The sequence below is a fragment of the Papio anubis genome, chromosome 14, assembly GCF_008728515.1.
Source record: "Papio anubis isolate 15944 chromosome 14, Panubis1.0, whole genome shotgun sequence".
NCBI classification, from domain to species: Eukaryota; Metazoa; Chordata; class Mammalia; order Primates; family Cercopithecidae; genus Papio; species Papio anubis.
In genome coordinates, this window is record NC_044989.1 from 93,375,805 (window position 1) to 93,952,520 (window position 576,716).

Consider the following 576,716-nt stretch of genomic DNA (forward strand, 5'->3'; position numbering starts at 1 on the left):
CTTATGGACTTGAAAATACATAGTGAATTAAAATATGAGAAAATAGTGGCAAGAAAGTTAGGAATGGGGTAAATCGAGGGATCTCAGGTTCTTGCATTAACTGGGAAGTGGTTAAGAGTCCCAGTCACACAGGTAAATCAGAATTGCTTCTCGCCATCTCTAAGGTAACCATGAAACATGGTGATGTGTGTAACTTCCAGGCTAATAGGAGGAAAACTGGTTTTAAAATGCTAATACAGGAAAAAAAAAAAACTACAGGAAATAGCACAGGTGTGACAACCAGAACACATGTAGTAATATGGTAGATTTAGACCCAAATGTATCAGTAAGTACTTGGATTACATGCTCAATTTTTTAAAATAAGTTTCCTAAAAAAGCAGCTATATGTAGTTTACAAGAGAACAGTCTAGAACTTTGTCTTTATAGACAACAGGAAGGTTAAAAGAAGATGGGAAAAGGTACATCATGCAAATTTTAACCAAAAGCTAATGTGTAGCTTTTTTTTTTTTTCTTGACAGGGTCTTGCTCTGTTGCTCCACCTGTTGTGCAGTGGCACAGTCATAGCTCACTGCAGCCTCAAACTCCTGGTCTCCAACAGTCCTCCTGCCTTAGGCACATCACCATGCTTGACTAATTTTTTTTTTTTTTCCTTTTTTGGTAGAGACAGAGTCTCACCCAGGCTGGTCTCAAACTCCTGGCCTCAAGTGATCCTCCCACCTCAGCCTCCCAAAGTGTTAGAAATACAGGCATGAGCCATTGTGCCTGGCCATATTTTCAATATATTAAGATAACTTTAAGGCCAAAAGCATTGCCAGAGATGAGAGAAAACTTGTAAAATAAATAGCAGTTCTCAGCTATACATCCCTATGTACAAAATAATAGCTTCAGCATATTTAGAGCAAAGATTGATGGGAATATAGGAAAATACAGATCCCCACTTAGTGAGCGATTTAAACATACCGCTTGTGAATGATAGGACAAGCAGACTGAAAATTAGTGCAGATATGGGAGACTTGAAGAAACTATGCAACAGCCTTGGCCTTGTGAGCGCAGATAAAACAGTGCACCCGGGGAATGCTTCAGGCACACGTGGAACATAGAGTTGACTATGTTTTACTGTAAAGCAAGCCTCAATACCTTTATATTCTTGATCATAATACAGTTAAGGTAGAAATCAATAATAAAAAGTGAAAAAATGTCTCTAAGGGAACTTGTTTTGCTCAGCACCATACAACCCAGCAATCCCAGTCCTAGATGTGTACTCAAGAGGAATGAAGATACCTGTCCCGCCAGGACCTGTCTAAAAGTTTGTGGCAGCCTTCATAATCTCCCAAAACCCAAAACAGCCCAAGTGTCCATCAACTGGTGAACACACAAACAAGTTGTGGTTCATCCATACAATGAAAAGGAACAAGCTACTGGTGCGTGGAAAACCACAGATGAATCCCAATCATATTACGCTCTCAAGCCAGATGCAGAAGGCTACATACAGCATGACTTCATTTATGTGACATTTTTTCCAAAGCACAACTACAGGGACAAAACTGGTTGTGCTGGGCGCGGTGGCTCACGCCTGTAATCCCAGCACTTTGGGAGGCAAGGTGGGCAATCACCTGAGGTCGGGTATTCAAGACCAGCCTGGCCAGCGTGATGAAACCCCGTCTCTAGTAAAAATACAAAAATTAGCCCGGCATGGTGGCATGTGCTTGTAGTCTTAGCTACCTGGGAGGCTGAGGCGGAAGAATTGCTTGAACCTGGGAGACCAAGGTTGCAGTTAGCCAAGATTGTGCCACTGCACCCCAGCATGGGTGACAGTGAGAATCCGCCTCAAAAAACAAAAAGCTGTGGTTGCCAGTCTTCACAGGTTGATTTCAAAGTGCACATGAAACCTTTTGGGGTGGTAGAACGTTCCATCCCATGTGTTTATTGTGGTGGTCACATGGCTACATATATTTGTAAAGACTGAGAACTGTGCACTCATCTTTTTTTTTTTTTTTTTTTGGACAGAGACCTGCTCTGTCGCCCAGGCTGGAGTGCAGTAGCATCATCTCGGTTCACTGCAACCTCCACCTCCTGGATTCAAGCGATTCTCCTGCCTCAGCCTCCTGAATAGTTGGGGCTACAGGTGCATGCCACCACACCCAGCTGATTTTTGTGTTTTTAGTAGAGACGGGGTTTCACCATATTGGACAGGCTGGTCTTGAACTCCTGACCTCGTGATCCGCCTGCCTCGGCCTCCCAAAGTTTTGGGACTACAGGCGTGAGCCACCGCACCCAGCCAAAATATTGTTTATGCTATGTAAATACCTCAGCAAACCTGTTTTTTTCTTCAAAAGTAAAAAAATGGAGTAAAAAAGAGGATATCACTACAAATGTGGTAGACATTAAAACCTTGTCAATACATTTGAAAATATAGAGGAAATGACAAATTTGTGTAGAAAATTAATGTGTTAATGTAAGAATTAATAGAAAATCTCACAACAAAGATAATGCAGGCCAGCTGTGGTGGCTCATGCCTGTAATCCCAGCACTTTGGGAGGCTGAGAGGGGTGGTTCACTTCACGCCAGGAATTCGAGACCAGCCTGGCCAACATGTCGAAACCCCATCTCTACTAAAAATATAAAAAATTAACCAGGTGTAATGGTGCATGCCTGTAATCTCAGCTACTCAGAGGCTGAGGTACGAGAATTGCTTGAACCTGGGAGGCAGAGGCCACTGTGGTGAGCCGAGATCGTGCCACTGCACTCCAGCCTGGATAACAGAGTGAGACTCTGTCTGAAAAATAAAAGACAAGGTATAATTAAAGTTTCCATGAAGGTCAGGCTGAGATAACTTTAATTACAAATCATTTGAGACATTTAAAGACAGCCCGTCTTTCACAAACTCTCCCTGTGGTCGGCAAATAACGACCCCGAGAGACATCCACAGCCTTATTCTTGGACCTGTGAATATGTTCCCCTTCCTGGCAAACGGAACTTCACAGATGTGGTTAAGGCTGCAGACCTTGAGATAGAAAAATGATCCTGGACTGTCTAGGTGTGGTTGGGTCCTTGAAAGCTCAGAACCTTTTCTGGTTGTGAGCTGGAGGGAGATGTGACAGCTGAAGCCAGGTCAGAGAGTTACAATGCTGCTGGCTTTGAGGGTGGAGGAAGGGCTCCTTCCACAAGCCAAGTAGTGGAGGTTGCCTCTGGAGCTGGGAGGACCAAAGAAAAGGATGCCCCCAGAGCCTCCAGAAAGAGCACAGCCCTGCTGACAACTGGAGCCCAGTGAGGCGTGAGTCAGATTTCTAAATTCCAAAACCGTAAGATAAATATGTGTGTGTGTGTTTTGAGACAGGATCTTGCTCTGTTGCCTGAGCTAGAGTGCAATGGCACAATCATGGCTCACTGCAACCTCTGCCTCCTGGGCTCAAGCAGTCCTCTCACCTCAGCTTCACAAGTAGCTGGAGTCCCAGATGGAAACCCACACCTAACTGGCTAATTTTTATATATTTTGTAAAGACAGGGTTTTGCCATGTTGCCCAGGCTTGTCTTGAACTCCTGAGTTCAAGCGATCCGCCCGCCCTGGCCTCCCAAAGTGCTGAGATTACAGACGTGAGCCACCACGCCTGACTGTTCCTAAACATTTGTATTACTTTAAGCCACCAAGTTTATGGTAATTTGTTATGGCAGCAATAGAAAACTAATGCATCCCCAAGAACACGTTAAAAAAAATTCCCAAACTCATAAGGCCAGTATGACTTTTCATTTCAAAGCCTGGTAAGGACATTTGAGAAAGGATATTTATAGTCTGGTCTCACTCATCAGAAATGCAAAAATCCTAAACAAAATGCTAACGAACGGAACCCAAGAATATATAAAAAGGACAGTACCTCATGTCCATGTTGGTTTATTCCAGAAATGCTAGGTGGTTTTAATTAACATTAGGAAATTAATGTAATTCATAGTACGAACTAATGGGGAAAATCATCGTCATCCCCATAGATACAGAAAATATTAATAAAAACTAGCATATTTTTAAGACTTAAAAAATTGGCAAGAAAAATCTCTTAGAACACTGGCTAGAAGGAGACTTTCTGATTTTGATAAAGGATGTCTACCCCCAAACACAGTAGCAAGCACCATACTTAATGCTGAAATATTGAAAACCTTCTTTGGGAACAAGGTAAGAATGGCCAGAGTTATGCCCTTACATTCAGCATTTTACTAGAAGTTGTAGCCAGTGCAGGTGTATTAGTCCATTTTCACACTGCTGATAAAGACATACCCGAGACTGGGCAATTTACAAAAGAAAGAGCTTTATTTGGGCTTATAGTTCCATGTGGCTGGGGAAACCTCACACTCATGGTGGAAGGCAAGGAAGAGCAAGTCATGTCTTACATGGATGGCAGCAGGCAGAGAGAGCTTGTGCAGGGGAACTCCTCTTTTTAAAACCATCAGATCTCATGAAACTTATTTACTATCATGAGAACAGCACAGGAAAGACTTGGCCTCGTGATTCAATTACCTCCCACTGGTTCCTCCAACAATATATAGGAATTCACGATGAGCTTCCAATGGGGACACAGCCAAACCATATCATTCCACCCCTGGCCCCAAATCTCACATCCTCACATTTCAAAACCAATCATGCCTTCCCAACAGCCCCGAAGTCTTAACTCATTTCAGCGTCAACTCAGAAGTCCACAGTCCAAAGTCTCATCTGAGACAAGGCAAGTCTCTTCCACCTATGAGCCTATCAAATCAAAAGCAGGTTACTTACTTCCTAGATATAGTGAGGGTACAGGCATTGGGTAAATAAGCCATTCCAAATGGGAGAAATTGGCCAAAACAAAGGGGCTACAGACCCCCATGCAAGTCTAAAATCCAGTAGGGCAGTCAAATCTTAAAGCTCCAAAATGATGTCCTTTGACTTCACGTCTCACATCCAGGTCATGCGATGCAAGAGGTGGGTTCCCATGGTCTTGGGTAGCTCCACCTCTGTGGTTTTGCAGGGTACATCCTCCCTCCTGGATGCTTTCATGGGCTGGCATTGAGTGTCTGCAGCTTTTCCAGGCACATGGTGCAAGTTGTCAGTGGATCTACCATTCTGGGGTCTGAAGGATGGTGGCCGTCTTCTCACAGCTCCACTAGGCAGTGCCCCAGTAGGGATTCTGTGTGGGGCTCTGACCCCAAATTTCTCTTCCACATTGCCCTAGTAGAGCTTCTCTATGAGAGATACCCCCTACTGCCCCACCTGCAGCAAACTTCCACCTGGACATCCAGGCACTTCCATACATTTTCTGAAATCTAGGCAGACGTTCCCAAACCTCAATTCTTGAGACTTCTGTGCACTTGCAGGTTCAACACCACGTGGAAGCTGCCAGGTTTAAAAGCCCCAAATTCTGTTCTACGCCCAGTGCAAAGACTCTCGTCTCTCTAAATTGTGTCCTTGACTCTTGGCTCCGTCGCACCCACTGCCTTCTGCCTTGATGGCTGCACTGACATTTACTTGTGTGTACTCAGGCTCCTGCTGCCACATGCCTATGCTAATTGTGGTTCAAGGTCAAGGTCTACTTTCAAGGTCCACTCTCTCTTGGGCTCACGCAAATGCCCTTGTGCCTTTGCTGAGGCCCAAGCAGCATCACATAAGGCCCAAACTTTTCTTACATTCCTGGCTGTGCAGAAACCCACCTGTGGACACAGCCCCTACAAGTAGCATCACCCACAAAGTTAAAGCAGCTCGTGCCCTGAACCCTAAGTTTACTAGCCCAAGTCTAGAAGTTGGAAGCCAACTACACAACTCAAAACAGCCCACTTGAACTAGTACATTCACAGGACACCAAGCTACAGCCCTATCCATGTCAAATGTGTGAAGCCAGAAGTCTGAGGAATGTGCATTCCATGGGAGGCATAGTGACTGGGAGGGAGTTGGGAGGGCTCTGGGGACTGGTGCATTTTTAGGTCTTGGTGTTGGTGACGGTTCTGTGAAGATTCATCAAGCTGGCCATGTACATGTGCACTTTTCTGCCATGTTATACTTCAACAAAATGTTTAGAAATAAGGGAGGGATAAAGGGAGAAGAAAATGCCTGCATACTGAGGTCCACACACGGGGTAGTTCCCTTGGGTCTGCATCGTCCATTCTCTGCGTTCTCTCTCCATGCTTCTGACCAGTGCTCTAAGTGGTAGAATTTTCCAGGGGCCTAATAGCCTCCATCTTCCTCGTCTGGGTTCTGAAAGCAATTAAACAGTGCACCTGGAGGTGAAGTGTCAGCTCAATCACTGATAGAGGCTGAGCAAGCTGAGAGCCAGATGGGCTTGCTGAGTGAGTCCACAGTCCTGTAGACACCCGGCACTCACAAGCAGTGCCGGAGGGGAGGGGGCCTTCTCAGGGTTATATCCACCACCACTCTCCCAAATTACCCAGCTCGAGTCAGGTGAGAAACAAACCATGATGTGATAGCAATACTTAAAACAAAACTTTCATTCCCAGACTTTTTTTTTTTTTTTGAGATGATGTCTCATTCTTGCCTAGGCTAGAGTGCAGTGGCACAATCTTGGCTCACTATAACCTCCACCTCCCAGGTTCAAGCGATTCTCCTGCCTCAGCCTCCTGAATAGCTGGGATTAAAGGCCCGTGCCACCACGCCCAGTTCATTTTTGTGTTTTCAGTAGAGACGGGGTTTCTGTATGTTGGCCAGGCTGGTCTCGAACTCTTAACCTCAAGGGATCCACTCACCTCGGCTTCCCAAAATGCTGGGATTACAGGCATGAGCCACTGTGTCCAGCTGTTCCTAAACATTTCAATAGCATTGGCTGAAATATAAACATTGCTTATTCTGGTATCTTCCCAGCTCTTAGTTGCTTATAAAGAGTTTTGTCATTTTCAGATTGCTCTAATGCCTGTGATCCTACTAGAACCTCAGGATGCAGGTGGATGGGTTAGGGAACTGAGGCCGAGCACCCTAAGGACTTGAGATGGCAGTGGCAGAGCTGGATGGGAATTGCACCTCACCTGTCTCCACACCAGGCTGACAAAACCAGGCATTTCTAGGTCTTTCTGAGGAAACAGGGAAGGTGTTTATCCACATAGCTTGACTCTGACAGTCTTATACACTAGCAGAGGCTCGTCCACAGAAATGAGGTCTCCAAGCAGAAGTGAGCTGAGGGGAATGCCTTTTGGACATCTGGAAGCAGCTAGTACTGTCCCTGAGGCTGGGCGACAGAAGGAGAGGGCATGGGGCCGCTCACCTGCTTCTGGCACTGTGCAGCGCTGCCCTGGGCTCCTCCTGACCCGGCCTCACTGACTCTGCCCATTCCCAGTTTCTCCTCTAGGCAGTGTGAGTTTCAGTGCTAGGGGCCACTCCGCATGGCAGGAGACAGTAGCTTTACAAAGACAGGCTTAAAGAGTGAAAAATCCTTCAAGACAAATAAATTTGAACTGTGGGAGTTCAGGAATATCAGGAGCTGGAGAAATCTTGAAAGCACCCCACGGGGACCTTTTCAATTATCCCACTCGATCATAGTAAAGGCTGCTTTTCTAACTGTTAGAAATTACACTTGACATGGGTAAGTGGGTTCACAGGCTGTCACTCTCATCCTTAGCTGTTTGTATTCGCTAAGAGCTAATTTTTTCTTTTAAAGCTTTTAAGTTTATTCTGTTAAAAGTTGGCATGACATTGAGTGGATAATATTGTTAGAATATTATGGGAATAGCACCCATGATACTGAACCTTTCCCCATCTGCAGCCTCCTCCTCGGGCCCGTGGGTCTGTCAATATGGCCCGGGGCATTCCGCACCAACGTTTCTGCCAGAAGATAGATGTTCTTTTGTTCTTGACTAGCAGAGAGAAATGAAACGTAGCCATGTTTTCTAACAGAAAATGTGTCTGGTACTTCTTTTAAAGATACATAGAAGAGCACGCTAACAAAAAAGATAAGCAGATGTCCTGCTGTTCCTCATGGGGTCCCCAGGTCAGCAGTGAGGGCAGCCTGCCCCTCTGTCCGGCAGCAGGGCAAGTGCCCTCCAAGGTCTGTGTTGGCAGTAGCTCATGTGTGGGCATACATTGGTATAAGGATTTTTCAAATGCTTGCTACCCTCCCTCCCTACTTCCTCTTTCCCTTCCTCTCTTCCTCCCTTCCTCCCTTCCTTTCTTTCTGTTTCAGAGCTCCTTTGTGCTATCCTGGCCTCCCTCTCAGGTCAGCTCTCTGTCCTGAGGCCTTTGCTCATGACCTGACGTGTCTATTTGTGTCTGTGAGGGTGGTCTCTAGAGTGTGAGCCCCAGGACGGCAGGACCTCCTCTGCCTTGTTCGCTGCTGTATCGCAGGGCCAAGCACGCACCTGGTCAGTGAGTGTTTATTGAATGAATTAACAGAACGAAACAGAAGGAAGCAGGAGATTTTAGGCAGTTGGGGCCAAAGGTGTTGAGAGCGCCTGTGTGAGGTGTCCACTGCCCACAGGGTAGAGGGGGCGTCACGGGGCGGAATGACAGCAATTCTGCATCATATATTTAAGTCTAAACTTCCTTACAAGATCCGTCAGGAGCTTATTAGAGCATCGTGGGCTCTCCCCAGGGCTTGGTAAGAGCTCCTTTGTGCTATCCTGGTCTCCTCCCAGGTCGGCTCTCTCTCCCAAGGCCTTTGGGTGTCATCTGATGTGTCCCATCATGCACAGCAGCTTTAGATTATAGACACATTGAGTTCACCTGAGAGAAATAAGGAGCAAGCCCACACCGGGATCAGGGCCCTTCTGTCACAGTGGCTTTCAGGCTGTGCTCCCCATGAGGCCTTAGGGAAGTCACAGGTGGGGGCACCCACGCACTGGGCTTCTAGGCCCCCACTGCTGTTTCAAGAAGAATAACTCCACTCTTATCTGGCTTATAAACCTTACCTGGCTTCTAGATATGATTTAATTTGAACAAAAAGTTCTAGGGTTTTGGAAATATAAAGCCTAAAACGCAGCTCTTTTGCAATTTATTTGGTTGATGCAATGTGAATGTTTTTACTGATGGGTAATTCCCAAGTCTGGTAGTGACCAAGTCTGTAATTGAAGAGAGCCCTTCCTCCCTTGCAGGGGATGCTTCTGCCCACATCTCCTGGGAGGGCCCAGAAGCAATTCTAGCCCCTGAGTCCCAAGAGCGTGCTACGTCCTCCCAAGCCTTCTCCAGGATTCATGGCTCTGTGTCCTTTGGTGGCTCCCACATGCTCCCAAGATGTGCCAGCCACCTCATCTGGACTCTGTCTGGGCTGGTGCTGTGGGGTCCCGTGTGTCCATCCATGTAGGCAACTGTGTATTCATTTTTGTCACAGCCACGCCATACTTCTGGAAGAACCTGTCACCTTGAAAATGATCTTTGGCCAAGTGCAATCGATTTCTGGTTTCTATACATGAGGTTTTACAGTTACTTGGCTTGAGCCAGAGCTCACTGATGTTGGTGCACTAATCCCTCCCCTTGAGGTGACCATGACCTCAATTCTGCCACCTGTTGTATCTACCTGTTCTGCTCAGCTTTGGGTAATCAGTAGATGCGATATTTATGCATTGATGTCTTTATCTAAATTATAGAAATATTTGACATGACAGAGCCCTATGGTATGCCACTGGAGACTTCCCTCCAGGCTGGCAATGATTTAACTTGGCCCCATAGAAGATTCTGAAGCCTTTGATTAAAACCTAAGGTCTTTTGATGAGTTATTGAAAAAATATAATCAATCATGATTCCAATGAGCAGCCAAAAAGTCATGCCCAGACTGATTTACATTGATTAGGGCCATGATGCATATCCAAGAGACAGATGAAAGGGCTGAGTTCAGGGTAGAGGATGGATTCACCATGATTTCAGCAACTCAGGAGCCTTGTGGGTCAGCCCCGTCCTTCCCTTTGTAAGTGCGCAGTGCCAGATGGCTGTCATCAGAGAAGAGAGAAGTGGCCAAGGGTGAGACTTTACAGCTGGCACCTCTGCAGTCGCACAGACCACGTCGTGACCCCTGCAAGGGCTGACATCAAATGCAGAGCCGGTCTGTAGAGTGGGATATTTTCACATCAGAAACCAAGTGTCAGAATTGTGCCTTTGAACTTCAAGAAAGAGATGCTCTGATATTCAGGGGCAGGCTCTGAGACCAAAGAGAGGGGCCCTCGTGCTAAATTCTCAAAGATCCTGGGTGAAGGGCTAGCCTGGCTCTGTGCTCTTCTCTCCTGCTCTGTCCACACCTCCCTGCTGGATGGGAGACAGGGACCCACAAGGCCTGGGTATGGGCTAGAGAGATGCGGGAAGGACATCAAGCCCAACCTCCTCAGGAGCCTCTGATGCTCTTTCCCTCTTTCCCTCTTCCAGAGTCTCTATTTCATTTCCCAAGAAGCTCCTTGTCTTGAGGGTCAGCTCTCCCTTCCCTGTCCCCCTCTCCGTAGATGTGCAGTGGCCACTCCAGGAGCTGCCCAGGAACTGCCCTGGCCTGACCTTTCCTCTTGAATGTCTGGGGTGGGGCAAGACAAATACTCGGTTTAGTGATCCTCAGTAAATACCAAAGAGAGAGAGAGAGCGGGCTATCAGTGGTCAGCTTTGACTTCCAAAATAATTCCATTGTGAGTGTGTAAGATATTAGATGGTTAGAAAGTGAACTGACTAGGACATGGAGACACTGGAACCCTTGTACATTCCTGGTTGCAATGTAAAATGGTGCAGCTGCTTTGGAGAAAGTTTGGCATTTCCTCAAAAGTTAAACATAGAGTTCTATATGACCCAGAAATTCCACTCCTAGGTGTATATACTCAAGAGTATTGAAAACATATACCCAGGTGAAAACTTGCACACAAATGTTCATAACAGTATCATTCATAACTGCCAAAAAGTAGACACCACTCAGATGTCCATCAACTGATAAATGAATAAGCAAATACGGCATATCCATACCATGGGTTCAGGTGTAAAAAGGAATGAAGTGATGCAACATGGATGAACCTTGAAAACAGTATGCTAAATGAAAGTGGTGATACACAAAAGGCCACATATTATATGATTCTATTTATATGAAATGTCCAGAATAGGCAAATCCATACAGACAAAAAATAAATTAGTGGTTGTCAAGAGTTTATGGGGAGGAGTAATGGGGAGTAACTTCTACTGGGTATGGGGCTCCTTTTTTTTTTTTTTTGAGACGGAGTCTCGCTCTGTCGCCCAGGCTGGAGTGCAGTGGCCGGATCTCAGCTCACTGCAAGCTCCGCCTCCCAGGTTCACGCCATTCTCCTGCCTCAGCCTCCGGAGTAGCTGGGACTACAGGCATCCGCCACATCGCCCGGCTAGTTTTTTGTTATTTTTTAGTAGAGACGGGGTTTCACCATGTTAGCCAGGATGGTCTCGATCTCCTGACCTCGTGATCCACCCGTCTCGGCCTCCCAAAGTGCTGGGATTACAGGCTTGAGCCACCGCGCCCGGCCTGGTATGGGGCTTCTTTTGGGATGCTGAAAATGATCTAAAATTAAATAGTGGTGATGGTTGCACAACTCTGTGAACACACTAAAAACCAGTGAATTGTACACTTTAAGAGGATGAATTCTATGTTGTGTGAATTTAGTCTCAATAAAGTAGTTATTTTTAAAAAGTCAAAAAAAAAAAAAAAAAAAGAAAGTGAACAGCACTTGGAAAGGTACACCCAGAGACAGCACATGTCCCCTTGGCTCTCTCAGCTGGTTTCTTCCTATCCCTTAGCCATTTTTATTAGAACCTTGCATATCATTCCGGTATTTCTTATGCAAAGCCAATGCCAAGATAGATATAGACACATGTTTTCTTATTGCACCACTTTCTTACAAAAGAGCGTACACCATTTTATTGTTCTGTACCTTGCTTTCTTCATTTAGTAATCTACACAGTGAACTTGGCAAATCCGTCCTCACTTCTGTATTTGTTTGCAGCTGCTTGGACTCCATGGAGTGGAAGCGCCACCGCCTGCTCACGTGGCCCCGATCAGTGGACACGTGGCTGTCAGTTGCTTGATGTCACAGCAGTGTTGCCGTGACAGCCTAGCCACATGAACACTCCTTTGTGCACAGGCAATCTGTGACTCAGCTCCCCTCCTGGGGCCATGCTTTCTGGGTTCCCACCACGTTGCCACACCCACGGGTTCTGGCCACTCTGAGGACGAACGCAGTGTCTGGTGTTGTGTGAACTGCATCTGCTGATGAGTGAGGCTGAGCATCTGTCTTCTATGCGGGAGAGGGACATTCGTATTTCCTTTTTAAGAACTGTCTGTTCATTAGACTTGTCAGACCCAAAGCAGAAACATCCATCTTAAAAGTCAGGCAACAGCTGTTTATTTTTCTTTTTTTTTTTTTTTAAAGAAAACAGTTGTTATGATTGCTAAGCGGCTTTTGGCCCAAGGGACCTAGCACATGAGACTCATTCTAGAAACAGCAGTGTGGGGAGAACGTGGGATGATTTCAGACAAGTTTCCATGCCTCAAAGGGCAAGAAGGCTCAGCCCAGTGGGGAAGTGAGGGCTAGAGGCAGGGCCCTGGGAAGGGGCTCCACACCCATCATCCCCCTCAGGTTGAGCCCCAGGGTTATGACAGGTGAGGTGACTTCTTATGACCTTCAGGGTCTGTCCCTCCTTCTGAGATTCCCTTCCTGCCCAGCCACCCCTCAACGCCTTCCACAGCTCCCCCTTCCTGGTGACCTGTAGACACGCACAGCTTTCCTTTGCCCTAAGCAAAGCAAAGCAAATGAAACCTAAACACCACTGCTCTCTGCAGCTCTCACCACATGTCCTTGGCACCTCGGGACCTCCTCAGCACCCTATTGCTCTGTTCTCCTGAAACACCTCCCTCTGTGGCCCGGGCTCTGCTACCTGCTTCCCCATGCAGGGGCTGGGCTCCCAGCTTCTCCCCTGCCCCCACCCTCCGGCCTCTCAGGCTCTCCCTCGAGGTCCCATCTGTTCCCGCAGCTTCCATCACCTTTTCAGGACACCACCCGTCACTCCACACTGTAGCCCTTCCTCCTCCTCCGCACTCCTGGCTGGCTGTCCACATTGGCCTGGCTACCCCCACCTTGTCTACGTTCAAACAAACCCACCCCATCCCTTCAGAGGCCCAGGACCAGACTGGGTACCCCATGTGCCAGGCCCTGCAGGCATCTCCAATCCCTGAGCCCATCCAGGACCCACCACCATCAAGGAAGTGGCGGGATTCACCTGCAGGGTCCCGGCAGCCTATAGCCACCGGGGCCCTGGATGGAGCCGCAGCCGTGGCCTCTGGGCTTGTTTCCTGTGGCTGCTGTGAAAAATCTCCACCAACTCAGTGCCCGTGACACAGGCTTATCCTCTAGTGGAGGAAGTCGGAGGCCCAGAATGGGTCTGAGCGCTGAGGTCAAGGCATGGGCAGGCCACAGCGGTCATCAGCTCAGCCCCTCCTTGGTGGAGTCCTCCTCAGGTCGCATCAGCCTACACTGACCCTTCTGCACCCATGGTCACTTCCAAGGACCCTGTGACCACATCACCCACCCCCATAATCCAGGATGGTGTCTCCATCTCAAGATGGGCTGGTTGGCAACCTTAAACCCCTTCATCATGTGGTGTGACCACAGGGTCTGGGGAGGGAGTAGGACGCTTCGGGGACTGTGGTTCTGTCTGCAAGACGCCTTTGTGCCTATCCCTCCTGTCCCACAGCCCCGCTGCTTTCCCTCCTGTTCTCTGGGCTCTGCCTGTAGCTGCAGCACCACAGCCTCCTGGGCCTGATTCCTTCCCTTTCTTCTCCCACCTCCTCAGAGTTGTCAGAATTACTCTTCTAAGCCACAGACCCCTCCCATCCCTTCCGGCCGGGTCCTGGGACTGGCCATGGTGGGCATCCTGGTCTTGCGCCATTTGGCTTCAGCTTTCCCAGGAGGGCAGGGCACGGAAGGACTGGGCTCTGATACTTTCCCAGGGGCCATGTTGGCATAGCTTTAAAATGGCAAACCTGTAGACTTGGCGCTCATGTTTATTGTGGGCAACTGGAAGAGCAGACCCCCTTGCTCTGCTGGGCCTTGCCCTGGGCTGGGGTCTGTGGGGTGGTCAGGATGGAGCATGTGCTCAGGGCAGGGCATGGGGGTGGGAGGCACAGGGTATCCCTCCTGTATGCCACTTAGCTGAAACTTTACCTGGTGACATGGGGCATCAAATCTGTCCTGGCTGAAGCCCTGCTGGGCCCAGTCCTCCTCCCAGGATGCTGTGATTCATCTGGGCCTCCAGCTGACCCTGATGACCTCCCTTCAGCTGCTGGGATGCCTCAGCTGCATTCCTGGAAGAGCCCACGCTCAGTCACTCTGGAAACTGCTCATGGGCACAGCCCACAGACCGCCCACCAGTCCTGCCGCCTGGCTGCAGGGGTCTCCACTTGCACATCCTCCTCACCCTCCAGCCCTTGCCTGGCTTCTCCTGCTCTGCCCTGCCTGGCTCCTCAGTCATTATTTCCTTCTTTCCCTGGTGATTCTGACGACGGCTCGAGGGCCTTCAAACGGAATCAGCTGCAAAGCAAACTTGCTAAGACTGGCGACCTGTCGGCCACATCTATTTATTTTTAACAATCTTTTATTTTGAAATAATTTTAGACCTACAAAACAGTTGCAAAGTTAGTACAGAAATCTCATATGCCTTCCCCACCACTCCCGGTGACATTAACACCTGACTGACGAAACGATCTACCCTAGAAAATTCACATGATTCCATACTATCGACTCACCTATGGGATTCATCCTAATGTTGCTGTGGGTCCAGTGACATCCGTTCTCATGCCCTGGGTCCCACAGGGCCTGTGTTGTGCCTCCTGGGGCTCCTCCAGTACATGGTGGCTCCCCAGTCTCTGGAGTGTAGGACCTGTGGGACACATCGCAGGTGTGGAGAAGTGCCTCCAGCGCGTCTGTTTCTTTATCTTACTCAAACTCCTTTCCCACTGCAGGGGAAGGACGCAAACGCCATCCTTGTCCGAACATACCATGTTCTGCCTGTGTCAGCTTCCTAGGCGAGCAACTGGTTTTCTAGAGATGGGCTGCCTGGGGCCCAGGCCTCTCTGCTTAGTCTCTAGGACTAGCACAGCAAAGGCGTGCGGCAGCTGATGGATGAACTTCGGCTGAGCTGGGTTCAAGCACACACGTCGGCTTCGTGTGGGTTTGTGCGAGGTGTTGCACATGTAAACATTTGTAGGTATGTGTGTTTGTGCACGTGTGTGTAGGGTCATCTGGTAGCTGTTATAAAAATCCGTTATTTCTATAAGCGAAATTAAGACATTTAATTGTCCAAGCACAATTTGCCAAGCGTCAGCTTTGTGGCAAGTACTATCCTGATTAGACACTACACCAAGTCCGGGTGCAGACACAGCCCCCACCCCGGGAAGGCTCGGGCCTCATGCTGGAGCTGAACACGTGCTGGCTGAGGCAGACACCACGTCTCTGAGAGCACATGTGTAGGCCATCAGAGAGGGCCTTCTAGAGGAAGCAGCCCACCAGAGGGTTGAATAGGAATTCACCAGGCTGAGGTGGTCCCAGGCAAGGGTGGAGAGAGGGTGCATCTGGGGACCTGAGAGCCAGGGAGAATACCAATTGCAGTTGTCATTGGTGAGACCCCGTGCCAGGGTGCGTGGCAGATGCATCCACGCACTTCCTCCCACCCTGTGCCTCTAGAAAGTCGGCTTTCTGATGTCATTTAAAGAGGAGGTGAGCCAGGCATGGTGGCTCACACCTGTAATCCCAGCACTTTGGGAGACCAAGGCAGGTGGATCACCTGAGGTCAGGAGTTCGACACCAGCCTGGCCAACATGGCAAAACCCTGCCTCTACTAAAATCACAAAAATTAGCAAGGCATAGTGGTGCACGCCTGTAGTCCCAGCTAACTACTCGGGAGGCTGAGACACGAGAATCACTTGAACCCCAGAGGTGGAGGTTGCAGTGACCTGATTCCTGGTCACCTGTGGGTATGTGTCAGGGGCCCTGATGGTGACTGGTTGTGGTGGCTCTGGCACTCGGGATCGTGAGCAGCTCCAGAACCTGGGTGACACCACCTATCTTCCCACTCACCAGGCCACAGTGGGCTGCAGAGACTGTTAATACTGAGGCTTCTGAGCTGAGGAAATTACCAATAGCAGCACAAAGAAAATTACGCTCCGTCTGCTTCCAATGACAATGGTAGGACCAGCGAGGTCCCAAAGCCCGAACAGAGGAGGGAACTTGGAGCCACATCCAGGACGAGCCTCCAGCAGGTGGGAAGTGCAAGTAGGACACGCATAGATGATTTAGAGAGGAGGCTGCTTTTCCTAGTAAGGACAGTGGCCAGACGGCCACCGAGAGCCTCCTCTCTGGCATCTTATGACAGATGGGCACCGAGCAGGTTGTCCTGAGCTACCTGATGGTGACCAAGGTGTTGTCCAGGAACGTTTCCATCCTGTCCTGATTGCCGGGTGCTGGACCTCCTTATGGCTGCAGCACCCTGGGGTTCACGTCACCAACCCATCACTTTGTGGCTGGCATCAGCTCGGGGAGTGCAGGCCTGTGGGGCTGTGGCTGGTAAGGGTGCAAGTAACTAGCACTTTCAGCCCTCAGACATGGTGGCTCATGCCTGTAATCCCAGCACTTTGGGAGGCCAAGGTGGGCAGATCATTTAAGGTCAGGAGTTCGAGACCAGCCTGGCCAAGATGGTGAAACCCTGTCTCTATTTCTCGTAAAAATTCAAAAAAATTAGCTGGGCGTGGTGGTGCATGCCTGTAGTCCCAGCTACTTAGGAGGCTGAGGCAGGCGAATCTCTTGAACCCGGGAGGCAGAGGTTGCAGGGAGCCGAGACCGCGTCACTGCACTCCATCCTGGGCAACAGAGTGAGACTCTGTCTCAAAAACCAAACAAACAAAAAAACAAAAACAAAAATGATGTCAAGGGATATTTGCTGAAGCCTCATCCATAACCACAAAAAATGGTAAGGAGCCTGAATGTCCACCATGGGGAAGTGTCGAACTAGTCTGTGATGTGGGAACACCAGGCAGCTGCAGAAGCACTGGGTGAAGATGCAGAGGGCAGGGTGAATCCTGACCCGGCAGAGAGGAACATAACCGAAGATCTGTGCCGAGGAGGAACCCGGCGCTTGGGGATTCCATGTGCCAGTCGTTTCCTTCTTGATTCTTTTCCCTTCTTTTCTATATATTCTACAATTAGGACCTTCTCATTTAGAAACCCTTAAAAAATTTAAAAGTAGAAGGCCTTTTAAAATTGTTTTGTTTTTATTTTTATTAATTAATTAATTTTTTTGAGACAGAATCTTGCTTTGTCACCCAGGCTGGAGTGCAGTGGTGCGATCTCAGCTCACTGCAACCTCCACCTCCCAGGTTCAAGAGATTCTCCTTGCCTCAGCTGGGATTACAGGCGTGCACCACCACGCCTGGATAATTTCTGTATTTTTAGTAGAGACAGGGTTTCACCATGTTGGCCAGGCTGGTCTCGAACTCCTAGCCTCAAGTAATCTGCCTCCCTCAGCCTCCCAAAGTGCTGGGATTACAGGCGTGACCCATTGCGCCCAGGCTTTTTTTTTTTTTTTTTTTTTTTGAGACAGAGTCCCACTCTGTCCAAAACAAGATCCCTAGCAAGAGCTGATATTCATAGAGCGTGTCATGGCTGCTGTGCTCCGGCTTTCACACACATGATCTCATTCAAATCCCCATGTCATGAGAAGGTGACAGTGGGCAGCGTGTGACCACTGAGCCGTCCTTATGGTAGATGGAGAACTGCCCTCTGAGCCCCAGGTCCTCCCTACCAGCTAGAGCCTTTGGACAAGCTGTGTGGCTTCTCTGAGCCTCAGTTTTTGTTTGTGCAATGGAGGGAGTGTCCTACTCTTGGGTCACCAGGCCCTGACCTGATGCATGATGTGCGAAACGGAGGCCCACAGAGTCCTAGTGAGTCTGTGGAGGCGAGACCAGGCAGGTGTGCATGGAACAGCCCCTGCCCCTGTCCCTCGGGGAAAGCAGGAGCTGGCTCAGGACTCTGAAGGATGCAGGTGGGCGGCTGTGATGCAGACAGCTACATGGAGCAAGGCTGTGTACCACAGCCCCTTACAGGCGCTGGCTCAATAGGAACCATGCATCAGAGCAGGCACGCATGGCCCTGAGATGCAAATAGGAAAATCTGAGAGGGGTACCATCCCAGGCTGCATGGTGGTCCATGTCCCAGTCTCTGAGGCATTAGCCGCAATGGATGTCAGGGATGCTCCCCAGCTTTGCTGGGACTGTACCCAGGCAGTTCAGGGAGATGGGGGACAGGGATGGGCTGGGGCTGGGGGTGGGCAGATAGGGCTTGGGTATGAGGGCTGGGCGAGGTGCCAGCAGCTACTTCTCAGCGGCTCATGTGTCCAGTGGGAATTCCACCTCTCAGGTCCTTCTAAAGAGCTAATGAGTCATGGTTGAAAGGGGTGTGGCTGGAGCAGGGGCACCTACCCATTCTACACATGAGATCAATCAGTGAAAGAGCGTGTGTATCACAGCACATCTTGGGTGACCACCTGTGCACAGCCCAAGTCCCTGTGGGACCGGGGAAAGCAGGTGCAGCATCACCTAGTTACCTGGGCGACCTGACATTTCCATGCAGACCCTGAGCATCCTCGCCAAGTGAGGATGGCACAGCATGGCCACTGGGGTCTTCTAGCCTGGACAGCTCTCCAAGGCCTTCCAGCAACCCATGAGAGGGTCGCTTTCCCTAGGTGTGGCCTCAGCCACTGGCGGCATCTGCAGCCTCTCCGCCACATGATATGCAAAAACTGTGACATGGTGGTCCTGGAGGAAGAGCAGCCCCCAGAGATTCAAGGGCACTGTGAGTCTTGGGGCCCTGCAGGAAGAGCCTGTCATCAGCCACATCTGCTCTGACTAACCCCAGGCGACCTCTCCAGGACCACAGAGCGCTGCCTGTCAATGGAGCAAGCGAAGACTCCGAGGGGTAGACCAATCACAGCAGGAAATGGAGTGACAGTGCCTGACACGGACTCACAGATTTGTGCCTTTTAGCACTTACTCTTAATGGGGCCATCTGCAATTCATAAGTGGAACTTGAATCTGCACAGCTGTGTCTAAACACACGAGTATTTTGAAGCACTGCTTCTCTCTCCCGGTCATCCTCACTAGTTAAGTCTGGCCGCCACGTGCTTCCACCCTGGATAGGCACTGCTGACTGCGTGCTGCGTTTTCTTGAAATGAAGATAGTGATGGTTCCTAATCCCAGGAGCATATTAGTGTCACTGGGAAGCTTGTGGGAGATGCTGATGCCAGGGCCTGATCCTGGGCCCGATGCACTGATCCTTCGCGGTGGGACTGAACACTTTGGGAGGCCAAGGCGGGAGGATTGCTTGAGCTCAGGAGTTTGAGACCATCTTAGAAAAAAAAAAAAAGGCCAGGCACAGTGGCTCATGCCTGTTATCCCAGCACTTAGCGCTTTGGGAGGCCGAGGTGGGTGGATCACCTGAGGTCAGGAGGAGTTCTAGACCAGCCTGGCCAACATGGTGAAACCCCGTCTCTACTAAAAGTACAAAAATTAGCCGGGCGTGGTGGCAGGCACCTATAATCCCAGATACTCGGGAGCGGGGAGGTGCAGAGGCAGGAGAATCGCTTGAAACTGGGAGGCAGAGGTTGCAGTGAGCCAAGATTGCACTATTGCACTCCAGGCTGGGGAACAAGAGCGAGACTTGGTCTCCAAAAAAAAAAAAAGAAAAGAAAAGAGAACCTTTGGGGTGGGGCAGGACACTGGTATTTTCTTCTCAGATGCTAACGTGCAGCTGGGATTGACACAGATCACCGGAAAAACAAAATACCCCACTCAAAGTCCGAAGTTTGAAACTTTGGACTGATCTCAACTGGTAGGAGGCTCAATGGGCATATGTTCATTCAGCAGGTTTTTTTTTTTTTTTAATTAAAATTTGAAAAACAGTTTTATCAAAACTTTAAACATTGCAAAGTAAAACGCTGCCGTTGTGGAGTGACAGCTGTCCCATGTAAGCCGTGGCTGTCCTGGACCCTCAGTGGGTCTGGGAGCCCGGCTGATCAGCGGGCAGGGCTGCAGCTGCGACCCCTCCCTCCTCATCCCTGCAGAAAACTCATCTTCAAAAGACTCAGCTTCAATTAACACCGACTATAACAGGTCCTAATGAGAGGTACTTAGGTAATGAGCTTATTAAATCTGTAATTAAAGTGTCAAAAGCACAACTCCCAAGGAAATCAGCTGCTGCCAGGGTCTGCTCAGGGGACTCCACCCCGCTTTCTTGGATACACGCCATCTTTCTGTTGGAAAGCAGGCTTCCAGGTGACACGTCCAGCCAGCAATTTCTTTTGATCATCAAAAACATCAAGTGTCAAATAAAAGGGGTGGAAATAAATAGAACAGTGTAGAACAGAATAGACTTCAGTGAAAAGAGTGAAATCTCAGGACAGCGAGCACGCACTGAGTGCCAGCTCCGTGTGATCATCCGTTCCGGCACGTGGCTGTCCTAGCTCCACTCGGACACTTCCAGGGGTATGGGTTAACCTGCCCTACAAGGCAGCCCACGCCCCGGCTCGGCGGTTCTACTGAAGTGGTGAGGGAATCCTGGATTCCAGACCATGTCTCAGCACCCTGGGGAGCCTGATCATCACTCGTGGTGACTTGGCCACCATGCCCTGCACAGCCTGGGACACTGCTGCCAGCCCTGCTGTCCCTGCCCCTCTTGGCTTCATCCGAAGGTCACCTGTCTTCTCTTCAGCATTTTCACCATCATAGTTCTTTTTTTTTTTTTTTTTAAGATGGAGTCTCACTCTGTCACCTAGACTAGAATGCAGTGGCGTGATCTCGGCTCACTGTGACGTCTGCCTTCCGGGTTCAAGTGATTCTCCTGCCTCAGCCTCCTTGAGTAGCTGGGATTACAGGCACCCACCACCACGCCTATTAATTTTTTGTATTTTTAGCAGAAACAGGGTTTCACTCATATTGGCTGGTGGGCTGGAAGTTCCTGAACTTGATCTCAGGTGATCCACCACCACCTCCCAAGTGCTGATTATAGGTGTGAGCCACCGTTCCTGGCCTCAACATCATAATTCTTTTTTTTTTTTTGAGATGGAGTCTTGCTCTGTCCACAGGCTGGAGTACAGTGGCGCCATCTTGGCTCACTGCAAGATCCGTCTCCCGAGTTCCAGCGATTCTTCTGCCTCAACCTCCCGAGTAGCTGGGACTACAGGCATATGCAACCACGCCCGGCTAATTTTTGTATTTTTAGTAGAGATGAGGCTTCACCATGTTGGCCAGGATGGTATCGATCTCCTGACCTCATGATCTGCCCACCTCGGCTTCCCAAAGTGCTGGGATTACAGGCATGAGCCACTGTGCCCGGCCAACATCATAATTCTTAAGCAGAGCTCTTATTCCCACCCACCTTTATTATCTTTCTGCTCTGAATTCAGCTCTAACTCCTCCTTCCTTTTAGAAACTTTTAAATTTTGAGATAATTGTGGATTCACATGCATTTTTTTTTTTTTTTTTTTTTTTTTTTTTTGAGACAGAGTCTCGCTCTATCGCCCAGGCTGGAGTGCAGTGGCACAATCTCGACTCACTGCAAGCTCCGCCTCCTGGGTTCACACCATTCTCCTGCCTCAGCCTCCTGAGTAGCTGGGACTACAGGCGCCCGCCACCACGCCCAGCTAATTTTTTGTATTTCTAGTAGAGACGGGGTTTCACTGTGTTAGCCAGGAAGATCTCGATCTCCTGACCTCGTGATTCACCTGCCTCAGCCTCCCAAAGTGCTGGGATTATAAGCATGAGCCATAGCCCCTGGCCCACATGCAGTTTTAAGAAATAAATTCAGAGATCCCACATACCCTTCACTAAGTTTTCCCCAATGGCAACATCTAGCAAAACTACACGTAGTACCGTATCATAGGAAATTAGCCTTGTACGATCCATTGACCTTGCTCAGATATGTTAACAAGCATGTGTGTGCATGCACACCAGTATTTAATTCCATGTAATTTCATCTCATGTATAGATGCATGCAGCCACCTCCTCAATCAGGACAAAGAATAGCCCGTCCTCACACAGACGCCTCGGTCCACCCTTTTGCAGCCACAGCTATCATTTTCACTTCCATTCTTACTCCACCCCCAGCTCCTGGCAATCACTCATCTGTTCCCCATCTCTATCATTTTGTAATTTCAGGGATGCTACATAAATGGAACAGCAACAAGAGTAGGCAATAGAAAGCAATGCCCTCACATGCCCTTGACAAAAGTGTGCTGGATGTCCTGTGTCTTTATTTTTACCCAGGGTCTGGGCATCTCAGTGAAATGCTAACTAGCTGAGTGACATATGTGGTTATCTTTATTTTTAATGCCTGTCTGCTCTTCTTTTAAAAGGGTGTAAACAGAATTTTCAAGTCGCAACTGACCCTGGAGACCAGTGTGATCTCCCCAGCAACTGTAGGGACACAGTTGGTGCCCGGCCAGGGCTGAGCTTGTGAGACCTCTCTCTCGAGGTGCAGTTCTTTTAACAGTAGGATGACATACAGGTCAATGTTCCTAGAAATACAAGTTTGGGCAAATCACACAGTAGTAAATATGCATTAAACCTGATAGGGTTTGGATCTGTGTCCCCACCCAAATCTCATGTTGAAATGTAATCCCCAATGCTGGAGGCGGGGCCTGGTGGGAGGTGATTGGATCATGGGGGCAGTTTCTAACAGTTTAGCACCATCTCCCTAGTGCTGTTCTTGTGATAAAGTTCTCAGGAGAGATCTGGTTGTTTAAAAGTGGGTAGCACCAGGCTGGTTTGGTGGCTAGCCTGTAATCCCAGCACTTCGGAGGCTGAGGCAGGCAGATCACCTGAGGTCAGGAGTTCAAGACCAGCCTGACCATCATGGTGAAACCCCATCTCTACTAAAAATACAAAAATTAGCCAGGCATGGTTGCAGGCACCTGTAATCCCAGCTACTTGGGAGGCTGAGGCAGGAGATCACTTGAACCCAGGAGGCTGAGGATGCAGTGAGCCAAGATTGCACCACTGCACTCCAGACTGGGTGACAGAGCAAGACTCCCTCAAAAAAATAAAAATAAAAATAAGGTATGTAGCACCTTCCCCATCTCTCTCTTCCTCCTGCTGGGGCCATGTAAAATATGCCTGCTTCTGCCATGGTTGTAAGTTTCTTGAGGCCTCCCCAGAAGTTCAGCAGATGCTTCCTGTACAGCCTGTGGAACTGTGAGCCAAATAAACCTCTTTTCTTTATAAATTACCCAGCCTTGGGTATTTCTTTACAGCAGTGCAAGAATGGACTCATGCATTAAAAAAATTACACCAAAGTTCAGTTGGAAATTTTGATTCAGTACGCACATATTTGCTTTACATACAATCTACTGCTGCTAATGGCGGGGATGTCCATCAGAAGCAACAAGGCGATGGTTCTTAGAGCAGACGCCCCCTGTTGGAGTTAGAGACTTGAAGCCGCGGGTATTTGTGGAACTGGGCCATAGGCTCTGGGGTCTGCAGGCGCTGAGTTAAGCTGTAGCTGGCTGTAAGCCCTGGGGGAAGCTACCTAACCTCCCTGAGCCCCGGCTATCCCATTTGTAAAATGACCATGATGAGAGTCCTCATAGGGTGCTTGTAAAGTGAGATGATGGAGTAAAGGGCCCAGCACCCTGCTCAGTTAACACAGCTAATGCCGTCTCTCTGGAGTGCCGGCCTGTGTAGGAGGAGAAACAAGAGGTATGTAGGTACAGCCCTTTTGGAAGGCTTAGAAACAGATTCATGCTGAATAGAAGGAAACCGGAAAAGAAACAATTGCCCACACTTATTTATATTTTACCCTGTGAGTTATTGTTGCAAGATGTGCGCAAGGATTCAAATGCCGCCAATTAGAGAAGCGGACAGTGTAGCTTGTGGCTTCATGGCTGCACACCAGGTAAGCGAGTTGCGGCTTGTGCCTGCAGGACCTCAGTCCCTTGGCTCAGCCCACTTATTTTCATCCCAGTCTGCTCCTCTGAAGTTCTCAAATGGGACTCGAGCTCCCCTTGGGGATTATATCCTCTGCAGCTGCACTTTCTGGGACCCTGCGGGCCACACGAAGCTGTAAAGACGTTGGGCGTCGTTATGTAGGCTTCCCAGTCACCTGGGGATGGCATTGTCCTTGTGGAACGCCGGGTCCCATGTTTGTGGGTGTGCTCCAGGCTCTCGACAGCATTGGGTGTCAGCCTGCACTGCACAATGGGCACTTGGGAGACCCAACCAGCCCCGTGGGATCAGAATCTCCAGCCAGAACCCAGCCCAGGACGGAGTAGTGAAGAACCCAGGCAGAGTCGGACAGGCGTGGTGTCCGCAGGCGTGGAGCTCACACCTCTGCTGAGCTGCGGAGGGGCCATGGGAGGAGGGCCTGGGCAGGATCCCGGATGTCAGAGCGCAGCCATTGCTCTAGTGCCGTTCCCTGCACGGGGCTGAAGCAAGCACACGGCCAGGTGGGTTCGCAGGTCCGAACCTGTGGTGTTTGGACTCTGTCCACTCACCCGACCTTCCTTGCTGCCGTGGTTCTGCAGCTTCCAGAAGATTCCAGCAGAGACTCCTGCAAGCCTTAGGCTGACACACAAATGATCAATGAACCTGCCAGGCTTTATTGAGCATGGACCAAGTCCCAGGCGCCGCACAGTCCGGGGATAAAGAGGGTGGCTGGTGTGGAGATAAAGGGGCACTGAAGGCATGGGCAGTGGCGTGGGAGGGGGTGGGCAATGCTGGCAACAGGGGAGGACAGCAGCTTCCAGAGGTGGGGCAGGGCCTCTGTGTCCCTTTGTACATTCCGGGTGACCCTTTCTAAGGCTCGCACAGGGACACCAGTTCCCCAGAACTCAGTGTTTCTGGCCGGTTCTAGGCCTGTGGGGGTGAGGGGTGGCCTGTGTTCCTGGAAGGCAGTTTGCAGGGGAGAAAAGCTCAGTCGCATGTTCCCAGTGGGTACTGCGATCACCCTTACCCGAACTGTACACTTGAGGGCTGGGCTCCGGCTCATTTTGCTAAGGAATTCTGGGGGCCATGCTGCCCACCCTACCTCTGGCATCGAGATCCATTGAGACTGATGAGGAGCAGTGTTTAACCATTTTTTGCATTAAAAACATTGTGGGACAGTAACTGATCTATCAGTTTTGGAAAATGCAGCCATTGTTTAGCAGATTTCATCTGAAGGCAAGAGATAGGAAGTTGCCTTTAATTTGAATTGTCCTGTTGAGGGGATCCCGCGTGCACTGCAGTTACCTGTGCCTACCTCCTTCCCACTTCTTCAGTAAGGAAAGCCTGCCTTGAAGAGCTATCTGCGGCCAGGCCTTGGGGTGGCTGGAGTGGGACCAGCACGCCCTCCAGTGGCGGCCCTCACAGCTGCCTTGCCTGTGCCCTGCCTGTGAGCCGGTGGCCACAGCCTGGGAGACTGAGTGTCCACATATCAGGCCAGGCCTAAGTGCTCAGCCCCAGCTGTGGGCCCGTGCTGTCTGTGCCGGTGGAACCTCTCCTGCACCAGGCATTTACAAACCCTTAAGCCTCAGAACATGTCCGGTCATGGCCACATTTTCCAGGTGAGGAGACTCTGGCCTAAGACGGCACCGTCAGTGACGCTGGTGTTGGAACTTAGGTCCTTCAGGCCCAGCACGGTCCACACATTACCTGCTCGGGCCCATGTGTTGTAGAGCGCCAGGAGGCCTGGTGGGCTCAGCAGCCCACTCCAGGGTGACTGGGGGCTCCAGGACTCATAGGCTGCTCCCATGCCCCTTGGCCCAGGGAAGAGCCCCGAATCATAACCATTCCACTCAGCTGGAGAGCTTGGAGCTGAGTGCTAAGCATTAAGCAGGTGGTTAGCACAGAGAATCCCCGCTGATATTGTCTGGATATTTGCTTGTTTGACCCTTCCAAATCCCCGGTGGAAATGTGATCCCTGGTGCTGGAGGTGGGCCCTGGCAGGCAGTGTTTGGGTCACGGGGTGGATCCCTCAGGAGTGGCTTGGTGCGCTCCTGGCGGTAATGAGTGAGCTCTTGCTCTGTTAGTTCACACGAGATCTGATTGCTTGAAAGAGTCTGCCACGGTCCCTACCCCTCCTGCTCCCCCTTCGCCTCCCGAGACCTCACCAGATGCAAATGCTGGTGTCATGCTTCCTGTACAGCCTGCAGAACCGTGAGCCAAATAAACCTTTTTTCTTGATAAATTATCCAGCCTCAGGTATTCCTTGATAGCAACGCAAAACAGACTAATCCTACCCTGGGAAGAAGCGTCTCTACAGCCATGGCCGAGTTTGGGGTACTGGAGATCTGGCTGATGGGATGAGGCGCTCTCCTGAGGTCCTCAGTGGGGAGGTAGGTTTGAGATCTGGGGCCTGGGAAGGGCAGGAAGGGCCTGCACTGCCAATGGCTCTTGTCCTCCGCTCCATCAGGGCTTTGTCCTAGAGCCTGGCCACCCCCAAGATTAAGCGAGTTAGCAACAGGCAGGACATTCCACATCCCCAATGTGGCCGCTCTGCCCCAGCCCGCAGGCCCCCGTCTCTCAGCCACTGCCTGTAAGCCCTCCCTCCTCAACTTACATTGAATCATCTGGGGCACACTGTTTGGAGTCACGGGGCGCGCCAAGCTTACCATCATGGGGTTCTGGGTGCTGCTGAGTTTCCATTTAGTCTGTTCCCGATGCCCGGAGAACCCTCCTGGCCCTGGCCGCCATTGGTCATCCAGGCTGAGTGCGGACCTGGACCCACATCCAGCATGTGCGGTGAACCCTGTGCCCAGCGGGCAGAGGCCACGAGTGATTTCCAAGGCAAAGGCCGTCCCTGGACTTGCATTCAGGCCCCAGGGCAGGGCTCTGGGCATGAGCGTTGGCAGGGGTGGTTGGCTCCCCATCCCGGGCATCTCTGGCTAATGGAAGTCAGGGGCTTGAGGAGAGGGGAGTGTGTGAGGGGCACGGGGAAAGATGAGAGGCAGGGAGGGTGGGATGTACCACCAGACCAGGGGAAGGAGGAGGCAGTAAGCAAGTGACCACCATGCCCAGGGCCTGGGGGGCAACCCTCTCCCCTGGCACCCAAACCCCCAAGGGAGTCAAGCTGTGGACCTCAAACCATGGAATAAAGCTGCAAGAAGAGTCCACAGACCAGTTGGTCCCACAGCGACTGAAAGTGAAACATGAAGAGAAGGAATACTCCAGTCCAGGCTGTGGCCACACCCGAGGCCACCCTGGCAGAGCGCTGCAGGCTTGAGGCCCCTGCGTGAGGGTCTGTACACAGGGGAAATAGCCCAACTCTAGGGACAGCCCTGGTCCCACAGCAGGGCTCCCCTGCAGCATCCCGCCTGGCCTGCACACAGGCTGGTTCCAACACGCAGCCGAGTGCCCCACACTGAACTCATCCAGGGCCTGCGAGTCTGCCTTTCATCCATGGAGGTCTGAGCTGTGCACAGTCGTAATTCACTAGCCCTGGGGGAGGCGGGCGGATGGGCCACAGCTGTGGGCACTCGCACACCCGGGGCTGAGTTTTCCTAACAGCCCTGGTCTGTGTTTTATAACGCGGTTTTCTGAGTCCACAGCAGAAACTCCGTATTTACCAGCTCGGAGCCATAACCAAGTTATGAATCATAAGATTCCAGAAACAGCCAGTCCAGCACATGGGAGTTTCCAGGGCGTTACATAAGCTCGGAATCTGGCCCGGCTAGCTGGATGCTGAGTTTAAGTTTCAACCAAATCTCAGTGCTGCAAAAGCACTTGATGGAGCGACACAAACCAGGCTTACCGCCTTTCTAAGGGCCGTGGGAACATGCTCACATTAAGGCCCTTCTCCGTTCTAGCTTTGAGTGGTAAGGAGAACTCTGACATGGGGCCGCAGACTCTCTGGGAACCAGAAGGCCCCAGGCCCCGGAGGCTGCCCAGGCTCCACAGCGGCTGCTTCCTCTTCTAGGATGTGCTCATGGGCCACCATCACGGTGGGCCCCCTGGGGTGGCTGAGGTGCTTTGTTGGACGCTGAGGTTAGAACATGGCTGTGGGTGAGGGCTTGGTTTGCTGGTGATACCCAATCCCCTGCATCCCTGGCCACATCCTCCGTGGCCACAGGCTGGCTCTGGAGAGGTGAGGCGGCACAGACTACAGTCTCCATGGGCGCCCTCTTCCCTCCCTCCCTTGTGGCGCTCCTCCTGCAAAGCCTCATCTATGCAGGTGTCCTAGAACTGGGAGAAGGGTGTGTGTACAAATGTGCAAGTGGTGTGTGTGCATGTGTGGTGTGTGCTGGTGGTGTGTGTGCATGTGCATATAGTGTGTGCATGTGTGTTTGCGCATGCATATGGCTTGTGTGGTATGTGCATGCAGTGTGTATGTGCATATAGTGTGTGCATGTGTGTATGGTGTGTGTACACGTGGTGTGTGTGTGTGGAGCGTCTATATGTGCACATGTGTGTGATGTGTGTGGTGTGCATATAGTGTGTATGCATGTGGAGTATGTGCATGCATGTGTACATGTGTGGGGTGTGTGCATGTGGGATGTGTGGGATGTGTGCATGTGGGATGTGTGTGCATGCATGTGTACATGTGTGGGGTGTGTGCATGGGGGATGTGTGTGCATGCACATGAGGTGTGTGTGGTGCGTCAGGTGTGAATCCATGGGGCCTGGGTGCTGAGACAGGTCTACTGTGCAGATGCTTTCTTTTGGGAAGAAATCCCAGGGCATGGGAGTGGAAGGTCAGGGCATTGTGCCAGGGAAGGAGCTGGGGCAGCACGGCAGGGGGTGCCTCAGAACTGCCCCAGGAAGGACAGCACATCTGTCCGCTGGCTCCTTTGGGCCTTGCACCTTCAGCGCTGTGCAGGGGAAAGGGCTGTGTGGGCTCCTGCAGGCTTCCCTCCCTCAGGTGACTGAGAAGCCACCCCAGGACAGGAAGAGGCTGCCAGGCCCCTCATGTGGAAGATGGTTACCATGGCAATGGCCAAGGTCATGGTGGACCTGAAGAACTGGAGGTGAACAGCAGGCAGCTGCTCCCCTGGTGGCCCAGGAGGGGGTGGGGAAGGGTCAGGGTCAGAGTCACGTGAGGGGTCTTGGGTCTTGGGGCACCCATGGTGAGGCCCTGGGAGACACAGGAGCACCTGGGAGGGGAAAGTCAAAGATGCTACCCGAGGACTCTCCAGGGTGCCCAGCCTCCCGGCTTCTCTTTCTTGCTCAGCCTCTGCGGCTGACTTGCCTCCCACGAGGCCCAGCAAGCCGGCTCTAGTCAAGAATGTCCCAGAAAAACCTGGCGTGTAGATAGAGAGACACAGTGAAGACCAGGAGACCAGGGGGCAGCTGCAGTAGCTCAGGGAGGGTAGTGGGGAGGACTTGTGATGTTAAAATCCCTGGGTGCCCAGTGCGGTATTCAGACCCCAGGCAGCCGGGGACCATCCCTGGGCATACTTGGAGCCTGACTCAGGACGGGGCAGGAGGGTGCGGAGGCCACAGTGAGAGGTGAAATCAGCTGCAGCACATCAGGCAGTTTGCTGGGCATCAGAAGGAGGAAGGACATGCTGAGGGCACCCTGGGAGCAGCAGGGATGCAGGGCCGGGGGGCGGGCTGCGCACAGGGGCTGGCGGAGGAGCCGGGGCACATGGGCCCACACGTCAGTCACTGAGGCACGCACACAGCAAAGGACAGTGGGGCCAGGGCCCAGCAGGAGGAAGGCCAGGGTCCCAGGCCAGAGCCAGGAGGAAAGTTTCCAGCAGGTTGAGGAGGGCGGAGAAGTCCCCTAAAAGTGTTTAGATGTTGAGACAGATATCACAGCCTCCACTAGAGTTGTAGTGAAAGTTTATAATCACACATGATGGGACTCCTAAGTGCCCTGGAGATGCGTCTGGCACCCAGCTCAACTCCCATCTGGGAGGCCCAGTGACTTCTGGGTAGCAACGCCACCTAGGGCAACTCTGCAGCACTGTGCATCGGCACCTGCTGTGTGCAGCACCACACTGGGGGCCACCCCCATCTCCTGGCTGTGCCCTCCCAGGACGCAGGAACTCACCTCTCTCTTTGGCCACCCCAATTCCTTATTTGGGGGTGTGAGGCAGCAGCCATGAAAATGGAGGGAGGATGAGGATGAAGACCTTGTGGGGCAATTCCAATTCCATAGAAAAGACTTACAGTAGATGAGACAGCCCTGGCCCTGATCTCACCTTGGGTCACAGAAGCAGGGCTAGAACCTGCCCCTGACCCCAGGGCTTGTGCCCCTCCCTATCCCTCCCTGCAGGCTCCCACCCTCTGCAGGTGATCTGAGCCTTGCCCAGCAGTGGTTGGCCTTAGCTGATTGCCATGTGGTCCAGGCACCTTCAGGTGGGCAGGTTCTCCCAGTCTGACTGCAAGGACACCACCCCTCAGGCCACCAATCACCAGCCTGCAGGCCCAAGCAGAGGCACACTGGATCGGGGGAGGGGGGAACGTTTTGTTCTTTTTGATCAAAGAGTATGTTGTCACCAGGTGGGGGCATGTGGTATACTGGGCCTCCTGGTGCCATCATCAGAGGCCGCAGACTACAACTGAGAACTTGTGGCTGTGGGACCTCATTCTCCAGTCCTGAGTCAGGCTTCAGGGAGCACTGTCACAGCAAGTCAGACAGGGACAAGTGTCAATGGCCCTGACATCCACCAGGCCTCCCGAGGCCAAGAACAGGCTGAGGGGTTAGGAGGGTGGCCTTTGGCGCCGGACTGCCTGTGTTGGAATCCCAGCTGCCACACCTCTTTGCCCCTTCCTGAGGCGAGTTGGTTAACTGCTCTCTGCCTCACTTTCCCCATCTGTGAAATTGCATGGTTGTAATTCCTACTTCATAAGCCTGATGTGAGGGCAAAAACGAGGCAATGGATGTAGAGTGCTAAACACGGGGCAGACACAGAGCATGGGCTTAGTACATGCTTAACATGCACTTGCCATCCTCAGTGCCCACGAGGAGGCCAGGAGCTCCTGGGGGTCCCACTCCCCATGGCTCCGGTCACCCGTCCCACCTTTGCTCTCTGCCGCTTCCCCTGTGGGAGAGCCTCTCTTGCTTTGGCTGCAGCCACCGCCACCCAGCATGGCCCCCACTCTGCTCACCCTGGCTTTAGCTGGAGGAGGCCGGTTCCTTGTCAGACGGGGCCCTTCCCCAGCCCAGGCTGGGCGTGGAGGAGGAGTCACCCCATGGCACACACAAGTGGCTGTTTTGTTGAGAAGGGACTGTGGCTGCTCGGAGCCCCTGGTCCCAGCTAGTAACAGAAATGAAGCCCTGGACCCCGCCAGCCCTCTGGGCTGCAGAGGGTGAGGATGGAACTGGGGATCCTTAATTCTTGTAGTCACTGCCCAAATGTGAGAAGACCTACTTCGGGGTTTCCCTCTAGGACATGTGGAAGGCTTCCCCTTGGCCTCCACATTGGCCCAGCTCGTCGGAGGACCCTCAGGGCTGTCTGCTCCCCCACATGCCTTCGCCGCCCCCTTGGCAGAGACGCCTTGCCCTCTGCCTGGCATCTGCCATGCCAGCTTCCCACATTCATGTGAGCCATTCCCTGTGCCACCAACAGAGGGAGCTCCCAACACAGTTTGCGTCTAAACACCCGCTGAGAGCCCAGGAAACGCTGCCTCCTGCTTCTGGCCTGGAAGGCTCGGAGACCACTCCTGGCCATTCTCACCTCAGACCTCTCCTCCACACCTGCTCCTGGCTCCCTCAGTTTCTTGATCCTGCCAAGCTCTCCCCAGCCTCAGGTATGTGCACGCACACTGTTCCCTCCAACCGAATATTCTTTCCCCTCTCCCTTCCTTGTGAATTTCTACACAAGACTGCAGTGTGAAGGTCCAGATAAGACCGGGACACCCTCTAAGTGGCCCTCCATGCCCCCCACCTCTCCAACTAGATGAGAGTTTCCTGTGATTCCTTAGTACTTTGCCCTAGAGTATTTGCCTAGTAGCCATTGCCTAGTTATTTTGATTAATTTAACTTCTGACTTCATTATGACCTGGTCTCCATGAGCATAGGCACTGTTATGGGCTGAATTATGTTCCCTGAAAATTCATAGGTTGAAGTCCTAGTCCCCAGTGCCTCAGCGTGTGTCTCTGCTTGGAGATTAAGTTAAAAGTTAAAATGAGGCCATTGGGTGGGCCTAATCCAGCCTGATTGGTGTCCTTGTGAGAAGGGTGAGGGTGGAGGGGGTGGACGATGAGAAATTGCTTAAAGGGGACAATGTATGTTATTCGGGTGATGAATACACTACAGGTCTTGACTTGACCACTATGGCATGTAACAAAATTGCACCCCATAAATTTACACAAATTCATTTTAAAAAGAAGAGGAACATTGGATACAGACACACAGAGATGAATCCAGGTAAGACGACTCGCCACAGCTGCTTGACAGAGTGAGGAGACTGCGGTGTGTGAGTCGAGGAGAGAGGCCTCAGAGGAAACCAACCCTGCTGCAACTTCAACCTTGGACTTCCAGCCTCCAGCACTGCGAGAGAATATATTTCTGTTGTTTCAGCCACCCAGTGCATGGTATTTTGATATGGCAGCCCAAGTGACTGATACAGGCACTGTGGGTTTGCACACTTCTTTCCATAGCACCAAACACAGCATAATCTGACAGGCGGCTGGGCCCCACCAGGCAGACCTCCAGGAAGGCCTGAATACCTGGAGTGGATCCTCTTGCCTGGATTCATCTCCGTGACGCTGGTGCTGGGCCCAGAGTGGAAGTAGCTGTTGAATGAATGAGTAGAGGCAAGTCCTGTATGACCCTGGTGGATGGGCACTTCCTTCCATTTCTCCTGGCAGGAATGGGTGAGCTGGTAGTGAGCTCCTTGCCTCATGTGCTGGTGTTGTGCATTCTTGCCGAGAACATCCAGGCAGGAAGCACTCTGGAATCTGTCATGGATTGGACTGCATTCCCCTGTCTCAGGCTTGTAGAACCTTTGCTCCTCAGGCACAGACCACCGAGTCCATGACTACCCATGCAGCTTGCCTTCCTCTCCAGATGTGAACTCTGGCTGAGATGGGCAGCTGTGTCTGTCCTTTCATGCCTTGTCTGGGGTGCCCTGTCTGAGCACTTACATTCATCTGTGACTGCTCACTGATCTGATGAGTGACTGGGTGAAGCCAGGCCATCGAGGGGTGTGGTAAGTGGGTGTCCCATGTGACACTTCCTGGCTGTCTCCAGGCTTTCATCTGGTTCCATTTTTTTTAGAACATTACAGAACGTGAGTTCTTCCAAATAAAGAGTTCTTTCTTCACATTTGTAATGATGTCCACGTCTGCTGATGTTTCCTCTGGGACTTCTTTTAGATCCAGTTTTTATATCTCATTTTCCTAAATATGGTATGGTGGCCCTCGGATGCTCTTGCACACTGCCGTGGGGTTCTGGGGCAGTGTCCTAGGGGAGCGGCCCTGGGGAGTGTGCATCTGTAGTTTTTGTCTGCCCAGTCACAAGCTCCTTTTATTTTTGCCAATAGCTCTACATGCATCTTCTCACCCCCACTCCCAATCCATGAAGTCTGGGCAGGGCTGACACCTCACGTGCTGTCAATCAGCATATACCTGTCCCCTGTCCAAAATGACTGAGTCAGGGAGGGCTGCACGGGCCCCAATGTAGCCAGTGAGAGTCAATGCCAGGGTTTTGGCTGGGCCCATGGAGAAGGAGCAGGCCTATTTCTGCGGGGATGGGGAAGGTGTCAGATGGCATCCTGAACCTGCTGGTCCTCATTGTGCTGTAAGGTGGGGAAATCCTGCTGAGGAAGGAGCCACAGGGTGGGCAGCAGAGCCCAGCAATACCCTCAAACGTCTTGTGAGCACCTGGACCCAGCTATGCCTGAAGCAAATTCACCTAAACCAGTGTTTCTTAGTGAACCCACTCTTGGCATTTGGGACAGGACAGGCTTTGCCACGTGGGACTATTGGACACATTGCAAGATGTCCCACATCCCCAGGTCCAGCAGAATGCCAAGTGTCCTTATGGAACACCAGCCCCATCATTTGCACATGTCTGATTGACTGCCCTTGGCTTTCAGTTGAGTCAAGAAGTCCTCTTTTGATTTATTCCAGTTGGTTTTTGGGGCATGTTCAAATGATGGGCCCCGGACAAACACACTGCTGCCACTTTCTTGGGTGTCTGAGATTTAACCCTTACCATGTGAAACACCAGCTGGCCCTGGTGAGGGATTGGGCCAAGCCCAGGATTTTCACTGAGGGAGGGGTCAAGGTATGGAGCCACAAGGTGGGCAGCACAGGCTCCTATCACTGTGGGAAGATGGAGACCACTGCTTCTGGTGCTGGAGGAGAGCACAGACAGGACAGTCAGCAGAACACAGCCAGCCTCAGATTCTGGGGCCACAGGTAGACCAGAAGCAGGGTTTCAACAGCTCACAGGCCCCGGATGTGTCCCATGTGGTCAGTTGAATGTGATCTTCTTTGAGAAGTGAAGGGAACCCCCTGGAAGGGTGACATGAAACAGAAGGGAGAAAAGAACTCTGACAGGTTGCTCAACCCTAGAAGGGTCCTGACCGATTCCAAGACGGTCCCTGGTCTGTGAGGCCCGGCCAGGGGTGGGGCCGGCTCGGGAGGGGGGTGCATCTCGAGCCTCAGCTGGAGTCTTGGGGCAGCACAGGCTTCATGGCGGTGGGCGGGCGCTGTGCTCTGCCTTGGCATTTAGGGCTCAACACTGGCAAAGGCATTTAGACCTTCCTCCCTGCTCACGTTTTGCACAGGTCATTCTCCCCTAGGTAGAGCTCAGAGCCGACTACTCCTGGCCAGTCTCCACCTGCAGCCTCCAGCCCCCGAGACTGTGGGACTGGCATGGACTCCGCCCAGCCATCAAGGCCTGCCCGAGCCTGTTCCTCTTCTCCCACTGTTCTGTGTGGGGCGACTGAGCACTGGGGCTGAACCACAGCTTGACCTGGCACGTGGCCTCACACCAAGCATTGGACTGTGGTGCCTCAGTTTCCCCATCTTTGGAACAATACGATAGCAGCCCCACCTTATTAGGTGGTTAGTGCTACCAGCAGAGCCCCTTGTCAGAACCATCATTTTAGTATTTCTGCTGCATTCAAGAAAAGCCAGAGATTGGAAGTCAGAAGTCCTGGCTCTGCCTCTGATTTAATTCAGAGCTAACAACAGAACTTGGAATCAAGTTTCTTTACCTGTAAAACAGGGATGATACGAACCACAATTTGGGGGCTGTTGTAAGGACCCAGTGACATAACATATGTGACAACTCTATGCAGATAAAAGGCTGTGAATAGTCTCCCTTCCCTGCATCTGAGAAGCCCCCACCCAGTCCTGTCACACCCTCTGCAAGGCCCCAGGGGAGGTCTCCAGGAGCATGGCTCCCTCTCTCCAGGGTCCTCACAAGGTTGTTTAGGTGCCTCTTCAAGATTAAATGTCTCGTGCCATGGCCACCTGTGTGTTGTCTTCGCAGCTCTGCCGAGAGCTAGTGGTGCTCACTCTCCTGGCTCACCCTGCAGCTCCTGGCATAGGCCTGGCCATGGAGCCTTTCTCCCAGGAAAGGAGACCCAACACCCCTCTGCAGTTCAGGCACACCACTTGTCAGTGTCAGTTACAGGCATGGATACCAACTCCCATAACAAAACCCACAGAGACTGAGGCCTCAACTGAAGGCCCAGTTCACTGGCAACTAATGAGAAACATCTCAGCTACACAGGCCAAGTGGTAGACTACTGTTCAGATAGCACCCTGACTCCCACTGTTCTCCCTGTGGTTGCTAAATCAGTAAAGACAAATTACTTGTTTGCTTAGGAGCATGGATTTGGAACACGAGCAGTGGGGTATGTGATTTGAATGTAAAATGGCATCAGGCCCTGATGGGTTGCTGTGTAATTTCTATAGGCAGGATACCTCCACCCGGCAGGCTGGCTGGGATGGTCTGCCAGACACCCTCTCCAGACAGACTGTGATGGGCACTGCCTACATTTCCTCTGGCTCTCCTCTTCCTACACTCTTGTGCTTGAGATATCAATTCTACTAAGGAGTACAGGTTTGGCACCCAGCTTTTGAGTTGTGAGGGTAGACTTGACATTGGATAAGTAGACTTGAGTTTGAGTCATGGCTGTCCACTGAGCTATGTGACCTGGGGCAATTCATTTAACCTTTTACAAACTTGATTGCTCATGTAGCAAATGGAGGCAAGAGTGGTGTCCGCACAGCCTTGTCTGGAGAGTGAGTGAGCACACAGCAGATCTCCTTCCCACAGTGCCAGGCCTGCACCAACCTCCCAATGACTGTCCATGCTGTGTTCATTTAAAGTGAACTTGTACAAACAAGTTCAAAAAATTATTTTATTTGCTCATACAAGGATCTCTCTCTATTGCCCAGGCTGGACTTGAACTCCTGGGCTCAAGCAATCCTCCTGCCTTAGCCTCCGGAGTAGCTAGGACTACAGGCATGCACCACTGTGCCTGGCAAGCTCACTTACTTTTTTTTTTTGAGACGGAGTCTCGCTCTGTCGCCCAGGCTGGAGTGCAGTGGCGTGATCTCGGCTCACTGCAAGCTCTGCCTCCTGGGTTCTCGCCATTCTCCTGCCTCAGCCTCCTGAGTAGCTGGGACTACAGGTACCTGCCACAATGCCTGGCTAATATTTTTTGTATTTTTAGTAGACAGGGTTTCACCGTGTTAGCCAGGATGGTCTTGATCTCCTGACCTCGTGATCCACCCGCCTTGGCCTCCCAAAGTGCTGGGATTATAGGTGTGAGCCGCCATGCCCGGCCCACTTAATTTTTACAGTAGAGTAAAATGGCTGTTTGCTAAGTGTTCTTCCAGCTCAAATGTATACGTGGATGTGTGTCTCAGCTAAGAGAACAGTGAAAGCCTGTTTCAAGAAACATGTGGTTCCAGGCATGGATCAGGCTGGGGGGCCAGCTCTCTGCCAGGTGTCAGGCTGGCTGACTGGAGACACAGACGCACCTTTCTAGAGATCAGTGGCCTTCTGGGCCCTTCTGTTGGTGGGATTCCCTGCACCCCCATCCTGTGCTCCAGAGAATGGCTGCCATGGCTCAGGCACCCCAAGGACCACAGAGACAAGGGTAGGACCAGGAGAGTGCTGGTCTCAGAGGTCAATACCAGGCACTTCTGGTTGAGTGGGACTTGAATAATGCCAAGAAAAGGAGGCGAGTCATCTACAGCAAGCCACATTGCCTTTCCAGGCACACGAGCCAGTAAAGGGGAACTGGAGACCCTTCCTGCCCAGCCCACTGATGGCTTCTGTGGCTTGGCTCTTACTGCCCAGCTCCTGGGTCTCTGGCGTGTGCTGGGTACAGACATCTGATGTCACGACTTTCTCATCTCCTTGACCAACACCATCCTGATACAGACTCGCTGCCCGCCCCCGCCCCACCAAGAGCACTGAGGGGCAGGTGCGTGAGCCAGCTGGGCTGGTCAGCAGGCACGTGGGCCATGCCTTCGGGTTCTGCTCCTACCCAGGTCCCTCTCGGCCTCTGCTGGACGCTGCTGCTCCCGACATGCAGACACAAGGCTTCTCCATGTTCATTTTTATTTAAAGACTCAGAAACACAGGCATCATGGTTCGTCATCACTGACAAGTCTTCCAAGATCACACGCTGACATTTGTGTCTAACAAAAACACTTGGGGTGGGGTGTGTGTGTGAACTGTGCAAAGTACAAAGGATCTCCCAGTCGGCTGAGCTTGTTTTGAGGTGCCTGGCCTGGCATCACCCCATGAGAATGCCAGGAGAGCGCCTGCGGCCACCATCCTCTCTGCCTTGCTCTGGGCAGAGGCCCCTGGTGGCCTGCAGTCCTGTCCCCTCGGTGTCCACTGACTTCAGTCATGGCTGTGGACTCTACCAAGCTCCTCAAAGCCAATCTCTGTGGCCACCCAAGGCCACTGCATGGCTAAGATGTGTACATCATGGGACTAGGATGAAACATAAGGGTTAGTTTCATCTTAACCGCCAAAACATGTGTGCCCTTTGAGGCAAGATGGCCTGAAGAAAGGGCTAATTCTGCTCCTGCTCTTGTCTGCAAGCTACATCATCACGAAGGCTGCAGGGGCTGGACGAGTTTAAAATACTCAGAAATGCACATGGGCCATGCACTTCCTCTGCCCTCAGGCAGCCTGGCACTGGCTCCAGAGCCCTGGCCAGACCCACGCATCGCTCTCCTTCCTAAGGTGGCACCAATGCCCACCCGACTCTGCCCTGGAAGGGGCCAGCTGACATCTTCCAAGGACATGGCGACACTCGCCCCAGCTCTCTACCGTGCTGCATGTAGTGGGCTGTGGCCTCGCCCCCCATCAGGAGGGCGAAACACATTTCAACCGGAAGCACCATGTGGGCCATGCCTGGGAGAGGAAGAACGTTCAGGTTACTCTATTATGTTGCTTGGTAGCTGCATGCCTTAAAAAAAAGACTTAAAAAAATTAACCTGGAGACTTGACTTCATCTGGTTTCCCTGGAGAACACCTGCGTCATCCAGGTTGTTGGATCTGTGCACCTCTTTGGTGACGTGAATTTAAACACGCACAGGATTTTGGTGCTGGATGGGCAACTGATAGTTTGGCAATAATGGTAAATAGACAGCTTTTGGTTGTCATCAAACTGGCACACAGAAGTTCCTATGTTTAAGCCAGACTTTTTCTTCTTTGATTCTGAACAACTTTCCCAAGTCTATTAAATCCATTATCATCTGGAGGGAGGGAAAGGCATGACCCCTGTCGTGTGGCAGCCACCTGGAAGTAACAAGTAGCCAAGACACGTCCCAAAACAGGAACTCTGAAAATAAGCAGCCCGTGTTTCAAAGGCTTCATGCCAGGCAAGAGAATGTATTTCCGGAATGGGTTACATCCCTGAAAACCAGTGTCACCCTATGTTACCAAAGGCTAGTTTATTCAGCTTAATTTAAGTCTGAATGGTTTTTGTAAAAATATAGGTGGAGAGAGGGGTGATGGATCAAAATTCTGAGGTGATAAAAATGTGTTCCTAAGGTGTGAATCTTGAGAACAAAACTGTCTCCCAAAGGACTCCTCATCAGTCTTCCTAGGAGGTGAGCCGTGGTGCTAATGAATGTACATTCATCAGCCCCACTCAGGGAGTTCCCAGCCTCAAAGCTGCACCTCCTCCTCTCTCGCCCTCCCAGCTCCCCGATCTTGCAAGCATGCAACGGTGCCGCAACCCCCTGATCTCCTCGTCCCTCTGGTCTCCAGCAGATGAAGGTTTGCACTGCCTGAAATGGGAGCAGTTATTTATTTTTAAAAAAGAAGAAAAATGGTGGTGGTGATCTGAACCGTTGTAGAAACTGCACATTTTGATACCAAGAAATCATCTTCTGAGAATGCTAATGGCAGTTCTCTCTGAGGCAGTAAAGGGAAGATGTTGCCTTCCCGGCTGGGGTTGACCTGCGTGCTCCTTCTACCGCCACACAAAAGGACAATTATAGTGGTCCTTCCTCGAAATGTTTCCAGGTCTTGAATAATAATCATCACCGTCTAGACAGAGCACGGGGTTTTGGTAAGAGTTTAAAGAAACCGGCTGCTTCCAAGCTCCCTCCAACCCCCTCAATGGATCCACCCCGCCAGCCCCCGGAGTACTGGCCGGCACTGAGGTGCGGGATGGGGGCTTCTCGGCGCTCTCCCAAACCCATATGGGAAATATAAAAATTCTGCCCCTTTGATGTCGCCTCAGACATCCTTTCTTTCAAGCTCAACCAAGTCATTACTAGTTTTACAAAAAGGCAGCACCAGATGTATGAAAAATAGGCAATGTCTGACCTATTAGAAATATATAAAGTCTAACAGCTTTACGTTAAAAATATGCCGTAAGAAAGAAGTAACGCAAGGGACAGTGGTGGTGAACAGAAAGTGTTGCTTATACTACTGGCAGGAGACAAGCCCACAGATTCTGCTCCGGTTCCCACAGGGGCGGTGGGGTGGCCTTTCCGGGGGATCCCCAGGGCCTCACGTGAGGCCCCCCAGGACCACGAACACCCCTGCTGAGCAGCCGGGCGGCAGGTGACTGAGGTATATAGAATGGTGACAGAGCAACCTAAGCCCCGCGGGAAGCCCAGGGCAGCGCAGAAAGATGATCTCCAGCGCTCTTGGCCCCCATGCCACCCACCTCGCCTGCAGACCTCCTGCAACCTCCAACCCTGCTTAGGTGGTAAATATGAACGCTGCCGTGGCTGCAAACCACAGCCACAGGCCTGCCTGCGCCGGCACCTGCCTCTCTTCCTCAAGGTGCTTTCTTTGCAGTTTCCACAGAGGGGGTGGACATTTCCTTGAAGAACATCCCAGGTGTGCTCTCCGTTGGGGGTTTTGGGAGAAGGCACGACCTCCACAGTCCCTGGCCCCCACCCTGGGCCAGGGCGGCCCCCGCCAGGTGCCTTGGAGACGACCTGGAACCCTTGGAGCGCCGTGGCTCCCTCTCTGTGTGCCGTGGGACTTCCCAGGCAGCCTCCCGCTCTGTGAGCCGGGTGCAGGGAGCACCAGTCCTCAGAAGCTCTCGACGAAGCTGCCCGGGAAGAGGCCCGTGCGGCCGTTCCGCTGCAGGGTTCCCTTGTACCAGCCGTCCTCACGCTTCTTGTGCACGAAGACGATGTCGCCTTCCTTCAGCTCGATCTCCGCCTCGCTCTGGGGTGGGTACGAGACCACCACGCGGTACCTGGGGAAACAGCACAGAGGGTGAGCCCTGCCCAGAGAGTCTGCGTCTGCTGGGTCGTGCTTTCTCTTTCTCTTCCCTCAGTGTGAATTATTGTCGTTTGCTGCTATTTTCCCACTTTATACAATTTATCTTTATTTTTAATTTTTTCAAAACTCTTTTGAAATTTTTCATTTTTTTTGTAAAAAAATTGTAAAAGACATTTCCCCCTGCTGTCCTTTTAGACACTGATCTATGCAGAAGCTGGACTGTTCCACCCCGCTGAAGATTCTCCACCCAAGCATAGCCCCCCATCTCACATCTGTGCTCCTGCCCTGGCCCACCCACCCAAACTGCAGCCTGCCAGGGGCAGGGGCCGGGGAGGGTCAGGACAAACTGTGTTCCGATTTGCCCCATCCCAACGTCAAGACTCTGGGCTCCTGTCCTCATCTCTCCCTCTGTCGGTTCCTCTGAGAAGCGGAGCCCCTCAACTGTAGCACCACCCCACAGGCTGGTGCACCATGTGATGTGTGAAAGGTACTTGGAACATTGTTTTGGTAAGTGGTCCTTATTTTTTCCAGACAGGGTCTTGTTCTTCCACCCAGGCTGGAGTGCCATGGTATGATCCTAGCTCACTGCAGCCTTGAGCTCCCAGGTTCAAGTGACCCTCCCACCTCGGCCTCCTGAGTAGCTGGGACCAAGGCACACACCACCATGCCCAGCCAATTTTTAAATTTTTTTGTAGAGATGGGGTCTTGCTATGTTGCCCAGGCTGGTCTTGAACTCCTAAGTGCAAGTGATCCGCTGGCCTCAGGCTCTCCAAGGGCTGGGATTACACGCATGGGCCACCGTGCCCAACCTGTCCTTATTTTTAGATGTGCTCCAAAAATCGTAAGATTTTTTCCCAGTGCCTTAGCATTGGAACTGGCTGAGGCCACATTATCATCAATAAGGCCCAACTTTCCCCACGTCTCATTTCTACAAGACTTGGGCCCCCTGCAGCCTCTGAGGCCTCTCTGGAGTCCCTGTTTTCAGACCAATATGCCATAGCGTAGAAGCAGAGACAGGAGCCTTCCCTGGGGCCTTCCCTGCATGGCCTCCGCCTGCAGGGGCCCAGGGGCATGAGGTGTGCTGCATGGCAGGTGCTGGAGCTCTGAGTGCACTCCAGGGGCTCTCTGGGCTGTGGCAGGTGCTCCTGACAACACTTAGCTATGACACTGACCAAGAGTTCTCTCCTCGACCACACTCCAGCCTGGCTCCTCTGAACCCTCTTCTTGGCTGGGCCTCACCTCTGCCTATAACAACTTGAACAACCACTAACATAGCTTCCAACAGCTCAAGGTGGCATCCCTAGGCTGACCCCAGCCCCCCTTAAAATGCCTGCCTGAAAAACCTCACGGCAGCCAAAAGAATCGACTGTGAGTTCCAGCCACACCTGAGGACAGGGCCTGTCTCCTGACTTCAGTGAGCACGTCAGCGTGTCCAGATGTGTTTGCACAGACCACCCGCTTCCACCATCTGTAACTTTTCACTTCCCTCACTCTCCTGAGCCCCCACTCACTGCCTCCCTGCTCCTCATTCTCTCTTGGAAACCCCCAGTCATTTGTGAGCCAATTGAACCTGAGCTCAGCTCACCCTGGACCCTATTCCCCATTGCAAATGTCCATTATGTTGCTGATTAAAACCTGTCTGACCACTTTCACTAGTGTCCGGCTGTGTTTGTGTTTGACAGGACACACACACACACACACACACACACAGCCCTGCTCTGTCCCACACTCATCCTGCAAGCTGCAGAGGAGGAGGAACAAGGCTGAGAAGCAGCTGTGGTGGCCCCAGGAGAGCCTTCCTCTGAAACACTGCCAAGGACAAACCCGCTGGGCCTTGTGCCCTCAGCCCTCATGCTTGCGGCCCGACAGGCAGGGCCCCGTACTCACTCCCACCAGCTGGGTCTCCCTCTGCCCTGGGGAAACTCCACAGCGGCATGCTTGCCTGATGCCTGGCTGGGCCTCTGCATGCCCCCAGCCCTTGTGTGGGTGAGGAATGTGCAGTAAGGCCTGAGAGGAGACGCCCCTGGGGCACCAGGGTATTGGGCCTCCGGTCTAAAGCCCAGATCCCACATGTGGTGGATTTTGCGGCAGGCAGGGTGCAGCTGTTCTGTCTGTCTAAAACCCCCCCGGCTGACGGTTCCTCCAACACCCACTTTGCTGAGTAGCACTGAGACGGGCCTGGCAGGGCAAAGACACTCAATAACCAGCACTGGACTGCTCGGGTACCCATCTCCACAGACGCTGAGGCTGTCTAGGAGATAGGAGACATGGCCCCTGTGGCTCCGGATGCCTTCCCTGGTGGCCTCTGTGCGGCGCTTCTGTGGGTGGCTCCTGGTCCTGGCAGCTGCCCGCTCTGGGCCTCCTGCTTTCACCCTGCTCGGACTCAGTTGCCTCATAGCTGAGGCTCCTTTTGGGCAGAGGCTCAGAAGGCTCCAGCAGTCCCCATCCCTCTTAGAGGAGGGGCCACAGTCTAAACATCCCAGCATTTCCAGGCCTTCCATGCTGTGCCCCTCCCACTCCTCCAGCTCTGCTCCGCCGTGCCCTGGAGGCCCCAGGTGCACCCACCTCAGGGCTCCTGCGTATGCTGCTCTCTCTGCCCAGAACGCCCTTCCCTGTGTGGCCATGCGGGGCCTGCCCTTTCCCAGCTCTCACCACCTTCTACCGCCTGACCACTAACCTGTTTACCCAACTCATCCTGCCTCCTGCACCAGCCTGCAAGCCCCATTGCCACAGGGATTACTGCACACGTGCTCCAAGTGTGGCTCACATACTTCAGGACCCCCTACAGTTCCCTGGGCCCATCCTGGACCTACTTGATACGACTTACGGGGAATGGACTAGGGAATGCGGATTTTTAGCAACTCTGGGAGGGAATGCGTGCACACTGGTGTCTGAAAATCGAGCTGAGTGCATGCTCAGGGAGGAAGCCTTTGCCCTCCCCCACCCCACATACTCATAGAGACTGGGGCACAGAAGCCATGGCTTTGGGGCAGTTTGGCTTGGTGCCAGGCTCAGGAAAGATGTGCAGACAGGAGACAAAGGTCCAGCCCTATGGAGCGCACAGCCCATGGGCACATGGGTCCAGCTTGCGTCAGGCTGGTGAGAGGAGGTGGCATGGAGGAGGGGTTCCTGAGGCTGACTTAGGGGTGCAGTGTTCCTAATCCTGGGGAAGAAGAACAGGCCAGGTTCTGGGTCCCAGCCCCGAGTACCAGCCAACTCTAAGTGTCTCGGAGTGTCTGCAGGTGCACGAGGGTTGGACTGGTTCCCATGGGCTGTCTGCTGGTGAACCAGACGCTGCTCTCAGGGACGTGCAGTCTGGGAGGAAGGAGGGCAGGCGGAGGCACCTCCTTCCTCCCAGCCCAGCGTCTCTGTGAGGGCTTCCTGCTGGCCCTCCTTGAAGGAGGACAGATGGCTGCCGAGATGCAGCCAGCGGTCTGTGAGATCAGACCGCATGCACACAAACCGAGGCTGCGGGGGCCCACAGGACCAGCGCCATCCTACCTGTGGCCTTCTGCTATCCTCTACCTCTTCCGAACACCTGTTCCTCCTCTCTCTTCCCCAAGGAAAGGAAGGAAGGCAAAGGGCGAGATGATTTCTCAGACTCTGAATGCAAGTTTTGGCTTTTGCCTCAACTTCCAGATGTGAAATAAACAAGCAGCTTTAAAAATATAATTTGTTAGAAAGATGTAATTTGGTGCTTCTGAGCAATTCAATGATTTAATGAGCCCAGATGGATGTGGGCTGAATTTATACGAGACAAGCGTTTAACGTTTCTGTCCAGATCATTCCAAGACTCTGAGCTGTTCTTCCTGCTGCAGGAAAGTAATTGATACTCCCCGTTATAGACACAGAGGGCCGTTGTCGTGTCCGTGTGAGCAGCTGAGGATGACAGCTACTCCCAGGTCACAACTGTGCGTCATAAATCAGCAAGCAACTCTGCCCTGCTGAGTATAATTATGGTTATGGCAACCACAGCTAATTTTCAGACACGGGGCTCATGGAATCCAAATGGGCAAAATCAGAACGAATTCTCATTCCATTATTATTACCATTAGCTCTGTGTGCGAGGTTTGGATGTTCTACTTTCCTTGGGGGTCGTCTGTTTCCCTCCCTGACAAGGGGGACTGCAAAGCAGCCCTCCACGTGGTAGCCTTTTCAGAGCACTTGCTTCAACACACAAAGACGAATGAGCCCCTGAGTCCATGGAATGTGCTGGTAACAGAGTGGTGTCTCCTAGGAACTTGGGGATAAGAATACTTCTATACCCTGGACACTAAACTATCAACACACATATTAGTTGTTTATGGCTGTAACGAATGACCATAAATGTAGTGGCATCACACTATACAAATTTATTACAGTTCTGTCTGTCAGAACTCCAACACGGTCTCACTGGGCCAAAATCAAGGTGTCTGCAAGGCTGGTTCCTCCTGTAGGCTCTAGGGTGGAAGCTGTTTCCTTGCTTTTTCCAGTGGCTAGAAGCTGCCTTCATCCCTTCTCTGGAGGCTTCTTCCTCCATCTTCAAAGGGGAGTGCTCACATTATGCCACTCCGACCTTCTCCTCTGCCTCTCTCTTCTACTCATAAGGACCCTTTGTGATTACACAGCGCCCACCTGGATAATCCCAGGTAAGTTCTTTATTTTAAAGTTAGCTCGTTACCAACTTTATTTCCATCTGCAACCTGACTTCCTCTTTCCCATGTATGGTAACATAGTCATGAGTTTTTAGGGTTCAGGGCACAGACGTCTTTGGGGGTCATTATTCCACTCACCACACACATAATGGATCAGAGCAAGGAACGTTGAAATCCTAACAAATCCTAACAGGCCATCAAGAGCTGAGGATGAGCTGATCCGACGTGAACATCTGGGGAGAAGCCTGTGCAGGTCAAAGGGATGGCAGTGGGCCAGGCAGTGCTGCAGGTGCCCTCACCATCACCATCTTACTATTATCATAGATGTCACAGCATATATTATTATTAGAGAGGTCATAGTGAAAGGTGAAGCCAGCTGGACTTCCTGGGTCGAGTGGGGACTTGGAGAACTTTTCTTTCTTACAAGAGGATTGTAAAACGCACCAATCAGCACTCAGTAGCTAGGAGAGTAAAATGCACCAATCAGCACTCTGTAGCTAGCAAGGGGATTGTAAAATGCACCAATCAGTACTCTGTAAAATGCACCAATCAGCACTCTGTAGCTAGCAAGAGGACTATAAAATGCACCAATCAGTGCTCTGTAAAATGCACCAGTCAGCAGGATCCTAAAAGTAGCCAATCACAAGGATGACAGAAAAAAGGGCATTCTGATAGGACAAAAACGGAACACGGGAGGGGACAAATAAGGGAATAAAAGCTGGCCACCCCAGGGCAACCTGCTGGGTCCCCTTCCATGCTGTGGAAGCTTTGTCCTTTCGTTCTTCACCACGAAGGTCCATAGCTCCCTTCTTGAAGTCAGCGAGACCACAAACCCACCAGGAACCAACTCTGGACACAATAGCATATATTATTATTGTTGTGTTGTTTAGTGTGCACTCATACTTGTTCTGGTGTTAATCTAGGTGATTTACAAGTATTATACCCAGACATGTATTATTATCCCCATTTTATGTATGTGGAAACTAGGACTATAAAAATGAAGAAAGGGGGCCAGGTGCAGTGGCTCATGCTTGTAATCCTAGCACTCTGGGAGGCCGAGGTGGGTGGATCACTTGTGGCCATGAGTTTGAGACCAGCCTGGCTAACATGGCAAAACCCTGTCTCTACTAAAAACACAAAAATCAGCCAGGCATGTTGGTGGATGCCTGTAATCCCAGCTACCTGGGAAGCTGAGGCACAAGAATTGCTTGAATCTGGGAGGTGGAGGTTGCAGTGGGCCGAGATTGCACCACTGCACTCCAGCCTCGGTGACAGAGTGAGACTTTGTCTCAAAAAAAAAAAAAAAAAAGAAAGAAAGAAATGAAAGAACGAAAGATGGATGAAATGGCTGGTAGGTGGCCAGTGTGTTTGTCTACTCAAAGCCTCTCTACGATACTTGATACTGCCAAGGTTCAGAAGAGCCAGCAGGCAGGCATCCAGTGGGCAGGAGGGGCTGGTCCCAGAACTCAGCTTGCCTGGCCCTGCACCAGAACAGCCTAGGGCTGGTGTAGCCCTGCTGGGAACCGGGGCATTAGACAGTTCTAACCTGATGCTATGTGCATTTGCTGCCTACATTTCCCATGACCACACCCGTATTATGAGTTCCACAAGCAACTTCCGGAAATTCAGCTCCCTCTGCACATAGTCCGCAGGACAAGAATATACCAGACACGTAAAGATGAGGTCCCCTTGGAAGCAATGGGGCATGGCCCTCTGATTTACTTATACCCCAGGCTTGTGGGTTTGGCTCATAAGTCTACTTGTGAGACTGGCCTGCTGCCTGCCAGCTGCTGGGGCTGGGCTGCTGAGCCTGCAGGCCTGGCTGACTCGGCCCCAGGGAACTGCCCACAGTACACTCCCCTACTCCTTTCTCAGAGGAGCTCCCTTTGCAGCACCTTCTACCTGAATGTCCTTCCTCTGAGATTGGAGAGGGGAGCAGTGCCCGCTCTCTTTCCAGAGTCTCAAGAGAGAAATGGTTGAGATCTGAAGGAGTCTGGGCATCGGAGAGGCCCAAGAAATGCAGGCAGCAACACTGCCCGTTCCTCCTTGGCATTTCAGGGTGGAAACCTTGACTCTGACAGCCCATACTTCCCTGCTGCCTACATTCCCACTTTCATGACCATAGGTGGGCCTTGCACACCTCAGGCCCTCCAGGAGTGCTTGGCAGCCAAGTGTTCTGGCCCCATTGCAGAGACTCTCACTTCTGCACAGGGCGCAGCCCAGCTGCTCCTCCTCCCAAGTAAGCCTGGAAGTAAGTTTTACTCACAAGTCTGCAGGGCCCAAGTCCAAGTGCTCTCTGCTGCTGTCCCAGCCTGAGGAGTCAGCATTTTCCCAGTCATGCCCTCAGCTCCGCCCTGCCAGGGCTCCCCAGGAAACCAGGCAGTCTGTGGCTACCATGTTGAGGGGAGGGGGCATTTCTGGGGCTCATGAGCAGTTTGGTTTCAGGCTCTACGTTGGAAACACTTCTCTTTAACGAGTGCTACAGAGCGCTTTGGTGCAAGGAGGCCACCAAGAGTCTCCGGGTACAATGACCCCTGATTAGATGGAACACTCGGAGAACTGGAGTGAGTCTGAATTTTCTAATTCATCAGAGATGCCCATGGCTTTGTAGAACAGAGACTTTCAAGACCTTTTATGGAGGAGTCGGGAAGTCATGTCTTTGAAGATAAAGTTGAGGGTCTGGGGAAGAAGAATCCTAGGGCAGACATGAGAACAGCTTTGACATATCCCAAAGTCTGTCATTCTCACGGGCTGGCAGACCAACTCCGTGACTCCAGACAAGGGCCGGGACCCATTCGGAAAACACAGGCAGCAGGTGTTGGTCCCATGAAGGGAGGTTCTGATGCGGAGGAGACTCCTTAGGAGGGGATGGGAGGTGGACGAAGTGGAGGAGGAGGAGGTGAGAAGGAAAGAGAAGATGGGTGTGTGTTGTGTGTCTCTGAATGTGTGTTTGTGTGAGTGTTTGCTTGATGTACAATTTGTGTATAGTATGTGTATCTGTGTGTTATGTGTGTTTGCCTGGTGTGGTGTGTGCAGTGCATGTTTGTGTGGTGTGCAGTGTGTGTGTGTGCACAATTTACATGGTGTGTGTGGTGTGTATGTATGGTGTGTGATGTGTTTGCACAGTGTGTATGTGTATGGTGTATGTTTGCAGCATGTGTGGTGTGTGTGTGTTTGCAGTGTGTGCGGGGTGAGTGCAGTGTGTGGTGTGTGTATGAGGTGTATGTAAGAATTATTATTGATTTTACAATTAATATTATTGGGTAGTATTGTTTGTATGGTGTATCTGTGGTGTGTGTGTGTTTGGTGTATGTGTGGTGTGTGTGTGATGTATGTAGGGTATGTGTATGGTGTATGTGTGGTGTATGTTTGTATGATGTATGTGGTGTGTGTGTATCTGTATGGTGTATGTGTGGGGATTGTGTGTGTATGTGATGTATGTGTGGTGTGTGTGTGTATGATGTATGTGTGGTGTGTGTGTTTGTATGATGTATCTGTGGTGTGTGTGTGTGTTTGTATGGTGTATGTGTGGTGTGTGTATGATGTATGTAGGGTATGTGTGTTTGGTGTATGTGTGGTGTGTGTGTATGATGTATGTAGGGTATGTGTGTGTGTGGTGTATTGTGGTGTGTGTGTTTGTATGATGTACCTGTGGTGTGTGTGTCTGTATGGTGTATGTGTGGTGTGTGTTTATATGATGTATCTGTGGTGTGTTTGTATGATGTTTATGTGGTGTGTGTTTGTACAGTGTGTGTGGTGTGTGTGTTTATATGATGTATCTGTGGTGTGTGTGTGTATGGTGTATGTGTGGTGTGTGTTTGATGTATGTGGTGTGTGTGTGTCTGAATGATGTGTGGTGTGTGTGTGTTTATATGATTAATATCTGGTATTGTTAGTATGGTGTATGTGTGGTGTGTGTTTGTATGATGATGTATGTGAGGTGTGTGTGTCTGTATGGTCTATGTGTGGTGTGTGTTTGATGTATGTAAGGTATGTGTGTGTTTGTATGGTGTATGTGTGGTGTGTGTTTGTATAGTGTGGTGTGTGTGTGTGTTTGTATGGTGTATGTGTGGTGTATGATTAGCATGAGGTGTGTGTGTTTGTATGGTGTATGTGTGGTGTGTGTTTGTATGATGTGTAGGGTGTGTGTGTATGATGTATGTAGAATTGTGTGTGTTTGTATGATGTATGTAGAGATTATTATTATTGTTTGATGTATGTGGGGTGTGTTTGTATGATGTATGTGGGGTGTGTGTGTGTGTAATGGTGTATGTGGGGTGTGTGTGTTTGTATGATGTATGTGGGGTGTGTGTGTTTGTATGGTGTATGTGTGGTGTGTGTTTGTATGATGTATGTGAGGTGTGTGTGTCTGTATAGTGTATGTCTGGTGTGTGTATGATGTATGTGTGGTGTGTGTGTCTGTGTGGTGTATGTGTGGGGTGTGTTTGTATGATGTATGTGGGGTGTGTGTGTTTGTATGGTGTATGTGTGGTGTGTGTATGTTTGTATAGTGTGGTGTGTGTGCATGGTGTATGTCTGGTGTGTGTACGATGTATGTGGTGTGTGTGTTTGTATGGTGTATGTCTGGTGTGTGTATGATGTATGTGTGGTGTGTGTGTTTGTTATGGTGTATGTGTGGGGTGTGTGTTTGTATGATGTATGTGGAGGGTGTGTGTGTTTGTATGATGTATGTGGGGTGTGTGTGTTTGTATGGTGTATGTCTGGTGTGTGTATGATGTATGTGTGGTGTGTGTGTTTGTATGGTGTATGTCTGGTGTGTGTATGTTTGTATAGTGTGGTGTGTGTGTTTGTATGGTGTATGTCTGGTGTGTGTATGTTTGTATAGTGTGGTGTGTGTGTTTGTATGGTGTATGTGTGGGGTGTGTTTGTATGATGTATGTGTGGTGTGTGTGTTTGTATGATGTATGTGTGGTGTGTGTTTGTATGGTGTATGTGTGGGGTGTGTGTGTTTATGGGTGTATGTCTGGTGTGTGTATGTTTGTATGAGTGTAGTTGTGTGTGTTTGTATGGTGTATGTCTAGATTGTGTGTATGTTTAGTATAGTGGGTGTGTGTGTTTTGTATGATGTATGTCACAGTGTGTGTATGTTTGGCATGAGTGTGGTGTGTGTTTGTATGGTGTATGTCTGGGTGTGTATGTTTGTATAGGTGGTGGTGTGTGTGTTTGTATGGTGTATGTCTGGTGTGCGTTTGATGTATGTAGGGTATGTGTGTGTGTGGTGTATGTCTGGTTGTGTGTATGTTTGTATAGTGTGGTATGTGTGTTTGTGGTGTATGTCTGGTGTGTGTATGTTTGTATAGTGTGGTGTGTGTGTTTGTATGGTGTATGTATGGTGCGTGTATGTTTGTATAGTGTGTGTGTGTTTGTATGGTGTATGTGTGGTGTGTGTATGTTTGTATAGTGTGGTGTGTGTGTTTGTATGATGTATGTGATTGTGTGTGTTTGTGGCGGTGCCCATGTCCAGATTGTATGTTTTGTATAGTGTGGTGTGCAGTGTGAACCCAGTACCCCAAGGGCCTGGGGCTCCATGGAGGGGAAGGCAGTTCTCCCTGTGAGTGTGGCTGTTGGGTTGGGACTGGCATGGCAGTGCTGATGGATCTGCAGGACCCAACACTGGTGCTGACCCCTGGCAGGGCTGTGACATGTCCCACACTGTCCAGAAGCTGATGATAGGCCCTGTGACTGCACAGGACTGGGGGTGCTGCTGACTGCACACCCTACAGTCAGCTAGCTCAGGGCCTGGGCTCTGAGGTCAGAAAGCTCCCCTCAGCTGAATCTCTGGCTTGGCTACTAACTAGCTATGTGATCTTGGGCCAGTTACCTAGCCTGTCACAAAATCTTGGTCTCCTCATCAGTAAAACGAGGATAACTGATTTCGTAGGGTTCTTGGGAGTGTTCACTGAGACCACACACATGTAGCGCTTGGGGAACACTGCAGGCAGCGCCTGGCTGTCCTGGGCACGCATAGCCAGAATCCATACCCACTGCTGAGTGTTCTGAACGTTGCCCGTGTGCAGAACACCCAGCTCTTGTGAAACGAACAGCAGGTGTACATGTGACTTCCGTTGTAACTGGTTAGCAGAAGTCAGTAGCTGTGGGTCCTGTAGACAGCCCTGTCCATTCTGGAGCCCTAGCCCCATAGGCTTGGCGCTGGGCATCATCTCTGTCAGGGCTGGCAAACTGTGCCTGCGGCTAATATGTGTAGTCTTAGAGCTATGAATGTTGTCACATTTTGAAATGGTTGAAAAAGAAATCAGAAGACTAGTTCATGCCCTACGGAAATTACATGAAACTTAAATTTCAGTGTTCACAAGTAGGGGTTTACTGGGACACCGGCCCATTCATCTACATAAGGTGCGTGGCCATTCTCCCACCGTGAAGGCAGAGTGAGTGGTCACCACAGACCCAGCAGGACTGCAACATCTGCAGTATTTACCATCTGGCTCTTGACGAAGAACTGGAGAAGCTAGAAAACGATACAGAAGAACTTGTGAGGCTAGAAAACTAGACCCTGATCTAGACAGGCCCCGTCTCATTCCCCACGTGGCACTGGGAATGGTGTCTGGGAGGGCAGCAGGTGCTCAGGGCAGAGGCTGCCTTCTCAGGTTGCAGGCACCCGAATAGCCAAGGGAGGAAAGGTTCTGGTGGAAACACCAGGACTGTCTTTTTGGGAGGTTGTTTGTGTTTTATTATTTCAGCAATGTGACAATGTGTAGGCACTCAGTAAGGATCACATCTTCCTGCCATCCTAACCTGACAGCCATTGTATCTCTCCGTGATGCCTTCAGCTTTTATCTGAGAGCCCTTTTAGGATGGATAACTCACACAGGGGGATCCAAGCCAGGTACGCCTCTAGCCCCAGGTGAAACCCAAGAACCTGCAGCCCCACGGCCCACAGCCTTAGTGGGCCACGTCGCCTCAACCAGACTCGGTTTCCAGATCGGTAGAAGCATAGGCAGAACCATGTGAAGTTGCTATTAAGCATAGAAATGAATGAATATGGGCAATTTCAAAGGGTTCAAACTGACGGACTCTATACCCCCAAAGCCATCATAATTCAAGGGTATCTATAGACTTGAAGCCGTCTTGAGTAACATCATAATTCTAAGATGCCGAGTGGGTTGAGGCTCACAAGGGAAGAGCTGCTCCCTGAGCGGGACACATAGGCCCACAGGGGACTCAGTCCAGGGGCCCGCTCCAGGGTCCCCCAGGGTTGAGGGGGCACAGACTACTCACTGCCTAGTCTCCCACTATTTACACTCAGAACCACTCGGTCCTGACACATTTCCTGGTGGCGCCTTTGCAATCCCAAACTCAGGAACCAGATGGATGCAGAACATGAAATAACAATCCAGTTCCCAGAATCGTTTCATCTGGTGCTCACCACCGAAGCTCAGGACCATGTGGATCTAATCCCAGCAAGGCCACAGTGTCCCTGCTCCCCGAAGGTGGCTCCAGACCTCAGAGGTCAAACCACAGCATGCCACAGAGCAGGCAAGCCCCTCCACTTACCTCTCTCTGGGCAACGGCTTGGGCTCGGGGCGGATGGCAGCCATGGACAGAGGTGCTTGCCGGGAAGGAGATGCGAAGTTCAGATCCAAGGAGCCCGCCTTCCTGTGCAGAGGCTCCATCCCCATGGCACCCTGCATCTCGCTCTCTATGGGGCAGGACCCTGCCCTGCCGTGGGTAGACAGTGAGGACACTTCGGGGCCCACTGCACCTTGGAGCAGGGCGTCCATGGCCACCTGGGGGTCGTGGGTTGGAGACACAGATGGCGGGGAGCGTGACTTCTTCTTGGTGGATGCTCCGGCTAGAAGCTTCAGGAGCCCACTCTTCTTCTCTTTCTGGGGAGACACACAAGATGGAAACCAAAGAGGTAAATGTTTTCCAATGCCCTTGCTGTCAGAGAGAGGCAAATGCATCTTCCTATGAGGAACTTTATTTTTTCATTTCTTATTTTTTCAGAGACAAAAGACTTTACCATTCACAGCAACAGCAGTAGCCAGAGTACCAGCATTTTCTTCCACCAGTTCCCTGAACTCCAGTTCCCACATGGGGAACCAGTGAGGGCCAGGTGACGCTTGCAGGCACACCGGGCTGTGTTAAAGCAGAGGGCCCGGAGCTTCGGGAGACCAAATCCTCTCTACTGGACTGTGAGGACGCTGGCCCTCTGCTCTGGAGTCAGGCAGTAAGCATGCCTGCTCTTTGCTTTGAAGACTGACATTATTTCTATTTTCCAAGGCTGGTGCCTACACAGACATCTTGAAAAGACAGGCCAGCAGATGGCATCTCAGTTGTAAGATGGGTAGAAGGGTGAGAGACCCGTGGAGAATGGTTCCATTGGGAAACTTTAAAAATAACCTTGTAAAGTGGCTCAGAGGAGGAAAACAAAGCTAAACCCAAAAGCTCATCCAGGCTGGGCACGGGGGCTCACGCCTGTAATCTCAGCACTTTGGGAGGCCAAGGCGGGCAGATCACTTGAGGTCAGGAGTTCGAGACCAGCCTGGCCAACATGGTGAAACCCTGTCTCTACTAAAAATACAAAAATTAGCTGAGCGTGGTGGCACTTGCCTGTAATCCTAGCTCCTCAGGAGCCTGAGGTGGGAGAATCACTTGAACCCAGGAGGTGGAGGTTGCAGTGAGCTGAGATGGCGCCACTGCACTCCAGGCTGGGTGACAGAGCGAGACTCTGTGCCCCCCACCCTGCCCCCCCAAAAAACTTGTCCAACGCTTGTTTTCCTTTCTCTTCCAAAATCTAGCAGAAATGTCCAAAATAGGTCCCAAGGCCCCTGGGGCAGGCTGGCGATGCCATTCTCAGAGGAGGAAGCTGCTGACGGGCCATCCCCGACAACACAGCCCTGTCACGGGACCCTGGCCAAGCCTGGCAACATCATTGTCTGTGTAGAGGAACCAGCAGTCAACGTCACCTGCTTTTTCCTCCCCCAACCCTTCTAAGTGGACTTTGCAGGACAGGTGACACGGTTCCTGATGGGACCTCCGGTGAGGCCCAAGTCACGCTGGGGTCTGGGTGTCTAAGAGCACAACTGCTCCCGCCCCAGCCAAGTCCCCCCAAGCCACACGCCTGGACTATTGTTGCAGTGGCGCCAGAGTCTAGGGGCAGTGGCGCCAGAGTCTAGGGACTGTGGCTGTGGGATACTGCTTAGTGCCTGGTGAAGGGTCTCCACCGGGTAAGGTGTCTGAAGGGACCGTCCCTATCATCCTTGGTGACCAGCATCTGTTCCACCATATTCATTAATCCCGTTGCATTTAGAGCCTGTGCCCCAGGCCACTGCTGCTTATGCAATAGGGAGGGAAGGAGATATAACGAGGGTGTGCACTGGGCAAGTGTGGATGGATCTCCTCTCCCAGGTTTCAGAGTGAAAACCCAGCCCCGGACTCCACTGCCTGAGTCTCGGCCTTCGCTCCCCGCTTTTCTCAATGTGTTTCCTCCAAGGCTGGATTCATTTTGGAGGTCAGCTGTTTCTGCTTTCAGGTTCTGTCCTGACAGTCCATGGGGGGTTCTGGGCGATTTCAGGAGGAAGAGGCAGCCCAGCTCCGAGCCATGCGGCATGGGGATCCAGATACCTGACTCTGCTACTGGGCTTGCAGCCCCCTGGCCTATCTCCCCCTGCCTCACTCTCCCTCCAATAACTTCCTGAAGGTCTTGTGCATCGTGCCAGGCCCTGGAGGTTGTGGGCAACAGGAAACGGCCTGGAGCAATCAGTTAGACACAGATTTCGTTGCAGCCCTTCACGTGCTGGCATCTCAAAGGGCGGTGTTTCCCTAGTCTAGTTCTCAGAGAACCCTTGTTGGCGGCACAGCTTGAGAGAGAGTGTTCCCAGGAACACACATTGGGAACTGCTTGGGTAGAACTAGAAAGGAAAAGAAGAAACAGTGAGGCGTTGGGGGCAGAACCCTGGGATCTGACTGGGGTGCCTGGGGGCAGGGAGTGAGGAGGCTTGTTCAGGCCACGATGCAGGCAGGGCATACGGCCTGGGGATGGCAGACCCAGCAGCTGGGCCCGTCAGCCCCTCCGCAGGCCAGGATGGAAAGAACTGCAGTGCCTGGGGTGGGAACTGGCTTCCCAGGGGGCCCTGCACCCACAGCAAGAGTTCTTGATGGGAGGGTGACCTTGCCCCCAGGGGACAGGTGGCAATGTCTGAAGACATCTGGGCTGTCACAACTCAGGGGTGCCACTGGCATCTGGTGGGCAGAGCCCAGGGATGTTGGTAAACATTCTCCAATGTGAGGGAAACCCCCATGGCAGGGTTATCCGACCTCAAATGTCATCAGTGCTAAGGCTGGGATCCCTAGGTCACAAGGACAGCAGTCCAGGATGCAGGGACAGAAGCCAGACCTGCCCCATGTGTCCCGTTGGAGCCCACTCTGCAGGCTCTGGGGCTGCTGGCCGCTCCTCCCCTCCTGGCAGGCAGGAGACCTGGGTGGCCTTGCGTTGCCCAAAGGAAAAGGAATTAGCCTTTCTCTGTCCACCTCTGTTTCCTCTTCCCCGTGAAGGGACCTGGTGGCTGTTCATCCCCTCCCAGGCTCCCCTCTAGAATCAAAGCTTTGGAAGTACAGGGGTCGTGTTCGTTTTGGTCACGGCAGTATCTCCACCAGCGCCTAGCACAGTGCTGAGAAGACAACAGGCATTCAACTCTTGTTTGCTGAATGGACTGAGTCCAGCTGAGGGCTCACGGGCCCCTCGGGGAGAGCCCTTCTGGCCACTGAGTAGAGAGGGACTCGGTGGACAGATCCTTGCTCCCAGGGCACCGTGGGCCCTGTGGGCCTCGACATGGGGTATGGTGGAGCTGGAGAGGCTGAGGCCCTGCTGCCTCACCACCCAGCCACTGAGAGTATCTGTAGTCAGGCCCAGCCTTAGCTGTCTGCTTTGGAAAGGGTGGGGTGCGTAAATGTGATGGATAATTTTCCTGTCTCAATTCTCCAGGATTAAACAAACTGAACACTTAATTAACTTGGAAAAACGCTGATGTCATGGCTAGAAAACCCTCTCCAAAATGTCCGCCTTCCAGGACAGAATTCTGCTAATGCCTTAAGCATCAACTATTACCAATCACTGTGGAATTCCCCAGCACTAACAATCGTCACGCTCACGGAATCCATGGAATATGGAGGTAGACGATCCAGGCACTTCCCTGGTGGTCGTCTCGTGTGCGGCAGGAAAGAATAGCCAATGGATAGTTTGCACGTGGTGGGGAGAGGCTCACAGATTGACTTTGGGGACAACACCGTGGGAGGAGATGAGGTTTTAGAGGACACAATTTAGGACTGATCTGGGCTGAAAGATTATGTTAAGGAAAGAGGGATTTGCTGGGTTTCTCCTGGGACTGGGAGTAAGTGAGCAATGTTCATGAGCCCAGTGGGATGGGGATTTGGCATCCCTGTTACGTTTTCCTGACTGCTTTCTTCTGCAGACGTTCCCTCTAGCACTCTGCTGTTTCCATCTGTGGCCTGCACTCCTCTCTGTTGGGAGGATCACTTTCCATTCCAATGACCCTTCTGGATGGTCAGGCTCTAATCAGTTCAGCCTCTCAGGGAGAAAACCAAACAGACTGATCTGTTAGGAACAAAATGCCTCGTTTGCTCTGAAACTTCCTGGCCTGGGTGGGGGACAGATCTGCTGAGAAACGTGCACTGGTCTTTCCTCCACGGAAGTGATGGGCTGCTGTCGCCCTGCTGGGATGTCCCTCTTCTGGAAGGCTCTCCCCACCACCCAGTGCCCTCAGTCTGCCCAGCTTCCCCCTCCCCTTCTTCTATCACATCCTGTGCCAACCACACTGCTGGGTGCAGACTCTGCGGGTGTGGCGAAGGCCCGGCTCCGCGTCTTCTCTACTTGTGTTTTGTTTCTGCACCTTTGGAAGGGTACCAGCTGCCTTGCTGAGCTGCTGAGATGACAGATATAGGAGCACTTTTAAAGGATTAATGCATCTCATCAATATCTGGTGATTAGGTTGCTGTTTTTATGTGTTTACTCATCTCTGAATATTAAATAGTTTACGACATACCTAGGACCTAGTTAGCTCCCAATATATTTTTGTCAAATAAATAAAATGAGATTCCTATCCAAGACCTCCACATGCCTCGCCTTGGGAGAGCACCCGAACCACTGGGGGTCTCTCAGCTCTCTAATTCTGTATACAAACATTGTCAGAGAGTTCCACAAAATGCAAAATGTGGGCCCCACCCCCAAAGATTCTGCTTCTGTGGGTCTGAAATGAGGACCAAAAATGATTCTGATACAGAACATAGGAAGTGATCAATTAGAAGCCAGTGGTCGTCGTGCAACTCGGTAAGTGATTTCCAGATGACAAAGAGTAATGTCAAGACACAGAGAAGGGGCCAGCTCCTTGGGAAAGAGATGAAAGAAGGTTATTGAGGGTTTCTGACACCTACTCAGTGCCCCAGCCAGGTACGCTGGGGTTGAAAGCAGGGCCCCACGGTGCTGGACTTCCAGCTGGAGCGCACACACTGATTCTGTGGACCTGAACTGTCTGGCTGGCTCCAGGTGAGCCCCCCTTCCCAGACACAAGGTGAGAAGCCAGGAGCTGGTAGGCGTGTAGGAGATCAAGGGCCAGGGAGGGCCAAGGACCGGAGGCCTGCCATGAGGCTGTGCTGCAGCCCTGGCTCTCAAGATCTAGGTGTGAAAACATTCCTGTGTCCAGGCACAGAATACTGTCATGTTAGAGAAGGGAGAGCTTGTGAGTTATATCCAGAAAAAGCCGTATGTGTGTGTGTGCTTACACACTCACACACACAGAGCCTGAAATCCAGTTGTACTCCACTTTAAAGAATCATCTAGAAATCTGATATTTAAAAAGGAGAATTTTGAAGGCATTTATTCATACTACACTCTATACAGGAAAACTGTAAAACATTATACAAATGGTAAAGTAATAGATTTTTTTGTTATGATTAAGATGGGGGCTCCTCTAGGGACCTTAACTGTTTCACAGAACATTAGTATAAAATCTTGGCAAAAGCAACTGAAAGCTTAAATTAAGATTCAGTGCCAGTTAAAGGTCAATTAAAAGTTATGAAAATTGTCTCTGAAATGTTAAGGAGCCAAAGGGAATCCAATTTGATTTGCAAAAAGCAACATTAAACAGAGATACAAGTCGTTGCATTAAAATGAAGTAAACCTGTACATGTGACCCGTAAGTGCACATTTATCCAGCTGCCTTCTTGATTAAGCCATGTGGAGAGAGGTGGCTGTCCCACCACTTCCTTCAAACAGATTCTCACCGTCAATCTCTTTGCCTCAGGCAATATTTAAAATCAGTTTGCGTTGGTTGGGCACACACCAAACGCTGGGTCAGGTACCACGGGAAGCGGGTAGAAAGGGGCTCAGTTTGCAAAGTTAGCCATGATAACCCATGAGAACCTCAATCTGCAGAACCCTGCACACACTGCACTGCACACGCTGACGGGGTACGTACTATTTTCAGCACCAGAAGGGGAGCTAAAAACTCACCAGCTTTGGGGATAAAGAATTGAACACAATCACACACTTTAACTCCACCAGCTGCACTCAAAGATGTTTTTGTGAGCTGAGACTTGGGAGATAGTGGTCACTGGGTAGGGATGTTCAGACACAACTGGATCCGCAGTGTCCTGGGAGCACCTGCAGACAGTCCCAGGAAAGCACAGAAATAAACAGGGCCTGGAATGTTGATACTGGGTCCCAGGGCAGGCAGGGTCAGAGGGAGACAGGGGCCGTCTTCAGGTTTGTTATACCCTTTTCCGTTACTTGACTGATTGCATCACATGTGAGTTTCTTTTTAAGAGGGGAAAAATAAAAAGGAGAAAGTTGCACCGTTGTTCTGAAACAATGGTACTAGGTAGGATGGACCAGGGAAGCTTTGCTGTTGATTAGCTGATAGGGCAGGAGGCAAGTCCACAGAAGGGGCGGGCCTCAAGAGCTGGGCTGATACAGGGATAATGAAAAGGCTGGGGCTGGTGGGTGGTGTGGCCCAAGGGAGTGGTCAGAGGTGTGGAACAGGCAGATCTAGCAAAAAGCAGGTGCAGGCCAGAGTGTGGATAGGCCGAGGGTCGAGGTGCCTGGTGAGGTAAGAAAGGCTGGAGGATGGCCAGGTGCGGTGGCCCATGCCTGTAATCCCAGCACTTTGGGAGGCCAAGGTGGACGGATCACCTGAGGTCAGCAGTTCGAGACCAGCCTGGCCAACATAGTGAAACCCTGTCTCTACTAAAAATACGACAATTAGCTGGGCGTGGTGGCAGGCGCCTGTAATACCCAGCTACTCAGGAGGCTGCGGCAGGAGAATCGCTTGAACCCAGAAGGCAGGGGTTGCAGTGAGCCAAGATCACGCCACTGCACTCCAGCCTGGGAGACAAGAGCAAGACTCCATATCTCAAAAAAAAAAAAGACCAGAGGATGGCACACCTTGGTGCCTCTAGGGCCAACTGAGGAGCCTGGGGTTGTCTGGTGGATGCTGGGAGCATCCAAGGAGCTGAGATGGAGGTGGAGGCACAGGGATGGCGGGGTTTGGGGGGGACTTAAAGGCCATGCAGTCAGCAGGACGTGGCCCTGGCTGCAGAGGTGCTTCTGAGGAGCCGAGCCAGCTGAGCAGGGGATGGCGGGGCTGCTGATGGGGACAGTCACAGGAGGAGTTTACAGGGAAGGCAACCCCAGTACCTGCAGCCTGGGGAGGGGACAGGCATGGAGACAGCAAGTTGCGGGACTGTGACCTCATGTGGCACAGCTGGGTGACAGCCACAAAAAAGTGCTCTGTGCCTGCATGGGCGGGGACTCCTTTGTGTGTCCAGCCTTGACTTTGTACCAAACTCTATGCGAATTCCCACCCTCCAGCAATCTGTTGAATAACACCAGTATTTTGGCCGACATAGCAGTTAGGAAGTCAAAGGAAGCAAAATGAGTTTTAAAAGATGGTCAAATGGTTCTCATATGCACCTCAACCCATAGGCAGTCAGGAAAACAGGCGTCAGGTGCCAAGGTCCTGCAGGGAGGCCTGGTCCACAGAAGGGAGCACCTTTTCTTCCTGGGCACCGATAGCATAAGCTCCAGCGGGACATCTAACGAGCAGTGGGCGAGGCTGGAACCTGGCCAGAGGCCTGGGACATGTGAGAGGCACTGCTGGGGCTTGCAGGAAACTTTAGACATTCAGAAGAAAGAAACAGGGACTTATCTTTGTTGAGTCTGGCTCTCGGGCTGCAAGTTATACTTGGAAGCTTTTTGATTATTATTTTATGTTTGGAAATTTTCCTGTCAGAGACAGGGAAAAGGTAACTAAAAGCTGTGCTCTGTTAACATTTTAGTGGGGAAAGGGCACCTCTCTGGTTATGCTGAAAACAGTTACTGGAAGAGCACAGGAGGGTTTATAACAGTATAAACATGCAACACATTTTTAGAGAGGGCAGAGGAATAGAAGATCTACAATGAATAAAGAGGAAGAGGTGAACGAGTTAATTAAAAGAAACGGAAAAATTGTGCACCAGCTATTGGGTATTTTAAACATTAACATGTATCTTCAAAAATGCTGCCCTCGCCAAAGACGGAAGATAAAGAAAATTGGTTCATGAAAATAGCAGGGAACGGGAGGCAGCAGTCAGTGAAGTGCTGAGCTATTGTGCTTCTCTAGCTTGTTTTTGCAGGAAGACGTGACCGCCGCATCGTGTTGCTCTCTTGCTGTTATCGGTGGTGAAGCAGTTGTTCCCTGCCCTTCCTCCTGCAGGAGAGGAAGGAGCCGGGGGACTGGCAGGGACAGGGAGCTGAGGGCATCCTTGTTCCTGGAAGCTGAGCCCTGGGCATCAGGATTATTAAAATTTACAGCACTCAAAACCATGGCGAAGAGCAGAACGAACACTCCTCTCCCGCTCTTCAGGGTCATGGCCCTGGGCTGGGCACGGGAGTGGGTTTGGATGACCAGCCAAGTTCACCACGGTGCGAAGGAGCTCCTGAAACAAAAGAGACTGACTCCCTGAGGAACTTCAAGAAGAACAGTCATGGCACGGTGTTCTGAGGGAAGTGCGTGACGCGGCGACAGCTTTGGCGACAGATGGAGCTAGGTGTCCCTGGCATTTATTAGTTGGCTGATCTTGAACAAGTTCTTTAACGGCTCTTAACTCCACTTCCCTCATGTGTAAAATGGACTACATAATTATCTAAATATAATGATAATTATTACTATGCTGGGATCTATTTCTTGACAGCTCACTATGAACCAGGCACTGTCTAAGTCTTGTCCATACATTCGTTCACTGAATTCTCAAAGCAGCCCTGAAGAAAAAACAGGCTCTGAGATGCTAAACAAGAGACACAGGGTAATCAACTCAAAAGCTGCACAAGCCGCCTTCGAACCCGGGACTTGCTGAGGCCAAATGTTAACTGTGGCTCTACTGCCTCATCATGAAAATTAAGCAAGGCACAAAACCCTGGTATGCCATTCAGTAACTGGAAGGCATCCCTAGAATGCACTGTTGAGATCTGCATCTGTTTCAGTCATTTTGTAGGTGAGCACAGAGGCATTTACATTACAACGGCCATTACCAAACTCCAGCAGTGATTCCGTGATGATGAAACAGTGACTTGGCCAATTGCTCATCAACCTTGTGACCTGGGCAGGCACCTTGCTTCTCTGGGTTTCCTCAAGACAGAATTCTCATGGTAGCAGTCGTCTCAGTCCGGAGGGGAGGCTGAGGAGTGACATCTGCAGAGCACACAGCAGAGCGTCTGCACTTACTGTGCTCTCTGTCAGTGGCAACTGCTTTGGAGGTGCTGCGAGGCAGGGCCCGCCATCCACGTGTCCAGCCCCTTGGCCGCTTTGGTTTCCTATTAGCACAGCCTGAGTGGAGGGATGAGCACACATTTAGCTATCTGCTCAAGAGGGAAGACGCAATGGGACTGGACAGCCAGCTACGCATCTACAGCCTTCTGGAAACTTCCCGAGCAATAACAGGCCGAGGAGGTTCTCCAAGTCCTGAAACAGCCTAGCCTTCACCAGTCACTGAGAACACCTCAGAAGCGCCAAACTGGAGGAAACACCCCAGTCTCTGGCCTGTGGGCAGGAACGCCAGAAGCATAGCCGCGATACACGTGTTTTTCCGTATTTTGCTCAAACTCAGTCTGCTAAGTGGAAAGCACAGGTGCACCCTCCAGCTGCCAGCAGACACAGCAGCTGTGCTGAGAGCATGGCGACTGGAGCTTGAGCACAGAGAGACCTGCCTGGGAGGCTCCTCGCCACCCAACCTGACGTCTGCAGGGCCCTGGCCTTCCCCTCACCTCCCCATCGAGACGTTCCCCTCTCACGGGTTTCTTGACACGTCTTAGGGTTTCTTCTCCTGCCTTTCTCAACAGCTGTCAGATTTTTTGGCAGTGGCAGGTGAGAAACGCCCCTCAGGCTGCCTGTCTCTGTTTCCCTATCAGTGTCCTCTTGCCTGAAGCGATGACACAGCTTGCCTCTTCAGTTCTCCCTTCTGTGGCTGAAGTATCTCTAACCCAACTGTCCAGTGAGCTCCAGGCCTTTTACCTGCCGCTTCTTCTAGACATTCTTTTAAGACAGAAACCACACAAATCAAACCATCCACAGATGCCCCAAGCTCCAAGCTAGAGAACAGGGAACCACCCTCCACGAGGTCCCACCTAGAGAGAGCCGGAGGTCATAATGTCCCAGGTCAATGTGCCCAGGCAAGCAGCCAGGTGAGCCCAGGAATCGAGGAGGAGAAGAGGGGAGTGAGACCAAGACAGCGGCTAGGAGCCTGTGCCCAGTGTGCTCCACCCCTCCACATGCCAGTACAGTGCTGTTCATCTCCATCCTCCTCCTCCTCCCAGAGGGCAGCAGAGAGCACCCCATGGCTGCTTGGGATGACCTTTGCCCTGCGAGACTTCCTGAGTGACAAGTGTTGGCTGCCCCCTGAGATGCTAATTCAGCTGGTCTGATGTCACCTCCCCATGACCTTGGCACCCTCAGGACTAACAGGGGCTAGCATCTGGACTCCTCTCCTTGTTACTCTCTTTTTCTCAGCCTCCTGGCCATCTTAGCTGGCTTCACTACTCACCAGCTGTGTACCCTCGAACAAATGCCTTACGTCTTCTGTTCAGTGCCCCCATCTGTAAACTGGGGAGAGTGGCAGCACCTGCCACAGAGGGTGGCTGTGGGGATCAAATGTGGGGCTCAAGTGCCAGGCACCTGGGAGATGCCGCCTTGCCTGCTCTGGTCATCAACAAGGCTACAGTACAGACATTTGGTGCCATGCAGATATTGGACACAATACCTTCTTTTCTGAAAGCAGATGTCTTAATGTGGGTGATAAGAAAGTATTACTTTCTCACTATGTTGGAAAAGAAAGTATCACCTCTCAGCTAAAGGAGAAGTGCCAGGGATAGGGTCTTTTCCTCTAGACAACTGTCCTCAACCCACAGCAGTGCTGAAACCACTGCTTCCCTCAGGCTGTGATGACGCGTGGCCTCCGGGGCTGTGTCACCTGCATACCACTGGGCTGCAGAGGGGCTGTCAGCAAAACGGGGCTGGGCTGGAGCAACAGCTCCAGGGAGATCCTGGTGTCTCACGGCTGCAGGTGGGTTAGGTGCTGCCGCATGAAGGCTCTGAGGTAGTGAGTCCCAGGGTCTTCATCAGTGGCCTGTGGATGGTTTTGGGGGTCTGCGAAACCTGTAGAATTGTGAAGTTGAGAGCAGTATGGATAATTGGCTTTTAGTAGGTTCACAAGGGGGTTCATTCCCTCCTTCCTAACACTAAGAAAATGATCATTTAATTCATTTTTGAAAAATGAGGAGACAAGGGTGCCTGTGGGAGCAGAGCCCTGAACCCCCGCCTTGGGCTGCAGAGTCTTGTATGGGCACACCTGGCCCTGCCCCGACCGCTGCTTCCTCTGCCCATGAGGCCAGTGGGAGCTGGACATCCTGACTCTCCAGGGAGAACGGACATGGTGGAACTTATTTTCGCACTTAACTAAAAACTACCAAACCGAGGCAGCTGTGCCAGACAAGAAATGTTCCTACTGAACTCAAGGAAAGAATGACAGGTCACAGCGCTAAAAGGGAATCTTAGATCATGTGGCAAACTGTATTTTCTAAATACAGTCACAACACTCTCTCCACTCACCAGCCCCCCTCTACAAAAAGACTTTGGCATTTCCCTAAGTCACAGGACCATGTCACCATCCTGTGTGCTGGGCAGACCTCTTGTGACATCCTCCACAAGCAGGGGCTTGGGGGAGATGCGTGACCGCGAGGCAAGGTCAAGGGCAGGCCATGCACTCATTCTCGGAACCCAGTCGCCATGTTGTGAGGAAGCTCATGCGGTCCACGCGAGAAGTGTGTGCCTGGTGCTCTGACCTGCAGCCCAGCCAAGGTTCCAGCCGGCAGCCAACACCACCTGCCAGACACACAAGCCAGCCCACCTCCAGGAGGCTGCAGCTCCCGCCAGCAAACCTCGAAGCCTGCAGGTCCTCTCAGCTAAGGCCTAAACAAGGTGAAGAGACAGCCTTCTTGTCACACCCCACCCCAATTCCCAACCCACAGGATCCCTGAGTTTCACAAAGAAACTGTTGTCTTAAGCCACTGAGTTTTGAGATGATTTGTTATGCAGCAAAAGTAACCGGAGTGGGTTTCATTCTGACCTGTCATGAGCTTCCCAGGGCTAGACCCAACCTGTATTTATCACACGGGATAAGCCCGTCACATGGCCTCTGAGTATGACGATCTTACCTACTAGCTCAGACTCTCCCCCTCTCTCACTTCTCCACCACACTGTATTTTTGATAAACAAGTGTGGGATGGAAAAATGAAAGCACATTCCAACAAACTTCTTAGGAAAAGTTGACAGAAATATTGAAGCATGTATAATTGTAGGGATACCAGACATCCAAATAACAGAGGGGAAGAATTCTGCAAGGAGAAATGCCAAGGACTGAACCTCAGTATATTTTCACGGAAAGCATGAAGACATCTAGATAACTGAATACAATCAAACCAAATCACAGGGTCTTAAAAGCCAACAAGGTACCATCTCACACTGATGGGGTGTTTAGAAACTGGAATGCCCATCTTGATTTAAAGGCGTAACTGGGGATTGAGGGAGAAGGACTTTACTCAGAGGACACATTTTCAGACAGCCCGGGGAATCCAAACTGTGCATGTTTGAATGTATCATAGAGACAGCTAGACAGCTTTATGGGAACTGAGAGAGAGAAGGAATGAAAAATACAGTGGGAGCCAGAGCTGATGTGTGAAACTTAACAAGGCTGTCAGGTCATAAAACACGCTAGAATCGCTGCCCCAAAGGCTGCCTCCAATCAGGCAGCTCCTTTCCCACTGCAGAGCTCAAAGCCCTTGGCAGGGCCCCTTCTTCTCTGCGGTGGATGGGACACTCAGGGACCTCCTCCCCAGGGACTCTCTCAGCTTTCTAATCATTCCAGTAATACTTCACGAGCAAGGGGGAGAGGCGAGGAGGAGGCCCTTGCAGGAACCCTCCAGCAAAGGCAGGGCAGGCTCTTTCCTGCAGGTCCACGCCAAGGGTGTGGGACTGGTGCACTTGAATGCACGTGTTCCCCAAAGTCATGTCAACCCCAACCCCCGGTGTGATAGCCTTAGGAGGTGGGGTCTCTGGCAGACGATTGGGTTGTGAGAGCTCCCTTGCCCTACTGACCATGTGAGGACACAGTGAGAAGGCGCTGTCTATGAACCAGGAAGCCAGTCCTCACCAGACACCGAATCTGCGGTGTCTGGATCTCAGACTTCCAGCCCGTAAAACTGTGGGAAATGACTTCCTGTTGCTGACATCCCTCACCAACACACACGCACACAGACACACACACACACACCCATCTGTGGCATTTGGTTACAGCAGCTCAATGGACTATGACAGGCGCTGTGACCCCAATCCCTTTAACTGCCCTCTTCCTGTCAGGAGACTCTCCTGGTCTCACCCCAGCATGTGTCTGGCTAGAGGGGGCCTCTCAGCCCACAGCTGGGAGAACTCTATGCCCTTTTCCAGACTTGGAGGTTGGGTTGGGGAGATAAGAATGGAGGAGCCTCCAAGAACAGTGACTGCAGGGAATGAATGAGTGTGGTGGGCCCATATGCCTGTCACTTTTTTCATGGAGGGCAGAGAGCGGCATGGTCTTTGGGCGTGAAGGTTACGCCTGTGCAGGAACGGGGAGTGACGTCCCCAGCTCTGGGCCAGTTCCTGACAGTCACCATATGAGGGTGTGCAACCCGGGGGGGTGCAGTAAGCTTCAAGGATTTCCAGTTCTAGACCCACAGTCATTCAGGCCAATTGTCAGAGGCGTCTGAACCATAGCAACTCCATCTTGAGTAGGGGCTAGGTAAAATGAGGCTGAGACCTACTGGGCTACATTCCCAGACAGTTGAGGCATTCTAAGTCACAGAAGGTCAGCACAAGGTACAGGTCATAAAGACCCTGCTGATAAAACAGTTTGGAGTAAAGAAGCTGGCTAAGTCCCACCAAAACCAAGGTGGTGATGAGGGTGACCTCTGGTTGTCCTCACTGCTACACTCCCAGGAGCGCCATGACAGTCCACAAATGCCATGGCAATGTCAGGAAGTTACCCGATATGATTTAATAAGGGGAGGCGTGAATAATCCACCCCGTTTAGCTTATCATCAAGAAACAACCATAAAAATGGGCAACCAGTAGCCCTCAGGGCTGCTGTCTATGGAACAGCCATTCTTTTATTCCTTTACTTTCCTAACAAATCTGCTTTCAGTTTACAGACTCGCCCTGAATTCTTTCTTGCGGGAGATCCAAAAACCCTCTCTTGGGATCTGGATCAGGACCCCTTTCCTGTAACACAATCACTTCATAACCATGAGCTTGAGAGGAAAGTCCAGTATCCTTTAGCCTTTGACATGGTAGAGCCAGGCTTCACCTGAAGGTCCAAATATCTTGTGTTCTAGACCTCATCGTATGAACATTGTCCGAAGAGTCTGATGGATTTGAGTACTACCACCTCCCCTAGGGGCCACCCAGTACCTCACCCAGGGGCTACCCAGTACCTCCCCTAGGGGCCACCCAGTACCTCACCCAGGGGCTACCCAGTGCCTCACCTTGGGTTAGGCACTGTTATCAAAGGACTGACACATACATGATCTCATCGCCCCATGGGCACTGCGCCCACAACCCCACTGTGTCTGGAGAACGCTGTGCTGCAGGGTGCTAGCAGGCCTGGTGGGGGCAGGGCTGAGTGGAGGACTCAGGTAATGGCTTATCTCTTGTACAGCCTTCTCCAGCCTTTGCTATGCTAATAAGAAAATTTTAAATAATCTTATCTTATTTTGGTAAGAACACTTAACCTGAGATCTGCCCTCTTACAAATTTCCAAGCACACAGTACAGTATCGCTAACTCTGGGCACAGCCAATCTCCAGGACTTACTGATCCGCAGACACACAGTTGCAGCTAAGCAAGAAGAGTCAGCTCCAATAAGCTTAATTTCACCGCAGGAAGTGCAGCCTTGGCTCTTTTGTTAATGAAGGTGAAGCTTCTGAAGATTTGGAAAGAGAAATGAGTTGCTTAAGGTAATCGATACCAGCATAGCCCAGGGCAGAGCCAGCCGGGCCCCAGGGTGCTGACACTCAGTCACTGTTTCAGAGGAACCAGGAATTCAACCAGGGTGATTCTGCCCCCGAGGAACCATCTGGCAACATTTGGAGATATTTTCAGCTGTCATAGCTGGGGTGCAGCAGCCTGCTACTGGCATCCACAAGGTAGAAATCGGGGTACTGCTCGACATCCTACAATGCAGAGCACAGTCCTCAAAACAGAGGATTATCTGGCTCTGACAGTGCCAAGGTTGAGAAGCCCTGGCTACAGGGCAGGTGTCAGGCACCGTGACATGTGTCCCTGTCCCTGCCCACAGCCAAGTGTATGATGCAGAAGTAGGCGGGTGGCTTCAGCGCCCCAGGCTGCCTCTAGGCCCATTCCTCTCCCAGCTTTTGCTTTAAGACCCAAGAAGCTGCAGGTACCAAATTCTGAACAGTTCCTGGGAGGCAGGTGGACTGGTAGCCACTTTGCGTGGGTTTGCTTTGGAGCATGAGGAGGTGGAGAAACGAAGAGTCAATTTGGCAGACACAAGGGTCCTATAACCTTGGAGATTTAAGATAACACTGAGGCCGGGCGCGGTGGCTCACGCCTGTAATCCCAGCACTTTGGGAGACCGAGGCGGGTGGATCACGAGGTCAAGAGATCGAGACCAGCCTGGCCAACATGGTGAAATCCCATCTCTACTAAAAATACAAAAAATTAGCTGGGCGTGATGGTGTGCACCTGTAGTCCCAGCTACTGGAGAGGCTGAGGCAGAAGGATCGCTCGAACCTGGGAGGTAGCAGTTGCAGTCAGCAGAGATCGCACCACTGTACTCCAGCCTGGTGACAGCGAGACTCCGTCTCAAAAAAACAAAAAACAAGGTAACACCGAAAGGTGCTATTTTAATGTCTGTGATTCAGGGAGGGGTGCTGCCCTTCCCTGCTGGCTCTGGAGGGTTGCTGGACTATGAGTGAGTGTAGAGTTTGGCGCACTCAGGGCGCTGGCCCTGGGCACTTGTTGTCAGTCCTGCTGTGCTTCCTGTCCCAGGGTGTGCAGGGCCTCGGGTCACTGGAGCCATCCAGCCCTGCCCCACTGTTTCCTGTGACGGTGGTGAAGTATCTGTGATGCTTTGAAGAAAAGCTAGGAGCTGGCCCGATGCTGACCAGGACAGGCCAGCGGGAAGCTTCTGGAATTTCACCTGTGTTCTCCTCCCCTGCCCGAGCCGGGTAGGTCTGAAGCAGGGACACTGTGCCCATGGCTATAAGCCCCGTTCGGTTTGGACTGTAATCCCAGCCTCAGGCCAACCGAGGGCCTCGCACTGCTGCCACCTGTCCCCAGGGATCATGGCCTGCTCTGGACAGCCTAGGTTCCCATCAGTAGCGAGCTGCATCCACAGTGGAAACAGCTCCTCCCTCTGTTAGAGGAAGAGCTCTGTTAGACGCGGCTAGCTCACACTTACAGCCCAAATGGCTCACAGAAACCCACACGGGTTTCTCTTCTCAAACAGCCTGACACACAACTAACTGTCTGGCTCAAAACTTCAGCTCTTTCTCCCACTGCAAAAGGACTGCCGCAGACAAATGTGCCCTCACCCACCTCCCCAGAGAGCCACGGCATGGCTTACACCTGCCCACACACAGGTGTGTGCTCTTGTGCAGGTGCAGCCAAGCTTCCCTGGCCACCTGCATCTTCCGAACACCTGCCACCTCCCTCAGCCCGGCCCAGTCTGTGCATCAGATGGAAGCTACGAACCCCAAAACCAAAGGTGAGGAGGCCACACAGAGGCACAGAAAGTCTCCAGCACCAAGGCCCATGTCATTACCTCACTGGCCTCCAGCACCTTCCAGGACAGAGCCTGTGAAGACTTTCTGCCCCTGTGGGAGGGCAGCATTACCCTAGTGGTAACCACAGCACTGCTGATGATCGAGCGGCACAAGGAGAGCGGTTCAGGGACACCCCAAGGAAGACACAGCCCACGGCTAAGGTGGTGGCTGTGCATGGGGGGCTCAGAGGCCTCTCAGGCTCAGTGTTACAGGGGAGGAGGTACCCTGGGGCAGGCAGGAGCAGGTGGGGTGGGTGGCTGAGTGAGCCAGGCAGGGCAGCAGGACATGGCACGCTGCCTCCTCCCTCCACCCGGGACACATGTCCTCCCTCATCCCTCCCCCTTGAACCTTGTTTGTGCTTTAGGTCCCATTCAGAAACCACCTTCTCTGAATCCTGGATGAGCAGTTATGGAGGATTTATTTCTCTCTCCTCTCTGTCGCTCTAACCCTGGCATGGCTCTGTTGCTCAGGCCTTATTTATCGCCATATCTGCTATTTTACTTCTCCCACAGCCTCCCCAAATACAATAGGGGCTCAGACCTCATTGTATTTATCCCGATTTGGTGTCAAGTGCTGATGGGGGCCCCCAGAGCACGCCCTATGCTGAACGTGATGTCAACATGTGCTTGGTAAATGGCCACAAGCCCGGGCACAGTTGCCCATGGCCAAGAGGCTCTGGCTCCTCAGGGCCCAGCCCCAGCTCCAGGCTCCCAGTGGTGCCCAGGCATAGAATGGGGCCAGCCCAGGCCTGTGTGAGGCGCTCATATGTCCAGGCAGGAAGCCGCTTCCCTGGGAAAACCCATCACAGAGCTTTGCAGGAGTTAACTTGGGTTAATGCTGTTAAATGAGGGAGGATTAAATGCTAGGCTCTCAGTTCTCTTCAGATTCTTTGGGACTCAGCATCTGAGAGGCTGCAACACCATGTGACCCTGTCTCCTGGCCATCTCAGCCAACACATTATCTTTTCACTCAGGTAGGAAAGGCCCCACGAGTCGGGTAGAATTTATAGCATCACGTTCATTCATTTAAAATTGCCTTAAAGGAGATTAGGCCAAAGGTAGGACGGACAGAAATAAGAGGCTGGAGCAGCGCTGCCTGCCCTGGGATATGTCTGGGTGTGTCACGGCCCTGTCCATTAGGATAAGTTTGCCTTGTGCTGGATTTCCAACAGGCCTCTGGCTGGCTTTCTGCAGGACAAATACAACACAGCCATAAATTATTAGATCAAATGGAATGCATTCAGATGAAATCTCTGTAAAATCTGGCCTCCTTCTGAAGGATGCCTGGAATGAAACAGGAAAAATTAAACACACTATTATTTAGTCAGGTATGGCAAGCTCACATACTTCCTGAATTTTTTTTTAAAATGAAACAGATGGATGGAAATTGCTTCATCCAACCAGAAGGCAGCTGCAGGTCGGTTCATCCATTGGATCGGGGTTTCTGAGGCAGCAGCCATAAATCAAAGCTCTTCTTTCCACAAGCCCTTCCTGCTGGCTGCTGGCTTACCAAGCCCTGTTGGGAAGCCCTGCAAGCTCTGCAGCACGGTTTGGATTTCCTCTTTCTGTGCTTCTTAAGGAAGACTGCTTCCAGGACACCCTGCATGCACGCTGGCCCGAGACCACCGACAGTGCAGGTGAGGGGGGCCCGGGAGGCCCCTGGCCGGGTCCTCTTCTGCCACCGTCTTGCTGGAGCAGCCTAGACCCTGGCCAGGCGGCACCTCCCTGAATAAGTGCCGTGATTTGGGCTTTCATCCCTATCTGATTTTTAACTGGGGACTGCTCCTACATTTCTATAGGGAGCTGCCACCATAAGGTCACGGGTGGTTGTTAATCACATTAACAACTAATTAATAATAATTAACAATCCAATTAATAATAATTAGAAAAGGATGGGAATTTGAAAGAAGCTGAGATGTCAGAATCCAGGTGCACACTCTGCTACAGGACCACAGAGTGCAGGGGGCCCAGGACTCTGCTTCTCCCTGAATTGCCAATATAACCATGGAGGAAAATGGCCTGCTTCAGACCAAGTTACATGAACTGCTGTCCACACAGCCCCTGCCTTCTAGAGAACTGCCAGGTGTCTGCTCTCCCTGTGCCTGCACAGTCTCAGCAAAGAGAGTGTGGAAGAAGTTTAACAAGACATGCTCCATGCTAAAAGGCAGGACAAGCTATCCAGGGCTGTGCATTAGTCTATCTCCTATGGCTAAGCTCTTGGGACCGTCTTATTGGGTGTGTGAGGCTGAGACAGCAAGGGGGTGAGTGGAAAAGAAAGAGCATGTGTTCTGGAGCAGGTGGCTTGGACAGCAACCTCCTCACCCATGAAATACAACAGTGTCTGGGCCTGCATGAGCTGTTCCAATGATGAATTTTGCCACTGACTGATATGGTTTGGCTCTGCATTCCCACCCAAATCTCATCTAGAATTGTAATCCCCATGTGTCAAGGAGGGACCTGGAGGGAGGGGACTGGATCACGGGGTCAGTTTCTCCCATGCTGTTCCTGTGATAATGAGTGAGTTCTCATGAGATCCGATGGTTTTATGAGGGGTTCTTCCCCCTTCACTTTTTCTTCTCTCTCCTGCCGCCTTGTGAAGAAGGTGTTTGCTTCCCCTTTGCGTTCTGCCATGATTGTAAGTTTCCTGTGGCACCCCCAGCTAAAACTGAGAGTCTATCAAACTTCTTTCCTTTATACATTACCCAGTCTCAGGTATTTCTTTCTTCCTTTTTTTTTTTTTTTTCTGAGACAGAGACTGTTGCCTAGGCTGGAGTGCAATGGCACGATCTCAGCTCACTGCAAACTCCACCCCCTGGGTTCAAGCGATTCTCCTGCCTTAGCCTCCCGAATACCTGGGATTAGAGGCACCCACCACCACACCCAACTAATTTTTGTGTTTTTAGTGGAGATGGGGTTTCACCATGTTGGCTAGGCTGGTCTCGAATTCCTGACCTCAAGTGATCTGCCCTCCTCAGCCTCTCAAAGTGCTGGGATTACAGGCACGAGCCACCATACCCAGCCTAGTCTCTGGTATTTCTTTACAGCAGTGTGAAAATTGACTAGTACACTGACTCTGCCTCAGGCAACAGAAGAGATTTCTTATCAAGAGGAAGAAGGAATGAAATGTCAGCACCCTTTGTTTGCTGTGAGCTGACTTCCCTGTAAAAGGTCTCTCCAAGCTGTGGCCTATGGAACAGGGGTGGCTGAGTCGAGGCCTCTACTTCCTACACATCTGCACCTCTGGCTCTGCTACTTCTGTGATGACCCATCCTCCACCAGCCTGGGATGCAGCAGTTTCCAGGCACCCCATGCATGGCACTGTCAGAGCCAGTCTAGGGAGCGTGGTGTAACTGCCTGTCCTCCTCCAGACTGCCTTGTTCAGCTCTGGACCCAGAGAACTGAGCCAGGGCGTGTCCCAAAGTGGGTGCTCCACAAATATTTTAAGTCAATAGATGAAAAATAAATGAATGCCCAGAGGGCAACTACACTCAAGTGGGTGGTGTCTCCCCAGATGCGCAATAAGGAAGGGCAAATTCTGAGAACCAAAGATCGACAAGGTGCTTCCAGGGACTTGTTGAGATCCAGCAAAACTCTGGAAAAGATGATCTTACAGATGGGAGGAGTCACCCGAAAGGCAAGCACGGATTCACATGTGGCTAGAGCTGCAGGGTGCTGCGGGTCATCCTTCTAACTCCTATGACTTATTGATGAGGAAACAAATCATTCCAAAGTAATCTCATCTCTGTGGTGAGGTCGCGGAGCCTTTGGTGAGGAGACAGGGCCCTGCCACCCCAGAGGGGACAAGGAATCCTCGTGGTTGAGAAGGTGGATTTGTTTTCATTAGCCAGAAGACGGCTCTGTGCTTGCCCACCACCAGAACGGGCTCAGCTAACCCTCAAACAGGATGCACGAAGAATGAAATGATCAACACTAAGTAACTCCAGCTTGCAGGACCAAGCATATCTGCTCATGGGTTTATCTTACAGCTTGCATGTCCTGGAAAGTGCTCTGAGACCCCCACAGAAGAAAGTCTGAGGTTGTGGTTACAGTGGACAAACACCTGGGCCCAAACTGCACACATAACCAGTGGCTGAAAAAATTCAGATCTACCTTCTGAGGAAAAGCACAGTTTTCTGGCTTTTCTTCATGAGATCTGGGGGATTCTTTTGTTCAGCAAAAACATAATAGTTAAGCTTTTCAGAGTTCTGCCGACCTTATTACTATTTGCTTGTTGGGTTTCTGGAGCTTGTGGATTTGTCCTTAATCAGAAGTACACAAGACCAGTGCGGCGATGTCACTCTGAGCGACTGGGGCCCAGTTCCCACTGCCAGCCCACCTAGGAGAAGTCATACACAGAGGACACATTAACTGTTATTTTCTAGGCAGCCTAAGTTTTGTGCTTTGATGAAATTAGGCCACAGAAGACCATCCCACTGCACACATTAGTGTGGCCCCTGCACAACAGGCGTTATTGTCAAACCCTTCCTCAACAGAGCAGCAGATCCATGCCTGGAAAAGCAGCAGACCAGGCGGGCAGTTCCAGCCCCAAAGCAAAGCACTGGGGCTAGTAAAGGGCCACAGGGGCCCAGCCCTATGCCACACACCCCAGGATGCAGAGTGGAGGACACAGTGAGGTGGTGTCTTTAGGGATTAGTTAGATCTAGGCCCTTCTCTCCTGATAAATTCTCACTCATCCAGGAATATTCTGGGATAATGCACAATGCACAGAAGGAATATGCTGTGTAAGCACGTGCTGTGGAATGCTGCAGGGGCCTGGATTCTTGGGGTGGAAAAGAAAGGCATGGCTTGGGCTGCAAGGTGCAAAGCCACACTTCAGGCCCTGCACGGCCTGTATTCTCAGCTTACATGCCTGGCCCTGCTCCCATAGCCTCCTGAGCCAAGACCAGTGGCTGGGGCCCTTTAAAAGACCTTGAGGTTGACATGCATCTGGTAGCCCCAGGAGACCGCCACTAACTGGGAAGGCAGTTCCAGTATCAAAGCCATAGAGGATTAAAAACGTCACCATGAGAAGTAGCTCTGAATTTAACTTTTTTTTTTTTTTTTTTTTTTTTGAGAGAGTCTTGCTTTGTTGCCCAGGCTGGAGTGCATTGGCGCGATCTTGGCTCACTGCAAACTCCGCCTCCCAGGCTCAAGCGATTAACCTGCCTCAGCCTCCTGAGTAGCTGGGATTACAGGTGCCCGCCACCACGCCTGGCTAATTTTTTTATTTTTAGTAGAGATAGTGTTTCACCATGTTGGCCAGGCTGGTTTTGAACTCCTGACCTCAAATGATCCACCCGCCTTGGCCTCCCAAAGTGCTAGGATTACAGGCATGAGCCACCACGCCAGGCCTAACCTCCTTCTTATCCTGACTGGTCATTGTTTGTGCTCGTTTCTTGCCAGGCACATGTAAACATTTTGCTTCTGGCCCCCTCTGAGATCCAGTGGGACCAAGTAACATGATGTGTTACATAAGGACGTTTTGGTCAATGACAGACCACAATGGGGGTCTCATAAGATGACAGTGAAACTGAAAAATTCCTGTTGCCTGTTGATGTCGCAGCTGTCGTAACATCACAGTGCAACACATTCCCCGTCCTATGTTTAGCTATGTTTAGACACATGGTACTTGCCGCTGTGTTTAGACACACGGTACTTGCTGCTGTGTTATAGTTGCCTATGGTATTCAACACAGTCACATGCTGTGCAGGTTTTAGCCCAGGAGCCAGAGGCTACACCACACAGCTAGATGTGTTGTAGGCTGTGCCACCTAGGTTTGCATGAGTCCACTCTGTGATGTTCACAAGACAAAATCACCAAACGACTCATTTCTCAGAACATATCCCCTTTGTTAAACGACACACGACTGTATCTAGCTAGTTTTGATTAATGAGTTGTGGGAACCTTTGTGGGCAAATGTGATGTATATCACTTCTGGGCTGAAATGTTTCCTGCTCTGAGAGGGTCCTCCAGCGTCCCTCTGCCTCTGCCCCAGCAGCACGCACAAAGGTGAAGCATGTGCGCCCTGGGGTGCTGGTGTGGCTGGCTATGGGCACTGAGGTCTGCGAGGGATGTGAATGAGGGCAGAGGGTGCTCAGCCTGGCTCCGTTCCTCCGTGTGTGCAGCCTGTGCTGACTGCTGCCAGGGGACTGCAGAACGGTCAGATCAGGAGTAAGGTGCCCAGTGGGATTAAATCAGAGAGGAGCTGCTTCAAATGCGCATTCTCAAATAGATATGGAAATCATGCTCATCCTTTCTTCTGGCTCTAAAATCTATATACTCACAAAAATACATTATGTTCTTTGTAAAAATAAACTGCTGTCTTAACTTTTAAAAATATGTATTTGACAAGTTTTGACATAGCAGACCCCCCTGCAGCAGCCCCACTATCTGGGCGATGTGCATTCCCGCCGCCCTCACCGTGGGCCCAGGCCCCTCAGTCCTGCCATCCTTCCAGGGCCTCTTCCAGCCCCCAGGAAACCCCTGAGCTGCTTTCTGTCACTAAACATGGGTGTGCATTTTCCAAAGTTTTATAGACATGGGGCCCTCCAGTGGCTATTCTGCTTTCTGTCTGGTTCTTGACTGATTTTGCGCCTCCCTTCCATTGCTGTGTGTATCAGCAGCTGGTTTCTTTTTCTTGCTGGGTGGTGCCCCTTTGCAGGGTTGAGCCACTGTCTGTGCATGCATTCATCGGCTGATTGACATCTGGGCCATTTCCAGTCTGAGGCTGTCACAAATAAAGCTGCTACAGATCCCTCATGCAGGAGCCTTTGTGTAGGCCTGTGTGTCTGCTTCTCCTAAGAGTGGAATGGCTAAGTGATAGCCATGTTTATAGGCATGTTTAACTTCTTAAAAAACTGCTGAACTATTTTCCCAAATAGTTGTGCCATTTTACATTTCCACCAGCAGAGCAGGAGGGTTCTCAGCCTAATCCTTTAAATATGCAGCCTTTTCCTCTCTTTCACAGAGTATGGAGACACACACACACACACACACACACACATATAGACACACACACATGCATATATACACATATAGACATGCATACACACATAGATACACAGATGCACATGTACAGACATGCACACACATATAGATACACACACATATAGACATACATACATATAGTTACACACATGCATAAGTATAGACATGCACATATACAGATACACACAAACATATATACACAGATATAGACATAAATACATAAACACACATGCACACGTATAGACATGCACACACATATACACACACACACACTCAAAATGAATTGTGGACCTAAACGTAAAATGCAAAACTACAGAACTCCTAGAAGATAACATACGGGAAAATCTAGAGGACCTTAGGCTTAGTGGTGCCTTTTAAGATAAAATGCCAAAGACACAATCGTGAAATAGTTAATAAACTGGACTCCATGAAAATTACTAACTTGTGCTCTGAAAAAGATACTGTCAAGAGAATGAGAAAACAAGTCACAGACTGAGAGAAAATATTTGCAAAAGAAAACTATGGTATATCTAAAATATACAAAGAATTCTTAAAACTTCATAAGAAAAGAAACAACCCAATTACAAACTCAGCAAAGATCTAAACAGACATCTCATTAAAAAAGATGTACAGGCCGGGCGCAGGACTCACGCCTGTAATCCCAGCACTTTGGGAGGCCGAGGCAGGCAGATCACGAGGTCAGGAGATCAAGACCATTCTAGTGAAGATGGTGAAACTCCGTCTCTACTAAATATACAAAAAATTAGCTGGGCATGGTGGTGGGGGCCTGTAGTCCCAGCTACTTGGGAGGCTGAGGCAGGAGAATTGCTTGAACCTCGGAGGTAGAGGTGGCAGTCAGCCAAGATCATGACACCGCACGCCAGCCTCAGCGACAGAGCGAAACTCTGTCTCAAAAAAAAAAAAAAAAAAAGTACAGGTAGCAAATATGTATATGAGAAGATGCTCAGCATTATATATTGATATGGTTCAGATCTATGTCCCCACCATATCTCATGTTGAATTGTAATCCCCAGTGTTGGAGGTGGGGTCTGGTGGGAGGTGATTGGATCATGGAAGTAGATTTCTCACCAATGATTTAGCACCATCCCCTTGGTGCTCTCCTCGTGACAGTGAGTGAGTTCTCATGAGATCTGATTGTTTAAAGGTGTATGGCACCTCCTCCCTCTCTCTTGCTCCTGCTCCTGCCATGTGAGACTTCTTGCTCCCCCTTTGTCTTCTGCCATGGTTGGAAGCTTCCTGAGGTCTCCCCAGAAGCAAAAGCTGCTATGCTTCCTGTACAGCCTCCAGAACCATAGCCAATTAAACCTCTTTTCTTTATAAACTACCCAGTCTCAGGTATTTCTTTACAGTGGTACAAGAATGGCCTAATACAGATGTCATTAGAGAACTGCAAAGTATAATAACAATGAGAGACCACTACATAACTATTAGGATGGCAAAAATCCAAAACATTGACGACACTGAATGCTGGTGAGGACATGAAGCAATGAGAACTCTCATTCACTGCGGGTAGGAAAGCAAAATGGTGCAGCCACTTTGGAAGAGAGTTGGCAGTTTCTTTCAAAACTAAACGTCCTTTTACCAATCTCAGCACATACTCTTACATACTTTTAGCAATCTCCCTTCGTGGTATTTATCCAAATTTGTGTCCACATAAAAATCCACACAAGATGTTTACAGCCGCTGGATTCACAACTGCCAAAACTGGGAAGCAACTAAGATGTCCTTTGGTAGGTAAACTGATAAACTGTGTTACATCTGGACAATGGAGTATTATTCAGTGCTAAAAAGAATTGAGCTACTAATCTATGAGAAGACACGGAGGAAACGTAAATGCTTATCACTAAATAAAATAAGCCAATGCAAAAAGGCTACAACATTGTGTATGATTCCAGTTGTGTAACAATCTGTAAAAGGCCAATCTATGAAGACAGTAAAAAGCTCAGTGGCTGCCAGGAGTTAGACGGGAAAGAGTGATCAACAGGCAGAGCACAGAGGATTTTTAGGGCAGTCAAACTATTCTGTATGATACTATAATGGGGGACACATGTCATTATACATTTGTCAAAACCCATAGATTGAATAACACCAAGAGTGAACCGTAATGTAAACTATGGACATTGGGTAATGATGTGTCAAGGTAGGTTCATTAATCCTGACACATGTACCACTTTGGTGCAGGCCACTGATAGTGGAAGAGGTTGTGCATGTGTGGGAGCAGGGAGTATATGAGGACTTTCTGCATTTTCTGCTCAATTTTTCTGTGAACCTAAATTTGCTCTAAAAATAAAGTCTCTTCAAAAAAAGTCTTGGAAGGATGACTTCCAATATCAGAAGGGCTGTTTTTAGAAGAGGAAATTGATTGTGAGGGAGTAGAGCTGGCAGAAGTGGATCAACTCTGCAGGATGTGTATATATGTGAGGCTATGCATGCATACATGTTTGTGTATGCATCTGTATATGTGTACACATGTTTACATGTGTGCACATGTATTTTACATGCAGGTGAATATGTCTGTGCACATGTAGACATGTTTGTATGTGTATGTATGTTGTGTATTCATGTAGAGGTATGTACATGAATATGCTTATTGCACGTGAATGTTATTTGTATGTGTTCACGTGTATATGTGTATATGTATGTAGGCGTGTGTGTGTATCTATGTGTGGATGTGTATCTATGTGTGTAGACTCTGTAGATGTTGCCCAACAAGAGGATGAATCTTTCAATAGGTCAGTCCAGCCATAAAACAAACCCCCTCATTAAGTGGTGAGCTCTTGTCCCTGGAGGTATTTTAGAAGAACCTGAATGATCCCCTGTAAAAAATGCTGCAGCCGGCCTGCCGGCAGGGTGGGGGCTGGCGGGTCTACCAGTACAGATGCCATCTGCTCTCTCACCTTTCTAGAGCTATGTTCTGTGAACTGGGGACCCTCCTGAGCGAGGGTCTCTCCTTCCTCTTCTGGTGACCTCTTGCCAGGCACACTTTGTACAGGTGCCTCTTCCTAAGACTCTGAATGTTCACCCCTGCCCTGTCTACACCACCCTCTGGCAATCAGAGTCCTGAAAGCCCAGCTCAGGGAATCTGTTGTGACAGGGAAAACGGGGCCTCCTCTGAGGGACAATTCCCTTGCAACTCTCCATGTCACAGGGGCATCCTTCTCCATGATCTTAGCATGTTCCTAATACAAACATTTGCAGCCAGGTCTCTTCAAGGTGTTAAAAGCTTCGGGTAGCTTGACTGCAGTGGAAACGAACATGAACATCTCCTCTTTTGTGAGCCTGGGGGACTGATGGCTTCTTCCCCATTGCTTCCAGAGTCCCTGTTTGTTACCAAGTTGCACAATACTCAGAAATTGGAAGTAACTAGTATTTCCTCCCATCCCAGGAGGGTCCAGAGGACACGCCTTTCACCATGACCATGAGAAACAGATGTGTAAGGGGAGTCCTCGCGCCCTTGAAAAGTTCTGGGGTCACACTTCTCCATAAGCCAGACCTTGCAGTGGGAACTACGGCCATGGAGCTGGGAAACCTGGAAGTGACCGGGCCCCAGAAGGAGGGGGCAGGGCCCACATAGAGGCACATAATTACCAAAGACAAGGCCGACCAGGCGGTAATACCACGAGGCAAGTTACCAAAACAGACAGCACAGTCAAGGCAGTAATCAACTGGCAACTGGCAGTCCATTATTTTCCTGGAAGAGAAATAGATGGGCTGTCTACTACATTCTTACTTGAGCTGTATAAACAGAAGAGTTCTAGGTCTAGTGAACAGAAGTATAACTTGAATCACAAAACAGAGTTGCAGCCCTTCAATCAATCCCCAGACTTCAGCTACTTTTCAGACCCAGAATCCCTTGAATTTACAGGTTAGGTCTCTTTGAGGAGAGACCCCAGCGCCATACCAAAAACTTACACTGTTCATCTTTCTCCCAGGCTTCCCCAAAGGGATCTGCCCTAACAGGGTGACTGCGCATGAGGGAAAAGAAAATAATCAGACTTTTCAGGGACTGCCGGACACTGGATCTGCACTGACCCTAAGTTCACGCGAGCCAAACGTCACTATGGTCTGCCGGTCAGGGACGGGCTTATGGAGCAAAGGTGATCAGTGGAGTTTTATCTCATGTCCTTCTCACAACGGTTCAAGTGCGGCCCTGAACCCATCCTGTGGGTTTTCTCCAGTTCTGAAATGCATCATCGGCCTAGACTTACTCAGCAGCAGGCAGAATCCTCACATCGGTTTCCTGACCTGTGGAGCGAGGGCTGTTATGCAAGAAAGGCCAGTGGAAACCACTAACCTGTCTCTATTTCAGAAAATGGTAAAACAAAAGCAATACGCATTCCTAGAGGTACTGCAGAGATTAGTGCCACCATCAAAGACTTGAAGGATACAGGGGTGGTGATTCTCACCACATCCCTATTCAGCTCTCCTGTTTGGCCTGTGCAAAAGACAGACGGATCATGGAGAATGACAGGATTATCATAAACTTAACCAGGTGGTGACTCCAATTGCAGACGCCAAACAATATTTCATTATTTAAGCAAATGAACCCACCACACCGCTTGGTATCTGGTATGCAGTGATTAATCTGGCAAATGCTTTTTTTGTTAGTAAAGACTGAAGCAGTTTGCTTTCAGCAGGCAAGGCCAGCAAGCACCACAGGGGTAGATCAATTCTCCAACTCTGTGTCACAAAATAGTGTGCAGGGATGGTGATCACCTTTGCCTTCCTCAAGATGTCATAATGGCCCATGACATTGATGGCCTTGTGCTGACTGGACCTAGTGAGCAAGAAGTAGCAACTACTCTAGATTTGCTGGTAAGACGCCTGCATGCCAGAGGATGGGAAATCGATCGAATTAAAATTCAAGGGCCTTCTACCTCAGTGAAGTTTGTAGGGGTTTGGTGGTGTGGGGGCACACTGAGACATCCCTTGTAAGGTAGAGAAAAAGTGGTTGCATCTAGCCCCTCCTGTAGCCAGAGTAAAAAATCTGAGTGGGGCTCCTGGAATTTTTAGAGACAACATCCTCCTCAGATGGGTATACTAATTTGGCCCATTTATTAAATGACCCCCAAAATTCATAGTTTTGAGTGGAACCCAGAACAAAAAAAAAAAGGCTCTGAAACAGGTCCAGGCTGCTGTGCAAGATGCTCTACCCCTTGGGCCACATGACCCAGCAGCCCCAATGGTGCCTGAGGCACTACTGTGGCAGACAGGGATGCTATGTGAGGCCTTTGGCAGGTGAATCACAGCGCAGGTCTTTAGGATTTTGGAGCAAGCCTTTGCTGTCTTCCAAGGACAAGTACGCTCTTTCTGAGAGACAGTTCTTGGTCCGCCACTGGGCCTTGGTGGAGACTAAATGCTTGGCCATGAGCCACCAATTACCATGCAACCAGAGCCGCCCACCGTGAACTGGTGTTATCTGACCCACCAAGCATACAGCTGGGTGTGCGCAGCAGCATTCCATGGCCAAATGGAAGGGTGGATACATGATCGGGCTAGAGCAGGTCCTGAAGGCACCAGTAAGTTACATGAGGAAGCGGCCTAAAATGCCCATGGTCCCCACTCCGGCTATGCTGCCTTCTCTCATCCAGCCTGCACCTGTGGCCTCCAGGGCAGTTCCACTGGATCACACAGGAAGATGAGACTTGAGCCTGGTTCACAGATGTTTCTGCACCATAGGCAGGCACCACCTGAAAGTGGACAGCTGCGGCACTGCAGTCCCTCTCTGGGACATCCCTGAGGGACAGCGGTGAAGGGAAAGCCTCTCAGTGGGCAGGACTTTGAGGAGTGCACCTGGTTGTGCACTTTGCTTGGAAGGAGAAGTGGCTAGAAGTGTGATTGTTTAATGATTCGCAGGCTGTGGCCGATGGTTTGGCTGGTTGTTCAGGGATTTGCAAGAAACGTAATTGGAAAACCAGTGACAAGGAAATTAGAAAAGTGCATGTGAAAAGACCTCTCTGAATGGGAAAACATGTGGTGAAATTTGTGTCCCATTTAAATGCTCACCAAAGGGTGACCTCAGCAGAGGAGGACTTTAGTAATTCCGCAGATGGGATTCTGGGGAGTGCAGTCAATGACTGAGCTTCTTTTCTCAGCCATTCCTGTCATTGCCCAGTGGACCCATGAATAGAGTGGCCACTGTGGATGGAGGTGACACATGGGCTCAGCATCATGGATTTCCACTCATCAAGGCCAGCCTGGCTACGGCCACCACTGGATCGAATCCACCAGCAGCAGAGAGCAAGTGAGTCCTCAGCATGGCACCATTCCCTGGGATGGTCAGCATCCACCTGGGGGCAAGGTGACTACCTTGGACCACCTCCATCAAGGAAGGGACAGTGGTGTTTTGTCCTCACTGGAATAGACACTATTCACTCTAGATATGGATTTGTCTTCTCCTATGGAAGTGAATATCCATGAACTTCAGAATGCCTTAGCCACCATCACAGTATTCTGCACAGCACTGCTTCTGACTGAGGAGCTCACTCCATAGCAAATGAAGTGCAGCGATGGACTCTTGCGCATGGAACTCACTGGCTCTACCATGCTCCCCATCGTGCTGGCAGCTGGCTTGACAGAATGGTGGAATGACCTTTTGAAGACTCAGTTATAGCACCAGCTGGGTGACAGTCCCTTGCAGGGCTGGGGCAATATTCTCCAGAAGGCTCTGTATGCTCTGAATCAGCATCCAATATATGGTGCTATTTCTCCTACAGCCAGGACTCATGGGCCCAGGAATCATGGGGCAGAAAGGGGAGTGGCACCAATCACTATGATCCCCAGGGACCCACTAGCAAAATGTCTGCTTCTTGTTCTCACAACATTATGCTCTACTAGTCTGGAGGTCTTGGTTCCAGGGGGAGGAATGCTGCCACCAGGAAACACCACAATGATTCCACTGACCTGGAAGTCAAGACTGACTGCCACCCAGCCGCTTTGGGATCCATGTGCTTTAGAATCAAAGGCAAAAACGAGAACTGCTGTGCTGGCTGGGGTGACCGATCCTGACCACTGTGGGAAACTGGACAGCCCTCCATAGTGGACGTGGGCAACAGCATGTCTGGGATACAGGAGATCCCTTGGGGTGTCTCCTAGTGTGCTATCAATCACAATGCCCCATGACTGAGGTCAATGGAAAACTGTAACCACCCAATCCAGACAGGACTACAAATGGCCCAGACCCTTCGGGAGTGAAGGTTTGGGTCACCCCACCAGGTAACGGTCCATGCCTAGCTGAGGCGCTTTCTGAAGGGAAGGGGAATACAGATTGGATAGTAGACAAAGTAATTATAAATACCAGCCATGACCATGTGAACAGTTACAGAAATGAGGATTGTAACTGTTGTGTTTCCTCCTATTTTGTTATGAATATGTTTGTGTGAATGTGTACATTAAGCGGTACCTTTGTTTTCTTCTATCTCACCATGTAATATAAGTTGCACTGACTCTTATATGATATGATTATTATATGATAGTATTTAAGTTACAGGGTATCAAGGAGAAGAGGAAGCATCACCCAAAGACTCTGAATCCTCTTCTGGGAAGGGCGCGTGCACTCTTGGTGTACTCAGGCTTGTTGTATCATGTTAGGCAGAAGTATGACTTTGCTTTTGTCTTTATGTAGAAACTAAGTATAGTTTAGGGAGATGTCAAGCTGACAAAGGGTGGTCAGTGATGGTGAGTTTTATGTCAGTGTAGCTAGGCAGGTACCCAGTTGTTTGAGCAAACACTAATCTAGATGTTGCTATGAAGGCATTTTGCAAATGTGTTAATATCTACAGTCAGTTTACCTTAAGTAAAGGAGATTACTGAAAGTACATACCTTGATAATGTGGGTGGGCCTCGCCCAATCAGTTGAAGGCCTTAAAAGCAATCAGAGACATCCTGTGGACAACGATTTTATGCCTCAAGACTGCACAGCAACTCCTGACTGAGGGTCCAGCCTGCTGGGGTGCCCCACAGATTTCAGACTTGCCAGCCTCCACAATCACATAATTCCTTAAAATAAATACATTATCTCTCTCTTAACATCTCTCTCTCTCTCTCTCTCTCTCTCTCTTGCTGGTTCTGTTTCTCTGGAGACCCCTGACTGATACAAACCAATAACTAATTTTCATAGTATTTCCATTAGTAGAAAAAGACATTATTCCCATCTTAACACTACACAAACTGAAGTCTAGAGGAGTTGTAAGGTGATTTTAAAGTGAAGGAGAGAATAAATAAGAGTTAGAAGACAGATGATGTGTATGTTTATTGCAGCACTATTCACAATAGCAAAGACTTGGAACCAACCCAAATGTCCACCAATGACAGACTTGATTAAAGAAATGTGGCACATATACACCATGGAATACTATGCAGCCATAAAAAAGGATGAGTTCATGTCCTTTGTAGAGACATGGATGCAGCTGGAAACCATCATTCTCAGCAAACTATCGCAAGAACAGAAAACCAAACACTGCATGTTCTCATTCATAGGTGGAAACTGAACAATGAGAGCACTTGGACACAGGAAGGGGAACATCACACACTGGGGTCTGTTGTGGGGAGGGGGAAGGGAGGAGGGATAGCATTAGGAGATATACCTAATGTAAATGACGAGTTAATGGGTGCAGCACACCAACATGGCACATGTACACATATGTAACAAACCTGCACGTTGTGCACATGTACCCTAGAACTTAAGGTATAATAAAAAAGAAAGAAAGAAAGAAAGAAAGAAGGCAGTTGATGAAGCCATAAATCTAGCCATTTCTGCTGGTCTTACAAAGAAATCCTATAGGAATAACACTTTCATGAAGTTGACCTATTGGTTCTATTTGAGCTCCAGATAGAGTGTGAATCCTCTGAAAAGATTAATGAGTTTCACTCTTATGCTATATACAAATATGTCTCGTAATTTATTAAGATGCGGCCTGGAAGGAATTACCAAGCAAGCACATAACTTATCAGGTGAATAAAAACCAAACTGTTCCAGGAGTGACTTCCTCTAGAAGGAGATGATGGTATGAAGCTGTCTTATTCCCGTGAGGTGACAGAGTGCCCTCCCCGGCTCCCCACCACATGGCCTGAGTGCCTGAAAAAAATAAAATAAAATAAAACCACAATAAACAGAACGCCAAACCCAGCACTCCGTGTTCTTTCTCGGCATTGCCCTCAGTTATGGGACCAAAATGGAGAGCACTGGCAAGTGCTGTGGAATGTTCAGAGATGCCCCGCCATGTTGACTTTGTTGCCTTCTGGGAGGGACAGACGGCTGGGTCCGATGTGTGGGCATGACCTTCTGATGTAGTTTATGGGACTTGTGCTTGTTTTTCTTTTGAACTGATGCCATCACTGAATTTTTCTGGGCATGGACGGCTGGAAAAAAATCCTATGTCTTTGAAAGCACTGTGAGAATATATCAGTTGAAAAACAAGGCAGTCACAGCAGTAGACTTTTGCAGAACAGAATCTAGACTTGACATGGGAATCGAGTTGTGCCAGGGGCTCCTGGCCATGAAGTGTGTGCATTGCCCGCCCCAGCCACATTGTCACACGCATCGCTTGCTTGTCCAGCTCATGTGGCACTAGAGTGTAGGATTTCACAGTAATCCTGATCAGTGATTTGTTACTAGTCGGTGCCCTTTGGGGAGGGTGGCAGAACCCTCACAACAATTACACGTGACTCACAAATCCTTTTCTTTTTCTAAAGTGTATTACTATTTTACAGACGGATTTTGGTTTAATGCTTTGCAGTTGAAACCCTACTTCTGAATAACAGTTTTTTTGAGTTCCCTTCATTGTTCAGGCTATAGGTCAGGTACAAAACTGCAATCTTAAACATCTTTTTCTATTTGTGTTTTCTGGCGGACATAGGATAAGTGAACCAGGAAATGGAATCTCCAGGGATTGAGGAGGTAAATAAATGACATTTCACACATAGCTTGCACCAACCAATTAGGGCTCCCTTCTGAGTAGCCTACATCTCTCCATTTGTTGATGGATAAGTGTGTGTGTGTGTGTATATATATATATATATATATACACACACACAAGTATATATATTTTTATATGTATACACATCCTTATAAGTATATATATTTATGTATACACATCCTTATAAGTATATTTATGTATACACATCCTTATAAGTATATATATATATAAAAAATAAATATATAACAAAATTAAACCCCTCTTTGATCTTTTAGAGAAGCCTCAAGTATATAGTTTTATATCTGCATGGATCATATAATTCTTTTTTTAGTTTGTTTGTTTTTTGAGACGGAGTCTCGCTCTGTCGCCCAGGCTGGAGTGCAGTGGCCGGATCTCAGCTCACTGCAAGCTCCGCCTCCCGGGTTCACGCCATTCTCCTGCCTCAGCCTCCCGAGTAGCTGGGACTACAGGCCCCCGCCACCTAGCCCGGCTAGTTTTTTGCATTTTTAGTAGAGACGGGGTTTCACCGTGTTAGCCAGGATGGTCTTGATCTCCTGACCTCGTGATCCGCCCATCTCGGCCTCTCAAAGTACTGGGATTACAGGCTTGAGCCACCGTGCCCGGCCGGATCATATAATTCTTCTGGGATCCAGACTTCAATTAACTATCAAATTCTTAATAATAATTTCTAATATTTTTGTCCTGAATACTATGCTATGCATTCATCAAATTAACTAAATTTACTCTTCCTAACAACTCACGGTGGTAGGTGCTATCATCCCTATTTAACAGATGTGGAAACTGAGGCATGGAAGGCAGAGGAGCTTGCTTGAAATCACACAGCTGGTAAACAGGAGACCTGATTCACACTAGGCAGCTGACCCCAGGTCCACCCTCCGTGCTGACTAATCCACTGTGTCTTCTTTCTCCAAATTCAAGCTTCACTGGCTGTTGAGATGACCGTGGCTCTTGCTCCTTCCCTTGTCCCTGGCACTTCCTCAAGGCTCAGCTGCAGGAGCCCCAGGCTCTTCTCCCCAGAGGAGAAGCTAACCAGCAGAAGCAGAGAATGGGGAGTGGGCACTTGTGGGTACTATGGAGCCTGGTTTCATTCCCAGTGCCCTACTTGTCATGTGGCCTTGGGCAGGTCACCTTGCCTCTCTGGACCTCATGTCCACATTTGTACCCTGAAAGGGTCACCGGCACTCACAACCACACTGAGATCCAGAAGCCTCATCCCAATGCAGAGGCCTATGGAGTTTCTACAGGAGAACTGGGGACAGCCAGCTTCACTTGCTGTCCTGGGAGGGCGCAGATAACAAGAGAAGCCTCCAGGCCACCACTGACCTCTGCTCAGACCAGGCTGGGCCACCGCCCTGCCCCACTCAGGGCCTGTGCTCTGACAGAACATTCCTAACTTAGAGAAAGAGGATGCCACTCTTGTCATCAGGGAAGTGATGCTCCAGCAGTTTACACCTTCCAAAAAAGGCTGTCTGGAAAACTTCAGAATGTTCTTTGGCGGCTGGGATTAATGCTTTCAGGATGGGTTCATTTTCAGCTGCGCACGCTGGCTCCCCTTATCCCTCGGAAGACAGGCTGACAATGGGGGAACAGGAAGAGGACCAGGAGTCACCGGTGCTCCCAGCCACACGGGGCTGACTCTGTGAGCCCTTCTGCCCAGCCAACGCCAGTGCCACTGGCCAGCAGAGCTGCCGGGCACGAGTGGCCAGGGCGGAGGTGGTTTCCATGGCCCATGGCTGACCGTCAGACTCCTCAGTGACTTTGCTGTGGGGCAGACCCGAGGTTCCCAAGCCCCCCATGGACCTGGGAGCCCAGGGATGCATCAGGCTGTAGCTGCACCTGATGCCAGAGCATGGGCTGAGGGGCTCCGTGAGCAAGCTGGGGGTCAGGTCTCCCCTAAGATCCACATGATGGTTCCCACGTGGGTGAGCTCAGTTCTGGGTGAGGTCAGATCCAGCCCCTTCTATCTCTGATGCCAGTGTCTGCAGGTGACAGCAGGCGCCTCCCCACTCTGGCTGGTGGGAGCGTGTGGCCAGCCTGTGCCAGCAGAGTGTCGCTGTCACTTTGGAAGTGAATAGGGCTAGTAACCCTGGAGAAGCTGGCATGAAAGCTGGCAGCGGCTGGCTTCCCATGCTGCCTGTCAGCAGAAGTAGGATAGACGAGTAAGGGTCTACCTATTGCAGGGTGCCTCTACTCAAGAGGAAATACATTTATAAGCCAGCGCTTCTTCACTTTAGGGAGAGCTGCCTGGCTACTCAAAAGAGCTTCATCCTCAAGATTTCTTCGGATTGGATGTTCCTGGGTTTTCATTAAAAATATAATCACTTTTGGCCGGGCGCGGTGGCTCAAGCCTGTAATCCCAGCACTTTGGGAGGCCGAAACGGGTGGATCACGAGGTCAGGAGATCGAGACCATCCTGGCTAACACGGTGAAACCCCGTCTCTACTAAAAAAATACAAAAAAATAGCCGGGCGAGGTGGTGGGCGCCTGTAGTCCCAGCTACTCCGGAGGCTGAGGCAGGAGAATGGCGGGAACCCGGGAGGCGGAGCTTGCAGTGAGCTGAGATCCGGCCACTGCACTCCAGCCTGGGCGACAGAGCGAGACTCCGACTCAAAAAAAAATATATATATATATATATATATATATATATATAATCACTTTCCTATGTAATATCATAAGTGTATATGACATATGAAACACATATATATATGAGATTATACATATATTGAATGGGTGGGGGTGCACATATGTGTCCCACAGCTTCCATGCTCCAGACCAGGCCTTGCTGCCACCATTATGGGTCACTCTGTCAGGTCCTCTGTTCCTTTCACACCAAATTGGGTTTGCAGAGTCTTGATGACATAGATCATGCCGTCCACATGGACTTGGTCAGTGATTCATTGTTGCACGGGTTCTGGCTGTGGTTGGGTCCAATGTGGACCCAGAAGGCAGACACCTAGGGCCCATTCTCCCCCCAAGGCCAACCTCATGGTCTCCTGCCAGCCGCTACCCTGGACGTCTCACTGTGGGACTCCTGGACAGGCCATGGTCTCCCAGGGACTGGGAGGTCACCACAGTTAGCACTTGGACCCAACACAGGAGGCGAGAGGCCAGCATTCCTGTGCCAGCTCCACTGCCAATGCTGTGTGGCCCCAGGCAAGTCTCTCAAGGTCTCTGAGCCTCATGAACATCATAGAAAATGGAGAGTTTAATATAAAACACCTTTAGAGGCCCTTTGAAGTTTCAATATTCTATTACTCACTGAAACTAAAACTACCACACCCATAAAAGGAAAGTTACCTTTTTTTTTTCTGGCCCACAAAGAATTTCCCATAAGTTGTGAGAGTGAAAACTTACTGACAGCAGTTTTTCCAATTCTCTTTAGTCTATAGTCATCACCAGGTGCCTTCTATGGGCAGAGGCTGTCGGCCCAAGGCTTCAAGATGTTTTTGAATTAAGTTTTATGTCAGGACTCACACACAACAACACAGAAGCTCCCCAGTGTACCGTCCCTACTGTACGCTCAGCATGAAGATCTATGCTACCCTGTTTCATTCTGTTTATCCCGTCCAATCTAAATAAAAATGTGGTCCCAATCCACTGGACTGATCATTTGAAGAATGCTGCTGTGGAGTCCATGGCCGGGCCAGAGCCTCGGGGAACCTCAGCACCAAGGAGAGGGCTCCACAGAAGTCAGGCGGCTGGCAGGAGCGCTCTCACCGTGTGGACTTGGTCAACTGCACAGGGACAGCAAGGGGCTCAGAACCCCGAGGAGGCAAGGGCCACTACTCATGGCCTCGTGGCACCCATGGCACCCTCCTGCCCAGCGCCTGGCAGATTTTGCAGTGCTGAGAGGCTGGCAACAAGTCCCTCTTAGGGCTGCCTGCTACCTCTCCCATCCCTGGCCCTCATCTTCGGGCCATGTCCTCTGGCCTCTGCTCGGGATGGCCCTCAGCCGAGGATCCTCCCACCTGTGCCCCGGGAAGCCTCCCCTGACCTGGGCTGGCCAGGCGCCTTTTTCAGTGACCCTCTGTTCCCACACGCAGGTCCGTCACCCACCCTCTCCTGCAATCAATCACCTGTGTACCTGTACAGCGACCTGTACTACACTCTGGCTCCTCCAGGCCAGGGTTGATCTTTCCATCACTATGAACCACGTGCCTGCGCTCTGCCAGGTACATCCTCATGCTCCTTGCAATACACAGATGAGTCAGGGATTGGGGCACAAATAAGAGAATGAGTGATGGCCGGCCAGGTGGTTAGGGATGCTGACCGCACGCAGCCCATTGGCAGGCACTGACACCCTTCTCCTCTGGGTGACTCTCCCCTGGACTTAGGTACCCTGAGGGTTCATATCACCTGGTGCTGATGTGCTCACACAGTTTCAAAACCAGAAAACTGTCACGGATGGACACAACAGGCAGTGTTCCATGGTCATTTCAAGCACAAAATTCATTTTTAAGTGCAAAAGGATAACTTAAATCCTGAAGATCACCTTTTAAAACCAGATTTGAGCTCTACTATGTAATTTGTGGGTGTTGGGGACCTGGCCACAGGGCAGCCCCTGCAGGGAGCAATATGATCAGGCAGGTGGGTGGGAAGAGACCTGGGCGAGTAGACTGGAGAGGTTCCTGCATAGGCTGGCAGATGCCTGGGCCCAGAGAGGAGCTCTGGTTCAGGACTGGGTCTGTAGAAAGAACTGCCACTCTGTCTGCACTTGTATTATTCCCAGAGGCCTCCACACCACATCGGGCCATGCAGGGAGCAGAGTTCAAAGGCCGAATCCCCCTGGATATAGCAGCAGAGCACCAGCCTACTGGGGACCAGTTTCCCAGGGACCAGCCTCCCGGGATCAGCCTCCTGGGCATCAGCCTCCTGGCACCAGCCTCCTGGCATTAGCCTCCCGGGACCAGCCTCCCTGCACCAGTCTCCCAAGGACCAGCCTCCTGGGACCAGCCTCCTGTCACCAGCCTCCCGGGACCAGCCTTCTGGGGACCAGCCTCTCAGCATCAGCCTCCTGGGGATCAGCCTCCTGGGACCTCGACCATAGCCACTGCATCATACAACACAGAGCTGGTTTTGGTGCCTCTTCCTTCTCCATAGTCAGGGTTATGGCTCATAAATCTCCCATGCTCCTAGGAGAAAATTACTCCCTACTCTACGGTGCCCAGGAGCTGCATCAACCCTGACTTCTCTGTGGTATATGCGTGGAAGGACCTGGGTGGAATTTAGCAGCACTGGTGCTAGGAAACTGCGCCACACTGAGGTGTGTGTCTCAGTGGACATGGGAGTGAGGAGCTCACTGTCTTTTCCCAAAGAAAATTTAACAGAAACAGACTGGAGAATACTGCCGAATGCTTTAAAAAACCTTTGCCATAATTAGACATGTGTACATCTATGATCAAGTTGCCCAAAGTTAGGAAGCCTGTTCAGCGTAGTCATGGCGGGCTGGGGCGCAGGAAGCAGCCTGCAGGGAGCGTGCTGGCCCCAGCCCCCTAGCCCAGCCCAGCCTGCTGGTGCAGGTCACACAGGCTCACTTGCTTCTGAGCAGTGGACTAAAATGACCATCATCTCTGCTCTTCTGCTACAAACGGCAGCTGTAGATGCCTTGGGCCTTGCTGCAAATTAGGAGAAATTCAAGTGGGAACACAGACGGGAAAAATGTTCACAGGTGGTTTTGTAGACAGTGCTTGTCTTTGTTGGTTACGAGAGGTGGGAATGAAAAGCACACACAATGTGTGCGAGGGCGATGCGCTTCTCCGCTGGGGTTTACTGAACCTCTGGGCACGAGCTCACATGGCCTCACAAAAACCAAAAACCACTTCGCCTCCTGCCTGGAGTGCAGCGTGGACTGCTCCCTGTGTGCCCACAGCATGTGCCCAGCCCCAAGCGTGGCCTGCGCACTTCTGCTGCCCACAGAGGCTCAGGAGCTGCCAGGGGAGGAGGAGGCTGAGCCACTGTATGTGCAGCTTTCCCTGCATGGCAGGGCGTCCCTGCATGGTGCCTTTCATCAAGACAGATGTTGGGGTGTCCTCTGGACTCAACTGCTCTTTGCTGATATAGGACAACTGTTAGAGGGCATAAACCGTACGTGAAAGCGAAATAGTTGCAAAGTGTCTAATAGGCAGGCTAGGAACAGACCCAGCTGGTGTTCATTAGCTTTACACTTAGGTGGGTGACGGGGAACAGCACTGTCCTCCATGTAGATTCCTACAGGACTCAATGTCATAGAAACCCACTCAGCAATGGTCGTATTGAAGCCAGTCCCGTTTGCTTCACAAACTAGAGAGAGGGAATTCTTGTGCAAAGAACCAGAAATGCTGAAGGAACTATTACGGCCTCCACTTTCCAAGTCTGCCCCGGTTGTTCCTGAGCAGCTGGGAGGAAGGAAGAATGTTTAAGTGAGAGGGTAGGACTGTGAATCCCACCTCTCCCTCCTGATGAGACCCAGCCACATCTCATAACAAGAGCTGCAGGGCAGAAGGGAACAGATTCAAGACTGAACTGTTCTTCAAACAGACAGACACAAAACACAGAGCAGCTGTGGTGCTCTGTGAGGCTGCAGCAGACCTGAGCTTTGCTAGCTGCATGCCTCTGCCACACCAGTCAGCACAGGAACAACCATCGCTCTGGACTGAATAACACAGGAGGTGCTGAGGCCCTGCGGAACTTGGTGTGGCCCATGTCTGCAGCATTCCCGGCTCATGCAGAGGACGGGGGAGCAGGGCCTGCCTCCAGGGTGATGGGCAGAGAGCCCGCCAAGTCAGTGCTGTGTTTGGCAAGGGCCTCGAGAAAGAGAGAGAGGCTGTCCCTGCCTGGAACGCACCATCTAGTGTCCAGGGTGCCCATCTAAGCCCTGGCTAAGACATCCTGATCCAAAGACTGATTTTACATGGAAAGATGTCAAAAGACCCACAGAATCAGTCAAGCCAAGAGAGAACAATCCCTTAACCGTTCAGGCAGCAAGGCCAATACACAGAGTGGCTCCCTGCCCAGGACCCAGTCCAACGCCCTAGGGATACAGTCTCAGGCAGTGCGTGGGCCCTGAGCCCTGGAGAATTGCTTACTGGATTTCACATGGGCGTCCAAAAACTTCATGTAAAAAAAAACAGCAAAATATCTCATCAACAATTTTAAAATACAGGTTACATGTTGAAACAGTAATATTGTGGATACTGGGTTTAACGGAATAGGCTATTAAAATGAATTTCACCTTTTAAATTTATTTTTAAATTAATTTTACTTTTTAAAAATGTGGCTACTTGAACATTTAAAATTCAATTTGTGGCTTGCATTATGTTTCTGCTGGACAGCACTGATTTGGAAGTCTGGATTCTCATCCTGGTTAATCTAATGTCTAGGTCGGTGGCAACTGGAACAAGTTTCTTGGACTCAGATTTTCTTTCTTTTTCTTTCTTTTTTCTTTTTTTTGAGATGCAGTCTTGCTCTGTTGTCCAGGTTGGAGTGCAGTGGCACAATCTCAGCTCACTGCAGCCTCTGTCCCCCAGTTTCCAGTGATTCTCCTGCCTCAGCCTCCTGGGTAGCTGGGATTACAGGCCTATGCCACCATGCCTGGCTAATTTTTATATTTTTAGTAGGGATGGGGTTTTGCCATGTTGGCCAGGCTGGTCTCAAAACTCCTGACCTCAGGTGATCCACCTGCCTCAGCCTCTCAAAGAGCTGGGATTAAAGGCTTGAGCCACCGTGCCTGGCCCAGATTTTCTTTTATGAAATCAGCACTTCATGCCTAAAACAATAGCTAAAAAACACACCAGCTATCAGGTCAGCATTCTCCTGTTCCTTCTCATTGCTACTCAGGAAATAGGCCTGTCCCATATGGTTTAACAGGTTGTGGACTGCACAAGGATGACATATTAAAGGGAGTGGGTGCTGTTCACACTGCACATGTAGATTTATATATTTATCATTACAATATCCCAGCACGTGGCAATAAATATCTCGTTCTAACAAAATGAGTATATTACAATGATTTTACAACAGATGGAACTAAGGCATTTTCAAGAGGGGACACCTTTTTCCAATCTGCATGAGAAATGTAGCTGGACTTGCGATGGCCCTGCCAGCACCCAAGGCCTGCCTGATTCCTCTCCAACCAGCTGCTGTGGTGGTTCGGCTCCCTCTCTGTCACACGCCTGGTTCATCTAGGGGCAGGCATTTGGTGCCCACATTCAAGCTTCCATTGCACAAATGCCACTGCCATCTAGTGCCAAAGAGTTACAGTAAGCAGCTGGCCTCGAGCTCAGGGCTCGTCCAGGACGGGCCTCTTACCTTTTCACTTTTCTTCTCGTCTAGTTTGCATCCTGTGTTGGTGGGGCTGGATGTGGACAGAACACCGATGGGCCCCCCTCCAGCCTCCCCGTTGAGGTTGGCGGCACTGACGTTGGGAGGTGTGATGGCTGATGCTGCTGATGTGAGGGGGATGGCCGGCCGCGGGCACATCTGCACTGGGGGCTGGTGGCTGTGCTGCGGGGACACCACCGAGTGGGGCCTGAGGCTGGTGGCAGGCAGGCGGGATGGAGAGTTCTGAGTGCGCAGGGGTGACACGGTGGCAGTTGGCCGGTCCTGAGCCTGGGCTGCAGAGTGGGCAGCTGGAGATGGGGTTGGAGAGAGAGCAGGATGAAAGGTTAGTTTGCAACCTGCCAGGCCTGCCAGGCAGCTGCAGTGCACGCTCTTCTCAGGCTCCCTCCTCGAGCCCTCACAGCCTCTCATGTTTCTCCAGACCTGGCCACTTCACAGATGGAAAAATACGCCAAGAAACCCTGAAAATTCATTCCTATCTTCCAAAGCCCAAGGGATCAGGGGGCCCTGCCATGGCTCAAAACATCCCTTTTCCTCAGGTGGAGCTAAAACAGCTTTGCCAAGGTTGCCATGAATATGGGCACGTTCCCAGTTCTATGAAGTCCTTTCACTCAGCGATCCCCAACCATTTTGGCACCAAGGACCCGTTTCGTGGAAGTCAATTTTTCCACAGACTGGGGCAGGAGAGGGTTTCGGGATGATTCAAGTGCATTACATTTATTATGTACTTTATTTCTATTATTACTACATTGTAATACATAGTGAAATAATTATACAGCTCACCATAATATAGAATCAGGGGGACCCCTGCGCTTGTTTTCCTGCAACTAGACAGCCCCATCTAGAGATGATGGGAGACAGTGACAGATCATCAGGCATTAGATTCTCGTAAGGAGCGTGCAACCTAGATACTGCATATGTGCAGCAGGGTTTGCACTCCTGTGAGCATCTAATGCTGCTGCTAATCTGACAGGTGGTGGAGCTCAGGTGGTAACGCAAGCATTGAGGAAGGGCTGTAAATACAGATGAAGCTTTCCTTGCTCACCCACCACTCACGACCTGCTGTGCGGCCCATTTCCTAATAGGCCATGGACCGGAATTGGTCTGTGGCTTGGAGGTTGCGGACTCCTGCTCTAACTAATTTTCTCTGCTGTGATGAGCTAAAGCACTCAGAAAAATTTTGAAAATATGGTTTTGAAATATGGTTGTAAAATGCTCATAAAAGTAAAGCCTGTGAAAGCATCTCGGTGAGGCCTCAAGATGTCCCCTGAATTATTAAGCACCACTGCAGGTAAACCGATCAAGCTTGACTCCAGTTACTCTTGACCCCTGAACCGGCCCGGCTGGTCCTTGGTTTCCACACTGGGTATGTGATCTTGCTGAGTGAGGGCTGAGCCTATGAGAGCTGCCTTGGCCGGAGACAACCGCAGGAAGAAAGCAGCGGACATTTCTCCCAGCAGCAGCCTGGAGGAGAAGCCGCCCACCACCCTGCTGCCATCTGCCTGCATCTGCTGCTGTGCCTGCATGTCGAAGTCCCGGGCTTCCAGGTTTACAAAACTGGAACCTTACAACTGTGGATCCACCACCTTGCTGCCAGCAAAAACAATTCTTAAAGATGTTAGGGACTGAAAGTGGTAACATTCGTAAAAACCTCCCCTATGAAAAGATACAGCTCCCTTTACACGCAGCACCACATTCATAGTAATTCTGCTACTATGTGTGTTAGTAATTTCAGGGAATCGTCTCCTTAATAAATATGGATGAAACAAATGTTGGGAGAGAATGAACGTCCCCGGGGGAATGGTGACTTTTGTCCTGGGTTGTTCTGGCCCAAGTGGAGACCTGGGCTGAGCATCAGACACTGCTTTATACCAAGTGGCCCAGGCAGCACCACGCAGCTCACATCCAGCTGCTGTGCATTCTTAAGGCAGAGAAAAATTATGTCATACTGTAATCATTTTCTACCAGCAGACTTTGTGGCATTCATGGCTTCAGAGCATGAAAGAAAATCCATGCAATAAAAACAATCTTCTCAGCCCCCAACTATGCACTCGTTAATCCTAACAGCGTTTGGAGGCCACGGGAAGTAGCACTGCGAGGTGTACAAAGCTCTCCATCTGGGAGTCGGGCCTTCTTCTGACACAGCCGTGTGTGAAGCGCTGGTGAGATCTAATTATGTGATCCCGGATTCTCCGGGACCTGGGCAGCCTGCTGCTTCTATGAGATGAAATACAGAAGGGCTAATTTATGCGTGGTTTTTTTTTCTCCTTTTTTTTTCTTTCTTTTCTTTTCTTTTTTTTTTTTTTATAATATTCAGGGCTTCAGCTGGGTTGGAAACTTGAAATATTTGATCCTCACCCAACACAGCTCCATATTTACAAGGAGAGCAGGTCAGGCAATCACGCAGATCCAGGGGCCTCAGGTCATTTAATCACCTTGAAAACACTGACTCGGAGGCCGCTCCTGGAGATTTATTCATCTCTCCCCTCCGTTGGCTGACTCCTCTTCCCTCGGCCCAGAGTCCCTGGAATGGGGTGACAGCCTGCCAGGGAAGCGCTATGGCCCTTGGCCTTGGGACTGCACCAGGGTCTGCGCCCCTGGGCTGTGCATGGCTGGCCTCTACCTCCTGGCCGGCTTCCCCTTGCCTGCCACACTACTTTGCTCATCCAGGCACCAAAGAAGAGACAGAGTGTGTTCCAGCAACCTCCAACCTCACCTCCTAATACCCTCCCCTCAGCCACACTGGCCTCCTGGCCACTGCCAGTACGACTGGCTCCTGATCACTTCAGAGGCACAGTGCCAGCACCCCTGCCCACAGACCTCACCTCCCTCAGAGCTGCAAGGCGGGACCCTCAGGTGCCTGGAAGGCTCAGATACCACCTTCTAGAGACCTGCCTACTGCCTTCACGGTGCTGCCTGCCCTCTGCAGCCTCAGCCTCCCCTGCTCCTGCTCTAGCTCCAGCTTTCTTTTGCCCGCAAGGTGCTTAGCTCCTCACAGTTGTGTAATTTACATGTTCACTGGAGGCTGATTGTTCACTGCCTGTCCCCACTGCAATGGAGCTCCATGAGGTAGGAACATGGCTGCTTAATTCACGGATAACCCCCGCAATGGTGCCTGGCATGTAGAAGGTGCTCTGTACATTTTTTGAATAAAAGAGTGAGTCTCTGAGAAAAAAGAACCCCAGCCACGTCACTTCCGATTTCACAGAATGGAACCACTGGAGAAGAAAAACTGTACTGTGAGAAAGCAAGGCAAAGCTCAGGTCACGATACTGGCTGGTGAAGGGTGTGCTCATCTCTGGTAGGATTTACCCTTATTTTCACCCACCCCGGGTGCTCCCACCCTGAGCTGGCTGGGACTACTCGTTAGTGATGCCAAAGTAGCCCACACCTTCTTTGAAGTCAGGCTGACAGATGAAGGCTGTTTACGAAAGCACCAACCATGCTTCCTGCTTTTCCCTTTCCTCTCCTCTTTAAACCTTTGGTGTGTTTCAGTCCCATTACAGCTGCCCCAAGGACTGAGTCCTCACTCAGTTCACTGTATGTCCCTAGTATCTGTAGGTGCTTTATAATGATAGGGGAATGAATAAATGACCTACTGCATCACCAGCTTTGTCCTTTCCTTATTTTCAGGGGTATTGCTTCCCACCTCAGGGATGAAATGGAACTCCCACAACTCCAGGCCAACCCCCCTCTCCACTTCCCCACACCCCTCCCTTCCAGTCTCAAGGACTCTGGGTCCTACCAGGTCAACACCTTCACCCACATCCTTGATACCTTCGCTGGCTCATCCCTTCTCTCCTATATTTAGCCTCTTTATTAGCTTTTCCCCCATAATTTATTAACCAGTTGTCTCTCCCATTTAATAAATAATATTCCTTCTATACTTTGTCCTCTTTTAGCTAGTACCTCCTTTTCCCATTTTTCTTTACATTTAATATTTTTGAAATAGTGCGTACACTGGCTCTTTCTTATATTTTTATTCATTTCTATGTAAGTAATCTGTATCTGCCCTCTGGCAGCTTTTATAGTATTTTCTTTATCCTTTGATGCCTGAAGTTTAAGTTCAGCATGTTTAGACTTGGATTTTTGGTTATTTTTCCTACTCAGCACTCTTTGTGCTTTCTGTGTGAGAACCTGAGCCCCTCTTCAATTTTGGAGAATTCTCAGGGACTACTCCTTTAAATCTTCTCTCTGTTGCACCTCTTCTGTTTTCTAGTTATGAAAATCCTGTTAGAAGTAGTTTGGAGCTCCTCAATCTATCCTCCATGTTTATACATCTCTTTTGTATTTTTCGTCTCTGCTCTGTATTCCGGATAAATTCCTTTGTATGGTTTTTCAATTTCACTAATTCTACTTTCAATTGTGTCTACAGTTTATGCTACCTACAGAGGTTCTGTATTTAAACATATATTTTTCCTCTCCAAAATTTCAAATTGGTTCTTTTTCACATCCAGTTATTTCTGATTCATAGCCATCCACCTATTTTTTCATAGCTTCCTGTTTTTATTTTTTTGTGTATGTTATTCCTTCTTTTCCTCTTAGATCTTAAACATACTGATTGCAAAGATGCTCTCAGATTTCTCCCGTATTTTCCTCCCATCTCTTGAGTTTACTGGCTAACTTATGTGTGAGTTTCCCTTTTGTGCTTTGAAATCTTAGTGTGCCAGCTCACCCTGAGCTTGCAGCTTTTTGTCTACTCTTCTGGGTCTGGCAGTTCTGCTGTTAGTGCTGCTTGGCCTCTGGAACCCTCCCTCAGAACTAGGTTTAATGGGCTTCTGGGAGTTCTGGTCCTGCAGGGAGGGTGCTGAGCTAGTCCTAGTCCTCAGGCCAGAGCCATCTTCAGCACTGTGACCAGGGTTGGGGCTCTCTCTTCTCTCTTTCACACCCCAGGTGGAGGCTTAGTATGGCCCATCCCCTGGAAAATGATGGAGCTGTTAGAACTGGCACACCTGGCTCTGGTCCCCTGATTCTCACAGGGCCTTCCTGTCCATATTCTCCTGCAGGAGTTGAAAGTCAGCCAACAAGGCCTGCTTTTTATCCTAGAGCCAGTAGGTCAGTGCTTCAACACTTGGCTATTGTGTGTTCCATTTTACATAGATCATAGAGTTGACTTTTTAAATATTAAAAACAAACATCTTTACAATAAAATCACATACACTTAATTATAGTAGTTTTATAAGAAGTCTCTAAATCAGTGTTAGCCCTCCCACGTTCACTGTTCTTTTTCATTTCATTCAGCTCAAAATGCTTTATAACACCCCTTTTGATTTGTTCTTTAATATATGGGTTATTTTGAAGTATGTTATTTAGTTTTCAAATATTTGAGCATATCAAATATGTTATTATTTGTATTACTGATTTCTAATTCAATGCCACTGTGGTCAGGGAATGTAGTTTCCATGACTTGAATCCCTTTAAATGTGCTGAAACTTAAAAATATCATGGCCCAGTATATAATCTATTTCAGTAAAAGTTCCGTGTGCACTTGAAAAGAAGATGCATTTTGCTGTTGTTGGGTAGAATGTTCCACAAATGTCAACTAAGTCAGGTTGATTATACTGTTGTTCTAATGTTTTAAATTTTTACCATTTTATGTCTAACTGTTCTATCAAATATTGAGAGATGAAAGTCTCTGACCATAATTGTAGATTTGTTTATTTCTCCTTGTACCTTTATCCATAATTGCTTATGTATTTTGAGGTTCTGTTACTTGGTGTATAAATATTTAGAACTGTTATGTCCTTTTAATGAACTGACCCCTTTATTGTTACGAAATTGCCTTTTTATCTCTAATAATATAATTGTTATAAATTCTGCTCTGATTAAGATAACCACTCCAGCTTTCTTTTGATTAATATTAGTGTGGTATAATCTATTCTCATTATTGGCAGATTCTGTATTTGCAAATTCTTCTACTAGTGAAAAATGATTTGTAACCCCCCAGTCATTATCTGTGGTGCTTTCAGTTATTTTCAGACATTCATGGAATGGCAAAAAATTTGAGTTGCCTGACACCCATATTCCAAGCTGAGGTTGAACAAGGTGACATTCTGCCTTTTTGTTTCAGCATCACACAGAGGTGACAGGAGGATATATCCGATAGGTGGCAACACAGTACAGTGCAGGAAGTTTTGGCTCTGAGGCCAGTTGGACAGTATTTGAATCCCAGCTCTGGCACCTGTTAATAGAGCAGCCGCAGGTCAGCCACTTAATCCTTCTGAACCTCATTTTCTCTTTTGTCAAATAAATAAAATAGAATCTACTAGAACAAGATGATAATTTATGTGAGATATGTGTACACACCCATGCACGCACGCCACACACAATTTCACCTAGAAACAATAGTTAAGTATTCACAAATTCAGGGTTCATGATAATTTTATAGAATGTAACTACTGTGAATAATGTGTATAACTTGTTCCATCCCTTCACTTTTAGCTTATTTGTGTCTTTAGACTTGAAGTATTAAAGTATGTTTCCTATTCACAGCATACCATTGGTTTTTTGTTTCTTTCTAGTAATATGTGAAAATCTCTGCATTATATTTAGGGTTATTTAGACCATTTACATTTAGTGTGGTTACTTACATGATTTATGTTTAAACCTACCATCCTACTATATGTTTTCTCTTTGACCCATGTATTCATTGTTTCTTTTCCCTTCTGTTAATGCTTTCTTTTGGATTGATAGGATGTTTTCATGATTCCTTTTTATTCCCTTTTAGCTTATTTGCTGTAACTCTTTGTTTCATATTTAGTGACTGCTTACATCTTTACTTTATTATAGACATTTACAAATAATTTTATAACATAAAGATTCTTACAGTAGTATACCAAACTTCCACTTCTCCCTTCCCAAACTTTGTTTTTGTTTATTGTACATTTTACTTTTGAGTTTTAAATCCCAAACTAGATTGTTTTGACTTTTGTTTAAACAGTCAATTATATTTTAACGATATTCAAATAATAAGAAAACATCTCATATATTTATCTACGTAGTTACCATTTCCAATGCTTTTCATTCCTTTGTATAGATCTTCATTTTTATCTAGTATCATTTGCCTTCTTTCTAAATAATTTTATTTTTACATTTCTAATAGTGTGGATTTATTAGGGACAAAATCTTGTAGTTCTACTATTTCTGAATAATTTTTTATTTTGCTTTTTTTGAAAGATATTTTTGCTTGGAGTAGATTGACAGGTATATTATTTTCAGTACTTTTTTTGGTTATTCTACTGTCGTCTCACTTGAACTGTTCTTGACATCATCCTTATCCTTATCTTTTTTTCTATTTCATGTAATGTATCTTTTTTCTTCCAGCTATTTTCAGTGTTTTGTCAGAGATTTTGAACAATTTGGTTGTGATTTGCTTTGTTATAATTTTCTTCATGTTTCTTGTGCTTGGTGTTCACCAACTGTCTTTGAACCGTGTTTGTGGTTTTCATCAAATTTGGAACAATTTTGGTCATTATTTCTTCAAATCATTTTTCTGTCCTACCTCTCTCCTCTACATTGGAGGCTCCAATTACACATATATTAGGCCACTTAAAGTTGTCCCATTGCTCACTGACTCTGTTCATTTTGCAAAATTGTCTTTTATCTCTGTGTTTCACTTTCCATGGCTTCTATTATTATGTCTTCAAGTTTACTAATATTTTTTCTTCAGCAATGTTTAATTTGCCATTAATTCCATCTAGTATATTCTTGATCTCACATACTGTAGTTTTTACTTCTAGAAGTTTGATTTGGGTGTCTTATGTCTCTACTTAACTTTCTGAGTATGTGAAAGGCAACTGTAATATCATTTTTAAATGTCTTTGCAACATCTACGTCAATTTGGGGTCAGTTTTGATTGATTGATGGATCCCTTCATTATAAGTCATATTTTCTTGCTCCTTTGCATGCCTCATAATTTTTTATTGAACATGAGACATTGTGATTTTTATGTTGTTGAGAGCTGGATTTTTTTTTTTTTTTTTGTATTCCTATAAATATTCTTAAGCTTTGTTCTGGGACAAAGTTAAATCAATCAGAAATAGCTTGACTCTTGAGTGTTGCTTTTGAGCTCTGTTGGGTGAAACTGGAACAGTGCTCAGTCTGAAGAGAACATTCCCCACTACAGAGACAAGGTCCTGTGTAGATTACTCAATGCTTGGTGATTTCTGCAATTTTTCCAGTCTGGCTGGTGGGAACAGGCACTATTTCCAGCTGGTGTGTATTCTGAGCACTGTGAGCACTAATCCTTTCTTTTCTTTGATTCTTTTCCTGGCTTTGGGCATGTTTCTCATGTTCATATGCAGATTAGTTGTCAGCTGAAGATCTGAGGGCATGCTCTGCAGCCTCTCTGTGCTGCTCTCTCCTCTCTGATCACTGCCCTGGAAGCTCCAGACCTCTCTGTCACAGACTCTAATCTCCAGGTCCTCACTGCAGAGAGCCTGTGGGGCTCCTCCACCTGGTTACCTGCTTCCCTTTGCCAGTGCCTACAACGTCTCTCGTGAATCAGTCCTTGGTTGTCTGGTATCTTGAAAACTGTTGTTTTATATATTTGGCTTTTTAAATTTGTTTCATGTGGGAGGGTAACTCCCGTCCTCATCACTTCAGATTGGCCATAAGCAGAAGTCTAGCTCAATCTTTTAAACACAAAAACATGACTATGTCTATTATTCAACACCCTTTATGGGCCCCACTGCCCTTAGGATAAACATCTAAATTCCTGACATGGTCTAGAAGAACCTCCATGCTCTGTCCTGCTTAGCTTTTCAGCTTCACTGCGGGTCTTTCTTTGCTCCTGCACCCTATCCATATTCCAGTGTCCAGGGGCCCCTGGCTTCGGCAGGCCAGGAGCTCCCCATGCTTCCCCTTCCTGAGTGCTTCCCACACTCTCCTACTGTTGCATGCTGAGCTCTACCCACCTTTCAGATTTAAAGGACAGTGTGCCTCTGCAGGGAACTGTCATCTACACACTGGACTTCTCCTTCTTCCATACCTTTGCTTTAGTCATGTCACAGCTAAATAAAGTTTCCCAAAACAAAGAGTTATGCTCTTCCTCATTGCCAGGCCGTTGCTCATGCTGGTTCCTCTGCTCAGAATCTCTTTTCTGTTTTGTCTCAGACACTTCCTATTTGTCCTTTAAGATTCAAGGCATTATCACCTCCTCTTGAAAACTTTCCATATGCCTTACCCCTAATCCTCCTCCTATTTTCGTCCCCAGTTGGAATGAATTCCCTCCTTCACACTTTCCTAATACCTAAGCAGGCCTCCTTTGCTGCGCTTTACCAAACCCACCACAGAACTTTGTTTTCCAGTCATTCTCTCTAACTGGGGTGGAAATGGGGCTTGTCTGGTTCTCCTCCATTTCCAGATCCCTGCAGGGTGCCTTGCCTGTATCTAGCTCCTTCTCAGTGCTTCTTTGCTGATGAATTCATGGCTCTGCTGGGCTCTTGCTCCTACTAAGCATAGACAGGAGTATGCAAGGAACACTGGCACTTTACAGGGGGTGCTCTGCCCTTGGGAAAGGAGTTACATTAATCAAGCAGAACAAATCATATTGGATGCTATGGCCAATGCAATTAAGCCTTTGTCAAACTGCCTGACTTTGGCTCGAGATGAGAACATTGATGAAATGCCTCCCACCCGCCAGGGTTGGGGTCTGCTGAAATGGGCAATTACTGCGGGGAACAATCCATTACTTGGACTGTCAACAGTGTTTTTTCTCTCTCTAAATGCAGAATGAAGTGGAAAATGCCGCGGGAACTCAGTGGCATTTAATTTACTGATATGGCTCGGTAGGAGCCATTCTTTAACCTGGCTGTGACAGCAATAGCGTGGGGACAAGTGCTGGGCTGGGATGCATGGGGGAGCCGTTTAACCATCCCGTGCCTTGCTCTCCCCGTGTGTAACATTAAACTGATGGAAGAGAATGCTCATGGCACCCTCGTGGTTACTATGGTGATGGAGGACTGAGACACAATGTTGCACGGCCCCACAGCCTTGCCAATTTCTTTTGATACTGCTTGTTATTCCACAGAGGCAGAAGTGACTGGCAGGGCTCCATTTCTTCTTTGAATTGGGAACGTTTCTAGCAAGGCTTGGTGTGGAAAGACCATTATACTGGCTATTCTGGGCAGACAACTCAGGGTCACTGCACTGGGATGCTGACTCACCGTGATGAGTAAGGCCACTCACCCTTTCTAGTGCTGGTGCATGTGGAAACATTTGTACAGCACGCCCGGCTGATTGGATGAGATGTTTAAAACCAGAAGGGACCTGGCCTGGGACTTTTGCTCCCCTGGTCCTGCCTGGGTGCTCCAGGGGCCAAACAGATAAGCATATTGGCTGCCTCTGACCAGTCAGGGAGCACGACTTCAGATCACCAGATCACTTGCCAACTGCAATGACTGTATCCCCAGCTAGAGGCTACCAGAAAACACAGATCCACGTAACCCATGCTGAAGGATGGCTGATCAGAAGGTCACGGGTTGCAGGGTGCGCTTGGGCACCCGGTAATATTGCTGCAGATTCTTTCCCAGGGCCCTGGAGCCAGGGTTGCGAAAACAAAGCATCATTCTTGGCTAATTTAAGTAAAAAAGATACTAGTAGAGACTTACAGAATCTCTGCGATGGCAGAGTAGGTCTTGAAGGCTCTGACACCAGGGTAGTGCTCAGATCACCCATGAATCTTTCCTAGTGCTAAATTACCCACTGCTTGACAGGTCCACCACCAGCACTGGGCACCTGAAGTCCACCTGCACCCACTGATGGTGCCAGACACCAGGCACCCAAAGTCCACCTGAACCCAGTGATGACGCTGGGCACTGGGTACCTGAAGTCCACCCTGCACCCACTTGGGTGGGCAAGTAGATGACAGACATTTACCCCTTGTCCCATCAGCTAAGCCAAAGAAGGAAATATGGCCTCTGCTGTGCTAAGTGTTGTCTCCTCTTTCCACACTTGAGAAGCTGCTTCTTTCGGACACTTCGAATGGGTCATTGTGTTGGTTGGTTGAAGAAATAGTACATTTTATTGCTTCCATGAATTTACATTATTTTTGCCCTTTAAGCCTCACTGTGAGAAAAAGAGATGATTTCTGAGGACAGTGTTGGGGTGGGAAGAGATATTCTGTGTTACGCCCTCCTGTCCCAGGGTACTCGGCATCATGCCAGCGTCACTGGCTCCACCGTAGTGGAAGATGCCGTGGCATGGGCTCCCAGATCAGCCTGCGAATCCAGCATCAGCTGTTCTTATTAGCTCAACACTAAGCCACCAACCAAGATGTGCTTACCTTCTTTATGCCCTTAAGGTCCACCCCATAATTTCTTTTCATCTCACAACATCCCGGGGCCAAACTGGTTTTCCTTAACTTTCTCCAGCTGCCATGAAGGCGAAGGATCAACAGCTGTCATTCCTCCTGCCTCAGAGCACTTCAGAAAGGGAAGAGTCTGGACCCGAGTGTACCCCAGCCCTGTCTTGTGAGATGCCGCCTAGCTGGGAAGCCCTGCAGGGCGGCAGATGGAAGACCCATGTGGCTGGCTCGCAGTCATTCACGGGGGAGGCATCTGAAAGTGCCGGTGTTAATCTTATTAGCCCACGAGGCCCTCTTGCCACAATGAAATGTGTAAATATTTGTAAATTAACTTCAGCTGCCCGGATGGGTAACATGATAAGGCAAGTGAACTTCCCAGAGATCAGACGTTCATGAGCATGACAAGCACATACCACCAGCCGCACATGCACTGCTGGAGCCTTGGGCCAAGATGTGTCTCACAAGCATGTCCCAGGAAGCCCCACTGTTGATGCCCTGCAGGGTGAGGCCCCTGTGAGTCTGGGAATGTACCTGTTGAAATGGTGCTCCGGGCTTGGCTGGCCACTGGCTGGGCTGAGTGCCGCAGACAGCTGCCTGTTGGGGGCGAGGCTGTGGGGTGCTGGGCGTGGGCCTGGGGAGTGGTGATGGGCAGGGCAGGCCTGGTGGCGGTGGCCAGGCTGCTCAGACTCCCACTGCCTGGGTGCATGGTTGTGGTTATTCCTTTGGCCAGTGGAGACCCGCCGACCACATTATTCCGGGGCGGCCCTGCGCCTCCTGCAGGCACCCTGTGGAGAGAAAGCAGAAGGAATTCTGATGAGAGGCTCAGAGGTAATGGCGCCATGTGGGCCTCTGGCAGAGCCTCGCTCTGACCTGCTGGCTCTGAGAGATGAAGGCCAACTCTTCTGGGGACAAAGTCCTAAAACAGTGCTCATCACTGGCAGAAGGGCCCCCTTTACAAGAACTTCATGGGCTGCAAACTGTCAGTGTGAAATATTTAACAAATAGCAACGCCACCCTGAGAAACAGAGGAATGAGCTGAATCAAATCTTTTATACCAGAGCTACTGCCTCAGTTTGTTCTTACAAACAGCTGTGTGTCTCCAGATACACCCAGAAAGAACAGATGACTCAGTCATGTCCCGTGAGGCCTTGACGCATCCAGCACGTTGGGGAAAGGATGGCAAGGATGCTGGCCCCCTCTGGGCACGACTGCCACCTCGCACCTGCTGGCTGCTGGGAAAGGGCACACACAGCACGACGTCCTTCTGAATGTCTGGGAGCTTGCAGTTCCATACCAGAAATAGATGGCCTTTCACTCCGAAGTTTCCAGATGAAATCAGCTCCCACAAGAGGAACACAGCCACTCTGGAAATTGGGCTTTTCACGCTTTCCCTCTGTGTATTTGTACTTAACCCATGTCCTGGAGGTAGCGATGTGAAATATGGCAGAGTTAGGGGCTTGGAAGCTTCTGTGGATTCAGTTTCAGGGGACTTAAATGTCTTCCATTTGTCCAAGAGCTGGGTAAATTCCCGTTTCCGTCCCTTCAGGATCATATTCCAAGACACACCAAAAGCCACAGGTGGGAGAACAGGCTGCCTGCCCCTGTCTACTGGGCCTGGTCCAGCCATCTCCCTGTGGCTGGTACCACTGGGCATGACCTCTAGCAGGAAGCTCCCGGCAACACAGAGTGAGGGCTTTCTGCACAGCAGCTGAGAGGAGAGGGGCCTCTTGGAAAAGGACTCACCTGCTAAGGGAACCTGGGTGGTGTCCTCCTTCCCCAGCCCTCAGAGCTGTGCTGAACTTCACCCCAGCAATCAAGCTTGTTAGCAGGTCAGCCAAAACCATGAATTTAAAAATCCCATTTTCCATCCATCGAGCTCACTTTTCCCCGAGGAAATCATTTTTAAACACTAAATAAAGTGGGCTCACAAATGAGTCACTAATTTGCAAGGTGATATTGACAAGTCTGAACACAACAGACAAAGACACACATCTGCCTCTCATGACAGCAGAAAACCCTCTCCCTCTGCCCTCATGGCAGGATAGCAGAGATACCCTGGGCTAGTCCTACTTCCTTAGTGCGTGCCGTCACGGAAAGAGCCACACACCGGCTCCCGCACCAGGTTTTTAAATGAACTCAGAATGCTCAACTCTGGGCACTATACTCGCAGCCCTGAGAGCCCACCAGCACTCCAGGGCCTCCCAGCACGATGAGGGCAAGCACAGTTGGTGAATCCAGGTCTATGCAGGAAGGGGTAGGCCTTCGCCCGCCCTCCAATCACTGCCAGATAAGGCATCGCCTTCTGCTGGGTGGCTTTGGCAATTGTCCTAAACCCAGTAGGGATCATGAAAGTTATAAGTCCTGGGGGCACAGCCTTGGAGGGAGACAGCTGTCTTCCACTTCCGGGGATAAAGACCAAGGCCAGATTTCCTGTTTTGTGCTGAGCTATGGATTGCAGTGAGGGACCCATGGCCTCTAACATACTGACCTGGGGGCAGCCCACCCGGGGGCGGTTCGTTCTGTAAGGAACCAGAGAGGACACTCAATGACCTCCCAACACTGCAGTTACTGGGGCTCGATCTGGAGTGGCTTTTGCTTAATGTTTATTCCTGGCTCTGCCATTCTTTGGAAAACACACACCAAGAGGGCTTGAGGAGAGTGAGCAACCATGAGGTGCACAGCAGAGGTGGAGGGAGGGGCCCGGGCCCCACTACGAGCTCCAGTGTCAGGAGCTGGAGGATCTTCCCATAACAAACTCCCTGGCAGCAGGAGAAGACAGTTCTTGAGGAGACATTTTGATCAGAACAACTAGATTTCATGTATTGATTCGATCAGCATTTATTGAGCACCTCGTATATGAACATGGTATGCAAGAAGCCAGGGAAACAAAGCTGGAGATGGCTACTGTGGCGCAGGGGCTGGCCTGTGAGGGGGGATCCTGCATGCCTGTAGATGACCCTAACAGGCAGAACTTGTCAGTGGGCTGCTTGGGATGACAAGGTGGGTAGAGCTGTCCATCCTGACTATGGCACAGGCAAGGATGAAGGCCTCCAGGCAAGGCTTCATATAGCAAGTGGACATAGGACCCAGCTCTTGAAGGATATTCAGTGATTTAATTCAGAAGCAGGAAGAGGGTGGAAGGCATTCCAGTATTGTGGGGGTGAGGGCTGCCTAAGAGAGCTCCCCGTGGTGACGCTGACTGATGCACGTCAGGAGTTGCCCGGCCAGGTGGTGGAGGGCCCCAGTGCCACGCAAAGAAGCTGGACTTAAACTGCAGGCTTTACATCTCTGAAGGTCTGTGGAAGTTCTCAGGTAAAGATAAAGGAAGAATCAGAGGAGAGAAACTGGAAACTGGGAAGCCGATGGCCTCCCTCAGAAGCTGCTGCTGTAACCTGCTGCGTGGAGGAAGAACCGCCTCCTCATACAAGAGTAGGGCGTGTGACAGAGTGATGCCCCCCAGCAGGGCGGGCGAGCCTGGAGGTGTGGACACGTGCCATCTCAGGCTGTGCCTTCCTGGAGGGTGCCAGCTGGTCAGTGAGTCCCCTAATCTAGAGGGGTGACCTGTGCTTTCCTGCAAGGGCTATCTGATGACACGACAGGTGAGCCCAACTCCAGGTCAAGCGCTTCAAGCACAGGCCGGTTGCCGGCTGAGAGACACAACCCGTAGCTACTGGCGTGGGAAATCCAGACCAGAGACCTTCGGGGCTGCGCATGCTGGGCAAGTCACCCCACACCACTGACGAAGCCCCAGAAGGCTGTGGGCAGCTCACCCCCTAAGCAGCCACCCCTCTGACCAGGTGGCTGGGTTTGAGGGGGTGCATTTCCTGAAGCCTCTCTGCAGTTTGCTTCTCAAGCTTTTCCCTGCTGAGCATCACCTGAGCAAAGGATTTCTAACTGCCCCTTTAGCCCTGCGCCTGCAGACCTTTCAGGCTTTGGGCAACTCCATCAATCCCTAGGCCCTTTCTGGGCACCTCGAGAGAGGCCCTGGCTGAAGACTGCCTTAGGAACTAGAGCTGCTCATATCAACACCACATGTGTCCCGAGAACACTCTGCAAGTGGGAATCAGCCCAGCAATCAATGCAGGGTCTACGGGTTATTTAATTGTTTCCACTGTAGCTCTGTTCCAAAGACAGGAGAAACCCAAGGCCACGTCTTTCACTTGTGTGTGTGTGCTGCAGTGTCAACACAGGGCCATGCCCAGTGAGGCTGACTGATGTCACCAAGCTGTGGACCCTCATCTCAGTGAAAAATTCCCAGACAACCCCCTTGTCTCTTCGGTGACGCTAAAATTACGTATTCTATTTTATAAAAGTAGTAGAACAAAGAACTTATTAAACACTGACAACACAAAGAAAAAACAATCTATTACCACAATGTGGCCACTCAACAATCGTTAACCTTTGGGAATATATCATTTTTCCTTTGCATATATGTATATAGTGTTTTACATATCACACATCTGTATGTGATGACACACAAGCATACATACTGCACACACAAGCATACATACTGCGTACACACATGCTGTACCTACATTATGCACACGTGCACATAAATTGTGCTTACAGTATGCATACGCACAGGCATGCACACTGCACATACACTGCACACATGTACAAATACCATACACGCAAGCACACAGAAGCGTGCACACACTGCACACGCATACACACTGAGTATTACTGTATATATGTGCACACACTGTCCTCACATAAACACACACTCACATTTGAGACCTCACTCTGGTGACTTTCCTGTTCCTGCTCCTCCTGTTCCCGTTCTTCTCCCCTTGGTGGCCAATGTCTGCTGAGGACAGTCAAGGAGTTGAGTGCAAACCCAGCTCAGAAGGTGAAATGTGAGTCTGGGGACACCAGCGGGGGCTGAACCCTGGGCACTGGAGGCCTTGCTGCCTTCTGGGCCCGGCTTACAGAGTAGCCTCCGTCAGTAACAACAGCGGTAAGGCATGTAGGTCCTTGCCCTCTCCTTGCCCAGGCTGCCACCACCATGCCCTCACCTGGAAACGGGTGTCACGTAGTTTCCGGGGAACACCCCAGAGACACCGGTCCTCAGGGACGCCCCCTTGAACCAGCCATCCTGACACTTCTCGAGGACCCGGTACATCTCTCCCTTGTGCAGCTCCAGCTCGTCACTCTTCTGGGGCTTGTAGGCATAGAGCGCCAGGTACCTGTGGGCAAAGCATGGGGCCAGTGTCAGTGGGAGCCCTCCTGGGGAAGAGGGGACTGCCCGGCATTCCTGGGGGGAGGCTGTCTTTGGAGGAGCCCAACCTAAAAAGACCCACAAGTGTCTATGGGGGCTCTGCAGTTTACAGAGGCCCCACACACCCTCCCCGGCTCACTCCTCACAATGAACCCACGAGGCAGGGGAGGGAGGGCGCCTGCAGGGAGCTGCCTGCAGGGAGCTGCCTGCAGGGAGCTGCCTGCAGGGAAGGGGTGTGCCTGTCACCCACAGCCTTAGGAGGATTCCACCTGTCCATCTGACAAGATGGGAAGGCAGCTCAGTAAGGCACAGTGACCCCAAAGCCCTCGAAGACCTCTGAACTGCATCCCAGGGCCAGGTCTTTGGACTTTCCGGTGGTTTCCTCTTTCTTCATGCTATCTAAAGTCTGATGCTCTGAGCAAGGGAAACCTTAGGGAAAACTGAGGGTGAGCTAAGCTAGTCTTGGGCTGGGTTTTCCTCACTTAATCTAACCTGGACTGGTTTTCCTGCCTGGCTTATCCAATCAACCAGAGCTGGAAGAGACCTCAGAGGCCCTTTTTAAGGGAAAGGTGGTTAAGTTAGAAAACTGTGGTTGCATACTTCCTTGCAGTAATTGTGCCATGATTAATTATTTGACCTTTTTTTTTTTTTGAGACAGTATCTCACCCTGTCACCTAGGCTGGAGTGCAGTGGTGCAAACATAGCTCACTGCAGCCTCAACCGCCTGGGCTCCAGTGATCCTCCCACCTCAGCCTCCCAAGTAGCTGGGACCACAGGTGTGTGCCACCGTGCTAAGTTTTTTATTTTTTGTAAAGATGGGGTCCCCCTATGTTGCCCAGACTGGTCTTGAGCTCCTAGTCTCAAGCAATCCTCCCATTTCAGCCTCCCCAAAACGCTGGGATTACCCCGGCCTTAATTTTAAGTCTTATTTGCAAACAAGAAAAGATTAAATTTAATGGTGAAAATCCTGGCTTAGGGTTTAGATGCTGTGCCTCCAACTCAGCCCACGGGCCAAGCTACTCTCATAAAATATTTAACTATACCCTCTATCTTTTCCTTATAAGGACTGGATAATACTTACAAAAGTGCTCTGCTACTTTTGGGATTTGGGGAAGGTTGGTTTTGAACGGATGGAGAGAACCGATCAGATTATTTTTATTTGCTCACAAGATTCAGCCACGGAAGCTGGTGGAGGCCTCAGTTCAGTAAGAGACCAAAGATGAATGTTAATGAAGAGTCATCTGGGGGATCTCACACCAGTGCAGGCTGCTGGGTGGGGATGTTGACCCTCTCCAGTGGCTTGTGTACACAGTATGTCTCTGGGGATGTGAGGGAAGCTCACAGAACCCCCACTGCACCCTCCTGATGCTGGAGGAAAGTTCTACAGTGAAAACAGAAACAGAATGCAGCTCAAGAGGGCTCAAGCAGGAAAAAAGGAGGACCAGTGTGGAATATTCTAGAACAGCATGAGAACCTTGTAGAGATTAAAAGTTTCTTGGCCTTAACATGAAATCTGCCACCCTTTTCGAACATCCTAATCCTACATAGCAAGGCCCTCTGCCCTCATTCAATGACCTTGGCTATTTCCTTTGTTTACAGGTGTCCCTCATGCCCTCCCCCTAGGGACATCCTGTGGGCTTCAACTGTGGCCGGCATCTTTGTTTCTTTCCCTGTTTGAAATGGTGAACACTGACAGTGAAGTTAGGACCAACTCTGGGCTTCAGGAGGATACACAAAGCCATCAGCAGAGGAACTCCACCCGCCCCCCAACCGTGTACACAGTTTCAATGCTATGTCCAGGTGACAAATGGAGAGAACCCAGGGTGTGATTCTGTTCTGATCACCATAGAGGAAATACACTAAGGGAAAAGTCCAGTGAAAATGACAAACAACTGCAGCCAACATGTGCCTATGTATTGTGCAGAGAAGCTGGAGGGGAGGAGAGGAGAACGGGGAAGGATGGAGAAGGAGAGGGGATAAGAGAGATGGAGTAGGGGGGAGGTAGGAGGAGGGGGAGGAAGGAGGAGGAGATGGGGAGGGGATGGGAGAGGATGGGGAGAGGATAGAGGAGGAAAGAGAAGGGGAGAGGGGAAGAGGAAAGAGAAGGGGAGCGGAGGGGAGAGTGGCTTCCACACAGCCTGGGCTGAGGCAAAGGAAGGCAGACGAGGAGAGGAAGAGTGCAGAGACGGCTTGGATCTCTGGAAGGCTTATGAATCAGTAACAATGATGCACAAAGTGATGTGCCTGCTCTCAAAGAAATACAGTTGAGTGTAAATCCTGCTTAAGTTAGCCTCATCTGTTGCTTTATGGTGTCAGAGCAGTTTGCTTCAGTGGCCACACGCAGAATGTGCAGCCGGGCTGGCTCCTGGCCAGGGGCGGGTGGTATGCCACTCAGGCCGCACCAGCAGCTCCTTTTCGTTGGTTCTGGGGTCCGGGGCTGCCTTTGCTCTGGAGTGGGGGGTTCATCAGCTGCCAAGGCAGGCTCAGAACATGCCCAAGCTGCTGACCACAGCTTATGGACTCCTCTCCCTCCTGCTCCTGGGCTGGGCTGGTAGGCAAGGTGCAGAGCTGGGGGCTCAGTGGCCTGTGTTCCGTGGAGGCCTTATTCCATGGATTGGCTGTGGCTACACGCCGACTGGGGCTGGGCCACTTCTCCCTCCAGACCAATGCTCCCGCACAGCATGGAGCTCGGTGGCCTGGGAGCATGGAACCCCAGGCAGGGCTACCCCTGCTCAGGAGGCCCTGTGCAACATGCTTCCTCCCCAGGGCTGTCTGTGGCCTTCTCGCAGAGGTTTCACGGCTGCAGACACAAAAGTTCGAGGGGATGGAGCTTCTGTCCATGGTCACGCATGTTCAGGGGTAGGGCCAGGGGCTGGGCTGCTGGAGCTGTCGGTGCGGCCTGGGGCACAGCTGGGGCAGGGCTTGGGCAAGGTGAGAGCGGCAGTCGCACTGACGTGTGACTCGGGGAGGCTGGGGTCCTGAATGGGGTATGCCGACCCCTCGCTCCAAGCACAGGCCCGGTGTGGCCCACCCGTAGGGAGATGCTGCCCTGACGTGCACCACGGCACTAGTGCACTGGGTCTCTTTGTCTTATTTTAAGTTTGTTCTGTCGACGAGTAATCCTTCACTCTTAAACAGAGACTCTGGTCTCTGTTTAAAGTTCGGCCTCTAGGTGCAGGTTGCTGGGGGAAGCGGAATGTAAATAAGCCTGGCTTCACTTTGGAAAATCTCTTCTCAGCCTACTTTTTTTCCCTCTGGGCGCCTCGTAGGGGACACCAAAAGCAGATGGATGTGCTGGCTCCGTTTTCTGGCATGCGGCTCGTATTGGGGGGGCCCTGGCCCAGGTGGGGGTCACCTGCATCTGCTGTCCTCCCTGAGGTACTCAAGAGGAGGCCTTGGAAGGATCACACTGAAGAGCAATTTGTGCTGAGACCTGCCCTTCCCAACCTGCCTCCCTCCCACCTCTCAGGGTCTCTGCCGCTGCCCCCTGCAGCCACAGTGGCATCGCCTGTTACCCTGTTTCCCACCAATGTCTGTGAGTTGTGTCCTGTCAGGACTGCCAGTCCAGAGTCTCCTGGCTGAGCTGGACAGCGTCCCCTGCACTCAGTGGCAAGCTAGTCCTCATAGACACATGCACCTGGGCCTGGCATGCAGGGAGAACCGGGTGGCACCTGTAGGTAGCAGGGGTCACATCATCCTAGCTCCTGGGCCCAACTCTCACCTTCCATTTGCTTCAAAACACCTTGGCAGCTCAACACAGGCCCTGCGGAGTGCTCAGGGCATCTCCATAACACTCAAGACCACCCCGCATGCTCAGACATCACCTCTGCAGATTCTCACAGGTTGGTACTTCAAGTACTTATTTAAGGCAATCATGGGATTTTAGGATCAGAGAGCCTTCCTCACCACTGCCTGGTAGCGTATATAGGGCTTTCATGCCAATTAGAAAAAGCACCTCTTGAGGACAGGTTGCTGAGGACAAGTACAGCCTCCTCCAGGCATGGTGTGCAGTCAGGCATGGGGGCTAGGGGCTCACTGCACCTGGGACAGTGCACAGACAGGATAGGCTGGCGGCTGGGCCGACTCGGCTGACCCAGCTGGGCATGGCATGTGTCTGCTTTCACGTGCAGCCTGTTGAAACTAACAGCACAGCCTTCGCTTACCCATACCACTTCCTTATTTCTATAGCAAGATCTTCACTTGCTGCTAATTGTCTGCAGATTTCTCTTCTGCTCTAATCAGAGTAAACCGAAGTATTTTAGTGCCTCCGCTAATTTCATCCCCTTTCTCCTCTAGATGGTGGCTTGCTCATGCTTCTTCTAAAATAAGTAAACAATTCCCGGTTCTCCTACCAGAAGTCCCACTTCTGCTCTTCTCCCAGGGCCATGCTGGCTCGAGTTAGGGAGGTGTGTGCTTCCTCCTCACCTCTTCCATCCAGGTGCAGCACCCACTCTGCAGGGAAGACCCATAGCAGGAGTGCTGTCAGGGGCTGCACTGGAGGCCAGGAGGCTGGGGAGGGCTGGGTAAGTCCTGCGGAAGGGCTGAAGCAGGCTCAGGAGCTCAGAGGCGACCAGGAACTGCAGGCAGGGCGAGGATGAGTGCAGATGCTCAGAGGAGCGTGCGGGACACCTATTTGTATACAATGGGCTACTGTATAGTATAAACATACTATGCGATAGCATTATGTCTAAAAAAATGTAAATACCTTAATTAAGAAATATTTTATTTGGCCGGGCGCAGTGGCTCATGCCTGTAATCCCAGCACTTTGGGAGGCCAAGGTGGGCAGATCACGAGGTCAGGAGATCAAGACCATCCTGGCTAACACAGTGAAACCTTGTCTCTACTAAAAATACAAAAACTTAGCCGGCGTGGTGGCAGATGCCTGTAGTCCCAGCTACTCGGGAGGCTGAGGCAGGAGAATGGCGTGAACCCGGGAGGTAGAGCTTGCAGTGAACTGAGATCGTGCCACTGCACTCCAGCCTGGGTGACAGAGCGAGACCCTGTCTCAAAAAAAAAAAACCACAAAAAACAAAAAAACAACAAAAAAACATTTTATTTGTCCAGCACAGTGACTCACGCCTGTAATCTCAGCACTTTGGTAGCCTGAGGCAGGTGGTTCACCTGAGGTCACGAGTTTGAGGCCAGCCAGGCCAAAATGGTGAAACCCTGTCTCTACTAAAAAGACGAAAATTAGCCTAGCATCGTGGCAAGTACCTGCAATCCCTGCTACTAGGGAGGCTGGGGGTGGAGAATCGCTTGAACCCAGGAGGTGGAGGTTCCAGTGAGCTGAGATCAAGCCACTCCACTCCAGCCTTGTTAATGATCATCTGAGCCTTCAGGGAGTTATAATTTATTTGCTGATGGAGGGTCTTGTCTTGATGTGAACAGCTGCTGACTAATCAGGATGGTGGTGGCTGAAGGCAGGGATGGCTGTGGCAATTTCTTAAAATAAGACAGCAACGAGGTTTGCTACATTGACTTTTCCTTTCATGATAGATTTCTCTATAGCATTTGATGCTGTTTGACAGCATTTTACTCACAGTAGAATTTCTTTCAAAATTGGAGTCAATCCTCTTAAACCCTGCTACTGCTTTATCAACTGTTTATGAGCTATTCTAAACCCTTTGTCATTTCAATGATGTTCCCACCATTTTCACCAGGAGTAGATTTTATCTCAAGAAACCACTTTCTTGCCCATCCATAAGGAGCAACTTCTCCTCTGTTCAGGTTTTCTCATGAGATTGCAGCAATTCAGTCACGTCTTCAGGTTCAATTTCTAATTCTAGTTCTCTTGCTGTTTCTCCACATCTGCAGTGACCTCCTCCACTGAAGTCTTGAACCAGCCACTCAAAGTCATCCATGAGGATTGGAAGAACCTTCTTCAAAACTCCTGTTAATGTTGATATTTTGACCTCCCCATGAATCACAAATGTTCATCCTAGAATGCTGAATCCTTTCCAAAGGTTTTCAATTTACTTTGCTCAGATCCATGAGGGAAATCACCATCTATGGCAGCTATAGCCTATGAAAGGTACTTCTTGGCCAGGCATACTGGCTCACGATTGTAATCCCAGCACTTTGGGAGGCCAAGGCAGGCGGATCACTTGAGGCCAGGAGTTAGAGACCAGCCTGGCCAACATGGCAAAAACTTGTCTCTAGTAAAAAAAAAAAAAAAAAAAAAATACAAAAATTGGCCAGGCGTGGTGGCACACGTGTGTAATTCCAGCTACTTGGAAGGCTGAGGCAGGAGAATGGCTTGAACCTAGGAGGCAGAGGTTGCAGTGAGCCAAGATCATGCCACTGCACTCCAGACTGCACAACAGAGTGAAACTCCATCTCAAAAAAAAAAAAAATTTAAAAAAGGTACTTTTTAAATGAGAACACTTGACAATCTAAACTATTCCTTGATGCATGAGCTGAGGAATGAATGCTGTGTCAGCAGGCATGAAAACAACATTCATCTCCTTGTACATCTCCATCAGAGCTCTCGGATAACCAAGTACGCTGTCAATGAACAGTAATATTTTAAAAGGAATCTTTTTTCTGAGCAGTAGGTCTTGACAATGGACTTAAAATATTCAGGAAACCATGCTGTAAATACGTGTGCTATCATCCAGGCTTGGTTGTCCCATTTACAGAGCACAGGCAGAGTAGATTTAGCATAATTCTTAAGAGCCCTAGGGTTCTCGGAATGGTAAATGAACACTGGCTTCACTTAAAGTCACCAGCTGCATTAGCCCCTAAAAAGAGAGTCAGCCTGTCCTTTGAAGCTTTGAAGCCAGGCCTTGGTGTCTCCTCTCTAGCTATGAAAGTACTAGATGGCATCATTGTCCAATACACGGCTGTTTTGTCCACACTGAAAATCTGTTGTTTAGTGTCGCCACCTTCATCAGTGATTTTAGCTACATCTTCTGGATAACTTGCTTCAGCTTTTCCATCAGCACTTGCTGCTTTACCTTGTACTTTTATGGCTTCTTTCTTTAAACCTCATGAACCAACCTCTGCTAGCTTCAAATTTTTCTCCTTTAGCTTCCTCACCTCTCTCAGTGTTCATGGAGTTGAATAGAGTTAGGGGCTTGCTCTAGATAGGCTTTGACTCAAGGGAATGTTGCAGTTGGTCTGATCTTCTATTCAGGTCACTCAAACATTCTCCATATCAGCAATCAGGCTGTTTCACTTTCCTATAATTCATGTGTTCCCTGGAGTACCACTTATAATTTCCTTCAATAACTTCTCTTTTCATTGACAACTTAGATAACTGTTTGGCACAAGTTTCAGCCTATCTCAGCTTTTGACCTGACTTCCTTGCCAAGCTTAATCATTTCTAACTTTTGACCGAAAGTGAGAGATGTTCGACTCTAGCTTTTGCTTGACCACTTAGAGGTCATGGAGGGTTACTAAATGGCCTGATTTCAATGTCGTTGTATCTCAGGGAAAAGGTAGGCCCGAGGAGAGAAAGAGAGATGAGGAGAACGGTGGGTCCGTGCAGCCATCAGAACACACACATCACTTATTGAGTAAGTTCGCTGTCTTATATGGGCATGGTCCATGGTGCCCCAAACAATTCCAACAGTAACACCAAAAACCACTGATCACATCACCATGAAGATATAATGAAAAAGTCTGAAATATTATGAGAATTAGCAAAATGGGACACAGAGCCTCGAAGTGAGCACATGATGTTGGAAAAGTGGCACCACTAGACTTGGTGGATGCTGGGTTGCCCCAAAGCTTACATTTGTAAAAAAAAAAAAAAAATGTCTCTGTGAGGCACAACAAAATGAAGTGCAACGAAATGAGGTTTGCCTGTGTTTCAGATGCATTCTGAGGCTGAAGCCCCACCACTGGACAGGGCCCAGGGATGCCCAGCCTCGGGCCTCTGAAGGGCGATGAGTGGCTGATCACTCACTGTGGTGGCTGTGCTGGGAATTTCCCTCAGGGCGCATCATCACCCATGACTACCTCTTCAAAGGGCAGCCTGAAGCCAGCACTGGCTCACTTCCAATGGGGAAACTCCGCAGGGCTGTCTCGGCTCCAGAGCCCTGAGGATCAACGAGGCTTCCCTTCAGCCACAGCTCAGGTGTGTCCTGAGAGCACTCCCCACAAACCTCCCCATCTCAGGGTCTGCCTCCAGGAAACCCAACCTAGACAATGCTGGTATCGCTGGGGATGTGCTGCTACCACCTGGGCCTGCATCTCCTTCCTTCCACTGCAACCGGCCCTGCAGCGGCCCCAGACATCTCTGACCTTTGCCCGCCAGGCTCTATGTCATCCAGAGACTCTCTCAATAAAATTCTCTGCTCTTCCCACTTGCATCTCCTCCACTTCCCCCCCTGCTTGGGGTCCCAGCTCTGCCCTCTCTCTAGAGGTGCAGGTGGCAGAGGTGGGGATGAAGAGCACTCACCCCTCCGGTGGTTCTCAGGCTCACTCTCATATTCTTGGTCGCATCTGTCTGTGATATCCTGAGGATGGTGCCGCCAATGCCTGGAAGGGCTGACCATGGGGCCAGGCTGACCACAAGGCTGGGCACTGTCAGAGGAGGCTGGATGGATGACCTCTAAGACACCTCTTGGGAGCAGTACCCAGTAATTTTGCTGCTCCAGGCCTTCGTTCCAAGCCTGGCAGGGACTTATTTTACCAAGTCTGTTGTCTTGAACTCACGCTGATCCAGTCCATTGCAGGCTGAGTGCAGCACCAGCCTGTTCCCTGAATTTGCGGTGGAAGGTGCCCCTGTCTTGTGTTGGCATGGTTTGGTCAGCAGTCCTTTTCCTGTGTCCTAGAATGTGGGGACTGTTGTTATTGAGGCTGGTTTAGTGGCCTTCTGACCACATGCACAAATGGCAGTGGGAGGTCATGAGGAGGCCACTCCGGATCACATCAAGGCCTGCGAGGTCATCCCTGCCATGACAGAGAGCATGTCTCACATGACCAATGTCAACCACCAGATCCAGAGACCCTGGTCTGCACCCTAGCAGGGGAGGATGAAAACTGCTGACCACCATTCCCCTGGGCTTCCCTTTCCCTCTTGCAGGCCAACCCCCTCCTCTCCCTAAGTCTTCCTCTGGGCTCCTGGATAGGACTCCCAGGCCCCTCAGGTGCCATCTGGGTGGTCATGCACCTCACAGGGCACCTGGTTTTCCCTGCAGGTGATGAACTGCACCCATCGACTGTGGAAGTTTCCTTCTCTGATGGCAGGCTGACATGCAGTCCCAGACCAAGGCTCTGTGCCAAAAGTTACGTTGCTCTCGGATTGCAAGCACGCAGATCAAGCCAGACCCAGGCATGTCTGTCTGATGCATGTTTCTTCCTCCTCCTCCACCTCCTCCATTGCTGTAGGTGATGACGGGACATCTTGGATGGCTCCTGCAGGGTGGCCCTATGCCCTCTCCCTGCCTCCTCTGGTTCTTCACATCAGGCAGTGGCTCTAAGATGCCCATGAAGAAGTGGAGGTGAGAATCAACCCTTCCGAATCAGGGGCAACTTACAGCGTTTCATCAACATTGAGACCCTCTGGGTGGGTTGGCTGTGCCCAGGAGCATGGCCTCTAGGAGCAGACACTCATATTTCTGCTTTCCCAAATCACAGCAGGTCTGTCAGAGGAATAGCGGACAAGCCCCAGGGCCAGACAGTGGAATTCTCAACACAGTAGGGGGTGGAAAGGGGGTGCAGGAATGAGAGATGTCTCTGCAGACTCACAGTCGCCTCCATGCACTGGGTGAGCAAACTGAGACCCTTCTTGTGTTTCCAGGCAACTGAGCCCTTAGGGAATCCACGCCATGGAAGCCTTTCACATGCTGGAAGAAGGGGCAAGAACATCATCCAGCCATCGACATGCTAACCGTGTGGGATCAGGCCTCTTAATCTCAAGGGCTCATGTTTCAGCGCACATGATGTGGCCTGGAGAGGTCAAAGCTATGCAATTACGAAGATCAGGAACGAGGTCTCCTGAAGTCATTGCATGACTGACTTTCACATCAGCCCCATCTGGGCCCTGGCTGGAGTCCCCAAGCCATCATTCTCCGGGCAGCAGCGCACTGTTGTTTGCTGTGGTTGTTTTTGCAACGACAGCACATCTCATGTTCAATTTCAGATTTCTGAACGTGACTTACAGATACTATTTTGGGAACAATGGTTAGATCAGACCCCCACCCCAGGTACCTGCCACAGGTAAGGTACGTGTGGGAATACCAGCGTCTTACGGCGGAAGAGGACAGGTGAGCAGTCAGACTAATTCCCCTCCCTCATAAACTGATGAGGTCAGTCTGATCTTTTCCTCTCTGGGGATAAAATAAAGGATGTCATGTTTGCAGAATGCATCATGCATGCTGCTGTAACATATGTAATGTTACCTGGCGTGTGACTGCTACTCAGTATCTCAGTATAACAGCCACGAACACACATGGAACGGACCATCACCAGTCACAGGTCATGCTGCCCATGATCCAGCTGCTGCATGGAGGGCCGCTGTGTCACCTGCAGACACATTCCTACCTAAATCCTTGTCATCCTTAGAAGGATGTTGTCCGACACGTAAGTTTCCCTTCCCTCTTACCCAAATCTCAAGTTGAGTGGAAAGTACCCTCCCCTGGGGGAGAAGCCCAGAGGGAGACGGTGGAGGGCTAGAGGTCACAGCAACCTTGTCCCCCAGGGCAGGGGAACTGGGTGAAGAAGAGGTCCCTCCACACCTGCACCAAATTCAGAAGCCATCCGGGACCTGGAGGTTTGTCCACAGTTGAGGCCTCCAGAATATTCACAACTCTTGAGGGGCGACATGCCTGGAACTGTTACCTTTTGGGTCTCCAGGACAGAGCAGCCTTCTCGGATGGCTAATCCTTGAGCTCGCCTCACGCTGGGGAGCCCTCTGCACCCAGGAAGGGGAGGCCTTTGCTCTCATAGAACAAGTGGCAGCTACTGAGAGCCTGTGTACAGGCATTCAGCTGGTCATGGGACTCCAAAACAAACCCATTTGGGCTTTGCCCTTGAAGCACTCATGGCCTCAGCAACCTGACCTGCGTCCTGCCTCTCGTTTGGGAAATTCCATCAGGGCCATCCCCTGTGGGCGCAGGTTTCTTTCCTCAGATAGCATTCTGCATCCAATTCTTCAAGAGGAGCGAACCCATCACCCCCCACCCTCCCATGTGCCTCCTTGACACCAGCTTTGCCTGAAGCTGCCAGAACTGAGCTAGGAGCATGGCAGGAGATGGAGGGAGTATTTTTTTTTTTTGTCCAGTGCTGGTGAAAACTTGAATATCAGTCTCAAGGCATCCGGAAGTAGCCTGCTCAGGAAGCTAGGTAAAAAATAGGCACCTTTCAAATTCCTTTCATTACATTGCTTAATCACAGTGGGAGGATACTGGAAGCTTTCTTGCCGACCACTGGAGAAAGGCTGGCGTTTCCAGTGGGCTTAGAGGTGGCTGAGCGTGTGCCAGCAGCTGAGCTACTTCTAGACCTTTTGAAGCTTGGCAAGTTGCTCTTCAAAATGCTTTTTTGCTTGAAATACCTCCTGTTCGGCTGGGCGCAGTGCCTCACGCCTGTAATCCCAGAATTTTGTGAGGCCGAATCAGGTGGATCACAAGATCAGGAGATCGAGACCATCCTGGCTAACATGGTGAAACCCCGTCTCTACTAAAAATTACAAAAAATTAGCCGGGCGTGGTGGCGGGCGCCTGTAGTCCCAGCTACTTGGGAGGCTAAGGGAGGACAATGGCGTGAACCTGGGGTGTGGAGCTTGCAGTGAGCCGAGACTGCACCACTGCACTCCAGCCTGGGAGACACAGCAAGACTCCACCTCAAAAAAAAAAAAAAGAAATACATCCTGTTCTGCAACAACACAGGTTCTGAGTGTCCCTCTGACCTCTGACCCAGCCTGCATTGACAGAGCTTTCTGTATTTGTCATATTGTTTGCCAAGTTCATAGACTTCACCTTAACACAGTCATTCCAGTGGCTGAGCTCTGCCAAACACAAGAGCAAAAGGGAGTCTAATTCTTCAGAGCATGATTTAAATGGGGAATTTTAAAATTGCACTTATCTGTTAAGAGCTGTAATTTAACTGGGCAGATGTTCTAAACAAGATAAGTATCTCACTTCCTAGCACTGATTCATCTGGTTATATTTGGGGATGAGATGCAGCTGGCATGCGCTGGTGTGGCCCTGGGATGGAGGCTGACACACAGAACCACCTCCAAGCAGTTGGTGACTACTGGCTGCCCAAGCTCCTAGACTACCCGCTGCTCTGCGCACCTGCTTCCCTCCTGCCTCTCCCCCCCAATCTCGGACTTTCCATGCTATGGAGAGCCTGCTCCACACTACGGCTGGCTCCTCTCCTGTTGACTGGGACCTGCATTGTGAATACTCTGAATATCCTCCCTGCTTAGAAGAAATGTCCTAGAAACATCAACATCAAAAGGAACTGCTAGACTTTTGTCTTCCACACTCTCCTTTCAGTGGTGTTATTAGATGCACATAACTATACTGGTCAACTAGTAACACATGGAAAAACCCTGCGGAAACCACACGTGGACAGGCCAGCCCAGGCAGGAGAGAGGGCTGCAGGCACGGGACCCCAACAGACACAAAGGGCAGCTCACACGTTGAGGGGCAGCTGGACCTTGGGAGGCGTGCCCTGCTCTCCAGACACCGAGGCAGCTCGCGGGACAGCTGTGGGGGTAGATCCTGCCGAGGAGGAGGCATCCTGGAAACAGACAAGAGGGGACAGGAGTGAGGAGACAGAGACTCCATCCAAGGGAAAGAGAAATGCAAGGTGAGGCTGCATCCACAGGTGCCTGTGCTTCCCCAGCTGCCGGGCTGTTTGGCCTCCAAAGTGCCGTGCCTACCTGGACTGTCAAAATGGTTCTCCAATCATGGGAGGGAGCCTGGCAGCCCAGGACCCCTGCCCTGAGGTGGTTTTCGAGAGCCCCTTCCCAGCAGCTCAGGGAGCCTTCTACGGCCTGCGTCCAGGCTGGTCAGCGTCACGCTATAGTCAGGACGCGGAGAGGCCGTGTTCCAGACCTCGCTTTGTTCTTAGACCTTGAATTAATTATTATTGTGTTTGTTTAAAAAAATCCACACGAAATCTTTCACGCTAGGAAACAGAGCTTATTTAAAGAGCATCCCCAGGAACTGGAGATTAATCCCTAAAGAAAATTAGTCCCATGACAGCAGACAGAGCAGCAGGCCAAGAGGACCGGGAGTCATAGGGCGCCCCCCTCCCCCCAAGACCCCAAAGTGCTCCAAGCTTCAAGGATTTTTTAAGTGAGGAGATGACCCGAGGAACAGTCAGCATCAGTGGTGCGCTGTGCTCTCCGGGGGCAGTGAGGGGGTGAGGGAGGAATCTGGGTGGCATCATGGTCTTGCCAAGGGAATTCCTACATGGAGAATCCTCAGCCCCAGCCCGTGCAGGGCAGAGCTGCCCCCAGGTCCCCCCACCACCCAGCTTGCTCGCCCTGCCTCAGCCTTCCCTAGGACAGTGTCCTGTCTTCCTGTTCAGAGGCATTTGATGGCAGAGGGGTCTGACCTGTGTCCCTCTCAAACATCTGTCCGAGTCCCAGCCCTGGCACCAGTGCTTGTGGTCTTATCTGGAATAGGGGTCTTTGCAGATATGAGGTAAGGAGCCTGAGAATAGATCATCCTTGATTAGAGCAGGCCCCAAATCCAATGACGAGTATCCTTACAAGATAGAGGAGGAGGAGCGGGATGTGGAAGGGAAGGAAGCCCATGTGAGGACGGAGCAGAGACGGGAGTGATGCATCCACAAGCCAAGGGGTGCTGAGGATGCCAGCAGCCACCAAAGCCAGGAGGGAGCCCTGGAACAGACTCCCCTCAGCCTCGGGAGGAACTAGACCTGCCCACACCTTGACTTGGGGCTTCCGACCTCCAGAGCTGTGAGAGAACAACTTTCTGTTGCTTTTAGCCACCTAAGTTTGTGGTACTGCTCTGGAAGCCCCAGGACACCCCATCAGAGGGGCTGTCGGGGAGCCTGGAGGAGGATGGGGTCCACCTCCCTTCAAGGAGGGAGCCAGGCGTCTCCTCCCTTCCTCGAGGATCCCATTTAGGCCTGACGAGGGGCAGAATAGGTGTCCCGGCAGAAACTGGAGCAGAGGATGCGGCCAGGTTGCAGGTACCTTGGACAAAGACAGGTTTGGTGGGGTGCGGGGGCTGCCTGGCTCTGAATGGGGAAGGTGCCTGTGTCCCCAGTGTGTGTCCTCAGGTAAGTGAAAGGCACTAGAAGCAGAGACCACACAGATGGGAGGGAGAGCCACCTGGAAGTTGCCCCAGGCAGGCAGCCAGCCCTGTACCCTGACTGGCCTCACACCACCTTCTTAGCTTAGGAGCAAGAAGCTTCTCAGCTTTCTCATCACTCACTGACCAGGTCTGGCCTTGCTTAACTGATAACCTCTGCATGCTGCCAGCCACCTACCTGGCCCTCCCTGGCTGGTCACAGCCCTCCCTGACCAGTGATCATGAGCAGAGCCTAAAACCATGCTACGCAGGCAGCGTCTACAAAGTCAGAAATGATTTCTTCCTCCTGTTTAAACCCCAGTGCGCCTAGCAGCATGAGCAGGTGCAACCGAGAGACTCCCCTCATGTCTCTAGGGTAACTCCACGTCTCAAATGACTTCCATTGCAATGCAGACACTGTGAGAGAAACCTTTGATTTTCAAAGGCTCCTGAGAGAGCCAGGTGTCCAGAGGGCAGCCCCTCACGGACCTCGTCCCTCGGCTACATGAAGAAGCAGGAAAGGCTGAGCACCGCGTGGGAACAGGGCTGGAAGGGGGCATTCCTTCCCACGGATGGATTCCAGGGTCTTCTGTCTGCCCGGGACACCTGCCCTCTCCATGAAGGGAGACAGGGACCAGGAGGTATCCCCAACAATGCCAGGATCACTTTCCTTCTAGAAAACTCCCCAGAGCCGGTCCAGATCATGGGTCACCATCCATGGAGGTGTAGGTGGGGGCTGGAGAGCGAGTATGAGGGCAGAGACACCCCAAGGGAGGGAGAAGGAGAAGCTGCCACCTCACTCTCCACCAGGCCCTCCCTGCCGCAGGCATCTGTGCAGAGGAGAGGGTGTCCCCGTGCTGCTTTCTCCAGTGTCCACTGAAGAAACGTGTGGGAAGGATCTTAGGGTCATTCACTCACCCATTCAAATAGTTACCAAGCAGTTCCAGCACAGGGATAACAGGCTACACACTGACACGCAATGACCTGGCAGTCGGAACTGGCCCTGGGCCTCCATGGGGAACACCATGGCCTGTGACTGTGTGGGACTTGCAATCCAGGTGGCCAAACACTGGACATATTTTTTTTTGAGATGAAGTCTCACTCTGTCGCCAGGCTGGAGTGCAGTGGCGAGATCTCGCCTCACTGGAACCTCTGCTTCCGGGCTCAAGCGATTCTCCTGCCTCAGCCTCCTGAGTAGCTGGGATTACAGGTGTACACTACCACGCCTGGCTATTATTTTGTTTGCTGTTGTTGTTTTGAGACAGAGTCTTGCTCTGTCACCCAGGCTGGAGTGCAGTGGCACAATATCGAGTGCAGTGGCTCACACCTGTAATCCCAGCATTTTGGAAGGCTGAGGCGGGCAGATCATGAGGTCAGGAGTTTGAGACCAGCCTGGCCAATATGGTGAAACCCCATCTCTACTAAAAATACAACAATTAGCCAGGTGTGATGGCGCATGCCTGTAATTCCAGCTACTGGGGAGGCTGAGGCAGGAAAATTGCTTGAACCCAGGAGACGGAGGTTGCAGTCAGCCGAGCTATTTTGTATTTTTAATAGAAACACCGTTTCACCATTTTGGCCAGGCTAGTCTTGAACTCCTGACCTCAAGTGATCTGCCCTCATTAGCCTCCCAAAGTGCTGGGATTACAGGTGTGAGCCACTGTGCCTGGCTTGGACATGTAATTCTAAGCATGCAGGAGCCCCGGGAAGTTCAGCGTGCACAGGCCCCTTACACAGGTACCCAACCTGGGCTGGGCGTGGCTGGGAGGGCTTCGAAAGGCATAAGGCAGGCTTGTTAGGGAACGTCTTAGTCTGTTTAGTGTTGCTCACGACAGAATACTTAAAACTGGGTAATTTATGATGAAAAGGAATTTATTTCTTATAGTTCTGGAGACTTGAAAAGTGCAATGCCGCACGGCCACTTCTGGTGACAGCCTTCTTGCTGGTGGGGACTCCGCAGAGCATTGCATGATGAGGGGGCTGAGCGTGCTGGCTCAGGTCCTGCTCCTTCTTCTTAGAAAGCCACCAGCCCCGCTCCCATGAGTCTAGGGATCCACGAGTGATGATTCAGCCTTGCCCTCAAGACCTAACTGCCTTTTAAAGGCTCCACCTCTCAGCGCTGCGTCTGGGGGATTAAATTTCAACATGAATTTCAGAGGGGACACTTAAGCCATGGCAGGGAGGTGGTGAGGGTGGGTGGTGGGCCTAGAGGAGCCCGGGCCAGCTCATGTGGGAGGCCAGATGAAGTGAGGGTTTGGAGGCAAAGGGGGCAGTATCCCCATGGGATGAGGACAGGCTGTGCAGGGCCTCCGGAGAGGGCCTTCACTCTGAGGGCACGGAATCCCTGCAAGACGGGCAGGGAGAAGGCAGCCACAGGCCAGGACCTGCCAGCTTTGCAGGGAACCCATCAGGAAGTGCGAGGGAGCCCAGCCTGCACCGGCAGACGGCAAGGGAGCCAGGAGGGGACCTGGACGCGCTCAGGGGGCTGTTAGTAGGAATAGCAGCCGCGACTGTAGCACCTGTGACTGAAGCACTCGCCCTGTGCAGAGCCTACCATGGCTGGGCCCAGCTCTGGGCACTTCCCCAGAACAACGCTTTCAACCTTCGCAAGCCTGCGGATGGGTATTTCGAACTCAGCCTATGCAGAGACCACGTGCTTAGCCACCACACCGTGGTGTAAGTTCCTCACAGCTGCTGAAACGAACAGCCACAGACTCAGGGGCTTACAATCACACAGAAGGTCCTGAAGTCAGAAGTTCTAAAATCAAGGTGTGGCAGGGCTGTGTTCCCTCTGGGAGTCTGGAGGAGACTCCATTCCCTGCCTCTGCAGCTTCTAGAGGCTGCCCACCTTCCTTGGCCCCCTCCACGTTAAGACCAGCAGTGGCGCGTCTTTCTCTTTCTCGCCTCTGCTTCCACCACCCCATCCCCTTCCCTGACTCTGGCCTCTGCTTCCCTCTCGGGAGGGCCTTTGTGGCTGAGGTGGCCCAGGTGATCCAGGAGCATCTCCATCTGAGGGTCTTTTCCCGTTTGCCACGTCAGATGACACATTCTCAGGTTCCGGGATCAGCACTTGGATACGTGTGGGGGCCATCATTCCCTTCTCCACCAACAAGATTAGGTCTGAAGGACACTGAGGGAGGAGCATGGGCTGAGTTTCCAGCCTTGGCCAGATGGAGAGGCTGTTGGAGAGACAGGAGCAAGAGACCAGAGAGGCCATGAGCTCGCTGCTGGACACGCAGCATTTGGTGTGCCTGGAAATGTCTCAGTGTGGATGATGAGGGTGCTGGTGACGCCAACCAGGAACTCAGAGGGGACTGGCCTGGGCAGCAGATCTGGGGTCATGTATGTATAGCTGATCTACGAGGCAATGCAGTCTCGTGGCAAAGCCCTTAGCTCCCAGGTGCGTGACCTGTGTTTGTGACCATAGCCAAGATGGCACCTGTGAGCCTCCGATCTATCATCGTGTCCATTGAGGGTCATGAACTTCTGCTCTGACCGTAATAGTAACGGGCCAGGTTTACCCTCCTGCCTAAAAAACTGAAAAACCAGATGAAACCTGAATCAAAGCTCCCAAGACTATAGAAATGAAGCAGTGGATGACAGAGCCCCCAAGACATGAGAAGATGGGGTGGTGGAGGCTCGTATGGTCTACAGAGCTGTAGTACGAAGTAAGACAATTCATAGTCTATAAAGCAGTCGCTCTAAGTCCACAGAATAGGCCCTCAACAAAGGCTCGTGATAATTGTCCTGAAGCTAACAGGGTAGATGGTGCAGTGGCCTGGGAGACAGTGAGGAGGGAGGACGCCCTGGCCCTGCCTGCGGGACGCCACCCAGAAGAGGGCCTTGACGGAGGCCAAGAGGGGGCAGCCTGAGAAACAGAAGGAGACCCGCAGTCCAGGGGAGACGGTGCTTCAAAGGGAATGTCATTGTTCATTGAGCTGCACGCTGTGGAATGGCCAAGGAAGCCGAGGACCTAGACGGACCCAGCTGTCTTGGCTGACATGCACAGGTGCTTCCTGGGGCAGGTGACTACCCCTGCGGGACCACTGGAGGGGAGTTACACCTCTTGATCCCACTCACAGGACACAGAGGACCCCAGTGTGCTCCGTGCAGGGAAAGCCTTCACTCCTGGCTTGGGCTAGTGGACCCACAGTCCCCTGGTTTCTGTCCCGTTCTGCCATAGTTGGTACCAGAGAAGCCTGCAAACTCAGGTCCCGCAGGGCATGGCCCTCGTGACATGCCCGTGCTGTGTGGAGGGCTGGTGGGGGCAGGGCCCCAGTGCACAGAATAGGGAGGCGAATGGGGGGCCGGAGAAGTTCTCACACAGTCAGCCCCACGTCTTGGTGATTTGGGCTTGTAGACAAAGCTGTTCTCCATTCTAGAGGGGGAGAGACAGACAGGAAGACATAGAGACACAGAGAGAGACAGAGGTAGACAGACAGAAATAGAAAGAGACAGAGAGACAGAGACAGAGAAGGAAAAAAAGCCTGTAGCCCCAGCAGTTTCCTGTTAAGAATGAATCCTAAAATAATCAGACAGGCCAGGCACGGTGGCTCACACCTGTAATCCCAGCACTTTGGGAGGCCAAGGAAGGCAGATCACTTGAGGTCTGGAGTTTGAGACCAGCCTAGCCAACATGGTGAAACCCAGTCTCCACTAAAAATACAAAATGTAGCTGGGCATGGTGGCGGGCACCTGTAATCCCAGTTATTGGGAGGCCGAGGCAGGAGAATTGCTTGAACCCAGGAGGTGGAGGTTGCAGTGAGCCGAGATCATGCCACTGCACTCCAGCCTGGGCGACAGAGCAAGACTGTCTCAAAAGTACATATATATACACACACACACATACATACATACATACACATATAAAATAATGATAATCAGACAAGTCAGAATGGAGGTACAGGTAAGGATTTCACAGCAGCACTGTTTATGATATGAAAAACCTGCACTCCTGATGCAAGCTAAAATATCCCACGGTGTACGGCTGGCAGGCTGATGAGGAAACAGAACGCCCCACCGCCTGTGCCGTGGTCTCCATGGCCAGGCCTGAAGGGCCATGTAAGGTATGCAGAGTGGAAATGGAGGTGAGAGCCTTGCATATGAAGGCTTATCTAATTTCTGACAGTGATACATGTACTTTCATGGCAAAAAGTCAGGAAACTCACATACCAAACCATAACTTTGCTCCTCTGGGGAGCTGCCTTTTGGGATAATTGTATTGTTTTTTAATCTACACTTTAATATCAAGTGACAATGGTTTCCTGAAACATTTCCACAGTGGTATGAGAAGAATAACAGAGTTAACACTTGAGGTCTGGCTGACGGTAAACCTGTGTCTGTCTCAGTCCCCCATGTGCCATCTTTGTCACGGGATCCTGGGAGCTGACAAACGGCAGGGGTGACCCTGTAGCACCAGCAGGGGCTGGGCCGGCAGTTCTGTGCTCCCAGGCACTGGGCACTCGGCTCTGCAGCAGCAGGAAGAGTGGGTATGTAAGATGATAGGCACGCACTGGTCCTGCTCTTGTTACCATGCCTGCTGTCCTGTTCTGATAAATGTTCCACAAGCAGCCAAGCTGTCCCAAACCAGCACAGCACAAGCAAAGTGCAGCCAGAGCCACGGTAGGGCCACACTGGGAGGGTGGCCTGCCTGGAGCCTGCCCCGGCACTTGGATCTCCACCTCCCAATGTCCTGGAGCTGCTCAAGCCATACTCCAGCGAAAGGGGGGCAATGTGTTTGGCCAGGAGAGACCGAGGAGACTGTGTTTTGTCTGTTGGGCAGAGGCTGAAGGCTGGGCTGAGAGTGCACACCGTGCAGAGCACATGCACGTGCACCACGGCGGCCAAAGGCTCACCATCCCATCTGTGCCAGCCTCCACCGACTGCCCTGTGTGAGTCCAACGTAAAGCAACCCACAGGGCTGGGTGTCAGGAGGCTCGGGAGGGCTCAGCCAAGGAGCCTGGGGCGTGGACAGTGGGAGCTGCCACAGGGCCCATTTAGGGGGCTGGGGCCTTGGCTACCCTGACACAGGCTGTCCCTAAAGACAGCAGGAGGGAGACATTCTGGTGGCTTCACTGGAATCCTGGCCTTCAGCTGACACTTGATACAGCGAAAGCTCCTAGCAAATATGTGGGATTTAACAACAAGCTATTACTTAGAGCTGGAACGAGCAGCGGAGAGAGAGGTCAGATGTGTGGAAATGCTTTTTCCCAAAGGTCAAGATGAAGAATGCCTAAAACTGACATGGCTGAGCGTGGCTCCCGTGTGGCCGGCCCTCCTAGCATGGATGTCTGGTGTGGTGCCCAGAGCGAGAGGTGCCACGGGACATCCTGTTGTGTAGGAGGCAACGCTGGGTTGGGCTCTGCCCTCAGGGATATAGAAACTAAAAGTACAAAGAAGTGGCGGGCACACTGGTCGTGGCTTCCTGATGCTGACGGGGTCAGTCTGTCCTCTGAATCTGGTCTCTGTTGCTACGGATGCAAACAAGCAGCAGCTTCCTGGTGGCCACAATGGGAGGGGGTCAGCGGTCCTCCCAGTGACGGGCTCAGCAGCGCCACACTGGGGGCCACAGGCCCAGCTGTACACAATGTGACTCCCAAGAACACGAGGCCTGCTGGGGGGCAGAGATGAGCAGCCACTGCTAACCCTGGCAGGAACCAACTGCAGGGCAAGGCGCCTCTCCTTTAAATGACTGTAACCAGGAACTCCTGAGTAAAGGCACAGGCTTCCCCACAGCCAGCACCCTGCAAAGCCTGCGCCGGATGCGTTTCCAGCCCCCAACCAATGGCTCCTCTCCCCTGAAGTCTTCACGACGAGGCTGAGAGTTGCTGACTGTGACACTGGGGACTTGAGGGCTCCTTGCCTCCAGCTCCAACCGTGGCACTTGGCCCTGGACGCAGGCCTGGCTTCCTCCTAACCACGAGCCACCTTTCTGATGCTGCTTTGATTTTTAATGGCTTGATTTTTAAACGATTCCAGGCCTTAAGGGATAAGTAAAGACTTGGCAGGAGTGAGGGAGTCAGCCCGTGATAAAAACAAGAAAAGAGAAGGAGTTCCAGGTGCCTTTGAGTAAAAAGAACTGGGGACACGGCCCTCAGACAGATGTTCATCCTATCTCCAAGATCACCCGATGGAAATCTCTGCTCCGACTTCAAAGCTAAGTGCAGCCCTGTCTGCCACGAAGTCGCGCCCAGCAGCCCATGCCCAGGAAAAGGCTCCGACTAGAATAAAGTAGGTTTGCACCATGGTTTTTTTAAATGGCTCCATAATGGATATCTGCCAGGATTTGGCCTGGGCAAGTGGACACACGTGTTCCGAAGGAGATGGCCAACCATGCAGCGGCCCAGTTCTCTGACGCACTGACCCTACAGAACACTCCAGCATTCCCTCCTTCGGGCAGGATGCTCAACAACACAGCCCGTGAGCATTTCACACGAGCGCAGTAGTGCAGGGTCAGCTGGCAGGGCTATAGGTAGGAGAGGTTGGCCTCGTCTGATGGAACTTAGCACAAGCAAACAGTAAAGTGACAGCGTGTGCGCTGATGGTGCATGGAGCTGTGGGGGCCCTCCGCACCGAGGTCAGGGCTGGAGCTCAGCCTGACTGTGCAGTGCCCTGGATCCAGGCAAGCTCCACTGCTCCTGCATCTCTCTCCCTATCACAGAGCTCACAGGTGAATGGCACACAGCCCTGGAGCTGCTAGTCAGTAAAGACTGGGCTGTCATTTGTGACGGCAATATGTTTCATCAAATTCCAGCCTCCCCTGGTTGGAAGCCTGGTGTCAGCTCTGGCGGCAGTGCTGTGGCCACGGTTCCCCGATTCTAAACCGCCCGGTTGTAACCAGACACTAGAGACTCCTCCGCTGCGTTGTAATGGGGCCCCTAAGCAGTGGCTGGGAACCAGGCCATAGCAGTTTCCTGCTGGGATTACTAAAAGGGAAAAAAGGGGGTCTGGGGGTTGGCAGGCTGTACGGGGGCTCCGAGTCTCTTTCAGTGACACTATGGAACAGACGAAGACCCCGAGAAGAACCATCTCGTTTAAACTTTTAATATGAGTCCAGAAAACACTGTTATCACCCCCAAGGAGCAGTGAAACGGGCATGCGTTATTCATCACTTGCTCCCACTCCATTACACGGGGTGTAAATCAGACCCTCATGAACTTGCTTCCCAAAGAAAACTCTAGAATAAAACATTTATGGCCTGATTCTTCTGCCTGGTTCTGCAAAGAGGAGCAAGCAGCTTGTGCAGCCAGAGGCCCCGCGTGCCTCTCGATCTCCCTCTCGGGGAGGGCAGCGGCCAGGAAGCCCCAGCGAGGGGGTCTGTCCTGGGAGAGGCAGCGGCCATGCCTTCTGCCCACATAACTTCAGCACTCTCAGCTGGTGAGGGGAACTGCTTGCTCGCCGCTGAAGATGGAGGCCAGAACTCACCTCCGCTGCTGCCCACAGGCCACCTGCCCCCGCAGGAGTTCCAAATTTGCTGCTGGATATTTGATCCTCACCCACAGGTGGGATCTGGCCCAGCATTCTGCTTTTGTGAATAAAGTTTTATTGGCAGCCAGCCACGCCCACCATTCACTGCGGTCTCCAGCTGCTCTGACACTGCAGGGTGGAGCTGAGTCACTGCAGCAGACACCACCTGGCTGCAAAGTCTAGATTATTCACTATCTGGCTGTTTCCTTTAGAAAGCTTGCTGCCCCTGCTCTAGGTGTCTGTGATGAGAAGATGAACCTCCTCCCCTTTCTGCCCTTGTCTTACTGGACCAATAATTGGAACCAAAAAGTGAAAGTTGTGATGAAAAGCTTAACAAGGAATTCCCACAATATTACTAAGGAGAATGGATTAAAACAGTGGAATACAGGAGGAGCGCATCCACAACCCGACTCCAGTTTGGGGAATGAAAATCTCAAAACACTAAGAGGAAAGGGGAGGTCTGTCAAGGAAGTTATAGGACCCCTTTCTCACCTACCCGGGGCTTCCCAAGCCTCAGCTAAGAAGCAACTTATCTTGCCCTAGAGCCTTTCTTCTATCAGGAAGAGACGTGGATGGCCTCCGCTCATGGCCTTCCTCACAGATCTCGCTTGCCTGTTGCCTCTGATGGTAGCAAGGCCCTGGACCCTCCTCCCTGTGCGCACCCATCAGGCCAGAGGCATCTCCGTCCTGCTTTGCATAAAAGGCACAATATTCATCCACATCCAACTGTGCATCCGTTCTGCCTTCAAACAGAAAGTGCCTCCTTTACAGGCAGTGGCTGCAGGAGGGGTGGACTTTGAAATATCCTTTTGTTCAACTCTAATTCACTGTGTCTGTCTATCCGTCCTTCTGTCTGAGAGTGCCAGTGCCAGGCACTGCCTATACAGAGAGGGAAAGCACTCTCTGCCACAGCAAAGCTCACGGGCTGGTAGAGGGGACAGTGACAGGGGGACAAGGTCCTGAGAGCAAACCCTGCCTGGGCGTGAGGGCATGTGGGACCCCGTTTTTCTCGCCCCCCAAACCCACACTGCATCCAGATAACGCCTGTGGGGAGGCAGGCGGTTTAGCCTGGAGCAGGAGGACAGATGAGCTCTGGCAGAGGGAGGCCGAGGCAGTCAGGAGAACTGGGTGGAGAAGGTTCTTAGCTCCTCACAGTCCTCCCGTCTAGGGCCATCATGGGCCTTCACATCGTAGCCCTGAGGACACCGACCTCAGTGGCCTAGTTTCCTCCTGCTTTACCTGTGCTGATCAAGGCCCTTCCTTCTTTCCACCCTCTGAGGCATAGACTGTGTGCTAGTCTCCTGGTGGGCTCCATGGGGCCTACAGGTGGCCATTCATGAAAAACCTTCTGTAGATCCCTGCAGGATATGGCTTCAACAGCTGCTAGGACAAGGGAGTGGCTCTCCTATGCTGCCAGCCAATAAGTGACCACCCAGAGCTCCCGGATGCTCTCCAAATGCCAAGAAGACCCAAGGATCTTTCCTGACTCTGCCCAAGGATGGCCTGGAGGCACAGGCAGAAACCCGTGGATCTGGTTCCTAGCTTGTCATAGCAGCAAAAGAAACACTGCCGGCACCCTGCACTGTGATTGGCAAGCTTTGCAATCGACAAAAATCATCAGGACGCCAGGTCGCAGGCAGCCACGGTGTCCTCTGTTCCCACTTAAAGACCAGGATTGGTAAGTCACGGAGGTACAGCTATTTCCAGATTTGTAGAAGAAAGTTTTCTTGTGTAAGATTCTCACAATGGGATTTTTAAAAAATTCATCCCAGGCTCCCTTACTTTTTGTTTTGCCTCCTTATAAGGCACGTCATTAAATTCATAACTTTCTGAAAATGCTAAAAATAAGCCCAGGTGCTCCGCTATGCAGGCAGTTCGTGCTCTGCAGGTGAGAGCCAGAGCCGGAGCCAGAGGCTGCACAGGTTATAAGCAGTAAGTCTGGGGGCTGCCAGGCCTGAGGCAGGAAGGTCCTGCTTCAGCTCCTTCAGCTTTTCCCCAGCACTTCCTCCTGCTTGAAGCATCTGTCTGTCTGTCCTGTGGCAAAGATAAGACCCAGCCAACACAGGAAGCTGCATAGGAGACAAATAGCAGCTGGTGGTGCATTTTAAAGTTGCCCAGAAGCTTCCATAAGGAACTCTCCTCATTTACTTCTCAGACACGAAGAGACTTGAGAAATGTTCTCTTTTGATGTTCTCCCGGCTGAATTTCAAACACTTCCCCTTCCATTGATTTTAAAGGGTATGTTCCTAATCTCCAAGGGTTGCTTATTTGGAGGTAATTTGTAAGTCATGGTGCTCTCCAGAGCAGGGAAGTTGGCAAGAGCCAGTGAAGGTGCTGGTCCTGGCTGGATGGCGAGTCAGCCTGCGTCTGACCACACTCTGGAGCCACCAAGAGCCTCTGCCCAAAGGCAGGACACTCATGAGCAGTATTAGTGGGTGCCATGGCAGTGCAAACATAACATCAGAGCCACACCGGCCTTACTTTGGAAAGGTGTCGGCTCTTCCTTTGAAGCTTCCCAACCTCTGTGCTCAGAAATGCAAACTTACTGAGTTGCAGGGAAGTGACGCCTGGGGACGGTTCTCCTCAAGGCCCTGCTGGACTCCATGTGCCCACCCCCTCAACAGGGCGGGGCTGTAGGATTGGTTTTGGCCACTGAAAAGAGCATGAGCAGAGGCTTCCTTGTGGAAACCTCATTTCTAGTTGCCTCATTTCTGCCCCTGCTACGGTCCTGGAGACATTCTACACCAGGAGTCAGCAGGCGTTTTCTGTAATGGGCTCAGTAATAAACATCTCAGGCTGTGTGGGTCTTACGAATCTCTGCCACAACTCCTCAATATCTCTGTTATGGCCTAAAAACAGCTGCGGATGATACACAAATGGGCGTGTGTGACCCTGTTCCAGCGAAGCTTTCATTTACCAAAAGAAGCAGTGGCTGGACTCAGCCTGTGGCTGTTTGCTGGTGTCCCGGGTGAGGATGGTAGAGCCAAGCCCTCTTCTGCCGGTGACTCACAGTATGAGTGAGAAGCAAGCGTCCGCAGCTTGGTGCCCTGGAGAATGTGGGCTGCTTATCACGTGATGTGGCCACTCTCAGTGATGGACGCAGGCACTCCAGAGCTGACTGCCCATAGAGGGTCCTCGGGCACCTGCTTGATTTCATACTTGGTTTATGAGGAAATTTTTCTAAAATGTAATCAATCATTTCCCGATTTGATCCAATAACTTAAAAGCAAATGTGTCATAGTAGAGGTGGCCTGAATGGCTTCTTTCCCCCTCCTCTGATTATCCTTCCTCCTCCACCAGAGCGCTGACATGTGAATGATACTCCATTATGCCCGAAGCACCAGCTGAGCCTCTGACCTCTCCCAATCGCAAAGGAAGAATCCCTAGGGGTGCAAACATGAGCAGGACGGGCCAGCTGAGGCTCAGCCAGCTGCATGCCCTGGACACCTTCAGCCAGGGCCCCACAGCTGTGTCCTCTCCCCAGCCATCGACGTGCAGCCAGGCCTGTGAGGGTTGGGGAAGGTCACACAGCCTCTTAGCTACCACGCTGCTTTACGTACAAGACCATCCAATGAGGAATGCTGCTGGTGCTGTTTTGTGGCCCACCCAAGAAGGAAGCTAGCGTGTGAGAGCCCCACCTGTGGGCCACTGGCACCTAGCTCCTGCCTTCAAGGACCTAAAAGCCCAGGGAGGAAGCGGGGACAGCCATACACACAAATAATGTTCCATCATGGGCACATGGGAAGTCCTGCAGGCAAAGAGATAGTGGGGGAATTGATTTGGTGGTGGAAAGGTGACATGGGGCCACAGAAAGCTGCCAAAGGGGGTGAACATGTCAGATGGCCTGAAGGGCGGGCAGGCCCCTTTCTGCACAGGTATGTGTCTGTGGTTGCCTGGTAGGTAGAATGCCATGCTGAGGGGCAGCAAAAGGGACATGGGCAGGTGGGAAGGGATTAGCTGCGGTAGTCTCGGGGAGAAACGAGCCAAGGCCAGAGCAGTGTGGGTCGCAGGCAGCAGATTTGCATGGGCTTGTGGGAGTGGAGAGTGCTGCCGGGAGCTGGAGAGGCAACCAAGGGCCAGTCTGAAGGCTCTCCAGAACCTTCCAAGGGACTCAGCAGGGAACTCAGGGGCAGGGAGTCAGCGTTGGGGAACACAAAGAGTGTTAGCTCAGGGCACCTAAGGACAGTGGTGACTCCTTGAAGAGCAGATGGAACACAGAAGGGGAAGCAGGTTTGCGGAAAGAGGGGTGTCATCGGTTGCTCCTGGCATGCACTGAAGTCGAGGCGTCTCTCCAGGAAGCCAGCAGGTAGTTGGAGAAGAGAATCTGTAGTTTGAAAGAGGTGCCGGCAGGCAGAGTTTAGGGACGTTGGCTGGGGTTCTGGAGAGGGTGAGCCCCCATGGGTGAGTGTGCCCAGGATGGGAAGAGAAGGCGGGGGGCACTGGTATCTGTGTAGATGTAGGAGCTAGAAAGAAGGTCTGGCAGGAGGGGCCGGGACAGGGCTGCACTGGAAAGAAGAGTAACAGATCAAAGGGGACAGGCTCAGGAAGGGGTGCTGTCCACAGCGTCAACTGCTGTCAAGAGGTCAAGATGGTGGATGAGGAAGGAGGACACTGGGCAGGGTACTGGTAACTGTGGCTGGGTCAGCTTCAGCAGCAGGGGTGGTGGACAAGATCAGACTGCAGAGAGTCGAGCACATCCAGGGGAAAGAGGAAGCAGTAGGTCAGTGAGAGAAGAATGGGACTGGGCCTTCCACAGAGGCGCTGGGAGGGCACCCAGTGGGAGAAAGGTCAGCTCTGCTTGGCCGCCAGCCTGGGATGCACCCCACCTGCGCAGGCCCTGTGTTCCCGTGGCAGCTTCTGGGAGGCGCCCAGCGGCAGCCCCAGCAGCTCCTTGGCCACCGTGACTGTGCCTGTGGCCGGCCTAGGCCTGGCAAAGCTTCCTTCTAGGCCCCACTCCCACATCCTTCTGTACCCCGTCCCTGCCCCTGCAGAGTAGCCGCTGAGACTCCCAGTCTCCAGCCTGTAGCATTTCCCACATGGCTACCCCGAACCCAGGCGCTGGCCTGTTCTGCATCGGCTCCTCCCTCCCCGCCGGGTCTCGAGCTCACCTTACACAGCTCCCAGCTCTCTCCTCTGTTTCACAGCTCTTCTTTTCCAGCATTCTCATCAACAAAGCCTAAAGCCCTTTCCGGCAAAGAGCTGGACAGTGGATATTTCAGGCTGTGTGGGTGTCAGAGTCTCTGACGCTTTTTCTTCTCCTTCCTTTACTTCTTCCCCTCCTTCCCATCCTGCAGTGGTCTCGGCCACACCCACTCCTTACCCACCGCCAGCCTTCCAAAACCTCCAAGACCCAGCACAGCACCAAGCCAGAGATGGGCTCTTGGAGCAGACAACAGTGACTAGAGATAATGTGTCTGGTGTCTGGCGTCTTGGGCTGGTGATTCATTCCCCGATTCCCTGAGCAGCAGAAACAGCCACCACAGCCAACGCTCAAGGTACACCTACCAAGAAGGGTGGCCCGCACGCACCCCCTCACTCCACTCTCGCAACGACCATGAGGGTGTGGGGGGGCACAGCTTGGCTCCATTGAACAGACAGGAAGCGGAGTTTCTGGGAAGTCAGGCAGCTTTCCCAAGGTTGCAGGTACAAGGATAAGTGCTCAACCTGGCCGTCTGGCTCTGGAGGCTGGCTCTTAACTGCAGGGCTCCAAGAGGTTCAGCAACTCTCCTGGGGTGACATAGTTAGAGAGAGGGAGCCCGCACCTCCACCCCAGCACCCTGTCCTGTGCGCTGCACTGAGCCTGGCCTCAGCCTAAAAGAAAAGCAAAGCAGGGGCACTTTACGGAACACTGCAGGGACCTGCTGGCATTCTCCTGCGTGTCTCCTTTGGCTTGAGGTCAGCCCTGTGCATTTTACAGAGCAAACTGGAAAGTTAAGTGATATCCGTGTCCTGACAGCACTCCTAACAGCCAGGGTGGGGCCCTGGAAGGCCAGGGAGGGCTGGCACGGAAGCACGGCCCTGAGGCGTCACCTCCACCCGGGGGGGGGCCTCAGCTTCCTCATCTCTGAAGTAGAAATAATGAACGACTGGCTCACTGTGGGGTGACGTGGGCCATACAACCGGGGAAGCTGAGAAGTGATGCAAGCCAGGACAGAGAAAGTGAGATCAGCAGAGGAAGCCAAAGGAGAGATGGGGACAGGCAAACCACAGATGCATCCCCGACAGCCGCGGGGAGGAGGCCAGCCTCGGCCAGCACGGGGCTCTCAGGCTGTGCGCCCAGGCTTCACGGTGCTCAGGCACTCTGAGAAGCAGGGAAGTGTCCTCTGTGCTTCAGACTCATTTCTGAAGCATTCTTCCTTTCTATTTTAAGACAACACCAAAGAAAGAGCAAAACCAGTCCATTACAGCGAGAGCCCCTTAATTTGGCCAGCTGAGGGGCTTCCTCATCCACATTCCCCCACCAACCCGGACTGTGGATCAACTGCAGTCGATGCATTAGACAGCACAGTGCCCAGCAAACGGCTCATCTCTACTCCAGCTGGCTGCGTTTCCAGGGCAGACACCTGCTGTTTGGACCTTTCTACAGAACCCAGTGCAGTGTTCAATGAGGATTCAATAACTGTCGGGGACCATACCATGCTCACCCCAAAAGTAAACGCACTGGGACACACAACGCACGATCTGAAATCCTCTGCTCCCCATGGCCCAAAAGTCCTGGTCCAGATGACCACCCTTGCACACTTCACCAGGCGGTCTTCCCCTACGGCCCCAGTCACCAGGTGCCAAGAATTCATCCTGTCAGTCAAGATATTCTTTATCACAGCCTGAATGGACATGCTGGGTCCTGAGGGGACTATGAGAGGCAGGGGACTGGCTGCTGCAGTGGCCCTTGCTGGGGCCAGCATTGCCCCATGCTGTGGGCACCAAGGAGCCTGGGGTTGCAGGCCTTCCTGCTCCGTCCACTCCACGTTTCCCAAGATGGCAGTGCTGGCACGCGAGAGGCCTCTGTTTGTGGATGAGCGCATGCACACAGCAATGCTGAATTTCTCCAGGCCAATGATCAAAGCCGACGTGCCATGCCACCCACTAACCACAGAATCCTGGGTCTGGGCTCCCTCTCCCGGGATGTGGCCAGCATGGTGGGGAAGAGAATCCCTGAAGCACTGTGGTCACAGAAGGACCTGAATCTGGCTCGCCTTGGCTGCCACGGGCCAGTCCTCAGGCCAGGCACTTCCTGGTCAGACACACATGGCCAGTAAGGTGGTAGGAACCAGGAAGGCAGTGCAGAGCAGGGGCAGACCGGGAGGGCTTGGTCTCTGGGCACATCCAGACCATAGCAGGACACTGGAGCCCGCAAGGGCAGCATGTACAGCTCACACCTGCACCAGGTGCCCCTTCTGTCTCCTGGCAGCTCAATTAAATCAGGACAGGGAGACAGGCGGCATCTGCTTTATTTGACCTCTTGCCCTTTGAGGTGACCCAAACTAAAGTCAGGAGCTTGGCCATGACTTTCACTTCAAGTCGAACTGCTGGTAAGTGGATCCCAGGATCCCAGTCCCACTAATCCCTAATTCCAATCCCTGTGGAGCCAGGTAGTATGCAAATTAATAGAAACATCTGTTCCCTTCCTGCCCCAGTAGACATCAGACTGCAGATGGCTTAGAAAGGTTCCCTCTGCTTGTTTTAACACAGAGGCCATGGCAACATGAGATGCTGGTGCAGGTGAGGATGCGGGAAGGAGAGGAAACCAGATCCTGCACCTGCGTGTGCTGAGCCCACATCTCAGGGGCCTGCGGAAAAGTGGTGGAGAAGATGTCCCGGGCCCTCTTGGGACACAGCAGCAGCTTTGCAAAGTTCATGGGCCCTGTGGGCTCCTTTTTTAGAACTCCAAGGAACACCAAGGGCAGCTTTGGACATATTACCCACAACACAGGACACAGGCCAGACCCTTGTGGGGGTAGGTGCTGGCCTGGCAGTTCCAGGGCCACCTCTGGCTGGTGATCAGGAAGAAGGGCCCTCCCTCTGGTTGATGGGCGTCCCTGACTACAGTAAAGACCTACCCAAGTGGTACACAAGGGCCAGGCCACTGCTCCTCAGTCCTCTCCTTAGGGGCACCCCTCAAACCTGCCGCAACTTTCGACTGTTCACATCGCCAGTAGCTGCTCAGGTTGCCAAGGAGGGACCCCAGCTCTGGGCCAGAGTTACCACAATTTGTCGTTGGTGACAAACAGGGTGAGCTTCCCGAGTCTTAGCACCACCATGACAACCTGCCTGATGTCCAGGATGTTTGAGCAAAGAATAAGCAAGACTCTTCCAAGAGCCACTGCTTGTGGCTTTACCCCGAAGATGTTCACACACGCAGGGAGCACAGCCACACTGGCCCGACACTGAGTTACCATGCCCCTCCCAGGCATTTCCAAATAGGAGGTGCTCAAGAAGAATTTAGCCCAGGTCAGGAGTGGAGTTAGGGTTGAGACCAAGGCTGTGCTTTTCCCCATAAGGAAAATGCACCAGCAGCCCCCGTGGCTGTTTCTTGGGGAACGTTCCCAGGCACAGGCTGTGGAAGCTTCCAGGCAGTGGGGTGACCATGGGGGCAGATGACTGCACGGTTACGGCTCCAGATACTACAGCACCCATTCCAGACCACAGTCTCAGTCGCCGATGAGAGCTAGCGTTTGTGTGTGTGTGCACACCTACGCGTGCAGGTGAGTGTGTATCCACCAATATGTGTGTGCATGTATAAATGTCTTCATGTGTGCACGGGTGTTATGTGTGGGTGTTTATGTGGAAGGGAAGCATATAAGTTCACAAGTGTGTGCATGTGTGCACAGGTGCATATGTGTATATGTGTGTGTGCATGTGTATGTGTAGGTGTGCACCTGGAGCGGTGTGTGTGTAAATGCACGTGTATGCATGTGTATGCATGTGGAGGGGGTGCATATAAGTGCACATGTGTGCACAGGTCTATATGTGTATACGTGTGTGTGTATGTGTGGGTGTGCATGTGGATGGTGGTGTATGTAAGTGCACGTGTGTGTGTGCAGGTATATGTGTGTGCCATGTGTATGTGTGAGTGCACATGTGCATGGGAGTGCATATGTGCGGGTGTGCATGTGCTCAAGTGTACATGTAATGTGTGTATGTGCGCACATGTGTGCATGTGTGTGTAGGCTGATGTGGCACATCTAGATCACACGGCTCTTCTCCAGAAGCTCAGCAATTTTTAAGACAATTCTCTGTATAAAGTTGTCTGAGTTCACTGTGATTTTGAACAAGACAGTTCTTCTCAACCAGTTGCTTATGGGTGTCTGCCCCAGGATTTCCCGCACATCAGTGCCCTTGCTCTGAGGCGTGTCCAGGGCAGCCAGAGGGACTCTGGAGGGAATGTGGAGTGTGGTGGTGGGTGGGCCACTGGGTGGGAAGCAGCAGCGCAGGGAGAAATGGCGTGGGCACCATCGTGTGGGCACCTTGGGCTCACCCATGCACACCTGCCACAGTCCAGAGGAGGTCTGATGACAATGGCACAGGAGTGTGACTGCAGGGTCGCCCTGTCGGGCACTTGGAGAGCCCCTTCCATCTCCGGCTGCAGTCTCTGCATTCATAAAAGGGAAACTTGCCCAACTCCTGCCCTGTGCATGGCACTGTGAAGGGTCTTGTCAGAGTTACAGGCAAGTACTTACTAAATATTGTACATTTTTAAAAAATTTTTAAATCAATTTATTTTGTTTTATTGATTGACTGGTTGCTTGTAGAGACAGAGTCTTGCCCAAGCTGATCTTGAACTCTTGGCCTCAAGCAATCCTCCTGCCTCGGCCTCCCAAAGCACCAGGATTACAGGCATGAGCCACTGTGCCCAGCCTTTAAATGCTTTGCTTTGGTGACTTCAATTTACAAAAAAAACTAGTGGAAATGGAGTCTAGAAATAGAAGGTATCTGTAGAAACAATGGTAATGAAAGTACTCAACAATAGTTTATTCTGGTTCTGAGCTCTGGCTCTTTCTTTCTCTTGAAAGGGAAATTAGCAAACATTGCAGAGATGCTAAAAATATGCTAGCACTAAGCTAGCACTCTTCCAGGACATAATCAGACATCCAGAAGCCAAATGACATGGGAAAGAAAAATCTTGTCATGAGGTGGGTGGGTATTACTCAGACATTCCCTGGACCACTGAGAATCAGCTCACACACCACTAGGCCATCTTCTGAACCAGGCAGGGCACACTCACCATTCTCCACGCTTCTGATGGGGGGCGGGACCCAGTGCCAGGTAGCAAGAGGCAAACCCCGCTCAACCCCAAAGGGCAGTGCTGGGATGGCCTCCATGCTAGTTGAGGAACAGGGAGCACTGAACATGGAGCTGAGGATAGAACCCCAGAGAACCCAGGGATGCCTGCCCTGGCCCGCGGGATGTTACCTGGGTGGGAGCAGCGCATGACAGATGAGCAAGGTCTCCAATCCTGGCCGCGGCTCGGGGATCGCTGGAGCTGATCAACACTGGAGCGCTAATTTCCATGGAATGCCTGTGGCTGGCAGCCTGGGAGGATCTGTGTGTCACACTGAGCGCGGTGAAGGAGTGGCGTTTCTTGGTGTTCTTCTTGCCATCCACACGCCGCTGAAAGGCACTGACCGCCCCTGAGCTGCTTAAAGTGGGACTTGGGGCCATGCTGGCCACAGCGCCGGAGTCAGAGGGCAGGGAGGCATTGCAGCTGGATGCAGCGGCTGGGCACGGCTTGTCCATCTCAATGAGCTGCTTGGCGGAGTCGTTGAGCTGAGTGAGAAAGGGGAGAGCGGGGGCTTCATTAAATCATGGTCACGTGCCACACCAGCCCTCTGTACTCTCCAGGCCACGTTCCCATTCACAACCTGGCAATGTGTTCAAATCGGTCAGACGGCAGGGAAAACACAGCAGAGGCTGGTGGGGTGGCATAGGTTTTATTGACAAGGTTTTTGGAGCAGCTCAAAAACCCCAGGAGCCATGACGGAGAGAGGGGACTCATAGAGAGGAAAGTGTTTTCCAAGGGCCAGTACCTTGTCTCCCCAATCTTTTCAACTGCTGGCCATTTCTGGCATGCATGGTGCAGCCCTGCAGACAGTGAGGGACCAGGGACAAGACGGGAAGGAAGCCCCGCATCAGAAGACGTGAGCTGGCCCTGCATGCTCCACAACAGCAGGTTCCCGGCCTGCCCTGAGCACTGCAGGTCCCCGGAGGAGATTTCAAAGCATGTGACTGGAATGCACTTTCTAATGGCTGGTGACCAGCTGCGGCAGGGGAGTCTGCTCTGGTCAGCATGAACCACGGAAGCTCTCTTCAGTAACCGCCTCCCCTCAGGCTGTCAAGCCCCAGAAGCTGGCCTTGAGTGCACCCCAGAAGTGTCAATCATCTGTCATCTTGAGTGATTTGGCGAGTCTCAGGACATGAATCCTTCCCACATCTCCCACCTGTTCTACAAGATAGCAGGCATTTTGTGCAGCGAAGAGTTTGACGAAACTCTGATCCTGCGTGGTGCTTATCAGGAAAGGTGACATGAAGGTTCAAGTCCATGAGCAACCGGGGAAGAAACCCTCCTGGCTGGCTAAGCCACATCCTTCCTCTCAGGGCTACGGCATCGCCTGGAGGGGCTGGGAGGGGCAGCCCAGGCACACCCACTAGGGGAAGGTCCGTGAATTACACAGCCTGGGGGGGTACCAGCTGTGAGAAAAGGCTCCCTGGGCTGGTGCTTGGGGCCTGGTAGGTCAATTCACCACCTGTGAGTGACAGCGTCCCCTGACCCTACACCTGGAGGAAGTTTCCCACTCGGTTGCCCAATGGAGCCCCTTCCTCCTTAGGCTGTACTGGGCTCAGCCTAAGTGCATACCTATATGGGGAGCTGGCAGTGATTTGAAAGAATAAAGCAGAGGGAACTCTTTAGTGTGTACACAGAGGTGGCTGGGAAGAAAATCTGATACTAGAATCAGCATGGGATGATTGCTACAAGCTGGGTTAAGCAAATGCCATCAGGCTGGGTAAATGCCTGTGAGCTTCCACTCTTTCTCCCTCACCTTTCCAGAAGTAGCAGAAGGAACTGAGTAAATGCCAGCTGCCCTCTGGGCAGAGCTCCCTGGAGGAGCACAGAGCTCGGGGCAGGAGGAAGCGGGAGCCGTGTCTGAGTTTTCTCCTCACCAAGCAGAAACTGAGCAGGGTGGGGTGGTTGTGTGCAGGGCTGGCACATTCTGTCAGTCAGGGTACTGTTTTGGGTTTGGGGCCCACAGGGTCTCTGCAGCAGCATGACTGGGCTGTGTGCTGTAGGGCACCACAGAGGCACCTAGGCCAGTGGCCAAAGGGCTTTCCAAAAGCTGCAGGTAGGCCACTGGCGGGCAGTTTGAAGCCTTCATGGGAAAAACGGGACTCAGCAGTTGTCGGGAAGTGGTTACAGGATTCAGAAAGGAAGAGGAGAGAGGCAGTGAGTCAGTGAAATCCATGAAGGTGGGAAGACCATAGCAGGCAAGTGAAGGACCATGTGAGCCGCTGTGGAAGTGCAGGCTACCTGGGGCAGAGTCACGTCCGCTCTGTGGCCAGCCATGGGTGTACACTTGGCATAGGCTAAGGATATAGGCTAGGCCCTGGCATGGGAGGCCAGCAGGTGCCAGGAGGGGCCTGTCCCCTACACCTACCAGGAGTTGAGTCTGACGTCAGCCTCTTCTAGGAGACTCCCCTCAATGCTGTGAACCAGTGAAGGGAGACGCCAGGTCTCACCCAGATACAGAGCTAGCATTTGCAGCTGGTAGCACCTTGATGAGTTAAAAAAACAAAAACAAAAAACCCAGAAGCCCTGCTGAGTTTAAGTGGCATGAGAAAGGGCGGCTCCATCACAGGGCTGCTCCGGGCGGGCCGAGCAGATCACAGGAGCAGATCACAGGAGCAGGGGAGCAGGACGGCTGCAGGTTCCAGCTGCCTTCAGACCCGGCCCAGGCACATGGCTGTCAGCGTTTCCACTACAAATATCTGCCTTTCAGAGGAAGGTTACGAAAAACCTCACTCCGGGCTCCAACATGTGTGATCTAAATCCAGGATTATTTCCTTTGAAATGTTTCCTCCAACCAGGCTCAGCTGTTTTGCTCAATTTTATGGCTGTATTCATTTGCTTCCTCCTAAGCGCTACTCAGAGAACAAACCAGTGCCTGTTCCCTCCCACAGCCCTCCGTGGGGCTCTCCAAATACCTGAGAGCCAGCTTCCTGGACCCCAGTGTTCTCTGCCCACTTGACAGGGTCTAGAGGAAGACAGAGCAGCAGGGCACAGTGAGCGCGGTCCTCCATTCATCTCACTCACTGGCATGGGAGCACGTTCTAAACACACCTGCCATGCGCCTGCATTTGGGACATCATTACACAGCAATCATGGCAGCAATAATGCTGAGGCCGGGCTCAAATGATTCCCTTTTCCCCAAAGGAACAGGCCTGGAGTGTTTCACTTAGTCCCCCTGTGACTGTTGAGTTGGTACAGTCAGGAAATCCAAGCACCAATAGGAAATCAGGAAATCCAAGCACCAACAGGTTGTTGTACGCACATCCAGAAAAGATGGGGCTCTGATCTGAATGTCAGCGTAGATTTCCAGGATCCCTATTCTCATCAGGGGCCACAGCAGCCAGGAGCATGGTGCCTGGCCCCTCAGCAGTGCCACATGTCACTGAGCACTGGGCGGCCACCAGCACGTGTCCCTGAGAGGCTGCTCACAAGTGACTGCACCGTGCCCCCTTCACGGCCGAGACGGAGACTGAGGGTGGGGAGGCAGCATGCATCCCTCATGCCTTAGCAACCCCAGCCCAAGGCCGGTGCTGAAAGTGAAGGCAAAAAGCTTCCATCAAGATAGGCAGCTTCAACAGATGGCAGGAGAAGTAAGAACTCCTGCCTCAAAGAAGAAAGTCCTCAATGCTTCATCCAAAGCTTCAGCATCCCCGGCAACCCTGCAGCAGCCAGGCAGGCGAACCGCTGCCAAGGGGTCTCCTAGGAAGAGCAGTGGTTAGGCTGTATCCTGTTGACTCATCTCTGCTTCTGAGCCAAGGGGCTTCTCCATGGGCCCGTTTCCTCCTGCCCTGTGCAGTCTTCGTTCTGGAAGTAGAGTGGACTAACCCGGAGGGCCTCAACACGCTGATGCACCTCTACATGCATGGGACTGAGGGGTCATTTTCCACCCACCACTGGGGACCAGGTTTGCCAGACTCACACAGGCCATGGAGTCCCAGGCACTGCTACAGATCTGTGACTTGATCCTGGGACAAAACTCACCATCTGGGGAAGTTTTCATTGTCTGCACAACAAGCTCCAATTAGTCACGTCATAAAGCTGGGCCTAGATTTGGCACCAGTGCCATCCCAATCAGAAGGCCCCTCACCAGCCACGCACATCCTTGTGGGCCCATGGTCACAGGACGCCCTCGCCTGCCTGTACCTGTGCGGGACGGCAGCTCTCGTGCACCCATTAGGAGCAGCCGCGCTTTCCCAGCTCCTCACTCTGCAAGTTGGTGCAGACTTGTCTCGCACACAGGCCTCCATGCTGCAGGGAAGCCCGGTGGCTCTGCCCTCCCGTGTGGTATGGATTCGGCCCGAGGGTGCACCCCTTCCCAGCAAGGTGCCATCTGGAAAGGAAAGGACTCCAGTGGCTCTATCTGCATGTGGGGTCACCTTGTTTGTTCATCAGGTGGACACCGCCCTCCTACATGGATGTGCACACACATAACCAGTGCACCCAATAACTACACTTTTCACGTTTTTTAATGGAAAGAGAACACATTTTCATCTTCCATACAAAATGGAAACAAAATGATAACTCAATATTTTAAACGTCTTGGCAACTTTATCCATTCATCATGAGGACTGCTGCTGGTACCTGGGCAGGAGTTTGCCCATCCCAGGGCCTGCCCCTGTTCTGGGGCCCCTCTGCAGGGGCTGATACTCCTGGGAACATGAAACTGGATGGGGTGGGAGATTAGCTCAAGTGAGCGGTGCAGTCTTGTCCATGGGACAGTAAAGACTGGGCCAGGGATCACCATCCCAACAGGGGACCCCGCTCATCACCCTGTGGCCTCTGTGACATCGAGTGGCTGCCTCCTGGCTCAGCAAAGCCCCTCCGAACACTTTGTCTCCCCAGCTTTCTTAGGTTAGATGTGATTTTCTTCCACAACCACTTTCTAACCACAGAACTGTCTAGAAAGGTAAGAAAAGCTGAAGAGTTTCTTCCATCCATCCTTTAAACAGTTCTACAGAATGGGCTCTTGGTTTAGAGTGTGCTGTAGCCTTGTGGCTGCGTCCGAGGGTGGGGCTGGGTTGAATGAGAAGACTCTCTCCCCGCAGCTCCTGGAGCCATGGGTCTCCTAACTCCGGTGGGGAGGTGTGGCCAACCCGGGGATTTCAGCGCTGGGTCCATGACAGCGCCAGAGTATAGTCACCCCAAATCTCTGGGTCTGGTTGAGGAGACTTTAAACTGAATGTATGCAGGGGGATTTTTTTTTTTTTTCTTAAAAAGGAGTAAGATTGGCAAGCCAGTCATGAGGGAGGGCAGCAGCTGTAACATCAAAAGAAGAGCGGTGGTGTGGGAGGCGCCCAGCTACATAAGAAAACTGGCGCAAAATAGCTGTGTCCCCTCGGGCCCCTGCCCTGCCCCAGAGTGGAGGAAGAGTAACCTTAGCACCGAGTGATGGGGCTTGTGAGCGCAATACAAGGGAGGGAACGTGTCCCGAAACCCACATCTTGGTGGAAATCCAGGAAGCCAAGGGTGCAAGCAGGAGGGCAAGTGCTCACAGTTTAACAAGAAGGCAACACATGACTCTTTTCATGGATGTACTATTCAGAAAACAAAACGGACTGAGCGCCTACCATGTCCTGGGCTCTGCTCAAAGGCCTGCTCTAAAAGAGTTTCTATTTCAGTGCACACTGAACAACCTGGGGATCCTTCGCAGAGGCCAACTCTGGCTCAATAGGTGTGGGCTCGTGCCAAGTTTGTGCATTTCTTCTAGCTCCCAAGAGACGACGCTGCTGTTCTTTGCAGATGCCGTCGCAGTAGCAAGCTTCGAGAACACTGTTTGCAAGTTCAGGTTCCCAATGGCAGCACCCTCCCTGAAAACCCTCTATGGACCAGACTCTCGTGTTTCAGAGACTCCTGTGGGGCATTTGCCTTCCTCTGAAGCTTCCACTCTCATGGCTGAGTGTGGCAAAGGCCACCACGGCTGGCTGCTGGCCTGAGAGCTTCACAAACTCAGCAGCAGATGAAGAATGGCCTTTGCCTGCCTGACGCTTTTGTTGGGAGACATCTCGGGAGCTTCCCCTCACTGAGACGGGCAGGCAAGATGGTTGGGCTGGGCTTCGATCAGCACTTGCCAGTTGTAAAACACGTCATTCTTCAGGAGACTAAGCAGGAGCGGTGGAGAGGGAAGGATTCCCTTTAACACTAGGTTCCTTCACCCTCCTCATAGGCACCCCTCATCCTGAAGGGTTGTGTGTGGAACACTCCCAGAGCCTTTAAGGAGAAAGGCTGCCAAAACTGGGGACTCTTGGCCAGTGACTAAGCTGGTAAGAAGCTAGGGAGCCGGGCGCAGTGGCTCACGCCTGTAATCCCAGCACTTTGAGAGGCCGAGTGGGCAGATCGTGAGGTCAGGAGATCGAGACCATCCTGGTTAACATGGTGAAACCTCATCTCTACTATAAAAACAAAAAACAAAAACCAAAAAATTAGCCAGGCATGGTGGTGGGCACCTGTAGTCCCAGCTACTTGGGAGGCTGAGGCAGGAGAATAGCTGGCGTGAACCCGGGAGGCAGAGCTTGCAGGGAGCTGAGATCATGCCACCGCACTCAGCCTGGGTGACAGAGCGAGAGTCCGTCTCAAAAAAAAAAAAAAAAAAAAAAAGCAAGGGGTCTGGTGACCACCCCTGGCCAAACCAACTTGACCTTCATCCCCACATGTGCCCATCCGACCCTCATATCAACCATCTGAGGTGCAGCAATGTGGCCATTTCACAGATGAGGAAACTGAGGCTCAGGAAGGTTAAGTGACCTGTTCCAAGTCACACAGTGAACAAGCAGCACCACTGCCACTGCTCACTCCTTTTCTGAGATGTCTCATTGACTCTGCTGCCATCCCCTCGTCACTGCAGAGCATGAGGAGGCCCCTCCCCTCTCGCTACATCTTGATGTAAAAAACAGAATATATTCACTGAGGTATACCTATGCCCTTGACTATTGGAATGGGTTGGGTACGTTTTAGAGATTCAAATGTGGGTCTTTAAAAATCAGGCCTTTTTGGGCTGGGTACAGTGGCTCATGTTTGTAAACTCAGCACTTTGGGAGCCCGAGGCAGGCAGACTGCTTGAGTCCAGGAGATCGAGACCAGACTGGGTAACACAGTCAGACCCAGTCTCTGTAAAAAATAAAAATTAGCTGGGCATGGTAGCACTCGCCTGTGGTCCTGGCGACTCAGGAGGCTGAGGTGGGAGGATCACTTGAGCCTGAGAGATCACGCCACTGCACTTCAGCCTGGGTGACAGAGCAAGACCCTGTCTTAATTAAAACAAAAATCAGACCATTTTTGGGGAGGTTAAAGATGACATGAGAAGTAGGTCAGGCAAATTCTCATGCGGGACAGATGCCAGCTATAGTTACCAAGGGTGGGTAGCCGTTCTGTTCCCTTCCCTTTGTTCACAGAAGTAGTGGCCTCAGAGGCCTGTGGACAATGCCAAACTCTTATTTCCTGGGGACATCGAGCCCCAGGCATCTGTAGAACGCTGGTGCCAGCACTCTGGACTGATGCTCCCTGCCCGGCCACAAGCCGTGGCCACGCAACTGCTATGGGAGAAGCTTCTACCCTGGAGGAGATTCCCTCCTTGGAATTACAGTTGGACGGAGGCTGAGCAACACTAGAGCACTGCAGGAGTGTGCTGGAGGCCTGCGTGAGGCCGCCAGTCCCGCCAGAGTGAGGCCCCGAGCCCGTGGGTGACCCGCATCCCTCCAGCACACGGCAGATGTGCCTTTCCCATCCTGTCCTCTTAGTGTTTGCATTCTAGCCCTGCTCCCCGTCCTGTGATGGCTGAAGCATACAGGTCAGGCTGCTGTCAGGCTGCCCAATGGGCTGGCAAGTTGAGGTGACTATTTGGATAACTGAAGTTTAAAACGCAGGTGCAGGCAGACCTGCACTGCACAAATGGCTGCCTAGTTTTACATGTAAAGCCTGAATACAGGCAAGGCTTGTGGAAGAGCTGATGTCTAAAAAGCTTGAGGAGGGAGTCGGAGCGAATGGTTTTCATTTTAGCCCCCTCTTATCATGGACTGGACAAAGCCCTGTCCCTGTCAGAGTGGTCCCATGAGAGGCAGGTGGCACCCATCCACCTCATCTGCCTTGGGGTGCTAGCTGCTTGGGGGGTAGTTGGCCAAGCTGCAGACCGGTTTGTGGAGCCTGTCCGCCCACCCCAGCTGTCACGCAGCCCACAGTGGCATTCATGTCGGGACCCTCCAGAGAATTCAGCGGCTGCCCTCTGCCAGCACCCTATGACATGGCATGTGAATCTGCATACCCTGGGCCAGGCTCATCTCATAATGGGGCGCCCAGGAAGCAACCACCCCTGTGGTCCCCCAAGCCAGCCCTCAAAACCAAGGTCTGCCAAAGAATCTTCAGCGGCCCTGCGGCTAACAGTCAGTGCCTCCTTCCTCATCCGAGAGTCCATGGGTCTCTCCAGCACAACCAGAAATGTTGACCGCACCCCTACTTGCACCTCTGTCATAGTTACGTCACCCTTCTTCCTCCCTGGATCCCCCCCTAGTCCTCATGGGGAAATGAGGCTCCACCTGCTTTGAGTCTAACCTCTTGATATTGGGTGATGTATCCCTCCTGCACTGGCAACCACACTGTCATTTCAGTATTAAGACCTGCCAGAAGGAAGATTCCAGGACTAAATAAGAAAACAGAAAACTTCACGCATTTGCTAGAAATGTGTGAAAGTCCATAAAAGGTCCAGGAGCAGCAGAACGACCTGATGAGCCCCTCAGCAGGGGTGCCCTGTGAGCAGAGGGACCGCTGATTAGAAGTTTCCAGACTGGGATAAGGACCCTGTGATAATTTTACCTGAAGATGAACTTAAAAGAGATAAACTGGTAGTTTATGGGCAAAGAAGTGTATGAAGGGCACCATTGATTCTCCACTTTCTCCAAGAACTGCTGCAACAAAAGTCTCTCTGTTGGGACAGTGAAGAGACCTAGACCCCTAGCAGCAGGTGGCGACCCACATGGCCTCCGGTAGACACTTAAATCCTGGGTGAGCACCTCCAGTGGGGTGTGTGCTGCACATGGATTTCTGACCATTTTGAACCTGAGGACCAAAGTGATTAATTTTCCAGGGCCCTTCTGCCTTAGAAGTCACAGATCTCAGGTGGGTGAGGAGGAACAAGGGGAGCAAGAGGTGTGGCTGGCACAGATTCAGGAGAAGGCAGATGGCTGCTCCACCCAAAGGGCTCCTAGGGCTGGGCCAGCCACAGCCCAGGCAGGTGGGCTCTGACCTGTTCTCTGACAGTGCACCCCCATCAGGGAAGCATTTCTGCACATTTATATTCTAATGCACCAATACTCGTTCACATTATACGTATGTAATGTGTATCTTTTGGTGTCTTTATCTAGTGGACCAAATAATATATTTGATTACCAAAAATAAATAAAATAAGCATATACAAAATAGAAATTAAATCTAACAAGTTAAAATTTGCAACAAGTTTGAATAGAAGTTCTCACGTTTTCTTTGCACAGAGTGGCGCGCACCCCACCTTGGAGATCTTTGGCTTAGAGCAGTGGTTTTCAAACGATCCACTGATTGGGTCCTGACCGGCCTTTTTAAGAAACGGAACAGAATACGTATTGGCAGGTGTCCATGTGGTATGGAAGTAGCTTCACAGACCATTTCTCTAGGCTCACACACTCATGCAGTGTGCCCTCAGTCAAGATGTCAAATGCAGTGTCACTGTGGGTCACACCCACAAAGACAGAAAGCCGTTGGCACCCAGGGGAGATGACAGACATTTCCTCCAGCAGACATAGAAGTCCCTCTTCTCTCTGTTGGCACAGGGTGTGAACCTGATGCTCAAGGAGGGGGGCCTGGCCCGTGCTTGGCGCTCTTGCTGAGGACCAGGAGGGGTCCAGCAGCTGACTCAAAACCTGCAGGCACCTGAGGCTGGGACCGGATGTCCATGTGTCTGCAGGTGCACCCACCTGTGTTCTATGTGCAGCTTCTCTGGGACAGGAAACCAGCTTCCAAGGTTGGTGAGTGACACCTGAACTTATCCTGGCCTGTGTGGCCTTGGACCTATGATGCTGCATGCGGTGGGCTCCTGGTGTAGCTGGAGGGATGGTGTACTGGGCTGTGGTTTACAGGACACCAGCCAGATTATCATGGTGGCTGTGCACTGCAGCCCTCATGTTCTCACCTGCTACCTCCTCAACACTAATCTCTACTGCCTAGAGAGCCTCCAGGTGGCAAGCATTTCCTCCTTCCCTCCCCCTGTCTCTATACCCCCTTCTCTCCTCTAGTCTCTCTCTGACATCCCAGAGCAACCCCAGGAGCAACAAAGCCAAAGCGATCAGATCAAGATGTCACAGCTGATCCTGGGAGTTCTGAGGATTAGAGCCTACTTCATCCTCTTGCAGGAGTCTCATTTCACAGATGCTTCAAATTTTAGCGCTAGAGGCAAAGTACATGCTTGATAAACACCTATTCCATGCATAGGTGTTTGAATGAATGCAGCTAGCATTTGCATGTGCATGCAGCAATGTCTGTTTGTTGAGTATACTCTAAGCACTGCTCAGCACTTCTCACCCATCTACAGAGCTGTAACTCACATCGCACTTCACACACAGGGTCAGCAGTTGAGAGCACTTGGGGGACCTGGCTGGGGAGGGTGGTGGATCTTGCATGAGTCTGAGCCTCACTCAGCTCTCACTGAGTACCTGCTGCTGGTTGTGAGCTCTGCCAGGCAATCTGTGGCAGGTGGAGCTTTTTCACAGCAAGAACTTTTCTTTAGGATGTGTTCCACGTTCACAAAGGAGCTTAAGAATATGGCATGCTGCAACTAACTCATCAATGATAAATAGGATGAAAGCGCTACTAGAGAAAGGCTGGTCTGAGGGGGGAAGGCAACTCAGTTTCTATGGTTACAGACAGGACATAACCACAGAAAGTGACAAAGTATTTCAACCAAAAGTGACATAAGTGACCTAAGTATTTCAAGGTCGTGGACAGGCGTGGGCAGGAGTAGGACGGTGCATGTGTGTGCTACAGCGGTCTAAAGGGGCTCAGGTTGTGAGGGCTGAACAGGAGTCAGGATGGACACAAAGCCTCTGTCGACTCCTGAACAGGGATCGAGGAGTCCCCAGAATTGGTGTGGGGAGCCCCAGGGTGGTTGGAAGTCTGGGCCAGCGTGGGAGCAGTGGAATGAGTCAGGAAGTGCCGTGTGCAGGTAGATGGGCCAAGGGGAGGAGACCCCCCAACCATCTGGGGCTGGTGGTTTGGAAGGAGAAGGTGGAATTGGGCACCTACTGCAGGCCAGGGGCTCTGCTTGGCACTGTGAAATGAATACAGACAAAACTCCCGCTCTCACAGATACCCAGACAAGGAATAAGTGAATATTTCATTACATAGAGGACATTGAATGGAAACTGACCTGTGAGCCAAGACGTTGAGATGTGGGAAGGAGCTGGCCCCATCGCATCTGGGGAAGGGTGTTGGGCAGGTGGGAATAGCATGTGCAAAGGCTCTGTGGCAGCAGCTGGCTGGAGTGTCTGAGGAAGAGCAAGAAGGCCAGTGTGGCTGGAGCAGACATGTGGGCAGAAATGAGGTGGGGTGATGGGGCCAACTAGTGCTGGAGCTTCTGGGCCCCGGGGAGGTCCTGGCTCTCCCCTGAGTGAGATGGGGGACTGGAGGGCTCTACAGCAGCACAGGGACACAACAGGATCCCCCGGCCATGGCGCTGAGAAAAGGCTGCAGAGATGAGGCGCCTGGAAGCTACTACAATAATGTTATGAGAATATTCTCACAATTTAATGAGAAAAGCCAGGCAGAAATACTGATACAGCACAATCTCAAATTTGTCCAAAATATATGTAAATTTATACATAGAAAAGAATAAAGGAAACAGAATACTATGCTAACACTTCGTTCTTTCCCTAAATGTATATTCATATTTGCTGGTAGGATTACGGGTGATTTTAATTTTCTTCTTTACACTTTTCTGAATTTTCCTATTTTGAGCAATAGCCAGGAATGATTTTTATAATCAGAAAAAGTCATTAAACACAAAAGAGCAGATGAGGCTGGAGTCTCCGTCGACCTATGGGGAGACCTCCTGAGCTGTGGCAGTGACAGATTTTCTCTGATTTTGTACAAAGTGCGAGGTGCCCTAAAGAGCCTTTGGTGTCTTCGGTTTTGTGAGAACGCAGTCATTTTTTAAGAGCATGACGTTTCAGGCAAGGCGTAGCAAACGTTTCCCCTTCCTCGGGCAGTTTGGTTTCCAGCCCTAGGTGACAGCCACCAGCTGAGGGGGACACAGACCTGGATTGACTCCTGAGGGAGATGCCAGGATCCTGGGGCTGCCCCTAGGAGAAGCTCTAAGAGCTCAGGAAGTGGTAGGGATTAGCCAGGCCCACATGGAAGGGAAGCAGAAACCCAGAGAGGCGGGCAGAGGACTCACACTCAAGGGCCGCAAACCAAGGCCCAAGATCCAGCTGATGCCAGTTTTTGTAAATAACGTTGTTTGAGGCACAGCCCATCTGCTGAGCTACTGTTTTTGACTGCACTCGCCACACAAGTCGCCACAGTTTTGTTTTGTTTTTTTAAACTTCTTGTAACAGTCATAGCGGCCCCCTGGTGTTTGGTCCTTTTGGCTTCATGTGTGGCCTGCCCTTCCCTGCTGCTTCCAGCAAATTGCAGACGACACACAATGTCACCTGTACATGCTCAATATGCGTCTCCAATGGATAGGGAGATCCACAGGGACTAGGCCATCCTCAGGGACTGGGAAGAAGGCTGGAAGCCTGGGTCACTTCCTCCTTCCATCCCTAGCTCTGTTCAAAGGAGCAATTCTAGGCAAGGCGGTCGGCTTTGCAGCCTTGATCCTCTCTTCCGAGGTCTATGCACGTTCCTTAGCTTCCAGATCCAATCTACATTCTTCTGAGATTTTCCAGTCCTAAAGCTACCACTTCCATTCCAGCTCACCCTCAGCTGGATCCAAGAACAGGGTATGCAAAATTGCCACAACTAAAACCCCAACTCAACCCAAAGGAACATGTTTAATAACAGGTGAACAGATGAACCGTGTTGCAAATTTACCAGTAACAAATATGAAGAAGAGCAGAGTTTCAAGCAAACGTTCATCAAAAGACTTTACGGAGGTGTAAATTTGGCCTCCTGCGTTTATTTTTCTGTTTCTGGTGCCAGGCCCTACCTCAGTCCAGCGGCTTCAGGATAAATCTGCAGCCATAACACAGTCCTCCCTGGCTGGCTGGGACACAGGGGCTTCGGCCTGGCCAGCCCCTTGAGGTCTGAGTGCTTGTGTGGGCTGCTCCCTGCCTCTGATGCTCAAGCAGCTGACCTCAGGCTCTGCCTACAATACACTGGCTGTCCCTTTCCCAAAAGCACTGATTATTTCAGACAGGTTCCTTTGCCCCCGACGGTTCAAGGAAACTCATTCTCTAAGTGATTGTTTCCTTTCATTGAATGAAACCTAAGACTATTCCAAACTGTATTTTCAAGAGGACTGGATATTCATATTGCAGCCTCAAAAACAACAAATGCAATTTTGCAACAGGACATGGGGGCTTCTTCCTGCTCTCTGCAGTGACATGGGAGGTGACATTGGGGTTGTACAAGGCCCCCAAACTACAATTAAGGTAACAATCATTTCTAACACATAGTTCTCCCTTTGTGTACTGTTTTGTGCACTTCACTATGTCTCTAATTTAATCCTCCTAAGAACCTTTGGAGGTAGGTGAAGTTATTACCCCCATTACACAGATGAGGAACCTGAGGCACAGGGAGTGACAGAGCTGTGCCAGAGCCTCTTGACTGTCTGATGCCAACGTGGGCAGGGGCCTGGCCTGTCAGAGGGACAGAAGGGACAGAGGAAGGCCAGCATGCCGGGACCGTGATCAAGGCCAGGCATGCAGGGAGGGTGTGAGGTTGGGTGGACCCACAGGGTGGACTGCAGTGAGGAGTCTGGATTTATTCTGAGAGCAATGGGCCCCACTGGTGGCTTTAAGCAACAGTGAAGTACCCTCCTTAACTTTGCAGAAATGGTGCCTGGTTCCATTGCTGTGTGAGAATGAACTGTGGGGTAGGTGGGACCCTCAGAAGCCACATAAGAACCATGGGCCTGGAGCTGTCCTGAGGCCTTCTGCCCACATCCCCAGGGAACCCTGTGGGTTCCCTACAACCAGAGCTCGAAACCTTTAGTCTAGAAGGCTCTCTCCACATGCATTTTACACTATCAAAGTTCACCTCAGCAAAGCAGGAGTGAGCTTAGGAATGACAAGGACGTGGTCAGGAGGAGTCTATGGACACAGGCACAAGGTCTCGAGCACTGGGCAGAGAAGGGGCCTTGAAGAGAGACCCCAGACTCAAACGCAGAGCAGATGCCAATGTCCTCAGAGTGACCTGCGGAACTCCCGAAGCCCGTTTCCCACTTCCCCTCTGGCCCCAACCCCTCTCCTCCCACCTGCCTGCTTGGTCACCCTGGCTTAGAGTCCCTCGGCCAGCTCAGGCCACCCCTGGACCTGCTCTTTCCCTGCCCCTCCCCGAAGGCTGCTTCCCCAGCCACGTTCCAGAACGCTGACATGAAGACTGCAGTTCCCTCCTCCCAGGCCCTTCCTCCTCTCCTGGTGTTACTTTCTCCGTGGAGAGTAGAAACCCCTCCAGACTTGCTTTTCTTCACTGTTGTGTCCTCCCTGGTGGATGTGGTCGCCAGGGTTCTCTTCTGCTTCATTCAGGCTGCATCCCCAGGGCCTGGCCTGCAGCTGGTGCTTAAGGACTGGATGAACGTGGGACCCCAGATGGCCTGGAAGGAACTGTGGGGAGGGCACTGCCCAGCAGTGGGACCTGCTCTTTCCACCAAAGGCTAAGCCACCAACAGAAACCTAAGGTGGAAGGAACAAATGGCTGCTCACACCTGGCAGGTGACGATGGCCCTGATGTATCTCTGATTTATGATGAAGTCCAGAGCACAAATGTCCCAGAATGCTGATCCCTCTGATGGAGGCAGAGTTGGAAAGGACGGGCTGCCTTCATTTGTAAGGGCCCTGAAGGAACTGTTTGTGGCAGCCAGGAAGCCTCTCGACTCTCATCAGAACCTTCTCCCTAACAAACACTGGAGACTCAGAAAGGTGGTAGGGTGGAAGGGGCTGAGGGATGAGAAATTACTTAAAGGGTACAAGGACAGACTGATCACTGAAAGCAGGACACCTGGAAAATGCGACTGATGTCCCAAGAGCTTCAAACTAAGACTCTTAACTGCTCTCACTTTCAAGGATTTGGGAGGTGTTTGTAAAATCAACAGAGTAGCTCCGAGCTCCTCTGAGGAGGTTGAGCAGAAACGAGATGAAGCTGGAGTCACTGCTGTTTCTCATTCTGCATCACAGGTGGAATTCAGGTGGTTACAGGAAGTCCCCCCCATAGGGCACACACACAGTTCGAGCATTTCCCCGGACCTGAATCTTAAACGTGCCTCAGTCCGCAGCACCCTGCACCCTCTCCATTGGAAACAGAAAGTATTGACAAAAGGTACCATGGAGGAGAAGCATGAAGACAAGAGAAGAACGTTTCCAACTGGCCCGAAGTGTCAAGCTTGGTCATAATTCATTGCCAAGTCCTAGAACTAAGGGTGAGGCAACAACTGAGACCTGCAGGATAGAGCTCCCTGCAAAGATGGGCTGGTCTGGAATAGAGATGTTTGGGGTCCCCCAGGACCTCCCAGTGACTCCACACGGGTGTGCTTGGTTCCAGCTGAAAAATCAGACATGGTTTCTTCTGCACCAAACATAGCCCTGGACCTCAGCCAAGAAGCGCTGCTGTCATCCTATAGGCACCCAGTGCCAAATCTCTCCACAGCTAAGTATGCTGTCACCTCCATGCCTGAAAAACTGCAACCACTCACAAGGTCTGCCTAGGGACAAGCGCCTCGGAGCCAGGGCCTACCCTCAGGACTGCATGGAATCTGACACCGGTTTCCTCCCAACTTCTTGAAATGTGGATGGTACTTCATGAGGCCCATCTCCAGGTTCAGGCACACTCTCCAGTCCTGAGTGTTGTGATCAGAACACTCAGGAAAGAAGTGAGCATGGGCCTGGAAGAGTGTGGTCCACACATTAATCCACAGAACGAGATGGTGGGAGGAGAAGCTGCAGGTCAGATTGGGGCAGGGTTCATAACCCAACAGCCAAATGTTTCTGCACTAGCAATCCTGAGAGCAGAGAACGTTGGGGGTGCTAACTTCAAATTCTGGCATGGAACTGCTCATCGGCTGCAGGCCCTGGATGGGGCTTGGCTGGTCTATCTCGCCAGGAGAATGCAGCCTTCCTCTTTCCCTAAGGCTGTTCTGAAGATTCAATGGCAGATGGATGTTAGAATGCACCAAAAGGATGTGAGGATGTGACAGGGCTGGGTGTTCCAAAGGAAGGTCCTGGAGATGACTGGGGTGCTGTGTGTGGGGTGACAGAGTGGCTGTTTTAAGATTGCTGAGGCCTGGGGACACAGCTGCAAGACGGAAGGGCATGTGCTGAGTGTGAAGAGTTCATGCAGATGAGGACTGAGGAAAGGCCAACCATGTTGGGATTCAGGAGGTGGGCTGCTGAGGGAAGTGGGTTGCTGAGGGAGGTGGGCTGGCCAGTGGGCTGGGCGCAGGTGGGCCTGGTACAGGCAGCCTCCGCCCCAGGCTCTGAGTCAGTCCCACTGCAGCAGGCTCTCCCCTGGGCTGGGCCTGCAGCTTTCCCAATGACTTGTGTGATCGGCAACCAAAACAGATGTCCCTTTAGCAACTAAGATAGACCCTATGGTTAAGGAAACAAAGTTACCCATGGGCTGGCATGGTAACTTCCTAAATTCCTGGGCTACAAGGAAAGCCACACTCTTGCTAAACTCCCTAACAATAGGTGCTACCCAGACCACTGCAGCTCTGATGGGACAGAGGACAGACCTTACAAACACCCTTTCTGATAAACAACTGCAGACCTCAAGCCAGTTTCAGCAGCTTATGGAGGCTGCGCACAGGCTGTGTGTGTCCTATAGTTCACCTGTTGATGGAAAGAGCCAAATTCCACCTCATTTTAATGCTGAAACCCTACCCTAAAGTGATGTGAGATGTGTGTTACGTACATGTTTGCCCATTCCACATGCGCTCAGCTCCCCTTATAAATATGCATAGCTTTCCCACAAACCTGCTAAATATGTATGATTCTACTGTGTAACACAGACCCTGCAAGCCATGAAACCCAACTGCCCTTCCCTTCTGTGAAGGGAGAGCAGCTTCGTTCCATGTCAGAGACTATCTATTCCTGGTTTGCAAACTGATGTCACCAGTTAAGCTGTCCTTTCTACTATTTAGCCATCCTGGGGGCCTTTCTAACAACACTCAAATGCTCACTGAAGTTTGCGAGCCACAGCCTAACTTACTCAGGCAGGAAAGGTAGACATGAAAGGGAAGACAAGAACATGGAAGCCTGGGAGGTGGGGGAAGCTGAGTCAGGGCACCGTGATGGCCACGCTGAAGGGAGGGCAGGTGGATGTGGACAGCCCAAGATGCCCTGCAGAGGGCAGGTGTGAGAACTCTGTCTCCTTAGGATTGGGTGGGTGCGCATGCTGAGGCCAGCAGGGCCCGGCGAGGAGCTAAAGTTAGGTGTAAAAGTAACCCCGCCATTGACCTGCTCAGTGGGAAGTGTACTGCCCACATGAGTGACAGGAGAAGCAGAAAAACAGCTGGAGCCTGAGGGAGAAGCAGTCTGGACACAAGGTTGGAGCTCAGTTACTTCCACCGGCCGCAGGCCAGACGCCCCAGCAGCCTGCCCCAGGGCCACCTGGGTGTTCAGCTGCCCCTAGGCTGACACAATTCCAGTCCTGAGTAGTCCCTTGAGGAGGTGACTCACTTAAGCCTTCCATCGTCGCTTCCAGACCAGGACAAGGCTCTGAACTCAGCAAGCGGTAGACCGCTTGGTAGACCCATGGAGAAAGCCCTCTTCCTAACACACAATTTCACAACTACTGCTTAAAGCCAACACAGGTAGTCCACTTTAGTGACCAAAACAGTCAGCAATCAGCAACGACTCCTGCTGGTCGACATGCATGCAGCTTCCTTCCGGCAAGGCTGAGTGCACTGGTGTTAAGGACCAGTGCATGCCCTGCTGGGGCCTCCAAAGGCCCTGAATTAGTGTCTGGCTCTCCAGCATCAACGTCTTGGGAGAAACCTAAAAGGTATGATGTCTGCCTATGCAGTTGGTGGGGAGCATCTGGTAGGCAGGGATTGCCTGGCTAAGGTGGGTAGCGTGAGATCAAACCTCAGGAACTATAGCACGAGGCTCCATTTGCCCCTTGGCCAGGCCGTGACAACATTTAAGGTGGGCTGCGGTCCCCGTGGTGACTGAGCCACTCAGGCTGCAGTCAGGGCTACTCACTGTCCCCACAGAAGCTGCCAGGGAGGCTGGCAGTGAGGACAAGGGGCTTCACGAAAACTTACTAAGCTGTCTTGCTATGGATGTACAAGAACTGCTGCAAGCTTCCCAGCTTAGACCCGTTTAGAGATGGTCAGTGGGGCATTCCTCATGTTTGATGAGCTCTGTAAAACACCGAACCACAACCCAACAACACTGCACAGGTGCACAGGGTAGCACCTGGGCTCCACACTGTGCTAGGCCCTAGAAGGGAAGGAACTGTGCGTTACAGGTCTGGCCTCAAAGGGGCTTAGGGAGACAAAACAAACACAGCAACAAGACTCCCAGCAGCTATGGAATAGCTATGGAATGTGAGATATTCTAAGATGTTAATTTCACAAAAAGCTCAAAAAGACTTAAGAAGAAAGAAATCAGGGCAAGCTGGTACCTAGGCACCCACCTATTTTTGCTGGAGATAAACAAACCCAAACTACAATTAACAGCCATGTATGTGTGGATCACGCCTTGGGGGTCAGATAACGGCAAGAAAATGTACAGACCCCAACCATGAATGCAACTGGAGTCTCCCTCTTATGTAGTCTTGTCTCATTTCTTTACACTCTTTTACTTCTTTATGTCGTTACTCCGATTGAAGGGTAAGGGGAACCAGTGGGTTGTTGGTGAAGGCAAGACCACTGCTTATTCTCCCTGATAGGTCTAAGGATTTGCCTCCTGGACCACTCTGTTCAGACACAGACACAACATCACACTCCAACAGACACCCAACTTGGTGCTTGCCTAGTCCCTGCCTTCTGGTCCCCGCCTCTGGCTTTCCTGCCCAGTGTTCTTGGCAGTGACTGGGCTTCACCTGCAGGAGTCTTTACAAAGTATTCCTGGAGGCACAGTCCACACTGACACAGAAATGCAAGCAGGACTGGCATCCACACGAAGGCTGGGGGATCCCTTCCACAGGCTGTCGCTGCTGCAGGAGCTTGTAAAAACAGAGGATGACAAAAAGCAAGAAAAATAAAATGAAACTTCAAACAAAATTGCATCTTCCCCAACCTTCTTCGGAAGACATTCCTGAGTATTTGTCCTTCATACTTTCACATCCCTTCTGATGTGACATCATCAGGGTGTCCTGACTGTTAGAAGCAGCGGCCACATCTGTCAGAAGAAGTGTAGGGAACACCAGCAGTGAAAAAACATGCAAGGGGCTCACCTGGAGAGTGGGACCATGGGATGGGCTTTGGAGCTTGGTTGTAACCCATCTCCATGGTAAACAACGACTTCAAAGGCATTTGCCAGTTCCTCATCTAAGGAAAAGTCCTGGATTATTACTTTCGCACTGAAACTGGGGAGATTCAGCCCCGGGGAACCTCTGACCCTTATTTCAAAATTCCTAAAGCATCACTGGCTAACATCTGCTTAGCCAAGATGAAATGATGGGAATCATTTTTACCCTCCTGCTCCAGACACTGAAACAAATCTATGAAACAAGATTTGCAGACATGGGACAGCAGAACGCACAGGACAGCAATCGCCAAGAGTGGAGGAGCCCATGACATGGGCTCTGTTACTGTCTCTGGGTTCTCCAGCCTCTCCCTGCATTGAGAAGACAGAGTTCTGGGTCTGGGGAGCCACAGTGGCTACAGGATGTAGGCTAGAGTTCTGAAGAGGAGGGAGCTGCAGAGAGAGACAGTCCTGGAGATCTGTAGAAAGTCCCCCGGAGTCTTCAGCTGACAGCTGATCAGGGCATTCATTTGAGGGAACTATCCAGCACTGGGGAAAGAACCGCCCATGAGGAAAAGGCAGAGCAATCTCTGGGCTCATATAAAGCCAGGAATAGTTTTCATTCCCAACTTCCAGAGTGGAAGCCTCATAAATCACGGGGCATGGAGTAGAGAAGGTTATAGCCTCAGAAGTAGAGAAATTAGGCCCACACGAAAGGCTTCCCTGGCCCTGCCTAACAAAGCCTCAAAGCGAGCCTCAAAAGCACCAAACTGAGTCTAAGCAACTCAACAAAAAACAAAGCTTAAGAACATTTGTAGGAATGCCAGGATGTCCAGTACACCAAACAGTAAAATTCACAAAGTCAGTAACCAGCTGAAAATTACCAGGCATGCAAAGAACCAGGAGGGTGCCTCAGAAGCATCACACAGCTCCATAAGCCTACGCAGCCTCCAGTTCACAGGCAAGACCAAGAGTCGGAGGCGTTCCAATCCCATCTCAGGTGGGGATGCATAAGGTCAACTGGGAGCTGAGAACTAGAACCCCCATCCCTCCATCCCTCTCCCACTGCCTGTGTGGTTCTTGGCATGCTGGGTTTCTCTTTGAGAAGCTGAGGGGGTCTTTGAAAGGAGTGGGGAAGGCAGAGACCAGGACAGTGAATATGAGCCAGCTCCCTGACCCAGAGTGCAAGCTGGTGGGTGAACCCACCCAGACCACAGGATCAAATAGGTCTGGAGGCGCTGAGGAGGAGAGAGGAGACTCAGTTCAGCACCTGAAATACTTCCCTCGCGGCTCTCATTAGAAGTCACATCCTTCCTCTCTTTCTCTCTGAACACATCCCGCCTGGCCCAGGCAAGGGCTGAAAACCTTCAAGACCAAGGTGAAACGGCAAATCCAACCACGGCAGAGCTGCTCACTACTTTGAGGTGGTGCAGAACGCAGAGTGTGCACAATTAACAACAATGCCAGAGCTATCCGCTCCCAATGAGAGCTGTCGTGTCTTTGAGTCATCACGACACGTCTCAACAGCATACTTAAGAGGCAGAGGTTCAAAATAATAGCCTCTCTTTGTAAAAGATAAAGTGACAAGGAGGCACCTGTGCTACAGGAGCAGGAGGAACTGAGCTTGATGTTGCTGCATCCACCGAGGCTTAGAACCCAGTGGTCTGATGATGCATGCTATCATCATTGTGCTGAAGATAAGCACTCTCAAATGGGAAACGGCCATCAGCGGGAACTCCTGCTATTTTTCTGGGTATTATATTATTTCGTTAAATAAGGATTTTCATTTTGGCTGCCATTATTTTTTCCAGGATCTATAAATAGCATTTCATCCACAATTTTCTCGAACACCACACCATATTCATTCAACACCCAACTAAGGCACAAGCATGCTGACATCAGACCAAGGCGTGGATCTGGCGTCACAGAATCTGAACCTTCTGCCCCCTGCAGCTCTGCTTCTTCCCCAGATCCTGGGGTTATCTTACCACAGCCACTGCTGCCATGGCCTTTATCTGGGTTAGCAGACACTGGGACGACCAGGAGGCTCATCATCATCAGCTTGGCCCCACCGCCACCTCTCATCTGTGACCCATTGCTCACCACGTGCTCCAGCATCTCCCGACATAGACCAACTCCCTGCTGGTCCACAGAGGTCCAACACCCTCAGGCTTCACACTTCTTATTAGCCAAGTGGAGAGGAGTGTGCACCCATCACATGCTCCTGAAAATCTGCTCAAATAGAAGCAGACAATCAATGGAAAATGCCAAGAATAAACAGTTGCAGCTCTAATCAAATTCTAGACCTTCCCCCGGGGAAAGGCACCTACTTTTTCATCCTAAGCCAAATCCAAAGGCCATAAAATAGCCAGGACACTGAGCGGTTCTCTGTTCCTTCCGGAGCAGACCTGTCTGGGATGTGTGCTGGCTGCCGGGACAGGTGCTCCGCACCCACCCTGTGTCTGTCCTCACGTTGCAGACTCGGGTCTGTCTAGGCACAGGATGGTCACTGTTCACCACAGAAACTTGGAGGAACATAGGAAGGGGTCCCTCCTCCCCCGTTTACTCTCAGAGATGCCGAGATGCTGGCTGTCTCTAAGGATCCTTGGGATGCCACCATGTGCGTGTGTGGGGTGGGGGCATGAAGGTCTATCTAGGTGACCACTCACACACACACCAGCAACACTTGGAGCAGCCAATTTCTGAATATCGTATTCAGGATAAATAAAGCACTACCTCTGGGGGGTCTTTTTCAGTTGGTTCCTTGAGATCCGGGTCTCCCCATTACTCTACCTGGACAACTGATGTTGTCAACGTGGAGGCAGAGCTTGACACTTGTGTCTGCTGCCTTTCATCATTTTTTGAACTACCTTTGGATCAGGATTCTGGGCCCATGGGGAGGTTTTCCCTGCAGACACGAGTCACTGGTGTATTTGCTAACATGCCTTCTAAGTCTCCACGCAAGCCGCCCACCCAGGCTCTGTGTGAGCAGCCAGAGGCAGCCTGTGTCCCGCCCCCAAGTCTCTCCAACCCAAGCTGATTTCTGACAACGCTCCTTAACGACAGCTTCCAAGAGGGCTGCCTCTCCTAAGCATCCACACCCTGGACCTGTGTCCTGGTTTTGTTGACATTATCCAGCTGCAAACCTCACTCAGGCAGGAAACTGCCCTGCCTTCAAACCCATTCAGCTACATCAGGCCAAATGTGTTCAGTGCTCAGGAATGATACGGAGATCTTCAATCAATACAGGAATGGACTGAGGAGCAGCTTTCACTCCACAAACATTTATGCCGCCACCACCACCAGCACACAACAGTGCTCTCCGCCTGCCCCGGCCAGCCCGGCCTATGTGTTCTTATCTTCTCTACACCTCATGGCTAGCCCAAGATGTCTGCCACTGCCCTTGTTTGAGGGGGGAAACTGAGGCTTAGGAGGTTAAGGGGCTGACCACAGGCCATGCCCCCAATGTGCAGGTGATGTAGAACAAGCTGGGCCCAGCTAGGTCTGCTCTGAAGCCTACATCACCCTGAACTGCCCGTGGGCTGCCCATGGTCCTGTCATCAGGGTCTATGAGGAATGGGCCCTGTTCTCAGGGAACAGCCAAGGGCTGGGCTGAGGCCTGACCCCAGGCAGGTCGGCTTGGACCCTGTGCAAAAAGAGAGGGGGGCTGTAAGGGTACTCAGCCCCCGCACTCATGCTACAGAGAGGGCAGAACTCTGGACGACAGAGTCCCTCGCCTGCCATCCTCCTGCGAGTTCACCCCACCCTGGCCCACTGGGGAGGAGGAATTCTTTGGGTTGGCTCATCCTCACTCCCCTTAGAACAAGCGCCTTCTGAAATTCTGAAAAACCTCAAGGACTAAAGACCCAGAAGAAAAGCCCTGTAGAGTGTCTGGATTTAATTCTTGTCCCCATCCGCTGGACTAGAGTTCCAGAGGATGAGAGGCCCGGCCCGCTCCTCTCTGTGCCCGAGTGGACACTGGGGCAGGGTCAGCCTAGGCTCCTGGCAAGGGGTGCTGCTCAGCTGGCATCTGATGAACAGGTGTCAGGGAGATGTGTCCTGGGTCATGGCGTGGGGACGGCCGCAGGAGAGTTTCTCACATCCTTTTGTAAAACGATGGGAGAAAAAGGACAAGGAGGCAGGTTCCAGGGCATGGGACGGTGGCTGCAGCCGTGGGCAGAAGAGCTGGGCAGGGACTGAGGCATCTCTGGTGAGCACAGCACAGATGGGGTCAGTGCCCAGGGGCAGCAGTGCCCAGCAGCTCACGGGTGAATGAATGCCGGTGGCAGGTGGGCGCCAGGGGATGTGGAGACAGGATTATTTCTACAGAACAGCAGAGGGAAATGTAGGTATGTCCAGGGCGGGGTCCACCTCCTCCAAAAGCAGCCGCAGCAGTGCAAGGCCAGGCTGGCTCCAGGCCAGGTGTGTGCCCTTCAGCTCACGGTGTCACTGGCAGGCCCAGGCGGAGACACAGCCACGGAGGGAGAGCGCTGTGCAGGGCACACTCACATTTACTTTGTAAGACCCACCGTGGGCTTAGCATCATGGCCTGCACCGCGCTGACGGCAGGCTGAGGCCAGGTGAGGCCAGGCAAGGTGGGGGTCCCTCGGTGAAGCCCACAGGGCAGCTGTGTGCTGGGCAGAACCCGGCCGGGTGCCTGCGGATCCCAGCTGGAGCGGCTGTGGAGGGGACCTTGGTGCAATCCAAGCTTAGTGAGCATGAAAGAAGATACCCTCTAGTGTGAGGCGATGGGTCTGCTGCATTCCTTCATGCACCAGGGGACAAGCATCACTGGGACGGTGCCAGCTGCCTGCGCAGTAGCCCAAAACACAGGCTCCAGGCTCCCTCCTGGCAGGTGGGTCTTACTCTCTCAGGAACCCTGCCAAACCCCTAAGCTCCCACCTCAAATGCCTGTGCAGCCTCCCAGAGGCAAGCAGTTTGGGCCAAACCAGGACCTTCCGATCCATCAGGATCCATGCGGTGTGTGGGGTGCACGCAGTAACTACAAAAGGAATGAAAAGTCGCAGGAAACAGCTGTTCAGGCTGGTCTTCAGTGGCTGCTGAGAGCCCCAGGGCCTGTGTCAGAGCCGAGGCTGCCAGGTTATGGGTGTGTGACGTGGGGCCAGCACTGCATGGGCAGCCATCTCAGGAAGGGGCAGGAGGGGCAGTGGGGCCCCTGCCCAAGGATGCTCGGGGGGAGGTCTGCGTCTCTGATCCTCAAGGACAGTCCAGGGCTTCCTATCCAGGTGGGTGGAACGGGCTGTGCTCAAGAGTGGAGGCAGAAGCTGTGAGTGGGTGTGGGGGCAGGTGGGGCTGTGGAGCCCTCCTCACGGCCCTGAGGGAGGAGGGCTTAAGGTGGCTTTCAGACCCACAGGCAGTCATGCCGCAGGCAGGCACAGATGCAACTGACTCCTCAGTTTGTCTCTGAGTGTGCCTGTGGAACCAGGAAGAGATGACGGCCTGCTGGACTGGGTCTCAGGCCTGAACCCGCTTGCGGACTCCCAGTGGTGCCTGACAGCTTCTTCCAGAGGAGGGGCTGAGGGGCCCAACGCAGGCTTCAGCCACCTCTGCTGCTGTCAGCTGCCTTGGTAAGATCTTACCTGCCCTGTAAGATTTGCTGTTAGCTTTTGAAATTGCAGTTAGAAGTGCACAAACCTTAACGGGACACCATTTCACAGCTGCACAATCTGTGCAGCCGTCCCGAGATCGGGACATGAAACCCTTCTGCAGCCCAGAACCTCCTTACCTCTTCCGGTCAGAATCCCCAAGGTCACCACTGCTCTGACTTCTGTCACAAAAGAGGAGCTCTGCCTGCTTTTGAACCTCCTGAAAAACCCATACGGCACATACTTTTATGTCTAACTTCTTTCAAAAATTTGTCTTGGAGATTTGTCTATGCCCTTAAAGGCATTACTCTTTCATTCACACCCACGGTGGGCTAGCATCCCATTGTATGGATATACTGCATTTTCCTCAGCCATCCCACTGTTGATGGACACTTGAGTGGTGTGCTGTTTGGGGCCATCGTAATGAAGTTTCTGTGAACATTCATGTATATGATGGGCATCCCAGTAAGATTTTGCCTGGAGAAAAAAGTTTCGCCAGATAAAAAATGCCCAGGAACTCAAATTTCTGACTTCTGGACAGCACTGTAAGTGGTATTCAGGCATTAAGTTCTTTGGTCTTAAGCACCAGGACAGAAAAGCTGAAGCAAATGTGCAAATACATGGAAACTCACAAAGTGTTGAGGGCAGATGTGAATCTTACAGGACAGTGTGTGTGTGTGAATCATCTGCCATGGCTGTGGGAGGGCCTCAGATGGCTTGGGCAGCACATTCAAACTAAATGTGCGAGAACTACTGGTCCCGAATATTTGGGGAAGAGGGTAAGAAACGAGAGAGACAAGGCTGCAAAATAGACTACGGCCTAACTGCAAAGGGCTTTGAATGCCACCCTAAAGCACTTGGACTTTATTCTGCAGGCAACGGGGAATTGACAGATGTTTTAAACAAACATCTTTAAGTATCTGCACACTGCTTGGTAGGTATGGCAAAGTTGGCCGTGTCACCCGTGGGCTTTCGGTGCCAACTCTGAAGCCCTTAAGTGTGTAAGGCAGGGGGGACACATGGAGCCCAGCACTGAGCTGAGTAAACTGCAGTTCATTAGCCAGAGACAGTGGAGAGGCAGGAGATGGTGTGAGGGCAGGAGAGCGAAGGGCCGGCTGAATCTAGGGCCAAGAAGCCTACGGTCCAACCCTGGTTCTGCCACTCCTCGGCTGTAGGACCTTGAGAATGCTACATAACCTTCCTGCACCTCTGCTGCAGGGCCATTCACGGTTTTCATATGCCATTGTTGCTGAGAAGGTTAAATGATCTAGTACTTACAAGTGTCTGGCACACAACAAGCACTCAGGAAGCATCCACTGAAGCCCCTCTGATGGGATGACACTGGTGGTTACAGGAATGAAAGCATGCGGTCAGCTCACCAATGTGCACGTGTGGCCTTGCACTGACAAATGGCAGGCATACACGCCATAGGCAAATACTCCTACACACACACACACACACACACACAGACCGACGCTAGCAGGTGTTTTAAAGACACATGTGCTAAGATGCTCCCCGCGCAGCAGCTACTCTAAACATACTCACTAGAAACCTGGTGCTTTAGTTACAGAAAAGGGAAAGGAAATTAGCAGGTCTGGAATTAGCCTCAAAGCACCTTTGCTGTGGTGCCTCTCAGGCAGGGAAGTTACCCAATAACCCAGAGTCCAAGGAGGACTTTGCAGACGGCCAGCAACGGTTCCTTCCAATCCGTGTGCAGTGGGAAGGGAAAATGCTGCCTTGGGACAGGTTCTTCCCCTCTGGAGCTCATGAGAAAAGAGCAGCTGCACTTGTGGGGGTTTCAGAAACATGGGTGCCAGGCGCATGGGTCCCTTGAGAAAACGGGGAACGCGCACAAGGGGGCCGTGCTGTCACTGCCCACATGGTGAGACAATTTGCAGCCGGTCCTGGGACAGACCACTGAAAACTGGCCAAGGCAGTGCTCACAGCACCGACCCCGTGAGGTGAATCAAAACCCACACCCAGCAGCTCTCTGGCTAGAGGCTATTGTGGAGGATCCTCTTTCTCTCTCAGAAAACGGGTTTCAACGTCAGGTGACCCCACTGTAGTGAAACAAGGGTGGGCAAGAAGGAGCCAAACGGGGGGGGGGGGGTGGTGGCACAGTCTTACCTCCACGTACAGGAGCGGGAAGATCCCGACCTTGTCTCCCAGCATGCCTTCTGCCCAGTTCTCATCCACTCTCCTGAGCACCGTCAGAATCTCATCCTGCGGTTCCGGGTCCAACGTGGACACAAGCACATGGACATACACACAATGCGAAAGGAAACAAGACACTGGTTAGTACTGTGGAGGCTCGGAAGAGATTCCAAGGAATGTGTCCAAGAAGAGTGCATCATCCATGCAGGTATCTGACATCTTCACCTAGCAGCACCCCCTCTTTCTTTCTTTTTTTGTGGAGGGAGGGGCGGAGTCTCGCTCTGCTACCCAGGCTGGAGTGCACTGGCACAATCTCAGCTCACTGAAGCCTCCGCCTCCCGGGTTCAAGCGATTCTCCTGTCTCAGCCTCCCGATTAGCTGGGATTACAGGCATGTGCCACCAAACCCAGCTAATTTTTGTATTTTTTGGTAGAGATGGTGTTTCACCATGTTACCCAGGCTGATTTTGAACTCCTGAGCTCAGGCAATCTGCCCACCTTGGCCTCCCAAAGTGCTGGGATTACAGGTGTGAGCCACTGTACCCGGCCAGAACCCTCTCTTTCTGACACTACTGATAATAGCTGCAAAAAGCCCCAAATGGGAAAGCCTGGCAATGTACCATACAGTTAGGACTTTAAAATGGAACTTCTATTATTTATTTAATGAAAAAAAATATTTGGAATAAAAATAAATTCAGCTAAACAGAAAAGGCTTTAAGATTCTGGCTCCATCCAAGAACAAAAAAAAAACCCCAATCCAACTACATTTATTTAGAGTCGTGGGCACATAAAGCTTTCAATAACCCTCTTAAATTCTTTGGAATATTAAACAATACCAAGTACAAATGCACAAAGTGGAAACAGATGGAAGGAGAAAGGAAGAGGCAGGGAGCAAGGAGGAAAGACGGGCTTTCGGGGGAGTTGAGACTGGGAGATGGGAAGTCATTGAGGAAGGAAATACTCAGGACACTGTCACAGGTGCCAGGACACACAGAGACAAAGGGCAGGGCAGTGTGGGAGGGAGGGAGGGAGGGGGGGAGAGGAAAAGGACAGAGGAGAGATGGGGACTCACAGGGGGACGTGACCAGAGAGGAGCCCTGGGGGAGGGAGATAACAGCTGCAGCAAGTGTCACGAGAGACAGACGGGCGGGCGTGGTGGCTCACGCCTGTAATCACAGCACTTTCGGAGGCCAAGGTGGGTGGATCACCTGAGATCAGCAGTTTGAGACCAGCCTGACCAATATGGTGAAACTCAGTCTCTACTAAAAACACAAAAATTAGCCAGGCATGGTGGTGCACGCCTATAGTCCCAGCTACTTGCGAGGCTGAGGCAGGAGAATCTCTTGAACCCCGGAGGCAGAGGTTTCAGTGAGCCGAGATCTCACCTTTGCACTCCAGCCAGGGTGACAGAGTGAGACTTCATCTTAAAAAAAAAAAAAAAAAAAAAGAGAGAGAGAGAGACCACCACAGCAATGGCCTGGGCAAGACAGGTGTCACTCCAAGAGCCTTTGGTGAACCTCTGTTCCCTCCTCCAGAACCATCCTTCCTTCGGCAGCCAGGTGCATCATGGAACGCCCCAAGGTCTGTCAGCCTACACCGCCCCCATTATTTGTTCTCTGCTAGACCAGCTGGCCCACGTGTGACTTTAACAGGCTAAGGAGGAGATGGCCAAGAGTGGCCTCATGGAGAAGCCCGTCAGAGCTGAGTGTGCCACCTGCCTTTTCAAGGAGCCTCTGATGCTCTAATGGAAAGCAGCAATTCGGGACTTACAGGCCTCTTTTGGGGTCAGAGGAAGAGATGTTTTAGGCTGGTGGGGTCCATGAAATCATCAGAGAAAACTGCTTCACCGGGAGCCGAGGGGGCCATAGGGTTTGGTGTCCATTCAAGGTGAGGCAGCATTGATCTAACAGAGCTGGACAGCCCATCTGGGATCACACAGAAAGAGGGCAGGCCTGGCTCTGTGTTGGGAAGCTCCTCCCACGCCTCCTCCAAACCGCCCTCTCCCAGGAGAACAAGTAGAGCGTGGGGGCCACCAGAGGCAGTCACCACCTTCACTTTCCCCATCCTCTCCCCCAAACCCCAGCTTCAAAAACACCCAAACCAAAAAGATTTATGGCTTTACAATGCCACTTTTTCCAACTGACATTATAGGCCAGAAAACGTAAAAAGCATTCTAAGAGCATCATATCACTTCACATGGCCCAAAAGTCAGCCTCACAGGTCTGGGGGCATTTAGCAGAGCATCCCTCCAGCAACGCTCAGCTGTGAGTGTGGGGGCGCTTTTCTTTGTTTTCTTTTCTTTTTTTTTCTTTTTTTGTTTTTTAGATGGAGTCTCGCTCTGTCGCCAGACTGGAGTGCAATGGCCCAATCTCGGCTCACTGAAACCTCCGCCTCCTGAGTTCAAGTGATCCCCCTGTCTCAGCCTCCTGAGTAGCTGGGACTACAGGTGTGCACCAACACGCCCGGCTAATTTTTTTTTTTTTTTTGTATTTTAGTAGAGATGGGGTTTCACCATGTTGGCCAGGATGGTCTCAATCTCCTGACCTCATGATCTGCCCACCTCGGCCTCCCAAAGTGCTGGGATTATAGGCATGAGCCACCGCGCCCGGCCGAGTGTGGCAGGGGAGCTTTTCTAATCACCACGAGGGCACTAGAATGGAGCCCTGGCTTGGGGGAGGCACCCACAGAATGCTCCAGAACTCTTGTGACTGACCTGCCTCTCAAGTTCACCACCAGCAGAGGCCCAAGACATGATTGGCCCAGCTCAGATCAGCCTAGGAGCCTGAGGCTTCACTGATCACATAAAGGGAGAGGTAACCAAAGGCTTCCCACACGTCAAGAGCAGTCAGAACAGCAAAATATCATGAGATAGAAATTTACTTTTATAGAAGTTAAAAACAAAAAGAAGAAAATACCAGATTAATTTTGTTTATTTCTTTTTTTTTTTTAAAGAAAATACCATGCTATCCACACTGGTATCTAACACTGGTCTAGAAATTAGAGCCAAATAAATAGAAAAATAAGACAAGAAGTATAAATATTAGAAAGAAGGGTATATAATTCGACCTAGAAAAATACAGAAGCAAGTGAATATTAGAATAAGAATTTAAGAAAGGCTGCCAATTTTAGGATAAAACCATTGACTTTTTCATATACCAGCAATAATCAGTTAGAAAATGTGACTAAAATTGGCTAATCATTAAAAAAATTCAATTAGTTCTCTAATCCACTGTATATGCCAAAATTCATTCCATAAGATTTAAACTTGAATGTCCAAGAAGAAAATATGAATAGATGTTTAATCTTGAACGGGGGAATGTATTTCAAGGTATGATAACAAAGATTTGGCTATAGCAAAACTAAATACTTGATGTTAAAAATAGCAGAAACAAAGCAAAAAGGCAAATAAACTAGAAAAGTACTTGCAGGATACATGAGAGACAAAGGCTTAACGTCTTTACTATATAAAGACTTAAAAAAACAGTGGAAAGGCAGACAAATACCTCAGGAGAAAAACAGGCCAAGGCCAAAAATCAGGGAACTCTTGAAAGAAGAAAAACAAATTTCCATTCAACATATTTTAAAATGGCATACCTGGCCATTAATCAAAGAAACACAGTTTTAAACAGGAAGAGTCCCCTTTTGTTCCTTTTACCTGTCAAATTAGCAATGAGAAACATAAAGCCAACTCACAGTGCTGGCCAGTATGCACGGAACAGGCATTTTCCCATTTTTGGTGGGGATATAAATGTAGGGCAGGCACTTTGGTGATTCCTGTCAAATATCAAAGCCTTGGAAGCCTGTGCAACCTCTGAGCTAACAATACCACTTCTAGGAACTGTATTCTAAGACAAATCAAGTGTGCAGAAAGATTTGTCACTGAAGACATTCATTATAGTGTTTGTTAAACTAGAGAAAAACTAAAGACAAATGCAAAGCAAAAAGGGATGGGTTAAATAAATTACAGTATTGTGCATTTGATGGAATACACTCAGTCATTAAAAATGATATAGGAGAGAAATAATGGAAATTAAAAGAGAAATGTTAATATTAAATTCAAAAAACAGGCCAGGCACGGTGGCTCATGCCTGTAATACCAGCACTTCGGGAGGCCAAGGTGGGCAGATCACCTGAGTTCAGGAGTTCAAGACCAGCCTGGCTGACATGGTGAAACCCCGTTTCTACTAAAAATACAAAAATTAGCCAGGCATGGTGCCATGTGCCTGTAGTCCCAGCTACTTGGGAGGCTGAGACAGGAGAATTGCTTGAATCTGGGAGGCAGAGGTTGCAGTGAGCTGAGATTTCGCCACTGCACTCCAGCTTGGGTGACAAGAGCAAGACTCCATCTCAAAAAAAAAATAATAATAATAATAAATAAATAATTCAAAAAGCAGGATGGGCACAGTAGCTCAGACCTGTAATTCCAGTACTTTGGTAGGCCAGGATAGGCAGATCACTTGGGGCCAGGAGTTCGAGACCAGTCTGGCCAACATGGCAAAATCCTGTCTCTATTAAAAAAAAAAAAATTAGCAGGGCACAGTGGCACGTGCCTGTAATCCCAGCTGCTCTAGAGGGTGAGGCACGAGAATCTCTTGAACCGGGAGACGAAGGTTGCAGTGAACCAAGATCGTGCCACTCCACTCCAGCTTGGGTGAGAGTGAGACTCTGTCCCAAAAAATAAAATAAAATAAAATAAAATAAATTTTAAAAACGAATCCCAGTCCTGATCTCTGGTATTTCAGCTTACCTTCCACAAAGCAATCATTAATAAGTTTCTTTTTGTTTATTTATTTATATATTTTTGAGATGAGGTCTTGCTCTGTTGCCCAGGCTGGAGTGCAGTGGAACGATCACAGCTCACTGCAGCTTTCACCTTCCAGGCTCAAGTGATCCTCCCCACTCAGCCTCCTGAGTAGCTGGGACCACAGGCGCGTGCCACCACACACAGCTCATTTTGTTTATTATTATTTGTAGAGACAAGGTCTCACTATGCTGCTCAAGCTGGTCTCAAACTCCTGGGCTCAAGTGATCCTCCCACCTCAGCCTCCTGAAGTGCTGGGATTACAGGCATGAACCACCATGCCCAGCCAGAAAGTTTCTTGTAGAGCCTTCCAGAAGCACAGAGATATTCTCCTCAAGTACGTATATATATACATGCACAAACATACATATCTTTTAGAAAGATATAAATGGTAGCGAACTCACCACACTTTTCTGTATCTTGCCTTTTTCCACTTAATTTAGTCTAAAGGTCATTTAGTGACAGTACATACAGATCTCCCTCACTAACTACACAGTGAAATTCCATTATATGAATGTACCGTAATTTACTTAGTGGACTTAATAGTTATTTTTAAATGAAAAAAGCAAAGTAAGATACACACCCATTTGCATGGTGTCCATAAAGTGGAATGTCATCATTAATTTTACTATTTTTGGTTAAAATATTTTATATATATATATATATATATATATATATACACCTAGAAAAAGTTTGAAAATATATATGCCAAAATTTAAAGAATGGATAATTCTAGGAGATAGAAGAGGTAGAACACTTTTATATTTATTTTTTTCTTTCCTATTTTTCAAATAATCTCAGTGAATACCAAGTATTTAATAGTTTCATAAGAGAACTGTCTTATGAGCATGCAATTTTCTTGTGCTTCTAAACGACACGTATATTTCCACTCTGAAATTTTTTTAAATGTTGAAAAACCAAATATCAAAAGTGTACTTTTCTTTTGTAAAGAAAGTTGATTTCCAGGCAATGCAACAGTGAAAGGGACGGATACCTGTGATGGCAGGATCGTAGTTTACAAGTACAGTCGACAGACGGGACCATGGATACATGCAAATTGTAAATTTCTACATTTAGGCTAAAAAAATTAAATAACATAAATGTTCCTTGATACGAAGATGAATGAAATAAAACAGTGTCTGGGGCCTTTTAGTTAAATACAGCCGCCACAGTAACTGTCATTTAGTCCAGCTCCCAGTCTAGAATGTAAGAAGCTGAAAGTCACCACTCCATCTTAACAATGAGTAAAAGAGCTGAACAAACTGAAAAAGCAACTCCTCTTCTTCGATCTGTAAGAGAACTGGGGCCACAGGGCAAACTGCTGCCCCCCAAATTGAAGAGATCAATAGGGAAATACCAGAAATCCCCGAGCAGCAGCCTCCATGGGAAGCAGTGCTGGGTTAGGAGAGCCTGAACTGTAAATGATGCGTGCTGGAGGTTCAGTGTGGACAGCCTGAGAGGTAAGAACTGCAGGGGCCCAGTCACTGGGGGGCCCCACACCTTTGTGAATTGTCCCTCAAGGAGCAGAGCATTCGTGCTCAATAAGCTCCACATACAGGATAAACCAGTTAACCAGAGCCTCACCCATTGGGGTGTTGTGTGTGTGTGTGTGTGTGTGTGTTTTGAGACAGAGTCTCACGATCCTTCTGCCTCAGCCTCCTAAGTAGCTGAGATTACAAGTGTGTGCCACTACATCCAGTTCATTTTTGCATTTTTAGTAGAGACAAGGTTTCACCATGTTGGCCAGGCTGGTCTTGAATTCCTGACCTCAAGTCATCTGCCTGCCTTGGCCTCCCAGAGTGCTGAGATTACAGGCGTGAGCCACCACATCTGGCCCCCATTGGGGTTTTATGAGAGCCTTACCTACTGGGGCAAGGGAAATACCCAACTTCAGCCCACTGTAGCCATCCTGTCTCACCTACAGAGGAGTGGGTGAAACTGAGAAGCACTGGGGAAGTTCACAGGCCAGGGGCACAGCCTAGATGAAAGACTGAGACCTGATCCCAGGACTATAGAACATTTGCGGCCGCATGGCCCCCACAGCATCAAAGGCCCCCACAGCACCAAAGGCCTATTTACAGCAGTTCTGTTTACCAGTCCATCAGTCCTTCATGTCTGAAAATATCACAGGACATACTGAAAGGCAAAAAAACGCCACAGTTTGAAAAGACAGAGCAAGCATCAGAACCAGATTGAGATGTGGCAACTGATGTTAGATTTGTAAGACCAGGGATACAAAACAACCATGATCCACATGCTAAGGGCTTCAATGTATGAACTAGACAGCATGTAAGAACAGATGGGCGATGTAAGCAAAGATAAAGAGCCAGAAGAGAAATGTTAGCAATCAAAAACACTGTAGCAGAAATGAAGAATGCCTTTGATGTTCTTATTAGGAGACTGGCCACAGCTGAGGAAAGACAGTCTCTGAGCTTGAGGATGTCTCAATAGAAACCTCCACCATGGAAAAGCAAACAGGAAAAAAAAAAAAAAAAAAAAAAAACCCATAATGAAACATCCATGAACTGTAGGACAACGTCAAAGCAAGAATTGTGGGGCAATTATACATATGTAATAGGAATACTAGAAGGAGAAGAAAGAAAGGAACAGAAGGAATATTTGAAACAATAATAACTGAGAATTTCTCCAAATTATTCTCAGACACCAAACCACAGATGCAGGAAGCTCAGAGAACAACAAGCAGGACAGATGCCAGAAAAATGACACCGAGGTATAGCACTTTCAAACTACATAAAATAAAAGATAAAGAAAAAATCCTGAAAGAAGCCAAAGGGGAAAAAACACATTACCTATAAAGGAGCAAAGGAAAAGAGTTACATTTGAATTTTCAAAAGAAAACGCAAGCAAGAAAGTGAAGTGAAATATTTAAGGTGTCGACAGAAGAAAAAACCTACCAACCTAGAATTCTGTACCCTGTGAAATTATCCTTCGAAAGTGAAGCATAAATAAAGATTTCTAAAACAAACAAGAATCGAGTGAATGCGTTGCCAGTAGATGTGCCTTGCAAGAAATGTTTTCAAAAAGTTCTTTGGAGAGAAGGAAAATAATATAGATCAGAAATTCAGTCTACAGAAAGAAAGGCAATGCATCAGAGAAGGAATGGCAGTAAACTTAAAACTATTATTTTTGCTATTCTTAATTGATTTAACAAATAACTATTTAAAATAAAAACAATGTATTTGATCATTTTATGCTTGTGTGTGTGTGTGTTACATACACTTACAATGCTCATATACAAGAGAAATGAATGACAGCAATGATACAAGGAACAGGAGAGAGAAATAAATATTATTTTGTTATTACAAGTACTCATACTGCTTGCGAAGCAGCACAGAGTTATTTGAAAGTGGGCTTGAATTCATAAATGAATATTGCAGACTCCGATGCAACCATTTAAAAAAGTAAAAAAAAAAAGGTACAACTGATAGGCTAAGAAAAGAGAGAAAATAGAAAATTTAAAATGCTCAATAAAAACCACAAAAGACAGAAAAAGAGTGAAAGACAGGAAAAGTAACAAAAAACAAGGGCAACAAATATAATAAAATAATGCAAATATGGTAGAATTTAACCTGACTGTATCACACATCACTTTGAAAATACACAAATTAAATATACAAATTAAAAATTGTAAGTTGATAAAATAAAATGAGACACAACTACATGTTGTTTAAGAAACCCACTTTAAATATACACACACAAGTAGATTAACAGCAAATGAAGAAAGAGGTAACATGCTAACACTAATCAAAAGATATTCGTATTAATTTCAGACAAAACAGACTTCAGAGTGAGAAAAGTTATCAGAATAAATAGGGGCATTACATAATGACAAAGGGGTCAATTCTCCAAGAAGACATAATAATCCTTACATTACATGCACCTAAAAACAGTGTCAAAATACATGATGCAAAAACTGACAAAAGGAGAAGTAGTTGAATCCAATACTACAGCTGGAGACTTTAACAATCAGAAATGGACAGAGACAGCAAGCAGAAAATCAGTAAGGATATAACTGAACTTAATAGCACTTAATGGCACCATCAACCTACTGGATACAATTGACATCCACAGACTATTTCATCCAACAACAGCTGACTACACATTCTTCTCAAGCCCACAGGGAACATTCACCAAGATAGACCATATTCTGGTCCACAAAACATACCTTAACAAATTTAAACAAATAGAAATCATACAATGTCTACTCTCAGACCACAATGGCTTTAAATTAGAAATCCATAATAGAGAGTAGCTGTAAATCCCAAAATACTTGGAGATTTAACAACATACTTCCAAATAACACTTGGGTCTTAGAAAAACTCTCAAGAGAAATTTTAAAAATATTTTGAGCTGAATAAAACTGAAGATGTAATTTACCAACATTTGTGAGATGCTGCAAAAGTAGTGCTTAGAGGGAAATTTATAGCACTGAATGCACTGATTAGAAAAGAAGGAAGATCTAAAATAAATAATCTAAATCTCCACGTTAGGACACTAGGAAAAAAAGAGCAAATTAAATAAAAAGAAGAAATAAAAGAAATAAAAGAAGAAATCAATGAAATTGAAAACAGAAAAGCAATAGAGAAAATTCAATGAAACAAAAAAGATCAATAAAAATCATATGCGTCTAGCCAGCAAACTACAAAACACAGAGGACACAAATTACTAATACCAGGAATAAAAGAGGGGGCATCTCTCTATGTCCCATGGATGTTAAAAAAAAAGGAATATTATGAATAATGCTATGCCCACAGATTTGATAACCCAGATTGTTGGGAGCAGGTCCCCCCAAATCTGGCCATAAACTGACCCCAAGACTGGACATAAACAAAATCTCTGCAGCACTGTGACATGTTCATAATGGCCCTAATGCCCGCGCTGGAAGGTTGTGGGTTTACGGGAATGAGGGCAAGGAACATCTGGCCCGCCCAGGGCAGAAAACCGCTGAAAGGCATTCCTAAGCCACAAACAATGGCATGAGCGATCTGTGCCTTAAGAGCATGTTCCTGCTGCAGTTACTAGCCCAACCTATTCCTTTAATTCGGCCCATCCCTTCATTTCCCATAAGGGATACTTTTAGTTAATCTATAGAAACAATGCTAATGACGGGTTTGCTGTTAATAAATACGTGGGTAAATGTCTGATCAGAGTTCTCAGCTCTGAAGGCTGTGAGACCTCTGATTTCCCACTTCACACCTCTATATTTCTATGTGTGTGTCTTTAATTCCTCTAGCGCTGCTGGGTTAAGGTCTCCCGGACCAAGCTGGTCTCGGCACCAGATGAAATGGAACAATTCCTTAAAAGACAATCTGCTAAAATTCATACAAGAAGAAATAGATAATTCAATAGGCTTTTAATTATTAAATAAACTGAGTAACACTTTGGGAAGCTTAGGTGGGCGGATCATTTGAAGTCAGGAGATCAAGACCAGCCTGACCAACATGGTGAAACCCCATCTCTGCTAAAAATAAAAAAAAATTAGCCAGGCATGGTGGTGCATGCCTGCAGACCCAGCGACTTGGGAGGCTGAGGCAGGAGAATCACTTGAACCAGGCAGGCAGAGGTTGCAGTGAGCCGAGATCATGGCACTGCACTCCCGCCTGGGCAACAGAGCGAGACTCTATTTTAAAAAAAGAAACTGAATGAGTAACTAATAAATTTTCAAAACAGAAAGCACCAGGCCCAGATAAGTTCACTAGTGAGTTCTACCAAACATATAAATGAAGAAATTATACCAATTCTCTACAATCTCTTTCACTTCTGAAAGAAATGAAAAGAATACTTCGCAGAAAGAATACTTCCTAACTTCTATGAGATTAACGTTACCCTAATACCAAAGCAGACAAAGCCATTGCAAGAAAATAAAATTACAAACCTATATATCTCATAAACATAAATGCAAATATCCTCAACAAAATATTAGAAAATTTAATCCAACAAGGTATAAGACGAATTACACACCACAGCCAAGTGGAATTTATCCCCGGTATGCAAGGCTGGCTGAACTTTTTTTTTTGAGATGGAGTCTTGCTCTATTGCCCAGGCTGAAGTGCAGTGGCACAGTCTTGGCTTACTGCAACCTCCGCCTCCTGGGTTCACGCCATTCTCCTGCCTCAGCCTCCCGAGTAGCTGGGACTATAGGTGCTCACCACTACACCCAGCTAATTTTTTGTATCCTTTAGTAGAGACAGGGATTCACTGTGTTAGCCAGGATGGTCTCGATCTCCCGACCTCGTGATCCACCCGCCTCGGCCTCCCAAAGTGCTGGGATTACAGGCGTGAGCCACCACGCCCGGCTGCTGGCTCAACATTTAAAAATCAATAAATGTAATCTATCATATCCACAGGCTAAAGAAGAAAAATCACATGCTCATATTAATAAAGAAAAAGCTTTTAACAAAATCCAATACACTTTCATAATAAAAACTCTCAGTAAACTAGAAATAGAGAGGAACTTCTTCAATTTGATAAAGAATATCTACAAATAACCTACAGTTCACCTTAATTATGAGAAGCTTAATGGTGAGAAACTTTAAACTTTCCCACTAAGATCAAGAACGAGGCAACAATGTACTCTCTGCCCCTGCTTTTTAACATCATACTAAAAATACTTGATAATACAATAAGACAAGAAAAGGAAATAAAAAGTGTACGGATTGGAGGGGAAGAAATAAAACTGCCTTTGTTTACAGATGACATGATCATCTATTTAGAAAATCTGAAAGAACCAACTGAAGAACTTCTAGAACTAATACTTGATTATAGCAAGGTTGCAGGATACAAGGTTAATATGCAAAAGTCAATTGCTTTCCTATATACAGGCTGAGTATCTTTTATTTGAAATGCTTGAGATACAAATGTGTTTTGGACTTCAGATGTTTTCAGATTTTGGAATATTTGCATATACATAATGAGATATCTTGGGTATGGGACCCAAGTCTAAACACAAAATTCATTTGTGTTTTATATATACCTCATACACATAGCCTGAAGGTAATTTTATATAACATTTTAATAATTTTGTGCATGAAACAAAGTTTGTGTACATCGAGCCTACAGAAAGCAAAGGGTGTCACCCATGTGGACCATCTGTGGTTGTTGTGGCGTCAGCCTCACTTCTGACTCTGGATTTATATGCTACCAATAAGCAATCATATTCTTACAATTATTCACACATACATATTTAGCAGTAAAAAAAATGACATATTAATACAGTAAAAAAATTACATGTTCAGAGTAACTAAGCAGCACAGTAGCCCCTCCAGAATACCTGTATCAGCTGTTAAACAATAGCAACAACAAACAATGGCAGGCTTTCATCTCTACCTATGATGCTGTACTTTGATTAAAAGGTAAGTGTATACTTTATTTTATTTTATTTATTTATTTATTTTGGTGCAAGGAAACATCAGAAGTGGTTAAGGGACCAGGAAGTGGGTCCTCTGTGGATGGGGAGACATTCTGCTGGATGGCTTTTAAAAATATTTTTTTCCAGAATCATCTGCCTAATCAACAATGGTCATAGAAATCTCTCCTTGCACGTGGAGAACCTGCCATCGGCATGTGTAGCTACACATGTGTCATTTTATGACCCTTGATGGTTGTGCTTGCATGGGGGAATCTGGGCATGTGTGGAAAATAAATATCACAGCTGAAGGGGCCTGGGAGGGTCTTTTTTCCCTTGAGGATGCTGAAGAAACTGTGTGTTGTGTGCCTTCATTTTGACTACAACCCATTACATAAGGTCAGGTGTGGAATATTCCACTTGCAGCATCATGTTGGTGCTCAAAAAATTTTGGATTGTGGAGCATCCTGGATTTCAAATTTCCAGATTAGTGATGCTCAACCTGTACCAGGAATGGACAAATGAAATTTAAAAGTTAAAACATGATACAATTTACATTAGACACAAATGTAAACGGTATCATGAAATACTTAGGTACAAATGAAATACTTAAGTATAAATGTAACAAAACATGTGCAAGATGTATATAGGGAAAACTAAAAATCTCAGATGGAAGAAATCAAAGGAGAACTAAACAAATAATAGCTATTTCATGTTCATGGATTGGAAGTCTCAATATTGTCAAGATGTCAGTTCTTTTCAACTTGTTGTATAGATTTAACACAATCTCAATCAAAATACCAGCAAGTTCTTTTGTGAATATTGACAAACTGATTCTAAAGTTTATACGGAGAGGCAAGAGACCTAGAATAGCCAACAAATACTGAAGGAGAAGAACGAGGGCCAACATTACATGACTTCAAGATTGAAAATAAAGTTACAGTAATGAAGACAGTTATTGGCAATACAATAGACAACTAGATCAATGGAATGGAAGAGAGCACCCCAGAAATAGACCCACATAAATACAGTCAGCTGATCTTTGACGAGGGAACAAAGACAATACAATGGAGAAAAGATAGTTTTTAAAATAAACAGTGGCAGGAAAACTAGACATCCACATGCAAAAAAATCTAGAAATAAACATTCCACCCCTCACAAAAATGAACTCAAAATAGATCACAGACCTAAATGTAAAATATAAAACTACAAAACTCCTAGACTATAATGTAGGAGAAAATCTAGATGACCTTGGGTTTGGCAATGACTTTTTGGATATACCACCAAAAGCATGATCCACAAAAGAAATAATTGGTAAGTTATACTTCATTAAAATTAGTAATTTGTACTCTGCAAAAGATATTGTCAAGATTATGAGAAGACAAGGTACAGACTGGGAGAAAATATTATCAAAAGACAACTACGATAAAGGATTATTATGTAAAATACACAAAAAACTCTTAAAACTCAACAATAAGAAAACAGTCTGATTGAATGGTGAATCAAAGACTTTCACCAAAGAAGACACTTCACCAAAGAAGATATACAAGTAGTAAACAGGAATGTGAAAATATGCTGCACATCATATGTCATCAGGGAAATGCAAATTAAAACTGCAATGAGATACATAGTGAGATATACAGAGAGTATAGTGTGTAGTGTGTTGATGAGGATGTGGAGCAACAGGAACGCTCATTCATGGCTGGCAGAAATGCAAAATGGCACAGCAATTTTGGAACACAGTTTGGAAATTTCTTACAAAACTAGGCATGCTTTTACTATGCAAACTAGTAATCACACTCCTTGGTATTTATCCAAAGGAGCTGAAAGCTTATGTCCACACAAAAACCTGCATATGGATGTTTAGAGTGGCTTTATTAGTAATTACCCAAACATGGAAGTAACCAAGATGTCGTTTAGTAGGTGAATGGATAAACCAACTGTGGTACATCCAGATAATGACATATTACTCAATGATAAAAAAGGAAATGAGCTATTAAGCTATGAAAAGACATGGAAGGACCTTAAATGCAAATTGCTAAGTGAAGGCAACCGTTATGAAAAGGCTATGTATTGTATGATTTCAACCGTATGACATTCTGGGAAAGGAAAAAATATGAAGGCAGTACAAAGGTCAGTGGTTGCCAGGGGTGGTGGAAGAGGGAGGGATGGATAGGCAGGTCAGAGGATTTTCAGGGCAGTGAACCTACTTTGGGCCTATAACGGCAGATACATGACATTGTGCATTTGTCCACATCAGTAGACCCTGCACCAAGAGTGATTATAGGCTTAGAGTAATAACGATGTGTCAATATAGGCTCATTGATTGTAATAAATGCACCACTCTGGTGGGTGATGTTGACAATGGGGGAGGCTGTGCATGTGGGGGCAGGGGTTTATGGGAAATCTCTGTATCTTCTGCTCAATTTTGCTGTGAACTTAAAACTGCTCTAAAAATGTAACACCTATTTTTAAAAAAACCTAAAATAGCACCATACAGCAATGAAAATGAGCAAACTACAGTGCCCTACAACAACATGGGTATAGCTCACAAATATAAAACTGAGAGAAAGCAAAGTTGGACACAAAAATAAATCCTGCATGATTCCTTGATCTGAAGTTCAAGAGCAAACACAACTCATCTGCAATGTTGGTAGACATGTGGTGAGGGTGGGCTGGTAACTGTCAGAGGCACAGGAGCCCCAGTATCCATCATTTCATCACTAGGTAAGAATATATTCTGTTTGTGACAATCATCAAGCTGCATAATTATGATTAGTGAACTTTCTGGTATGTTATATATAATTATTAAATATATATTATATATAACATAATAAAAAAAATTTTTTTTAAAAGGTAACAGTCTATCCGGTATGGACAAGTAACAGCATGCCTTGAATGTTGCATCCAGTGCTAGCATGTCTCTACAGGACATCTGTGCTGCAGAAGTGGACCATCGCGGGAACAGTCCAGAGCCGAGTCATGGCAAGCCAGGGAAGGAGGTGGGATGGCTCAGCCTGGGAAGCGACAGTGCTGTGGGGGCCATGATCAGTCTTTAAGCTCTGACATCATTACCATGCTGAAGAACCAGGCTTATTTTCAGTCACCCAGGAGGGTGGGATTTGCATCAAGGACCCCATGTTACTGCGATGTGGGCAGGCTCCCTGTGAGGCAGGGCTGTCCAAAGATGGGTGTGCTTCACAGGCCAGGAGTTGGCTATCACTCCTAGTGTTCAGCAGGGTCAGGTTGCTCCTCATCACGCCACCAATATATTCGAGCATCTCCTAAGTGCCAAGCCCTGGGAGGGGTCTTTGGCTGAGGAAGAAACTATCCTCTCCAAAGGAGGAGGAGGGGGCCTGCTGGTAAAGAGAAGGTCAGCATCTGGTATTGCGAAAGCACATGAAAACCCCACCAGGCTGTAATATGTGGTGTCTAAAACCCAAGCATGTCAAGTGTTGTGCTACTGTGAGATTAGTGAATGAGCAATGGCCCCTGCCACGGCTTCATCTGGCTAGAGAGACAAGTCCAACATAGACCTAGCTGCAGTATGGTGGCACCTGGCAGCAGGTGTCTGTTCTGGCTCAAATATCAATGGGGGAAATTCTAGTTTCTGTGGCTGTCTGGGACCTCAGGAGGGTGATGGGATCCAGAATGTCCCTATTTAGTTGGCACTCATTACAGTGTAGAGGCTGGGCTGGGAGAACACTGGGGTGCAGGGAGTCAGCCACTCCCTATACCTAAAAATCCTTAATTAACAACGTCAAGGAAGGTTTCCCCAGCTTTGCCTCTAACCCAAACTTCCACAATAATTACAACCCCCAAAGAGGAATGGTTGAGTGCCGGGCAATGAAAACATTCACTGTAGCATGTTAGGGCTACCAGCATAAATCTGGTGTGTTCTAGAAACAATAATGATTCTCTACCCCCAATGCAGAACCAGGGAACCAATGGCAACTTTTCATGGCTAGATCACAAGAGCTCTCTGATTTGTCCTCATGTTACAAAAACCTGGAGCCATTGCTTTCGGAAGGACAAGGAAGGAGGAATTACCTGCTTCACAGACTCATTAGTATATGGAGAAATACCCCTCCTCAAAACACCAAATGGGCTTTGTATATGAAGATGGCAAGACTGATCCGCATGGGCTGGACCTGAGTGTTAAGTTGCTGCTTCACAGAGGACGACGTCCCCAGGCTCTCCACTCACTGTCTCCCAACAGATGCACACTGAATACCAGAGGCTCCCAATGTCCGAAGAGGAAAGCCACGCTGAAGGGAGCACACAGGGACAACACCTGTGCCCTTGGCCCTGATAGTACTGTGCTCTGTCACAGGTCAGGAACGTTTTCTACAAAGAGCCAGAGACTATTTCAGGAGTTGTAGGTCAATTACTCAACCCTCCTTTGTAGCATGACAGCAGTTATAGACAACACATACATGAATTATGGCTGTGTAGCAATAAAACTTTATTTACAAAAACAGTTGGCAGGCAGGATTTGGCCAGAGAGTCCTAGTCCACCAACCCTTGCTTGATGCAGATGAGTGAACTAAACCAAACCGGAAACCACAGGCATCACCGAGAGTCAGATGAGGCAGACAAGTTTCTGGGCCAATATGGCAGCATTTAAGAATTTTATGAATGAAACTTGTTTCCACGACATGGTTTCTCTTTCAGATACAAAGCTCAATTTCATTTACAGGTTTCATGCCAAGTGCTCATTACTCACTGTGGGCCCGTAGACTTCCATATGCTGTTTTCCCTATTCCCTGGTATTTCCAACTTTTGAAAATATACCAAATGCTGTTACCATACAGCAGTGGCTCTCCTTTGTATCCAGGTGGTCTCAGGGTGGTCCTAAATGATTGTAAGTCTGAGCTATGAACATAAAGTGGTTATTAAAAACCGGTATTGCCTTTCTTCCTAAGGCTTGGTAAATAATACATTCGCAAAGGATTCAGGTGACATGGTAGGACCTGCCATCTACAAGGGTTCTTTAAAGTGCATTTTAAACTCATTTACCAGCCTCTTCCAAAGTCTGTTTTCATTTCCACCTGGGGAGAAGGAAAGCCACGGACACAGATGGGCCTTTGTGAAGAACAGAGGCCGCGGGGCAGGGTGCCAGCGCTCGCCTTCCCTGTCCCTCGAGGATGCCACTGGAGGTGGCTGGCGGAGCACACTGCCCTTTGACACCACTTTAAAGGCACATCTTGGCAAATATCGCAGCTCACATATCAGGCATTTGGGAGCTCAGCATGAAATACCATGATCACTGAAAACCTTGGAGAGTTCCCTCAGCAGCTCTGGATAAACCCACATCCAGCACCTAAGATTTCCCTCTCCTAAGTAAACTGTGTGTGAAATAATCACACGTAAATGCCAGAAGCAATCCCTGAATGGCCATGAGTGGCCACAGCCCTGCTCTCCTGGAGGCCACAGGAACGCCCCCCACTTTTCCTGCTCACGTGCAGTTGAGTGGTTTCCTAGAAGCAATAACAAGCTGGAGCCCAGAGAAGCCCTCTGACCCTGTCGGGCCCCCCTCAGCCTCTGGGCCTGCAGGGGTGTGGGCTGCCTGCTCCAAAAGGCCACCCCACGGCAGTGACCCAGCCTGACACAGACAGAGTCCATTGGCAGCACACAGGCCAGCCACACACAGAGGGCCCAACCCGCTCTGTGTCACAGGGAGAAGGGAAAATTAAAAAGGGAATAGTTCAGAAACTCCCTCAGCCTTTTGGTGCAGAAATAACCCACAACTGTGCCTCCGACAGCTGACTGCCATCTATGGTGGGGCACTTATGGAACTGTGAGCCACCATCAGCTCCCCCATCTAGCAGGCTGGCCCTGCATCCTTGTCCTGCTGTCACTGAGACTTCAGGGGGTTCTGACTTTCCAGAGCATCTAGGGTCTTCCTGTGGTGTTCCCATCGTGTTCATGTATCTGAACTCCAGAGGGAGGTAGGGGCAGACCCCTCACGGGGTCTCAGGGCCGCGGGTAACCTGCAGCCACAGGTGGAAGAGGAGACATCAGAGGTCACACCCTCTCACTGCTGGCAGCCCCCACTGTGCACAGACACACGCATGCACACACTGGCAGGGGAGACTCTCTTGTCTTGTCTCCACGTCTTTGGGTTGTAAGTGCCTAAGGGTAGTGCCCTCCTCAGTATCCCTGGCATTGGGTACACAGTCCAGGGTTGATAAACGTCTGAAGAGTGAAGGCATGGACCAAGCAGGCTGGGTGAGGAGACAGAGGCACTCTCACCAGTAGGCCTGGCAGCTCTGGCCAGGGGACACAGGGCACCCCACTCCACTGTTAGGGCTTCCTTCCACGTCCCTCCAGGTGCCCCTTGCTGCCCTATGTTGGGGCCAGGCAGTGGAGGGGTCTCAATCCACCCTCAGGCAGGTGGTGTCACGTGACTCTGAACACCTACCTCGCAGGAGAAGGCGTGTAGACAGGGAGTCTGGGTGTGCGGTGCTCCCTCCCACAGGGGGAGAGGGTAGCCCCCATCTCCAGCAGAGATTTGCTGAGGAGGGTCGAGCTATAAATGAGTGGGGGCACCCAGGCTAGGGGAGGCAACCACACAGGATCAGGGAGGTGGTGGGCTTGGCTACAGGGAGAACCCGCCAGGAGGCCAGTGCAGCTGGGCAGGCAATGAGCCAGGGGCCGGAAGTGGATCAGGCCCTTGAGGGAGCAAGGACTGGGTAAGGTGGGGTCTTGTGGGCAGCACCAACTTTTCCATGACTCCGGGACAGGTGGGTAGCCATTGAGGACTCTGAGCAGAGGCTCCATGTGGCGCAGATACGAGGGGTGGGTCTGGCACCCAGTGGACAGCAGGCGAGGCAGCTGCAGTGGCCAGGGCCAGGACCGCTCCCAGGAGCCAGGCATGTCCGTGGAGAGGAGCCCACATTCTGTGTAGGTTCTGAAAATTTCTGGCAAAGCTTCAGATACAGCCCAAGCTTTGCCTGCAAATCAAAACTGTTATCTGTGCAGTTTCTCCAAACTCCCTTTGCTGTCAGAAGAGGCTGGGTGAGGGTGGTCTGCAGGGGCTGCGAGGGTGCTCTGCTCCCCTCTGCCCCATGCCCTGAGAGTTGAGCCTCCTTCATAGGAGTTATCATTGTGCACAGAGGTGGCTGCAGGTGCACTGAGCCTGGGAGGAGAAATCCATGAAGCAAGGAGTCAAAAAGGAGAACTGGTTCCCTGAGTTTCTTGGATGACTTCAGGGTAAAGTAGCCCAAGAGGGTGCCCAGGAAGGCAGAGAATGACACGGAGCCCCCAGCTCTGCACCAGCTTATCTCACGATATGAAAAGATGTAAAGCTAAAGTTTCCTCATCTTCTCAACCCCCAAAGCAATGTCAATTCTCAGTCAGGCAGAAGCAGAGATGACACTGCAAATTTGGAAGCTTGCCCATCGCCTGGCTCTGCTGGGAATATGGCCTCAACACAAAAGGGCTGAGCCCCACTACCCCCAGGCAATCCGCTCTGAAATTCAGCCACCAGGAAAGTAAAAGCATAGCAGACCAGTCCTGCAAGTTCTCATTCTCCATGCAGTCTGTCTTTAGGAGGGAGGCTTACTTTCCTGCAAATATTCTGGGCGAACATAAAAAGTGATACGTACCATCTGACAGAAGTGCAACTCTTCCTGAGACAGGAAGAAAGCAGAGGGCAGACAGCAAATATTTATTGGAATGCCTATTTTGAGCTTGGGGTTTAAAATGCCTTTGCTCATGTAATCCTAATATCAACTGCATTTGTAGTTAAAAAAAGCAACTCAAAGACTAAGTAAATGTTTGAGTCACCATGCATTACTCAAGAAAAGTGCCATGATCTGCATCTGTGTCTACTTCATGCTAGAGCCCGAACTCTATCTATATTTGATTTTTATCCATCTACGTCTGTCCCTAGGATCAGAAGAGCAGAGTTTGGAATGAATGCTAGGTTAATTCACAAAGGTAAGACTTCCCATACTTTTGAGAAATGATTAAATGTTCAGTAGCATATGAAGGTCACATGGAAGAGTCTTAAGGTCTGACTAGATCAGGACAAACTGAGGGCGAGATGAGGGTTAGGACAGCGCAGTGGCTGCAGCCACCAAGCCCTGTGGCTCCTTCACATGGCACACCTGGTGGGGATTAGGGCAGACATGGCAAGCCTGGGGGCCCCGCTGCAGTCATGTGCAAAAGTGATTCCATGATCAGCGGGCACTCTCTAAGAAAACTCCACAGCCTCTGAGGATGCCTGAGCATCCCAGCTGGAACTCACGAAAAGCAGCACGGGCCCCGCACAGCAAACGCAGCTGCTTGGCAAGGCGACCACAATGTTCCCATTAACTGAAAGCTACAAGTAGAGGCTCAATAAACCCTTGCCAAATCTTGCAGGTGAACTGAGTAAGACAATATAGAATTAGCCACTCAAAGAAAAGAGTAGTTCACATTCCCCTCCTGTGCTCCAAGCCCTAGGCTCAGCAATTTATTTGTATCACCCCAGAGTGCACACTGGCATCCTGACTGGGAAGACAAGGTGCTCCTGGCCCAGCAAGGTTATATGTCACCCTAAGTCACAGAGCTGGCATGGGGCCCTCACTGCAAGGCCCTGCCAAGGCCAGCCCCTCCCGGGTGACTGGCCCAGCACGTGTGGAGGCTCCTCAGAAACCAGCTGGCAGAGCTGGGCCCACAGCTCTTCCTACCTGTCATCTTTTTATTTGCATATGCCCAGCTTTCTGGAGTGGGACTACTAAGAAGTAATAAAATGTCATGTTTTAAAGCTGCTTTACAAAAACTGATTATTCATTCTCTTCTGAAATAAAGCAAAGACTAGATTTTAGAAGGACTTTAATTAATGCCCCCTTAACAGGACTATTCAAAAGCACACACCAAAGGTAAAAATCTTGCTTTGGTCCACCTACTTTAAACTCCATCAGTCTGCCACAGTGATGCTGTATAAAGGCAGGTTACACCATCGTAGCTTTCAGAGACCCTTCTTTCCTCCCTGATTCTGGGACAGAACATACCCAAAGAATAAAAACATTCCCCAGAGGGGAGACCAAGCTGGCTTGAACCAGCACCTACGCTGCAGCACAGGAATCATTTGGTTCCTGGAGGTCTGATTCACAGGGAGACTGTCAGAGCCAGTGTGTCACCTCGGCCGCATGCCAGGCACGGGGGAAGTGAGGTGGGTCAGACCCACCGTGGGGGAAAACAGGAACTGAGCAGAGAGTCATGTGGAGTTGCCCATGTCTCTTGGAGCCTTTATTTGCGGACATTGGGGAGTGAGAGATGCAACAGGACAGGACAGGTAGCAGGGGTGGCCATTTGCTACCCGACCTCGCCCCGTGGAGGTCAGAGGGTGAAAGTGGGCACAGGGGCGTGGCAGGAAGGTCGTGTCACAGCACAGGTCCCTCTGGGGATCACACCTAAAGGCCTCTAATTCTCCACATTAACCCACAGGATTCAAGTAAAGAAAGTCCTTGAACAAAGAATCTGTGATCTGACACTTCCCCCTCGCCTCCTGTGGGAGCCGTCATAGATCCTGTAACAGGAGACGCTGGGCTTCCCGTGGCTGGTGCCTCTGCCCTCAATTCAACCCAAGGTCACCTTCCAGAGAGCCTGGGCAGCCACGCCCACCTTGATGGTGACATTGGCCACCTGGGAACACACGGACCCCTGCTCGGCTACCCCTACTCCACATGCCAACCACAGAATGAGTCTAAGCCTGACGGCTCTAATTTCACTGTTTCTTGCGAATTATGGAACATGGAATTCCATCACTGACTACTCAGGAGCCCACACTAAATGCCTGGCCTACCCCTGGTGATCCGATGCAGCTCACGAGCCTCTGGCCTGTCTTCTGCACATTCTCCACTGGCCTGTCTCCCGCACCTGACTCTGGGCCCCAGAGGGCAGCACAGCAGCTCTAGTACCCGACACGGAGTCAGGGCCCAGTATGTTTCTGTGGAATAATGGGCAGGTGCCCTTTGTCCTCTTGTCCAGTGGGCTCTAGCCTTCAGCCTGGGGTTGCACATCCGGGGCAGAGGCCCGTGGAATGCAGCACGTTATATGGTGATGACAGGAAAGGCAGGCAGTTGCTCCCGCCCAGAGAAGCTGGGCCTGCCCACAGGCTCCAGGGCCCTGCGACAGCCCCTTCACAGCGGGATCTCCTGTGAGGCCCCTGGAGGAGGGCCTGGGCTCTGCAGCTGGAGCCTGCCAAGCCTGGAGGAGCCTGGAGCCATTACGGGGTCTGTCTCCTTAGCAAGGCCGTGACCGGACCCTGAGAGTTCAGAGGTCCCTGCTCTTGATCATGAGTGACCACCTGGGCCACCAGTGGCCCCAGGTCTTCTCTTGGGGAAGAAGAGTCCACTGGGCAGAGAAGCAAGGTGGGTTTCTGTGTGCCTAAAAATAGCCCAAGGAAGCTGCTCCTCTCGCCCTCCGACTGAGCTGGGAGGGAGGGAGGCACCGGTGCAGTTTCCTGGGAAGCTGTGCAGCCAGATGACAATCGGAATTAGCATCAGAACACCTTGATAAAAGGAAGGGAGAAGGAGTTGAATCCCTGAATGAAAAATAGATTATTCACTGTCAGGCTGAACAATAGAACAAGACATAAATAGCAGCCACGCGCAGGACATGCCAATTTTGCTCAAAAACAGCGTGCATGGCTCTCCTACCGCCCTCCAGAGCGTGCCACCGCCGAGCTCTGCACTCAGCAGATGGGGGAGAGAGCAGTGGCCTCTCGGAGGCAGGAAGGACGTGGGCTTTAGAAGCAGAGATTTGAGTTAGAATTCTAGTTCTGTTATTTACAACTCTGTGTGTGTGTGTGTGACAGAGAGAGAGAGAGAAAGAGAGACACTGACACAGAGACACAGGCAAGACAGAACGAGTGAGGAGAGAGAACACAATGACTTCTTGGCATCTAAAATACCGTGAGGCTGACATAAGGGAAGAATTGCCTGTGTAGGGAGGTGGGAAGAATGTTGAGTGTTAACATTAGAGATCTGCATTAAGATTCTGGCTTTGTCATTTACATCTGGGGGCCGCGGAGAGCAGGTGTAGGAGGGGCAGGGGATGGAGGAGACACAGGAGACAGGACATGAAGATGAAAAGGAGGAAGGGGAAGCAGGAGGGAGAGAGGACCCAGCAACCAGCCTGGATAAGTTACAAAGCTTCTCAGAGCTTTGGTTTGCACATGGAGAAAACAAGGTTCCAACTATTTCCCCTGGAACCTGGGACAGCTGTAAAGACCAAGTGTGAGCTTGTTGGTTGAGCACTTGGTGCAGATAATTATTCAACAGCAACTGCCAGGACAGCCAGAACCAGTCTCTTCTGCACCTCACCCAGCCCTCCTACTCAACTTCACCTGTCAGTACTATTACGTTTGCTCCCAGGTGTTTGCTTCACAGGGCTCCCTATGCACCTGGTTGGCCCTGCCTCAGGTGCCTTAGAGGACAGGGCTGTGATGCACGGATGTGAGGCCCCAGCTGTCACCTCCCTGTGAGCTGACCAGGGTCTCTGTAGCAGCTTCCCCTGATAAGCCCCTCTCGCGGGACCTCAAGAGTCCTGGAAAGGCGTCATTCCGCTACACCTGGGTCAGCGCTTAGACCCATGACTCAGGTTAACTGCGGGTTCTGCTCTTGGTGCTGATGGAGGCTCATATTATCTCAAGCTCTCGTATAGCTCTGAGCTGGAGCTGTGTGTCAGGCTGCTGCCCTCCATAGCATTCAACCAAAAAAACTACCACCCCATTCACGGAGGCACAGGGAGGGAGGCTGGGTCATTTGCTCAGGGTTCTGGGAGGAGCCAGGATTCAGAATCTGAGGAAAGGCACTGTCTGGCTGCAGGCCTGTGGCTGGGAAGAGCCCTGGGTGGCACAGAGGCTGCACGGGCTGGTGGGGCCCACCCCAGGGCCCACCTTACCTTGGTGAAGGTCAGACAGTCCTTGTCTTGATCTTTGTCCTTCATCTCGAAATCATAAAGTGCTTTTCCCTGGGGCGGGGCGTGTGGCAAGGGCTGGATGCACTGGATATAGCTGGCTGGGAGGAAGCCCTGTGTGCCGTGCAGCTCGCCATGGTACCACTGTTCATCCACCTTGCGCCGCAGGACGATGATGTCCCCCTTGTTGAACTTGAGGTCGCCGGGTTCCTTCCCCTCGTAGCTGTAGAGGGCCTTGCCATAGGGAAGCAGGCAGGGATTCTGCAAGCAAGAGACAGCATGTGGTCAACGGGCAGGCTCCTTCCCAGTGCCCGGAGTGGATCTGCCGGGGCAGGCCGGGGCTTCCCGGGGGCTTTCTGTGTCCTGGGGGTGCATACAAAGTGCCCCACAAGTGGAAAATATTTTAAAGAAACAGCCTGTCACAGGAACACGCACATACCGAGGCCCCACCGAGATAAGAGGGTCCCCATCATAGCCATTCCTCCTAAATAGGATACTGTCTGGGGCCTTCCACACAGACCACCTCATTCTGTGCAGAAAGGACTCTGAAGTAGGTGCTGGCTTATCTTCATGTACAGATGGGGACACTGAGGCACACAGAGGGAAGGTGACTTTCCCAAGGCGCACACCTAGGAGCAGTAGGTGGAATCTGAACCCAGGGGGTCTGGGCTCAGAATTTCTTACCCAATACTCCACTGAATCACTTTCCATTGGTTCCTATTTCTCAGGCATTTTAGTCTAAGAAGCTGCCAGATTTCTAGCAAGTATCCAACAATTTTTTTTTCTTTACTTCTTCTACGTAATAGTCACAGCAACTCAGAGCATGCTCCAGGGGTTGAAGCTGAGCAGCAGGCATGCATGGCATCCGTCGTGCTAAGCGTCCCACTCAGCAGACTCATGGCCAGCAGCACACACATGAGGACGATGACAAACAGCCTGTGTACAGCACAAGAGCTGTGCCCAGGCACAGGGGTCCTAACAAGCAGTCCCCGGCCATCACAGACCCCCAACCATGACACACAACTTTCTGCTGCGTGTACCTGTAGCAGTCTGTTCCAGAAGTACATTTTCAAGGGCATAAGACTGTATCCTCCTAACATGAGCGATGTTCTTGTATCCGTTGGAGGAAAACCAATCTGTCTGCACCTGTTCTGTCATCCTTGGTCTCAAACCATGACTAGCTCTGAAATCCAAACAAGATTCTAGGCTGCTTCTGCTTGTCAGCGATAAGGAGCCTGTCAAAGAATCCCGAAACTGATGTGATGTCTTCGTCCACTTCCTGGGCTTCTCTTAACTGGCCCTGTCTCATCATGACCATCTGGCCACACGGGCCTCTCTCCCTTTCCTTTATGGGTGGCCAATACCCGCTTAACTGTGGGAGCTTTGTCAGAGGTCAGTCCTGTGCCAGAGGCAAACCAAAGAAAAGCCCTGCATTGTCCGGGTGTCAATACCCAACGATTTTCCTACCAGAAGCCGCATTTTCTCACCAGGGCTGCCTATGCCAAGGAGTTCTTCAGTATTCGAATCAATCAATAGAAGCACAAAAGCCTGAAGCACTAGTACATCGAAAAACTCTTTGTGGAGGACTTAATAGCATGTTGGCAACTCAATCATTCTACATTTATGTTTCAGCAACGTCAGACGACAGCAGTTAAGAGAGAGCCTGCTGGCAAATTGACAAACAGCCACCACTGACCAATTAAACAGTAACACCAGAGGATTTTTCATTGCAGAACTCGAAGAGAAAAAAAAATCCGTTTGCTTCCAATAATACTCATTCTGGATAGCTTTGTAGTGCGAGCACAATAGTGTGTAACGAGCCCCAATTTTAGAGAGTGGAGGTAATTTGCAAGACAAGCACTGTGATCAGAAAAAAACTGGAAGGGGCAGTTGGCTGCAGGCCATCAGAATAATTCCACTGCCACACAGGGGCCACTCAGCCGCCAGCCAGGGAATCTCAATTTGGGACAATTCCGTCTGAAGATATTTTTGGCTATCACAACCGGAAGGTGGGGTGCTACCAACATGTAACAAGTAAAAGCCAGGGACATTGCCAAACACCCCGCAATGCCCAGGACAGTCCCTGCTACAAAGAAAGACCCGGCCCAGAGCATCAGCAGGTTAAGAAACCCTGGTCCAGCCTGTTTGGTTAAGTTTACAAAAAAAGACAGAGTAAGGTTCCTTGTTCTAATAGAACTTAGTCTACGAACACTTTAAAAGTTAAATATAACATGTATTTTCATGATGGGAGTATTTTCACTATTGGCTACATGGAGACACTTAGATATCCATCAAGGTAAGCGGTTTTAAAGGGATGGTAAAAAAAAAACATGCTGTGAAGTTGTAAAACCAGCCTCAACAAGATGCACACAAAAAAGCTTTGCTTTGTCAGGGAATGACTCCATTTCCTTTCATTCCCAAATCACAGGGGTAAGGCTTAAAAGCCGTGTTATAAGAGCTATAGAATCGGTGGCTGTTTGGTGACTTTTGCTACCATTGGTAACAACTGCGGGCAGGAAGGGCCAGCTTTGCACCTGCCTCCATGCGGCACTCCCTTCTGCAGCCAGCTCGTGCTATCTGAGCACACACACCTCCCTGCAATGCCCCTGTGAGAAGGGGACACTGTGTTTCCTCCCCGGCCTCCCCACCATCGGCCTTCTCTAGACTGGTTGACATAAAGGCCCCCTGAAGACACCACTCACACCCACACTGTGTAACTGCGACCCCGACTTAGGCAGTGTGGCAGGGAAAGCTGGGGTGTAGGGCCAGAGAAACTGAGGCACCTTCCACCAGGCAGCCTGGGGCTGTAGGCCACCGCCCAGGACAGAGGCACTCTGTGAGGCACACACTCCTGATTCACAGGGGGATTCTGCCCTTCATGAATTCTCCGGAGGGACCATGGCCTCACTGGCATCAGCACTGTGGCCTGCAGGTCTCCTTGACGCCCCCCTTCACTGTCGCAGACCCCAGCTTGACCTGCCTCTGTGCCAGTGACCCTCAAATCAACCTGTGCCTGTGATGTCCTTTCTGATTAGCGGACTTGATGTGAACCCAGATGCCTGCTTGCCTGCTCTGCTGGACATCCACAAGCTCCTAGAGGCCGTCGTCTGTCCCTCCCAGCCCTACCTCCTGTGGCCATGGAATCCCCACTCAGCTGCTGGGCAGGGACCTTCAGTCACCCCTGTGCCCACCCTTTCCCTTGGCCTGGGCACTCATCCTGCCAACTCCACTTCTGAGCTCTCACCCAGAGGGCCGTGCACCCTCCCCCTCCCACTGCCTTGCCTGCCATCTATCCTGCGCCCAGTGCAAACCTCCTCCAGTGGTCTCCTGGCTCATCAGCCTGTCATGGGCTGGATGCCCAAATGCAGGGCCAAGCTCACACACCTGCTACTTATGAGCTTCAGTGGCTGCCTGCTGACCTCAGGGGATCCGAGCTCCTCGGCACAGCAGCCGAGGTCCCCTAAGCTGGCCTCAGCACACCTGCCCAGCCACAGCAGACAGCGCCCTCAGTCACAAGAAGTCTGTGCTTCTGGAACCTAGAACCTGCAGGGTTTTGCAGACAGAGCTCCATGCTACTTCCTCTGCCCTTCTCACTCCCTCTGAAACCCATACTGCTCCCCCGTTACCAACTGTGCCCTCCTAATTCCATCAGCCACTCACCAGCCATCCTAACTCTATCAGCCACCTTCCTAATTCCTTCGCTTCTATGCCACCAAGGCCCCCAGGACGAGGCTGTGCTGTTCACCCTGATGACCTCAGGCTCCAGGAGTGTTCTCCCTGCATAGCAGGTCCCCTCTATGTGCTGTTAATTCAAAGGCACTCAGGTTAGTCCTGAGTCAGGCCTGGATGGGGATGCAGGGGGTAAAGTTAGAAAAGAAGTATCTGGGACCGGGTATGGTGGCTCACGCCTATCATCTTAGCACTCTGGAAGGCTGAGGATGGAAAATCACTTGAGGCCAGGGGTTTAAGGCTAGCCTGGGCAACATACTGAGACCCTATCGCTAAAAAAAAAAAAAGAAAGAAAGAATTTTTTTTTTTTTTTAAATAGCAGACTTTGTGGCAAGTACTTGTAGTCTCAGCTATTGGGAGGCTGAGGCAAGATGACTGAGTGAGCCTGGGAGTTCGAGGCTGCAGTGAGCAACGATCGTACCACTACACTCCAGCCTGGGTGACAGAGCAAGACCCTGTGTCTAAGGAAAAAAAAGGAAACCAGGGCAGGAGTAGGGCAGAAGCAGGGACAGACTAGAGACTGTACTCCTGGCCACCACTCCACAGGCGGTGACCCACCTGCTGGCCCCAACCCACCTGCTGGCCTTGAGGCTGGGACTGAGAGCATGACTCTCGGAGCAAGCAAGCTGTGAGAGCATGCGGGCTGCAGGTGGGGCCTGTTTGCCTTGCTGGCTGGTGAGCCAGGAGGAGAAGTGGAGAAGGGTAGGGGAGAGAGAAGGCGGGAGAGAGAAGGCAAGAGAGCCCCCTGTATCCCCATCTCAGACTGCCAGACTCAGATTTGACAGAGCAAAACCAAGAGGGGGAATGAATCTTTTTAAGATGCAGGACACATTTCTGAGGGAAAGAAAAAAAAAGAGTTAAGGAAGGTGCCGAAAGGCAGTTTACTTGGAGGAGCAGCAGCAGCCAGAAACTGGATCTCATCAGGAAATGCTCATATGGGTGACACCCGGCACCTCCAGAGTCTTTCATCTTCAAAGCTCTTTATAAGATTAACTAATTAGTGCATGGAAGGGGCCTAGGGCAGGCAGATGCTATTATGGGGGAGAAAAGATTTCTGCCGATTTCGCAGCAGCAACCCGGAGGCCTCTATGTCCCAGCCTCCACACCCACCCAGGAGGGTGGCCAGCTGCTCCAGAGCCTGTTTGCTTTCTGCCCACAGACGCGTTTGCAAGAACTTCTCACACTGTGGCGTGCTCCCCTTTAGAGGAATTTCATTCAAACATTGTCACTAAGCCACCATTATTTGGGCTCAAGACATTAAGAAAAAGAAATAAAAGGAAAAGGGAAAACCCATCTGGGATGCCTACAGGACAATTAACACCAGCCACCCCTGCAAGGCATTAATAATAATTAAAACTTATAATGTCAATTTCATGGCTCATTACTCAGATGTGGCACACACATCTTCCTCTGGGCTTAATGTCCTACCCGTGGAGACGGCGCTCACGTGGGCACAATGGCGCCATCTCTGGCTTCTACTGGAATCAGGCACGTGGCAGCAGGCTCTAATGAATGTGCTCCTGACAGCCCTGGGTGGGACTCTCAGGCAAGCCATACCCCTGAGCAAGGGCGGGTGCCAAAGCCGGCCTGCAGTGTGGGGAGGGCACGACCCCGACTGGCCTATTCCAGGCCTCCCGGCAAGCTGGGGTAGAGAGCGTGGAGCACCGGCTCCCTGTGTTTAAGACCCTAAGGATGCAATCTTTCCAGGAGAGCACTTGCCACGGCTCTCGCTCCCTGCTTTCAATGGAGGGCCCCCTCCACGGTTAGCCCATCAGGACAGATTCCCGCCTGTTTTGCTTACTGGTGGATCCCCCACTGCTGGCCTGACACAGATCATACGCTCGATATATCTTCGGAACGAATTAACACACAGACTAGCAAACCAGTCCCCTGGGACGGGGGCCTTGGCTCACAGCTTCTATCTGGCCCATTATTTTTCCCAAAATATGAGATTCACGGTCCAGGTGACCCAAGATCCTGTTGCTAACAGCAGCTGGGCCTGGAGGAATGGAGAAAATCCCAGGGATGGCTGATGAGGAGTGGGGCATTCCAGCCAGAGGTTCAGCCCATGCAAAGGCCCGGAGTTACAGATGGACACAGGGCCTGCCCACGGGCAGTCTCCAGACCTGTATAGCACAGCATGTGGCCAGCTGAAAAGTGTTAGGAAGATGAACACATTCGTCCACAGGCCCTGAAGGGTGAGACCCTAATCGTACACACACCAAGCACTGCAAGGTCTGATAATGCGGCAGAGACAGTTAATGACCCCCTGATACCCACTCTCTGCTTCTTTTGTCTGGGAGAATACTCCAAATTTCAACTGAGGTCAAGCTTCCAGCAGAAGCCTTCATTTTCCAGCCTTGCCTGCCTCCAGGCAGCTGTGGGTAGGTGTCCACGTTTCTGTCCACGAAATGCAAGTCAAAGTGATTCCTGCACATTCTGGAGCATGTTTTATAATGACTCGCATAAGGAAATCTGTCTTCCCACGGGCTGCATGGTAGATATGGTAGGGTGGGCCAGTTTTTCCATCAAACATTATGCTCAGAGCAAAGGGGGAAGAAATCTGGGTCTTGGGGTGACCTTGCAGAACACACCCCCGGACCATGAAGTAAGAAAAAGGAAACTTGATCTTATCTGAGCCATCACGTTTTGGGATCTTATTCACAGCTTAGCCTATATTCTGACTCATTCAGGAAGTCTCAGGTGTATTTACAATTTCTTTAGCTCGTAAGCATTTTTCAAGCCAAGGCATTGACTTTCATAGCACTGCTGAGGGTTATCATTTATGTGCTGTCATCTTTAAATAGCACTTTCAACTCAGAGACTCTCAGATTTAGAAAAGGCACGACTCTTGGCCTTACCTTATTTTAAATAATGTATTTACCAGAGTGTACCCCATCTTTCAGTTCATAGATTTAATCTGCGATGAAGAAGTTTGTTACTGTATCACACTGCAACCAGAGGTTCCCAGGTTTTCGTTTTACAGATAATGAGATTTCGAGTTCCTTTGTCCCTTTTTCTCATTCAAAACTGCTTGTTGGGTCCTTTTTCTTTCGTCCTCTCTTTTCTTCTGACAGTTTCTTCTTTTCCCATATTTGCACACTCATTCGTCCAAGAATTGATGAAGAATTGATGAAATAAGACAAAGGAGGAAAACACAACTTGCCCTTCACATACAGGGTGACGAGGCCACTGCTAAGCTGCTGTGTGGGATGCAACTGTGAAGACATAAATTGTCTACAGCCAAGAGCTAGCTGCCTGTAGCAGTTTCATGTTGCAGCCAGATTAGAGAGGATTTAAAAGCAAATTTACTTTTCTTTTTTTCTTCCTTTTTTTACTTTTCCCAGACTTTGTTGTGGCCTGTTTCCCTGTTGCATCAAAACAGCAGTTAGGTCCTCTGCAGTGGCCTTAGGAAGCACCTTTTGACAAAGTACCTTGGGCTTAGTTTTCCCATAAACTGGAGATAATCAAATCTGCCCTCCCATGCTTCTTAGTATGTCGAGAACAAAACTGATGATACGTAAAGAACTTTGTGTCTCCTAATGAAGAAGGAGTTATAAAGAAAAATGATCACTGACTACTTGCTGAGGGAAACAGATGTTCCAGGACATGGGTGCCCGGGCCAGGAAAGGCAGATGCTTCTAAGTGTAGAAAGTGGCCAGTGGTGATCCCTCCCCGTGCACTGCAGCAGAAGTCAGATGGGAGAACTGAGGACCACCCCTCCAGCATCTGCACACATTCGCTGAATAAGTGAATTCAGCAAAGAACCGATGCACAGTCCTTGGGTGTAGACCCTCTCTTGCCCTCAGGGTTGAGGTATGTGCTTCTCTGGGTTCCAGCAGTACTGGGGCTCTCATCCCAACCTCGCCCCTTCCTGTCCTGAGCACCTCCTGTGTGCCCGCTGCTCCTACCTCTACCTGTGAGACCCACAGGATCCTTACAGCAACCCTGTGAGCTTGGCCTTATATTATCTGCACTTTACAGATAAGAAATTGGGGCACAGTGAGGTCCAGTAACTTGCCCAAGGTCCAAGAGGCAGGACTGGACCCAGGTGGTCTGACCTCTCAGCTTGTGCACTGCTGGCTACACACATCACCTCCTCAAAGTAACACAGCCATTATTTAGCTGCTACTCCCCACCAGACACTCCTGATAGCTGATTACTGCTCACAGGACTCCTGTGAAATAGGAATTATGGTCCTTTTATAAGTGAGAAAAAATGCAGCAAGGTGGCCAAATTCCTCAGCATCACAGAGCATGTAATCGGGCAACCAGCTTCCAACCACCTGCCTCCTTCTCACTCCCCCAAAAGGCGAGGGAGGCCTCTGTGGAGCCCTGATAATTGTTTAATTATGGAAGGAAAAGGGCAGCTGTGGGTCGGTCATCCATTAGGCCAGGAGGGTCCAGATCTGTTTACATTTACCCAGTTCGGAGATGCACTGCTCACTTCCTCACTTTCTGAGAAGACAGCTCCCACGCTGTGAGCTGGTATTTGCAGCGTTCTAGGCATGTTCTGATAATGTGTACTTACAGGAGCACTTGAGCAAGTCCCCAGCAACCACCAGGCACCTTGAAAAGTGCTCCTGTGATCCCTCCCAGGGAACAAAGGCCTCGCTACCTGCAACCCCTGCAGCCCCACCCAGGCCCTCCAGGACCTGCATCCAGCTGATTCCTGGCCGGCCCCATCTCTCACCTTTCAACTGGCCCTTTGGGCAGCACACTCACCAGGGCCTCCTTCATGGGTGGCCTCGGGTCAGCGGGGCCTTGCACTGGGGACCTGGATCTCCAGCCACCTGAGAAAACCAAGAGGACAGGAGGGAAACGAAAGAGGGGACTAAAGGCAGAGGATTCCTTGTAGGTCCTTATTTCAACCCAAACCAACCACTACATCATCTTAATACATACACATTTTTCACATCATTATTTTCATGTTACCCCTCACCCCCCCCCCAAAAAAAGTTGACCCTTGAACCAACATGGGTTTAAACTGCAAGGGTCTACTTATATGTGGATTTTTTTCAATAAGTTATACTGAGTGTGTCCCTGTCCTCTGCCTCCCCGTCCACCTCCTCTACCTTTTCTCTGCCTGAGACAGCAAAGCCAACCCCTCCTCCTCCTCAGCCTACACAACGTGAAGATGATGAAAATGAAGACCTTTATGATGATTCACTTCCACTTAATGAATAGTAAATATATTTTCTCTTCCTTACAGTTTTTTAAATAACAATTTCTTTTCTCTAGCTCGCTTTATTATAAGAACACAGTATATAATGTATAGTTCTTCCAAGATATGTGTCTATCAACTGTGTGTGTTATCAGTAAGGCTTCTGGTCAACAGTAAACTCTTAGGGGTTGAGTCTGGGGGAGTCAAAAGTTACATGCAAGACTGGGCGCGGAGGCTCAGGCACTTTGGGCCTGAGGCGGGTGGATCACGTGAGGTCAGGAGTTCGAGACCAGCCTGGCCAACATGGTGAAACTCCATCTCTACTAAAAATACAAAAATTAGTCGGGCATGATGGCACATGCCCATAATCCCAGCTACTTTCGAGGCTGAGGCAGGAGCACTGCCTGAACCCGGGAGACAAAGGATGCAGTGAGCCAAGATTGTACCACTGCACTCCAGCCTGGGCGACAGAGTGAGGCTGTCTCAAAAAAAAAAAAAAAAAAAAAGTTATACACAGGTTTTTGACTGTGCTGGGGGTTGTTGCCCTAACTCCCGCATTGTTCAAGGGTCAAGTGTAATACAAAAAGGTAAGAAAAAATAAAGTATCTGTGAGCATCTGTGTAAAAAAATAAGTTTCCCTAAGAATCTGGCTTGAATGACAAAGGAAGGAGACCTGTGTTAGAACTGGGTCCCCAGCGCTCGAGGAGTTTTGAGGGTGGCCATGAAGCTTCTTGCTGAAGAGCTCAATTCTGCCACATCCTGCCTGCTCTGTGGGTCAGTTTCCGTACCTCCAAAAAAAGCGTGCTAAGTATCTGTCTCACAGGTATCCTAAATGTGAGATCGAATGAGTTAATACAGATGAGTTACTCATAACAGAGACTGGCACACCGTAAGTACCAAAGGATGGTCTCCTGTTAGTAGCAAATAACTTGCAACTGGGGAAGCCACGAGACGGCAGCACACAGCGTGTTTACTGAAGTTCTCCACATCATGTGACACACAGACTGGCAAGCTCCATCAAAAACAGAAGGAGGCCAGGTGCGGTCGGTTGCTCATGCCCATAATGCCAACACTTTGGGAGGCCGCGGCAGGCAGATCACTTGAACTCAGGAGTTCCAGACCAGCCAGGGTAACATGGCGAAATCCCATTGCTACAAAAAACGAACAAACAAACAACAAAAAAAAAACTAGCCAGGCGTGGTGGTGCATGCCGGTAGTCCCAGCTACTCAGGAGGCTGAGGTGGGAGGATCACTTGAGCCCAGCAGGTTGAGGCTGCAGTGAGCAACCTATGATTATGCCACTGCACTCCAGTTTGGGTGACAGAGTGAGACCCTGTCCCAAAAAAAAAAAAAAGGAGGCCTTAGCAAAACAAACTTGACCACCAAGATAACCCACCTGGTAGCATATGGCATATGCTGATAGCATATGGCACAGCCATTCAAGAAGGTCCTAAGAAGGAAGGTTCTTCCACCAACAGATGATGGACTTCCTAGCAAATGTGCTAAAGGCTCAGGGAAGCTCCACAGACCTCCTGGGCAGGGTGGAAACGCTGAGGGTGATCCCGTGACCAGGGGTGCCTCCAGGACACCCGCCCTCGCCTGTACAGTCCCTTATCACCATTTGAGGAAAACATTTTGCCATATGTGAGGGGATGGCCACGGTGCAAGGTGCTGGGGACATCACACACAGGAGGACCTAGCCTTGGGTGCAGAGAAGTTATATGACAGATGGGAGCAGGGCCACAATGGGGCCGGCAGCCCCAAGCGTCCTGCACCCAGGGCTCCTGGAAGCCCTGCTGTGGGGAGAGAGGAGCGGGTCCCAGGACTAAGGGAGCCCAAGCTCTTACCTCTCAATACAGATAGGTCCAGAGGCTTTTACAAATCTTTAAATCATGTGGCCAATCTCAGGAAAAAAAATCACCCAATGAGTCAGTTCGTACCTCCCTCTCTAGGAAGGCATTTAAGATACATAACATAAAAATGTGAAAACTATAAGTCCTGAATTTACATTTAGGATACTCAATAGGATTTGCTATCATGTTAAAAAATGTTAAGCCTGAATCAAAGCATACCTAATGGTTTGGGCTTATTTCACGTAGATACTGCATTTGCCTGCTTTACACTGATTCTGTAATTTGCTGCCCACAGAGGATGAGGTCCGGCTGTCAGGGATGCAGACTGCCCTTGGCCCTGGGACAGGAGGAACTCAGCAGAATTCTTCACTGCATCAGGCGCTGATGGATACGGCTGGAGCAGGAGAGGGTCCCTTGGCATCCCATTTCCATGTTGATGTATAGAAATCCTTAACTCCAGATATTTAGTTACAAAACGCTTTGTCAACTTGGTAATGGAAATCTCCACAAAATTGGATGTTGCAGTTGCTTTTATAGACTTAAGGTGAACTTCATAAATAAGTTATTAATGCAAATAGTCTTAATGCAGAGAAACAAACAAACGCTCTCCCGAGTCGCCGCAAAGAGCATGTGCCTCAACGTGCTGGCATCATCACCCTCCCTTGGAAATTGGTTCCTTCGAGAGCAGCCTGCAGGGTACACGAGGCCTCACAGTGAGCTCTCAGCACGTGCTAGCCGTGGGCACGCCAGGACATTTGTTTGTACTCAAGGAAGAAGCTCACTGGTGGCAGCTTCCCTTCCAAATGTATTTTGCATGCTAGTGAGTCAATCCGGTTATTTTCTGTTCTATCTGTGAGAAATTTGTTCTTGAAGACTTCACACTTTAATGTGACTTTGTAAACTCATTTTAAAGTAAAAATGGGTCTTTGGTTGTCGTTTTACCTAGTCTAGAGAACAAGCCGGCCTTCCCAGCATGGCACCTCTTCCCCAGTGAGGGAGAATCCTTCTCCTGCAGGCCAGCTTCTGGGCAAGTGGTGATTTTTGAACTTCCTAAAGTAGTAAGTATTTCTGACTTTCTTAAGATATTAAATATTTTTGAACTTCCTAAAATATTAAAGAGCTTACTAGGCCTGCCTGAATTTTCAAAACGTAGGGAGAGGAATATCTTCTACGCTAAAGCTTTTCCTGATGGGTTCCAGATGTTGCCAGTCACTTAAATCAACCCGAATGTCTTAACAACATTGTGCTCTGAGTCTCACCCACATATCCCACTCCCAGCCCCCAAGTGCCTTTTTATGTTGAGTTGCTTCATTCATAAATACATCTTTCACATTCCTTTTATGCTTTCAGGTTTTCGAAGCATTTTCATAGGCTTTATTTAACTTTCACTCTTATCCTCTCTACAGCCGCGTAAGGTGGGAAGTGGTTTTGGGACATTTATGCAGTTAGTCAGCAAATTGGAATGAGTGCCCGTTACTTGCGGGGTGTGGTTCTGGCATGGGGTTTGAGAGTGAACAAAACGCTCAGAGGTCCCCATCCGGGTGGAGTTCATGTTCCAGCCAGGGGGCAGCAACAAAACATAAAAATAAGTAAAATCTAGAGAATATCAGAAAGTGGTTAAGTGTTAAGGGGACACATAAACCAGAGGAGGGGACATGAACGCTGGGATGGGGATAGGGTGAAATCTTAGAACGTCGTCACCGAGAAGGTAACTCAGCGACACGTGGACGAGCGAGGGCTAGTGGATGAGCACGTCCCAGCCCTGAAGGGCACGGGGGGCACTAGAGGAGCAGAGAGGAGGTGGCGTGTGGAGGAGGCACGGGCTTCCCAGGGTTGGCGCTGTGGAAGGGCTGGAACAGCCCAGCAGAGACTCAGAAGGAAATAAATGTCATTGAGAGTTTTCAATGTGGAAACTGAGGCATGGGGAGAGGATAAAGAAACACCTGAGAAAACATGCTAAAAAGAGCCGTTCTTGGGTGGGACGGGTGATCGGCTGTGCCCCACAGTCCCCACAGCTGCTCCTCTGAGGTGTGTAGGCCCGAGAACTCTAGATCAGGAGCAAGGAATGGGTAACACCCAAGGATGCTGCAAAATGTCCTAACGAATCTGCTCCAAGAACAGGAAATGTTCGGTTTTGAAGCAGGGAGTGGTATTACCACGATGATCCTAGGCAGAAACCAAACCGTGTCTTCAGTGATCAGGGAGGACGTGTGAGTCACCAACGCGGTGATGTAAATGGCGTTCTCAGAGCCTCGCACCGGGACGCATGGCCTGGGAAGGCACGCAAAGAGTTAAAAGGAGAACCTTTCCAGGAAGGTCAGCCTAAAAAGCAAAGAGAAAGGGACTCAGGGGCTTCTCAATAAAAACGCTGGGTTCCGCCAATATGCAGTCCACCTGTCTCGGAAGTGCTATTGAGGGGAGCAAGTGGCACCTAACATTCTAGTTGGAGAAGGAGAGAGAAACAGAGGCAGGAACAAACTCTTTCAGCAGCCTCCGCGACCCGTCACCTCCTGTTCTCACAAGTTGAAGAGGCACATTTTGCAGCTTTTTCTCCCTATGTGTCACTTTTCCCTCACATCTGCATTATTACGAAGTGTGACTTCCTGTCACCATGCCGCCATCCCCCATTGGAATCAGCGCAGGGGACACCGTGGCTGCCTCACTCCATCCCTGGCATCCCTGGAGTGGGTGGGGGTTCCCCTGCTGGCTGGCACCACTAGCACCCTTCCTTTAGCCAACCCACTCTGTGCCCTTATTGCCAGAAAAGTCAGCAGGGTTCTGGACCAACAGGAAGCCAAGACACCCACACGGCTTTGTTTCCTATGGGAGGTACTCTGATGATGAGGTGGTCTTTATTTTTTTTAAATATATATATATATTTTGAGGCAAGGTCCCACTCTGTCACCCAGGCTGAAGTGCAGTGGTGTGATCATGGCTCACTCAGCCTCGACTTCCTGGGCTCAAGCAATCCTCCCACCTCAGCCCCTCAAATAGCTGAGACTGCAGGTGCATGCCACCACACCTGGCTAATTTTTTCTATTTTTTTTTCTAGGGATGGGATCTCACTATGTTATAGCCCAGGCTGAACTTCTGGGCTCAAGCAATCCTCCCACCTTGGCCTCCCAAAATGCTGGAATTACAGGCATGAGCCACTGAACCTGGTTTTGAGATGGTCTTTAAATGCAGAATTGTCTGTGATTTGAGGAAGCAACTGGACTTTCCTAAAGTCTTAGAAACCTGCCTGCCACCTTAAAAATGTAACACATTACCACTTGTCAGCAAGTACTCTGAACATGTCCCCATTATTAATTCTTCTGAACTTCATAGCAACCTTAGGAGGCAAGTATTATTTTTGGTGATATCATTGTTATATCATCATAATTATAATTATTAACATTATTATAATGGAGACATTATTATCTCCATATTATCTCCATTTTACAGTGGAGGAAACTAAGTCACAGAGCGGTTAATTAACGTGCTCAAAGTCATGCTGCCAATACGTGGCAGAGCTGGGATTTAAACCCTGGCAGTTTGGTTTCAGAGTTTGTGCCCTTATCTTCTATGCCAGCAGTCAGCAAACTTTGTCTCTAGTGGAGCGAGGCGGCTTTGCAGGCCATCAGTGTTAGCTGTAACTATTCAGTTCTGCCACTGTAGCAGCCAGAGCGCCATAGATTCCATGTAAATTAGTGGGTGCGATTGTGTTCCAATAGAACTTTACTTACAAAAACAGGTGGGGGGATGCTATGTGTGAAACCTCACTTTGTATACTGTAAAATGTGATCTCAAGTCCAGGATGACTGACCAAGGTTAGGCTTGTTTTATTGTGTGTTTTTAAAAGCAAGAATCTCAATGGATTCACTTTCTTAACATCTGATGCTGAAACCAATACATCACATTGATCACATTCAGTTTCTCGTGCATTTCAGCAATGAATGTATCCAGCAAGGATAGGCTAGGGCTTTTTTAAAAGGTGAAACTCATCACCCTGAACTTGAATTCTCAACCGCAGGCAGGAGAATGCCTGAACCTGACAGATACAGATAAGTCCATCATTCCTTTCCAAGGTGCAGGCCTGGTGCTGTCACGAGCAATATCAACCCTGGGACTTGAACTAGGGCTGGAAACTGAGGTCTCTCCTGGAACGCACTGAGGCAGCACTGGAGCTGCAGAGCACCAGGCAGTGAGCAGCTCTGCACTCACGCACATTCCCCATCCCAGGCTGCTGGAGAGGAATGCATGACCCAGCAGGCTAGGCTGTCTTCTGCATCCTGCTGATGTCGGGACCACCAAGGTCTCACTGTCACAGTTTATTTCCTCCCATCAAAACAGTTCAAAGGAATCCATTGGTTTCTGATCATTCATTCTATAAGGCAATAAACACTTCAACACTTTGGTGAGTACACAATTGACATGCCGTGCACATTAAAAAGGGTGATTCCGAGTCTTATTTCTCATCACCCAGACTAGCACCTGTGCCTCTCTACACACTAACCCTGGAGGTGGGGTGGCTGCTCCTGGATATGCTCTGTAGGAATCGCTCAGAAGGGTGACTCATCGCCCCATCCTTTCCCGCCTGGCAAATGAGAGGATGTTCCACCCACGGGGCAGCCCCGGCTTCCTTAGCACAGCACGGTGAGCTAAGAAAGGCAGAACTGTCTAGTCCAGGGAGGGCTGAACTGCGGGGAGCTCGGGACAGGAGTAAGCTCTGTTCCTTACACATCCTGGGACCACTTAGGGGCAGAGGCAGACAAGGAGCCTTGTGCTGCTCCTGCTGCACTCAGCCTCAAGCTCATCCAGGAAGACCTGCGCCCAGCTCAGGGTGCTGGAGGAGTCGCGGGAGCGTCAGAGCTGAGCTACAGGTTGAGAAGGAAGGAGCAAGTGCAGCACCCCTGGGTGCAATTCTCAGAACACAGAATCAGGAGGAGGAGCTCTCCCAGGAGAGTTGGGGTGCCAGAGGGAAACAGGCGGATCAGCAGGTTGCTTCTACCCTGAACTCAGAGAGGCAAGACGGTCTGTTAGGGGTCCCACGGGGCAGCTTGCAGAGGGCTCCAGGCCGCAGATGCTCCCCTCTCATGGGTAAAGCACCTCTCTGCTGCTGTTTACCAGTAGCCTTGGCCAGTGTCTATGCTAAAGAGAAGCACCCAAAAGACTGGCAAACACATGCAGTCTTTTCTCTTTAGCTAAAGCAGAAAGGCACAGATTTCCGGTAACCGCTGCTCCCGGGCTCAGCGGGCATCCACGACTAGTCACAGACAGTCACAGCACGAGGAAGATGCACCAGAGGATCCGCCAGGAGCTGAGGGTGCAGGCAAACTCCTCCAGAGAGGCAGGGGTCTCTCCTCAGGGGAGACCCCAGGGGCATTACACGGTGCCCCCGGCAAAGATCTGAACATGAGCCTTTTAAAAAATGATATTCATATTATATTCATTCAATCAGTCACCAAGTATTTATCGGCCACCTAATATGTGCCAGAGATGGTTCTAGGAACTAACAAAATAGATAAAGAAAATAGAAACAAAATAGATAAAAACATCTCCACCTTAAGGGAGCATACGCTTTAGAAGGGGACAGAGACATACACAAACTATTAAAAATACGCAGTATAGTGAAGACCGTAAGTACTCCAGAGAAAATACATCCAGAAGGGGACTGGAAGTGGGGTGGTGGTTGCAACTTTAAATTCAGGAGGGTGAGAAAGAGCCTGAAGGAGGAGAATGGGGAGCCCTGAGGTTTTGGGAGAAAGTGCTCCTGGCATAGAGAAGTTGCAAACCTGGTTAAGGCCCCAGTTCTCACACTCCAATCAGTTCATGATGCAGAACAAGGGGAGGGAGAGAAGCGGAGAGGAGGGAAGACAGGAAAACAGGCCAGGTGGCTGTTAATTGATTGCAAATGAGGAACTCATTTGATGGCCAATTCCTGAATCTTGCTCTGGCACCCAGCCCTGCGGGACAGGCGGGTGGGGGTCTGTACACAATAATCAGGAAATTTCAGCTTCAAGAAATAAGACACCCAGCATTCCCCACGCTCCAGGAAACAGATCCAAAAGTGAAGGATGGGGAAGAATGAAACTGCCTTTGAGTTTATCTCCTGGCTATCTTGGAAAGAACTTCTGCTATGCTGGAAGGAAAAGCTGAGAAGTCCTTTTTAGATTTTGGGCGAAAGTCAACAGATACTTCAATAACTCCAAACACCTGGCTTTTCATATGGACTTAGACCATGAACTAATGCATGACACAACCTTTATTCAACACACACTTCCTGGGGACCTCCACTGCACACACTGTGCAAGGTGCCAGACACAGATGAGTGACTCGTAGACCCTTACCAGAGGAATCAGTCCCTTAAGAGGGATCCTGCTTATTGAAGAAACCTAGGGTGAGAGGACACACACCTCTTTAGCAGAGTGTGGGGAATGATGGTGTCCAGTTGTGTATCTGTGTATGTATCTGAAGAATCTTTATCCACCCATCTCTCCATTTATTTGTTTATTCATCCATCCATCCATCCATCACCCCTCAATCTATCATCTCTCCCTTCCGACTCTCCCTCCATCCATCCACCACACCTCTATTGATCCACCATGCGTCCATCCATCCACTGACACAAACAGTGACTATCTTGTCTGTGCCAGGCCCGTGTGAGGTACCAGAGATCTAACAATACAAGAGGGGACAACATCTTCCTCACAAAGTTCGTAAGGAAGATGGGATGTTTATTTAGAGTCATAATATATAGAATATACATGACTAAGGAATAATCAACAGGATAAAAGTCTTGGATAATTCTGAGATACGCCAAGAAGAGAAAAAGAAAAAAAGAAGGAAGAGACAGAGACAGATAGGCACAAGAGAAGAATTTTGCCATTTTTCTTTAGTTTCGCAATAACATCTGAAATGCAAACCAAAATTGAGGAAAAGGCAACATTCTTCTTTCTGCAACCCACAGAGTTGGGGAGACTTACCACACATTCCAGTGGGACAGACACTGGGCAGAAGACATTCCTTCCAGCACGTTCCCTCCGAGTATCTCCCAGCTGCCCCAGAGTGGGAGCAAACGGAATGTATGCCTGTGCTACATATATTTCATTACACGTTTCAAACTTTTAAACCATTTGCTCCACTTAGATGAAATTCAATGTTTTTTAAGGGCCAGGAACGTTGACTTTTTCTGCTCAACACTCTCTCAACGCTAGTCAAACTGTCACCATGACTAGTGGTCCAAGAACCCATTGAAGAAAGTTGCAGTTTCTGCACCTAAAGTTAAGAGGTTCTGCAGAGAGACTTTTGGAAACCATTCACATAACTTTTATTTCTCTCCTGTGCAGTTCCAAACCTTACAAAACTGGCTGTAGCTGGGTTGAAGGTGAGGCTGGGCCTCTGTAAGAAAAGGCATCTCCAGCCTCGTTTGTGTCACACTCCTGCAATTCATTTCACCTTCCTCCTGCTTTCTTACTTCTTGGCTCTAAATCAGGCTGAGCACTGCCCTCTTGCAGCCTCTGGAACTGTGCAAATCTCTCTGCTAAAGTGTCCTCCCCTGAGGGAGGCCTGTCTGCTCCAGACTTATCATCAGCCTTCCACCTCTGAAACTTGCTGCAGGAAGGCTGCACCCCAAGGCAGGGAAGGGAGAACAGGGGGATGTGTTCAATTGTTCTCCAGCCAGCACAGAGGGAAAGGCACCGCTCCAGCCATGGCCTCTGGAACCATTTGAAGCCACTGATTTACATCTCATTGAAGAAGTCTTGGTGAATAACCCCACCTGCAGGTCCATTTGATTCTTTGGGGCCTGACGTATTCCTCATGTGGATTTGCTCTCAATGCAAAAGTCCTTTCCTCTCATGAGTTGTGTTTTTTTCCAAATCTCCAGGACGTTTCTCAGATGGAGAGATTTAGAAGCAATCAACCAGGCCTCATGGGGTCTGGTCAGAGACCGGGCCTGGTAACTGGGAAAACCAGGAGAAGACTGAGCGTAGAGGGAACACCAAACAAATGCGCAGAGAAACCATGTTAGAGAAACCACTGTAGGAGACAGGAGGACATGTAGACATGAAAGAGTAAGAAAAGGAAGAGATAGGTATTCCGAGAAGAAATGTGAGAGGATTCCAGGCCACTGGACTAAGATGACTGCCTCTGTGGACACATGGCCAATTCCTCAAGAAGACCACAGAGCAGCCACCAGGACGTGGGAGGAAGGACGTGGCCAAGCTTGTCATGACTACCCCGTTAACAACCCCAGGGAAGCCTCAGCTCTCAGCCCTGCTCAGAGCCTGGAGAAGGGAACTAGGAGTCTAGGGACGCATTTGACACTCAGTCATTCCACCTCTGGATAACACTGTGTTCCGGTGAAATATTGTCATGTCCCTGCCACCAAAGTGGTCATGAACTGCTATGGTTCACACACACATATTTGGGGGTGAGGAGGACCATACTGACAGATCACAGGACATGGTGATGACCAGGAGCCTACAATGGTGAATGGCATCATCCCACACTGCTTCTGGAATTCCCTTCCTATATCAGTACCATGACCTAGGCATCCTGGATCACCTGAAACGCTAGATTACAAAGTACAAAGATGATTCTGAATGCACTGCTGAAATCAGAGGCTCACAGCCCCACCTAGAAAGTGTTCTTGGAAAAACAAACATACATGTAAACGAATGAATCTAGCCAAGTCCTCAGAGGTAACTACCAGTCTACAGGAAATACAGGGAATGGAGGAACAGGTGAGACGGCACCACGAGAATGCAGCCCATGCAGTCCAGGGTGGGGCAGCTCTGCAGGGCAAGGGACTAGGTTCTTCAACAAATTAATGGAATGAAGAAAATAGGTGGAAAAGAGTAGGAACTACCAGAAATAGAAAGAAGTAAGAGAGATGGAATCCTATGCCATGGGTGGACCTTATTTGAATCCAGGTTTGAACAAAACCACCATAAAAAGACATTTTAGAGACTATGAGGGAAATCCACACATGGACTAATATTAGGTAACTACTGTTAATTCTGACAATGTGACAATGGTTTGGATGGTTTTTTTTTGTTTTAAGACTACATCTGTTGGTAATACATACTGAAATATTTAAGGATAAAATAATATGATGTCTGGGATTTTCTTTGAAAGAGTCCCCAGAAAACAAAAAAAGTGGAGGGACACATGGAATAAGCGTGGCACCATGTTGACAGCTGCTGACGCTGGCTATCGCCCAACACAGGGTCATTGTCCTAGACCCTCCATGATTGTGTAAGTTTGAAGGTATCCATAATAACAAGAAAAAGAAATGAATTGCTAAACTGACACCAAAGGAAGGTTTATGCAAAGGCAAACATGAAAACAGGAACACTGAGAAGTGGTATATGTAAAAGTCAACTGCTTTTCTATCTACCATGCACAAGTAGTTAAAATATATAATTAAAAATACTTTATATTTTTGTTGCTATTTTAAGTGGTACTAGATAGAAATTTAACCAAACATGTACATTCCCTTTATGGAGGATATTATGCAATTTTACTAAGAGACATTAAAGATGGCCTAAATACATTGCAAGAAGTATGATGTTCTTGAGTAAGAGGATTCAGAAAAGCTGTAAATTTTCTCCCAACTTGATGTATAGTTCAAATGCATTTCCAATTTAAATCTCGACGGGATTTTGAGGTACTTGACAAAGTACCTGACAAATTGATTTAAAATGTATGTGGAAGAGTGAAAGTCCTTGCCCTGCTAGATATCAAGGCTTTAAATAAAGTACAGTAATTACAAAAGTATAGTTGAATCAAGAATAGACAAATAGACCGACGGAACTGAAGGGAGGATCCAGACACAAAAACACGTGCAGACGATGTGATTCACCAGCAGCAGGGAAAGGCTGGCTGTTGAATCAATGGTGTTGGCAAGTTACGTTATCTACCTGGAAAAAGAAATTGTCCTCCACCTCATCCTATATACAATATTATTTCTAGCTGAATTAATGTCTTAAATGTGAAAAGCAAAACTGTAAAACTTTTAGAAGTTAATAAAAAGCTCCAGGGCAGGAAATGATTTTTAAATAAGACACAAAACACTGACCATAAAAGAAAATTTGTTCAGTTGAACAACATTTAAATGTTTTTTAAACCTTCTATTTATCATAGGACATTAAATACAAAGGAAAAAGACAATCCATAAACAGAAGATATTAACAACACATTTCAGAAACAAGGTATTAGCATCCAAAATAGGTCAATAACCCAGCAGTTGAATTGGAACCGAATGGTAGAGCCAGCGCGCTCAGGTGTGAGCCCCTGCTCTGCCCTCACCTGCTGGGGAACACGGGGCCACTGGCTGCGTGCACTTACGGATACTCACCCGTGAGACAGGCATCCGCATCCGCCTAAGAAAACCTACTTTATTGGGAAGGACTGAAACAGTTACTATATCCAGAACCACTTAGAACAGTGACAGTAAACACCAGGTAAGTACTACCCATCTATCTTCAAGAACACATAGATCTTTCAAGAAAAAGATAAGTTAACTCAAACAGGCATTGTAGAAAAGGCTATGAACACAAATGGTCCCCAAAGACCTGAAAAGTGACTCAACAGCATTGGTAATCAGAGAACTGCAAATTAAACCACAATGAGATGCCATTTCACACCCACCAGATTGGCAAAATTTTAAAAGTCTGGCAAGAGCAAGTGTCGGCAAGGGTGCAGAAGGAAACGTCTCTCACCACTGCTGGTAGGAGTGCAAAGTGCTGCCTGATCGCCAAGCTATCCTGTTCCAAAGAACATAGTATTCTCCAGGGTAAGGATGTACTTCTACATGAACATTAAAAAAAAAGAAGAACTGAAATACCCATTAACTGTGAAGTAGATAGTGCGTGATATACTCAGATCATGAAAAACTGTACATTATATAAAAAAACATAATGAGTGACATCTATGGACATCAACATGGCTGATTCCTTGTTGGGTGGAAGCAGCAAGTTACAGAAAGACACATTCTGAGGCTAAATCTGTAATATTCAGCACCAAGCACAGGTAGGTAAAATCAAATAAACAAGGTAGAGACACATTATGTATGTGTCCTTAAATGTTTTACCACCATGGAGAAAAGGTGGCGTACGCTCAAGATACCACCTGGAGGGCCTCTAGGTCTCCATATGTGTTAGGCTGATGGTAGATATACTAATGTTTGTTGTATTTGTTCTTCTTTAAACATGGCATACACTTTACGGTTCACAGTGAAAATATCATTAAAAATAAAGCAGAAAGACTATTCATTTTTAATGGAAACACCAGGTATACTTTCAACCCTCTCTGAACTTTTTCCCAGGAGTGATTTGGAACAAAGGGAGGTGTAGTCCCTACTCTGGCCAGCATCTTTGCCCTGCAGTAAAACAAGGAGGGTGCAGCAGGCACCTGAACCCCTACACACTACTCCAGGCTGGCAGAGTCTGCAGGACATTCCAAGAAACATGTAGGGATGCCTGGTTTGGAAACCAAGAGATGAGTGGGCATATAGAAAAGAACCTTCTAGTGATCAGTGCTGAGAATGGAACAGGCTGCTTTGGGAAGTGGTGAGTTCTGTAACCGTTTTGGATTAAAGTAGACTCAGAGAAGCCATACTGAGGGATGCTGTAAAGGGGCTGATTGCACCGGGGGAAGTGGGAAACCAAGAAATGAAATGATATGCTGCGCATGGTGGCACATGCCTGTAGTCCCAGCTACTCAGGAGGCTGAAGTGGGAGGACTGCTAGAGCCCAGGAGTTTGAGGTTACAGTAAGCCATGATCACACCACTGAACTCCAGCCTGAGTGACAGAGCAAGACTTGGTCTCAAAAAGAAAAAAGAAATTAAATGGCAGTCTCTGAAATCCACTGCACTCCTGGGATTCTACGATTTCTTGGCTTGCTCTGTGTAAACCGACTCACCTTGACTCGCCATGCCAGCTGGAGGGATGAAGTAAGACACTGATCTTCCTAGAAAATTAAAGACCAGTGTGTTGTTTCCGAGCACTGCAGAGGAAATGTGACCAAGGGACCCCTCCCTGACCTCTTGGGTCTTGTCAGAGCCATGGCATCCTCCCTTCTAGCCTCTAGGAAAAACAAGACACAAAAACCACACACATTTTAAAAACATCTCTTATGCAAGCCAAAGGCCTGTCCCAGAACAGACCTTTCCTTGCCAAAACTGTGTGATTGCATTTGTTGATACTAGTCATTACTGTATAGGAATGGGAAGAGGAGAGGGTTTGGGGAAGCGACGGCTCTACTGTTCCTTCCAGGAGACAGTGTGCCAATGTGCGTGCTTGCACACACCTCAAGGAGACTCAAATGCTCTGCACAGTGAGGGGCAGAGAGTACTGTCCTTGGAGATTAAGGCAGATTTATAGTTGGTCTCTATCCCCGTTTGGACATTTACACTCTCCTTCAAGTCATTTAGTGCTTATGCAGCAATTCTAATTTCATCTACTTTACTACCAGCAGGGATCCACAGCTTCTGGATCCAGGAGAAAGGAGTTCCAGGAGAAAGTATCAACTTCGCCTTCTTCAAACACTGTCTTCAAAGGGCTTATTAGCACTTTGCAAATATTAGTCAACAGATCATCAACCTGGTTTTCCTCCCATTGAGATGACAACTGTAACTTTCATTATTATTTTAAAATCTAAAAGATTAATCAAAATCACTTCACATCCACTAGGATGGCTAAAATCACAAAGACTGGCAATAGTAAGTGTTGACAAAGATGTGGAGAAACTGGAACATCATACATTGCTGGTGGGAATGGAAAATGGTGTAGCCACTTGGAACAACTGCCTGGCAGCCCCTCAGAAGGTTAAACAGAGTTACCATGTGACCCAGTACCCCCACTCCTGGAGCAATGGAAACCTGTCCACAAAAAAACTTGTACGTGAATAGTCACAGGGAACTACCTGTGATGGTGAAAAAGTGAGAACATCCCAGATGTACAGCCACTGATTCATGGTATAAGCAAAACGTGGTCTAGCCACACAGTGGATTATTATTCAGCCATAAAAACACAAAGCAGTGATACATGCTACAACCAAGACGAACCTTGAAAATATGCTAAGTGAAAGAAGTAAGACACAAAAGGCCATATACTATCTGCTTCCATTCATAGAAATGTCCAGAAAGAAAGATCCACAGGGACAGAAATTACATTAGTGTTTTCCAGGGGCTAGGGGAAGGGGCACAGAGAGTGACTACTCATGGGTATGGTGTTTCTTTTTATGGTGATGGAAAGTTTGTGAAATTAGACAGTGGTGGTGGTTGCACAGCTGTCAGTATACTACAAATCACTTTTAAAAAGATAAAAACACAACAAAAGCTAAAAGATTAGCACTCTGAGATATATGGAGACCTAAAATAACAAAAATAATTAACATCTATAAAACATGTCGACAGCTTAGAGCAGCGTCTTCATGCCCACTCTTGCAGGAGGGTGGAAGAGCAGGCCACCTTCACCTTATATCCTCTGGGCACAGGCTCAGGGAGCTTGGAGGACACACAGCTCAACCTCACCAAAACCCCATGCACACCAGGAGTCTCCAGCCCCAGCACAGATGCACATTCAGTTCAGGTCAAGCTTCGCTGGGGGCTTAGACTTATGCCCGATCTACCACCACATACAGTGTTCTTCCTGGAGACGGACAGCACGTTACCAATCACTAAAAGAGAATACACTTGGGTTGGTTGTTTTTTATAATCTCACTGAATATTCTTTGGGATAGTATGTGCCTATGTGTGTTTGGGATACTTCATTTACACAAATACCCACTGTGGTGAAAATGTGGATCCTATAGCTGGAGTCATACAGGTCTCTTCTTCAGCTGGTCTTCCTCTGTGTCACCTGCTTCACAGACACCTGCCCCTGTGCCAGTCAGTGCCTGCTATACACCCGATGACTCCCAGCCCAAGACCTGATGAGCCAGAGGGTCTGGATGGCCCCAGCCCTCCTTCCCACTCCAGAAATACACACCTCCCCTTCCCACCCATTGCATTGTCCCTGGAAGCCAAGGCCTCTCTCTGGAGCATATGCTGGGAGCCCAGGCACAGTGGCAAAAGCAGAAGCCCCACAAAGTCTGCAAGCTCCCTCCTATCTCTGATATAACATTTCAGTGAGACCACCTAGGGGTATAAGAACATCCCTCTGCAACACAGCTCAGCAGCCTTGCCCACAGCCAGACTTGGCCTCTTTATATTGTCTGCCCACTCTCATTAAATTCCAATCTAGCCAGGGAAAAGCCACCTCTTGGCCTCATCTTAACATTACAAGGTTTGTGCATGGAACTTTAATTGATAGCAATAAAGCTGTCTGCCCATATCCTGACGTGGGGAGATTTGCAGGCACCAGAAGCCTGATTTCTGAGTTGGAGAAGGGTTCTTATTTGAATTCTTATCTGCTGGAAAAGCAAAATATGAGCCGATCACCTACCTCTTAATGAATTAGAAATCACTTATATGGATGCCCTGTGTGCTCAGCTAATGAGTCCTTTTTAAAAGGTTATTTCTGCTGGAGACCAGCCTTTTGACATTTGACTGGTGACTATTGCAGATTTATTCACTCAGCAAATGTATTCTTGCAGTAACTCTCAAAATCAGTGCGCACTATTACACAGCACAGGCCCTATTTGTGAAATTATTTATAGGCTTATTTAGAAATTTCAGCTTCCTTAAGACTGACAATTTTATTGACTGATTTAAGCTCAACTCTCAGGCAAACACAACTCACCCGCCTCCTAGTTCAGGATCCTGGATTCCTGCCACCCCAACTGCCTAGTCTGCCTGTGGGAACATTTCGGCACATGTTGAAATGTTCTGCCTCTGCCGGCCCTGGCTGCCCTCAGACTCCATGGGTTTACAGAGCAGGATCTGGATTTATGACTTCAACAGGAAATGCAAAATACACAAAGTTCCAGCAAAAAGGGAGAAGGAGTGGTGATTATTTGGGGGATTCCAGGATGTTTGAAGGGACGCTGAGTCTCCTGTCTATCCGTCTCTTGTCTCTCTCTTCCTCCCCCTTACTCCTTACCCTTCTGTTTCCCTTTCCTCATTCTTTCCCTCTCCCCGCTTCTCTCCCTTACCCTTTCTCATTCCTTGCTGTGCCTTCCAGTTGTCAAGGTGACTTATTTTAAAAAGAGCCATCCACTTCTTGAAATGTGGTATTTGCTTTTGTGCTGAATTACCAGGACCAATCATCTTCAGAGCTCTGATCCTCCACAAAAGGGCTCCATCTCCCCTTCAGAGAAGTCCTGAAGTCCTGACCGCACTGGGACTTGAAGCAAACAGTGGGAATCCACTGGAATTTGGCAGAACCTTGGGATTTTCATGGCCAGCCTCTGATGTCCATATGTGACCAATCCCTTGTGAACACATCTCTCCAGCAGAATGACAGTAGTTGGAAGTAGATCTCCCCTCCAAAAATCAGTCTATCCTTGAGTTGCACGGCAGGGGGCCAGGGTTGACACCTATTACAATTTTATTCATATTTGCCAGATCCCTTCTGCCACAAGAGGGTTTTATCTAGACAAGGCTCCTAAATTGGCTTTACAAAATGTAATCCCCTATGGATTGTCTCATCTGTAATCCATCCAGTTATTGGAGAATGTTTGTTAAATTTCTATTTTAATAAAAACATCGACCACAACATTTATCTTCTTTGTTAAATGGAAACAAAGCATAATCTAATTTTAAAAATACTATAAGCTGATAATCAAAATTCAACAGCTGTATGCCCTGAACTCAACTAATTTCCACTTCAAATGCTCCTAATCCACACAGGCTTTGGCAATGAATGATGACGTGCTGGTATGGAAGAGGCAATTTGCATGCCACATTTGCTCTATCAATTTACTAAATTAAGTGGTGAGATAATAAAGGAATGGCGTTTTGATGAGAACAATCTAATTAAAAGTGAATCCGAGGATATAAGGTTTGAGTTCTATTACTGCCTACACACCTCAAAGAATGTGAAGAGCTGCAAAGAAGCGTTTGAGAGATGCATCCATGCACATGGCGTCTTGTGCGTCCGTGAGTCTTTCTTCCATGAATACTACTTATCACTAATCATTATCAGTAGTAATCATTACTTACATGTCTGTAAGTTATCAGTAAGAGCAGCCATTTTTGAGCTCCCATGGAACAATCTTAGATGCCTTACATACAATCTAATCCATATCCTAAAACCCTGCAAGGTGGCGATATTACTATTACTTTACAGATGAAGTGTTTGTGGTTCAGAAGGTTAACCCAGGTGATGAGTATCGTAGGGCAGGGATTTGAATCTTGGTCTGGTGCCCAAGTCCATGGCCATTCCATCTGTCCCATCTGACTACTCTGCCTGTCCATGTGCAGCAAGCAAAGCAATGTGTCTCGAGTTTTATTTTCTCCCAGCAAGAAGAAGTTCATCTGCCTGACTTTGTTTACTGGTCTGTTCATCTGCTGGGCTGATATCTTTACAGAAGACGAATGCCAGTAATTTTACAAGAACAACAGTGGTGCATATTGAGTGTTATAGAGCTGGAATCCAGCACCGATTTTGGTGACCCAGTAAGCAGAGGATTTAGACACTCTGATTAGGTGGGGGAGAAGCTTAAACTTCTCCCAGATAACGAACATGTATCCAGCAGGTAGGACAGCCTCCCTTTGAGCATGAAAGGGTATAACTGGCCTTGGGTAAGAAGACGCAAGGAGGGAGGGGTGGCTCACTGCTGAGGACATGCGCCTGCGGTGGTTCCAGCAGGAAAGATGGTTTTGCGCTCGCTGTGGTGAGACCAAACGTTGTACCTGCTGCTCAGGTGGGCTTGGGAAAGGGTGAGAGCCTGTACTTCCCTCTCTAGTCCAGGTGGCCACCGGCCACTGTGCGAAGAACAGGAAGGAAACCTCTGCTCTCATTCCCACCACCCTCCTCTGCCTGGAAAGCTGCCCTTGAAAATGGAATTAGAGTCAACGAGCCAAGCAGAGGCAAGCCCACGGCTGTGGTGGCCATGAGAACTGGGCTGAGGGAAGAGTTGTGTTGCTTCTACAGGCTTTACAGGAGCACTAGTAGGACTTGGCTCCAGACCTAAGGAAGGGACCATAAAAGGCCACTCCCAGCTTCAAGGAAGAAGCTCCGTGAAGACCTAGAATGGAAACAGCTCCAGCTGGGAACCTCCAGAATAGCACCCCCAACTCCCCATCATCCACTCTGACCTCTCCTACTTCTCACAGCAAGTCGTTCACCTTGCCCCTGCAAGGAGGGACTCCAGATGTAACCATGAGGGGATTTCTAGATCCCAAATGAAGGGCAAATGGGATGATATTCCCATTGGCTCTCTCTCCTGTAAGCAGACACAGGTGCCTTTGGCTGGAAAAAAGCTCCAGATTGGACTGGGCAGTGAAGGGAAACAGCCACACATGGCCTGGACAGGCTGGGGGCACCTGCCCACACCATTTGGCTCCGGCATGGCATTCTTCAAGATCGCACACTTTAAAAAGAGAGGAGGAGATGATAAGGGGAATGTTTAAAAACAACAGGGGTGATAAGAGAAGATGGGGGAGTGTGGGCCTTTCTGCTCTGGAACGAGCCCTCCTGGGCTTGTTTTCTGCCCTGTGAGCCCCGTCTCACTCAGAATACACATCTGTACTAATATGTGTTTCTCTTGACCATCACCACCCCAGCAAAAGTACAAGAGTGAGAAAACAAATCACTTGTAAATCCAAACTTTCAGCCCAGAGGCTGAAAAGGATGCCCTGGGTGATCCCCGGGACCCCACTGAGCCCACAGGCAGACATAGAACAGACAATGTCTCTTTGCAGCCAACTGACCTGCACTGGCTTAGGAAGAGGGGAAATCAATGTAGAGTTCATATCACAATGCCAGGAACCGACTCTTTCTCAACTCCAAAAAATGCAGCAAGCTCAACACTTGGTCCTGCAAAACCATGCCACTGTCACTATCTGGCATATACAGGGTGACAGCCAAGAACTGGGTACTGGAGAGATACCAAGCCATGCCCCCATCTAGGCAGAGATGGGAGTGCCTCTTCTGCAGACACCTACGAGCAGTTGCAGTCCCTAAAGTGAGCTGTTCCAGGCAGGATACAAACACCAGGATCGATGGAGAGACACTCCTTTCCCATCTGAAATCCCAGTTAGCAGAGCGCTTTGATCTGTTCCGGGACAGACACTTGAAATACGGATGTTCTCAGGGAAGTTATGAAGTACAGTTTCATTGCATATTGAATCCACTTGGCTCACCTACCAGAGGCAAGGAATTCCAGTTGGCTTTGGATCCAGAAGTTCATCCCTCTTTTCTTCTCCAAGCCAATGTCTGCCTCTGAGTGGAGGGGTGGCCTCAGGCCAGAGCTCATCAGGGCTGGGCTTTCATGCTTTGTCTTTAGATTGGATACCAACAGAAGGGTCAGTGTCTGGCAGCTGGCCAGGGCAGCCCTAGCTTCTGGCCAGAGCGTGACCTGAGAGACCATTCTGGCTTCCCTAGGACCCTGATCTCACAGCCGACAAGTCACAAATCCTGCCCCCAATGGGAGCATGAGACAATCCCCTCAGGAGTTGGCTCTACTCACATGACTTTGAACCAACACACCCACAAGGGCAAACCACAGTTCTCTCACACAGTTTATCCCATGGTCGCCAAAATGATTGTGCTATGATTCAGTCACTGAGATAAATGCGTATTCTGAGAGCCATCCTGGCTTTGAGAGCAGGCCTCACACAATTCCCTCCTAATCTTCTGGCACTCGGCGGCGTTTCTTCCTCACCCCAGGCCCTTGCAGCGAGTAGGCAGAGGACAAGCACTGGGGACCGGGCTGGGGGCCGGGAGGCACCAGCCAGTCACGCTAGGAGGAGCAGCCGCATGGAAACGCTCCCGAACATCTGGGGCTATGCTTCAGATTTCAAAGTGATTCTTCTGCTTGCACAACTTTACAATCTCGGCATCTGCCAAATGCTTATGTTTTGCTTAATCTGAAATTAGGCAAGGATTTCTAGTCTCTCAATATCTCTAGAATGGTTTTTCTGCTTAAAGGGGGCTTTTTCCGCATACTGAAATTCAGCCTGCTCATGGCTTAGAAAAACAGAGGAGAGAGGATCACGATGATTCTCCATGCCCTCTGCTTTTTCATGCCTGGCCTTCCGTTCAGATGCAGGCTGTTCCTGGCCTTTGCCACAGAATCCATCAGGACAGACGGCAGAGTTGTCTGAGTCCCCTCAGTGGTGCAGCCAGCGAGCTGCTCCTGACCACCTACATCTTTCCTCTTGGCTGGGACTCCAGTTATGCGCCTTCCTGAGAAACCTGACCCAAGACGGATGCGCTAGTTCTTAAAGTCCTAGGATACACCCCCAGTGAGCACCAGGATACCACAAAGGCACTCACGAGCAGAAGCCTGTTCACAGGGAGGCACCCTCGCACTCTGCACCGACCTCACTGTGATACCGTGGTAGAGAAACCACAGCAACTGATATTTATGTACCTGAAGTCATTTTAAACTCAAGCCAGTTCTCTTTTTCCAGACCCAGCAAGTCACAGAAACCAAGGTGGATTTTGACTGTTCTGTACCTCAGAAGGAGCAGGGAGAGAGATGAGACAGGCCTGGCAGAACAAGACCTAGAACCAAGTCCCTGCTATGAGCGGGGCTGCTACCAAAACTATGCCTCCCAGACCCAGGGGAAGGGCAGGGTAGGGGGTTGGGCCTCCCCGGCATGGACTGGACAGTGTCCCTTCTGAGGGCTATTGGGAAAAAGAGTCCAACACCTCTGGACTCTCCTCCACTCCCCGGGGCTGGGGCGGCACCTGCCCACAGACGCCCCCTCAGGGACAGGAATTGCTGTCGCCCTGTCGCCATGGGCAAGACTTGACACTGTCTGTGCACAAGCAGGAAATGCTACACTAGGAGACTCCATCTGGGTGGGAGGTGAGCTGGGGTCCCGAAAACCCCAACACCATGAAAACAGAGGATGAAAACTTACATCCACACAGAAACCCACTCGTGAAAGTTTAGAACAGCTTTATTCGTAACTGCCTGAATGTGGAAGCCACCAAGATAGCCTCAGGAGGTGAGCGGACAACCAAACGGGTCCACCCAGACAACGGAGTGTTATTCAGCGATAAAAAGAAATCAACTATGAAGCCATGAAAAGACATGGAGGAAGCTCAAACATGAATTACTAAGTGAGAGAAGCCAGTCTGAAAAGGCTACACACTGTGTGCTTCCAACTGTAAGATGTTCTGGAGAACGCGGAACTATGGAGACAGTACAAAGACCCACGGCAGCCAGAGGGTGGGGCAGGGAGGGATGACCAGGTAGAGCACATGGACTGTTCAGGGCAGGGAAAGTACTGAGTGTGAAACTCTAATGGTGGATACACGGCATTATAGATGTGTCCAAACCCATGGAATGTCCAACACCAAGAGTAAACCCTAATGTGACACCACTCTGGTGGCGGATGCTGATGGAAAGGCTGCACATGGGCGGGCAGGAGGTCTATGGGAATTCTCTGTATGCTCTGCTCCACCTTACTGGGAACCTAAAACTGCTCTAAAACAGAAAGTCTATTTAAAACAGAAAAGTAGAGGAAATCTCTAAGAGGAGTGACAAGTTCTCTTCATGTCATGGGCCACCTTGTTAAAGGCTGTGGGTAGTGAAGATCACACTGACATCACACCTGTGTTCCTCCTGTGATAGACAGGAAGCCAGAGCTAGGGAGAAACATGACACCCGGGGCCTCTCTAGGGACAGGGGCATGCAGAGCCAGCCACCATCACCTGGCAACATGCCTTCCCTCCATCCCCTTCCCAGCAACCACCCAGCCTCCTGGACCGAGGCCCATAGCACTGATAGCCCAGTTGGAGCTGTGCAGATCTGTGCCGATGAAGCCGAAGAGCCAGGACACCGATGGAACCCTCCCCAGGCCCAAAAGTTCACCAAAAGCAGCTCTGAACACCTCCTCCAGCCTGCCTTGCCCTCTCTTTTTGAAAGCTTTAAGTTTTTCCTGTTTTACAATTGCGCACTGGAAATTTACTTTTCTAACCACATCAAATCCTTAAATACTAGGCATCTTTGCAATTTGGGTGAAAAAAGCCCCTGATACGTGCATATGTAATCTCACACAGTCAGACCACAAAGACTTCTGCTAATACATCTCAAAAGGCTCCCTATTCTCCAAAACAACACAGAGACAGAGAACTACTCTGGTCACAGGTGATGTTCTGGGAACTGGCGGCTTTGATGCCTAGATCACGTCCTGACAGGTAAGATCACAGGTCATTCCAGGGTGGAAAAGTGACAATGTCCCTTCCACACCAAGGCAGCAACCAGCAATCACCTGAATGCTCTAAATGTCACAAGAACCAGACCTAATGAGATGAAAGAGCCCCAGAGGAACCCTGGGTGGGAAAGTCCGGACTGAGACAGAGCTCGCCCCTTTATAGGCTGCCAGGAAAGCCTGCACAGGCCTCTCTTCTCTGGACACACACGTCCTGGTGCATCACCGACAATTTCTGACAGTTCTGCACAGACAGTGCACAACAGGCACACATGGTCCCCTTTGCTTACACCAAAAACCGATGGTCATTCTGTATATGCACATTTTCATACTGAGATAGTTCCTTACTGCCTCTTAGTAAAAGCAAGTGCATTCTACAGACATAAGCAACTATCCTACAGAAAAAGGGACAGAGGTTTACTTTGCTTTGTTTTGAATCACTTACGGAGTTGCAAGACTCAACGAACAAAGCACTTTGCCTGGCTTGGTATTAGTTAAGAGCCCCAAGTTGGTGTTGGACCCAAGGCCCTATTAAATTGCTGGGTGTTTCCCACTAGGCACTTCATTCTGCCTTATTATGGACAGACTATCACCCTCTCCACTCAGAGGACTCACACTTGACAAGGGGGCCCCAGAGAAAAGTCAACAAATAAGACCTTCTGCTAATTATACTTAGTAAAGTAAAACAGGTCTCCTTTTTCTTCCTTATTCTGGAGCAGTGCTATCCAGTGGAACTTTCTGCACTGACGGAAACGTGTCGTATTTGGGCTCTTCAATGTGGCAGCTGTTCACTAAGTGTGGTCAGTGGCTACCTTATGGGACAGTGCAGCTCTGGAATGCCTGCTAGGGGTTCTCAAACTGCGGGCTTCGCCAAGAATGAGATTCACATGAGGAGACTAAGTTTCTTATGGTCATCAGCAAGGGCTTAGCTCTGCTTCACTCTCTACCAACTCAGAGGGTCTCCTCTAATATTTTGGTGGTCTGATTCTCCTATCCACTAGACAGAAATTTGATGCCAGTACTGTCACACCCCAAATTAAACAAAACCAAAATGGCAAAATAATTTATAGAATAAGAAACTGGCTGGTGGATATTATGCACTTATAAAAAGATTCATCAACAAGGATTTCATCAAGGAGCTGGTTTGCCTTATGCATGTAAAGGAGGACTAATTTACAGATTTATACAAACCTTTAAAGACCATGGAGAGTGACAGACACATGCAAATTAAGATGGAGACACTATTTATGAAGTGGCAGGAATAATAAAAATGTATTAGTTGATGGTATTACTCATATGATAAAGAAATTCATTCCCACAGGGAGGTGACATTAAAGGTCATGCCGCTGCAGGCTGACCCGCTTTCCCCAGGGGAATCTGGTTCCTACCCTCCATCTCTGCTCCCTGGCTATACCAAGGCAGGGTTACAATCACTCTTCTAAGATCTATGGGATTTACCCTTCAACTGAGCCATTTTCTGGAATCCTGAGCCTTTGGGATAACTGAGGATTTATCAGTTCAACCATTTCAAGAAATAAAACTTTCTTCAAAAACATATGCCAAGCCCCTGCTTTCTCAAACCAGCAGCATTAAATACACAGGACCCACATGGTTATGGTGCCTGTATCTCTGGACACCCACCCCCTGGTCTCCTGGGACACAGACCACTATCTTGGCACCAGCAGTTAGGTGACTGCCCATGCCTGCTGCTTTTCACTACTGTGCCCCCCAAGTCCACACTTGCCCCAGGTCTCACAGCCCCTCTTTTCCCCCATAGCCTCTTCCCTTTCTCAATGTCCAGTGTCCCATGGCCTGGCACTCCTTCTTGTCACTTTCCTCCCAGTTCCAAAGCCTTCAACTGTCTTGTGCCCTACAAAACAAAGTCTAAACACGGCACCCTCCATACAGGTCCCAACACACCTTTCCAAATATCTCCTCCACTGTCACTCTTCAAACCCCTCTGCTCTGGCTGAGCCCACCTCTCTCCTCTCCCCCACATGCACTGGAATAAGCCCCTCTGCCTCACTCATGATGCCACAGGTGCCTGGAGCAGCTGACCCCACTGCTACAAAGAAACCAGAAGCACCTTTCAGCTCAAGGCACACGCCATCACCTACAGAGAATCAGTCTCTCTCCAATCATCTCCCAGAATGTTTTCTTCCCATCCCCCCGGGGATGTTGAACCTGAGAGGCAGTGAGCCCCACTACTGGCCACAACCCCTACTCAAGGCTAGGAGGCCTTGGCCAAGGACAGTCCCTATCTGGGCCTCAATGTCCTCCTCTACCACAGGGTGATGACAGTGATGCTTCAGACCACTGCGATGACCAACTGGTACAGCACCCACCCAGCAAGGACGGCAGGGCCTGGCGCATGGCAAGCACCCAAATGTCAGCCACAGAGGCCTGGCCTTGTATCCATGCCTCTTATGAGCACATGTTAAAATCTGACACTTCACCTGCAGTCTCATCCTGGGCTGTGCATTAGGGCTGAACTACATTTAAATAAAAGCAGCAAGAAACACAGATGCCAGCCTCCGCCCTTGGGATGGACGTGCAGCAGGTTTGGGGTAAGGCCTGGGCCTCATGAAGAGGAATAAGGATCCTGATATCATGCCAGTGATGCTGGCATTGACAAGATCCCTAACCCCTTTCCAGGTCCCCTGGTTCTTTCCAGCTCAGCCCATGCACACGGATGAGGCTGACAGGCACAGGGCAAACATTACCTACAGTGTGAGCCAGAAGCACCACCTGCCTCTGAAGGTGTGTGGATTACATGGCGTTCCTTGCCTCCTGCCTTTTCTTAACACTGCAGATTCGCCCACCTGTCACAAATTGACCCCCTTCTTTCACTTTACTGTCGATAAAAGTGCAATCCAAGGGCTGCTGTGGAAAACATCGGGCAGCTCTTCAGTAACATACACCAAGCATGACCACGTGACCCAGCAAGTCCATTCCTAGGTATATACCCAAAATCTAAGACAGGTGTTCAAACAAATGCTTGTTAAGTGCAGCTCTACCCACAAGAGTCAAAAGGTGGAAACAGCCCAGTCCATCAGCAGATGAATGGATAAACGAAATGTGGAAATACCATACAGTGGGATATTCTTCAGCTAGAAAGGGGAATGGAATTCTGATACACGCTATGATCCTGGATGAACTTCAAAAATACGAAGTCAAAGAAGCTAGACCAAAGGGCCATGTATTGGATTATTCCATTTATATCATATCTCCAGAGTAGGCAAATTCATAGAGAAAGAAAGCAGGTTGTGGTGGCCTGGGGCCAGGAAGAAGGGGCCCAGGGGGGTGGCTGCTGACGGGGTAGAGTTTCCCTTTGGGGAGATGAAAACTTCAGACAGTGCTGATGGTCACAACACACCGTGAATGAGGTAAATGCCACTGACACAACTTTATAATGACTTTCAGGTTATGGGCACTGCACCACAATAAAAAACCCACTAAACTTGTCAGAATTATTAGAAAGAGGCACAAGCCAACCTCGAGAGGGAAACTCATTCACAAGAAAAGTGGGCAGGACTCAGAGCCCCAGTTCTGAGGTACACTTGTCCCTCTGCCCTTTTGTGTTTTGCTTACTAAACTGTGTAAGACTGTGTAAGATTTTTATTAGACTTTGTAAGATTTGGAGTTCCGAAATAACCAAATAACCAGTTCTGAATGGGTGACACATATTTGAACTAACAATGCTAAAAGAAACCATAAAAACACATATACCAAGGTTCCCCTAGTCTACGTCTGACAGCTGGACCAGCCACCACAATGCTCAAGTCAGTTCAAAACTGGACAGCACCAGCAGCAGCCGACCTCACCACCAAACAGCTGCGACTCATAGAAGACACCAGCTCCAAAACCTGTGTGACTCCATCCCATCCACTGGCAGGGCACGGAAGAAAATGTGGGCCTGAAAAAATGAGAAAACAACTTCAAAGCTGTAATTAAAAAAATAACAAGAAAGAAAGGGACAAATCACCATTTTAGTAAAGTCTGCTGACTGTGCCATGTAGGTAGCCTCGATATGACTCGCCCATCACTTGAAATTACTGCCGTTTTCAGAGTGAAGTCAGACAAGGGAAAACAAAACCACCTCCAGGATACATCAGTCAGAAAGGCATGTCCACAGACTGGGTCTCCTCTCAAGTGCTCAGCAGTCCTTCAGTCTTGCCATCAAAGGCCACTGTTTTAAGGAAGCTGGAATAAAAGCGCATCTTATCTGTTCCAAGCTGCAGCCCAGAGCATGGACACAGCATCCTGCTTGCCCACAAACTGTCCCCTTCCTAACTCTGGCCGAGTGCTCCTGCAAGCACCCTATCAGAACAGCTTCAATATCATATATTACAACGCAAATTTCAGAATTAAATCAATGTGGCTACCCACAAGTCCAATCTGCAAAAAGGTAATTACGAATATTCAATTTTCAAATGTGCACCTCCCAGCAATGGAAACTCAATGTGAATGTTACCTGATGAAGAGTACAAGAGGCACATTTTTTCTTTTAAATTTCAAGCCACTGTAAGACAGAAATAAAGAATGTCTGTTGATTACACAAAGAATCAACAAAGACACAAAAGCCTCACATTTATAAACTGAAACTGCACTGCAATAACAGCACGTGCCCTCAATTATGTTACCTGTGTTGTTCATGCCAAGTGGCAAGCAACTGAGCAAAAAGACCTCCACAGCACACCGTCAGCCACCCACACGGGCCTGCATGCCGCGGCCCTGCCGTGCACCGCACACCCGTTGAACCAAGCTTCGGCTCTCCTGTGGCTTACTCAACATATACATCAACCACAGCAACCTAGAAAATACGTAATCAACCAGTCTATCAAACAGCCCTGTAGTTTTTTTTTTCTTTGTTTGTTTGTTTGTTTTGTTTTGTTTTGTTTTTTTGAGACGGAGTTTCACTCTGTCGCCCAGGCTGGAGTGCGGTGGCACGATCTGAGCTCACTGCAAGCTCCACCTCCCAGGTTCATGCCTCAGCCTCCCAAGTAGCTGGGACCACAGGTGCCCACCACTACGCCCAGCTAATTTTTTGTATTTTTAGTAGAGACGGGGTTTCACTGTGTTAGCCAGGATGGTCTCGATCTCCTGCCCTCGTGATCTGCCCGTCTCGGCCTCCCAAAGTGCTGGGATTACAGGCTTGAGCCACCGCGCCCGGCCAGGGCCCTGTAGTTTTTAGTTTCTTCCTGCACCATGCCCTAGTGGAATCACCAAGCAACAGGAAATGTGATTCTGCCATCCAGGTTGGAGTTGTATTAAGTAACATGCTAGGTCACAGGGCATTTAGAGTCCACCAACAGCTAACAGCATTAAATCATTCTGATACTTGCATAACAGTGGGTTGCAGTCATGGCATGTCGCTTCCTGCCTGGAGAACACCACCAGCCACTGTACAGTCAGAGAAACAGCATCCACAAGGGCAGGTTGGAGATGTAGGGACAGAGAGGCCCTGCCCTGCCCCTCCATGGCACCTGCTCAGCTCTCATACCTTCTGTGATATGTGCAGCCTGCCTGCAAGGGCAGCAGCAGGATGGAATCGGAAGCCCTGGGAAGCCCCCAGGAAGAATCTCCAAGCACTTGGCAGGTGCTGCTGGAGTACGTGCAGGGTTTGGAGGCTGGGTCAGAACAACGTTGCAGGGTGGACTGCAAATGCACACGTGGCACCCCTCTATCTGCCCCTCGTCCAGGCCCCACCACTGACACTTCCTGGGGTCTGCATCTGGCAAACTCTGCATCTCTCCTGAAAGACGGTCTGCTCTGATCATTTTAGTGGATTTTCTCTATAAGCGATGTGTTGACAATATGGTATCTGTTTCCTGCTGATGTTGAATGAAGCAACCATGGCGTGAGGTAGGACAAAAGCAGTATCCCAAGCGCATCCAACTGTCGCTGCCAGTAAGAGCCTAGCAGAAGGCAGCAAACCACTCCGGAAGTCACCTTTAACTCTGTAATGCCCAGATCTACTGACCTCACTAAATACTGGGCTGAATGAGCACGGAACGGGCAGCCGGAGGAGCAGCCCGAAGGGCAGAGCTCAGGGGAACTCCCAGTGTGGGAAAGGGCTCTGCGTGGATTGCTTTCTTCTCTGTCACCTGCTCTTTCTCAGTGAGAGATGCCGAGTAGCCCCAGCCTCTGAGACGACCTCCAGCAAGTTTTGTGGCATCCGTCCGTCTTAGGGAGCCGCAGACAGTGCTGCCCGGAACGTGCGTCCTCCCACATTGTGGCCACACACCGCACATGAAGGAGTGTACAGTGACAGGCATGCACTGGGACTGAGCGAATGCTGCATGCAGATGAGGCCCACAGTCAAGAGGACCTGCCAGAGCTTTGCATTCTCATCTCCTTTAGCTTAGCTGAGACTGTCTACTGCTTGTACGGAGCTCCCTGGTGCATAATTTTCACACAATACTTCGGTACCCAGAGTGCGAAATAAGGTGGGGAGACCAGAGGGAAACTAGCAGGTGCTCCTTGAGCCTCCAGGGGCCAGAACCGGGCTGGGGACAGGGAAAATAGGAAGTACAATGATCCCCTAAGAAGGGGCCTTGGATTGCCCCGAGACACCTGTACGGGCCTCCATGGCCACACCTGCCATTAAAGGTAACCACAGAAGAGGTACTTTATCCTCTCAGGGGAGTTCATGACAGTCCTCAGTCAAAAAGCCTCCAGTCTGGAATGAATCACTGAGTTTCCCAGGAGGAAACCGTCAGCAGGTTAAAACCAGCTGAGAAAAAGATATATTAGAATATCACAACCCTGGCAACTAATCCAGAAGATCAACATACCTCCCCCCGCTGTGGACCCCTTTCTAAGAGATTAATATTATCAGAATAATCAGAAGTCTCTTACAAGGCAATCTTACAGCATGGACCCAAATAACATTCAGAGAACCGCACCAAACCCAGGCTGGGGAAGTACCAGTGAAACCAGATATCCAGACAAATCAGGCACTCAACACATATTAAACATTCCTACTCAAAGCTGACACTGATTTTACAGACAGGACAGAAACCAGCTGAGCGGTTTTCACTCTGGCTCTTGACCTCAGCAGTGTCACCCCATGTCTTCTAAGGTGGCTCTCTGAGCTCCCACTTACCCCTGAAGTGGCTCTCACGAGATCTAATCTAGCAATTCACAGCTGTCCCCGGCATGGCTGAACCTGGCCCCTGCTCCTTTCCTCCACGGGCCACACCTCTCCCTAGCTTAGCTCCCATATGCTATGGTCACTAGCACCAAGCACTGAGCAGTAGCTAGTGAGACTGAGAAATCAAATGTTTATTTTTCTCTAATTTTAATTCATTTAAATTCAAACTCCAATAGATCTAAATAATCCGAACTCAAAGATAGAGGGTGAGGGCAGTGCCAGTGGGTGCAGCGGAGTTAATCACTCTTATGCAGTCAGAACCAACATCACACTGACACCCTGGGGTTGGAGACAGGAGACTCAGGAAGCAGGTCCAGAGACAGGGAATAAGGAACACCTAGCAGACAACGTGGGGCAATTCAGCCTTAGAAAAGAAGGAAGTCCTGTCACTTGTGACAACATGGGTGAACTTGGAGGACAGTATGTTAAATGAAATAAGCCAGTCACAGAAAAAGAAGCATCACATGATCTCACTTATATGTTGGAGCTAAATAGTCAAACTCCTAGAAGCAGGGAGTAGAATGGTGGTTACCAGGGGCTGGAGTTGGAATGGGGAGGTGTTGGTCCAAGACTATAGTTTAGTTCTGCAAGATGAGTAAGTTCTGGAGATCTATTGTACAGCAGTGTGACTCCAGCTAACAATACTGTACTGTCTCCTTAAAACTGCTAGCAGGGTAGATCTTTTTTTTTTTTTTTGAGACGGAATTTCACTCTTGGTGCCCAGGCTGGAGTGCAATGGCACAATCTCGGCTCACTGCAACTTCTGCTTTCCAAGTTCAAGCAATTCTCCTGCCTCAGCCTCCCAAGTGTAGCTGGGATTACAGGCATGTGCCACCATGCCTGGCTAATTTTGTACTTTTAGTAGAGATGGGGTTAGATCTTATAGTAAGGATTCTTACTGAAAATAATAACAATGTTAATAACGAAGGGGGCAGGAGGTGACGTACAACTCTGAGAGGTGACGAACTTGTTCATGATCTTGATGGTGATGATGGCTTCACAGATTCACCCCCAGACTCATTGAGACATAGAAATTAAATATGTAAAATATGCCCAGCTTTTTATATGCCAACCAGGCCTCAATAAAGTGGTTTTTAAAAAACTAAAAAACCAAGCAAAACAAAACCCGAATGTGGGCAGTCTCCTGCACCTGCCAGCTGGCTCTGTCGCCTCCCTGACTTTGTCTCGCCAGCCTGTGTAGCGGCCCTCTCCTGTCCCTCGGGCATCATTGGGCGGGTTTCTTTCCTCAAGGCCCAGAAGGAAACAGACCACTGAAGGGTCACCACCCTTACTGGCTACCTAGGCCTGGAAATATTTTCACTTAAAAAAGTCTCGTCTTCTTAGTGTTCTGCCATATACCACTCTACACAAAGATCATCCTATATTAAAAATACAGTGTGACAGAAGGAGAAGAGTCTGGTCCTCAAAGTGGGGAGTGCCCACCCTCATTCATCTGAGTACACGTCTTGTCTTAACCCTGCCAGAGGCAAACTCTTTCCTCACACAGATGGACGTTCCAAATTCACTGGGAAGCACATGTGAGGGAGATGGTTCTCAGACCCTGTTGGGGCCAAGTCAATCTTTCCCAAAGTTCCTTGGCTACGGTGGAGTTTAAAAACTAAGGAAATCGGCTGGGCACAGTGGCTCATGCCTGTAATCCCGGCACTTTGGGAGGCTGAGGCGAATGGATCACCTGAGGTTGGGAGTTGGAGACCAGCCTGGCCAACATGATGAAACCCAGCCTCTACTAAAAATACAAAATTAGCTGGGCATGGTGGTACGCGCCTGGATTCCCAGCTACTGGGGAGGCTGAAGCAGGAGAATGTTAATAACAATGTTAATAACAAAACGGGGCAGGAGGTGAATCCAGGAGGCGGAGGTTGCAGTGAGCTAAGATCGTGCCACTGCACTCCAGCCTGGGCGACAGAGCAACACTCTGCCTCAACAAACAAACAAACAAACAAACAAAGAAAATCTAAGGAGATCAGATAATCTGGTTTCATGTTCAGATGCAGAGATCACCCCTTCCTCCAGCACACGCCTATTTAACTGATTTCAGCCTCTGAGGGGCAAGTGAAATGTCATGTCTGAAAATAGGAAGAACGTAGGAGCACTGTGGTGCCTTGTCTCCCGGGACCACTTCTAACAGCAGGAATGTGGGGAACTCCAGAGGCCACGCCATCCTGAGCCAGCTGTGGCATGCCACACTGGCTGATCCCCTACGCAGCAATGAAATTTAGCACTGTCAAGATTTAACACCGTCAGCAGCACAGCACAGGGTCTCTGGCCTGGTCTCCAAGCTCCTAGACGGTCGTGGAGCATCTTTGCCCCCACTGTGGGGGCCCTAAGAGGAGGCACACGCTGCCTCTGGTTATTCCTGGCTCTCTGCCTCCACGGCATGGCAGGATTGCCCCCAGTTTTGTGTTTGGGTATAGTCAGCATGAACAGAAGCGGCAAGCATTTCTCCTCGCTGTTCCTGCAGCCAAACCTTTCCCACCCTGACTGAGCCATCACAGATAAACTGTTATTGATGATTACAGTCACAAAAAAATGCCCCAGGGTTCAGGTATGTCAAACGGACACTTAGAGCAACCCAAAAGCGTCACACACCATCAATTGCATGCGTCCCAGCACTGGCTGTAGGAGCACCAAGGCCAACTTTGCAGATCCATGTTCAAGGGAGCCGTCCGAAAAAATGACCAGCCTCTCCATTCTCTGGTATTGATTGGGGTGGGAGGAGAGAAGACACAGTGGGCAGAATTCTTCAAATGTTGAAAGCTCTAGAAAGAAAAAAACACGGCCGGGCGCGGTGGCTCAAGCCTGTAATCCCAGCACTTTGGGAGGCCGAGACGGGCGGATCACGAGGTCAGGAGATCGAGACCATCCTGGCTAACACGGTGAAACCCCGTCTCTACTAAAAATACAAAAAACTAGCCGGGCGCGGTGGCGGGCGCCTGTAGTCCCAACTACTCGGGAGGCTGAGACAGGAGAATGGCGTGAACCCGGGAGGCGGAGCTTGCAGTGAGCTGAGATCCGGCCACTGCACTCCAGCCTGGGCAGCAGAGCGAGACTCCGTCTCAAAAAAAAAAAAAAAAAAGAAAGAAAGAAAAAAACACGATGCCGCACCTCCATGGCTTCCTGAGGAGCACTGAGTCACACAACGAAGATGGTGAAATCAGTGCAGCTCCAGGAAGACACGCAGAAGAGGCTGCGGGAAGGAGGGCAGGAAATGGACCCCATCCCACACAGGGGGAGCTACTTAGGCCAACACCCTTGAGAGCAGACTTCTCTCCATTTGTCCGAACTTCTCAAACATTCTAAAGAGGCAAGACAGGGCCAGGATCAAGACAAGAAGGATGGTACTTGTGGGTCACCCACCTGAAAAGGATGGGTAGCAAAGTGCAAGGCCAGCTTAGCAAATACATGTAAATCAAAGGCCTTTGAGATATCACTTGTCTCCTCAAAACAACAAAATACAGCTCAAATTTCTATGCAAAGGAGCCTAGTGGTTCTTAGCATGGCCTGAGGTGGGAAGAATGCTCTGAGCCCACACGGGCCCTGAGGATGGTGGTAGCATAGACACTAGGCTGTGGTTTACGGGCTCTGGGCACCCCAGTGTCCTGGCATGCCCTGTGCTGTCACTCTGTGACACTGCCCTCTCCATCCTCAGACACCTGCTATCAAAGAGCGAAGGGGCCGGCAACCCCTAGAAGAGAAGAATGCAGGGGAGACTACACGAGCTCATACCCAGAGACACAAGGTCCCCCGCACCACACACAAAACACACACACACGCACGTATCACACAGATACACTGCCCGCCCCCCGCCACACACACACAGACAGACACCACACACAGCAAGTGTGGTCACGTGGGAGAAAGTCTGAGTCCTGGTGCACAGAGATCAGCAAACCCCTGACATCAGCCTGCGCCGAGGAACCAGGGCAATTCCCCTCTCGTCTCTGCTGTATTTGGACAAATCTAAAGCTTGCAGCAAGTGAGCTGGCCTTCTATTCCCACGGTATTAAAATAGTAATGACTATTTATTGAGAATTTACTGTACTGGGCACTTCATACACAACTGGATTGAAGTCTCCCAACTTTAACGTGAGACACCCTGCCCCTCTGCAGATGAGGAAGCCAGACTCAGGCAAGGCTAGTTGGCACCAGATTCTGCAGCTGGTAGCCAACGGCAGTGCTGTGGCCCTCACCCTCTAACCAGGGTCCAGCTGCCTCCAAGGCAGCACAGAGGGCACTCTGTTTGCTTTGTAAGTTGTTCTGATTTAGCAGGAGCCTTGGGAGCCAAGGACTATCGTAATGACGCTCTAGGTGATGACACTCACTTCTGAGAAAGGAGCTGGAGCCCAACCCACATGAAGTCTGTTCCAGCTGGTGGGCGCTGAAGAGTGTGCTCAGTCTGATGTTGGAAGGTGGTGACGGAGGAAGAGGAAGGTGGATTGATGGAGGAGGAAGAAGAAGATGGATGGAGGAGGAGTGGTTTTTTACCACCAGGAAGAACTTGAAGTCCCAGTACATATTTGCTAATCATACCCCTAACCATCCCCTGTGGAAAAGGATGACTGTTATCTCTGGAGCATGGATTCATGTCTTTTCCTCACTCAAAGGCTTACCTGGTATAAAAACTCAGGGTGCGGTAGGCACGGTGGCTCACACCTATAATCCCAGCACTTTGGGATGCCGAGATGGGTGGATGACTTGAAGTCAGGAGTTGGAGACCAGCCTGACCAACATGGTGAAACCCTGTCTCTACTAAAAATACAATAATTAGCCAGACATGGTGGCGTGTGACTATATATAGTCCCAGCTACTCAGGAGGCTGAGACAGGAGAACTGCTTGAACCCTGGAGGTGAAGGTTCACTGCACTGCAGCCTGGGTGACACAGTGAGACTCCATCTCAAAAAAAAAAAAAAAAAATCTCAGGATGCCCTCTCAAGAGCATATCTCGGGGCCATTATTCTCCCCATCCCTCTGTAGGCAGGGACACATGCACCTAGCTATCACCAAATGTCTACCTCTCTTATCCTTGCTGCTCACCCAACACTGTGCAAGCTTCGTTCATTCACTCACCCACGCAATGACTGCGCACTGTGGAGTGCAGTGCCTTCCAGTTTCCAAATTCTAGAAGAAAGAGCGAAATAAATAAACAGAACAAATCCTTCCCTGCTTAAAGCTTTATCATCTTATTCCTTTGCTGAGAGCTGGCTCTGCACATCCTACTTGTCATTCAGGAGTTCTGAATTTTCATTTTGGGCTTTTTAATTGAATGTTCAGCCTGGCTGTACATGCTGGGTTTTGTAAGCATTTTAATCAATAAATAAATGAGCCCACACCACGGCCACATCCACCATCTGGTGCTGCCAACTGAGCAGACAGTGAAAGAAAAGCCTTGCTTGTGGATTCTCTTTCTTTATCCCCCTGATTATTTAGAATATTCTGGGCAGAACCGACTTTTAGGTTCAGCAAATATAGGGCAAAAGAACGGCCTTACAATTCAAGGTTTCCTGTGAGCTCGTGCGAGGAAACTTTAGGAAATGGAAGGAAATGTCACCCCATGATGATGCTTGGCGACTCCCCTCGGAGTGCAGTCCCCGTCCTGGGGCTCAAGGATAAAGCCTGGGGGTACATCATGGGAGGTCTCCCTGCTTCAAAAGGCCCTGGTGGCTGGCAGACTGTCCTAAGGGTGATCTTAAGAATGGCCACTCAAGGATGTGTCAAGGACTCTGACGTGCCAAGCACTCTCTGGAATATGTGGTCACCGCAGTGACCCAAATGGGAAAATATCCCTGCCCCCGCGAGCTTCAAATTCTCATCTGAAATAACAAAATAAAATCTATAAATAAAATCCCAAGAAGGCTAAAGAGTGAGAAGTCCTTTGGAGAAAGCAGCAGGCAGTCCTTAGGGAGGCAGGGTTGCAGTTTTAAGTGGAGTGGTCAGAGAAGGCCCCGCGAGCAGGTGGCATGGAGGCAACACCCAAGGGGGAGCGCAAATGCCCTGGGGGAGCCTGCCCAGTGGCTTGTGGGGAAGGCAGGGCTGGTGTGGCTGGAGCAGGTGACCCAGAGGGCACTGCAGGGACACATCGCCAGGGAGGCAGTGGGTGGGGGTTGGTGCAGGCCCGCATGGGCCATGTCATAGCGCCTGGCTTTTTCTCTGACAGTGATGGGAGGCACTGGGGGATTCTGAGCTGAGGACTGGCATGATCTGCCTTCCCTTTCAACAGGATCACTCTGGCCGCTGTTTGACAATAGATGCCAGGACAAGGGCAGAAAGAGGACCCTCTGGTGGCAGCTCCGTCATCCGGGGGCGAGACACAGAGGGACCAGACCAGGGGTGGGAGGTTAGATCAGGGATATTTCGCAGGGTGAGCTGACAGGGTATGTGAATGGGGGGCAAGGGACCCACAGGAACCAGGGAAGGCCTGGCCAGAGGGAGCACGGAACGAGTGTGCTCCAAGGAGCATTTCACTGACACCCCTTTTAGCTGGGACTCCTTGAGGACCCCGGGGCTGGTCCTCCCGCAGGGCTGGCAGAGCACAGTTGGCCAAAGTCAAGGTCAGGGTGGGGCTCACCACCTGGAGAAAAGTGACCTAAATCATCCCCCACCCAGCCTGGGCTCAGAAATGGTTTTTCCCTGAGCTGTGGGAGACCCTCCTTCAATGACTCACAGACCATGGGAACTAGGGCAGTCATTGCTCTGCTCTGAGGTACTTCTACCCTGGCAGAAACTGAACCAGGTTCCAGAACTGCACGGACAAGGATGACAGACACAGACGCGCTTCCCTTCCCGCCTGGCTAGCCAGCCACGGAGTTCTCTCTGCTCCTCGGGGACATAGCTGAGATTGTGTCCTGCCTGCTTTCCGTGCCTCTCCTTCTCTTCTCTCCATCTATTTGGTGACTTCTCTACCCCCAGCTACTACCACCAGCTGGGCCGTCCACCCGCCCTTGGCTGCTGCCCCAATGCCCTGTCCACCTCTGCATCCCCCTGAGAAGCAGGTCTGGGTGAGACAGATCCCCACCTCCAGTGCACAACATCCCACAGGGTACATTCCCACACCGTACCACACACCACTCTCAGCTGGCACCAGCTCAGGCGCAAACCCAAGGCTGCCTGGGGCACTGGTCTGGTTGAGGGGCACTAGTCTGGTGGGCGGGGAGCAGTGACATGATTGTGAGCACTGACCCATGTGGGGAGTATTGGCTTGGGTGGGAGGAACTGGCCCACGTCCGGGGCACTGTCCTGGTGAGGAGCACTGACCTAGTGGGAACAGCTGACCTAGTTGGGAGCAATGACTGGATGGGAGGCACTGACTGGATAGGGGACACTGTCCTGGTGGGAGGCACGGACCCAGGAGGGGGGCAATGGTAGAATGGGGGGCATTGGCCCAGTGGAAGGCACTGACCAGAGTGGGGGACACTGGCCTGGTGGGATGGGGCTGGCCTGGGTAGTGGGTACTGACCCAGGTTGGTTGGAGGCACTGGCGTGGGTGGAAGGCATTGACTTGGGTTGGGGGCATGGTCTGGTGGGGAGCACTGACCCACACCAGGCACCCCTCTGGCTCTGGAGGAGGTATGCCCGGGGTGGGTACACAGGCCTCTCACAGGCGGCTATGTGGGCTGCTCCCCTCGGGGGCAGAACCTCTCCCCCTTCCCTTCCCCTCTTTGGTGGGTTTTCTCTCAACTGGGCAAACGGTCTCATGAAAGATGGAAGCAGAAGTCAGTCTTCTCTGTTACGTACAGCATTTGTATTAACAGTGATGATGATGACGATGTCAATGAAAAACAGATGACTGAATCGCAGGGTCTTCCTGGGGAACTCGCCCCCGTGCAGAGGCCCCGCTCCCTCTGCTGTCCTTCCTGGCTCACTGCCGCCCCCTACCCCCCCGCAGCTTTCTTACTCTATGCGGAGCTGTATTGGACTTCCCATTCTGATCACCTCCCACCTGGACCAACAGCTGCAGTCTAGTTGGCCCCACCAACTATCCAGGGCCAGGCACACAGCAGGTTCTCAGTAAGAGAATGCTACAGGAATGGAGGAAATAGGTAAATCACAAGCTCCTCGGGGTAGGTCCCAAGCCTAGTTAATCCACACTGTCACCCAATCCACACTCCTGTGTTTAAAACTCAAAATAAGATCTGGCAGTGCTATAGCAGTGCTGTCAGGAGGTGAGATGACTTGGGGCCATTGGCAGCAGCTCTGCTGGTGTGGCCAGTGTCCCCAGCTGACCCTTGCCTGTTCCCACATGCCATGGCAAGTCCCGGGCCACACGAACCCTCGGCACTCCCCCCACCTCAAAGGGACTCTGCAGAACCTCCACTACCCATGACACCTGCCTCCACCTACAGGAGCAAAGGGAGCAAGAGCAGATGGTGCAGGGCCCAGCTCACTTATCCTGAGTCCCTGAGAAGCCACAGGTGGGTGTTAAGGAGGGGCAGGAATCGTGCCCTGATGACCTTTAAAAGGTCATTCTGAAGGCCGGGAGCAGAGGCTCTCACCTGTAATCCCAGCACTTTGGGAAGCTGAGGCAGGTGGATCAGTTGAGATCAGGAGTTTGAGACCAGCCTGACCAACATGGTGAAACCTCGTCCCTACTAGCAATACGAAAAAAAAAAAAAAAAAGCTGGGCGTGGTGGTGCACACCTGTAATCCCAACTACTTGGGAGGCTGAGGCAGGAGAATCACTTGAACCTGGGAGGCAGGGGTTGCAGTGAGCCAAAATAGCGCCATTGCACTCCAGCCTGGGCAACAAGAGTGAAACTCCATCTCAAATAATAATAATAATAATAATAATAATAAAATAAAAGGTCATTCTGTTTAGAGTGGAAACCAGGAGATGGGAGGAGGCTCTGGGCCCTGGGGGATAATGCTGACATGGGCAGGGTTGGGGGCTGTGCACGGATATAGAGAACAGTGAATGGACCCGGCAGCCTCCCAGGGGGCCAACCTGGCTGGGGCAGGGAAGGGATCTTGGGGAGGAAACTTCATTACAGCACCTTCAGAGCCTCCCATCAACCCTTTACAGATGTGTCAGTCTCCAGCCAAGCTACAGTGAAGGGCTGCAGTGTCTCTCACAGTCACGGAGGGAGCAGTGTTGGGACAGGCAGGAGGCTGGGTTCTATCCCCAAGCCCCGCCTCTAAGACGTTCCCACTTACACCCGAGAGAGAGTCCAGCTTCAAGCTACACAGAGATGCCTGTGCAGGGAGCGCCGATTGCAGCCATCCGTAAAGCCGGCCAGAGTCCACCACAGACATGCCCACAAGATCTCACGACCACGGGAGATTCAGGTGAGCCTCCCCAGGTAAACCTCCCCTTCCCTGATCTTCATGTCCCCAAATGCCGGCCTCCCGACACCAACCAGGCAGCAGGCCCCTGTCCTGGGGGGCTGCAGTGATTCTCCAGCGTGCCTGGGCACCTGCAGGTGGCTGCCAGCATGTGGCTGGGATCACGACATGGCCTTCTACAGTGAGACCTTCTCTCAACATGAAGCTCCCTTCTTCAAAAGAAGGACAAAGCTGTTAGGGTCCAGCCCTGCTTCCTTTCCCAGCATTACCTCCCAGGGTCCTCTCCTTGCCCTGCATGCCCCTTGGCTCCCGCCCTGGGTTTTTTAGACTCTGAGGACTTCAGAGCCACGCCGCCTGGGGTACAGCCTGGCTGGTGCTCACCAGCTGTGTGACTTGGGCAATTGTTTAACGTCTCTGAGCTGTGGTTTCATCTACAAATCGGGGATGACAAGAGCACCTGCTTCCTGCAGCCACTGCAGGCCTGAGCGAGGGAGTGTGTGCAGAGGAGCCCAGGGTGCCTGCATGCCAGCCATGAGCTCATTCGTCACTGGAAAGGGGTGGGGAAGGACAGGCACCTGCAGGCCAGGCGTGGAAGACGCTCCGTACCACACCACTTGTGTGCCACTGGGCAAGATACTCTAAGTCTGCATCTTAATTTTCTCATCTGTGACATGGACAACAGTGGTATTTCTTGCAGGGATCCTGAGAATTCATAGGGATGGCTAATCCATGGAATAGCTTGGAAAAGGCCTGGCTGCCATGAGTCCTGAATGAACAATGGCTGAAAGAACAACTGGGAAAGTGCTCTTTCCAATGCCACACACTTCCTTCCCTCCCTGCTTCTCTCCTCACTAAGTCTTTCTCACTCATGCAGCGCCTCCTCTGCACCCCAAGGTGCCTGGCTCTGGGGCAGAGGCTTGGCTAAGCCTGGGCTGAGTCGGTGCCTCCTCGCTTGGAACCATCCTCCCACTCGGGTCGTGACTGCCCCGTTCTTGGGTGTGGCCCTAGCCCCCGCTCTGGGGCTGTGTCTGTCTTCCTCCAAGCTGAGCCTGGCCCCGTCACCACATCACGCAGCAGGGTGCTCAAGCTTGTGATGATCAGATGGAAGAATGCAAGGATGGCTCTCACAAAATTTTTTTTTTTTTTTTTTTGAGATTGAGTCTCCCTCTATCACACAAGCTGGAGTGCAGTGGTGTGATCTTGGCTCACTGCAACCTCCACCTCCTAGGTTCAGGTGATTCTTGTGCCTCAGCCTCCCGAGTAGCTGGGACTATAGGCACCCACAACCATGCCCAGCTAATTTTTGTATTTTTAGTAGAGACGAGGTTTCACCATGTTGACCAAGCTGGTCTCAAGCTCCTGGCCTCAAGCAATCCACCCACCTTGGCCGCCCAAAGTGCTGGAATTACAGGCATGAGCCACCACACCCGGCAAAATGATTCTTTATACCGCCAGGACACTGTCTTCAGAGTAGCTCCCCATGCCTTGAGCAAAATCCCCCACCAAGGAGCTGTATGTGACACACAGATTCCTCCTTTGAAACAGTGGAAGAAAGACTTCTGGGCAAAGTAAACTGATCACATGGAGCGGCCCAAGGAGCAATGAGAAACCACAACAGAGCTCCGTCCCACAAGTCAGAAGGAAGAATCCAGGTCACTTTTCAGGCAGAGAAAAGACCATTCCAGGAAGGGATGCAACACAACCAGCTGCCTGGCCAAGCACTACCCCCCGGATGCTAGACCCCCCCACCCAGGGAAGCTCTTGGAGAACATAGAGGAGGGCGCCGGCCATTGGTAAAGAGTCAGGGCTACTCGGCAACAAGCCTCAGGCTGTTTCACAGGAGGGAAATGTGAGGTAGAGGAGCAAGGCGCCTAGGCTGTGGCTCCCAGCACTCCTGACTCCTGATCTGTAACAAAGCTCCAGTGTTCACCCACAGCTGGGAGAGGGTGTACCCTGTTCACATGGCTTTGAGCAGGTGATTCAGGGAAGGCTGACAGCCAACATGGAATTGCTAGGACAGGACACTCACTTTCTGATATAACTCATCCCCGCTTTGAGAGGGCCCTGCCCAAAGACAAATGAAGGAGTCGGAAACTTGACTTACTTTCAGGAAGGGGCTTCTCAGGTTGGTGTGAGCTTCGCACCCTTTGTTTTCTAGTGGTCAGTGCACTCAGGGGACAGAGGATGACTGCCTGACACGGGGGTGGACCCACCACTGGCAGTGGAAAGAGAGGGGGGCAGGATACGGCAGGCAGCCCGGTTACCTTTGGGGTAGCCTGGGCCATCAGGGACTCAGGGTCCAGATCAGTCCAGACAAGAGAACAGGCAGCCCCCTTTCCCAGATTTTGCTGGCCTGTGATGACGCACAAATGGATACTTCTGTGTCCTACAAGTTGTAACCCAAACCCCACGGGAAGGAGGAGACCCCCGGTTAGCTGTGTGGCCCTGCTTGTTTGCAGTGCAGTGCTGGGTATTTTTAGTAGAAGGCTTTCCCTCCACCGTCCCTGTGTCCTCCCTCCTGCGGTTGCCCTAAGGCAGGTGAGTCTGTCTGCAGGGCCCCACACGGCACCATCCGAGACCCAGGGCACTGCCTGTGGAGCTCTGCCCTGGCGTCCCATTCCACCTAGTGTGTCCCCTGCAGTGTCATGATGAGACAGTCCTTCCTGCTTGTGCAGGGACCCTCCCTGAACTGCAGATGACAGCTGCTACTTAAATGTCAAATTGGGGTGTGGTGCCTCACACCTGTAATCCCAGAACTTTGGGAGGCTGAAATGGGTGGATCACCTGAGGTTAGGAGTTTGAGACAAGTCTGACGAACATGGTGAAACCCTGTCTCTACTAAAAATACAAAATTAGCCGGGCATGGTGGCACATGCCTGTAATCTCAGCTACTGGGGAGGCTGAGGCAAGAGAATCGCTTTAACCTGGGAGGCAGAGGTTGCAGTGAGCCAAGATCATGCCACTGCACTCCAGCCTGGGCAACAAGAGTGAAACTCCATCTCAAAAAAATAAAAAATGAATAAATAAATGTCAAATTGCTGTTACATGGACCAGGCAGGTTCATGCTCCTCTCAGCACCATCCCGACAAGACGCTTTTCCAGGAAGAGTCTATAGATAGAAAACTGGCAAAAGAGGAAAGAAAAATGCCCAAAATAGAAATCAGGGAATGCAATGTGAAACTAGGGGATGACGTCATTTAAAGTAGAGAAAAACTGGAACAAGCTAAACATCGGATAGGTGAACAGTTACAGAAATTATGGGAAATATGTGCAATGATTTCTTCCACAGCTATGAAATATGCTATTTTGAGAACATTTTAGTGTAGTAAAAATATTCCAATTAAATATAGCATTAAGTGAAAAGACCAGGATACAAAACTTCATGTTTACATGATCCCAGTCATGTTTGGAAAACAAACACATATGTGGAACCCCAATACACCAACAAGGGGACTCTCTGGCTTCTGAAAAGGGCAAGTCTTCTTTCCTGTTTAAAAATATTATGTTTATACATTTATACATTACAATTTTTCTGTAGAGAACATAAATGATGCTTTTAATTAGAAGGAAACATTTAAAAATACATATTGGGGCCAGGCGTGGTAGCTCACGCCTATAATCCCAGCACTTTGGGAGGCTGAGGCAGGTGGATCACGAGGTCAGGAGATCGAGACCATCCTGGCCAACACGGTGAAACCCCGTCTCTACTAAAAATATAAAAAAAATTAGCCGGGCGCGGTGGCGGGCACCTGTAGTCCCAGCTACTCGAGAGGCTGAGGCAGGAGAATGGCGTGAACCCGGGAGGCGGAGCTTGCAGTGAGCCGAGATTGTGCCACTGCACTCCAGCCTGGCAACAGAGTGAGACTCCGTCTCAAAAAAAAAAAAAAAAAAAAAGTGTATATATATAATCTTTCACTGAGGAGGCATGAAATATGGCTCAGTTTGGAGCTGTTCCCTGACAGAGCTGAGACACAACAGTCACCTGAAACTGGAGACCTTACTAAGTTCAGGTTCCCCACTTTGAAACCTGCGAATAAGCCCGGCCTGGGAGACAACGAGGAGCAAAGAGGAGCGATTTAAGGCCAGAGGACTTCACATCCCACTGGAACAATATCCAGTCTTCCAAAATTCCTCCACACATTTCCCCACCACGAGGGGCTGCCTGGGCTCAGCAGATCACAGGGACAGTAGCAGGAGCTGCTTCCAAGGGCATCGCTGGGTACAGACATGGCGTGTGCATCTCACAAGCGCCTCTCCACAGCACGTGCCCGAAGGCCCCTGGCCCCGAGCCCGGTCCTCCCAGCCCTACCATCTGACTCCTGCACGGCAGCCAGGCGAGATTGCAGGAACTGAGACACATAATCCCCACTCACTTTTTGGGCAGATGGGCCTGGTCCAACCAAAAGCAATAGAGGCAGCTGCATGTAGAACACTGAGGAGCAAACAACCTCCCTCCCCTTCAAGCATAACGCGCAAAAAAAAAAAAAAAGAGATTACTCTGTTTCTTTTTCTCCCAACAGCCTTCTGTTGTTGCTTTCTGGCATTTCTCCATAATATCCTGACAGCATTTTCAAAGGAATCATGTGAGATGGTGCCCTCCCACTCTCCCCACGTTCGTGAGACAAGTGCCCCAAATCAGGGTCCATTTGAGCTGTTCAGTGACTGATTCTGGACACCTCTGGGGTCAAGGAAGCTATGGGATTATTTGTCGTGATAGGCATTACCCCAGCACATGAGAATGTATGACTCAGTGCTGCTCCAAGCAGTCAGCTCATCATTTAATGTGCACCTACTATGCACACCCGGTATATTGCCGGGCACCCCAGGAAAACAGTAAAAAGTAGCTCTTCTCAACGAATTTACCATCTGGCAAAACAGGAAGAGAATATATACATGAAGAATAAAATCGTATTTAAGCCTTAAATTAGGGATGGAAAAGATGTTTCAGGCAGTTGTTAGAAGCCATCAAGAGTACTGTGTTGTAAAGAATCTGAAACAGACCTAAGCCCAGGAAAGGTATGTGTGCAACAGCAGTGCCTCCCTTGAGTGCAGCTGGGCAGGTGCAGCAGTCAGGTCTGGGTCTGCATCCTTGCTCTGGAAGACCATGGATACAACAGGGAGGGAGGGCATTCAGGTTGGAGGAATTCAGAGGCTTCAAGGAACACTTAGGACTTGCACTGATCTAAAAAATGACAGGCATTGGGTGTGCCAAAGGATAGTCAGAGGACATAGTGTATCTAGGCATAATATGTGTAGGAGACAGTGAGGAAAATAGAAGTTGGGTGCTATAGAATACGAACATGAGGATTCCACGTAATGAAATCTAGTGCATGCATATATGTGTGTGTTCGTGTGTGGCAGGTTGGAGGGACTTTGACTATGTATGGTACAGTCCCTGATCACACTAATTTCTCTTATCACTCATTTACTGTAATAGGTATGTACTGTGTGCCTGGGGGCAATGTGTTATACTACTGGAAAGAGAAGTTCTCACTTCATTCTCCTTGTCTGTCTATATTGACAAACAGATGGAATGATGTGATGTGTCTGAAGATGTGAAGGAGCCACCCAGACCTAAGCCACCTGGACAAAGAAGGGATCTGACTCATCCAGGACCATGCAACTTGGGCCATCTATATCTGTGGTAATCAAAGTGTGGTCCCTGGACCAGCAGCACTGGCAGCACAAGAGAGTTTCCTTAGTTAGTCCTGAATTCCAGGCATCCCCCTGTACCCATAGAATCGGAATCTGCATTTTAACAAGGTCCCCCCAGTGGTCTGTTTGAAACTTAAAGATTAGAAGCCTTGAGCTACTCCAAGAGCCCTATAGGCTTTGGATTTAAGAACTAGAAGCAGAGCTGGAAGGAACCTCAGCAATCCTCTGGTTCAAGCCCATGATACGATACACAATATGAGGAAACCAAGATCTGAGAAAGTTAGCTGATTTCCCAATTTCCCCAGTTTTTAAGATTTCACCCAGTTTCCGGCAAAAAAAAAAAAAAAAAAAGTGTATTTTCATGACCACACATCTTCCCTCAGCACGCATTCCTGAAGTCATATCGTGTTTCATCTTCCATGCTATGAAGTGCAGCCTCCCAACACCAGAGAGCCGTGGAACAGGATGAAAACCAACATAGCTTTCCACGTGACGTCTCAAAACCAAAAGCAGAGACATCTAAGTGCAAAGTAAGACATCCCAGTGCTACACCATGGTCCCCATAATTACTGAGATCCTTACACAGATTTCCATCACACATAATGTCTGACCAAGAGTGCGCAGCTGTTCAGTGACTGGTTCTGGACACCTCTGGGGTCAAGGAAGCTATGGGATTATTTGTCATGATAGGCATTACCCCAGCACATGAGAATGTATGACTCAGTGCTGCTCCAGGCAGTCAGCTCATCATTTAATGTGCACCTACTGTGCACCCGGCAGCACCACCCAGATCATTTCTTGCCAATCTGTGACATGTAGCATCAAGAAATCCAAGCTCATGTTCCAACAACAGGTTGTCTGCAGAAGAGTACCTAAAACTCTGATGCAAGGAATTATCTGAAATGGTTGTTTCTAAGATTCCTTTGTATGGGAGCATGGGAGGTGAAATCCTGTTCCCGTTGGAAATAAAAAACAAGAAGGCTCACCCCAGCCAGTGGGTGATAATGTGGCATTCATTACACCGTGTGCACATAGAGCGTGCAGTCCAAGTCATATGACAGCAGAGAAAGGGGCTTTTTTCTGTAGAGAGAGAGAGGGGGGATGGAGGAGGAGATAGTTAATAATTTTCTTTTCATATGACAGCTTGGAAAATCCCAGTTCAGCTTTATAACGCCAGCTCCTCAGTTATAATTTAACACCTATTCCAAGAACAGTTGACAAATGAATGTTAGTGAGCAACACAATGCCATTTTCATTTGCCAGCCAGAATGATTTTTTTATGTCCTTGATAAGCCCACAAATAAATTTGTCAATTTATTCATAGCTATGGGTTGGAGTCAAGATGCAATCTCTCATGCTCTGCAGACACTGGTACCGCTTTCTTTACGGAACGCCCATCTGTTTTTCTACCACATGGGCATAAAGATTTCCAGAAGCTACTAAATAAGAAAGTGATTTGAGTCCTCCTGTAGTAGCTTTCTAGCCATCTGCTGTCCCAGCCATGTGTCCTCCACCATGACAACTTTCACCCATGTTCCAAAGGCGTGGGTCAGGTATAGCAATCTCCCAGGCTCCTGGCAAGGAGAAAAAAACGTAATGGAGTGAAAAGAAGTCAGTCTCCTTGGATGACGATGCCTTGCCTTGCAAAAATCCCAGTGTGCTGTCAGGAAACAGAACAATCCTCAACGGAAAGGGAATGGAGGTGACTCCAGACCGACATGACAAAAATTCTGTTTTGGGAGGTCACCTGGGGTGCCTCTATTTTGGGAGGAAATAATTTCCTTAATGACATCTCTGCGGGCTCTCATACTTTCTGGCTTTATCCGGTTTTAAAGCTGGCATATTCACATTCAAATGCCTCCTTTGTGAACTGGTCTTTAGATGAGAATACCTCTGAGTGTTCCTGTTCCCTAATACATTAAAAACTATGGGCAACTCCCCAGACTCCATGCCTGCAATAACTCTGAAAGGAGTTATGCAAAAGCAATTACAGTTAATGACAGTCATCCTGATTTTTAACTTTCTTTGTTCATGAGGCCCAGAGATTTGGATCCTTGCACCTATTCTGAACGGCTGCAAGCACAATGCATCTAGGTTTCTGAGTTCTTCTTGGAAACCAAGGTTCACAGCATTTTCCTGGTAGCCTCATCTTTTGGGCAAACAAGATAACTTCAGGGCATGAGACTGGTGTGACTATATTAAGGCCAGTGATGTGACAATGGGACAGCTCAACCCTGCTGGTGGCAGTCATGCCAGGGCTCAATCTGCCTTTCAAATAAGAACTTGAACCTTTCTCTGGCTTGCTGATTTGAACAGGCAGGTCCTGGATGTAGAGAGGTGGCACACTTAATCCGGTCACTAAGGGTAGGAGTTAGCAAAAGAAAAACTATGGGACTATGAGTGGGGTTAAGAAATTGCACACAGGAGAGTGCAGCACCCTACAACTGGCAACAGTGTGCAGCTTTAATATCTGAGGCCTGAAAGGGAAGGGCCAAAAGGCTCTGCAGAGGCTACAGAGAAAAGCTCCGTGCAGAGGGCCTCTGATGGGATCTGAGGCCTCTGATAGGACCCGAGGGAGGGCCCAGAAGGGGAACACCCTGATCTCACAGTTCCCCTGTTGCCTCGCATTGGACAAAACCAACCACCTGCGCCTGAGTATATGGTGGAGATGGTGCAGCCTGCAGCACGAACAGGGTCAAGGGGGAGGGTGGCTCTGCAGGGTGCACGGAAGTCACCTGAGCGTGGTGTCCCAACCTGGTGCTCTCAGAAGATAGGTATCTCTCTTAGGTCTCTTGGGCAGCCTGGAGATAACCTAAAGCACCTCCAGAAAAGATTTTTTATGTCTCTGTAAGCCCACAAATACACATGTCAATTTATTTACAGCTGTGGTTCGGAGTCAAGATGCAGTTTCTCATGGTCTGCGGACAGTGGTATCACCTCTCCACCAGGGCGTCGGGAATCCAGGGTGACTGTGATCACGAAACACCACACAGGAGAGACCAAGGGGCCATTCGCTGGACGCAAGCAGGAAAAAGTCCCTTGGAATAATTTAAAATGCAAATTTTAGATGCAAAATTCTGTGACATGTAATCACTGGGTCTTTTTTATCTCTGGACAACCCCCCATGAGGCCAATACCATGGCTGTCATCTGCACGTCACAGATGAGATCACAGAAACACGGAGAGCAAGCATGGATGCAAAATCAGGAGGTTGCTGAGCAGCGCAGAGCTGAGCACGGGGACAGTTGCACGTCCCATTTCAGTGCTGCCAGTCTGTGGAAGATGGTGGAACCACCTGGGCAGGGTCCACAAATGCTCACTGTCTTTTCAGATGCAGACTCACAGCACTGACCGCTACCTCTGGGGACGGACCAGCTGAGGAATTTGGAGTTGGAGAAGTTTGGATTTGGGAAAGGTAGAATGGCTATGGGCCCTGTGAGATGTCACTCCTCCCGGAATGTATGGGGCAGCGTCTGCTCTGCACCACGTCTCTGCAGGGAAACCCAACCCTCCCAAAGGCACTGGGGCTCCTGGTAGCTCAAAGCAGGTTTTGCTATCAGATGAGCTGTGCCAAACAGGGGGAAAAGATTCTTGCTTCAGAGCTCCTGGGATTTAGAATCATGGACGTGGAAGCTCCCCTCACCATGTGCCAATCCAGAATGGGCCTTGGTCACAGCAGTGGGCCAGCCATCAGCTCAGCATGGTGCCTTGATGGCCTGTTGGGGGCTGAGCTGAGAGTCCAGGCCCACCTGGAGCAAACCGCTGACTCTGGGGTTTTAGTGACTTGGTCTTCTGCACCCAGGTGATAAGCATAGATGGCCTTGTGCGGGACTGTGGTGCAGCTGAGAGAACACGTGCTGAGTGACCACAGGACCTGAGCCCTGCACTCTTTGCCCCTCTGGGCCTCCAGGTTCCTGCTTGCCTTCGAATTGCAACCAAGGGCCCCCTGGAGTGACCACTGCGTGGGCAGCACGCCTTCATGTTTCTTACAGGAGGGTCAAACACATCCCTCGACCACACTTTTCCATCATCACAAGGAAATCTGCAGACGGCAGAGCATCACCTCCCTCAGAGAAACACAGAGTGCTGCCTATCCCTTTGCCAGGCCCTTACTTAAAGAACTGGAAGTGAAATGAAATCCTTGAATAAAGTGACTTGGAAAACCCACAGGTACAAAGCACCAGGACCCTGTAGGGTCCAAGCACCTTCCTACTGCCATGTAACAACAGGCGCCTGAATGGCCACCTCTCCATGTCAGAAACACTATTTGATACTAAGCAGGAGATCAGGCTTCCACCAGCCCCTGATGTGTAATGGCTTATCCTAGGCAAACTGTCCTGCAGGCCATGGACCCTCAGAACCCAGGGCAGAAAAGAGGAAAACTGGGTGAGTGGACAAAAATCTGAATGCAGTAGAAGGAGGCACTCTGGGGGCATGGGGGGAAGGAAGCGGTCAGGCTTGGCGCCACGCAGAGGCAGTGAAGCCAACAAGGCCAGGACTGGAAGGAGGATGCTCTCCAAGGCGCAGACTCACACCCTGCCGGGTCCGGATCCAGGCTCCACAAGGCGTCAGCTTGCTCACACTGGACCAGGCTTATGGACAGATGCAAAAGCAAGCTTTCATGAGCCCCAAGTGAACCTTTTCCCCACAGGACTCTCAGAGAGGACTGACATAGATGATAGATTAGGCTCCCCTCAGAGCGCACACACACTCCGTGGCTTGACCGTGGCCAGAACAGGATGCACCCCCCCCAGCCTCTGGGCTCCCACCGCGAGGCAAGCGATTGCCCTGCAGTCCAAGTGCCCCAGCATGCACTGTTAATATATGATTACCACGTCCAGACACGCTAACAAAAAAGCACGGCACAGCGGGCACACTGCACTGGAGAATCAGTGGTTTGCGCCTCAAGTCTAATTAAGACAAAAGTTTTAGTGCGTTGGCTGTGGAAAGGCATGCTAATGATTCACAAGCTGGCTTAACCCCGCCATGAACACCTGTATTTCAGCAGCTTCCCAGGAGGTGATGGGGTGATGTGGAAAGGGGAACCTGTCCTTCCCTTCACACTGAGTGGATCTGCAAGCACAGGGCAGGGCAACTCAGTCTCCAAAACCAACAGGGCCAGTGCCAGGCTCAATTTGTTCTTTCTTTAAAGTAGCTTCCATAGAAAGTGTCACTGTCACCCCTACTCCAGACCCTGGGCTCTTTCCAGACTGGGTGAAGGGGTGACGGCTGCCTGGGACTCTTCCAGGACAGGGCTATGTGGCCAGCCATGGAGCAGAGGCCCCGCGGCACAGTGCACAGACAGCGTCCTCCCAGAGGCAGCTGTTCCCCACACTGACTTCAATTCTGATGGCACAAGGCCAGAATGTCTTTCATTAGTTTCCCAAACTCTGTCATCAGGGAAGCAGACGAGCCCAGTGTGGATTTTTTAAAGTCAGCACATTCAAAAGCATCACCCGACATGAGGCCACACATCCTAAAGCACACACACTCCACACACATGTGCTTAGCCATGCAGGGACTTCACTCTCAGAGGTGTGCCCAGAAGATGATCTGCCTGGCCTAGACTGGGAAGGGTCTCAAAAAAAATCACCAAAGCCTCAAAAACATGGTTTCCCATGACATTGGCAGTGGCCTCCCACGCATTTCTAGATGCCACTCTGTGCCCTTCGTCCAGCCAAAACCACCCTGTGACTGCTCCTCACATCACTCAAACACAGGGTTTCCTGCAGCAGATGTGACTCCAGTGGCTTCCAAGGCTGGATGAGAGGAGAGTGATGGGAGCGGTATGTCCCCTTCCTCACGCCCACCTCCCGGTCCACACGCCCTAGACCAGCCGCCTTTGAGAATAAGGTCCTGTCCCACAATCCCCAAATTCCACTGATTTCATCTCCTGCAGCTTGTCTTACAATTTTGGTTGCTATCAGTCCCTGAATGCTTTAAGAATAAAAACGCCTCTCAGTAATACTCATGGCTACTAATACAAGGACGATGTTCAAGGAAACTAACACCCACCAAAATGACAAGACCACCAAAAAGAAATCCCTGAGGGGCACACCACATGTGAGAAAACTGCAGGCCCCAACCCCCTTCCCCTGGGGCCGCCCCTCGGTAAGACCCTGGGCTCAGCGCCTGAGGGATCATGTTCTTTGAAGGTCCTTCATTACAGTGGATCTGGGAAGGCCCAGGGAGCAGGACAAGGGAGGTGACAGCAAGTAAGAAGGCAGCCCAATGCCACCCTCCCCCGCTGGCTTTCCTACCAAGGGAAAGTTCTCCTGGAAAAACACCCACAGGCAGAGGTGTGGGGACAGGAGGGAGCCGGAAACACGGCCTCCCCAGGTGAGATGGAAACGGGGGTTATTTGACAAGCGCTTCACCAGCTGATGCACACAGAATGCTCGCTCCCCAGCGCCCCCGGTGGCTTAGCAGCAAGGCTGGCTGATCCTCCCAAGGAGCGGAGAGAACAAACACAAGCTTAGGAGCCAGGCATGGCCAAGTTCAAGTCCCAAATCCACCACATAGCACCTCTGTGGCTCAGGCCAGCCATTTAGCATCCCCACTTCTCAAATTTCCTGACCACAAAAGGGGGCTACTGTCCCCTGCTTCTAGGTCCCCACGCGCACTGGATCACAGTGCAGCACAGCTCCCTGCAGCGCGCTCCCTCAGCCCCGGCTTTTAGGAAGGGCTGAAGTGTGCCCCCGTCGTCCTCACCAGGGTCCTGCCTCAGCTCTGGGTGGCCCACCCCTCCCCTACTCTCTTCTGGAGACCTCTGTGGACAACACCAGGGGTCTCTGGTCACCAGCATTTCTGAGTGCTCCTCCACAGGGGAGCAAAGCTCCACTCCCTCTGTGAACTCAATGCTGGCCACCAGAACACTCCATTTCAACACACTGAGGTGAGGCCTGGCAGAGACTGGCAATGGGGCGGCAAGGAAGGAGCAGGGGAGCAGGTGTCCGGCAGGCCCACAAGCAGGGAGTGGGAACAGAGGCCTTCAGTAAAAGGAAGGCTGTGGCCACGGCCCAAGCACCCAAGCATGGAGACCGCCAGGCTGGGGCCTGGAGGCAGCGAACAGAGGCATGCTCCAGGCACGTTTGGGACTGTCACAGCCATCTCTGGGCTGTACCCTGGGCATTTTTATTATCTTTCAGGACTTATCATCTGCCATCATCACCGCTGCAGCCCACGACTCTGGCCCTGGCCAAGCCTGGACTGACCTTCTGTCTGCATACACAGTTCATGCAGTCCTTGTCCCCCAACGCCAAGCAGTCACCCCTTCCTCCACGTGAGGGAGGAGGACCCCGGGAGAGTAATGAGCCAGCCCCAATGCCACCATTGCTACACTGAGTTTCTCCTCCTCACTGTCACCTGAGTCCACAGGGGCCACCAGACTCCCCAGCCATGGCTCCTCTCCTCATAGGAGGACCATTACCACTCCGCCTCCTCCTGCCTGCCAGCCCTGGAGGACGCAGACACGGTTCTACCTCCTGGTGAGCTCTTCCGCAGCTTTCTCCTTTGGCCGTTCTGAGGACTCAACTATGAAACAAAGACACAAAGCTGGGAAGTACAAGAAGATGACCAGCCAGACCCATTTTAAGTGAAGTACTCCAAGCAAATGAGGGTGCCCAGACGTCTCCCACCACGGAGGCGAGAGGTGGAGTGCGTGCAGTGGCTCCCTGCACCGTTCTCCTGGCCAGTGTCCCCAGGCCTTGCAGCCAGCTGAGGCCCAGGGCAGTACCACCCCTCCCCTGTCCTCCCACCGCAGGGCAGGCCAGCATCTCGGTGACCCTCGGGCCTTCCTGCCATGCTCATGACTTGGCAGGTGGCACAGCAGGACCGGAAGATTCCTAGAGCTCTCCTACGTACTTCACACCCATGTTTTGGTATCTCGGCAAAACCGGAGTCCACTTTTTCCCTGGGGTAGATTGTTTTGGTTAAGAAAATGCAGACAACTTGCACCAATTATGAACATGTTAGACTAAATAATCAATCTAATCTACACCCATTTCTCAAAGCCAGTATCTCCCTACATTAATGTGTAAAGGAAAGATGCAGGTTTAACCCCAATAAACACTCATGGCAATAAGATAAAAAGAAAAATAGCTGCTATCCATCACCAATCAGAAACTGCTGCTTAGGGAGGAAGCAAGCCCACCTTCCCTGAGCCAGAATGCAACTAGAGACAGGCTCCGCCATGCAGCCCCCACTCATTTCCCACCAGCATCCCCTCTGACATCAAGCAGAGACGTAGCATCTTGAACCTGCGCCCTGAAGCATCCCGAAGGCCTGGCCCAGGGCTTGGCCATGGGGCTCCTAGTCCACAAACCACAGAGCCAGGCAGGCCTTTCAGCCCTGCCACGTGGCCATCTCTACATTCTGCCTCCCTCCCAGTGGGAACCGTCAGCTCTAGACCCCGGGGGTCTGTGTGCTCCCCAGCACCCTCCCGTGGTCAGTGTGCCCCCTACAGTCAGTGTGCCCATTGGCACAGAACTTCTGCACAGGCTTGCTCTTGCTCTCTGGGCCGGCACTCACTCCACCATCATGGAAATCAGAGACGGACTCTTCTGATTTCCTCTACCCTGAATCTAAAGAGCTGTGGGAAATTCAGAAGCTGCTCACTCTAAACGCTTACACTCAAATTAAGTAAAGCACTTTCCCAGCCAGCAGACCTGGAGCTTGATCTCAGAGGCTCCCGGTCTTTAACTCCCCCACAATGAATCACCCTCCCTCATCCCCTTGCATGCTCTGCTGAGGCCCACCAGGTAAAAGGCACCCCCAGAGTCAGAACCAGAAGAGCTGCCTCCAGTCTACGTGCTGTACGTGTGCTGGATGCAGGACACCAGAGGCACGTCCTGTTCTGAGACTGTAACATCAGGAGAGCTAGTCCTTCCCTCTCCTCACTTTCCAAGTCCCAGGAGTAGAATTCCTGATGGAGAATGGAGGGGGCCAGGGCAAGGAAAAGGGAAGAGGGGTCTGAGGGTGCTCCACCCCAACAAAATTCACAACCTGTTGTCAGGTGTGTTCGTGCCCCAAAGTGTGCCCTCCAGCAGCCCAGGCAGCAGCCCAGGGCAGAAGCTGGGGTTGCAGGAGGAACAGGGAGAACCATGACTCACTGCATTGTGCAGGTGGCACTCCATTTCCTATGGCATAGGTGACAACTGTGCCCATTCCTGTCTCTTAGAGTGTGCAGTAAGTAACCAATCCTCTCTCGAGCCCTGTCATGGCATACAAGGACGGCTCTGGGGACAGCATGGCTCAGTTGTCAGGAGCGTGAGGCTTTGAGGTCTGCAGATTTGTGTGTGTTCTACATCACCATTGCCACCTGGGGAGCCCGATGCAAGTTTCTAGCACAGAGCTTTAGTTTCCACACTTGCAGTGAGGATAATGCACCCACTTCTACAGGCTTATTAGACACGGTATGCAATAATGTGCAATGGACATAAAACAGCTGACCACTGTTATCCAACAGGTGCTCGATACATGGAGAGAGAAATGAAATGAACCCTGCAGCACCCTCGAGGCTCACGCTCACGGCCCTCATCGAGTGAGCCCCATTTCCAACTTCTCCAGATTCTCACTGCTGGGTGCTACGATGCAGGAGGGTTGTTTACATCACCTGAATGGTCTCAAAATAATCTTTTGATGAGCAGAGCTATCAGTGTAGATTGCTTTTAGCTTAGAGACTCCTTATGCAGGCTTTTTAAGGATTGGGAGACTGAAGCCCCCTATTTCGATGACTGCTAGGACTGGATTGGACCATGGCTGCAGTGGAGCCCCAGTCTGGTAGACCAGCACCCGGGAACAGGAAGGGATTCCCCACTGCTCCCCTTCCTATTGCTGAGCATCCACCAGACTGGGCCCCCATCAGCCTGCCCAACCAAGAGCGTACTCAGGTGGGGTGCTGCTGTCCAGAGCCCCCCAGAGCCCACTGTCACTGGCTGGCTGTGGGGCCCCCTCTCTGGGCCTCAGTTTCCTTGCATGTAAAATGAGCGGATTAAACCAAGGGGCCTCTGTGTTTCCTTCCAGTGCCAACACGCTAGGTCCTGCTGCTGCTTCTCCACAGCCAGGTATTCCGTGTGCCACAGGCACGCACGAGTGCAGACCACTGAAATTAATTATAGATGTTAGCTCTTTATGATTCTGATAGCATTGCAGCAAGAAAGGAGGAGTCCCCAAAAAACACGCAGAAAAAAGAACTCTGTCGTCTCTGGGATAGAAAAAAAATAGGAGGGGAACCTGGCTGGCATTCTGAAGTCCCAAATCCTCTCTATTCCCACCCTGGCGCAGCGCAGCCTAAGATAAACCATGGACCAGGGGGTGTGTTTTGGGGGCCCTCTCACCCCTCACCTCTTACCGCCCCCCCATTACCTCCCAACTCTCATCCCTTGTCCTCCCTCACCCCCCAGGGGCCCGCACCCTAAGTCTTGCTACAGGGCAGGCACCACCAGCACCCCACACGCCTGATAGATCCTCCCGGACCTCTTCTTGCCCGGCCTGGCTCTGTCAGCAAGGTCAGCGTCTGTGACAGTTTCGCGTCACTGCTCCCAAGGGTACTGAATTTCAAAAGAAAACGCAAGCTGACAAGAGCTGCAAAAGCAGGAAATTCCAGCGACAGAATTCCAAAAGGAAACAGTGATGAGAGCATTTCTGGGAAAAGGTGAAGGGGTGGGGAAGGAAGGTATCCCGTTTCCTTGAAATCCCATCCACTAGGCAATCGCAAGTGCTCCTCGTTCCAGCCCTGACCTGCAGGACATGGGTGATGGAAGAGGCAGTGGCGACTTTCCCAGTTAAAGCCTGAGTTCACGTTAGCAGCATAGCAGCATTAAAGAGAGGTGGAGGAAGACCCGGTAGACAGGAGAAGATCAAGGGACAGTCACTCCAGCAGGTTGATGCAACTTCCATGCAAGAACCTGCGCTGCCGATTTAGCCTAATTGTCAGTGTGCTTGAATCTCCACTAGCCCTCCAATGGCCACTGAAATCCCTCTGCAGTGGTTAGCCTTGGAAGAACAAAGGACATGGCTGGAGCTAAGCCACGTTCAAAAGTGAGTAGGGCTCTCGACAAGCTAACAGCACACTTCAGGTCAGCCTCTTCCCAGAAACGTATGCATGGAATCTGGACCACAGCTCTTGGTCCGCTACTCAATACCCCATGGATGGTTTTCCAGGTGATACATGGATTTGCCATAAAATTAATGGGCACAGCAGTTCTCAAGATCCTCTTACTTTCATGCTCTCCCCTCACCCTGGAAGAAAGATCACTTCAAAGTCAAGCACAAGCACACCAACTTTGGAATGAGGAAACCTGCAAGCCTAAAATCTGTGTCTTCTCTTGACTGCCGAAAGTAGACATTCTCACGGAGCCTCGGGTATACTACTGCCCAGCAAACACTCATCCCCACCCTCCACTTCTGCAGAGTGCACATCCCCACCCTTGACCCTGGGCTCAGTCACAAGATTTGCCTTGGCCGATGCAATACCCACCAACAAGATACAGGAGAAGGGTAACATGGGTTTCAGTTGGGTACAGATGGGCTTGCATCCCTGGGGACCTGCCTTTCACCATGAAAACACGGCTCTGGAAGCTGCTGGTCCAAAGACGGTAAAATGCAACAGACCTGGACCTAATCAAAGCTCGAAGCCAAGCCAAGCAGATGTTCACAAGTGACTGTGAAGAGTAGGTGCTTATCCTATATGCCGCTGACTCCTGGGATATATCGCTATGCAGTGACATTGGGGCCCTGGCTGCCACACAGAGTGCCTGACATTCTAGTAACCCCAGGGTTGGCCATCCCTTCTACTGAATCCTTGTGCCTCATCGTCAGCCATGAGTCTTTGTTCATCAGGCACGTTTATTTTAGTTGAACAGAGAGCATTGAACACCAAGTTAGATGAAATTCTCCCATTCCTTCAGAAGTGTCATCACCACTGAAGACTGGCAAGCCCCACTGGGACGCCCCTGGGCCCACCCCCATTACGGGCACCAGCCTGCTGCTACGTGTGCACCAGGGTGGCGGAAGCACAGGGCCCTGCCAATAAAGTGCCCACCATGGGCTCCGGGAAACATCCTCCACAGAGGACTGCAGAGAAAACAGTCCCAGTGAATTTACTGAAATTGATTTTTTTTAAAGACGGGGTCTTGCTCTATTACTCAAGCTGAACTGCAGTGGCATGATTATGGCTCACTGCAGCCTTGACCTCCTGGGCTCAAGCCATCCTCCCACCTCAGCCTTCTGAGTAGCTGGGATTATAGGTGCATGCCGCTATGCCTTGCCTTTTTTTTTTTTTTTTTTTTAAAGAGACAGGGTCTCCTTGTTGCCCAGGCTGGTCTCTAACTCCTGGCCTCAACTGATCCTCTCATCTCAGCCTCCCAACATATTGGGATTACAGGCATGAACTACCACACCTGGCCTGAAATCTTTTCAGCAGAAGAAATGCCCTTGTAATTCACAGCAAGGTCTACCTGGCCACTGTTTCTCCACTTTTAAGAGGTGAGACTGCCAGGTATAAGAATGTAATTTTCCAAGTGATCATTTCCCAAAACCTACACATCCACCCACAGCCACGCTTGTGGTAATGATCTTGTTGTCACACAATACACTTGGGGCTCCTTATGAATGGGAGGCACGCTGAGTGGGAGAGGCCATCCAAACCCAAGCACTGCCTATTTAATTCAGAGTCAGTTCTGAGCTACGCATGCGGAGGAGTGCAGGGTGATGCATAACGACAACGTACACGTCGGTCTCAGGGAGGCACTTTCAACGGACCGGCGCCTGTCACTTGGTATTCCACCGACTGCTTGGAGATGCGGCAGCTGCCCAACGTCCTAGCAGAAGTAGGACTCTTCACAGGAGATACTAAATCTTATGAAATTATACAGTCGTAGTAATTGAGAACACCAAGTTGATTTCCATCACCAAGGCCAGGGTCACATGAAGAGCCGTAAATGAAATGACACTGGGAAAATAATCATTTCAAAATCCAGTCAAACCATCATCTGCAAACCTCAGTGATCCTGATGCCAGAGTCACATCCAGGTTCCGGTACAGTGAGGGAGGGGCTGAGCGTGACACACCCGAAATATGGGGCACACCTGGCACGGATGTGGCTGAAATTCTAGGAACTGTTTCTAACTACATACTGAAGACACAGAAGGTTGACCTGCCACCCTATGCCCCCTCCTCCAGTCCCGTGGGCTCTGGACAGTTGCGGGACCACCGGCGTGGGGCTGACTTCAGCTTTATCCTAGCACAGAGCACGGTGCCCACCATTTGACAGGTGCTCAAGGGAAGTCTGTTGATTTCTGTCCATTTGTCCACTGCTCCTTTCAGGGAGAAGCCGAGTCCTCCAGCTCAGGACTCCTCCTCTTACATCCTCCCCCAAACATGAACCTTGGTCATCTCTACTCTCTTCACCTCACTTTTTTCCATGTGAATTTAGGTTATTTTATCTTGCTTAACTGCATTGTTTGTATAAGGCCCCTTAGATCCTTTTAGGAAAAAGGTAGTATATATGTATGTAAATCAAAACTGATTTCTCTAGAAGCGAACAACAGAGAAGGCTGAGGTATCACGAAAGCTGGAATAATGTGATTTAAAACAAGCCAAAAAAGGTCTCCATCCAACTTAGAATATTTGTCTGGTAACAGTTCAGATTTGTCCAGTGCCTTAGCCCAAAGCACCATGGCAAAACAATAACAACCAAGCCATTTAGTTTCACAATATACAAATGAAACACAAGTTTTCTCCAGTTACTATTACGTCTACTTTCCAGGTGAGAAAATATATCACTAAGTGGCTTGAACAAGGCCTTCCATGCAGCGACACCTGGGCTAAGGCTTCTTGCCCTCCCTAGGTCCTGGAGGACAGTCACAGCCTTCAGATGGGCCTGGACTCTGACAGTCAGTCTCAGGCCATCACCCAGTGACAGCTGCTACATCTACTACGGGACACGTATTTGCCATCAATGGCATTCCTAGCTCAAAGGACAAATCCCATATCCATCTAATCATGATCCTTTTCTACAGCAAATAACTTTTTCTTCTTCTAAGACATGAGTGTATGCCACCTCCAGGGATGTTCAAACTCGCACATACGGTGATGTGGGAGAACGCTGGTGTTTTCTCAGGTCTTAAGTCGAATGCCCGCTCCTAACTCGAACCCTTGTGGGTTCAGCCAAAGAATGCCTTCTACCATCTCTGGGTCTGAATCCCCCTTCCTGGGAAGAGCACTGCCCCCTGAATGAAGGATTGCTGGGTTCCTCTCTGCCAACTAAACCATGAAATCCTCTCTGGGATGGGAGGCCAAATGGGGGCATGTTCATCTCCCCTCACCCTGTTGCACATGATGTCGGCTATAAATCCATTCCATGTTCATAGCCAAATAATGTCAGATTATAATGAATTTTCCTCTCCATAAACTTAGAGCGGACTCAAAAAACCAACCGACCTTGAAGGAAAAAGCCTAGATCCTATTACCAGCTCCCTGCGAACCCTTAAGATCCTTCTCACTGTGCCTCGCTTCATAAACTGTCATTAGCACAGGGAAGCAGGTGCGGCTGTCCGGGAGAGGAAGGGTACGCCGGCAAGCAGCGAGATGGGGAATGAACCTTTTAAAAGGACGCGCTAATCAAGCATCCAGACAACCTCGGCTAATCCTTGAACTTGAAAGTGCAACCGTCCCCCAGGCAGGGCAGGAAAAGCAGGAAAAGGGCAGAAGCACGGTGGGTGCAGGGCGCTCTTTGAGTGCTCGTCAACCGACTTGCACATTTCCTGTGATGCTTTCTAGTCAGCTAGGTCATCGGGAACAGCCTGCAACCCAGAATAAACAAATAAGGCCCTGATTCAGCTGCTGCCTTGGCCTACAGCAGACTTCCGGTGTCTGTCCTACTGAATGGAGGGTCACGGGACCCTGCTCAGGCCACATCGCACTCACCAACAGGCATGGCTCTGAGCAACTTACCAACATTATCACAAACGTAAAGTGAAGCCTGGTGATCTGATTTCCCCTGGCGTGCCTCTAGGCTCTCCTACTTCTCTGGATCACGAGAGAGGGTAGGGTGAATATCAGTCTCACGTGGCAGCCTCTGTGGGCCTCACCGTATGCGGCAAAGTATGAGAAACCACTTTTCACGGTGATTGTGCAAAGCTTCGTGAAAGGTCAATCTCAGGCTCTTGCTGTGGTGATAATAAGGCAGACAAGCATGGAACACATTTTCTTTTTTTAAAGGTGGAAGCTGTTCTAAGTGAGATGTTCTAAGGGGACAATTTTACATTATGGTAATCTACAAATATTACAGTATAAATGGTGCTTACAAACTACTTTTATTGATGTAAAATTCATATAACATGTAATTAACCATTTTAAAGTGAACAATTCAATGGCATTTACTACATTCACAATGTTGTGCAGCCACCACCTCTATCTACTGGAACATTTTTATCACCCCAAAATAAAGCCCTACCCCCATGAAGCAATTCTACTCCATAGCCGCCTCCTCTCAGCCCATGGCAACCACCAATCTGCTTTCTGTTTCCATGGATTTACCTATTCTGGATACTTCATACCAATGAAATCATACAATATGTGACCTTTTGTGGCTGGCTTTTTTTTTTGAGCATAATGTTTTCCAGGTTCACACAAGTTGCAGCATATATGACAATTTCATTTCCTTTGATGGCTGAATAAAAATCCACTGTAGGCACAGGCCACATTTTGTTTATCCACTCATCCATTGATAGACACTTGGGCTAGTTCCACCTTTTGGCTACTGTGTAAATAGGGCTACTATGAACATTTGTATACTTGTTTGACCACCTGTTTTTCAATTCTTTTGGGCACACACCTGGGAGTGAAATTACTATAATTCACTTTTGATATACAAAAAAGAAATGGTAATATATTTAGGACCAATGAACTTGAAATCTCAAATCTCCATAATGTGTGTTCCAAGGAATAATGACTTTTTAACTTTCTAAGAAATCCAGATCCTAGAAGATTTCCAAAACTACAAGTTGCCTTTGACATATTACCACAAATGATTTTCCTTGCCATGACAATAAAGATAATAAAATGGCAGTAATGTTAATAATAATCACACAGAGAAGGTAATATGACTGACATTCTCTTATAAGCCCAGAACTATGGTATTATCCTTGCCAGCATAATTAATATTCCATTTTCCATGGAGAAAATCACATAGCCCTAAAGCAAGCACCAAACCCAGTCCTATCACACCAGAGCCCACATTCTTCATCTGCTAGCCTACTTGTTTCCCTTCACATCAAGCAGTCCGTTTATAAGCAACCAGTATTTACGCTGAGCCTGGTCTCAAGCAGCGTATCTGGACTTCAGTCACAACTTGCATACCCTGTCACCATATAAAAGGGACATCTATGACCTTCTAAATGTGATTCCTACCCTGCAATGTGATAGATCTCATGCGTCCCTGACAACCTGTGTCCCCATCAGCAGTTGCACATGTTTAACGCCTATCGTCAGATGAAGCCATAACATAAGCTCTAGCAGAGGACGGCTCTGAGTCTGTCCCACCACAAAACTCCCCACCTGTGCATGACACCTGGCACTTTACATGCATTCACTAAACACGTGCCCAGTGAGTGGGGTCTGCATTCACCTGGTCTTCCACTGGCACATCCTTCAGGCTCTCAGTTCTCCCTTCTCCCCATCTCCATCCATCCCTGTATACCTCCTGGGGGTAGGAATGGGTCTCAGGGTCCCCTTGGAGACCTGCCTCCCCTCATCCATGGGTTAAGGCTCAGTGGAGCTTGGGATGCCCAAGGGAAGCACTCCTCCCAGACAGGTTCAGGAATACTCTGCCTCCAGGGCCCTCAGCGCCCCACAGATACATCCACAGAAACACATGTGCCTTCCCAGCCTGGCAGGCAGCACTGAACAGACAACTGTGCAATCATTCTCAGGACAGGCCTAGGATCTTCCTAGTTAATGAGCACTGCCTTAATTTCTTATACAGCAGATTTTAAAATGCATCCTAAATCATCCAGATGGTCATCAAGAACCAGTATCTCTTCAACCCAAAATACTCAGTAAACAACTTCTATTTGACTACTGGTCTCTCTCCCACTGGTAAAATTAAAGCCAACTTTTAAAGGTAACCATTTTCTTTCCCTGTTTTAATTTCTTACAGTAGCTTAACAGGGAAAAAAATACGGGTCCTTTGTGATTCCTTTCATGATTAAGGCTGCTAGGAAACTGTCTTGGCATTACAAGGGAGACGAGTCGGGATGTTAGAGAGTGTTTGCTGACAGAACACCAGGCCAGGAACCCAGACACACCAAGCCTGACGTCCTGCGTGCGTGGCAGCACTGGGGGCTGTTTAACTGAGATGCATTGATGCTGGTTCATAATCCTCTCGCACACCCATCCAGCTGGGCCAGTGCCCCTCTGCTGACCACACACAGCCCAGCCTGTATCGTCTCCATGACAGCTCAGCGCTGGTCTGGAGGAGGACTGTTGGCAGCTGTGTCTGTGCAAAGCACGTGCTCACCATTCGCCCGCTGAGGGGTGTCCAAAGGAACGAGCACTCTGAGCCTTCAGCCCAAATAGACATCATCACCAAAAGAAACAGACGCTACTCGGCCCCTGTGAGTGCAGCACACAGTTAGAGGTGAAGGGGGCTCCCTGCGTCCCGCACACCAGGAAAGTGGTGTGGAGCTGTGGGATGCTGATGCGTCTGTGCAGATGGCTGGCTTCGTGCTTGCCCTCATGGTGCCTGCACAGTTCTGCTTCTGCACTGGCTCTTCAGGGTTCCAGCCTTGAAAAGGTCTTGCTTTTCAGAGGTACCCTCAGGGGATGCGTAGCCATCAGCTCTAAGTCCCAGTTTTTGGTTGGGCAATTGCTAGAGATTTCGCCTAGACAAGCAGGCAGCAGCTTACTAGGAAAAAGGCTGTCAGACAGTCATTGCAGAAGGCTGTGGGGGATTCTGACCCAAGGGTACGTCTTATTCCTCAGACCAGGGAGGGGTAAGTCCAGCCCCGACAGCTGGCCAAAGGCAGAGGGGCTGCGCTGAGTGGTAGGGGCAGGAGGCCCGGCCATGACACAGGGATGGGACAGGGCAGCACCCCAATGTCACTCAGTGTCAAGACAGGGCTTACCCATGCCAGATGCACCCAAAGACCCCATGATCTGAAAATTATCCATCACCATGCTGAAAGAACACACACAAAGGAGGATCCAGGGCTGTGAATGTGTGTGCGTAGTGGTTAGAATCTCAATTCCACCTCGGGATGATCTGGCCACAGTCAATACTCAAGTTACAGGATACTCATACTCAATTCAGACTTGTACAGCACTTTAAAGGTGGTCAGATACATTGTGGGCCTCAATACTGATACCACAGAAGTCCAATATTGAGGACACATGACTTGCTGTGCAAACAGGCAGTGAATTGGCAGAGGGAGGCTCTTGGTCCTAAACGACAATGCAGCACCCACCACGTATCTTGACACGGGGCTTCTGGCATTCTGGGAACCACGCGTGGCCTCACCCCATTGTTGGTCCCCACTCCAGAAGGTCCTGGCTGGGATGCCATAGTTACAACTTGACGATCTTGAGTCTGAGGGTCCCCTGGGCTCTGTTCACTGCTGTCATGTTGGCTGACAGCAAAGTCTCACGTTGATTTATGGGAAAGTGAACAGCAATATGGTCTGCATCCATTGTTTAAAACTCTTACTCCAAAAGTCAAATGCTAAATGTTTTTACTCTACATGTATTTTGAGCTTTTGAGTTAAGATTTTCTTTGCACATCCCTCTAGGTTCCTCCCGGGACGAGCTGTGTCTCTGAGGAAGGAGATGTCTACAGATTTCACACCAAACAAGGTAGGAGACTCCTGGGTACAGAGCCAGGGCTTTTCTGGAGCAGTTCATTCCTGGTTTCCTGTTGCTTTTCCATTTCGAGCTGGCAAACCTTGTTCTGCTCATTAGCAGACGCTCCAGGAAGCCGAGCGCATGCCCTCATTGCTTCTGGCTCTCTGCCTGCACTTCGCCCCGTTCGCTGGCTGGGTGCTTGAGCTGGGGAGGAATGGATCAACATTGACTCTGCCTTAGACTAATGTATACTCAGGACATCGCCAGGCACAAAGTAAATGTTCAATGAGGCGTGACCCAGGAAATGGAATAAACATATAAAAGAAATTGCAATCCAGAAGCAGAAGCCACTTAGCCACGGAGGGCCCAGCCGGCATCTCCCTCCTGATGCTGTGCGAGGTGGGCAGTGTCAGTACAGGCTCCTCTCACAGGTTCCCTGACCACTCCGTCCTACCAACGCTCTGTCTCTGTGACTTCTGTCTGTAATGGTTTTGGTTTTCCATGGGCAGGTATGCCTGGCCCAGCATCCCCAGCTAGAGAAAGGTCAATCTATGTAAGAGGAGTAACAGTCCAGGAATGGTCTCCGAAGGATGCTCCAGACACCACCTGCGTGGTCCAGATACGGGGCCAAGACACCTACGTCGTACCTCTGCTTAGCACCCAGTATCTCTGGGTCATGCCCTGCACCCGTGGCCTCCTGGGATGATGCCCGCTTTGATCTGACACGGCCACACTGCCCCAGGCTGTCACTGCTGATCACAGAGGAATGGATGGATTCTACTCACCCTCCTGTCCAGCTAAGTCCAGTGGCTCAGAGCCCCGGCTCAGGCAGTGGAAACAACAAGAAACGTGTCCTTCCCTGTGGCAGCTGCAGGCACCCTCAGCCGGTCCTACAGCAGGATTTACGACCACTCTGTGAGCTTGCCTGTCCCGCTAGGCAGCTTTCTGCCTCTGAATGGCAATCCTCCCCATGCCCGGCATTCCAACAGGGCCGCTTGTCACCTCAGGCGACCACAGGCTTGCCTCAAGGAGGTTATGCTTCAGGTTTCCCAGCCTAACCAGCACCTCCGCTCCCCAGATCTTCCTTGTGACAGGCCACATGCTGCCCCAATTTGCTGATCATCAATCCAAACCCTCCTCCAACACCCCCAGGTGAGGGCTGAGACTGCTGGGAGGAGGGTGGTTGGGTAGAGAAGAGGGACTGGTGCCCCTGCCCCGTGGCAGCCGAGCTCCTTCTTCCTTCAGCTTCAGACAGTGGCTTCAATCCGTAATCTATTAAGTATTTCATCACAGTCTCTTTCCTAGGGCTTCATTAATTTCTGTACAGCCAGGAATTCTCTGTACAACCAGCTTATTAGTAGTAGTTACATTTTGCTTTCCTGGGAGGGGATGAGGGGACGCTGGGACTGAGGCTGTTGTAATTAACAAATGCCTAAGCACATGAGCATTCTGCAGTCTTGGTCCCAATTCCTAAAATGCATAGTATCTTGGCAACTATCTTCAGTACCCCTCACCGCTCCCCATCGCTGTCACCCAGGCTGGAGTGCAGTGGCACGATCTCACCTCACTGCAATCCCCACCACCTCCTTGGTTCAAGTGAATCTCCTGCCTCAGTCTCCTGAGTAGCTGGGACTACAGGCACATGCCACCATGCCCAGCTAATTTATTTATTTTTAATAGAGATGGGGTTTCACCGTGTTGGCCAGGCTGGTCTCCAACTCCTGCGCTCAAGTGATCCACCAGCCTTGGCCTCCCAAAGTGCTGGGATTACAGGCGTAAGCCACCACGCCTGGCTTGGCAACTATCTTTTAAGCACGAGCTGGTGCTTAAAGTCAGAAGAAAGAGGGGCTGGATTCTTAAAGGTTTAGGAGGACGTGGTCAGCCGGCAGAGCCATGGAGAAGCACCGGTGTTTTCTGGAAATTACACGGTGTGTGCGGAGGCTTCCTCTGTTCTCCGGGGGGAAGGCGAGGTTTTCCCATCTTGGCTGCGGCTATCCTGCCTTGTTTGGTGTCAGTCCCTTTATGTCATTTCAAAATACCATGAACGAGAACTTGGGAATCTGGCTCTATCACAGTAGCCGCTCCCAGGGCGAAGGTTGGAGAGGAACCTCAGCCTCTGGTCCCTCTCCCAAGGAGCCTGCCTATGACGCCATGCTTCCAGCGCCACTCAGCACAAAATCCACATGCAGCCTTGTGGCTCCATGCACAGTGTGGGCCAAGAGAAAGGGCTGTGCCTGGGAGGAGCCATCCTCAAGCCTCATCACCTGGGCATGTCTTAGGGCTCAGAAAGTCCTCCTCAGACATTTGTGTCGCCCAGAAAAGGGAAAAAGATACTGATGCTTCCTGACTTATAATGGGGTTACATTTTGATAAATCCAATATAAACTGGAAATATCATTAGGTCTAAAATTCATTGAATACACCCAACCTGCCAAACCTCACAGCGTAGCCTGGCTCACCGGAAACATGCTCAGAACACACACATTAGCCTACAGTAGGCGACATTATCGGACTCAAAGCCTTATTTTATAATACAGTATTAAATAACTTATGCAGTTTATTGAACACTGCCCTGAAAGTGAAAAACAGAGTGGTTGTGTGGGAACTCAGAAGTACAGATTCGATTGAATGTGTATCACTTCTGCACCATCTTGAAGTTAAAAATCAGTAAGTGGAACCACAGTAAGTGGGGGACCACCTGCACCTCACGTCAGCAGGCAGGGCTCAGGGTTTTCAAGTCCACACAGAAACCACTGGGGGAGATAAACCTATTCCAGCCTGCCCGTCCCCTCCCATCTCTTTTACCATCATAAACATCAGCAAAAGTGATGACCAAAGGAGGTGAGTGGAGCCACCCAGCCCCTTCCTCCTCATCGGCCCTTTCTCTGGGCTCCAGGTGGGATTGCGGGACAGGCCGGAAGACCCCCTCACCCACAAGGACTGGAGACAGAGCCCAAGGACCCTTAGTGGGGATGTCCAGTTCCCCCACACAACTGCAGCAGGGCTGAGAGCTGGGGCGCTCTGTTTTCTCCCATCCCGTCCTGTCCAGGGGCCCAGGAGTGTGGCTGCAGCAGCTCTGTTCTCCCCTCAGTGGCCTCCCAAGCAACCTCTGTCCAGCAGGAGCCTGGCCCCATTGCCCAACCACAGGGCCTGACTCTCCCCCCAACAGGGCCTGACTCGGTCTCGCTCCAAGGACTGTGTTCTGTCTGATGCTTCCCTGACGTGCACTGAGAAACAGGGAAGGGAGAGTAAAAGAAGGGAAAGGGGATCATGTATGGGGTTCCTGCCTCCCAGACCTCAGGGTGGCAGCTGGGAGAGGCTCCCCTGGCTCCTGGCCCTCCCTCAGCCTGGTCGACCCATCACAGCTGGCACTCAGGGGCCCTCATTAGGACAGGCTCTGTTGGAAGGGAGCGGGTCTGATCAAAGAAGTAAGTACAAAGACTTTCCACCTGTGTCTCAGAAACACTGCCTCTGTCTTTATGAAAAGCAGCCCGGGAGCCAGGCTTCCTCGGTGCTGCTTCTCTTTTGCGTTTCTTTCTTTCTTTGGGCAAGCTCAGCACTTGTACAGAGCACACAGGGATCATCTTCGGGGTCTGTTTGGGTTTTCTTCCCCTGGTCGTGCTTGTGTTTGGATCCTGCCCTTTCACCAGCCATGACCTCCCACAGACCCAACAGGAAGCTCTGTCTGGTTCCATTGTTTGCCTTGACATGTACTTCCTATTCAGAGGAAGGGAGATTCCTAAAAAACATTACGCAACCTAAGCACACATGGGGAAATCACCGATCGGAAGCAACTCCCGTCCTGTTTGACCACCTCCCTGGCTGATTACTGAGCGATCCGCAACAGAGACCAGAGGCGTTCAGGGTGCCTTCACTGACAATAGATCTCAGTACTGACCAATGCTTTTATCCACCTCTGTCTGCAGATATTACTGTTTCTTCTTCAAGTCTTATAAAGACGTAGATTTGCACGTTAAGAACTGCCACTTACACGTATTTGTAAATAAGCCAGCTCACTGACATCCTCTCCTGCTCAGGGACATACGTCAGCTTGTCCTTAGTGGGAGGCGGTCTGCAGCAGTGGTCTCCAGCTCTGAAGAGTTGGAGGGTGATTAAAATAACATGAGGTGACTCCCTCCCTGACTCTCACATGCACGTGCGAGTGGGCACACGCTCACCCCTGTCTCGTTAGACTGTGAATGAAGAAGCGTGGGCCGTGTCACTGCCCACTGACCACGGCTTGGAAGCCTTCCCGATCCGTGGCTGAGCGCTGGCTCCTGAGCTGCCCTTTGTGCTGAGGACTCTGCTGAGCTGAGCCCTGAGGGAAGTCCTGCTCTGCACTCCGAGTCTCAGTGATGGGTGTCAGGCACAAAACGTCCCTGGTGTCCCCAGTGGTTTAAGGATTTCGCTGTATTTGGGAGAACAGTGAGAGTTGAAGGCAGTGAAGAGGCAGATGAAGGATGCTGTTCTGGGACACTCCCAAACGTAAGTGTCCCTCGTCAAGTCCTCAGACTCACTCCTGCGAGTCTTGCTGTATCGGAGGATGCTCCTGCTTGGGGCAGCCTCTTGTCAGATGCAGAGTGGATCCTGTGTATACATGCACACACACAACACACACACAACACATACAACACACACACAACACATACAACACAAACATGCAAACACACATGCACACAACACACACATGTGCACAACACACACATGCATGCACAACACACATACCACACAACACACAGCACATGTGCACACAAAACACACTGAATACATGCAAATACACACGTGTGAAACATACAACACACACATGCATGCACAACACACATACCATACACAACACACACAGCACACATGCACATACAACACACTGAATACACATACACACAACACACACGTGCACAACACACACACCACACACAAAGCAAACACACATACCATACACAACACACACAGCACACATGCACACACAACACACTGGATACACATACAACACACACATGCACACAACACACACATGCATGCACACATACCATACACAAAGCAAACACATACCATACACAGCACACACATGCACACACAACACACTGAATACACATACACACAACACACATATGCACACAACACACACATGCACAACACATACCATACACAACACACAGCACACATGCACATACAACACACATATGCACACAACACACACATGCACAACACATACCATACACAACACACAGCACACATGCACATACAACACACCGAATACACATATACACATAATACACACACATGCACATATGACACACATGCACACATAAGCAAACATCTGGGCTCTTAAGGATTTCTCCAGGATTCGGTGGGTAATTTGAAGTTTCCTTCAATCTCTGAAACTTCAGACTGGGCACAGCTGGTGCTGGCAGGGTCTCAACGCCCCAGGTCAGTGGTGTGCACCCCCTTGACCCCCCCGGGACCTCTCATTATTTCTCTCCGTCCTTGCAACCCTGCATACTAAAAGCTTTTATGTGCCAATCTCTTTTTTTATATTAAACATTTTTTATTGCTAAAAACCCTGTAACTTCCCTTCAGAGCTTCTGACTATAATCAGATGACCTGTGGCTGTAACTTCAACCCAAATCAAAGACACATTCTGTTTCAGCACTGGCCACCTGGCAGGACCCATGCAGGCCCCTGGGGGGCTTTCTGAGTCATCGGGGAGAGGAAGAGCCACACCTGCCCTGAAGGAGACCTGGGCTTGCAGGGACCCCAGCCTACACTGGCCTACAGCAGCCTAAGTGTGGGCAGCAGGGTGCCACTGCCCTGAGTGGCTTATTTCCACACTGGGAGGTGGGGGCTCACTGTCAGGATGGGGCTTATTTCTAGAATTATAGTGTTTCCTTCCACCATCTGATAAACTGTGAGGAGAAAGGATAACAGGAAAGGTTCAGTTTTTCTTCCATTTTGCAGTATTTTGCTTGTTTTCCGCATCTCACCCATCTCCAGCATTGGCGAACACAGCCCACGAGCTGCCCTCCGAGCTCCCTTGGCCTTGTCCTGCCTTGGCCCTTTAATCCTAATGGGTAGCTGTTCTTCTCCCTGCCTTCCTTTCCACTGGGAACCCTCCTGGCTCTCTTCAATGTTCCTTCTTAAATAACAAGGAAAAAAACAACAACAAAATAAAACACCATCCAATTTGGCAAAGCCTCAGGGGGCAGAGTCTAAGCAGCCCACTTACTCTGCAGGGAGCAGGTCAATTAGACTGCGGTCCACAAGAGCCCGCCAGGTTCCCCAGGCGGATGATGCCTCTAAGACAGAGCATGGGGCTATCCCTGATGCATGTTCCCTAGTCCCCCCACCACCCACAAAATCCTACATTTCTTACAAGAAGAATTGTGCTAGGAAGGCAGACTGAGATGTCTGGGAAACATGAGGATGTTTAAGATGTCTGTCCAACAGCAAGTGGAAAATAGCACACTCCAGAAAGCCTCAGGAGGGTCTGGCATGCACGGTAGGCGATGCCCAGGCTCCGCGGCCCTCAGGAGAATGAGACGCCCGCCTGGTGGGCCTGGGAATGGCACTGGCTAAGGATACATAGAAAGCCTTTACGGAAACATCTGGCATCTACTGGGCTCAGTGGGAGGGGCTGTTATCATCTCTGTTGTAAAATTCACTTCCACCTAGACTCCTGACCTCCCGACTTCCAACTGTCAGCTCATGCACATGGTTTTAAATCGTGCCTTGAGATCTTACAAAAAGTGTGGTTTTGGCCCTGAGACTTGATTCATTCTGCCACCTTCTATCTACCGAGCACCTCTAAGGGTAAGAAACCTAGCAGGACATATAGGGAGGTGGACGGGGAGCACACACAGACTCGGGGTGGATCCTGTGGATGTGGACGGGGGGCACCCACAGACTCGGGGTGGATCCTGGGGAGGTGGACAGGGAGCATCCACAGACTCGGGGTGGATCCTGGGGAGGTGGACAGGTAACACCCACAGCCTGAGATCTGCAGCTTAAAGACAGGGAGGAGCTGAAACAGCCCAGATGGCTTTGCAAACCATGTAGGGCTTCTGGAGTGTCCTGACCAGGGACTGACATGTCCAGCTCACATTCCTTTCTATTAATAGCACAGTCTCTCCACTGATGGGCTGTCCTGGCAGAATAAGCTAAGTTCATCTATTGGCTTTGCTCAAGGAATGAAAATCCACCTCCCAGAAGCAAATTCTCTGCCTGGCTCCCCAGGAATAAAACTGAGAGAATCAATCTTTCTATGCATCAGCCCCCTAATCCACAGAGGGCATTTTAAAGTCTCCATATTCTAGCTACTACTTCATGACTTATTTGGTTGAAGACTGTCAACCAAGAATTTTACAACCAGGAAAGCTAGCTATCAAAAACAAAGACAAAATAAACACATTCCAGATATACAAAAACTGGGAAAATTTGATGCTAGCTGATCTATCCACCTTATAGAAAGTATCAAGGAAAGCTTTTTTAGGCTGAAATCAAGTGAACACAGATAATAATTTAAATCAACATAAAATGACAAAGAGCACTGGTAAAGGTAACTGGGTCATTATAAAAGATAGTATGAATGTACATGTCTCTGACCCCCCCTTTTTTTTTTTGGAGACGGAGTCTGTCGCCCAGGCTGGAGTGCAGTGGCACAATCTCGGCTCACTGCAAGCTCCGCCTCCCGGGTTCATGTCATTCTCCTGCCTCAGCCTCCCGAGTAGCTGGGACTACAGGCGCCCACCACCACGCCCGGCTAATTTTTTTGTATTTTTAGTAGAGACGGGGTTTCACCGTGTTAGCCAGGATGGTCTCGATCTTCTGATCTCATGATCTGCCCACCTCAGCCTCCCAAAGTGCTGGGATTACAGGCGTGAGCCACCGCGCCCGGCCGTCTCTGCCTCTCTTAATTCATTTAACAAAGTGATTGCGGCTGGGCACTATGGCTCACTCCTATAACCCCAGCCCTTTGGGAGGCCGAGGTGGGTGAATTACCTAAGGTCAGGAGTTCAAGACCAGCCTGGCCAACATGGTGAAACCCCGTCTCCACTAAAAACACAAAAAACGAGCCGGATGTGGTGGTGGGCACCTGTAATCCCAGCTACATGGGAGGCTGAGACAGAAGAATTGCTGGAACCCGGGAGGCAGAGGTTGCAGTGAGCCAAGATCATGCCACTGCACTCTAGACTGGGCGACTGAGTGAGACTCTGTCTCAAAAAAATAAATAAATAAATAAATATAAAAGAAAGTACTGTATACAAATGCAAATATAATTGTATCATTGGGCCCAATACATATATAAATGTAATATATTTTCAAATAATGGAACCAAGGAGGTAAGTGAGAACAAAGCTGTTTGGGGGTAAAGAATTATCTCCTGATAATGACTTGAATACACCAACACAAATGAGGAAAACCAGAAATTCAAATAAGGTTAATATCACAAAAACTGAAGACATATAATTGCTCTTTCATTTCTCAGCTTCTTTAAAGGAAACACAATATTACGTAAAATAATAAAACAAGAAAACCTTTGAAGGACGAGGCCGCAAGGAAAGGGCCTGGGTAGGTTTACCTGGCTGCAGAGAGTGGGGCCTCCAGACACTGTCCTATGGGCTCTCGGGTACCCCACAGGTGCCATGAGAGGCTCCCAGGGCATCAAAAGCAGGGTTTGAAGGCAGTAACCCCAAAGCTCCTGCAATCAGCATGGCCGCCCCCGGGTACAGTGAAAGCACCACCCTTCTGGTGTTTTCCATTGTGGTTACTCGAAACATTTATCTCTCCCATTTACAAAACCACTTAGACAACTGGTTTCTCTCCAAGCTATCAAGCCTCAGATGGCTATATGCAGAATCATGACGCTGGTCTTCTTTAAATAAGACTGTTAGACAAACACAACTGTAACCATAACAGGAAAGACCCCAGCACTGTCATAATAAGCATTTCCCAGCGTTTTCCTGCCCCGAGGCCGAGGGGCACCTGTGGGCTTGCTCATGCTTGCTGGCACCGTCGGGGCTCATGCATCAGCAGCTGGGCCGCCGACCTGTCTCCTGCTCTGGCCACTCTTGGGCACCTGGTTTTAAAGAGCTCTGTGGCCCTTCCTCTGATGTAATGAAGTGGAACGCTACACATCCAGTAAAGATCTTAATACACACTACACTTAATGCATCAAAATGTCTCATATCAGCAGACAGCCCAATTAATAAAATACAAAAGCAAGCCTCAGTTTCCCTACTGTAAGTGAATGGGTGGGGAGGCTGACCAGTAGGGTGACCCACCTCCCAAACACTGTATAAATCCATGATAAAGGCCTGAAATGCCCGCCGATGACACTGATTCTCAATGAGCCAAATTTTAAATACACACCCAATTCAACAAGAGTCCTAAGCTTTACCTGTCACCACAGGGCGCCTGGCCAGCACACAGCCATCAGAGTCTCAATGAACCCTGAACACCACCTGCAGCCCCATGCCACTTTTTTCTGGGCACACCCTTCCCTTCAAATGCACTTGTTTGTGTTTGTCCCTGGGAGATGGGAGGTGCCTGGCTGCTGCACGCACAGGTGGGAGGCATGCACATATGTGTGCATGGGTCAGCTGAGCATATTTCACACACGTCTGACACCTCCAAAGCCAAGACGCAAACATTCTTGACCTCTGCCTGTCCAGCTTCACAGACTGCACATTTTACTGCTCTGCTGTAATTACAATGAAAACAAACAAAATGCAATCTTTTTTTTTTTTTTTTTTTTTTTTTTTGAGACGGAGTCTTGCTCTGTCACCCAGGCTGGAGTGCAGTGGCCGGATCTCAGCTCACTGCAAGCTCCTCCTCTCGGGTTCACGCCATTCTCCTGCCTCAGCCTCCCCAGTAGCTGGGACTACAGGCACCCGCCACTTCGCCTGGCTAGTTTTTTGTATTTTTTAGTAGAGACGGGGTTTCACCGTGTTAGCCAGGATGGTCTCGATCTCCTGACCTCATGATCCGCCCGTCTCGGCCTCCCAAAGTGCTGGGATTACAGGCTTGAGCCACCGCACCCCGCCAATCTTCATGATTAACTAAAGCTCCTGCTGTGTGCCATTCAGCACAGTGTGAGGATCAAGGCTTCCTGGAGCCCTGGGGAGAGGACAATCACTTCCACATCATTGCTTTGTTCTGCATAACAGGAAGAGCCATCAACCAGGGCCCTCGCTTTACACCTATGCAACTACAAAGGGCCCTGACCATATATGTGTGACAGAGCCAGAAATGTTGATGTGTCCACACAACAGAAGGCTAGCTCACGGCCCTGGCTGTTGGGCCCCCACTGGGCGTCTTGGCAGAAAGGGACCCATGTAAGCCACTTCAGGTCAAGTCTTCATGCTACTGACCTCTTTCCTGCAGACACAGCCTCCTCTAAAGGGAGGGAAAGGCTCTCCATCCAGAGAAGGGCACACGGGGCTGAGAACACCTCAAACAGACCAGCCTCACTGGCTTGTAAACAGAGTGGCCTTCCTCTCACAGCAGAGGCGGGATGGGGTTCCGAAGTCACCTGCCTGCCTGGCTTGGTCCATTTACCTTCCATTCCTCTCTATAGGGGAGGAAGAAGTCCCTCCCCTGGAAACATGCACTTAGGAACTTGGTTCAGACACACGCTAGGGTCACTGGAAGCTTCAGTGCCTTCTGTCCCTGGATTGCCCGTGCACAGTATCAGGCCATAAGATTGCAAGTCTTCTCTTCACCCTCTGCAGGCCGCTTCTCCCATGGGCATCTGTTGGCCTTGGACAGCCTCTCAGTTCTCAGCCATGGGCCACCTGCCCAGTCAGATCCTGCATCAGACACTCCACATACAAGATCGGGAGCCCTCTTGCCTATGACCAAGGTGTCCCTGTGCCCACCCTACAAGCAAAAGTGCCAAGTTCCACAGACGGTAGGTATGGAACTGGAATTAAAACCCAGATGCAGCCACTGGGAGGCAGAAGCTTTCTAGATGCTTTCTCCACCTTTCTCTGGCCCAGAACCCACTCAAGCCAACCGCACCTACTCTCCCGCTTTGGTGGTTCCGGGTAGGGCACATGCAGCTCCCTGACCCTGGGTCACAGGTACCCCTCACTCACCTCACCTGGGCCTTGCCTAGCACTTGAGGTCAGCAGTGACTGTGCATGGCACCTTGGGTTTAGGCGTCAGTTTGCATGGTTTTCCACTAGGGAGAGGAAAGTAAATCACAGGACTGCCAAATGTCACTAGCACACTGCAGGCTTATCAACAACCGCCAGGAAAGTCTCGGGAATGCATTTATTCCCTAAATGCACTGAGAATTTAGAAAATGAAAAGGTCCCAGAGAGCCTCTCTGCTCTCAAAAAGGTATTCCCAGGGTTGAGATAAATATCACAAATAGCCCTCCACCAAGAAAAATTACAATTACTACTTGGAAAAGATCTCTCTGGCCAGGGGAGAAAAGAGAACCTAAGCAGAGAAAGCCCCTGGGCACCTGAGGACATGGACGTTGTCTGCAGAGCCCCTGTTGTGCACGGCGTAGCACACACATGACTGACAGTTTCTAGAGCCATCCCCACAGTGCCTGGCCCAGAGGCTGTCCAAACACCAGATGCTCTTGAAGCCGGGCAAACAGAGACCTCCCAGAGACGTCAAGGAAACTTGTCTAAATAAAGCTCCCTCCACATGCATCTACGTGAAGCCTCCATGAAGCAAAAGTAGTGAAAGGAACCAAATCAAGAAAAACAAATTCTTCCTCCGTAGGACGTGAGAGCAAGTATAGACATTATCACAATTCAAGTTACATCGCGGTCTCCCTGTCACCAACGTCTCCATAAATAACACACCACCCAAACATGGTAACTGCAGGACATTGTGGAAGAAAATAACAAAACAAGCTCCTTGGGATGTTAAGGCATGAAGGGCCCCGGAGAGCCCTGACTTTGCACAGAAGGAAAATCAAGGACTCTAGTCCACCAATAGGCCCATGACAGCCCATGCCCCACTGTCAAACAACCCAGGAGAAATCACAACAGAGTAGCCTGGAGTTCCAGCTTCCCCTTGCAGGCAGGTATGTAGGATGCCCCAGCTCTGCATGGTAGTCTCAGGGGGCCTCAGGTAGGCTCAGCTGTCAGAGCCAGACATCTGCACACTCAAGAGCCAGCTGCTCAGGAGCCAGCAGCAGCTGCAGGTCTAGGTGATCCTCACGGCCAGGAAACCCCTTCATCAGACCCATGAAGGCCAGAGAAGCCTACACTTTATGGATTCCCCAACCTGGCTTTTGTAAGGAACTTCAGCCGCAAGCCGCGCGGCGTGTTACGGCTATTACACAGGATCTGGCAGTAGGTACGTGTCAGAAAGTCTCTGATGAAGCCAAATGGAAACGAGTGCCCCACCAGCACAAGGCTCTCCCTCTTTCCCGAGGCAGCCTACACGGTGAGCTGACCCCACACAGCTCACCCAGGTAGAGAGCGCATGGGGATGCCCTGTGGGCAGAATCTGGGGAAACAGCAGGACAGAGAGGGTCTCTCTGCAGCTCGAGCTGAAAGGTAAAACCCCTGACCGCAGAGCGTTCTGGTCAAATCCAGCACAGGTCACTGCCCCTGGATGGGTCCTGCTCTGACCTCGCAAGACCGTACACCTATTAGGAGGCACAACAGCAGTGCAGCCCACTGTCCTCAAAGCAGCACGTCTTGCATGTCTGAATTACAAACCAGAACGTTCTGGCAGTCATCACTCAGACACGGCTGCCGCAGTCAGGCTCCCAGAGGTACTGGTGACCTGCTGGTCAGTGCAGGGATGTTAGGAGCACAGCCAGCTGTGGCCTAGCCTGGGGAATTGCGGAATGACCGATTGGATTCCTGGTGAGGACAAGGACTGGTGGCACCACCCACACATTGTTCAGAGGCTCACCGCCCTGGCCAGCCTATATGGTTGGATTGGCCCTGGCAGGTGTGGGCTGTGCTGAGGGCCCAAGGAAGGCTCCAATACACAGGAGGTGATAAGGCCTAGAGGCTCTGAGCTACAGAGACCCCTGCAGAAACCCCGGCTGCACAAGGGTTTGTGGTCCTCTCAGCTCTGCAGTTTATCGCTCTTTAAAATGGGAACAAGACCCCCTGACTGGCTGTCACAGTGGCCACCGCATCAGGATCCCCTCAGTAAACATTTCCTTCAGCCCCTACAAACAGCCCCAGGCTGTCCCCACTCCTGGAAACCTTGCCACTAGGCATTATTAAGGTAAGTCTATTCTTTCGTAAGCCTCGGTTGATGGGGTAAAAGTCTTACCGGCTACCAGTTGCTTGGTGTTTCCAATGTCTGGGCCGGATAAGCTCCAGATCAGAAAATCTGCCTGGCAGCCCAGGGATGGCAGGGCTGCCAGGGTCAGCAAATAAGAAAGTGTACATGTGTGCAAAGGCATGTGGATATGTGTGTGCACATGTGGTGCCAACCAAGCAGGGAAAGAAATGCTAGAATGGCGAATACAAAAGCCAAGCTGGTCTAATTCACTCTGAGCCCAGGACAGCCCTGGCCCTGGTGACTGGGAAGCAGTGTGCTGTCTGTGTTTACTGTGACTCACTAGGAAAGTGGGGTTTCCAAAAAAGCCTCCACTCAAACAGGCTGGCTGTCTCCTGTCCGTAAAACACACATTCTTAGCCCTGGTTTCTGCATTTGGGGACCCTTGGTTTTCTTGGACACTGAGACAGGGAGCTCTAGCTGTGTAATTCAGGAAAACAGGCAACGAACATGTCAGTGGCTTCCCTGAAGCGCAAACCAAGGCACTGAGAAGGAAAGTCTTCTTCCTGGGACGGGTGGCAGGCAGAGTCCGTCCTGCTCCAGTGGTCAAGGAGAGAAAGTAACTCCTCACTCACCACGAACTTGGGCCACAGTTTCCGGGCTGACAACCTTCCAGCCAGACTCTTGGTGTGTTTATCCATTTCGGCCATGGGGCTTCCCTCCCTCCCTCCTTCCTCTCCTTCCCTTCCTCCCTTCTTCCCTCCCTCTCCCTCCTTCCCTCCTTCCCTTTCTCTCCCTCTCTTCCTCCCTCCTTCCCTTCCTCTCCCTCCTTCCTCTCCCTCCTTCCCTTCCTTCCTCCTTCCCTTCCTCTCCCTCCTTCCCTTTCTCCCTCTTCCTCCCTCCTTCCTTCCTCTCCCTCCTTCCTCTTCCTCCTTCCCTTCCTCTCCCTCCTTCCCTTTCTCTCTCCTTCTTCCTTCCTTCCTTCCTCTCCCTCCTTCCTTCCTCTCCTCCTTCCCTTCCTTCCATTCCTTCCTCTTCCATTCCTTCCTTCCATTCCTATTCCTCCCTTCCATTCCATCCATTCCTTCCTCATTCCTTCCATATTTCCCATTCCATCCCTCCTTCCCATTCCTCCATTCCATCATCATTCCATTTCATCATTCCATTCCTGTCCATCATTCCCTTCATCATCATTTTCCTAATATCATTCATCATCATTCCATTCATATCCATCATTCACATTATCATTCATCATCATTTCATTCATCATCATTCCATTCATCATTCCACATTCATCTTCATTCCATTCATCTCATCATTCCCATTACAAATATCATCATTCCGACCTCATCATGGTGCGGCATGTCCATCATTTTCCGGTAATATGTTCATCACATCATTTCCCGCCATCATCATCGACCATCCCTTCCTCCTTCCTTCCTTCCTTCCTTCCTTCCTTCCTTCCTCCTCTTTCTCTTCCCTCCTTCCTCCTTCCTCCATTCCATTCCTTCCATTCCATTCCTTCCTCCATTTCCTTCCCTTCCTCCTCCATTCCATTCCTCCTTATTCCTTCCTCCATTCCATTCCTCCATTCCCTTCCTCTTCATCCATATTCCATTCCTCCATTCCATCATTTTCCATTCCATCCATCATTCGGCTCATTCATCATCATTTCATTCATCATCCATCATTCCATCTCCATCATTTCATTCCATCATCCTCATTTCCATGCTCCATCATCATTTCGTACCATCATCATCATTGCCGACAATAATCATATCATTCACTCCCTCCTTCCCTCTTCCTCCCTCCTTCCTTCCTCTCCTTCTTCCTTTCCTCCATCTTCCTCCCTTCCCTTCCTGTCCCTTCCCTTTCTCCCTTCCTTCCTTCCTGTCCCTTCCTTCCTCCTGTCCTGCCTCCCTCTTTCCTTCCTCCTCCCTCCTTCCTTCCTCTCCTTCCTTCCTCTCATTCCATCTCCATATTCCTTCCTCTCCTCTATTCCATTCCTCCTCATTCCATTCCTCCTCTATCATTCCATTCATCATTATTTCCCTTCATCCCTCTCTTCCATCCATCATTCCCATTCATCATCATTTCCATTTCATCATCATTCCATTTTCATATGTTCATTCGTCTCCATCAACCATTCATCTCATTGTTCCATTTCATGTCACTCATTTCATCATCATTTTAAATATCATCATCATCATTCATTCATCTTGCGGCACAATAATCCGTCATGTTCATCCTTCCTTCCTCCTTCCTTTCCTTCCTTCCTTCCTGTCCCTTCCTTCCTTCCTCCTGTCTTTCCTCCTTCCTTCCTTCCTTCCTTCCTCCTCCTTCCTTCCTCCTCCTTCCTTCCTTCCTCCCTTCCTCCTTCCTCCTTCCTTCCTTCCTTCCTTCCTTTCCTCCTTCCCCTCTTTCCTTCCTCCTTCCTTCCTCCTTCTTCCGTTTGTCTCCCTCATATCCCTCCCTCAGCCTATTTTTCGTTCCATCCTCATGGACATCATCACTTGTTGTTTCAAGAAACCAAGGAACCATTTGAATAGGACAGCATGATTTGATGCGCCTGTCCAAGAAGGACTTACCTTCATGTCCACATGAGCAAGAGAAGCTCCTGCCCCAATGGGCACTTTTCCAGGATGCTGAGTGAATGTCGGCTGCAGAGTGGACAAGAGGGATTCAGTGGCTTTTGGGCTGCCTAGACACAGCCACTGAAACACACAGCGCCGCTACATGACATTCAAATACCATAGAGGGCAAGTCCTGGGCAGCAATGTGACCTGTGCCCGGTCATAGGCTGTCTGAGAGCAGAGGTGGAGTAACTCCCTCCAGCACGAAGAGCTGCTAGTCCCCCACCCATCTCCATCCACCACCGTTCATGAAAAACACATAAAAATGCTGTTTGATTAGGTAGAGGCTGATGTCAGTCTCTGGGACAATGGAAGACAAGGGACACCCCCATCTGTCGCCCACCCGGCACTGCCACCTAAGACACCCTGAAATAAAAATCCCACTTCACTGTTTTCTCCAGTGATTCATTCATCAATAGCTTCATGTATTCCCTTTCCCTGATTAAAAGTTAACTCCACACAAAGATGCGAAAAGAAAGATGAAAACAAAACTTAGACCATGAGGACTAGGGAAAAAGTAATAAAGATTGTGGCCCAATCCCATTGGCAAATCCCCTCGAAGCTCTCAGGCCAGTGCACCTAGCAAAGGGGCTCCTCCACCCTTTACACACTAGCCCCTCAAAGCTCCAGGAGTGGACTGAACCTGGGCCTTGGTAAGTGTTTGTGACTGATCCCGAATCTGCCCTGTTTCCAGGAGACAGCACTCATCTCCCTGTTTCAGTCAACGGTAAGTCTGAAACATCTCCTTCCTTGCAAGCAGGACATCGCATTGCCGCCCATATCCCTAATGACACACTGTCAACTGACAAGCCCAGAGCACCTTCCAAGCTCACCCCAGGACTACATCACAGCATCAGCTTCCCCCACCTCCCAGGAAAACGCTGAACCAGACCCAGGTGAAACAATGGGCGACCTGTCCATGGCAGGCTCTCCAACTGTGGGGTCTTCCTTGTCTACCTTTCACCTCCACTCAGGGGACAGGGCTCAGTGAGGGGCCTCCACCAGGTCCTCAGTCACAGCGGCCAGGAGCACGGGCCTGGCCTCTCCCTCCAGACTTCGCAGTCTCATGGAAAGGCCAGGTATTAATACGAAGCACACACAGGTTTACATTTGTGAGGAGGAAGAGGACAGTAAGAGAGTATGTACATTTACATACAAGCACACACAGGGAATCTTCCTCAGGGGAAAGGTGCATCCTACTCACTAAGCAAGAAAACATTTCCTCTTCCCCTTCCTTTCAAAGGCCTCAATCTGCAGGACGGAAGCAGCAAAAATGAAAGGGGCAAAAACGAAAACCAATTTAACTGTCTTCTCTTTCTGAAAACTCTGCCCATTAAAAGCACAAACAGTCGGCAGGATGGTTTCATTTCCTTGTCTTCATTAAATCAGGAAGCTGAGATTCAGCAGAGATTCTGGCCCCAGAAGCAGCTTATCGGAAATGACCATGAGTTATCACCCCGGTGTCCTCCACATGTTTTCTGGTAAGTAGTTTCTTTACTTAACTGAGAGGGTTGTTCCAACAGTTCTTAAAAGGTGTCCAGATTCCCAAGCCTACCTCATACCACATTTTCATAATTACAGAGGTGACAGCAACCTTGGTGAGAACGACTGTCAAGATGATTTTGATGGGGTTATTTGCTAATTTTGCCTCTTCTGTGAATAAAGATACCCAGTCGGCTCACTAATATGAACCCCCGTCCAACCCTGAATGTGTCCACAACCCCACAAACCTTCATACTGATCCTTAAAATGAGAACAACCCAGACATTCACTGGTGGTGGTGAAGTTAACCGAATAAAGCACTGCTCCTACGCTCTGTATTCTTAGAGCTTTGCTCGAGTTTCACCAGTGGGTGGTATGGGGTCTGCTGCAAGCCCAGTGTGACCCACTCCCTGTGAGATACTCCCAACCTAGATGCACTATTCTGGAGCCCCAACGGATTGCCTAAATTTGATTAGGAAAGAGAAATGCCACACACACAAAGCAAGCGTTGCACACGTGCACATGTACACACAGACACACACACACAAACACTCATCTTTAGACTGCCACCACCATGACACGGGTACCACCTTGTGTCTTTTAGCCTTAGGAGGACTGCAGGCTTGTACAGTGTTGGAGCCATCTCTGCTCTTTCCAGAGAGAAATGACCGAAAGGAGTAACCTAACCTGAACCACAGAGCCCCACACAGGTGTTCAATAGCCTTCTAGAGCATTTTCTCTAGCTTTTGAGACCAGAGTGGGGCGCGTGGAGAGCACTGCCTCGCTGAGCCCACCCGCAAGAATTCGGACATCCACAGAGAGCAGATACTGCCCTGGAGAGGCAGTGCCTCCAGCCTCGAAGTACCCATCTGTTGGCTTAACTGGAGCGCTCATGGGGCACCGCCCTAAGCCACTAAAGTCCCGGCAATGAGGGGCTCCTCTCATGGGAGCGGCTGGCACAGAAAGAGACAACCGCACACCAAGGTTAAGGGGTGCAGTTGAGACAGCAGGAAGTGAAACCCGGCAGAAGACAATGAAATTATCTGCCCAGACTTCTTCTCACAGGGTCATGGGAATAGTCATGGTTTCTTCATGTGTCTCAAGTTTTAATCAGCATCTCCGATGCCGTGTTGCCAGACCCAAGGGAGCATCAGCCCAGTGTCAGAGGCAAAGCTGAACGAGGCTGGTAACATTTACATACAATGCGTCAGGCCCCATTCTAAGTACTTTACAGTATTAACCCATTTAACCTCCCCAACAGCCCAATGAGGAAGGTGCTGCCCCCACTTTACAGATGGGGAAACTGAGGCACAGAGCGGCCAACTCTCCCAGGATTATACAGCTAGAAAATTATAGTACTGACTCCTCAGTCTGCACTCTAAGCCACTATGCTGCTGCATGTTAAAAACTCTAGAAAAACATATCGATTGTCCTCAGGTCAGACATCCAAAGGTCTGATGTGAAGAAGTCTAGAAAATGTTAGGAGAAGAAAAATGTGATTTCCTTCATGTTTTCCTCTAAGTGTCCTTGCTAGACGGGTTGGCGAGGCAGTCATACTGGCTGCCACTAGCCCAGGGAAATTCTCATGTGGGTCAGGAAAAGCACCCCTTCAAGACAAATCTAGGATAAATGTGACGTGAATGGTGCCTGGCCCCTGAGTTGTATGGTGTATAACCTACGCATCTCAGGCCCCAGGCACCATTCCCACTACATCTGACAGCCTTAAGAGCTGTGGGAGGGGAATTAAAGAGTTCCATGCTTTTAGAAAGAAGAAAATGCAGTTCAAGACAAAATACTCATATATTACTTTCTGGTTTCTGCTCCCTGAACAATTATTTTCTTAAATTACAAATTACAAATCTTTGTGTGTCAACCTCTATAGTAGTCTTTGCATCTAAATCAAAGAGAAGTCATGGTCTCCACTTGGCCTGGTGGTTTAATAACCACCTGTTCTATTATATGTTCTATTTTCCAGACAGCCTAATTCCTTTCCAAATGACCCAGATACAACCATTTTTATCAAAATTGTAAGCACAGCCCCAAGCACAGGCTAAACCGAAAGACTGTTAAATTAGTCAGAATAAGAATTTGCTGCCTCAACATCTTAGATCCAGCATGAAAATCACGGACACAAGTGGTGTTTCTGCTGCCTGGATTAGAAAACAAATAGCAAGCCTGGGAAACGTGAGAGCTGGGCAGCAAAAAATGCCCTCGCCAGCCCACCCAGAGAGCGGTGCCCACGTCCTGAAACCACATGGACACAGCCTATCCTGGGGCCCCTTTCTTTGTAAACACTTCTGCCTCCCAAGGAAATGAAAGCACCTTAATCAAATTTAAAGGGTAGGCCGGGCACGGTGGCTCATGCCTGCAATCCCAGCACTTTGGAAGGCTGAGGCAGGCGGATCACTTCAGGTCAGGAGTTCGAGACCAGCCTTGTGAAACCCCACCTCTACTAAAAATACAAACACTAGCCAGACATGGTGGCGCAAGGCTGTAATCCCAGCTACTCAGAAGCCTGAGGCAGGAGAATCACTTGAACCCGGGAGGTGGAGGTTGTAGTGAGCTGAGATTGCACCACTGCACTCCAGCCTGGGCAACAGAACAAGACTTCAGCTCCAAAAGAAGGAAGGAGAGAAAGAAAAGAAAGAAAAGGAAGGAAGGAAGGAAGGAAGGAAGGAAGGAAGGAAGGAAGGAGAAAAGAAATTAAAGGCTAGACATGTGGGTCTAAATTCAAACTGATGGATTTTGCTTTTTGAGGTTCAAGAAGAATAGGGTGATTGACTATAGTCAGTCCCCTACTTCAGTCCCCTACTTATGATGGGCTGACTTAGGACTTTTCCACTTTATTATAGTACAATACAATATACAAATCATACTTCACATAGCTACATAACCACTGTTTTTCACTTTCAAGACAGTATTCGGTAAATGACACAGATATTCAACACTTCATTATACAACAGGCTTTGTGTTAGATGATTCAGCCCAACTGTAGGCTGATTACATTAGCCAGCCAAACGTATATTGTTCTGAGTACATTTCAAGTAGGCTAGGCTGAGCGATGAGGTTCTGTAGGTTTGGTGTATTACATGCATTTTCAACTTATGATACTTCCAACGACTGATGGGTTTATCGGGACATGACCCATCTTAACTCATTCTTTCATTCTAGTTTGCCTGAAATACCCCTAGTTTCAGCACTGAGAGTCCCACATCCCAAGAAACTCCTCAGTCCCAGGAACACCAGGAAAGCTGATCAACCCATGACAAAGCTAAAACTGAAGGCCTGTAAAAAGACAAAGCTTATAAAACAAACCTGAGGAAGCAGTTTCAGAAGTAAACATTAAGTTCAGAAAATTTTGACAGTCTGCACCCAAATATTCCTCTGAAAATAAACTCTGCTTCTGTTGAACGATGTAAACTTTCTAAATTAAGCCTAAAACATCTTTTTAAATTATAATGTTGAAAGTTTGGGTTTTTTTTTTCCTCCTCTGAGACAGGGTCTGTCTCACTCTGCCACCCGGGCCGAAGTGCAGTGGTGCAATCTTGGTTCACTGCAAACTCTGCCTCCCAGGCTTAAGCAATCCAGCCTCCAACCTCAGCCTCCTGAATAGCTCAGAATACAGGCCTGTGACACCTCACCCAGCTAATTTTTGTATTTTTTGTAGAGATGGCATCTCACTATGTTGCCCAGGCTGATCTCTAACTCCTTGGCTCAAGTGATCCTCTTGCCTTGGCCTCCCAAAGTGGTGAGATTATAGGCAAGAGCCATTGTGTTTGGTCAAAGTTTTATCTTGTTTTATTTGGGGGGTACTTTTGCCAATTTAAGAACATAAGGTTGTGAACTCAAAGTCTAGAACCCTGGAACCCATTCTCTTAAAACTCACTATGTATTTTAAATGGATTAGAAAACTGGTATTAAAAATATTAAATATTTGGTATTTTTTAGTATATCTAATTTTTTTTCACTATTACAAAAGTTAATTTAACAAAATGTATAATATGAAAATGTACACGACCTAATTTTTATATCATAGTAAAATAGACCCTATGAAGAGACGAGACGACATGGGTTTCTCTGCAGAACAGCCATTATTTATACTCGTTCCAAGGCTTCTAACATGATGATACTATTTCCTCATATTACCACCATTCCCATATTGTTCTGTTGCCCACCAGTCGCCATCTCCATGCATTCATCTACCACAAGATTCATAAAGGGATCAAATGCCCGCAACATTCCTTGGACACGTCTGCCACCATTTAATTTCAATGACAACTTCTTGTCCATAAGCTTTTTCAACTCAGGAGGGTGAGGTTTGCTCATGGTGTCTACTCTATGGGTTCACAGATGCCTTGGAACATAATGCACGGCCTCCCTCATGCTCCCGCAGTAGGCCCGGTGTCTTGTGTCTCTCTATTTCTTTATTAAAGATAATTTGGGCCGGGCATGGTGGCTCATGCCTGTAATTAATCCCAGCACTTTGGGAGGCTGAGGTGGGTGGATAACCCAAGGTAAAGAGTTCAAGACCAGCCTGGCCAACATGGTGAAACCCTGTCTCTACTAAAAATAAAAAAATTAGCCAGACATGGTGGCAGATGCCCGTAATCCCAGCTACTTGGGAGGCTGAGACAGGGGAATCATGTGAACCTGGGAGGCACAGGTTGCCATGAGCCAAGATTGCGCCACTGCACTCCAGTCTGGGCGACAGAGTGAGACTCAATCTCAAAAAAACTAAAATAAAATAAAAATAATAATAATTTGAAAAAAAAAAAAAGCTATGCAGAATACAATGTATATGCCTAAATAACGTTAATTTAGAAATTTTAAAAAGACAATTTTTAAAATGGTTTCACTTTTTTAGATTTACTCCAGGTAAGTGATTTGATTTTTTGTTCTACCTAAATAGCACCAGATGTAATTATTTCCCAGGGCTTCAAAATTCTGAAAATCCTAATTCCCTATTGAAGCACTTTTTTTTTTTTTCTAAAATAGCTAATTACTAAATTACAACAAACATAGAAGTTGAATTTGGCAAGTTTTAGTAGTGTGCTTCTAGGTCCTCCTTTGATATAAATATGTTTTCCGTATTTGCCTCATACTCAAAAGTTTTCTAAATTTAGCCCAGGAAACATACCATTATTATTATTATTATTATTACTACTACTGTTACTTTGTTAAAGGTTTTTCTGTATTTATCATGTTTTGAAAAAGAAAAATGGTCAAATTCTAGATCCTTTAAAATCCAGTCCATTATTACTCCATTTATTTTAATAATATTAATAAATATTTAAGCCTGCTAAGTTTTCCGAGTATATCAAAATTTATTATGATGATCGTTTCATGAAGAAACGAAGTCGTGTATAATACAAGCTTACATTGCTAAGCTCAGAGGTGAATTCAGAGCTGATGGAGACTGTTAGTTCATGTGTGTTTAGAAGCCCCCACATTGGCTCTGTCCGACCGGCAATGGGTGAGATGTCTTCCCCAGGGCTTCCAATGTTCTAAAAATTCTCGTAACTTGGTTCAGGTGCCTTTCCCTAAATACAAATTCCTGAATTATATCAAAACCTTAGGGAACATTCCTAGGAGTAGAGAAAAACCTTAAGGACAGAAAAAAACAAGAATTCTAATTAGACAAAAAAGAAAAAAAAGAAACACTGTTTTACCCTCAAAAACACTGATGTCAGTCATGGTAAAAATACTAAGTTTTCATTTATATTTCACTGACTTAAAATTTTGTAGAAAGAGATCTGGTGCAGGCCGGGCACGGTGGTTCACACCTGTAATCAACACTGGGAATAGGGCGGGGTGGATGGCTCAGGTCAGATCGAGACCATCCTGGCTTCTTTCCTGGTGGGGACATGGTGTGGGTCTGGGTCAACTCGGGAGGCTGAGGGCAGGAGAATGCGTGAACCCTGGGAGTGGAGCTTACAGTGAGCCGAGATCGTGCACTGCACTGTGGCAGACAGCAGGACAGGCACAATCAGAAAGAAGAAAGACAGAAGAAAGATAGGGAGAAGAAGAGAGGGAGGGAGGGGAGGGAGGAGGGAGGAGGCGAGGAGGGAAGAGGGGAGGAGGAGGGGAAGGGAGGAAGGGAGGAAAGGAAGGGGAAAGGGAAGGGAGGAAAGGGAGGGAAGGGAGAAAAGAAGGAATAAAGGAAGAAAGATCTCGCGCAGGAGGGAACAGTTCCTCACTCAACGATTCTCCAGATACCCAACGAAAACAGGCGGATACCACAGAAGCTCAGTCTGATCTGGCTGGAACACCGACCACCCAATCCCCTCGGACAAGTCTCTGGCAGCCTCCTGTGAGCTCTGGTTTTCTTATGGAGTCATGGCAATAATACCAACTTGCTCGGGGATTTTTGCAAAGATTATGTATTAGGTTTCCTTCCCTCTATCTTAAAAATCACTGCTCAGGCCCTCTCCTTTTACCAAGTAACTTTTCAACAGAAACCTGAAGAAAGTACTGGATAGGAGTGGGGGGTTTGCTTAGCTGAAGTTAACGAATATAGTTCTTGGCCAGGCGCCGTGGCCCACACCTGTAATCAATTCTTTTGAGAGGCCAAGACAGGGAAATTGCTTGAAGCCAGGAGTTTAAGACCAGGCTAGGCAACATAGTGAGCTATGGTCTCCACAAAAAATTAAAAATTAGCTGGGCATGGTGGCATGCACCTATAGTCCCAGCTACTCAGGAGGCTGAGCTGGGAGGATCACTTAAGCCCAGGAGTTAGAGGCTGCATCTCAGCCTGGGTGACACAGCAAGACAAGGAAGGAAGGAAGGGAGGGAGGGAGGGGCGAGAAAGAGAAAAAGGAAAAGAAAGGAAAGGAAAAGAAAGAAAGAGAGAAAGAAGGAAAGAGAGAAAGAAGGAAGGAAAGAAGGAAAATAAGGAAAGGAAGAAGGAAAGAAAGGAAAGAAGCGCAGTACTTCATTTTTCTCTTCACTCACAAAATGTACTAATTATTTGCTTGCACTTGAATATTCAAACCTATTTAAAATACATGTTTGGTCGATTAATGTCTCAAGGTTTCTGTCTGCATTGCAATTGTCTTAGACTGGAATTAACTACAGGGTAGTAACATCTATTTAATTCCATGTGGAAAATGCCACTTGCAGAGCAGGCCTGCATAAATGACTTTGATGCAGTGAGAAAATGGAGCTTACCTAATAAAAACACTTCTCAATTATCCTACCAAAAGGAAAAGAATGAGAGAGATAACACATCACCACAAGAGGCAAAACCATAAAACTTTCAGGAAACAATATAGAAGTATATCTGTATGGCTTCAAGGTTGGGGAAGATTTTTAAAACAATAACCAAAATGAGCACATCAGAAAAGAAAAAGATTGACAGAAGTGACCTTGTTTATTAAAATTAAGAACTCCTATTCATCTGAAACCAACATATATAGCAATGAAAGAATTAGTATCCAGAATATATAAAAAACTCCTCCTAATATAAAAGATTAACAATCAAAAGAAAACAGGCAATGGACATTGTGGTGGATCGTACAGTAACAGCCTCCAATTGATTCATGTTCCCCGGATCCAGGCCCTTGGAATATTCCATCCAAGGTTGCCTCTAGATTTGACGGCCCTGTGACTTCCTTTGGCTAATGAGACAACAACAATTATGATGCAGATGGAGGTTTAAAAAGTGCTTGCACATTGGAGTCTGCTTTTTCTTGTTGCTTACTGGGACCCTCAGTCCACCACATGAAGACGCCCAGGCTAGCCTTTGGGGGATAAGAGACCATGTGGAAAGGAACCCAGGCCATCCTTGCTGCCCCAGTAATCCCAGCCAACACACAGAACTGTGAGCTACATAAACGGGTATTGTTTTAAGCCTCTAAGTTTTGAGTTGTCTGTTATACAGCAAATCCTGATTGATACAGGATTCTCCTTCACTGGCCATCAGAAACTAACAAAGGAAGAGCTAACGCAGCCAAAGGTATTAAGGACACTCACACTTTTGTTTAAAAAGAGAAGCTACCAAGTGTAACCAGGCAAGAGTTTCTGCACAGAAAGAGCACAGCGGGCTGGACTGACACGTGACCACCCATGCCTGTCTAAGGTGGGAAGAAGAATAGTTTTGCACAAAAACTCCCAGGAAGTGTCCTCAGAGGAAGGGTCGGGAGCCGTGATGTGCGGGCCTCATCTGGGAAGCTCAGCTGGTCTTGCAAGTTTGCTAAGTTACTTAGGAAGTAAACTGATCTGGAGACTAATGGGAGTTCAGGGAGGAGACTGCGGAGATTTGGAGAAACGGCTCAAGAAAGCTCTTGAAAGCCATCCTTGGTGTGTCACTGATTGCAGGACATTAAGAACTCACTGCAGCACAAAATCTGTGGGCATCTGTGTGGGGTGTGACTTCATTCTGCTCTCCCATATCTCATAGCTTCCTTGTCCTCTGCAAATCCAAACTCCATGTTTCATGTCTCTGGATAATATCCATACACCCATGGGATTATAGTCCCCCAAACATGGGAAAATGAAAAATTAAAATGTTTTCAGAGTTGAATGTAGTTGTGATTACAGGAAAGATGTCACATCATCTCAAAAAGTGAAGGTCTGACCAGAAAGAAACTAACCGGCATCCTCCAACATGAGTCCTCCTCATGCTCTGGGAACTCTTCCTCAAGGCCGAGCTGCAGCACTGGCCTGGAGCCCTAAGTCAGAGGGACCCTGGCATCAAGCCTATGTCAAATACACTCACGGAATGGAAGGAAGACACTCCTAGCATCGCTGTCAGATCAGAAGTACATGGATGAGCCAGGGCGTGTGACTGCAGTTCAACTCAGAGCAAGCGAGGCTCTCCAGGCTCAGGTATCATCTCTACCCCTGCATCTCCACTGCCTCCCACTCCATCTGAGCTGAGACATCCAGCCTTAGGATGAGCCAGGGCAATTCCACCAGGCACGTTAACTCCACAGGTCAAATGAGACACTTGCAGGGAGATACACTGGCTGTGTGTGGAAGGGAAGGCTGGAGGGAACTACAGTGGTGGAACATCTACACTTTCCAGCCATCCTGTTAGGCATGATATTCCTTGGAGTATGCAATGGACTGAATGTATGTGTCATCCCAAAAGTTGTATGTGAAATCCTAACCTCGAAGGTAATGCTATTAGGAGCTGAGGCCTTTGGGGAGGTGACTGGGTTGTGAGGATGGAGCCCTTATGAATGGGATTAGTGTCTTACTACAGAGGCCTCGGAGATTGCCTTGCCTCCTCTACCACAGGAGGACACAGTGAGAAGGCACCGTCTGTGAACCAGGAGGCCAGTCTCCACCAGACATCGAATCTGCCAGTGCCTTGATCTTGGACTTCCAGCCTCTAGAACTGTAGGAAATAAATTACTGCTGCTCATAAGTCACTGCGTTTATGGCATTTTGTTACAGTAGCCTGAAGAGCCTAAGACAGCCTCTGTCAACCTCACACCCACCCTGCCAAGCAGGCATCCTCCCACTTCACAAATGAAGAAACGGAAGTCAAAGAAGCTAAGTAATTTGCCCAATGTTATCACAGTCCTAGGTGTAAAACTGAAGTATGAATCCAGGTGTCCTGATTTCAAAAATTCACGCTCTTTTTTGCTTCACCACACTGGTTTTTTGTGAATAAGCCAGCTTAGAGACTTTCATTATAGCGGTAATTTTTTTTTTGTTCCCTCAAAGGATTTCCTGAGACCAGTAAATGATGCCCAGGATTGTGTTAAGTACTCTAGATTTCAAATGTTAAGTACTCTAGATTCAATCTCTCATAATGGATTTACAAACTCCATAAGAGATCTGAGGGTCCCCTGAGGCAACTTTAAGCAGAAAAACTTGAAGGTCCAGGAATTATAGCAAAAATGATGACTTAGAATGAATTTCCTGAATTTGTTAAGATATTTATTGTGGCCAACGTCAGAGAGAAATCTTAACAAATATGGTCTCAGTTCAAGGGATAAGAAGCAAATATGAAAACTCATAAAGTTATTTTATATACAGATTTAAATTTGTCTCCTCAAAGCCCAAGTTCCTACAATAACATGTCAGGCTAGAGGTGCACTTTGTCCAACGAAAATAAAAAATTAATTTACTTTTTATTTCTAGTTGACTCTTAGAAAGGAAAATAATCACCCTGCATAGGAAGAACTAATGTGCAAATTATTTTGCCAGACTCTGAGGGTCTGAATATCCAGAGGAAAACCACAAAGAAACAAAAATTACATGAAAGCACCAAGAGGGAAGTCCGGTTACAGCAGAGGTTGACACTGTCCCCAGGTTGGGGACCGAAGGAATGACCACAGGCATCGGCCTCACCTTGACCATGGCAGTAGACAGCTTTTCTCCCGTCTCTGTGGTCTGAAAACCTCAGAGCAGCCAGTAAGATGACCCTAGAGAGACAGAAGCTATACATTCACCAGGAGCATGGAAGCCACATGGCAAGAACCCACTGGGCCCCGGCAGAGGAGCTTCCCATGAGATGGTGCAGGGGCTCTCATTCCATCTGCTGAGAGCTGGGCAGACTGTGCTCAGCAATGGGTCCCTCAGCACGAGGTTGCCCAGACAACAGGACTGAACATTTAAAGGGGATGCCATCCAACAGCAAAGACAGCAAGAACTGTACTCACAGCCCTCCATAGAGATACCGGCACCAGATCAGGTCTGAAACCCAAGGGCAAGCTCAGGGCCAGCCACTTTTGTCTTGCTTCTAACTTGTGTCCACACCCTGCAGAATACGACGATGGTGCAGGCTGCAGTGGGAAAGGTGTGTAAAATCTCCCCTGGTGTAGGCAGGGAGGGCTGTTCTCAGGCCACCCCTCCAAGGCCAGCAGCAGAAGGGGCACCTGCCCTGGGCCACAGGCTGCCTGAAGGGCCTGGGTATTGAGGTTTTGAGTGACTCTGACTTCTGTCTCTGGAGGCTGTGATTCTCAGTGCCGCAGACAATACAATCTCCATATTTCCTCCCTGTGTTTGCCTAACAGAAACTCCGGTATCTTCTCCTGCTAACTGGCATTCTTGGGTTTTCCTCATCCTGCCAGCTTATTCCTATAGCAACTATTAGGTGGAACAGCTCTCATCTTAAAAACAGTTCCAAACAGCTTGGGGCCCTATACATTTAATTTTCAATCTCACATTTGGCATTTGTTTGGGGGCAGTTCCAACACATCAACAAGACAGAATTGCATTCGTGGGTGGAAACCAGTACTGACCGCTGTGCCTAAAGACTGAATGTAGTATTTACTTTCATAATACTACCTGAGGTTTATATATTAGGACAATTCTGCTCTGTGTCACTTTTCTCAGCTGCTCCCAGACGCAAAATGTGCACATTTTCCTGAAGAAGCTGTTGCATAATGCTTTGTTGTGCCTCATGTGTGCTTCTTAAATGTTTTATGCCCCCGTCATGTTTTATCTCCAACTCAGATTAGAATCTATTGTTTTGCAGTCCATAAATAGTACATCCTTCAAACAGTACAAAAAAAATAGCTACAGAGGATTTGCTGAATTTTAAGTTCAAGGAAAACTATTCTTTCCATCAGGATTCTAGGCAGTCTAGGACCAACAAAAAAATACCCTCGCTACAATTACCCATCTCACTGTTTAATGATCACTGCTGACGGCAAAAACTTCACCTATGAGCACATGAGCTGGGCGGGGCAAACAGAACCACCAAGTGCCCGTGACTGTCGTGCTGCATGTGGGGTGGCACCAGCTGTTCTGGTGTCTAAGCCTCTCTCACTCACCACTCACTCATTTATTTACTCACTCAAGATCTTTCTAAAGCAAACCAGATCCCGTATTGTCCTGATTACAGCCTTTCAATGGCTTCCCAATGCACAGAGAACAGGTACCAAACTCCTTTCCTGGATTGCAAAACCATTTGGGCCACGCCAGGGTTCTCTGAAAACACCACGCTCAATCTTTCCTTAGTCTCCCTGCACCAGGCGGTCCTCCCCGACCTTTGCCTCCCCGGCCCCATCTCACTACTCATATCTTCAGCTCTCAGCTTAGACACCATCTCTTTAAAAATGTTCTCCAGCCACCAAACATAAAAGTCACTCTCTGTCATTCTCCATTATACGATCCCATGGTGTTAATTACCTGTATGTCACCTGCCCCATCTGACTTTTTTCATGAGCATTTCCTGTTCATTGGCCTCCCTGGCTGGAACGCACACTAGGAGAATATGAAAATCCCTTCCTCATTTGCCACCACACATTCGATGCAAGAAGAAAGGACAGGCACCCCAGCATGTGTCCCAGGAATATCTGGTAAGGGGTGAACAGAAGGAGACTAAGCACACGGACTCTCAGGGCTGTGAAAGCACACAGGGGTCTCAGGATCCATGCAGCGTACAGCTGACACCATGTCTGGCCCAGGAATGGCAGTTGCTGCTGGGTCCCTCTCCCAAGGGGGGTGTGCAGGCCTCTCGACTACTGCCCAGACCTCAAGCAGCTTTCCTCAGCCCTTACAAGACACCTGTGCAAGGCAATATGCAAAATGCTCCCAATTGTCTGCCCGAAAGACAACACCTCCCATCTCATCCGCTGCTGATGCTACAGGAATATGAATGGCCTATTTCATTGTTCTCACAAATCACGACCCTCTAAATTCAATTTCCTTAATAGTCTCAAACTCTCAGAATAACAGAACCATGAGTCATGGAAGTCCGACTCAGCCTCACACAGAGGACAAGAGTCCCTTTGGCTGCAATCCCTGATTTCCTAATGCTACTCTGTGAAGTTTTTGGACGCTTGTTCCCTTTGTGAGAATAGATATTCTGAAGCAGAAGAAAAAGGCCCTGTTGCTCTATTTGGGCCACACAGTAAGGGTCCCCATCCTCTCCGAGCTTGCCACACCCCAGCCTGAGGATGCCACTGGGGAAAGAAGATCAAGGTCCAGCTGCGGCCTCCAAACCTCTGATCCCAGACCAGGACTCGGGAAACACGTCCAAACTGTCTGGCCAAGCAGCCACTGGATTAATTTTACTGGGGCTTTCACAAGGTAGGCACAGCCGAGTAAGGAAAGTCAAAAGCAGGAGGTCTCTTTGGACTAGACCGGCCTGGGGCACGGTGGTCAGCGCAGACACAGGCTTCTCACTTGGCCTTGTTGCCATTCACTCCCGCTTCTCCAGTGGCCAATCAGTGCCTGTGGCACTGGGGTCGCTCAGCAGGAAGGCCTGGCCCCATTCCTGAGCCCCAAGGCCCAGGACTCTAGGCACGGGCTGCTCTATGTGTGTGACCATCTACAACGAGGCACGACACAGACAGGAGACAAGGTCCTCAGTGTGGCTGCCGGCAGACTCAGCAGGGAGCTTCCAGACTCCCAGGCCTGGCTTCCACCCAATCAATGACCTTAAAACTGCTAGGGGCAACCCATGCCTCAGGACTACGAAGCTCCCCAGATGGTGCCAAGGTGCTACCAAAGTTGAGAACAGCAGGAAAAGGGGCCACCTAAGCTAGGACACCAACACAGACGAGAGGAGAAGTGATTCCTCAGGGAGCCTGCCATGACCAGGGAAAACAGGAGGGGAACGGAGAAGGAGCCAACCTGTGTGGCAGGCTACCTATGACACCCCCCTCTACACCAGAGCCAATCACTTGCAGGAGGAAGGACAGGGAAATGGAATCCTCTTTCCCAGTCTGACACTCACAGGTGTCAGGCCAGGAAAAGCACCACAAGCGCAGCACTCTGGGGAACATCGTGTCTCAGGTCCAAGCAGAGTAAAAAAATTCTTCAAGAGACTAGGGAAACACGCGGGGTGGGAACAGAAAACTGGCAGACGCAGAAGCCAGAGAAGAGGGACTGCAGGGGCTGGGGGAGAGAACTGCCGAACCCTCACCATGGCGAGGCCAGGAGACAGAGGGTCCCAGAGGCCCTCCCAGCAGACCTGACCCAACAAAGCCAAAGGTCAATGCCGGAGGCCAAGTGGGAGGGAAGAAGGTTGCGTGGGAGGGAAGAAGGATGGTTATAAATCTTATTTTCTGCCAACAAAATGTAATACGAGCTCATGTAGGAAATTTCAAAAGATACAAAGAAAAAAAAAAGGACATTCCTAAAGTATTCCTTCCAGCCATTTTTTTCCCCAATGCATCTATACCCATATGGCCCTGGAAAAGGGGAGAGGGTCCCACCACAAGATGAATTTTGTATCCTTTTTGTCCACTTCAACTGCTCCAATATCCTTCCATCTTTTATAATGGCCATTATTACAAATGCATTTGTCTTTTCTGTTGTTGTTGTTATATTCTTAGGCTGAAAGTGTTAGTTTAAGAGACAAACTGCTTTTTCAGAGTTTTTCTTTTGAGGTATAGAAGTACAAACTTGTCTCGCTCTCTTCTTGTCACATTGACTTCAACTAATTTGTATTAACTTACTAGACAGCGAGTCTTCTCATTCTCAGAGCTTACTACTAAGGCCACTTATTTTAAACATATATTTTTAGTAATTATTCTTCTGATGCTCTATAGAGTTCTTTTTGGCCAAAAGGGAGGCATGGGGTTTTTGGGGAGACGTGGACTTGTCTGGATGTGGATTATAAGGAGGTGAGGGAGAAAGAAGATGGAACATGAGAAAAGAAGCAGGGAGCAAGACAGAGAGAGAGAGAGAGAGAAATAGAGAGAAAGAGAGAGAGAGAGAGATGGAATCAAGTTCCCAAGGGTAGGGGTGGGGGTGGGGATGTCAGGAGTCCAGTAGGAAGAAGTAGTCTTAGAAGAGAAGAGAAACCCTTCAGGGTCTAGAGAGGAGAAGGACGACAGGACGAAATAGGAAGAAGCTCAGAAGGAAACAAAAGGGCGCTCAGAAGTGGGAGGGAGGGAAGATGAAGGCATTCTCACCTAATGGTCTCTCTGGTTCATGTGAAATAATCGTCAGTGGCAGGGGATATAGAGAAGCTGAAGGTTTGAAACTGCAGCAATGAAAAACCTATTTATCCACAAGTCAAAGTGCCACACCAGGGGACTCTGCTACTGATAGGGACCATCAAGCTCAACCCTGACTCTGGTTTTAGTTGTTGTTGTTTGTTTGTTTTGAGACGGAGTCTCACTCTGTCGCCCAGGCTGGAGTGCGGTGGTGCGATCTGGGTCTCTGCAAGTTCCGCCTCCCAGTTTAAGCAATTCTCCTGCCTCAGCCTCCCAAGTAGCTGGGATTACAGGCATAAGCCACCACACCTGACTAATTTTTTTGTATTTTTAGTACAGATGAAGTTTCAACCATGTTGGATTCCTGACCTCAACTGATCTGCACTCCTGGGCCTCCCAAAGGGCTGAAATTACAGGCATGAGCCACCGTGCCCGGCTTCAATCCTGATTTTGCATGTGAGAAAACTGAGGCCCGGAGATGGTAAATGGGTGACCCATGGTTCCACAAGAAGAGAGGGCAGGGCCAAGTCTAGAATCCCCGGGTGTGGTTCACCCACTATGCAATGCAACAGCCTTCACTCACGTAAGAAAACAGAGAAGGATCTGGGCCACAGCCCTGGCCACCACTACAGACAAGTGACTCATCTATCATGAGCCAGCAAGCCCTCCACAGAGGATACCCGCCTGCAAGCCCCACTGCAACTAGAGCACATTTTGCCCATCAGTCACCTCCGCCTGGCTGCCAGTGATTGAGTGACTCCTCACCTTCAGCACACATTTCTCCAAGTCTCCAAGGAGAGCGTCGGAAATTCGGTAAGTTGCTGTGAGCTGTGGGGATGAAAGGCAGGTGGCCGTGAAACACCCCCTCCCAAAGACAAGGGACTCCCAGAGCAGTGCCGCCAGCTCCTCTCCACAGTTGGCTCCATTTAAGCTGAAGCACTTGGCAGAGCAGCCCCCTCCTAAAATCTATTACTCCACCAAGAAAGCTCTTAAAAATCAGTGCCTTCATCGGCCTCTATTTCCTCCTTGTTTTCCGGGATGATCACGCCTGGCTCCGTACCCAGTCTCGTGTGTGCAAACAAGGGTGTCTGCCCACCAACCCCGTTTCCCTCATCAGACTGCAGAGTCAAATATAAGGCCAAATTCAAAATGACTTCAGAATAGTGTAGTCCATTTGTTCTAAAATTTTTACTTGATTGGAGGCTGGGAGCAGGGAAGGCCACAATTTCCACTAGAAAACTGTATCCTTATTCGTTCATTTTTGTGTGAGGAGAAAGAAATGACTACTTTGGAAATGACCCATTGAATCTTAACAACAATACTCTTATAGCCCCCTAGGAGTGGGTAAAAGCTTCCTTACAGAGGCCCCCAAGGAAAGAAATCCACGTGAGAAACCCAGGTGAGCTGTTTGCCATCCGTATTTATGGACCCCAGCTCTCTGCGGAGCACTGTGCAGGGCTCACACCCAGGGAAGAAAGAGGTCTGGGAGAACCTCAAAGTGCTCACACAGTTCTGAGCTCTGGGACACTTGGAGGAGACGTGTCTTGGACATCTTCTCCTGTATACAACCATCATGACATCTGGCACTGCATAAACCCAGGGAACTTGCTTATTTTTATTACATTTAGCATTGTTCTATCTACCACTAGCTTTTCCTCTCATGAACAGAAAGAACTGGAGGCAGAAAAGTCAACTGAAGGGCCCTCTCATCTGTTGTCTCTCGATGGATGCACCTACTCGCATAGAGCCAGTGACCACCGTGGAGCTGTGTCCTCCCTTGGAACAGAGAGAAGGGACTGCCCCCCACACTGGCTGCTGTCCTCCAGGACAGACCACCCCTTGCTGAGTTTCATCTGGGGCCTCCCCTCTGTATCGCAAGAGCCACGGAGGACGCAAGCATGTAGCAGCTGCCTGGGGGAAGGAAGGCTTGAGCAACAAGGGCATCCTCTGTGGAGTGAGGCCATCCTGTGAGCGCTCTCCTCCTCCATCCATCACACTCTGGGTTTAAGAAACTCTGAAACAGTAGCATCCATAATGCTAAAAAGAATTCCTGAAAAAATGTCCCCTCCAAAGTTTCCAGTTTCCAGCCGAGATCGCGCCACTGCACTCCAGCCTGGGCAACAGGGTGAGGCTCTGTCTCACACACACACACACGAAAGTATACTTAACAAACAAGAAACGTATAAATTAAAGAGAAAATTTTTTTCAAGCACCCACAATCTAGCTGTCATGCTCTGGTAGTTGTCTTCCAGCCTTGTCTCTGTGCATAGATTTATAAGGTTTTTAAAAATACAGTGATATTAGTGTTCACGCCATCTGGTATCCTGCTTCATTTTAAGAGCCAACATTTTCTATTAAATTAGTCTGCATAAAAACCTTTTTATTTTATTATTTTTTTTTAAGAGGCAGGCTTCACTCTGTCACCCAAGCTAGAGTGCACCCGCATGATCATGGTTCACTGCAGCCTCCAACTCTGAGGCTCAAGCAATGCTCCTGCTTCAGCCCCACCTGGGATTACAGGCAGATACACCATGCTTGGTTAATTTTTTAATATTTTGTAGAGATGGGGCCTCATCATGTTTCCCAGGCTGGTCTTGAACTCCTGACCTTAAGCAATCCTCCCTCCTTGGTCTCCCAAAGTGCTAGGATTACAAGCATGAGCCACTGCGTGATCATAAAAACCATTTTAATTTGGCTGCATAACCCTAAGCTAATTTATACACCATAGCTTATTTAGCAATCTCCACACTATTAATATATCCAAGTCGTTCTTCATTTTTTGCTTTATTTAAAATGAAGACTTTGTGTAGAAAGTATTTGTTTTTTGTGTTTGTTTTGAGGATGATTTTCTTTTGGAAGATCCCCAGATGTCATCGCTAAATCAAAGACATGGGCATTTTAAAGCAGGAGTGTCCAATCTTTTGGCTTCCCTGGGCCACACTGGAAAAATTGTCTTGAGCCTCACATACAATACACTAACACTAACAACAGCTGATGAGCTTTAAAAAAATTCACACACAAAAAAATCTTACAATGTTTTAAGAAAGTTTGCAAATTTGTGTTGGGTCACATTCAAAGACATGCCCCGGGCCACATGCAGCCTGCAGACCGTGGGCTGGACAAGCTTGTCTTAAAGACTTCTAATCCATCATGCTGGTTCCCAAAAGCATTATCTGACCAGCCTTCCACCAACTTTCTCCATAGACTTGTTAAGACTGTGCACTTTTTTATACTCTTTGTTAATTTGAAAGCTGAGAACTAACATTTTTATTCAATGTGTACCTCTTTGATTACCAAGATCAAACATTTCTCCATGTTTTCAGATAAAGATAAATGTCTTCCAACATTAATTACTGTCAGTTCCTCTATTATGACTTCTTTCTTTACGTTCTTTGCTGGTGGTCTGGTTTTAGAACTTTTAAACAAACACTTTTAACAGAGTGTTCATATATTACAAATATTAACTCTTTAAAATCTATTCCGTGAATATCTTTCCTTCATGTGTATTTTGTCTTTGGGCCTGGCAGTACTGTTTATTTCTTATTTTAACATTGTTTGCAGTGAGATGATGTCACTGCTTTCATTTGTGTTGGCTTCTCTACCTCCTAAGTTTAGCTTCCCCTGATCTTTCTGTGTCCGGGGTATTTAATATTAAACCCTTAGGGCAGTTGAAATTTCTCTAGGGACTGCCTCTCCCTGTCCTATAACTATATTTATGCCTTGTCCCCTGAGCTGTAAGCACAGGTCACCTCAGTGTTTCACGGCCTGGGACTGTACCTGCAATTCTGATCTCTGAGGAGAGTCCTCTTAAATGTACAGACTGTTTCCTGGCTAAGGAGGCTCACCCCTCATTTCAGGGCAGCTCCAGTTTGCAAACAGGAAACAGTCCATGCATGTCAGGCTGTAAGAATAAAGCAAGGGGCAGTGTCACCTGGGATTTCCTTTCTTCGACCTTGGTCATTAATAAGAGGTCCAAAGGCAAGTATATTACACTGTCATTGGTAGGCAGTTTTCACTTCCGGAAAGTTTTCTTTCTTTTGGCAGTGATTAAGAGCTCTAAAAATGTCCCCCAGAAATAAACTATTTATCTTGGAGAGGTTCCAAGTGTGAATAACTTAATGCATATTATAATAGGTCAAGGTGAAACCAACCCCACAGCCTCTTACAGTAAGGGCAGTGAGCTTAGAAGACCCTCTCCTGTGCAATCTGGCTTAGCAGGGTTAAGCGGTTTTATCGGTCAAGCACGTAGGACAGGAGGCCCACTCGATGCCGAGTGCATGTGAAGATGAAACAACAACAGGCAGAGAGGGGCTCAGTAGAGAGTCTAACAAGTTTTGTCATCAGAGCTCACACTTCCCACAGGGATGCCTCGACTGCACACCTTCAGTCTTTATGTTGGTAGACATGTACACTCTCCCACTCTCCCTCTCTCCCTCTAATGACACCAAAAAACAGCAAAAGCGAAACAAACAAACAACAGCCTTCAAGGCCCATGCCATGGCATCTCTCAAACCCAGCAGGGCCATCGTACTAGTCACTCTAGAAGCACCTGCTTCTTGCTGTCCAGGTGACCAGATGGCCCCATGTGCCACCACACCTGTTGTCCTGGTATGAGGGTTAATAGGGCCCCTTGCTCTCAAAAGTAACCTGATTTGTATGGTACCTAGTCACCCTCCTCAGCTAACACACACAAAGGCTTTGAAAAGATTAGGGTCTCTCAAACTGGTCTCTTTGGTGGCCCTTAGAGATCCCTGGGGTGGATGAGGAGGAGGTAGGAATGGGGAGAGGGAGAAGAAAGACCCTGCAGTGAGAATTCTTGACCCACCAACCAGTTCTCTCAGAACCATTCAGAGTTATCTATTTTACATGCTCACTGTCCTTGTAAACCTTCATTAGAAGACAGGTTCCTCCCGCTCTGAAGTGTTTAGAAACCACGGGCCAGACAGTCTCCCAGGGCCCCCCTCCTAACTCTAAAACCATATTGCTTATTGCTCTGTGGTCTGGTTCTACAGCTCTGCCTCACCATAAAGGAGAACATGATGGCCTACTGGGCTGAAGGGACCAGGGCAGCTTTTAAAGACGTCAGATAAAGATATGCGATAGTCAAACTTTGGGATCTGGTGACAACAGGTGCTGAGGTTAGGACACTCATATAACAACTCAGATACACAGAAATACAAAATGGAACAAACTACTTTGCCCTGAATCCTTTAGAATCTGAGGTGGTAACTAGAACTGTTCAACATTCCATTTCTCTTTTTCTCAGGAACGTATCATGGTTGAATTTCCCCAGGAAGTCAGGTGTGAAGATGCAACTTGTTTCAGCAAATAAACATGGAGTGTGCTGCTCCCACACAGAAGACTCCAAGAGCCTATGTGCTATCAGCCTCATTCTCATCTCATCAGCCCGCACCCCTGTGAGATCAACAAGAAGCAGAGCTCTTTGCCTGCTGAGATAATCTAACGGCGCGAATGACAAACAAACATTTATTGTTTCAAACAGCTGTCAATGAGGGCAGCCTGTTACTGCAGCACAACAGAGCCTATCCTGACCAATACAGAGATGTTTCAGATAAAATACAAGCTGCTCGCTGAGAAGAATGTGTGTTCTCTAGCCCAATGTCCTCCAAAATTGGTTCCAAAGAACACTAGCTCCATGAGACATTCATGGTCAAAAAAATTTAGAGAAATTGCCTGTTTCATCTGTCCCCTTAAGGGTTGTATATTTTAGGCATGAAGTATCCTGCAATAAAGAAATCGTTTCACTTTGTCTTACCTAAAGTTTTCCTACATGAACTGTCCATGGAAGGTGCATTTACTGGCATCCTTACTAACAGTTGCAGAATCTAGTCCATTCAGAAAAGTATACATGAATATCAAGATACAGGCATATTCTTACTAAGTGATTAATAACAAATTCAGAGATTCCGATGGCCTATTATTGGTTAAAATATTATTAATTTCATGGTATAGCTCTTTTGAAAAACAATCTGGCAATTTCTTATAAGGAAATTAAATGCACATTCACCATATGATCCAGCAATTCTACTCCTAAATGTTAATATTTATCCAAGAGAAATGGAAACATATTAACACAAAAACCTTCAAGTGAATGTTCAGTATGGCTTTATCAATGACTGCTAAAAACTGGAAACAATTCAAATATCCTTCAGTGTTAAATGGATATGCAAACTGTGGTACCTCCATATGATGGAATATTATGCAGCAATAAAAAGGAACACACTACTGATAGACAAAACAATGCAGACCAATCACAAATGTGCTACATAAGTGAGAGAAGCCAGACTCAAGAGCTACATACTCCATGATCCTATTTATATGGCATTCTGGAAATGCAAAACTGCAGGAACAGAAAGCTGATGTGGGACTGCAAGGGTGGCCACAGCTGATGAATGTTCTGAGCCAAAAGGAGGGAGCTCTGCATCTTGACTGTGGTGGTGGTATGAACAGGAGGCAGGGAAGTACTGAGTAAAAGAGAGTGGTTCCCCGGCAAAGGCCCCACCCTCAAACCTGGACACCATGGCCCTAAATGATAACAGTTATCCCCGTTTTCCCAATCAAATGTTGCTTTTTCCAAAACCACCCTGGCCCACCACACCCTCATCTTATACCTGTAAAAACTCCAAACTCTACTGGCAGAGTAGTAGTAGAGCAGTACAGCAGAGGAGGGAAGAGATGAGGTGTCTGAACATTCAGAGGAATTCAGCTGGGGATGGTCGGAGAGTTCAGCTGGCGACAGCTGAACTCCAGGGGAAGATTATCTTCCCACTCTCTCCCCTTTCCAGCTCCCCATCCCACTGGGAGCCACCTCCATCACTCAATACAACCTCTGCATTCACCATTCTTCAAGTCCCTGAGACCTGATTCTTCCAGGATGCTGGACAAGAACCTGGGTACCAAGAGGATAAGGTGTAAAAAGCTGTCACCCTGACTCTCCACTGAGCCGGTTAACAGCCATCCATGGACAGCAACTGCTAAAGGAGCATTAATTGCAACACACCTCTAAACACTGCCATCCGCGGATGGCAACTGCTAATGGAGCACTAATTGTAACACACCCCTAGACACTGCTGTGGGGATGGAGCCCAAAAGCACTAGCTCCAGCCCCAGCACCCGGTCACCTGCGTGCTTCCCATCCTGCAAGGAGTTTGAGCACCGTGGTGGCCAAGTAAGCAAGCCACACCCCTACTGCAAGTCTTGCAAAGGGGTAAGGGAACTCTCCTGTCTCAGTGGCACTCACTCAACTGCAGCTGTTTGTCAAAATGCACAGAACTGTAAACCAAAAAGTATGAATTCCACTGTATATAAATTGAACCGCAATAAAATTTTGCATTAAAATTTAGTTTTCAAGTATAAAATGGAAGTCTCAGCTGTGTTTAGGGGACCCTTTAAGTATCATCAGGGAATATCCAGAAACAGCTCATAGAACTCCTGGTTCCGTCACCATGATGCTTCCTATCCACTCATCTTTGCTTTGGATGATCCCACACTTCTCTAAAACATATTGTTAATCACCCCTTTCCAGAAAAGGGATGGACAGGGTAGAAGGAGGGGCAGAGACTCACAGTTGGTCTCCTCTCAGGCATGATGAGAAAGGTCCACACTTACTGAACATTATGGATGGGAGATGCTGTGCTGTTTCATTTCACCCTCAGTCAGTGCTCACAAGCACCCTACGGGACAGGTGTAACCATCTCCTGTTTACGGATAGATAGGCAGACCAGGGCTCAGAGAAATTAAGCAACTCAGCCAGGTAACACAGTTAGTAAGTGATAAGTACTAACCTGAACCACATTTACACTTTCAGCAACTACTCTCTCCCATTTTCCAACTCTGAAAAAATGATCCTTCTAGGATGGCTACAGTCAACAAGACAGTTCATAAACATGTGTTGACAAGGATATGGAGAACTGTAATTCTCCTATGTTGTCGGGTGGTAGTGATGCAGCCACTTTAGTAAATAGTCTGGAAGTTCCTTAAATGGTTAAACAGAGTTACCACATGATCCGGCCATTCCACTACCAGAGAAATGTAAACGTAAGTCCAAACAGACACTTACACATAAATACTTGTAGCGGCATTGTTCATAATAGCCCCAAAGTGAAAACAACCCAAATGTCCATCATCTAATGAATGAGTAAATAAAATATGGCAGATTCATACACATCAGTACTAAAAAGGATAAAATATCCTACAATGTATTATGGTGATGGATACAACTCTGTGAATACACTGCAAGCCACTAGATTGAACACTTTAAAAGGGCAAATTATATGGCATGTGAATTACATCTCAATAAAGCTGGTTTTTTTAATGGCAAATACCTAATCCAGCTAGAGTAAATTCTACATTACTAAAAATGCATAAGAGGAGAACAAGGAATAGAAGATTCAACACAACAAATAAATCCCAAATGCTCTGTAGCCGCCTTTAGCATGCACGGTAAGATTTAATTTGGAAGCAGACTAAAAATACTAATTATATTTTTACTTAGGCTAATGTTAGAATTAGTATGAAGTTCTCAGCCACATGTCATCTGAGAGCAGAGGGAAGCAGCCTACTTAACTAGTAGGTGGAAAGAAGTAGCTTATCATGCAGTAAAGAAATACAGGAAAAGCCCAAGTGGAAAAATCTATGAGCAGAGCACAATCTTCGCTCTTCATAGATGTTTCTGGAAAAAAAAAAATTTAAGCACTATCCATTAGAATGTGGGTGAGACTTGGTCTGCACAAGAAAAGCAAAGCATCCTGCTCCAACCAGGCACAGATCTAAGGCTGCCAACATGAACGTGGTGATAACTGCATTAACCTTCTCCCAGGGGAGTTATTTTTTATTGTAACACACTTGTCAAAATGTCATCACATTAGCTCGCCTCTCCCACATCCGCCCACCAATTCCTCTCAGCTGTAGAAGAAAGAGCAGTAATTAGAGCAGGAAACAGCCCCTGGATGAAGAACTGCTCCAGCCTGACAGTTCATCCGAGACTTCGGCAAAGCCACCCTGGCCTGGCTCCGGGAGGGGAGGAGGTGGGGTCACTAAGCCCACGCTAGGCAAGCCACCTAAGCCTCCTTCCAGGCAGGGACAGCAGATGGAAATTGTGTCCCAGAAGCCAACTCTGCTGCTCTATCCGTGCTGACATTCGGGAACTGTGACAATTAATCACACGTAACAAAGTACACTTTTGTTTTACACAATCCACCCAACTCCTACTGCAAATGAGTTTGACCTATCCTGCCTTCCTGTTTCAGCTGTCCCTTAGCGAGATGGGAGAAGCCCCCAAAGCCCCCAAAAGGAGTTCTATTGGCCAGTGAACTCCTAGGGGATTTAGAAATGAAGTGGAATTTTTTGTCTTCTCTAGAAACAAATACAGATGCTCCAGCACCTATGATGGGGTCATGTCCAGACAAACCCATTGTAAGTCAACAATATCCTAAGTCAAAATATGTACTTAATGCTGGTGACATAGCAGATGATCCCCGACCTACGAATTTCTGACATTACAATGGGTTCATCAGGACATAACCCCACCATAAGTGGAAGACTGACTTACAATGGGGTTACAGTTTTTCCTTTTTTTTTTTTTATTATTATTTTTTAGATGGTCTGTCTCTGTTGCCCAGGCTGGAATGCAGTGGTACTATCTCAGCTCACTTCAACTTCCACCTACAAGGTTCAAGCAATTCTCCTGCCTCAGCACCCCCGCCACCCTCCCCGAATAGCTGGGATTACAGGCATGCACCACCATGCCCAGCTAAGTTTTGTACTTTTTTAGTAAAGATGGGGTTTCACCATGTTGGCCAGGCTGGTCTCAAACTCCTGGCCTCAAGAGAGTCCCCCACCTTGGCCTCCCAAAGTGCTGGGTTTACAGGCGTGAGGCACTATGCCTGGCCAGGGTTACGGACTTCTACTAGAAGTACATGGCTTTTGCACCATCATAAAGTCAAAAACTCTTAAGTCAAACCATTCCAAGTTGAGGAATGTCCGTATTTGAACGGATAAATAACATATAGTATATCCATACAATGGAATATTAGTCAGCCTTAAAAAGAAAAAAAAAATCGGCTGGGTACAGTGGCTCACGCCTGTAATCCCAGCACTTTGGGAGGCTGAGGCAGGAAGATCACAAAGTCCGGAGATGGAGACCATCCTGGCTAACATGGTGAAACCCCGTCTCTACTAAATATACAAAAAATTAGACGGGCGTGGTGGCAGGTGCCTGTAGTCCCAACTACTCAGGAGGCTGAGGCAGGAGAATGGTGTGAACCTGGGAGGTGGAGCTTGCAGTGAGCCGAGACTGTGCCACTGCACTCCAGCCTGAGCAACAGAGCGAGACTCCATCTCAAAAAAAAAAGTCTAAACACATACCAAAACATGGATGAGCCTGGATGATGTTAAGTGAAATATGCCAGACACAAAGGACAAATATTCTATGATTCCAGTTATACGAGGTACCTAGATGTAGTCACCGTGTCTTATTTTCTGTATGCTGATGCTTTCACATCTGGGGCCTTCCTGACCCTGGAGGGCTGCCAATTCCTAGAGACAGCAAGCAGCTTGCTCATGAGTGTGCCTTTTTAATGCAAACCAACCAATTCAGAGCCCACATCCCAAAGAGCTCCCATATCGGGCTCTCAAGCTCCAGGCCACTATCCACCTGCCATGGCACCCCAGGGCCAGTCTGAGAAGCTGTCATAGCCAGAGGAGCCCATGGAGACATGACAACTGTGATGCAGTGTGGGATCCTGGGACAAAGGACGGTAGGGAAAAAGTACAGCTTTCCAAATGGGGAATTGTCACTCTTAAGGTATGAAAAGTACCATGCTAATGACAGATGTTAACAACAGAGGAAGTGGGATGTGTGTATGTGAGAATTCCTCATACTCTATTCACCGCTGCTCTAAATAACAAGTACACTAAAAGGAGGGAAGGGAACGGCTGTGTGACATAATAAAAATACATATTTGGTCTCTGTCCCTGGTTCCTGGCATGGAGCTCCTAAACCCCTGGTAATTTTCTTAGTGATAGTGGGGCTAGGAGTATCTTTTGTTCTGATATTTGGTCTTTGACTGGGGTTCCTAACATAGAGCTCCTAATCCCTTGGAATTTGCTGGGTGATGAAAGCCTTTTTTGTGGGCTGATGAGGTGACTCTGGTGGCTCCTGGATGAAGGCTGGTCACCAGAAAGACCTAGCCATGACCAGAAATTGGAGTTTTCAGCCCCATACCCCATCCTCCAAAGAAGGCAGAGGGGCTGGAGACTGTGTCGATAACCAATCATGCCCGTGTGACGAAGCCTCCATAAAAATCCCTACAAGTTGGGGTGTGGGGAGATTCTGGTTGGTGAATGCATCCACGCACCTGGAGAGGGTACACCTAACTCCAGAGAGACAGAAGCCCCTGTGTTCAGGATCCTTCCAGACCTCGCCCCATGTACTTCTCCATCTGGCTGCTTGCCTGTATCTTTTATCGTGCCCTCCATTAATATAATAAACCAGATTTGCAGCCACGCCACACGGCAGTTCCAGGTAACCTGGAGACACCTCTTGCAACTGGCCTCTGAAGTGAGGGCAGCCTGGTGAGACTGAGCCCTTAACCTGCAGGGTCCATACTAGCTCCACGTGGAAGGGGTCAGAACTGAACTGAATACCCAGTTGGCATCTGCAAACAACTGGAGAATTGCTTGGTGTGGGAGAACCCCACACACACATCTGGTATCAGAAGTGTTCTGGACACAGTGTGAGTATTAAGGAAAACAGTTGCTTTTCCTGTACAGGGTGACATGTGGAGATAGAACACACATCCCCAACATCTTCAGACTAACAAAGATGCTGTCTACAACACATTTATTGCACCTGCTCATTAATGAGACAATAAAAGGCTTTGGGGGATAGACACGCACAGCTAACACCTGCCACCAGGCACATTCCTGGGGACTAGGAGGGCCGCTGATTGAATTTCTGACAATATTATAAGCAAGTGGCGCAATGTTTGCCAAACATTGCAAGTACATCATTTGTAGCATGAAAACGCAGCCATTAGAGACCACCTATGTGTCAGGAGAGAGCAAAAGTATCAAACCAGACACTCGTACCTGTGTCTGGGCATCACTTTCTTACAAATAAAGGAAAACACTGAGCTGTTCCCCATTCTTTCCTACCCACAGCAAATGTAAATCCCACGCCCTTGAGCCAGAAAAGCACCAATGCACGTTCATTTGGGAAACATCAGGAATGACGGTCACCATCATGGAGCCTACAGGGAACTGGGGTTGCAGACAAACCGATGAAAGACAGAGCGACCGAAGGGCCAAGGGAGATTGCCAGAGCGAGCGGGAATTCAGGGAAGGAAGTGTTGACTCCAGCTGGCTAGGGGGTTACCTACCCAGAAAAAGAACTTGCGTTGGACCTGAAAGGACTGTGCAAGACTCTGGCACGCGCAGAGAAGTGGACCCTGTGACCTGGAGGGGAGCTGCCGTGTATCCCATGAAGCCAGTGGGCATGGCCAGGCCAGATCCAGGGGAATCTCCCATACACAGATAATCCCAAGAACCAGGGATCCCCCATAGAAGCAGACAGGGATGAAGGGCAGGGCCCAGGCAGACCCAGGAGCCCACACAAAGAACCCAACATGAAGCAGTCCCCAATAGCTCCAATGTCGCCATCCTCAGAACTCCAATCACATTTAGTTTTTACTTGCCTGTGACTCTCGTGAAGTCCTTTAGTATTGCGACTTTCCGGCATGGATGTATAGCATTGTGTACCTGACATTCACAGATCTTCTTCTAGCTACAGGCATCAGTTTTCTCTTAGCCCCCTCCCCCAGCTTTCAGCCCCTAGGGCCTGGGTGGGATCCTTTCAATTTCAGGAGAAAACACACACCCTAGGTCTGAGTCAACTGCTGCCACTGCCATCAGTTCACTCAGCCAGAGTGAATCTCCTGAGTTCTGCAGATGTTCCAGCAAAGACCCCAGAAACACGACAAAGACCCCTACAGCCCTCTTGCACCTGTCAAAAGGACAGTGGAGCTGCTAGGCCACCACGGAAAGGCTTGGTGGGACTCAGAGCTAGAAAGAGGCCAAGTCCTGATGGCATCATCTGAGTCATGAACCCGGCCATGGTGGATGCATCTACCTCAGGATCCTTGGTTACCTGGGCCACCACACAGCTTTCCTTCTCTCTGTGTTTTGGCTGACTCCGGTTAGTTTCTCTCCTGCAGCTAAAGGGGTCCTGGTTCATTTCTGTAACCAGCTGTTCTTGCTAAGCCACAAGCTCCTCAATGGCACAAAGCATGTCTACATCTGAATGTCCCCCAAAGATCCAGTACCACGCCTTCTGCATGGAGGTCCTGCAAAAACCTAGGAGCGAACCGAGCCACAAAGGGAGCAGATGCATGGCCCCGGGAGGAGTCAAGATGGCCGACCAAGAAACACTCAGGAAAGGGGAGCGATTCAAGAAGCAATGAGAAAAAGCTAAGAGTCACCCTAAGAACAGTAAAAATCTACAACTTTAAAGGGACTTAAAAAGAGGTGGTTGCTACAGTTTGTTTTTCGTTTACATCTTAAGAGGTCAGTAGGGTACTTACTTAATGATGGGGACTGCACATGGGCCACATGTGTCATTCGACCTCACATGACTCCAGTTCCTCCATGGACCACAGACACTGCAGATGAAACAGCTGATGTTCCTGAGTCAATGTGACTTTAGCTTTGAAACAGTTGGCAGGGTCACGTTCAAAATGAGCTTAATGATCTGTTTACGCAACTGCTCTTACATTAACTATTATAACAAAAAAAATGTACAAGGAGCTAGTCTTTCTCTAAGTTCCTTCTGCAGATGTTGACAAGCAGAGCTGTGTGTTGGGTTCATAAACCTGGGAAACAGAAAATAACTGCTATTTGGGGACAACCTCCTCTGACATTTCCTCCTAAAATTAACAAGTGATTTAGCCTGAGTTAAAAATGACAACATTACAGCTATGCAGATAAGTTGTTCAGGGTCAGGCCTATTTTTTCCTGACAAAATACTACTCTAATATTAAAATGGTATTTTGGTGATTCATTGTGGAGAGCTCCAACAACAGATTAGAATAGGGACTCTTTGAAAGCAAACTTTTAGCTGGCATGGTGGCACGCGACTATAGAGTTCCAGCTACTTGGGAGGCTGAGGGCGGAGGATCACTTGATCCCTGGAGGTCAAGGCTACAGTGAGCTGGGATCGCACCTCTGCACTGCAGCCTGGGCAACAGAGCAAGACCCTATCTCAATTTTAAGAACGAAAGAAAGCAAACTTGAAACTAACTTATAAAAATAAATATTAAAATTAAGTCTAGGACAAATACCCACCTGCTCTTCTCTCTGTTCATTATATTTACAGGAAAGAAGAGGGTCATCTTTCGATTTTCTAAATTGAAACATGAAAGTGACTTAAGCCATTGCAACTGGCAAGTCCCAGAGAAGAACGTGGAGCTCCGTCTCAAAAAAAAAAAAAAAAAAAAAAAAGAACGTGGAGCATCCCACATTAGAAATCATTCCCTGGCCTAACTCCACATGGTGAGTGTGAGTGGGCCAGGTGGGTCAGCCCACCCAGTCCCCAGTGGGGAGTCGGCCTGGCCTGTATCTTTAAAGGGAGATGTTGGTGTAAGAATCGCTGTGAAACCTGTTAACATGCAGATTTCCAGTCCCTGCAATGGGTCTAAGTGGAGCACAGAAACCCACATTTTGAAAATGCCCTTGGTTACTTTCAGGTCTCTCCACTCAGCTGAGTACAATGGTTTGAGGACTATTCAGCCGGACCCCCACTGTTTAATAAGCCTTCTTTATTATTATTATTATTATTAAAACAGTTCTTCAAAACCCAATTGCCCAGAATGGGGCAAGACAGAATCTCAGAACTAGCAGAAACCATAGAACCTCATTTTACACGAGAGGAAACTGAGGCTAGGGAATTTAAGGGACTATGCTGGTGTAATCCAGCTTAGTCGGTTGGTCTAAAGGAAAAGGCTCCAGGCCAGGTGTCAAAAAGTCATGTCTCAGTCACTTCCTTCTTCCAGATAATCTTTCCTTCGAACCCACAAAATTATTTTTAAAATAAGATTTTTAAAAAGATAAGGTTATGCTGCAGTTCTCTAGCTGTCCATAAGAGTAGCCAGTAGCCACAGATAATTATTTAAATTTCAGCTTTAATTGACTAGAATTAAATGAAAAAAAAATTTTTGAGACACAGTCTTGCTCTGTCACCCAGGCTGGAGTGCGGTGGCATGATCTCAGCCCACTGCAACCTCCCTCTCCTGGTTTCAAGCAATTCTCCTGCCTCAGTCTCCCAAGTAGCTGAGATTACAGGTGCCCACCACCATGCCTGGCTAATTTTTGTATTTTAGTAGAGACAGAGTTTCACCATGTTAGCCAGGTTGGTCACGAACTCCTGATCTCAAGTGATCTGCCCACCTCGGCCTCCCAAAGTGCCGCGATTACAGGTGTGAGCCACTGCACCCGGCAAAATGAAATTTAAAAAGCCGCTTCCTGAGCCACGCTGGCCACATTCATGAGCTCAGTAGTCACCTGTGGCTGGTCGCTACCGTACTGAACAGAGCAGACACAGGACATTTCCATCACTTTTGCTATGCACATGACCTCAAAAACTGCTTCAAGTCCCTTTTACATCAGAACAAAATGCAGATTTAATCTTGGACTAAACCCAGCATGCAATCAAAATCCCACATGCGTATCTGAATATGTGCTTATTTGTCCAATATGTGACATATAGTTTTAGCATCACTAATAATACCAAACAAGTCTTATTTTGCTATGCTTGGTAAAAACCTAATTTTGATAGATTTGATTAGCTATTCAAGCCAAGTTTAAACTCCCAATGCCCACACCCCCTCCATTTGCACATGCACCCACACTTTCTAGGTCTGCCAAGCAGGCACAGAAGTGGGAGACCAGGCCTCAGTTTCTTTTTGTGTAAAACTAGGGGTTAGGCTAGGTAAACTCTGAGGCTATTCCAGCTCTAACATTCTATCTGTTTATGAGCCATGTGGACAGATTTTATTGATTTAATTTTTTTTTTTTTTTTTTTTGAGACAGAGTCTTACTCTGTCACCTAGGCTGGAGTGCAGTGGCACAATCATGGCTCACTGCAACCCACACCTCCCAGGCTCCAGTGATCTGATCCTCCTACCTCAGCCTCCTGAGTAGCTGGAACAACAGATGTGTGCCACCACATTCGGCTACCAAGTGGACAGATTTTCATTTCACTTTCTGCACAAACACGTATTGAACACTTTCATGTGCCAGGAGCAGAGACTGGCAGGGGCGGCTCAGACGCTGTCCTCCAGGGCTCTGCCAGGAGAGACAATGATACATCCCGGATCTCCACGTCGGGGCAGCATCACGCGGGGGGCAGAGTTCAGGGCAGAGCCATGGAAAGGTGCGGGGCCGCCCAGGGGGCACTGAGGAGCTCCAGGCGTCTGCATGATGCTACTGCCCTCCACTGACGCTTGAATGGAGCCCACAGCTGAAGCACGTGCCCACACCCCTCAGCCCTTCCTGCGGCTCCATTCTGCTCATTTCCAGCCACTGACCTAGGACTGATGTGGGCAGGTCATGCCTACTCCCAAAGGGAGACAACGCCTGAAACAACTGAGGAATTAAAGCACTTCAGCAACTCCATCACAGCGAGTCCACGGCAGCTCCAGTGGCCACTCTTGCTTCTCCAGGCTTCAGAGCGTCCCTCTCAGCTCTGTCAGCTCTGGGAAACACACCAGGTAGGCTGATCACGTGGCCCTTGAGGGATCTGGATCTGGAGACAGGCAGGTCCTGGTTATAAGGGCACTTGACTGCATGGGATGGCAGCAAAGGGGGACAAAGCGTTCATGATCTGTGGCAGCAGCACCCACACTGGTTTTAGGAGAAGGTGGCAACCTCATCCTCCCACCTCTCTCCAACCACCTGCTTCCCCGTCTGGGATGGAGAAGCATCAGGGTGTGCTGCCAGCCTCTGCCAAGAGGTGGGATCATGCCATCTGATGGCCACAGGGGAGGACAGTGCCCACCCTCTTCACACTGAGGGGTGCAGTGAGCGCAGATCTGTTGACAGGAGAGCATGGGGACCCCAGCCCCAGGCAAGGGCAGGTCCATCCCTCTCACAGCTGGCCAAGTCCCCATGTGGGATACACACAGATGCGTGTGGGGATGCCATGTGGTCACAGAGGACCTGAGCTGCTGGCTGACAACTAGAAAATGTGCTTTATTTCCTGTGTTTTGTTTTGTCTTTTAGCAAACCAAAAAGTCCTGAGGCAGACCACCTAATTTAACAGAAACACTGGATGTCAGTGGTAGAAGAAAGGAACCCACCCCATCTCAGGGTTTTAGGGAGGAGGTGCAGGGAGGCCCTGGCCAGGTTCCGCAGGGCTAGCATAGGCCACCAGGGCACCCCCCTTCCCAGGCCCAGTCCAGGGCACACGTGTGCTGTGGATGCTGGAGGCCAAGCCCAGGGCCTGCTCTCCCGACTCTCACCCTTGCCTTTCCAACAATGCACTCCCTCTTGTTGGACTCTTTTTTTTTTTTTTTGGAGGAACTTTTATTGATAGATAATAATTGTACATATGTATGGGGTACATATAATATTTTGATACAATGAGTAATGATCAAATCAGGATAATTAGCATATCCATCACCTCAAATCTTTATCATTTGTGTTGGGAACATATTCAAATCTCTTTTAGTTATTCTAAAATATACAATAAATTATTGTTAACTAGTCACCCTGCTGTACTATGGAACATGAGAATTCATTCCTTCTGACTGTATGTTTATACCCTTAACCAACCTTTTTTCATCTCCCTACCTCCAACGCATCCTTCCCAGACAGTGGGATCTGGCACTGTACTCTCTACCTTCATGCGAGCACCTTTTTCAGACTCCACATATGAGTTAGATTGTGCAATATTTGCCTTTCTGTGCCTGGCTTGTTTCACTTACCATAACAACCTGCAGTTTCATCCATGTTGCTGCAAATGACATGATTTCATTCTTTTGAAAGGCTGAATGGTATCCCCTGTGTTTTTTTTTTTAATACACTCATCAGTTGATGGACACATTGGCTGATTCACATCTTTGCTATTGTGACCAGTGCTGCAATAAATGCAGGGGTGCAGGTATCCCTTTGATATAGTGATTTCTTTTCCTTTGGATAAATACCCAGCAGTGGGACTGTTGGATCATATGGTAGTTCTAGTTTTAGTTTTCTGAGAAACCTTCCCACCAGTTTCCATAGTGGCTGCCTTACTTATGTTCCCACCAATAGTCTATACGCAAGTTTCCTTTTCTCCACGTCCTTAATCCCATTAAATAATGGGGAAGGACAGGAAGAGACATTTCTCAAAAGACATAAGAATGGCCAACAGATTTATGAAAAAATGCTCAACATTACTAACCATCAGGAAGATGTATACTTTTTTTTTTTTTTTTTTTTTTTTTTTTGAGATCAAGTCTCACCGTGTCACCCAGGCTGGAGTGCACTGGCACGATTGCAGCTCACTGCAGTCTCTGCCTCCCAGGTTTAAGCAATTCTCTGCCTCAGCCTCCCAAGTAGCTGGGATTACAGGCGTGCACCACCACACTTGGCTAATTTCTGTATCTGTAGTAGAGACAGGGTTTTGCCATGTTGGCTAGGCTGGTCTCGAACTCCCGAGCTCAAGTGATCTGCCTGTCTCAGCCTCCCAAACTGCTGGGATTACAGCCATGAGTCACCTCACTCAGCCAGGAAGATGCACATTAAAACCACAATAAAATATCACCTCCACCCAGTTAGAATGGCTGTTATTGAAAGGAAAAGAATTAAGAGAGGCTGACTAGGATGTGGAAGACTGAATTTTTATTCCAGGTCCATGGTTCCTCTGTGCCTGACTTGTGTGCACCTCACTTATTTCACTTAGCATAATGACTTCAAAGTTCATCTATGCAGCATGTGCCAGAACTTCATTTCTTTCTACGGCTGAATACTCCTCCACTGTGTGTACATACCACATTTTGTTCATCCCATCATCTGTCAGTGGACATTTGGCTATTATGAATAATGCAATTATGAACATTGGTGTACACATGTCTGTTTCAGTCCCGGTTTACAATTCATCTGGGTGTAAGCCTAGGAATAGAACTGCTGGATTATATAGTAATTCTGTGTTCAAATTATACAGTAATTGTATGTTCAAATTCCTTTCACACTGTTTTGCACAGCAGCTGCACCATTTTATATGCCCACTGGCAATGCACTAGGATTACAATTTCTCCACATCCTAACCCTTGTTGTTTTCTACTTTTTGGAAAATGCCCCTTCTAACAGGTGGGAATGGTTTCTCACTGTGGTTCTGATTTGCATTCCTCTAGTAACTAATGACGTGGAGCATCTTTCCATGTGCTTACTGGCCACTTGCATATCTTTGGGAAAGTGTTTACTCAAAACCTTGACCCATTTTTGAATTGGGTTTTTTTATTATTGAGTTATAGAAATTCTTTATACATTCCAGATATTGATCATTTACCAAACAATGATTTGCAAATATTTTCTCCCATTCTTTAGGTTATCTTTTCACTCTCTTGATAGTATCCTTTGAAGCACAAAACTTCTGAATTCTGATGAAATCCAAATTATCTATTTTTTTCTTGTATTGCCTGTGCTTTTGGTGTCACACTCAAATCACTGCCTAATTCCAGGCCATGAAGGTTTTTACCTGTGTATTGTTATAATAGTTTTATAATTTTAGCTCTTATGTTGGGATCTTTAACTCATTTTGAGTTAATTTTCTAGGCCGTGTTAGATAAAGGTTTGACTTCATTGTTTTGCATAGGAATATCCAGTTTTCCCAGCACCATTTGTTAAAAAGGCTGCCCATTCCTCATTGACTGATCTTGGATTCTTTGTTGAAAAATCAGTGGACCATACATGTGACAGTTCGTTTACGGGATCTCTGTTCTATTCCATTGGTTTATAGATCTCCCCCTTACGCTAATAACATACTGTTTTGATTTAATATTGCTTACAGTACATTTTGAAAACAGGAAGTGTGAGTCTTCCAATTTTGCTCCTCCTTTTCAAGATTGTTTTGGTTATTTGGGGTCCCTTGAGATTCCATGTAAATTTTAGAGTGCTTTTTTTCTATTTCTCTAAAAGACGCCACTGGGGTTCTGATGGAGACTGCGCTGAATCTGTAGATCACTTCGAGTAGCAGTGTCATCTCAACAATATTAAGTCTTCCAATCCATGAACAAAAGATGCACTTCCATTTATTCGTATCAAAAACACTTTGTAGTTTTCAGTGTACTGATCTTTCGCCTCTTTGGTTAAGTTTATTCCCAAGTCTTTTATTCTTTTTGATGAGAATTTAAATTGAATTTTTTATTTCCTTTTCAGATTGTTCATTTCGAGTCTATAGAAATACAACTGAACTGTGAGCTTTAATTTTATATTTTGCAACTTTGCCTAATTCATTTGTTAGCTCTGAAAACTTTGAGAACTCCTTAGAGTTTTCTATGCATAAGATCGTGTCAGCCAATAATTTCTTTTCCTTGCCTAATTTCCCTGTCCAGAGCTTCCAATTCTATGTTGGATAAAAATGGCTGTCCTTCCTACTTCTGCAATACTAAAATGTTCCTTATTTTATTAACTGATGGTGAAAAAACTGTAACATTTTACTTGGCAAATTAAAGAAGTAAAAACCTTATGTAGTTACACAAAATGTTTTGGAAACAATACTAAGCCCCCCAAAAAAGTGTTGAGCAAAAACAGCAGTCTGAGAACAACTCAAATACATGCCCTCGTGGAAGCTCCCAAGTTCAGGATCCTCTCATGCTCCAGGCGGTGGCCCCTCTATCCCCATTGTGAATGAGGCGTGAGCGAGAGAGGTGGAACTCCACGAAGTCAGTCATGTGCAATGCCAGTTGAGGGAAAGTTGGGAACAATCCAAATTAAGGTCAGCTAAATGAGGACGGAGCCCCAAACGGCACTGCAGCCAAGAAAGAGAGGTCAGTGCCCAAAACAGGCATTATCCCAGAACGGAAATGGTGAGGAAGAGAGACACACCACTCTACAAGCCTGGTCCCTGCAGGGAAGGCAGGGCTCTCACTTGGTTCTTGTCTTTCTCCGCCTATATATTTTTAATTGCATTGATTGTGTGTTTGTGTGTGTGCCTGATTTATCACCTCGAATTTATTTTTATCAAGGAAGAGAAGCAGTAAATAAATAGCAAATATAGCCGGAGGCCAACTCAGCGGCTACTTTTGTTTTCACTTAGAGAACAAAGTGCCAAAGTCCAGCCATGATGAAAGGGCAAGAAAACACCAGCCCCCTCACTCCCGCTGGCCGGCAGGACCTGCTCCTATGCCCAAACTGTGCATTTCTGTGTTGCTTTTTGGCTGAGAGGAGCGGTGATGGGGCTGTATTTTGACCGAGAGATGAAAAGGTCTATTGTTTGATTTTGTGGTCAGAAGGCGTCCGTACCACACACCCTTCCATCTGCTCTTCTATTTCTGCCTAATAAGCAGCACCACATAGGTTTGTAGAGCAGAAAGGAAGTGGAAACTGAAGCTCGTTCTGTTAAGCATAACATTTTCACTCAAAGACTGTTTCTAGAACATTTCATCCAGCAACTCAGAAGCCCATATTTTGAATTAAAAGGACAATTCTGGTGAAGAAGAAATCCACACCTTCCTGTAAGCCACAAAGACGAGGGCAAGAGAGCCAAGAAAGTTTCAAATAAATACTGAAATGTCCTTTTTTGTGCCATGCCACATGAAGGACCCTGATGAAAACTAAACTTTGTCACATGCCTCAGAAACTGGTGAGGCCAGCCAGGATTTGTTTTTAATAGAACAGAAAAGGAGAGGAAAATGGTTTTCTGTCTCTACTCAGTTTCCAAAAACCTCTATTGACTACTCTCACCACCACACAGCAGCCCTCCCCGCAGCTGTCTGCAGCCCGCTTCACTTGTGGCACCTGGTTCCATCCAAGCACACTCAAGAGTGTGCACAACTGTGGGAAGGCAACCAGAAGCAGCAAGGCAGAGCCCTCGAGGGAAAGGTCCTGGCTGAGGTGTCTTGCAAGGCATCCCACAGCCAGGCCGGCTCCCTTGTGCCAGGCCACAACAGAGATCCCCCTGTATGGGGGAGACGGGGGCTCCCCTGCCTGGGGGAAGCTGGTGGTGTGCAGCCTGCCTAGCACCACAGCCAGGCCAGCAATCAGACGCAGGCGGGAGAAGAATGATCTGTTAGTTGAGTGACCATAGTTATTTGGTGTTAGGCAACACCCCACTTCCCCCAAAAAGGTCTTGGGACATCTGGTCTCCTAGTCAGTAAGACAGCTTCCTCATCTCATTCCCATCACTGGCAGGTTGTTCTCATTCTGGTGGACTGATTTTGTTTATAACACATGCAGGATGTGGTAGGTCCTGGTAGAGAAAAATCTGCCGGACGCTCAACATTCTAAAGATACTTGAGGTCTGGGGAAGCCCGGGATGACTTCTTCCTATTACTAAGATGTGGGGTGAGTCTATTTACCAATTGTGGCCATAAACCTGGAGCTAGGAGAAACAATCTGGGGAGCAGACTAAGGTCAAGACCGGGGTGACGGCTGCAACTAGGCCCAGGGGACGTGGGGGACCCCAGAAGAGGAAACTAAGAGACATCAACAGGTAATGTTCAGGTGGGAATTTGACCTGTAGCCTCATTCACGATATGGTAACTGCAGTTCCAACTATGTATCTACAAAGAGAACCACCAAGGTTCTCCAAGGACTCTGTATTTCAAAAACCGTAATAAAAGATACCCGAAAGGTTCAATGGAAGACAGAATTGTATTAAAAGAGTGATTGTTCCCAAATATTGTCTACAGAAAACAACCCCAAGTGTCCATGAGCAGATGAATGGACAAACAAGATGTGGATGACTGTTCAATGGAAAAGGATTCAACCTTAAAGAGGAACGAGATTCTGACACACACTGCAGCGTGGATGAGCCTGGAGGACACTGTGCTGAGTGAAAGAAGCCAACACAGAAAGATAAATACTGTGTGACTCCACTTAAATCCAGCCAAATTCATAGCAACAAAGTAGAAGAGTGGGTGCCAGGGTCTAGAGGGTGGAGGAATGGGGAGTTAGTGTTTATGGGGACAAGAGTTTCAGTTTGGGACGGCGGAAAGAGTTCTGAAGATGGATGGTGGTGATGGTTTCACAACAATGAGAATGTGCTTAACGCCACTGAACTGTTCGCTTACAAATGGCTAAAATGGTAAATTTTAATGTTATGTATATTTTTCCACAATTTAAAAAATATATTTGTATGCCAATTTAAATCAGGTCCTAGCAGATGATCACACAAGCATGTGACCCCACAGTTTCACCCTGCCTTGGGCACTGGCTAGAGCGGGCAGGAGGTCCCAGCGAGCATGCAGGGTGGGTTTTGGTGGCATGGTGCCAGCCCCAGGGCACCCATCAGCCTACAGAGCACGGCTGGCCATCTCTCCTTCAGGAAACGCTCTGCCCTACCTCCAGCTTCAGGCTGTGTGTTCTCTGATGACTTTCTGTATCACAGAAGCGAGGCACTTAAGCTTTGCATCCAGGTGGGCGTGCACTGCCACTTCTCCACGGACAAGCCCTGCACCACCCTCAAGTGACCAACTCCCCCAGACTCAGGTTCCTCCTCTACAAAGTGGAACTCACCATTTTAACACAGAAGGTGGTTTTGGAGCTAAATGAATGATACGCTGTGAGGTGTGGAAACACCGTCCTCAAGTTGGGATCACTAAGCTGGGAATGCTATTTCCTTAAATTCCCCTCCCTTTAAGTCAGGGCTAGAGCTGGCCAGAGAGAAAGTAGTCAGGACCTGGAAGCAGGCAGGGAGCCAGCAGTGGATGCAATGATGGGCAGGTGCCTAGTGAATCCCAGTTCACTCTCTCTCCCAACTCACTCCCCACTGATGCTGAGCTGGGAACCAGACCCCACGATGCCCCCCGGGTTCCCTCCTCCAGCAGCTGACAGACTCCGTTCTTCAGATTCACTGCTTGGTTTCTTACCTGTTCCTGCCCCAGCTCCCCCACGAATGGGTGCAGTCATGGCCAAGGGAAAATTCGAGACTCGGAAGTTAGTAAGCCATGGGACGTGGGCACCAAGCTCACGTGGCTGCTGGCACGGTAGAAGCCCAGTTCCACATTCGCAGCTGTGTGGACCCCTCTGTGCGCTGGTTCCTCGGCACTCCTAACATCTGCTTCCATGTCAGAAGAAAGAAAAGGAACAAACTCGTGCAACCTGAACACAGGGCAAATCCCAGCTCACCCCTCCATCCTTAGATGCACAACTGTGCAGCGATGTCCCCTGTTAGATGTCCTAGCAGCTTCTCAGTAAAATCATAGGTGAGAGCCCAGCACCCTTCCTGGCATCCGGAATCACCAAGGAAGAATTCTACCCAGAGAGGCACATCACAGGCAAAGAACTACATTAGACAGGGTCTCTCCCGAGAGGAAACCACACAGAAGCAGGAGTGCACTCCGAGTACACGCTGCTGAAATCGGGGCCCGGCTGCCTCCCACCGCTGTTCTGATCGTGGAAAGTGGCTTGAGGAGGGGTCAGCTGAGTATTTTACAAAGCATCTGGGTTCACTGATCTTTATCTACATACCTTCTCCAGATTGCAACCTCCCTTCTCGGGTGTTAAATCGACTCTCCTAATTTTAATCACAAAACAATTGTATAATGAAGACTCATTCTCTCTTTGCCCATGGCCCAACGTGGCCTTCTCCCCTACCCTCCAGTTTCCTCTGCTCCTGACATTATCAAGGGGGCAGAGACCATGAGGGGAGGTTACAGACGTCTTATTCTAGAATCGAGCAATGCTCAGAGAGAGAGACAGAAACACAGAAAGACACATAGATGCTTAACATGGTCAATTGTGATGTGTGTGGAGGTTAATTGTCCCACTGAAGGTTTAACACTGCTCATTTTTTCCAAGGACAGCTTTACTGGTTAGAAGTACAAAAGCTGTTTTCCCAGATTATTTGAGATCTCACTCTGCCTCCACCAAGATATGCGAGCTCAGTGACGTGCCCCTTCTCTCCTCAGCTCACTGCAGCTGGTACAGAGCTCCTGGGCAGTGGTGTCAGTGCCTACCGCCCTCCAAGTATCAGATCTCCCAAAACACTGTTGTCCGCATCACCCCCAGCAGTGCTTGGAGCTCAGTCTCTGATGTGCATAGATCTTGCTCCCTTTTAGGGGTGAGGACACAAGCCCAGAGGGGTGAAGCCACGGACTCAAGGCCACACAGCTAATCACCACCAGAGCTGCAGCTGGAGCGGAGCCCGTCTTCTGACTGTCCTCTCCATGGGACGGAGAGAGCCCGCAGATGCCAGCAAGAGTATCCAGCAGAGACGTTCTTCCAGGGCTATTCAGATGTCCTCCTCAAAAAGGATTCCTGTTTGGCTGTCTTTCAATTAGCCCCGTTTTGTTTCATGTCAATGAAATTTATTAGTCCTCGTCTCACAGATCTTCTCTGCGGGGCCTGGCCGGCCTGGGCTTCACTCCTTTCTAGAAGTCTCTACTCAGCACACGTGGCCCTGGCCCACTGCTGCCCCCACAGCCCCAAGGCCCCTCCTCGGCCAGGGCAGCAATGCTCCTGGGAGAATGAGGCAAGCCCTTCTGCCTCAGCTCCTGGAGCCACTCCCTTTGGGTGATCTTATCTCTTGTGGTTTTACCCATAAACCGCATGCTGACAGCTTTATTTCCAGTCATTTCCACCCTCTTTCTTCAAGGCCCCCATTTCTTTATACATTTCCTTCTTTCCATTTCCTTCCTCCCTCCCTTCCATCCATGTTCCTACCCTCCATTAAAACTCCTCCTTCATCCATGTTCCACCACCACCCCTCCACCAACCATTCTTCCTCTCACTGTCCAGCCACCTGCCCTCCATCTCCAGCCGAGACTCTTCCTCCTCGCTGTCCAATGACCACTGCCTGCCCTCCACTTCCTCCAACCAGAACTCTTCCTCCTCGCTGTCCAATGACCACTGCCTGCCCTCCACTTCCTCCAACCAGAACTCTTCCTCCTCCTTTGTCCAATGACCCTGCCCTCCATTTCCTCCAACCAGAACTGCAGGGCAGGTCTCAGAGCTTCTCCAAACTCTCCTCCCCTGCTCTCCATGGCCCCTAGTCCACAGGTCTTTTGCAGGGACTGCTCCAGGCCTCTAAGGGCAGTCACTGAGTCAGCTTCCTCCACACTCTGCCACCAGGGTCCTGGGAGGCTTTGCCTCACGGGCCTGGGTTACTTCAGTGACCTCAGAACAACCCACGGGCTGTGGGTTGTTCCCTGCCCTTCCAGCCCATCCACCACACTACACCACAGACAGACCATGTCACCTTCCTATTTAAAACCATCCCCATGTTCCCCACTCAAGGTAAAGGATAAAGGCCAGGCTCTGACACGTGACAGATGAAGCCACCTTGACCTGACCTTAGCATGCCTGTGTAGACACAGAGTCTGCTGCCCTGACATGGCTCAAAGGTGCCTGCTGTGTTGGACACAGCTGATGTCCACCCAATGCCCCCATCTTCCTTGCTCTAAGAGCCCAGCCCCCTGTTAGGTGATGGAGGCTGCAGATGGCAGATACGCCCTTCTCCAGGCTCCCTGCAGATCCTGTGGCCACGTCACCAATGAGATATTAGGGGAAGTGTCCTGGCTGCTTTTGGGAACATTTTCTTCCCTAATAAAATGAGGGAGGTATAAGGAGCCCTGGCCCGTCCCTCCTGTCACCCAGCAGTTATCACTGGAGGACAAGATGCCCGGGCTGCGTGTGGCATACACATAGCCTTATGCTATGAACACACCAGAGTGTGGAAGGGCAGAAAGGGAGGAAGAGCCGTGTCCTGGGTACATCACTGAGCTCAGAAGCAGCCCTGAGACCACCTACTCCCAGAGTTCTTGCCAAGGAAGATAATGAGCAACCGCGCCCGTGTGGTTTAAACCACTTTCAGCTGGGTGTTCATGACTTGCAGCCAAGAGCACCCAAAGTGACACATCTGCTTGACTGTGCTTTCAGATTCCTCCAAGCCTTCCCAGGACTGCATCCTCCACCTGCTCAGAGTGCACTCCTACCCCGCTGCCGACACCTGCATACCGCTCAGCACGGGGCTTCCCCGGGATGTGTGGGCAGTCTGTCTTCTCATCATCCATTATATTCCAATCATCTTTCTCCTAGAGCCAACAGAAGCTCCCTAAAGGCCAAGACTGTGTCTGATCCACCCTTGTTCTTCCAGTGCCCAGCCTGGTATGGCACCTACCTCACACCAGCTCACCAGCAGGTCTAACTCCTCCAGCGGGGAAACAGTAGGAGCAGAGGGAACTGACGGGTGGGGGAGAAGGCCGCTTTGGGCTATGGGCAAAGAGAGAACGGGTCTTTATTATATAAAACAATTGGTTTGTGATTAAAATCAGGTGAGTCGATTTAACACAAGAAAAGGGAGGTTGCTATCTGGAGAAGAAACATTGACAAAGATCAATGAACCCAAAAGATCTGTAAAATGTGCGGTCAGTCGACTCCTCCTCAAGCCACTCCACCTGATCTCATTTCTCCGGCCACCTGGGCAAAGCTACCTCAAGCCAACCTCCCTGCAGCTGTCGGGAAGCCTCACAGTGTGGTCCGGATGGTTACTAACCATTTCATTTTGAGACTTTTGTATTGTTTTTCCTTGTCAGGATTCTAAATGAAATACTGTCCAAGTTGGGATTTGTCGTCACATATAACCAGCCAAAGCAGTCCCCTACTTTTCCAACAACGTGATCAGACTCTAACTGAAAACCACCCCTCCTCCATAGCGAGCCAACTGACTTCCTTCAGCCTTGTCTGGGCAGCCTCATTTCATGAGGTTGGAGGGAAGTGAGGAGTCGACAAGAAGAGGAAGAAAATCCCAGACCAGACACCAGTGGCTGGTGCCCTGACAAGTCATCCAGAAGCCAAACAAAACCACAGCCAGCCACCCAGAGGCTCGATTCGGACCACTGCCTGGCAAGCCGCACCAACCACCCATTCATCAGCTCTTGCTCCAAGTTTCAGTATCTCCCTGGAATTCTGCAAAGCCCACCCGCTGCACCAACGCAGGTGCTCGGTCATTGATTGAATTCAGTGGCATTCACATTCAGGTTTCTAGAAAGAGGTAACAGAAATGTGGGAAGGGGCCGGGCACGGTGACTCACACCTGTAATCCCAGCACTTTGGGAGGCTGAGGAGGGCGGATCGCCAGCGGTCCAGAGTTTGAAACCAGCCTGGCCAACATGGCAAAACCCCGTCTCTCCTAAAAAGACAAAAATTAGCTGGGCATGGTGAACGCCTGTAATCCCAGCTACTCAGGAGGCTGAGGCAGGAGAACTGCTTAAACCCAGGAGACAGAGGTTGAAGTGAGCCAAGATCGTGTCACTGCACTCCAGCTTGGGTGACAGAGCGAGACTCCATCTCAAAAAAAAAAAAAAAAAAAAGAAAAGAAAAGAAATGCGGGAAGGGCCAAAGGGCTCATGTGCATCAATCTGTCTAACGCTCCCCAGTGCTGTGCTTTTCAGCGTGTAGCCGCCTGTTCTGTGACAGCCCCAGAGCTTGCTGATCTGCTCCTACCAGATACCTGGCGGACTGGGCTCCCCCTCCACCCGCAGCTGCGCCCATCTACATTCTTCTCAGACAAGGCCCCTGCTCCTTCCTCTCCATGCTTCCCACCTTGCCAGGGCTTCCCTGCTGTTTATAACACCTTCTGATTTAGCATCTTCTGTGAATTTCATTACATTGCTGTTTACTGTTGCCTCCAGCATTATTAATAAAGATGTTAAACAGAACCCAGGCTTGTAACCAATGCCTTGCTGCAAATGGCAGGACATCCCCTCCCCACCTAGCCAGCTGCCATTTATCAGGGTCATCTCCTTGCCTTTTATCCCAGCCAAGGAGCAGCCCCCACCTGCTTTCAGGTCAGCAGGGCTCACCTCTCCTTTAATTGAGGTTATCCTGCAAGTAACGTTTTCTCCAGAGGCCCCACAGACATGCATAAACGGGTGTATTAACCAAATAGGTGTGCTCCCTACCAGACAGAGCAAAACAGACTCAACTCAAGGGCTGTCATCAACCCCTGTGTGCCAGCAGGAAGGAGGAACTGAGCAGCGCGGGCACGCACCCCACTCCTTCCCAAACCCAGCCCACTGGGAGGCTCTGACGGGAAAGGACAGCAGCAATTCCACCAAGTGTCAAGTGGGGTTGTGTTTTCCTTCACAATTAAAATAAAGATTTCTCACCTAGGTTGTCAATAGATTTTTAAATTTAAAAAGCTACATTTTGTAGTGACTCATGCTTTAGAAACAGGTTGTGCTTGCCAGAGAAGCAGTTGACTAATTCACAGTGTTTCTCCCTTTCCTCCCTGCCTACACCCGGAGAGAACCCCGGGAGGAAAACCCAGCGTCCTTCCTTGGCCTCCCACCTGCAGTAAGCTCCTCAGACCCCACCTCTCCCCTTTCTCCAGGCCCTGCCAGGCCCGGACACTTCCCTGAGCTGGACACAACCCACACCTGCAGGGCCACCTGCTTAGGCCATTTGCCCTGAACTCTTTAAAGCCCCAGATGTCCCATCTGATGGTCTGGTTGGTGTTACTCCAGCCACTGTCTCCCCGGCATGCAGCTCCAGCAGTCCCCAGCCACCCACTAGCTGGGCAACTCTGAACACACCACATAGCCTCACTGTGCTCCATGCCTACAGACAAAACGAGGGGGTGCAGAAAAGACCAGCTTTTCCCGCTTTGGACTTCACAGACTGTCTACATTAAAAATCCTGAAATATCATTGCTAGGTCTATACTCAAAAAAACTCAAAGCAAGGACTCAAACAGATGTTTGTACACCTACATGCATAGTGACGTTATTCACAATAGTCAAAAGACAGAAACACCCAAATGTCTGTGAACAGATAAATGAATACACAAAATGTGATCTATCCCTACAATGGAATATTATTCAGCATGAAAGGAAGAAGATTGTGACGCATGCGGCTATGTAGAGGAACCTTGAGGACCCTGTGCTCAGTGAAATAAGCCAGACAACAAAAGGACAAATACTGTTTGACTCCACTTATATAAGGTCCCTAGAACAGTCATTCACAGAGACAGAACATAGACCAGAGGTTACTGGGGGGCTGAGGGTGGAGGAGTTCGTGTTTAATGGGGACACAGTTTGGAAAGGTGTTGCTTGGAAATAGTGACAGTGGGTACAAAACAGTGTGGACGTACTTAATGCCACTGAACTATAGACTTAAAAATGGTAAAATTTATGTGATGTATGTTTTGTCACAATAATAAATCTTGGAATACCGCAGTGTCCAATTTGTCATTCTACCAAGTAAGCACAGGAGCTGAACAAACCATCTACTCTCACCTAGGGTTTGTAAATAGATTTTTCCATTTAAAAAGCTACATTTTGCAGTGACTCATGCTTTAGAAATGGGTCCTGCTTGCCAGAGGAGCAGCCGACTGATTCACAGCGTTTCTCTCTTTCCTCCCCACCTACACAGCAGGAAGTGGATAGAAAACTCAAAAGGAAGGAAAGTCTTCCCCAGGAGAGCTGGGAACTTTCCTCAGATAACACACTACACAGTTCTCGCCTCCCTTGCTATACCCGGGGCCTGCTCTCCCAGCTCAGGAGTGTTTGCAGCTCTCCCAACCCATGGCATCACATAAGCAGCTTGGAATTGGCCAGGGGGGAGTGTTTACACCCTGGAAATGGAAGAACACTATCATTCAGAGCATCTTCCCAGAAATCCAACTGTTAAACCTTTGCCAGCACACCGCTGGAGCCAAGAAAACTCAGTCATGGTCACTAAAATCACCTGCACAGGACCTGGCACAGGGGGATCTCTGAATCTGATGACCTCTCGGTTTTCCTACCGCCCAGAAACAGGTGATGACGCTGCAGCATATGAGACCACCAGCCTCAGGTACACAACTATGATGCCCAGGCAGACCACAGCACAGAGGGTTTGGACCCACTCCCCAGCTGCAGCAGTAGAAAAAGTTGGGCAATATTTGTGGGATTTATTGAAGGTACCGACTGCCATGGAAAGCTGGTGTTGATCTACAGGTGCTGGGGCCAGGACTGCTCACTCTGGGTCCGTATGTCCCTGTTATGTTGGGCTTCTGTGTGAACATGAACCCTGCCTGCCCATGGTCAAAGACACCTCTGTCTGATGGCCTGGATCCTACAGCCCTTCTCCAGACACCCACACTGTCGCTTTTTAAGGATCTTCTCTAGCAGGCCGGTAAGAGAAAACGATCCTGAATTTGCCTTTTCCTGGAGATGCTTATGTATCTCATGCTTGAGATACCTGCTCAACATACGCATTTCTAGGGCAGGATTCCCTTGACCTCACTTCCTCTGACAAGAAAATTAGACACTGGCATATTCCCGCTGCAACAGCACAGGATTACAGGAAAAAAACTGAGTATTCTGGTTATCTATTGCTACATAACAAACTTGCTCCAAACTTAGTGTATTAAAACAGTAACAGTCAAGTGACTGCTTACAAACATGCAACCTGAACAGAGCTTGGTGGGAACAGCTCATCTCTGCTGCAGGTGGGTCGGCTGGTGCTGGTGGTTCTACTTCCAAGAAAGCTCAATCACATAGAACTTAGCTGTAAATGTTACTGGGAGCCTTTGCCCTTCTCCACAGGGCTGCTTGGGCTTCCTCGCATGATGGCTGGGCTCCTAGAGAGCGAGTGTTCCCAGATACAGAAGGCATAAGCTGCCCATCCCTGAAGACCCAGCATGGGAAACTTCTGCTGTATCTGATTGGTCAAAGCAGCCATGGAGCCCAGGTTTAAGGGAAGGGATATGCCCCACCTGCAGGTGGCAGGAGTGTCTGTGGATCTGCAATTTTGCAACCATATCGAATCCATCACATGAAGATGTGAACTAAAACCTCAGCTCTGCTCTGCCAGCAGAGCCATGTAGGTACCACAGAGCAGTTGTATGCTGTCTCCACAGAGCTCGAGCTCAGACTCGGAGCCCATGGGGGCAGGAGCATGTGTGTCTGAGGGCTCAGCACTGTGCCCAGCACAGGCATTCCATAAATATTTGCAGAATTGTTAAATTTAACGAGTCGCATGCTAAAGTTTCTTCTTCTTTTAAATCTCACCAGAATTTAAAAATGGGGGAGAGGGAATGCTCAACTGCATAACAGTAAAAGAAAGAATTCCAGATTAGAGCAAAATTAAGCCAAGATCCCTGGGAAAATGATGATACAGGGAAACTGCCATAGGCCAATTTGTTAAATTGGTCCCCAACAATATGAGGTATAGTTTAATTTTTTTTAAAAAAAAGAAAACGGTGCCACTTAAACTGATCAAAATCAGTTATTAACCTGAATGCAGTTGATTTTAGCAATTTACAACATAAAATAATTCAGTCTCAGCTAAGTCTTCCTATACAAATGTTTTGTTTCCATGTGAAAATAGCTTTCCAAATTCTATAGGTGGCGCATTACATCATACAGCAATTGCACCTCTGGAAACAATCTTAGGGCTCCATCGCATCTTTATTGTCCACAATTTAAATATCTTAATAGCACACAAAGAACATTTTGTTCCTAAGAGAAACACTGTTTTACCGTGAAATTCCATGACACACATCTCTCCAAAGGTAGACGGTTCTGCAGCATAACATTATTACATATATAATTACCTACATCACAAAATATTTTCGAAATCGAAACTGCTAAGCCTTCCTGCCTGTCACTTTTTCTTATGTTGTCTCCATAGCAACCTGCTTCCCTCCCCCAGAGACAAACAGAACACAGAAGACATCTTTAAATTGGCATAAATTAGAGACAAATTCTTTATTTGATCAGACACATGGTTTACTCTAATGATTACCATACACCAAAATTATCCAGAAATAATCATTGTAACTCATAAAAATGAACTGCTGTAAACAGACCTGTTTGCACATGATGACAGCACAGTTCTAAAATGTGGCACTGTGTCGTCATTGCACCCTCACCCCCAGGTTATCATCCTCGATAGCACACATGGCCCTATCTGCCTTCTTCTTGAGTCCACTCAGTTCCCCAGGCCCTCTCCCCCAAATAAGCATAGTCCGGTTCTGCCTCAGGCCCTGAGTGGTCATTCACAGTTCTCACCTCCTGCAAACACAGCGCTCAGCCAAACAGAGGTGTCTAAGTTCATTCCAGGCAACTGTAACAAGCCACACATGACACAGAGACGTGCTAACCCAAACACAAGCTTGTGGCCCATGACTGGGCAGAAGGGGCACTGAGAATGCCGAGTTAACTTTGACAACTAGTGCAGAAATAGCAAATGCCAGAGTTAGGTAACTAATAGTGTCTCTCTCTGTCACCCAGGCTGGAGTGCAGTGGCACAATCACAGCTCACTGTAACCTTGAACTCCTGGGCTTAAGCAATTCTTTGGCCTCAGTCTCCTGCGTAGCTGGAATTATAAGCATACGCTAACATGCCCAGTTACTTTTTAGAAATCATATTTTGGTAGCGACAGGGTCTTGCTTACGTTTCCCAGGCTGGTCTTGAACTCTAGCCTCAAGCTATCCTCCCTCCTTGACCTCCCAAAGTGCTGGGATTACAGGTGTGAGCCACCACACCCAGCCTCCTCTAATTCTTTTGTTTGTTTGTTTTGAGACGGAGTCTTGCTCTGTCGCCCAGAATGGAGTGTGGTGGCGCGATCTCGGTTCACTGCAGGCTCTACCTCCCAGGTTCATGCCATTCTTCTGCCTCAGCTTCCCGAGTAGCTGGGACTACAGGCACCCACCACCACGCCCAGCTAATTTTTTGTATTTTTTAGTAGAGACAGTGTTTCAACGTGTTAGCCAGGATGGTCTCAGTCTCCTGACTTCATACTCCATCCACTTCGGCCTCTCAAAGTGCTGGTATTACAGGCATGAGCCACCATGCCTGGCCCAGCCTCCTCTAATCTTGACCATAGTTAAACATACAGTGCCATGTCCCCAGAATAACATTCTATACCAAGCAAAACCTCCAGGGAGAGAGGGCTGGCTTGGGTCACCCATCTGTGCACGTTCAGGTCATACAATGCCCAGCACAGTGGCTGGAATGGCATCTCAGGGTACAAGCGACAGTTCACCAAGTTAGTCTCCAACTACTACTTGGCCGTGAAACACTTTTGGAGTAAACATGGTAAATCTCAATGTTACACGGAGCTCAGAAAAACACACACCTACTTTTTTAAGTCAACAAATAACTCATAACCCTTCAGTTGGTTTCTTTTTTTTTTTTTTTTTTTGAGACGGAGTCTCGCTCTGTCGCCCAGGCTGGAGTGCAGTGGCTGGATCTCAGCTCACTGCAAGCTCCGCCTTCTGGGTTCATGCCATTCTCCTGCCTCAGCCTCCCGAGTAGCTGGGACTACAGGTGCCCGCCACCTCACCCGGCTAGTTTTTTTTGTATTTTTTAGTAGAGACGGGGTTTCACCGTGTTAGCCAGGATGGTCTCGATCTCCTGACCTCGTGATCCACCCGTCTCGGCCCCTTCAGTTGGTTTCTATGAAAAAACAGGAAGCGGAAAGGAGAAAACTCCAACTTTAGGCTCAGGAGTGTTTTACACACACAGCGTGCTTCCCTGTCTCTGATACCCCGCTGCTTCAGGGAGGCTGCTGAGGAAGGCTACACAGAGCGGGGCTGCCTTCCTGCTAGCGAGCGAGGTGCACTGCCCCGAAAGAATACCTTCGCCCAGAGCTCTGGGGCAGACAGGGTGGAGGGGCCTGACACCAGCAGACTGAGGCATGTGATTCTCACCGCGGCCTTCTCCCATCTGATGAATATACCCTTCTCCACCCCTAGAATGTACTTTCTGTGTGAGCATAAAGAGTCCCATAAGTTAGGTGGAGCACAGTGGCTCACACCTGTAATCCCAGCACTTTGGGAGGCGGAGGCAGGTGGATCACTTGAGGTCAGGAGTTCGAGACCAGCCTGGCCAACATGGTGAAACCCTGTCTCCACTAGAAATACAAAAACAAAAACAAAAAATTATCCGGGCATGGTGGCGCATGCCTGGCTGAGGCAGAAGAATCACTTGAGCTGAGATTGAGCCACTGTACTCCAACCTGGACGACAGAGCAAGACTCAGTCTCAAAAAAAAAAAAAAAAGTCACATAAGTAGCCGTAATTTTTTTAATCTTATTTTATTATTTATTTATTTTTAGAGACAAAGTCTCGTTCTGTTGCCCAGGCTGGAGTGCGGTGGCATAAACCCAGCTCACTGCAGCCTCAATCTCTTGTACTCAAGCCATCCTCCTGCCTCGGCCTCCCAAGTAGCTGAGACTACAAGCATGTACTTCTACGCCCAGTTAATATTTTTAGTTTTGTAGAGACTATATTGACCAGGCTGGGCTCAGCCTCCTGGCCTCAAGTGATCCTCCTGCCTCAGCCTCCTGGAGCACAAGGATTACAGGTAAGCCACCCTGCCCACGCAGCTGCTCTACTTTAAAAGTCAGACTTCTCAAATTATTTCCCTGGAACATAAGAAAGCCTTTAGTTTAGCCCCCACTTCCACGCTACAGAAAATAACAGGGAATCAAGAAACAAGTTCAATGGCACCACCCAGAAATGACCCAATAAATCCACAATGCAGGACATTTGACAAAATAATCGACTTGGTCTCTTCAAAGAGTCAATACCTTGAAAAGCAAAGTAGGAGACTGCTAGAACAGTTCTCCAATGGGGCATCCAGCAGGGCCCTGGCAATGTGTGGGTTGTTACACCTGGTGGTGGAGTAGGTGGTGCTGCTGGCACCTGGAGGATGGAGGCCAGGGACGCTGCTGAACATGCACATTTATGTGTACATTGTACATTATACACAAATGTATGTACAATGTTGAGAAACTGGTCTAGAATAAGGGAGATCAAAGGGGCATAACAAAAGCCACAAGTGAACCCAGTTTTAACAAAAACTACAGAAGATTTTTAAGGGACAATCAGGAAACCTGAATGTGAACTGGTATTGACATTGATTTAAGAGATAAGATAAGGAAATTCCTGCTAACTCTTTTAGGTGAGACAACAGGATCACCGAAGAGTGCCCTTATTCTGCAGAGGTGTCTGCTAAATTATCTAGGAATGAAGCAACAGGGCATAAGCAAAGTAAGTTTCATGGTTCGCCCAAGACAGACAGACATATAGACGGATAAAAGGAAAGACCAGATGTGGCAGAGTTACTGGCTGAATCTAAATGGAGAAGAGACAGGCCTTCGCTGGATCCTCCTTCCCCTCTTCGTCTTGTCTGAGACTGTTCATGACGGCCAGTGGGCAGGAGGTGCAAATCCAGGCACTTTTCGAATGGCCTCCTGACGTTTCACAGGTGTAGACTGCTCGGGTTTTTGCACTCAGAGCCCCTTCAAGCCCACGAACACTTCACACTGGAACCCCGTGCGGAAGCTCTGCTGGGAGGCCTTGGGGCCACAACAGCACATACCCCAGCCCTGCCATCGAGCGCTGACAGGACGCACAGGGAACAAGAAGGGCCCCGGGGTAGGTAGCGAGGCACCCACACAAGAGAGTGAACGCTTCAGAGTCGAGGCGTGCACGAGACCAAGGGCAGGAATGGATGGACCGAGGGTGTGGCGGGTATGTGGGTTCTGTGGGCTGGGCAGAGCACACCCATGGAGAGAAGATGGGGCTCCAGGCCCAGGGGTGGAAGTGCAGGGTGCACAGAGACACGGGGCCAGGATACTTGTCATGCAAAGGGAAAGTGGAGAACAGTGTCCCAGAGGGCTGGGTGAACCACACAGAGCAGTCCCAGACCGCTCCAAATGTAGGCTCTGGGACCAGAGCAACTGCATTCAGGAGGCAATGGGGAGCTGTGGGACTTCGGAACCAAGATGCGACTTAAAGAACATGTCATGGCCGGGGATACAGAGATCACCTGACCACAGCTGATGCGCTGGCAGGGACGCGGAAACACCCTCCCAAGGCCATCCGACTCACAACAGGGCAGTATAAGGACTAGCAAGCTCCTCTGCATCTGCACCACTGTCTGCTGCATCCACCTGACAGAGCCACTTGTAGCCTCTTAATGACAGCCACACAGCCTGCCTCATCCCAATGCTGCCCTGGGGCTCTCTGAAGGGGCTCCCGGCTCTCTGCGGGGTCCTTCTTGTGGGCAAGGCATCCTCAATGAGTGGGCAGTGCTCCTTGACTACTGAGGACGAGGATAGGCCCAGGGCACCATGCAGGGCCACCACAGTGTTCCAGGCTCGACAGAGCTTCTGCAGCCCTGGGAGCCTCTTCCCCTCCAATCACTGCAGGACCATGGCCAGGCCAGTATCCTCGGGCAAGTGTTAGCACAAGACCAGCTCCCATTGTGTTTGCATTCCTTCCATGACACCTACACTCTGAAACGTTACTATCAGGATACAACTGCGCTCATCAGCAAAGCAGTTGCTCAGTTCATAAATTCTGCAACACTTAAAGTTGGGCCCATTCCCGGGAATGGTGCTCTCAACCCCCTTCACTTAAATGTGTGTATGATCCCAAGAGCTCCATAGTATGGGAAAGGCTGTCAATGGCCCCAGGGGAAGGGCTGTGGCGTTTCCAGATAGGGAAACTGAGGCTCAGGGACAGAAGGTGCTCACCCAAGGCTATGCGCTGGCTGTTTGCCCAGGAACCAGGTTCCTGGGGCCAGGCCGATGCTTCACCCTCTATGCTCTGAAAAAGGAATTCTCCATTTTTAAAGAAGAATCACTGCTGACTGCTGGGAGGGGGAGGGGAAAGCAGCCATGCTGACCAGCCACCAGCTACCCAGACATGTGAGGAACAGGAACGCACCCCAGGGACAAAGAAAAAAAGTACCGTGCAATTGTAATTGTACTACATTTAGCAATTGTGCTACAAAGTATAATTAAGTTCAGGCAATTAAGATGTCCCTTTACAAAATCTCAAACAGAGAGTGGAAAGCCCAGAGCAGCTGAGACACACTCCTAGGAGTTTCATCATCCATCGCTCCCTCCGAAGGGGTCTGGACGCTGCCGAGATGGACCTGGGAGGCAGCACCGGAGGCAAGGTGGGGGCCACGTCCTCGCTCTGCAGTCTGCAGGCGGCCCGGGAAACAAGGGAGGGAGGAGGAGGGCTGTTTTCTTCCCTGTGTTCATCTACAAGCTGTTTAAGTGCGTCCATTTGCTGATCTGTCAAGGTGAGAAAGTGGCCGAGATCGCCTCGAGGGGAGGCTGTGTGCCTCCTCCCAGCTGTGCTGTCACCAGACCCAGCCAGGCTCCAAGGCAAATACAATGTGGCCTGCGTTCTGTACCTGTGTCCTGTTTCCTTTGGACATATTATAGGTCACTTTAATTAAAACATCTGCTTCTCAACCAGTTTTTTTATGTTGCCACGGGTCCTTGTATTGATTTCAGATGTGTCAGACACATTGGTAGGAGGCTGAGCAACACAGGACATAATTCTGCCTGGAGGGAGGGCACTATGCCCCACTTAAAGAACCCAAGAGATCAGCTGAGCAGCATTTACTCCCACGTCCCAAAGCTCATTTCCTACCAATGCTCCTTTCACCGCTTGGCTGTGCCCCTGGGCTGTGCACGGCTCCCTGTGCAAGGTGGAGCACTTCCCATGCTGCTGGACGGGCTGGAGACCTCAAAACCGAAAGAGGAGGAAAGCAGCTTCCAAACCAGGGAGGGGGGACTCTAGCAGGAGACAGCAAGGGTGGCCTGGGGTGGCCAGGGGGAGAGAGAGATAAGAGAGAGAGAGATAAGAGAGAGAGAGGTGGGACTGCTGGCCTGTGGCAGTTGAGATACCTGGATGTGTGCCTGGAGACAGAGAGATCCGAGAAACAGCCTGCACACAGGCAAGGGGTCCAGGCCCAAAGCCCAGGCCATGTCCCTGTGGGTTCCAGGTTGCAGATCAGAGAGGCCTGTGGGAGAGCGGGGCTGGGGTCTGCCTGTGAAAGGCTTCAAACACAAGGCCAGCAAAATTTTCATTTTGCAAAATGAGTTCTTAAATGCAGAAGAGGCAAAACTAAAGCATCATTTCAGGACCGTGCATCTTGCAGCCATGCAGAGGACGGGCTGGAAGGAAGAGGTGTGAAGTCAGTGCCATACCTGGTATAAAATAAGGGCTTCGCTGAGGGACAGGGGAGAGAACTAAGAGTCCCTGAGCATGGCTGCTTCGGTCTGAAGCTCCAGCTCACAGGTTCCCACCCAGGTCCCCACAGCCACTTAGCTGCTGCTGCTGCCCCACTGTCCCCAGCAGCAGCCCGGATGCCAGTGTGGGTGGGTCCGAGGCCACTGTGAGGTCTGCACTCTCCCAACAGCACCCAGAGCCCAAGGAGGAGTGACATGAAACAGCACACAGGAAACCCCATTACAGGCTGAGAGGCCACACCTAGGGGTAAGGCTTTTCTCTTGTCCTGTGAACTCAGGGCCCTGTGTTCTCCTTCTGTGCTCGGCCGGCCCTAAAGGACCTGGTCATGGAGTGGGCATGAGGGGTGAGGAGGGGCAGCAAGAAATAGAACCTGTGAACCGGTGAACCAACCGGAGTGTGGGGACACCAGGAGAAAAGAGGCCTCCAGCTTGGCCAGGTGGGGGTAGGGCAGGCTCCTGGGACAAGCTCCCTTGAAGAGGCTGTGGCAGCTCCAGGTGGAAAAGGTCGGGGGTGCCTAGAAGAGCAAGGCTGGAGGCTGGGAGCCTGGAGGCTCTGCACACAGGGCAGGGTGGGAGGCTTGGATCCCCCAACTGAGCAGGACACAGGGGACTATAAAGGAAATGAAGGTCACAGCCACACTCGGGGACCAGGCAGGACACAGGAGCCATCAGAGATGGAGGGAAGAAAGAAAGGCAAGTTGGGAAAACTACAGGCAACCCCACGAAGGAGCCTATGGAAAGGAGGACGCTGGGGAGTTCTGCGGCAGGGTCTGGGAAGGGTCTGGGTCTGGGAAGGCCTCTGAGCAAACAGACACCCACTGAGAACACCTTGCTGAAAGCCCCAACTACAAGTGCAGGATAGGGTCCCTCTGGCAACTCTGCGGATGGGGTGTTCTGGAGTTTCTTACTATGTTCTCTTGTAAACTAGAAATGTTCCATACCAACAGAGTCACCCTAGGAGCACGTGGGGCACGTCTGCAACATTTCCTCCACATCACGAGGGCTTGGAAGGAAAATGTCGGTTTCTTGTCCTGGCCACTGGTGACATTTCTCTGTGGGAGGCTGTCCCATGCACCACGGCATGCTCAGCAGCATCCACCCCACCTTAGTTGTGACAACCAAAACTGTCCCCAGACACTGCAAACGTCCCTGGGGACACGTGCTGTACGGCTGGTGCTATGGACCGAAGGTTCTGTACGCTTCAGCTTTCTACATCTAAGCCCCAATGCCCAAGACAATTTAGTTTTATTTTATTTTTATTTTTTGAGATGGAGTCTCACTCTGTTACCCAGGCTGGACTGCGGTGGCGCCATCTCGGCTCACTGCAAGCTCTGTCTGCCGGGTTCATGCCATTCTCCTGCCTCAGCCTCCCGTAGCTGGGACTACAGACTCCTGCCACCGTGCCCAGTTAGTTTTTTTTTGTATTTTTAGTAGAGACAGGGTTTCACCGTGTTAGCCAGGATGGTCCCGATCTCCTGACCTCGTGATCCACCCACCTCAGCCTCCCAAAGTGCCAAGATTACAGGCATGAATCACCACGCCTGGCCCCCCAAGACAATTTTTAAAACGGCACTGTGTAGAAAAACTCAAGACAGTGCTTAAGGCCACCATGTAAATACAGTCACACACCACGTGAAGACCTGTGGTCCATGATGACCGCATACACCATGGGGCCCCATAAGATTGTATTTTTACTGTTACCTTTTCTGCATTTAGGTACACAAACATTTGCCACTATGTCTCAACGGCCTACGGTGTTTAGCACAGTCACATGCTGCACTGGTCTGTAGCCAGGGAACACAGGCTGTGCCAGGTAGCCTAGGAGTGTCAAAGGCTGTACTTCCTAGGTTTGGTATCAGGAGGCGAGGCCTCTGGGAGGTCATTAGGTCATGAGGGTGGAGCCTTCATGAATAGGATTAGTCCCCTTTTAAGAGACATGAAAAATTTTCTGTCTCCACCATGTGAGGAGCAAGACACTGGCTGTCTACAAACCAGGGTGAGAGCCTGCACTGGGAATGAGGCCTGCTGGCAGCTTGACCTTGAACTTCCCACCTCCAGGACTGTGAGAAACAAACATCCCACAGAAATCGATGTCTGTTGTTTAAGCCACGCAGTGTATGGTATTTTGTTAGAGCAGCCTGAGAAACTCAGACAGCTGGCATCCTCCAGTCTGCGCTGGGCAGGGTACCCGACAGGTAGCCCACTGTGCCCCTCCGCCTCTTGCACACACCCCTTGCTCACTGAGTTTTATGTTTAAGTTGCCACAGGGATGTCTGAAGTGATCCTGTCTCGCACTGTTGATAATTTATTCCTCAGGGTCATAGATTTCTGCCGTCTAGAGACGACACTGCAGCTGCGATCTCACAGGGCTTAGATCACAGGCTGGTTGGCTGGTTTGCTTCCATTTACAACCTACGCAGGCCATGTCTTGCAGGGTCCAGAAGGTCCCTGCTGTGGCCATCCCTGCACTGGGCAGGACTAGGACTTCTCTGTGTTCTGCACAGGGCACTGAGAGACTTCGAGCATCACAGCAGGCTCCACACTCCCAAGCACCCCCGACTGACACACGGCATGGGGACTGGGCTTAGCCACAACTCTGCTGGAAACCTGCCCCTTACTTAACTACAGGTCCAACTCCGTGAAAAACCTCAACCCCTCTGACCTCTTAGGCCTCACCCAGATGACAAATAACCAAGGCTGCCCACGAGGCAGGCTACATACTCTGTGGGATTTGATGCAAAAGGCAAGTGGGGAGTCTTCTATGCAAAAAGTAAGAGTAAGGCTTTTTCCTTTCTCCTAGAGTCCTTCCCCGACCCACCATAGCGTTTTTTAATTTGCTATTTCATGCCAGGCTTCCTCAGGCAGGGCCAGCACAGAGCCTCATAGGAGCCAGGGCCACCCTTCTACTCCAGCAGGGCACACACCCAGCCCTACTGGGCCCCGGCAGGCTTACTGTCCCAACACACCTCACAAAACACAAATGCAAAGGTAAATAACCAAGAATCTCAAGATAGCAACTGCAGAGCATTAAACTCCAAGCACAGGTCCCCCTCAAAGGGCCTCCCACCCCTCCCCGGCCACCAGCATCAAGGGTGCCTGTGGGAATATGGGCATCCGAGTCCTGAGTAGCCTTCACAAACAGGGTCTCACTTGCTGGGGCTGGGGAGAGCCTCATCCCCATTTACTGATGAAGAAACAAGACAAGAGAAATCAAGCCACCCATCCGAGGACAAACAGCTTACAAGTGGCAGAGGAAAGACTGAAGTCCAAGTGGGTCTGGCTCTTCCCTTCCCTTCTTAACCCCTCCTGTGTCAGGCAGAACAGCAGCCCTCCCGGAATGAGGCCAAGTGCATCCCGGCATCCCTAACGACTAATGAATTACCCTGGCAGCCCCCCGACCTGGTCCCTGAGATTCTGCAGTGGGCTGGCAGAAAGGGTAACAAGACTACTGCCTTCCTGGGCCGCAGGGCTGCAGCAGGAGCTCAGGAGCCATCTGCATAGGTTCAAACCCAACCTCTGCCTCTACTAGCTTGTGGCCTTGGGCCAGTTCTTCCACCTCTCTGTGCCTCAGTGTACTCTTGTGCAGAAAAGGGAAAACAGTGGCACCCACTCACAGGGCTATGGTGAGGGCTAAGGGAAATCAAACTAAGCACCTGTTCCCAGTGCCCAGCACAGGGGAGCACTGTGTAGAGGGAGCCTTCGCACTACTCAGCAAGTAGTGCCAGCCTCTAGGATGTGCCGGGGTCCTCAAAGGAAGTCCATCGAGGCCCACCTCTGCCTCTCGACAGCTTCTCCCCATGAGTTGTGCCCCAAAGATCAGCAGTCAGACTGTATGCTGTTGGCGCCTGATCTCATTTGGCCACAAGTAGACCCAGAAAGCCGCAGGGCATGTGGTGCAGCTCCCTCCTCCCGGAGGAGACACACATCAGACCAGGATTCACACGGCCAGCCCTCTCACTGCAACCAGACCTCAGCCAGCCAGGCCAGGTACAGCTGCAACCACAGTGCAGCAGCATTCGGAGTTTCAAGGCCAACTCCACATCCAGCCACACGATGTGGGGCCACTCTTGCAGGAGGACAAACCACAGACTTCTCAGCGTAGGTGCTAAGTAGCTGGTCCCAGACACTCTACAAACAGACTGGAGGGGAGTCACCTGTGTCTTTCTCCCTTGCAGGGCTGCCCAGGATGGAGGAAGGGCTGTGGGAGCCATGCCACAGCAGAAGGCTGCCCGCCACGGGATTAAATGATAGTAAGGACCAGTGGCAGGACCAAGCCAGGCCTGAAAGCCACAGCCCAAGGCCAGGCCTTGGGGCTAGGAGAGCTGCACTGATCCAGGGCTACTGGCCTCGAGCACCCCAGGGACCCAGGAGAGCAGCGGGTACAGGAGAGTGCAAAGTCTCTGCCATCCCAAACACCCCCGACATGGCCTCAAGGGTGGACAAGGCCTCCAGGCTGCAGCTCTGCCATGGCGAGCCAGCCATGTGACTCTGCGTGGGACGTATGCCTGTCGGCCTCTGTCCCTCGTCCCATCAAAGGAGGCTTAGAGCCAGGTGGTCTGTGTTCCCTCTGGGGCCCTTCAACATCACCTGGGTTCCCACTTTGGAAAAACAGGTGTGCGTACAGATGTGCTACGGCAAATGGGAGTTTCTGGTGGTGTCTCCAGAAGGCCCGCAAGATGGACAAGGTACCTGGCCCTTCTCACCGCAGGGCGGGGTGCTCAGTAATGAGGCAATGCAACCCTGAGAGGTGGAAGGGAAATTCGAGAGACCTTCTAAACGCACAGCCAGACTTCATGCCGGGATCAGGCGACACAAATCAGCAGGTATTTAAAAGTAGAGGGGAGATTTTCAGAAGTCCAATTACCCACAGGAAGTCCAAAGGCTATTTTTAAACGCCTTATCAGAAGCCCAGGTCAAATGAGTACCAAAAAAATAAAAATAGCAAGTGCTCAGAAAAATAAGATGCAAACGCAGAGCTCTCTGGCACATGGTCAGAGGCTGCCTGTGGGGAAAGAGGCATCCTTCCAGAAAGCGATGCAAAAATAGCTCCAGCAAGGGAAGCCCATCAAGCATGCCAGGGTTAGGTGCAAATGGGAAACTTAATTAAGCAGGCCTCTAAAGAACGTGGGTTTCCAAAATAAAGCACACAGCTCTTTATGTCGCAAAGCCAAGAAGGGGTGGGGATACTTGACAGTTGACACTCAGGTCTGAGTGGCAGATGCTGGTGTCCGCAGGCCAGGGCCTGCCTGGTCCCGGAGGGCAGGGAAGCTTGGCAGCAGCTCCTCACTTGCCCCTTGTCCTGGCCATCACCCCTCCTTCCTCCCAGGAACTGCCTGCCACATGACCCCAGCTATGGGACCCTCCTGTCACCTCCCTGTTCCCATGGACTGCAGTCCTCGTGTGGGTAGTCCTAGTCCTAGTCCTATCACTCTCCTAGCCCCGTCTCCCATGAGCTTATTACTTCAGAGAGAACCAAATTGTCCTTTTTTTTCCTATTAGTTTTTATCCATCTGCCAGCTACAAATATATTTGCAAAATGCTCTTCTTTTCAAAGAACCAAGGTATTAGGATTCCTTTTAAAAACCATCTTCCCTTTCCATTTTTGTTTCCCTCGCTTCTAAAAAGGAGTGTGTTCTCAAAATCCACAAACGAGGATCCTAAAGTTGAGGTTCCCTTCCCAGCTCTTCTACTTTCTCCCTTCCTTGGATTTTTTCTTTTTCTTTTTTCTTTTTCAAGGAGCATTTTTAAAAAACTGAGTTTGTAGCAAGCTAGGGGTTCTCTATGTGGCATGTCAAGCACTGTAAGCTTCTGGATCTTTTCGTCCTGTGAATTTTGGTTGCCCTGACAACCACATTCTGGGCAGAGCTGGAGCATTCAGGATTGGAAGCATCCCTGGCCTGCAGGGCAGTGTTTAGGGTAGAGGAAATGAAGCTCGGCACCTGCCCTGATGAAACCTAAGTTCTGATGATCACCAAACCCGTCTCTTCCTGTATATGCAGAAGATACAGAGTGCTCGTGTGTGCATGTGTGCCTGCCCTCCCTACCCAGCCCACCTGCCGGGCCCTGAAAGTGGAGGTGCTCCTCGCCCTTCAGTGCTGCTGCAGCAAATGCCCCTCCTCCTCAGATGTGCACCACCCACCTGTCAGAGGACTTCTCCACTCTACAGAGCCCCAACACGGCTGCCATCAGCCAGCTGAGAGCGTGGCTAAAGACTGTGGATGGCAGGGGTTGAGGCCCAGCCCACTGGGAAGCAGCGGTGGCAGCAGAGACACACAGATCAGGGAAACAGGGCACAGCTGGGGACATCGCGGCACAAGCTTCTGAAAGTCTCCCACAGGTGAGAAACACAAGACCGGCATCTGTGTTATGACTCCACCTGTGTTACGAGGCTGACGGATGCTAAGTTCCTGAAACGTGGTCTGCAGGGGAAGTGCCTGCGCCTGTTTCAGGGATTTCTACCAGTGCTGGGAAGGGTGTGGACACATGTGAGGCAGTGAGTCCATCAAGAGCCAACTGCCCATGCATCCAGTGTCTTGGGGAGTTTTTATCAGAATATCCTGACCTGGAGATTTGGCACACTGTGTACACACACAGGCAGAACAGACTGTTCTAAAACTTTCAAAAGTTTATTTTCAGCAGTCAGTCGCTCACTCTGGTGCCCCAGAAGGAGCATGGCAGCTGGACTCCAACTGATCTCACTCTTTCCCTGCCAAGAGACTTCGGGCAAGGTTCGCAGACTGCCAAACCCTGTAAACGGAGATTATCAGAAAACCCATCTCCAGGGCTAGATGAGGACTTAAATCAGGTGCTGGGTAGGAAACACCTTTCTAAGGCACTAAGCGCTACACAAATGTTCTTTTCCCTTTAATTGCCTCCCTTTAATTGTGAGAAAAATAATGCTTTGGGTCAGAATGTTTACTATATACTGATCTTTCTAGACCATCATTAAACATAGAGGTAGAAACAACTCAAATGTCCATCAGCTGACAAATGGAGAAAGAAATGTGGTGCATCCATACAACAGAATATTACGCAGCATTAAAAAAACGAATGGCACATACTACGCATGTGAGCTTCGGAAACATCATGGCGTATGAAAGAAGCCAGATATAAAAAGGCCACAAACTGTATGATTCCATTCATATGAAAAGTCCAGAATAGGGAGACCCACAGAGTTGCCCAGGGCTCAGGTGACAGTAAGGAGAACAGTTTCTTTAGAGGTGATAAAAATGTTCTATGATTGACTGTGGCAATGGCTACACATATCTGTTGAATGTACGAAAACCACCACTGAATTGTACACTTTGAATGGATGAATTCACAGTATGTGAATTCTGTCTCAAAAAGCCTTAAAAGAAAAAAATGTAAATGGTGGCTAAATGACAGGAACCTATTTCTCTCTCACTTACTCAGCTCATCTTCCCAGGAAGGGCAGACAATCTGCCCTGATTCCGGTTCTCTTAAAATGTGAGACCTCTGGCATTTCCTCTGGGATCCAAAATCCAACTGCTATGAGTTAAGAATGTTCCTTCACAATTTTGACTTCTATGTACTCACCTTTGAACCACACTAAGTAATTTCTTTGCACGTTGACATCTGTTGATGGATCTGTATTATAACTTTTCCAACCTGCAGGTTTCCAAGTCACAAAAGGTTCATCACAATACCTCTCCTTTTTGCAAAATGCCCTTAATTTAACCACAGATGGTAGCAACTGGCATCTTACTGGAATGTCATAAATTGAAAACTCATAAAATCAGGGCACAGAAACGGGTGCTGGAGAACTATATGGTGAATCAAAGCCATCCCAATGACCATTCATATTTGTCAAAGTCTGAACTTGTCTGTCATTGCTGTGACCTCCATGGGTGGCTGCACTGGAAGCTCCAAGGACTGAAATAAGTTTCCAGATTTTAAAATTAAAGTCCTTGAAAAACGCAGTCCTCTATAAGAGTCTTCCTCTGCAGTTGGAAGGCCTATTTTCATTACCTTCTGTATATTTACTTCCGGCTTCTGTCTTCATCTCACAGACTATTCCATGCCATTTCAAGACAGAAATTCCACACGAGGACCACGCTGGCAGAAGCATATAAATTACCAAATCTCTATATGAAAGGCTTACTCTGATCCAACACAAATGTATACCAGGCTAATACAAGTTAAATTTCTAATAATAAAAGTGCATTTCCTCTTAATAATTGGGAAGTTAATGTCTCCTATGAGTAACATATGCTATAAATACTCTACATTTTCAGAATGATGCCTGCTCAAAGGAAGAGATTTTTTAAAACTCATTTTCTGCTTTTCATATTGAAGCATCTCAAATCACTTTCCAATAAGCCATGATTTCTCCAAACATCCCATGAGATGCAGTGCCAGGGACAGGCTCCCTGTTTAGATACAGACAGAATCATAAAGAGGTGAAGTAGCCTGTGGAGTGGACGAGTCAGTGTCATGTGTCGAGCCACTCTCAAAGAACCAATATTGGGCACCGTGAAGAACTCTGAGTCCAAAATTAACCAGTGTTGACTTCTGTCGCTCGGTTTGCAAAGTGAAGGTGCAGGTAGACAAACTCAATGCTTTTCAAACTGTGTTTGCCAAAATGACTGCGGGGGTTGAGGGGGAGGGGGAGGGTTTGTAGGGGCTGGAGTATGAGGCCCTTTTTATCAATCCGAGAAGTACCACTTTCAACTGTTTTTGTTAAGCAGAAGGGTCTTTTGTTGAAAATAATAATAGTAAAGGTTTCAAAAACGCTGGTCTCAGTGACCTTAACGGGTTATTGTTTTTATAACCACAGAGAAGAGGAATCCTCGGTCCCAACCTGGGGACTCTGCCTAACAGGTGACTGTGACTGTGATCCCTGTGACTGCTGGAGCCTGGCTCAGGGCTTCCCCTCGCATCAGTACCTCGAGGAGAAACGCGCTGGTCCTCACTGTCACACCACCCAGCTACACGACCACAGGCAAGTGGCTCCAATTATTGGGACTGCCCTTGCCGTAACTCCACTTTCTTCATGTGAAAGGGTGGGAAATGCCTGCCCAAGTCACATAATGTGGGAGGCAGCGTCAAGCCTGAGCAGACCCTCAGGAGGGGCACTCTACCCCTCTCCCAGGCTGTGAGAATGAGGATGGGAGATGAATCACTCAACAATACGGCCTGGCCACATCCAAACACATTGATTTGTAACTCACCCCACTTTCTGCTAAATAGCATTCATAATAGGTATGCAAGAGAGTAAGCTGACCAGCACTTCCGCTGAGACTGCAAGGCCCCTCCAGCATCCTCACGGAGACCCCAGTGATCTCACGGAGACCCCAGTGATTCTCCAGGGCATTGCACACTTCCTTTCCATTTGCAACAGCTCCCTTTCCTCTCGGTGTCAGAAACAACCTTCCCGTCCACTTTTTTAAGCACGTGTCCTACGCAACACCCATCCCATTGGCATTACTGCATCCTTCTTCCTACCCAGTTGGTAGCACGTGGGGACCCTCTACTCTCATTGGCAATCTCTCCCTCTGGATCTCTCTCCATTCATTTATATGTCATCTACAGCTACTCTCCCAATACAACTGAAGAGGTTAGACTCTATGTGGCCCAAGAAGCCTGAAATGTTTACTCTCTGGCCCTTTACAGAAAGGATGTGCTAACTCCTCACCTGATGCAATTATTAAAATGAATTAGAATTATCTCCCCCACAAAAATATTGGCATCTAGCAGGCACACTATCACAATACTCTTCATATTTTCTGATTAGGTACAGCATAGTGCTTTACATACAGTAAGTGCTTAACCAGATGTTTTCTGAATTGAACAGTCCCTTAAAATGATTAATTTGAGCCTAGGTCTATGCAACACCTACGGGTGATCCCATTCTATGGGTGTGAGTCACGTGACTGGAAAAAGAAGGGAGACACCCAACACCTAGCGAAATTTTTTAAAGACAATTTGCAGGTGATTTTAAATGCACATAGACTGTAGAAATGAAACAATAAGAAAGATTTTCACCAAGTCGCTGCAACATAATTAGGTGAAATGGGAGTTTGGTAATTTACTCATCTCCATTAACAATCTGTTCACTCAGGTGTTATACAATTCCACAGGAAACACAATCAACATTTTGGAAGATTACAACGCATCAGAAACAATCTATAAAAATAGGATGTCGATCGGGTGCGGTGGCTCACGCCTATAATCCCAGCACTTTGGGAGGCCAAGGCGGGTGGATCACCAGAGGTCAGGAGTTTGAGACCAGGCTGGCCAACATGGCGACACTCCATATCTACTACAAGTACAAAACTTAGCCAGGCATGGTAGTGGGCGCCTGTAATCCCAGCTACTCAGGAGGCTGAGGCAGGAGAATCGCTTGAACCCACGAGGCGGAGGTTGCAGTGGGCCAAGATGACGCCACTGCACTCCAGCCTGGGCAACAGGAGCAAGACTCTCTCAAAAAAAAAATAGGATGTCAAGGTGATTGTAATAGAGGGAAAGATTCTTATCACAGTGTTTATTAAAATTCACCTACACAGAATCATCCCACACGATTACAGGCAAAGTTGAAAGCAACGACAATTACAACATCAAAGAGCACCTGGAAGTTTCCTCTTCTTTTTAGTTCTGTCAACTTCTCCCATGATAAACCATGAACAGATCTGTTAGAGAAACACCAAGGGAACATCCCACACAAACAGAGTTTGCATCCAACCTCATGGAGGCATCCATTATGCAATCAAGTGCAGAAAGTAACATCGCTCCAACCTTATGCCAACCACTGGATGTGCCTAAGACCATAATCTCTGGCCACTGTCAACTTAAGAACTCTGACCAGTGTTGAGAAGTGGGTCTCACTGTTGCGGAATTTCTAAAAGATCTGCTTGAAGCTCCAAACATTGCAGATAATGATGCAAACCTAAAAGCTATCTTTACTGGGCTTTTACATTCAACTTTGTTACACAATACATTAAACTGATAGGGAGTAAATTTTTAAAGTAGAGAATATGGACTCACTTTGGGAGGCCAAGGCGGGCAGATCATGAGGTCAGGAGTTCGAGGCCAGCCTTTCCAATACAGTGAAACCCCTTCTCTACTAAAAATACAAAAATTAGCTGGGTGTGGTGGTGTGTGCCTGTAGTCCCAGCTACTCGGGAGGCTGAGGCAGAAGAATTACTTGAACCCGGGAGGCAAAGGTTGCAGCGAGCCGAGATAGCGCCACTGCACTCCAGCCTGGGTGACAGAGGGAGACTCCGTCTCAAAAAAAAAAAAAAAAGTCAAAGGACTGAACACATAAATACCCTTCCTGTCTGCCTGGTAGATGGAGGGGTGTCAGGTGGAGCCTGACGATCAGAATGCCAAGGCCGGGTAACTCCAGATCAAGCTTGGCCAGACCTCACGCCACCTCCTTCTGAACACACCAGAGCCTCCTCTATCTCGGGGGTATCAGAAGCAGCATTTTCCATCCCCGAAGAAACACGACACTGTCAGCGAGGTCACAGCCTGAGGACGCCGCTGCTAGCAGGGCAGTGGAGGCATCTCTCTCAGAGAGTGGCTTCAGGGGGGATGAGCGGGTTTCCACTGGAGGGACTCCTATGGGAGGGTGGAAGGGGCTGGTGAAGACAGAGGCTGCCTGCTTCCCTCAGAAGCAGCTTCCATTTCACAAGATGAAAAGAGCACTTCACAAACATTTTCAGTTTTTTTTTTTTTTTTAATTAAACAAAGAAAAAGGTGTGAGACTAAATGCCAGCTGCTACACAATGCCCCAGCAAAGTGAACACGTTCCCCCTGGCAACTGCACAGAGAGAAGCACCCTAGAAAGCAGGAACAGTTTTTAATCTGTTCATGGATGTCAATAACCGAACTGCAATGCTTGCCTTCTGCAATGGTGTCTCTCAGAGTCTCAAAGCGCACACTGACAGCAAGCACCACGTGGTGGGAGGTGGTCTTGCAAAGTCAGGAGCAAACCCAAGCACTTTGCATTCCAGACCTCAGCACCCGGCCCAGGTGGATGACTGCACCCTCACCATAGGCAAACTGCTGCCAGAGAGGGGACGGGACCCCTGCCCCTCCACAGGGATGCAGTCGCAATGACTGGGGACGTCGCTTCTCTGCACGTGGTCTCTTTCATTGAGACCAAGAGCCAAACCCAGGGACGGCACAAACCCCAGGGGGAACCAATGTGCATGCTTCATCCACACCTGCTGTGTGGATGGCTGGGCCCATGGGGTCCCAGCCCCCGCTGAGCAGCAGCACCCCCCCACCGCCCCCCGCATGGAACCCTGGAGGTGGTGATCACTGGGAGGAAGACAGGACCAAGAGACCAGGCTCCAGGCCAGACAGCTTCCATTTTCTGTGTCCCAGATCCCACAGAAAGACTGGCAGAGTTGTCTGCTGGGGTGGCAGCGGGGTGTTCAGAGGCACCCCTGCTACATGGCAAAGCTGCAGCAGGGAAGCCCTTCGGGCCCAGGGAGCAAGGTCTGGTTCTCGGGAAGTCAATACACCGCTGTCAGTCATGTCCTGTTTCCCAGGCTCATTAGACGTCCGAGAGCACCGCACAGAACACACATCTGCAGTTGGGAACCACTCACTGTGCTCACGGGGTGGGCCGCAGGCCAGTGCAGACTCCACCCAAGCAGGTGAAATGGTGCAGAGGCAACCCCTGCTGTGCACCCCTTCCTTACAATCCCTACTGCCCTCCAAAGACAGGCTGCTCTGAGAGGGTCCTGAGAGTCCTGACAGGCACAACACAGGCAGGCTTAACACCCACGGTGAGGGCAGCAGGAAAAGAGCACCCAGTCCGTGCTGATGAGCTGAGAATGGGGTCCTGGTCACAATGGCACAGGATGGTGTCAGAGGGAAGTCTGAAACAAGGCCACCTGCGTGCCTGTGTGTGGACATACAGACGTATATACACGGTCATGTACCACTTAACAATGGGAACACATTCTGAAACGTGAGTCCTTGGGTGACATCATTGTGTGAACATCAGAGTGTACATACACAACTCCAGATGGCACAGCCTAAGACATACCTAGGCTATGTGGCCCAGCCTATGCTCCTAGCCTACAAAGCTGTGCAGCATGGACTGTACTGAACACCTTAGGAGTTGGAACACAATGGTAAACGTTTGTATCTAAACACAAGAAAGGTACAGTAAAGATATAATCTTATCACACAGTATATGCAGCTGTCAACAACAGCAACGTCTTCATGCAGTACATGACCGTATTTACGTGTGTGTGGCCTTAAGCACCATCTTAGCTTTTTCTAAACAGGGGCAGGAAAACCAAGGCCTGGCCAAAGACACAGAGACTCCACCCCCAGCATTCTGTGAAATCCTTTGATGCCCTGTGATGTCTGCACCTTTCAACATGCTCTGTGACTCAAGTAAATGTGATGTGTCCGGAGTTTACTTTGTTAAATTAATTCGCCTCTTTGGATCAAGGATTTAAAGTAAGAATTTTTCTTTAGGCTTCCTGCAATAAGAAGCACAGCTGTCTTCACACTTCTCAGATGTTCTAACAATCCAATCTTTTATTGTTTAAAAAAATATGCAAACACACTGAGCTTCTCTTACATGGGATTTTATTCACAACAATTAGGAAAGATGCCTTATCTGATAATATGTCCCTGTCAAATTATTCTTCCACCTGATCAATATATGAGAAAATAACCACCCTTTAAATCCCAATGGGAGAGAAATTCTAACAATCAGGAAAATATTTCAGATGCAATTCGAACTGTCTACGAATGAATATATTCCACTCTAATCACATTTTACTATCTCCATGGTATAACAGCCCCAACAAAAGAAATCGAAATACACAAACAGATAAGCAGGTTCCATATTTTAATCAGGTGGGTGGTGCTACAATATGGGCACATTCACAGACACCTACAATTCTTTTCCTATTTTTCAGGTGGAAATAAATGGAAAATGTATGTATTTTCTTACACTCTTTGTTGTCTGATGAGGCCTTTGTCGCTGAGGGACCAGCTTCAATGACCGTCATTGCCCAGTTTTCTGGACAACCACGTAACTGCCTCATTGGGCTTGGCAAATACTTTCTTGAACGTGGCACAACTCTCTGAACTCTGCAAACCCAACCAGAAAGTTCTGGCAGAATAGGAGGCTGCACATTCACAGGAGGAACCTGGAGACGCTGCTTCCTGGTGGCAGGGGAAGCAGGCAGCCCAGCTGGTCTCTGGGGGGACCAGCTCACTCTCTCTGGGAAGCCCATACAGGCACAGGAGCACCCCAGCACTGGATGGGGGAAGCCAACAACCTGGATCAAAGGGGCTCAAAGCTGAGCAACAGTTCAGCCTCCAAGCGCAGCTCTATCCCCACAGGACTCTGAGCAGACCCATGGCTGGGACAGGAGGCGGACCAGAGCTCTCACAGGGCCCCGCCATAACAGTAGCAAAGACCACATCTGATATATCTGCTTTCATCACCTGAAAAGCTGCCTTTATTTCATCCTGCTAGGAAACTCCTGGCCTTTGTGCGATAAACATCTTATTTTTATGAACGAGGATATGAACTTGATCATTTGAAGTAAGGCAGAAGGAACAGAGTTGAACACTGCTTTGACCAGTCACCTATACAAGCCCCCAGAACTCCCAAGGGAGAGTGTAGAAATTCAGACCACCTGGAAGGAGATATGGATCTACCCAAACATCACAGGGCCAGCCAAGGCAACTGGGGCAGCACCTTGAAGCACATGCAGGAGACTTGCAAGCACATGGAACCATTGCGTGGGCTCAACACCCCACATCCACAGAGAGATCGTGATACGCTGGACAGCACCCAGCACTCAACACACACCATGTCACTCAACCCCACTGAGGACCGCAGGGCTCCACTCTACAGAAGAGAACAACTGAGGCTTTGAGGAGCAACTGGTAGGTGCAGGGGCACAGGTCTCTGGGATTCCAGAGCCCACTTTCCTTGGGGCAATGCCCTAGAGAGAACGGCCCAGGGACAACACAGTGGCCTGGTATGGGCCCCTGGACAGGTAACTTAACCCCCTTGGCCTTACCTCCTTATATGTAAATAGTATAAATAATTCCTGACCTGACCGAGTTGCTGGGAGGATCAAATGCTCCAAGTAGGAAAGTGCTGAGAGACTCATTAGTTTTGTTTTTGCTTTCAGGGACGAACTGTACATTTTCAGAATCAAAGAGTGAGTGGACAGGCAGGATAAAAGAAGTTAATTTCTCATTATTTATTTAAAAAATAAAAGTTAAGGCTGAATTGTGAAGAGCTGGGGTAAGACTCAAATGTTCCAGTCCTGGTTTATACACAAAAGGCACTACCTTCAAAAGGCCACTGAAACCTCTCCCTCTCCAGGCTTCAATTTCCAGATCTTTACTGTGTGGGAGTTGAACTACTATATGCATCTAGATATAAGGTAGAGCTTTGTTTCCAAAATCCCCAGCAGCAAGGGAGAGGTCACCATCTCTTTGGTTCCCTGTGTAGACTCTCACCTTGCAAAGCACTCTACCAGATACTTTATTAAGAACACCAAAGTAGTATACGGAGAAAATACACAAGCCTGAAACTGACTCAACTGGTAGTCATCTCAGGACGTGCTTTTTGAGAATCAGTATACAAGAAGGCAAGTTAACACAGACTCCGTAATTAACCCAAAAGGAGTGACTCACAATTCTGGGTCAGTTTTGGACGGTGCTGGACAGTTTTGTACACAATCTTCTAAAGATTACTTTTAAAAAGTTAATTTTTAGTGCTGAATAAATTCGTCATTGTGGCTTGGGACAAAAACGACTAGAAAATACATCTCACAACACAGTCATGTGGAAGCACGATGAGCTCTGAAGCCTGTTAGAAGACCCAAAAGGGGTCCTGTGATGAGGAAGACACCAATGTCAAAGATTTGTGGGAAATTTTTAAACTATTTTATGAAATATGAGAGTGAAAACCAATATAATTTTATATGGAAACATGCATATGGAAATAAACTAAATATTAGAAACAGGCAGTTGAGCATTCTATTTCCTAGAAATTCAAACATTCAAGTTGGCCTGACACATTAATTTTAAAATTAAAATTAAAAACAAGAAATCATTTAAATTGAGAATTACTTTATATGTACATCACTGCGGTAGCTGATACCAAGGAAATACCAGCCTAGCCTCAAAGCATTACAATGTAACTGGAGCCATTACTTATCCACTCCTTCATTCCTTTAGTCACCAATTCATGCAACATCAATTCATTCTTGCAATTAATGCAAAATATCTCTTCTGCAAGTTCCACATGGCTTCTATGTCCCAAGCACATCCAGGAAGAAAAACACCTGACTATGTGAGATTATCCTATGCAGACACCTTTCTGGGACACTATGGCTTGAGTGTGTACCCCAAAGTTTATGTGTTGGAAATCTGATCCCTGATGCAGAGGGTTTGGACCTTTAAGAGGTGATCAGGTCACGAGGGGTTCACCCTCAATAAATGGGTTAATGCCGTTGACATGGGAGTGGGCTAGTTACAAAAGCAGGCAGTTCAGCCCCATTCTCTCACGTGCACACATACTCTCGCCATGCGATGCCTTCTGCCGTGGGATGACTCTCACCAAATGGGATGACTTCTGCCATGGGATGATTCTCACCATGGGATGACTCTCACCATGCTCTCAGACTTCCCAGCCTTCAAAATCATGAGTCCAATACACTTCTATTGTTTGTAAGTTACCCAGTTTGTGTTATTCTTTTATAGCAGCAGAAAACTAAGACAAACCTCTTCATGCTTCAACAGGTGAAGCAATTACCCACTTTTAAAAAATTATTCAGGTTTACAGCATACATGTTTATCACATAATTTTTTTAAAGTTCAAAATCAGGCTCCTCCTCCCCGAGCAATGGGCAAACATCGTTAAACTGGCCTTTGGTTGCTCATTCAAGGTCCTTACAGCCATGACAACATAATTACAGTAAAACCTAAAAGGAAAACCAGAGAATATACTAACAACATAAACCCAATTCCCGCCAGGATGGAAAAAAAAGGTGTAGGTCATGGGAAAATGGCATGGATGAAGCATGCTTAGAGATTTCAACAAAAAGGCAGAGAGACAGATGGAACCCAGCATCCACTGCCATGGCTGGAGAAGAAAGAGGAGGCAGGAGAGTGGACTCAGAGAATAGGAGCGCCCTGTGGCTGGGAGTGAAATTTGGATTTTGGTGTGTTCAGCAACAGGCACCTACTGTAAGTCCTTAGGCCAGAGGGGAAGGTAAAAACCTAACTTTTAATAGAGAGGAATCTGGTGAAAGTAGTAGTGTGGTATGGACTGGAGGATAAAGAAACTTTTAGGGACTTTTCTGCTGTGGTTGTTAGTATGTGTGTGTATGTATGTGTGTTAACCAGTGGAATCCTTTCTTCACACAAACCCTTACACAGCTAGACGAAATGTGCCATTCTCTACTGGATCCCGGAACAGAAAGAGGACATGAGTGGCAAGACTGCTGAAACCCTTGTAAAGTCTGTAATTTAGTGAACAGCAATGTGCCCATGTTAATTTCTTAGTTTTGACAAATGTACCATTGTAGCATAAGATGTCAACATTAGTGGAGACTGGGCAAAGGGTATATAGGAATCCTTTGTGCTGTTTTTTCAACTTTTCCATAAATCTAAAATCATTCTCAAATAACAGGTTTATTTGAAAACCTGTGACACAGAAGTCCAACACTGAACACAGACGAGCTGGAAGAGCCTGGCTGCACCATCACTTCTCCTCACCACCTCCACATGCTCATGTTGACAAGCGGCCCTGAGTTCAGTGTGCACACAGCAGGCTGGCCCATCAGAAGGCTTTGTCAAGAAGGGGAAAATTGGTAAGCAGGATTGGAACGTTACCAATCTGAGGAAGCTTGCTCAGGGCAAACATATTGCATGGAGAAATCTGCTGACAAATCCCACTGTAGAGCTCTCTACATGGGGTGGTCCCTTCCAACTAAGCTTGCCCTAGACTCAGCCCCTGAAGCCCCTGTGACCACACTCTTAGCTGATTGGGTATATTAGTCTGTTTCCACACTGCTGATAAAGACATACCCGAGACTAGCCAATTTACAAAATAAAGAGGTTTAATGGACTTACAGTTCCACATGGCTGGGGAAGCCTCACAATCATGGCGGAAAACAAGGAGGAGCAAGTCACATCTTACATAGAGGGCAGAAGGCAAAGAGAGCTAAGCAAAAAGGGTTTCTCCCTTATAAAATCATCAGACCTCATGAGACTTATTTACTGCCACAAGAACAGTATGGGAGAAACCGCCCCCATGATTCAATTATCTCCCACCAGGTCCCTCCCACAACACGTGGGAATAATGAGAGTACAATTCAAGATGAAATTTGGGTGGGGACACAAACCATATCACTGAGCCAGGGGAAGTCACCTGACCCCTGAGGAGCCAAATCATTGGCTCTGTGTACCTGCTGTGAAATAATTCCCTGAGCCAATGAGATGGTCCCTTTTGGGGAATGGAATCAGGAAACAGACAAGAAGTCATCAATAGCATCTGCCAAATCAGAAAGGCAGCAGAGCTGGAGTCAGAGAGAAGCAGAGACCGTGGGCAAAGGAAGGAGTCCGAAGCCCTGACTGGTGGGGAACACTGGTGGAGGGCAGTGGTTCAGCAGCAGCACAGGTAGAGAGGGAAGTAGACAGAGAACAGGGCCCAGCTGTGTGGCTGGCAGACTAGAAAAAAAAATGACTTCTCCTGTGGTTCCTAACCCCACTGAGGCCCAGTTGTTCAGCTGTGCCCAGGTCCCCACAGAGGGGAAACCTTACAGGAAGATCCCACTACTTGAGGTAATTTGAGTGGGTCTGATTCTTGCAAATACCTTTGGGCCCAAATGATCCAGCCTCTGTCTTGTTTAATAGCTCTAGTTCTTTCATCAGTGACTTTTCTGGTCCCTGTATTTTCCTGCGATAAGGAACACTTTGAGGCGTAACAGACAGCGTGGTTTGAATGTGTTCCCCAGATCTCATGTGTTGAAAACACAATCTCCAAATTCCTATGTTGATGGCATCTGGAGGTAGGGTCTTTGGAGGTAATTAGGATTACACAAAGTCATCAGGGTAGAGCCCTCATGATGAGACTTGTGGCTTTAGAAGAACAGGAAGAGAGACCTTAGCTAGCACATTCTTGCCCTCTCACCACGTGATGCCCTCCATGATATTATAACACAGCAGAAAGGATCTCGTCAGATGCCAATACCATGCTCTTGGACTTCCCAGTCTCCAGAACTGTGAGCTCATGAAACTTGTTTTCTTTATAAGTTACCCAGTCTTTGGTATTACATTAGAGCAACAGAAAACACACTAAGACAAGGACACCAGGCTGGGCAGCAGTTAGGAGATCTCTGGGCTACCCCCCAGCTCCGAGCCACTACTGTGAGCAAGTCATGTCCTCTCACATTCTGCTTTTTCATCTAATACAAGAAGAGTCTGGACTCACTGTCAGCAGCTCCAAAAATCTACAGACTGCCTTTCTTTATATCATTCTCTTATCCTCTTACTCCTTAGCCATCACCTCCAGAATCAGAGGATAAAAAGGACCACATGTCAGAACAGGAAGTAGAACCTAATTTTGATTATCTCCATTTCCACGCAGCTGCAAGATATGTGTTTCTCTGGTCAGGGACATTGCACATCCTACTCGCTTCCTTTCAGCTGCCATGACATTTCACAGACTCTTATGAGGCTCCATTAAAGAACGTGAATCTCAGTTTACTTACAGACTCTCATTCTGGTTTAAAAATACACACACACACACACACACACACATTATTATACTTTAAAAGAAAAAAAAAGTATTTCCCCCAACACCTTCACACAAACACAAAAAGTCAATTTGAGTATCTTACATGGGGAAGATTGTCCCTAACTACTTTCTCAGGAGGTTTCCATGAAGTCATCACTTAATTCATTTATTAATTCAGTGAATATGTCCATATTCATTTCACTGTAACACAATTATTTTGCGCATTAAACATTTTGTGCTGCCAGAGACACCTATGAAATTTAATAAGCAGTTTCCAGAACTACATGACACACCAATCAAAAATGTTAATTAGATCTAAGTGGACAACACAAGAACTTTAACAAAGTGAATTCCTGGGAGGACAGGAAGAGGAGCATGATCCGTAAATAAGCCAACTGCCCTGCCTTGCTGTCTCACTACAGACTCTTTTGGTTCTGAAAAACACCGCATTTGAGTCCAAAGGCTTTGGGTTAAAGAGTTGACATAAATAACACATAGCAATGTTGGGAATAATCTCTGACAAATACAGTTAGAGAATATAAACTACCCAAGTATAACATCTCTGGAGGACCTGCTACAGGAGACCCTCTAGAGCTCACAAAACAATAAAAAAAAAGCAAATTAAAGCAGACCACCAATATTCCTCCACCACACTGAGCATATCTCTTTTCCAGCAGAAGCAGTATTATTCATGGGGGCTCAATGAATTGCAATAGAGAACATTCATAAAAGAGCTCTAAAAATTAAAGCAAAGAGGCAGATAAAAAAGTGACAACTATGTTCCCGAAATGTATAGAAGATGACTCTGCAATGCATGAAATACATAGGAAAATATTCTGCTGGGTACATTGGTGCCTCGTATTTTTTCCTTACTCAAAGAAGGGGTAAGTTTGTTGTATAGCAGCACAGATTGATATGGATATAGAAAGAGAAAGTATTTTTAGTTTTAGGGTAGGCTTGTTTGTTTGCTTATACCTTAGCACAGAAACATACTTGAACTATTGGGAGAAAAGATTTAGGCCTTTTGTTTAGGTCTAATTTTCTGATTATGTTAGATGATTTGGGAGATGTGTTGGCAAATCAAATGAGACTCCTGCTAAAAACTTCCAATTTAATAGAGAAATCCTACCTCAAAGGAGAAGGGTGAATTAAACAAACAACTAACTTTACTTGCTCTTGACCTACAAGCCATCTGGCAGTTGGCCAGAATAAATTAAACAAATTGCCCTGTCTAACAGGCTTTAATATTTCTTACATCTGAAAATCTACTAGATGATCAAGTTGAAGGGGGTTCTTAGTATTTTCCTGGGGAGTCTACATGTCCTAAGTTACTCAAAGAGTTTTTAGATTACTACACATGCAGGATCTCCGCGTGGTCTAGACACTATCATTTCTCCCCTCACCCTCACCCTCACCTCAACACCCTGTGTGGCCTTGTTCTTTCTCTGGACCACTGATGCTAACTTTGTGGGAATGGTGCACCCCAGGAGCAGGTGACAGTCACACTCCCCAGAGAGATTAAACAGCGGCTTCACATACAGTTCCAAGGAGTCATGGGGCTGCCAAGTCCATGCATGAACGCTCTGGCAGATCACAGGCCCCAAATCTAAAAAATCTCTGCCCCAGACTACTTCATGTCCAACTTATTCGTGCTATGATGGCAAAGCCTGGTTAGTTACAGTCCCTTGTACCACTCTAAGTATCTTTCGTAGTAGATATAAAAGAAAATCACCATGCATTGGGCTCCTTCTCTACACCAGCCCCAGGCTTGGCATTTAATATTCCTGCTTCACGATCCTGCACAGGGGCTATCATCGTCCCTGGTTTTGCATCTGAAAACACAGTCCCCCTTATCCTGACTCTGGGCTGAGTGTGTCTGTAAAGAAAAGATAAAGGCAGATGGCTAATCTTAGCACCACACAAGTGACTTTCCCAGTAAACAGAGCTTATTGTCTCAGATTCTGGAACATTTAAATGTGACTCCCACCAGGTCACACAGCAAGTGGCTGACAAAGCTGGGGAGAAGCCTGCTCACCCCAGTGCAGGGCTCTCCTGAGGCCATCATACCTCACCTAAAATATCACATCTCCTAAGTGATCGATCTCTTTTCCACCAGTCTAACCCTGACAAATGCATCCTTATCCTTCAGCTACTGATCTTTCTCCCCTAAATACACACCATGGGCTGAAAAACGTTCAACAGTGCTGTGTCACCTGTAACATAAGGTTCATGGCTGAGCCTAACTTCTGCCAGTGGAACAGCCTCCATTCCTGTGACCACGCCCTTATGCCTTTTTTTTTACACAGGGTCTGTGACCCAGGCTAGAGTGTGGTGGTGCCATCATAGCTCACTGAAGTCTGAAACTCCCAGGTTCAAGTGATTCTCCTGCCTCAACCTTCTGGGTTGCTGGGACTACACGCATCCGCCACCATACCTGGCTAATTTTTTTTATTTTAATTTTTTGTAGAGATAGAATCTCATTATGTTGCCAAGGCTGATCTCGAACCCCTGGACTCAAGTGATCCTCCCACCTTGACCTCACAAAGTGTTAGGATTAGAGGCATGAGCCACCATGGCTGGCCCCTATGCCTTTGATCAAGAAATTGTGAGCAACTACTGGGCTCCTAAAAACAAAGCATTCCTTTGCACATGGTGTTCTCTCAGAGTATCTCATTGCTGTTCAGCTGCCTTCTCTCAAAACACCTCCTTCCAGCCCTCAATGAAATAACCTTTCAATTAATTGGCTTCCCCCTCTGTACCCTTTTCTATTTTATGAAACTCCACAATTGCTACTTGACTCAAGAATCACAAAATAATCATTGCACAAGTCTGCTTTTCCCCCACGAGTTGTATGTTGGTTATCACCCTTTGAATGTTCAAGATTTAGCACTGTGCCAAGTAAAGAGCAGACACCCAGGAAATGGCAGGTGGACAGAATGAGGCTTTCCAGGGTGCTGACCAAAACCCAAAGGAGCTAGGCCCCAGTGAAGACAGAGTCTCAAGGATATAACATGCAGAATATCACTTAGACCACGTGGATCTTTTCTTCTTGCTCTCTGATTTGCTTCAACACAAGTGATCCAGAAAAATAAAGTATTACTATAAAATATTCAAAGAACTCCCTGGAAAAAAATTAATTAGTGCCTACCCAATAAATAATTAAGATGCAAAACTAAAAGACATGTTTAAAAATCTATTACTGGCATGGCAGCTTATAGCTGTTAAAAGATGAATTACTCCTTGCTCTATCTAGACTGTCTTTGAAGCCAGTAGATTACACTGTTCAAAGTTACTCACTTCACTTTCATGTACACTCTACCTAGAAAAGTCCCTTAGTTGAGGCAACCCAAAACGTATCCTATTACTGATTCTGGAGATCCTTAAAAATAAGGTTTCCACTGAGACTGCACTTTTAAGCCAAAGCAATAACCTAAGATTTCAGATTTGCAGATTCTGCACCTGAGCAGCCACAGTGCTGGTCTCATTCAGGGGAGCTACGAGCTCACCCTTGTTTGCTCTCAGTTAATACTTGTTGAGTAAAGGAACAAACAGATGCAAAACCACCTGCCAACTCATGAAGCTTCCTGGTTACACAGACGACTGCCAAACAGTTTGCATTTATTTCCAAGCGTGCCTGAATTCACCAGTGTTTGCTTTTCAATGAGCTACTTTGTTTCTGTGCTGCAGGATGAAATACAAACCCCTCAGACATCTCATCAAGATAAAACCATGCAAAGATTAGCGTGCCAATAGGGGAAAGGATGAAGTACAAGTGTCAGGCAAAGAAAACAGGAAGCACCACAGGCCATGGCACCAAACTGACCTCACCACTGACTCTAAAATGATGGACTCCGATTTCTAGTCTGGACCGGGACTAGGCCCCAGGCTTTGGTGAGACTGATCATGACGAGGACTACTAGCAGGCATGAATGCACTTCTTAGCAGCATCTCAAAATCATTTAAATATGGGATTTTGCTGTGCAACTCAAATAAAGACTACTCAAGGAAGCTGAAAGACAGCTGAGCAATATATTGTTTTGGAAAAAGGTATAAATCACTCTTTAAATATGCCCTATTTAAGGCAAATGCAAAGACTCTCCCCATTAGATGGCATCAGTGCTGGACAAGCCTAAAAGAGAATCTGAAATATGTTGACAGAAGGGCAGAAAGAAACTGCCTGTGCTCCTGCTATCCTATCTCTGACACGTGTGCGCTAAGCCTCTGCCCTCGTGGGTTTGCCAGCAGGGCTCCAGCAAGTGAGCCACACAAGGCATCATTTCCAACTTTTCCTCCAAAGACGCTGTTAAAATCTCCCACCTCAATGCATGTGCCCTATCCTGAAAAGATTATCTTCCAAATAAATTACATTTATTAACCACTTATCTTCCCATTCCTTATCAAACATAGCAAGGCTTCAGCCACCTAGAAATGAACACCATAGCCACAATGGAGGGAATTCCAGACACCACAGGTTGTTGTAGAAAGACCACAGGCTTTGATTCCAGGACTGCCTGTTACCCTGGCTGGGCCTGGCAGCAGCCGAGTGAGTGTGGCCCGGTGCCTACTCTGATCAGGGCACCACTCTGGCCCCACCCACACCTCAGCTGTGGAGTACTGGCTGCCAACTGCATGAGGTATGGTAAAGAAAAAAAGCTAAAGGAGGCCAAAAACCCAGCACCCAGTCTGGTACACAGGAAGCATCCCCACATGTCTGTTCCCTCTCCCCTCTTGCCAAAACTAAAGCAACTTAGTTCTTCTCTCTGCCTGTGTTTCCCAGTCATAGATAACTATGATGTCCACCTTACTCTTTGAAACAGTAAAATGGCCAGGGACATCCATGGCTACCTTTGTGAACTCCACAGCATCCTGGAGCCTCTGGTTGGGAGGCTCTGCTCTATGGCACAGCCCTGCTGTCCTGAGGCCACTGCACAGGCAGGGAAAGCTGTGGGGACACCGTGGGAGCAGCCACCAGACCGCACTGCCATGCGTTCTCTGAATCAAGGACTTGAGCCCAGTGCTTTCCGCCACCAGTGTCAGTCTCAGGACTCAGTGCCCACAGCCTGAACCCGACATCTGCTTTAAAGGGCATAAGAACTGGCCCACACCGGATTTCACATTCCTAACAAGAACATTCCAGATGAAGCAACAGCAAAAGAGCTGAGTCTGAACATCCAATTCCAAGGACAACGGCAGTGTTCCAGCCCCACTGCATGCCTTTGGTCAGGGGCCGACACTGAGCTCATGGCACACACCACAGGCAGGCTACCGCAGTCCCTGGTCCCCCTAGACATTGCCCCTCCAGACAGCGGATTTCCCATCTTACGTTCACCATCTTTGCCGTGGGTCTCCTGCTCACATTCCAGTGTCTAATGAGTCTCAGGAGGGGTCCGTGAAAGGTCCAGAGGGGAACCACTGCAGGCCGCGGGGTCTGTGTGGTCTTCCCCGCAGCCACCAGCTCTGTTGTTAGAGTTCTGTTGTTAGGCAGCCACAGACAATACATAGCCTGCAGGCAGTGTGCCAACCTTGGTCTTAAATCTGCCTGTGGGTAAGGCAGAGTTAACTGGAGAGGCAATGAAGAACTATGTCACTTATCCAAAGTCTTCCAAACCAAGACAACCCGCCTTTATCTGAAACAGTCACACGATAGACAACCCAGGCAGGGACAACTCGATTGATAACGGACAGAGCACAGGAAGGAGCCGAGGAGAATATCCAAGTGCAGGCTCAGGCGGCTCTCATCTCAATCACAGGTTGTGAGCCAGACAATTCTTAAGGTTCTTTTCAACTTGATAATTACAGAATTCTAAGAACCATGACTCAGTCTGTGTTCGATTTCCATGAAGAAAAAAAGATTCCAAAGCCCTAGAAGTCACAAATTTATAAAATTTGAGTTAACAAGATGTTCACTTATTGAAACTTAAATAGACCAGAAAACATGAAGAAGAAAGTAAAATTTTCCCTTAAATCCCACCACCCAGGGATGACCAACACAGGCTTTGGAAGTCTTGCTGACATCTGTGTGAAGACAAGCGCAAGGTCAAACATGACACTCACTATGTTCCCACAGCTACCAGTCACACAACAGTTATACCCACAGACAAGTAATCGCTTTGATCATGCACGTTTATTTTGGAAGAGAAATACTGGACTCAGCTAAGGCAGTGCTCTTCTACAATACTCACCAGTCGAGGCTTTGTGCTGGAACTGGGAAACTTAGACCACTTCTGTAACCCACATGCAGTTTGGTTTCTTAGCTAGGACAAAAAGTCCAGCATCCCTGCCAGAGCTCAACATGGGCAGACATGTGTCCCCATTTCCAAGACAAGGAAAATGAGAGGCCAGCAGTATCAGATTCCATACAATTGCTTCCTGCTATGGGCTCCGGAGAGGGGATGCTGCTGATTAAAAACACCAGCCTGGGAGGCCAGGTGCAGCCCAGTAATCCACACTGTTTGGAATAACAGAGCTAGGACGGGACAAGCGGAGGGAGGGAAGACGGGAAAATTACACCATTAAGGACTATTTTCACTCCAAAGACCAAGAGGACAAAAGTTTGCTATCTCAATAAACGTATTTTAATGTTTTTAGGTTACAGTCACAGAAAAAGGAAGACCTCCAGGAGCAGGGAGAGGGCGGCTGAGCTCCGTGCATGGTGAAGAGGGGTTTGACCGCTGGCTCGCTCGTTTCCACGCCATTTGCGAGGTCCTTGTCAGGAAAGAAACGGCACAGGCCACACGCGGCTGTTGTCCGCAGATCCCTGTGGCAGCTGACACCTAGACGCTGTGCTCAGAGGCTTGGCTGCTAGAGGACCCTGGTCTGAGAGCTAATGCACAGCTCACTCATCGGCATATTCCAGATGGCTCTGAGAGACCCACTTCCCACCCGCTCTGCCTCGGGTCATTGCCTGGAACTGGGAAATGACGTGCATATCAAGTTTTCCCTCGTGCTCCAAACCAAGCAACCAAACAGGCCCTCGTGGAGCCCACAGCGCTGGGCGCTGCCTTTTATTGGGAAACAGGGGCGACTCAGCTGAGAATTACGCTGAAAATAAACAAGCTCACCGCAGCCAGAGGAGGGAGTCGGGGCCGGGCTCGGCACATGCATGCCCTTTATGGGAACACAGAATGATCATTTCAAAGTGAATCCATATAAAACACAATTAGAACGTCTTCATTCCTGGATGACAGGCCAGCTCGGGGCAGGCAGCCACTCCCCGCTGCAAGCGAGCGTGTCCCGGACGCGCGCAGGGAGCCAGCCGGGGCGGGCACCAGGAGGGCAGCGCCAGGCGCGGGGACTGGGCCTCTGGAAGGCATTAGCTGCACCGAACTCCCAAAGGCCCAGACTAAACAGCCCTGGAGCCCTGGATTCATTCCCACACAGGAAATGTCTCAGAGGCAGCTCTGCACAGACCGCGGGTGGCGAGAAGGAAATAGCTCCGTGTGCTCCGTGTTCTAATGTGCTTCTCTGGCCCACCACGGGCGAAGCCAGGGCGCTGACCATGCCTGCGAGCCCAGCAGCAGCAAGGGGTCGGGGTAGGGGGACAAGCCTGGAGGAGGAGGGAAGCATTTTTGGTAGGTAGAGTATTTCAAGTCAACATGCAGATAATTTTCTCCGAATATTCATAGTAACTAACAGCAAACTGCCATCATTTTGTATGGAGATGACAAAAACTTTGAATTCTTAACAGGCTATAGATAAGAAATATGAGGAAATAAAAGGACATTCAACTCTACGTATATAACCAAAACAACCAAAAACAATCTATGTAAGCAAATACAGCCATAATATGGTTATATTTGGTGATGCATTTATTTTATACACATAAATAAACCAAAAATGTACACATATATAAAAAACAAAACAAAACCTGAATGGTCTAGGTGCTGTAGATTACTGAGGAAGAGATAAGTCATACAGCAAGTAGGCTACATAAAACCAGGATGCCCATGAACCAAACCAGGACACAGAGTCCCCCAGCCCACAGCACTTGGCACGCAGGTGTGTCTCCCGGGCTTGGTTCCTGGGAGGAGCGCCCCGTGTGCCTGTGTGCCTCAGCACCCAGCCTGGTGTGGGCCACCTGCAGGCAACAGCTGCTTAGTGAGGTGATTTATCAGTCCTCTTTGAACAGAGGAAGGTGACGCAAGGTAGCTTACTGAGGGGAGAAAAGTACCCTCATTGTTCACAGGTAAACTATGCCCTCTGCACCTGGATGTCAGCTTTCTGAAACAAGCAGATGGGTCATCCGTACCCCTTGAGTCCCAGTGCTTGGCACATGGTCGATGCCCAACAAATATTTGTTTAATTAACAAATAACAAACTCAGACTGTGGAGCAGGATGAACCCTTAGGAAATATCCTGTTTGACTAGGCGCGGTGGCTCACGCCTATGATCCCAGCACTTTGGGAGGCCAAGGCGGGTGGATCAGGAGGTCGAGGTCAGGAGATCAAGATGATCCTGGCCAACATGGTGAAACCCCATCTCTACTAAAAATACAAAAATTAGCCGGGCGTGGTGGCATGTGCCTGTAGTCCCAGCTACTCAGGAGGCTGAGGCAGGAGAATCACTTGAACCCAGGAGGCAGAGGTTGTGGTGAGCCGAGATTGCGCCATTGCACTCCAGCCTAGGTGACAGAGCGAGAGGACAGGAGAGGAGAGGGGAGAGGAGACGGGAAGAGATGGCAGGGGAGGGAAAGGGAGGGGAGGGGAGGGGAGGGGAGGGGGAAAGAAAACATCCCGTTCATCTGCAGATAAGGAAACAAGAGTCAATGATGGTATTAGGTGTATGTAAAATTATGATCCTCTGAACCACCTTCATAGCCTAAGGAAACTTGTAAAGATGTGGGAATTATAGTTTCTGGCAAAGTGTTTTAGCCAAAATGCCATGATTATCAAAACTATAACAGTTATGGGCCATATGAAGATAAAAGACTATTCAGGAAAATAGGATGTGATGCTTCTTTTGTTATCCATTAAAACATTAAAGTCTCTTGAAGATTTAAAACTCATATACTTTTGCTCTTAAATATAAAGCACCTGCCAGGCATGCCAGGTGCCAGTGGGAGGGAGCATCTGCGTTCATGGAAGTTCTGGTTTTATATAGCCCACTTGCTATGTGACATCTTTTTCTGAGTAATCTACAAAATTTAACAGCCTATTTGATCTTGGGAGGTCACATATATATATGGTTTTTTTATACATATGTATTTTGGTTATATATGTATGTGTATAGATAAATAAAATGAAACAATGAAAAGAATTAAACACATGCTATGTTCATATACATTGCCCAACCCTATTAAACTTATGGAGAGCTATCCTACTTGCTAAAGCTAGGTCAGTTTGTTCAGCATAAAGCAATTTTATGCCTTTAGCCTGGACCCCTTAGAAGCTACAGAAATGAAAATGGACCCATGCACAAGAGAGCACAGAGCAAGAGATAAGAAACTCCCTCCAGCTTCCTCCCTGACAATTCAACACCCTCCTCCACCACAGGGAGCTGAGCTGTGTTCTTCACCAGTACAGCATCATCATCCACATCATCACCATCATAGCACGGAGCAAGGGACCCTTCCTGAAACTTCGGTGGGCTCAGAAATTAATTTCATACCACCAATGGATGGTACTATGAACTTGGGAAAAATAATATACCCGCCTCTCAGCAAGTACGAACACATTCCAAATGACTTTAAATGCTCAGAGACAAACCAGCACTGTTCGTCCCACAGCTGGTTTTCTAACCATAAATAAAGTCACAATTCAGTATTATTAAATAGTACATGTGCCGAGATCCGGGCTTTACAACTAACAAATCGACCAGCAATCCTGCTCCAGAGAATTCTGGCTCCTCCACAGTCTGCCTCGGTGATGGTTCCTAGTGCCACTTCTCAGCCCTCAGTGACCAAGGGAGAGTCCTGTTAGGCAAACTCATGAGCTGCCTTTCATCCAGGCCACACACCACAGGTGACAGCTCAATGCGTACCGAGCCCTCGAGAAGACGATGAAATCAGGTTTGGCTCAGGAGTCCTGAAGATACAGCAAAGAACAGACCAGCGTGCAACGTTCCATTCGTTTCCAAAGACAACTCTCACTGAGGTCTTAAAAAAACACAGTTGCCCACTGGGAAGACAGAGATCTACCGTTCAGGCCTAATTCCTACTGTGAAGAAGGCAATGAGAAGGGCCAACAGTGCTGATGGCCTCTCACAAGCCAGTGCCAGAAGGCATCACAACAGACCTAAGAGACGGGAACTCTTGAACTGAAAGGTTTTCAGTTTGAGCAGCTGCCAGTTCATGGCATGGATTTGTAAGATCCTTACCACCTATGGCCAGATCAGTCAGTCTGGGCAACATCACAGCCTGAGGATTAGAAGTAGGGGGAGACTAAGGTCAAGTGTAAGGATCTGTTGCAAAAGGTCCCCGTCTGAACAGGGAAGCCCTCTCCCTCCTGCCGAGAGCCCATCTCGCCCTCTCCCTCCTGCCAAGAGCCCATCTCGCAAGCACAGGCATCTAGCTAGTATTAGCAAGGCTTTTGAAGTCATCATATTTTTCCATTCATCTCACTCCTGATAGCCGGGTTCCAAACGAAGGCAGCACTGCACTCTGAGATCACTCAACAAATGACCAGAATTAATGCAAGAACAGGAATGTCATTTCCCAACAGTCACACCCAGACCCCCATCAGGTGGTGAAATGTATAGTTTTGATCTCTCCAGAAAAGCTCTCAATTTGTAACCCAATGATGAAATGTTTGCAAATCACAGTCTTCATTGCTGTTTTGGCTCCCTGAAAGCGCATAATTTAAGCCTAACAAGGAGGCACTCAACGCATCATAAAAGCCCTGTCTTAATTGGGTTTGTAGGATGATTTCATTTTTGAAAATGAAAGTCCCACAGAGACTTTGCACAGAACAGACTTCCCTCCCATGCCACATTTAGAGTGATCACCTTGTATCCTATGTTCAACATTTAATAAATGTTTCTCTGCTACACGTCTCCACTCTGAAAGGTGCCACAGCTCTCCAGTGAGGCTCACCAAGGTATGTATCTACAGAATGAGCAGCAAATTGGGGGAAAAGGAAAAAATTAATGAATAGTGCAAGAGCAGCGGGAAAAAGAGGAAAGGAAGACAGAGCTAAAGTCAGATACTAAAACATAAAACTAGTGACCGTCCATGTCACAAACAACATGGTCTTGCACAGGCACCCGGCCTGGGCACACATGAGAGCACTGAATGTCTAGGGTGAGTCACAGATGCACTGAGATGTGCTAAAATAAACTCATTTAACTCACTCATGCTATACGATGATTTTTAACTAACTAAAAAAAGAACTATCTGAGTGGGGAGGGTAGGGGCAGCAGAAAGCCTCCCCACCCGTCCATACCACCAGGCCATGGGGGACCCGCTATGTGGGCTCCAAGTATGGCCTTTTCACTCCTATAGTCAGTGCGGCATGCTGCTCTAAGGCAGAGTTGGCAATGTCTGTCAAGGGCCAAAATGTTCTGGGTTTTGCTGGCCACACAGTCCCCCGCAGACAAGGCATCTGTGAGCATGTGTAGCTGGGTCCCAACTACTGCTGGTCATCGTTTGCCAGCTCTTGTCTTAAGGCTTTTCCCTATTCCCCTTCCATCCAAACGTAATTTTCCTTCTAGGAGGAGTGGTGGGGTCTCTGAGCACACCATCCTCATTTCTCCAGCCACTGTGTCAAGGGACAGCATCTGCCAACATCTCCTGTTTGCAGCAGGAAGGAGGAGGGAGGGAATGAGGAAACACAAGCAGTGGCCTTGCCGGTTGCACCAGCAGTTACTCTTTCCTCCAAAATGACTCTGAACCTTCTTGATACACCTAGTGAAGACTTCTTTGCAGGATTACCACAGTCTTCCCTCAGCTTTTGAGGGTGATGATTTAATGTGGCTTGGGGAGCAAGTGGATGACCTGAGTTCATTTGTCCTTACCAAAGGAGGGGGAAAGCCTGGAACAACTAACCCTGGGAATGAGAACACAGAATTCTGTCCAGGCCCACTGCTAACAGAGATGGAAAATGATTCCGTGAAGGAAATTGGCCTTCCTCATTCATATTCCAAGGAAGACTGACTAAGAAGAGGCTTTAAAAAGAAAAACAATTACAACCTCCCCACTGTCTTTTTTTTTTTTTTTTTTTTTGGTAGGGGGAACAGAATCTTGCTCTGTAGCCCAGGCTGGAGTGCAGTGGCACGATCTCGGCTCACTGCAAGCTCCACCTCCTGGGTTCACGCCATTCTCCTGCCTCAGCCTCCTGAGTAGCTGGGACTACAGGCACCCACCACCACATCCAGCTAATTTTGTTTTTTGTTGTTGTTGTTTTGTATTTTTAGTAGAGATGGGGTTTCACCATGTTAGCCAGGATGGTCTCGATTTCCTGACCTCGTGATCCACCAACCTTGGCCTCCCAAAGTGCTGGGATTATAGGCATGAGCCACTGCACCCGGTCCCCATTGTCATTTTTATTTGCAATGGTCCAGTTGTAGTGTCCTGACCATCATCCATAGGTGCCTTTGAAACCCTAAAGGAACCTGCAGCATTAATTAGAAACAGGAAGAAAAGGGGAAGTTAGAAATTCACTTCCTGGATCAATAGGGTGCCAGTGGCAGTTTTTGCCAGCTTGCCAGGGCTGACTATTACATTGCAGAGGTTCTGCAAGCCAGGTGATATCACATTGGTAGCTTGATTGATCATGATAGGAGTATTTACACCTCGGATATTGGCAGATAATACAAGTCAGTGCTCTTTTTTCCTCCTCCCAAAGATCCAATTTTTACACCTTTACCATCACATTGCTGCCTGGCTGAGTTCTAGAAAAGGTGAAAGTTTGAATGGGTAGAAGAGTAAATACTAGCTGCAAACTGGGAAACAGCCAGGCTAGGCCAAAGAGTCTACAGAAAAATAAAATTAAAAAGGGCAGCTGAGCGCGGTGGCTCACGCCTGTAATCCCAGCACTTTGGGAGGCTGAGGCGGGCAGATCGCAAGGTCAGGAGATCGAGACCATCCTGGCTAACACGGTGAAACCCCGTCTCTACTAAAAATACAAAAAAATTAGCCAGGCCTGGTGGCGAGCAACTGTAGTCCCAGCTACTCAGAAGGCTGAGGCAGGAGAATGGCGTGAACCCAGGAGGCGGAGCTTGCAGTGAGCAGAGATCGTGCCACTGCACTCCAGCCTGGGCGACAGGGCGAGACTCCACCTCAAAAAAAGAAAAAGGGCGGCCGGGCGCGGTGGCTCACGCTTGTAATCCCAGCACTTTGGGAGGCCGAGGCGGGCGGATCACAAGGTCAGGAGATCGAGACCACGGTGAAACCTCGTCTCTACTAAAAAAAAAAATACAAAAAATTAGCCGGGCGCGGTTGTGGGCGCCTGTAGTCCCAGCTACTCGGGAGGCTGAGGCAGGAGAATGGCGGGAACCCGGGAGGCGGAGCTTGCAGTGAGCTGAGATCCGGCCACTGCACTCCAGCCTGGGCGACAGAGCAAGAAAAAAAAAGAAAAAGGAAGGAAGGAAGGAAGGAGGGAGGGAGGGAAGGACGGACAGAAGGAAGGAAGGGAGAAAGAAAAAGGGGCCAAGTACTGTGGCTCACAGCTACAGCCCCAGCTACTCAGGAAGCTGAGGCAGGAGGAGTGCTTGAGGCCAAGAGTTTGGAACCAGCCTGAGCAACACAGCAAGACCCCATCTCTAACAAAATTTTTAAAAATTAGCCAGGGGTTGCAGCCTGTGCTGTAGTCCTAGCTACTCAAGGAGGCTGAGGTGGGAGGATCACTTGCGCCCAGGAGGTCGAGGCAGCAGTGAGTTATGATCAACTGTGTTACTGCACTTCAGCCTGGGCAACAGAGCAAGGCCATAACTCTTTTTAAAAAAAAGTAAAAGAAAAAAAAACAGAGAGGCATGAGAGTTTTCCTGGACCAAAAATAATTCCTTAAGGATTTAACAGACATAAGAGAAGAGTAGGGCCCCCTCATCCCCCACAGCCAGTGGGGTTCACCTTAGAAGCAAATTTATAAATACAAAAATCATGTAGCATCTCATTGTACCAAACAAACTAAAGCCCTGGAGAGGAGGTAGGGGGAAGGGAAGGACGTTAAGAAGCAAAAACATATCCAGATCACAAAACTGAAATCAGTCCTAGCCCATCTATCAAACTCTAAGTGCATTCTTTCATTCATACTTGGTCCAACCACAAATAGTTGGTAATAGACCAGAGAGATCATGGAAAACACATTGTTTGGAGAGAAAGCAGGGCCATTATTAAGAAGTTTCATTCTTATCCTGAGCTGCCGACTGCACACAGGATGGCGATTCCAGTTACTCACTGTGGAATCGTAAAGTCTCCAAGCGTAAGAATATTTCTCTTGGTGAATCTACTGAGAACTCCAGTCTGCCCTTTGATGGCCCTTAAACTTGCACTTGCAATTTCCTTTCTTTCAACATGGTAATCACCTGTTTCATTAGAGAGGAAATGAATGACAGAGCCCTACGGTCAACACACCACACACCAAAAATAGTTCTGGGCTTGTGCCAAAGCTGCCCACAAGTTCCTATTCCTGCCTCGGGGGTGAGCTCTGTTCTCAGATTCTGTGGGATCTCCTTGCTGGGTCCTGCAATTCCACTGTGGAAAAGCTGCCAAGGTCAACAAGGCTCTATTATTCTCAACTTCAGCCTCCTATTTGGCGGGATCCGTGACCTAGCTATCACTATATAGACTTTGGGGGACTTTTCCCTCCAAATCAAAGGAGTCCCTCAGTCAAAGAGGGTGCAAATCCCTTGGAGAGGTGACAATTTCAGCTATCTTGAAAGGCATCAGCCAAGAGACTCTTACCACCAAGCCATGCTAAGGAAGAGGTGGCTTTTCTAGTAATCATCTGTACCTCTAACCCTGTGATATCAAGGTGAGAAAAGGACCCAGTCAAGGGGCTAAACATTCTTCTCATTGCTAAAAGGCTGAGAAGTCCTAAGAGGGAACAAATGAGAGAGGCCTGGCTCTCTGACGGCTTACATGTCAGAGCAACTTCTCGCAGTAGCTGTATTTACGCCAGCGCCTCGCAAGAATTTTAACAGCTCCACTGAGATGTTCCACCATCACTTGTCTTCAGCAAGACTTTCTAAGGAGATCAAGTCTAGGCACACATAAAGTGAGGTCCATGGTATCTGTCCTGGCGTCCTTCGATCTTTCCAGGTCGATGTTAGAGCCAAAGCATTTGTAAAGGAAAGCAAGCAGGTATCCATCCTCAGCTCCTGTCTCTGCCAGCCAGCAGAATTCCCAAATCAGCATCCATAAACTCCCTCTAGATCCTGAGGACACATCCCAAGGAGGGGGCTGGAGGAGGGGAGGTGCTTTCTGACACCATCTACACTTTAGACACCTGCGACATATGAGATACACAGCCGCCAACCCTCCCCAGGAGGCACCACTGAGTGGTGACAGGCTATAGTTTGGATATTTGTGCCCCAAACCTTGTATTAAAATGTGATCTCCAGTGTTGGAAGGGGCCCGATGGGAGGTATTTGCATCCCCTATGAATAGACTAATGCCCTCCCAGGGGGTGGTGGTGAATGAGCTCTTGTTCTACTAGTTCCCCTGAGAGCTGGTTATTACAAAGAGCCTGGCACGCCCTGCCACCCACTTCCTCTCTCACTGTATGATCCCTGCACACCAGCTCCCCTTCGCCTTCCACAAGCGGAAGTAGCCTGAGACCCTCACCAGTTGTCCAATCTTCCAGCCAGCACAATTGTGACACAAATAAACCTTTTTTTCTTTATAACTTCCCCAGATTTAGGTAGGTGCTGGACTATAAGACACCTTCCCCTCCCCAGGAAACATCGCCTTTTGATATGCAATGCACGGCACCAAACCATGCCCCAGGGAGGGTGTCCAGAGGAAGAACAGACCATCAAGAAGCATCACACTTCCACTGGACAGAAAGGAAACGAAGGCTCAGGAGGCTTCCCCTCCTCCTGGAGTCACCCAGCTGGTGGGTGGGAGAGAGGAACCTGTGCACACCACACTTAGCCCCACCTTGTCTTCCTACACACTCCTAACTCTGCTGCACCCTGAACTAAACTCAACTCATCACTGCAGACTCGTGCCTCACTTACAAGGTGGGGATTCCTCACCTCTCACCTGCCCCCAGGATTTAACTATTGTTCCGGAAGAACCAGTCTCGCTGGCATTGCCCATGCTTTATGCCTAGTAACAAGGATACATCAGGAAGCCTCAAACCGCTTCTCTTCTAAATAAACAGTCGATTGCTTTGTGATCACAAGCACGCTCGCCTACTTCTGCCTATCCATCTCTCTCTAAGTTCACAGCCTTCACATCCAAGCTAGCGACAGGCTCAGTTCTCCCAGGGATCTCCCACCTCTCTGAGCCCCTGCCCTGCCCCCCTCTCAGCCACAACCTTGGCTGAGGCTCTAATCCTGTAATCTCCAGACACTCAAACAACTCCTGCCACAGGGGCCCACCTGCAGCCTTGCAGCCTCCCCGGTCCTGTCTACTACGGCTGGATATGACTGTCCCCAGATGAACCTCTTCTAGCATCACACCTCAGCCCCTGGGGATGTTCGCATTTCTCAGCCAGTCCCCAAACCCTTCCAGACCAGCTCCCAGAGTAGGAGCAGGTACAGACTGAGAGCATAGCCTCTGCAGTCAGAGAGGCTTTGAACCCTAGCCCCACCGTTGTTGAGTTCTGGGACCTGGCGGGCCTCATGTAGCTCTTCCATTGGAAAACAGGACTCACAAATATCCTTGCATCTTGGCGTTACTGCTAGAATCAGACGAGATGAAGCCAGAGAGACACGGCCCAGAGCCCATCACAGAGTCCTCACATGTTCTCCCTGTCAGAGGGTCTTTCAGCTGTGTCCTCTTGGGACCAAGTGTCCACCCTGTTGCTTGAAAGCACAAGGCCGCATGACTACCTGCTCCTTTACTTCCGTTTCCAACTTTAGCCCTGCCCTGCTTTGGGCACACAAATGTGTTTCTTGCCTTCTCACCCAACAAAGTATGGGCTGCGCCCCACGAAAGCCCTCTCTGGCCTCCTCTGTCTTGGGCAGCAACCTCATGCCTGTGTGTCACTCCATGTCACACACATGGGTCACCCTGCTCAGAAGCCACCAACTGACCTGGCTGTTCATCTCACAAGACCCTCAGCTTCCTGAGGGCAGAGATGTGACTTCCTGGTGACACCTGACCCACGCAGATCCTGTCCCACGTCTGACACTCTGGGTCCATAAATCGACTGATAATGTCATAAATCAATGGTCTCCAACCTTTTTGGCACCAAGGACTGGTTTCATGGAAGATGACTTTTCCACGGACCTGGTGGGGGGATGGTTTTGGGATGATTCAAGCACATCACATTTATAGTGCATTTTATTTCTATTATTATTACATTGTAATATAGAATGAAATAATTATACAACTCACCATAACGTAGAATCAGTTGGAGCCATTAGTTTGTTTTTCTGCAAGGAGACAGTCTCATCTGAAGGTGACGGGAGACAGTGACAGATCATCAGGCATTAGATTCTCATAAGGAGCGTGAAACCTAGATCCCCCACATGTGCAGTTCACAATAGGGTTCGTGCTCCTGTGAGAATCTGATCAGACAAAATGTGGAAATCAGTGGTAACGTGAGTGATGGGAGCTGCTGTAAATAGAGATACAGCTTTCCTTGCTCTCCCACCACTCACCTCCTGCTGTGCAACCCAGTTCCTAACAGGGCACAGACTGGTATCAGTCCATGGCCCAGGGGCTGGTGACCCCTGTCATAAATAACAGCCAGATTTCTCAATTGTACTCAGTACACAGGCAGTAAGCTGTGAGCAGGAGTCCTGTGTTAACAAGGAAAGCTGACTTGTAAAACAAGCCAATTCTTCCCCCACTAAAATCCACAGGAACGCAGGAGGCCTCCGTTACAGAAATGCCACCACCTCATGCCCGCCCTGGTTCCCAAGTCCCTTCTGCATGCATACACCTTCGCCCTGGGGCTGGGCAGGGCAGGCAGCACCCTCTCGGCAGGACGAGGAAACCGAGGTACAGCAATGGTCCTGAGAGACTGGCAGCTGAGCCAGGATACAGTTCATGCAGGAAGGCCAGCAGCAGAGCACAGGGAGGGGAAGCTCAAAGCACAGTCTGGTACCGCAGCTCAGCCCCTGCTCTGCACCTGAGTCCCCTTCTCATGGGTGAACAGTGTGTAAGGGCACCTTTTTGTTTGTTTCTTTGTTTTGAGACCAAGTCTCGCTCTGTCGCCCAGGCTGGAGTGCAGTGGTGCGATCTCGGTTCACTGCAACCTCTGCCTCCTGGGTTCAAGCAATTCTCCTGCCTCAGCCTCCCAAGTAGCTGGGATTACAGGCACATGCCACCACACCCAGCTAACTTTTTAGTATTTTTAGTAGAAACGGGGTTTCACCATGTTTGCCAAGCTGATCTCGAACTCCTGACCTCAGGTGATCCACCCGCCTTGACCTCACAGCTGACTGGCTTATCATAAGGACACACTGAACTTTCCACACATAAAGCATGTAGAGCAGGGCTGGTCCAGAGTGCACACTCGGGAATCAGCCATTGCTACTTGCTTTGAAAGGAACACTTAGCAACTTCCAGAATATGTGTTAAAACATTCATCCACGATGTGGAATAATTACATCTGATTCTCAGAAGTCCTCAAACCTCTGATCAGAAGAAACAAGGATGCTCTCATGACTAAGATCCCTCAAGCCTCAAAGTCCTGAGCCACAAGCCTCATCATTCCAGGTGGTGAGGTGAACACCCTCTGTCTGCAAGTCAGACAGGCCTGGGCGCCTCCGGACATGACACCATTCAGGTCCCCCAGCCGAGGCATCTTTCAGTGTGAAGGATGAAGTGGCTGAGCCTTGGGGAATTGAACCTGCCCCCAGCTGAACCTGCCCCCAAGGTTGGTGCCCAATGACCCACGAAGGCAAGCCATGGAGACTCCTGCACATACACAGTGGATTCTCCTCGGGATGAGAGGAGAGGACGCCCAAGGGTTGAGGGAGTCCCCAAAGCCATCCTTGATTCACCTGTACCAGAAAGAGCCAAGTGGCAACCGGGAGCCTGGAGGTGGCCCTGGACTTCCTGTCAGTCATCCACAGGAGCCTGAGGACAGTGTCCTCCCCAGAGCGACCATTTCCTGGCACAGTGTGCAGTCGTGTGTTTTGAAGTTTGACACGCCTGGGTCACAGTCCTGTCTTGGCATCTCACTAGCTATGGGACCCTCTCGCCACCTCTGTTTGCTTGTCTGTAAAATGGGAGTCCAGTTCCAGGCTTGGGAGCCAAAGAGGCTCAGATGACACCATGCAATTGAAGCACACAGCCCAGAACTGGAGCATACCACGGGCTCAAGGAGGTTCACTTACTAGCAAGGCAAGTACTCCCTTGTCACTAAACAGTGGATTTGTATTAGCAGCCTATAAATCAAACACCAGCAGCTGCCACAGAGAAAAGCCATCCTGAGGGTCTCCTAGGAGAGCTGTGTGGCCTTGATCCTGGACATGCTTTGCAGTGCTCCTCCCATACAATCCTCAATCATGATAAAGGCGTCCTTTTACCCTCTGGATGACGAGGGCAAAGTCCCTGTTGATGACATCAAGAACTTTGTATGGCACGCTAGGATGATTCATGCTATTAAATTCAATTGTAGGTGATAAAACAGGCAGCTCAGTAACCAACTGAATCACATCTTCACATTCCTTTCAGGTGGCTGTGAAGCACATTAGACTGGGATTCAGGAAGCCCAAGTTCCAATCTCCTTTTAACAGTCAGATGAGACCAAGGAAGTCTTTTTCCTCATTTGTTCTTGAAGACCCAATGAGATTGTCTGTAAGGTCTGCTTCAGATCCAGAGGATGTCCAGACAGTATGGAAATGTAGATATTTTATTTTTACAGACTGAAAATATCACTTATATTCAAGGCAACATTATATATATTCACCTTTTAAAATGATTTTTATGGATGGCACGTAAGAGTCTATAAAATAGAGTGAATGCAATATTTGTAATGCAGTATTGAATTTTAAGTTTTTAAAAAGGTGCTGTGAAGGGTCATTGTGGGAGGAGATAGGAATGTGGGCTCTCTGCTGGCCTGATTGCAAGTTTAAAACTAGACCTACTGGCAGAGCCAAGGAGTAGAAGAGACAGTGAATATCCCCAGTCAATACTATGATCCCCTCTGATAACATTCTAACACTCTCGGACATCAAATTCAAGTGCTCTCATCCTAAAACCTAAGAAGGTCCTGGGGGTGCTATGAGCCTGGAGCCACCTGTGTTTACCAAAGAGAGCCCTTCCCAGGGTCAGATGATGCAAATCCTTTGATGGAAAAACGACCTGGAGTAATATGTAATCTATGTGTTATTTCAGAGGGACGTAAAAGCCTTTATTAACTTATTGGTAGTCTTTAAATAAGAGATAGTATTTGAACTGGAAAGAAAGCATTAACTGCCTCCATTAGCCATTAGCAATAAATCACAAGCCACCTCCTCTACTCCTCAGCTCTGTGAGTAGGTCTAGTTTTAAACAGGGAATCAGGTCAGCAGAGAGCCTACATTTCTATCTCCTAAAGCAACACTTCCCATCCCTTTTTTAAAAACTTAAAATTCAGGCCAGGCACAGTGGCTTATGCCTGTAATCCCAGCACTTTGGGAGGCCAAGGCGAGCAGATCACCTGAGGTCAGGTGTTCATGACCAGCCTGGCCAACATGGTAAAACCCCATACCTACTAAAAATACAAAAATTAGCCAGGTATAGTGGTGGACACCTGTAATCTAAGCTACTCGGGAGGCTGAGGCAGAAGAATCTCTTGAACTCAGGAGGTGAAGGCTACAGTGAGTCAAGATTGAGCCATTGCACTCCAGCCTGGGCAACAAGAGCAAAACTCCATCTCAAAAAACAAAACACTTAAAATTCATCCCTTAGTGTATCCTCTCCCCTGATTCACTCAAAAGTTCAGAAACGGCCAGGCGCGGTGGCTCACACCTGTAATCCCAGCACTTTGGGAGGCCGGGACGGGCGGATCACCAGGTCAGGAGATCGAGACCATCCTGGCTAACACGGTGAAACCCTGTCTCTATTTAAAAACAAAAAATTAGCAGGGCGTGGTGGCAGGCACCTGTAGTCCAGCTACTCGGGAGGCTGAGGCAGGAGAATGGCGTGAACCTGGGAGGCGGAGCTTGCAGTGAGCTGAGATCACACCACTGCACTCCAGCCTAGGCGACAGAGCAAGACTCCGTCTCAAAAAAAAAAAAAAAAGTTCAGAAACAAACACGCGAGTGGATACTTCCTTCTCCTGCAAGATCAACATCTAGGAGAGAAAGCACAGTCCCAGCAGGGGAAGATGCGAGCGACGGAGAAAACACTGAAGATGAGATAGGAACTCGATCTCCAGTGGTCGGACTGCGTGTGAGCCAAGGCAGCACTGCCAACACCCCCACCCACAACTCAACCCCCAGCGCTAATTTACTGAGTTAAGAAGCTGAGCTCCAAACTGCTAAGATGGACTGCAAATCAGACAGTGCAGAAACTGGGAGGATGACTAGCAAGCAGGCAGCATCCTGAAAAGCCAAAGAGGAGAGGACCCAGCTTCCCAAAGTAAGGGTGATTTCAGACAGGGGCAAAATGACCCCAATGGAAATGTGGGGCTCTGGGGCCCCACATAATCCCTGCAGAGCTCAGTGACAGCATGCAGAATGATCCTGAGTTGCCAAGGAAACGTTAGCCCGATTCAATATAGTACTTGTTACAATACGCATGACCATCTTAGAAAGACAGCTACCAAAATAGTCATAACAAAGCTTCAGCAGTTTGAAGGGTGACCACCTAGTTCTGGAATATCTTCCTTTCTACGTTATTCACACACACCAGCACGTGTGCTATGATCCACATTGGCGGGGCTCCCTTTTTGTTCTCAAGTACTGCTAGAAACCCTATCGAAGTTCCCATGGGAACAATGTTATAATTCAGGATGGAGTTACAGGCCAGGCACTGCTTGAAATAAATCATAAATAGCCAAAATTGTGTCATCAAAACAAAGATCCAGCCGGGTGCGGTGGCTCACGCCTGTAATCCCAGCACTTCGGGAGGCCCAGGCGGGCGGATCACAAGGTCAGGAGATCAAGGCCATCCTGGCTAACATGGTGAAACCCCATCTCTACTAAAAATACAAAAATTTAGCCAGGCATCGTGGTGGGCGCCTGTAGTCCCAGCTACTCGAGAGGCTGAGGCAGGAGTATGGTGGGTGAACCCAGGAGGCAGAGCTTGCAGTGAGCCGAGATCACGCCACTGCACTCCAGCCTGGGTGACAGAGCAAGACTCCGTCTCTTTAAAAAAAAAAAAATCCAACTTCAAAACTCTATAACCACTTAAAATAGGAAAATTATTCCACATATACTATAAAATAGGCATAGATGCAAGGTGCTCATGAATGAGAACACCACTGACCATCAGCATAGCAAGTTGCAGGTTGCAAAACGCCTTTAGATGGCTCATGGGACCCTTGCCCTGGCCCGGAGGGAGGCCAGAGCCTCAGCTTCCATGAGCACACCAGAACACACTCAACTCTATTTTATGAACCCAACAGAAAAACGACTCCTACGAAGGCTGGTTATCAATCCAACATGCCCTGATATCTGGAAAGCCTCTTTTGACAAGTCGTGATTTGGAAAGCCAATGCTCTCCAAAGGCCACCTGAGGAAGCTGGAGCTCACTCTGCTCCCAAAGAATTTCCTTAGGGCAATCCAGGGCCACAGCAGAAAGTGGGGCTTCAGAAAGCTATACGCAGCAGGTTGGCATCACCACAGGTCTCCAAAAACACATACGCTCTGAGACTTCTAAGGGATGGCCCAAAGTCCCTACCACCACTCCCCACAGACCTTGTCCAAACCCTGGTACCACCTGACCCTGTCCAAACCCTGGCCAGCACTACAGCAAGGCCAAAAGTATTCGTCTGGAGGCCAGGAGGGCCAGGACAAAGAGAAAGACAGACCCCAGGGCCCGGCGACCTTCAGTGGGCTTCTGGCCATTAGCTAGGGCCAATTCAAATTTAGGGAGCCTTGGTTTCTTGGCCAGTGAAGAATTCAAGCAAGTTAAGGAAGCCTCAAGGCCCAAACCCTCAAAAAGGCTGGTGGTCCCTTCCCAGGAGCCGTGCCCGTGATGCTGCAGTTTCAACACTGGCAGGCAATGGCAGCAGGGCTGGGGGCCTTCTGTGTATCTGTACTCCCTACCCAGAAGCTTCCCCAAAACCACTCCACGATAACCCTAATCATCTTCCCACGCTAGGAAACGGGGGCTCCCTTCCTTGGTCCCTCCATTTCCCAGCTTCCATCCAATGTGGTCACCCAAGTGAGGCCAGAAATGACAGAAAGCACCACATGGATGCTAGGCCTGATTAGACCCACCGGCCGAGCCCCATGCAGGGATGACGTTTTCAACCCTAACCAAGGCGAAGCTCTGGAAACCAGTTTTAAACACACGAGATAAAAGTCTGGTAACCACGGCATATTGACAGTGTTTATACTTTGACGCATCAACACAGAAGGTTCTTGTCTGCAGTTCCATGTCCACCAACCAGAATCACTGACCAGGTCACTTGGCTACCGCCCGAATTCGGCTTAATGCTCTGTGGTCACATAATGAAATTCTTCATAATTTTATAATTGCACTTCATTTTGTCCTCAGCCCTGCAACTGGTGTAGCAAGTTCCGACTGCTAATGTCCCAGAGCAGTGGGAGACCGGGAGCCAGCCCTGAGGAAGCAGGTCTGCAGGAAATCCCAGCTCCATCAAGATGGTGGCGTCGGGGAGGGGGGTTCATGTGGCTTGAGCCAAAATGCACAAGAACCCAGCTTAGCACAAAATGCACAGCAGAGAAGTACACACCCTGGAGACTGGATCCAGATTCATTCCCAATGTGTCAGAAATAAAATACCTGGGGTGATCTCTTGTTTTACTATGCCACGCTCTTCCACAGCGGCATCTTCCACACACAGAGGGCATCTGTCGCGCACGCCTCCTGGGGCAGATGACCCAGGGATCAGGCATTGCACACAGCCAAGCCCGTGCTTCCTCTGCTTTGGACCTTAATATTTCTCCTGGCAAGTCTCAGTTATTTTATGCCCTTTCATACCTTCGTTACTTCTTTCTCAGCAGAACTAATCTGTCCAAATTTTGGGCAAAAGCAGCATAATTGCCTTTCCAAACCTCAGCAAAAATACAAACTTTTAAAAACCACTAAGAAGAAGCAAGACAAAAAAAAAACACACACACAATTTTAGCTTCTTCTCAGAAATGGGTTTCCAGTGACAGCTTAAACACCTACATTCCCTTCAAGAATAAATGTGATTTCTTTTATTAGAAATGAATGCACTCATTCAGCCTCACCCACAGCAGGGTTTAGTGGAACGCTGCAGTGTGTAAGTTTAGACACTAGTTCTGTTCCATTGAAATATTTGCCCCACTGCTTCCTTCCTCCCCATTGGGAATGGGTTTTCTGACAAAAGCTTCACAATGACTGTCTTGTCTTTGCAGATGGTCCCTTGTCTGCAGATTGGGTCCATTTCTGCCCATCAAAACGTGCTTCTAAGACAGGCTCAAACTCAGCTGCATCATAACAGCAATGACTTCAGGCTAAAGTGCTGCCTTTCCCAGAAGTGTTTATCCCAGAGATTAAAGCTTTCAACTGGGTGACTCCATCGAGAATGAGGAGCAAGTACTAAGATTTACTCTTCGAGTCTGAAAGACAGGTGATATTCACTGTGAGAGTGCCCATGTGGGAGGCAATGATGGGCACCCCGCCATCAGTCCTGGGAGGGGACACTGGGTCCCCCCGCCCCTCTGCCCATGCCTACTGAACCCGTTAATTGAATTTCCAATGATGAGCTGGGTTCAGCAGTCTTGAAACCATGAAATCCTTACTCTTTATTAAATAATGCCGTTTAAAGAGAATGATAATCCCCACAGCTTTAAATATAAATCTGATAATACACAATGTAAATAATAAAAGGCAAAAATCCAATTTCCATGCAGTGAACTTTCAAACACTCGTTGTTTCCAGTAAATGAGCTTTCGCTCTGAATGCTGTAATACCACTGTAGGCCCATCAGGCACCCGGAACAAGGCTATCATGCTCTCGTTCTCAACTTGAGATCGGAGCCCAGAATTATTTATTTGATTTGCTGTACACGTGAGCTAACAAAAGCACCGTACGAGGGATTTGCCAAATGCACCAGGGAAACTGCAGGCCACCCACCCACATTCCCCAGAACTATAAAGACACACCACAACGACAAGGGGAACATGCCCACCTCCAGTGATTATAGGTACTGCCTGTCACCTCGGAAAATGAACCACCTGACAGGTGACAGTTTCGCGATAATTTATTTTTAAGATGCTGAGCACTTTTCCTAGGAAGAAATGTAAATCCAGACACCAAATTTCATCCCCACCAAAAAGACGCTAGGAGAAAAACAAAATTAGACTCCGTGTCCATCAAGACCACTGAAAATAGACTGCTGATGAGACTTGTCAGAGAAGTAATAACTTCCCGTTGGGAAATTTAAATAATCAGCTGGGTATGAAAAATATGCTCATTCTGGATTTCAGACCAATTTCTCAGCATGTATTTTATAAGCCCTCCAGGCTGTTATTATATTAACTTCAAACCGAAAATTCCTGCAGTCCTCTGCAGATTCTATCATGATGACAATTCGGAAATCATGGGAAACGTCATACTGTTGCCTATAAACCACCACAATTTGCAGGTGCAAATCTATTAGTGTCATAAAAAGTGCATTGGCGCCACAACTTTATTATGATATCTGAAGTGGTCTGATCTGTCAGAGCTGAGCCTTTCTACACAGCAGCCACGCATGGGCACCACATGCCTACTGGGCCCTGGAAACCAAGGAGTGTGACCTCAGATGTGCTGCAGAGGCAAAAAACACATGGGCTTCAGGCTCGGCATGGATGAAAGGATGCAAAGTAGCTCATTAATAAGTTTTCATAGTAATTACATGCTGACATATTTTGGATACAGTGGGTTAAAAATATTCTTAAAATTAATTTCACCAATTTCTTTTTACCATGTGTGATGTGGCTACTAGAAATTTTTAAATTACATATGTGGCTCAAATTCTATTTGTATTGGACGGTGCTGCTTTGGAGTATAAAATTAGGAATTTGAACCATCAAAGGATGGTTTATTTGAACACCTGTTAAACCATTAGCTTTTCATAAATGTTTTTGAGACGTGTAGGCACGGATTTCCAGGAAGGAAAAAATTCTGTATTCAGTCTGTTTCCATGGCCACAAACATGGAGCCCCACAAACACTGGGGCTGATTTTGACACTCGCTCCTGAGGAAAGCAGACCCAGATGGCAAGGAGAAGTACCTATGTGAAAAAGCCTCGGACAAAAAGACAACACGGATACGTCAGTGTCCTGGGCCACTGGACACATATTTTCAATATATTCATTGCACTGTGGGAATCAAGAACACATCAAATATAAGCAAGAGCCCAAGGACCACCGCCCCTCACCAAATGCAGGGCAAATACATTGGTGTGGCTATTGGCTTTTGTGCAATGATGCAATATCATCCATAAAAGCCTCTCCATGGCACTCCATAAGCAGGGTCGACCTTCATCAGCGTTTCAGCAATTGGCAAGGTACCACCTGACTTTCCCCATCGGTACCTTGAAATAACTAGCTTCTTTATCTGTATGCTCCTTATGTTCTGCCATGAAGCTCTCCCACTGACTTACATGTCCATATTTTTTTTTCACATTTATAGAATGGTAAAAGACAGCACAAAATTTTTTTTTAATCTCTCCCCAAGTCTGAACAGCCTGATAAGGAGGTAATAGTGTGAGATTTGAGGAGGTCAGAACAGAATTCTAACCCCAACCCACACCTCCACTTCCTGCTCTGTGAAATGAGGCTCATCGCGCCAATCCCACAGAAACGTAGAGCCAGACTGGAGCCAGAGGCAGCCTGAGCTCAGATCCCAGCTCCACGATTCACCAGCTGTGTGACAAGCTACTAAACTTCTCTCAGCCTCACTTTCCCCATCTGCACAATGGGGGTAATCATAGTACCTACCTGTACCTATCCCACTGTGTTGTGTTTAAAAGACTAAGTGAATTAATAAGTTGAATTCCTTGTTTTCGTAAAAAACTATTTTTCTAAGAAATTGTTTTTTAAGTGAAATAATGAGCAGAGCAGTGACAGGCTCATAAATAAAATGGCTTCAACTACGATCAGGTTATGGACAAAAATCCGTAGCGTGGTCTTGCACCACCTGCCTCGGCCATCCTCTCTATCCTCATGCTCCCTCCCCTGACCCTTCCCCTCCTTTCATTTGCTCCAAGCTCCTCAGGACCCTAGGCTTCCATTCTTGCCATTCCCTCCACTGAACACTCTTCCTCTCTCTTCACCTGGCCATGTCCAACTCATCTTGCAGGTGCAGATCTGGCAGAGTTCTCCAGGTGTTGACTCTCACAACCACTTCCTCTACACCACCTTTTGCTGGCCTTCCGCAGTTTAGATCAGTGCTGCTCACCCCAGCGCTGGCATCACCTGGGGACCTTTGAACCTGATGCCAGGCTGCACCCAGACCCATCACAGGGCCCCGGACTGAGACAGACTTCAGTGTTTGGGGAGGTTCCCCAGGGGACTTCAACATGCAGTCCAAGTCAAGAACCACTAGTTTAATAAAAGAACACAGCTGCAATTAAAAAGTGATTTCAACGTTCCACTGGGACAAAAAATATCCACGAGTAGAAAAAGAACCCCCAATACTTTAATCTTAATTAAGTCCAACTGGAGTACAAAAATACCTGCATTACAAAGCATCTCCATTGTAGTTAAGGTTTTCCAATTGTCTTTTACTCACAACATCTTGACAGAGCCCCCATGGCACCGACTAGAATGTAAGCGCCACAAGGCCAGACTGTATCTTGCTCTCTGCAATGTTGCTGCTGCCACAGAGAGCCAAAGGACATGTGGGTGCTGAATGGACAGGTGCAGGGAGATGCTCAGCCATCCTCCTGCTGGACCCTGCATGCCAGGTCACAGGCGCAGCGCGTCCTACAAGACCCAGGCACGGCTGCCTTAATGCACTTGCTCTGTCAAACAAGCGAATTCCCCCTGGGTCCTCATGATAGAGAGCCCTGTGCCTTCCTTTGAAGCCATTCATCTGAGGTCCATGAAATGCTGTGGTAACCTCTGAGATGAAAGAGGTTTAGAAGTGCAAATGACTGTCAATGTGAATATTAATAGCTACGTTATTAACAACTGAAGTCTCTGCCAGACACTTGACTCTTGATTAAATGGAGTGGAGGAGCTCAAGTCAAGCCAGAGACTTCTCAGCTCTAAGCCAACGGATATCCTAGAGAACCGGTCCCGGAGGGGCCATAGAACCTTCTTAGTGTCTGCTAGAGAAGTCCGAATAAGAGCGGTGGGTGTGGACCGAGGACAGCAATGTGGTCCTGCCCTGAACCCGCCTGCTCCATCAATGTGAGGTCCCTCGGCCAGTCTCAGCTTGGCCCCCTGCTCCTTCCTAGAGCCCAGAACAGTGTCTGGCCTGCGTGAGGCACTCAATTGAAGCCTCTGAAGGCAGAAAAGAACAAAAGAATACATGAGAAGAGGAAGAGGGATCTGCAGTTGAAAGCCAGAAGTACAAACAGGGAAACAAAAATTCCCAAAGCTTGCCTGGGCTCTGTCTGCTCCGCAAAGAATAAAGTCTAGAACTTGATTTTTTGGGTAAAACCACCAATCAGAATTGTTCCACAAGCCACGAATTCACCTAAAATACTTTAAAAAAAAAAAAACAAACACTGCCATGATTGCTGTCCCTACACATTTTTAAGACCTAAAAATAAAAGAACACCAGCTGCCCTGCTAAACAAGCATCTGTCTATGACCGAGCCCCAGTAACTTCAGAACTCAATGCACTACACATTATGCTCTGCTTCTCCAGCCATGAATGCACTTTTCAGCATTAGAAATTATCCCTTTCACATTTTTAAACGCTGTGGCTTCTGCCTGACTAATGCCATCTTTAATTATACATAATCGAGTATTTCACTGTGATCTAATGGGGTCTATTACTCATCAAAATGGCACCAGTCAGCAGTAATATTCCCCAGAGCCAATTACTCAACCCTTCTTTCATTCTTCCCAAGTATCAGCCCACACGTGCAAAAAGTTGTACACAGTTTGAGCTACAGCATCTTACCCATTTGTCCATAAAGGAAAAAAAAGAGCGCCTTTAAGAGGCCCTCCCTATGATGGCTGGCTCACGAGCTCTGCCACAGTGACAGGAAGAACCACGGATGGCGCTCTGGCCTGGGCTGGCTGCTGCACACCGTGCCGGTGGATCCCCTCCCATGCTCTGCTCATGTGGCATGATCAGGGCCCATCTCACAAGAGGAAACAGATACTGCAGAAGGTACCCAATTTGCCTGAGTCCTAGGGCAGGCAGGTGGGAGAAGCAGGTTTCCACCGTCAGTGAGAACACACTGCATACCGGTTGCATGAGACCAAAAGACCACATAAAGGGGGCTGTCTAGGACCCGGCTGGCAGCCCAGCCAGATGGGCCCTTCCCTGAACTTGAATTCCACAGTCACCATGCAGCAAACCACCCGACTGACCTTGTCCATGATACAATGGATTTTGAGGCGCCCACAGATCTTAAGCAAACCTGTGAAGATCAGACTAGAAATGAGCTAGTCCCCAAAACTCTTCATTCAAAGAGATGAACTGCCAATCAATTAATAATTACAAATGCAGAGTTCATAAAAGGTCTAACTGTATATATTATATATGCAAATACATATGCATACTCATCTTCATGAGTTATTGAATGAAAGATGAAAGGGCTAGGCTCCAATTCGGGACATTTTAGCTAAAGCAACTGCTTGTTAACTTCTTAATACTTACAAGAGAAATTAAAATTACAAAACTAAAGTGCCCTAAGACCCAGAAGCAGGAAAATATACTAGAAAGGTCACTTGATGGGCAATTGACAAATAAATCATTTTCAAGAGAACTGGGAATCAATAATGCACTATGAGACCTTGATATGCCCCTCTTGAATAATTGACTAGGCCTCTTTTTGGACCATTTACAGTACTATGTTTAGCATTCCATTTAGCACTAATTCCCTCAAGTGTGGGCTTCTTATCAGCTCTGTTGACCAAGCGGTAGATGGAAAATAATAAATACACACAGATACGATGTTTCTCTAGTAAACAAACAGCACACTGAAGCTGCAACTCAACAACTACCTTTCCTCTGGCCCCAGCAACAGCAAGGTGCTCATCAGCGCAGAGACAGTCTCGTCCACAAAAGCATTTGAGGTTCCCCGATATGCCTCTGATAGGGAGAGAGGAGCACCACCTGCCCCCACCCCCGTATTTACGTCTGTCTTTTGAGCAAACCTCTCAGTAGCAGTGGACAGCTGTAATTCCAAGAAAGACCAGGCATCCTGGTCTTTTCTCCCAGGCGCCTTGAGGAAGTGCCAGTCAACACCTCTGTATTTTGGACAAAAAGAAACCCATCCTCTGACTCACCCCAGGGTCACCAAGAGGGGGAAAACGAATACACACGAGACAGGGAAGAAGAGAACTTGTTTGGACAGTTGTTGGGGAGGGGAGAGCCTCTGCTTAGGAGAAAGCCTGAGAGGTCATCAGGTTGGGAGATGAGCCCCAGGGAAGGCCCCAGGAGGAAAGATGGGAACAGTTACTGCCAGAAGCGTTTTCTATCAGGACTCTTGAGAATTTCATAGGATATGGGGTCGGGGCGGGGGGTGTTGGGGAGGGAAAAAAGAAGAGAAGAAGAGAAGAGAAGGAGGGGAGGGGAGTGGAGGGTAAGGAAGGGGAGCGCAGAAGAAAAACAGAAGGAAAGGGGACACTGAAGAAAGGAGAGATACACAATTTTTCGAAGGAAGGATTGTAAAAAAAGATACTCAGATGTAGACTCTATGGGGCCCCCCATCCAGGTCCTTCCTCAGGGTCCCAGCCTGACTTTGGGGACCAAAGCAGCCTCAAGCAGAGGGAGATGGTCAGTCGCTCACCCACAGTGCAGACCCATGGTGGAGGAAGGGCTGGGCCTGAAGGTGGCGGTGGGGAAAGTGTGCCTTCAGAGGTAGGCTTCTTGGCTCCTAAACAGAAACAAGAAAGTGCTAGGAAGTGTCCATCCTCCTGCCATTGGGCGTTCACGGGACCCATGAGCTTCTCCACCACACTGGAGGCCTCTTGGCATGGAACTAATGCAAGAAGACTCCACAGACTCCACAGAAATGGGCCAGCAATACAGAGGAGGGATTAGTCACTACTATTCTTTTGCACTTGAGGCCCTGGCCACCTTTGGCAATTTGTCCCAGTGACATTTCAGTGACCTTTACTGATGCCCTTTGCCTGGCCCTTAATCTGGCTGTAAGAGCAGCCAGCACTAAGTGACCAACAAGTGTTAGCTCCAATAATAATGGCCATTATTATTGTACCATGCATTCTAATATGTATTCTAATGAAAACTTAAGACTCAAGAACAGTAACGGTGGTGACACCTCACCTTTACCAAACCTAACAGTTCAGCTGGTACTTCTCTTGGCGCTTTTCCTGCATGGACTCCCTCAGCCCACACAGACAAGGACACTGCAGCCTGGAGGTCACACTGCCAAGGCCCTTGACTTGCTCAGGCGTACACAGCAAAAATGTGTGGGGAGGGGGACGTGAACCTAGGCATTCGGGCTCCAGGGCTCCACGCACACCCACAGCCCTACGCAGCCTCCCCAGCTCTGCTGCTCCATCCTGCCTTTCAGCCTAGTGATGTGGAAGCATTGCCACTGGCCACTACGCTCCTGAGCCCATGCCAACCAACAAACCAACACTGCTCTTGGGTTCCCGCCCTTTCACAGATGGGGAGGCTCAATGGATGGTGTGGTCCTGACCTCTGAGAACACCCAAGACCTGTAAAACAACCAGAAGACAAATTCTAGAACAGTGCTCCAAGAAGTCCATGAGAATCTAGAAACGCATGGCGAGAGCAGTGCCAAGGGTCACTGGACCATGCGTGGAGCAGTGAGGCCCCCAGGACAGCCTAGGGGTAGAGGATGTGTGAGGAAGCAGCCGCTTTCATGAGGGCTTCTCTGCAGCCTCCCACAGATAAGAAAGGAGGTGGCAGTCCCTCACGGACAGACAGACCAGTGGTGAAGGCGACCAGTCTTCCATAAGCAAAGAGCCAACAGCAGGAATGCACGCACAGTGCAGGAACAAGAGAGGGGCAGGGCTCCCAGGGTCACGGGGAGCAGGGCCGTGGGACCTCGAGCCTGGCATGAAGTCTGGCCAAAAGGGGGCTGAGTGGGCTTGTAACCACCAAATAGCATTTTAAGACAATCACCAGGGCCATGGGCACAGATGGACTGGGGAAACCGTGGTCAGGAAGGACCCAGCCAGGACACGGCTCTTTCTCAGAAGCAGCAGAAAGGCAAGAGTGAACCGCCCTTTTCAAGAGAAAGAAAGAAATGACCAAACCTGGAGACACGGACAGAGCCAGTGAGGGAAGACTCAAAGATGACTCTAGGTCCTGTAAGAGGGCCCTTAATAGTCTGCTTATGAGTTTCTCCAAAGGGCCCTTCCCAACACAGAACCCTGAGTTTCTTATGCTACATCTGTTAAGAGCCCAGGAGCCGGGTGTGAGCCTGCTGCCCTGAGATTGGCACTGAACGCGCTCATCCCACAGTGTGCACTATCCACACCGCCCCAGCACCCCAGCTCTGCGAACAAAGCTTGCTGAGCGAGGCCTGCTCTCACCATGCCTTCTAACCCCTGCCTGTTTCTTGGTTCTCAACCCCGGGTCAGTGCTCTGCTGTGGCTCAGGCTCCAGCCTGGTGCCTGACTGATGCAGACAGGTGTGAGGCGGCTCCGTGCCAGGCATGCTTCACTGGCTGCAGGTGGGCCTGGGAGGGGTCCAACCTGGACCCAGTGCAGTGGCACATGGACTTGGGGAACACATGTCACACTTCTTGCCCCACTGATAGTTTCAGCCCAAAATAAATCCCAAAGGCTGGGTTTGCTATTTAGGTTTAAAAATCAAACAAAGCAGCCGGGCGCGGTGGCTCACGCCTGTAATCCCAGCACTTTGGGAGGCCGAGGCGGGCGGATCACGAAGTCAGGAGATCGAGACCATCCTGGCTAACACGGTGAAACCCCATTTCTACTAAAAATACAAAAAATTAGCCGAGCGTGGTGGCAGGCGCCTGTAGCCCCAGCTACTCGGGAGGCTGAGGCAGGAGAATGGCGTGAAACCAGGAGGCAGAGCTTGCAGTGAGCCGAGATCGTGCCACTGCACTCCAGCCTGGGCAACAGAGTGAGACTCCATCTCAAAAAAAAGAAATCAAACAAAGCAATTTTCCCAACGCTGCTTGCAAGCATAAAATTGCCCTGTTCCTCATATTCACCTCGTTCAACCTCTCCCCTCATACAAACCCTCAGCGCATCCACAGCTGGGCTCCAGCTTTCCGACACACAGGAAACCAGGGCTGAAAGGACAAACCTGGAGACGTCGTGGCGAAAGCTAGGTCTGCTTGTTCTATTACTTGAGGCACCTTTGTGTATTTTTTTAAATACCTTTCATTATCATGTAAAATTTATATTTCCCCAGCTTTACTGAGGTATAATAGACAAATAACAATAGTATATATTTAAGGTATACAAATGATAATTTGATATACGTATACATTCCAGTTAGTTAATGTATCTATCACCTCACATAGTTGCCTTTGTGGTGTCATGAAAATACTTAAAATCTATTAGCAAATTTCAAGTATATAATCGAGTATTGTTAACCATGGTCACCATGTCGCACAGTAGAACTCCAGAATTCATTCATCTTATAACACTGAAAGTGTTACGCTATTTTTTTATTTTTTATTTTTTTTAAGACAGAGTCTCGCTTTGTCGCCCAGGCTGGAGTGCAGTGGCACAATCTCGGCTCACCGCAAGCTCCGCCTCCCAGGTTCACGCCATTCTCCTGCCGCATACTCCCGAGTAGCTGGGACTACAGGCACCCGCCACCCTGCCCAGCTAATTTTTGTAGTGTTTTGTTTTGTTTTGTTTTGTTTTTAGTAGAGACGGGGTTTCACCACGTTAGCCAGGATGGTCTTGATCTCCTGACCTCGTGATCTGCCCGCCTCAGCCTCCCAAAGTGCTGGGATTGCAGGTGTGAGCCACCGTGCCTGGCCCAAAAGTGTTACCCTTTGACCAGTATCTCCTCTTCCCACACCTCCAACGCCTCATAACCACCTTTCTACTCTCTGCTTCTATGAATTCAATGTTTTTAGATTCCAGATATGAATGAGCTCACACAGTATTTGCCTTTCTGTGTCTGTGGCTTGTTTCACTTCGCATAATATCCACGCTGTCACAAATGGGAAGAATTCCTTCTTTTTTAAGATTGAATAATATCCAATTATTTGTGTATATACGTGTGTGTGTGTGTGTGTGTGTGTGTGTATACAGCACAGGCTGCCTTTTTTTTTTTTTTTTTTTTGAGACAGGGTGTCATTCTGTTGCCTAGGCTGGAGTGCAGTGGTGCGGTCATGGCTCACTGCAGTCTCAACCTCCTGGGCTTGAGAAAACCTCCCACCTCAGCCTCTTAAGTATCTAGTACTACAGGCATGTGCACCACCATGCCCAGCTAATTCTTTTTTTATTCTTTGTAGAGACAGGGACTTGCTATGTTGCCCAGGCTGGTCTCGAGCTCAATTTCCTTTTTTTTTTTTTTTTTTTTTTTGTTTGAGACAGTGTCTCGCTCTGCCACCCAGGCTGGAGTGCAGTGACACAGTCTCAGCTCACTGCAAGTTCCGCCTCCCGGGTTCATGCCATTCTCCTGCCTCAACCTCCCGAGTAGCTGGGACTACAGGCACCCACCACCATGCCCGGCTAATTTTTTATATTTTTTTAGTAGAGACGGGGTTTCACCTTGTTAGCCAGGATGGTCTCGATCTCCTGACCTCGTGATCCGCAAGCCTCGGCCTCCCAAAGTGTTGGGATTACAGGTGTGAGCCACCGCTCCCGGCCTGCAATTTCTTTATCCATTCATCTGTTGATGGACATCTGGCATGCTTTCAGATCCTGGCTCTGTGAATAATGCTGCAATGAACGTGAAAGTGCACATCTCACGCTGAGGTTCTGATTTCGCTTCAGCTCAAGGCAGTTTTTATCCAAACTACTGTCCTCCAAGCCTCACTTTCACAAGACTAGCTTAATGAGTTCCTTCAAATTGACTCATTTTTTCATTTAAATTTGTTTCCAAATGAAATTCCACACAACTACCACAGTTTTTCTATATGCACCACTTGACATAAATAGAAAGGACTATTAAACGGAAACTTTAATATAAAACATGTTTCCCAGGTTCCTCCTGAGGTCACCTTGTGGCCACCATGGCAGGTCCCCCCACACTGGGTTCCCTGGGCTCAGGGCCACCACCAGGAATGCCAGTACCCCAGGGGCGCTTTCCCTTTCCTCATCTCTAGTGCCAAATCACACTCCAGCAGCCAGGACACCAGCCCCCAGCCCCCGGCACTCCATTACCACCCGCGTGCTGTATCTGCCAGCACGACAATTGTCACCTTGAAAGTCAACATCCTTGACAATTCCTCAACCTGGCAGAAATTCCCCACTTAAAAGTTTAGAGAGCGAAAGCGTCCCGCAATGACAGTCACCTTTCCCCACATTTGCTGATGAGCCTATAGCACTTCCGTCACTCAACAACAATCCTCCATGCCTTGGCAGGTGAAACCAGAGGACACCAACGATCAGAAAATAAACCCTGGCCCGACAGCCCATGCTCCGCTCAGCTGACCTCATAGATGACTCCAGGATGGAGGGCTCTGAGGTGCAGCCCAGCAGAGGTGTTCAGCCCCCAGAGAACTGAGAGAAGCTTCTGGTGACAAGACTAGAATCCTCCTCCCTCAGCCACTGGGAAGAGCAGAGTGCCCCGCTGTCCCTGGGGAGCCTGAGAGGCAGCCCCTCCCTCACTCTCAGCCACTGTGCCTCCAAGTTGGGTGTCTGTGTGGGTGCTGGGGGCCAGGGAATGGGAAGAAGTCACGGGACATATTTTTGATTCCAAGTTTGTGGAGCTAACCCCATAGGGTGCTTTAGGGGTTCTATTAAAATCAGAGGAAGCACATTTTGGAGAAGAATATAACATGCACGGGAATTTTTAAGAAAAAATTAAGACCATAAACACCTATTCCTAAGAACACCAGTGGAAGGAATGTGGGTAGGGAGGTGGGGCAGCTGGCAAAGAACTGGGAGCTCACAGCTCGCCCAGTCACAAAGGCACGAGAGTCCGCCCAGGGGGACTGGACCGTGGGAAGCATTCCCTTGCTGCTCTCCAGGGGCTCAGGGACCCCCTCCCGGCAGGTGGCTTGGGGTGGGGCCCAGGGGACAAGCCAGGGGCTGTGGCAAAAATTCTAGGCACATACCTGAGACCCCCACCCCCCCAAGAGACTCAAGGACCCCAGAAGAGGACTGGGGAGGTTGGGAAATGATGGCCACACACCAGAGGAGGTTTCCTTGAGACTTCTGTGAGTATAGAAAGGGCCCTGCCGCCTGCGGAGCTTGCAGGGGGTGGCAGAAGTGGGCAGCTGACAGCAGACTGGGCACACCTGGGGGGGTCCAATGCATGAAAGGAGGCGAGGACCTGGCTTTGCTGAGCTGGACACGACCATCACCCTGACCTCCTTCTCCAACCAGTACCCCCTCCCATTGATACTGTCAGGAGACTTGTTCCCCGGGGTCTAGAAAATGAGTATTTTGCTTTCTCCTGGGAGATGCTGGCTTTGGGTCCTAACTCTTCTGTCAAGACGCAGGCGTCATCGTTCTTCCTGGGTAGGTCCTAACTCTTCTGTCAAGACGCAGGCGTCATCCTACTTCATGATAGAGAAAGATGCAGTGGGTTGGAGCTTCAGCCTACACCTGTAAAGAACTGGTCAGCCTGGGGACTGGTGATCTCTGCAGCTGTGGGCTCAGCTCTGGGCTGGACCTGGTCACTGGGAAAGGCAGGCATGTGCCCAGGGACTGCAGAGGTCTCAAGCCCCTCCCATGAGCTTGGCATGGTGCCGAGGACAGCCTGTGATTGAGGATCTGAGCCCCACTCATCACTGAGCAAGTTGGAGGAAGAGGGACCCAGGCAGAGATGAGAGGCTGCCTCCGGAAAGCCAGCCGGTGGCAACAACAAAGGCTGACAGAGCAGTGGTTGCGAGGAATGCGCACAGTCCACAGAAGGCAAGAGTGAGGAAGAGTCACTGAAAACAGCCTGAAGAAATAAAAACAGAGACAGAAACTGCGCAGAAGGGAGACAAAAGAGAGGAATCCGCAGAAACCTGGGCTCCGGGGGTGTGGTCACATCTGTCCACCCGGATAAGGTTGACTAAAATGGGGTCACCAAGGGTGGATCCCAGCATAGCACTGATCCCTTCAATACAGCTGATATAAATGGCTCACACCAGCCAGAGACCACCCAACAGGGGTCTGGTTGTCAGGGTGCTTCAGGGATGTCCAGTTCACAGCAGCCCCAGACGGAAGGTGGGGGGTGACGAAAGCAAGGGCTTCTCAGCCCATGAAGATGTTTACGGCAACGATAGCACCGAGTGGAAAATCGATACCCCTGGGGCCAGACTGTGTAGGTGTTGATACTCAAAGACGGGGCATTTAGTTTGGGAACGCAGAGGAGATGTTACCTTTAACATCAATCACATTGCACAGACTGGCTATTAACCGCGTGTAGAGCACACAGGCCTTTTGCAGAAGGGGAAAAAAAATTCTATTTCCTATAAATTTAAAAAGCAAGAAATTGCTGAAGTCTGGGAAAAATAGAAAATGAACATCAGTATGTAAAGGCATTGTAAGCAGATTTATGATTTGCAAAGAACCAGCGAAAGAGAGGGTCCATGGCTGGATGCAGCTGATCTCAGGAACAGAGAGAGAGAAGTCCAAACACGTGCGTCAACCACACGCAACCACGTGCATCAATCGACCACATGCACCAACCACGTGCATCAATGCAGCCTTCAGAAAAGAAGCAACAGTGACGGTGCTGGAGGGGACGGTGGACAGAGGAAAAAGGGGCCTCCCAGGACTAAGCGGAAAGCCTTCTGCAGACCTGTCCTCTTCACCCCAGCCTTGTCATGTGAGTTATGTAGGCACAGTTTCAATATGTCATGAGTCACTACCTCTGATCAATAAACCATTCTGTTTCTTTAAAGCAGCTATATTTGAGACAAACAGCCTCCATCTGCCTAGGAACACAAATTTGAACAAATTAAGCCCCAGGGGCGCTGCCCTTTGGATGCAGACCCCTGTCCACACAACTCCAGATGTCAAACTGCCAAGCAATGGACACAATGGTCTTTGGCAAACAGGTGATTGAAAAGCTCAAAAACTGCAAGTTTTAAACTCCATTGTTCAATGGGCTGCTGACCCACAGCAGGTGCCCTTCTGCACTGTGAGGCCCAACCACGGAATCTGACATACGTCACCTCATTTGGTATGCTGGGGACAACGACTTTAAATCCAGGAAAACTCCTACTGTGCACAAGTCAGAGCTTAGTTTGTCAAACCGAGACAGCAGACACACTCCCAATTCCATAAAGATCACATTTTTAAAATTAATTTTTAAAACCCAGATTTCTAGCATTGGAAGTCTCCCCCCTGCTGTAGTCCACAACACAAATTCAGCCACAGAAGGCACAAGAGGGCTGCTGCTCAGGATACAAGAGGATTATCTTTCTATTAGGAGTGTGACTGTGTGAGAGCATTCACCTTTCACACTGCACATGTTTAGACTACAAACTTGGTCCGGACAATGACTGTTAGTGACAAAATTAACCCATCGGCATCATGTACTTAATTAAAAAAAAGGTTAGTCTCATTGGCTATCTTTGTTGAGGTGCCATTAATTTAGCACCATCTACATTCTTGATGCTCTGCACGCATTATCTCATGCAAACACATCTGGTTTTAATTACCTTTGGCTGTGCTTGGGAAGAGAAAATAGGATGCTATTTTTAAGTTACGCAGATTTGGGATATGATTATAAAGAGTTAAGGAATTCAGTGGCTTATCCATAAAAAAGTAAATACGTGGATACATTTTGATAAATAAAATAAGCTGCATAATTAAATCCACAGACACCACCCATGACTCCACGTTCCCTGCCATCACCAGGCTGTGCCCCTTGCCTTCACGTCTCTTATTACCACATGTCAAGAGATACCTATTGGCTATTTGTTTACAGTATCCTCTGAAGGGTCAGTTGCAGAAAGGCCTGGATCACTTCTGGTTTTGTGACCAATATATATCCCAGTGCCTAACACAGTGTTTGCAACAGGGTGGATAGTCAGTACATATGTGTGGACTGAATTAATTCCTAACATCACTCGTTATGGGCCAGACTTCAAGAGCAGCACTCACAGAGGGCCATGGTGACAGCTCCACAGCCCCAGCACCTGGGCCACCATTCATTCTGTGTGTTCCCTTACAGCTGCAGCCTTCAGGAAGGGTGTGCAGACCCAGAGGAAGAGTGACCCACTTCCCCGCTGCAGATGAAGGGGAAGACTAGAATGAACCACCAGCAGCGGGCTGCCCAGGGGCTGCCCTGACCCCTCTCTGAAAGACCCAGTTCAATACAATACATGAAGTCCAGAATATTACTCAAAATTTGCTTGCCACCTCGCCAGCAAATGCGGCACCAAGCTAATTTTTAAAACAGCCTCAAAGTCCCAGCAACAGCAGCAACTGTCCATTCTTTCACAGTTAAACTCCCAAGCCTTTTTTTCTCACAGCAAAACTGAAGCCCCATTACTTTCTCCCTACATATTTTTTAGAAATTTCTATCTGAGAGGCCGGCCACAGTGGCTCATACCTGTAATCCCAGCACTCTGGGAGGCCAAGGTGGGCGGATCACAAGGTCAGGAGTTCGAGACCAGCCTGGCCAATATGGTGAAACCCTGTCTCTACTAAAAATATAAAAAAATTAGCCGGGCATTAGCCGGGCGTGGTGGCGCTTGCCTGTAGTCCCAGCATCTTGGGAGGCTGAGGCAGAAAAATCGCTTGAACCCGGGAGGCAGAGGTAGCAGTGAGCCAAGATCGTGCCACTGCACTCCAGCTAGGGTAACAGAGCGAGACTCCATCTCAAAGAAAAAGAAAAGAAATTTCTATCTGAGAAATAAACGGATGTGTCTGCCATTGCATTTATGGGCAAAGGCACTCCACACAGGCAAGACGTCCAGAAGACAGCCTGGCCCGAGATTCGGCTGGCCCAGCCCCAGCAGTACTTTCCTCAGCCCACATGGGTGAGCACTCCAAGTGTGTAGTAATCATCTGAAGGATTCCTTGACCCTTCAAATCAAACAGCAACACTGGCAGGCAAAGCTTGGAGGATTAACCGATTAGTCTTTGAACACAAAAACAACGGCTGATCAGGACGGGCGGTGTCTGATGAGATTAGTTAACCTGCAACTATTTATTGAAACGTGCCTAAGCCTCCCTCATCTTTCTTCTTTCTCTCCAGTATCTCTGGGTCCATCCTGAAGCAACAAACGACATGCAGTCGCCCATGAATGTGTCTTAGATCCTAAATGATAAATCCAAATAATTCTCACCTAAGGTGGTGTGCTTTGATGGCCAACAAAAATCAAAAGAAGCTTCAGAAAATGTGCTGGACACTCCTGACCTTCATCGTTCTAGCCACAGCAGCAAGTTCTCTTGTTTCCTGAGCATGTGGCACTTCCAGAGCATCTGCTCAAGAGCCAGCAACCGGGAGACACCTCTGAAAGGTGCTGCCCGCAACACCAAGTTGCTCTCAGAAAGCCTCCAGCTGTGGGATGGACCCACCTCACCATCGTCACTCCCCACCACAAAGTCAGCAAGATTCAGAAAGCAGAAGTGCAAAGTCCTCCTTTGGCAAATCTAGACTATGGAAGAAGAAACAAAAAGAGGTGAGAATCCACTGCAAACTCACGAAGCCCCAAATCGCACCGATGCCACTTTACTCATTAGAAATTCCTGTCAGAAAAACAGAGAATAAAAAGATACAGGCATATTGTTTTCCTTTGCAGCACATCACCTAACTAAATGGAAAAAAAATTACATTTCATTATAAATAGAGACCAATGCAATTGTTATGCCTGGAGCCCCCAGTGCCCACTGTGGTGCCTGGTACACAGCAGGTACTTAAATATATGTGCAGTTAAGCCAGAGAGAAAAGCATCAGCATCCCATTCCTTGAACCAGGGTAAAGACAGTTCCCTGCGAACTCCCCGATTCTCTGGTGAGGTCTTGCTCTCAGTGAGCCCGGCCCCAGCACATTTACAGGTGCCCGGTGCAAGCAGGCTTCTAAATTCTCTCACGCCTCCTCCTGACCCGAATTCCTGTGGTCAATCCTAATTCATTTAAACTCACATAAATTCATGTGAGCCTTATGCACACATTCCATTAAGTGGAAATGCAAATACCATCCTATCTTCATGTTTGTTATCAGTTAAAAAATGTAAACACGTGCTACCCAAGAGAGCGGTGACTCTTCTCAGGCCTCCTTCAGGTCTCCCAAAGGACAGCTGCAGCTCTAAATGCCCTCCGAGGATGTGCAGAGCCATCAAGGGCCAGAGGAGCCTAAAGAAGGCAGAATCCAAATCGTGCTGCAACTTTATACACTTTTTCATCCCAATTTCACTCAATGGGAAAAGGGAGGCCCACATTACGGGGTGCCTGCATGATCTGTAAACCATTCACTGTTGCCAATACCTTTAGCTTGACACCCTGCTCTTTTAAAGTTAATTAAAATTCCCATAGGATACCCATCAAGCATGCATTTCACATTCATCAAATCTGAAGATCTCCCAAGCAAGGGAAATCTGATAAAAATTGACCTTGGCCTCTTCAACTGGTGCTATCAAGAGCATTTTCCCCAGCAAATGCTTGCTGATGTGTGTGTTTTTTTAATGCACCTCAAAAAAGATCACGTTAACTGTAAAAGATAGAGATTAAATACAGATTGAACTGAAATGCACACTAGAAACAATTGCGAAACTGAGCCCCGAATTTGTCATGCTCCAGCAAGCAGGCAGGCTCTCAAAAGCCAGGAGGAAGAAACAATTGGATAGAATTCTGCTCAGCTCAATCACAGCAAGCAGCCTGATTCTAGGCAGCTGTAGACAAGCTATTGTGTCCTGCGGATGACAGAGGTGGGCTCGTTTTCAGGACAGCCTGCCAACAGGCTGGATCAGCAACTGAGCAGGATTATTTTCCCCTGCTGTTTTTTTTAAAGCAGATTATGGCTTAGACATTTCTTCCCTTTTAATGAAGTTTGTAAGAATCAGGAACACTGCCTCTGATAATACAGATAAACTTGGAGCAAATTAAAAAAGGAAACCAACAGATTCAAGCAACTACTCAGCACAGATGCCCAGTAATGCTTGACAATCCAGTTTGCACAACATGGGCTGACTGAATCTAGAGGCAAAGCGTGGTATCAGACTCACAACACACACACACACACACCCATGCACATCCACACATATACACACACACATCCTTAACTTAGAATACTAAATACCACAAATCCACCAGCAGCCAGGCAGGCACTCTGAGGTGTGCCTCACGCTTGATAAGAGACTTTAAGATTGTCATGTTAGGAATAGGCACTGAAACGACAGCCAATCATGTGTGCCAGGCACTGTACGTACGTCATCCTATTTACCCAAAGAAGCAGATAGGGCCAGGCGCAGTGGCTCCCACCTGTAATCCCAGCACTTTGGGAGGCCAAGGCGGGCGGATCACGAGGTCAGGAGATAGAGACCATCCTGGCTAACACGGTGAAACCCTGTCTCTACTAAAAATACAAAATATTTAGCCGAGTGTGGTGGCGCATGCCTGTAGTCCCAGCTACTTGGGAGGCTGAGGCAGGAGAATGGCGTGAACCCGGGAGGCGGAGCTTGCAGTGAGCCGAGATCGCGCCACTGCCACTCCAGCATGGGCAACAGAGCAAGACTCCATCTCAAAAAAAAAAAAGAAGCAGACAGTATTCCTAATTCACTGATAAGAAGTCTCAGGAAAGCTAGCCCAGGGCACATAGTGAGGAAGTGTGGAAGCCAGGATTAAAACCACCTTCAGTGGGATTCCCACCAGCCCTTCCCCTCCTTCCACGTGTCCTGGGGGAGGTGGCAGGACATTGCCTCAAGAGAAAAGGTAGTCCTGTGTGCAGGCTTCAGATACCAGCCTGGAAGGCAACCGTTTGCTCACCGACTGGGAGACCAAGTACAAGGGGAAGAAACCCTACTGTCTCCAATACTGGGTGTTGTCATGGGACTGTGACACCTGAAGCCACGGCCTCTCTTTGAGACCTACGGGGTAGGGATGAAAGTGAAGCCAACACAGGAGCAGAGCAGAAGGACACACCAAGTATGGATCAGTGAGGAGAGGGCAGAGCTGCTGCGTTAGCCAGCTCGGCCACTCAGACTAATGTCCTGTTCATGTCACTTACATATTAATAGAGCTGCCTGGCACCTGTGGCCAAAGCCACAACAGATTTGATGCTGTTTCCTGTGGGCCACACCGCTCTGCACACTCTGTGGGTTTACAAGACAGCAGCCTTGCACAGAAGAGCATCTGCAGCCCTGAGGCGTGGTGAATGGAAGGGGTGGCCACTGCTTATGTTTAGAATCTTGCCACTAACAAGTTGAGCCTGTGGTAGAGTAAGAGGACTCCTCTAACCAAGGCCAAAGTTAATCTTCCAAGAAACACCCCTATTAACTGCGTGCCGCTCAGCAATGAAATTCTGGAGCCTTAATTTCCCTACCTATATAACTAGCAACCTCACCAAGTTGTAGTAAGGGCCAGATTAGCCACACTTCAACACTGCTCAACCCTTAGCCCACAGCAGAGGCTTCATCCACGCCTGGTCCCAGTAGGTGCTCAATGAATAATAATTTAGATTATTCACTCGCTGGCTACAAACTGCTGTTTCCACACTCAGGGGCCTTCTGAAAAGGACTTCGCTGTAACTCAGCTGTCATATCAACCACTTGTCTACTCTCTTATGAGCTGTCTGGTTTTCTGTGAGGCCCCCCAAGTGCTGGCCTTTTCCTCTGGAGTCCTTATTACATCCAAGACCAAACCACGACAACACCCCAACCATCCAGCCAAACTGGACAGAAGGGCAGAGGAACGGAATCCTAACTCAATCACTTCCTAGCTCTCTGACTTGCCCAAATATCTCTCTGGGCCTCAAAATAATAATTATACCAGCCACTTGGCAGGATTATTGTCAACTTTCCATAAGGTGATATATGTCAAAGTGCCCAGCATGCAGCAGGTACTTAGTAAACGTTCAACAGAAAATCTCGGGTACATAAGCAGTTCAACTGTTGAGAGCCAAAGAACATGGTAACTAGTTTCCAGATACCACAGACACCCTCTCTATCCCGGCCTCCACTAGCCGACCAGCTGGACTAGTCAACTTTCCACGTTCTCTGTAACACAGCCAAAGTCGCCCACACCTACCGGAGACTACAGCCTGGCAAGGCTGGGCCAGCCACTCCTGCCTGGGGAGGCCTGTGCTTATCAGGGATCTGCTGTCCTTATTCCCAACTATGCTAATGCAACTTGTACTTATAATGCTAAATATGCACCATAATTCAATAGTTTGTAACAGGGGAAGAAGTTTGAACGCAAAAAAAAAAAAAAAGCCCCTTGGGAAATCATGTAGGAAAGACTCAAACACTGATAAAATGGTCAAATCAGGTGTAAATGAGAACATCAAACATTATCAGGGAGGACCTATATAAAGTCTAAAAGCTGCTCTACACAGAATCCTTTGAAAGTCTTAGTCTTCACTCTATTTGAAAGAAACAAATAGAAAATCATAAAAGGTGACTGTGGTTTCAGCTAAAAAGACAATCTGGAACTGAAAGAAAGGTCCTCAGCCCTGTACTCAAAAAATGGTGGAAGCATCACACATGTGTGTGCTTATAAAATATTTAACATATATAATTTTATGATTCTCCAACTTAAAATATTTTTTCCATTAAGTCCCAGTCACATTGTCAAAGAGACATGGAAGAGACTTTCAAACAGACCCAATGTGAACATATACCATTGTACCTCAAGATACAAAATGCAGATAAACTAATTAGGCTCTAATGCCTACCTTTGTATCATCAAAGGCACTGCTTAAGCTTTCTAGAGTTCTTTAATTTGTGACAATGTCCTTCCTTATAACCCTCACAGAATTCTGGAGTGACACCAGCCAGTGCCCATGGGTACCTTCCGAGAGCTGGGCAGACAGCTTGCATCCACTACCCCTAATGTCAGCTCCATCAAGAAAGCCCAAGCCAGTCTTGTTCACCTATAATAGTGCCTAGCACAGTCTAGGCGAACTGCAGATGATGTTCTGTATAGGCTCAAATATAAGTCAAGGATTTTTTTTAAAAATTCAAAAAAAAAAAGGAATTGTCTTATATTCCAGTCCTTATTAAATCACTTACATTAAAAAGCATGCTTTGAATTAGTCAATGTGGAACCACAAAACCCTTTTAGCAAGATTCTCACTGCACTGAAACAATTTGATTGATGCTAGCTTGGGATGTTAAAGGGATTTTCTTGCAAAATAGTGAAAACAAAACAATAAACAAACAAGTTGGCCTGAGAAATTTAGCATACATTAGCAACTGCAAGGGTTGGATAGTACCATTAAAACAGGACTGTTTAAAGGTCATTTTAAGGAGTAACAAAGAAGCAACACACATACAGTATTTGCCAACAGGCATATAAAAACACCAACAAGTCCAGATCTAAGGCTATGGGTACTCGTCACTGGGTATATGATTTCCGGGGCAGCAGCGTTAACTGACTCCAAAAAAGTGCTTTATCTCAAATAGCTCAGGTGAAAGTACAGCTGAGAGGTTCTGCTAACCATGTCAGGGGACTCCAAGTACTCTGGCGATCACCAACCCGATGAAAAAGACGCAGGTAAAGAGTTGAGGGGCCGGGCGCGGTGGCTCAAGCCTGTAATCCCAGCACTTTGGGAGGCCGAGACGGGCGGATCACGAGGTCAGGAGATCGAGACCATCCTGGCTAACACGGTGAAACCCCGTCTCTATTAAGAAATACAAAAAACTAGCCGGGCGAGGTGGCGGGCACCTGTAGTCCCAGCTACTCGGGAGGCTGAGGCCGGAGAATGGCGTGAACCCGGGAGGCGGAGCTTGCAGTGAGCTGAGATCCGGCCACTGCACTCCAGCCTGGGCGACAGAGCGAGACTCCGTCTCAAAAAAAAAAAAAAAAGAGTTGAGGAAAACACCGTTTCGTGCCCTGCCAGTAAAACCAAACAGAAACTAAAACTTTTTTGAAAATAATGTTGTCACAAGGTCTAACTGTAACAAAATTAATAAAATAAGCTACGCAAATACTTACCTTCTTACTTAAAAAAGTACACATATCCTAATTGACATCTAAAAGAAGATGTGAGGAGCTTCTAATTGGGAAATGATGGGACTGTCATATTTATGGTTACCTGCTATCATGGCACATTAGTAAAGTAAGTGTCCCTCTATTAAACAATATGCAACAACACTCAGCATTCAACTTTCCTGGGAGGAGTCAAGCAATTCCAATGGACAGTAAAGTACCTAAAGTAATTTTCAGCTGAAATCTTTGTCAACCAAACGTATAGGGTTGCTCAATGCCCCATACGCTATTACAATCCTTCCCACCCCTGAAGCATGTGCTGGACCTAATGCTATTATCCCAACATGGTAGTACAGTGCTAGTGTAGTGTGAATACAGCATGCAGGACTCCTGGCTATTAGTTAAATAAGTGCTCGTCTATTAAACAACATCCAGAAACATCCCAAACACAAAAAGTCATGAACATGACTATGCACCCATAAGGAAAGTCAACCAAGGGTCTCAAAATATGGTAAGTAAAACATCAATTTCCTGCTACTACTAAATGTTACTACTAAAAAGTTCCAATCTTCAACCCCTTTGATAAGTTCTAAAAGGTACTACAAATGCCACAGAATTCCCCGAGTGCCATCAAAGCTTCAGCCTGTTACATTTCAGAGGTTACCTCCTAACCTCCTGGTCAAACACAAGTCCCCCAAGATAAACTAGGAGGACATCTGTAAAGAGATGGTCATCAGAATGTCCCAGCGTTTTACCAGAAGCAGGGCTCCAAATACCATATATCGGAACAGAAGAAGGTAACCCGCCTATTCAGCAAATAAAGATATTTAATTATAAATACCTTAGAACAAAAACAGCAACAAGGCCAGGAAGGAAAAGTCTGAAAATTTCTAACGCAAGCATTTAGCTAGATTTAATCACAATTAAAACCAAAGAAAAAAAATTCCCCTTCGGCAGGCAGCGCCCCCAGGTGACCCCCAGTGACTACCCCTGACTGTCGCCATTATTCCTGATCTATAGGAAAAAAAAGCCCATTGCAGCAAAGAATGGCATTTAACTCAAGTTCAACATCCAAGAGTTTAAGTTCTTTTTTTTTTTTTTTACATTTTTTTTATTATTATACTTTTAAGTTCTAGGGTACATGTGCACAACGTGCAGGTTTGTTACATACGTAGACATGCGCCATGTTGGTGTGCTGTACCCATTAACCCGTCATTTACATTAGGCATATCTCCTAATGCTATCCCTCCCCCCTGTCCCCTCCCCAAAATAGGCCCGGGTGGGTGATGTTCCCCTTCCTGTGTCCAAGTGATCTCATTGTCCAATTCCCACCTGAACCTTAGAGATTGGCAGTACTGCCTAAACCAGGTGCTAGAATGTTCCCAGCATTTCAGGATTACACATGGTGGAAGGACTAGCATCATCAACTCTACTTAAATAGTCAAAAGTAGAGGAATAAAGTTGTGTTTCTAAAGCAAATGATTATTCCAATAGACGACATGTTTTGTTTTGTTTTGTTTTGTTCTTTTAACATTTAAGAGCTTTTCTCCTTTTAAACAAATTAACAAAACCCGGGTCCTTTTGTTCCCACTTAAACCAGCATCCCATGCCCTCTTCCCTGATGACAGTTCACAAGGTGGCAAGGGTGTGTCAAGACAAGCTGTAAGACGCTTTTAAAACCAAATCACTGAAGCCATCCAAAGAAGCTCTTTCGTCTCAAACAGAAGCAGTGAAGGCCCTAAAATGCGGCTGTACCAAAAATAATAATAATAAAAATAAACAACCCCCGTGGGAAGGCAACCCTGCCTGGGAGCCCAGGAGAAGACCTTGGCTTCTGGTCAGACACTGCCAAATCCAAAAAGGGCTGGGTCAAAAGGCTCCTGGGGCCTCCAGATCAACTCCTTCTAGACTACTAGAAGGAGTTTGCGATCCGCATTCTTCCAAACCCCAGTCCCACTCTGCCTTCTGCCCTCCCCTCCTTAGCCAGACCGCAGGCAGGAGGCCCGCCGGCTTCCCAATGCAGCCATCAGAGCCCGGTCACAAACGTTAAGCTCTAACTTTTCTCCCGGCAGGCCCAGAGTGTGCAGAGGGAGTGCCTGGGGATCCAGAGGAAGAAGGTCCCCGTTTCTAGAGAGATGCAAGGGTGATGCTAAGTTGAAGACGCAGGGTAACAAGTCCGGCCAAGGAATCGGGGGTGAGCGGCGGGACAGAAAGGCGTGCCCACACCGCAGAGGACGGGACGCACGTGAACAAGCGACGAGGTGCCCTGGGACCGGATGCCGCCACCGAGCAAGGGAAGTTGGAGGAAGAGCAACAGCCGAGTGGGCCAACACCAGGCCACGCTTGGTCTCTTCCACACCTCATCACTGCCCCCACGCTGAAGCACCCACACACTCCCACGTGCCGTGGCCACTTCCGCGAAGACAGATACCCACCTTTGCCACCGGTGCGCTCCTGCTGGTCGCCAGCTCCCGCAGACTGCCGGTGGCGCTGCCCGCGGCTGCGGAGAGGAAAATCGGGGAACCCGGGGCGCTGCCTGTCGCGCCGCCCCCGCCGCCCGCGAGCGTGGGGGCCGCACTCTGGCCGGGGACGGGACGCGCGGGCGGGCTGCTGCCGGGGCTGGTGCCCGCGCGGGGCCGCTGACGGATGCCGTCCAGGAGGCGCACCAGCAAGATGTTGGCGGGGAGCTCGTCCACGCCGCAGCCCACCAGGATGCGGCACTCGGGGCAGCGCAGCTCGTGGCGCGAGCACACGATGCTCTCCAGGCAGCGGCGGCAGAAAGTGTGTTGGCATGGCAGCACCTTGGCCGTGGTGTCCAGGCGCTCCAGGCACACGGAGCACTCCAGCAAGTCCAGCAGCGACGACTCGTCCATGTCCTCGCCCGCCCCCGCGGCGGTGGCCGCCGCCCGCCGCCGCCGCCGCTCGCCTGGCCTGTCCTCGTCGCCCTCGCTCTGCGCAGCAGCGGCGGCCGCCTTGGATGCGCACAGCCAGGACGCTCCGAGCAGCATGGGGGAGGCGCCCGCAGCGGTCTCGCGCGGCTGCCTAGGTCCCAGGGCCGGCGTGGAGCCCGCCACCGGCAGCCGGCATCAGAACCGGGGAGCCGGGCTCCCCGCCGTGACTTTCTTCACCCCAGCTGGTGGCCCGAGGCTAGGGCTGTGGCGGTGTGAAGTGGCTCGCCGACCGGCCTGCGTGGCGGGGACCTGAGTTCCGCGCGCAGCGAGCTAACTCCCTGCCAGCCGAGCCCGCCCAGTCCTGCGCGCAGCGCCAGCGGCTGCCGGCTACACCTGTCCCGCCGCGCGTCCGCCCCGCGCGGGGGCGGGGGTGCTGCCGGGCCCGAAGCTCAACGGGTTCTGTGCTGTAAGCGGTGGCTCGCGCCTGGGAGACCAGCGGCAGGAAGTGCGGGCAGCGGCCGGCCAGGTCCCCGGGGAGGCCGGGGCGCGGCGTGCGCGCTCCCCCGCGCAGCTGGCGAGCCGCACCGCCCCCGCGGCACCTCCATGCGCCCCTGGCCTGCTCGCAAGTCGCTGTTCTCCAGAGGGTTTAGCCGGACCGTTCCTCTTCCTCGGCCGCGAGCACGTGCGCGGGGGTGCGCGCGGAGGTCACGGTCACTGCGGGGCGCAGGGAAGGAGGCGCCGCGCCTGCAGGACCTCCCTTCGCCTGGGCGCACGCCGCGCACGCAGGCGATTAGCTTCGTCCCCTAGGACATTGCCAGGGCTCTAGGGAACCCCTCCTGCGCAGGCTTGGCCCTGCCTCCTCCAGGCTTCCGAGTCTTTTTCGGCTTTTCGTGAGCCTCAGAGAGGGACGTTTCCTGCCAACGCTGCTGCGAAGGAAAGTTTGGGCGGCGTTATCCCGACTGCCTTCCTCGCCAGCGCCGGCGAGCAGCTTGGGGACACGGCCGACGCCCGGGCATCCTCCCCGACGACTCCCCGGAGCGCTCCCAGTGCTGACTCCTTTCCGAGCGGCGTGCAGAAGTGACAGCCCCGGAGCTTCGTTCGGGTGTAGGTGTGGGGATGTCCCTCAAGGCAGGAGGGGAAGGCGCTCCGGTTGAAGGGGGTACCCCGGGGCCCGCGCCGACTCCTCCCGGTGCAGCCTTGGCTCTCCGGAGTCACGGGTCGTAGGTTGGCGCCGCTGCCCGCCGACCAGCACCCTGGCGCCAGGCGCCCGGCCTCGCGCCGCACCCTTGGCGGTGCTGTACAAGGGGCTCCACCGCCCGCTGCGGCGCAGTCTCGTGAACCCCGCTCCAATTTTTTCCTACGGAGGCGCAGAGGAGGGGAAATTCGCGCTCTCCTTCCCGACGCCCCGGCTTCTGGGAGCGTCAGAGCAACGGAAGTACGTACAGGAGGACCGAGAGCAGCAGGGAAGTTTGGCGGTGGGCTGGGGTCGGCGGCGAAGATTCCCTGCCGTGCGCTGCCCCCTCGTGGCCGCTTTGCGTTCCCGTCGGGAACGGCTGGGTTCCCGTCCGGGGCCCAGCACAAACCAGGACTGGCTGGACGCTCCACAGCGGGTTCAGCCACGGCTAACATCAGAAGAGTCGTGGAGGGCCCGCCTACCGGCCAGCCTGTCCTTGTGGTTTGTGAAGTTGTATGATCTTTCTGTTATTCAGGAAAAAGGTAGTATTTATTGAGGCTGAAAGGCCAAAAGTGTGCTATATATATTATTTAATCCTCTAAACAGCTCTGCGAGATAATTGTTTTATTTATTTATATTTACTTACATAGCTTTAGACAGGATCTCGTTCTATCAGGCAGGCTAGAGCGCAGGGTGCGATCACAGCTCACTGCAGCCTCGAACTCTTGGGCTCAAGCCATCCTCTCACCTCAGCCTCCTGAATAGTTGAAACTACAGGTGCGCCACTACGCCTGGCTGAATTTTAAATTTAATTTTTTTTTAATTTAAATTTTCAGAGTCTCCTTTTGTTGCCTAGGCTAGTCTCAAACTCCTGGGCTCAAGAGATCCTCCAACCTCGTCCTCACAAAGTGCTGGGAGTACAGGGGCCAGCCACCATGTCCAACCTATGATAATTATTTTAAACTCATTTTACAGATGAGGAAAGTGATATTCATACTTGTAAAGCCATTGGGGCTGAATTTTCATTTTTGTATCCCCAGAACTAACACATAAAGCTGACATGCCATTACAGTGTAAGCTCTCTGTAAGCTACAGATCGTTTCCACTATAATACCCTTAGTGCCTAGGGCAGTGCCTAGCATATAGTAGGTGCTCAATAAATACTTGGAGAATGAATGAAAGGACACCTCTCTCTCTCTCTCTCCCTCTCTCTCTCTCTCTCTCTCCACCTACTCGTGATTTGAAGGCAGATCTTAGTATCTCAATTACACATACCCTGTGCTTATATCAGGATGCTAGTCCCGGAAACTTTGCTCCTGATAGCAGCAGGTGGCTTTCCTAACCCGGATGTCTCTCAGCAGTGTGGAGTTCCATCTGTATGATTTACATCAGCGCCAACAACAGGGTGAGATGGAAGGCATCCCAGAGCTGCCTGGCTTCCCTTGAGGGCTGAAGGAAGGGCACACACCTTGCAGTGCATGGAAACATATTCACATGAGCCACCTTTCACGCTTACCCTTGCTCAGGAATAAGGGGAATTTTTGAGAGGACCCAGGATACTTGATCCAAGAGCAGATGGTAGACACAGCATGCAAGGGGGAGCATAAAGAGGGGACCCGTCAGGCACTGGGAGGGCTCACAGAGAGCAAGGACTGCCTGTAATGACATCCCCGGGTGATTTTGGTTGCAAGCAACAGAAACCAACTGTAGGTAAATTTTAAAGGAAGCAGAATATACACTAATAGTAAGAGACATCTCATAGGATCCCAGGCTAAGAGCTGGGTCAGATTAACACAGATAGAGAGGCTGCATTGTGTGTTGCTGACCCTGTCTCTAGTTGATGACTCGACCCTTCACTTTCTTGCACCAGCTGCCTCTGCTTCCCAACCCACGTGACAGAAAACATGGTCAAAGCTCCATAAGCCTTTCTTCCAACTACATGAGCCACTCCTGGAAGTTCTGAAACTCTTATCACTAGCATGGACCAGTGGTCATTCTTTGGACCCGTGTGCCTTGGCCACAGGAGCAGGATCATCTGCAACCTGGCAGCACTCTCTGTAGTCACCCAAGAGAAGCAAGAATTTCCAGAAGAATCGCTATGCTGGGCAGTCAGAACAACAGATGCCCGTGCCAGAAGCTCACGGCGACATCTCTGCCCTCAGTACATCTTTATCTTGCATAACCCAAGCCAAGAGCAAGAGAGGGCCCCTGAAGCCCACCTTTCCCAGCTTTCTTCTGCCTCCACTTTACCCCTTTTGCTCCTGCCATAACCAGCACCCACAGGACACACAGACTATGCACCCCGATGTCCACAGTGACTGGGCAGGGCATGAAATTAATGAAGCAGGGTGAACCCCAGGCAGTAGGGCCTGGTGGGGACAGCAGTGAGCTTTGTCTGCACCTTTCAGAGGAAGTAGCTGCTGCCCAGCTCCAGCCCTGGGGAAATGATGACCAAATGTTGCTAGATCTTCATACCTTTCAAGAGAAGTTGGAAGTGCTGCTTTTTGCATGACATCTCCTGATATTCAACAGTTGGCAACCGATTCAGTTCTCAAAAACCACCATATTAGCCAAACAAAATAAATGTGTGGTCAGATTGGCCCATAGACCGCCAGTTTCCAATTTCTGGTTGAAGTCGCCAAGTACACTACGCTACAGTGTGAGGGAATTTAAGGGTGTGAACTAAATAGTTGAAGTATTACAAATACAGTCTTATGTTACTCGGTTACATTTGCACATGTTCAATAAGCCAATTATATAAGTAAATAATTGAGAAGACCTGGCTTTACAGCCATTCCTAAAAAGATCTGGGGATTTCAGTTGACCACAAGCATCCCGTGAGCCAACATGAGTCATCTATGTAGTATGGCTGACTAGGGAAGTAATGAAATCTTCAGATGCCTTCATGAAAGTTAAGGTGAGGGGCGGTCAGGGTTTGGAAAAAAAATAATTCCATTGTCCCTCAGACTTGTGAGATTACTTCCAATTCTGGGTATCAAAAATTAATGACAATGTGGTAAGGGATCCGGAGGCTTCATCCATGAGTTTCAGTTGAAGGAACACAGGGCGTCTGTCCAGAAGAGAAAAAGCTCAGAGGAAACAGGACTGGACGGCTATATGTCAGGTTTTTGGCTGCCCAAAATTTGAACTTCTTTTTAGATTTGGAAGATGCTCCACGTGGTGATAGTCAGATAATTCTAACTCCCACTCCGCTCTGCTAAGGTGTGGGAATGTGACAGGCTCAGCCAGTCAAAAGCTTCCCCTCCCCCACAACACTCTGAGAGGTAGAGGGACCTGAGCAGAGGAAGCACCGAAAGTTCAGCCACTGTGGGGCAGGTGGCCAGCAGCAGCAGTGCCTGCAACCTGGTGCCCGCCTGGTGGGCAGAGTGGCCTGTAGCATCTCAGAGCGGGGGCACGCCTTGGCAACAGGCCAACCCTGGATGTGACCGCCTGGTAAGCCTGGGCTGTAGCCTTCACTGCTTTCCTGGTCTTGCTGTTGATCCTATGGATTTCCCAATTTCATTTCCTTAGTTTCTTTTTTGTTAAATCAACCAGAGTCCATTTTTGTTGTTTTCAACTGGGAAACCAAATTCATACACATTATTTACGACCAACGAAGTCCCTCTATATGAGACAGTCGTCACTGCACTGAACAGCAGCTCCAGTTGCAGAACCCTGGAGGATCTCTATCAGGCATTGCACCGTGTGGGGTTGAAGCAGGTTTAGTCAGGCAACCCTAAATGTGCTCATTTGGGGCAAGGAAAAATCTGATACAGGGAGACACAAAATTGGAAGTTACTGGTTAAAAACTAACACAGGATGACAACAAAGCAAATTCACTTAATGCCACTGAACTATACACTTTAAAATGGCTAAAGTGGTCACTTTTATGTTATGTATTTTCCCACAATTTTAAAAATAAAACTGCAGCCGGGCGAGGTGGCTCATGCCTGTAATCCCAGCACTTTGGGCGGCTGAGACGGGCGGATCACCTGAGGTCAGGAGTTCGAGACCAACCTGGCCAACATAGTGAAACTCTGTCTTTACTAAAAATAAAAATAAAAAAAATTAGCCCGGGCACAGTGGCTCACGCCTGTAATCCCAGAACTTTGGGAGGCCGAGGCGGGCAGATCACATGAGGTCAGGAGTTCGAGACCATCCTGACTAACATGGTGAAACCCTGTCTCTACTAAAATACAAAAATTTGCCAGATGTGGTGGTGGGCACCTGTAACCTCAGCTATTTGGGAGGTTGAGGCAGGAGAATCGCTTGAACCCAGAAGGTAGAGGTTGCAATGAGCTGAGATCATGCCATTGCACTCCAGCCTGGGCAACAAGAGCGAGACTCTGTCTCAAAAAAAAAAAAAAATTAACTAGATGTGGTGGCATGCACCTGTAATCCCAGTTACTCGGGAGACTAAGGCATGAGACTCACTTGAACCCGGGAGGTGGAGGCTGCAGCATGTTTAGAGTGCGCCACCGCACTCTAACCTGGGCGACAGAGCTAGACTGTCTCAAAAATATAATAAATAAATGGCCAGGCGCGGTGGCTCACGCCTGTAATCCCAGCACTTTGGGAGGCCAAGGCGGGCGGATCACAAGGTCAGGAGAATGAGACCATCCTGGCCAACACGGTGAAACCTCGTCTCTACTAAAAATAAAAAATACCAAAAATTAGCTGGGCATGGTGGTGCGCACCTGTAGTCCCAGCTGCTCGGGAGGCTGAGGCAGGAGAATGGCATGAACCCGGGAAGTGGAGCTTGCAGTGAGCTGAGATTGCACCACTGCACTCCAGCCTGAGTGAGAGAGTGAGACTGTGTCTCAAAAAAAAAAAAAAAATACAGATATATATATGTGTGTGTGTGTGGATATATATATATATATAAAATAAATAAAACTGAAAAGTAAAATAACAGAGGAGTAAAGAGTCCAGTGCTAAGAACCTTGGTTTCAGTTATGTCCATGGGAGTTCATTCAACAACCTATAAATTGAGCACCAACTGTATACCAGCAAGGTCTTAGACCTTCCCTTGAAACACTGGCATTCTAGAAGGGCAGGATGGAACTGTCCAAAACAGATGCAGCCATGGGTGAGAACTGGCAGCCAGCCACAGCACCGTGCTCTCTGTCCTGGTGAACTCATTCTTCCTCCACGCAGCCCTATGAGGCAAGTATTAATGTGGTACCTTCATTTCACAGGTGAGGAAACTGAGGCAAAAAGAGACTATGTAACCAACCCAATGTCACACTGCTACTGAGTGGAATAGTCAAGACTTGCATCCAAAGTGGGGAACTTGAGTCTATATTTTACATCCACCCAGCCCCTGGAGCTCATGAATAAGACCAGAGCTAAAAATACAGACTTGAATTCATCCACATATAGGCAGTAGGAAGACCCAGGGGAGCAAATGCTTTCATCCATGGAGAAGAGAGAAAGGCATGCTTGGGGCAGAGCCCCAGGGAGCACTGTGCTTCAGGGGAAAGAAGGAGGGAGGGAGGGAGGGAGGGAGGGTGAGAGAGAGAGAGAAGGAGAGAGGGAGGGAGGGAAAGCCTCAGTGAGGAAGCCTGAGTTGGGATGACACAGGGCTTGAGAAAGAGCAAAAGAGGGTGGTGAGAGCTCAGGGCACCTGTCTAGTTAACACCCAGAGGGAGATGGATATGAGGGTGTCACTAACTCTGAGCCATGGCTGATACCTGCACTCTGAGAATGGCCACACGCATTCACCACTCTTCTCTGATGCCTCCTCCTCCCTGCAGTCTTCCATGATCTCCCAGCTATGTGATGTCAGGCACAACTGTGGGCTACATAGTCCACCAGGCATGGGTTCAAGCCTGTTTCTCCTGTTAGGGTTCAAGCCTGTTAACTGTCACTGTGCAAGTTATCAAGGCTGCTTAAGACACAACTTGAGGTGAGAGGAATTAAACACCACAGTGTTAAATTACCTTGTTTATTGTTTGGTTTTAGCCTTCGGTTTTTGTTTTGTTGTTGTTGTTGTTGTTGTGTGTGTGTGTGTGTGTGTGTGTGTGTGTGTGTGTGTGTGTGTGTGAAAGAAATAGGGTCTCCCTCTTTCACCCAGGTTGGAGTCAGTAGCATAATCATGGTTCACTGTAGCCTGGAACTCCTGAGCTAAAGAGATCCTCCCACCTTTGCCTATTGAGTAGCTGGGACCACAGGCGCATGCCACCATGTCTGGCTAATTTTTTAAATTTTTGTAGAGACTAGGTCTCCCTATGTTGCCCAGGCTGGTCTGAAACTCCTGGGTTCAAGTGGTCCTCCCACCTTGGCCTCCCAAAGTACTAGGATTACAGGCATGAGCCCCCACACCTGGCCTAAATTACTGTGTTGATGGGGGCTTTAGTAAGACAAAACTCATACAGTGGAGGCTGTGAAATCACACTTGAATCCTCTTATCCCTGCTACCCAACATCTCTGGGCTTGTGCCCACATGCACAGGCTGCAAACACCAGGGGCAGTCCTCAGCAATGGCAGATGACAGCTATCCTGTCCTTCAGGAGGGATAGCTTTACACTGTCCCCTAGCAGGGTTAAGCCTCACACAAGCTAACTTGCCCACAGCGAACCTGCTGATTTGCTCGTGCTTCCTCTCTAAGTCCCTTTCCAATCCCTGTTGATGTTTCCTGGGGGTCCCCTCCCAAATAAACTACTTGCCCACAAATCCTTCTCTTAAGATCTGCTTCTGGGAAACGACAGCAGTGTGGAAAATACTAAGCAAACAATGGGCACTCACTACCTGTAAATTTCTTTCAACAAAAGCGTGTTCCCTCCTGAATCCCTTCTGAAACCACATCTGTTCTTCTCATCCTGACTTGATCCCTCTCTCTCACAGTTGCCTTATCTTGCTTTCTTGAACTTGAGCTCCTTGAGTAGCAGACTCAAGCTTGTATCCTCCCCACTAACAAGCACAGTGCTTTACACCAGCAGGTACTCAGTAGACACCTGCTGAATACACATGAAAAAAGATAGCCTCCTCGGCCACTGATTACATGCCAGAGGTAGCAGGAGGAGAAGTTTTATTTTAGACACATGAGTTAGAGGTGCTAGCAGGCAGGGAGGTACAGATATCTGGCAGTTAGGGATATGATTCAAACAGGGCTCCAGAGGGAGGTCAGGGATGGGGGTGTGAATCTGGGAGTCATTTTCCTGGAGGTGATAGATGAAGCCTCCAAGGGGAAGAGTAACCCCTGGTTTTTACTCTGGAAACTGCAGGAGAGCCTTTCCCACTAGCTAAGCAGAGGACAGGGGATCAGGGGGAACTTGCAGCAGGGGGTCTCATCAGTCACTGAGCTGCTCAGAACACTCTCCATCTGCAGGTTGCAAAATGCTTTACAGATGTGATTTAGTGCTACACAAATGTTGCCATTCCCATGACAGAGAGGGTGACAGAGGAAAGTTCTTAAGCTTGAGAAATAGATGCTGTGCACCTATTTAAGCTTTCAAAGCAGTTGCTCTAGGTAATTGCAATGTAAATATCATCAGTGCAAGTGACGGGTTTTTTTATTCCTGGAAAGGAATAAAAATTAAGACTTTGTTTTTTAATTTTTAGATACCTGGGTCCCTGGTTAGGTAGAACTTCACTTGTTTGTTTTTTTTTTTTTTTTTTTTTTTGAGACGGAGTCTCACTCTGTTGCCCAGGCTGGAGTGCAGTGGTGTGATCTCAGCTCACTGCAAGCTCCGCCTCCTAAGTTCATGCAGTTCTCCTGCCTCAGCCTCCCGAGTAGCTGGGACTACAGGCACGCACCACCATGCCCAGCTAATTTTTGGTATTTTTAGTAGAGATGAAGTTTCACCATTTTAGCCAGGATGGTCTCGATCTCCTGACCTCATGAACCACCCGCCTCGGACTCCCAAAGTGCTGGGATTACAGGTGTGAGCCACCATGCCTGGCCCTATCTGCTTCTTTGGATAAATAGGATGACGTACGTACAGTGCCTGGCACACATGATTGGCTGTCGTTTCAGTGCCTATTCCTAATACGACAGTCTTAAAGTCTCTTATCAAGCGTGAGGCACACCTCAGAGTGCCTCCTCTTACAAATGAGTTGGGCAGGGTGACTCCACCCTACAAGTAGCCTGCAGTGAGCAGGGATGCCATGAGGAGCCCTGTGGGTGGTCACATCCTCAAGTTCCCACTCTGCACAGCCTTGGAGCCAGCCCCTTCAGGCTGCATAGTTCTTGGACAATTCAGAGGGAGGACCAAAGACAAATATCTGAACTTCTCTTAATCTGATCAGGTGAAGGCCTGAATGATTACTTGGAACATTAAGAACATTTTGAATATGAAATTGTTTATATTGATGGGATACATCATTCAATTACGTTTCTTTTGGTCCATAAAAATCTTAATAAACAATGGCAATTTTTTCAACTTTAAAGCAATGTACATTTTACTCTGATGAGGTATCTCCTTGTTACCAACTGCAGTTTCCATAGCACTGTGACGAAAATATTTCAAAATCTTTTTCAGTATTAAAAATAATCCTGCAGTTGTCTATGTTTTCTTTTGCAGTCTTCAAAAGAATTATAATAAATTTTCTTCTCCAATTTGGAGACATAATATACTTTATTTTAATTTGGCTCAAAATCTTAGAAAATACTTAAACTTGTATGCATGGTACAGTTATTAAGCTATAGCACTGCATTGATAATACATTTAATGCAATAAAGAAAATCCCTTATTTAAATTACAGTCATAAGCAGAATGAATGAAAATTGAATATAAAAAAAGCTTCCAGCATAATCACAGCATAATTGACATTGAATAATATTTAACATCTGAATTCTCGTCTTGGCAGAAGTATATCCTAAATCATCCAAGGGGAGATTGTCAATTATAAATAATACTCATGTGTATTTTAGAAAAATGTGAAATCCTTTATGAAAGATATAGGCTAAAGTGGAATAACCAGCCTCGGGGGAAGAGCAATGGGACCGTTTCACGGACCAGATAATGGCGGTCCCCTCCTTATGAGAGAGATATAGATTGTGAATGTACCAAGAGTTGTGTCCATTCTGCTCTGTAGTTAAATACCTAGACCTTTCTAGAATAAAATGCATGTTGAACTTTGCAAGTGCCTCAGTGGCCATTCTATCCAGGAACTCCACACCTGAGAAAGTGTCTTAGCATTTCCCCAGAGCTCCTACCAAGCTCTCAGATATTTCTTCAGGTCAGAGCCTCATGGCACCTAGGATGATGCCTTCTAAGAAAAGCCTGGTGGACGTTGCAAAGGCAAGTCAGTTATAGAATCACAGAGTCAAATTTAAAACTTCCTCATTCAACCATCCTGGTTTCACACTACCACCCCTGCAGCCAGGTGGTCACCCCCTCTGCCTAGACATTGCCAGTGATGGAGAACTGCCAGCCTCACCCCCTCAAATGACGGTCTGGTTTATTATGGGATCCCACGACTTAGAAAGTCCTTCCACATACCAGGCCTGTGTCCATCTTTCAGGAACTTTTATCTATTTTCCCTTCTATAAGCAACTGGGAATGAAATCTGGTCCCTTGTCCACATGGCCCTCCAAATATTTGAAATCATGACTTATTGAGGTATTGTGCACCTCAGAGAGGGCACCAGTTGAGGTAGTGTTCCTCACAAGAGGGCATTAGCTTCAGGGGTCTGCCCGCAGACCCTGACTCAAACGACAGATGAATAAAACATACACTGACACACAGATATTCTGTTTTGCCAGTCCAGTTGAGTGGCCGGCCGCAGCGACAAACCTCTCTTGGTGTGTAGGCGGTCGGACACTCAGCAGGACTGGCAAAACTGTATCTGTGTGTCAGTGTACGTTTCATTTATCTGTCATTTGGGTCAGGGTCTGTGGTCAGACTCCCACAGCTAATGCCCTCTTGTGACGAGCAATACCTCAACTTTTTGTTTGTTTGCTGTTTGCGAGAATATCATCTGGTGGGCCTGGGATAGCTGTGTTGTCGTGCCTGGTTTTACACACCGAAGAACAGGAGCAGCATTTGTATAGCTTTGTCACAGGATGTCAGAGTGAAATGTTGCAGTTGTCTTTTGTGGCGTAAAAAACTACCCCAAAAAACATGGTAGTTGAAAACGATGGTGCTATTTATTTTGCTCATGCATCTACCATTTGGGCAGGACTCAGTAGAAACAGCTTATCTCTCCTCCCCTCAGCTCAAAGGCTGGATATGGGGGTCCACAGAAGGCCTGTGTGCCTGGCAGTCGGTGCTGGTTGATCTTCGCCAGACACGATTATGTGGCCTTTCCATGTTAACTGAGCACCAGGGTGGCACAACCTTGGAAAGTGAGCCAGGTCTCATTTTTACAATCTTGCCTCAGAGGGCAGGCAGTGGCACTTCCTCTGCATTCTGTTCCTCAAGGCAGTTACAAAAGCACACCCAGAGAAAGGATCAGAGAAATAGACTCCACTTTTTGATGAGAGTGGACAAGGTTTTAGAAGAATACACAGGATCGAAAATATTACTGTAGCTTTGCTTTTGGAAAAATTCCAGCTCCCAAATGCCGCGAGTTTGCAACGCCATTGTAGAGATGGGCTTCTGCTAAAATGCTGAAGGCGAGAAGGGACACTCAGAGTGTGTGTGGCAGGGTGTAGAGTTCAGATCTAAGCCTGTGCATTTCACATCCTTAAGGGCTATGATTCATTCCTTAGTTTCACCCATAAGCTTGATCTAGTCACATCCTGATATTCAAATGCTCAGTGGTGCAATGGGTGTATAACACCATTCCTAGTCCTTCAGTATTCCCACAATAAAGCTGTATTTCAACTATCAGTAAATATAAACCTTTGAAAATACAAGATCTGCTTCTAAAAAATGGAATTTGAATTGTTGTGTGTGGCAGAGTTGAGGCCAGTGCATGGTAGGTAGAGGGAAGGGGAATTTTGATTCATGATAAAGAATGCTGCTCCATTAATCCAGAAATAGAGTGGGCTACCTTGTAAAGCAGTAAGTTTTTCAGCATGCGATATTCAAGAAGTAACTGGACGATCATCTGTGCACTAGCTAGGGTACTGCTAGTAACTGTAATACACCCAACCCCAAAATGTCCATGCCTTAACACAATGAAAGTTGGTTTCCGATCATGTCCAGCATGGACATGATCAGTATCATGGTCAGTAGATGTCTACCCTGCAAATGATGATGCAGAACTCACACCCCCTTCCTGCTGCCCTGCCACACTGTAGGGTCTTAGAGTCCTCTGCTTCCAGCCAGAGGACTGTGCACAGCAACAACTCAGGCCTGAGTGACACATGTCACTTCCACTCCACCCACTAGTGTGAACGAGCCACCTGATCTCACCTGCATCCAAGAAGGCATGGACAGTTGTCTCCCAGACAACTCCACACCAGAGAACAGAAACATGATGTGACTGGCCTGCCGCCTCTGTCCTAGACAGAGTGCAGATGAAACTCTTGCATTGGCCGGGAGATTGGGCCAATTATCTTTAAGGTTTCTACAACTCTAAGATTCTATACTTATAGCAACAGTATATTTAAATTTTAAATCTTGCCAAGACAGTGGGTGGGAAGGATGTCTCCCTCAGTTCCAGGTGTTATTTTTATGGGTGATGCTACTGATCTACCTTATGGCTTGAAAGGGAGCTCGCAAATATTCCAACCCTTTCTAAATGCCATGCCTAAGTGATCGCAAGATTAAGGACACGGATATGTTGGAAATCAGCCAAGTTCCAATGATGGTAGATGCCATCTGCCTGGATTAGTGGTTCAGAGACGATCAGGCCTCATTGTAATTTCCAACATCCTAACTCTGCTGCCCCCAGAGCGGTCTCACCCACTCACAGCATAAGCGCTGCTTGCCAGGAAGGCGAACAATGACTCCTATTTACTAAAGACCCCAGCAGGATAGACACCAGGGCATTATTGGGCAACTAGGATTTCATTTACAATTTACTACATGCCATTGCACAAAAATGCCTGTGCGTACTAGACTCCAGCCTCCCTCCTCTATATTCCAGCATTTTGTCTCAAGCAAGACCTGGAGATTAAGTGAGGAGGTGAAGGGGTCTCAGATCTCCAGGATCTGAGAGGAGAGGTTCCATGTGGCTCTGTCAGAAGTGATTGTCTCCTATTTTCAGGGTCTGTTCTAAACAACTCCCTGAGATTGTCTCCTATTTTCAGAGTCTGTTCTAAACAACTTTCAGCACAGAACCAAAGGAAAGGAGGGTTGTGGGGTGGGGGGTTGCATGCTCAATTTTCCATATTGGGGGTGGCAGAATTTAAAATCAAGCATTCTTTTTATAACGATGAGAACATAAGGGCCATAGAAAAGTGTGAGAATCATTCCAAGACTACTATCTTCATGAAAATAAAATTGGTTCAAAGTCCTTTTAAATTCACCTAATTGCATCAAGATTAGTGTAGTTGAATCTCTAATCTATTGGTACAAGTTAAATATAATTTGCATCCACATTTATGAAGTCTTATTTTGTCTGTAAAGTATGATGGGATAATAAGTATTCATATCACATAAATAGAAAACATATTTTTATTAATCAGCACTGTGTTGCATTTGAAGGAAGCAATTTAATTAAACTTGCAATACAATAAATAACTGGTCATTAAAAACCTATTAGTGTTCTTGGATTTCCTGTGTCTGCATGCCTTTAAGTAATCACTTGCCTATACTTACCTATGTTATCTATAATTAAATACAAAGGCCATTTTAAAATGCCATTAAGGCCCTGAATGAAATTCGTAGCTAGAACTCTCACTGTGTCCGAGTCTCCCCAGGTCGGCTGTGCCCTGCATTCCATGTGTGCCTGGATCACAAGTGACATAGGCCTGAATCGTGTGCCCTGGGGCAAGAGTTTCGGAACAGTTCTCCCCACTTTTTTTTTTGAGACGGAGTCTTGCTCTGTCATCCAGGCTGGAGTGCAGTGGCACGATCTCGGCTCACTGCAAGCTACACCTCCCTGGTTCACGCCATTCTGCCACCTCAGCCTCCAGAGTAGCTGGGACTACAGGCGCCCACCACCATGCCTGGCTAATTTTTTGTATTTTTTAGTAGAGACAGCATCTCACCATGTTAGCCAGGATGGTCTCGATCCCCTGACCTCGTGATCTGCCCGCCTCGGTCTCCCAAAGTGCTGGGATTACAGGTGTGAGCCACCGCGCCGGGCCTCTCCCCACTTTTCATTGACAAAACAATGAACCTTCTTGGAAAGGTGCCCTGCTCTTCAATTGTGTTTATTGGTTCATTCATTCACTCACTGATTCATTCAGAAGACATACTGAACACAGCCAAGCACAGTGCTAAGACTCAGATCTCCAGGATCTGAGAGGAGAGGTTCCATGTGGCTCTGTCAGAAGTGATTGTCTCCTCAGTGGAAGACAGAGCTTCCACTGAGACAGAATCCCTCCTGTCTAGTGCAGGAAGCAGACAGTGCCTAGCACAGAGCATATGTATTAGGTAAATGGACCAAGTAATATAGGGGGAGTTGGAAAAGTGAAAGCATACAGTAAGAATTAGGCAGCACTTATGCCCAGCAGCAGCCTGAATTGTCCAATCACAACCCAACACAGAGGGACTGAACTTGCTGATGTCTGAGTCTCCCAGAGTTCCAAGTCTGCCCCTCAGCACCCTCACAGACGAGGTTTTTCGGACCAGTTCTTTGGGCTTTGTAACCCAGACATGGAGGTGGCAAAAACTGAGAGAGGAATTCCTAGGAAGGCGCCCCAGGAGCTTTGGGGGACCGGTGGGTGCAGCCATCCAGCTTGCCTGGGCACTCTTGCCCTATGTGCTCTGTTCTGGCGACTTTGCATCCTGTCGATTTTGCTAAGTGGGAGCTTTATTTCCCAGAATTCTTTTTCCTCTACGTTTCCAGGTTAGGGTGGGCACAAGAGAAATGTGAGCACACTTTGGAAGGCAGAAGTGTGTCAGCTGCATGCCCCGGTCCATGTGTGTAACAACCTTGTGAGGACTTGGTCATCAGCTCCCACAACTGCAGAGGTTGGCTCTACAATAAATTCTTTCCTCTGTATCACTCGTGGTAGGCTTGCTTCTCCAGTACAGCCCTGAATGATATTATTATCACTAGTGCTTCCTCCTGGTTTAAATGATAAACTGTGTTCACCTAAATATAAATTGATAAGAAAAGGAGAGTTTTCAAAAACGGTTCCTGGCCGGGCGTGGTGGCTCACTCCTGCAATCCCAGCACTTTGGGAGGCTGAGGCGGGCAGATCACGAGGTTAAGAGATCAAGACCATCCTAGCCAACATGGTGAAACCCCGTCTCTACTAAAAGTACAAAAATTAGCCGGGTATGGTGGCGGGCGCCTGTAATCCCAGCTACTGGGGAGGCTGGGGCAGGAGAACCATTGAAACCCAGGAGGTGGAAGTTGCAATGAGCTGAGATCGCGCCACTGTACTCCAGCCTGGTGACAGAGAGAGACTCTGTCTCAAAAAAAAAAAAAAAAAGAAAGTTGCTGCAGATTAAATATCCTGTTTACAAAGCTAAAAACACAGTAATTTATGTTGAAATTTCCTTTCTGTTGCTGAGGCTGAGTTTCTTTGATCCAGTCTCCCTGAAACTGGGCCATGAGGACCGTGACTTCAAAAGCAAACCCTATGAAGAAGAACGAACCATGGCCAGTAATATCTGAATGAAGGTAGAGAGGAAAGTAGACTTGATTTATCCCAGCTGAAGCTACCCATATGGCAGAGAGACGTCATCACTTCCAGAGATGCCGGAAGCAACAAGACCAGAGACTAGGTACAGCTCCTGGACCCTTTTGGAAACCCCTCAGGGGATACTCGGTCAGCATACTTCGCTGGCTCTACTTTGTTCTCTTTCCATCCACTCTGTCAACTCTCCTCAGTTTCAGACTCTAGATCTGGACGTGTGCTTATCCCTTGATGGTCTCCAGCATCCTTTTAAACTCCAGAAGTCTTTTGCAGCTGGAAAAAAAAGTGGGGGGGGAGGGGAGGGCTGGGCACATTGGCTCACACCTGTAATCACACCTGTAATCCCAGCACTTTCGGAGGCCGAGGCAGGTGGATCACTTGAGGTCAGGAGTTCAAGACCAGCCTGGCTAAAAACTTACAAAAACTAGCCGGGTATGGTGGCGGGTGCCTATAATCCCAGCTACTTGGGAGGCTGAGGAAGGAGAATCGCTTGAACCCAGGAAGCAGAGGTTGCAGTGAGCCAAGATTGTGGCATTGCACTCTAGGCTGGGCTACAGACAGACTGTCTTTAAAAAAAAAAAAAAAAGGAGAAGGTCCGCAAAACCTTAGTTATAAGCAGGAGCAGTGGGGGGGAAAACACTAAGGGATTAGGATTACTTTTTTCTTTCTTCCCTTTTTTTTTTTTTTTTTTTCCTGAGACAGTGTCTTGCGCTGTCGCCCAGGCTGGAGTGCAGTGGCACGATCTCGATTCACTGCAAGCTCCGCCTCCTGGGTTCACACCATTTTCCTGCTTCATCCTCCCGAGTAGCTGGGACTACAGGTGCCCGCTACCACGCCCAGCTAATTTTTTGTATTTTTGGTAGAGACAGGGTTTCACCATGTTAGCCAGAATGGTCTGGATCTCCTGATCTCGTGATCCACCCGCCTCGGCCTCCCAAAGTGCTGGGATTACAGGTGTGAGCCACCAGCCCAGCCAGGATTACTTTTTACTTAAAAAGTGGCTAATTTTGGCTGGGTGCAGTGGCTCACGCCTGTAATCCCAGCACTTTGGGAGGCCCAGACAGGCGGATCAGAAGTTCAGATCATAGAGACCAACCTGGCTAACACGGTGAAACCCCGTCTCTACTAAAACATACAAAAAAAATTAGCCGGGCGTGGTGGCGGGCGCCTGTAGTCCCAGCTATTCTGGAGGCTGAGGCAGGAGAATGGCGTGAACCTGGGAGGCGGAGCTTGCAGTGAGCCGAGATTGCACCACTGCACTCCAGCCTACCTGACAGACTGAGACTTTAAAAAAAAAAAAAAAAAAACTGCATTCATGTAACTAGATCTTTTCCCTTCCAGATTCTCCCAATCCTACAGAGATTAGCTGAGAGCCTAGCACCTTTTAAAGGTCTAAACAGGAAACATTTGCTATTTATTGCTTCTAAGAGTTCACCTAAAAATTTCACCTATGCAACAAGAACCTTGGCTTCCATAACCTCCCGCTTATCTTAACCCCAAGCATTTCTTTCTGCTGACTACAACTCTTTAGATAATACTGTGTCTGGAATTGGTGGGTTTTTGGTCTCACCGACTTCAACAATGAAGCCGTGGACCCTCGCGGTGAGTGTTACAGTTCTTAAAGATGGGGTGCCCGGAGTTTGTTCCTTCAGACGTTCAGATGTGTCTGGAGCTTCTTCCTTCTGGTGGGGTGGGTTAGTGCTCTCGCTGTCAGGAATGAAGCTGTAGACCTTCGTGGTAAGTCTTACAGCCCTCAAAGGCAGCACGTCTGGAATTGTTCCTTCTTCCCGGTGGGTTTGTGGTCTCGCTCGCTTTAGGAGTGAAGCTGCAGACCTTCACAGTGAGTGTTACAGCTCATAAAGGCAATGTGAACCCAAAGACTGAGCAGCAGCAAGATTCATTGCAAAGAACGAAATCACAAAGCCTCCACAGCCTGGAAGGGAACGCGAAGGGATTCCGCCTGGGGCAACCTGCTTTTATTCCCTTATCTGGCCCCACCCACATCCTGCTGATTGGTCCATTTTATAGAGAGCTGATTGGTCCACTTTATAGAGAGCTGATTGGTCTGCTTTGACAGAGTGCTGATTGGTGCATTTACAATGCTTGAGCTAGACACAGTCACAGAGTGCTAGTTAGCTAGGTACAGAGTACCAATTGGTGTATTTACAAACCCTGAGCTAGACACAGAGTGCTGACTGATGCGTTTACAATCCTTGAGCTAGACACAGAGTCACAGAGTGCTAGTCCTCCAAGTCTCCACTAGGTTAGCTAGATACAGAGTACCAACTGGTGCATTCACAAACCTTGAGCAAGACACAGAGTGCTCACTGGTGCATTTACAATCCTTGAGCTAGACACAGAGTCACAGAGTGCTAGTCCTCCACATCTCCACTAGGTTAGCTAGATACAGAGTGCTGATTGGTGCACATAGGATTCTCCAGCTAGGTATAAAAGTTCTCCAAGTCCCCATCCAGTTCAGAAGCCCAGCTGGCTTCACCCAGTAGATCCTGCACCAGGGCTGCAGGCGGAGCTGCCCACCAGTCCCAAGTTGCACCTGCACTCCTCAGCCCTTGGGCTGTGGATGGGACAGGGGTCCACAGAGCAGGGGCGGTTGGAGGCTCAGGCCGTGTGGGAGCCCATCGCAGGGCGGGAGCTCAGACATCGCAGGCTGCACGTCCCAAGCCTGCCCCGCCAGTAAGCAGCTAAGGCCCGGTGAGAATTTGAGTGCCTCACTCGCGGGCCGGCACTGCTGGGGGACCCGTCGCAACCTCTGCAGCTGCTGGCCCGGGTGCTAAGCCCCTCACTGCTCTGGGCAGCAGCGCCAGCTGGCCGCTCTGTGTGCAGGGCCAGCTGAGCCCACGCCGGCGCCAGACAGAAGTCACACTGGTCTGTGAGCGCAGCTCCGGTTCCCACCCGCGCCTCTCCCTCCACACCTCCCCGCGAGCAGAGGGAGGAGGCTCCAGCCTCAGCCAGCCCAGAGAGGGGCTCCCACGGTGCCATGGTGGGCTGAAGGGTTCCTCAAGCACCGCCAGAGTGGACTTCGAGGCCAGAGGCTGAGGAGGCACTGAGAGTGAGGGTTGCCAGCACATTGTCACCTCTCAATATCTTAACTCTTTCAACCAACTGCTGATCAGAAAATCTTTGAATCCATCTGTGAGCCCCAATTCCACCTGCCTTCCAGTTGTCCCACCTTTCAGGACCAAATGTATACCTCACATGGATTGACTGAAGTCTTATGTCTCCATGGGTTATAGCTTGGTTTTATGTATTTTAGGGAGACATAAGGCATCAATCAATACATGTGAGGTATACATTGGGCACATGTTCTCACGACCTCCTTAGACTGTGTCAGAAGTCATGGTCCTCATGTTTGGCTCGAATAAATCTCCTTAAATATTTGACAGAGTTTGACTGCTTTCGTCAACACCATCATGGTTTTATAATGTTAGGGCAGAGCTGAGGCTGAACTCAAGCTGCCTGCCTTTCCTTCCACTTCAATGCTTTCTCCCACCAGGGCACTCGTCAGCCAGGGAGCAGACAGCTGAGAGCCACTTGCCTAAGTCAAGCACAGTGCTGCACACAGGTGGTGCTCAGTAAATGTTACTTTCCTTATTCTTTAGTCATGCAGCTTACTGTTTTCTGCCCCCTGCTTGCTCCCTCCCTTTACTAAGGCAACCTGAGGGTTTTATGAGACTCTCAGCTGCTTTGCAATCCGCTCCTCTCACCCATCAGCAGCGCCCCACTTCCCAAAGCGGTTTCTTAGAACAAAGCAATTCATTAAATAATTTACAGCAATACATTTGTTCTCTCAGCAGGTACTTAGTAGCTCCCATTATTCTCTGCTACTTGCCACCTCTTCTGAAATTTAAAGTTCTTAAACAGCAGAGAGTAGAACACCCTTCACTTAGGCTGCTGATGGGCTGGGGCTCTCCTTTCTCTCCCTTCCTCATCCTCCCTCTCCCGCAAGGCTCTGCCAGATGCGTTTTGACATATGATGGGCTTTTGAGAAAAATAGCTCTAGATTGTTGAGATTATTATTCCTAACTGCCGAAGAGTTACGTCAAGGGAGAAAAATGTCTAAGTGCTATTCTCGCCTCATTAAATTATCTGAGTATTTTGAGATTAAAGGTTAAAGAGAACCTGGCAGAATTTTTCCTTTTAAGACACATTTTGCGATGCTTTTATTTTAGTTTTTTTTCTTTTCTTTCTTCCCTTTTTTTTTTTTTGAAGCGGCTTTTTTTTTTTTTTTTGAAACAGAGTCTCACTCTGTTCCCTAGGCTGGAGTGCACTGGCGCGATCTCGGCTCACTGTAAGCCCCCGGGTTCACGCCATTCTCCTGCCTCAGTCTCCCGAGTAGCTGGGACTATAGGCACCCACCACCACGCCCGGCTAATTTTTTGTATTTTTAGTAAAGGTGGAGTTTCACCGTGTTAGCCAGGATGGTCTCGATCTCCTGACCTTGTGATCCACCCGCCTCAGCCTTCCAAAGTGCTGGGATTACAGATGTGAGTCACCGCACCCGGCCACGGAATTCTTTTAAAAATATACATTGTGCCACTCCTAATGTTTTGCAGGAGTGGGGGCAAGCTACTTTATACACCTTCTGTTTTTTGTTATGATCTTTAGAAACTGAGGATGGAGATTTCACCCTGATCCACCTGAGAGCTGTCAAGCATCCAGCCAGAGAATGGTTGGGCGTCCAGATTGCTCAGGCTTCCAGCGTCTAAAAGCACTTATTGAATCCACTTTCAGATATAAAACTGGGCTCACCAGCACCTAAAACACTCAAGCAACCAAGCGTTTCCCTGAATTAGAGGCAACTCCATCCTCTGCATCACCCCCTGCTTGGTGCTCTCGGGCAGTATCCAGTAGAGCTTGTCTTACCTCCTGTTGCTCTGTTCTTTTATCTTCTCAACCCTACTTCCACAACAAATCTCTCCTTCCTTCTCTTGTTTTCACTATTTCTGCTTCTGGATCTTTATTTTTATCTTTGTAACGTTGTGTTACGCACAGTAACTGTGTGAATACCATTGATGGATTGCACATTATGGGGTTTCTTTACATTTTTATTTTTATGAAAGTAATATACGTCCAAGGCAATGCATGAACTACAAGATGGCAGCTAGTATGGAAGCGGCAGCCTGCGCTTCCCTGTAGCCTCCCACCCCCAGGCCACTCCCACTGTGTCTGTTTCCCTTTCTACTCACCTCTAGTTCTTGACTCTGAACCCAGGCAGTTATCTGAAAGTATAACAAGGATTTAGTACCCACCCTCCTCCCCACCACTCCTCACCTCCTCTTCTCCCATCGTGATACTGCACCATTGGATTTTAGTTCTTCCATTGGTTAGCTGGATAACATTGCATAACTGACTTAAGTCTCTGCATTCCTAACTACCCTGGCAACATGGTTAAGTTCTGGGCTTGTGAGCTGGATGTTAGCAGCCTTACTTTGTTTTTACCTTTTCTTTAAACCATGAATTTCCGGGTTTTTTTTTTTTTTTTTTTCCTGAAAGTCCTTATTGTCTCCCTTTTTCTTGCATTATTTGCCTTTATTATAACTTCAATTCTTTTTTAAGCACTATATCATAAAATTTATTTGTGGCGTCCTTCCTCTGCCCTAGAGACCTCCCTGGGGAGACCATCCATTCCTCCTTCAGATTGCCCGACTTTCTCTCCAGGCTAGTCTGCTACTGTCATCTTTAGACTTCTTTTTTTTTTTTTTCTCTGAGACAGAGTCTTGCTCTGTCACCCAGGCTGGAGTGCAGTGGCACCATCTCGGCTCACTGCAAGCTCCGCCTCCCGGGTTCAAGCCATTCTCCTGCCTCAGCCTCCGGAGTAGCTGAGACTACAGGCGCCCGCCACCACACCTGGCTAATTTTTTGCATTTTTAGTAGAGATGGGGTTTCACCCTGTTATCCAGGATGGTCTCGATCTCCTAACCTCGTGATCCACCCGCCTCAGCCTCCCAAAGTGCTGGGATTACAGGTGTGAGCCACCACGCCCGGCCATCTTTGGACTTCTTAATGCTCTTCTGGGGTAGAGCCCCTCTTTCCTTCCTATGTCTTGGTTTATTCCCTCATCTGGTTAGAGCAGTGGCCCCTAACATTTCTGGCATCGGGGACTGATTTTGTGGAAGATAATTTTTCTACATACTGAGATGGGGGTTGGGGAGTGGTTTCAGGATGAAACTGTTCCACCCCAGATCATCAGGCATTAGATTCTCATAAGGAGATCGCAACCTAGGTCCCTCGCATGTGCAGTTCACAATAGGGTTCACACAGTCCTATGAGAATCTAATGCCCCGCTGAGCTAACAGGAGGCAGACCTCAGGCAGTAATTCTCACTTGCCCACCATTTACCTCCTGCTGTGTGGCCCAGTTCCTAACAGACCACAGACTGGTACTTGTCCATGCCTCAGGAGTTGGGGACCCCTGGGTTAGAGAATAACCTCAAGAATTCCTAAGAAAGAATGCATGAGATGTAAACTAAGCTCAGGAATATGTAATTAATCTCACCTCACACTTGATAGATTGAACACTATCTTCTGGGACTTATGGGTTCTGCAATACAATAGTTATTTTACTGAAATACTGTCTCAGTATAAATTCTAGAAAATCTGGATACAATATCACAAGCTATCAGATTTGAAAAATAAAGTGGAAACTGAAAACCAAAGTGGTTATAGATGACCCGCCAGGAACACCAAGTGTTTTAGTGATCACGTGGAGACAGCAGGTTTAGAACCCCCAATAATTTAGATAAGAGGATGACAAACTGCAAAAGAATATAAAATAATAAATATGATTTTAAAAACAAAAATGATAGTTAAAACTTAAAGAAAAGAAAAACTATGCAAAAAAGATGTGGACTCCTGGTTCCACTAGGGATATAGAGGGCTGGAAAGAGCAGTTTCCCCACTCCCCACTCCCCACCCCCTCCCCTCCACCCCTTATAAGAGCACCAGCAGCAACAGTGAGAAATAAAAATAAAATCCTAAGCCTCTCAGCTAACTGAATGAACCCCCGCTTGTCAAGGGGACCTCAGAGAAATCTTAAAAACTGAGTTCTGGGCCAGGACAGGAGGGAAGGTCAGCACACTTCGCTATACCCCACCTTGCTAACTACCATCAGACTACCAAACCCAGCCCTTTGGAAAGACTTGCTCCACTGCTGATTTACACAACAACCCTCTGGTAAGAGACCACCGATCCGAAGTGGACTGGATTTGGCTGGTTTACAGAGACTGAGCATAGGATGCCTCTGTCCTCTCTGTTTTACCTGTTGACATATAGAGCCTAATTTTACTGCATTTAAACATTAAGTTAATGTTTACTGCATGAAGTGTTAAGTCTCCACCCAAAGTGAACATGGGATGTATGTAACAAGCACATGTGCTTACTATGCACACACCCCACCTTGTGACTATTCATAGCTTCTGTTGTAACCTGTTAAATAAGTACACTTAGCCAACCCACTGGGTATACATTGCTGTTCCACTCGTTCCTTTCTCAAAGTGCCTGCTTATTATGGTCTCTGCTGGAGGCCACGCTTCCAAACCTACTGCACAGCCAGTCTGCAGGCTGCAATCCTTTGTGAGAAATAAAGCTCTCCTTTCCAGATTTATGAACCTCATGATTCTTCAGTTGACAACAACAAAACTAACACAGAGCAATTTACAACATCACAACTTTTCCTGAACCCATCCGAGATTTGAGATTGGAGAGCAGCTAAATAACCTGGTATCACAGGAAAGACAGACACCTCCCAGAAAAGACAGACACAGGCACTTGCTTACCTGCAGCAGAGGCCCCAGGAAACTGGTAAGGATTCTGCTAACATACATAATGCATTGCTAACAGTGGGCAAAGGAAAAAAATTACAGTACATTTAACTTCAAGGTCTCAATTGGCTTTATTATGACTATAAGATTGGGCAACACTCCATTCCATGAAACAGGATGTGTTCCAATGAGCTGAGTTTGGTTTTATAAACAGACAAAGGGTTGAAGAAAGCAGAAACAAAGAACGAAGAGTGTATCAGTCATTTTAAAGCTACTTTTCTTGTAAGAGGAGAACAGGGAGACAGAACAATAGGAAAATAACTAATCAGTGACCATCAGGTTCTGCTTCTTTTGTGTGAGGATTAATGCAAGGGAGACCTCATTGTCACACCCACTGGAGATTGAGACTGGCCTACTCAGAAAACAGGCTGTTATCTCTCTCTCCTGATTTCTTGGCGGGTCAGATAACAACTTAGTTTGGGTTTGGTGACATGGAGCTTTAGCATGAGTGACTCCATGTTGATTTTCAGTCTGGACTGCTGGGGCCTAGTACATGAGCTTAGTTCAAAACAATGGCCTTCTGTAATTTTTACCCAACAAGGCTGAATGTGGGCTAGCCAGAGCAGGCAGATTTAGGAAGGATTTGGACCTACTTGCAAGCTCTCTCCACCTCCTTCCACTGGGGTGCTCACACAACTGTGAGAGAGTCCTGAGGAAGGGATCCTGGTGATGCGGCCACCAAGGGAAATGCACAGAACCTATCCTGCTCCCTCACCCTGTTCCTGCCACAGAGCAAAAGCTTTGACTTCCAGGGGAAGGGCAACACAGTCCGTGTCTTTATGGTACTGGCAAAGCCTTATTGCAGCCTGGTCAAGGGAATGGAAAAAGTCCTCCATCCGTGGTGGGACAGGAACACATGCTGGACTCAGAACCGGAGCAGGCAGGATCCCCAAGATCTCAATCAGAACAATGGAACATGCCCATCCCCCAACCACCTCAAGGCAAGCAGGCCTGTAGGCACAGGGTGGGAGTGTGAAGACAAACTGTCTCTGGGACTCAGCTGAGGAAAGACGTGAAGCTGAGGGAGTGGTCAACACCGAGAAAAACCCTCTGAGGAACCAGGCCTACCCTGAACATAAGGTAACCCTAGAGGAATTCAAAGCTTCAGTGCACTGAGTGTAACCACAGAACAAGAAACCCCAGGCCCAGCTCAGTTCCTGCCTAGATTGACTCCCACTCCCACACAAAGCCTCAGCAGAAGGAAAGATGGGCCCATTTCCAGGCGTAAAATCTATTTACCTGCATCTCTTCTGGCTCACACAAGATGTCAGGCTTTCAAGGGCATACTCCAAGGCATACATACAGAAAAGCAACAGAAAAGATCCACATTGCCAAGAGATAAAGCCATCAACATATATGACACAGACTTTGGAACTAACAGACAAATAATTACAATAACTATGATTAATATATTAAAGAATCTAGTGGAAAAGTTGGAATATGCAATCTCAGGTGGGTAATTTCAGCAGAGAGCTGGAAACTATTAGAATCAAATGGAAATGATAGAAACAAAAAGCCTTGGTAACAGATATGAAGAATACTGTCAACAGGTTCATCGACCAACTCAACTCAGCCAAGACAGGAATCGGTGAGCCTGGAGATGGACCAGTAGAAACTACCCCAAATAAAGCACAATGTGAAAAAAGTAGGGGGCAAAAACTAAGCATGTAAGAGCTGTGGAACAATATCAAATGGTCTAATAGACATATAGCTGAAATTCTAGAAAAAGAGGAGAGAGAGAATGGAGATGAATTATTTTGGAGAAAAGAAAAGGCTAAGCATCTTCCAAAATTAATGACAGATACCAAACCACAAATCCAACAAGCTGAGAAACACCAAGTGGATAAATACCTGTTTGCATGCACACACACACACACACACACACACACACCCTAAGCATGTCATATTTAAACATATATTAAAATCAAAGACAAAGAGAAAACCTCCAAGGTAACCAAAGTAAAAAAACACATTACGCATAGGAAAAAAAAAAAAAAAAGATTATAATGGACTTCTTGTCAAGAAACTATGGTAGCCAAAAGACAACACAATGACATATTTTCAACTGTCACATTATACACAAAATAAATTTCAGATGGATTGTAGTTCTAAATATGAAAGGCAAGCAATAAGGCTTCTTCTTATTGCTATCTTCTTGACCTTAGAATAAGCAGAATTTTTTTTTTGGTCTTCTTTGTTTGTTTGTTTGTTTGTAGGAGACTGGAGTTTTATTATTACTCAAGTTAGTCTCCCTGAACATTCAGGGATCAGAGGTTTCGTTTTGTTTTGTTTTGTTTTTGAGATGGAGTCTCACTCTGTCACCAGGCTGGAGTGCAGTGGCATGATCTCAGCTCACTGCAACCTCCACCTCCCGGGTTCAAGCGATTCTCCTGCCTCAGCCTCCCAAGTAGCTGGGACTACAGGCACAAGCCACCACGCCTGGCTAATTTTTGTATTTTTAGTAGAGACAGGGTTTCACCATGTTAGCCAGGATGGTCTCAATCTCTTGACCTCGTGATCCACCCACCTTGGCCTCCCAAAGTGCTAGGATTACAGGTATGAGCCACCGTGCCCAGCCGAGTTTTTATATACAATTTGGTGGGTGGGGGGAAGCCAGTGAGCTGGGAGTGCTGATTGGGTTGAGATAGAATCATAGGGAGTCAAAGCTGCCTTCTTGTGCTGAGTCAGTTTCTGGATGGGGGCCACAAGATCATATGAACAAGTTTATCAGTCTGGGTGGTGCCAGCTGATCCATCAACTGTAGGGTCTGCAAAATATCTTAGGAGCAGTTCAGAGGGGGTCAGAATCTTGTAGCCTCCAGTTGCATGACTCCTAAACCATAATTCCTAATATTATGGCTAATTTCTTAGTCTTATAAAGGCAGTGTAGTCCTCAGGCAAGAAGAAGGTTTGTTTTGGGAAAGGGCTGTTATTGTCATTGTTTTCAACTATAAACTAAATTCCTCCCAAAGTTAATTCAGTCTGTGCCCAGGAATGAACAAGGACAACTTGGAGGTTAGAAACAAGATGAAGTTCGTTAGCTCAAATCTCTTTCACTGTCTCAGTTACAATTTCGCAATGGCAGTACCAATCCCTCCCTTTGGGTTTTATAACATCTTAACCTTAAGATTTTGGCTAATGAAGATGGAAAAAGGGCAAAGATCACTCTAACTTCTTCTTGCTGATCAGGGGTATGGGGGGGTAGGTGTTGACCCCAAGGTAAGACGAGTGGACCTGCTTTGCAACTGTCTGAATATACTCATGCAGGTCCGGCTGGGGTTCCAAGGCTTACATGGCAAAGGCATTAGTATTGTCATCTATAGTTTTATAGTTTTAGTACCTCATTTAAGTGATAGCATACTATAAAGTAAATAATGACTACTAGGATAAGGAGTGCAATTCCCAGTTTTAAAAGTAAAGATTTGAAAGCATTAGCTAACAATAGTTGTACTATAGTTTTTCTTTTGAAGCATATTTTTCTCTCTCCAGTCCCTATTTTTATTAAAAACAAACCATGATAGAACTGATTTGTTTACAAAGTAAACTTTAGTCTTATTGTATTTGGCCTGATTATTTGCATAAAGCGCAGCGGAAATAATTATTTTTCACATAGGCTTCTTAAATTGACTTTAAAAACTCTGTTTCATAAAGAATCTCACATGAGACTTTTTTAAAGCTGAGCCCAGCCATGGGGTTTGTATCTCAAATACCTATGAGTTGGGTAAATTCTCCTCCTATTGAGGTAGATAACTTGAGGCTCTTGGGCCTGTTAGAAAGTGACATTCTTTACTTACCACAGGTCAAGAACCTTGTAAAGGGACTGTGTAAACAAGGTATGAGGCCAGGTTTCCCCAGGGGTTTTTATTGACTCTGTAAGTCAAGTTTGATTCTTTAAAAGAAAGCATGCCATTCCAGCCTTGGTAAAATAACCCATTTTTCCAATTGTGCCCTATTAAAAAAGAAAACAGATTATTACTGCATTTATGCAAATAACTATACTACCATAAGTTGAGAATATTTACAAATAGTTTCCAAATTCTGAAGAAATCAGGTAGAAAGAGAAACAAATATGCTCCAAATTTTGTTCATAGGAGTATACCTTACTCAATCGTTAAAAGCTGTAAATAGAAAAGTTTTCTTGGCTCTGGGAAAGAAAAAGGGATCAGCAACATTTTAAGCAAAAAAAGTCAAGAATCATTACTTCAGTTTTCTATTAGTTCAGTCCATTCATTTAACTCCTGTTCTACTTGATATTCATGAACATTTCAGCTCTCCATGAGAGCCCTGAAAGATTTTTCCTTTATTCTCATGTCATAATCTCTAGAGTTAACAGAAAACTTGCATTCAAGAGCACCTCTCAAAAGTTTTATAGCTGATTATAAAACCATCTTCTCAAAAGGACCAAAATGAGACAACAATTGTCTGTGGATGACAAAAACATTTTAGGGCAGCCACAATCAAAGACACAATTGACAAGGAAATTTGTTACTTCTGTGGCACACAATAATTTAACAAATTATAATTATTACTGATAATATATACTGAGCCATATTAGAATTATAGGAATCTTATACAATTTTGTAACACATACTAATAACGTATTTATATGAATATAACCCAAAGAAAGTTAAACACCATTTTATATTTGACAGTGTTTCCTGTGTGGTTTTAATACATTAAATAAGCCTAATGTCTTTTTGGACTTTAGGGAACCTAATTATTTTTTAAATTTAGAATTTGATCCGGTAAGGTTTACCAAATATCAGAGGTGTAAAACACTAGATATCACAAAATAGAATCTCACATCACCGTAAGTCATTCATTTAGTTAAAATGGTAACTCAAAACTTTTAAAAAAGAAAAATCTTTACTCTGATAGGAGACTCAGCTTTCCAAACAACAAGACCCCATGAGGGCAGCATGAAGCCAACCAAATCTGTATCTTCTCTCACCTCCCCTTTTTTCCTTGCCATTTACCCAAAGGGGCAGATAAAACCTTTCGTTATCTTTTAATATTACATGAAAATATTTTTCAAAAGAGAAAACCAAATTTTATTTTTGCATTAGTGCCTTTTTAATGCTAAGGCTAGTTTTTAAATAAAATTTTATAAATCTATACAGTTTCAATTAGTGTGACCATAAAGTAAAATTTTCATAAACCTTTTAGAACCCTTTACAATTTTCTGTTAAACAGCAGATTAATTTTCTGAGAAACCTTTGTTGTTTGGACACATGGGCCCCAATTATGGCCCCCATGTTAGTGTGCTTTCATTTTAATGTTCAAAATTAAATAATTCCCTTCAAATCTTAGCCAACTTGCTCAACCCTTGCTCAAGTTGGTCTTGAACTTTCTTTACAAGACCAACCCTTCACAAACCATTTTCACCTTGCTTAAAAACCTTCAATTTTGTCCCGTTACTCTTTTAGGTTAAGATGACTTTTAAAACCCTCTGAATTAGACAAAATTACATTTCTTTTAACAAAAGCCATATCCCCATGCCTTCTTGTAATCTTTTACCAAAAACACATTCTATTTTCCCTACATGTTGTATGTAAAACTGTTTCTCCAGTAGTCTCAACTATATGTTACAATGTAACTGTTAGCAACTTTTATTTTTGGTGAAAAACCTGGTAAGTAAGCCATTTTAATTATGTACTAGGGGTGGAGCCCAGTACATCAGACAAGTGAAGATAAGGTCTGACAGTTTCCAGCATAACTAGCGGGGGCATGGCTAACTCCACATGTTCCCAGGCCATATCTATAGTCTAACGCTCCCAGGTAGGTAAACTGAACAATTTTCAAAAGTCAAGGAAGTAGTTTATGACCTTAAAGCATTTAGCAAATCTGATATCTGACCTTAATTGAGAACAAATGTCTACATTTTGAAGACATTTTGTTTTGCCATAATCTTTAAAACTGTATTTCCAAAAGATTACTAAAGTCACATGAACAAAATACATTAAATTTCTATTTTTCTGACAAAATATTTGATTTAAGCACTTATTTTTCCAAGACAATTAATCAGAGCTTTTTTGTTTGTTTGTTTTTTGTTGTTTTGGTTTTTTGTTTTTTGTTTTTTGTTTTTTTGAGATGGAGCCTCACTCTTATCACCCATGCTGGAGTGTAATGACATGATCTCCGCTCACCGCAACCTCTGCCTCCTGAGTTGAAGCGATTTTCCTGCCTCAGCCTCCTGAGTAGCTGGGATTACAGGCACCCGCCACTATGCCCAGCTAATTTTTGTACTTTTAGTAGAGACAGGGTTTTGTCATGTTAGCAGGCTGGTCTTGAACTCCTGACCTCAGGTGATCTGCCCACTTCAGCCTCCCAAAGTTCTGGGATTACAGATGTGAGCCACTGCGCCTGGCCCAGCTTTTTTAGATAAACATCACACACACAACACATATAAATCCAGTAGTTGTAAGATTTTTCATTTGCCAGTTTCTTAATTGGATTACTGGTTTCAGGGTGGAGCCCTTGGAGGAACAGGTCCAGGAAAGCATGCAGTTTCTAGGGCCTAATAAGCCAGCACAGCTGGAAGAAAGATCCCCAAAATTAAGGGTGTCCTTTTATACTGAATACTGGATCCCCCAAAAGGAGGGAAATACCACGGGAGAAGATAGTGCAATGCTTCTATCATGCATTTTGTTTCAAGGCAAGCCAAAGCCAATCAGCCCATTATGTAATCAGCCCATCCCCCACGATAGTCTCATCTCTCATTGGGGGTTGCGGATATTTCCATTTTCTTCCAGGTGGCCAAGAGCTTGCTTCTCTAACTGAAACATCAAAGAGCTGAGTAACCCCCCATAACTGCCATTAACCATCCCCAAAAGTGTATTTCCTAACTAGTTATTACACACCAAGTTTCTCTCATAATGCAGAGTAATTTCTGATACCTGTAAAAGTCAAAACTGTCAGCTAATACCATGCAAAACAGAATAGAGCCTTATATTTTGAGAGAGATTATGCTCTTTCAATTCCTGGGCTTCTGTGAGAATAACAGAGGTTTTCCCAGAATGGGGTCTGTGGTGCCTCCTCTGATTTTCCCCAGGAGTCCCAGGCTGTTAGTAATTATCTTAAGTTTTCTCATATGGGCATCAAGAGTGGCAAGAAGACAAAATGGAGAATAATAATTCAGTGTACTGAGAAGAAAAAATATTTTCATAAAAACTCAATTCAAGAAGAGGAAAAATATAAAGGCCTCTTAAATACATATAGCTTGTATATCAGCTTTTAATTAAACTGATTTTAAGCATAGAGCTCTTTTTTCTTAAAAAAAAAAAAAAAAATCCTTTTAAATCTCTTATTACCAGACTCTAGTTACCTTGGCTGTCCTGGCTAGAGTCTGGTAATAAGCTAACTTCCCACATGAAATTAATAAGTTTTAATGAAGGTATATAATAACTTACCCATGGACACATAAGCTGTCTCAAAGTGATGGTAAGCAGTTTATTTCTTTTCTTTTTTTTTAATTTGATATGGTGTTTCACTCTGTTGCCCAGGCTGGAGTGCAGTGACGCCATCTCAGCTCACTACAAGCTCTGCCTTCCAGGTTCACGCCATTCTCCTGCCTTAGCCTCCCAAGTAGCTGGGACTACAGGCGCCCGCCACCAAGCACGGCTAATTTTTTTGTATTTTTAGTAGAGACAGGGTTTCACCATGTTAGCCAGGATGGTCTCGATCTCCTGACCTTGTGGTCCGCCCACCTCAGCCTCCCAAAGTGATTAAAGAGAAGTCTCCTGAACCAAGACTCTCCTACTAGTTAAGGAGAGCCAACTGAGACCTCCCCAGGAGCCAAACTGAGACAGATGACACTCTGTGGTGGAGCTACAAACAGACACCCACAATGGGGCTACAGACACCCCAACATGAGGCTACAGACAGATACCCTGTGATAGGGCTACTGTTAAGGGACATCTTCCCAGGACTAGTTCTCTACTGCAGTTAAATCCATGCACATTGGGTCAGCAGTGCCCCAGCAGTAAACAGTACCACAACCAGCTCCTAGTCCAAGAGAACTAGGAGGCCTCTTGGGCTGGCCTCTGGATCCCTTGCCAAAGGGGGCTACCAAACCATGGGCAGGTAGCCACAGGGGCAATCCTGGACAAGCCCCCAAATTTGTAACTGCCCAATGGGTTCACCTTGCCCACTGCCTAGACAGAGTCAATTTTATCAAGACAGGGGAATTGCAATAGAGAAAGAGTAGTTCACACAGAGGTGGCTGTGCAGAAGACTGGACTTTTATTATTACTCAAATCAGTCTCCAGGATGTTTTTAACATGATAGAAAAACTAACTAAGTAAGAAAAATACATAAAATCCATTAAATTTGGAAGCTTCTAATCAGGGGCAGGACTAAAACAGGGGGAGCCGTGATGAGGCACAAAATGTAAAGGGAGAGGACACCAAAAATATTCAGAGGATTCCTATTTTAATACAAGATTAATTGATTTTTATTTTTAAATTTTATTTTATTTATTAAGAGATGGGATCTTGCTCCATTGCCCAGGCTGGAGTGCAGTGGTGCCATCACAGCTCACTGTAGCCTGAAACTCCCAGGCTCAAGCGATTCTCCCGCCTCATCTCTGGAGTAGCAGGGACTGCAGGCATGTACCACCATGCCTGACTATTTTACTTTTTTATTTTTTGTAGAGATCAGGGTTTCACAATATTTATTTTAAACCTCAGAATTAATGCAAAAGGTCCATGATGAACAAAATATCAAAACTTTAAATAAAAATGATCAGCTTTCTCAAAATCAGAGTGAAGTGGCATGGAGGAAGGAACATCTGATAGGTTGTGGAAAAATTATATGAAAAAATAGTGTGTTGTATTGAGTAGAGGATGGAAATCAATGATATATATAAGCTTGGCTGGAAATTTAAGAAGTGAGCTCTTATTACTGTTATCTAAAAAAATTATTTGAAAAATATTTTTAATAGTTCTATGTTTAGCTAAGCATTAGGGCCCTGAAGAAATTCACTGAAGAAAACAATTTTAACAAGTCTAATAAACAAAAATAAAGCCCCAAAATATTAAAAATTAAAGCAATTAATTAAATAAATGAAACCAAGATTGGACAAGGCTGGGATTAAAATGAGGCCACCATCGTGCCTATCAGATTCTGTGAGGAAAACAACAGTGATTTTGCTCCAGAAGCTGGAGAGTCTCCCAGGGTCTCGATGCTGGTCATTAGGAGGTGGATGCCAGCCTGATTCTCATTCCCTTGTAAAGGACTTATTTTTTTTATTTCAACTTCATTTAATTTCTGACTTTTGCTTTTTATCTTGCTAGGGACTTTTCATAGGCTCTTTGCACTTAATATTCTGAAAATTCCATAGACATGGTGTGTGTGTGTGATGGGAGATGTCCTACAACCCCATAATTCTGATTTTAGGAACCAACCTGGAACACTCCCTGCCCCCACATGCACCAAGACGAGCATAAGGACATACCCTTGGCAGCAGGTGGACACCTTGTTGTCTTTCAGGACAAAACCCAGGTCTGAAAGTTCTAAGCTTTCACTCCTCTGCACATTTCCTCTTCTGTGTGGTCTCTGTTGTCACTTTCCAGGACACCTATCAGTCACCTGCCAGGTAGCTTGGGCTGCTCCTTTTTCTCTTGTTATAAGAGAGCAACAGTTTGGAGAAGGCATGGAAAGATGCTCTAGGACATCCAATCCTGTGCCTGGCTGGTATTTAAAAGACAGAGGGCATAGGGAGCAATGGTCAGTAGCGTGGGGATGAACAGCCAATTTGCATCAGCTGGGAGGAGCCCTTGGTCTAGCAGCAGGACATGAATTGAATGCTGTGCCTGCCATGTGATGATGCCCTTCTGAATCAGACCCAGTAGTGCCACAGATGGCTCTTTTGGATAAACACAGAAGTTGACCCTTCTGGTCTTGAAGCTTGAAACTTACATTTGTTTTATCTGAGTTCCTTCCTCAGGAAATGACCCACAAAGGTCTCTCAAAAAATATCAAAGAACTGACACTCAACCAAATCACATCCAGACAATGAGATGCCCAACCCCTCATTTTGTTTTCTTATCCCTTCTGAGTTCCTGTTTTCCAACACATTGTTACTTTTCCTTCCTGCTGTATAAACCCCAATTTTAGTCAGTCAGGAGGATAGATTTGAGACTGAGGTCCCATCTCCTCGGCTGCAGCACCCAGTTAAAGCCTTCTTCCTTGGCAATACACGTCATCTCGGTGACGGGCTTTCTGGGCCTAGACCGAACCCTGGTGTTTCAGTAACACCTCCATGCTGATGACGCTTGCTGAGGTTTCTCTGTCTGTATCACTCTGCAGGTTCACTTGGCTGCCAAGGCCATTTGATTGCCCCTAATGTTCATTGCCACGTACACATGGCTCCTCTGAGGTCAGCCACTTCTATACATCATAAAATTCTCAACCTTTAAACAGCCCAATACATAAAAGACTCAGAAACACATAGTGTTTAGGCACCATGTTATACTTGATAAGTTCCAAATAGGTGACAGATGTTTGACATTACAACCTAGAGAATTTTATCTGATTATTCAAGTACATTTAAGTAACTGATTTAGTTTGAAAAGATATTTTGTGAATACATGTCCAAGGTGGATCTCTCCTTACAGTCACCCACAGACCAGTGCTGTCTTTAGTAAAAGAAAAAATAAAAGTTATTCTTATGGTTAAAAAAAATAGAAAACAGTGTATCTACGTCACGTTCCAAGAGGCTATTATAATAATAATGTTAGCATCATTATTGGTAATTAGGAAGTGCCATTTCACATAGTTGCCTCTTTGTTGACTGGGACAAGCCTGTGAAAGCCAAGTATTCTGAACCAAGGAACATGTTCCCACAGGGTTTTTTGGTCTGTTTTTCTTTTAGAGACAAGGTCTCGCTCTGTTGCCCAGGCTAGAGTGCGGTAGTGCCATCACAGCTCACTGAAGCCTTGAACTCCTGGGCTCAAGCAATCCTCGCATCTCAGTCTCCCAAGTAGCTGAGACCACAATTGTGTACCAACATACCTGGCTAATTTTATTATTTTTTTAAATAGAGATGGGGGTCTCGCTGTGTTGCTTAGGCTGATCTGAAATTCCTGGGCTCAAACTATCCTCCCACTTCGGCCTCCCAAAGTGCTGGGATTACAGGCATGAGCCACCGCACCCAGCCAACCCCTGTGTTTTTAACACAGACATATTTTCACGCATTCCATCCTCTCCTGCTCTCAGAAAAAAATCCCAGCTGCTTTTACCTTGAACCTTTTTATCATGGTTTATTTCCTCCTGCCCTCACTAGAATTGCTGGTTCCCTCCCCATCCCACCCATCTGGCTCTCCCAAAGGAAGTGTTCTTGCTTGCTTCTCCTCGCTTTTCCTCCTGTGGGGCTTCCTGTTCACCTTCATTACTTCCCCTGTTCTCCTTCACTTTCCCCCACCATGCCCTGACAGGACTCGAGTTTGCTCCCCACCCTTCTCCCGAAGCCCCTCTTGCCTATGCAGACCTGCTTCATGCATGTAAGGAGATGCCGCCAATTCAGCGATGGCTTTTCATCTTTTGTTTGGGGCTCAACTCTCACTCCCTTTTATTATAACATCCTCTTGGAACCTGGCGTAGATACACTGTTTTCTATTTTTTTAACCACAAGAATTACTTTTATTTTTTCTTTTACTAAAGACAGCACTGGTCGGGCACGGTGGCTCACACCTGTAATCCCAGCACTTTGGGAGGCCGAGGTGGGCAGACTACCTGAGGTCAGGAGTTCGAGACCAGCCTGACCAACATGGTGAAACCCCGTCTCTTCTAAAAATACAAAAATTAGCCAGGCATGGTGGTGCACGCCTATTGTCCCAGCTACTTGGGAGGCTGAGGCATGAGAATTGCTTGAACCCAGGAGGTTGCAGTGAGCCGAGATCACACCACTGCACTCCAGCCTGGGAGACAAAATGAAAGTTTGTCTCAAAAAACATATAATAATAATAAAGACAGCATTGTTTCCTGGCTCCCTACCCTAAAACATCCTAGGTGATTAATGTAACTACCTCTATACCATGTTTTTGTCTCTTACGCTGCTAATGTTTTTGTTTTTTGTTTTTTGTTTTGAGATGGAGTCTCACTCTGTCACCCAGGCTGGAGTGCAGTGGAGTAATCTTGGCTCACTGCAACCTCTGCCTCCTGGGTTCAAGTGATTCTCCTGCCTCAACCTCCTGAGTAGCTGGGACAATAGGCATGCACCACCCTGCCTGGCTAATTTTTGTATTTTTAGTAGAGATGAGGCTTCACCATGTTGGCCAGGATGGTCTCGATCTCTTGACCTCATGATCTGCCCACCTCGGCCTCCCAAAGTGCTGGGATTACAGGCGTGAGTCACCCCACCCGGCCTCATTTTTGGACTTTAACTTAGAGTTGGTTAATTCTCCCCTTCTCATGACATAGTTCTAATCCATCTTTTTAATCCTTTAGTCTATACTCCTAAACCGATTTCTTCAATTTAATTACTTGCTGTCTTTTCAAAATCATTTCCTAATTGCACTATTGCACACTTGAAAAGGATTTATAAGGCTTGAGCCATGATCTGTGTTGGAGTGAGGATATTTATTCCTAGGTGTGTCCCTGGGGAGGAATTTTCCCTAAACACTTTCGGTCTCTTGCCCTGTCTGTCCCTTATCACTCCCAACAGAGAAGGGTGTGCTCTGGCCTGGCGTTGGGGTGGCACACTGCTGGTCCAGATTCTCTGTCTCTGTTAACAGCCCCAATCAGAGGGCCATCCCTCCTCCCTGCACCATGAGGAGGTGGCAAGGTGGTGGTTGGGGATGGAGGGCAGGCCACGCCACTAACAGCACTTTATCAGAGGATGCTCTTGTCTCCGTCTTCCTGCTTCTATGACTATATCTCAACTAGTTCTGAGGTTGGAGTCCAAGCTCAACAATCTGCTGAGCATTTCTCAGATCCCTGATCCTTTTCTTCCCGATACAGTCTCCAAAATGAATCCACTTCCTCTGTTCTTCTTACAGCCATATCAGACTCCTTCACTCCAGGCAGGTGACCAAGGTTTCCACCTTCCCCAGAAGCTTCCACCTTTGACGCTTTAGAAGATAATACGGCCGGGCGCGGTGGCTCACGCCTGTAATCCCAGCACGTTGGGAGGCCAAGGCTGGCAGATCACGAGGTCAGGAGATTGAGACCATCCTGACTAACACGGTGAAACCCCATCTCTACTAAAAATACAAAAATTAGCGGGGCGTGGTGGCGGGCACCTGTAATCCCAGCTACTCAGGAGGCTGAGGCAGGAGAATGGCATGAACCAGGGAGGTGGAGCTTGCAGTGAGCTGAGATTGTGCCACTGCACTCCAGCCTGAGTGACAGAGCGAGACTCTGTCTCAAACAACAACAACAAAAAAAGATAATACAATTACATTAATAATAACAACAGCAATAATAATGCTTCTTCAGAACTAACCATGCCATGTGATTTGCTTTAAGTGTATTATTCCATTTCCATTTCTTTTTTCTTTCCTTTACTTTTTTTTTTTCAAGAAGGAGTCTCTCTCTGTTGCCCAGGCTAGAATGCAGTGGTGCGATCTCAGCTCACTGCAACCTCTGCCTCCTGGGTTCAAGCAATTCTCCTGCCTCAGCCTCCTGAGTTGCCAGGACTACAGGCGCGCGCCATCACACGCAGCTAACTTTTTTGTATTTTTAGTAGAGACGGGTTTTCACCATATTGTTCAGGCTGGTCTTAAACTCCTGACCTCAGGTGATCCACCTGCCTTGGCCTCCTAAAGTGTTGGGATTACAGGCTGGAGCCACTGTGCTCGGCCTTGTTTTGTCTTTTCTTTTTGAAATCGGGTCTTACTGTCACCCAGACTGGAGTGTGGCACAATTATAGCTCACTCCCTGCACGCAAGCAATCCTCCTGGCTCAGCCTCCCAAGTAGCTAGGACTACAGGCGCATGCCACGATGCCTGACTATTTATTTATTTTTTATTTGTTTACTGAGACGGAGTCTTGCTCTGTCACCCAGGCTAGGGTGCAGTGGCGTGATCTCAGCTCACTGCAACCTCTGCCTCCTGGGTTCAAGCGATTCTCCTGCCTCAGCCTCCCGAGTAGCTGGGATTACAGGTGCCTGCTACCGCACCTGGCTAATTTTTGTATTTTAGTAGACATGGGTGTTCATCATGTTGGCCAGGATGGTCTCAAACTCCTGACCTCGTGATCCACCCACCTCGGCCTCCCAAACTGCTGGGATTACAGGTGTGAGCCACCGCACCCGGCCTTATTTTTTTATTGTAGAGATAGGGTCTCACTATGCTGCCCATGTTGGTCTCGAACTCCCAGCCTCAAATGATTCCCCCATCTTTGACATACGAAAGTGCTGAGATTACAGGTGTGACCCACCACATCCAGCCCATTTATCTTCAATAACCCTAAAAACAAGATTAATTTTAAGTATCCTCACCTCAACAACGAGGAAACTAATTTTTTTTTTTTTTTTTTTTGATACGAACTTTCACTCTTGTTGCCCAGGCTGGAGTGCAATGGCGCAATCTTGGCTCACTGCAATCTTTGCCTCCCCAGTTCAGTGATTCTCCTGCCTCAGCCTCCCAAGTAGCTGGGATTACAGGTGCCCGCCACCACACCAGGCTAATTTTGTTGTTGTTGTTGTTGTTGTTTAATTTTAGATGAAATCTTGCTCTGTCGCCCAGGCTGGAGTGCAGTGGCGCAATCTCGGCTCATTGCAATGTCTACCTCCCAGGTTCACACCATTCTCCTGCCTCAGCCTCCCAAGTAGCTGGGACTACAGGTGCCCACCACCACGCCCTGCTAATTTTTTTTGTATTTTTAGTAGAAACGGGGTTTCACCGTGTTAGCCAGGATGGTCTCGATCTCCTGACCTTGTAATCCACCTGCCTCAGCCTCCCAAAGTGCTGGGATTACAGGCATGAGTCACCGCACCTGGCCTAATTTTTGTATTTTTAGTAGAGATGGGGTTTCGCCATGTTGACCAGGCTAGTCTCGAACTCCTGACCTGATGATCCGCCCGCCTCGGCCTCCCACAGTGTTGGGATTACAGGTGTGAGCCACCGCGCCCAGCCAAGGAAACTAAATTTTAACAGCATTAGACAAGTTGCCCAAGGCCACTCAATGGGGGAGCCAGAATTCACAGCCTGGTCTGCCTGGCACCAAGCTGGTGCTAGAACCACCATGCTCTGATTTTTAAGAAGCTGAGCCATGAAATCAACCTCCCACTCTCCTAATGGAGGCTGCCCTCTTCCTGCTCTCCCATCCCTCCAGAGCTGCACCTGCAGCATCTGCTTCCTCCCACTGCCTGACCACATCCTTCCAAGCTCCCCGTTGCGGCTCACAGCTTCCACCCACTGTTTCCCACGCCAGGTGCCATCGTTCCCATTTTAAGCATCAATAAGGCCCAGAGAGTTTCAGTAACTTGCCTTAGGTAACAGTGTTAGCGGGAGGACTTGAACCCGAAACTTTCTGACTCCAAGTCGCCCGGCCTTGACCTTACGCTGTGCTGCCTGACAGTTTAAACGGAGCTGACCCTCCAAAGCACCTTGGTTATGGAGTGGAGAGAGCGCTGAGCTCAGAGTCAGGAACAAATCCAAGTCTGGTCTGTTTTGCTGGAGAGGTGATCTCACCCTCAGCGCCTCTGTTGCTGCATCTGTGAGAATGAGAGGAGGGGGCCAGGAGATCCCTAAACACCCCCTGCAGTAGCATTCTGTGAGGCAATACAAGGAAAAGAAGGGAAAAACACAGCGGAGAGAGGCCACCTCCCTTGCCAAGAGTCATCCGAAGTGTCTGCAGCATCCGCCAGCAGGCCTAGTGTGCAGCCTGGTCATCCTGTTGAGTGTCCTGCATGACCACATCCAGCTCCCATGGCCCTGACCAGAGCCTTCTGAGCATCTCCAAGGACCCCAAAGGGAACAGAGGCCTCTTTCTGGCCCAGGGACAATTTGTGGTTTTCAGTTCATTCGCCTTGTCTTCAGGGGGTCCCCTGTGCCAACTTGCTACCTACAAATCCTGGTGCTTTCAAGACTTCTTAACAACCCTTCAACCAAGCACATGTGAATTCATCCTTTATCTGATAGAATCATTGTGCTGTGGGCCCAGGAGCTTAGCATCACCCCTTGTGAACAGCTGATTTGTAGGGCCAAGGGCAAGCCTCTCCATGTGGCCTTGGCAGTCGCAGGTAAAGACGATGTGGGCTTGGGGAGGCACTGTTTTCAGCCACACAAAGGACTCCTTTCCCGGTCTCTCTGTTGCTTGGAAAGCTGTGGCTGCACACCAGCAAGTCTGCAGTCTGAGTGAACAGGGAAGACGGTCCCAAGAGCAGTGGTTACTGGACCTTGCTGCTCATGGTGTTGTCCCACAGCAGAGTCAGTGTCACCTGGCAGGGGACTTAGGAAATGCAGTCTCAGGCCCTGGACCTGCTGAGACAGAGCCTGCACTTTACAAAGGTTGCAGAAGACTCACTCAACGGGCAGGGAAGTCTGACACACCCAAGACTGATCTTGGCTCAGCCCAGCTCGGTTGGCATGAGGGTCTGTTCCTTCCCACACAGGGCCTTGGCAAGTTTCCAACCCGAGCCTTATCTGTAAAGTAAAACGAGACCCCCACCAACCCCCGGGGTTGTTTGGAGAATTCTGTGAGATCATATATAGAAAAGGACTTCAAGGACTTCACACAGCATTTGGTGCATGGCAATAGAGAAATATTAGGGCCCTGCACCCAGGAGTTTCAGGAGCTCCTTCAATGGCAGGAATGAATGAGTGCCTTTACAATGACCGTCCCCCTCCCCCAACAACCGCAGACGCTAACAGGTACCTGCACCTGCGTGCTCAGCAGCACTGTCGACAACAGCCAGAGGTGGAAGCAGCCCAAGTGTCCACTGATGGATGACTGGATGAGCAAAACGTGCTACATCCGTGCAATGGAATGTTATTCAGCCATGAAAAGGAAGGAAACTCTGATACATGCTACAACGTGGATGAACCTTGAGGACGTTATGCTTTGTGAAATAAACCCTTCACCAAAGGACAAATATGGTATGATTCCACTAATATGAACTCCCTAGAGCTTTCAAGAGATGGATGGTGGTGATGGCAGTACATGGCGTGAATGTACTTAATGCCATGGAACTGTGCACTTAGAAATGGTTCTGATGGGTCAGGTGCAGTGGCTCACACCTGTAATCCTAGCACTTTGGGAGGCCGAGGTGGGTGGATCACTTGAGGCCAGGAGTTCGAGACCAGCCTGGCCAACATGGTGAAACCCTGTCTCCACTAAAAAAAAAATACAAAAATTAGCCGGGCATGGTGGCAGGTGCCTGTAATCCCAGCTTCTTGAGAGGCTGAGGCAGGAGAATTGCTTGAACCTGAGAGGTGGAGGTTGCAGTGAGCCAAGACTGTGCCATTACACTCCAGCCTGGGCAACAAGAGCGAAACTCCATCTCAAAAAAAAAAAAAAAAAAAAGTGAGGCTCCTTGGGAAGGCGATTCCTGACATGAGCCTTCCAGGAGGGGTAGGAATTCTCTACACAGGCAGGTGGGAACTCCAGGCAGAGGGAAGGCCTGAAACACACCACAGGCTACCCCGTCCCCAGACTGCTGGGAGGCAGGAAGGGGCTACGGGGCCACGGGAGTGAGTTACCAAGGGCCCTGTGCCTGCTGAGGCATGAGGATGCATCTCTGGGATGACAGAAAGGCAGCAAAGGGCTTCAGACTATGGGATACCTGGAATAGGGCTCTAAGCACCTCCTCCCAATGATTGTGGACTCAATGCAGGAAATGTGGAGGCTTCGGACTAGACCACTGATGGAGGAGGGAAAAGGAGATGGGGTCCATCAATATTTGAAACTTGGCGAAATGCAGTAAGATTTTAATGGTTAATCAAAAATAAGAGGTGAATGGGAGAAAGAGGAGCTGACAACCACTCCCACGATTCTGGTTTCCAGAGCGTGTTGTAGCTGAGAGGGCAGCAGTTTGAGTGGCAGCAGAGGCTGGGGTTGAGGCTGGGAAGTGGAGGCAGCAGGGGAGACTGCCCCATCAGAAGCCCGCCATGAGCATGGGATGCAGAGGGACTGGAAGGTGCTGGAAGGGATGTGGAGCTTTGGGAGAGGGTCGGAGAGATGGAATAAATTGATGCCTGTTCCTAGACCAAGAAGTGGGGAGCAACTGAAGAAACGAGAGTGGGATCCACGATGCAGTCCGTACACAGATGCTTCACTCTCTGACAGCTCTCATCTGTCTCACTGTCACCCAGGATTGGACAGGACATCTACAAGTGTGCATGTGTATTTGCTATAAGGTGCATTTTTTTTTTCCTCTGGAGATAGTGACCAACCTTTCAAAAACTATTTTTGGGTATATGTTATCATTTCTTTCTTTTAGTATCTATGAAGGGAATATTATAGAAGCCATGTTAACACTGGAGAAACGTCTAATATTAAAAAACCAGTATTCTAGCAAGTAAAATTATATATTTGTGTAACCTTGTTCTACATCTGGGAAATCATTAAACTAGTAGGGGGTTGTATTCATCAGAGCTCTCTGTTGCAAGCAACAGACACTCACTCTGGATGATTTAAAAGGAACAGAAATGTATTAGGAGGATATTGGATAGTTCACAAAACCTCCAAGAGGGCGGGAGAGCCAGGCTGGATGCTGTGCCACTGACACAACATTCAAAACTCACGGATTCTTCTGCTGCCATCCATTGTGCTAGCTACCAGCCATGCATGGCCACGCGGCACTTGATATGTGCCTGGCCCGACTGAGATGTCCTGCAGATGCAAAATACTCACTGGACTTTGAAGACTAAATGCGAAGAAAGGACATAAAATCTCACTCATACTTACAGGTTAAAATGATATTTGCACACACTGGGTATAAGTAAAGTATATTGAAATTAATTTCACCTGTTTCTTTTTGCTTTTTAAATGCAGTTACTAGAAAACTTTACATTACCTGTGGGAAACTGGGCTCCACATCATTTCCTCTGTTTTCTATTGATCGAATTGAGTCTCAAGGCCACTTCTGGTATTTGGGGGAAAGGAAATATATATCACCTCCAGATGGGTGCAGCCCCCCCATGCAGGGATGGGGAGCTGCCCGAGGCTGTTTTTGGAGACATCTGCGGTCCCCAACAACAGTGCATCTGGCCTGTTTTTTCACATGGGGCTCTGCGTCTGTGGCTGACTCAATGCAGGGCTTGGGGCGGGGGTGACTCTTGCATGACAGATCAGGTCAAGCCTCCATCGTGCTCAGGGTTTATGAGACAGATCACAAGGGCCTCTGGGGACTGCCTGTCGCTCGTGGTCCTGGAGAACCAACCCCATGGTCAACTCCACCTCTGAACCTCTCCTGCAAGGGGCCAGAGCATCCTGGTAGCCTCGCCCATCCTGACACCTGCTGTGGTACCCCATTCCCTGCTCTGGCACTTGAACACCCCCTCTGCCCCGCCATCCCAGGACTTCACGTCCTGCCGCTGCCAGGGAGCCCTTTGCAACCACAGTGCCTGGCAACAGTGACATGGCCTGCAGAAATGCATCCTTGCTATTCAGTTGCACTTGCTAACGAGGCATCTTCTGGGGCCTTGTAGGGGAGATCATTGGGGGATGGCGAGCTGTTATCATAGGAAAAGTCTGCTCTGGTTCTTCATCTCCATATTCGTCGTCCACACTACTCACTGCATTTCTGCATCCTGGCTTTGTGTGGGCCATGCTGCTGTGGACTCCAGCATCTGTCAACCCAAATGCAAAGGCGAAGTCCACCTCAGCTGCTGGAACCACCACACTGAAGTGCTCTACCCATGCTTCAGCTGCCTCCGGAATCCATTCCCACATGGGCTCACCAGATGTGTGCAGCTAATCAATAGTTAGCATTTCTGTCTTTGGACAGTAAGGACTTGTGCTTCCAGACTTCAGACCTCTCCTCAGGTAGCAGCTCTGACCCAAGGTTAGGATTCCAGGACTCAGTCAGCTCCTGGTATTCTTTGGCACCCCTTTTTATGTTATTTTATTTTATTTTATTTATTTTTTTGAGACAGAGTCTCTCTCTCTCTGTGGCCCAGGCTGGAGTGCAGTGGTACTATCTCAGCTCACTGCAACCTCCACCTCCCGGGTTCACACCATTCTCCTGCCTCAGCCTCCCGAGTAGCTGGGACTACAGGCGCCCGCCACCACATCTGGCCAATTTTTGTATTTTTAGTAGAGATGGGATTTCACCATGTTGACCAGGCTGGTCTCGATCTCCTGACCTTATGATCTGCCCGCCTAGGCCTCCCAAAGTGCTGAGATTACAGGTGTGAGCCACCGCACCCAGCCTAGCACCCCTATTTAAAACAAATTAAACTGTTTTTATCATAGTAAAATATACACAACATAAAATTTACCATTTTGAGCTGGCACAGTGGCCTATGCCTATGGTCCCAGGTACTTCAGAGGCTGAGGCAGGAAAATTCTGTGAGGTTAGAAGTTGGAGGCTGCAGTGCACTATGACGGCAACTGTAAATAATCTCTGCACTCCAGCCTGGGCAACATACCAAAACCCCATCTCTTTTCTTTTTTTTTTTTTTTTTGGTTTTTTGTTTGTTTGTTTGTTTGTTTTTGAGACGGAGTCTAGCTCTGTCGCCTAGGCTGGAGTGCAGTGGTACAATCTCGGCTCACTGCAAGCTCCGCCTCCTGGGTTCATGCTATTCTCCTGTCTCGGCCTCCCGAGTAGCTGGGACTACAGGCGCCCACCACCATGCCCAGTTAATTTTTTTGTATTTTCAGTAGAGACGGTGTTTCACTGTGTTAGCCAGGATGGTCTCGATCTCCTGACCTCGTGATCCACCTGCTGTAGCTTCCCAAAGTGCTGGGATTACAGGCGTGAACTACCACGCCCAGCTAAGACCCCATCTCTTAAAGAAAACTACCATTTAAACCATTTTCAAGCATACAGGTCAGTAGCATTAAGTACATTCACATTGTTGTGCAGTCATCACTACCATCCATCTCTATAACTCGTTGTACCTTCCCAGACTGAAACTCTGTTCCCATCAAGCAGTAACTCCTCATTCTCCCCACCCACCACAGTCCCTGGCACCCGGTATTCTACTTTCTGTCTCTGTGAACTTGACTTCCCTGAGTACCTCATATTAATGAAACCACACAGTATTTGTCGTTTAGTGACTGGCTTATTTCACAGAGCATCACGGCCTCCAGCTTCATCCACGCTGCAGCATATGTCAGAATTTCCTTTCTTTTTAAGACTGAATCATATCCATTGTATGGATGTAGCACACTTTCTTTATCCATTCATCCTCCGATGGACACTTGGGATGCACACTTGGCTTGCTTCTGCCTCTTTTCTGTCGTGAATAATGTTGCTGTGAACATGGGTGTGCAAATATCTCTCGGAGACTCTGCTTTCAGTTCTTCTGGATATACTCAGAAGTGGGACTGCTGGATCATATGGTGATTCTATATTTAATTTCTTGCAGAAGCGCCATCCTGTTTTCCGCAGTGGCTGCACCCTCTTACATTCCCACTCGCAGTGCACAGCGTGGCACCCCGCTTTACCCAGTGTCATCACCTTCCTTTCTCATTTTCCTTGGCAGCTTTTCCAAAACATTTTTCAATTTCCCTAGGCTTCTCTCTTATCTGCATACTCTCCCCTCCCCCGCCCCAAACCCCACCCAATCCAGTAGCCAATGAACTGCGTAGCAAGAGGCCTGCCAGCATGAGTAGTCTTCAGCGAGATCGTGATTTTACCCTGATCTTAATGCTTTGTGTTCCCCTTCCCCTACAGATGTCCTAAAACCATCACCAACTGATTGCAAAGCCAATTTGTGTGGAACTTTAGGAGTTAGGTTCCTGGCACAGCTTCACCTCCCCCAGGAAGCTCCATCCATGACACCTTCTGCTGCCTTCAAAGCTCCTCCCTCTTTTTCTGGAGAAAGACCTACAATTCAAGATCTCCAGTGGAAATTGAACTAACTAGGTACCAGCATGGCCTATTTCTCCAACTTCAAGTTAATGTCAACCAAACTAATCTGGGATGTTGAGACTGAAAGACATCTAGGAAAATCTTCACAGTGGTGAGAAGGGTGTTGGATATTTGGAGACGGAGAACCAAGAAGGCTGATTTTCAAGTGAGAAAGGCACCTGCATTGACTGTGACTCTTTGAGGACACAGGCTGTTGCTGTAAGCACTGGATGATACTGGAGTGACATGACAGGCCTGAGGAGCCCTCCTGTAGTCATTCAGATTCCCGGCAGTCTCTACAACAGGGCTAGCCCAAGACCAGGTTGACGTTGGCAGTGACACTGCCATCTCTGTAGGATTCTAGAACGTAGCCTCTTGTCTCTGCTCCTCAGAGGTGAGGGGAGTGGGGTGACTCAGACTGCCAGGTTGTGCCAGCTGGGGTCCAGGTTGGAAGGAGCTGAGGCCTATGAAGCTGTTCAGAACAACACAAAGGGTGTTCCTCATCCTGAGGACCGGGAGGAGAGGCGTGCAGGGCCCACCACTTGTCAGCAGAAACGACAGCATGAACACTGCGGACGCCACTCATATTTTGCTTGTTTTCTCCATCAAGGAGCATGAACTTCAAATGGTGGAGGGCACTGTCAAGAGGAAACTGATGCCTGCAGAGGGAGGGAAGGTAGCTGCAGAGGGAATTTACCTCTGCAGGCCTTGGCAAATTACAGTCCAGCATTGTGAGTGAATCTCTGTTGATAACGCCTGAGCCTGAGCTGGTGAACCTTGGGCAATGACAGAGCAGTTGCTCTCACTGCCAGGACACAGAATCATCCGCCCCTGTTGCTGAACAACAGGGGTCCACCTCCCGGCCGCCAGGTAAGACCTCCAAAGGAATGAGAGACTCCACGAAGCCGAGGAGGACCGGGTTTGAGCGTTTCCTGCCTGGTTATGAAGGAACTGAGCCTATTCCCGTTTGAGAAGCTGCGCTGCCCGCCTTTGGGCTCCACCACTCCATAGTACGGGGCACATCAGTGATCAGTCAATCCATGTTTTGCATTGTGGTAAAATATGCATAACAAAGTTTACCATCAAAACGATTTTTTTTTTTTTTCAGACGGAGTCTCCCTCTGTCGCCCAGGCTGGAGTGCAATGGCGCCATCTCGACTCACTGCAAGCTCCGCCTCCCGGGTTCACGCCATTCTCCTGCCTCAGTATCCCGAGTAGCTGGGACTACAGGCGCCCGCCACCACACCAGGCTAATTTTTTTTTTTTTTTTTTTTTTAGTTGAGATGCGGTTTCACCGTGTTAGCCAGGATGGTCTCCATCTCCTGAACTCGTGATCTGCCTGCCTCAGCCTCCCAAAGTGCTGGGATTACAGGTGTGAACCACCGCGCCTGGCCTAACTCATGTTTTTGATAATAGCCACCCTAACAGATGTGAGATGAAATCTCATTCTAGTTTTGATTTGCATTTCCCTGATGATAGTGATATTGGGTATCTTTTCATATACCTATTGGCCATTTGTATGTATGTCCTCTTTCGAAAAATGTCTGTTCAAGTCCTTTGCCCCTTTTTAATCAGGTTTTTCATCTTTTGCTATAGAGTTATATGTGTTCCTTATGTATTTTGTATACTAACGCCCTTATCAGATATATGGGTTGTATTTTCTCCCATTCTGTTAGTTGATTTTTCATTTCATTGATTCATTCCTTTCCTGCACAGAAGCTTCTAGTTTAATCTAGTCCCACTTGTTTATTTTTGCATATGTTGCTTGTGCATTTGGTGTTACATCCAAAAAAATCATTGCCAAGACATTAAGTGGACTTTATTCATTAAGTGGAAGCAGATCATCATAAAAGTCTTTATCAAAAAACATTCCTTTTTGAATCTTCAAGGAGATTTTTCTCTATGTTTCCTTGTAGGAGTTTTATGGGTTTAAGGTCTTACATTTAAGTCTTTAATCCATTTTGAGTTGATTTTTGTATATGGTGTGATAAAGGCCTAATTTTATTCTTTTGCATGTGGATATCCAGTTTTTCCAAAACCATTTATTTAGACTATCTTTCCCCATTGTGTATTCTTGGAGTCCTTGTTGAAAATTAGCCATATTTTTGTGAGCTTATTTTGGGGCTATTTTGTTCCATTGCTTTATGTGTCTGTTTTTATGCCAATAGCATCAAGTTTTGATTAGTATAGTTTTGCAGTGTCATTTGAAATCAAGGAATGCGACGTGTCTAACTTTGTTCTTCTTTCTCCAGATTACCTTAGCTATTCAGGGTCTTTTGTGGTTCCCTATAAATTTCAGAATTGTTTTCCTATTTCTGAGAAAAATGCCATTAGAATTTTGATAGGGATTGCATTAATATGTAGATCACTTTGGGCAGTGTAAGTGTTTACACAATATTCTTCCAATTAATTAAGATGAGATATCATTCCATTTATTTGTGTCTTCTTCAATTTCTTTCATTAGTGTTTCATAAGTTTCAGTGTACAGATTTTTTTCACCTCCTTGGTTAAATTTATTTCTAAATATTTTTTATGCTATTGTAAATGAGATTGTTCCTTGATTTCCTTTTTAGATATTTCATTGTTGGTATAAAGAAATGCTATTAATTTTTGTATATTGATTTTGTATCCTACAGATTTACTATATTTATCAGTTCTGACTTTTTAATGGAATTATTAGGATTTTCTACATGTAGGGCCATGTCATCCACAAACAGACAATTTTCCTTGTTTCTTTTTAAGTTAGATATTTTTTATTTCTTTTTCCTATCTAATTTATCTGGCTAGGACTTCTAGTATTGTGTTGAATAGACATGGTGAGACCAAGAAAGGAAAAGCTTTTAATTTTTCTTCAATTATTATGATGTTAGATGTTAGTTACAGACTTTTCCTAATTGGTCTTTATTGGATTAAGGCAAGTTCCTTCCATACATATTTTGTTTAGAGTTTTTGTCATAAACGGATATTGAATTTTTTCAAATACTTTTTGCATCTATTGAGATGGTCTTTTTTTTTTTTTTTTTTTTTTTTTTTTGAGACGGAGTCTCGCTCTTTCGCCCAGGGTAGAGTGCAGTGGCACGATCTCGGCTCACTGCAAGCTCTGCCTCCCAGGTTCACACCATTCTCCTGCCTCAGCCTCCAGAGTAGCTGGGACTGCAGGTGCCCGCCACCACACCCGGCTAACTTTTTGTATTTTTAGTAGAGACAGGGTTTCACCATGTTAGCCAGGATGGTCTCAATCTCCTGACCTCGTGATCCACCCACCTTGGCCTCCCAAAGTGCTGGGATTACAGGCGTGAGCCACCGCACCTGGCTGAAATGGTCATTTTTTTATCTTTCATTCCATTAATGTGTATTACATTGACTTATTTGCATATATTGAACCAAACCTGCATCCCAGGGATAAATCTCACTTTAGTCACAATGTATAAAATTTTTAGTGTGCTATTGAATTTGCTTTGCTAATATTTTTTTGAGGATTTTTGCATCTATGTTCATCAGAGATATTGGCATGTGGTTTTCTTTTCTTGTGGTTTCTTTGGCTCCGGTATCAGGGTAATGCTGACCTCATAAAATGAGTTTGGAAGTGTTTCCTCTTTTTCTATTTTTAAAAGAGTTTAAGAAGTATTAATTATTCTTTGAATGTGTGGTGGAATTCAACCACAAAGCCATCGATTTTTCTTTTTTGGGAGGTCTTTGATTAATGCCTCAATCTCCTTATTTGTAACTCATCTGTTAAGGTTTTCTGTTGCTTCTTGATTAAGTCTTGGTAGGTTGCATGCTTCTAGGAATTTATCCATTTCTTATACTTTATCCAATATGTTGGCATATAATTTGTTTATAATGGTCTTTTATGATCCTTTTTATTTCTCAGATATCCATTGTAATGTCTTCTCTCATTTTTTATTTCATTTATTTGAATCCATTCTTCTTTTTTTTTTTTTTTTTTTGTCTAAGGGCATGTTGATTTTATCTACCTTTTTTAAAAAAACAACTCTGGACAGGGCATGGTGGCTCATGCCTGTAATCCTTGCACTTTGGGAGGCCCAGGGGGGCGGATCACCTGAGGTTAGGAGTTCGAAACCAGCCCAGCCAACATGGCAAAACCACGTCTCTACTTAAAAATACAAAAATTAGCCGGGTGTGGTGGCAGGTGCCTGTAATCCAAGCTACTCAGGAGGCTGAGGCAGGAGAATTGCTTGAACCCGGGAGGCAGAGGGTGCAGTGAGCCGGGATCGCACCATTGCATTCCAGCCTGGGGGACAAGAGCAAGACTTTGTCTCAAAACAAACAAACAAACAAAAAACCTCTGATTTTGCTGGGGTTTTTCTATTGCTTTTCGATTCCCTACTTATTTCTGCTCAGATCTTTGTAATTTCCTTTCTTCTGCTAACTTTAGGCTTAGTTTGTTCTTTTTTTTTTTTTTTTTTTTTTTTGAGATGGAGTCTCGCTGTGTCTCCCAGGCTGGAGTGCAGTGGCGTGATCTGGGCTCACTGCAAGCTCCGCCTCCCGGGTTCACACCATTCTCCCGCCTCAGCCTCCCAAGTAGCTGGGACTACAGGCGCCCGCCACCACGCCCAGCTAGTTTTTTGTATTTTTAGTAGAGACGGGGTTTCACAGTTTGTTCTTCTTCTAGTTCCTTAAGGTATGACATTATCTCATTTACTTGAGATCTTTCTTTCTTCTTTTTTCTTTGTTTTTTGTTTTTTGTTGTTTTTGTTTGTTTGTTTTGAGACAGAGTATCGCTCTGTCGCCCAGTCTGGAGTGCAGTGGTGTGATCTTGGCTCACTGCAACCTTTGCCTCCCAGATGCTGGTTAAGCAATTCTCCTGCCTCAGCCTCCCTAGTTGCTGGGACTATAGGTGCCTGTCACCATGCCCAGCTAATTTTTGTATTTTTAGTAGAGACGGGGTTTCACCATGTTGACCAGGCTGGTCTTGAACTCCTGACCTCATATTCCTCCTGCCTCAGCCTCCCAAAGTGCTGAGATTACAGGCATGAGCCTGGCCAATCCATTTACATTTTAAGTAATTATTACTATTATTATTATTATTATTTGAGATGAAGTCTTGCTCTGTTGCCCAGGCTGGAGTGCAGCAGCATGATCTCAGCTCAATGAAGCCTCTGCTTCCCAGATTCAAGCTATTCTCTGCCTCAGCCTCCCAAGTAGCTGGGATTACAGGCACATGCCACCACACTCAGCTAATTTTTGTATTTTTAGTAGAGATGGGGTTTCGCCATGTTGACCAGACTGGTCTTGAACTCCTGGCCTCTGGTGATCTACCTGCCTTGGCCTCCCAAAGTGCTGGGATTACAGGCATAAGCCACTGCGCTCAGCCATTTTAAGTAATTATTGATAGGGCAAGATTTACTATTGCCTTTTTTTTTTTTTCCCAGACAGTCTCGCTCTGTTGCCCAGGCTGGAGTACAATGGCGCGATCTCGGCTCACTGCAAGCTCCGCCTCCCGGGTTCACACCATTCTCCTGCCTCAGCCTCCCAAGTAGCTGGGACTACAGGCACCTGCCACCACGCCCAGCTAATTTTTTGTATTTTTAGTAGAGACAGGGTTTCGGTATGTTAGCCAGGATGGTCTCGATCTCCTGATCTCGTGATCTGCCTGCCTCAACCTCCCAAAATGCTGGGATTACAGGTGTGAGCCACCGCACCCTGCCTTTTTTCTTTTTTTTTCTTTCTTTTTTTTTTTTTTTTTTTTTGAGACAGAGTCTCACTCTGTTGTCCAGGCTGGAGTGCAGTGGCACAATCTCAGCTCACTGCAATCTCTACCTCCCAGGTTCAAGTGATTCTTGTGCTTCAGCCTCCGAAGTAGCTGGATTACAGGCTCCTGCCGCCACACCTGGCTAAATTTTGTGTATTTCCAGTGGAGACCAGGTTTCACCATGTTGGCCAGGTTGGTCTCAAACTCCTGACCTCGAGTAATCTGCCCATCTTGGCCTTCCTAAGTGCTGGGATTACAGGCATGAACCACCATATTGCCATTTAAAAAAAAAAAAAAATTGTTTACTGTTTGTCTTGTAGTTCTTTTGTCCCTCTTTTTCTCTCTTGCTGTCTTCCTTTGTGTTTCATTGTTGGGTTTTGTTTGCTTGTTTTCGTTTTATTGTTTTGCATTGATAGGCTTTGTTACTTTTCTCTTTTCCTTTTGTGTAATTTCTATAGGTAGTTTCTTTGTGGTTGCCAGGGGCTTACATAACATATATTTATAACAGGTTAAACTGATAACACTTCTATAGAAGTGCTCTACGGCTGGGCGCGGTGGCTCAAGCCTGTAATCCCAGCACTTTGGGAGGCCGAGACGGGCGGATCACAAGGTCAGGAGATCGAGACCATCCTGGCTAACCCGGTGAAACCCCGTCTCTACTAAAAAATACAAAAAACTAGCCGGGCGAGGTGGCGGGCGCCTGTAGTCCCAGCTACTCTGGAGGCTGAGGCAGGAGAATGGCGTGAACCCGGGAGGCGGAGCTTGCAGTGAGCTGAGATCCGGCCACTGCACTCCAGCCTGGGCGACAGAGCGAGACTCCGTCTCAAAAAAAAAAAAAAAAAAAAAAAAAGAAGTGCTCTACAATTTTGCCTCTCCTCCTTCCACATTCTGCGTTACTGATATCATAAGGTCTGAGTGTCTCATAATGCATATATAGGTCTGCTGGATGGTGTTCACAAGTTTTTTAAGGTATCTTCACTCTTTATCATTCTTTTTTTTTTTTTTTTAAGAGAGAGTCTTGCTCTGTCGCCCAGGCTACAGTGCAGTGGTGCAATTTCAGCTCACTGTAATCTCAGCCGCCCTGGTTCAAGCGATTTTCCTTCCTCAGCCTCCTGAGTAGCTGGGATTATAGGCGTGTGCCACCACACCCTGCTAATTTTTTTGTATTTTTAGTAGAGACAGGGTTTCACCATGTTAGCCAGGATGGTCTCGATCTCCTGATCTCATGATCCGCCCACCTCAGCCTCCCAAAGTGTTGGGATTACAGGCGTGAGCCACCGCACCCGGCCCTTCATTCTCTTTTCTTTTTAATGCTGTGACTGAATGATTGCCAATGACGGGTCGAGTTCACTAATCCTTTCTTTCAGTTGACCTAGTCTGCTATAGAACCCCTCTATTAAATTTTTTCTGTTCTTTTATTATATTCTTCAGCTCCATGATTTCTATTTGGCACTTTTTAATACTTTCTACCTTTTTGGTTTAAGTTCTTGCTTTATTCATGCATTCGTCTCCTGATCTCACTGAGCATCTTTGCTCAGTGGTAAATCACAGATCTCCATTCCGTTTGAGTCAGTTGCTGAAGATTTATCTTGTTCTTTTATTTATAACGTATTTCCTGTTTGCTCATTGTCTTTGACTGTGTTGGTTTCTGCACATTTGATAAAATAGCCACCTCCCTTAATCTTCACAGATGAGCGTCCTCACAGCCCAGTCAGAGATTCTGGATGCCTCTCAAACCAGTGTGTTTGTCCAAAATGCTATTCTTGTTCTTGGTGGCCCCAGGAGACTAGTGTGTGCCAAGTACCATCGTGCCCTGAGACAGGTGAGTCAGGAGTCCGTCCTTCTAGTAGTTGTCAGAAAAGTTGGGGTGCTAGATGTGTGGTCCATTTCTTCTCTCCTCACAGAGAAGCTAAGAGCAGAAGTTTATCTCCTGCTTGCTCTGCACTGAGCTGGGAAGGGGAGCTGTGGCAAAGGCCTGCATGCTCATTCAGACTGCATATTCTTTCAAACTTTTGCTTTGCTCTCTGTCACCCCTAGGGTCCAAGTGAATGTCAGGCCCTGTCGGCTCTTTGACACAGATGATTATAGGCCAGACCCTCTGGTAGCAGCCAGAAAAGTTGGAGGATAGACAGGTAGTCAATTCTTTCTAAGGAGAAGCTGGAGGCTTGAGAACCAGGACCTTCTTTGGTGCTCTCCCAAGCATGTGGTCAACCAGATGCCCCAAGTGTCCAGGACTCCATGGTGAGGGCCCATGCAGGAAAGCCTGGTGAGTGAGTGCATCTTCTGGCCAGCACAGAGTTTCTTTCACGAAATCACGTGTGATTTGGGCTCCAGAATGGCACTGATGCACTGATTTAGGAAAACACACTCACATTAGACATAGGATAAAGAATCTGCAGATGCACTAACTGGCTCATAAACAAAACCAAAATCATCTCTTCCTACCCATTATTCTAAATCTTCATCAATAAATCACTATATCCCACATAAGCCCAATAATATGTAGTATATTTTTAAATAACATTGCGTATATGGACAGGGGTTCCACAACAAATATTTGGGTTTCACACACACTAGAGGCAGCTCATCCTCGGTATTCCAAGAGAACTTTGTGTTTACTTCTATAGCCTGTGATAACAGCATTTGACACATTCAAACATACTCCTCTTTGTGACATATTCTGTTGTCACCTTCTGTGATAACACCCTTTTGCTTTTCCTTCTATTGACATCTCTGCCATCTCCTCCTTCTCCATCGTCCTCTAAATGCTGGCATGTTCCTGTGTTTGCTCTTGGCCCCTCTTCTCTAACTCTTTTCCTCAGTTATTTTATCTATTATTGTGGCTCTGAATATGATCTACATGCTAATGAATCCCAAATTTTCATTTCTGGTACTGACCTTGCCCTGAAACTCAAGACCGTTATCCAACTGCCAACCTAACATCTCTACACAAATGTCTTTTTTTCTTTTTTTTGAGATGGAGTCTTGCTTTGTCACCCTGGCTAGAGTGCAGTGGTATGATCTTGGCTCGCTGCAACCTCTACCTCCCAGGTTCAAGGGATTCTCGTGCCTCAGCCTCCTGAGTAGCTGGGATTACAGGTGCACACCACCACAGCCAGCTAATTTTTGTATTTTTAGTAAAGACAGAGTTTCACCATGTTGGCCAGGCTCTCAAACTCCTAACCTCAAGTGATCCACCCACCTTGGCCTCCCAAAGTGTTGGGATTACAGGAATGAGCCACTATGCCTGGCCCTCTATGCAGATGTCTAACGGGTGTCTAAATTTCACACATGTAAGACAGAATTGTTGACTGCATGTATATATACTCCAAACCCATTTGGAGTATATATGCATATACTTCCCAGTCTTCCATATCTCTGTATCCAGATGCTTAAGCCAAAAACCCAGGAGACATCCTTGAATTTACCCTTTCCATTACAGTTTGTGACTATTCTATCAGCAAGGCCTACTTTTCTTCTTCAGAGTGTATCTCAAAGCCATGATCCTGTCTCCTCAGCCACCACCCTGGTCCAAGTTGCTGCTCTATTACTGTACTAGTGTGAAAACACCACTGATCTCCCTGCTTTCCCTTTCCCCGTTGTAGTAGCTATAAATAAATACCTAAATATGGGTAATTTATAAAGAAAAGAGGTTTAATGTGCTCACATCTGCTCCTGGTGAGGCCTCTGGAAGCTCACAATCATGGTGGAAGACGAAGAAGTAGCCTGTGCCTCACATGGCGAGAGAAGGAGCAAGAGTGGGAGGGAAGGGGTGCCGCACCCTATTTTTTTTTTTTTTTTTTTTTTTTTTTGAGATAGGGCCTGGCTTTGTTGCCCAGGCTGGAGTGCACTGGCACAATCTTGGCTCACTGCAACCTCCGCCTCCTGGGCTCAAGTGATCCTCCCACCTCAGCCTCCCAGGTAGCTGAGACTATAGGTGGCGCGCCATCACACCCGGCTAATATTTCTATTTTTAGTAGAAATGGGTTTCACCCTGTTGCGCAGGCTGGTGTTGAACTCCTGAGCTCAAGGGATCCTCCTGCCTTTACCTCCCAAAGTGCTAGGATCACAGGCATGAGCCACTGCACTTGACCGCCACACTCTTTTAAACAGGCAGACCTCATGTGAACTACCAGACTGAGAACTCACTCACTGCCAAGGGGATGTCACTAGCCATTCATGAAGGACCTGCTCCATGACCCAATCATCTCCCACCAGACCCCACCTCCAACACTGACCATCACATTTCAACACAAGATTTGGAGAGGACAAACATCCAAACTATATCATCCCACTATAGTCCTTTCTCTCAAAGCAGCTAGAGAACGCTTTTCATAAGGTAAATCAGTGCATCCCACTTCTCTACTTAAAATATTTCAGTAACTTTCCATTCCCCTTAAACAACATCCAAATTCATTCCACAGCATAGTCATCAATGCTCCAGAGGGTCTGGCCCCTCCTGACCCTTTAGCACCTCCCTGTCTTTGTTCTCCCTCACTCACTGTGCTCCAGTCCCTTGGCACACTTTCTGCGAACTCATGCCTGCCTCACACCCTTTGAACGTATAGTCTCTCTGCCTGTCTTCCCAGCACGTCGCAGGCTGGCTCCCTTCTTGCCAGCATCACCTGTCCTGACTGGTCCTTCTTAATGGCCCTCCTTTGAGGTGAAAAGAAGCTCTGTTACATCATAATCTCCTCCCTTGAGAACACTGACTACATTCTGAAAGTATACTGCTTATTCCTGCGCTCACTGTTTGATGTCTCTAGATTATAGGCGTTATGAGGGCAGGGTACTGGTTTAACACAAAATTCTTGGGACTTAGAACGCTGCCCAGCACAAATAATGATTTGATCAATAATTGTTGAAGGAATAGACTAAATGAAGGAACTGACAACTCAAGGGAAAGAGTAATGACTCCATGAAAGAGCCAAAAAAAGAAGAAAAAAAGTGTTATGTTGCTAGGTAAATAATATTTACATTCATCTGTTATCAACGTCTCCAAAGCCTCTTTCAGTCTTAATCCCCACTGAGCCAGAAAGGTGAAACTATGAACCACGTTCTGGAACAAAGTACGTTGTCTCAGGTGGCTGGCCAGGCCATGCCACTCACTCTTTGATGTTGCAAATCTTTAGCCAAAGGCCCTTGGGCCATCTGTCAGGAGAGGCCATTCATTGCCAACAGGGCGGAAGGCACTCCCTGGAGCTTTACTCCTGACTTCACGAGTGAGGAAGGAAGCATTCAGCAGGCCATTTCTGCTCTCCAAGACACACGTTTGCCAACGTGATTGCATCTACTGCCGTATGCCTTTTGATGTTTCATTCATAAGAAGTACGCTATCCTATTGCAAGATTCCATGTGTCCAAATCAAACATCTGGGATCCTTGCACTCAAAGGCTATATTGAGAACGGCTAGAAGCCCACTCTCTTGATTTATAAACCCCCCTTTTTATGATCTCTATTTTATTGAGTTTTTCTTTAATTATTTTCCCTTGGAATATGTCTGAGATACATTACTCAAGATGGAAAATTTATTAGTACTATTTTGAGCATATTGTCTGCATTTTAAATGCAAAAAGCTGTTCAGTGAAATGCATGCGTTATGTGCAATGTATTTTAAAGGCCACCTGCTCCTTTTCTTGCCTCAAGATACCTGTCTAAGGGAGGAGTGCCATATGGGCAGAAATGGAAACACACTGAAATTATGAATAATAGGCTCCTCACAACCGATGTAAGATTGGCAGCCATGGTAAAATCAATTGCTTTTTCCATTTTGTAAGAGGGACCACATAATGACAATAACTGGAAGGTATTTAGTACTTACAAGCATTCTGACATATCATCATATTTGCTCATCTCACCAGCTTGCAAGATGAGGAGGAAAACAAATTGTATTCCAACTCAACAAATGAGGAAACAAAACCTCAGAGAGGTCAAGTGAGTTTCCCAGAGCGACACAGCTCATAACGGCCAAGCTGGGGCTCAGAAGGGTGTCTCTGATTCCATGTCCAACACTCTTTCCCTCTGTTGCACTGCCCAGGGGAAAAGCAGAGACCTTCCTGAAAACCTGAGGCACAGAAACAATACAAACCCATGAGAAATAATGATAATAATGACCAACATTTCCCCAGTTCTGCGTATGTGCCAGTCTCTCTTTGTTCCCCATTTACTGGGCATCCGTGATGTCAAGCCCTGTTCTGGGTGCTGAAGATGTTGCAGTGATCAAAACAGGGGATGGGGCCCTTGCCCTCGCAGGGCTTACAGTCTGGATGAGGGCTTCTCAACCTCTTCTGTGTTGGCATGTGGGATGGGGGTTCTTTGGGTGGGTGTTCTTAATCCTGTGCACTCCTGCCTGTGACCACTGGGTGCCTGGAACACCCCACCCCTAGTTATGATCACTCCGAATGTCTCTAGGCACTGACAGATGGCCCATGGTTGAGAACCGCCATTCTAGAGAGACGAACAGTTCAGCGAAAAAATGAAAAAGTAAATGACATGGTGTGCCAGAGGGGAATACACACTATGGATAAAAATGATCCAGGGAAGCGGGGTAGCCCATGAGAGGGTGGTGTGGGTGGTAGTAGTCAGGGCAGCTTCACTGAGGAGGTGCCCTTGGAGCAAGGCTTACGGGAGAGCATGTGAGCAGGCAGGTGTGTGGGGACGTGCAATTCCAGGAGAAGAAACAGCAAAGAGCAGAGTCTCCAAAGCAGCCGCGAGCCCAGCCTCCACCCAGCAGCTGGAGCTGGAGCCCTGTGGCTGAGGGAGGAAGGGGCTGGGACTGTCAGGGTCAGAATAGGGTGGTCGTGATGGAGGAGGGGGCAGGGCAGCGTGCACATGCGTGTTGAAGCTGGAGCCCACAGCATTAGCTAGTGGATTAAATGTGAGGTGTGAGAGGGAGAGATTAAATCCAAGATGACTCCAGGAATCAGCCTGAGGAGCTGAAGGATTGCGCGGCCAGGAGAGGGTGGTTTGGGGAGCAGGGACAGAGTCCAGGTTGATTTCAGTCAACTGGCAACATCTACTAAATATTCTTAGTGACTGCAAATAGATCTAGACGTATGTAACCTTCCCAACACCCGAGAGACACAGACAGAGTCACATCCCCACTTACAGATGAAGACTTCAAGACGCAGAGCGGTGGAGGGACTTACCCGAGTCCTGGATCTGGGAGACCTCTTGAGACCCTGGGATGGTCGCATGGCCCCCGCACCTGTGCTGCCTCCCCCATGGTGAAAGCGCAGCACAGGCGGGGCTGCAGGAGAGCGGCGGAGGGGTTATGCAGTAGCTATCTTTGGAGGCGTCACTGCCCACGGTGTTTTTAGGATGAATAATTGCTTTAATTCCTCAAGGCTTTATAAATAGATGGAGAGGTAATTATACACAGCAGGACAAAATCGACTGACTTTTTCTAATCCTTGTCACAGTGGCCTTCCCCCAGGAAAGCACAGCAGGGCCCTCAAGTCACCAGGCCTCACGAGGCCTGCGTCCTCACTGTGCGTCCTTCGCTGAACAAGCCGACCCAGGCTGGCCTCACCCCCGACCTTTGTGTCCTTTCTTTGCAACATCAGGTTGTTTTTTTTTTTATTTCTTTCTGTATTCCTTTTTATTTTACCTCTCTGCTATATGTTGTGTGCTGCTGAGAAATTCAAAGGCTATGCCATAGGATAAAACATTATTAGGTTTTCTGTCTGCATCTTGTGCGCTTTAGAGAAAATGGAGTATCAACGTGTTGAAAGGAAATAATATTGTTGTCAGAGCACCCTGGTCACTCTCGGCCTCAGAGAAGTCTTACTCATGGGGAGTTCTCAGAACCTTTGGGGCTGCTCTTCTCCCTTTGTCCCTGGGGCCCCTCCTTCCTCTACCGCTCAGCTCTGACATAATCTCCTCCTGTAACTCAGGCAATCCTGGGCATAGCCTCCCATCGCCCCTGCCCCACCATTCCCCAATGAAGCCATCTGCCACATGCAACATGATTACTTCCCCAGGGGACTAAATGACAATGCGGGAGGGGACAGACACAAGAGACCTGGGTCTAGAAAGGCAGCTGGGGCCAGTTGCAAATGGAATCGGAATTGACCTGTGGGCAGCAGGAACCAACTGTCTTTCTTTCGGTAGGAGGGACCCTCACTCCTGTTTGAGTTTGGAGGGCACCCCCCTCAACACTGCTAAGTGTGGTGAGGGACAAGTTGGTGCGGGAACAGTTAGCCCTGTTTGCGTGGCGAGGTGTGGAGGGAGAGGGCGTGCCTTTATAAAAAAAAGAATCCACGGCCGGCACAGTGGCTCACACCTATAATCCCAGCACTTTCGGAGGCCGAGGCAGGCAGATCACAAGGTCAGGAGTTCAAGACCAGCCTGGCCAACATAGTGAAACCCTGTCTCTACTAAAAATACAAAAATTAGCCAGGTACGGTGGCAAACGCCTGATTTCCTAGCTACTTAGGAAGTTGAGGCAGGAGAATCACTTGAACCCAGGAGACGGAGGTTGCAGTGAGCTAAGATCGCGTCACTGCACTCCAGCCTGGGGGACAGAGCGATACTACGTCTCAGAAAAAAAAAAAAAATCCACAAGAAGCTGAAGACTAGAGTGGAAAAAAGTGATAGTGTCTTAGGATGGAAAGGGCCTTCATCACCTCACTTTGCTGCCACCACCTGCAGGAATTGCTGGGCAGCATCGGAGGCAGATGACAGGATGCTCAAGCAGCTCGTAAGATGCAGAGGCCAGCACTCCACTGATAGTCTCTTCCCTCTTTGCACAAGGTTTCCTAACATTGACCCCAAATTAGAATCTCTGAGACTTCCCACGTGCGTCCTTAACTTTTCTCTTTGGAGCTCTCAGGTGTCAGAGCATCACCATCTTTAAACAGCCACTACGCTACCTCTCTCCACTGGACCTCCTCCTTTCCAGGCTGAGTGCCACAGTTGCCAGTTTGCTGTCCTCCAGTTAGTCCCACGCACTTGGGGCTGCATGTGATCCAGCAGAAATGTCCTGGCTGGGCTGAATGAGGGCCGATTCCTCCATTCTACACAGCATGCTGCAGCCCCAAGGACCTGTCCTTCACGCACACAAAGATGAGCAAAAGCCGTCAGAATCAACTTTGTGGAACTCTGGGAAATAGTCAAACATTTACAGCAAGCAAGAAAAGAAAAGAAAAAAAAAAGCACTGATGACTTAAATACAGCATTTGTGGAAATCTCAGTCAAACATCTAGCTGACCACGAGCTACAGGACCAGGGACTTCAGAGAACACACATGACAAAGAATATAGTCTTCAACTAGAATGCCTCCTAGTGTTGGTTTTGTTGGAAGCTGGGCCAACAGTATTTGCTAGTTTGCTTTGTGCTCAGCTATGCCTTTCCATGTGGCTTAATGAGAAGCCAGGACTCCTGAACCCAAGTCTCAAGTTCATTTTTCAAGTCTAAGTGTTAGACATTAAATGAATCCCTACGATATTCCATTTTATTTATTTAAACCCCAAGGCTCCTGCCTGCCAAAATCTTGTGAAATTTTTATTTCAATATCCAGCTCATGAGCTATCCCTCCCAGATTTGTGCTTTCCATAATTTCTAAAGCATTTTGTCTATGTCTTTCTTACAATTATTGATTAAAAAGTGTCAAACAGGACTGGATCAATACGGAGCCCCAGGCACATCAACAGAGGCCCCCGTTTCAATAACCTTAGTTCTGTGGGTGCATTTACCCATCAAATACAACCCACAGGGATGTCTAACACACCAGAAGGTTGTACTCAGAAAAGAATATTAGTTTCATTTGGCTCGATGTATCTGTTTAAAAATCCACTTTTTAAACGGAAGAAATCTTTCACTCTTTAAAGAATTTCCATAGCATTTTCTCTGCCTTTCCCTTACAGCACATTTCACACCCTACTGTGTGAAGGTTCAGGTCACATCTAAAGGTAAAGACTTTGCATTGAGAGAACTGGGTACAAATCCAAGCTCTGCCATTTACCAGTTCTAAGACTCAGTCTCCTCATGTCTAAAATGGGAATAACATTAGTATATACCTTACAGAGTTATCATAGGATTAAAAAAGATACAGCCAATAAACACAGTGCTTGACACTTTAGAACTCAAAGTCTCTCTTCTCGTATAAGCTCAGTGCAGCACGCCTAGAATCCAACCCACTCACATGAAACGGACACGATGGCTGGAACTGTGGCAGCCATTTTATAGCCATGAAGCAACAATCATGAGAACAAGCCCAAAAGAATTACACTTACCAATTATTGCCGAATCCCTAAACCAAAGTCACAATTTAGTATTGTGGGAAGGGGAAAAATATCTCCTTGTAAAAGACACTACGTTGCTTTTTTTTTTTTTTCTATTACTCGCAGTTACCCTTTTTGGCCAGGCTGCCCTAACTCAAGCCACTAACTAGATAATGATTTGTCAGAAATTACACCTCCATTTAAGGAAGAAAATCCGTTGGGAATTTGTAGTGCACATGCATGGGTATCTGTATCTCTTGTATGTGCCTGTGTGTGTGTATCCAGGTGCCTGCAGGGAAGTTCAAGCTGTTTGTTCTAATGCCAGTTCTATAGCCATTGAGCAAGAAACCCCGGGACTGTTCCCCCTCGCGCATGCGGGGCAGCAGACGGCAGGTGTTTCTGGCAGACTTGCTGCCACGTGGGGGCCTCTGCTGCATTCATCCTCCATGCTCTCGTTTCTGAAGCTGCATACCTGCTGAAAGAAAGGCCACAGCAAAGCCGGGCGCTGCTGGTGTGGACCCCATTGTGTCGAGTTCTCCCAGGGCTCCTGAAGGAAAGAAAAGAAAACCCAGGCACAGGGCATTCTGTGAGGGAGGGAGCAGGAAATGCTCAAAGGTTCCACCGTAATTTGAAGCAAGATCAAAAGCCCCAGGAGTGGGTGGCTCTCCAGCGTCTTCCCAGCCCCCGGGGATATACAAGCATAGTTGGAAGACCTCCAGGTCTCACTCAGAGCCCAGGGACCCAACAGGCACAAGCCAGAGGGGAAGGATGTGGCTGCACAGCCCTAGGGGAACGGCATGAGAGGGTCTTAGGTTGGCATGGGGGTGGGGGGCGCACACTCCAGCAGGTGGACAAGGGGAGGAAGGTGCTGCCAAGAAAGGAGAAAGGGGACATCAAGGAGGTGCCTCCTGTCCTGAGGCCATGGGCCCTGGCTCTTCTGGCACAGGGGCAGCGTGGGTGGGTGGGCTGCCTGCAGTTGGCACCAGTTCTGTCTGCACAGGTGGTCGCCCTGAGGCAGGCAGAGGCAACAGCCTGCCAGCCCCTTCACCTCCACCCCCTCCCAGGGCCCCCAACACCTCCCTCCACCCCCTCACCATCCCAGCACCCCCACCCCATCCTAGTATCCCTGGGATCAAAAGCAAATGGATTTTTCTTCCCCAGGACTCCAAAGCAGTCTTGCACTATGCTCTGTCTCACGGGAGAGGGCACTGTCCATGAGGATTCGCTGCTGGGGAGGAGGTGTGAGGCCTGCTGTCCTGCCTTCTCCAAGCTTTGGCCCCCTCATCTGTAAATGGGAAAAATGCATCCACCTGAATAGGGGCTTTGGGGACAGGAGGTGGCACCAGGGGACTTTCCCGGGTGTGGAAATCTGTCTTGATCTGAGTGGTGATGACCCAGGTGCACGCACACGGAAAAATCCACCGGGCTATACACACAAGATCATGCACTTTACCAGGTGGAAGAGACTCCTACAAGGCGGTCTGGTTGAAGGGGCCCAGGGGTGTGTCTCTTTCTCACACATCCATTCCAGCCTTACTCCCTCTGTCGCTGATGCAGGAAATTCAACTATTACAAATGACTGCCCTTGGCTTAAGGCTGTGTCTGTGTCTCTGACTGGTAGGAAGAGTAACATGTTTCCTTATCTCGCCTGCACCTTGGAGTCTCAGAGGAGGGAAGTCAGGGGTGGAGAACGAGATCTGAAAATACATTTTCCTTGCCTGATAACTTTTGTCCAAAGCAAGCTCTGTGAGTGAGAGGCTGTGCTTGTGCCTCTGGGAGAGGGAGAGAAACGGATTGAGAAGGGACAAGATGGCTGCCCGGCCCTGCCCAGCCATTCTGCCTCCCTCCCCTACAAGCCAGGAAACCAGACTCTCGGGGCTGGAGGGTCTGTGAGGATGACAGGAGGACTGGACATTTAGGACCCTAATGAGGGAGGGGTAGTCTCAGGGACAAGACATCCACCCTGACAGCCCCACGGTCAGCTGACCCCCACTGTTGGGAATGCATGCATGGCTCCAGTCTGATCCCACACCGGAGGGGCATCACTTCTGTTTGAATCAACCAAAGGGAAACAAGTCCATGGGCCCACCAGACCTTAAATGCAAGGCTTGAAAGTGAGGTCAGTGCCCCACATTTTGATAATATGGATTGACTACTTTTTAATGTCCAGAATTGTACACTCTCCCATAATATTTTGCAGAAAATCCACAACATCCAAAGCTACTATGAACTGAGGAATATTTTTCAATTATTGCACATATTATTGCATTTATTACCCATGACAATATCAACTAGTGTTTGAAATACAGTGAGTGTGCATGATGAATGGTTTCAATGGGTAGGCCAGTAGGAAACCTCAGTGCCTCCCTGTTCTTTCCCTGAAGCCTTCCAAGTCCAGGGGCCCTGAGGGCTTGCCATGCACACAGGCTGCTTGCAAACTCACCAAACAAGCACACACAGACCCAATAGAGATGAGCAAGATGACCCCAAAGGAAGGAAAATCAGCAATGACAAATGATGTCAAGGAAACCATCCCTGTGCTGAATGAGCCTCTTGGCTTTCCCTTAGCATATATTTTTACAAACTTACCTAAAATTTCCCAGAAATGTTGCTTCAAGAGGGCATTCAGCCTCAGCTTGGGAATCTGTGTGCATAGGTGTTTGTGTGCATAAGTACACACCCTTTCACCAAGAATCAACTAACACTGCACAGCCCCCAGGGTTTTCCTTGGACAACAGCAAGTGGCTGGGAAGGACAGCCTTCTCTGACCTACAGACTTTACATCCTATACACCTTCTATTAATAGAGGACACCGAGGGTATCCGCTGGTCCTTTAGGGGAAATACCAGCATCCTGGAAAGCCTAACTCAAGGCTGGCCTCACTGTCAGCCCGGTGGCAAGGCAGTGCTGTGCACACCTCAGAGGGCTGACTGCTGTCGGGGAGTCTAGGCTGGATTCCTAAGACCTGGACCTGGGCCCCCACGCGGTAGGCTCAGCGTCCTCATCCAGATGGCGGTCTCTAAGATCACTAGCTCTGGTTCTCTGCTTTCACTGTCTTAAAGCAAATAGAATCTCAGCACCAACCTAGAGCTCCAAGGAAATTTTAGAAACACGGAAGAAATAAGAAGACCCCAATCAGGCACAGCATGTGATGGTAACTGACAGTGCTCTGCTTTTCCTCCTCCTTCCCTTGGATTTTGGTTCCAAGGTAACAGCTTAGAGGGCTGCTGAGTCTTCCATCTCTGCAAAGACAGCAAAACAACAACAGCATCCCGGGAGACCACGGGGGTGAGCAGGCTTCAGGATGTCTGCGAGGGCTTGATGGTTAGAAACGACTGCCACAAAGTCTGCCCTGAAATAAAGCGCCTGTGTGTATATATATATGCATGTGTGTGTACATTTGTATATATACGAAACCACTATTGTTCAAGCAGAGGACAAATAGGTTTCTTCATACCTAGTTCTTCATAGAAATGGAGCAAGTTTGAAGAGCTTACTAGAAGGATGTCCTCTAATCTAAAAATATTAATACCTGCTTCCTTAGGGTGCTGGACTATGAGTAATCTCTTAATTTTTTTTAACTTTTTCTAAATTTTCTATAACGAGCATGTAAATTAACTATGAAGACATATATATGTTATATATGTCATACACATATATATGACATATATAACATTTATAAATAAATTATAATCTCAGAGAAAATCACAAAATGTGAGAAGCTGGTTAAAGACCCGACAGGAACACCATCATCTACAGACACATGGGAAACTGAGGCCTAGGGTGGCAAAGGGATCATCCTGGAGCTGGTGTCCGGCCCTCGGCCTCCACACACCTACTCGGTGAAGCTGCCTCGGGAGAGCCGTCTTGACTCAAGAGAGGAGTTTAACTGCAGTGGTTTTCAGCACCAAAGCTAACTTTACTAGATCTTCATCATTTAGAAAATTGAGTATTATCTATTCACAAGGTTCTTAAAAGGCTATAGAGAGACAAGAGCAAGGGTGGGAAGTGGAGAGAAAAGGTAAGTATGATGGTCCTGATTCTCTCCCCTCCCCGGTTTAGTAAAATGAGGGACCTGGGTGTGGCCATGGAAGTTCTATCAACATTCAGCTCTGTTTTTTGCTTGTTCCAAAGGCACATTCATGCAACATGTAACGAGCCCAACAGGGAGCAGACAAAGGACTCCAGGAGATCGAGTCCAGGAGACACGTGTATTCAGTTACCAACAGCTCAGTTCTTTATGTTTCTGCACTTTCAGTTTCTAAGTATGTGTATTATTAAATTCTCCATTTTATTATTTATTTATTTATTTATTTATTTATTTATTTATTTTTGAGACAGAGTCTTGCTCTGTCGCCCAGGCTGGAGTGCAGCGGCGCGATCTTGGCTCACTGCAAAATTCTCCATTTTCAATCAGCTGTAACTGCAAAGTATCCTAAGGATTTACTCCACACGCCTCAAAAAGACACGTTATCAAAATGTCTGAGTCCAGGTTGCAAGTCAGGTTCTTGTGAGCTGAGGGTATTCTAGAGGTCAAGGAGCAGGTCTGGGAAGGAGAATCTGGGAAGTCAGAGGGCCCTGGCCAGTCCTAACAGCCAGGGCTAGGATGCGACAACCACTCTCAGGCCTGTGAGGCAGTAGAATGCTACCCACCCCATTACCCTCTCGGGCACAGTGGCTCTTGTCTGCCACATCCCCCCCACCCACCAAAACCCCTTCCCTACACTGCAGGGGATGGGGCCTGACTGCATCCCAGGCTCTACCGTGTTTAGTGCTCTAAGTGTAGCTGAGGTCAGCCTACCTTCTGCAGGAGCGGTGGCTCCGTGGGCAGAGGCCCCTGTCCCGGGGCTGGCACAATGCCGCAGTGCCAGAGGAGAGGCAGTGGTGGCTGGAGTTGGCAGGAGTGCAGCTGCTCCCTGCCCTGGACAACGGCCATGCTGTGTGACCCTGACACTGGGAGTTTAGCTGGACGCCTAGGTTGCTGTTCTCTCGGCCACCCTGTGATGTTACGGGCTCCTGGTTCCCTGGCACAGTAGAGGGGCCTCTGTTTCCTGAACTACACCCTGACTGGACCCGCCAGCAGGTCCAAGCTGTGGAGGAGGGTCCTCTAACTCCCCTTCCCCACGCCCGCTTTGGAACGATAAGGCCCGGAGGTGGCAGGTCGGTCTATCCCAGCTGTCCATCTCCTCTCAGTCTGCCACTATGCCCCATATCTCTGGCTGTGCACAGGCCACTGTGTCCTGTCTCCCCTCCCCTTCACCTGTGTGAGTGGCTTCTGCCTCCCCGCTGTCCATGTGAACTGTGCTATCGGCAGAGGCGAAAGGGACCCCACACAAGATCCTGCTTTCCCAGGCTCCCTCCCCAACTCACTGCCCCCATTAGCCTCCTGTGGGGTTCCCCTTCTACCTCCCAGAGCCCTGCCTTGGAGACCAATTCTACTCTCTGCCCGTCTCCTCTCAGCATCCCAATCAATTCCACTCTTCTGACTCCAGAGGCCTAGTTATCATAATTCCCAGTCTGTAAAAATGGTTGCTCCCAACTCCTTACAGGACGTTTCCTTTGTGACAAGTCAGCTGCACAGTAGCAGCAGAACTGTCATTGTTTAATGAACTGCATCACAAAAATGGGGAGGTGAGGCCTTGGATGAGCTTGGGACTAAATGTTTAAGCAGGCGCCACATTTATGCAAATCCCTCAGGCCGCTGCATAATCTCCTCTTTGCAGTCAAGGAGCCTATAAATATCTCAGCAAGGAGAGCTGAGAGCCTTTTCCTAAGGGCTGCCCGCATCGTTTTAGGGGTAAGCTCACGGCGCTGCGACAGGGCCTGGCAGCCAGAGATCTTGGCAGAAGCTATAATAAGAATGTGGGGCTTTTAAAACCCTAGTCCCATTGGATGCCTCCAATCCGGCCGTAGCTGGCCGGGAAGTCAGTACCCTTTCCACACTGCAGCTAAATGATCGACCTGAGGATAATTGGGGTCATTTGTCACACAGAAAGAAAAGGGGCTGGAGCAGAAAGCTGCTCAACCTGCATGCAGATGGGGTTTTCTGTGACTGCCCCCACCTGCCAGGGACAGTGCGAGCCTACGGGCATCACCCGCAGGATGGACCTCGTGGCCTCCACCGCCAGCACACAGGCGAGCTGTGGCAACCCCCAATGACCCCTGCTCCTGTGGGACCTGAAAACTGTAAAGGTGGGCGGGATAGATTCTTCTCCTGCCCCTCCGCAGCTGCAAAGGCCCCTCCTTGCCACAGAAGCGCTTAATCAGCATAATGAGCAACTACTGAGCTGATCGTTATCATCTCCCTCCTGGTTAAAAGTGGAACCATGCTGGGGCCAAACCAGGAGCCAGCCAGGCAGACCCAGGCAGGAGAGAACACACAGAGATGAGTAACCACCGCAGGCTGGCACTCCGTGAGGCAGGTGTCTCTTCTTTGGCCCGGGGCGGAGCGAAGGAGGTGAAGTGTTTTGCTCATCCTGCAGAGCCAGGCCCCTCAGCCTGTGCCTCTGCCCAACGTCAGATGCATTCTACTTAGAAAGGGAACACAGCTAACCGGAAGCTCAGAAAGACCAAGGTGTGATGTTATCTCTACTCCTTCCACGGTTTACTGGCCACGAATGGCCCAAGCTCCACCACTGGAAGTGACTCTCCACAGAGTTCCATGAGAGAGACAGAGAGACACCATAGAAATCTGAAGATGGCTTTGCCCTTCAACTCTGCAGTCTGCTCGCTGCTCTCAGGTACATCATATTTATTAGATGGCAATTATCCTACCTGCCGTAAATGTCAGAGTCAAGGACAGAACTGTCTTCTGTCACTAAGACCCATTGGAAATAATCTGAGATATCACATTGTCATTTACATCACTGGAAATATGAAAATCCAGTTTCTCTTTACATAATTCATACAGACCATAGATCAACTTAATAAACATTCTGACCCCTTTCTTGAAAAATAAATGGCTTCAGTTTAAAGTATGAAAGCTGTGGATTTATGGGGGACATTGAAGATTGATTTAAGAGGACTAATTAGATCTTATTATGCATAATGACATTCTCAAGTGAGTACTGCAGGATCAGAAATGAACATCTGCAAATTTCTTGCCTAAAACCCCAGAAACCCTAGGTATTCAAAAACTCATTTCAAAAGATAACTGGGTAATATCAAAGACGCATGAGGAAATGCTTGATTTCTAATCAAAGAGGAGAGATAGATTAAACCCAAGAGACTGAAAAACAGGAACAGAGCAATTTTCTCTCTCTCCCAGGCACTTCCCTCCTACCAGTAACTTCAAGAATATTGAACTCTGTTAACCATGTTACAGCTTGACTGTGAGCCTTCACTTTGGTCTTGGGAGGACCATGTACCACTGCTTCTACAGCATATTCACTCAGTGCCTCCAAGGTATCTAACAGGTACCTACCGTGTGTCAGGCACTGCGCACAGCACAGACAGAGTGCAGGAGACCAGTGTTGAACCACACCTTCACTCTTATGGGGCTTACATCAAAGAACTTACCAAAAGAACTTACATCAACTTCTGAGAACCAATTATCTTTGGAAGACTGTACTTAATCCTAAATCCTCGAAAAGCCAGCTTATAATCCAATAGGAAACAGAGGAAAGATCTGTAAATTTGGCTGCAGAGTTAGTAGAAGAGCCAATCCATCAATCAACAAATGCTGTCAATCAGGGGAATGCTTTGAGTTCTGCCCATAGGGTGGGAAGAAGAGGTCTAAAGACTATAAACTAGCCAGGTGCGGTGGTTCATGCCTGTAATCCCAGCACTTTGGGAAGCCAAAACGGGAGGATCACTTAATGCCAGGACTTCGAATCTAGCCTAAGCAGCATAATGAGACTCCCGTCTCTGCAAAAAAAAAAAAAAAAAAAAGTTAGCCAAGGATGGTGGCCTGCATCTCTAGACCTAGTTACTCCACAGGCTGAGGCAAGAGGATTGCTTAGGCCCAGGAATTCAAGATCACAGTGAGCTATGACATTGCATCACTGCATTCCAGCCTAGGTGAAGAGAACAAGACCCAGGGCAAGATCCTGTCTGCCCCCACCCCCTAAAAAAAGGACAGAACCCAAAGCCCCTGTTTTAAGGAGCGTCCATTGAGTAAATTCTGAGCAACATCAAAATAATAATAACAGATAATACTAGAGCTGTTGGCTGGGCTCAGTGGCTCACACCTGTAATCCCAGCACTTTGGGAAGCTGAGGCGGGTGGATCATGAGACCAGGAGTTCAAGACCAGCCTGGCCAAGATGGTGAAACCCTGTCTCTACTAAAAATACGAAAATTAGCCAGGCGTGGTGGCGGGTGCCTGTAATCCCAGCTACTCAGGAGGCTGAGGCAGAGAATTGCTTGAACCCAGGAGGCAGAGGTTGCAGTGAGCCAAGATCGTGCCACCGAACTCCAGCCTGGGTGACAGAGTGAGACTCCATCTCAAAAAAAAAAAATGCTAAAACTGTCACAAGGGTTCCTGAAACGACATTATGACGGATACCAGGAAGACTTGTAAGAAAATGAAAAGGCAACTGGGCACGGTGGCTCACGCCTGTAATCCCAGCACTTTGGGTGGCCAAGGTGGGCGGATCACTAGGTCAGGAGTTCGAGACCAGCCTGGCCAATCTGGTAAAGCTCCATCTCAACTAAAGCACACACACACAAAAAATTAGCCGGGCATAGCGGTACGTACCTGTAGTCCCGCTACTTGAGAGGCTGAGGCAGAAGAATCGCTTGAATCCGGGAGGCGGAAGTTGCAGTGAGCAGAATTTGTACTACTGCACTCTAGCCTAGGTGACAGAGTGAGACTCCATCTCAGAAAAAAAAAAAAAAAAGAAAGAAGGAAAGAAAAGGCAAAACAGATACTGGAATATACTGGAAGAGACTATTAACGATACATGTAGCTGACCAAGAAGTGCCCTCATTTTAACAATAGTAAAACAAACAACCCAATTCTTTAAAAGGGGCACAAGATTTGAACAGACACTTCAGAAAAGAATATATATGAATGGCTAATAAGCACATGAAAAGGTGCTAATATCATTAGTCATCGTGAAAATGCAAGTTAAAACTATCAAGAAATGCTACCACATGCCTACTCAGGGGAGAATACAAGAATGTTCATAGCAGCTTTATTCATAAGGGCAAAAAACTGGAAAGAGTCCAGACCTTCATCAACGGGTGAATGGAAAAAAAAAAAATCAGGATATGTACATGCCAGTGAATCCTACTTAGCAATAAAAAGGACTGCTGAGACACACAGCAACATGGAAATCTTGAGAGAACCTATCGCCTGTCCCATGTGCATGACTTCTACAATAGGCTAAACTAAGCTATGGTGATAGAAACTGGAGAGGGGGCCAGGGCAGGGAAGGGACAAGAGAACATACTGGCGATGGGAACACTCTATGTCTTGACTGGTGTGGAGGTGACACAGGTGTATGTATTTGTCCAAATTTGGCTCACCAAGCTCCTTTTTTTTTTTTCTTTTTTTCTGAGATGGAGTCTCACTCTGTCTCCAGGCTGGAGTGCAATGGCTCAATCTTGGCTCACTGCAACCTCCACCTTCCTGGTTCAAGCAATTCCCCTGCCTCAGCCTCCCAAAGAACTGGGACTACAAGTGCGTGCCACCACGCCCAGCTAATATTTGTATTTTTAGAGTGGACTTCACCATGTTGGCTAGGATGGTCTCAATCTCTTGACCTCGTGATCTGCCCACCTCGGCCTCCCAAAGTGCTGGGATTACAGGCGTAAGCCACCGCGCCCAGCCAACTCACTGAACTTTTAAGACCTGTGTGTCTTGTTTTATGTAAATTATACTCCAATTTTAAAAAAACAAAGATGTTATCAAGGAGCGGGCAAATCTGTATAGGAGCCTAGGATGCCCTGGGGAGAGCAGGGATAGGCACCTCTTTCCTTTTGAAACTCCACTTGCATAGACCATGTCTGATGCCAGATTGTCTCTGTGAAGAGCAGGGGCTCCAGGGAAGTCTGTTAACGAGGGAAGGGGTTTTTACCCCGGCAACCCTGCCTCTTGCCCCAGACTGTGATGGGAGCAGGGACTGGCTTGGAGCACGGCACACAGATGGATGTGCCAGGCTGGGCATGCTGAGACCCCACACCATGAACACGCCTAGTACAGTGGCCTCCACCTCGGCCCCATAACCCTGAAAGATGCAGCACCTGGTCTCTTGATGATGACGGGATTCCCTTGAACTGGCCCCAGAACCTGGACAGACGATATCCCTGGTGCCCTCTGGACTGTGCTGGCAGTGGGGTGGTGGGGCCTGGGAGCCAGTGCCAGGCAGATGGATGATGCTCAGAAAGGGAACTTGATAGGGGGATGGGAGAGGGACATGCTTTTCAGACTTCAAGCCAGAGAAATGACTCACGCCCCTGACGAATGGAGTCCTTACCCCTGTTTATAGAGCAGCAGCCTAGGAAGCAGGTTCGTTGAGCACTGGTTTCCAAACTCTCTGATTCCGGTGAGACAGAGCACACTCACATGCAGGAAGTGACATGAAGCAGGTTTATTACTTACAGATAAGCAGTCAGGGACAACAAAGCCTAGGACTCATCACCAGCCAGTCTCCAGTCTCCCAAGGCTCGGGAAAGCTGCTGGAGCAGAGAGTCTGGTCTGAAAGGGCTCCACTTGCACTCCAGCTGAGGATCCCTGAAAAGCAGCCCGCTCTGCCTTTATACCCCAGGGGAACATGATATGCTGGACATCCTGTTTCTATGGGGCACTGGAGCAGAACCTCAGCTGTCCAGGCCATTCCTCTTTCTCTCAGGATGCTGCAGGCCTGGCACATTTCAGGTATTTGTGAGAACTACAAGCAAGAAAAAGGGAGAACTGTCCTGCATGCTCCTGCTTTGGCAAAATGTCATTTTCGTCTCTCTTGCCCCAGTGTTTCGGCCTCTCACACCCTCTCTTGGGCAGGGGAGTCTGAACATAACAAACCTTGGAAGTGCAGATGTTGCTGGTGGGGATTTGTGCGGAAGGACAAGGTGCACCAGCCTGAGGCTTGGAGATCCAATACTTGGAAGGTATTTGGGTCCACTCACAGCAAAGATGGACCACAGCACCCTCACCCTCTGGAGAAAGGTCTCACCCTGGCAGGGTTCTGCTGGAGTGAGGTTTGAACCAGGAGAAGAGGTGGGTGAGGAGACTCAGCAGGGGAAGGGACGCCCCATGCCCATCTGAGGTGAGCTCTGACATGCAATGATGGTTGGTTTAAAGACAAACACAGAGAAATGTCTTAGGGAATCTAGGGGTTAATGTGAGAATTTCCTCTAGTAATAGCCTTGACCAATACAGCCCTGCTTTCCCAAGGATTCATTCTCCCATTCCACAGTTGTTATTTAATTAAGACAGGTTGGGCCGGGTGGCTCACACCTGTAATCCCAGCACTTTGGGAGGCCAAGGCAGGAGGATCACTTGAGGTCAGGAGTTCGAGACTAGCCTGGCCAACATGGTGAAACCCCGTCTCTACTAAAAATACAAAAATTAGCCGGGCGTGGTGGCGGGCGCCTGTAATCCCAGCTACTCAGGAGGCTGAAGCAGGAGAATCACTTGAACCCGGGAGGCAAAGATTGCAGTGAGCCAAGAGCGGCTGGGTGACAGAGCGAGACTCTGTCTCGAAAAATTAATTTTTTAAAAAATGTAATTAAGACAGACTTAGCCTCTATTACGTGCCAGGCACTGCACAGTGCGCTGGGATCCAGCAGGACACATGACAGACAAAATCCCCACACTCCTGGATCTTACACATGAAGATGAGAGATGAACAAACAGACACCGATACTGCCAGGTGAGGATAAGGGGCACGGGAGAAAATAAAGCCAGGCAAAAGCAGGGAGAATGGTGGGTTTCAGGGTTGGTGGGGACCGTCTATTTTACAGAGGTGGCCAGGGACATCCTCCTGAGATGATGTTTGTGCAGACACTGAGGAGACCCCCTGGTGCCCTGGGGATTAACGTCCCAGGCAAGGGTTGCAGAGAGCACCAGCCTGGAGAGCGCACCCTGCCTGGGTGTGGGGCGGAAAGCACAGGATGAGAAAATGCAACCTGGAAGTCTGTGGAGGGGCAGGTTATTAGGGCCTGTAGGCCAAGATGGATGCTGAATGCGATGGGTAACCCTGGAAGGCTCTGAGCAAGGCTGGACGAGCTGGGGGTTCTAAGCCGCGATGTACCTGCGGTTCGGAGCCGACTGTAGGAGGGCACCGCACCCTGCCTCTGCCCCGCCTGCGTTCCCTGCCAGGAGGCCCCGACACCTGCGCCCTCCTGCGCTCCAGCCCAGGTCTGCAGCCACCGCTGGAGGAAGAAGAGCGGGGCCGGGACTGCCCTCACAGCCCAGCCGCAGGCTGAGTCCGACCCACCCCTCGGAAGCCCGAGCGGGCCTGTGCTGATCGTGCTGCATAGGAGGACGCGCCGTGGAACTCCCATCGCTTCCGCACAGACGCTCTCACTCCATCCAGCCACTAATGCGAGGATGGCAGCGTCTGAGTGTCTGCGTGGGATGGGCCCCGTGAACGCGCTCAGCGCTGCGAGGTGGCACCCAGGCTCCAGCCCAGAGCAACCAGGCGCGGCCGGACGTGCCAGAGGGCCAGGGCGTGTCCCCAGAGCCCCAAGGCCAGCGGGGCCCGGGCGGCAGAGGAGGAGCGCAGAATGCTCTCCACCAGCACTTCTGACTGAGAAAGTCAAACGAGTTTCTGTTCCCTTTCCAGGACTTAGAATGAACAGAAAACCAAACATTTCACCACAGCCATTTGCTTCTTCTCCAGGAAAACACCTGGCAGGACTTATCTCCAGGGCCGCTAGCTGACTGCACAACGAATGCACAATGCACAACGGCGAGTCTTTCCAGGTAGCCTCACACGTGGGGCTGGCAACCAGGGACTCCCTGCCACCCGCCTCCTGCTAGCACAGTCGCTCCTGTGGAAGCGCTGGGCTTCCTCAGCTTTGTTGCTTGTGTGCAGCAGAAACTACGAGGACGCGAGGCATTTCATATTTTGAAATGCCTCTAAAATAAATTTTTGGAATGTTTGCCTTTTACCATATTTGCCCCAGGAGACATTTAGGATTAAGAATTGGTTTGCTGCTTTCGAAAATCAGACGATGTTGAGGCAAAGCTTACGCCAAAAAAATATAAATGGTGATTTCCCAAAAGTATAAATGTAATATGCCGAGCCTAGGCTTAAGAAACTGATATAGCCACCTATACTATTAATATATAGGTATAATGTTGCAATATGCCCCCCTTTCTATAAATTATACCATCTGCGTTTATTTTTATTGAAATGAATGCGGCTTAAATTTGAAGGACTTTCTCATATTTCTTAGGATGACTGGAGAATTCTTGGAGCATCAGAAAACCAACACTAGAGATGACTGTTCAAAACTGGGATTACTGTTAGTGAATACAGTTGAACAGTGAAGCAGTGAAGAAGTGGATATACATGCCTTCCTTCATTATGTTGTTTACCTATTGGATACTTTTGTTAACACGAATTATTTGCAAGGGGCTGCATAATCTGTTAGAAGGTAGTGTGGGCTAGGCTGGGTGCAGTGGCTCACACCTGTAATCCCAGCACTTTGGGAGGCAGAGGCGGGGAGATCATGAGGTCAGGAGATTGAGACCATCGTGGCTAACACGGTGAAACCCCGTCTCTACTAAAAATACAAAAAATTAGCCAGGCATGGTGGCGGGCACCTGTAGTCCCAGCTACTGGGGAGGCTGAGGTAGGAGAATGGCATGAATCCGGGAGGTGGAGATTGCAGTGAGTCGAGATCGTGCCACTGCACTGCAGCCTGGGAGACAGAGAGAGACTCTGTCCCCCCCCCCAAAAAAAAAAAAAGAATTTAGAAAAATCTAAACATTTTCTTGAGCAATTATAACAAAAGCAGAGAGACATTGCTGTCTTAGCCAGCCAAATGCCCTTTTTCGTTCTATTTTTTTGAAATTTGAAAAACAAAAACAAAACGCTCTTTCACAGAACTACCCCTCTCCCTCTTGGTTTGTTATTTCTAAGGCTAGATATGCCAACTATTGGTTTGACCCCAGAAACTTTGAAAATACACTTTCCGCATACTTCTGCACATTGTGGACGACTCTACGCAGCTTGCATGTGAGTATGGGGTTTGATGCCCCTTAAATCGGTATAAGGAGGTGGAGAAATTCCCTTCCAGGAAAAAAACTGTTTTTATTGGCTAAACATTTTGATCAACTATTTGGGACAATGGGGCAGGGGGTGAAAGCTTCACAGTGAAACACAGACAAAAAAGCCAGGATGAGATGTGAGACTTCTTGTGACACAGCAACTCAGAACAGACAAGAAAGGTACAAAAACCTTCTGCAGACAGCAGGATAGGCAGAGTTAACCTCCTTAGCGCCTATGCTGTTGCAAGCATAGTTACAGAAATTTGTTGAAGATGTTCTATTTTGAATCCTTCAACTGAGTAAGACAGATAGACTGACAGCTATCTCTGCGATTGGTGTCCAAAATTCGGATATAAGGAGGCATGCATTTCAGAGCAGAATGGTTTGGGGTAAAAACAGTGTGGGCACTGGAGAGACCAATAACAGGAAAACTGGGGCAGAGGAAGCTGTGTTTACTCCCACCTGGCTAAATCATCAGATGTTTAGTGAGGAGGGATGGGAAGTTGATACCAAAACTAAGCCACATCTCCTGTGTAATTATATGTTTAGATATATTACACATCTCCTAAATATGCAGTACACTATACATGGTCCCCTTTTGTAGTGTGGGTGCAATTATTTAATAATTATATAATAATCATTTTCTTGTCGCTTTAAAAACATTTAAGAACGTCTGAATAACATTTTCTAGTATTGTAAGAAGCCATACTGGATTCATCTGGACCCAAAATGATATTTACAGTTAAGTGTTAGGTGCCTGGAGAGAAAGTACAGATGCACAGACTCTTAAAATTGTGGTTTTAGGTAGTGGGTGTGCCAGCTGTCCAGTAGAAATATGAGCCACATGTGTAATTTTAAACTTTCTAGTAATCACATTAAAAAGTAAAAAAGGCTGGACATGGTGTCACACCTGTAATCCCAGCACTATGGGAGGCCGAGACAGGTGGATTACTTGAGGCCAGGAGTTCAAAACCAGCCTGGGCAACCTTGCGAGACCCCCATCTCCACAAAAATTAAAAAATTCTCCTGGTGTGGTGGCTTGCACCTGTGATCCCAGCTATTTGGGAGGCTGAGGTGGGAGGATTACTTGAGCCCAGGAGTTTGAGGCTGCAGTGAACTATGATTGCACCACTGCACTCCAGCCCAGGTGACAGAAAAATACCCTGTTTAAAATTTTTTTAAAAAAGTAAAAAGAAACAGGTAAAATTAATTCAAAGAATATGTTTTATTTAGGCCATTATATCCAAAATGACATTATTCCAACATGCAATCAATTATACAAACAATTGAGATATTATACAATTTTTTCATACTTAATCTTTGAAATCCAGTGTGTATTTTATATTCACAGCACATCTCAATTTAGACTTACCGTATCTTCAGGGCCCAAGAGACACCGTGGCAAGCTAGTGGCCACCAATAGGACTGTTCAAACGTGTAACACACACTTCCACACACAAATACACGCACACGGTGATGTGGACATAGCCAGCAGCTGACAGAACCCAGGGGAGACAAGCATGTACTCTGGCCAGATGTGTTGGTCAGCCCTGTGGTCTTGGTTTGGTTGTTTATTCTGAGCAAATGAAGAATAGCCCCCCAAACAGGGGAAAACCTGAAGTTCTGATGATGTTTCTCTGGCAACATTTTTGCACTAGTATAATCCAAAGGTTTTATTGAAACACTCCATAAATCCCCATGTTTCATAAAAGCTTGACAGATAAGGGAGGCAATTTTTCAAAGTGAGGGCCTGGATAATGAAAGTCCAACGACATTGATAGAAATAAATGTGAAAAGCAATTTAATCAGATCCCATAGTGCTTATTAACTCAGAAGAAAGAGGGCCTCAGGCCCACCTCTGTCCTTGGATACCAAGAGAAGCATCCTCTGAAATAAGCCTGGCCATGCCTGCTCCTCGGTGCAGTTACACCCAAGGGGAGCTTCTTCAGAGGGGCGAGGGGCCATCTCTTTGAAAGGTTTCTCTGAACAGGACAGGCAGACAAGTGCTCGCCGTAAACGCCTCTGAGCTGAGACAATTGGCTGCTATAAAGAAAATATACACTAAAAATACACCTAACACGCCTCCCAGGGGCATGTTTAGCAAAATAGTGCTAGGGAGAGAAGAGGCGAGTGTGGGAAGGAGGACAAGACGGAGAGAAAGAAAGCATCTCCCTTGGCCTTCTCTTAATTCAACGTGCTACCCTCTCTGCAGCCTGCATCAGCAGGACCCAGCAGAGGATGAAGTGTAAACTCCCTCTTCCATCAACTCCAGGACCTTCCTGTAATTAGCTCAGCAAGAAAATACAGCCTCCTCCTCACCATGGTCTCCTAGGATAGCTCTACTGAAAAATATCATTGTTTGAAATTCTTGCCTTCCGGATACTTTAAAACTGTTTTCTTTCTTCCCCATCTTATTCACAAAGAGCACATTTAATAGTTGTAAACATAAAGACTCCTTAAAAAGGAGACAGAGAGAAGATTGTGAACTGTTCAGAAATGAGAAACATCATATCAATCTAGAGATGGGATTTCTTCTAAGACTGAGAAAATACAATGCTCAGTTTTCAGGTTCATTAACTCTCTTCAGCTGTGTTTTCATGATCTAGATACGGAAGTATATAATTTATGAGATGGACCTCTTGCTCCTGCTCTAAAAATGTCAACTTCTTTATTCCATCTCCAACCCCCATGAAAAGTGAAGGTATGGGCTTCTTTTAGGAGGAGGCTGTCAGGAGCCACAGGGATGTCTATGGAATATAGAACAGCAGCCTCAAGAGGTTCCCACGCCAAAAAATGATTGATTTTACTTTTTGTAATAATTAAAAGAGAAATATGAATGGTCTCAAAAGAGCAGACACTGAAGCGTACATTTTGGAGGCTTCACGTGCGCTCCCTGCAATTCAATTACTGTGATGGAGACTCAGTACAGGAGGAATTGTTACGGTGCCCCAGGGAAGGTCAATAGGTTGCATGGTGGGGTCTCAGCTCCCATTTTATCACGAATATAACGTAGATAAAGACTCAAGACTCCACATGTTTGCAGCTGCCCTAAACTAATTTTCCAGGATAGCATCAAATAATTGCCAAAGATGATTAAATTTAATGTCCCCATGGTACTATAAGTTATGTCTTTTGGGAGAGACTCTGAGCCTAATATTTAATGCCAAAGATATGATTAAACCCTAAAAAGTAAGTAAATAAATCATGTAGCAAGAAAGAGCAAAAATATTCAGCTGCAGCAATTACATTTACAGACAAAAGTAATGGCCTGAGTGCTTAGAAAAATTAGATCACACAGAATTACTAAGTATCTTATCAAATTAGCTTTTCTCCATGCAAATTATCCAATGTTTAGAAAGCTGTAAAGTTCTGTCACCCTTTAGTGGCTACTAACAGCTGATTGGGATGATGTGTGTCCTCAGAAGTAATGACAGGAGGAGAGGTACGTTTAGCTTTGTCTCCACTCCCACCCACTAGAGTCAAGGTGGGCAAAGGGGCCACGGGACAGCCTAGTTTGCTTGCAAGGGAGCAGCTGTGGAGAAGCGCCTAGAAAAACTGGAATCCAATTCCAGCCCTGCCACGTCCTCACTATGTGATTTGAGGTAAAGGTTTTGTTTGGTTTTTGTTGTTTTGTTTTTGAGATGGAGTCACGCTCTGTTGCCCAGGCTGGAGTGCAGTGGCGGGATCTCAGCTCACTACAACCTCTGCCTCCTGGGTTCAAGCAATTCTTGTGCCTCAGCCTCCTGAGTAGCTGGGATTACAGGTGCCTGCCACCAGGCTCAGCTAATTTTTGTATTTTTTAGTAGAGATGGGGTTTCACCATGTTGGCCAGGCTGGTCTCAAACTCCTGACCTCAAGTGATTCACCCACCTTGGCCTCCCAAAGTGCTGGGATTACAAACATGAGCCACTGTGCCTGGTCCATTTTTTTTTTTTTTTTTTAGCCCTCAGTGTCTCTGCTTGTAATCCGGGGGCAATAAGCCCTTCCTATGAGGCGATGGTGGCAGATCCCCAGGCGTGGGAACTGAATGCAGACTGCACAGAGGCTTAAGACATGCTAGTTATTTTCTTGTACCTCACTGAGTCATCGAGAGTCCCCTGCTAACATGAAACAAAAGTCCCCTGTGGCCTCTAGGAAGGTCACAGAGTGGCTGTGCATTGACTAGTCACTAGCTGTTGCACAGCAGTGGGGGACTAGGACCTCTACCAAGAATGGGGGGAAGCAATGGGAGCAGGGCTGTGTTGAGGCCCAGGGTAGCAGGGCTGGGCCGAGTGGCATAGAGAAGGAAGCAAGGATTTTGCTGCCAGAGGAGCACCAGGGAGAGCTGAAGGAGGAGCTGGGTTCTCAGTGGGAGGATTTCCCACTGGCAGTGCATAAGGCTGCCGCCCACGTCCAGTCTCTGGCACTGCAGGGCAGGGCAGGGCAGGCTGGGTGCAGCTGGGAGGATGAGCTGGGTTGCTGACAGAACCAAGAGGACTGGTGAGGACTGTGGGGCAGGCTTCCTTCTCCCCAGCCAGCAGGGGTTGAGGGCACTGCCTTACTTTTCCTGCTCCCCTCTCCACTGTCAGCTGTTCAGTCCGCTCAGGACCTTGGCTCCTAAGAGGTCCTATGGTCCAGACATAACCACAGGAGCCCAAAGAAGGCAGGAAGGGACCAAGGGCTTGGTGCTGTGTCTGTCTCCAGTCTGTTCAAGTGGACAGCCTTATAGTTAGTTTTGTTTTGAACAATAAGAAGCAATACAGAGCCGGGCAGGTGGCTCACACCTGTAGTCCCAGCACTTTGGGAGGCCAAAGCGGGCGGATCACTTGAGGTCAGGAGTTTGAGACCAGCCTGACCAAAATACAAAAATTAGCTGGGTGTCGTGGCGGGCACCTCTAATCCCAGCTACTTGGGAGGCTGAGGCAGAGAATAGCTTGCACCTGGGAGGTAGAGGTTGCAGTGAGCCGAGACCGCGCCATTGCACTCCAGCCTGGGCAACAAGAGGGAAACTCTGTCTCAGAAAAAAAGAAAAGAAAAGAAAAGAAAAAAAGTAAGTTTAAAAAAAAAAAAAGCAATTACCCAGATCTCACCTTACCACCAAAACCAAAAACCTTTCGGGTTTTTTTTGTTTTGTTTTGTTTTGTTTTGTTTTTTCAGACAGAGTCTCGCTGTTGGCCAGGCTGGAGTGCAGTGGCACAATCTCGGCTCGCGGCAACCTCCGCCTCTCGGGTTCAAGCGATTCTCCTGCCTCAGCCTCCCGAGTAGTTGGGATTACAAGCGCCCGCCACCACGCCCAGCTAATTTTTTGTATTTTTAGTAGAGACGGGGTTTCACCGTGCTAACCAGGATGATCTCGATCTCCTGACCTCATGATCCACCCACCTCGGCCTCCCAAAGTGTTGGGATTACAGGCATGAGTCACCGCACTCGGCGTTGGAATTTTTAAAATATAAATTAATATACACACATTTAAGGACTGAGGCTTGCAAGATGTGTGGATGTTTTATTTCCTAGAACTGTGCTCCTCTTGTCCCGAACCCCACACCCCTGTCACAGGCAGGAGGAGGATGCTTCAAAGCTGCCACTGCAGACGGATACAGCACATGGTTGTTGTGGAGAAGTCTCTTTCAGGTGAGCACTCTCTCTTCGGAGGTAATTGTGTGTTCAGGAGTGTTTCTTCCTCCTCCCCTCTTTCCGCCAAGGCAATAAAAAGTTAAAAGTAGACACACACAGGACCCCCAATCACGGAAAGTGGCAGCACTGGGTCCCCAGGCCGAGCGCCACCCTTATGTTCGGGAAGGACGCCCCGCAGATGAGTTGAGTCTTGAGTCCCCTTACTTGTGGTCCTGGGGTTTCTATCAGGGTCTCTGTTGGTTTGCACCTCCTTTATATCAGATTGTTGTTAGCCCCTTTCCCCATGAGGGAGCCATCCCTGTCCTAACCCTCCAGTCTCTTCACTGTGACTTGTGGAAAACCAAACTTTGATTCTGTGACATTAAAGCCCTTCCTCCCCGGGCTGACAGTCCTCTGGGCCCAGCCCTTATGGGAAAAGGGTTACAGTGAAAGATAGAATAAACAATACATGTATTATTTGCAAGATATAATCCCTGTTAAATGTGAAATAGCGTTTTGTGAGCTATCTGTATTTCAATAGCGTACCTTGAACATCACCAAGAGGCAGCCCTCCACCTGCCTCCTCCGGCCTCCCCCTCCTCCTCTTCTAGAATACTCTCTTTGTCCTTCTTCAACACCTTCGACTCTTTCCAGGCAGGTATCAATGTGCCCTCCCTGCAGCCTCCTCAGATGTCCCTGCACTTAGAACAAGACTGTAAATTAGAGGTTCGTGCAAAGGATTTCTCCAACTCCCTCTGCCCTCAGGTCTTCTGAGAGGATTAAGGTGGTCACAGGACAGAGAGACTTTTGGAATAAAAACTCCTGCTGGAACTATTCCCATTGTTTTCTCAGGCCTGTTACAGTAAATCCTTTTCCTGTAATAATCCTTATGAAGACTTTAGTAGAATCACTTATTTGTACATAAGAAATCACCTCTTGGCCGGGCGCGGTGGCTCAAGCCTGTAATCCCAGCACTTTGGGAGGCCGAGACGGGTGGATCACGAGGTCAGGAGATCGAGACCATCCTGGCTAACACGGTGAAACCCCGTCTCTACTAAAAAATACAAAAAACTAGCCGGGCGAAGTGGCGGGCGCCTGTGGTCCCAGCTACTCGGGAGGCTGAGGCAGGAGAATGGCGTAAACCCGGGAGGCGGAGCTTGCAGTGAGCTGAGATCCGGCCACTGCACTCCAGCCTGGGCGACAGAGCCAGACTCAGTCTCAAAAAAAAAAAAAAAAAAAAAGAAATCACCTCTTTTACGTGACAAAAATATTCTGGGGATGCTCGTCATTAAAACATTAAAGGCCTGCTTTTCAGATAAAGAGTGTGCCTTCACTGCACTAAAAATGCCCAACATGAGTTGAACAGACTTGGAGTCAAACATGCTTATTTTCTCCAGGCCGTCTCCCTCCCCTAGCTCCACACAGATACTTAAAAGCTGGAGTGAGGACGGAGAAAGACAGCACAGTAAACCCTATTAGTTTACACTCTACCACTCTATAGCTTTGTGGCGATGTAAAAGTTTAACAGAATGAGTCAGATAAAGACAATTCCACAAATATTTTTTATTGAAATTGGTATTTATCTCATTACATACATTTATTTATTTATTTATTTATTTATTTATTTATTTTTGAAACAGAATCTCGCTCTGTCGCCCAGGCTGCAGTGCAGTGGTGCGATCTCGGCTCACTGCAAGCTCCGCCTCCTGGGTTCACGCCATTCTCCTGCCTCAGCCTCCCGAGTAGCTGGGACTACAGGCACCGCCACCACGCCTGGCTAATTTTTTGTATTTTTTTTTAGTAGAGACGGGGTTTCACCATGTTGGCCAGGATGGTCTCGATCTCCTAACCTCATGATGTGCCCGCCTCGGCCTTCCAAAGTGCTGGGATTGCAGGCGTGAGCCACCGTGCCTGGCCTACTTTTTTTTTTTTTAATTTCTATTCTAATTAAATAATAATGAGATAAAATGTCATGGCGGTTCTCCCCTTCATTATTTCTTTAGGGATAGAATAATTCTATGTTTTTAATTATATAAAGTTCTTCCAAGCACAGTTGGAATTTTCTTTACTACAGCTAAAAACCACTTTTGATTTCTTCCTTTTGATTATGCCTTTTATTAATCAGGCAACCTGCTGTGTGGGGATCCTACCCCAAAACACCTCTCCATCATCCACACCAGCCTGGCCTCACCATCCCTGCTGCCGTACCCTCCCAGGCCTCCACTACCACTGGACCGCACGACTGGAGCAGCTTCCTAACCAGGGGACCAGCCTGAGGCTGTTCCCCCAAATTATTTCCATCCTTCCAACCACCTTTCTAAAGCATTCCTTAGCTTATACACAGGTAGATATTAACTGGAAGATAAAATCCAACTTATTCAGCGTGATGTTCCAGTCTCTTGACAGTCTTCCAACTGGATCAAGGACCCATTCATTTTTGTCTCCTGGTGTCTGTCTTCCCTACCAGGCTTCAGGTAACATTTAAGTAACTATGCTTGTGATTGCTGAAAAATGCATTCAGGCCAGGCACGGTGGCTCATGCCTGTAATCCCGGCACTCTGGGAGGCTAAGACAGGCAGATCACTTGAGGTCAGGAGTTCGAGACCAGCCTGGCCAACATAGTAAAACCCTGAAAAATACAAAAATCAGCCCGGCATGATGGCATCCACCTGTAGTCCCAGCTACTCGGGAGGCTGAGGCAGGAGAATCGCTTGATCCTGGGAGGCGGAGGTTGCAGTGAGCTGAGATGGTGTCACTGCACTCCAGCCTGGGGGACAGAACAAGACTCCGTCTCAAAAAAAAAAAAAAAAGCTCATGTTATAAAATCATCTTCCCTACTAAAGAGCTCTTATGCAAACATGGGATTTTACTGTAAGTCAGAGGTAATTGCATAAAGTAATGAAGAAATCAAAATTTACATGCAAATGACACACTAATGATAAGTCGTTTTTGGCTATTCCTTAATTCAGAAGGCTTCTCACCCTATCCCCTTCTGGTTACATAACCTGTTTCAGGCCTCCTGCAGATGCTTGTGTACAAAACCACCTTATTTACTTTTGTGGTGGCTGTTCTTGCTGGGGCTTCATAAATGTTAGTTGAATCGAAATAAAATGATGGTCCTTTCATTTCTTTACTCAGAAATATTTACTTATTACGTGGACCACAGAATTCGGGACAGTTACTGCGAGTAGTTCCTGATTCTCTTTGTGTCTCAAGCACTTACATAGAAACTACTATTTTTAAAATACGTGTGTAGTTATTACATATAAATAATACATTAGAAATTCATTTTTAACATTCATAAAATTCAGTAGAATATGATCATTGGATAGTTTCACAATCAATGAATTCTAAAGGCAATGTAAACTTATGATCACAATGGCTATTAGGATTTCCATTTATGTGGACTAGATGTAGGCTAGATGATTAGAACTAGTCTTCCCTCCTGAGACATCCAGAAAATTCAGTAAACTATTTTTTAAATCTGCTTGAGGGACTTCAAGAGCTAACAACCTAGACAAGAATTATAAGGCTAAGATCCAGGAGGATACCAAAGTCAGGGAGTTTGGCCTTTAGAACTGCTCTTGCTCTGGCTGAAATGAAAAGAATGGATGATAGGCTAATGGTGTTTTTGACAGCCTCTCAGGGTTAGAGAGAAAAGCACTGGGACTCAGTACCTTACAAGGTATTGGACCTGGCAAACCCCCTGAGTTTGGAATGAGACCTAGTGATAAGGGAGAACTGATCAAAGATGTCAATCCACACATTCAAATCCGAAACAAGATAAATACAAATACATACATCAGTAATAAAACTGCAGGAAAAAAAAGTCAAACATAAATATCTTAAAATAGCCAGAGCAGAGATAGAACATAGATTGCATTCAGTTACTTAAAATAAGACCACTCAACAGAATTATGAAATCTGGAATATAGGAAAATGCTATCTTCAGTGTGCTGGAACAAAGTGACTGACTTTGTGAGTGCAACGCTCTGAGACTAGGAAAAGAAGTGAATTATTTAATGAAGAAAGCTTAAACTTGATACCAAAACTAGACAAGGACCTTATAAGAAAGTAAGATAAGTAGCTAATTTCTCTCATGAATGTAGATGTGGAAACTCCAAACTACCTATAATCAAACTGAATCCAGCTATAGATAAAAATGTATCATCAGTAATTTACGTTTAGTCTAACAATGCAAAATTTATTTAACATTACAAAACAAACATTGTAATTCACCACATTGACAGAATAAAGGAGAACATATAATATAAATGACTCAATGCATGCAGAAAAAACATTTCATAAAATTTAACAGCCATCAGGCCAGGCGGGGTGGCTCACACCTGTAAATCCAGCACTTTGGGAGGCCGAGGTAGGCAGATCATTTGAGGTCTGGAGTTCGAGACCAACCTGACCAATATGGTGAAACCCTGTCTCTAGTAAAAATACCACACACACACACAAAAAATAGCCAGGCGTGGTAGCGGGCATCTGTAGTCCCAGCTCCTCGGGAGGCTGAGGCAGGAGACTTGGTTGAATCCAGAGGCAAAGGTTGCAGTGAGCCAAGATCGAGCCACTACACTCCAGCCTGGGCAACAGAGTGAGACTCTGTCTCAAAAAAAAAAAAGAAGAAATTAACATCCGTTAATTATATATTTTTAAAACTCTTAGCAACCTAGAAATAGAACATGCTAATCAAATAAAGGGTAACTACAAGAAGATCTCTAGTGAATATCACACTTAAGAGTGAAATGTGTGGAAAGTTTTCTTTTTGAAATAAGGATCAGGACAAGGATGTTGTCTATCAGTGTCCCTATTCAACATTGTCCTGGAGGTCTTAGGCAGTGCAGTAAAGCAACAATAAATAAGAGAGCAGGGGAAAGAAATGACCATTATCTATGAATGCTGTGCTCGTATAAGTAGAAAATACAAAAGAATATACAGATAAATGATTAAGATGAATAACTATGTTTAGCAACATTGCTGGATATACAGAAGTCAATATTTTAAAAATCAATTGCATTTGTATATACCAGTAAACAACCAAAAAAATAAATTTGAGATTAAAAGTACATTAATCTTTTAAAAGAATTAAATTTAATTAAAATTTGAGATTAAGAGGTATAATAGGAAAGATTTTGACATAGCATCAAGAAAATAGGAATGAATCTAACAAGAAATGTGTGAGACTTCCAGACAGAAAGTTAAGTCAGTAGTGAGAAAATTAAAGACCTAAACAAATGCAAAGAGATATCACCTCTGTGGATTGGAAAATTTAATATTACACAGATGTCAATTCTCCTTAAATCGATCTAGATTTAATGCAATTCCAACAAAAAATTCCAATAGATTTTCTGGGTGTGCGTACGTTTCGAAAGTATTCTAAAATTTATGTAAAAGTACAAATTGTCCAGCAGAGTCAAGCACTCTTCAAAAAAGAAAAATGAACAAGGTGGGAGAGTTTATTCTATTGGACATCAAGGCTTCATATAAAGCTGAAAGTAATGAAGTCAGTGTGTTATTAGTCCAAGAACAGAAAAATAAAACCAATGGAACAGAATGGAGACCCCAGAAACACATCGTGAATATACAGACACTTGATTTATGAAAAGGATGTAGAATAAGGGGGGCAAGAATGCTCTTTTCAATAAATTGTACTGGAACAATTAGATCTCCATATGGGGAAAAAGGTGAAACGTGACCCCCACTTCATGCCATATAGAAAAATTAATTCCAGATGCATTATAGAGCTAGCTGTGATAGAAAAAAAAAAGTAAAGCCTTTAGAAAGTGATATAGATAGAAAAATAACTTTATGTTTCTGGGTTAGGAATACAAAAAGCACTAACTTAAGGAAAGATTGACAAATTAGACCACATTAAAATTATGAACTTTAATTTATTAAATGATACCATTGGGAGAGTGAAAAGGCAAGCTGCAAGGGAATACATTTGTAAAATGTATCACTGCATAAAGATCATACACAGACTATTTTAAATGCCTACAAGTTATACAAAAAAGATACATATAACAAATAGAAAAAAAAGCTCATATTGTGGCTTGAAGTAAAAAATAATTAATTAAAAAATAAATTTCAAAAGAAAAAAGGGAACAGACTGGAATAAGTACTTAACAAAAGAGGAAATCCATACGGCCAAAAAACATCTGAGGGCCAGGTGCAGTGGCTAACGCCTGTAATCCCAGCACTTTGGGAGGCCAAGGTGGGCAGATCACGATGTCAAGAGATCAAGACCATCCTGGCCAACATGGTGAAACCCCATTTCTACTAAAAATACAAAAATGAGCTGGGCGTGGTGGCACGCACCTGTAATCCCAGCTACTCAGGAGGCTGAGGCACGAGAATTGCTTGAACCTGGGAGGTGGAGGTTGCAGTGAGCTGAGACTACGCCACTGCACTCCAGCTTGGCGACAGAGCAAGACTCTGTCTCAAAAAAAAAAAAAAAAAAAAAATCTGAAAAGACATTGAAGTATTAGGGCTTGCTAGAGAAACAGAACCAATAGGATGTGTGTGTGAGAGAGAGAGATTTATTTTAGAATTGGCTCATACGTTTGTGGAAACTGAAAAGTCTGAAATCCACAAGAAAGACCAGCAGGCTGGAGACCCAGAGGAGGGTTGATGTTTCAGGCCTGAGTCCAAAGGCAGTCCAGAGGCTGAATTCCTTCTCTATTGGGGAACCCCACCCCCGATATTCAACGTGGGTTCTTTTCTATTTCCCTAAGCATCAGCTGGTCTGAGAAATAAAGGGAAAGAGTACAAGAGAGAGAAATTTTAAAGCTGGGTGTCTGGGGGAGACATCAGATGTCAGCAGGTTCCGTGATGCCCCCAAGCTGTAAAACCAGCAAGTTTTTACTAGTGATTTTCAAAAGGGGAGGGAGTGCACAAATAGGGTGTGGGTCACAGAGATCACATGCTTCACAAGGTAATAAAATATCACAAAGCAAATGGAGGCAGGGCGAGATCACAGGACCACAGGATGGGGTGAAATTAAAATTGCTAATGAAGTTTCGGACACACATTGTCATTGATAACATCTTATCAGGAGACAGGGTTTGAGAGCAGACAACCTGTCTGATCAAAATTTATTAGGCGGGAATTTCCTTGTCCTAATAAGCCTGGGAGCACTACAGGAGATAGGGTTTATTTCATCCCTTTGGCTTCGACCATAAAAGACAGCCGCCCCCAAGGGGGCCATTCATAGGCTTACCCTCAGGGGCGCATTCTCTTTCTCAGGGATGTTCCTTGCTGAGAAAAAGAATTCAGCGATACTTCTATTTGTTTTTGAAAGAAGAGAATATGGCTCTGTTCCACCTGGCTCACCAGCAGTCAGAGTTTAAGGTTATCTCTCTTGTTCCCTGAAGATTTCTGTTATCCTGTTCTTTTTTCAAGGTGCCCAGATTTCATATTGTTCAAACACACATGCCCTACCAACAATTTGTGCAGTTAATGCAATCATCACAGGGTCCTGAGGCAACATACATCCTCCTCAGCTTATGAAGATGACAGGATTAAGAGATTAAAGATAGACATAGGAAATCACAAGGGTATTGATTGGGGAAGTGATAAGTGCCCATGAAATCTTCACAATTTATGTTCAGAGATTGCAGTAAAGACAGGCATAAGAAATTATAAAAGTATTAATTTGGGGAGCTAATAAATGTCCACAAAATCTTCACAATTGATGTTCTTCTGCCGCGACTTCAGCCAGTCCCTCCGTTAGGGGTCCCTGACTTCCCACAATACTTCTCCTTCAGTGATCTCAGTCTTTGCTTTTAAAGTCTTCCATTGATTGGATTGGATTCTGCTTGCCAAATGGAGGGTAAGTTACTTTATTCAAAGTCTACTGATTTCGATGTTAATCACTTCTGAAAAACACCTTCACAGCAACATCTGGACTAGTGTTTGACCAAACAACTAGATACCATAGCCTAGCCAATTGGACACATAGTTTACCATCACATTCAACCTCTTTAATAATGGAAAAATGCAAATTAAAACTACAAAGAGAAAGCACTACACTTACATGAGAATGTCTAAAATTGAAAAGACAAATCATGTAAACTACTAGAATGTGGAGAAACAGGAACTTTCATATGCTGCTAGTTAATATGAAAGTTACTGCAACCACTTTGGAAATCAGTTAAGGATTATCGTAAGCTATGACCCAGTAATCCCACTCCTTCATATTTACCCAAAAGAAATACATGTACATGTTCTTGAATTTTGAAAGTTCTTTTTTCTAGATTCCAGTCCTTTGTCAGCTATATGGTTTGCAAATATTTTCTCTCAGTCTGTAGCTTGCCTTCAGGTCTTCTTCCTAAGGTCTTTCACAGGGCAAAATTTTGGGGTTTTTAATTTATTTTTAATTTTAATATATTTATTTATTTAGAGACCGGGTTATGACACTGGCTAGTTTTTGTATTTTTGACAGGATGGGGTTTTATCATATTGCCAAGTTTGGTCTTGTATCCCCGGGCTTAAGCAATCTACCCTCCTCGGCCTCCCAAAGTGCTGGGATTACAGGGTGAGCCACAACACTTGGCCAGGGCAAAAGTTTTTAATTTTGCTGAGGTTCAATTCATATATCGTTTAAGTCTGTGATCCATTTTGAGCTAATTTTTGTATATGGTTTGAGACAGGTCAAGGTTCATTTTTGCCTATGAATGTCCAATTTCTCCAGAATCATTTATTGAAAAGGCTATCATTCCTCTATTGAATTGCTTTTCACCTTTGATAAAAATCAGTCCAGCATGTTTGTGCAGGTCTATTTCTGGGTTTTCTGTTCTGCCACATTTGTCTACATGTCTGTCTCTCTGCCCATACCACACTCCCTTGATTACTGTAGCCACATAGTGAGATAGACTGGCTCCTCCTACTTTATTCTTTATCCAGTTTGGTTAAGCTATTCCAGGACATGTGCCTTTCCATGTAAATTTGGGATAAGATTGTCTGTGTCTACAAAGCACCTTGCTGGGATTTTAAGAGTAATTGTATTAAACTTATTAATCAGTCTGGAGAGAATTGACATCCTTATGAAGTTGAGTCATCCAACTCATGAAGTTGGTTGGATTTACTTAGTTAAATCCTCTGTTATTTCTTTCAAAATCATTACATAACTTTAGTGTGCAAATGTTGTACATATTTTGTTATATTCATGCCCAAGTATATCATTTTCTTTGGAACTGTCATAAATGGTATTGTGTTATTAATGCTAGTTTTGAAATGTTCGTTGATAATATATAGAAATGCCATTTATTTTTCTGTATTGCTATTATATCCTGCTACCTTGCTGACTTTACGTTAATTCTAGGAGTTATTTGTAAATTCCTTCGTATTTTCTACGTAGACAACCAGGTCTTTGACAAATAAGGGCAGTTTTATTTCTTTCCTTCCAATCTTTGTGCTTTTTATTTCTCTTTCTTGTCTTATTTCAGTGGTCAGAATTTCTAGCACTATGTTGAATTAGAGTGGTGAGAACAGATTGCTTGTCTCTTTCCCAATCTTAGGGAAAAAGCATTCCATCTTTTTCCATTAATTATTTGGTTTTTTTTTTTTTTTTTTTTTTTTTTGAGGCGTGGTCTTTCTTGCTCTGTCACCCAGACTGGAGTGGAGTGGCACAATTATGGCTCACTGCAGCCCTGAACTCCCAGGATCAGGTGATCCTTCTGCCTCAGCCTCCCGAGTAGCTGGGACCACAGGTACACCACCCTGTCTGACTAATTTTGTTTTGTTTTGTTTTGTTTTGAGACAGGGTCTCACTCTGTCACACAGGCTGGAGAGCAGCAGTGTGATCTCGGCTCACTGCAACCTCCACCTCCCAGGTTCAAGCAATTCTCCCACCCACCTCAGCCTTCCAAGTAGCTGGGATTACAGGTGCACACCACCATGCCCGGCTAATTTTTGTATTGTTTGTTAGAGGCGAGGTCTCACCGTGCTGGCCAGACTGGTCTGAAACTCCAGACCTCAAGTGATCTGCCCACCTCGGCCTCCCAAAGTGTTGGGATTACAAGCATGAGCCACCGTGCCCAGCCTGATTTTTGTATTTTTTGAAGAGACGGGGTTTTACCATGTTGCCCAGGCTAGTTTTGAACTTCTGGGCTCAAGCAATCTGCCCATCTCAGCGTTTCAAAGTCTTGGGACTACAGGCATGAGCTACTGTGCCCAGCCTAGATTTTTAAATAGATGCTCTTTCTCAACTTAAGGATTCTCCACACCAATCCCCGCCATTCCCAGTCTGCTGAGACTTTTTACTGTGAATGGGCATAGGATTGTGCTGGTCTTTTTTTCTGCATTAAATGATATAATCATTTTTATTCTTTAGCAGGTTAACATGGTAAATTACACTGATTGATTCTGGAATATCGAACCAACCTTGCATATCTGGAATAAATCCCACTTCATCATGGTGTATACAATTTTTTATATACGATGCTGTATTAGATTTACAAAATTTTGTTGAGAAATTTTGTGTCTAAATTTATAGAGATAGTGGTCTATAACTTTCTTTTTTGTACTGCATTTTCCTGATTTTGGTATCAGGGTAATACTAGCCTTATACAATGAGCTGGGAAATGTTCTTTCTTTTACTTTCTGAGATACAGTATTTAAAATTGGTATTAATACTCCTTAAAGTATTTTCATATGAAGATTAATTTTTGAGAGCCTTTTACTTATAACTTTAATTACTGTAGTGGCTATGGAACTATTCAGGTTGTCTCTGTCATCCTAGTTGAGTTTGGTAGTTTGTAGTTTTCTTGGCATTAGCACATTTCTTCTAGGTTGGCAGTAAATTCTCTTAAGTTTTCTCTCATCTGAGAATGTCTGATTTCTCCTTCATTCCCGAAGGGCATTTTCAGTGGCTATTGGATTTGTGATTCTAAGTTCTGTCTTCAACTTGAAAAATGTTGTGCTTCTTCCTTTTGGCCTCCACGGTTTCAAGATGAGAAATCCACTGTCATTCAAACAAATATTCCCCGTGAATAATGCTTCATTTCTCTCTGGTTCTTTCAATATTTTCTCCTTTGTTTGTAGTTTTTGGGTGTTTAATTATGATGTTAAGAAGTTTAATTGTGCTTTTTTGTGTTTACCCATTTGGGTTTGCTCTGCCAAGGGGACAGAGGATTAGCTCCCAGCTCAAGTGCTCACCCAACTAGGCCAGAGAGTTCCAGCACTCAGCCAGCTTCTGCAGAGCAGAAGCTACAGGTGAGGCTGGAAGGTCCTGTTCAGTCCACTAGAGTTTTACTGGGATAGGGTGGGTATCGCCAAAAAGGTTTCCTTCTGTTGTCAGGCAAGCCTTTTCCCTGTGCTTTGACTGGGGAGGGGGGTGTTGGGGGCAGGCCTTTCTTAGAGTTTTCTCATCTGTGCCTGTTGGTGGCTGGAGGTTTCTGCAGTGCCTCAATCAGGGTATGGGGGAGTGATAAGGAAATCCAAGGACTCACATCTGTCATTCTTCAAGGTCTGAGATCCGTAGGCTTTTGTTTCTTCCTTTCTCCAGCTTTCAGACTCTTCTTCTGCTGTCTGTTGTGTTATGTCCAGATATTTTACCTGTAAGAGGGAGTGTATGGGAGGAATGGGAGTCTCCATCTTTGGGGAACCAGCAGTCAACACTCAGGTTTTAATGCACTTTCCTCTGTTTGTCATATTTCACTATTAACAAGAGTTAACAGGCAAGAGATAAGACGGCCACCACACTTGAGAAGGTTGGGAGCCCTGACTTGGTACAAACTACTTTTTGATCTGACACATGACAAATGATGTCTTATCTTACAAAAAACATATGTGTATCATGCTGATCCTTCTGGGTAGTCCAATCTAGGGAGGTTATTTAACAAATAACTCCTCACAAACCAGGGATAGCTCTCCAGCACTGGGTCCTCCGGCTGATAGCCCCCACCAAGTGTCAGACCTACCTAGGCCTCATTCTTGTCTCATTCGCTTTTTTCTTTAAATGTGCCCCCTCACTTCTCTGTAATATTTCCCATGCCCTTTTCATACCTGCTCCTCCTGCATGGGCTTTTGGATAATCTAACCATGACTGGTTATTGACCACTCACAGTGTGTTCTGTAAAGGAGAGGGGTTTTACAAACCAAGGCCCCATGGTTTCTGAGGAGGCCTTCTCGGCTGCTTATGGTGGGCAAAGAATGGGCTCCTGTACCACTCCATCATTCATCCCAGAAGGCCCTAAAACTCAGAGCAAACTATTTGCAATGAATCTAGGAGTGCAGGATGATGGAGATGGGGCATCTGGCCCCACTTTAGCTCCATGAAGTGTCCTGAGCCAGGTATAAAAGGAGCTGAATTTGCTTACATAGTGGCTCCAGAACCTGCTTTTGCCTCACTGTGCCTCCTTCTGCCTGCTGGCTTGCTGCTTTGTCTTTCTTCGTCACCTCTCTTGCCATAGCCCCTCAGTTTGGCCCTGCAATACTTCACATTCTTCACTTCCCTGTGCTTGGTTCACTCCCTGAACACCAATCTCTTCCTCCTCTGGGGCATGGTCCTGGGGCCTTCCACTGAAACTGACCCAACACAACAGTCCCATAGATAGTTTTTTGGATAAACATATAAATTGATCCTTCTGGTCCTAAAGTTTGAACCTTACTTTTTTTTTTTTTTTTTGAGATTGAGTCTCACTGTCACCAGGGCAATCTTGGCTCACTGTAACCTCCGCCTCCCAGGTTCAAGAGATTCTCCTGCCTCAGCCTCCTGAGTAGCTGGGACTACAGGTGTGCACCACCATGCCCAGCTGATTTTTGTACTTTTAGTAGAGATGGGGTTTTACCATGTTGGCCAGGATGGTCTTGATCTCCTGACCTCGTGATCTGCCCCCTCGGCCTCCCAAAGGGATGACAGGCATGAGCCACTGCGCCTGGCCTGAACTTTACTTTGTTTTTTTGTTTTGTTTTGTTTTTTGAGACGGAGTTTCACTCTTGTTGCCCAGGCTGGAGTGCAGTGGCACGATCTCGGCTCACTGCAACCTCCACCTCCCAGGTTCAAGTGACATTCTCCTGCCTCAGCCTCCTGAGTAGCTGGAACTATAGGTGCCCGCCACCACACCCAGCTAATTTTTTTGTATTTTTAGTAGAGACGGGGTTTCACCATGTTGACCAAGATGGTCTCCATCTCTTGACCTCGTGATCCACCCACCTGGCCTCCCAAAGTGCTGGGATTACAGGCTGAGCCAACACACCTGGCTGAACCTGACATTTTTAAAATCTGAGTTCCTTCCTCAGGAAACACCCTCAGTCCTCTCAAAAAAAAAAAAAAAAAAAAAAAAAAAAAAAAGTATCAAAGAAGAGAAACTCCCCAGGTCAACACATCCAGACAATGAGATGCCTGCCCAGTCCTTCATGGTGACTGCTTCCTTGCCCCTCCCTAGTTCCTGTTTTCTTACACATTGTTACCTTTCTTCCCTGGTATATAAACCCCTAGTTTTAGGTGGATAGGGAGATGGATTTGAGACTGAGCTCCCATCTTCTCATCTTCTCAGCTGCAGCACCTGATGAAAGCCTTCTTCCTCGGCAATACTTGTCATCTCTGTGATTGGCTTTCTGTGCAGGCAGCAGCAGGACCTAGACAGAACCTGGGTGTTTGGGCAACACCATCTGCCTCTGCTTCCCAGGACACACTCAAAAAGGAGGGGACTGGGCCAGTGCATTCACCTCAGTGTCTCTGTTTCACAAGAGGAGTCGTGGAAATCGGAATGATCAAAATCCCAGCTCACAGAAATGAGCCAGGCTGAGTGCAAAATTAAAGTGGACAGGGCCCATCCACGGCCTGAAAAGGGCTTTGTTATTCCTTCCTAGGAAAGTCGTCACCTCTCAGGGAAGTGTCTGGCTGAGTAATGACAAGCATGGAAGGTCTCTGTCCACTCAAGGAATGGATCATACTGAGGCCTGGTGATCAGTTTAAAGGAAATGTATTTCCCATGGCTGACGTCCACAACGTTCAGCTTCCAAGAGTTCAGAAAGGACTTATATTTCACCTTGCCATGACATGGGTCAAATAGGAAGCCTCTTTGAAGATCCAGGGAAAATTAACCCCTGGTGACATAGGATCATTTCTTAGCTCCTAGTTGCCCATCTGGAGTTCTCTGTTAGGCCCACAGAATCAGCAAACTGTTGTGTGGAATTAGGTGATTGCTCCTCAGTAGTGGCAGTGCAACCGGAGGGAAATTATTGTTCCATTCTGACCTGTGAGTTCAAATGCTCTGGGAGTTGCTATAGGAGTTTTATTTAAACCACCAGCCTGTGCAAGAGGTGAGCAGTGGCCCGGCCCGACTGTGACATCCCAGAAGGCACATCTAGTTGGCCAAGGCCTCTGCTCTCAGCTAGAGGAAAGGCCCCCACCCCCACTCCATGGGGAGGGGAGAAGGCGCATGGATGGAGTGGGATGAAGAATGGAGAGTGAGGAGAAAGCCCTTCCATGGTGTAAAAGTCAGGGCATCCGCGGAAGCCTCTCACACATTCGACTGATGTCACCCCAAGGAGCAGTTTCACCAGACAGGGTGCTGAGGCCAGCATAGCATCTGTTTGCAGACAGTGCTTGAAGGGACTGAGGTTGGGTCCTGGAGTTCTAAAGTTCTAATCCTTTTCTTCTGTCCTAGTTCACCTTCCTGCAAAAGAAAGGGGGGGCGGGTGGGGAGGGACAAAAAAAATCGCTATGCAGAAGTTCACTCCGGAAAATGCCTTGAAATAAAATCAACAAGATTGATGTGCAGGCAGACAGGTAATAACTTTAAAAGTGAAAGACATCTCCGAAGATCTATGGCATTTTTAACAAAACGGGGGGGGGGGGAAGGTGGGCAGCGCTCAACACTGCAGAGCGGTAATTACACCCACAGGAAGTCTCTAATGAACTTGAAAACAAAGCTCCGAAGAAAGGGAAAGAAGATAAATGCAGAGTTCTGTTTACGTAACCGTAGGGGGTTTGAACACCGAGAGCTTACAGTGCCTGAAACGTGGTGAGGAAATGGGAGGGAGAACAGCGAGCGTTCAGAAATTTTGGCAAAAGGTCAAAGAGAGTGAACGGATGTGGGGGGAGGGGAAGGGGGTGGCGTGGGGTGGGTGGTAGCGCTCATGGTACAAGAAGTTTAGCAAACATACAAGTTTAGTTGCTGAGGAAAATACTTAGAGGAAGGAGGGTTCTCTTCGCTGGGGGCAAAGAGAAGCGGCTTTATCCCGCCTGTGGCCCGCAGGTGGGCGTTGGCGCAGGTCTCCCCGGCGCCCGCAGCGCGTCCAGGTTTCCACCGGCTGAGCCCGGCCCACGTGGCCGACGCTGAAGCGTCGCTCTCCGTTCCTCCAGCGGGCGCCTCCCGGCCGAGCTGCAGGGGGTGCACACAGCAGAGCTCTACTGCGCCCTCCTCGCCGCGCGTGGGGCCAGGCCATGCCCTAGAGACCCGCCTGGGCCTGCCCCGAGGGCTCGGTGCAGCTGGAGGTCTGAGCGCGCGTCCCCTGCTGCTACTGATTGAAGCCCAGTCCCCAGTCCCCAGTCCCCAGTAGTAAGAGGGGGCCTCCAGGGAGGTGATTCCGTAGTAAGGGGAACGGGGCTGATAACCTTATGAGAGGGTTGGAGGGAGCTGTTTCCTCCCTTCCACTCATTCTGCAGAGCGTTCCCCCTCTCTACCCCACCCCTGTCAGGTCAGAGCCCCCATCTGTGGTAAGTCAGCACCCCGCAAGAAGCCCCATATGGGAGGAACAGGCCCCCCCTCACTGCTGATGATGACACCTTGATGGTGGACTTCCAGCCTCCAGCACAGTGAGAAGGAAATGTCAGTTTATAAATTACTCTCTGAGGTGTCTTGTTAACAGCAGCAGGAATGGACCAAGGGACACCGAGTTCTTACCATCGCCCAGTCACAACACCCTTAGACTCCAGCATCTCCCTGTCTTACCAGGAGTCAGTGAGACAAAAGGTGCAGGTGTCACTAATGGTGGTATACATGCACACCGTGTTAGTCTGTGTACTAGTTATGAGTATATATACTAATTATTAAACCATTTTAGAAAGAAAATACAGACTTGGGAGGTTTTAAAACCTGTCAAAGTGGGGTGTGGTGCACCTGTGGTCCCAGCTACTCTGGAGACCGAGGCAGAAGGACTCCTTGAGCCCAGGAGTTCAAGACCAGCCTGGGCAACATAGTGAGACCTGGAAAACAAACAACAACAAAGAAACTGTCAAGAGGCAGAACCTGGATAAGAAGTGGGTTATGTAAACCAGAGTGGTCCAAAACTTCAGATGCCTGAGGGGCCCCAAGCTGGTCCTAGATACTCATGAAAGTGCAATTCTAGAAGGAGCCATCTGCTCAACAGCCTGCCTGGTCATCCTCAAAGAGGCCACCACTCCCCACTCCTTCTCAGGGAGCCTCATCCCATCAGACTGTGAGGCCCATTCTTTCATTCATTCAGGTCATATTTACTGTCTTATCCACAATGCACCAGGCACTGTGCTAGGTGCTACTATACACATTATCACATTTGGCAAGGTATAGCACACCTCTTAATTTCAAAATAACCTGTCCAATGACATTAAAAATGGGCTTTACTTATGTGGAATTCACTTAAAATAGAAATCTAAGGAATTTTAAGTAGCATACCATAATTTGGCTAGAGGAGAAGGCTGGGTCTTCAGTAGGAAAATGTTAGAGGTAAAGCACTTGAGCACATGGCCTGCTGGGGAGAGGGCTGAGCCAGCTGGCTGTGCAGGGGAGGATTGAGGAAAAGGCTGAACATGAAGGCTAAGGATCAGTTTCATGAGCCCTCGAACCCAGGTTGATTTGAAACTTCTTTGCATAGGCAGAACATTCTGAGGTAGCAAACAAAAGTTAGAGTCAAAAAGTTCTTTCTAAAGAATGATGTCAAGGAGGCAGCAAATTTAAGACTCACCCACACACTCGAACGGGCACTCAGTAAATGCTTACTGAATTAATGAATCAATCAGTCCATCAATACAGAGACAGCAACCAGGATCCTTGTCAAGTCAAGAGGGTTGTTAGTATTTCTTTAAAAGAAACAGCCTTATCTGTGAGCAAAATGAGAGGCTGCCCCTGAAGGCTAAGGATGTCCATTTGAGAGAAGCAGCCTTTCATTGTGCAATGATTAGGCCTAACTTGCTGGCAAGGCTGGAGACAAGGATAGAGATGAAAGGCTGGATGATGGCTGCGTGGGGTGCCCTGTCCTGCAGCTGTTCCAGCCAGGAAAGGAGAGGGGAACAGAGGAGACAGCACAGGCAGCAGGCAGGCATCCTGGGCCGAGGAAGGAGGGAGGGCTCCCCAGGGTCACCCTGCTCTACTTTTGGAGCCTGATGCTGTAAAGGCAGCCCAGCAGGGACACACGTGCTGCAGAATCTCCTCTTTCCCCTCGTTGAGAGGACCAGGTTTTCCCTTGGAAACGGATAGACACACACTGAGCTGCTGCTTCCCAGGAGGGCTGAGGCACCCTTCAGTAACTTCAGGTGTCCTGTCAGCCACGTCATGCTTTCCCACCTCTAGATTCCCATGCCTTCCTTACCCTGATGAAGTTTCTCCCATTTACACGTCATCCCTCATCATCCCTCTCCTGGATGCTTTGCTAGCTTTATGGAAGGAACTTGGAGGAGTGGCCAAGGCAGGGCCCAGCAGCTGCAGCCATGGGGGTGAATGGGGGCCGGGATGAGGAGGGACTCCATAGACTCAGTGTCGACATGAAGGAGGAAAGGGCCCAGGTGTCCTATTAACAGTAATAACAATAATCTTGCCTTAAACCTTATTTATTGATTTATTTTTGTAGTTTAGAATGAGGTGAGGCCTAAAGAAAGAAACAATCACATAGGCCACGCACAGTGCCTCACGCCTATAATCCTAGCACTTTAGGTGGTTGAGGTGGGAAGATTGCTTGAGCCCAGGAGTTTGAGACCAGCCTGGGCAACATGGCAAAATCCTGTCTCTACTAAATAAATAAATAAACAATCACAACTAAAGTCGTGACAGCCAAATTCACACATGCATTCTCAGTTGGTCCTCACAGTCCCCGACAGCCACACAGATGCTGAGAGTGTGAGGCTGCTCTGGAAGACAGGTGTGGGGCTAGACCTGATGACCTCTAAGGTCTGTTCTGCTGCTTTCAGTCCAGGGTCAAGGTGTAGGAGGGGCAAGATATGTATAGGGGAAGGGCAAGAACCGGGCCTGCTGACTTAAGCTACTCATTTGGGTGCATGTCTGCCACCCTCCCGAGGGCCTATGGAATAGACCAGAGCGCTCCTCTAAGTGAGGGCCGCTGGGATCGGATGCTTGGGCCGCAGCAGAGGAGATTGAAACGGGATTCAGCACTGTCCGTTTTGATGCAAGAAGTGTCACCCTCAAATACAGCGTGTCAGCCACCGTGAGCCACTCTGCAGGAGAGCCTGAGAGTGGCATGTGGAGACAGGCCTCCCAGCAACGGGGAAGCCAGGGCGCAGCAGCAGGGCACACCTTCTAGATGCAACGCTCTTCCTTCAGGGGAGCTAAGCGCCATGCTGTCTATTGTGGCCCAGCATGCACTTCGTGCTTTCCATTAGCCCTGAGGCTCAGGTGTCAATTATGATTTATCATTTAAAATCCAACAATATGTTTTTATTGTATTTCCTTCTTTTGAGACAGGGTCTCACTCTGTCACCCAGACTGGAGTGCAGTGGCATGATCATGGCTCACTGCAGCCTCAACCTCCTGGGTTCAGGTGATCCACCCAGCTCAGCCTCCTCAGTAGCGGAGACCACAGGCGTATGCCACCAGGCCCAGCTAATTTTTTGCATTTTTTGTAGAGACGGGGTTTCACCACGTTGCCCAGGCCGGTCTCAAACTCCTGGACTCAAGATGTCTGCCTGTCTTGGCCTCCCAATGTGCAGGAATTACAGGCATGAGCCACTGCACCCTGCCAGTATGCTTTTAAACAGTACCAGGAAAGCCTTGAGCTCTTCCCCGCCTCAGCAGGACACATGCATTAACTGGCACAGCCCAGTGCTCCCTCTGAGGATGGATCTGTGAGTAGCAGCTCTGGGAGAGACAGAAGTAGGGGACTGGCAGGGACTCAGAGCCTGCAGGGGGAAGGAAGATGCATGGTGGGGAGGCCAGCATGCCAGGCCGCCGAGCTCCCGCCCACTCCTGGAGCCCAGGCCCTCGTCAACTCTAGGCCTTGCTCCTGGCCTAGGTCCTGCTGAGTCCCCATAGTCATAACGACGCTTACACAGCACTGCTTCCTTCCAGATACTTTTTCACAGGGTTATTGTCAGTGCCCAATAACCCTGTGAGGCTTTTCACCACTTACAGGAGGGGAGCTGAGGCCCAGGAGGGCTTAGGCCCTGCCCAGGGTATCATAAGCAGAGGGTGGATGGACGTGCCAGGCTCAGAGCCTGTGCCTTCATGTCAGGCTCCACAGGCTTCCTTGGCTCCTTGCTGCCTTCAAAAGAGGAAAGTTACTTTTGTTTTCAAAATCCAGTCTTTCCTTATGGCTTCAAAAGCTCTTCCCTTGAAGCCTCCACAAAGGAACAAGATGTCTGGGGTCTGGCTGGACCTGGGAGAGCTCTGCAATGCCTCCAAGATGAGGCTAGTCCCCCAGGGGAGCCCACCCTCCTTCAAGGTGTCTTCAGAGGTTCTATTCTATTCTATTCTATTCTATTCTATTCTATTCTGAGACAGAGACTCACTCACTCACTCTGTTGCCCAGGCTGGAGGGCAGTGGTGCAAATCTTGGCTCACTACAACCTCCGCCTCCAGGATTCTAGTGATTCTCCTGTCTCAGCCTCCCAAGTAGCTGCTATTACAGGTGCGAACCACCATGCTCAACTCATTTTTGTATTTCTAGTAGAGACAGGATTTCACCATGTTCACTAAGCTGGTCTTGAACTCCTGATCTCAAGTGATCTGCCTGCCTCGGCCTCCCAAAGGGCTGCAATTACAGGTGTGAGCCACTGCACCCGGCCAATGTCTTCAGAGGTTCTTTTTTTTTGAGACGGAGTCTCGCTCTGTCGCCTAGGCTGGAGTGCAGTGCAGTGGCACGATCTTGGCTCACTGCAACCTTCTTCAGAGGTTCTTGATATCCAACACCCTGCAGTGATGAAATAAAGCATGGCATATTAACTGAGTGGACAGTTACGTAGCCATTTAGGCTGGCAAATACACAGACACATTATAAACTACTCAACAATAATTTTCAGTGAAAATATTACCACCATGGAAAGCATGTATATAGATAAAAATGGATGTAGAAACAGAAATATATATGATTTGATATGATTGGGTGATGAAGCTATGGCTGTAATTATTTTTTTTCTTGACATTCAACTGCTTTTAATAATTTTTTTTTTTTTTTTTTGAGGCGGAGGCTCGCTCTGTCACCCAGGCTGGAGTGCAGTGGTGCGATCTCGGCTCACTGCAAGCTCTGTCTCCCGCGTTCATGCCATTCTCCTGCCTCAGCCTCCTGAGTAGCTGGGAATACAGGCACCCGCCACCACGCCCGGCTAATTTTTTGTATTTTCAGTAGAGATGGGGTTTCACTGTGTTAGCCAGGACAGTCTCGATCTCTTGACCTCGTGATCCGCCCACCTTGTCCTCCCAAAGTGCTGGGATTACAGGCGTGAGCCACCGAGCCCAGCCGCTTTTAATGATTTTTAAAAAGTATTTGGTAGCTCTGAACTGGCAACTGTGGAAATATGACAGAGGAGCAGCTATTTCTAGAAGATCATTTTGACCTTTTTCCCCACCTAGAGGGAGCTAATCAATCAGGATGTGAGGGGCACAGTCTGGGCTGCTGCTTTCCCCACTTGAACACATGACATATCCAGCGTATCCTACACTAAGGGTGCTTCCTCACCTTAGAGCCGGGAGCTCATGACTGCACAGCCAGCCTTCAGTCCCCTTGCTCCGGAGGGAAGAGGGGCCCAAGGGACAGGCAATACTTCAGACATACTCTTCTAAAAGCAAAAACAGTGGCCATTAAAATAATGCGCTGGCCAGGTGTGATGGCTCTTACCTATTGTCCCAGCACTTTGGGAGGCAGAAGCAGGAAGATTGCTTGAGCCTAGGAGTTCAGGACCAGTCTGAGCAACATAGCAAGACCCCATCTCTTAAAAAAAAAAAAAAAATAGCTAGGCATGGTGGTGTGTGCCTATAGTCCCAGCTACTCAGGAGGCTGAAACAGGAAGACGTTGACCCCAGGAGCTCAGGCGAGCTACAGTCATGCCACTGCACTCCAGCCTGGGTGACAGAGTGAGACTCTTTCTCTAGAATAAACAAAATTAAAAGTTTAAATAGAAAATGTGCTGTCTTCCACGCACTGGATCTTTCTGAGCTGCTTTTCTGTGGTGATGCTGAGCCAACTCCCCTTGCTCTCTCTTCCCACCTGCTCTGAACTGCAAGCGTTTCTGCTCCCCCAGGGAAGGCAGGCCTTGGTGAGGGTGAAGGGGACAACCAACAATTACACCAGGACGAGGACGTCAGCTGGGACACGTCGTCCCCCATCTCTATGAAAAACTAGAAATCTGGGAATTAACCATATGGCTGCCAGAATATCTACCTGAAGCTCTAACCTAATGATGTAATTTTTTTTTTTTTTAAGACAGAGTCTCACTCTGTCGCCCAGGCTGGAGTGCAGTGGCGTGATCTCGGCTCACTGCAAGCTCTGCCTCCCAGGTTCACGCCATTCTCCTGCCTCAGCCTCCCAAGTAGCTGGGACTAAAGGTGCCCACCTCCACGCCCGGCTAATGTTTTTCTGTGTGTGTGTGTTTTTAGTAGAGGCAGGGTTTCACTGTGTTAGCCAGGATAGTCTCAATCTCCTGACCTCGTGATCCGCCCACCTCGGCCTCCCAAAGTGTTGGGATTACGGGTGTGAGCCACCACCCCCGGCCTAGGTCCTTTTTTTTTTATAATGGACTTTTTGCAGAAAATATTTTGTGCTCCCCAAAATACGTATGTCAAGTTATATAAATCATATCTTTACTACTCTGCTAACCTATTGTATATAAACACAAAAACAGATATTTTTAAACATAAAAAATAGAAACTCCACTCCTTAATATATACCCAAAAGAATTGAAAACAAGCGCTCAAAACAGATACCCCAGTGATTAGAACAGCATTATTCACAAAGCTAGAATCAACTGAAAGTCTATCAAAAGTTTAACAGTTAAACAAAGTGCAGTATGTCCACACAATGGAATATTATTCAGCCTTAAAAAGGACGGAAATTCTGACACACACTACATACAACATGGGCAAGCCTTGAAAACCCAAGTTAAACAAGCCAGTCACAAAAGGACAAATATAAATATTGTATGATTCTATGTCTATAAATTATCTAGAATGGTCAAATTCATAGAGGCCAATTCATAGAGGGAACGGTTAAGGAGTCTTTGCTTAATGGGCAGAGGTTCCATCTGGGGTGATGTAATATTTTGGAAGGAGTGGCAATGGCTGCACAACTTGTGAATGTAATTAATCCCAATGAATTCTATATGTAAAAGTGGCTAATACGGTCAATTATATTATATTTTTTATATATATATTGCAATCATAAAAGAAGTTAAAAATATATATCAATTTAAAATACTTTTAGATAAACAATGAATATAAGTTGAAGTTCCAATATTTTCTTCCCCTCTTCCAGTGAAGGTGTGCCCCTGGGTGCACATGCCCAAGACTGGGGCCCACGGTCCTAACCAGCCGGGCCAAGCCTCCCACTGCCTGTCACCTGGAAGGACGTAGGACGAACTGGACACCCTGAGGTGCCTCTTTGCTGGTAGACATGCCTGTCTCCAGCCACATCACCTCCAGGTTCAGGCATCAGTCGTCAGAGGTGAAGCTTGAAGGCTAAAGGCAAGAGGGAGTTGGCTAGACCAGAATCCCCTCACTGCTGTAATTTTCTCACTGTTAGAATTTTTGCAAAGATGGTTTCCACCCCAACACCTTCTGTTCGGGAATCTACCTGCAAAGTTTTGAAATTTTCGAGAGTAGCCATGAAAAGATTCAAAGAGACTGATAATTCTTTGCAAACTTACACCAGCTTCTTATAGACTTAAACTGATATTTTGTCTTTTTATAGAATTAGGGTATAAAGGAAGTTTTTGTACATTCTCAATAACATCTAGCTTATATTCTTGAAACCAACAACACCATTTTACCCAGAAATAAAAGCGGGGGGGCGGACGCGGTGGCTCACGCCTGTAATCCCAGCACTTTGGGAGGCCGAGGTAGGCCGATCACCTGAGGTTGGGAGTTCGAGACCAGCCTGACCAACATGAAGAAACCCCATCTCTACTAAAAATACAAAATTAGCAGGGCGTGGTGGCGCATGCCTGTAATCCCAGCTACTCAGGAGGCTGAGGCAGGAGAATCGCTTCAACCCGGGAGGCGGAGGTTGAGGTGAGCTGAGATGGTGCCATTGCACTCCAGCCTGGGCAACAAGAGCAGAACTCTGTCTCAAAAGAAATAAAATAAATAAATAAATAAAAGCAATGATCACAAAATGCAGGTACATTACCTTGAAGGAGAGAAGAGACTATTAGGTAGAAATTAAGATTTTTTGTTTGTTTGTTTGTTTGTTTGTTTTGAGATAGGGTCTCACTTTGTTGCCCAAGCTGGAGAAGAGTAGTGCAAACAAGGCTCACTGCAGCCCCAAACTCCTGGGCTCAAACAATTCTCCTGCTTCAGCCTCCTGAGTAGCTAGGACTATAGGTATACATACCGCACCCAGCGAGAGATTTTTATTTGATGTTTTTGTAGAGACAGGGTCTCACTCTGTTGTCCAGGCTGGTCTGAAATTCCTAGCCTCCAGAGATCCTCCCACCGAGGCCTCCCGAAGCTCTGGGATTGCAAGTATGAGCCATTATGCCCAGGCTGAGACTTTTAACGGTTGTACCTACTGATGTCAACAACGTAATGACAGTTATGGCTGGCAGCAAAAAGCTATTTTAAATCTCATCTCAGTGATTTTAATTTTTCTTTTATTAGTTTGTGCATACAAATTTTCTACAATGGACATGTATTACTGTTGTAATTAGAAAAAGAGGAGTTTTTAAAACTGCCTAGTTCTCTTGTTTCCTAGGTCATATTTGTATTTTGGGCACTGAAGTTTGGGATCGTTCGCTGCAGGGGACAGCAGTTCTGCATGTCCTGTGCGTCCACAGGGCACCTCTGTTAACGCAGCCTGCGCCATTGCAGGCATTCATGATGACAGTGCTCAGTCATCACAAGGTGACCCACGGTATGTGTGTTTTGCTTAAGAGCGCAGAAGCATTCTGTACATATTATCAAGGTTTTCATCAAAACAGTGATTATCTTAATCCTAGTGTAATTTTTTTTTTCTTTTTTAAAATGGAATCTCGCTCTGTCACCCAGGCTGGAGTGCAGTGGCATGATCTCGGCTCACTGCAACCTCCGCCTCCCAGGTTCAAGTGATTCTCCTGCCTCAACCTGCTGAGTAGCTGGGATTACAGATGCCTGCCACCACACCCAACTAATTTTTGTATTTTTAGTAGAGACTGAGTTTCACCATATTGGTCAGGCTGGTCTCGAACTCCTGACCTCAAGTGATCCACCCATCTCGGCCTCTCAAAGTGCTGGAATTACACGCGTGAGCCACCACACCTAGCCAATAATTCTTTTTTAAAAAATAGATTTAGTGGGTACAAGTGCAGTTTTGTTACCTGGATCTATTGTGTAGTGACAAAGGCTAGGCTTTTAGTGTGACCATCACCCGAATAGCCTATATGATACCCGTTAGGTAATTTCTCATCCCTCTTCCCTCTCCCCCTCGCACCTTTTGGAGTATCTGATGTCTATTATTCCACTCTCCATGTCCATGTGTACACATTGTTTAACTCCCACTTATAAGTGAGAAATGCAGTACTTGACTTTCTGAAAAACAGTAATTTTTAAAGATTTTACACTGCAAAAGGGAACTGTCCATGATCTGGAAAATCCACCTTTCTGAACACCTGGCTCCCCAAGAACACGGGACAAAATGAGGCGACGCTGTCCACATAATTGCCCCGATGCCTGAGGACAGTAACAGTGCTCTCCCTGGGGAAGGTAGATGGAGTGCTGTGGCAGCGGCACATGCGTGAGTGGGGCGGGGGAAGCACAGTTGCTGGTTATTGAGGCGTTTCGTGCTGGCGTTCCCAGCCCAACCCCTAACTGCAGGCACCCCCCTTCGCATGCCTGGGCCTCTGCTCCTCTGCCTGAGTTCCAGCCACTGCCCCTGGATCCAGGCTAAAGGGCAGTAGGGGACGGTGTGGCGCACCCTAGATGCGGAACCCACAGCACCCGGTGCCTGCCAGATATAACAAGCAAGCCAGGGCACACGGCTCTGGGGCACATTTTCCAGAAAGCCTTCGAATTGTGTAAACTCTGTGCAGGCCAAAGGGCCTCTTGTGTAAGAGCCACATGCCAAGGCCCATCTAAAAGTTTCACTCCTGCTTGGCTCCAGGGTTCCTTTCAACCCTGCCGGGCACTTCTCAGTCCCTGGTGGGAGGTGAAAAATCATGCCTCCCAGATTTTCTTCTTAGAAGACAATCCTGAAAGTGATTTTGTTTGGATTTCTTAACACCCAGACAGCTGTCTGCTTCTGCTGTCTCATTTTCAAGGACCTCGGGGGATGCCGAGGTGAATTCACAGCTTCCTCCACACCCTGTGGCCCTGTGGCCCTGGTAATGGACACAAACTGCCTGCAAGGCCAGTGATCTTTCCTCTGCTCTCTTTACCTCGCCTCCAACGTCTGCTGCTGCCCATACCTGCCGGCCAGCTTCTCCCCAGACTCCTCAGCTCTGGAGGAGAACTACCACATGTCAGAACTCATTCACAGGGAAAGTCCCTCTTTGCCAGCACTTTTTTTTTTTTTTTTTTTTTTTTTTTTGAGACAGAGCTTTGCTCTGTCGCCCAGGCTGGAGTGCAGTGGCCGGATCACAACTCACTGCAAGCTCCGCCTCCCGGGTTTAGGCCATTCTCCTGCCTCAGCCTCCCGAGTAGCTGGGACTACAGGCGCCCGCCACCTCGCCCAGCTAGTTTTTTGTATTTTTTAATAGAGACGGGGTTTCATCGTGTTAGCCAAGATGGTCTCGATCTCATGACCTCGTGATCCACCCGCCTTAGCCTCCCAAAGTGCTGGGATTACAGGCGTGAGCCACCGCGCCGGCGGCTTTGCCAGCACTTTTAACACAGACCCCATGCTGATCCGCGTTGCTTATCACTTGGTAAACACTAACCAATGTGCCACAGCCCGGGCAGCTGCCTCCTTCTGTCCCCCAGGAACTCTCAGCCTCTGCAAAGCTCCAGCCCAAGAAGCATTCTCACCGGCACCCAGTTCTGCCCCTTTTGCTGGAAAATGAGTTTGAAACAGTTTCTGCTTCAGAGGCAGCCCCTGTGGTGGGGAGTCGCCTGGGTGTGCCCGCCCTGTCTGGATTCCTTGCCTGTGATGGGTCATGGTGGTCTTTCAGCCTTGGTCTGAGCATTTCTGCCACCAGGTGCCCCTCACAATCTGTCCTTGGAACGTCCCTTTGCAAAATGCTATAGCTTTTCACAAAGCTATACTGGCAATGGCTTTTGGACTATTACCTTGACTAGTAAAACTTAAAATGCTCCCTGATGTGGCTGTTATTAACCACAGTCACCTCATGGAAAATCACATGCCTTTGGCCTGCACTCAGGCAGGCTTCCTGACCGCCTGGTGTTGTCACGCCTCCATCTACCAATCCCTCATTGTTAGATTACTGTTCGTATCATTGTGGGGTTTCTTCTTCCCCTCTGGATCCAATAAAGTTGTCAGACTGTGGTATTCTCTCTCTTCCATCTGGGGCAGAGGTCACCTGCCAAGTAACCATTGTTCACGTGGGAGTCTGCGACTCCAAAGGGTTTTCTTCTTTGCTTTCACTAAAAATAGCTCTAATCCCTTTAACCATCACTTGACTTCCTCTACTGGAACCCGAATGGAGAGGCTGTTATACGTAATTCTAACCCTGACCTCCCTCCTTTGATCTCTGTTTTGTAAACCGGGGGGAAGGGTTATCGTAAGGTGCCTGTGGTGGCTTGTCTTTGAGCTCCCTTTAATGGCCAGTCTTTTAACAGAGCTGGAAACTGTCTCTGCTGTTTACTCTGCCTGTGTGCGCTGCTCCAGGGCTTCTCTGCTATTTTTGCAAATGGCGTTTTATATGTTTCCACGTCTTTCTAACATGTCATGCCTCCCATCAGAACACCTATTCCAGTATTAACAGTGATGTTATAAAAGACAGCGAACAATCAGAAGAAAAATAGTGCAAAACATGTCCCAAATGGCTACCTGTTCAAACAGAGTTGTTCCCTTCAACACACTGCCCCGAAACTTCACCTCCACTTTTTCACCCCCTGTTTTCCCTGGGCTCTGTAACTCTGTTTCACGGAGAACTCTGTTCCTGGGAACGCAGACACTGGCTGTGCTGATTTAGGTGATTTCAGAATTATCTCCATTATAGAAAACCCCTTGAAACAGGAGACAAAACTCAGTAACAAATCCCCAGACCCCAGAGTGGGCAAATCCTTTTACTGTACTATGGACAGGAGAAGCCAAAGGCATTTTGTTTATTTTCCAGATAGGAAGATGGATGGATAGACAGATGGACAGAATGATAGGTTTTCTTTACAAGTCAGTATGAACTGAGTAGGAATTACATATTTGCAAAACTCAGTGAGCCAAAAATCAAACCAGCACATCAAATTGCTCTCCAAACTGAACTAAACCAAAGGGTGTGTGGCTTGAGTCTGACCACAGAGAATGCCCACTTAAGATCACCTGCGTTGGGCGTTCTTCCCTGGGGGAGCAAAACACTGGCAGTGTCAGGCATCCTGGAGAAGCCACCCCATAGACTGTGGGGTGATGGTGCAGCCCTCCTTATCACCTTCCTAAGACCAGCAATGTCAGAATGTTCAGTGACACTTTACTTATCTCAAGGGTCTAGACATAGGCTCTGGGCAAAAACAGATCCCCACACCTCTTTGCTCTGTGACAATAGTTGATCTATTTCATTCAAAATTGGTGAGTCCTTGGAGCTCAGCACACCACACCCAAGGCACACAACAGCACCAGCACCACACACAGATGAGCACTGGGCTGACCATCTGAGTGAGTATCTAACGCAAACCAAGCCTGAGTCAGGCACTACTGTTCCCATTTTCAAATGGGGAAACTGAGGCACAGGGCGGTTGTGCAGTTTGCCCAAGGGCATGCAGCCAGGACATTACTGAGAAGGAATTTGATCAAGGGCTTCCACTGTGGCTATAAACCATTACACTAAACACTTTGCTGCCATAACTAGCGACTGATCTGATCTGAGCTAGAACATACGCCTCTGTGACTACAATCACAGGTCCTAAATGCATTTTTGGCTATACTCCCTTTTCCATTAATTCTGCAGATGTTTACTGAAGGCATGCTACGTGTCACCACTGTCTTGGTGCTCGGGACACGATCAGTGGTGAGCAAACACTTACTCTCCTCATAGAACTTTACTGGGAAAAAAACGTAATCCAGCCAGCAAATGTGTAATCCATGTAGGACAAGTGGTGCTGTATGTGCTGTCAGCAAGGAACCTGGCCTGAGGGTCTGAGTGGCTTCTCTAAGTAAGGCCAGTGCCTGAAGGATAAGTTACAGTGGAAAGGGGATGGAGATATGTAATCCAGACAGAGGGAAAGGGCGCGCTAAGGGCCTGTGGCTGTGGGAGCATAGCTAGAGCTTATGGCTCAACAAGAGGTTAGCAGAAGCATGCAGAGCGAAGGGGAGTGGAGAGCAGGGGTCAGCACACACTGCATGCTACAGGCAGAGGGAACACTTTGGTTTAGGCAACAGGGAGCCCTGAAGGGGTTTAATCAGGAGGGTGGCGGGGGACAGAGGATAACAGGATCTTATTTGTACTGGGAAAAGAGCCCCTGGCTGCAGGATAGGGTGTGGGTTGGGGGCCACAGTGCACGCTGGAGCCTGGTTAGCAGACCGTGGCCGACAGTCTACTGGACAAGGCAGTAAGACCTCATTTTTGTGATTCTGCAGACAGCTTTGCTCCTGCTTCTTCCATCCTGCTTTGAGGATCTTAAGTGCTAGGTCTGTTTGCCAGTGAAAGTTACCTTCTCCTTATCATGTCTTGTCATAGAAACCCCTACACCAGGCTTACATGTGGCTCCATTTCACAGAAGTCGTCATGGATAGGATGACCTAATCTGTCTGACTCCGTCCTTGTTAATTCTATTTCTGAGGTAATGGTCTGATTTTAAGAAAATGCTTCCTAGTGCAAATGCCCTTTTCTGAGCAAGCATCATTAGTGCCGATTAATGAGACATCTGTGAGACTGCAAAGTCAAGGCTGCATCTCTCTGTCATTTAACTAGAATTCTCTCCATCTCCACCACCATTTCCACCATCTAAGGTAAAAAAAACCCCAGTGCATTATTTCAAAGGCAAAGACAGTAGGATACACAACAGTGAGGATTGCCATGCTCAGCCTAACAACAGGGGATTTAGAAGGTGCCTTCACCCCTCCCAGCCTACATGGTCTCTGCTCCTAAGAACCGGTTAGTACAGGTGTGGGTACCCAGAGACTGAATGCATCATTAATATGCTATTATTAAGATTCCAAGGGTCTAAAGTATAATAATAATAATAAAATAAATAAATAAAGTATTATAATAATAATAATAATAATAATAAAAGATTCCAAGGGTCTCATGTCCTCATGGTGATACAACAATATGCCAAAATATCCACTGACCTCACACATGAGCTCTGCCCATCAAAATAAATAGATTGTTACAAAAAAGAGATTGGAAAAAAGAGCAATTAAAAAAAAAAAGCTTTCACCAAACTTGACAAGGTAACACTTCCGAGGTCTTCCTGCATTTCGAATAAGGCTTTCTTGAGGTCTGCCCAAGAGCTGCTGAGGAAAGAGGCTAGAAGTGGACGAGGCCAGGCCAGCCAAGAGCAGGAGCGACCCCATGCTATCCTGTGATTCCCAAGGTCTCTTGTTGCTTACACCGCTTTCTCTGTCTCTCTCTCTCTGTCTCTCTCTCTCTCTCTTTCTCTCTCTCTCTCATTCAGAAGCTGATGGACAGCAGGGACAGGGGCTGCCTGCGCGCCAAGCCCGTGACTCCAGGGAGCCTCAGGATCGTATCAAAGAGGTTCAATCATTCAGCTGCCCGCAGAGCTTTGGGAAAGTTGTGACACATTCATGGCATGAACAAAGAAACACACCACTTCCAGGATCTGAACTCTCATCAGTTGTTCGTGGTATGAGCCTTTGGCAAGCAGAGAAGGGCAAGGTTTCTACAGGGCGTGACTCAAGGGAGAGAGCCCTTTCTGTGCTAAGAGAAACGATGGGAGAATAAGTCAAGATAGAGAAACATTGAGGAAACTACGCTCGGCACATTCAGAGCAACTAGATATTCCCTGGTGCCATGCTTTGCATGGGAGGCAGGGAGCAAATCTTCCAAAGTTGGCTTCCTGACTCCAAATCACAGACCTCAAACCGGTCATCCTACCCTTTCACACCCTAGTTTCCACGGGGGACAGTGGGAATTGTATCCCGTTCTTTCCCCTCCTGTGTCCCTCCATAATAGCTCATGAACTTCCACCCCATTAACTCTCCTATTGTATCTGCCAGCGACTGCCACAATTATGCCAAATAAAACGCCACCCCAAACTCACTGCTTCACGTAATCATTTATTCTCACTCACATGCGTGCACTTGCCTTGAGCCCACTGGCCAGCAGGGCTTGGTTCTGGGCAGCAGGTTGAGCCAACCCTGCCTCCCTGCCTCAGTGTCTCTCCTGCTCCCTGCACCAGCCAGGTCCCGGGCTTGCTTTCGTGGATGAGGTTTGAAGCTCACAAGTATATGTGGAAACACGCTAACCTCGGGAGGCCTAGGATCGGGACTGGCATGTGTCCTTTAATCACACACGACTGGCCAAAGCAAGTCACATGGTCAAACCTCAAATCAAATGGTGAGGAAGCACATTCCGCCTCTGGTGGAAGAACTTCAAAGTCTCATGGGAGGGAAAGGAGGAAGGCTGGTAACAATAATTCCACCTACCACACCTGTGAAGAAAATAATGGGGATATGAATGCTAACGCTGTTTAAGATGCCCCATGTGTGCTATACACACTTCATGTATCCATTGACCCTGGAACAGCATGATGTGGGGGCACTGACCCCTGTATAGCTGAAAATCCATGTATAACTTTTATTCTTTTTTTTTTTTTTTTTTTTTTGAGACAGAGTCTCGCTTTGTCGCCCAGGCTGGAGTGCAGTGGCCGGATCTCAGCTCACTGCAAGCTCTGCCTCCCGGGTTCACACCATTCTCCTGCTTCAGCCTCCCGAGTAGCTGGGACTACAGGCGCCCGCCACCTCGCCCGGCTAGTTTTTTGTATTTTTCAGTAGAGACGGGGTTTCACTGTGTTAGCCAGGATGGTCTCGATCTCCTGACCTCGTGATCCGCCCGTCTTGGCCTCCCAAAGTGCTGGGATTACAGGCTTGAGCCACCGCGCCTGGCTTCTCCATGTATAACTTTTGACTCCTCAAAAACTTAACTACTAATAAACTGCTGTTGACCAGAAGCCTTACGGATAACATTAACAGTTGACATATTTTATATGTTATGTGTATCATATACTGTATTTTTTTTTTTTTTTTGAGACAGAGTCTTGCCCTGTCACCCAAGCGACACGATCTTGGCTCACTACAGCCTCCACCTCCTGAGTTTAAGCAATTCTCCTGCCTCAGCCTCCCAAGTAGATGGGACTACAGCACTCCCCACCACGCCCAGCTAATTTTTGCATTTTTAGTAAAGGTGGGGTTTCACCATGTTGGCCAGGCTGGTCTCAGACTCCTGGCCTTAAATGATCCACCCACCTCGGCCTCCAAAAGTGCTGGGATTACAGGCATGAGCCACTGCGCCCAGCCTGTATACTGTATTTACAATAAAGCAAGCTAGAGAAAAGAACATGTTACTGAGAAAAGCATAAGGGAGAGAAAATATAATTACTATTCATTAAGGAGAAGTGGGTCATCATAAAGGACTTCATCCTCGCCATCTTCACATTGAGTGGGCTGAGGAGGAAGGGGAAGAGGGGTTGGTCTTGCTGTCTCTGTCTTGGGTCACAGAGAAGGAAGAAAATCCACTTGTTAGTGGACCTAGTAGTTCAAACCTGGGTTGTTCAAGGGTCAACTGTATTAATACATTTGTTCCCACCACAACTCTCTGAGTTCTATTACTATCTTTTTTTTTTTTTTTTTTTTTGACGGAGTCTCACTCCGTCGCCAGGCTGGAGTGCGGTGGTGTGATCTTGGCTCACTGCAACCTCTGACTTCCTGGTTCAAATGATTCTCCTGCCTCAGCCTCCCAAGTAGCTGGGATTACAGGCATGTACCACCACGCCCAGTTAATTTTTGTATTTCTAGTAGAAACGGGTTTTCACCATATTTGCCAGGATGGTCTCCATCTCCTGACCTTGTGATCTACCCACCTTGACCTCCCAAAGTGCTGGGATTACAGGCGTGAGCCACTGCGCCCAGCCTATTACTATCTTTTATTTGTAAATGAGGAGAATGAGGAAGAAAGACATTAAGTCACTTGCCTGCACCACACCCATGCTGGGGCTGGGATCTGGAGCCGTGTCTGGCTCTGCGCCCTGCCTCTCACCTGTGCGTCCTGCAACACCACAGCAGGGTCTCTGCCAGGAAGCTGGGGAAGGCCCACACAGGCTCCAGGCACGGGAAAACCTGGTCAGAAATGCGTGGCTCGTGACTGTAGGTTCCGAGGACTTGAAACTGGCCAGAAGAACAAAGGTTACTTCTGTTTTGTTCAAGGTCACCAGTGAGACCTTGGTTGTATTTAACATGGAAACTGGCTCAAGAACACGGTCGTGTTTTTGAACACTACCCAGACAACGAATGTCTTCTCCCTTGCTCAATGGATATGAACCACAGGTGCTGAGGAAAGAGGTTCAAGCTGAGAGAGAAGAATCCAAACTACAGGGAGGTCCTGCTCCAGGAGAACAGGCCCAGGACACATCCACATCAGGGTTTTCAAATTGGGTTTTGGCCACCTGGTCTTCACCACAGCGTGGGTGTCTTGCCTCATCTCCATCCAGGATCCTTGTGCCTCTCAACTCCATTTTCCTAAAGTAATGGCTGTTGGGCAGCCCCGCTGAAAGAAAACCTGTCTTTTCACATGGGAGAGACTGTTACTGTCTAGCAGGAGAGAATTTGATGGATTTCAATGACTTATTAAAAATCAATTTATTGTAGAACTGAAAGGCTTGCTGGTTAGTAAACAACAGTGCATACCAAATTTTGTCCTTAAGATACTCAACTTCCAGCTGGCTTATTGCACTATCCAGCAAGCTCAGAACTGGAATGTCTCCATTGTTGCTCAAGAATGAGGAGCAAAATAACTGTAACTTACTTTCAAAACTCCAACTTTAGTAACAAGCCAGAAATGGTGATAGGCAAAAGCCATTAAGAATGACTAGAAAGGGCCGGGCGTGGTGGTTCATGCCTGTAATCACAGCACTTTGGGAGGCCCGGGTGGGCAGATCATGAGGTCAAGAGTTCCAGACCAGCCTGGCTAACATGGTGAAATCCTGTCTATACTACAGATACAAAAATTAGCCAGGCATGGTGGTGCGTGCCTGTAATTCCAGCTACTCAGGAGGTTGAGACAGGAGAATTGATTGAACCCAGGAGGCACAGGTTCCAGTGAGCCAAGATCATGTCACTGCACCCCAGATTGAGACTCCATCTCAAAAAAAAGCAAAAGATTGGAAAGAGATTACTCTGCACTTTGCAATATAAACACATACACATGTGTATGTCAAAGAATTGCTGTATTGCGACATCACCAGATCACGCACCCTTTGTAGTTGTACATTATTCAGTTGTCTGTAACCCAAGTGCACTGATGCCTCCCACAAACTCTCACAGTGGTCAGGTGTGCCTCTAAAGTGAACCATCCATTGTATGTGTAAGAAAATGCTTCCTATGCTGACAATAAAATCATAGTTTTGTAAAAACCTGCTGCAAACTTGACCTCACTTTGGTGAGGCTGTAACTGATGACTGACAAGTCATCTCTGCACAGGTTAATCCCCTGGCTGATATCAAGCCCCGAAGGAAGCGGATGTCCTTATTGAGTAGTTGCTTGCCAAAGGAAGGCACTACTGGCACGAGAGAAATTGATGTCATTAGAAGTAGAGAAACCATGTGAAGCAGCCACTGGGCTGAACCAGTGTTGTCAATTACAGGCTTCTTGGATGAAATTCTGCAAAATCTTAAAGAAGGTGTTAGGTGTTAAACTCACCTATGGTGAGCATGGAGTTTCTCCCTACTCAGTTCTTTTTTTTTTTGAGACGGAGTCTCCTTCTGTGGCCCAGGCTGGAGTGCAGTGGCACAATCTCAGCTCACTACAAGCTCCACCTCCCAGGTTCACCCCATTCTCCTGCCTCAGCCTCCGGAGTAGCCGGGACTACAGGCGCCCACCACCACACCCGACTAATTTTTTGTATTTTTAGTAGAGACAGGGTTTCACCGTGTTAGCCAGGATGGTCTCCATCTCCTGACTTCGTGATCCGCCCGCCTCGGCCTCCCAAAGTGCTGGGATTACAGGTGTGAGCCACCGCACCTGGCCTATCCATGGAATTTTTTTTCCCCCCTTTTCTCAGCAGCTGCTCAACCATTCATTAGCACCACATTCTGACTTGGGAGATGGGACATGGACCAAGTGCCCAGGTCTCTGTCCCTGCCCTGGTGTCTGCCATGGGTCACGGGAAAGGGCAAAATTGTTTCTGTTAAAATATTGAGCTTGTTTTTGTGGTGCAGTGTTTGCTGGTTGTGATTTGGAAGTTGGCTACAGTCTAGTCTCCTTCATCTATCGTATGTCCTTACCACCTCCATCTCATTCATTCATTCATCCATTCATTCCACAAACACAATTACATTCTCTGCTACACAGTATGAGGACTCAGATCTATCCCAACCTCAAGGAGCTTACGCTCTAGCAGTGAAAATACAGAAACACATAGGTAACTATAACACAGGATCAAATTTGGCAAGGGCACGAGGAAGGTACACAAGGTTTCCAAAGGAATGAAGGGAAATACAAACTCCCAACTCTTTGTGAGTCATGTGGGGCCAGTTCTGTAAAATGCTCTCATGTTGAAGGGTGCTCATTCCTTGCATGATTTACCATTTCACAAAAATTGACTCTTTAAAAGCATGATGTTTAAACATAGAAGAAGAAGTCATCCTGCTATGGTCGGCTTACCCTGAAATGTATTAATAACTCTGGCCCCGACGTGGTTTCCCCAGCAAGCTGCTAACAGGTTTAGATTTCTACTTGTAATTTCTTGATTATGTGAGCATGCAAGAAGGTTGTTTTTTGTTTTGTTTTGTTTTTGCTATTTCCAACAGATAAGAGTACTGATCTTTATCTCTAAGACAGCACAGAAAAGATGTCCATTTCTACCCATATTCATTCCAGTAAAATACCTGTTACTAACAGGGATATCTTTCTACTCACAAGTAGTGGGTGAAGGGCCCATGCTTCTGAAGATTACTCTCCTTCTTCCCTGCCTCTCCTGTCCCCCACACCAAGGCTGTGCTATGTGAGAGGGAGTTAGAGGGGAGCTCTGCCATCTGCTCCTGATATCTGTGGAACAGCTCCAGGCAGGCTACTCTCAGACCTCCTGGGCAGCAATATGCCTTTACTAAATTGGAGGTGGCAGTAAATATGGGATGAGTTAGTTTGCAAGAGGTCATAACCTCACCCTGAAAATACTAAAAGCTATAAGTACATGTTGTTTAGCCAGGAAGAGTGTTCCTGGCAATTGCAGAGCTAAGTCAACCAGCCATACACCGAGCAGCTTTAGCACACTACTGATGGAGCTGTGTTCCCAATATGGTATGCGTCTATCTGATCTGATAGAAAGATAGCTAGCTGGTGGTTTGATCAAAATAGTAAAAGTGGGGAATCATTCTAAGAAAATACATACATAACCCCTTTAACTTAAAACACATATTTGCCAATCTTTTGAACTTGGGCCAAGGCACTTTCCTGAGTCTCTGTGGTTCCTTTTGCAAAATCCACATATGCAATGCATCAAAGCTGATTCCCAGGTCGGGCTTCTTTATAGTGCAGTTAGATTTTAAGACACCTTGAAGCAATCAGAGTACAGAGTCTTCTATATGTTGGTAACTCCCCAGCTCTTTCCCCTACAATTGTCTCACAACCAACCAATTTAACAATCATTTTTAATCAATTCACCCTAGCCAAGTTTTCCAAAGTAATCAAATTTATTTTATTATTTAAAAATGTATTTTTCGCTCATAACCCATTATACTCATGTTTGTGTAACATCAATTAAATTTAAAGTTTCAAATAATTGGAATAGCTGCCCTAAGAAGGTTTAGGAGCAAATCCACCCAATGCTTGAAGGACGGGCAGTGCCTGGGATGCGCTAGAAAGTACCTTCCAGCCAGGGTTGTCCGGCCTCTGCGCAGCCCGAGGGGCCTCCACTCCCACTTAGCCGCCCACCAAAAGCTCTATGGACTTTGAGGATTTAGTCTTTGTTCCCAGGGTACACAGAGCTAGGCCAAAAGCGGAACCCCACATCCCACTGAGGTCACTCCCTTGGGCTGCCACAACTCGCAAGTGTATTTTAACCTGAAAATACACGTGAAATTATCCTGTGTGTGTTTGGACTTAAGAAAATTACCCCCAAATAGGCCACGCACGGTGGCTCACGCCTGTAATTCCAACACTTTGGGAGGCCGAGGCAGGCGGATCATGAGGTCAGGAGTTCACTGGCCAACACAGTAAAACCCTGTCTCTAATAAAAATACAAAAAATTACCCAGGCGTGGTGGCGGGTGCCTGTAATCCCACCTATTCCGGGAGGCTGAGGCAGGAGAATTGCTTGAACCCAGGAGGCAGAGATTGCAGTAAGCCAAGATCACGCCATTGCACTCCAACCTGGGTGACAGTGCGAGACTCTGTCTAAAAACAACAACAACAACAACACTAAAATTACCCCCAAATAATTGCCCTGTTTCATCCAGCAGCGTCACTCCAAACACGCTCACATTGTCCCCCCCCAACCCCACCCACGTTTCCGCTATGGGTAGCCACGTGACTGCTGGTGGGCCAATGGAACCCAGGGAAGCAACCCCTGCCATTTCCGGGCTGGCCGTAGGAACCTCTCACGTGACCCACTGGCTCATGTGACCTCTGTGCTTCCTATCGTCTTTTCGGCAGAACACAGGGGCAGCTCCACGACTCTGAAGCCTTGGGAATTGGATGGAGGCCGTGGGCACCGTTCCCCAGGCTGAATTGGTTTGTGGTTGAGCAAGAGGTTAAGCTGTTGAAATGTGAAGTGGTTACAGCTGATTTCCAGGAAAACACAGGGATAATGGCCAAAAGCCAAAGCATGGAAGGATAAGTAAAGGTTTGTGACCCAGTGCCCCATGTTCCAGCTGACGTTGCCAGATGGAAGCTGGGCTCCTCGAGGTAGAACAAAATGCTGGTTCTAAGAGCCGTGTGCCCGCAGTTTAATTTGGGGAACATGAATACGTATTAAAAGGCAAAAAAAAAAAAAAAGAACGATATGTACTACGTGCCAAACGAGAGGAGAACAGACTGCGACTGCCCAGGAAGGCTTCAGAGAGGTAGGGAAAGGCAAACTGCTTCTGCAGACCGGGTGGAAGGGAAGATAGCACACCAGGCAGAAGGATGGGAGGTCAAAGAACCAGAGATGGGAATGACCCTGAGACTCGGAGGGCAGTTTGGGAAGTTCTGGAAAGTAAGCTTGGAGAGGGAGATCCAAGGTCTATGTATGGAGATCAGGAATTTGGACTTGACCCTCTGTGGAACATGCAGATGCATTATAGAAAACTTAGGACAGAGGAATGAATTCCCACTATTTTAGAAAGATTAGTCTGGAGGAAGGTTAGTTAATAGATTGCTGCAGTGATTCAGGAATCAGATTCCTCCTGAGCAAGGCCCATGTTAATCCTCTGTTTTGTGACAGTGGGGCCTGGCACACAGGGTATTCTAGGTTCTAGGTACCAAATACCTATGTCTTGAGTTGGATTAGGATGAAGAGTGTCTTGACTAGTGCAGAGGCCAGGGGCCTGGAGAACAAGGAACAGATGCGAGAGATTATATGAAAACCCATCAGACTGGGCCTGTGGAAGAGCGAGAAGAGAAAATAACCACTGGGCTCTGAACATAGGTGAGTGAGAATTGGTGATAGCATGGACAATAGAGACTCTCCCAGCACAGAGCATGGCCATAGGAGCCCTTGTTCAATAATTAGGAGAGGGAGGGAATCATGAAAACAGGGAGTCAGACGAATAAAACTGGAAGAAGATGGTGAGTTTTGTTTTAGATACTTCTGATTTGAAGCAGTGATAGGCTCCACAGATTTAAATGACTAGTGGGGAGTGAATACAGCTCAAGGAAGAAATAAGGGCAGAAATCAGAGATGAGAGATTCTTTCCAGGAGGTGAGAGCTAGAACCAAGAGTGTGAATTAACCTGAGGGAGTGGAGAGAGAAAAGGCCCAGGACAGACCCTCTACTCCACCCTGTCCTCGCTTCTCACTGTGCCTTTGCACAGGTGGAACCCACTCCCGTACCCCCAACTCTGTTCCCAAAGATGATGCCCAATGATTGGACTCTGGCAGCGCTTTCCGAACCTGAATGGGCACAAGAACACCTGAAGCATGCTTTAAAAAACAACTTGCTGGGCCCCATCCCAGAGTGTCTGCTTCAGGAGGTGGCGTAGAGTCTGAGAATGTTGCTGATGCTGTTAGTCTGGGACCACTCTTTGAGAACCTCTGGACGATGAGGACCTTGGCTCCTGTTGGGAACAGCCTCCCTGAGTTCAGGCTCCCCTACTCCCTCACACCCACAGCACATGAGGGTGGACCATCAGGGGTCCTAAGGTCATCCCTTCAGTTCAGGAAACTTGGTTTACAAAGGTGCTGTGAGCTCCTGAGATAAAAGACCAAGTCTCTTGGGCTTACACCCTTATTGCCAAAATGATTTTACATTCTTTTACACAAATACGCAGATGTCAACATTCCTTTCAGAATACACAAAATAAAAAAAGCTTATCTCCCATTCACTCTTTGTCCTTAAAGTGCTTCACTTCCCTCAATGCCTGTCATCCCTCTTTGATGTCAGCTAGAAGAGCGTAGAATGTCTGCACCTCGGGGAACCTGGGAGACCTCACCACTCTGTGAGGCAGTAAGGGAAGACCACTCCAGTGCAGGCAAACCAAGAGCTAAACAAACAACTCTGCTGGTGTCTCTTCATTTGAGAGCTGCCTGCCATTGTCCCTTGCTAGCACATTTTATTCCCACCTGCAGAATAGAGCTGCTCAAGTTGCACCTTAGGAGACATGGGTTTTTGTTGTAAGCCCTAGTTCAAAATGAGAGAATTGGCTGGGTGCAGTGGCTCATGCCTGTAATCCCAGCACTTTGGGAGACCGAGGTGGGCAGATCACTTGAGGTCAGGAGTTCAAGACCAGCCTGACCAACGTTATGAAACCCCGTCTCTACTAAAAATACAAAAATCAGCCGGGCCGGGTGGTGCACACCTTTAATCCCAGCTAGTTGGGAGGCTGAGGCAGGAGAATCACTTGAACCCAGGAGATGGACGTTGCATGGGCCAAGATCATGTCGTTGCACTCCAGCCTGGGCAACAAGAGAGGAACTCCTCAAAAAAAAAAAATAATTATAAAGGGATGGCCACAACCATCCATCATTCACCCATGCATCCTTTCAGGAAGGTATTGAAGGCCTACTATGTGCCAAGTGCTATGCTAAGCTCATAAAGTCTTGTTCTTTGCCTGAAAGGAACTGGCAGCTGGTGAAGAAGACAGACAAGTGCACGTGTACTTTGCTGGCATCTTTTTTTTTTTTTTTTTTTTTTTTTTTTTTTTTTGAGAGGGAGACTCTCTCTGCCACCCAGGCTGGAGTGCAGTGGCATGATCTCAGCTCACTGCAACCTCCGCCTCCCGAGTTCAAGCGATTCTTCTGCCTCAGCCTCCCGAGTAGCTGGAACTACAGGCGAGCATCACCATGCCAGCTAATTTTTGTATTTTTCGTAGAGACAGGGTTTCACCATATTGGCCAGGATTGTCTCGAACTCCTGACCTCGTGATCTGCCCACCTCGGCTTCCCAAAGTGCTGGGATTACAGGCGTGAGCCGTGGCACCCAGCCACTTTGCTGGCATCTTAAAAGCCTTTAGTAAAGGGGTATTATGAGGCGTGAACTTCATAGGTAGAAATGGGTAAGGATGGTCTGAGCAGAGGAGCCTAGAAGTGGAGAACAGCATGACACAGCCTTCTGCAAACTGTGAGTGTCTTGGTGTAACTGAAATGAAGGATTGTTATTTATCCCACCAAAACAAACAAACAAACGAAACAACCCAGAACCCCAATGGCAGGTCTGGCTTTAGAACCTGATCAGCGCCTGGTGCTTGAGGGACTCTCCCACCTGCTGGAGGGTGGCGGGAAGCAGAGGGAACCTAGCTCCATGTGAGGTTAGAGAGACGGCTGGGCCAGGTTGTGAAGAGCTCGGTGCACTGAGGTGTGGTAATTAAGGCAGTGACCTAGGACTTTATGCCAAGGCCAGTGGGGAGCCAAGTCTTCAATGTGGAGGTCGCCTGATAGGAAAAACATCATAGAAACATCATAGAAAGGCCACTCCAGCTGAGTGGAGGATGGAAGCAAGGAGACATTGGGAGAAGCCAAAGCAGTGGTTTGAGAGAGACATGGTGAGTGAGAAGGAAGCAAGTGTGGTGCCCTTTGCATTAAACCTAAGAGCCTAGCAAGCTGGGAAGTGAAATCCCAGCTCACAGCGTGAGGAACCCAGGGGTGGACAACTGGCCCCAGACACCATTCCAGGAGCAAGCACAGGGCCAGGGCCAGAAAGCTGGGTCCTCCTCTGGGGGCCTCCTGCAGGGGTCGGCCTCTTGGAAGCATCACCTAGAGGCCGGAACAGCAGAAAGAGTCGGGGGCCAGCAAGGGTGTAGTGCACCCATGGGACACAAGGGACAGCAAATGGCAGCCACCGCCTCCCTGATCTTAGGTGGAAAATAGCTTTTTGGGTTCCATTAAAGGCTTCAATGGGTCGGGCACCATGGCTCACGCCTGAATCCCAGCACTTTGGGAGGCCAAGGTGGGCAGATCATGAGGTCAGGAGATTGAGACCATCCTGGCTAACACGGCGAAACCCCATCTCTACTAAAAATACAAAACAAAATTAGCCAGGTGTGGTGGCGGGTGCATGTAGTCCCAGCTACTCGGGAAGCTGAGGAAGGAGAATGGCGTGAACCCAGGAGGCGGAGCTTGCAGTAGCTGAGATCGTGCCAGTGCACTCCAGCCTGGGCGACAGAGCGAGACTCCATCTCAAAAAACAAACAAACAAACAAAAAAAGCTTCAATGACAAATTATAAAAATAAGCCCTCCTAGAGACAGTAGCATGGAGAATTTAGGGCCAATTTTGTGTGTCCCCTTTCCAAAAGGGAGGCCAGGGGACATGAGGGATCTTCATGCAGCAGGGCCACAACGTGGCAGTCAGTAGCTGCTGTGCTCTTTGCTGTGCCCACTTTTACAGGCACAGTGGGAGGGTCCCCCTCTCCCTCACTGTCCAGCTCCTCTCTCTTGCCCATCCCTTTGCCATCAGCCAGCCATGGAGCTGGTGCAGGTCTCCAGTTACTGCCTGCCACCCATCTGAGAGCCAGGCCCGGACTTGCCTGTTCTTGTGTGAAAGCTGCCCTGCCCGTACTGTGACCCCACGTGTCCTGGACAAGCCATTTCCTTGGCCTCAGCATTGGCCAGACGGCTGATTGCGAGGAGCCTTCTCAGCCAAGGGTCCTGATTCTTTGTGTGATTGGCCCATGGTGCCAAAGACTGTGTGGCCTGGAGCTCAGCCTCGGGAGTGAATGGTTCCTGGGCTTGCTGTGAGTGCCTTTACTTTTATGCCTGCGGCACAGTTGATTCTTTTAGGATTGCCTTACACGAGCCACTCATGTAGCAGTGAAACTCTGAGCACCCTTGCTGATAAGGAGAAAGTTATCAGAACCAAACGGGAAACCTACAATGGGGTGAGGGTTCTCTGATCTGCTCTTTACTTCCCCCTGGAAGGATGCTAAACTCAGAGGCTCCCAGCACATGGAACGCAGTCCCTCACCTGGGCCTCAGGGCAGGGCACTGAAGGGATTCAGCACTCCGACCCAGCAGTCTGGTTGTCAGCTTTGAGTCCTGGCTCTGCTCCTGACTAGGCACGTGACCCGGGACATATTCTTCATCCTGTGTGCCTCTGTTTTCTCAGTGAGGTGATAGATAAGACTATCTCATAGGCTTGCAGTAAGGGCTATATGAGATCAGTCACATAAAGTGCTTAGTGCCTGGCTCATGGGAAACGCTCAGTAATGCTGGACATTATTATTTTTTATTATGTGTTGTTATTATCTCTCCAAGGCCTAACTCCTGTGCCCCTTTCCCAAGAAGCCGTCCCCAGTTTCCAACTGGAAGAAACTTGACCTGTTGCATGCTTTAAGGCTTTACTTTTTATTTATGTTTTGTTTATTTTGGGTTTTTGTTGGTTTGTTTGTTTTTGAGACGGTCTTGCTCTGTCACCCAGGCTGGAGCGCAGTGGCACGACCATAGCTCACTGCAGCCTGCAGCCTCTGTCTCCCAGGTTCAAGCAGTCCACCCACCTCAGCCTCCTGATAGCTGGGACTACAGGAGCACACCATTATGCCTGGCTAATTTTTAAATTTTTTGTAGAGAGGGGGTCTTGCTATGTTGCCCAGGCTGAGCTCAAACTCCTGGGCTCAAGTGATCCTCCCACCTCGGCTTCCTAAAGTGCTGGGATTACAGACATGAGCCACTGTGCCCGGCCTAGGACTTTATTTGCATTTCTCCTGTGGCTCTTGAGCCATCTACACCCAAATGTATTGTTTGCCTCCTCATCTGGAACACCGTTATGGCCCTGACTCTAATTCCTAATAGGTCGAACTTTTCCCCAGGATACACACTCTGGATTTAGGTGCTTGCCCTGAAGATACGTTGCTGCATTTCTGCACTGTAGCTGTTCCCAGACCCAGTTTTGATAAAAGAAGCACAGATTTGTCTAAAACCTAAAGATGGCCTTTGAGAGCAGGTCATTATTTACCAGGCAGGAAGCAGCCTGGGCAAAGGCACGTAAAATGGGACTAAACTAAACATTGCTGTGATGGACCCCAGGGCTGTGGAGTCACCTCTTACAGCCCTGGGTTCAAGCCCTTGACCTCTGCCACTGATGGAAAGTCAGAAATCCAGTCTTATTTCATTACTCCCCATGCCTCCCCCCACCAAGTTTTTGTCATAATAAAAAGGGGAATTTTGTGATTTTAAAAAAACTAATCTTTGCCTTCTAGGAAGCCTAAAATCCTTAATTTCAGGGATTTCACACAAATTTGTGAAATGTGGAAACCGAAAAGTGTACATAACACAGCCCGTGCTTTTTGCCCTCAGCCTACCAAGAATCTCCACGTGGCATCGCCATATCCAAGACTGTGGCAAGCTTTTGTGCTGAAAGATTTAAAAGCCCCATTTAGCAGCCTGCTCTCACAATAAAGCAAGTACTTAATCTCTGATCAAGACCGGGGTCACCTTGCTCAGTTAGATGTGTGGGAAAGTCATCTGGGTGATTCACCTAAAATGGAGCAGATCATTTAGTTCTGAGCTGCTGTGTAGCTGCTGAATCCACAAGTCACTTCACTTATAGCCAAAGGTAATGTTAAGGAATGAAATGGGTAATTTGAAAGAGAGAGCATAATTGCTAATTATAGGAATGGGAGCTAACATTACTTAACACTCACACAAAGCTCCAGCCTAAGCCCCATGTTTATGTTACCTCATTTAATGCTCACATCAATCCTATGAAGTAGGTACTGTTATTTTCCCCACTTTTCAGATGAGGAACCCAAGGCTTCTGGAGGTTAAGCAAGTTAGAAGCCAAGCCAGGAGAATGCAGCTTGTCAGCACCAGGGTATCTCCAATCAACCACTTATTTCACATATTTACAATAATAAGAATTTTAAACTCTATAGTCAGCTTGACAATAAGCACTAAAATGGATAAATTTATTTGCAAAATCACATCTTGGAAAAACAGAATGGCTTGAGATCATAAACTTTTTGCTGCCATTAGAGTCTGAAGATCAAAGCAAGCTTGGGGACAGTGAAGCTAGCAGGGAACCAGGCTCTGGTGGTGCAGGCACAGGCCCAGCTTTCAGCCTTCAGGCTAGAGGACACCAACTGGCCACCTGGGGGCCTGAGCCAGGCCGGAGCCATTTTTTGTGTTTATTTGGGCCACACAGTCAGATAAGTTGCCAGTATTTAAAAAATGGGAAGATGTTACCTTAAAAAAAAAAAAAAAATCCAGATCTTTGCATTCCAGGAACACTGGGTAGGGGCCAACGAGTGGGTGCCTTCATTATTAAGGTCAGTGGCTGGGGCTCGGAGTTTGCATTTCAGCTAAATCACTGTGGAGGCTGGGTTGAGGAAGAGAAAGTCAGAAGCAGGATAAACAGAGAGAAGACGCTGAAAATGATTCTGTGATGTCTCCTTAGGAGGATTAGTGGTGGTCCTGGCTGAGCCAGGAAACGAGGAGGATTGGATGTGTTGAGGGTGTTGCGTTTCCAGCATCTCTGAGACTTCCCAACGAGATGTTTTCCACTCCATTGAATACAAGAATCAAAGTTCAGAAGACAAAGCCTGGGCTCAAAATGAAGTGCAGGAGTAGCCAGGCTGCTGAAACAATGAGCCTGGGAGAATATGGAGACCCTGGCGGTGGGACCCGGGAAACAGCATTATCTGAGGGGCAGGTGGAGATGAATCGCCCACAGGAGACTAAGAATAAACCAGAGTCAGCTTTCACAGAAGAAGAAGAGATCATGGTCTCGTTGCATGGCAGTTAAAAGCTCCAGGAGAATAAAGACTAAAAGGTATCTACTGGCTTTAGCAATTAGGAGATCCCTGGTGACCTAGGCAAGAACAATCCCAGAGTGTAGGGAGAACAGCAGTTCTGGCAGACTGAAGAGTAGATACAACCATCTAGCTGTGCAATTCAGCATGACCCTGTAAAAGACAATCACCATTATTCAGAGATGCACACTGAGACTTGCCGAGGCTGAGGACTTAGCTAACTTGCTCATGCGAGGAAGTTCAGAGCAGTGTCTTGTTGTTGTTGTTGTTGTTTTGAGATGGAGTCGTGCTCTGCTGCCCAGGCTGGACGGCAGTGGCACGATCTTGGCTCACTGCAACCTCCACCCTCCGAGTTCAGGTGATTCTCCTGCCTCAGTCCTCCGAGCAGCTGGGATTACAGGCGCCTGCCACCGTGCCCAGCTAATTTTTTGTATTTTTGGTGGAGATGGGGTTTCACCATTGTGTCCGGGTTGGTCTTGAACTCCTGACCTCGTGATCCACTCGCCTCGGCCTCCCAAAGTGTTGGGATTTCAGGCGTGAGCCACTGTGCCTGGCCACAGAGCAGTGTCTTAACACCAGGTCTTCAGGCTCCAGGGCCAGATATCCAGCCAGCCATCCTGCCTCTTTCTATCTGTTAGATACACCAAAGGTTGGAAATGCAGCGTGATCTCTGGATATTTCTAAACCCTTAGTGACCATCACCTTTTATGCTCATACTAGGGCATCCTGTGCTTCAGACCCGCTGGCTAGAGGTTTTGTTACAGAATGAGGAGTTTAGAAAAGTTTCTGGCAACAGAGACTAGTTACACTCTTGAATCCCATTTTCTGCTCCTGGACACACAAAAACACTGCACTCCCCACCCTTACAGCAGTCAGCCTGGAGACTTGTGAGTAGATGCTAGACAGATGAAGTGATATGCCACTGCCAGGCCTGGTCCTGAACATCCCATGTGCTCATCCAAGCCTTTGCTCCTATCTGCCCAGAGAATAGGCAGATGGTGGGGCCACAGGCTGGAAGGAGTTTGGGTTTCTGAGTCACTGCTGGCAGGAGAACCATCAGGAAAAGCCGCCCAGCCCGCATCAGACGTGACATGAGCAAGAAAGGAGCTATGATTGTATTACACCACCGAGACTTCAGGGCTCCTGTGTTACTGCCACACTGTTGACCTGCACGATGGATGTCGCTGGTAAGATCACTGAGTCAGAGGCACAGGGCAACAGCACAGCAGGCTTGGGCTCCATGCTCATGGGCAGGGGGAATGGAAGGAGAAGTTTCAACATTCTCTCTGCCAGTCAGTGAATCCCCTTGATCCCGTCTGGGGTATGCATTTCATTGTTGAAGCCCCTGGTACATAGAGTTAATGGACCTACTTAACGAGGCCAGTGTCCTGGTGCCCGCTCACCTATCTGGAGCCTTTCTTATATACTTTGAGCTGCTCCCAAGGAGTGTGGTTGGAAATTACCAGCCCCCTTGAAGGCATGAGTAGAGGAGCGCTCTCTAGTGTCCAACCCAGTTTGGGATTGTGAGAAACAGTGCTGGACTGAAACCTACATCCCTGCACCTGGGATGTAAAGATCCCTAAACTGTGTGGCTTAGGGTGGAACCAAGACCCAGACTCAGACCTTCCTAGGGTTCAAACCTGGTCAACACCAGGAGCCTGGCACCTGTCCCCACTGTTAGGTAGCAGGGAGCTCTCACTTTTCACTCCCTCTTCCCAAATCGGAAACTTTCCAGTTAATCAACACTTGGGGAATCATTTTATACTGTGAAAGATACCCCAGTAGAACCAATATGAAAGCTAAGATTGCCATAAAGCAGACTTTCTTAAACCTTGCTTATCTAGAAAAAAATAAATTGCATATCCCAATTTTTCATAACAAGGAACTGCAAATTAATTAGTCTTTATTAATAAGGCCTGGCTACAGTGGCTGAAAGACATCAGAGTTTATTCTTTCCCATGAATGAGGCAGGTAATTTGGGCCTGGTGGGGCAGCTCCACAAGGCATTGGAGCTCCTTCCGTCCTACTCTGATGTCTACCCAGCTGCCACGTTCACACTCCAGGCGGCAGCAAAGGGGACGCATGGAAAGGGGCAGAATAACTTCCTCCCAGGTGAGTTGGCAGCCTTTTTGGAAGTCTCTGACACCTGCCGTGGCTCATTGGACAGTTCTGAAGCATGTGGCTACATCTAACTACACTAAGAAATGCAGCCATTTAGCCAGGCATATTGCCCTGAGCAGAGCTGGGAGATTCCTGCTGGAGAAGGGATGCTGGAAACAGGTGGCAGGCAGCAGCTCTGCCAGCCAGGGTGAATTCCTGTTAAAATGCCTGGTTGTTCCCATTTTGGCTTTCTTTTGCTGACCACAGCTTTGGGGATCTTTGGACAATGAGTTCATATCCATAGAAGATGAAGAGTAAGCAAGAATTAACATGCCCACCCCCGCCAAAACACAGTAGCCCTTCTAAATAGATCATTCCTCTGCCTTACAGGTGGTCTAATAGGTGTGATTTTAAAATCCATTAATTTGGCCAGGCATACCTGTAATCCCAGCAACTTGGGAAGCCAAGGTGGGAGGATCACTTGAGCATAGGAATTTGAGGCTGCAGTGAGCCACAGTCTCACCACTGCACTCCAGCCCAGGTGATAGAGCGAGACCCTGTCTCTAGAAAAAGATCCATTGATTAATAAATATGATTAAATATAACCCAATGCACGGATTTTTTTTTTTTTTTTTTTTTTTTGAGATGGAGTCTCGCTCTATCGTCCAGGCTGGAGTGCAGTGGCGCGATCTCAGCTCACTGCAAGCTCCGCCTCCCGGGTTCATGCCATTCTCCTGCCTCAGCCTCCCGAGTAGCTGGGACTACAGGTGCCGCCACCTCGCCCAGCTAGTTTTTTGTATTTTTTAGTAGAGACGGGGTTTCACCGTGTTCACGAGGATGGTCTCGATCTCCTGACCTCGTGATCCGCCCGTCTCGGCCTCCCAAAGTGCTGGGATTACAGGCTTGAGCCACCGCGCCCGGCAGATAATTTTTTATGTTTATACTATGGACACATACTTCCCTTCTTTTAGATATCCACTGGTTAATAGCATGATAATCCCATGACACCATAATCCCTTCCCCTGGGGCCATGATTTATGAGAGAAATATGTACTCGCCTATTGGAAGGATGAATTTGTTGATTTTCAGATGAAGACATCAATATTTCATATTTCTAAACTCAGTTTTCTCCCCTCTTAATTTTTCTGGTATCGTGCAAATAGGTTTTATAATACTCTTGTGGTTTCCTTTATTAGAAAAACATAGTGATGTGTACTGTTGAGCTAAATGACAATATTACTGGTCATAAAAAAGATTTAGTATTTGAACCTTTGCACTATTCAAGCTCGTAAAGCCATTCTCAGCAAGGATCAATTTCAATTATGATTTCACTGCTTACATAATGGAGGTGGTGGGGGCCGTCTCAAACCCTGGCTGGGGAGCAGAGAGAGCTTAGGCCACGGGGGAGGGCACACCCTCACCCTGCACACAGCTCCTGGCCTGGAGCTTTCCCTCATCCATGGAGGCGGTTAATTATGGTCCTTCCTTTATGTGACCAGAGTCATTATTGACAGCTGTGTTCCAAATCCAGCTTGCATTTTTAATAAGGTGTCCATGGGGGGAATCCTGGGCAAAGGGGAAGTGCTGTGGTCTGGGTGTCTAAATTCATATATTGAAATCCTAAGCTCCCGGGTGATGGTATATGGAGGTGGGGTCTTTGGGAGGTGATTAGGTCATAGAGGCTAGAGATGGAGCCTCATGAATGGGATTAGTGCCCTTGTAAATGACACCCCAGACAGCTGCCTCACCCCTTCTGCCATGAGAGATGACTAGACACTGGGTCTGCTGGGCACCTTGATCTCGGACTTCCCAGCCTCCAGAACTGGGAGAAACAAATATCTGTTGTTGAGGCCTCCCAGCCTACGGGATTTTTGTTACAGCAGCCCAAACTAAGGCAGGTAGCCAAAGGAAAATCAGGCTTTCGTTTAATCAGCAGCAGGGGGTCAGTGTTCGAAATTTAGTTAAATAACTAAATGCAGAATCTCATTAACCAGTAGGGTACAGTCAGCGCAAAGCCCAGCTCTTTCGTCTGCCTTTGACCTGGAGCCGTCCCATCTGAATTCATGCTGGGGGAGGACAGATCACCCAAGCTTGACAATGGTTCACTTAGCATTTCATCTTGCTGTGTCTAGATGACATCTTAAAGGCCCTCCCTGTGCAAATACTCCCCCAGACTTGGTCTCTCCGCTTCCTCATTTTGCTAAGGATAGTGGCCCATTCTACTTCTGAAACAAGTTTCCATTATCTTCAAATCATGATATACTTGGAATAGAATCCATACCCTTTTGTCCAGCCCCCACATGGAATGTGGGGCTCAGCTGCCTCCCAGGCCAGCTCCCTGCCTTATGGTCACAGTTTCCTCTCAGTTTCCTCAGCACACCTGGCTGTTGGCCCCACAGAACCTTTGCACAAAATCTTTGGTCCGTCTAAAACACCTTCTGCCCAACTCCGCAGGACTGCCTCCTTCCTTCACGAGTCTCTGTGTGAGGCAGCTTTCCTTCTCAACAACCAAAGCGCCACCTCTCACACCCCTGACGCCCCATCGGCTTGCTGGTGTCCTCCATATCACCCAATTCCATTCTCGTATTTTAGGCACATTTGCAAGCCAAGGAAGGTGTGGTTCCTAAGAGAGACTTTAAATCACAAATATTTATGTTCCTGTTTTTTCTGCCTACAGAGCTGTGACCACCTGAGCAGCAGGGGCTCTGAGATGATACTTTAAAAACTAGCTGGCCGGTGCTGAGGAGGGCAGAGCCCTATGAGGTCACCACTGACAGAGCTGGGGACAAATGCATCTTAGGAAAGCAGAGAAGCCAGGCCAGGTCAGTCCTGGGAGCCACTGTCCCACGAGGCAGGGATAACGTTCTTCCGGAAAACAATTCCAGTTCTGGGACAAATTTGAAGCTGCAAATTCTACACTATAGACAGAACTGTGATCATTTGATTCTGAATAACTTAGTGGGTGTCACCATGAGCTTAAAAACATTTCACCAAATATGCACGCGCTGTCTTAGGATTTGAGCAATGTCATTTCTTGGAAGGTTTTCGGAGATAAACTTCACCTGTAGGTAGCCAGAAGCTTACTTGCTGTGGTGAGTTGTTAGGTAAAGCCAATGATATGTCAGGGCCCAGCTGCCAGACAGGAGCACCTTGCTTTTGGAGTGTTGGATCCCGTGCCACTTTTTGAGACAGTAATTAGTAGCAGGAAACTGTCACCAGCCGACTGGTAATCCCCCCACCTACAAACACAAATAATCCAGGCATCCTGTGCATCCTTGCTTATCACGGCTAGAAAGTACTTTTCATCTCCATTTCATAACTTGATTGCTCTGTGCCTCCCCAAACAGAGCGTAAGCTTCTTGAGGCCAGAGATTTTGACTGTCATTCTCACTGTGATCTACTCAGCAACTGGAACAGTGCCGGCACGTAGAAGACACATCGTGCATTTGCTGCGTGAATAAACACGTGAACATGATGGCATAGAAGAATGCTACTTTGATGGGGTACATGGGTATCAAGGATTTTCTTTCTGCTCACACAACATGAGATTTGTAATTAAGATACAGATTTAAGACAGGTGTGGTGGCTCACACCTGTAATCCCAGCACTTTGGGAGACTAAGGCAGGAGGATCACTTGAAGTCAGGAGTTTGAGAGCAGCCTGGCCAACATGGTGAAACTCCGTCTCTACTAAAAATACAAAAATTAGATGGGCACAGTGGCACATGTCTGTAATTCCAGCTCCTCGGGAGGCTGAGAATTGCTTAAACCTGGGAGGCAGAGGTTCCAGTGGGCCAAGATCACGCTACTGCACTCCAGTCTGGGCGACAGAGAAAGACTCCGTCTCACCAAAAAAATAAAAGACACAAATTTAAAATCATGATGACCAGAATATGGCTCCGTTTCACTCACTGGAAATTATCTGATCCGTAAGATCATTTTTACCAACCCGTGAGTGTTTTTTACAGGCGTGGGAGTCCACTGACTCTCTAAAATCACTTGCAAAGTTTTGTTGCAGGGGAGCTGAGAGCTGGGGCCAGCCTGCCTGTTGTGCCCCTCCACGAGACTCCTGGCCACGCATTTGAGCACACCCCACGAAGGGGGCAGGTGTCTGGCTGGGCTGTTATGTGTATCAAGCATGTGTTCTAAATTACAGTTCATTTGTTCTAAATTACATTCATCATTTCTAAATTTGTTCTACATTTAGAACACAGCCCCAGGAGACCCCTTTCGCCCAACCATGGTCTGCAGTCTTGATTCATGTTCTTATTTGAAAAATGCTATTGATAACCTTTTGCTATTTCTGCCTCAGTCTCTTAGGAAATGTATAAAACAGAAAATCACATGTCTTCAAAGCTCTGGGGCCTTACATGATGAAGACAAGCAGTGATTTCTCATTTCATCCTTTCTCTTAATCAACTGAATTAATTATATACTCATTTTCATTTGAATATGATGACTAGGCAGACTTCAAGTATAACCATTGCCTAATGCCATGACGTTTGGATTTTTTTTCAAAGAGAGGAAAAAAACTCCCTTGGCTTCTATTACAGCATCCATCTTTTGTGCCATTTTAATTTTTTCTCGTGTCTTTTTTCTCTCTCTTTGGGCAATGTCAGTATCATTTGTTTCTGGTAAATTTTAAATCACCACTTAATTTCCAATAGAAAAAAAAGAAGGTTTAGTTACACCTAAAATAATCCTGAACGTCAGACACACGGTGGGCACACCAGAAAGTCAACATTACATGAATAAAACAGATTAGCTCACAATACCTCCCATTCATTTTCCCAGGTTCCTAATTTAATAATTGCAGTGACTTTAATGTATCCAGACCCCCAGTCTGAACTCGGCATGGGCAGGGTAGACAGCCAAACCTGAAAATTCAAGTTAAAATTCTCATTTGGGAGCTTATATTGTCTAGATTAATCATCCAGAAGGGTCAAGTCAGCCAAGTAATTCTGGTTCAGCTTAATCTCTGTGAAGGCAGAATTAGTCTTTTACAGTCAAGGTCCTTGCCCCAGCCCCATATATTTCTGGGTTTTTGTTTGTTTGTTTGTTTTTTTAGACAGAGTCTCGCTCTATTGCCCAGGCTGGAGTGCAGTGGCACAATCTCGGCTCACTGCAACTTCCATCTCCTGGGTTCAAACGATTTTCCTGCTTTAACCTCCTGAGTAACTGGGTTTACAGACACATGCCACCACGACTGGCTCATTTTTGTATTTTTAGTAGGGACAGAGTTTCACCATGTTGGCCAGGCTGGTCCTGAACTCCTGACCTCAAGTGATCCACCCGCCTTGGCCTCCCAAAGTGCTGGGATTACAGGTATGAGCCACCGCGCCCAGACTGTTTCTTTCTTAAGCTCTTACTGTCTCACGTGTGAGTTACCTTGTAGGTTTCCAAGACAGAGGGGGCAAGATGGAAAAGGAGAACACAGAAATCTAGCCTGGAGGAGCTGCTCTGTTCCTGTATTTATCAGTGTAGGTGTGAATGAGGGAGAAAATGACAAGAGAATTACATTATTTTAAGGCTGGTTCCCCCCCGCCCCCCGACCATTTCCTTTTTGAGAAATAATTGCCCAATACTGAAAGGTATGTCTTCCAAAATGTTTGTGTTTCAAATGGCTTCCTAATTACCTAGTTTACGGGGGGTGTGTATGGTTACCTGAAGTTACATGGGTATCCACTGGTGGTGTGAGGTGTCCAGGGAAAGGAAGAGCAGTCATGGTGGCTCAAACCCTGAGGGATGTGCGGGGGATGGGTGAGAATGTGAACAGACATGTTGGAAGCTGAATCCGTGCAGTGGCACCCATGCCTGTAGCCATCTCAGTGGGGGGTCCTTCTACGAACAAGCTTTGATTAATGATATTTTAATGCTAGTTTAGGTTTTTAGCACTCCCATGCCTAAAGGCTCTGATAGAAGCAAGACCCCCACCCCTGCAAAAAAAAAAAAAAAAAAAGGCAATGATTTTTATGCCTTCCAACAGATCTCTTAAGGGGCAGACGTCCAGAGAGCCAGGTGTGCCAGGGACCTATGGCAGCAGGGCTGAACGTGCCCGCTCCAGTCTCTCCAGTGCTGGGACAGACCTCTAGATGGTGCAGGTGAGTTTGCAATGAGGGAAAGCCCCTCGCAAGGACTGCGTTTCCAAACTTGCAGACAGGACAGGGAGCAGTAAAGGAAGAGTTCCCGGGAAGCCCTTTAAATTGAAAGGAAAAGAAGCAGGGCTGGTGGCAGAGAGGTGTGCCAGGTCCCAGGCAGCCCTACTGGCCCCTAAGGACATAGAGTACCTGCTTCTGAGAGGGCTGCCAGGGTGGCCACCGGTGAAGCCTGTCACCCAGAACTGGATGTACCTGGCTTTCTTCGTAGACCCATCTTCTGCTGGGACTGAAGCTGACCCACAACAGAAGCCGGGTAAGCTTTGGTCCTTTCCTCTGGTTTTCTAAACTCTTCAGCTGTGGCCGAGACGGAGGTGTCATGGGCTGGGAGAGAGCCTGGGTGCATTTTTGAAATGCATGTCATTTTTGGGTTGCGTTTGAACAAGCTTTACCGATTGCAGTATGTCTGCGCTACCAGTTATAAGACCTGAGATTGTTCCTTTGTTTTCAGGAAAACATCAGAAACCCCATTTTGCTGTTGGTTGGACATTGGGTTAGGGAGCCAAATTCTGTGTGCGCTTCACAGGCTTTAAGATTTGGGCTACTGAAGCCATGGGTTCCTCCAGGGAGCGTGAAAAGTATGTTTCTCAGGTTTGCCCGGCTCACTGGGGAAGGCAGGCGCGGCTGGGACTCTAGCGGGGCTCTGTACCTGCCTCCAACTCTGCGTACCCGCTGTGCCCTAAGAGACCTTCCAAGTGGGGTATCCAGTCATGTCTGAGACCCCCCATATCCTGGCCTCTGTGTTGGTGGTGGAGGGGTGGGGAGAGGGAGAGAAGGAGGGGAATGGGTACCTATTTGTGATGATTGAGGTTTTCATTTCCAGCCAAGAGGTTCCTCTCAACACTCTGACAGACAGTGGGGCTGTTTGGGCTCCTAGACAGGAGCCGGCTCTGATTCCCAGCCTCCCGTAGCAGCCAGGCTTTGAGATATCAGCTCAGGGAGTAGAAGGTGGCTGGGCAGGGAGGACAGCAGGCGAGGTTCCCACTGGGTTTCCCTGCCCATGTTGTGCTGGGTCAGCAACAAGAGGGACAGTTCAAATCTACGAGGAGGGCAAATGCCGGTCAGTGGGGAGTCCCACACAGTCAGGGGCACACGCATATGAGGAGACTTACGGAGAGACAGGAGCACCACCGTCCTCTGCCCCGGTCCCCAGGCCACTGCTCTGTGGCTCTCAAGTGGCATTTTTGAGACACTTTTTAAGCAAGAGTGAAACTGTGACAAAGAGGTGAAGAGCCATAATAGACTGAAGGAGAAAAGGGATCCAGGCATCTAAAATAGAGAATGTGGCTTTCCTGGCTTGATACGCTGAGGTTTCTATGTCATAGCCACTTAAAGCCTTTAAAGATACATTTTGACAGAGGCTACCAAAAAGAGAGTGACTCTGGTCAAGGTTGGGAAATAAGCGTTTGTTCCGATGACTGTCCACGTGCACCCTTCACGGCTGGGAAAGTTTGGCGATCCTGGTGGTGATCGGCGGGGGTCTCCGCTGTACCCCTCCCCATCCCTAAGTGGGCCAGGCTGTGCTGTGGGAGGATTAATTTGTGACAGCACAGTTGGAGGATAATCTTGGAAGGACCGGTCTTCGAGAGGAAAAAGTAAATACAATTTCCCTGAAATGCTTTTTGAAAGTTGATTTTCACTCCCTGGCCGCTACCTGGTTTCTTGCTTTTGTGAGCTGGACTTTCATTTTGTTGGGGATACACATTTGTGAAGTTCAGAAGTGTCAGGGGCTCATCTTCGTTTCTCAGGCATCATGGTACCCTCAATGCCTAGCCCAGTGCCTGCCATTGGGCGGCAGCCCAGCATTGCTCGGGAGTGCAGACAGACCTGGTCTTACCCCATCTCACGGAGCACAAAACCGACTTGCCTCTGTTAAATAGGGAGCCTCTTCGTCAAAGTTCCTCAGGTCTCACGGGCCCACAGACGGAAGCTGGGTTACCTGACGCTCCTTTCTGGGTCCAGGTGAGCGCGTTTTGTGGTTTCCAAAGAATAGAATTTATTCTCAAGGAAACGCCCAGGAACCCAGCTTCAAAGACTCAAGCAAATCTGAAATTCAAATACAGGAGCTGTAAACAGGATGGCGTTTGGCAGACAGCCTTGCTGCTCAAGTGGCTCAACCCCTCAGCTGGGCTCAGTTTCCCCTCACCCTCCTCCTAGCCTGCCTGGTGGCTGCCTGCATGCCTCAATTATCCTGGATGACACCTGCCTGCTCATTCCTTTGATGCTGTTTGTGGCTCTGCCTAGGTATTGCACCCACCAATAGTATCATTAATTAACTTACATTAAGCCCACTTAGCACATTAGATCAATTAGGAGACAAAAGCCCCGGCCAACGCTGCCTATGAGCCTGCCGCCTCCATCTCACTGCCTATGATTCTGTCCTTACTGAATTCGTATATTACAGGAAGGAATTTTTTTAAGTCCCCAGTGTTACTATTTTCCTAAAAAATAAAGCAAGGAAACATAAGCCGATGCCTAGTCATTTAACCTCTGCTGAACATTTCTCTAGCACTTTACAAAGCGTTTTCATGGATGTCTTCTCTATTTTCCCAAAAAGGAAATTGAGGCTCAGAGAGGTTCACTGACTTGCCCAAAGTCACACAGCTCATAATGATTATGGGAACACCAAGAACCGGTCTAGATTAGCACTCGGAATGCGCAGGCCTTGTGAGGAGCCTGTCACTGGTAATTGGAGGGGCTGAGACTAGAATTTGTGTCCTCTGCCACCAACACTGCCACATTTTCCCCCACAAGGAGATGATGCAATGACAGCCACCAGGGATTATAAAAATAAGAGTGGAGTGAGCAACACCCGCCTTCCTGTATCTTAGTTTCCCAGGGCGTGTCAGCCCCAGACACACTCATATCCTGTCCTCAGCGGCGAGGGATCAAGAGGAAACAATCTCAGTTTTGTTCTTTGTGAACCCTCCTGATAAGTGTTTGTAGTTTTTATATAGTGAAAAAACTGTCAAATATAGGCCATTGTAGGTGGTTCAGTCGAAGGTAGTCTAGTAACTAAAAAATAATTCAAAATGGCATTTGGGGCTCGGGCATCCCAACAGCCCATTGGCCCCTGAGACAAATGAGCTTGACCATATTTAATTTTTCATCATTGTCCTTAGAGTGTCACAAAGCATTACCCAAGGATAACTAACCCTGTACAGTCAAAGCTATGGAAAAAGCTTTGCCCTGGTTCTTGGCAGGAGTCAGCCATTCATTAGGTCGTGTATTAAGGGATCCTGCAACCTGAAGTGTCTTCAGTGATAGCACACCCCAAGCACATCATGCATTCCATGAAAATATATCCAATGAATGAATGAACGGGCTCCTTCATCCTTCTTGTTAAGAGAAAGGTCACCAATTGTTCCAATGACACAGTTAGGGACAAGGGAGCTGCTCGAACATCAGCATCCCCTAAGTCAACAGCAAACAAATCCTAGTTAGCAAAGGTACCCTCTCTGGGGACAGAGACACCTGTTATTTCTCAAATGCTGTGTGCCCAAGGGTGTCAAACACACTGTTTGGCCCCCAGGAAGGAGCAGACACATGCGGGTGAAGCTGGAGGCCCTGCCCCCTTGCCCAGATCCTCTTGCCCAGGCACACTCTGAAAATGCCCACCACGTTATACACCCACGTACACATGCAATCAACCAGGAGGCCTTCGTTTTCCATTTCCGACAAAACAGAGGACTATGGAAAACAGGTGGGCCATAAGGAGCCCCACAGAGGAAGATGCACCTGTGGTGGTAGCCCTCGCTGCACCACCCTGCGAGCTCATGCCAGCTGAACTCACTTCACGGTAATTCAGACCTACTGCTGCAAACACAGGAGGAAGGCGCACCTTCACTTGTGAGTCAGATGAAATCAGCAATGAGAGCAATAACAGCCACAGTCACGTTACTCTTAACTGACAGCCCTGAAACCCGCAGTGCAGTGCAGAAGCCAAGCTTAGCAGTGGGCTTAAGGCTGATATTGTTAACTGATACCATTCAATGGCTATAGGCAACTAAAAAGTGAGCCCAAATACTGAAATATGATACAGTATTAGTCTCCTGAAAATAAAAAAAGAGTTGATTCTGCCAACAATACCTTAATCCTGAGAGAAAGCACTGCAAAACCAGGCTGCAAGCAAAAAATGGGAGGGCATGCACCGTTTTGATGACTCTCAGATCGTTACCAAATCTATTCTCTTAAAGCTTCCATTTGCCATATTTCCAACCCCGTGTTTGCACGGAATCCCGCATGCACAGGAGGAAACAGGCAGGATTTCAAGTTGGTTTTAGCGCACATTCGTTCATTCAGCAAATGTTTTATGGGCATCTGCTACATGCCAGGCACCATGCTGGGATGTAGTGAGTGACACAGTGGTCCCATGGGTGAGGAGAGAGAACATCCCTGCACTCGCAGAACTTAGATTCTGCCGCAAGGAGAGAAGCCATAATGCATAAATCCAGCGCCACGAGAAAAAAAAAACAAACCAGCAGGGCAGGCAGAAAGAAGGTGCCCGGGGTAGTAGTGGGGACCTCTTGGGAAATGAAATAGTTGAGTAAAGACCCGGATGAAATGAGGGAGTGAACCAGGACACCCACAAGAAAGGAGGCCCTCGGGTAGGGTGAGCTGGAGATGTTCCTGCACCAGCAGGAAGGCCGTGCTGCCAGAGCAGAGGGGAAGGAGGGTTGAACAGGAGGAGAGGAGAACCAGGAGCCTGAGCGAGCCGTGGCAAGGGGGCTGGGCTCTCATTGAGTGTGACAGAAAGGCAAATAGAAGTCAAGTCACGGCAGAAGTTCAGCCATGGTGGCTCACGCCCTGTGTCGTTCTGAACAGTCAGTGCCCACACCACCCCATCCCATACCACGCCGGTTGCTGTATTCTGAGTATCAGCTCCTAAGGAGCTGGGTCTCCAAGTAGCCTCTTCCTGAGAGAGCTGGCTTGGCTGGGGTGCAGGGCAGGAAGGGCAGACAGCAGGAGGGCTGGCAGGAGAGGAATGATCCATTTCCACCCACACCTGCTCCCTTGGCCATTCACACGTGCCAAAGGGATCCATTGTGAGAAAAATTATAAAGACCCTAACTTGAAACACGTGATTACACTTCCAAAAATCTGAAAGTAGATTATCAAGACTCAATAAGTTGTGCAGAGAAAGAACACTCAGCAACAGACATCGCCGTTGCCCTCCTTGCAGCCCTGCTGGGACACTCCCACAGTTGCAGAGCCACTGGCCAGCTGCACTCGCTTCCTCCTCACTTGGAGAGAGGGACACCTTCCAGCATCGGATGCGAGATGGAGTGATGGAGTAGGGACACAGTGGCTCCCTGACAGCTCAGTTGGCAAAACTGTTGGGGAATGGGTTCAGAGATCACTGATGCCCTGGGCCAGCATGCCAGAGCTGTTCCTGTTGACTCCATATGGCCTTTGGAGTTGGGGAGAAGCTGGCTTCCCCGCCCTGTCCCACACAGAGCCACCAGCACCTGGAAAGTTTGATTTCCTTCCTCGTAATTGGAGGATGGAGGTCAATTAGGAGGGAAGTCAGCCTGGAGGAAGATACCTGTCTCTGGGAAGTCCAGGGCAGTTAAGGCAGACAGATGGATCATGAGGGAGGAGCTGGAAGGGCAGGATTGTTGACTTGATGTCTGGTTGGGGTCTGATGAATACAGGAAAGTGCAAGTCCACGGGGAATGCTCCAGTGGGATGCAGATGTCTATTAAGTTGGCTGATCTTATTTACCCAGTTAGATGTGGTTTTATGGTTTACTGTTTGGATTGAGGCTCTGTGTCCGTGCATAATAAACATTACCTCTGGCCCAGAAAAATCCTAATCCTTAAAAGTACGACAATGCACTGAGCATCCCTAAAAGGTACTTTAGAGGAGTCTCAAGGTTCGTTTTCTTTAAGATTTAGTCCTTAATAAAGACTCAAAATGGCTGTTCCTAAAGCCTCCTGTCCATAATGAAGAAGATAAATCAGAGTATCTACTTTGGGGATGTGTTAGTTGACATGCGGCATCCCCTGCAGAAAGCCTGTGTCTCCAAGAAGTGTGGCCGAGGGAGGGCACTGACAGCTGCATTTAGAGTGGGATCTGTAAGCAGCACAAACTAATCGTGCATCGGTAGATTTGCAGAGTGTGGTTTTCTGTTGATGGGTTTCTTTATGGGCAATAAAATCTCTAATAAGTATCATTTACATTCAGCAGAACTCTTTGAATTTTAGCTCATTCTTAGAGAGATTTGGAGAGAAAGAGACCATCCCTGCACATGCAGCAAGCACCTGGCCTGTCTGGGTGGCCAGTCCTTGTTCTGTGGCCACTGTGATCCCTGCCAATGTCCAAGTTTCCCGCCAGCACTCACTAAGCAATTTTGCTTCTCATTTTATGGGCAGAGGTAACCAAAACAAGGAGACTTAGGTGACTCAGGACACTCGGTTTTGAGTCAACTCTTAAAACCAGGAGACAAAACTTTCTCTAGAATTACTGCCAGTTGGTTTCCAACTTGAGGTTTCCAGATGAAAATTATTATCCAAACAGACCACACACAGCACTCTGACTTGCCTTTGGTGCCTGGCGTGTGCGAGGGAAATGGCGCTGGAGAATATTATCCTGATGATTATCACAGTTGTTGCTTTTGAAGGCAAATATTTATTTTGTGAAGATTGCAAAATGAGGTACAACAGAATGTTGAGCTCCTCCTTATGTTTACAGAATAAACAGAACTGAGACACTGGCAAACGCCAATGTCCCTAGTTCTCAAAGGACTGGCTGCATGCCTCCCGCGGCATCAGTTAAAGCAGGAGCCTCTGGAGATGCAGGCCTTTGGTGGTGGGATAGCCTCCCACCGGGGAGGGTCTGAGGCTTCCACCCACCTCCATGGGTTCATCTCTGTAAACGGCTCTCCCAATGTGGGCTGGATGGGGTTTGAGGTGGCTGCTTTCCTGTTTACGCTGGAGCATAGAGAGGACACTGCATTTGCCGTAATACAATGGGCTCTAGATCTTACTCAAGGCTTTGTGAGAAGATCTAATAGAAATAGAAGACCTGGCCCCTATTCTCATGGCCTAAAGCATTGAAAGGAGGAAATAGGAGAGATAGCCAAATTGCACTGCGCTGTGACTGAGCTGTTAAACATCTGTTCCCGCCATGGCACTGACTGTGCCCTCTTTGAGGACGGGGAGCATCGTCTGTTCATTCTCTGGCACCTAGCACAGTGGCTGCACAGAGTAGGTATTCAATAAATGTTGAAGAAACCCACATTTATTGGGCATTTGTTACACTCTTAGCATTTCCGTCTTAATCTGCACAGCAGTCCTGTGAAATAGAGACAGTCATCACTGCTTCACACATGTGCAGAGTAAGGCTTGGAGAGGTGAGGTGGCTTGCCTGAGACCTCCCTCCTGGTAAGTTCATGGACTTCGCCTTGCTGTCGTTTCCATGGGCTCATTCAGAAATGAGAGCTGGGATGATGTGGGCTGTTTCAAATTAGCTTGAAGTCTAACCTTGTATCATAACTCTCTCAGGTGCGGGGACAGTATATATCAGGCAGGGGTCTAGATATAGACATATGTGTAAAAGGCTAAACATGGCTGAGCTCCCCAGAGACACCTCAGCAGACAGCCCTGCTGGCTGGCCCCAGGTCCTGGACAGGTGTTGTTTGGGCTGCAGGATGCTGGGAACTAGAGTGGAAAATGGAAGCTTCTCTTTCTATCCTCAAGGCCAAGAGCAGACCTGACCAGTCATTCTTCTAACAATAGCAGTCGCACCAGACCTAAGACGCGCCAGACAACTTCAACCTCAGGAGCCTTTCTTCTTCCCTGAAGTCGGGTTGGACTGGTCCTGGTGGGGTTGGACTGGCACAGGCTAGCCACCTGGGGCGGGTGCGGCTCTGGAAAGAATGCTGGCGGCAGGGTGGGGAGGAGCCCAGCCTCAGGTGGACACAGTCCCAGAGCCAGCCCCTTCCCGTGCTAGTGGTGGAACTTCACATCATCATTGCTGGGTAACTCTGTCACTTCAATTCCCCGAGGGAAGGTCACATACTTGCCTCATGGGAATATTGTGTGGATTTGCGAGAGCCAAGGCAGGCAGAGTGCTTAGAACGGGGCATGAGCATGCTGGAAGACCCGCCCACGCTCCGTATGCACTCATGGGCTGAGTTTAACGGGTCACCTCAGCCTCTTCCTGGCAGTCATTCCCCATGGTCTAGTCCATCAGAGGTCCCTGTCTTTCCTTGGAGCAATCTATCAATTTGGCCAGGTTTCAAAACGCCATCTGGACCCTGCAGTTAAGGGGCCGCTACACAGGGGTTGGTGTGGGGACACTGCAGGCTTTGCCAGCCCCCATGGAGTATGGTGCCAGGTTGGCCACCTCCCCACCAGTGACACCCTGACCGCACTCTGACCACACTTATTCAAGCTCAGGGCTGCTGCATTTGTTCCTTCTGCCTAAAACACACTGGCCCCAGATGTCTGTGTGTCTTGCTCATTCCCTTCAGTTCTATGCTAACCCATCGTCCTATCAGAGAAACCCTCCCTGGCCCCACGCTGTATAAAACAGCAGCTCCCACCCCCAAACTCCCGTTTTACCTTTATTCATAATAGTGTCCACTAAACAACTTATGCAGACACACGTAATATCACATAAATATTATATATGTTTGAACCTAGAACTTGGTGAGTAATAAGCATTAGCTTAAAATTACGACTTACTGCTGAGGTGAGGGGCAGGACATGCCTACCAGAGCGGGAGCGGCAGTTTCCTCCTTGCTCTCCAGAGTCTCCCAAGGGGGCTTTTGCGCTCCTCCCCTTCACAGAGGTTTCGGGATGTGACTCACATGGGCCTCCCTGGGATTCTCTCACTGCAGAACTGTCCGGAATCAGTGAAGCAAATAGGGAAGAGAATGCAATGAGCTGGGGTTAAAGAAAAACCAGGAGGCCTTGAAATAGTACAGTATCAGGTTGAGAGCAGAGGAAGTGGTGAGTGACTTGCCTGCCCCCACCCCCCTGCCCCACGGCATCCAGTTGAACTTGACGATGGCCGATCTGTTAAGTGTGAGTGTGTCCATGATCACTGATACAGCAGGCTTGGGAGGTGAGTGCATCACACTGATTTTCAAGTAAAGAAGCAGAGGCCAGGAGAGTCACGTGCCTGCCTCATCTCAGCCAGCGCAATAGAGCCACAGCACCCTGCTTCCCACCCCCTAGCTGTGATGCCAGGTGTTACCCCACCCATGTGTTGCCCGTCAGAGCCAAGCTGGTTGTCAGGGCCTAGAGGGAAGCATGTCATGTCAGATGGCCAAAGTGAAGAAACTTTATTCAAGGGACCCATTCGGCTGGTGGCGTGTGCCTCGGTGGCTCCTCTGTTGGCTACATCTGCCTGGACCTGCTCAAGCCCTCCTCTGCTCTGCAGTTCCTGCCGTCTGCATCCTTCATGATTAATCTGACCCTGGGTAGGGAGGCAGGAGGGGCTTCTCTTCTCCACAGCCCTGCACCTCGGCAGCCTGGCTCAGGGTCTCCAGGTCCCCAGCCACCACCTGACATGCCCCTAGCTTACTAGCTTGCTTTCTCCAACCCCTCCCTTCAGCTGCTGAAGGGTATGCCATACGTGTGTGTGTGTGTGTGTGTGTGTGTGAGAGAGAGAGAGAGAGAGAGAGAGAGCCACCAAAGCTTGGGATGGGGTTTGAACCAGGCTGGGGGAAGTGGTGGGGCAGGAGGCAGCCCAGCCCAGGGTCAGCCCCTGCAAACAAGAGTGTTGGAGGAGTGAGGTTCACCAAATGGAAGAGGCAAATCTGACTCTGAACTTCCCCGACCAGATGACACCTTTGATTCTGCATGTCTGGGCTCTAAGGTGCAGATTCTCCTTTTACCCAACAGCAAGAAAGATCTGTTCCTTAGGTGAGGGTCAAGTACTGGGGCGGTGGATGGAGAAACACAGTGAGAGGGAGGGGGAGCCTTGGCATCCTCAGATGGTTCTGCATTTCCGAGTTTTCGGTGAATCTCATTTTCCACAACACTGAACGTTTTAGAAGCTGGCACCTCTCTGCTTACTGAGTCGATGCCTCATTGGAAATGGAATGTCTGTGCTTCACACACCACACCCCCACCTGCCCCTGCTGAGAACTCTCCTGGGTTAATGGTTTCCTTTTGGAAAGCTTTCAAGTGGTCTTCGTTGGAGTTTACATTATCTGCTTCCCTCTGCTCTGTATGTGGATTATTTGCCTGTTGGGTTTAATTTAACCAGATTTGCAGCTGTGCTAACAGCTTCATTTGTGCCCTCCTGCTTTCAGTACGGATTTTCCCGTCTTTTCTTCAGCATACCGATAGACGGTCTTCATACCGAAGCCCACGTGGGGTTGGGCGTCGTCTGCTGGTGGTCTGCCTCACTACAGAACGCATTTCCTCTGACCGAACTTCACTGCATCTCAGGCTCTAACTAGGTCGCTCTAATATTTTAATAGGAATAGTTAAAATAAATTATTTATTAAAAACCACTGTTAAACAAGAAAAAAAAAAGCCTTTCCTCGGTGCTCTGAACCTCAGCCTCCTTGGGAGGATCTGCTTGTTCCCTAAGCCCGTGGCTCCCTTGGAGCTCTACCCTCTAGAAATACATTGTGAAACTCTTGAGGCGTCTACCAAATATGACAAACCCACAGATTAGCAAAGACACGCAGAGTCGACCAAGTTTGATGTTTTTGTTATTTTAATGAGCTTTTTGTACTTAATAGGAGACCTGGCCACCTAATAACGACGGTGATTATTGGGAACCACAGAGATGTAATCAGATGTTCTAGACATGGATGGTGTATTTACCCCTTAAAACACTTCCACACCCTGCCTGGATCCTTTTCTGCTCCATAGACCATTCCCAGTGAAGGCCGTAGCTCAGCAGGCCCTGCACTTGGCATTGCAGCGCGGGACCTGTGTAGCCTTGCCCTCTGGGGCCCTTTGCTGGTCTCCCTACCCTGGGCTCTTCCCTATGTCAGTGCCATTTGTTGGGAGAAGGAAGAACGGCTTTGAACCGCAGCCCTGTTCTATGGATGAAGGTGGCTGGAGTTCCTCTACGAGAATAGAAGCTCCCTGAGGAGTTTCATCTACATCCACAGAGGCCATAGATCCTGCCTGTGGATAAGAGAAAAAGCAAATGGCCGTCGTTTCTTTACTGTGTCATTTAGTATGATGTCTTGTGGTTGATGAAGGCTTCAAAAGTGTGTGAACCAGAAGTAGAACAAGAAAAGAGGGCGCGGCACTCAGCAGGAGCTGTCCGGAGGTCTCTGTGGGTCCCTCAGACACCAAGTCCTGTTTCCACCATCAGCTCTGAGGCCTTCTGTTCACCGGGGAATCTCCAGGCCTTTGTCAGCATTTGAAACAACAGTGACTCCTGGTGAGAGCCAGGTCCCAGGAGGGAGGACGTCCAGATGCCCCCAGTCCCTCCTCACACCCAGGAACAGTCTTCCAGTTCAGGAACACTTAGAAAGGGTGAGCTTCTGGCTGGGCACAGTGGCTCACGCCTGTAATCCCAGCAATTTGGGAGGCTGAGGTGAGCAGATCACAAGGTCAGGAGATCGAGACCATCCTGGCTAACACGGTGAAACCCCGTCTCTACTGAAAATACAAAAAATAAGCAGGGCGAGGTGGCGGGCATCTGTAGTCCCAGCTACTCGGGAGACTGAGGCAGGAAATGGCATGAACCCGGGAAGCAGAGCTTGCAGTGAGCCAAGATTGTGCCACTGTACTCCAGCCTGGGCAACAGAGCAAGACTCCATCTAAAAAAAGAAAAAAGAAAAAAGAAAAAAAGAAAGGGTGAGCTCCTCAGGAGTGGAGCTGAGAAGCCACCACATCTCTGGGCGGCATGGGCAGTGCTGTTGGGCCGTGGCAGGGTGGTCACTCCTCCTAGCCAGGGTTGAAGGGCACGTTGGCACCCTTTAGCCTTACCCATCTAGGAAAACCCAGGCCCAGGCTAGTGGGGGCCACTGGAATCATTCAGCGCCTCCTTATTGGCGTCCTGATCACAGCACAGGTGTCTTTCTAAATGGAGCTTGTTCTTTCCAAACTGGGAAGTCAGAGGTATTTGGATAGTTTTAGATTTAGTGCACCCTCAGACACCTTTTCATCTTAGCATTTGTCAGTCCTCACTGCGCACCCAGATCTGGGATTCTAATGCCAATCTCCAGTGAAAAGAACCAGGGCTCCTTGAGAAGCAGCTGGCTCCAGAGCTGGGGCAGGGAAAGTACAAGAGGAGCCTGGAGCACCTTGTAGTGCCAGAAAGTGAAGAGGTCCTAAGAAAAGAAAAAGAAGAAAAAGAAAAAAAAGGGGGAGCATGTCTAAGGGACACACAAACCAATTAAAAGAGCTCCCAGTCACCGAAGCTGGGACAATCTGAGCAGCAAAATAAATAATGTAATATTGGATTATAACCCAGAGTTTAAAATGAATACCCACGTGTTCACACTGAAAGTAAATGATGGACGGATGGACAAATACATAACAGAGAAGAGGCAGGTCTCCCGTGTAGAGGAACTCCAGGCAATTCTTGTAGATGCTGTGCCCTTGAGGAGGTGGAGCAGATAACTCCCTCCCTCAAGTGTGTGCTCCACCTGGAGACTTCCTTCCGAGGAGCACCGGAAGGAGTCACTTCACAGTGGGGAATCCTGCCAGTCACTGCCTCATCCCAGTGATCAAGACCAGCATTAGCAATCCTGAGCCATGCTGGTAGCATGAACCGTTCACGTGATGAGAATGGCACATTACCTCTGTGGTCTTCCTCCCAAACCCATAGCCCCAGTCTGTCACTGGGGAAAAACATCTGACAACTCTCAGTTGAGGAGGATTCTACAAAACACCTGGGCAGTGCTCCTCAAAACTTCTGAGTCATCAAAAACAAGGCAAGTCAGAAATTGTCTTGTTAGCCAAGAAGAGCCTAAGGAGGTATGATGACTAAATGTAAAGTGGGATGCTGGATGCGATCCTGGTACAGAAAAAGAACGTTAGGAGAAAGCTAAGGACATCTGAAGATGTATGAACTTCAGTTAACAATAATGCACCAGTATTTGTTCATCAGGGATGACCACTGTATCGCATCATGTAAGATCCTAAAAGGAAAACTGGTGTGGGTTCCCAGGGAACACTCTGTATGTATTTGCAACTTTTCTTTTCTTTTTCTTTTTCTTTTTTTTTTTTTTTGAGACAGAGTCTCGCTCTGCCGCCCAGGCTGGAGGTGCAGTGGTGCGATCTCGGCTCACTGAAACCTTTGCCTCCCGGGTTCAAGCAATTCTCCTGCCTCGGCCTCCTGAGTAGCTGGGATTACAGGCGTGCTAATTTTTGTATTTTTAGTAGAGATGGGGTTTCACCATGTTGGTCAGGCTGGTCTCCAACTCCTGACCTCGTGATCCACTCCCCTCGGCCTCCCAAAGTGCTGGGATTACAGGCATGAGCCACCATGCCCATGACTACTTTTCATGGTGTAAATCATTAAGATAATGTTCATAAACAGGGTACCATAGTGTCTAACACAAAATACACCATCAATATGTGGCATTTCTATTTTTCTTATTATTTCTATTTGCAGAATGGATGGACAGGATGGTCTTACTCTCCTGGAAGTGGAATGTTGAGCCTTTTGTGAACAAAGATGATGCTTACAGCTCCGCAGTTAGTTTAAAATGGGTAAGAGCCTTGTGCCGAAAACCCTGTAAGCCTCATCTTCAATCCCAAGAAAAGTTGTCATTTACATAAAACCAAGAGCCAGTGGGGCATCCAAAAGTTGAAGGGCCTTTGAGAACTCTGATGATATTTTCTTTGTTGTGAGATGGAAGCCAAGCTTGTGGCTCCAACCAAAAAATTTCCAGGTTTTGTAGTCATTGTGGAGGTGGGAACAGGCAGTGGTCACCATGTGTGGCATGGTTCTCGGACACAGGACCCTGGAAAGTGCATTTCTCCTTCTGTTCCTCCGGGGGCAGCCAGCACCCTGGCAGGTGAGGGAAGAAGTCATTGAGGGTTCCAGGAGCCACACTCACAGGCTGGAAGTGTCCATGGCAGTCACGAAGGATTCTGTCAGGGTTCAGGCCCATGGCATCCTCAGGTGTTGGAAAGCACTGGGAAGCAGGAGAAATGAAGGTGGGAGGAAGAGTGAACGCCCCTGCTAAAGGCCCCCTTCTGAGTCTCAGCATCTGCGTGGGCTGTGAGCCATTGCTTTGTGACTGACAGATCAGACGAGGGCTGTTTGTTTATTTTTCAAGTGATCCCATCAAGTTCTCCAATCACAGCCATAGCTACAAGGCAAGCAGAGCGGGGAAGACACCCGTCACCCTTGTGCAGACACTGGTTTTACCAGCACTTGGCGTGCAGGGCAAGGCACCAGCTTCTGAATCCAGGTCACCTACAGTCTCTTTTTTCCTAGGCTGCCTCAGCCCGTTGCAGCCTGACTTGGCCTTGCCCCGGCACTCCCACAGTAGGCAGGATTAGAAAGGGCAGTGGCTGGCTCGTTGGCACAAAAGCCAGCCAGGAGGGTTGGGCAGGTGCTCCAGGGCCTGGGAGGAAAGAGCGGCGACCACACCATGCAGTGCCCTGCCCCTGTTTTGATTTGGTCATCATTGTCTGTATTCAGTCCCAAGCTTGTTGAGAACTGGGCCGGCATGGCTATTGAAGTTCTGTGGAACAGAAGCTGGTCTCTTACAGGGGTGTGGCTGAAACAGCAAAGGACTGGAAGGCGTATTAGTCATCTGTGCTGTGTAATAAATGACCCCAAAATGTAGCTGCTTAAAACAACAAACGTGACCGTTTCACAGCTTCTGAGGGTCAGGAATCAGGGAGCGGCTCTGCTGGGTGGTTCTGGCTCAGGGTCCCTCCTGAGGCTGCAGTCGCCTGGGCTGCAACATCTGCGGGCCAGGCCAGGCTGGAGGACCCACATCCGGAGGCCTCGCAAGTGGCTGTGGGCAGGAGGCCTCAGCTCCCTGCCACGGGAGCTCCCCGTGGCTGGTCCTATGTTGCCCCTAAGTGACTGAGCAGCAGCCAGGGCAGAGCAGGAAGCTCAGTGCCTTCGGTGACCTGGTCTCTGTAATTGCACTGTCCCTTCTGCCCTTTTTTCTGTTGACTAGAAATGAGTCACTAAAATCCAGCCCATTCTCACAGGAAGAGGAATTAGGCTCCACCTTTTGAAGGTGGTATCAAAGAGTTTGTGTTCGTGTTATAAACCGCAACACCTGACTTCTAATGCCAACTCCTCTTTAACTTCTGTGTAACCTTAGGCAAATCGCTCTAAATCTCTGGGCCTCAGTTTCTTCTTCCATAAAATGAGAGAGCTGATCCTATCTCTAATACCCTTCCTCTTAGCCCTCACACCCTCACACCGTCATTCATTCTGGGCATTTATTTACTAAACATTTACTCGGCTCTCTGCTAGAATGCCTGGGGAGTTTCAAAAAGACTGATGCCTGGTTTTAAGTCTCCCCTGGTGATGCTAGTGTGTGGGCAGGGTTGAGAGTCCTCCTCCTGGTGTCATAACCTGAAAATGTGACGTGCACGCAAATCACCTGGGGGTCTTATTACAATGCAGATTTTAATACCGGAGGTCTCGGGTGTGGCCTGAAATTTGGCATTTCTATCGAGCTCCTGCGTAATGCAGTGCATCCCAGGGACCACTCTTTGAAGAGCAAGTTCCTAGATGCTGGAAGAAAGGCACAGAAACATAAAGATGATTCCCACCCTCATGGAACAAGGAATTCAGTTGGAGACAGAAAACATGTAGCCAGCGCCATCAGGGCCTGACCGCCTGCCCAGGATGTGGCCCAGGCACCAGGACTGAGTCGGAGGGGGTGAAGAATCCCCCAGTGAGCCCGGTCCCATCCGGCCCTATGATTTCCCCACCACCAGCATCATCCCCTGTCCCCTCATCTCCACAGCAGGACACAGCATCAATCCAGATCCTCTGTGATCTTTGGAAGTCTTCCACGAGTTAGGTCGTTTTGCTGAACAGTAGTTATTTCCACAGAGAAAGAAAAGAATTAGCAAATGTATCACTTGTATTTGTTCAGTCCTGCAGACTATTCTCCAGGTTAAACATCTGTTTAGTGAGCCTGCTTTTATTGGCGCCATGAACAAATTTAAGTGTGTTTTCTGAACTTATCTTCATGGAGTGAAATTCTAGGCTTATGGAAATTCTAGTGAAATATCTTTTAAAAACCTGCAAGTAACCATCGTCCTAGCTTTTATTCTTTCTACCTTATGGTTTTTCTGTCTTCTCCACAGGGCCCTCTTCCTATCCCCTGAGCAGGAAGGAAGTGAAGTATTCGTAGAATCTGGGGCCTTGGTCCCCTGCCCCGCCCTGGTTATTCTCTCTCCCTGGGCCCAGTGCTGTGTGGCCTGCCTGCACTCCTGTCCACCTCCCTGCCCAGCCAGTCTCCCTGGGCACCATCCGGGGACTCCAGCTCCCAGACCATCTCCACTCGGTGTCCTGCCCTCCCTGTGCCTCCATATAACCAAGGCGATGTGAGGATCCTCCTCACTTCATATCTCAGCCTCTGAAACAGACTCCTAGGTGAACTCTGGGCTCCCAGGTTCTCTTCGCACTAACCTTTACACACCATTTGTAGATTAATAGTCCTGAAATATTTCCTGCATCCTGTCACTGACTCCAAACATCCCATGTCTCCTGGTGTCCTAAAGAAGCTTCTTTAACTCAAATGCGTACCACCTGGCGTTCTGCTAAGAAGGCAGATTCTGACCCACTGGGCCTCAGGTAGGACCCGAGATTTTCCAGCTCTGAGGGGCTCCCAGGCGATGCTCCCCTCTCAGTGCAAAGTTCAAGCAGCAAGATTCTGCAGGATGAGGTCCCACTACCTATCCGTCATTTTCCACAGGGGAAAGTGTCTTCTGAGCCAGACTCATCACGTCACCCACATAGCCAAGGCTCAGACGTCACCAAAGCCTGTGCTGGGTCGGCAAGCCCCTCCATTAGCAATTTCCCCACTTTTAACTGTGTTTAAAGAAGTGTTTAAAGACATCTGAGTTGTATGTTCTTATGACCCAGATTGAACTCTAGATTCTCCTTGAAGCGTCCTCTAACTCAGTGATTCTTTTGCCCCTTTTTGGATCCCTGCACAAGTTAGCTCTTCATCATACACTGCCTTGCATTGTTATTAATATTTTGGGATTTTTGTTTTGTTTTGTTTTTGGTTTTGGGTTTTTTTTGAGACATAGTCTCGCTCTGTTGCCCAGGCTGGAGTTCAGTGGTGCGATCTCGGCTCACTGCAAGCTCCGCCTTCTGGGTTCACGCCATTCTCCTGCCTCAGCCTCCCAAGTAGCTGGGACTCCAGGTGCCTGCCACCACACCCAGCTAATTTTTTTGTATTTTTAGTAGAGATGGGGTTTCACCGTGTTAGCCAGGATGGTCTCCATCTCCTGACCTCGTGATCCGCCCATCTCGGCCTCCCAAAGTGCTGGGATTACAGGCGTGAGCCACCGTGCATGGCCTATTTTGTTTGATTTAGATTTTTTTTTATATGTTTTTATCTTTCCAGCTAGCTGCTGAGACCCCCGGGACTGCAGCTCACACATCTTCCACTTCTTTTATATTTCTTTCAGCACAGAGATGGTGTTGTGCCTTTAGTAAGCACTTAATAAATATCTTTTCTTTAAATGACTCAAAGCAAAATTCCTGTACTTAGTGAAAAATTAGTTTGAGAAATAAAGGGAATAAAAACAAAATTGAAACAGAATGACCCCCCTTTTACAGCCCTCCGTGAATAGCATATAAAGGTCTGCTTCATGCCAACATCCTCACCGAGTCCTCGGGGCCAGGACCTGTATGCCTTTGGAGGCCTGGCGTGGTGTCTGCCCATAAACATTTGAAAAATGCATGATTCCTGAGTTCATTAATCGTTCTCCTCTCACTGGAGACACAACCATCTGAACTTAGCCAGCACCTACAGATCAATAGCAGCAAGAACAAGACCAAGAAAGTGGCTAATTTCAAATGAGGTCTTGGAAAGACAGAATCAAAGTGCATATCTAAAAATAGGTGGGGCGGAGGTTGGAGCTGAGGGCAGAGAGAAGAGCAGAAAAAAAAGAAGGTTGTCAAAGCCAAGGTTCAGCTGCCGGAGATCAAGAGCAGCATAGAGCAGAGGAGGCTTCTTTCTTCATCAGCCTTGTTGAATCCAATTCTCAAGGAGCTAAAACCATGACTGTCACACAACGTAAACTGACTGTGCATCAGGGACTCATTCAGTTGCTTAATGAGGGATCCCTTGAGGTGGCCTCGCTGATTCCAGGAGCATCTGAGGAACGGAGTAAGTTAGGATAACAAAACTGCTTAAGGTCCCACAGAGCAATGAAGTCTTATAAACTTTGTGGTTGTCTTTTTTATCAGGCTAAAATCTGCAAGCTAACGTGTAACCCTACCGTGACTGGGATTTGGCCGAATAGTGCATAGCAGAGTGAAGCTCAGGTACACGCCCCTGGAGATGACATCATCTCAGGCAGGCCTGGGTCCCTGGAAAGCTAGTTTCCTTCCACATGACCTTATTTCCTAGCGTTCGATGACTTTTTGTATCAGCATCCAGCTCTACCAGGGCTACCCAGAGTAAAGGGGGCAAATTCTGGGCACAGCAGTGGAGAAGAAAGAGCCAGCTCACTTCTTCCCTGACACCATGCCTGTGATCAGGAGGCGCAACAGACAGACTGGTCACCACGTAGCCTTGGCTTGCCCTCTGAGCATGCCTACCACCCTTCTGCTCCAACTCTCAGCAAGCCAGAAGGTTTCTGTGGGCTCCATGTTACCTCCTCCTGGTTAGAACTGCTAGGGGGAAACCTCCTCAGGCCGAACAGAAAGCACTACATCCCTGATTTGCAAAGCTTCAACCGTCAAAAGGACGCATGCGCCATTATTTTTCTATTCGGGATGCATAATCCAGAAAAAAAAAAAAGGGCTCAGAGACCTATGAGTTAAACCATTCCATCTCAAATGTTGAAGTATGTCTGGGTCAGCCCTGATTTAGTAGATCTAGGGGGCTCCAGGTTCTTCATTTCCAACAGGCCGTCTGGCGATAGTGATGCAGCTGGCCTGTGGACCCCACTTGGAGAAGAGACAGTTTCCACTAAAGTGAGAACAATGACAGTGCCTTCCCCAGGTGGTTGCTGTGAAAATCAGAAGATATTGTTGCTGTGCAGCACTCAGCTCCATGCCAGGCTGACCTTCCGCCCTGGGCCTGGGACTGAGGCATTCTTGGGACAGTGGGCACATGGCCTAGGCTCAATAACACGTCTCTCTATGATGTCTCCACGCGTCCTGTTCCGTGTACCTGAGCTGTTTTCTACCCCTGTGGCTGGGGCCCTCTGTCTCCACAAAGCTGGATTTGACAGGTCTTAGACTCGCTAATCTTGAGGGTTTTCCATCTTTTGTTTCTGTGAAGTCACTGCTCTCAATAACATTGTTACATGAAGAGAAATTTATCTTGGTGGGTTCTTACTTTCCTTTTAAAAAATATCCACCTATGAAGCTCTCAAACAAGCAGAAATCCACCGTCTAGTTTTTCCCAATAGATTGTGTTATCGGAAGCTTTGAGGGATAAGGGGAAAAGAAATTGGTTTATGAAGTAAAATTGAAGCAATTAAAGGATCAAAATCACCTTAAATTTTTCTACAAAGACACACTCTGTCAGGCATGGACAGCCCCCTGCTCTTTCAAGTTTTATAGCCACCCCGTTTTGGCAGAAAAATTAGGAAGTCACTTGTTGTGCACAGGACTGTTGTAAACCTCTTTGATAATAAAAAAAGGATAAAAAGACAAGTAGGAGAGCCGTAAACACAAACTTTAAAGGCCTGGAGAATAGCAGGCTTCCCCTCCTCTGCTCCTGCTCTTAGCCCACAAGCCCTCAAACCATTTTCTACAGCACATTTGCTGCAACCTCAGGGACAACATGAACTATTGAAGTAAAAGAAAATTCTAGCCTTTGATATTCTTCATTTTTTTTTTCTGTTTTTCCCTGTGAAATATGAACCTACAACTGATTATCCCAGGGACTTGATTCAAAAACATAATTTGGCCGGGTGCAGTGGCTCATGCCTGTAATCCCAGCACTTTGGGAGGCCAAGGCAGGTGGATCAATTGAGGTCAGGAGTTCAAAACCAGCCTGGCCAACATGGCAAAACTCCGTCTCTACTAAAAATACAAAAATTAGCTTGGCATGGTGGCAGGTGCCTGTAATCCCAGCTACTTGGGAGGCTGAGGCAGGAGAATTGCTTGAACCTGGGGAGCAAAGGTTTCAGTGAGCCAAGATTGCGCCACTGCACTCCAGCCTGGGCAACAGAGTGAGACCCCGTCTCAAAAAAAAAAAAAAAACCACATTGGCTGGTCTTTGGGACAGACTCCAGTAAAGAGGGTCCTGCTCTGACTTCCTTTCACTTCATCATGTTTGTGGAGTTGTTTGTCCTACTCGGCAGTTTAGCCGAGGATAGTGGTCCCCAGGCAGTCAATCCTCCCTCCACTGTGCTCCCTTCCAGGGCTGGCACTTGGCCTCTGCCAGCAGGGAGCCCTGCATGTGGGCTCAGTAGCTTGGGAAGCCCTTCTCCACAGGCAGAGCCAACACAGCTGAAGCTCATTTTCTCAGAACCCCTATAGCCAAACACAGTAGTGCTCCTGAAGTCAGCAGGGTTTCCTTCCTATTTGAATGCACTTGGGCACCACAGAACTCTCTGATGACTTTTGTTCAGACGGAAGTTGACCATTTCCTCATAGTCTTCAGGTTGAAAGAGCACCGGGTATGGCTGAGACCACAGGCTCTAACCCTACATAACTGCACCGGGTCCCGTGACATGAGGCATAGGACTTCCTGTGCCCTGTGAGGAGTCACTCCACAGGAGCTCCGCCTGTGACTGGCCTCCAATGCCCCTGCATTTCTTAAAGCTTTGAAGGGACTTAATGCCAGTCTCTGCATAGTAAATCTAAACCCTGCACCCAAAGTTCATGTGTTAATTGCAAAGATCATCTGACTTTAAAATATTGATAACAGAAATAACAAAGACAGAACTTGAGTAGGCAACAACATGTTGGCAGATAGGTCTTTGCATTCTTGAAATTTGATACGTAAGATGGCAGAGGGGATAAAAGACCAGGAGGAGAGGCTTGCTTCAAAGTTGGTCTTATCAAAACACCTTGATATGTTAATGACTTTCTTTACAGAAGTTCAAGGCTATAAACTGCTTTAGATCCAAGGATATGGTGATGCTGAATGTTTTCATTGTGGTATTAACAGCCCCAGTGGTAAAAGGGAAGGTGTCACTCAGAGATGAGGGACAAGGCCCGAATTTTATAACTGAATTTAATTGGCACTGATTTGAGGTTGATAGTACCTGGTTTTTCCAGTTTTCAGGAAATACATCTTTGCCTGGGGGGGAGAGGGGGGAGCACAGAAGGGAAAGGTGGAGGGACAGTACATGATGCAGGAGGGGAGGGGAGGGTGCCGCACATCAAAAGGCCCATCTTGAATTTCCTGTGATGTGCTAAAACCCCAGCCCCCCATCACCACATCAATGCACAGAGCAGTCACACCTCTCCTACATCAAACCCCAATTACTACACACCTAGGGAAGGTGCCCAGCTCTCCCACTGCAGCAGTCACCCAAATGAGAAGGAAGGAGGCACACAGACACCCAAAGGTAAGAGGAAAAGACCCAAAGCCAGTAGAGCCAAAGAGGAGAAAATCCTGACGGGGTAAAAACCTTCTAAGGATCTTCCTGTCTGTAATGTCTTTCTCTCCCCAAAAGACCTGTATCTGGGAACAACTGGGTCATTTATTATCTTTTTTTTTTTTTTGAGACGAAATCTCGCTCTGTCTCCCAGGCTGGGGTGCAGTGGCGTGATCTCGGCCTCCCAGGTTCACGCCATTCTCCTGCCTCGGCCTCCCGAGTAGCTGGGACTACAGGCGCCCGCCACCACGCCCGGCTCATTTTGCTTTTGTATTTTTAGTAGAGATGGGGTTTCACCGTGTTAGCCAGGATGGTCTCGATCTCCTGACCTCGTGATCCGCCTGCCTCTGCCTCCCAAAGTGCTGGGATCACAGGCATGAGTCACCGTGCCTGGCCCATTTATTATCATTAAAAGATGTAATCATGACACTCCGGACACTCAAAAAAAAAAAACAAACCACTACCCTTCACACACACACACACACGCACACACGCACACGTGCTTCACGCACACACACACTTTTCTGAGTGGGAGGCGTAATTAAAAAATATTCAGGGGAATATTAAAGTAAGTTTTTAGAATGTTCACGTAAAAGGCAGGTTGTGCTTTTGAAGAGAGTCTTAGATCATTAAAAAAATTTTAAATGTTAAGCTGAACTTTATATGATTTAATTAGAATTAATGAATCGTTCCTTATTCCAGACGTGCTGTTGTTAAGTATGTTTTGTCATGCTACACGGTTTGTGGAATTATTTCCAAACATTTGGGGTCTGTGGCTCTCTGGAAGGTCTTCTGATTAGGAACCTCAGCTCTCTGGGTAGAAGCAAGCCAACAGCTGCTGCCTGCTGTCACTTAGTGAGCGCCGAGTGTGGTGTAAGGGAGAGTGTGGATTCCAGCCCTGGGAAGCTCTCCTGTGGACACGCCTCCAGCACTTTTTCTTTCTGAAATGGGAGTGCTATTTGCTGCTCCATTTGCTCAGAGAAAGCTAGTTCTTTCAACAGCAGTCCCTTTGTTGTTAAAAGATTATCCTCATTTCACTCACTGGTGACTGTGGTTTGGTTGGGTTTTTGGATTTTGTTGAGGTTTTTTTTCCCCAAAGTACCTGATTTCCTCTTAGAGGAGGGACTTTTAGTTCTCATATTTTGGGGTTCCTCCTCAGTCTAGGGAAGGATGAACAGCTCCATGACCTGATCCCTTTTCGTCACAGCTCCCTGTTAGTGGGACTGCTTTTGAGTCGTGGCATCATGTGGCAGAGACTGAGATTTGAACTGGAGTCCAGATGACCTGGCACGGGCTTCTGGCTGTAGCACAGCTCACCGGTGGGACCTCAGAAAAGTCCTGGATCCCTCAGAGTCTCAGTTTCCCCAGGAGTAAATAAAAAACGTGCCCCATCTATATAAGCCTGGATGTTTTAAATTAGAACATTTCAGGGGGTGGGAGGGATCTGAAAGACTATCTTCTGTGCTGCCCAGTGGGGTAGGCACAGCCATATGTGTCTGTTTAAATTTAAATTAAGTAGAATTCATTAACATGAGAAACTCAGTGCTTCAGGGACACTGGCCACAGTTCAGGCTCGGCAGCCACAGCGGCCATAGTCCTGGACAGTGCCAGGCTCAGCTGCCTCAGCTGATGGTTGAGGAAAACGGTCCAAGAAGTGAGTCGGGATTGGCCCGTGCTCCAGCCAGAGCTCATCCTACTGGCTCCTCGGTCCGTGGTCATCTGCTTCTGAGTGTGTGGGTGTCTCTCCAGCTAGCTCACACTTTCCTCCCTCTGCCTCATCTTCCCAAGAGAAGGAAGAGTCTACAGATGGAAGGGCCCCTCTTTGCAGGTTGCAGGCCCCAGGCCAGGCAGTCCTGTGATACCCACAGCCTGGGAATTGCCCAGAATTGGCCGCAACATTCTGCAGAGCTCCCGGGTTCATTCTTCTGTTGAGAGGGCTGCTGGCTTTTGCAGATCATGGAGCTTTATAAAACGGAGTCTCTAAAACCCCTCTTGTAATTGTCTTCTATCTTGACTATATTGCTGTCCACACCTGACTGTGCAGGTGCTATCATCCTGTAATTTTACAAGATGAAACCGTTGGGGTACACTGGGTAATGGGGGACATGGGATCTCCCTGTATTATCTGTATTATCTCTGTATTATCACGAACAAGTGCACGTGAATCCACTTTCAAATAGAAAGCTTAATTTCTTTTAAATGTCCTTGTGCAATTTTTATAATTCGAATCTCTTAAATTTTAGAACGTCGGCTTTGGGCATCCTAGAAACAGATTTCGAAGGGCCCTTGAAAGCAAACTGAATTCTTTTCTCATAGTTGCTGTGAACAATTTAACAGTGTGTGGTGCGTGATGATTTTTGCTTACGTAGCCCTTTTACATTGGCCACAGAATTTCAGATAAGAATACATCATGTAAAACTTCAGATGTATTTTCCCAAAACTGGAATATGTCTTTGTTGTACGACTCGTGCACACACTCAAACGGTTGAAGTTAGGGGTCTACAGCGGTTTGTGGCCTCTGCAGGGCTGGACAGGGGACTTACAAGTGACAATGAGCGAACTTCACTGACACAGAGCCACCAGACTTTGTTCAGTTCCATTGATCGCTGGCACAGATGTTCCTGACAAGGGTAAGACAAGTGCACAGTCAGCTTCCCTGTCCTTGGCATCTCTGTAGCTATCTCTCCTTATCTTAGAACAACACTGGGATTGTCTGCAGATCTCTTGTTTGTAGATCGTTGACAAAACCATTGAAGAGTGAGGATCTTTGGATTTCTGCTTTTAATTCAGCGTCATTCTGTTGAGTCTCTTGGACAGAACAGTACTGCGGTTGATCTTGAAAAGAGTGTGTGTGCGATGGTGTCATGCCAGCAAGAGGTGGCCTTTGCATGGAAGGCCCTTGGATTGCGTTCCTTTTTCATCACTTTCTGGTTGTTTGAGCTTTGACAATTATCCCAAACTCTTGAATCCTCCATTTCATTATCTGTAAGACAGGGACAACACTATTTCATAAGATTTTCCTGCAAATGAACTTTGGTTCACATGTGTGAAAGGCTGTGAGAGTGTCCGAGCATCTCAGTGCAATCTGCAATGCACTATCTGCCATCAGGGACCCTAAGGAAAGCCTAGGGGGCTGCCGAGACAGGGAGTTCACAGTCTCACTTGGACATCTTTGTGGATTTCCTTCTGTGATTTACACAAAGAAAAAAGTCTGTCCAGGATTTTATCCAAACTGTTAGATTCTGGGAGAGGTGTCAGGAGAAACAGCTCATGACTTAACTTACGGCTGTGCTTCCCCTCTTTGATTTCCCTGAACACAACTAGAGTTTTTCTTACAAATATTAACTTGGAAAAATGAGAGTTGGCCCAGCCATGCTTGCTATGGACTCACGGCTTCCATTCGTTTCCAGCACAGGGGCCATTAGTGTGAAGCAAGGGTCTCTCTCCCCGGGCTTAGGCCATGAGAGAGCAACAGCAGGTTAAAAGACCCAACACGGGCCTGATCACTTCTTACCTCTTCCAGGAAGCCTCCCCCAGGCTTTTCTGCGCCCACCCAAGGCTGAGTTGTGCCCAAGGCCCCTTGCATGAGAATGAATGCGTTCTGACCACAGAGTTTCAGAAAAGAAAACATAATTATAACACCATCTGCCAATGAGTGCTTATTTAATGTAAGTGTCTGTTTTTGCAGAACGTCCATAATCAAAAGAGTAGTTCAGCCTTTGGCACATGAATCTGACATAAGCAGCGGGAACCAGGAGCTCTACCTCCCTCTGAAGAGGGCCTGGCTGTGAGCAGGGCAGGACAGCCAAGGAGGGTGGCTGGTCCCAGAGAAGCTATGCTCCAATGCTGGCTCCTCCCTGCCTACCTCCACTGGTGTTAGGTGCACCGGACGCCCCTGAGTGAGTGAGGGGAGGCCAGCCTACACTAGTGTGTCCTGAGGGCAGAGGTCCCCAGGCTGCAGTGTGTCTCCCCCTCTTAATTATTTAGGAGGGAAAGGGCTGGCAACTGTTCCCTTTCTTGAATCTGTTTCTTTATCCTTTCATTAAAAATTGTGGTCATTCTTCTTTTTCTCTCTGGGCCTCCAAAACCCAGTCAGGGTCAGGCCCAAAGGTTCTGCAGCGGGGGCCACCCTGCAGGGCCTGCTCCAGTGCTGGTCGGGAGGTGGCCGAGCATTTCTGCATCCATGTGTGCTCACACGCCATTCATTTATATGCCTGACCTCTGACCCAACAATTCGACCACTGGGACTCTATTCTAAAGAAATAATTAGAAGTCTGTCCACTGTGTCTTTTATGTACGTTGTGGCATTCATTGTAATAGTGAAAAACATTGAAATAAAGTTGAATGTCCAACCTTAGGGGATACTCTTGGTACATTCACATGGTGGAATACTATACAGCCATGTTCCTGAAGAGTATTTCAAATGAAGAGGCTCATTAAATCCTTAAGCAAACAGGATACAAAACTCAATATACAATATGACTCCTAATGATATATCTATATATCTATACATAATAAAAGGAAATATATCAAAATCTCAATAATGTTTCCATATAGTAGGACCAGCAGTGATTTTTAGTTTTCTTCTTTATACTTTGACATACTTGAAAACTTTTTACAATTAGTATAGACTGTTTTTATAATCAGGAAAATGTGAAAAAAATGGAAAACTTATCAGTGACTGAGCCAGTGTGGTGGAAGTTGTCGTCCACTCTTCTGCTGGCTGACGGGGCAGCAGAGACAGGTGTGCACCCTGCCCTGGCTCCTCATGCCCCCATCTTCCAAACATTCCAGATTATACTCATTCTTTGCCTGCTCTGAAAAATTCTGGTATCCTGTATTTTGGGGGAGCACTGCAGGTGAACCCATAGAGGTATTCATCAGCAAGAGCGTCTTGAGAACATAGACCACCCCCCACTAAACATTCTGAGGCAGTGATCACTTTTTTTGTTCAGACAGTCTCTTAGGAAAGTGTCAAACCAGATCCTAAAAACACAGAGTTAAAACCTTGGGGAATCCTCAGTTTGGGGCTGCCGTGGACAAATAGAGAAACTGCAACCCCGGGGATAACTGGTGGTTGCCAGGACACCCAGGCCAGACTGAACCAGGGCTGGAATCCCCACCCCGCTCCTCTTAGCACCCTGTCCTATCAGTGGACCCAGCCACAGGGTGTGCAGGGTGGACAGGCCAGCACCCAGCCTCCCTTCTGGGAGGGCACTGCTTTCTCAGAGCCACCGTGGCCGCGTTAGTGCATCGTGACATTGACTGAGTGGCTGCCAACTAGCATGTTTTAAATGGAAAGGGACCATGTAGTATAGCACCGCGTAACATGGTCTAGGATGGAGAATGTCATGTAGGGCAGGTGTTGGTTTTGCGCGGATACGTGTGTGCTTGTTGTATATGTAAGTGTGTTTAGAGAAGGCTTGAGTTTCTTGAGAGACCTGTGGAAAAGCTGGTGTCTCGGAAGACACGTCTTTCTCATTTTCAGCCAGCGCTCCTCATCAAGCTCCTGAATCCCCTGCAGACATTTGGCTCTCAGAAGGCAGATGTATGCTGGGGAAAGGCAAAATCCCCACTGCCCACTGCCCCGGCAGCCATTCACCGGGTATCCAGAGCTGAGACCCAGGGCACACGCCACATCTGGCACTGGCCTGGCTGGAGCCCCAAGGGTGTGTGAGGCCCCAGCTCCCCTCAGTCCCATGACTGCTGTGAGAACCAGGTCCCTTGGAAACCTGACAACCTGAGTCATCTTGGCACAGGTTTTAAGCATCACAGAGAAACAAAGCATTGAAAGATGCAATATTCTGTTCGTGAAAGACCCAGGAGGACATGCACTGGGTTGGATCAGGGAGAGCCCCAAGTCACAGCACAGCGCCCCCTGCATTGCAGACACTGGGGAGCTCTGATTTCTCTGCTGCGTGTCTTGCTCTTTGGGAAAACAAATCTCCAACACCAGATCATCTCTGCATCCCCAAGGCTGTGAGAGTTCCCAGATCCCAGACCACACGGCTCCATAGGCCATCATCTGCCCCTCTGCACAAACTTGGCCTTGCAATGGCCCCATCAGCTTTACTGAAGCCTTGGCTTCCCTCAGGCCACCTGCCACCAGCATGCCGCACGTACACTGCATTAATCACGAGTCTAACTGTTTCAGAGTCAGGAATTCATGGAAAGCCACAGAGAGCTAGTGTTGACACACATATTTTTCTGGCTCTAGCCCACTTTCTAAGCATGATTTTGGGAGCACAGTGTCCCGTTCTTCATGGGTGCCAATTCCAATGGCCTCAGCCACTGGCCATGGAGGCCACTTCATGAGGACTTGCAGGACAGTGGCATTCTATAATGTGGATGTGGCTCTCAGGTTCTCTCGTGAACTGTGTTGTCACCTGCCCCAAACCTGGTGCCATTTCCCAGCCAGCCATGAGCCTGGAAAGCCCACTATCTCTGGCTGACACTTCCAAGTGGCCGTAAGGTCACAACATTCGACAAAATCAGAAGCTTTGCTCTTGAGCTTTAGGTCTCCTGGGCCAGATATCTTGGGGTGTTCCAACAAAAGTCACCTGCAGAGGCCTGAGAGCTGGACTGGGGCCTCTTAACCACAGAGACTGACTCCTGGCTCTGCCATTGCTAATCGAGTGGCTATGGGGTGCCCTCCCACTGTCCTTCTGCCCTCTATGCTGTGCGTCCTGGTCCAGTGTCTTGCCGTGCCCCCCAGTTCTGCCCCCTGCCTGAGCACACCCACCCTGTGAGCCTTCCACCTTAGCCCATGGAAGGCACTGGCCTGAGTTTTGTTGTTGTTTTTTTTTTCCTGCTAAAGGAATGACTATTTCATGGTTATTAATGAAAGTGATAGCAATTCCCTGTGTATTTATCTTAGATTATGTGGTCGTTACGAGCTGAAGTACCTCAAGCAGCCAGTCTGCGGTTGATTTGAAAACAGGCGAGTCTCAACAGTGAGCTTAAGGAAAGGTGTCAGGTATAAATCTTGTCTTCAAACAGCCAGGGTGCATTCCAGACTTCAGAGACACTTCTTTGTATAAAGGCCCTTTTTTTCTCTCCCGCCTTTCTTTTTCTTGGGCCTGGAGGAGGATGAAAGTGCAGGGGTGTGTGCGTTCGTTTAGTCTGATAATGAGGGTGAGGCTCACGGGCATGGTAATTTGGCAGCTTTGGCACTTCCTGTAACAGTTTTGATTTTTTTTTAATCCGAAGGGCTGCTTAAAGACAAGCATTTTTTGTTAAACTGCTGGTAGTTCATTTTATGCAGGAACTGTGCAATTAATCTTGTTTATATTAAAGAGACAGGTTGCTTTTGTCAGCTTTCCTGTGCTATAATTAATGAAGATCAAAAACGTTACAAAAACATAATATTTAGCTTAATGCAGATGAGGCTAGGCAACAGCTGCATCAATTAGAGGAGCAAAAGGGGAAAGAAATACCCTTTGCTTCGGAATAACTCGGATGCATGAAAAAACACGGATTGTGAGGCTCCTCACCTCCGCTCGCCTCCCCTGGTAGGCCCGGTGAAGGATGGGGTTTGGACGTCAAATAGTTTGTAAGGCCACACCAATTATGTTGTAAATGCAGTTGGAGGCACCTACACTTAACCCACGTTTATCCAGGTGTGTGGCTGTGGATTAGAAGCATGGAGCCTGAGGACCTCTGCGGCAGAGGAGGGTGAAGAAATCAGATGGCAGGCAGAACCTGATAGAACCATCCAGCCCGCTGGAGGGCCTCCATGAGCCTAGGGCCACTTGATTTATAGCTCTCTATTTGAAGGACTGTCATGAGAAACCAAAACAGTGATTAGATATGCCCAAACAGATGGCATTACCTGCCCGTGACTTCCTAAACCAGTGACTAAGACCTTTGGCTTCCGCAAGGGAGTTCAAACAGGGTCATCTCTGCCGATAAACAACAGGCTTTGCTCTGTCTCATGAAGTGAAGGTGAACAGCTACCTGGGAGCCCACCAGAAATTTGGTGGAGCTGCAGTGTGAGGGCTGGAACTGGCTGTCAGTGGCACCCAGGCCAGTTACCTCACTTAGATTTCAAGGAATTAAGGCCTGGGGAAAGTGTAGAAATGCAGGTCCCATAGTTAGAGAGCCTTGGCTGGGCGTGGTGGCTTACGCCTGTAATTCCAGCATTTTGGGAGACCGAGGCAGGCAGATCACCTGAGGTCAGGAGCTTGACACCAGCCTAACCAACATGGAGAAACCCTGTCTCCACTGAAAATACAAAAAATTAGCCGGGCATGATGGTGGGCACCTGTAATCCCAGCTACTCGGGAGGCTGAGGCAGGAGAATCACTTGAACCTGGGAGGCGGAAGTTGCGGTGTGCTGAGATCCTGCCATTGCACCCCAGCCTGGGCAACAAGAACAAAACTCTGTCTCAAAAAAATCAAAGAGCCTTCGCCTTTTCTGCTGAGCTTCAAAACTTGGGATCCTAATCGTAAAAGTCCAGGACAAGGAGGGATATGCAAAATGAATCATAACCCAAATATTTTCAGCAAATTCTGGTGACACAAGAAGGCGGCTGAGCAGATGGAAGGAACTGCCCATAATCAAGCATCTATGAGGGAAATGTCACTGTCAGTCAACCATCTAACCAGAAAAGCACCCAAGGGAGTCTTGCGCCTTGCCAGATTTCAATGTCATGTGAAGTTTCTTCGCTACCCAGAATGCACTGGTAAACATCAGAACCTGCTGGCGTGAGAGACCAGCAGTGGAGGTGCAGCGCTAGCGGAGGACATGGAGGGATTGGAGGAGCATCAGGAATGCCAGTATTCTAAACCAAATGGTGTTCCTACCTGAAACCAAACCAAAGTCATCTCCAAGTTTTAGAGGACACCTCTACAGGCATCATAACACTCTCATGCCCTTTAACTTCTGCTCTTCAGAGTGTATAAAAAAGGCATCTCCAGCCAGGCACAAAGATGTTCATTGCAACTATATTTATGATAGTGAAAACTGGGAACCAACCTGAAGGGCAAACATTAGGGGATTGGTTGATTTAATTATGGCTTGTTCATATGATGGGATACTTCAATCCATTAAAAAGGCTGTTGTTAAGAATAATTAAGACAATAGGGAATGAAATAGTCAAACCACAAGTAGCCCGAACAGTGTTTTAATTTAATTTAATTTATTTTTTTGAGACAGAGTCTCGATCTGTCGCCCAGGCTGGAGTGTAGTGGCGTGATCTCAGCTCACTGCAAGCTCTGCCTCCCGGGTTCACGCCATTCTTCTGCCTCAGCCTCCCGAGTAGCTGGGACTACAGGCGCCTGCCACCACGCCCGGCTATTTTTTTTGTATTTTTTTTTAGTAGAGACAGGGTTTTGCCATGTTAGCCAGGATGGTCTCAATCTCCTGACCACGTGATCCACTTGCCCTGGCCTCCCAAAGTGCTGGGATTACAGGCATGAGCCACCGTGCCCAACCTCTAATTTTATTTTTTGAGACAGAGTCTCATTCTGTCACCCAAGCTATAGTGCAGTGGTGTGATCTTGGCTCACTGAAACCTCCGCCTCCTGGGTTCAAGTGATTCTCCTGCTTCAGTTTCCCAAGTAGCTGGGATTACAGGCATGCGCCACAATGCCATGTTGGCCAGGCAGGTCTCGACCCCTGACCTCAGGTGATCTGTTCACCGCGGCCTCCCAAAGTGCTAGCATTACAGGAGTGAGCCACCGCACCTGGCCTAATTTCATTTTTTAAAATGTATATATCTTTTAAGATATATACATCTCTACAAATAAGGGACTGAAAGAAAATGCCAAAACCCAAAACTGATGGGTTATGATTTTATTTCCTCTTTATATTTTTCTTTTGTTTTCCAATTCTTCCATAATTGAAAAATAATTATATTACCTTGCATTCATTAGCATTTACTGTTGTAAATACTTTATACACATCATCTCATTTAATTTCTCTCATTAATCCTCACATTCTGACCTAGGTTCTATAAATATCATAATTTTACTGATAAGACAACCAAAGCACAGAGATATTTAAATTACTTGTCCAAAGTTGCATAGCTAGTAAATTAAGCCCAGATTTGAACCCACGAAATCAGACATCAGACTCCTGTTCTTATCATCACTACCCTTTAATGCTATTATTAAAATTAGTTGTGAGCACTTCCCTGGGGGAGAAATGCCAGTCGCTCACAGCCTGGTGGGAGTTCCTGTATAAGATTATCTTCCTGGCCGGGTCCAGTGGCTCACGCATGTAATCCCAGCACTTTGGGAGGCTGAGGCAGGTGGATCACCTGAGGTCAGGAGTTCCAGGCCAGGCTGGCCAACATGGTGAAACCCTATCTCAATTAAAAATATATATATACAAAAATTAGCCAGCCATAGTGGCGGGCACCTGCAATACCAGTTACTCAAGAGGCTGAGACAGGAGAATCGCTTGAACCTGGGAGGTGGAGGTTGCAGTGAGCTGAGATTGCACCACTGCACTCCAGCCTGGGCAATAGAGCGAGACTCTGTCTCAAAAAAAAAGATTATCTTCCCAGTGACAGATGCTTGAATAAAAGTTACTGAAGGAATGGGACAGAGGAAAACAGAGACACAGAGACATAGAATTCAAGGACCATATATACCAGGCACAGGGCTGGGTGCGATGAGCGTTGACTAAGATGAAAAGAGCAAAGCACATGGCTCACAATTTTGCCAAGGAGAGTGGGTGGGGAGACTTTTCCAAGGATACTTTCAGGACTGGTAGCCACATAATGGGATAGAGACCACCACACCTGTCCAAAGTTAGCAGGCTGAGAGAGGGCAGGTTGGTTGCAGAATGCCTGTGAAATTCCTTTAAGTAATGAGCTATTCAAATGGTAAACATATACATTAAGATGGGAAAATGGCAGCCCATGTATCTTGGGGTATAGGTCTTGATGTATAGCCATCTGCCCACACACCACCATCTGCTGCTGGTCTCTGGAACAGGATCTTCCATTCTAAAGAGAAAATGATCTAGGACACAGCGTGGAAATGCCATCTATGTTATCTAGGTTGCTATAACTGCAGGATTTTATAAGAATATGGTGAGGGAATTGGTGGATAAGGTGTGTCACTTTTCCTCACTGAGAGACCATAGCAAAAGATCGTAGAGGGGATAGTCTTATACAAAGAGAGGAACTCCTTTAATTCTCTTTGTCTGACCCTAGAAGACTTATCATGCTTTTC

General features: G+C 48.5%; 2 protein-coding genes, 2 long non-coding RNA genes and 2 pseudogenes across 6 annotated transcripts in view; 3 read left to right on the plus strand and 3 right to left on the minus strand.

Moving 5' to 3' along the window:
• Window positions 1–37,429: 37,429 nt before the first annotated feature.
• Window positions 37,430–409,897, minus strand: SH3RF3 (SH3 domain containing ring finger 3). The gene is made up of 10 exons (XM_003909107.5): window positions 408,829–409,897; window positions 195,789–196,064; window positions 171,698–171,793; window positions 144,513–144,866; window positions 124,004–124,107; window positions 111,211–111,381; window positions 106,727–106,980; window positions 94,861–95,180; window positions 52,761–53,092; window positions 37,430–40,567 (listed from the first exon to the last, which is right to left on the minus strand). Exons 1-10 carry the CDS (start codon window positions 409,399–409,401, stop codon window positions 40,399–40,401), a joined length of 2,649 nt encoding a protein of 882 aa, XP_003909156.2. The 5' UTR covers window positions 409,402–409,897; the 3' UTR covers window positions 37,430–40,398.
• LOC110741116 lies at window positions 244,155–250,908 on the plus strand. The gene is made up of 2 exons (XR_002516834.2): window positions 244,155–244,266; window positions 249,792–250,908. It is a non-coding gene; the product is annotated as an uncharacterized LOC110741116 (long non-coding RNA).
• LOC108581728 lies at window positions 289,807–290,589 on the minus strand (annotated as a pseudogene).
• Window positions 409,400–410,393, plus strand: LOC103877220 (annotated as a pseudogene).
• A 40,398-nt stretch (window positions 410,394–450,791) lies between these two features.
• On the minus strand, window positions 450,792–453,019 carry LOC116270320. The gene is made up of 2 exons (XR_004178345.1): window positions 452,631–453,019; window positions 450,792–451,977 (listed from the first exon to the last, which is right to left on the minus strand). It is a non-coding gene; the product is annotated as an uncharacterized LOC116270320 (long non-coding RNA).
• Window positions 453,020–565,284: 112,265 nt separating this feature from the next.
• The window catches only part of EDAR (ectodysplasin A receptor), a 71,187-nt gene continuing 59,755 nt past the window's right edge, over window positions 565,285–576,716 (plus strand). The window contains exon 1 of one of the 3 annotated variants that reach the window (XM_021925174.2): window positions 565,285–565,502. In XM_021925174.2, the coding sequence (XP_021780866.1) occupies window positions 565,377–565,502 (126 nt within the window). In that variant the 5' untranslated portion in view covers window positions 565,285–565,376. The remainder of the gene's footprint in view (window positions 565,503–576,716) is intronic. The other 2 variants (XM_009184918.3, XM_021925170.2) reach the window with 2 other exon arrangements.

What these genes read in the sequence shown, in the direction of transcription:
- SH3RF3 (XM_003909107.5), bottom strand. Translation starts at nt 409,401, where the DNA reads ATGCTGCTCGGAGCGTCCTGGCTGTGCGCATCCAAGGCGGCCGCCGCT. An exon ending in CATGCGCTGCTCCCACCCAG is followed by an intron (nt 124,108 to 144,512) that starts GTAACATCCCGC and finishes GTCTGTTTCCAG; the next exon opens with GATGCCTCCTCCTCGGCAGG. An exon ending in AAGCCGTTGCCCAGAGAGAG is followed by an intron (nt 40,568 to 52,760) that starts GTAAGTGGAGGG and finishes CTGTTTCCCCAG; the next exon opens with GTACCGCGTGGTGGTCTCGT.